At 40.4% G+C, this 576716-nt stretch overlaps 2 protein-coding genes across 3 annotated transcripts; one reads left to right on the forward strand and one right to left on the reverse strand.

The window, feature by feature from the left end:
* Positions 1-4962: 4962 nt before the first annotated feature.
* Positions 4963-469369, forward strand: PCSK5 (proprotein convertase subtilisin/kexin type 5). 2 transcript variants are annotated; one of them, XM_059071200.2, is made up of 37 exons: positions 4992-5496; positions 45537-45641; positions 94798-94911; positions 133790-133933; positions 138025-138101; positions 170983-171071; positions 174796-174968; positions 196302-196514; positions 208096-208196; positions 252298-252401; positions 280933-281050; positions 282954-283142; positions 296170-296306; positions 304240-304383; positions 308836-308938; positions 310513-310706; positions 322769-322853; positions 327323-327420; positions 327802-327931; positions 328352-328467; positions 368112-368214; positions 374744-374880; positions 381442-381648; positions 381987-382055; positions 420813-420855; positions 424697-424833; positions 425658-425858; positions 434287-434370; positions 435620-435815; positions 443836-444053; positions 445097-445333; positions 448254-448484; positions 452821-452998; positions 456948-457165; positions 462912-463012; positions 464650-464836; positions 468120-469369. In XM_059071200.2, exons 1-37 carry the CDS (start codon positions 5305-5307, stop codon positions 468575-468577), a joined length of 5631 nt encoding a protein of 1876 aa, XP_058927183.1. In that variant the 5' UTR covers positions 4992-5304; the 3' UTR covers positions 468578-469369. The 2 variants fall into 2 exon arrangements, with proteins under 2 accessions (XP_058927184.1, XP_058927183.1); XM_059071201.2 differs by lacking the exons at positions 368112-368214; positions 374744-374880; positions 381442-381648; ... (12 more) ...; positions 464650-464836; positions 468120-469369 and adding an exon at positions 331878-333137 and having other exon boundaries at positions 4963-5496.
* A 23865-nt stretch (positions 469370-493234) lies between these two features.
* Positions 493235-499470, reverse strand: RFK (riboflavin kinase). Its single transcript, XM_059071219.2, has 4 exons — positions 498978-499470; positions 497897-498048; positions 495918-496020; positions 493235-495149 (listed from the first exon to the last, which is right to left on the reverse strand). The coding sequence occupies exons 1-4, from the start codon at positions 499057-499059 to the stop codon at positions 495019-495021; spliced, it is 468 nt and encodes a 155-aa protein (XP_058927202.1). The 5' UTR covers positions 499060-499470; the 3' UTR covers positions 493235-495018.
* Between the last annotated feature and the right edge of the window lie 77246 nt (positions 499471-576716).

Here is a 576716-nt window from a genome sequence, read left to right on the forward strand (position 1 = left end):
GGGAGGGCTGCTGCCATTGTTATAGGATTCATTCCTTTTGGTGGGTAAAGCTCCAAGGCCCAAGCCTATTGCTTTGATTTTTTTTCCCACCCCTCTCTACCTGCTTTTCCCTGAATTAGAGTCTAATTTAGGGAGCGGGGAACATCACATCCATCCACCATATCCATCCACCATATCCATCCTGATGAGTATAATGCTCTGGGATGAGGGATAGAAGCTAGAAGGTGACAGAGTTGGTGTCCCTTCTTTCATATGTATATCTGAAGGAAGTCACCCACAACTTTTACACTTTGTTTGCTTCCAACTGGAAAGCTTTCTGAGACCCCGCTTGTCTTTGTGGGATTTAAATGTCCACAGATGAGGGCCAATTATGCCAATCTTAGACAACTTCAAGCAGGTCGAAGAAGGAGCAAAAGCTTCCCGAAATCTGCAAGATGTTAGTCACCTATTAGTGTCCCATTATTTAAATATTATACATAAAGGTAACATCAAGCCCTGAATTAACTTTTTTCCTGGGCTCATATATGTGTCATGGGTCATACTTTTAGATGGTGGTAGTTAAACATCTAAAGAATCTGAAATGTTAAGTCAGGTGTCCATTCTCCTGATTGAATTTATTAACCCAAGTTTGCAAATTAGATTAATGTTAATCCTAGGTTCATAGCACACTATTATCTTTGGTCCATGAATCCCTTCCTTCATTTTTTTTGTTTTTGTTGTTTTCTAAAAAATCAACTTTATTGATGTATAATTGATGTAAAAGTAAATGCATTCATTTTATAATTTGACAAGTTTTGACAAATATAACCACCACTACAATCAAGATATAGATTACTTTCTTAGCCTTAAATGTATTCTCTTGCAGTTAATCCCCAGAACTGTCAATCATTGATCTACTTTCTTTCTGTATAGTTCCTTCCTTTATTTCTATTATTCATCCACTTCTTAACTTATTTTTTCCATGATAGGATTAATGTCTTCCAAATTAGTTTTTTTTTTTTAAACATGAAAGCCAATGTAATTTTTAAAAAAAATTTATGTTGGAGTATAGTTGATTTACAATGTTTTATTAGTTTCAGGTGTACAGCAAAGTGATTTAGTTATACATATTCATATATCTATTCTTTTTCAGATTCTTTTCCCATATAGGTATTACAGAGTATTGACCTCCATTTTCTTTTCTATTAAATAAAGAAGTTAGAGTCTATGATATTTAAGGTCTCTTTCAGCTCTGATGTTCTGTGAATGAGATTAAGGCCTGAAATGTGTTTGGCTCAGTGCCTGGCATAGAACTAGTTCTTAATAAACAGTAGTAATAACTACCATTTCTTATTATTATCATTATTAAGTTTGACAAATTTCCACTGCCGAATCTGAATTTGATATACTAGAAAAGTGATTAGAATCCCCATAAATTTACTGACTCCCCCACTGGGCAGTGAAATTTCTAGGGGCAGTTTTCCCCCTTGGCAGCTCCAAACTTTCCATTACCAATTTATTGTTGATTCACAGAATCTCAGGTTGGAAGAGATCTTAAAGGTCATCTTCCAACAAAGGATGTAGCAGAGGAAGAAATGAGGTGTCTTGGAAGGCAAAGTCTTCCCAGAATAATTCCCATTTGCCGAGTTTCAAGATGAGTCCTATGGAGTTCTTATTCACTTCTTGTACTAAACTGCCTGGATTTCTGTTCATCTCATTTCACTGGATTTTTCTGTTAGAGCTGTGAGGGACCTTGGCAGAGAGGCCAAACACTAGTGGGGCCTCATTATCAAGTAATATGTCGCTAAGTACAAGGCAGAGGAAAACTTAAAACTGCCTAGTTTCCTGCCATATGGCATGTTACAGAGGGAGAGGGGAGGATCAAATCGTGGGTGCTACTCTTAGCATACAAAAAGGAAGCATTTGGGGAAGACTTAGATTTTAGCTTTTCAGCTTCTTTTCCAGTGTTAGTGATGGTTGTGCACTAATCATTACTATTCTGTCAGTTCCTTGTTCTTTTGGCTACTGAGGCATTGATAATAGGGCTGAGTGTGATAACCAACAAAGCTGAAGGTCATGAAAGAAGGTTTGTTTTTTGGGGGTTTTTTTGCTTCAGCTATTGATCCTTATTTGGAAGCTTCATTCTGGCCAACTGGCTCTAATCAAGGAAACTAATGAGTTCATTAAGGTAGATCTCAAAGCAGGAAGCAGGGTGTGCTTGTGCACCAGTGGGAGTAGTATTATTTAGGTTTAAGAATCCCACTCTTTGAGAAAACACACATAATTGAAGTGGAAGAGAACCGTGAAAGTGATGGACAACAAAATGAATGAATCTACATTCATATGTTTGATTTGACAGATGAATGGGGGCTCCAAATCTTTTTTATTTTTTTTGAACAGAGCTAGGTTTTTCCCTTCTGAATAAGTATGCATCCAAATAGAAGAATACACCCTTTGAGTAAGCTAAATGCTGGCCCAGGGATTGGTTTACAAAGCAGAAAAGTGGTTTGCCCATTTCCTACCTGACTTTCCAATTCTCTGTCATGCTCGATGCAGTGTATGCTGTGTGTGTGTTACAAGCAGGGCATGCTCACAGGAGGCAAGAGTGTTAGCGGAAAGAAAGAGAGACACCCTGGAGAAAAAATATCAGTGAGTAACTTGCCACTCTTAGGAAACAACCTCCAGGCCTCAGGAGACTGGTGTGGCGATGCCCCTTCATTTCATTCAGAAGTCGAAGCCCAGAGGCAACATAGGTTTCAGAGAGAAGCATTTTTGTGCTGTCTTTGCTGTCCTAAACAATAATGGCCCCAGAGTCACAGAGAAACCCACAGGCCATGATGCAAACTCGACTCATGAACTAGTCTGTGTAGTCCTCACAGTGGCCACCCCACCCTCCTGTGGATCATCGGCAGACAGGCTCTGCCTCCTATCTGACAGCAAGTGCCTTCAATTCTTCAATACAGCTGACTGGCGTATATTGAGAATTGGATCTTGGCTGAGGTCTTCCCATCCCATGTGAAATCCATCAGCTTCTAGAGGAATAATCCAATGTCCCTGTGAATAGATGCAGGTAGTCTGAGGGGCAATTAACAGTGACCTAATAGGCTGTAAACTTTCTAGGCTCCAGGTTGAAGAGGGAATGTGCAAAGGGACTAACGGGTAGCAAGGCTGTACCAAAACTCTAAAGCCCAAAGCGTAAGCATAGTACTTGTGCTTTAATATCTACAAATAACAACAATAACAATAAACCACATTTAGAGTTATTCAGAGAGTCTGAATTCCACGAGTCCTTGGTGCCTCCCCATCTTCCCCCTCCTCCTCTTTCTCCAGTATGTAGCACAATGCCTGGCACATTCTAGGTGCTCAGAAGATATGTGTCCAACCAGTCAAATAAGTAAATGAGTAAAATACATGTCTTTCTGCAAATGATTTAGTTCTTCTTATCTTCCACTTCTTCATCAGTAGTGTGGGAATAAAGTTATTTGGTGGGTTTGTTTTCAAGATTAAATAATAGGGCATACATTATATGATGTGTAAAATGTCACAAAATGATACCTTTGTGAATTTAACTATGAATTTTATAAAATGTACATGTTTTGACTCTGCAGCTATGGTTCAGCTGAGGGGATAAGGGCGGAAAGTAAAGCTCTAGGCAGATAAAAGAATCATTACCCAAAGCTATAGGTGTGATGGGTTAATTACCCTCAAATACGTTTAACCAATGCCTAGGAAGAAAGAGAATGGGGGATGGGAAAAGGAGAGGGAAAAGGGGGGCCCGGGTTAGGGATAGAGTGAATACTTTTAAGGTCAATTGAATTATTTCATAAGGGGTACATTTTCTATTCACAAGAAATCATCCTGTGCCAGAAAAGGCGGGGAGGTTGTTCAGCATAAGCGGGTTAATCCGTGCTCCCTCCTGCCTGCTGCAGTCACAGTGCAAGATACAGTAATGAAGGCGGCGCAGTCACACATTTATTTCATTCGAAATTCCTCTGTGGTCCTTTTTCTATCAAAGTCTCTCACTGTTACAGGGCCGTGCTTGAAAAAGTTGCAAAACTTCTCCCTTGGTGGAGAAAAAGAAGCCCTCATCGGACTCAATGGAAGGAATGAATGAAGTTATTTCCTTGGCCCCAACAACTCCATCCACTTTCATACCGAATATACACAGAAACATATTTCCCCAGTTGCGCGACTGGAATTTTACTCTTCCGTGGCGTTGCCTAGTATGGGAAGCACGGATTTCGAAAGTCAGCAGGCAGCAGACTCCGCTTTGGAACCCCGGTGGCCGGCTTTTGCAAGAGTCGATGCGCCTTACGGTCCTGTGTGGTAGCTTCTCCCGAGAGCAGAATGTGTAAAATAAACAGTTGCTGAAAAGCGTGAAGAATTAACGAAGTGAAAATCTCGGGTTATTTGTTCGGCAGTTGACACGCAAGTGACCTCCTTAAATACTTCGTTGTTTGAGGACATTCAGAGCTAGGATGAATGAATCTTCGGGGCACTTGACTAGAACCAGCTTGTAAATCTCTTTAGTCTTTCGGGAAGTGGCGGTAAATTAATACAAATCCAGGAGGGAGGGGAGAGAAGGGGGTAAAACCTCCACGCCGGGGCTCTCTTCCCAGCCCTTTGGAAAGACTCGCTTTTGCTGCTCAGGACCCTGGAGGCTACAGCCTGAAGAACCCGGCGGCGCTAGGACCTGGTTGGCGCCTGGCCGTGGCCGCTTTCGGGCGGGCGGAGGAGGGAGAGGAGGAGGGCGATGTGGGAAAGGAGGGGTGTCGAGCGGGGCGGGGGGAGTCATTTATGCAGAGCGGGTGCTGCTGCCATTGCCACTTACACTCCCGGCGCGCCGCTCGGAGCCGGAGGGAGCGCGGGGAGAGAGCTAGCGAGCGCTCGGAACCTGGGCCAGCAGAGGGGGCGCCCCGCCGCTGCCTGCACCGCCGCCTCCGCCGCGCTCGGGGGCCCCGGGAGGAGCGAGGGCGAGTCGGAGAGTCCGGGAGCCGAGCCCGGCGAGACCCAGCTGCGGGAGGGCGCCCGCCCCACTCAGCCGCCTCCTGCGCCCGAGCCGGGGAGCGCCGGCCGACAGCCCCGCGGGCCGGAGAGCTGGGAGCACAGGTCCCCGGAGCCCCAGGGATGGTCTAGGAGTCGGCGCGAGGCTCGCTGCTCTGCTCCCTGCCGGGGCTCGCCGCCTCCTGCCGATCGCCCAGGGCTGCGAGCCGCGGCGGCCGGGGGCTGCGAGCCGGGGCGGCCCAGGCCGGAGAAGTTAGTTGTGCGCGCAGCTTAGTGCGCGGAGCAAGCGAGCGAGCGAAGGAGCAGCGAAGCGCCGGGGCCATGGGCTGGGGGAGCCGCTGCTGCTGCCCGGGACGGCTGGACTTGCTGTGCGTGCTGGCGCTGCTTGGGGGCTGCCTGCTCCCCGTGTGCCGGACGCGCGTCTACACCAACCACTGGGCAGTCAAAATCGCCGGCGGCTTCCCGGAGGCCAGCCGCATAGCCAGCAAGTACGGATTCATCAACCTAGGACAGGTAACCGCTGGCTGGTCGGGCTCTCGGCCCTGAAGCTGAGAGGGCAGGGGCGGGGGCTGGGGGGAGTCGTGCTGGTCCCCTCCTCGTCAATCCCCCTCCCCCTCTTCCAGATGTGCTCTTGCAGCTGTCGCCCTAACTCTTGAGCGATGCTCTCGCTCTCTCACACACACGCACACACACTCATTCGCTCCCCAAAGTTGCTGGGGTTTGTGTTTTGTTTGCTTGTTTCTTCCAAGTCACGAGGCATAGGTAGAGTCTCTGGAAGAATCGCGAATGTACATATACCCTCCTGGTGGTTTCAGACCCGACCGGAACTTTTGCAGTGGCAAGTCAGGGACCAGTGGGCTCTTTGGGGGGTAGAGGGTAAGCGCGCCCCTGGTGCCGGCTCCCTGTGGTTTCTGAGACCTGGTGTAAGGGGGAGGCGGGGAAGGGAAAGCCTTTCCTGCTCGGACCTGAATTTAGTCCAGAAAGAAGTTTCCTCTTCGAGGGGGGAGAGAACCGCTGGGACTGGAGCTAGACTGGAGGAGGGAGAGAAGAGGGGACCGGACCCGGCGTGAGCAAGGGTTTGAGGGGAGACCTCCCGGCTTCTTCGCCTCGCGAGCTGGATCCGCGTGGGGCTCCCAACTGGGGAGTCGGAGGGGGAGGTGGGAGAACTTCCGAGACCACTGACAGGGTTCTACTTTGGAAAACGGCGAGTCTGCCCTCGCGGAGGCTCGGTGGGGCGAGAGTTGGGCGGGCAGCGGAGCGCGGGGCTTTGGTGGGGTGCCGCTCGTGGGCTTTGGGCAGAGCTGCCCGGCTGGGGGACCGTGAATTGAGTGGTGTTACGGGGATGATTGGAAGCGCAACAGATTTGGAGCTACCTCCACACGGTCTTGGCTTCCTCGCTCTCTTTCCTGCAAGAAATGGGGGTGACAAAGGCTGTATAAGCGGGTCCCAGAAAGTGCACCCCCATCCTTATACCCTCCCACTCGCTTCTCCCGGCCTGGCCCGAGGAGGGGGCCCTGGCCGGACCCTGGTGAGACTTTGCTGGGGGAGGGAGGTGAGGGTGATGGGGCCGCCCTCACAGCAGACGCGCTTGTGGGACTGCTCCGGCTGCACGCGCCCTGCCTGCCCTGCCAGGATGAGGGGAGAGGAGGGTGCCGGCTGGGGCCACTGGAGCAGCAGAGCACAGACGGTTTCCGATGCTGTCGAGCTCCATGTCCTGGAAGGCAAGTGCTCTAGCACGGGGACTCTCGGCTGCCTGGGACGCGGCACCGAGAGCAGGCAGATCTGCTGTTGCCGCATCTAGAAAGAGCACTGGGGGCATCGGAGGAGCCAGAGCGGGAGGTCTTGCTGCTGTTTGCGGGTCCAGAGGGAGAGCGTGTTGCGGAGAAGCCAACCTTGTGCAGGGCTGAGACCAGGGCAAGGGGCGTCGTCTGTTTCTCCTCTCCCCGAGACCAACACACACCAGGAAGGAAGGAAGGGACAGCCAGCCAGATTTTCTTGCCTGAGTGCCTATCATCTTCAGGAGAGTTTCATTCTAATGGCTTGGTGGGATTCTACCTGCTTCTTTTTTTCTCTGGAAGAAAACATTGAGTCTGTTCAAGTCTTTTTACACGAGCTTGAAGTTGGGCGCTGCCCGTGACTGGAGAATGTAACAGGGAAGGCTAACGATAAAAGTAGTCATGTTAATAATCTTTCCAGATGCATCACTCAGGTTCAGCTAACATTGAGCATCTCTCATAAAACAGGCATATTTGGAAGAATAGTTCTTGACCATACACTTATTTCATAATCCACAAAACGACCGTTTTGGGTGGGTATGACTTCACATACAGCAACAGGGAACCTTATACTCTGGAGAAGTTGACCCGCACAGGGTCACCCAGCTAGACAGTGGTAAGGGCATGATTCAGACCTAGGACTGTCTGGTCCAGGCCTACTCATGCTTGTGAGGATGAGGGGAGGGAGGAAAATAAGTAAAATCTCCATTTCCCTGAATTCTGATTTAGTGGCTCAGTAGACTGGAAGCAAACATCCAGTCTTAATTCACGGATACTTAGTTCAAGCCGACCTGGACTTCTTGAACCTGAGAAGCTTCAGGAATTACGAAAGCAGAAAGATCTGTATCAAAATAAACTCATTAAATAGAATTTACACATTTCGGAACCTGGCAGAGTGGGGGAGAAGAAATTGTCACAGGACCCACTTGTGAAGAAGCAAACATTGCAGTATCCTGCAACCTGGCCTGACTTTTTACAAAGGGCCTTCTAGTGAAGATCCATGGTTTTTCATTTAAAAAGTCATACTAAGAAAGTTTACATACAAATAACACCAAACATGATTTATTGTGGGTTTTTACAATGCCAGGGAGGAAACTGAGTGCTTACAGAGGTGACAGAGAACCCCTTGAACTCATGCCCTAACCAGTGTAAAAAGATCAGCTATTCTTACAGTGTAAAGCATTTCTTCTGTAGATCAAAGGAGCGTAACCCTAAGCTAAGTCTTGCAGGTGGTAAATTGAGTTCACACATGCAATATCATTGCACTGTAAGAGCCATCCTTTTGTTATTCTTTCTTTCCATCAGTAAACCAGCTGTGGTTCAGTTGAGGGCAGTAATTTATTTGCAAATGTCTCTGGAATGCTCTCCTATTTTTACCCTTTTGGGCTTGGGGGGTTCCCACCTTATATGTCACAGATTGGAACTGAGACCTGTTATTGTTTCTAAAGTCATTTAATATCCTGGTAGTATTTTTGATATCTTTCTATATAATATTTTAGGTGAATAAGGTAGTGACTTTCCACCACAGTAAGGGTACGGTTTTGATGGTCTATTCAGAGTTTCAGTATCATGTTTCGTATAGCATCTTAGCATTGAAAAGCCACCAGAGGTAAAATTTCTGGCTTGGAGATTTCTACAGAAAAGAATAGGCATGCCTGTCATGTTCACGAAAGATAGGATATGGAGAGTAACACAAGAGCAAGTAAGCAAACAACAGGCAAAAAGGACATACTTGACTTCCTGGAAGGGAATAATAATGAAGGTTTTCTTGTCTTTGGTTGTAGAGACAGCGCTTGTTTTGGTAGGTTTTCACATAATGTTTATATTTTGTGAGTGGTTATACCTCGAAATTCTGAAATTCTAGAAAGCCTTTCCTTTCTTCCCCTACAAGCCCTGACTCCAAGCCCTCTTAATATTTAGTTCAACCTCCGTACGCCGAGTGGCTGAGGGTAGGTACGTCTGCCTCTTGGACTGCACAGGGATGGAAGAACAGGCCTAGTTCTTCCTCCCTAATCGTGTGCTCTGACCCTTTGAACTAGCGGTATACTGGTTAGAGGATAGAAAAGACATAATGGAATGAGACCTGACATAATGTTAATTGTGAACCTTTGTTTGGACAAAATCTACAAACCAGTAGGGATTAACTTCTGGTTATTTGAACCCAGGGAGAAGGTCCTCTGTAAAGATTCTTTGCAGTATGCAACAGCTGTATTTATCCTTCTGTGAGGTGCTTAGAATCCTTGATTCCAAACTGAGATCACCAGGAGCAAAAACCCCTCCCCAAACCTTGTAATTTATCTTGAACAAGATTCCAGAAAGATAAAGCCAGCTGCAAGCAATACTGAGAAAAATGTTTTACCTGGTGTTGCCATTGAGAGCATAGACTTGGAAGCTCTGCAGATGCCACTTGCAAGGTCCAGGAAAGCAGGAAAGTCACTGAACTTAATGGAGCCCCTGTTCCTTCATCTGTAAAAGGATAAATCTCTAGATAATAGAGGGAGTCGATTCTGTGTTGCCCAGCATATAGTTAAGCTTGCCGTGGAAGGTTTGTTGAATCTGAATCTGAAATAAGTGAGATTCAGACTTTATTTAGATATGGAGAATGGAAGACATTTTTATAATGGAAGATGCAACTCATTGAAGATCAGGAAAATACATTTTTGATGACCAAGTCAAAAGACCTAAATCAGGGCTTCCCTGGTGGCGCAGTGGTTGAGAGTCCGCCTGCCGATGCAGGGGACACGGGTTCGTGCCCCGGTCCGGGAAGATCCCACATGCCGAGGAGCGGCTGGGCCCGTGAGCCATGGCCGCTGGGCCTGCGCGACCGGAGCCTGTGCTCTGCAACGGGAGAGGCCACAACAGTGAGAGGCCCGCATGCCGCAAAAAAACAAAACAAAACAAAAAAAACAGCTAAATCAGAGCTTTGTAGACAGGGAAACTGGTTTTCCACTTCAACTAACAATTTAAAATAGTTTTCCATTGGGTTCTAAACAATTCTGGCTGATTTCCCATGGTAGTGCTCCCCTCCCTGGCTGATCTTTGTTGTAGTCCATTAAATAGTATAGGATAAGCTCAATGGAGATGGAAGAAAGGGGCAAAAAATATCTGAAGACTGAATATTTTATAAAGCATCTTGCCTCGTATTTGAATTCACATTTCACTTAATTCTGAATGTGGTTTACATGCGGAAGGCTAGAAGAAACATTTTCCAAATCAACAGGAAGAGATGCTTTAGCAGGAAGAACCTTGTTCAGCAAATGCCCTGAAGGCCTCCCACTCTGCTGGTTAGTTTTGACCTGTGAGTAATGTGGGATGCTTGAAGTGCTGGTAAACAGTGGAGAGTGAGTTCTGGGTGCTCATGGATGGCATTAGAAATAAGAGGATGGGGCTAGCTTGGTAGGGTGTGTGGGAGTGGACTGTCCTCCCCTAGTTATATCCTTAGGCATTTGTAAATGGATGTGGGAGTCCCAGGTTGATCCTTGTGTGATGCATCTGCCTTTGCACCAGGCAGGAACCTCAGCTCTGACCTCCATGCCCGAGAACTTCAGCTTTGACCTCTGCTAGCCACTCTCACATGCGCAGTTCTCCTGAGTGGGGGAACCATTCATGAGAAAAAAGCAGTTCAGAGTGCTTGGCCTGATGATGGTGGGTCTGTTGCTTTAACCTCATAGACTAGGAATGGCTTGTATGTGGCCATTGGGATTTTCGGGGTCTGTTTGAAATGAAACACTGCATTTTTGTGAGCCCCAAGGCAGCTGAATTTGCCTTTTTGCTATCTTTCATGAGTTTATATCCAGAGGTCCTAACTGTAAAGGTCAGCCAGAGAAGCAGGGTAGTGTGCTGGGAAAATGTCCAGCAATGTCTGACTCTTTGGTTAAGGGAGGGAGTCCTGACCCAGAAACATCCCCTGGGCAGGGAGGGGAATTTGTGTTGTCGGTTCAAGTTATGTGAAGCAGTGTCTGGGTTTTCCCCAAGGCTAAAGTATCTCTGGCTTCTGACTTTATCACTTGGCTAATTCAGGTTGGATTAAATGACAAAGAAGCTGACTTTGTCTTCATGGGTGGTAAAAATGAATGCTTATACACACTCATGTATGCTATAAGATACATATGTATGTATCTATGAATTTCTATTTTTATCAAAGTTAAATTTGCACATAGTTTTAAAGTGAAATTACTCATGCAACATTCTCACTAGTTCAACAGATTACATCTCTCCATCTAAGTGTACCAAGAAGCAACAATCCATGCCAATAAACTCTTCAGTTTGGGTTAACCCTGGGAGGAAAAAGAGACCAGAAAGAAAACCAGACTGAGTCAGAAGGTTTGAGTGAAACTTCAAACCTTTTATTTATTTACCAACCTGACCCTCAGTGCCTGATTTTTCACGTTGGGGACCTTAACACCTGCTCCATCCACCTCACAGGGTTGCTGTGTTATCAAGTGCCCTAATAATGAACATGAATATATAAATAAAACAAGACATAGGAAGCATTATATGATCTATAAGGACTCCACGGAGATGCAAAGGCTGCTTGAAGGAAAAATAAGAGAATGCCAGGGTTCCTGGGGGTTTCTGTAGTGGAGCACTGGTGATTTTGTAAAATTTATTTATTTATTTATATTTTTGGCTGCGTGCGGGCTTTCTCTAGTTGTGGCGAGCAGGGGCTACTCTTTGTTGTGGTGCACGGGCTTCTCATTACGGTGGTTTCTCTTGTTGCAGAGCACGGGCTCTAGGCGCGTGGGCTTCAGTAGTTGAGGCTCATGGGCTCTAGGGCACAGGCTCAGTAGTTGTGGCATGCGGGCTCAGTGGTTGTGGCTCACGGGCTCTAGAGCACAGGCTCAGTAGTTGTGGCGCACAGGCTTAGTTGCTCCGTGGCATGTGGGATCTTCCCGGACCAGGGCTCGAACCTATGTCTCCTGCATTGGCAGGCGGATTCTTAACTGCTGCGCCACCAGGGAAGCCCGTGGACCTAGGACATTTTTATCCATAACTGTTAAGCAAGACCAATACTAATGGAGCCACAGGCAGTGCTGTATGGTTCAGTCCCACCTGGGAGGAGTTCTCTGGTAGCCGTGTGCATAATGACCTGGAAGAGGCAGAGAGGCTATTGTGTTGGGAAAAGTTATTGTTAACAAACACAGAACCTGTGACAATGGAAAGAGAATCGATTTAGAAGCTCTTATACAGGTGGATTCAACATGGCTTGGTAACCAAATGCAAATGGAGGTTGAGGAGAAGGGAGAAGGTGAAGAGAACAAAGTTTATAGCCTGGGGACCCGGAGAGTGGGGACTTGTCTGTAGAATGAGGGCAGTGTGCTGGGAACAACATGGTAGGTTCAGCCTTAGTGTTGTTGGCAGGTAGAGAGTCATGCAGATGCAAATGTCCAGTAGGAAGAAGAGAATTTAGGGCAGGAAAGAAGTGAAGACTGGCATTCACCACCTCAGTACAAGTGAAACTGTGGAAGGGCATAGGATGCTAAGAAGTGAAGCACAAAGAGAGAGGAGGGCTGGGAATACAACCTGAAGGAATGTCTCCATGGAGAAGGCAAGGGATAAAGGGAGTAGATGAGGGGGCGGGGAGGCCCTGAAGACACAAGAGTCAGAGAGCCACAGAGGGTCGCACTAGAGAGAAGTGCTGTAGAGAGAATCTAGGAGATGAGAACTGAAACATGGCTTAAAGAATTGGGGACAAGGAGGTTACCCGTGCTCTTAGCACCAATGCTTGATTGAGCAGTGGGGGGGTTTCATTGCATATCGGCCTGCCCACCTACATTATCTCCCTTCATCTCATCAATGTCCTGGAGCGTTTAGGATCATAGGTCTAGAACCAAAAGGGTTTGAATCCTAATCCTGCCACTTCCTAGCCAGGGTACCCTAGGCAAGCATCTTAAGCTCTCTGTGCCTAAGTTTCTTCATGTGTGAAAAAGATCTAGTAGTGTTTTCCTCATAGGGTTGTTGTGAGGATTAGTTGAAAGTAGTTAGAATGGTGCCTGACACATACTGCATACTCAATAAATGTCAGTTATTATGTTTTGGTTTTTTTTTTTTCAACCAAGTTATGCTCAGTTTCTATATGCTGTTTTCACTTAACATTGTGTTATGAGCCTTTTCCAATGTTACTAAATAATTTTAGGCAAATTTTCATGGCTGCATAACCGAAGGTGCCATACTATCTTGTAATTAGTGTGACCATAATCATATTTTGCCAGGGACAGCACTGGTTTATGCCTATAGTAAATCAGTTCACCTCCATTAAGTATTTTTTAATATCCCTTTCACTTTCAGACATGTCTGAGTTTGGCAGAGAAATGATATGGTCACCCTGATTGAACGTGTATTTGTGCGTGTGTTTGTGTGTGAGTGTGTAATTGCATATCTGTTCTTCCACTAGCTGGGAAAGCAGGGCTGTGCCTTATTCCTATTTGTGTCCCCAGCACCTAGCCCAGTGGGTGGCATAGGTAAAGCACAGTGAGCGCTTGGGACAGGAAGCATAAAGGGTGCACCTAGAGAGGAATAGGTGTGGAAAGGAAGAGGGACATTGGTGCCTTGAGGCTAAAGAAGAATGAAGGTGAATGGAGATTTCGGGAGTTCACACTGAGGAGGAAAGGAAGTGAGCGCATGTGGACAATGGTCTGGATCTCACTATCAGTTCTGAGGTGAAGGTCATCTGCAGAGAGAGGGGGAACTGGGTGAAATTGGTGGCCTGGTGCTCCAGTGCTCCTACCAGAAAATTCTGATAGGAATTAATGACCAATGCCTAATGAGAAGAGTTGCCAAACAGCAATGGCAATAGCTGCTTGTACATAGTTATTGCTCAGTAAGTAGAGGTTAAGTGAATGAGTGAGAAAGTGAACCAATCTATATTGTTTTGTGCTTTTGTCACTAATGCTCAGGAACCTGAGATTAGATAAAGACAAAACAGGGAGTTAGAATGTATCAGAGTGAGAGAGAAGGGAACAAGAGACTGTGGGAAGCTGGGGGTGATGGAGATGAATGGTTCTCGAACACAAAGGGATACTGTCTTTGAAATGATAGACCACAGTGTCCCAGCTTTGAGAAAGATGGTAGGGCTAAAATAGGACTGGGGAGCCAAAGGAATAAGGCAGGTATAAAGGTTCAACATAAAAATGGAAAGCCAGTTTGATAAGAGTGGTAGAAGTGGAAAGATGGGAGCCATCCCAGAGGGTAATTTTCTTTGTAAGCTCTGGGTTAGAGCCATTCTGCATGATGATAAGGTCCAAGGTGGGCTGACCAAATAGAGAACAGCTGAAGGCCAGTGGACTGGATGAGATCAAGAAACTGTGAGCCTGTGATATTGGCAGGGTTATCAGCTTGGATAAGATAAGGATTCCAAGTATTTTGGGCTGGTATACCCACAGGGCAGATAAACATGAAGTCGGCCCCATACTTCAATTCTCCTTGGATAAATTTAGGTATTATCTCTACTTTACACATCTGTGCACTATTATTTGCACTGCAGGTCCTGTATCAACTTAAGAGATAAAGATAGATTCATGGAGGATTGCTTCCCAAATGAGCCTTCCCATATTTGATTTAAAAACTGAAGATTGCCTTGAGCACTGAATATAGAGGGAAGAGTGTAAACAGAGAATGTGAAGCCAGAAATAATATTTAAGGATGATTTAAAAATGGTATATATGATGTCACATTTTATGTTGGCCTCTATCTTAAGTTGTCATGTAGCCTACTTTCCATTATAATAAATAATTATACCTATAATTTATTCATGTCATGTATTCTGCCCTTTACATATTTTTTTTATAGTATAATGAAGCTATGTTCTGAACATGTCTTTTATGTATTCTTAGTCTAACTTTACTGCCTTGTAAGAATATGGATATATTTTAAAATGTGTTTTTTAATTATTTATAAATTGCTCTCTGTATAATATATAATATTTTTAGGTTGCTGTCTACAATACTAGATTAATCTTGTTTGCATTTATATGTGAATCTGATTGTTAGGTTAGGGTTAGCATCACAAAAGAAGCATGAAGTTTCTAGTTGAATCTTCTCTGCATTATCTAAGGGGTTAATTCTGTCCTGGGAAAATTACATTGTGGATACCCTGCCAGCATTGAAACTGGTTAAGATTTATTGAAAGCAAGTCCTTCCCTGCTGCCTTCCCCAGTGTGTGTGTGTGTGTGTGTGTGTGTGTGTGTGTGTGTGTGTGTGTGTGTGTGTGTGTGTGTGTACACACACACACATATATATATCATATATATTTGTACTAAGTACTTAGGGCTGATATTTTTGTAATAAGTACTTAAGGTCTGGTATTTTTCTACTGAGAAGCTCTTACAGCTGTAAAAATATACCAGTTCTCTCCATATCGATGTTCCCAGGCTTGTACCTTGTTTTCACTAGTTGAATTTTCTCAACCATAATAAAACTGGGCAGTGCTCATGAGTTTGAATGCAGTGCAGGGAGGGAAGACAATTTTAGAGCCTTTAATCTTGTAAGCATATATCCGTAACTACAAGTTTAGAAGTTTACTGCTTACTCATCCTGGGCCTATTCTAGTTGCATTTAACTTATTTATTTATTTATTTTTTCTGTGTGTGTGTGTGTGGGACCCATTCATCAATTTCAGAGTTTTTCAAGAGAAAACTAAATTGTAGGCCACTTAAGATTTATTACAGCCTAGCTTCCAGCAAAACCTTTTTTCTTTATTTTTTTAACCTTGGGTCATCTTTCCATTTGGTTAGTGCTCATGAGCCAATTTACCAAATGCTGCATTCTTTGACTCATCATAGGATGATGTCATTTCTTCCGGTCTAGTTGGGCAATGCTGAGAACCGGTAAACAAAACTCAAAGCTGAAAACAGGTGACTTGAATTCTCCTTTAGGTCCTGCCCTGCCACTAATTTGCCACATACTTATGAACTGGTCATAGTTTTCTGTCTTAAAGGATTAGTTTTATTCATTGTTTTATTTTAAAAATAGTTATTGAAGGACACCATCAAGAAAGTCAAAAGACAACCCACAGAATGGTAGAAAATATTTGCAAATCACATCTGATGAGAGGCTTGTATCCAGAGTATATAAAGAACTCCTACACTCAATAATAAAAAGACAAATAACCCAATTAAAAATGGGCACAGGGCTTCCCTGGTGGCGCAGTGGTTGAGAGTCCGCCTGCCGATGCAGGGGACACGGGTTCGTGCCCCGGTCTGGGAAGATCCCACATGCCGCAGAGCGGCTGGGCCCGTGAGCCATGGCCGCTGAGCATCAGCGTCCGGAGCCTGTGCTCCACAACGGGAGAGGCCACAACAGTGAGAGGTCCGTGTACCGCAAAAAAAAATTAAATTAAATTAAATTTAAAAATGGGCACAAAGGGGCTTCCCTGGTGGCGCAGTGGTTGAGAATCCGCCTGCCGATGCAGGAGACACGGGTTCGTGCCCTGGTCCGGGAAGATCCCACATGCCGCGGAGCAACTAAGCCCGTGAGCCATGGCCGCTGAGCCTGTGCGTCCGGAGCCTGTGCTCCGCAACGGGAGAGGCCACAACAGTGAGAGGCCCGCATACCGCAAAAAAAAAAAAAAAAAAAAAAAATGGGCACAAAGGATCTGAATAGACATGTCTCCAAAGAAGATATACAAATGGCCAATAAGCACATGAAAAGTTGCTCATAGTCGTTATTCATTAGGGAAATGCAAATCAAAACCACAATGAGATACTAATTCACATCATATTCACTTAGACTGCTATAATCAGAAAGACATAATCACAAGTGTTGACAAGAATGTGGAGAAATTGGAACCCTCCTACACTATTAGTGGAAATGCAAAGTGGTGCAACCACTGTTGGAAAACAGTCTGGCAGTTCCTCAAAACATTAAACAAACACAGAGTTACAATATGACCCAGCAGTTCCACACCTAAGTGTACAGTCAAGGGAAATGAAACATTTGTTCACACAAAAACTTTCAGACAAAAGTTGGTGGCAGCATTATTCATAGGAGCCAGAAAATGGAAACAACCCAAATGTGTATCAACTGATGAATGGATGAACAAAGTATAATGTATCCTTACAATGGAATATTGTTCTGCAATAAAACTGAATGAAGTACTGATACAGGCTACAACATGGATGAACCTTGAAAACACTTCACTGGCTGAGTGAAAGGAACCAGTCACAAAAGGTCATGCATGTATATGATTCTGTTTATATGAAATGTCCAGAGTAGACAAATCTACAGAGACAGAAAGTAGATTAGTGGTTGCCTAAGGCTGAAAGGGTTGGGGGTTGGGGAGATGGGGGGACTACTCATGGGTATGGGGTTTCTTTTGGGGGTGATGAAAATGTTCTAAAATGGTTGTGATTTTTGCACAACTGTGTAACTATACTAAAAACATTTGAATAGTATACTTTAAATAAATATATGGTATGTGAACTTTATCTCAATGAAGCTGCTAAAAAATAGTTATTGAGTACCTGTTGTTTATCAGCTATTCTGTTAGACCCAGTCCTACTGTATCTGTCTTTAATAATGTATCTGCTCACATGGGGCTTATAGTGAGAGGAGCCAAGCTATGAGGCAGTCATGAAGTGAATAAAATAATTTCAAATTATGATAAGTTGCTATTGGAAAGCAAAATACTTTAGTAAAAAGTGCCTGAGGGTGGGAGGACTCCTTCAGATAGGCTGGTTAGGGAAGCTCATTGAGGAGGGAACACTTGAGCAGAGATCTGAATAAGAAGGAGCCGACCACATGGAGGTCTGGGGTGGGGTGAGTTCCCTGCAGAGGAGACAGCTGGTGCAAAGGCCCCAGGGGAACAGAAACTGGCAGGTGTAAATGAAGTCTAGTCAACAGGGAAGAAGTGGTTGAGCTTGAGATTGATCTTAAAGAGCGTGATCTTAAAGCTTAATTTTGGTGATGCCGTTTACCTGTTCAGAAGTCACCAGTTGCCTCCATTTGCCTCCTGTGTTTAAACAAACAGATTCCTTCTCTGGGCTTTTACAGGCCTCTATCTACTAGTCCTGAAATACTTTTTCCATCAACTTTCTTGCTCCATCCCTTAACAAAGCCAAACTGGATTTCCCATTGTTCCCTAGATACTATACTCAATCCTTTCCTGTTTCTGTGCCAGTCTTTCCACCTGGAATGTTCATCTGACCCCTTGCCCTTCTGGAAATTCTCTTCTTAAAGGTACATCTCAAATGTCACCTCCACTATGCCTCACTCTGGAAATACAGGTAAAATACAGGTACAATCCGGGCTTCCTTGGTGGTGCAGTGGTTGAGAGTCCTCCTGCTGATGCAGGGGACGCGGGTTCGTGCCCCGGTCCGGAAAGATCCCACATGCCGCGGAGCGGCTGGGCCCGTGAGCCAGGGCCGCTGAGCCTGCGTGTCCGGAGCCTGTGCTCCGCAACGGGAGAGACCACAACAGTTAGAGGCCCGCGTACAGCAAAAAAAAAAAAAAAATACAGGTACAATCATTCTGATTTTTCAGTGCTTTGACTCCCATAGTACTTTGCCCAAAATCTCCCCAGGGAATTTAGTAAAGTTTTTTTTTTTTTTTTCTTTTTTTCCTGCTTGTAAGGGACTTAATTATTATTCCACAGCATGTAGCATGGTGTTTGGCTCTGTAAAGGTAATCACTGAATATTGGTCAAATCCTAAAGTCCTATAGTCCTGCGGTATACATAAAATGAGAAACAAATCTGAACATTGGAGAAAAATTACAAAAAATTCTATTACCCAGTCAATAAGGAAAGCTAACAGTATATTCTATAGGGGAGTGTGGTAAAAAGGAGTGATCTAGGATTGATGAGTCATGTGTGTATGGATTCTAAAGTCCAGGGCTTACTGGGAAATAGCCTAATCCTTATCTTTGAATGTTTCAGAACTTGGCATCCATCGTCAGCAGGGTCATTCTTTCTGGCTTTGACTTCATGAGAATTCTTAGTGGGAGAGTCAGAGTACACAGTGTGACATCGTCCACCCCAGGAGCCAAGTCCCAGATCATCCTAGGATTGCGATGGCTTCTCCAGGGATCCCAGGGAACCCTGGGGGCTCTGCTGGCTATTCTCATCTCCCAGTGGGTGACAGTGCAAGTCTTGTATCTACTGGAGCAGTGGTAAGAGCAGCACAGAGGGGCCCCCCAATGATGGAACTGGTTAGTAGTAAGAGAAGGTTTCAGATCACAGGCTAATTTTACTGTCTGTGTGGAATGGGAGTAGCAAAAATAAGCAGATTTGGTGCACACGACAGGTCCTAAAGCTCAGTGTAATATAAGCTGTAGAATCTTGTGATGGCCCATGGCTGACCTACCTAGATGACCATGGAAGGACTTACCTGTATTGGCCAATTTGAAGGGCCAAAGAGCTGAAATTAAATCTGCATGAGAGGAGGAATTACAGGCTCCAGGACAAACAGACATAAATTAAGCCCTGCAGTTTAGTCCTTAAGGAGTGGCTTCAGAGATATCCTTGGAGATAGGAAATAAACTCAGAACAAATAGAGGAACTATCCATTGGGAGTTAACTCCACTTAATTATGAAAGGAATTCCCTCTTGGTTGGGGGTGACATGGCCAGAAGCTAGTCTCTCAATCGACATGGATCTCCCTATCTGACCTCATCACTTTGATCAGTTCTAAGCCTCAAATGACCAGTCCCTTCAGGCTCAGGCAGATAGAGGGAAAGGTGAGTTATATTTTCTGGGTCAGATGAAAGGGAGATGGGAAAGCTGAGTATTCTCCTGCTGTATACGATTCTGGAGTAGAGCTATTCTCTTCTCTCCATTGAGGTGGGTCTACTGTAGCTAAGCCCTTTGTTACTTCTTGTTTGGACTATTGCACCAGTCCCATCCTGTCCCACTGTCTTTCCCTTCAAAACATGCCACATAAGGCAGTTTAATCTTTTCAGAACCCACTGTGGTCAAAGAGACTTCTTCCTCTTCCTCCTCTTCTCCTCCACCCGCTTCCCACTTGCCCCTCCCCTCCCCCTTTTTGCCCCTCCCCTCCCCCCTTCTTCCCCCCACCCCCACCCTGTTTATTCTGAATATCATTCAGCCTAAACATTTTGCCATTCTTTGCACAGACACTGCCATGCCCTACTTTTCTGCCCCTGCTCGTGTTGCTCCCACTGTCTGGACATCTTCCTGTCCAGTTCTCACTCATTTGGCAAAGCCCTTCTCAGACGTCACTTTCTCAAATGAAATTGCCTGTGGCCAAAACCTCTTTTGTTTAAACTCTGGTACCTGGAAGAGTGTGCTCTGCCATTCAGATGCCCTCGGAAAAATATTCTGAAATGGATAAATGGCTGTGAATACGTGGAGGCAGGGAGGGAATAGAGACGGCAGCGTCATTAATACCGTCCCCTGAATATTTTCAGTTCTTCTCCTCACCATGTGATAGGATTGTATTTCCCTATTTGGGGTGTAAGTGGGTATATTTCCTATTTGGTCATGTAACTTCTGTTGGCCAATGAAATGTGATCAGAAGTGACACACGTCCCCTCTTTAACAGTCAGTGCATGATTTACTGTGCTCCCCATCTGCCCTACTTTGATCTGCCAAGCTCCAGGTGGTGGGTACCCCATTGGCCTGGGTCCTCGCGGGCCGTGATGAGCAGCACTCCCAGCCAGTGCACAATGGATGTGTAACATGAGCTAGAAACAAGCTTTTCTTGTTTTCAGTCACTGAGATTCATGGGTTCATTTGTTCCTACTGTGGAACCTTGCCTGTTCCCACTAATACAAAAGTTCAAGAGCTTTCTCCTTAGCCTTGCATACAGTATAGATGGAGATTGGTACTGGAAGAGGGAGAAAGATTATGTGATACTCTAGATACGAATCCTGTGACTTAATAGGAAGACCTCATGGATCTCCAGTATACATTTTGCTCATTAAGCAAGTGATAATTACATGTGTTTAAAAAAATCAGAAGCCAGATATTAGGTATTTGCAAATGTGTGTATGGGATTCTGTTGCTTAGAGATTTGCACTTCCTGAAAGAAACCCTGAAGATCCCAGAGCTTAATTGCTCTGAGTCGCTTCTCTCCAGCCTCTCCAGCCTTCCAGAGGAGACTTGTTCCATGAGTTTAGATATACCTGTCCATGACTGGTAAGACTAGAGAAAATTGAGGGTTTGTTTCCTTTTCCAAGAAGGCAGAAACTTAGTATATTACAGTTTGTCTTTTATTTTTTCCCATCAAATGAAAATAACATGTTAGCTTTGTACCTCAGTTAATTGTTTAATATCGAACTTGCTTTCTGCTTGCCAGTTACACTTGTTTGTGCCATTGCTAAGGACCGTGCTGTTCTCTCAGATTATGACACGCACTGCTGCAGAATCCACTTAAATTTGCCGCCGCATTCCACAGGCCATTGTGCCTTAGTTGTTAGTGAACTGGCTTCCCAAACGTGGGTATCTGTGTGCTTATTGATTTATGTGAGGTGGACACAGTGGGGAACATCTGAGATTTAAAATGTTATGGCCTGGATTTCCAACTCTTGACATGAATCCAAAGCAGCAGATTTTTCTTCTTTGGCAAGACAGAATTGAAGCAACATGCAGTGATTTGGTTCGCCGATTTGCAAGCTGTTAAAAATCGGAATAATTTAAAATGAGGAGTGTAAGTGCTGCATAATGTGAAAACTATTCTAAAGGTCACGTGGCTTTGCAGCCTTAGACAAGTTAAGCACCATGAAACTAGAACTATTTTGAATAAATTTGAAACACTGCATGTGAATGAACATGTGGATTTTTTCTTCTTTTTTTTTTGCTAAAATATTCTGTTACCAAAGTATTTGAAATCTTATTTCGTTCACCCTGAATCTGAAGAGACCAGGTTCTAATGAACCTAGGAGATCCTGCTCCTACCTTTTATTCTCTCAGTGATGGAGGCCATTTCTGGCCTTTATTTCTTTCACTCGTGGGTTGTTTTGGTTTTTTTTCCTTTGTGATCATCATTCTGTCCTTCAACATTCACTGCAAATATTTTAGACTATCTCCCCTATGCTAAGTACACTACTAAACCCTGGAGATGCAGTGGGGCACAAAAATCTCTACCTTCTTGGAAATTACAAGGGCCCCAGCTTGCTTCAAATATCACCCAAAACCTAGTGGCTTAAAATGACAATCGTTATTTCTGTGAGACTCTGAGTTGAATGTTAGGTTCTTTAGGCAACTGGTGGGTCACCTAGGGCCTAGCTGGTCTGGGATGGTTTCACTCATGTTCTTGTGGTTTCTGCTGGCTGCTAGCTTAGATTATGGGGGTTACTGGTCATGGGTCTCCCATCCTCCAGCAGGCTGGTTTGTGCTTCTTCCCTTAGCGACAAGAAGGTATCCCAGCAACCAGAGAGAGAAATTCTCATGTGCAAGCTCTTTTCAAATTTTTGCTTGGGTCCCATATCCTAACATCCCATAAGTCAAAGCAAGTCACATTACCAGGCCCAGCTTCGAGAAGCAGAGACGTCTCTTCCTCCATAGAAAGAGATGCCAAGAAATTGTGGCCATATTTTGCAGTCTATCACAGGGAGACTGTTAATAAACAATTGAATAGAAAACAAAAAAGTATGTCAACTGGTGGTAAGTCCTGTGGACAGGAAGCAGGGAAAGGGGAATGTCTGGAAATTTTTTTTCAGTTGTAAACAGGATGGTGAGAGAAGTTTTCATGGAGGAGATGACATGAGAAAAGATCTGAAGAAGGTGAGGTAAAGAAATGAGCCTTCCAGATATCTGGAGGAGGCACATTCTAGTAGAGGAAGCAGCCAGTGTAAAGGCCCTGAACAGGAGAGAGCCCGATAGATTAAAGGAATGGTAAGAAGATGCTGAGCGAGCAAGTCAGGTAGCAGAGAGGTAATAGGGATGGGTGGGAGAGGTGAGGGAGACTCAGTAGGTCAGTGCTTGTCACAATTTTTAAAATTGAAGTATACTTGATTTACAATGTTTCAGGTGTCCAGCAAAGTGATTCAGTTATACATATGTAGATTCTTTTTCGGATTCTTTTCCACTATCAGTTATTACAAGGTGTGGAATATAATTCTCCGTGCTATACAGTAGGACCTTGTTGTTTATCTGTTTTATAGCTTCTCACATTTTAATGTGCATAAAGTCACTTGGGGATCCTGTTTAAATGTAGATGCTGATTCAGTTGATTGATGGGGCCAGAGGTTCTGTAGTTTTGACAAGTTCTCAGGCGATACTATTATTCCTGCTGGTCCTGGGACCACACTTTAGCGCAAATCTGTGTAGGCTGTGCATAGTAAGGACTGGATTTTCTCTGAGGGAAGAGGAAGGCCATTAGACAGTTTTGAGCAGAGTTGTGACCTGTGCCCTATTATGTGATAAGAGACGTTAATTGTTTAGAATGTTAACATCCATAAAGTACACTGGGTGGAAATGCTGTGCAGTCTCAGGTGGAGAGGAACATGGTCTCAATTTACCCTGCTGTGGCTTTAATCATCTGAATGTCCTGTCCTCTATAGGGCCATTTTCTTCTACTCTGTTGGTGAACATGAGAGAGACCTATCTCCGGACACCCCCTACCCGACCCCACTTCCATACCAGATTCGTTCTAGGAGGAACTGGCTCTGTTTTATTGCAGTCACTCAGGTCCTGATTACTGGAGCTGTGCTTACTCAGCCTTTTCTATCCCCCAGCCTCAGTGACCCTGACTCAGTGGCCGTCCATCCCTGGCTCACATTCCAGTCACCCGGGGGGAGCCTTTAAAGGTATCTTCAGTGATTCTGATTAATTGACCTTGTGTGGGGTCTGGGCATCAGTTGTCTTAAATCTGCAGCCAGGGTTGACAGCATCCACTGTGCTCAGTTCTTCCTCAACACCTGATAGGCTGGCTGTTTCCCCAGAGCTCAGAGCCTCTCTCTCCCCAAGGAAGCCACTCTCCCTCCACTCTGGCCTCAGCGTTCTCTCTTTTCATTAACATCAAAACACAGGAATCATTAGCTCATTTTCAACTCTATTGCGCTTTGATGATTCCATCCTCAGTACACAGATTTTGCTAAAGTACAGTCTATTTTCTTTTGGACTGGGGGCTGGTCTTTGGATAGCTACACATATATAAGTATTTGTTGATGTTGAAGGTCACAGATTTGTGCTTTTCTGTGTAATTTCTGTTTAAAGGCCCTGGCCACATAATAAATCTTTTTTTTTTTTAAACATCCTTATTGGAGTATAATTGCTTTACAATGGCGTGTTAGTTTCTCCTTTACGACAAAGTGAATCAGTTATACATATACATATGTTCCCATATCTCTTCCCTCTTGTGTCTCCCTCCCTCCCACCCTCCCTATCCCACCCCTCTAGGTGGTCACAAACCACCTAGCTGATCTCCATGTGCTATGCGGCTGCTTCCCACTAGCTATCCACCCTACATTTGGTAGTGTATATGTGTCCATGCCACTCTCACTCGTCACAGCGTACCCTTCCCCCTCCCCATATCCTCAAGGCCATGCTCTAGTAGGTCTGTGTTTTATTCCCGTCCTACCCCTAGTCTCTTCATGACATTTTTTTTATTTCTTAGATTCCATATATATGTGTTAGCATACGGTATTTTTCTCCTTCTGACTTACTTCACTCTGTATGACAGACTCCAGGTCCATCCACCTCATTACAAATAACTCAGTTTCATTTCTTTTTATGGCTGAGTAATATTCCATTGTATATATGTGCCACATCTTCTTTTTTTTTTTTCTAACATCTTTATTGGAGTATAATTGCTTTACAATGGTGTGTTAGTTTCTGCTTTATAACAAAGTGAATCAGTTATACATATACATATGTCCCCATATCTCTTCCTTCTTGCATCTCCCTCCCTATCCCAGCCCTCTAGGTTGACCCAGGAATCTTTTTTTTTTTTTTTTTTAACATCTTTATTTGAGTATAACTGTTTTACAATAGTGTGTTAGTTTCTCCTTTACAACAAAGTGAATCAGTTATACATATACATATGTTCCCATAACTCTTCCCTCTTTTGTCACCCTCCCTCCCACCCTCCCTATCCCACCCCTCTAGGTGGTCACAAAGCACAGAGGTGAACTCCCTGTGCTATGCTGCAGCTTCCCACTAGCTATCTAATTTACATTTGGTAGTGTGTATATGTCCCTGCCACTCTCTCATATCATCACAGCTTACCCTTCCCCCTCCCCATATCCTCAAGTCCATGCTCTGGTAGGTCTGTGTTTTATTCCCATCCTACCACTAATCTCTTCATGACATTTTTTTTTTTTAGATTCCATATATATGTGTTAGCATACGGTATTTGTTTTTATCCTTCTGACTTACTTCACTCTGTATGACAGATTCCTGGTCCATCCACCTCATTACAAATAACTCAGTTTCATTTCTTTTTATGGCTGAGTAATATTCCATTGTATATATGTGCCACATCTTCTTTATCCATTCATCTGTTGATGGACACTTAGGTTGCTTCCAGGTCCTGGCTATTGTAAATAGAGCTGCAGTGAACATTTTGGTACATGACTCTTCTTGAATTACGGTTTTCTCAGGGTATATGCCCTGTAGTGGGATAGCTGGGTCGTATGGTAGTTCTATTTGTAGTTTTTTAAGGAAGCTCCATACTGTTCTCCATAGTGGCTGTATCAATTTACATTCCCACCAGCAGTGCAAGAGGGTTCCCTTTTCTCCACACCCTCTCCAGCATTTATTGTCTCTAGATTTTTTGATGATGGCCTTTCTGACCGGTGTGAGATGATATCTCATTGTAGTTTTGATTTGCATTTCTCTAATGATTAATGATGTTGAGCATTCTTTCATGTGTTTGTTGGCAATCTCTATATCTTCTTTGGAGAAATGTCTATTTAGGTCTTCTGCCCATTTTTGGATTGGGTTGTTTGTTTTTTTGTTATTGAGCTGCATGAGTTGCTTATAAATTGTGGAGATTAATCCTTTGTCAGTTGCTTCATTTGCAACTATTTTCTCCCATTCTGAGGGTTGGCTTTTGGTCTTGTTTATGGTATCCTTTGTTGTGCAAAAGCTTTTAAGTTTCATTAGGTCCCATTGGTTTATTTTTGTTTTTATTTCCATTTCTCTAGGAGGTGGGTCAAAAAGGATCGTGCTGTGATTTATGTCAGAGTGTGCTGCCTATGTTTTCCTCTAAGAGTTTGATAGTGTCTGGCCTTACATGTAGGTCTTTAACCCATTTTGAGTTTATTTTTGTGTATGGTGTTAGGGAATGTTCTAATTTCATACTTTTACACGTACCTGTCCAGTTTTCCCAGCACCACTTATTAAAGAGGCTGTCTTTTCTCCACTGTATATTCGTGCCACCTTTATCGAAGATAAGGTGACCATATGTGTGTGGGTTTATCTCTGGGCTTTCTATCCTGTTCCATTGATCTATATTTCTGTTTTTGTGCCAGTACCATACTGTCTTGATTACTGTAGCTTTGTAGTCTCTGGCATTCTTATACACTAATGATGAAAAATCTGAGAGTGAAATTAAGAAAACACTCTCATTTACCATCGCAACAAAAAGGATAAAATATCTAGAAATAAACCTACCTAAGGAGACAAAAGACCTGTATGCAGAAAATTATAAGACACTGATGAAAGAAATTAAAGATGATACAAATAGATGGAGAGATATACCATGTTCTTGGATTGGAAGAATCAACATTGTGAAAATGACTCTACTACCCAAAGCAATCTACAGATTCCATGCAATCCCTATCAAACTACCACTGGCCTTTTTTACAGAACTAGAACAAAAAATTTCACATTATGTATGGAAACACAAAAGACCCCAAATAGCCAAAGCAATCTTGAGAACGAAAAATGAAGCCGGAGGAATCAGGCTCCCTGACTTCAGACTATACTACAAAGCTACAGTAATCAAGACAGTATGGTACTGGCACAAACACATAATAAATCTTTAAATGAGCTCCAGGATCTTACTCAGGGGATGGAATACCGGGATCATGGGCTGAAGATCATTTGGCTCCAGGTTTCATGTTTCTGAAATATCTTCCAATTTGCTTAAAGATGTAGTTTCATACCCCAGCCTTGTTGAAATACAATGTCTGTTTACTTTCATCTCATTTCTCATTACTACATTTCACTAGTTATAGTAGGTACACTAGGAATGAATATGCATTGTGCATTCTGAAACTCTGGTGGACAGCATAGTTAAATTTTTGTATTACACATAAACAAATAAATATGCTACATACTTAAGCAGTTCTTTATTTTCCAATCCACCAGGCAGCTCAAAATATAGAAATGGGCTGGGGTCTTTCTCAACCTTTGAGAGGTCTTTCTGAAACCCTATGTAACTCCTTAGGAAAGTGCTTTTTTTTCCCTTTTAATCCAGTCTGTATGTATATAGGTCTTATTTGAAGGTCTTATTTGTTCTTTAATGCCTTTTTGTTTTCTAATCAGAGTAGGAAATAAAGAAAAATGAAAGATAGTGCAAAATATTATCTGTAACTTGTGTCACAAATTCGCTGCATCATCATGTACCTGGAATGACTTGTCTATGCATCATTAACTTGTAACAGATTTAAAGTAATTATTAACTCAACCAGATGGATTTACTCAAGTGTTATCATAAAGGGCTTTGTGATGGGAGAGTATAATCAAGTTCCATAAAATTTATTGCTTAAATCTTGCTGGATCCGGCATTCCATTAAGGCACTGCCTTGTACGTTACCACGTCAGATTTGGTTATTCCTTATTGTTGGAAAGAAAGGGTGTGTATATGTGTGTTTTAATTAATGGTAATTTGTTTGTTTTGAAAGACAAATGCCACTTCCAACAATCTATGGCTTTGGAGGAGTCCTATAATATTGTCTCCTAAAATGTAAATGCCCCCTTTAGGTAGTGAGACCTGTTGGATTTCAGGTTTGCTAGCAATTGTACCACCTAGCCCCTCATTATAAAGATGAAGAATCTGAGGCCTCAAAAGAAGAGGTATGGCTAGAGCAATGAACGGGCATTTAGCGGACCTGAGTTCTAATACCTTCAAGCTCTGAATTTAAAGGTGACTTCTGAGAATTGTCTTACTAATAATATAGAGAAGGTTTTCTAGTTATCTTGATCCTTTATAGGAAGGACATATATTTCTTTAGTAAGTATTGCTAATAATTTTTGCATTTATCAGGGCCTGTTTTTCTTTAGGAGACATATGAATGGGGAAAATTTGTCAAAGGTGTTTACATATTTAGGTATGTGGTGTATGAAAAAAAATCTCAATTTTGGAGGCAATATTTTTTTCCCTACTTCTGTGAAAATCTCACATTTATACTCTTTTCATTAAACTACCTTGAAAAGAAATGTTAGATGTTTTTTCCTGGTTTTGGTACATCAAAAGGTCATTTTTATTGTGGTGGCTGTTTAGTAACGAGGTAAATGATTGATCTAATGACTAAAGCATGAATACCTTGGTTGGTGTCTTGAACCAGAGAGCTCTTTCCTGGGGAAGGTCACAAGGCTCGTTTTGGGAAAGGTGGGTGTAGTGGTCATTGTTGCAAATAGGAATATGACCATATTATAATGGGGGTGCCTTTAGCCATGACTGTAACCTAAACTCAGCTTTCCTTGGCGGGTTTATTAAACTGTGTGATGAGGGGTAGGAAGTTAGGCAGTAACTAAAGTAACAGTATAGAGACATTTTAGAATATCTACTGCAGTCACTGTAAGAATTCAAATTAATATGATACATTTGAAATGGGAGCAAATGCTTGTGACTGCCCAAACCATTCTCCGCCCTGGGTCTTTATCACTTTAGTTTATTGGGGCTTTAAACCTATCTCACAATTTAGCTACAGAATGTCACCATATTTGAGCTAAGAGGGAGGAAAACTTGTGAAGCCTTTTTTTCTACTAAATTGCCTGGCTCTATTTGAGCGATACAAATGTAGCAGTCAGGCAATATCCAGTGTTCGGAGTATCAAAATAATTCATGGATTAATTTTTAGTCCTGTGGACACCTCAGATAGAAGATTAATATATATTAAATTCACTTACTTTTTCTTCATTTATCCAGATATGAGGTATTTGTCCAGATAAGTATATGTCTTCAGTTACTGCAAAATACTGTAAACATTGCAATGATTCTTTTGGTAAAACACTGTATTTGGTTTATCTTTTATGTCAACAGTAAGTACTTAGGAATGATAGAAGAGAAATACTTATAACTCAGTCTACCTCCTGAGTACATTTTCTTAAACATCACTTCTAACTTTTTATTTTATGGATACAAACATTTACTTGGTAGGCATAATGGTTATTTAAACTTTCTTTTGGGGTTATTTGACATATATTTAAGATCAAGCAAGCTGCTGAGATAAAGGTCAATGGACTTTTTATGTTAAGAAAAAAAATTTTAAACTTCAGCCAAGCTCAGGAATTGTTGAGATAAAGGTATTAATCCTACAGTTAATCATGTTGGAGTTGAAACTTTAATAAGAGTTGAAAATATCACTCTAAGCACAAATTATGATTTTTTTAAATTCTATTTAGGATTTGTATCAAATAGTGAAAGTAGCACTGAGCTTAGTGTCAGAAAAATCTTGTTTCTATTACTAGCTCATAGTATAAAGTTGGGTAAATTGCTGAATTTAGCTGGGCTTTGGTTTTATTATTTGGAAAATTAGGGTAATAATTCTTCACTTATTTCACAGTGTTCATTAATTCATTTATTCATTCTATAAATGCTTATTGGGTAGCCACTCTGTGCCAGGCACTGTGGTGGGTGCAGCCAATATACCAATATTTTAAAACTTAGAAAATAAACAGCTTGATCAGATGGAGAGGAACTGGAGAAGGTCAGAGAAGATTTTTTTCTGAGGAAGTGATATTTGAGTTAAGATCTAAAAGAAGAGAAGGAATTAGGCAATGGGAGATTGGAGAAAAAGGAATGCCAAGACAAATGAGACAGCAAGTGAAAAGATCCTGAGGCTAGAAAGGAGGCCAATGGGGTTGGATTGAGTGAAGGGGAGAGGTGTTAGAAGATGACAATAGAAAGATAAATAGGAGCCAGATCTGGTAGCCCTTCTTGGGCCAAATTAACCATATTTTATTTTATTATAAAAATAACAGGAAGTAAGTGGCCAGTTTTACAAAGGGGTATAACATTATCTTAATTACTCATAAAAAACAACGTAAAGGAAAGCACTTTAAAGGTGGAAATTAATATTGCTATTACCTAGGATAGAACAAGACAAAAACATGTGGCCTGATGTGTTATTTATCCTGTTTACAAAATTGTAAAATTCTTAAAGTGGGCAATGGTGCTAAAACATGCAGATCATCCAAAACACTGGCATTAGTTTTACACGTGTTTTGGGCCAAGTGTATGCATGTAGGTGAGGGGCAACAGATCTACCTTGGTGGTGTTTCGCTTAAACTGATGTTCAGATGTTGTTGCCTGTGAGTATTCATCCACAGAAGAACTGAATGTCAGCTGGGAACTGGCATCAGATTAAATATCTGCCCCTAGATGACTGAAAGATTAGATAGTCCATTTGTGCAGAATTACTAATTTATAGCCCTTGAATATCACAGACAGATAGTATCAATAAAGCAATACTCCAAGAGGAGACATTGATAATTTAATGCAAATAAAGCCTTGTTTTATAAATTGAGCATATCTGTTGGTATAATTATGATGATATTTGGGACTACTTTATTCATCTTCCCTGTGCTTGATGAACGAACTCTCATTCAGGTGGATGAAAATAGCATTTTTCTACTAAGACATTTGTTGAAATATCAAAACATTTTACTTGAAGAGAGGAAGAAAAACATGTTCTGATCTTTACGGCTTGAGGTATTTATTGAAAATTTAGAAATCATTATTCATCCTTTACGTGGAAAGAAAAAGCTAAGAAGATATAGTCCACATAAAGTAGAATATGGCAGGACCCAGTGGTTATTGGGAGACGACTTTTGATTTTTAATAGTTACAATTATTAGTGTATATATCACCTGTGAAATTTTAGTTCTGAGACTTTACTCACTTGGTTATGGAATGAACTGATCTATTACAGATAACTACACCTCTCTTAGTACTGTGAACATTATAAATGTTTTAAATTATCTCCTAGAATTGAGTTTGTATAAAATTCTACTTGAAATCCAATTTCATTTTAAATATAGATTGGACTCAGAGCATTTTAAAAGGGTAAAGCCTGTAATTAAAACCCTTTCTTACTATGTAGATTGTATGGGCATATGGCGGGATAGGTTTGTACTTCATCTTGACTGCATGGGTGGAGATGGACAGCAATGTGCTTGTGTCCTTTTTTGGATGTTTTTTCATCAGCCTTTCATGATGGCCACTCCCTCATCTCTTGAACGTAGAGTTTGCTGAGCAGGGAAATGACTGGATTCTGATTCACGTTGGGGTGCATTTCTGCTAAGCTCCTGATGGTGCCAGTACTGCTGGTCTGATGCCTCTAATCCTGGTGCCACACTTCAAGAACTACCAAGTTATATAGATTTTTACTTACTTTCAAGGCAGTTATATTAGGTGTAGAGTTAACAGCACTTAGGAGACTGAGCCATTTATGCTTTCTCATCTTTGTTTCAAAATTATGAGCCATATTTTCAGAGTTTACAGTAGCTTCAAATGACTCCCTCATTTAGCATAATCAGTCATATTTTGTTGTGACTAAGGTGGTCACATTCCTGGAAAGCAGTTCTGTACTAAAAAATGTTGCAAGATTTCATTCCTTTGATAAAAGGAAAGCTTTACATATTGTGAATGGTTCTCAGGGTTGCTGTTTGCACTGCGTAATTCCAAATGTTGAAGTGGTTGCTATGGATTTAGGGAAGCTCCTTAATCAAATAAAGCCAATTTGATAATATATTTTAATCCAAACAGCTTTTTAAGCTTTTTGCTTTTCCATTTGCATTACCTTTCCAACTAACTCACTTTGATGACGGGGCTTTCCCCTATAGACCTTTTTCTGGGATCAGGTTTATTTGAGGTATCATTTGCATACAGTAACATTCTCTGTGTATTTCTGTAGGCTTTGATGAATGCATATAGTCATGTAAACACCTCCATAATAAAGATACAGAGCAATTCTGTCACCTCAGAAAAACTCCCTAGTGCTCCTTTGTAATCAGCCTCTTGCTTCACCCCCAATTCTTGGCAACTGCTAATGTATCTTCTGGTCTACTTGCCTCTTCCAGAATGTCATATTAGTGGAATATGCATTTATATATAACATTTTGAACCTGGTTTCTTTCCCTTGTTACAATGCATTTGAGATTCATCCCTAATTAATCAATCAATAATGTGTTCCTTGTAATTGATGAGTCATATTCCATTGTATGGATTCACCGGGTTGTTTATTCATTCACCAGTTGTAGGCCAGTGGGTTGTTCCCAGTTTTTGGTGATTATGACTAAAGCCACTATAAACATTCATGTACAAGTTTTTGTATGAACACCCATTCTTAATTTTCTTGGAGAAAATATTTAGGAGTGGGATTTCTGGGTCATATAGTAAATGAATGTTTAATTTTGTAAGAAACTGCCAAAATGTTTTCCAGGTATTCCCAACAACACTGTATGACCTTCCATTTACCTACATCCTCACCATCACTTGGTGTTGCTGTTTTTGTTTTTGTTTTCTTTTATTTGATCTATTCTAATAGTTGTGTATCTGTGACATCTTTAATACAAGTGACCAATAGCTGCCTACAGTGGCAGTGCCTCAGGAGCTATAAAAGTAGGAACCAACTTCACATCTGCCTAGATGGAAAACTTCACACCTGGCTGGATACCTCACCCACCTCATCTGCCATTGTGCTACAGATGCTGTTGCTTATCCCCTGCTCTGGACCCTGTTTTTAAGTTCACTACCCTGCAAGTGTTAACCCTGCCAGTCCCCAGGAAGGACCAAGATAGGGACAAAGGAACAAGGTGTCTCTGAACAGCCATTAGAAAAGACACGGAGATTCTCCATCTAATAAGTTTTTTAACTGAGGGTGATGAGGCCATCAACTATCTTGAGCACACATAGTTTCTATCACATATTCTTTTTATTTTTTTTAACATCTTTATTGGAGTATAATTGCTTTACAATGGTGTGTTAGTTTCTGCTTTACAACAAAGTGAATCATGCTCACAGCTTCTACTCTCCGAATCTTCCTTTTTAAGAATGAAATGTGTCATTTAAAATTCTGTAGAGCTCAGACTAGCCTCTGTTTACCAGTATGATAAAATATTGGAAATTACTAATCTGATTATACTAAATACATTTTTCTAAAAACTTTTTTTGGGGGAGAGATGGCTTTTGAAATAATTAAGGGGATGAATCAAAGAACAAAACATACCAGTTACATTAGTGCTGAAATCAAATTAATTAGATATTTTCTCATTTAAACATACTTTAATTAATTAGATAGGAATAATTGAATGGAGATTGCAGAATTCAGAGTAAATTGTTCTATTTCTGCAGAATGAGATGGATGGATTAGAATAGTGGTTGTTCACCTGTAGAATCACTTAGAATGCTTTTTAAAAGAAAATACTCATGCCCTGGCTTTTAACTCAGATCCTTATGTCAGAATCTCTGGGGTGGACGTGTGGGGAAATGAACACTTAGTATTTTTTTTTAGCCTCCATATTATTCTAATGTTTAGCAAGGGTTGAGAATCGTTGAATCTAAAGAGAAAATTTACTGTTCCTGGGGTAATTCTAGAAATGTTGCCACCTGTCAAAATAGGTACTATTTTGTGTTTGTTTCCATATAGTACGTGGAAATGCTTTCAAGTTGCAAAAGTGATCGGTAACGAAAAGAATAATACAGATCTAAATATAGGCTGTGTGTGCTCTTTTTCGCTCAGCCTTTCTTAGACTCTTACTTCGTGTGTGTGTGATGTGTGTCTTATAAGCAGGTGGAATAGTTTAAATATTAAACAATAATTTCTTTTACTTTCTCCAGAAATTACTTACAGATGAGTTTTTAAGAGCTCTTGGAAAGAATAACTGACTATAAATAGCAGTAATAAATGTTTTTATCTGAGGAATATAGTACACGGATTATATTACATTAAGGATATAATTATTCATTTTGGAAGAAAATGGATCAAAGAAAATAAAAGCCTAATGCCACTTACAGTTCATTCTTAAATAACTGTTCCAAACATGTTATACGTTGAATGTTAAACCCCATCCTTATCTATAATAGACTAATATGAAAAATTATCTCAGTTCTCTTGGGAGAAATATTCTGATTCAATAGGGAAAATGTAAATTTCAAACTTACAGTTGACAAAGTGGTGTTGTCAGAGTCAAGTCAGAATGTTATCTGCATCTTAGCAGGGTCTTTGTCTTGTTCACTCCATCTCCAGTGTCTTTGGATCAGTGCTTGACATAGAGTATGCTCTCAGTAAATAAGTGAATGTCTTGGCAGGCTGCAAATGTATAGAGTAGGATATAGAAAATGACATTCAATATTCAACAGAAATGTAAATTTCTATCATTTACATTTAAGAAATTAAACTATAGACTGGAGGAGAACCAAATTTAAAAGGGCATCTGAGGATTTTTCAGCTGGCCAAGTTCATTCAGCTAAAAATATTTCAATTCTAAGCTACTTCTAATAGAAATACATTGCCCAGGGAGGTCATGGGATCATGACTCCATCCTGGCTCCACCATACCTAGAGTTGAGCTGTGTTATGTTCTGGGTTCCAAGTTTTCTGGGAAGGCATTATGGATGTTAGCATGTCTAGGGGAAGCAACCTTGTGAAGGCTTGTCACATGAGAAAGAAATGGAAAAACTCGGATGTTCAGCCAAGAACAGGGAAGACCCAGTAGGGACGTGTTGGCTGTCTGGCGTGCAGAAGAGGGATGGCCCTGTTGGGTTGGCCTCACAAGCTAGAACCAGGAATGAGGAGTGGATTTAGACTAATTATCTGGAAGAACTTCCTAACAAATGGACTGTCCCAGAAAATGCAGTGCTCTATGTTTAAAGGTTGAAGAATGGACTCCTGCATTCAGTGAGGAAAGGCAGATCAAAATCCTGTTAAGGTCTTTTCCAACTCTGATATTCTCTGATTTGCTTCAAGGGAAACTTCCTGTCCTGTGTGAATAGCAGGGTAGACTGTAGGTTTCTCCCTTGAACTTGGGAAAATCTGGTGCTCACACTTTTTTTTCTGTCTTACATTTTCTTGGTGAAATTGCTGTATCCGTTTCTTGCTTGCTTGGGATTTGTAGTCAAGATGTTTTTGATCAACTGCTTTTAAGATGAACTATTGGGACCTAGATTCTGCTATACTCTGCTGATCAGGTAGCTTTAGAATAAAATAATGAGGCCTCATCTTGGTGAGGGCAAAGGAGTGGGATGGGGTAGGTATATTTGAGTGTGCATACTGAATTAAATGTGGTGATAGAAAACCCTTTCAATAAATTTGAAATAAAAAACAAAGTGCTATGACTAGAAAAAGGCAAGAATATACAGTGGAGAAAAGATAGCCTCTTCAATACGTGGTACTGGGAAAACTGGACAGGTACGTGTAAAAGTATGAAATTAGAACACTTCCTAACACCATACACAAAAATAAACTCAAAATGGGTTAAAGACCTACATGTAAGGCCAGACACTATCAAACTCTTAGAGGAAAACATAGGCAGAACACTCTATGACATAAATGACAGCAAGCTCCTTTTTGATCCACCTCCTAGAGAAATGGGAAAAAATAATCAAAAATAAACAAATGGGACCTAATGAAACTTAAAAGCTTTTGCACAGCAAAAGATACCATAAACAAGACCAAAAGCCAACCCTCAGAATGGGAGACAATAGTTGCAAATGAAGCAACTGACAAAGGATTAATCTCCAAAATTTACAAGCAACTCATGCAGCTCAATAACAAAAAAACAAACAAACCCAATCCAAAAATGGGCAGAAGACCTAAATAGACATTTCTCCAAAGAAGATATACAGATTGCCAACAAACACATGAAAGGATGCTCAACATCATTAATCATTAGAGGAATGCAAATCAAAACTACAATGAGATATCATCTCACACCGGTCAGAAAGGCCATCATCAAAAAATCTAGAGACAATAAATGCTGGAGAGGGTGTGGAGAAAAGGGAACCCTCTTGCACTGCTGGTGGGAATGTAAATTGATACAGCCACTATGGAGAACAGTATGGAGGTTCCTTAAAAAACTACAAATAGAACTACCATACGACCCAGCCATCCCACTACAGGGCATATACCCTGAGAAAACCATAATTCAAAAAGAGTCATGTACCAAAATGTTCATTGTAACTCTATTTACAACAGCCAGGACTGGAAGCAACCTAAGTGTCCATCAACAGATGAATGGATAAAGAAGATGTGGCACATATATACAATGGAATATTACTCAGCCATAAAAAGAAATGAAACTAAGTTATTTGTAATGAGGTGGATAGACCTGGAGTCTGTCATACAGAGTGAAGTAAGTCAGAAGGAGAAAAACAAATACTGTATGCTTACACATATATATGGAATCTAAGAAATAAAAATGTCATGAAGAGACTAGGGGTAGGACGGGAATAAAACACAGACCTACTAGAGCATGGACTTGAGGATATGGGGAGGGGGAAGGGTAAGCTGTGACGAAGTGAGAGAGCTTGGATATATATACACTACCAAACGTAGGGTGGATAGCTAGTGGGAAGCAGCCGCATAGCACAGGGAGATCAGCTAGGTGGTTTGTGACCACCTAGAGGGGTGGGATAGGGAGGATGGGAGGGAGGGAGACGCAAGAGGGAAGAGATATGGGAACATATGTATATGTATAACTGATCCACTTTGTTGTAAAGCAGAAACTAACACACCATTGTAAAGCAATTATACTCCAATAAAGATGTTTTTTTTTAAAAAAAGAAAACCCTTTGAATAAATTTTAAATAAAAAATAAAGTGCTATGACTAGAAAAAGCTTAGATTTTTGAAATCCGACTCAAGACATTTCCTCACTTGGGCATGTTACTTAGCCTCTCCCAGGTTTGGACCGTTTACTTCTGCATAAAATTAGAATAATTCTCCTTCCTTTGCAGGGTTGTTGGAGAGATTGGAGATAATGTAGGAAAGCATCAGTAAGTGGTACCTCTTGTTAGTAGTAGTATTAATTATACGTTGGCTTTGAATAAACAAGCTGCTTACTGGTTCTCTTTTGCTGGGCCAGTTGCTTTATCTTGCTTTTCAGTTTGTTTTGAGGATTAAGCAAGAGAATGCTAACAAAGTGCTGAGCAGAGTACTGGGCTGATACTAATCACTAGTATTATACTGGTATAGCTACTTAGAAATTGATAACTGAATACCCAGAGAGTCCTAAAAATTGTGAAAAATAAAGAGGCTCCAAATACAAATAGTCTAGTTTTGTTTCCTTTGCTTCTCATGGATGTGTACTGAGATACCAGTTCTACCCAGTATTAGTTTCCTCTTGCTGCCGTATGTAACAAATGATCACAAACTTAATGGCTTAAAACAACACAAAATTATTATCTTTCAGTTCTGGGGCCAGAAGTATTAACCTAAAAGAGTGGCATTCCTTCCAGAAATCCTAGAGGAGCCTCATCTCCTTGCCTTTTCCAGCTTCTAGAAGCCACCAGAATTCCTTGGCTTGTGACACCTTCCTCCATCTTCAGAGCCAGCAACATAGCATCTTCAAATCTCTGTCTCTCTCTTTTCCTTCTTTTTCTTTCTCCCTCTCTCCATCTCTGATCTCTGTTTCCATCTCTCTCTGTGCTTCTGCCATCACATCTCTCTGACTTTGCTTTTATAAGGACTCTTGTGATCTCATTGGGCCCACCCAGATAATCCAGGACGATCTCTCCATCTCAAAACCCTTAATTTTTTTTTTTTTTTTTTTTGTGGTATGTAGGCCTCTCACTGTTGTGGCCTCTCCTGTTGCGGAGCACAAGCTCGGGACGCGCAGGCTCAGCGGCCATGGCTCACGGGCCCAGCCGCTCCGCGGCATGTGGAATCTTCCCGGACCGGGGCACAAACCTGTGTTCCCTGCATTGGCAGGCGGACTCTCAACCACTGCGCCACCAGGGAAGCCCAACACCCTTAATTTAATCACAGCTGCAAAGTCCATTTTGCCATATAGGGTGACATAGTTACAGGTTCCGAGGATCAGGATATGAACATTTTTAGGGGACCGTTATTCAGCTGTCACATTCCTGCATATCTGAGACCGTTGCTCTAAAATCATGGAGATTATACATCTTTCCTTGAGCATCCTGATTTTAAAAAAATGATTGTAGTTCTTTTGCTCTGAATTCATGTATTCTAATGTCATTCTCTGAAGAGCTGAGTGATTGACTTGAAACTAAAGTCTAAGGAAGACGTTTTGCATGTCATTTATGGTGTTTCATGGAGTAACATCCAAGATGCTTGGTGCGAGGTATTGTACTTGTTAAGCTTAGAATGCCCCTTGAACTTCAAGGTGAAGGTGTGCCTTAAAGATAATTTCTCACCTAAAGAAGGCACTAATGTTAGTTCCTTGAGGTCAGTGGAAGAACAGGAAACAGAGACCAAGTTCCTTGCCCCCCACAGAGGACAGCAATGGGCCCTCTCTCACTCTCAGAGATGCTTGTCAACACTTTCTCTTTGGGATCTGCTCAAAGTAGGTAGAAATATCCCTAGAAAACATCCCCTCTGTGTACAACTCTTAGGAGCACAGTCTTCTGGGTAATTGTTTTAAATTCTTCCTTAGAAACCTTTTATTTTAAACATCTTTCACTTATTTATTTATTTATTTATTTATTTTTAAAACATCTTTTAGAGTAGTTGGGAACATGTGCTCTGGAGTTAGGCTGCCCAGAATCAACCTGAGCTTGGCCCTTTGCTGTGTGGCCCTAGGCAAGTTCTAAAACTTTGTGAGCTTCTGCTTCCATGCATATAAAATGGAAATCGTGATGCCTATTTCATATGGTTGTGAGGACAAAGTGCAGTGATGCTGGGCACTTAGTTTGTACTTCATAAACATTAGCAATTCATCATATTTCTGCCATTAGTTGCCTTCTAATTTAATATTTAATAAATTCAACAGCCTTATTATAAGTATCACTTTTGTTCAGTGATTCCAATAGGTCATTGACTATGATGAAATGAGAGAAGGAAATACAAAGGCAGACTTTGGTAATTAGGTGGTTGTTGGTAGTAAATTCTTAATTTTCAGATATGTTTACATGTAATAATGTCATTCATTCATTCAACATTTATTAAGTATAAAGTTTATGTTATATGTTAATGTTGTATCACAGAAAGGGTTATAAAGAGATTTGCAAGAAGCCTTCCCTAAGGTTTAGAGACATGCTCACTGCTCCTTTGATTTCCTGAAGATCAGGGACCATTCATTCATTCATTCATTCATTCTAACATTTATTGCGTATGCCTGGAACGGTTAACAGGAGCTAAGTCTAATTCAGCAGTGAATGAAACAAAATTCCTGACCTATGGAGCTAACATTCTAGTAGGGGAAGACCAGCAATAAATGGGACAAATAAAGACAATATATAATACATTAAGTGGTGATAAATGTGAAGGGGGAAAGTAAATCAGGGAAGGGGCAGTGGGGTATGCTGGAGACAGCAATTTCAAATTGGGTGGTCAATTGGGTGGAAATCTTCCCTGAGAAGAGAGCATTTGAGCAAACACCTGAAAGCAGAGAGGATGTGAGTTACGGAGATTTCTAGAAGGGCATTCTGGGCAGAGGAAAAGCAGGCGCAAAGGCCCTGAAGTTGGAGTATTCTTGGTGACTTTGGGGAAAGCAATCATGGCCACCTTCTCTTTGATTCTCCTTTGAACGTTTGAGTCTGAAATACAGAAGGCAAATAATTACAATGGTTTTAATATTCTCAGGGAAGTACGAAGGAGGCATCACAGTCAAATTTTAGTGAAGGGAAATCAGTATATCCAGGCGGTGCTTCTGCAGCTTTCTGTCTGAATGGAATTTAGCAAGCAGGAGTTTCAAACTTTAACTCCTGGATGTTGGAGACTGGTCGGCAAGAACAATTGTCTTGGTGACTTGGTTCCTCCCCACCTCACCTGAGAGGGTGGGAGGAGATCTGAGCTGATGAGCCCCAGGTCACTGGGTTCTTGCATTTCCCAATCTCTGAATCATTCTGCAGATGGGAAAGAAAACCAGAGATCAGTAGAGGAGATATAACTTTTGAACTCACCATTATCGTGGTATAATTGATATACTCCCCATCACAGCCATTTTTGTGTAAGATTGGATGAGTGTTGACAAATGTACAAACCCGGGGTTGTGCTGATAAATACTAAACAAGTGATTGATCAGGGAAAAAAGAAGCCCTAATTTGTAGCCTTTGCCAATTTTTCCTGATGTGTTAAAAACTTCCATCATTGTTGATGTCAAGTCAGCAATGTGATGTCCCTGCAGAGGGTGTCGGGAAAAGATGCAGTTGGATCTGGCAAGCCTGCAATGAGCTGGTTCCAGAATGCCGGGGCACTTAACACTGATGGAATTACCACCACAGTCATGATATAGAACATTTCCCAAACTCAAAAGTTTCTCCAGGCTTTCCCCAAGGTTATCACTGATCTGTTTGCTGTCATGATAGAGTAACTGTCCTAGAACCTCTTATCAATGGAATCAGACAGTGTATCCTCTTTGTGTCAGCATGCTGCTTTGACCTTCATGCATATAGCTGCATGCATCAGAGTTTTGTTCCTTTTTATTGCTGGGCATTCGATTCTATAAATATACCACAATTGATTTATCCATTCACTTGTTGATAGACATTTGCATTATTTCCACTTTGGGGCAATTATTAAGAAAGCTGCTGTAAGCATTTGTGTATGAGTTTTGTTTGGAAATAGGTTTTCATTTCTCTTGGGTAAATACTGTAAATGAAATGGCTGGGTCATGAGGAGGATGTATGTTTCATAAGAAATTACCTAATGATTTTCCAAAGATGTTGAACCATTTTCTACTCCCGCTAGCAATGTATGAGAGTTCCGATGCTCCATAATCTCATTAAAAATGTGTATTGTCTACCTTTAAAATTTTAGCCATTTTGGTATGTGTATAGTGCTATTATGATTTTAATTTGCATTTGAGCATCTTTTTACATGCTTATTGGCCATTTGTATATCTTTTGTGAAATGACTGTTCAAACTTTTGCCCATTAAAAAAATTTTATTTGTAGACTGGTAGTAAATAACTCCTCGAAAAGGAGTACAGAATTTGGGGAAATCTGTAAGTTGGACAGGGCAGGAGGGGAAACAAGGCAAACAAGCAGCCTGAGAGAGCTGACAGGTTCATCGAGGTGACCACAGTGCTTTATTCAATGAGTTAGATAAAGCATGTAGACAAGTTCCTGGCACAGAATAAATGTTGGTTTTATTATTATTATTATTAACTTTAAAATTACATTATTAAATAATATTAAATATTACTATTTATTTTAACAGCAAAGGGAAGCCACTCAAGTGTTCGAAGCTGGCGTGTGAACTATGACAGTCAAATGTACATTTTATAACCTTATCCTGGCTACTGTATAGAAAGACTTGAGAGAGGTGATTGGTATGAATGGCTGTGAGAAGCCAAGAAGCCAGTGTAGTCATCTAACAGGATGTTAGAGCAGACACAGTGGGTTATCCGTAGCCTGTGTCTCAGTGGTGCCTGTAGCCCATGACTCAAAAGGTACATACCTTTGAGGATCTCTAAGTTGTGCAAGATTGTATATATATAAAGCTACTTTTTCAGAAATTCTCATCTGTCCAGTTAGGAATATTCAGGGGAGCCAACTACTGAATCCACTGCTTGGTCTGCTTTGGAAGGCATTCAGTATTGACTATTAAATAGCTTGGAGTATCAATCAGGAGGGCCAAGTTTTCAGAAAAGCCCCCCACAGCCACACTACAGAATGGGCCTCCACCAGAGCTGCCGCTTCTGCCTCAGTGAGAAAGCTGAGGAAGGAGGAAGCTACCCTCTGATGCCCCTGTAGTTCTAAAAATCTCTTACCAACTGACTGACAAAACAGGATGTGCAAATGAATGCCCAGAAAGCTAGCAACCAGGTACTAAGACCTTTAGCCACAGCCACCACTAAACACGTAAATGCCTCCAAGAGCATGCCTCACAATGCCACAGTCTGCCTTTGATTGGTAGAACCTTAATCACATTCAGAACCCTGGCTGCATAGAATTTAGCTCTACAGTATAGGAAGGCTCACTAGAAGGATGTCGGAATGCGTCTTGTGAGCCCGTCGTCGGGATGCACCATGAAACTTAACTAAATTCACCCCGATGCTAGGCATTCAACAAAGATTTACATTTTACCACCTCACAATACCAGCTGTGTACATTTGGGCACTACCAGAGCCTCAACAGCCTCCTTTATCAAGTTGGAGGTAATAATATTTGTCTTCAGAAGCTCTTGGGGAGATGAATTTAAATATAATAACATGTGGAAGAGCAGCAAGATGCTTGGCATGTGGCAGGCATTCTGTAATTGAGGCATCAGCCAATCAGTGAACACCATTCCATAACCCTATAGAGGAAGCAGAATCCCTGAAAGATGGAGATTAAATAGAGTGTACTGCTAAAGAGATTTAATGGCCCAAATAGAAGTGGACCTTGTATCCATCCCATGGAATTGGGGGAGCGTATTTGCCCCTGGAAAAGTAGGTGGGATTTGTGTGAGTGCTATTTCACTTGTTCATTTGTATTATTTTTTCATTTTTGGTTAGTTTAATTTAAAAAAATAATGCAGCCACATAAATAAAAGAAAATCCCTCTTTTCCTGTTTGTCAAGATTCCTTCTTGAAATATCCCATGCATATAAGCACACATGTCATCTAGAGTCTTCCTTTTCTCTCCTACAAAAATTGGGTCATATTATATGCCTCTTTTGCACCTGTATTTATTTATTTATTTATTTATCCACTACCTTGGAGACAATCCATTTCAGTTCATATAGAACCAATCACCTATTGATGGCAGCTAGTTGTTTGCATTCTTTTGCTTTTACAAAATTTGCTCTAACATCCATTCTTTTACGTAAATGACTATACCTATAGAATCAATTTTAAGAAGTGGAAAGGCTGAGTCAAAGGTTAATTACTGTGTATAATTTTATTGATATTGCCAAATGGCTCTCCAAACACTTGTACCATTGTACGCTCTTTACTGATCCTGTATGAGCTGCATTTGTGCCTACATCCTTGCCAACAGTGTATCATCAACCCTTTTGATTTTTGCCAGTGAAATAAGGGAGGTGATACCAGGGCAGATTAAGAGGAATCTTGCCGGGCTTCCCTGGTGGCGCAGTGGTTGAGAATCCGCCTGCCGATGCAGGGGACACGGGTTCGTGCCCCGGTCTGGGAAGATCCCACATGCCGCGGAGCGGCTGGGCCCGTGAGCCATGGCCGCTGAGCCTGCTCGTGCGGAGCCTGTGCTCCGCAACGGGAGAGGTCACAACAGTGAGAGGCCCACATACCGCAAAAAAAAAAAAAAAAAAAAAAGAGGAATCCTGCCAAGAGACAGAGGTGAGGGATTAATTAGAGGATAGGAGGTAAGGGAAGGTAGGATTTAAATATAAATTTAGATGGGAAACTCATAACCTTCTGCCACTTACTATGTGGTGGACAGTGACTTGACTAGGCATTGTACCTGCTATTACATTCAATCTTTATAACCACACTAACCCATAAACACTATTATCCCCCATTAGACTCTGACACCCAGTCTCTGTCCACTGTACCTCCTGTGTCCTTATTTCACAGTTGAGGAAACCAAGGCCCAAAGAGGTTAAGTGATGTATTCAAAATCCCAGAGCAAGTTAAGTCAGGACAAGGGTTCCATTTTCCAGCTCCATCTACACTGCATTAGGCCAGCATTCTGGTATGTACCATTGAAGCCACAAAGGATCTGAATATTTCTTCAGGGTGTACGTTATCCACAGTTTGAGTTTAATAGTTGAGTTGAATTCAGTCATTTCCTATAGTCAAAGAGGTTCCATAATAGTTGAGTGGACATGATCTTAAACATACTGGCACTTTTCACGTTGATAAAAAGTTCTTCCTCAGAGATTCTCTGTTCCTTTCCACAAAAACTCCTGTATTTACTCAAGGAGCATTCTTGACAGAAACTACATGAGGTGAAATCTCTAAGCTTCTTGGGATTTTAAGATTTCTGATAGAGGATTATGCAGCCCCTCCTGAATTCTACCCCTACTCGTCTGGAATTTTAAAGTTGGCCTGTAAAACCCTCCTTGAAACACCCTTGGAGGCTGGGACTGGCACCTGTGCCCTCTTCCTCATTGTTTTCTACTGCTTCAGAGTCCAGAATCATTGAGATTAGAGGTTTCAGCTAGGATTTCCTCATTTCCTACTTGTTTTCAGAGTCTAGGATCTCTTCTGTGTACATCTGGGCAGTTCCACTTGAATCAGAAATGGGAGACTTCAGACATTCAAATTTAATGAGGATAAGAAACATTCAATTAGAGCATGAAGTCCCAGTGAGGAGATGACTCTTAAATGGCACAGAAATTTGGTTGATCATCCTTATTGGGACGATGATTGAAAATGTGATGGGGATAAAAAGTAAGCCTTTTATCTGAGAAAATTAAGCTGGGACAATGACTTTTTTTTCTTTTTCTTTTTTTTTTTTTTAATTAATTAAGAAGGCCTAACTTTTGAATTGTCCTAATTGGAAAACATCCTGATGGTGGTCATTCTTTTAGGGTAGAGCAATGGTGTTCTGGGGGAATAGCCCTAAATATATTTGCCCAAAGCGAGTAAAGTGTCAGTGGTAAAGAATGGAATTTGAGAGCTGTAGTGATCTGAGAAATGAACTGGCTTGAAGTCCAATTTTCTAGATAATGAAACTGAGACATAGTAAGTATATGCAATTTAGCTAAGGAGACACTTCTGGTGACCGTCAGCCAAAACTCGAACCAAGCTCTCCTGCCTTAGCTCATTGTATGGTTTAATTTCCATTATGTGATCCACATTTTACAATCTGCTGAAGGAATATGATTGTTTGGAATTGTGTTCGTTTGTTTTCTTAGAATGGACAGGGATTTATTTTTACAGCTATCCTAAACAGACCTGTTTTCAACTAAAGAAAGGAGTACATAAATGAGAAAACTAATTTGTTAAAGAAATGGTTAAGATATAGTCGATTAAACTATTTTCACACAGGAAGCTTAGCTGATAGGTAGGTCGTGTGATCTTTGTTTTGTTTTAGAAAGTGCCATTCATTCCACTTTTAGTTTTGCAACACATGAATAAGAACTATGTATTTATACTGTCTGCTGAAGTCAGGAAACAAACTAAGTAGTGTTTTCTTTGCGGATGATCAATTGCTTAGGACTTGTTTCAGATTAATGGTATAAATAATCTAACAAGGTCTTTCATTGTACATTTCTTGGAGCAAACAAAATGCAATGGTTTTTATAACCAGATAGCTATTTGATTTTTTTTCTCTTTCATACATTTGGATATAGATTGATATAGAATTACTTAAAATGCTGCATCTAAATTAAACATTAAAAGAGAGATATGGAGAGGCCAAGCTGCCCCATTATAATCTTTAGTTCCATGGTCACTGCCTCAAGGACACTCCATTTCATATCACATGTCCTTCTTTTGAAAAGTGATCACCAAGGTTCAAGTGACATTTAAGCATGGCCAGCAACTGCATAATTTATGGACCTTTTTCTTTTTTTTTTTTTTTTTTTTGCTTTTGTGTTCTTATTTTAATGAAAAACTAGGAAAACAGAAGACTTTTCGTACGTTAACTCTCCTATATTATTTCCCTCCTGCCTTTGCAGATCGGGGCCCTGAAGGATTACTACCACTTCTATCACAGCAGGACGATTAAAAGGTCAGTTCTCTCAAGCAGAGGAACGCACAGTTTCATTTCAATGGAACCAAAGGTAAGAAGCACCAGTTGGGTGGGGACCAAGAGGCAGAGCTTCTGCATTTTTCATTGGTAACATCACACTAGGAACTGGTGACCAGCATGAAAGCTTAAATTTCAAGAGCTGTCATACTATCCTTTGGTCCAATATCTTTGCTTCCTCTTGAGACCAAAAATAGGCAATGGCTTGATTTTTTATCGAAGTGCCCTTATCATCCCAGTTGTAGAACAGCCCAGGGTATCAGAAGTAGGAATTGTCGTGGAGAAATGAGAAGGAGTGTATGTGGGGACAGATAGGGATGGATTCAGAAGTATTGAAGTCTTAAGAAGACCATACCATCTACCTATTTGCATACAGATCTGAGGTTCTATCTGAGCTCTGTAGAGGAGTCTCTTCCAGAACCCTTAGGTCAGGCCTCAGGTCACCACGAATCCATGTAGTTTCAATGGGCATTAATAGAGCCATGCCACTGGTGGCCCAGGGACTAGACCATGGCCTAGACCATGTCTGAGACAGGAGGGATTCTGAGCACAGAAGGGACAGAAGCTGGTTATGCTCCTCTTGGAAGCTCAACAGGGATCTTTCTTACACATTGTGTTGACCCTCAGTCCTTTTGGGTTGTACAGAAAGCATACTTCTAGGAGAACCTAGCAGGAGATATGTCATGTCTGGATTCTCCCAATCCATTTTGGAGAGGCAGGACAGCTTTGAAATGGGAGATAGGAAGCTGGAGAGTGTTAGGGACAAACAGGCTAATAATTGGCAACTAAAACTCTGAGGATGAGATAACCCTCTGTCCTTATTAAGTTGGAGGAAGGGATTGACTCTGACAGAGAACTGCTTGACCTCCCAGATGTGACGAGTAAAGAGGGAGAGAGGGCAGCAGTACCAGCCTGCCCTGGTTCCTCTGTGGATTCACTGTTTGTTATTTACTGATCAGGAAGGGTTGTCTTTTCCTCATTATGGTTTGGGTTGATCATATGAGCTCTGTTTCAAATAAATTGGTCAACAAGTCTCTACCAGTGAGCATGGCAATCTCACCTAGAGATTCCTCAAAAATGATCCTATCAAAGCAAAAAGGTCCCTGTTTGAATTAATATGCAAATCATGTTGGCCATTTGGAGTCCTGTCCTCAGTTATGTGCCACAGTTCTCCTTGTTTAATTTTTGTCTGGAATATTATCACACAGTGTTCATGATTGTGAAATTGTATCTTGGTGGTTAGAAAAAGCACATTTGTTGTAGGGCCCAATTTTCTGTGGATTATAGGAACATCCCCTGATACTTAACACTCCGGCAGCCTGTGGATTATATATATATTTTTTCCCTTTATCTCTATTCAGAATTAAATGTTACTGGAAAAGCAGTATGTTAGGATGTTCTTGAGTTAGCGAAGTTTTCGAAGCGAAGTCACGTTTTTCATCTGTTAGCTTTTTCCAAGCTTTCTTGAACTTTGGTAATTTAATTTCAGACCTCATGTGCATAGTCCATGTGAATTTGAAAAACCGAGTACTAAATGCTTTGGGAGATAAGAACAGAATTGAATACAGAGCTATTTCAAGCCTTAACGTTCTTTTGGGGAAGCTTGGCCTTCCTTTCTTCTTATCTCAGTGCATCAAATAGCTCATGCAGGACCCAGTGGAGACCTCAGATGCTGGGACACATAGTGCCTGGCATGTATGTCCTTCCCCACCCTGCCCAGAGGAACAGAGCCAGTTCAGGCAGCCCCAGGGTACATGCTCAGTTCCTCTTCCTCCTCCATATAAAGAATACCCTAGGGTAGGATTGTACCTTGCTCCTCCCTCCTCATTCTGATGCCACCTGCCCCTCATTGCCACCCAGCTCTTTACACAGAAGGGCCACAGTTCTACCAACTTTGCAGATTGGGGGTTGCTTGCAGTTTCTTTCAGATATTTCTTAAAGTCCCATTATTCCTTCCATTGGCCATTTCTTGAGCCTCTAATATATGCCAGGCCCTGTGTTAGGCTCTGGGGGTTTGGGAATAGGGTGGTGCCCTCAGGGAGCTCTCTGCAGGCTCCCACAGTAGCTTTCGGGGAAACACAAGACGTTACAATGCTTCTCAGTGTTGGGGATGGAAGAGCAAAGGAGATGGGGGTCTACTACATTCCTCCTCCTAATCCAGCTCCCTCCTTGAAAAGCTCAGGCCCACTTGTTAAGTTTCCTTTTTAATTAAAAAAAAAACCACCAACAACAAATGTTATTCACAGAGAAGTTGCAAAAACGTTATGAGGAATTCCTATATTCACTTCCCAGATTCCCCAAATGTTAACATTTACATTTTACATCTCGTCAAACTTACTTTGTCATTTTCTCTCTCTTCTCTCTATACACATGCACGCATGTACACACATAGCTATGTATATAAGTTTCTTTTTGAAAATTTGGGTGTGAATTGCAGACATGATGCCCCTTTATAATAATGCCCCTTATAATAATGTAATTAGATTACATCTAATCTACAGATTTTATTCAGATATTGCCAGTTGTCTCTTTTCTGGGCCAGGATCACACCAGTTGTCATATTTCCCAAATCCCCTTGGTATACTCTGTCATACTTACATTTTCTTCCCTCCCCTCCCCTTCCCCTTTCCCTTTCCTTTCCTTTCCTTTTCTTTTCTTTCATGATCTAGAATTTTTTTGCAGAGTACTGGCCACATACTTTGCAGAATCTCTCAAGTTGTGTTTGTCTGTTTCTTCATGATTAGCTGCAGGTTTGGCGAGAACACCAGAGAAGTACTATGTCCTTCCCAGTGTATCAGATCGGGAGGCACATGACATTGACATGTTTCATTGCTGATGATTTTAACTTTGGTCACTTGATGAAACCTGGTGTCTGCCAGGTTTCTTTATTTTAAAATACGATTTTCCCCCACCTAATTAATAAGCGTTTTGTGGGGAAAGACTTTGAGACTATGTAAATTTCTACAGGCTGACTTTTTATTTTTCACTCCCAGCAGATCTCATGGGGAGTATAAAGTATCCACACAACTTGCTTTCTTAGGCTGGTCTCCTTTTCTTTAATCTTGGGTGTGTGTGTGTGTGGTGGGTGATTTGTGTGCCAGAGTGGAGGCACATTTGTGATTAGGGGGATGGGACCATCTGAAATGGCTTGGTGGAAAACATTGGTGATGCGTGAAGTTATTTTTGTTCCTCATCTTCTCCAGAAGGGGAAAACACACATGGGTAAATTGCAGGGAATACACATACTCAACAGATCCTGGCTTTTACTTGCTGGAGTAAATTGCATGGCTCCTTCTTCCCCCTGCTATTGTTTTTACTTAGAGGGTTCTAAAGAAGGAAAAGCAAAAGTAGCAACATTGTAAGAACAAACCCTCCTGGTGCTAAGAAAATGCTGTGGTCAGTTGGGGCACATGAGCCCGGAGAACAAGAATAGACTGGATTCCCATATGTTGACAGTATGTTATGATTAGCTTTTAAATGACAGGGATCCGCAGACTTCTAAGACAGCATCACTACACAGTAAAAACACAGTTTGGCAAAAAGTGTTGGTACAATATTACAGCAGTTAGAAGGGTGAGTCTAACAATGTTCTTGACTCACCAACTTCTCTCCAAGAGACCTAGGTTAAATTTGAGAAACAGCAGTCTTGAATTAACATTTTCAGAAGCCTCTCATTAATCTGCTTAGAAATCTTTGCCAGCCCCGTGGCATTTTGGTCAAAGAGGGCAGTATCTACAGGAGCTCTTTGGAATAAAAGTTCTTTACAGCTCTTTAACTGCCCATGCAGACATGGGCAGGGGTGGCGGAGATACTTTTCTTTCATTCTTCTTACCCAGAACAGAAAAATCAGAATCCTACATTTTCCATTAGAGTAGGCTTTCAAAATTAAAGAACATAAACTGTCCTTCAGTTAGCCCCTATGTCCTATTCAGTCCTATTCATGTGTAGTTTGATATACGAGCCCAACTTCTACCCTTGCCCATGAGGTTTTATCTTGAAGATTCTGGCTTCTTAATCTCTTATATTTTCCAGTCTTTTTTTTTTTTTTGTCTTCAAATATATTTAAAGATCAATTTTTATCTAAATCTAGGATAGAATTACCTTCTGCTCTGGGCTCAGGGATGAGCAACTCTCCTGCCATGGTTTTTCCTGAAGTTCAACTTATCAACCCGCCTCATCGCATGGATGTGTATGGCTGTGTATCTCAAATACGGAAAAACTATTGATATAGTTTTATTTATTGCAGAATCATAGGCTCCTTAGAAGTAGACTTCTCTCCTTCCTATCCAATGCTAACATACCCTCTGTCATACTCCTAAAAGTATTATTTTCAGATCTGTTAAACGTGCCCAACGACAGAGAGCTCAGTACTGGACAACGCAAACATTTCTATAATTAAAGAGATTTAACATGTTAAGCTAAAATTTGCTTGTCTGTAACTTCTATCCATTGATTGGATCTACTTCTACCTTCCAGACTACACATAACAGCTCTTTAAATATTTGGAGCCCCTCTCTTAGTCTCCTGCAGCAGCAATTGTCCCTCTGTCAATGTGGCCTAGAATTAAGTTCAAGGCTTTAGCTCACAGAGAGATTGCTCATTTGTTACATTTATATGTAAGCCATTTCCTCTAAAGAGAATTTTAGAGCAGAGCATGCAAGCAGTGTACAGTGACAGCTAAAGGGCTATAAGAAAAGGACAGGAAGGCGGAAATGAAGTAATTGGAGGTAATTAGCAAGATCAGATAGAATCAAACCTGTGAAACAAGAAAGGGAAGTTCAAGTTCTTGACTAATCCCTGTTGGTACCTATTGTGTCCAGAATTTGATTTTCAGGCAGTTGGAGTTTCTCTTTTTGCCTCAAGGGTGAAGACGATGTGATGGAGTAAAGTAAGGGTGCAGGAATACTTCTCTGTACAATAATGGTCATGTTCCCGAAAAGTTTACAAGTCTACTTCTTATCAGTCAAACCTCATTTCCCCATGGATTCACTTTATAATTTCAGAATCAATTTATCTTCACTGAGGATTGATATGTCATTTTCCTGTGGAGACAACCAGCACATTAGTTAACTCTTTTTTTTTTTTTTAACTCTGAGACAAACCATTTATAAGTTGTTTGCATACACCTGATCTGCCAGGGGATCTTTGGAGGTAAAGAAACCTTATTCAGTTAGAAATAGATGCTTAGGAGGGTCTGAGCTCCATCTTGCCTGTCTCCCATGCATGAATCACAGCCATGCCTTTTCACTGACAAGATTCCTGGTGTCCTGGTGCAGCTTCAAAATTCATTCCATCCCGAGTGCAAGTGCTTCCTGTTCTGGCCTCTGCTCCACTTTCTCTCACCCCACCTGCCCTCATTCCAGCTCCCATGGACTGTTTTCTCTGGCAGTTCAATTTTCTGCTCTTTGGTTTTAACTGTGATAATAACTTCATGGTTTGAGTTTCTTCTGTGAAGTGCAGTTTTATAACAGCATTCCTGGGCTTGTGCTCGGCGGCCACGTGCACAGATCCTGGGTGTGTTGAGGTGGAACGAGAGGGGCTGTGTTCTCTGGGGCAGGAACCCGAGGCTGTGTGTTCTTAGCCTGTGTCATAACCGTGATTGTTGCACATTTGCTTCTCAGCATCTCACCAGTGAATGAAAGCAGTTACCATATAGCTTGAGAATGCCCTGAATTCTTCTGGAAGCAGCGTGGGCTTGGGTGTGATGATGAGTGGAGAGGACGTGGATGCGATGGTCAAGGGGCATGTTGGGGGGCTGTCTTGTTCCGGGTGACCCTCTTTAACTACCTTTCACCACTTATGAAGTGCAACCGCTATGGCAGATTCCTGTCTTTGCCTTTTGATAGCATTCCTGTGCCTTTGAAAACCCCACTAGAACGTGTAGACTCCTGGGAGAAGCGTTTCAGTCATAAGTTTGCAACCTGTGATACAGGTATAATGGCAGGATGGCTAAGAGTGTGGGAGAGGCGGAAGGAGTATGTGGGTGCAGATGCCACCGAGTTCGCCTTCCCTTCTTTTCTGTCTTGTTTTCAGGTCTCCCAGATGTCTGGATGATCAGAAACCAGAGTCAGATTATACACTGCTGGGTTATCTGATGGGAAAGTTTGGGTCATAACCCAAATTTTTTTAGCTACTTAGGAAAAGTGCCCAAATCTGTATTAGAGAGCACTTCGCAGCATTTCATTTTGAAAGGTTATAAACGCACACACCCACAGTGGAGTGCAGATAGGAATGAGTAAGACGGGCCAGACAGAAATCCCTGGGCATAGGATAGAGTGTAGAGCCCTTGCTGTGTGTAGGGGAGCAGCCGCAGCCCTGCGGCATCATGTTTGCAAGCTGGCTCCTGGTTGCCAGTTGAGAAGAGCCGGCAAGTCTGCACTTTTACAGGACGTTTCCCAGTTTTAAATGTTGGCCAATGATTCAGAAGTTTCAGCATATTCGTGTGGGCCAAGGAAAATGCATCCGAGGGGCATCCCAGTTTGTGACCCCTGAGATGGGCTGCATCGGGAAAAAGCGGGGGAGGCGTGAAAAGTGGGTGTTAGTTAGCACCTTCATAACTTGGCCTCGGTCTTGCCCTCACCTGAACACTGGTTTCAGTCTGTCAGTCATGCTCTGCTGAGTGGCTCTAGTATGATTTTTCTCTGTGTCTTAGTCTCCAAACTGAAATGCAAAGATCTTTTAGGTATAAATAATTGGCTCAGAGCACTCACATTCTGAAGCAGAGGCTGCTGCCGGTGAGGATGGGGGGTTGGGGGGAGCTCATTCTAGCTCCTCTTGTGCTTTTACCCAGTTTTCCACCGAAAACAGTCTCAACAGGAAATGAAGCCTGGAGCAAATAGGATAAGTCAAAGAAAAGGACAAAAAAAAAGAAGCAAATAAAGTGATGACCGTGTAAAAATAGGAAGAGGAATTAGATAGGGCGGGGGAAGGGTAGATGATGGATTTTGCCACTTTAACCACGTGAAGGAAAGGTACAAATGTAAAATCTTTATTATTTTCTTAGTTTATGTAGTATTTCTAAGGTGTCAGATTCTAAAGCAGCCAGTGCTAGATCTAGAAAATGTAGGGTAATGACAACATTCTGAATTTCTGGTTAGGTCTGGTCTTAGTTCTGGTTGCCTATGACAGAATATCATAGACTAGGTGGCTTATAAACAACAGAAATTTATTTCTTCTAGTCCTAGAGGCTAGGAAGTCCAAGATCAAGGTGCTGGCAGATTTGGCGTCTGGTGAGAGCCCACTTCCTGGTTCCTAGACAGTCATCTTCTCACTGTAATCTCACCTGTCGGAAGAGGCAAGGGAGCTCTCTGGGGTCTCTTTTATAATGGCACTAATCCCATTTATAGGTGACGATTAGGTCACGCCACCCTTGTGACCTAGTCACCTCCCAAAGGCCCCACCGCTAAATGCCACCACGTTGAGTATTAGGTTTCAACATGTGAATTGTGCGGGAACACAAACATTCAGTCTGTAACAGGTCTCAAGAAGGGAACTTTAGAGCCACAGGTTCTGTTGAACTCTTGGGCAAGTTAGGATATAATAAGTACGTAATCCTAGGGAATAAGCGAAAACAGCAAAAACAAACAAAAGCCAGCAACAACAACAAAACCCAAAGCCATTTTAATTGTTTGGCTTTGAAGAGAAATCATACTAATTTACGTATTTACTTTAATGAATGCAAGAGTAAATAAGAGATCCAATTAAAACATCACCATTGAAAAGGCATGATTTGTTAAAAAGTGTTTGTGGATTTTGTTTCTGTGCTCAGTTCTACCAAATGTCAGTCAATTCTTACAACATAAAAAGAGGCAATATGGTACAACAGAAAGAACCTTTGGGTCTTTGTTCATGCTCGGATCTCTGTGGGGTGAGCACTTAACTCCTCTGTCTATCGATCTTCTCTCCTCATTTGAAGAGGAGAGAAAATTCTCATTTCTCTCCTCATCATTGTTCATGCACGTACTCAGGGAAGTACATGGTACAATACGGTATAATGATTTGTACATAAGAAAGGATGAAAAGCATAGATTAAATTCTTATAACAAAATAGTAAGTTCACCATTAAAATAATGTTATAAGTCTATACATACTGATAAGGAAAGATCTCCAAAATAATATGTAAAGTAACAAAAAGCAGTATAAAACGAACATATAAGATGTGTTGCTATTTCTGTTTTACATTTAAAGACGAACAAACAAAAAGACCTGTGTGTATTTTTGTGTAGTTATATGCAGCGTAGGTTTGGAAGGAAACACAAACACATAAAAATAACTCTTAATAGTTACCTTTCCACATTGTATGACTTTTAAAAAACTGTTTATACTCAAACTGCTTTTGTTGATATCAACAATGATATTTGATATTTCAAATCTGGTGAGTTCATCTCTGTTCTCATCTGACTCTATCTTTCACTTAATATAGTGGTTGATCATTTGCTCCTTCTTGAAAAATGACTCTCAGTTTCTTGAGACCACATCTCCCAGTTTTCTCCTTGCCTCTCCTGCACCTTCTGTCTCTGTGGATGGTACTCCTCCACCTCACCTATAAATTTTGGAGAGCCCAGGGCTCCCCTTTATGCTGGTGTCCTTGCTTCTAATTTATATCTTCTTCTCTCACCTACCTGACATCTCCAATTAGATGTCTAGTAAGCATCTAAGCCATAATATGACATATATGATGCTTTTAATTTCTATCCATCACCATGGTGCTCAAACCTTTTCCTTCCCAGTAAATGATACCATAATTTATCTAGTTGCCCAAGCCAAAAGTAAAGCAATCTATTCTTGATTCTCCTCCTTTTCCTCATTTCCCCTCATGGAACCATTAAGAGATCCTGCTGGCTCCCCTGCTAAAATTTATCTTAAAGCTGTGAACCTGTGGGCTTTCCTTTCCTGCACTGCCACCAGCTTGGTTAATCCCACCATTGTCTTTGACTTGGACTACAGCAATTGCCTCTACTTCCACGCTTGTTCTTCTGTAGTCATTCTCCACAGAGAGTAAGCTTCTTAAGACATACAAAGATCAAGTCTTTCAAAGACTTTCCATGGACTTTGGAATAAAATCCAATTTTTTCTTAATGATCTTTAAGGACCATCATGATCTGGCCCCTTCTTACCTCCCTGAGCTAGGCTTTGAAATGGTTCCTTTTTGCTTATCACTCTCAGCCACATTGACCTCTTTCTATAAACTCTTTCCCTTTTCCTGGAACATATTTCCTTTGGTCTTTGCATGATGGATATCTTCTCACCCTTCACATATCAAAGCAAATGTCACCTCCTTTGAAGGACTTTCGACAGTCATCCTTGCTAAAGTACACCCTTAATCTCATCTATCCAGCTTCTGTCTAGCTTTAACATGTTAATTTCCTCTTTGATACTGTATCTGAATCCAAAACCATATTGTTTCTTTGATTGTTATTGGATTTTCCCTACCAGGATAAAACTCAGTAGGGGCAGGGGCCCCATCTTATTAACTGTGGTATTCCCTCAATCTGGAATAAGATCTGGTACATAAAGACCATCAATAGAAGAATAAATGAATGAATAAATATTTAAAATTAATTTGTACAGGAAAATAAATGATAGAGAAAGTAATAAATCTAGGGGCTGAATTTCTCTTAATTGCCTTAGAACTCAAATCATTTTATGATGACATACACAGTACTATCTCATTTTAGTGCAGATGTGGGGGCAGCCAGTTGGAGAAACTTTCATAAAATAAAAGAGGTATTGGCTGGACTTGGGATAATTGGATTCCGGTCTCAGCTTTGCTACTAGCTCAACCTGCTATTAGCAGGTCACTCCTCACTGGGCTTATTTCACTTATAAAATCATGGAGCAGGTGAACTATTTTCTGACATTCATTCCGATCCATTAATTACCATCTTGAACCAGTGTCACTTGTGATTTTACTGTTGGTCCACATTGCCCATCAGATATGTCCTTTTCATCTTCCCTGTTCTAATGTCTTTCCAAACTTCCTCCTTCTCTCTTTCTCCCCAGTACTTAGAATATTTCTTAGCACTTCAGCTCTTCCCCTGGACTCTGTTCTATCTGAAAGAGTGAATTTTGCAATTAGACTTGAGAATAACCTGGTTAGTCTTGAGACAGATATAGACTTTACCTATTTGGCAATGCACATGATAAATGAGGAACAAGTAACATTGCTTCTTTGCTTTCAGAGTACATGTCTCTCACTGATACAAGAGTATGATAACGAGAATGGTAATTATTATTACTGATGCTCATGAATTCCAGAAGGCAGTTCTGAACAGCAAAACATACTTAATACAAGTTCCTCTAAGGAATTTAATACTTTATGTGGTTTTTGAAGAAATGGAATACCTTCTAAAATGACAACAACACTAAAACAAATTTTTAAAAGCTTACCATGGAAATTAGAAATTAGAAATATATTGGGAGGGTGGTGGGTAGGAAGTAGGAAATAGAAGAAGCCAAGGATCAAGGGTGGACACAATTCATGAAAATTGTTGTTGGAATATAGATTCTTCTTTAATCCACTGGCCAAGCTAAGCAAGTGTTTTCAGGTTTGAGTTTTCAAGCTTAGGCTGTGATTCCCCTCCGACCCACATCCCCACCGAAAAAAAGGGCAAAAGGTGAGCAGAGCAAGCAGGTGAGGAACAGGACTGTGTCTTAGGACAGATTAGCTAGGCCCCAGCTCAAGGTCGGCCTTTGCTCTAGACAGAATGTTCCAATAATGTCCCTCAAGATATGGACAAGCTTTTCAGACTTACTCTTTGCACCAGCAGGAAGCCCTTTTCAAATTCATTTATGCACGGAGAGAAAATGACAAAGATGGAGACTACTTGGAGGATTGGGAAAGAAATGGGGTCATTCCTCAATACCGGGAAAACTGAAGTCTCCCGGGAATGAGGTAGCGTGAGAGGGCTCACTGGAGTTCAACCATTCATTCATTTGCTTTCTCCAGGGATAACTTTGAGAGCTAATTGTGTACAAGATACTGGTAGTCCCCAGAGCTTTTTCCCAGTGGAGCTTACCACCTAGTAAGCCTAAAGTGCAGGCCTGAAGCCAAAAAACCCAGTTCTCAGCATCAGTTTCTATCCCCAAATGCAATTCTGACATCACATCACTGGAAAGCTGAGACTTTTGAAGACATCAATTAATACAGTTTTAATAGCTTTTCACTAACACATCTCAAGTTTTTATTTCTATTTAGGGCTGCCAGATAAAAGAATATATTTTGAATAAGAGCTTGTCTCAAATATCGTACGGGCCCTACTTTTATTAAAATAATTTGTTTTTCACCTGAAATGCAAATTTAACTGAGTATCCTGTGTTATTATTTGGTATGTCTGACAACCCTAAATTATACGGAAATCATTTTAAGATTACAGTTAGGAAAAACACACTGATACCGAGACATTAGTACATGTAAATGCCGTAAGGCATAGCTGAGGGTAAAGACTAACCAAAACTCCAGTCTCCCATGACCACAGTAAATCAGATTTCCCATGTTCTCTATGTCATGAAGTGTTTCTAGAAAACGTTATCACTATATAAGAACCTGCTTGGAGTAACCACTATTTATTTTACCATACATGTATGATGGGACATTAAGATTGGTTCTTCAGCTTATAGTGATATCTGTAACCCAAGCAGTAAAGTCCCCCGGCCCCCACCATGATGATTACTTCTTTGTTGTTTGGCAGAAAGACAATCTCTTTCAGCCCCTAGTAAAACATTTCATAAACTGTTCTTGATTCCAAGAGACAAAGCCAATTTTCTCTGAGGCTGAGCTCTGTATACCTGACCCTTAAACCTCTGTAACAGAGGGTGTGTGTGTGTGTGTGTGTGTGTGTGTGTGTGTGTGTGTGTGTGTGTGTGTGGTGGGGTAGGGGTCGCTGTGGCTAACCTGAGACCTGCCACAGCAAAGGGCATTGAAATGAAAGCGTCTATTTATCAGCCTTCTGATCAGCTCTCAGCTTTCAGATTGTATGATTATAGGAAAAGCAACACAGTGTGCAGATTTGTAGATTTTGGAGATTTTAAAGCAGTGTCATTGTAAGAGTGCCCCGTCACAGGAGAAAGTTCCAACTCCATAGACATAAGTTCTAACTAGCAGTTGTTATTAACTGATAGGAACAGGGTCAGAAGTCCAGCCTGGCACAGAACCTGAGACTGCTGAATTACCCCGAGAGGGCAAAGACTCCTGTGTGGCCCTAAACGAAGATAACACGATGAATCACTAGTACAGAGAGCTGGCCTTTTTCAATTCCATGATTCTCCAACTCCAACCTTGGGAGCATTGGAATAACATCATTGGGAATAAAATTTAGAGCGTTTCCCCCTTTTGCACCAGTTCCAGCGTCCTGTGTATGAGTTAATACAATGGTAGGGAATTAGGAAGCCATTCTGTAAGCGTCAGTTTTCTCTTATCATCAGTGGTAAATAAAGCCTATGTTCAGCCTTGTGTGTCTAATTCAAGTTTATAGTTGAGCAAACCCTGTGAAGTGACAGGCACAGCTCTCTGCGTTTGTGGCATAGTTTACAATTTGAATCTGATATGTCACATGACTAGGATACGATAGTCATGGGAAAAATGATGCCTCACAGCTTTGTAAGAGTTAATGGGATATGTTTTTATTAAATCCTTTAAAATGCTCATTGTGTTATGTATATATTTTAATTCATTAGAATTGTTTTTTTCCCCATTTCATTATGATTTTCAACATACAGCAAAATTAAAGAATTTAAAGTGACCACCACTATGCTTACTGTCTAGAATCCATCATTAACATTTACATACTTTATCACATATTTATATACCCATCCATCTTTATTCATCTATTAGTCCATTTAATTTACATATCTGTGCATCTGTCTATCATTATGCATCCATTTATACATCTAATTTTTGATGTATTTCAGAATAAGTTGCAGACATCAGTCCATTCCCCTCCAAATACTTCAGCATGCATGTCATTAATATTTTTCTGTTTTTTTATGTAAAATTTACATACAATGAAACTCACAAATGTTAAATGTATAGTCTTTGAGATTTGACAAATGCATACACATGTGTAACCTAAACCCCTTTCAAGATATAGATTGTTTCCGTCACCCCCTGAGCCCCTTCCCAGTCACTTGTCTCCCCACCCAGAGACAATCACGGTTTAATTTTTTCCTACCATAAATTAATTTTGAAGCATTGATTTTTAAAAATTAAGGTCTAATTTATAGAGTAAAATTTGTCCTTTACAATGTACAGTTCTGTTAGTTTTGATAAATGTAGACAGTTATGTAACCACCACCACAATCAAGATATACAGATCAGTTCCAGCACCACCAGCAATTCTCCTGGGTCCTTTATAGTCATCCCCTTCCTCCACACCTAGCTTCTGGCAACCACTGATCTGTTTTCTGTCTCTATAGTTTTGCCTTTTCTAGAATGTCATATAAATGGTATAATATAGTATGTAGCCTTTTTGAGTCTGGATTCTTTCACCTAGTATAATGCATTTGAGATTTCATGCATGGGGTTGTGTGTATCAGTGGTTTGTTCCTTTTTATTGCTGAGTAGTATTCTATTGTGTGGATAGACCACAGTTTATCCATTCACTGGTTGAAGAACATTTGGATCATATCAGGTTTTGGCAATTATGAGTAAAGCTGCTATACACTGAACGGAATATGTTTTTAAGTCTACTGTGAGGTGGATTTGCCTGACCCAGGTTTTGGTGTTTATTTGTAAATTCCAAGTCCACTATCAGACACAGGACAAGTGAGCAATCAGTAATTGCTAGAAGTGTGAATTATATGATTTGGTAGAGAATTGTTTAGTTATTTCACTCCTATGAAATTTGCAGCAGAAATCCAAGTTGTCAGTATGCATTACACGACATTTTGCATTTTGACTTTGCGAACCTGAAAAAATATCATTAACTGTTTGAATTTCATAGTTTAAATGTCTCATGGGTGATTTTTTCCAAGTGGGTTTGGAGCATTTTTATGTCCTCGGCAGAACAAGTATTTTGATTTTCTAGTCTCATTTCAGAAGCCAGTATGTATAATCCACCCTGATGCTCTGAGCACCAAGGGGGAAGATTTGATGGTGAAGAAGCAAGAAAAGTGAGACTGGGAAAAAAAGGATATGGGCGAGGGGAGGGCTCCACGTAGCAGTAACAACCACCAATAAATATTTCATTGGGTTGCTATGTGGCAGCGGTTACACCAGGTCAAGTCGCCTAACAGTAAGTCTGCTTGATGCGGGGTTTAGTGAGCTGAGAGACTGATGAGGCGATAAATTTCACCGTAGGATTGTGCTTTTGTTTTGGTCAGAGATCCAGTGCCAAATGTGAGGAGCTTCTGCCAGGTGCCTACTGGGATGAAACCTGCTTGTCTCTTCTTGCTTCCTGCATTTTCTGTGAAAGCAGAAACAATTTGGTCATTTTATTTACGTGTGTGTGTGTGTGTGTGTGTGTGTGTGTGTGTGTGTGTGTGTATGTATTTATAATATAGTTGGAGATAGCAAACCAAAGTACTTGCTTTTTTCATTTACTCAGTATTCCATAGAAATGTATTGAGCAGCTATCAAATCCCCACACTTATGAAACTTCAAGTCAGAATAATCAGACCTTGGTAAAAGAAAAAAGATTGCTCTGCAGTTTTGTCATTATTATAAGAATTAACGGTAGAGATGAAATTTGACTTACTTGCCTCAGTAAAGTCTTATGGGGATGATAATCTTCCCTCCCTTCTCTGAGCTAAGAATCAAGAAGGAAACAGTCTTATAGAAAGCTTTGGATTTAGCACTGCACCAAAAGGTGCTAAATGGATAAGCTTCAAATAGGAATAAAAGGACATGAGGCCATCTAAATAGGTTAATAATTGGTAATTATGTGGCTAAACAGTACGCGGAAACAGAGAAAACCAAGTGATTTTGCAACATACTTGGAATTTTGTTTCTAGAAACAGGCATATTTTTCCCCCCATGTAGAGTTTGTAGATGATTTCTGAGAATGTCATCAGGGATGCATTTTTCTTTATAGGTACATCATTGTTCAGATTAGGTTAATCAGTCGCTTTAACACTCAAGGAACATCAATAATCTGTCTTTGTGTTTGTAGACCTGGATGCTGCTTATGAATTTACAAGCATACAAGTTGGTTAATGAACCTCCCGGGAGGGAGGGGAAGCACATCCTTGACTAGCTCTCTCCCCCACTTCTGTTCAAGGAAGCTTATGTAGCACCAGGAAAACACTGTGGTACTTTATCCTTATTATAACGATAGCTCTGTTACAAAGTTATTGAGTTACAGTGCCTTGGCTTCTTTCAAGATCAAATTTACTCATAATTGCAGCTGTTACAATGGCAATTTGTTACACTTAAAATGCTTGGCTCTCTGGAATGTCACTATTAAGGAGAGTGAAGAGGGAATTTGGCTGCCAGGATCAAATGGATTTAGACCTGAGGAAAACCAAAGGGAAATAAATACACGCATACCCCATGGAAGCCTCCAACCAGCAAAGCCAGCCGACAGACGCGGGGAGCATGGCCTGAAAAGCTCCCCTGCTCTTTCACTCTAGGGCTTTCTCAACAGGAGACCGGGTCTATGCAGCACTTGCCAAGGAGAAAGGAAAATTATCAGAAAGCATGCTAATCCTTACTAGTGGTTGCCTATAGGTCTCTGAAATGCTGAACTATGAAACATTTTTCTTTTCTTGAATACACATCTTTCTCAAAAAATGTTTTGGAAATGTTTTCAGTTTGACACTAAATATTGACTGCATCCTAATGAAAACCTCCATTTTGTGGTTCACAGTCATTCAAAATGGATAATTTGAAAGAAAAGCTAGTATTTATCAAGCCTCTACTATATGTGGAAGCCCTGTGCCATGCAATTCATGAACGCTGTCATTTAATGCTTTTGACAAGCTTTAGAAGAAGGTGCATTTCTTTCCAGGAGAAAGACTCAGAGAGGTTAGGTGGTTTTGTCAAAGCATACACTGTTTTCACTCCACCAGGCTTACTCCTGCCTTTGACAAAGATATAAAGCAGGAGGGTAAAAAGTAGCAATTAAGAAAGATTAACATTACTTAGGCAGGGACTCCGAGGCAGGCTGAAAGATCAGCTTTCCCTTCTCCCGATTCTTCAAATCCCCTCTCACCAACACACGTACTTTAAAGTCATTTTCAGTGATTTAAGTAATTTTAAATAGCTTAAAACACTTAGTTTGAAACGGTAGCCTCCAATTAATTCAACTATTACATACTTAATTGGAGCCAGGATACTACTGTTACATCTAAAAATAAGGAAAATGTCTTCATCAAATACTGATTGCCTGCTTATTATGTGTCAGGCTCTGTTGTAGGTGCTTTATATATACTAACTCAGTGTTTTGCAACCTTTTTTCTCATTATTGTCCTCCTGAGGAGAAAAATTAAATTAAAATTAACTTTATTAATTTGAATTTGAATTGAATTGAATTTCACCATAACAGGAAACATTGAACGGTAAGGAATATGTCTTTGTCAGGCAGTGTTGTGCTTGGGAGCACCACCACCATTTGAATGTCTAAGATCACCCTCCATTGATATCATTCTTGGTGAGAATACATTTGATGCTCTTGACGACCCTAAGGGCGAGGTCCTGTGATTAGTCTACCAATTTTACAGATGAGAAAACAAAGACCCTGAGAGGCTTCATAACCTGCTCAAGAAGCTAGTTTCCAGGCTGTACCGTCCTAACCACTGTACTCTGTTGCCTCTGTTTAGTCATTGATACCAGTGGATGCCTTTCTGCAAATACGTTTTATGCCTCACACAGTAATCTTCGTTAGTTAGCAACATGGTCGAGGCTGTCCAAGTCTGTCGTGTTTGTTACCCCCTGGTTAACATACATTTGAATTCTGGCCTTGGCCTACTTTGTAGTTCTCAGCAGCGTGAGCCCTTTACTCTGTCCCCTGTCTCAACCCTTTACTCTTTTATCTTCTTTAATCCTTTTGATAACCTAGGGGATGAGTAGGTGTTATTAACCTCGTTTTACAGAGAAGTCAGGGAGGAGCCGGGAGATTAGGAAACCTGCCCAGGGCCACAGGGCTGGTAAACTACTGACCTAGGCAAGCAGTCCAGACGGGTCAGATTCCAAAGCCCATGCATATCCTGGGTCCCTTCCCAGATAATCTCCCATGGCAGCATAAACTCTGGGTGGGCTTCCAACATCTCATCACACATTTGAAAATCTATTAATATCATTTAAATGTTTCTTTGAAATAATTCTAGATTCATGGACAAAACAGAGTGAGTTAAATGTATCTTCTTTCAAACTTAAGAGATTAATATAGAAAGATTTGTACATAATTTAAGGTACAACCTAGACAGAAATATTGGAGTGATAGCTGGAACGCACTGCTGCCTGAAGATCAATTAGAAAGCAAGATAAATTATCTTGGAACTTGGGCAGGATTATAAAATGGATGCAGTTTTTCCTTGGTGGCTTGCCTCTCACTGAAGTCTTCTCTGTCTCCTGTATCTTTACATCTTTTTGTTCTCAGCATCGTCAATATTCTCTTCCTCAGCAATTCTGAGACTGACTCTCAAAGCCTTAATTCACAACAAGTTACAAAAGATCAATTATAGCTTAAAGTATTATTCCTCCCCAGAGGATTTGTAATTTGGCAGAAATTGAAGCTTAGGGGATAAATGTTAAGGGTGACAATTTCGACTCAGGGTGGGGAAATTCATAGAAGGGCTTTACTGAGCTCCTGGCATCCTCCCAGATGGCTGTTGTCTACAGACTCACCCATAGGCCTGTTTCTCAGGTTCTAAATCAAACTGAGTGTTGGTTTCATGGGATTTCCTATATACCCACCTTTTACAAGACGTGAACTCTGTGCCCAGCTTCTCCTGGTTATTGTGTCTTGTTAGGAAACCACATCTTGACTCAGTCCTGGCAGAAAGCTATGGGCCCAATGATGAGTGAGATGGCTTCTGCTCTTGGCCCCTCCCGGTGGCCATGTGGGTGGTCTCGCGTGCCTTAGTTTCTCCATCTGTTTTAGTGGAAAGGATCGTAACATTCTTGGAGATCCCAGAACGGAATGTGCTGTGTAAACACTAGGCAGTGTTGTTACAATAAATAGCAAATTAGTGACTCTAGTTTAAATTTCCTACACTTGATGACTTGTGGGTGTACCAAAGAATCAGAAATTGTCACTAGGAAAAAAAACCTTCCTCCTGTTTTCTGACAAAAACAGAATTTTAGGATTTTGGCTACCATCTGTGGAAAAGTGCAGTTCTGCCTCTCCCCGTGGAAGGCTGGAACGGGGCCGCAGTAGAGTCTGGCATCCTCCTAATTAGCTGGGTTGATGAGTTCTGTCTCAAGGGTTCTAACCTGTGTCGCTAGCTTTTTGGTTTTCTAATTTTTACAAATCTTGTGTTTTTTTTAATTTGAAATATTCTTTTGAAATACATTGCCATATTAAGATTGACATTTCTGTTAAGCAAGAAGAGATGAGAATATCTCTATTGTAATAGTCTAGCTTGTTACGGAGACAAGCATGTACATATAGAGAGTGATGGCTTGTTGGTGGTTGAGTGCCTTGACTATCTCTTTTAGGTGATTCTGTTTTGAGAGATTCTGTTGCCATTTCACATCCCCCCAAGGATCCAGAAGCAGGCAAACAGATCCTCTTCTCTCACCTGACAGTGATAGTTTATGAAACAGAGGAAAGAATATTGACTTCGTGCCCTGAATCCCAGATCTTAGATTTGTCCTGTGCAGTATGCCATCATTTATTAAGAATAATAATATCTGCCTTGTCTACCTAACTGGGTTGCTTCGAAGCCCCGATGACATTTGAAACTGCTTTGTAAACTCGAAAAGATTCTGTAAAAGTAACACATTAGTGATAGTAAGTGTAAGGTCGAAAGTGGGGTAAACCTAGTTAACTTTCTATGATGCCTGGGTGAGAACAGGCCCCTGCATCAGGCCCAGAATAAACTCAGCCTTTGACCCAGTTCAGTCTCGACTGTGGTCAGGACTTGACCTCTCTGTGCTCCTGTCCCAGTTAGAATAGAGTGGAGTTCAGGAGTGGAGAATGAAGCCAAGTTTATTAGGACATTCTACTCTGTGTATTTCACAGTGGTTTGCCCAGCCTGACTCTAAACAGCAGCTGGAAGACATTTTGCTTTCTGAGTCCCCATGTGTATCCGTGGAGCTTGGAGTTCAGAGGAAAGGCTTGAGCTTTAGAGGCTAAAAATACTATGTTCAGGAAGGAGGCCACTACCTCTGTAAGATTCATGAACTTGAGACACTCTGGGACTCAGTTTATTCTGTGTGGCAGGGTTGTTTTAGAGATTAATTGAGATAATGCACATGGAATTTTCTTTCCATGGAAGACTCTGGGCCCTTGATTTGGAGTCAGAAAAACCATTTCTGTTTTTATCTTTCATTGACAGTGAACATTTGGGCAAATGATTTTAGCTCTATGAACAAAAGTTTCCTTCTGTATAAAATGAAAATGATAGTAAGAACTCATAACGATATAAAGGTTACAGAGGTTGATTTATGCAAAAGACATGTGGTGAACTTGAAAGCAGTATATTCATTCAATCAACACTACACATCTACTTTGAATTCTTGCCCACAGGGAGTTAGCAATCTAGAGGCAGACAGACAGAGAAGGTGACAATTACAGCACAGTAGGGTTAGGCCTCTGATGGAAGTGTGCCCACAACATGGAGGGAACATTGAGGGAAAAAAAAATGTAATTATTTGAGGAATCTGGAATATCTTCCCAGAGGAGGAGAGACCCTTGAACCAGCCAGTATGGAATAGAAGTTGGCCTGTGGGCAAGAAAATTGATGTGGCACAAGGAGGTTCTAAAAAGACTGGAGAGACTTTCAGGTGTGTGACAGGGAATGATGGGACCTTAGTTTTGGCTGGAGCTTAGGGCTGTGTTGGGGGGGGGGGCAGGTAGGCAGGTAACGTGGGGAGGTACAGAGGAAGAGTCTGATAAGGAGATACCCTAGGAAGCAGGTCTTGATGCACTGCTTATTCCATACCCAAGCATGTAGGCTTCAGCTTGCACGTGTTAGGGTGTCATATCCTACATGTGAAACTACAGAATACCATGTTCTTATTAAATGATGATGCTACTGAGCTACCATGAGCTGCACATGCAGTGTGATACTCCTCACCACTCCCCCTCCAAGATTAGAGAAGGATTTGCACTAATCCAGTGAGCTTCTTCCCTAAGCAGTCCACCACATTCCAGACTCTGGGGCTCTGGCATAAGCAGAGATATTTGCCAGGTGAAGCTTAAGAACCCTTCTGAGAGTCAGCTCACATTTGTCTCATCTGAAGCAATAAACATTCAAGTTGAAAGAGCATTTATTGGACACTGCCGTGTGCAGGGCACAGCACTGTGCTAAGTGCAAGGGAGAAATAAGGATGAGTAATGACAGTAGCTGACTGTTGTCGAGCCCTCAATGTGGGTCTGGCATGGTTGTATGTGCCCTACTTGTATTAACTCATTTAAATACTCCAAAGCCCTCTGAGATGGGTGTTGTAATCCCTATCCTTCCTAGCTCAGAACAAACAGTTTTGCGTACACACCTAGTTTGTAGAGGAGCTGGGCTTTCAGAGTCAGGTGCCCAGGACCAGAGTCCATGCTCCATCGCCTACTCGTGGCATATGATGGAGACAGATCTGCACATGACTAAATGAAGAGAAGGTGGAGACTTGAGAGTGAAGGAGATTGTAGGAAATAACACAGACAAGAGTTAGGGTCCTTCTTCAACTGTAAAATAAAAATAAAAGGTTTATTACAGGATAAAATAAAACAAAAAATAAAAATAAAAGGGACAAATCTTTCTTTTGCTTACATTTCTTAAATCCTAAGTCAGAAGAATCAGTTGGGGCAATTGTCAGATTCTAACAGGCTCACGAATTGAAGGGGAAATGAAAGAGTGGGGAGAAATAAGATTAGTTGCAAACAACAGGAGTTAAGGGAAACTCAACAGGCTAAACTTTGGAAGGAGTGAGAAGTCTGAGAAAGTTTTGTGGGCAGCTAATCTTTGAAAGGAAGTGGGGGTGAGGGAAGCAAAGCCATAGAGAGGAACTGTCAGAGAAAAAACTAATTTTAATATTCAGGGAAAATGGAGGGCATTTGATCATGGGGAAAAGGCATGATTAAGGAAAGAGCAAAAGGAAATTTCAAACACCGAAAATTCAACTCCTGGCTCGGGGTCTCTTCCCTCCGCCTTCACAGAACTGCCCCAGAGCCCGAGGGGAGGGCGGCCTCATTGAGGCTGCTGGCTCTGGAGGGGCCCCGGCGGCCAAAGCCGCAACAGTCGTTGGGGACGGCGGGCCGGGAGTTGCCAGGATGCCACCTGCTAAAGAAGATGTGTCACCCATACCTGCCACTGGAATTTCTCCCCAGGCAGAGCCGTGTGGATTAAAGGCTCTTGGTGCTCCAGCCAGGTGTCAGGGCTGTGCCTCTGAGGTGGGAAAACCAACTTCAGGACACTGGTCCACAAGAGATCTCCCAGCTCCATGTAATATCGAACGATGAAAATCTCCCAGAGATCTCCATCTTAACACCAAGACCCAGCTTCGCTCAACGACCAGCAAGCTACAGTGCTGGACACCCTATGCCAAACAACTAGCAAGACAGGAACATACGCCCACCCATTAGCAGGGAGGCTGCCTAAAATCATAATAAGGCTACAGACACCCCAAAACACACCAACAGATGTGGACCTGCCCACCAGAAAGACAAGATCCAGCCTCATCCACCAGAACACAGGCACTAGTCCCCTCAACCAGGAAACCTACCCAACCCACTGAACCAACCTTAGCCACTGGGGACAGACACCAAAAACAATGGGAACTATGGACCTGCAGCCTGCAAAAAGGAGACCCCAAACACAGTAAGATAAGCAAAATGAAAAGACAGAAAAACACATAGTAGATGAAGGAGCAAGGTAAAAACCCACCAGACCTAACAAATGAAGAGGAAATAGGCAGTCTACCTGAAAAAGAATTCAGAATAATGATAGTAAAGATGATTCAAAATCTTGGAAATAGAATAGAGAAAATGCAAGAAACATTTAACAATGACCTAGAAGAACTAAAGAGGAAGCAAGAAACAAGGAACAACACAATAAATGAAATTAAAAATACTCTAGATGGGATCAATAGCAGAATAACTGAGGCAGAAGAACGGATAAGTGACCTGGAAGATAAAATAGTGCAAATAACTACTGCAGAGCAGAATAAAGAATGAAAAGAACTGAGGACAGTCTCAGAGACCTCTGGGACAACATTAAATGCACCAACATTCAAATTATAGGGGTCCCAGAAGAAAAAGAGAAAAAGAAAGGGACTGAGAAAATATTTGAGGAGATTATAGTTGAAAACTTCCCTAATATGGGAAAGGAGGGCTTCCCTGGTGGCGCAGTGGTTGAGAATCCGCCTGCCGATGCAGGAGACACGGGTTCATGCCCTGGTCCGGGAAGATCCCACATGCCGCGGAGCAACTAAGTCCGTGAGCCATGGCCGCTGGGCCTGCGCGTCCGGAGCCTGTGCTCCGCAATGGGAGAGGCCACAACAGTGAGAGGCCCGCATACCGCAAAAAAAAAAAAAAAAAAAAAAAAAAATATGGGAAAGGAAACAGTTAATTAAGTCAAGGAAGCACAGAGAGTCCCATACAGGATAAATCCAAGGAGAAACACGCCAAGACACATATTAATCAAACTATCAAAAATTAAATACAAAGAAAACATATTAAAAGCAGCAAGGGGAAAATAACACACAAGGGAATCTCCATAAGGTTAACAGCTGATCTTTCAGCAGAAACTCTGCAAGCCAGAAGGGAGTGGCAGGACATATTTAAAGTGATGAAGGAAAAAAACCTACAACCAAGATTACTCTACCCAGCAAGGATCTCATTCAAATTTGATGGAGAAATTAAAACCTTTACAGACAAGCAAAAGCTGAGAGAGTTCAGCACCACCAAACCAGCTTTACAACAAATGCTGAAAGAACTTCTCTAGGCAAGAAACACAAGAGAAGGAAAAGACCTACAATACCAAACACAAAACAATTAAGTAAATGGTAATAGGAACATACATATCGATAATTACTTTAAATGTAAATGGATTAAATGCTCCCACCAAAAGACACAGACTGGCTGAATGGAACAAAAATAAGACCCGTATATATGCTGTCTACAAGAGACCCACTTCACACCTAGGGACACATACAGACTGAAAGTGAGGGGATGGAAAAAGATATTCCATGCAAATGGAAATCAGAAGAAAGCTGGAGTAGCAATTCTCATATCAGACAAAATAGACTTTAAAATAAAGACTATTACAAGAGATAAAGAAGGACACTACATAATGATCAAGGGATCGATCCATGAAGAAGATATAACAATTGTAAATATTTATGTACCCAACATAGGAGCACCTCAATACATAAGGCAAATACTAACAGCCGTAAAAGGGGAAATCGACAGTAACACAATCATAGTAGGGGACTTTAACACCCCACTGTCACCAATGGACAGATCATCCAAAATGAAAATAAATAAGGAAACACAAGTTTTAAATGATACATTAAACAAGATGGACTTAATTGATATTTATAGGACATTCCATCCAAAAACAACAGAATACACATTTTTCTCAAGTGATCATGGAACATTCTCCAGGATAGATCATATCTTGGGTCACAAATCTAGCACTGGTAAATTTAAGAAAATTGAAATCGTATCAAGTATCTTTTCTGACCACAACTCTATGAAACTAGATATCAATTACAGGAAACAATCTGTAAAAAATACAAACACATGGAGGCTAAACAATACACTACCTAATAACGAAGTGATCACTGAAGAAATCAAAGAGGAAATTAAAAACTACCTAGAAACAAATGACAATGGAGACACGACGACCGAAAACCTATGGGATGCAGCAAAAGCAGTTCTAAGAGGGAAGTTTATAGCAATACAATCCTATCTTAAGAAACAGGAAACATCTCGAATAAACAACCTAACCTTGCACCTAAAGCAATTAGAGAAAGAAGAACAAAAAACCCCCAAATTTAGCAGAAGGAAAGAAATCATAAAGATCAGATCAGAAATAAATGGAAAAGAAATGAAGGAAACAATAGCAAAGATCAATAAAACTAAAAGTTGGTTCTTTGAGAAGATAAACAAAACTGATAAACCATTAGCCAGAGTCATCAAGAAAAAAAGGGAGAAGACTCAAATCAATAGAATTAGAAATGAAAAAGGAGAAATAACAACTGACACTGCAGAAATACAAAAGATTTCGAGAGAATACTACAAGCAACTCTATGCCAATAAAATGGACAACCTGGAAGAAATGGACAAATTCTTAGAAATGCACAACCTGCCGAGACTGAACCAGGAAGAAATAGAAAATATGAACAGACCAATCACAAGCACTGAAATTGAAACTGTGATTTAAAATCTTCCAAAAAACAAAAGCCCAGGACCAGATGGCTTCACAGGCAAATACTATCAAACATTTAGAGAAGAGCTAACACCTATCCTTCTCAAACTCTTCCAAAAGATAGCAGAGGGAGGAGCACTCCCAAACTCATTCTATGAGGCCACCATCACCCTGATAACAAAACCAGACAAAGACGTAACAAAGAAAGAAAACTACAGGCCAATATCACTGATGAACATAGATGCAAAAATCCTCAACAAAATACTAGCAAACAGAATCCAACAGCACATTAAAAGGATCATACACCCCGATCAAGTGGGGTTTATCCCAGGAATGCAAGGATTCTTCAATATATGCAAACCACTCAACGTGATACACCATATCAACAAACTGAAGGAGAAAAACCATATGATCATCTCAATAGATGCAGAGAAAGCTTTTGACAAAATTCAACACCAATTTATGATTAAAAACCCTGCAGAAAGTAGGCATAGAGGGAACTCAACATAATAAAGGCCAAATATGACAAAGCCTCAGCCAAAATCATCCTCAATGGTGAAAAACTGAAACCATTTCCACTAAGATCAGGAACAAGACAAGATTGCCCACTCTCACCACTCTTATTCAACATAGTTTTAGAAGTTCTAGTGAGAGCAATCGGAGAAGAAAAAGAAATAAAAAGAATCCAAATAGGAAAAGAAGAAGTAAAGCTGTCACTGTTTGCAGATGACATGATACTACACATAGAGAATCCTAAAGGTGCTACCAGAAAACTACTAGAGCTAATCAATGAAATTGGTAAAGTAGCAGGATACAAAATTAATGCACAGAAATCTCTGGCATTCTTATACACTAATGATGAAAAACTGACAGTGAAATTAAGAAAACACTCCCATTTACCATTGCAACAAAAAGAATAAAATATCTAGGAATAAACCTACCTAAGGAGACAAAAGACCTGTATGCAGAAAATTATAAGACACTGATGAAAGAAATTAAAGATGATACAAATAGATGGAGAAATATACCTTGTTCTTGAATTGGGAGAATCGAATTTGTGAAAATGACTCTACTACCCAAAGCAATCTACAGATTCAATGCAATCCCTATCAAAGTACAACTGGCCTTTTTTACAGAACTAGAACACAAAATTTCACAATTTGTATGGAAACACAAAAGACCCCGAATAGCCAAAGCAATCTTGAGATCGAAAAATGGAGTTGGAGGAATCAGGCTCCCTGACTTCAGACTATACTACAAAGCTACAGTAATCAACACAGTATGGTACTGGAACAAAAACAGAAATAGAGATCAATGGAACAGGATAGAAAGCCCAGAGATAAACCCACACACATATGGTCACCTTATCTTTGATAAAGGAGGCAAGAATACACAGTGGAGAAAAGACAGCCTCTTCAATAAGTGGTGCTGGGAAAACTGGACAGCTACATGTAAAGGTATGAAATTAGAACACTCCCTAACACCATACACAAAAATAAACTAAAATTGGGTTAAAGGCCTACATGTAAGGCCAGATACTATCAAACTGTTAGAGGAAAACAGGCAAAACACTCTATGACATAAATCACAGCAAGATCCTTTGTGACCCACCTACTAGAGAAATGGAAATAAAACCAAAAATAAACAAATGGGACCTAATGAAAGTTAAAAGCTTTTGCACAGCAAAGGATACCATAAACAAGACCAAAAGCCAACCGTCAGAATGGGAGAAAATAGTTGCAAATGAAGCAACTGACAAAGGATTAATCTCCAAAATTTACAAGCAACTCATGCAGCTCAGTAACAAAAAACAACCCAATCCAAAAATGGGCAGAAGACCTAAATAGACATTTCTCCAAAGAAGATATACAGATTGCCAACAAACACATGAAAGAATGCTCAACATCATTAATCATTAGAGAAATGCAAATCAAAACTGCAATGAGATATCATCTCACACCAGTCAGAATGGCCGTCATGAAAAAATCTAGAAACAGTTAATGCTGGAGAGGGTGTGGAGAAAAGGGAACACTCTTGCACTGTTGGTGGGAATGTAAGTTGATACAGCCAGTATGGAGAACAGTATGGAGGTTCCTTAAAAATCTACAAATAGAACTACCATACGACCCAGCAATCCCACTACTGGGCATATACCCTGAGAAAACCATAATTCAAACAGAGTCATGTACCACAGTGTTCATTGCGGCACTATTTACAATAGCCAGGACATGGAAGCAACCTAAGCGTCCATCAACAGATGAATGTATAAAGAAGATGTGGCACATATACACAATGGAATATTACTCAGCCATAAAAAGAAATGGAATTGAGTTATTTGCAGTGAGGTGGATGGACCTGGAGTCTGTCATACAGAGTGAAGTAAGTCAGAAGCAGAAAAACAAATACCGTATGCGAACACATATATATAGAATCTAAGAAAATAAAAAGTGTCATGAAGAGCCTAGGGGTAGGACAGGAATAATACACAGACCTACTAGAGCATGGACTTGGGGATATGGGGAGGGGGAAGGGTAAGCTGTGACGAAGTGAGAGAGTGGCATGGACATATATACACTACCAAACGTAGGGTGGATAGCTAGTGGGAAGCAGCCGCATGGCACAGGGAGATCAGCTAGGTGGTTTGTGACCACCTAGAGGGGTGGGATAGGAGGGTGGGAGGGAGGGAGACGCAAGAGGGAAGAGATATGGGAACATATGTATATGTATAACTGATTCACTTTGTTGTAAAGCAGAAACTAACACACCATTGTAAAGCAATTATACTCCAATAAAGATGTTTAAAAAAAACCAAAACACCGAAGATTGCAAATTTGATCTTGTTAGTATAAAATCCAGTTTATTCTTTTTATTTATCACAGGGTTGCATTTGTTTATTACTCCCCAAATCGAATGTATGGAAGAGAAGGGCAGAGGGGAGCATCGGGCATCCTCAGGATTCCCGCCATGCTCTGCTCATTAACACCCAACAGCTGTTTGCCAAGTGCCTGCTAGGAGCTCAGTTCTCTGTGAGGTTCCACAGTGAATTCTAATCTTCCAGAGTTTTGAGAGTGAAGAGGGGTGCAGATGACACCAGGACTACAGACTTGAACTGCAATTGTCCTGTCCAACAGGGACATCTAGTTACCCTGTTCCTGACCAGTAGGGCTCTCTCCAGGCTTAAGTTATTGACTGTCTTAGAAGGCAAACTGCAGCCTGTATGCAGTCAGAATGAAAAGTGGAGTGGTAGAGTGCTGAAGGACTGGGTCAGGCAGCAAGTGCTGGAAGAAGGACAGCTTCTTGCTAATCTCGCAGAAGAGCTGTGTGGCTTAGTTGTGTCTCTGATTCCACCAGTTACTGTTGCCCCCAACTGGATTGAGTCTTCGTGATTGAGCTGAGCCTGAAGTTCAGGCTTCCTGATTGCATCTGGTGCCTCTATGTAGCCTTATCTCTCATGCGAGGCACAAGATGGTAGGGCTGGTGTACTCCTGTAGGGAAATGATTCAGGATTGCACTGACTTGATACAAAGTGATTTAGCCTCCAGAGAAAATCCAAGAGATTTAAAGCCTTTCAATCGACTAGTGCCAAAATTTTCTTTACAGTTAATTTAGCAATCAGTTGATATTTTAGAATTCATTCTCTCATTGAATCATTTAAATGAGTCTCCAGTATAGCAGCCACCAGCCACAGGGGGCCATTGTGTACTTGGTGCATAAATTTACTTAATTTAATTAACTTTAAGTTTAAAAACTTATCCTTGACCCAGTTATTAGAAATCGTTTGTGTCTGATACAGTTTGGGTATGTGAATCTACTGTTTCAACTGTCAATGTTATGGAAGCTAAGTACAGATTGAGTACTATTGATGAAAATTTGGTATCTTAATTGAGATCTGCTGTAAGTGTAAAATACATACCTGATTTTAAAGACTTAGAACCAAAAAACTGAACATATCTCATTAATATACTGAAATATCTCATTAATAATTTCTATATTGCTTACATGATGAAATAATAACATTTTGGAGTACTGGGTTAAAGACTTATTAAAATTTATTTCACCTGTTTCTTTTTGCTTCTTTAGTGGGGCCACTAACAAATTTAAAATGATACACGTGCTTGCTTTCTCCTTTTATTGGGTAACACTGCTTCAGGTGTTGATTACCTGCAGCAGCGTCTCCAGCTCTGAGCTCACCACAAACAACAGTTGTGAGGCGGTGAGGTTCCTGCCCTGGTAGAGCATGCAGTTACTGTGGGGAGGATGGAAAATAAACAGATATACACAAGTAATCGGCATGAATTCAGGCTGTGGTAAGTGCTGGGAAGCAGTTATGCAGGGTGATGCTGGAGTAATTGGGACAGGGAGGCCCCAATTAGAGAGTGTGGTTGGGGAAAGCCTCCCAGAATAAACGATTGAGCCGAGACCTTGGAGGATGAGGAGTTGCTGGGAGGGATAGTAGAAGGTTTCTTGGAAGAGAAGGTCTTTGATCTGAGTCCTGAAGGGTGGGTAAACTGTGCTTCCCTTAGCTCATTCAGAAAGACTTCTTGGGCTACTGGGTTAAAAGGAGGATATATAGAGAAAGCTCCTGCCTTGAGACCAGGCTTGGCAACTTGGAAGGCTCAGATCCAGCTGGTCCAGGGGCCAGGCAATCGGCCAGCACATGAGGAAAGCGTCTGTTGACAGATTCACCCTCCTGGAGCCAGCTGGATGTTCAAGGCTAGGAATGTGACAGGGTGGCCCTTCCATAAGAATCCAGACACTTTCAGTTTTGACAACTGGGTATTCACAGCAGAATACACAGTAGGTTTTAAAACTGTGGTGTGTGTGCCTGGCTCCATCGTTCTGCCTAACCTTGGAAAGGGACAGAACGCGCTGGGATTGATAGTCATTTTCATCTGCTCCTGGAGGTCTCAGCAGAGATTTGGAAGTGGACTGAGAACCAGCATAGCATGCCCCATCTGTAGAGAGTGGCTCTGTCAGTGGGTGTCATGGAACCAGTAAGACATCACCCCTGACTGGCTGGCACAGATTGAAATGGGACCAACAAAAAAGTGATGAGTGGTGACAGAGTCCCAAATGGGCATCTTCAGGGACCCAGCCCTAGTCCTGCCTTGTTTCATAGGAAACTGTGTGTGTTAATCGAGTGGGTTCTGGAGGCAGGTCTTGTCTGAGTCCTGCTTTGCCCATTACTAGCTGTGGGAACATGGCAGAAAACTAAACCTATCCAAGTCCCAGCTTCCTCATCCATGATAATGTCCTTTACACGATGCCAGCTGACCTCCTAGGACTGTTATGGGGATTAAACGGTAAGATATATACACAGTTTCGCTCATAGAAAGTGCCCGATAAATTGTAGCTATTATTATTATTGGCATCATGTTCATTATCCCCTTTTTTCTTTCTTTTATTCTTTTGCAATACCATAGAAAAGCAAACTTAAAAGATCAGCTTGGGCCATAGCTTACTGGTTAGTATTTTGGGGATACTTGATCTGACACAATCAGAGAGATCACTACTAACACCATTCTGGGGGAAAATAACATAATCTTGGCTTTTCTGGGCTGCAGACTTTGGCAAACCATGGAAATCACAGCTTTCCTCTGAAATTGCTCTCACATTTCCAGTTCCAACAATTTACAGTGAAAATCTAAGGAGCTTTTGTGTTTAAAATAAGCAACTTGGAAGAAGAAGAATTACGGGGGAGGCATCTTCACCTGAATCATTTTGTTGGCAGCAACTGCCCTGCAGCCTCCTGACATTTAGTTTTCGTGTGGTTCTTAGCCAACTTAGAGAGGTGTGGACTCGTGCCAGGCAAGGAAGAGTAGGTAGTGTCAGAGCATTTGTTTGAGTTCATTTTTACTCTTGGTTAAAGAATAATTGAATGATGGCTTATAGTGTAGTGGAAAAGCATGGACTTAGCTGTGGGTTTACATCCCAGCTCTGCATAGTCTCATGGGTAACCTTGGGCTTTGCTTAGCTTTCTGAATCTCAGTTTCTTTAGCTGGGAAATGGAGATAACATCCAACCTTTTGTTGAGAGGATTAGAGACCGTATGGATAGAGTACCTGGGACTGACAGTGTGGTACTTGGTGAGCAGAGCTAATGACACTGGCAGCTGCATTGCTCTCCTGTCTCAAGAGAGCACATTTACCTGTAACAGGGTAAAAGTTCTTTGGCCAGAATACAAACAAGTCGGTGTTCTGAGAGTTCCTTGTGTCTTGGTTTTTCTTTTCTTTCTTTCTTTTTTTTAATTTTTACCTCAAGACAGTGAATATTTATATTGCTTGACTAATATGTTTTAAAACTTAGACTGTTCTCAGAACACTCTTCCTGGCATTATCTCAGTGTTTTTGAATATTATACACACATCTTGGGTTAAAAGCAATGAAATAAAACTTGTGTTTAGAACAGGGTTGTAAAAAATGCCAACAGTGGAGTGAGTTATGGGCTTGTCAGCACAAGCCCACCAAAGACTGGTGGCCTTCACCAAGCAGTGCTTCCTCTGTACCTGGGATGTTTGTCCGTTGTATTTGATGGTTACTAGGTGTGCGCCTGGGCATGTTTTACGTATGAGTGAGGGAATAAAGCCCACAAATGCCAATGCATGACTAACAACAGCATAATTTCAGTTTGATGAATGCCACTGTTAATTCATGGTTCATTTCAACTTCACGTATTAATTAAGTCCTCACTGCATATCTGCCGTATATGTTTGCGAGGCTATTTCCTTGTAGGCTCACATTTTAAATCTGGCAGTTCATTGTCAAAATTTAGAAAGCCAAGTTTGTTTTAAACAGCACTTTTGTCTCTTCCTGCCCGTGTCGGGGGTCATTATCCATGTTGGTTCAATTTTGCTTAAAAGCCAAGCATCAAATATTAGACTGTGTAATGGTGGTCAAAGGGCAAGCCTCAGAGGAGGAGGACCTTTCTTATCACAAATAAACTATAACCTCACTTGGATTCAAGTTCGTTATTTGTAAAATGAAAGGTTTGAGCTACATAATCTCTAAGATCTCTGCCCAAAAGGCAAAGAATCTGCAGCAGGACATGAGAGGCTGCTAACTAAAGTGTACCGTAGGCCTTGATCCCATGTTTATTGGTGACTTTTTGGTGAGGCTATGTCCCCCTTTCTTAGGTGTATGAAACAAAAACTGATAGATGCAGAAAGCTAGTTTTTTGCTTTTTTAGTCCCTGATTCCAGAATAGGAGGGAATTCTTGGGAAGAACAACATCCTGAACTCTGGACCTGCCACATGAGGGCCACAGATTGCCAACAGTGATGGCATTTGTAGTTAGGAAGTAGAATCCAGCCTGTGAGCTGTGGAGGGCACATTAGAAAGAGACAGCAGGGGGTGGATGACAAGCATGGTACGGTGTGCAAGTATACAGATAAGGTCCCTGCCTGCAAGGCGGTTTGCCCTGTTATGCCATCTTGGCTGCTCTTGGCGCTAAGCCCCTGTATCAGCCAGCACATCTAGAAGTTAGTCCAGGGTTAATGCTTTGGGTGCATACCAGCTTGTACTGAGGCAGGGCTGGAAAGGGCCTGGGAGGTAGGTCAGAGAAAGGAGAAATCTCTCCAGAAGTCCTGATGGAAGTCAGTTTCAGCAGATTGTTTACTGTCTGGGAACTGGCCAAAATGCCTATCGGAGACGGTTATACTAGCGATTGGGAAACCAAAACTCTGACAGTTTCATCCTATTCTAGAGGATATGGGATAGCTAGAAAGTGTAAAAGGACATCATGGTTGTCACCTGCAGTGCTTCTCTTGACAAATGTTTTTCAATAGCTACTTATAAATAGGGCATTTATTGGGTACTCCACCCAGAAAGAGAGCAACTTACCATCCCAACCTCGTGGGAATGTGCTCTTGAAAAATCTCTCTTCTTGCTATAGAGATAGTCCTGTTTTTAGTGGTTTTACCGACTTCAATTAAATTCAATTAATCGCAGGTGGACCTACCCATGTTTGAACCCCCAGTGTGTCCTCTTAACCTGTCAATAAACATATTTGACAGTTTGGCCCCAAGAGTGGTAAGAGTATTGGAAAGGAACTATTTTCTACCAAACACCTACTACGTGCCCGTCACTTTGGCTCACAACACGCCAAGGTAACTGATAATTAGATAGGTCAAATCACTTGGGCAAGGTTACGTAGTAAGTGTTGCTTTCTAGAATTAATCTAGAGCCATCTAGTTTTGTCTATCCGATTTCTACACAACATATACTGTGAAACCATTCATCCCTGCACGTTTTGTCGTTACATAGAGGAAAACTAGCCATGCCTCTGCATGGCTTTTTGTTCTCTCCATACAGGGCACAATCAGCCTCAGTAAACAGAGAGCCTCCAAGGGGAAGGAGGTAACCCATTTCCACTTGAGTCTCACTGCAAATACAAGGTGACAGCTTTTAGCCAGGGCCTGAAAGGAACTATGATGTGCTTCAGATGTTCAGCTTTCACCTCACCCCTTTGGCTGAGGGTTCCTATTTTCTCTATCATTGGCCCACTTCACAAGACAACAGTGTAGCAGGAGGAACATGCTGAAGCTTTCCGGAGGTTGCAAGATGGAACATTCTAGAGCAAGAAGGGACCAGGGAGAATCCTATGTTGCTAAGACATATGCCACTTGGTGTTGTAATAACTCCACCTCCTGGGCTGTAAGTAAGCTCCTGGAGGGCAGAGACCTACCTGATCTTAATTGCCAGCAATTAACTAAATTGTCTCCCCTGCTCCAGGAAGTCAGAGGCCTGTTGGTGGATTCAGTGCCTGGCACCTGGTAGGTGCTCAATAAAAGGGTCTCCAATCAGGTTGATTTGAAAGCTTAGCAAGGACCACCTATATCACACAAGTGTGAGGTCAGTCTCAGGAGCTAGGCCTGTTGAGGCAAGGCCTTGAACGCCAGTCCAAGCCTGTTACAAAGTTCTGCTGTATTCTTTGTGCATTTACAGGCAAATTAATTCATTCAGCAAATACTTACGGCACCTCCTTTGTCAGCCAGGTAATCTGCCAAATGCCAGGGAAACCGATATGGGAAGTACAATCTCTTCCTTCTAGGAAGGTAAGCTTTCATGGGGAAGCCTGACAAATCAATAGTTGAAAGGCTTTTAATAATGGTTGTGGTAGAGATAAGCATAGGTGGCTCAGAATGCACCAGAGGAGGAAAGCAGGTGCCTTCACCAAGAGGGTGCGAGGATAAAAGAATTTATTTACCTACTGAGGTCCTCTGGAAGAGCTTGGAGGATGAAAAAAATGAGGGCCAAACTTGATAGAAATCCAACCAGGGAATTATTAGGGATTTCAGTGAGAAAGATATGAGAAAATCAGCGTCTCAGTTAGGGTGATGGCTATGGAAATGCTGAAGAGTGGTCAGAGCTGATCCATCAATGGTGGAGACCATTTGATATGGTTTGTGGAATCTTTTAGTGACCTTCTGTATTGTGAGCTTATTTAATTATTTATATTATCATAGAAATCATTATGTACATACCTAGTTCCTTTTTTAAACACGGCTTTGTTAAACCCTAAGACATATGTGTTCATTAGAATTGTTCTATGGAAGGTCCAGAAACCCACTTTAATAGGGAAACATCATGACTGCCCTTAGTGGAATTCTGTCATCAACATAGCTTTCCCTGGTTCCAGTCTTCCACCCCAGGCCACTGCTGATTACTCCATAAGAAAAAAAGAGCTGGAAAGTTTATTTGCACAAAACAAACAAACAAACAATGAGAAATCTTAATTCTCAGAGGTTAACGTAGGTTGCCCTAATGCTAGACAAAAATCAGGTCTACAAATTTTAGAGGTTCAGTAGAATTTTATTTGCCACATGGAATCTCAGAACCTTTGAGATTGTCTTTTCTGGTATGAAGCAAAATACTTTATTCAAGAGATGGCCGGGCTTCCCTGGTGGCGCAGTGGTTGAGAATCCGCCTGCCGATGCAGGGGACGCGGGTTCGTGCCCCGGTCTGGGAGGATCCCACATGCCGCGGAGCTGCTGGGCCCGTGAGCCATGGCCGCTGAGCCTGCACGTCTGGAGCCTGTGCTCCGCAGCGGGAGAGGCCACAACAGTGAGAGGCCCGCGTACCACAAAAAAAAAAAAAAAAAAAAAGAGATGGCCTACTTTGGAGGGTGGGGAGGAGGGGATATTGATTGGCCTTACTGTTTATCCACACCTCCTTGACCTTTGAGGCAATTCTCTGAACCCCTGGGCTCAGCTCACTGCTCTGGCCTAACTCCTTGAGCTAAGAGAGAGGGACATTGAAACCAAAGAGGTAACAGGGCTGGATTGTACAGATCTCCTGATTTCCAGTCCAGTGTGCCTTTGTAAAACTTTGACCTTCAGTGTCACATTCTGGTCAATTGGGACTGAACTCAAGCATGCAGCTCTTGGGCTAATGAAAGCAGTAAACTCCTTGGTGGGCATAGTTGGGCATACCAACACATCGCCATGGCTGCATGGTGGGTAGTCTTGTGTCAGGAACTGTGCTAAGGATCTGTCATGAATCAGCTCCTTTAGTCTTCAGATCCAATTGTCTGCCCCATTTGACATTCAGAGGTTAAGTAACTTGTCTGAGGTCAGTGTGCTTTTCAGTGGACAAGCCAGCATTCTCAAACACAGGTTGCATGGACTACAGAAACCCCGCTTTTAATCAGTAACCATCATGTCTTCCTTTGTCTCATCTTGTCAGTTCAGTCTAATTCAAAGCATCTGGGTAACTAAGGATTCGGTTACAATGAGTTAGTGTTTGGTTTTTGTAATTTGGGAGATTTTTAGGCCTTGAACTTCCTAGGCTCTTAAATTACAAGTCAGAAGGTACCCTTGAGGGGAAAAGGATTTCTGTCATCACTGCCAAGACTGTGCTGAGAATTCTTTTCCTGATTCGATTTTTATTTTTCATTCATCAGACAATTCTCCTGTCATTTGCAGACTTAACTGACTGTCTTAACCCATTTAAAAATGCTTCCAGCTGAGTAATTGAGGACCTCCGCAAAATTCCATACATTGATGTTAAAAGCTCTGGTGTTACGCCTTTTTGTCCTACTTTCTTTCCTCCTTCCCTCACCTTTCACCCACTGAAGCTTCTAGTTAAGTGATCAGCTTTGACTAATCTCCAGGCATAGAAATGTTATAATGACACAAAGGGGGAGGAAAAAGATGTGCTCCCTCAACCCACTCCATCAGCTGAAGAGAGATTTCAGGAAGGAGCCACTGTGTTCTATGGAAAGAAACCCGGGCGTAGATTTACTTGATAAGGATTCTTGTTTCAGGTCCTTTACTGTCTTGTGACTTGATCAAGTCACTTAACCTCCCTGTGCCACAGGCTCCCCACTGGTGAAAGGATGATCTTTTCATGGGACAGTTTGGTGGTGTTAAAGAAACAACAGGTAGATTTTATTTTGCACAAAACATGAAAAAAAATCAGAGTTTTACTTTCAAAAGCATTAACCAGTGATTTCTTTACCCATGGGAAATCAGAGTACTGGAAAAAACCACAACTGCCACCACCTATATGATTTATTTCTTGGCCAAGCAACAATGACTTCTTTGGTCTATTTTGAGCCTAAATCCAGAAGCTCCTATCTGAAAATGACAGATCATTTCCCCTCTCTTTCCAGAGACTGAGAAGTCCTATCCTACTAGAGCTTGTTTTTTGGCTTTTCCTAATGCATTTGGGGCTGAAGAACAACTGGACTACCAATTATTCCTTTACTGAAAAAGTAGTTAATATAGTCATTCATTCTGTAAATCCTTACAGGGTGCTTGCTCCGGGCAAGGCATGGCGTGGCTGCTCTGAGGGCTAGAGAGATGCTGCTTTCATCCTCCTGCACCTTCACAAATTCTAGGCATCATCTTCAAGGCTGTCATTTCCGTTTTCCTGCTCTGCCTTCCCTCCCCTAGATTCTGAGCTGCTAAGTGTTATACTGAACCAAGCCTAAGAAGTGGACTCGGCAGGTGCTACAATTTTGACGGCCCTTTCCCAAGTAGCCAAGACTCAGTAGGGTTGCAGGGAACTGTGGTCCAGGCCAAGCTCTCACTCCACTGCCGAGAGCCCGAATGTACCAGAGTGGATCTCGTTGGAGGAGGGAAAGTGATGCATTAGAATTGCTGACAGCCCCTGGGTGCAGTAAAGTTCATCACAATCCCATGAACATTGACACAACAGACTCCAGGGTAAGGCATCCAAAAGACACAGCAGGAAAGAAGGAAGCTTGAAGGGGGAGAGCTGTGGCTTCTGGGTCTCCCCACTGAAAATGTGTCAGATTTGATGACAGTGATGAAAATGTGCTTTCTCTTTCCTTCCCTGAGCCTCAGCCCCAGGGCTCCTGTAATTGACTGTGGTGGGTATGAGTTATGAGTTCAGGGAGAGGGAGGCCCAGTGGAGAGTGGAGTGACTTGGCACTCCTCGGCTGTGACACAGAGGCCGCCAGGAAGCTGGGAGCCAGGGCGCTGCCTGGCCTTCACAGAGGGCAGGTGGAAGCTCCATTGGGCACGCTCACTCATCAGGCCCCGCTCCAGACTTTTATGTGCTCTGACCTGCAAGTTTGGTCAAGTACCACCTTGCTGGAAGCCTTGTCAGTGGTTTCGAGGTGAAGGAACAGCAGTGAAATTGAGAAAACATTTGGTTTGCCTCAGGCAACTGGATTTAGGTGAGAAAATGCCAATGCCTTTCCCATTGGCCCAGGGATTTTGGACAGTATTATTCTGGGAGGCTGAAGGCATGATTCTCTCCCATCCTAACCAAAGTAGCTGTTTGCTAAATATTTCAGAGGGTGATGATGGTGTTTAGGAGCTGCCACAGTTCCAGTGTTTTTGTTGCAAAACACCCCTGCCATCTCTGCCAAGTATAAGGTTAGAGCTCAGGAAAAAAGGGAAAGGAGCGGAAACCTGTCAGAGACCCTCTCCAAAGGCCCACCTTTCTCATTTCTCTCTGCCTTTTGGGGGCCCATCATGGGATCTTCATCCAGACTTCTCCCCACCAGTGACTTCTTACTACTTATTTACTGACTTACACATTTTGAGCTCATTTTAGGTTTAAATGTCAGGTAGCCTCAAAAAAACATAGAACACTTGTGCAGACTTCGTGCATTCACCCCTAAAGTTGCACATTTATCTTATAGCAACAGGAGGAAGAGAAGATATTGATTTTTAGCCCAGCCCCATTTGATTTATAGTGCTAGAGCTTACTAAGACAACAATTGGTAGTTTCTTGATTTCCAAGATTTGAGATCTTGACAATAAAGAGATTTACAGATGCTGGAAAGATTAAAAAACAGAAGCTATCAGAGTACTGAGAATGCCTTACATTGAAAAAAGAATAAAATGGATGAAATTAAAACTTCGGGTACGCAATTCTGAATTTATGTACTCACCCCTCCCCCTCAAATTTTTCCACTGTGATCAAACTCATAGCAGTAGGGTCCATGGAAATTAGAAACAAAAGCTATTGCCATTTTTATTTAAATAGCTTGGAGAATAAGACAATGTGTGCAGTGGAGCTGAATTAGTCACTAGAGAAGAGTGTTTCTCCCCATATGAGTATAACTTTTACAATCATTGCTCGTGAGCCATGGAATTAAGTGGTACATTATATTAAGAAGTAAGATGCTGACACACTTTTGGTATTTAGCAGATCACCCCATGTCCTCTGCTTGGAGAAATAATGAGAATGACTGCCCTTTCCTTTGCCAGCATTTGCCTCTTTTTATATTAATCTCAGCTGAATTGAACAATTTCTCCACTCTGTACAAAATAATGCTTGTCTTTGTGTTCACTTGATATACAACTTGAGGGCATCCAGTTTTTGCAAATACAGATCTGGGAATATCTTGAATGATTTATTCACAGAGTTGCAGGATTGGTCAAAGAGAACCAAAATCTAATTCGTGATTAACACTTTTTTTTAAGGTAAAATTGTCATTTTTGCAGATATCTAAAGCTTCAGCTGTATTAAGGGCAGAATGAGGTGTAACTTTAAATGCTCAGTGGATTACTTTGCCTTGGCTTTCAAATTGCTTAGAGGATGGTTATTCAAAAGACAAATACATGTAGAATGAAGTCATGCCACTGTGTTTTTAATGCAGTGATAATCTTGATCCTAGAGTGAAGCTGGAGGGAATTCTGTGCTGTCTCAATTTAATCCTTGCCTTAAGATTGCATTTAATCAAAAGTGTGAATTTAACTCCAGGTGGCATTCAGACAGTAGAATTAGTTTAGGTACTTTAGAATTCCATTTCCTTTTAATACGTTTAAGCAATCAAAATTGTTTTTCGAATTTCCTCTCATTGCTTACATTAATTGTCCTAAAGTTTAAAATAGAAAAACCTGAAATCCAACTTTAAAAATGCAACATTCTTTGCCATTCATGTATCTAATGAGTTCACATCACTGGCTTTTCCTTCTACTACTTCTGTTCCATGTGCTGGGTGCATCTGTGTGCTTGCGTATACACACACACACACACACACACACACACACACACACACTTTTTTTTTTTTTAACAAAAATCAAATTATATTTTATCCACTGGAAAGCATTTTGGCATGACTAGGAATAGGGAGCTATTTTTTCCCCTAGAGGACAAATTAAATTTGTCTCAAAAGACAAATATATTACATTTGAAACAAATATAAAATGTGTCATGCCTTCAAGGGATTTTGAGAAAGTTTAGGAAGTGACACATCAATGGGAAAATGAACCTAAAATCTTTTGAGATTATCTTTACTGGAAAGATAAAGGGAAAGCAAAATATAGATATAAATATATGTGTTGTTATCGGACATAGGGGATAAAAACTGTTGCTTATGGGTATTATTACTAGTGGCCAGGATGTGCAAAGTCTTGAGTTTAAATGTTTGAAAATAAGTGTTCCTTAAAGAAATATGCCCTAACTGTTTTTTCTTGTCAGTTTGGCACCTTTTCCTGTTTTACTTTGAGTGGGTTTCCAGTCATTTTCTTGTTCTTATATTCTACCTCTGTAGCTGCTTTTAAAATCCTACTTCTTCTGCCATATCCTTTGCTTACGGACTAGTTGTTGACCGTTTAAATATTGGAGATGCTCTTTATTAGTCTGGGAGAATGCACCATTTAGCACTGTGGGATTCATTGACTTTATTTAACCCTGGGCCCTTGTAGTTTATGAAAGACTTCTGATTTCTGTGTTCATATGCCAGGTTCTTGACCTGTGTCAACCACTACTTCATCTATGTTTATCCATTTTAATTGTAGACACTGTCTTTTGTTGCTTCTCAGACTTAGTTTGGGAAAGTGGAGGAAGTGGTCCCATCTCAAAAGATAATCTGTACAACAGTAGGTTTCAAGTCGAGGATCAAACCGAAAAGGGTTCCATGATACATTAAAAGTATAGAATTATATATAGAAAGAACCCATCCTATTCATTGCTAGTAAAGTAATAACTTGTGCTATCATCTTTCTGTTGTTGAAATATGAAATATCCTATTATATTTGGTAGCATTAAGCATACACCCTTTTTAGCACCCTCTCCTGTTTAAAATTTCCTGCTATTTTTAAAAAATAAGTAGAAGACTTAAACATGCCTAACAGAAAATGTATTAATTAAATGTAAAAATATTGTCTAGCCCTCTATACCTATTTATTGAGGGCCTGTTGTCAAGCATTACCCTTGATACTAGGAATACTAAAACCTAGCTTCTTTCTTTCAAGGAAGTGGCAAGAAACATGCAATTAGAATATAAGGTACTAAGTCCTGTAAGAGCCTGCATTTGTATAGCACAATATATTTTGAGCTTCACACCAAAAATGTCATTTTACAGGTGAGAATAGAGAATGTTAAGGCTTATGTGATTTGCTCAAAGTGGACAGGCTAGTAATTGGTGGCACTCTACCAAGAACTCAGGTAGCACACTTTCCCAGTTCATTATTCTGCACTGCCTATCTGTGACATAGTCTAGTCCAGCTCTACCCCCTGCATGTATGAAGAACACATGCTAAGTATTTTTACATGTAGCTCTAGAAGTAACCTCCTTGCTTTTTGAATAAACCTAATTTAATGTTAAATTCTTTTGCAAAATCTGTCCAACACAGATATTATATCCGCTTTTTGTGGAGTTGCAGAGGTGGTAATTGATATGTCTGAGATGGAAGGATTAAGTAACTTTGTCTTCTGATTAGTAATACAATGTTCCATACCTGCTGATACACTAAATAGCATTTTATGCCTTATCCTTTCCTTATGCTTGAATGCTTCATACTTGGAATCCTTTCTATCCTAGAAGTCATTTTATAATTTCTCTGCTGTTTAGATGACATTGAAACTGTGATTTTTTACTACATAATTGAAAGGACAGAATCTGTATCAAAGCTCCTTATTGGACCAGTTTATAGTGGCTAGCATCACACAAGTACCATTCCTAGCTCTGGGCAGGAGGGTCTTCTGCCCAGGGCCTCATGCTCTAGAGGGCCTTATTGAGCCTTTTTTTCAGCTGAGTTTGTCCCTACCAGCTGAGGAGTTGGTGGGGCCTTGGGGACATGCCCACCCTGAACCTGTGTGGCCTTCTAGACCATTTTCCTGGTACTCAGGAGCCCAGAATTAGTTGACCAGATGTCTGGGAACCAGCTTTCATGACTTGTGTGAGTCTCTTTCCTCATCCATCCACTGGAGGGCGAAATGCACTATTGGTATACCTACCCCTAGGCCTTGAGGGATTGCTGTAGGCATCTATGGCCCATGGATGAGCTGTAGACCAAATTACAGACACACATTGTTTTAGGGCTTTTGCATTAGCTGTTCACATTGCCTGTAATATTTTCCTTGAGACATTTATATGGCTGGTTTCTTAATATTCAGGATTCTATTAAAATATCACATCTTTCAAAGAGGCCTTTCTTGACCACATTACCTAAAAGAACCCCCTCCTCCATAATCACTCTCAACCACCTTATGTTATTTACTTTTTGCACCATTTAACACTATGAAAATCTATTATATAATCTTTTATTTATTTACATGCTTATGGTCTAACTCCCAGTGGAATGGAAATTGCCTGAAGGCAGGAAATTGGTTATTTTGCTCACTGCCATTTTGTAGCATTCAGAACAGTGCCTGCCACATAGTAGGTACTTAATATAATACTTTTGGAGTGAATAGAGAAATGAAAGAAAAGGCCTTGAGGGTGGGGAATAAATTTTACTGCTTTAACTGGATGTAACCATTCATTTTTCCCTTTCATACATCATCTTACCAGAAATGGGGAGGAAAAACACTAGACGAAATATTAGGAAATTAAATTAGAAGTGTGCAAGTAATAGTGGAATAGTTTAAAGGAATAAATATAACTAATTCTCTAAAAGTAAGTAATACAGTTAGAACCATAATGCCATAAGTTTTTCATGAAACAAAATAGAACATGATTAAATTGATGACACATTTAAAAATATAGAGTTCTCTTGGAGAAAGCCAGCTAATTATAAAATTTTAGGGCAGTTAAAGTTTTTCACTGTGGCCTGCATTGTCTTCTATTACCCTCTTCTAAACATATGTGCGGTATTTATTTCACAACTTTCTTCTCAATGACCTTTCAAAATTGTATGATTCCTCATATTACTGACTAGATGATTCTTTAACATAAGCCTCTGATGTCTGCAGTCATTAAATAGGATTCAGTGTGCCTATATCAAGGAAGTCAAGTGAAAATTCTCCTTCAAATAAACAATAATGCTTATTTTGTTCACAAGTAGCCCTCTGAAATAAGCAGAATTCAAACAATTATGGTTTTTTTCTTCAAAAGGAGTGATGAAATCAAATAACAATGTCAGCATTTAGTGACTCACTGATTACCAGTTAGTGACTAGATGGAGGAAGATTTAAAGACTATTACACGCTGAACGCATACTTTTACTAGATTCCCGGATGCTCTCAATGATTATCTCTGATTTCTTGATCAGAATTTTAGAAAACTTTTGGGATATGTTGGCTTCAGATTTTAAGGTTTGGAAGTAGCTTGTCAGTGCCAAATCGTCTCCATCAATCCCTTACTTCCAAAGGAAAAAATTACACGGCCTGTATGTACTTAACTAGTACTTTTTGTTTGTTTTCAAAGTGAGAGAAGAAAACAGAGGGGAGAAATCTCTTCATGCTCCTTTCCCCCATTTTGTCAAAGCTGATCAAAAAAGAGTACGAAAGATGGAATCCCACATATTTTATTTGCTGGCATCTGCTTCATCAAATCACGAAAGTAGTAATATATTTACTGTGTTCCTTTCCAAATCTTAATCTTGCATCTGCACAGAATGACTTAAGATCATCTGTCCACAGGAGCACCTATCTGACCTCTGTATTGTGTTTAACACAAACTTCATTCCCAGTCACATCAGAGAGTAGACCACATACATCGACAAAAATTTCACAGCCAGAAGAAAGAGAGTAGAGAGCATATTAAGTCTGTCTTCTATCATTTTACAGAAGAAGGAGGCCCACGAAGGTTTTGCAAGTTCACACAGGTGGCTGGTGGCACATCTGAGATTATAAACCAAGTTCCCCAAATTCCAACCACTTCTCTTTGTTATTTACCCACCTTGTCTCAATATTGGCCATGTTATAACATACTATAAAACCATCTAAGGTACTTTTTATATGCTATTTTTCTCATTATTGCTTTTAAAATATGTTGTAATTTAGGCATTTGGTCACATTTGATACCATTGGATTACATAATAGTAACCAATGGAACATGTTAAATTAAAGGAAATTTAAAATTGTTTGTATAGGTGACATACTCACATAGTTCAAAAATAACAAGGTATTAAAGGGCCTACGGTAAAAGTTTTCCCTGGTATTCCTGCATCTCAATCACCTAGTTATTCCCCCAGAAAGCAACCAGCGTTATCAGGGTTTTTTGTGTACAGTAGTTACGTCAGAGAGGTGCAAAAATTGTAGTATCTTTTGTAGACTGTTCGTACCTTCCTTTTTTTTTTTTCATTTTAGGCTACATCATGGAGACTATTCTCTGTCAACACATAAAGCCCACTTCATTATCTTTTATGGTTGCATTGTGCTCCGTTATATTGATATGTCGTTGTTTAATTAATCCCTATCAGTGTATATTCAGGTTGTTTATTACTTGCAGTTATTACTAGAAGTGCTTCAATAAATAACCTTGTATATTTACATGTGTTAATAAAAATGTAGGGTAGCAGAAAGTAACACAATGTTGTAAATCAACTATACTTAAATAAAATATTTTTTGAAAATGTAGGGTAAATTTCTAAAAGTAGAATGACTTATTTTAGGATTTGTAGGTAATGTCCAGTTGTTGTCCATAGAGTTGTATAGATTTACATTCCCATCCCCATTATATGAGGATGACTATTTTATCATTCCTCCCTTGTAGTATGGCATCAATATTTAGAATGTTTATATCTGAAAGGTGAGATGTGAAAAGCCATATCTTGGTGTGGTTTTAATTTGCTTTTTTTTGTATTTATATGCATGAGGTTAGGCATGTTTTTATATGTTTAAGAAACTTGATTTACCTTTTTGGAGATTATTGTACTCTTCTCTTTTGCCTGTTTTCCTATTGAATTTTTCTCTTACTGATTGTAGGAACTCTTTTTTTTTTAAAATTTTAATTATTTATTTTTTTGGCTTCATTAGGTCTTCGTTGCTGCATGCGGGCTTTCTCTAGTTGTGGCGAGCGGGGGCTACTCTTCATTGCTGTGTGTGGGCTTCTCATTGTGGTGGCTTCTCTTGTTGCTGAGCACGGGCTCTAGGCACGTGGGCTTCAGTAGTTGCAGCACACGGGCTCAGTAGTTGTGGCTCGTGGGCCCTAGAGCTCAGACTCAGTAGTTGTGGCTCATTGGCTTAGTTGCTCTGTGGCATGTGGGATCTTCCCGGGCCAGGGCTCAAACCCGTGTCCCCTTGCATTGGCAGGTGGATTCTTAACCACTGCACCACCAGGGAAGTCCTGGGACCTCTTTATATTTGAGGGAAAGAGCCTTTCTCCATGGTAGCAGCTATAAATGTTTCTCTAGTTTGTCTTTTACCTTGTTTATGGAGTAATTTTTGCCACACCAAATTTATGTTTTCTGTAGTTGAATGTATCCATTTTTCCAAATCACTTTTGTGATTTTTATTATAGTTAGACAAGCATCATCCACTCTAAGGTTATTTTTCAAAATTTCCTATGTTTCTCATGGGACTTATATGGGTTTATTTGTTTACTTTTACTTTTAAATATGATTCATTTGGAACTGATCCTGATTAAGATGTGGGAATGGTTTTAATTTTTTTTTTTCCCCAGTTGGTTCGTGTTTCAACATCATTTATAAAGTAGTCTGTTTTCCCTCATTGCGTTAGGATAGCAGCCGTATCATATACTATATTCCTACATATTTTCTGTCAGTTTCTTGACTTTCCATCCCATTCCATTGATATATCAATACCTGTAGACATTTGCTCTCAGTATGTGTTTCAGTCATTAGCTTTAACATATTTTAATATCTAAAGGGCTGACTTATCCTCACTTGGAGATACTACATATTTTTTAAATTTCAGTTTTATTGAGGCATAGTTGACATATAAAACTGTAAAATATTTGAAGTGTACCTCATTGTGATTTGCTATATTTGATCTATTGAAAGTATCCCCCCATCTAGTTAACATATCCATCCCTTCACATGTTTGTCTTTTTTTGGGGGGCGGGGGGTGAGAACATTTAAGTTCTACTCTCTTAGCAAATTTCAATTATACAATATAGTGTTATCAGCTATAGTCACCATGTTATTCATTAGATCCTCAGACCTTATTCATCTTACAGCTGTAAGTTTGTACCTTTTACCAACTTCTCCCTATTCCCCCCACCTCCAGCCCCTGGCAGCCACTTTTCTACCATTTTTTATGAGTTTGACTTTTTTTTTTTTAGATTCTACATATAAGTGATACCATGCAGTATTTGTCTTTCTTGTGATAGATACCATAATTGGTTTTCTGTTTATATTTATATGATAACTTATATAATGTAAATTCACAGGCTAACATCCTCTTTTCTCTGATTGCTGACAGATTTCCTTCCCTGTGTGTATAGTGTCAGAAAGTTGGTAAATTCCAGAATCATGAGCTATGACTGAGACTGTGGGTAGGCTTCCCATAATCATCAATTAATGTGCTTTGCTTGACAAGTGAAACTGATGAAAGAGAACATGTTCAGACAAAGTTTCTGAAGTGGCAAATGCCCACTGTTCATGTGGACCATGTAGGCAGGTGAGCTCTGTGAGTAGAGGGAGGGGCTGTCCTTAACACCCCGTACCACACATGTGGCTTAATTAATGGAGGCTAGATTGATTTCAAAGGTCTAAAGGTTTTTATACTCTGGCTTAAATGTAGATCCATAATATATAGGAAATAGAACTTTTAGAAGTTAAACCAGTGAGGGAAAGCACAGTTTTCCTTTTTTCCTGGGCTGACCATAGTTTTATGAAAATGAATTTCTAACTGGCTTTTCTTTGCACTGGGCTTCTTGGCAAGAAGTGAAATCTGTATAATGCATTACCTCTGAGCTTTTTTTTTTTTTTTAAGGTCTCAAGGACAGACATATGGATAATGGTTTAAAAATATAAATATGCTCTTTCCAGTCATAGAAATCTCCAGACCCAAGGGGTGCTTTTCCCAAAAATGTAGGGCTATAGACTCATACTCGTAAAGCACCAAAACAAAATACATGGTATCTGACACTAAAAAAAAACAACTGTACTTTTCTTGAGTATTGCAGCCCTGTGATCAGACAGAGTGACTTACAGTCAAATGTAGATGCCAACTTGCTATGCTACCTTCTAGCCAGTGAGCCCTGTAACTAAGCATTTTTGTTTGGTAAAATTACAGAAGAGATGGTGTTTGGTGAGGTATTTTGTTCTATTTTAGTACCTATAGTTCATCTGGGAAAACGGCTGTCACTTGGTCTTCTCACATACTTATCCCATTTGTCCATTTGTGTGTGTGTGTGCACGCGCACGCACACACACGTAGGGAGAAGTACATACTTACAGTGCCATTGTAGAGACATTTATCCACCCTACCCATCGTAGACTTGTTCTGAGCTTGAGCCATCTCTTTATTGAGTCCACACGAGATTTGACACCTTCTGATTTGTGAACACATATATGTTGGCAGTTCAGGATTTATGGAGGCTCTCTTAGGAAAGACCACTGCCAATATATAATTAGTTTGCAAAGCATTTGGTCTAAACAGATCTGCAGCCTTCTTTTACCAAGTGTGCAAATGTGAAGTAGTTCCATCTTATTGGGATAAGTCTTAAGAGACAGTACTATAAGGACTGTAAATGTAATTTGCATAGTCAAAATTTTCATAAATGGTCTAATTAGTATAGTGATAGATCCTCCATCACATGTCATTCATGAAGATAATGACATTTTTATGAAGTGGAGAATTGTAGCATAATTGCTAAATATTCCTTGATAAAATTAAGTCCATCAAAGGCAAAGATTATTCTTAGTCATCTTTATATTCCCAGTACAGTGTCTGGTATTGAATAAGCACTTACTGCGTATTGAATGAATAAATGACTTTATGAAACTCATTCCTTAGAAAGATTTTTTGAAATAAAGAGATTAGGGCTTCCCTGGTGGCGCAGTGGTTGAGAGTCTGCCTGCCGATGCAGGGGACGCGGGTTCGTGCCCCGGTCTGGGAGGATCCCACATGCCGCGGAGCGGCTGCGCCCGTGAGCCATGGCCGCTGAGCCTGCGCGTCCGGAGCCTGTGCTCCGCAACGGGAGAGGCCACAACAGTGAAGTATGCACACACACAAAAAAGAGATTAAAATGTTTTCTGGAAATAGACAAAATACACGCACGCTCATGCTTGCTGCTCCACTTTGATTGAGAAGGAAATTGATTTTGTTCTGTATTTTTAGAAACGTGGTCACTTTAAAAATTACTCTCTTCCTTTAAAAAATTACACACATTTTTAATGCCCCATTAGTTGCAGTGTGATTTCTAAATAGCAGCCTCTTGGAGTAAAGAAAAAACAAGATCCTTATTAGCTTGCCTGACAGCTATTGTCCAATAGTTTAAAGAAATAACATGTAATACCTTTTATCCATTGCACACACATGTGTGCATGTGTGTGTGATGTAGAATGATTCAGTGCCACTGAGTCACTTGGTCTAGATTAATTAAAGCAGGAACAGAAAACTTTCATTTTCCAGTATATTATTTTTCATTTATTGACTTTTCTCTGTGCTGATAATTTTGCTTAAATTACCTAGCAGAAAATGCACATATATGATGCTTAGCTGTGATCCAGATCATAAGTAGATCTTATTTAGGAGGCTGTGTGATTGTTTGCCTTGTTAGTGATATAACTAAGAATTCACTATTTAAATTCATCTTGCATACCAATCTTCTTGTTGAATAATATTTCCCAATATAAGAATCATAGAAATTTATTAGTTGGGCTTTTGGCCTTAGTACCTTGTTTATAGCTAGGCATTTTGAGCTTGTTAATTGGTCCTTTAGTATTCCTTCTCCTCCAGTAATCTTTGAAGTAGGCAAGAGAGGTTCTGAAATCTTTATTGAATGGATGGGTATGGAATCACAGATCATAGCAGTGGACCACAAAGTCTTCCTCCCCCCACCAGTTTCTAATTCCTTTGTGGAGAGTAGAGATACATGGTGGAAGGGAACATTTTAGAGTATTACAACTGAATTAGCTATGGCCAGGAGAAATCAAACAAAGAGAATTTAGGAACAAATGGTAGAATGCCACCGGGCTGATACTGTATCTGAGATGCTCTGTTCAAAATGAAACATGCTTATTCTTATATTGCCATAATGATTAACTGTTTTTAAAAGTACCCCCATTCATATCCATACCATTTAGGTTACAATTCTGTATTAAACTCAAAGTTCCCAATTGCTTTTTAAAAACTAATTGTGGCTAAATGTTAAGACTTTCTCAAATGTAGAGGGTTTGAATTTTGGAGCTGGCGGGGAGCCTATGGCTCAGACAGTTGAGTGACTTCTCCAATGTTTTACCAGAGACAAGTCTAGGGCTTTGGTTTTCTGATTACCTGAATAGTGCTTTTTCCACCACTCTGTTGTAGACAGCCATTTTTTAAAAAAAAATTTGTGATCCAAGAGCATTTGATCTGAGGATGATTCTTTTAATTTGATGTGTAATCCCAGACCGTTTAAAATTTTTGATATACACTGTGGCCTGTGGGCCAAATCCAGCCTCCCACCTGTTTTTGTACATCAAGTTTTATTGGAACATAAGTCACACCCATTTCTTTATGTGCTGTCTATGGTGCTACAATGGCAGAATGAGTAGTTACAACGGAGATTGTATGACCTGCAAAGCCAAAGATATTTATTATCTGGACCTTTAGAGAAGTTTTCTAGCCCTTAGTGTAAGGTCAGGATGAATAAATTAGCTTTAAAAAATAATACTATCAATTTGCAATCAATTGGGAGTAAAATATGCTTTCTGAAAAAGCTAAAGGGGTGAGCATGTTGTTGAGAAATATGGATGATCTGTCATAAAAGACTACCAAGCCTACCTGCATTAGAGATAAACTAGAACCAGGTTTCTAGGGAAACTCTATGCTCTGGAGATTCTAGTTGCCAGAATGAAACCTGTGACTTAAACAGAACTGACTCAAGATGGAAATGTCCCAGACTGTCATTTATGTTGTGCTAACCCTGATGGAACTTGAACACTCACCAAATGTCCTTCTTGGCAGGTGGAGTGGATCCAACAACAAGTGGTAAAAAAACGGACCAAGAGGGATTATGACTTTAGCCGCGCCCAGTCCACTTACTTCAATGATCCCAAGTGGCCAAGCATGTGGTATATGGTGAGTTTGCCCGGCCTGGGGCCATGGCGTTCTGTTCTGTGTTGTGCAGGGATTGTCTCTTAGGACTGGGAGGACACAGAAACAATGACCAGGGACTTTTTCCTGTTTCAAGATGGAGATTGATGGCCTGTGATGTTTTCTGGATCTTTTTTGAACTTAGCTCTCTGGTTCTAAGGAGAAAGAAGGGAGTTCTGATTCTGAAGTTATTTCTGTTTGAGATCTTACTCTGTGTAGTAGCTTGGTAAGTTTGGGTAAGAAGATAGAAAAATGTACTAAGGGCAGACACCCTGAGACCTAGCAATAGTTGTGTTCACCTCTGGTTCTCATCTACTCCACCCTGAAACCAGCCTGGTTAATGGTACTGGGTCTTGGAAATCATTGAAATGACTTTGCAAGTAGGTAACAGATTCCTGACTTTAGTTGTCTAAATGTGCCTTCTCACCTTGGGTAACAATTTTTAAAACTAGACTAGGAAAAAAGTAGTTGCAAAGTATTTGACTTCTAGCTAGTTCATTGGTTCAAGCAAAAACTTTCAGTGAGGGAAACTGAACATATTGGGAAGAGTGATGGAGAAATTCACTTGATGTCGCCTCCTTTGAAAATATATTGACACCTCTCTAGTCTTAGGGTTTTATAGTCATGATACCTGAGAAATGGATTCACATATGTTACTTATTCTTAATCATGAAATTCATATGTTACCAATTTGCTCTATAATCTGCAAAAGACCTTAACTTTTCTCTTTTTTGAATATCTTTATTGCAAATTGTTGCCAGAGTTACCTCCTCCAATCTACCATGTTTTTTGCACTCCCTGACCCGGATTCTCTACACATCCATTGCATTCCACATACTTGCCTGATGCTTTTCTGCCTCCTTGCATTTCATTTCTTCTGCCCTTCCCCACATCCTCGGTGCAGGATTGTCCGTCCCTCAGAGCCCACACCCAAGGCTGACTATTTCATGTCTCCCATGTCCTCACCTGCCCGTGTTTGCTCTCCTGGGCCCTCCATCTCTGCCACTCCTGGCATCCTTCCCTTGGCACTTTGTTTCATAGTTGTTGTCTTTTTAAATGTGCTCTGTTACTTTGGGCAGGGGGTCACTTATATCCTCCCATCTGAGAATCTAACCTAGCCCCTAGCAACACTAGGAATTTGTGTTTATTTGGAGATGGGTGAATGTAGCCGGTGTTTCTCCCAGATGCCCTTTTCTTAGTCTTACCTGGAAGCGGAAGATTGTAGAAAGATTTTGGACCCCAAACAGAATTTTACACAGAAAACTCTTTCATGCATAAGGAAAAAAAAAGGAGCCATAAAGCTAAGTTCAAAGGGAGGGGGGACTCTAAACAGCATTTGAGTAGAAATCACCTGAGGGGACAGTAAGACACTTGACAGCTTATTAGCTCCAAGACCAAGAAAGAGTGAACCACAAGGGAAGGCATTAGAGGGAGTGTTGGCAGGAGCTAAGGAGCTTTGTCTGTGCTGACAAGATGATAAGGATGTAATGGGATTAAGAGAGAGGATGCAAGCAAAATCCTCCTACACTCCTGTTTATAAGGCTGGGGGGAGTGAGACGCTCTTTGCCTTGCGTTTCTTTTTGCAAGAAAGAACCAAATTACCGTCTGCACATGTCCCACTGGACAGTGGAAGTGTACGGCAGCTTTCCCCTACCCTCTCACCACTCCAGCAGGGCAGGTTGGGCTGTTGTAGGAGCCATGGCCAAGGTGACACCAACGGTTTCAGTGCTTATAGAGCGAGATACCCTCACTCCCAGGAACCACTGCCATTTCTTTGGAAATTCTCTTTTGATGTAAGGAAAGGTTGAGAGGGAAGAGCTTTTGTTTGGCCATTTAAAATATTGGATGTTTTTCAACACATATTTGATGGTAATAATTCCAATAGGGTGACATTCACTGAGCACTTACCACATGCCAGGCGACATGCTCATACTGTATTTGTGCTAATATTTTTCTAATGTAGTGTGAACAAAAGTGTGCATTAATATTGGCCCCGTGTTATACGAGTGAGAAATCTGAGGCTCATAAAATTTAGGCCATTTGCCTAAGATCACCCAGCCTGAGAGTAGTGGAGCAGAGATGCCAAACCAGGCGGATTGATGGGAGTCCAGGGGATTAAAGTGGCATCCTATCCCCATCCGTCTACTATTTACAAGCACCGTCATAAGGAAGACACTACTCCAGCTCTCCAAGAACTTCTAATCTGTCCATGGAGAAATAGCTGAAATACAAGGCAGAATGGTGGGTGCCATGTAGGATGGGCAAAGTATCCTGGGGACAACCAAAATACTTCAAAACTTCCTATTACATACATACGGTTCCCTTGACGAAAGGGGTGGGAAATAGGTTACACACCATATGTTTATCTGTCATGAGTGGTGACAGAATAGGAGTCAGAACTTCAAATCTGCAAACATAGATTCAAATCCCCATTATTGCACTTACTACGCCCATGACTGAATCAGCTAAACTCTCGTCAGCTATAAAATAAGCATATCTAGCTCTTAGGTATGAGTTAGCTATGGCTGCATAATAAATTACAGAGCTTAGTTTTTAAGACAGTGATCTTCTGGGTTCTGTGGGTCAGGCATTCAGACAGGGCCCAGTGGTGACGACTTCTCTGTTCTATGATGTCTGGGGCTTCAGTTGGAAGACTCAAAGGTATGACTAGAGCTGGAGGGTCCACTTCTAAGGTGGCCTAGTCATGTGGCTGGTTCCTCTCCATGTGGGCCTCACCGTGGGGCTGCTCGAGTGTCCACTTGGCTCCATGGCTCCGTCTTCCCCCAGCGCAAGTGATTCAAGAGGTTGTGTCAAGAAGCGGTGACGTCTTTTATGATCTAAGCTCAGAAGTCGCAGTTACTTCTGTAATCTTCTCTTGGCCACGTGTATGAACTCAGATTCAGTGTGTGAGGGAACTACACAAGCATGTGTATACTACTAGGAAGGGAGTATGGTTGGGAAGCTTGTTACCATAATGAAATGAAATACTGCACAGGAAGCCTTTAGCACACTGCCTGACACTAGAAAACTCTCAGTAAATTATAATTGTTATTCTTCTCTTTTTAATTACAATACATGCTGTTTTCTTTTTATCTGTTATTTTAATTGCTACTAGTTGAAGGGGGGGATGTGATCACATGTGCAGTGGGCATCCTTCAGAGCGCTCTGGTGACATGTCAGTGACACAGTTGGGGAAGGTGCTGATTTCCTTCTTCCTTTTTCTGAGCCCTTGGCCCTGCTGCAGTGTTTCTGAGGGCTGCTTGGTGAGCCTCCATAGCGTCCTACCCTCAGCTCGTTAGCCTAGGCCTGGTCCTGTCAGTCTGTATTTATCACAGGAGAACAGAGATTAAAGAATGGCATGAAGTGTGCCTGAGTGTCTCTTTTAATTAATTTAAAAGCTTTACCCCTGTCACTCCTCCCCTTGGAAACCGGTATGTGAAACCATTATGTCTAGCCTTGAGGCTTGGGCAGTATATTCAAGGAAAGGTATATATACAAGAGTTTGTTATGGAGATGACGGCTGTCTAATTACTCCTCTGACCTGAAACACTGTGCTCAGGCTTCCAGGAGTTGGGAGGGTCTAGGCGTAGAAACAGAGCTCGCTTCTCATTGCACTGACAGACTCCAGCATCTCCTCTTTGTCAGCATGGTGGCAAGCACTGAGGATTTAAGAAAACATGATTTGTGCTTCCTAAGAAGACCAGTAACGCAGGAGAGGAATATATAAGTGCCAATGAAAGTTTGCTGGGCCCACAACTCCTCCCTAAACGTTTCTCTGGGATCATGTGTATACACCCAGCTCCATGGGCTTTGGGTTGTAATTTTTGCTTGTAGATTTGCTTCTTCCATTAAAACGTCCTGAGTAGTTTTTAATGGATATCCAAACTTGGGTCCCACTATCAGAGATTGTTATTTTTTCTATAGAGGAGGGCTCAGGCAGTAGGATTTCATCAGAATTCCCTGGTGATTCTAGTATGCAGCCAGGAGTCCTGAGTTATTCACTGCCCGTGTCTGTGGTAAATGCTCAATAAATGCTAATCAAATAATAGATGAGTAAACTGGACATCTGTGATCATGTAGAGCAAATAATTGCTCACGTTTATTGAGTCTTTGTCAAACATTTTGCCAGACTTTCACATGTATAATATTATCTTATTGCCTGTGTTCCAGTGAGCTGGGAACTATTATTGTCTTCATTTTACACTGAGGAATAAAGCAGAAGACAAGTTAAGTAACTTGCCCGAAGTCATACTCTTTACCAGGGGTAGATACTGGTATTCAAATCCAGTCACTCTGACCCCGGAGGCTAGACTTCCAACTTCTGAGTCCCTGGACCTCATGCTAGCTGGCATCAGAATCACCTGGAGAGATTGCTGCCCACCCCTCTCACGCCCCCCAGCGGAGATTTGGGAATTTGCATTTCTAACAAGTTCCCAGTTGAGCTGATGCTGTTTGACTCTCAGGACTGCTTTGAGATCTCCATGCTTTATCATGTTTTCAACAGGGGGTTTATGTGAACACAGCTGGCCTCCATCTTCCCATTATCAGTTGGAGGAAGAAGAGCTTTTTAAAAACTTATGAGACACTTTAAAGTGCACTTGATCGATTTAATTTGTTTCTCCTGATCTTATACCTTTTTCTTACAAAATTTTCTATTTGAGAAGCTGGCAGCTTTAATACAAGAAGATATTTTCACTTTACTTGCACTGATTGAAAAATATCCTTGGCTTATATAGTCTTTCAAGATGTTCCACAGACAAAGGATATCTGATAGGAAAGGTTGGGAAGATTTGGCCAAGTCTTTGGGAACTCAGTGTAATAGACACGGTTTTAATGTACCCAGCTGGTATAATGGACCATTCTGACCCCCTGAAGAAAATTCAGTTTGACTCCAGAGATAGCAAGGCTAAGTAAGATGCCTCCTCAAGGGTCTGGGAATGCCAAATGAGCAAATTCAGGGAGTTAAATTTTTTTTAATTGTTAGAAAATATTTAAGACATACAAATTTGAAAGAAATACCACAAATGCAGGTCCACCCACCCCCCAATCTAAGGAATAGAATGTTATGTATACAGTTGAAGCCCCCTGTGAATCCTGTCCTAATAGTGTCCCTTCATCCCTTACAGAGTTATGGCAGATGCTGCATTTGAAATACAGAGGGGAGAGAGGGAGTTCCCCTTTGTTGGCAGGCTGTTTCTCTTTGTGGGAGGGACTATTCAATTTATAGTAGATTTTATATTTTCTGAAGTCATCGTGAAACACATTCATACATGAAATTTGTACTCAGGCTCTTGACAAAGAGTCCCAAGAAGGCAAACTGGAAATGAAACTTGGAGGAAAATATAAGTTTAATAGAATAGCTCTTTTATTTCTTTAGTCATGTAAATATTTTATTGCCTTAGGAACGTGTTTTAGCATTGTACAGTATTTCTTGTCTAACTGTTAAGAACTAATACTGATTTTGGAGAAGCCCATAGTAAAGAACTTAAAAAAATTTTTTTTTCCTGCCTTATGGAAGGCAAGCTCAATTCCAAAGAGAAAAGCAAAGAAGGCCTTGTGCAGTCTTGCTGTTTGATTCTCAGACTGTAGTAGTGAGTCTGACTAGTATTCTTAACACAGAATTTTTTGTAATGAATATTGGGTGGCCTACTTAATATGCATTTTCTAAAGCCAGGTTTTAACAAATGAGCTCACTTTTTGATGCACTACCTCAAATTTCATGAAAGCTCTCTGGGTGGTTTCTTTGAGGAAAAAAGATCATATTTGTAGATCAGCAGAGTGAAAATTAGCTGAGTTCAGCTATGCGTGTGAGGTATATCTGCCAGAAACTATGAACTAGCTAGGATAGTAATTGTGAAAAATGATTGTAAGCCACATGGTTCTTTCTCAGCCAACTGGATGGTATTCAGTTCTCCGAGAGTGTGAGGCATTGCTGTTTCTGTGGTTGGCACACATTTTCCTAATGACTTATACTGTCATTTGACTCTAATAAAATCTGGTGGAGTTTGTGGCATTATTGTCCTGGCAGCTTGGAAATCATCCTTTTACAACACCCCCATTTAGCTGTTTTAATTGGAAATGCAACATGGTGTAAATCTGCAACCATGTGGCCCGTCTTGACGTAAGTAGGAGGGCTTCTAAGAAAGGACGGACTCCAGCCAGGAGCAAGTGATTTCCTGGTGTTTTAGCTGTCTCAACCTTAGCTCATCTGAAAAAATGAGGAATCTGGACTAGATGCTTTCTTGAGTTCATTCCTGCTTGAACCTTCTCTAGGTCCACATGGCAGGTTGAACTGGAGAGTACGTCTTAGAGAGACACATACAACCAGTAGGCCCAGGTCTTGATTTCCAGCTCAGACCCACCCCATGAGTTCCTGACCGTTGTACCCCATGCTTTTGTTTCATTACTACTTCAGTCTCAGTGTGTCCCCTTGTTGGGGTCCACAAGGCCACCCCCAGATTTGGTGATTCACTGGGAGGAGTCACATGATTCAGCATAGAGTCATACAGCTATGATTTATTTCAGTGAAAGGATACAGTGCAAAATAGCAAAATGAAAAGCCACATGGGGTGAAGTCCAGGGGAAGCCCAGCTGAAGCTTCCAAGAGACTCCTCTCAGTGGAGTCACACAGAAAGCACTTAATTCCTCCAGCGTGAATTGTGACAACATATGTGAAATGTTATCTACCAGGGAGCTCGTGAGGGACTTGGTACTCAGGGTTGTTACTGGGGGGTTGGTCGTGTAAGTAGCCGGTGCCTTCCATGTACCCGAATTCCATACTCTTAGAGGCATTCAGCACAAACCGTATTGTTTGTGTAACCAGTGTAGACACAGTGAGACATACTTATGAAGAAATGGTGAGAACCCTCCCCAAACCCAAGTTCCCAGATGCCCGCCAAGTGTATCTGGGGAGTCAAATACATGAGTGCCTGAGTTGGAATAATGCTCCTCCTTTATTAAAACTTTGTGTTCACTGAATGAGTAAATGAACACCAAAGAAAAATACTCATAAGTGATAATTCCAAGAAAAAGCAAACTTGAATCCTAAGTGTAAGTCCATATTTGTTTTACAGCCTGGAAAATCCCAACTGAATGAAAGTTCCTATGAGGCAAATATTCATTCATGTATGCATTCATTCAGTCAGTCATATTTAGCAGAGATTTATTTTTTCCCAGTACTTACAATGTCTTTGACACCAAGGATAAAATAGTAAAAGGTGCTTTCTTTTTTTTTAATTTAATTTTATTTTTTTACATTTTATTGGAGTATAGTTGCTTTCCAATTGGGTGTTAGTTTCTGCTTCATAACAAAGTGAATCAGTTATACATATACGTATGTCCCCATCTCTTCCCTCTTGCGTCTCCCTCCCTCCCACCCTCTCAATCCCACCCCTCTAGGTGGTCACAAAGCACCGAGCTGATCTCCCTGTGCTATGCGGCTGCTTCCCACTAGCTATCGACTTTACGTTTGGTAGTGTATATAAGTCCATACCACTCTCTCACTTTGTCCCAGCTTACCCTTCCCCCTCCCTTTGTCCTCAAGTCCATTCTCTATGTCTGCGTCTTTACTCCTGTCCTGCCCCTAGATTCTTCAGAACCACTTTTTTTTTTTTTTAGATTCCATATATATGTGTTAGCATACAGTATTTGTTTTTCTCTTTCTGACTTACTTCACTCTGTATGACAGACTCTAGGTCCATCCACCTCACTACAAATAACTCAATTTCATTTCTTTTTATGGCTGAGTAATATTCCATTGTATATATGTGCCACATCTTCTTTATCCATTCATCTGTTGATGGGCACTTAGGTTGCTTCCATGTCCTGGCTATTGTAAGTAGAGCTGCAGTGAACATTTTGGTACATGACTCTTTTTGAATTATGGTTTTCTCTGGGTATATGCCCAGTAGTGGGATTGCTGGGATGTATGGTAGTTCTATTTTAGTTTTTTAAGGAACGTCCATACTGTTCTCCATAATGGCTGTATCAATTTACATTCCTTAGATGGTGCCTTCTTTAATGAAGAGTAAGTGGAACATTTTATGGGCAGAGGTTAGGGTAGTTATAGTCAGTTTGTCTACTCAGTTGGTGGTAGTCCACTGAGGGTACCAATAGCAGAATCCTAACTGGAACTTGCTGATCAACTCACGATGATTGTGATGATTTCATTACCCCATGTGATGTCTATGAAGTCAGTATATTAGAGGTATTAAGTTAACCTATAATTAGCTAGTCAAAGTGCTTCTAAAAGAGGCCAGTAAAAAATCACTTCAGATAATATTCATTCTTGCCTGGTGCAAATTATTACGACCTTTATTAATTTCCTTGAGCGAGACATAACTTATTCCATACTGGTAGTTTATCTTCTCAGCTTTACTTTCAAATAGTAAAAGTATGTAGTCTGGCCCTTTGGGCCTGACTCTAACATGATGAAGGGTCTGTTAACATAAAGTTGTTTTCATCAAGATTTTAGTGATTTTTCTTTAATTAGTAATGCATTTTCTGCTGGAGAGCAGGTAGCATTGACCATTGAACTCACTTAATGTGTGGTTGTCTTCTTAACATGTTGATTCAAGTTCTTTTATCAAAGTTTCTCTGAATTCCTCATTTCTTATTTACTTTTCACCCAGTATTGGGATTAGTTCTAGTGATCAAGGCACATTTTTGGTTGATTTTAACATATTTCTCTGCCAATGAATAGGGTTGTCTTAGTAAGTACTTCATAAATGTTTGGATATGAAGTGAGGAGAGAGTTGGTCATTGAGACCATATTCACAGAACTGAGTTTGGCTTTTCCAGAAAGGTGATGGTGCCTTCAAGTGTCCTGTGTTGAGAATTCAATTCTAAAGTTATCTGAGAGGAAGGTGTCTGGAATGCTGTTTTTTCCTTAATTTTGGTTGGCAGTGAACTTGGCTGGGAAGTTAATGGAGTAAGAGAAATAATTCTTAGCAATCCAGTGATGAGAAGAATCAGAAAGAAGAAAACGCCTAAATTGCCCAGGGAGGAAAAAGTAATAATCATTTTCAAATAGAATACACATGCACTTCAATGTGATTTTTCCAGTTTCTCAAATGTTAAAAAAAAAAAAATCCTTGGTAGACTATCTCAGCCTTGGGTATGGGATTCTAGGCTAGCGATAGGTAATCTAATGTGCAAATGGTATGGGCACCAAGAGCTGCTCCATACCAGATGAAATCAAATTATACTGAGGCAAGTAGAATAAAACTATAAATTCCAGAAATAGGATTTGAGTACTTAATTGCATAGGTCAGAATCAAATTGGGTTCATAATGCAAAGATGCTATTCTTTATGGTAGACGATGTGGACAAAGTACAAAATGCATTTACTGATTATTCTTTCCTTGATTAAAAGGAGGAGAACCCGATAAGAAACCTAATTTCTTCCTTTATGCTAGGAAAAAAAGAAAAACTAGTCAGTTTAGATGGTGTCTATTCAAATATTTGGTACAAAACTTACAGAATAATCTTAAAGATTACTTGCAAGAAATGTAGCTTTGTGAGGCTTTCTTTTCTGTTTTAGTTTTCTGGGGAGGTGAATTGCGTCTCTTGTAAAAAGCCTACCAGGATAGAAGTTCTGATCCAGACATACCAAATTAGCATGTCTGAAGCAAAGCAAAGAAAAGTATGCCCAGGTAGCATAGGACTGAGTTCTCCTAATGATCTCTTTGCGTGGTTTCCTGAAATTTAGTTAAGTTAGTGTCTTAAAAACTTGATGTTTGGGTTTGTTACCTAGTGACAGAGAAATCATCCTTATCTTTTAGTGAACTTAAAGAAATTCAGCAGGACTCTTAGCAGTAGTAGGTTAAACATAGCAGGTATACATATTTTTTAAATGTCATTCCTATTCTGTAGAAATGTTTTATATGCCCATTCTCATTTGGCTTTCATGCCTGTGCTCCATAGCCCAGGCCTTTCCGCTTCACATCCGTGGACTATCCAGGAAAACATGCTGTATATGTTTCTACAGTTAGTACCTTGAATGTGGTCTTTAAGAAGAAGATACTGAAAAAAAAAAAAAAAAAGAAAACCCGCAAAGACCACCAGATTGAGATGGGCCTGAAAAATAACTTAATTGAAGCCCTCAGCTCGTGTTCAATACCCACCCTGTATATTTTCAGTCACCAGAAATATACGCTACTCAGACAGCCCTTTCTTTCCATAATGAACAATTCAGTCCAAAAACACTTCCATGCAGTTTATCAGAAACTTGTATCCCTGTCACTCTACACACACCCAATGGTCTAGATTCCAGGTTGTGTATCTCATCTGATCCCTATTTCACCAGCTTTCACTACAAACATTACAGAAAAGCAGGACTAGAAACATTTATAATTGTGGAAGTTTGTCCAAGAAAATGAAAGATTAAGGAGATCTGTAATGATCAAACCTGATACACTCTAGATAAGTAAAAGAAATGTGCAGTGAGCAAATCACTTAAACTAGTCATACACACTAATGAACACTGAATTAGTTCTATCCTACCAGGACTTAAGAACTAGGAGTTTCCATAGAATGCTCAATAAAAGCATTAATTCAATGTGTAACAGGAGGGAAAATGTAGGAAAGCAAGAGGGAATGTAATTCCCACAGAAAAAAGTAAATTGATAATTATTTTATTTATTCAACAACATGTATTGAACTCCTCTTCCATATCAGGCATAATTCAACCTGCTGGGGCAGAGTGATTTCAAAGGAGAGTGAATAAGAGGTAACTGAAGTGCACAGAGCATCGTGAGGCTCAGGAAAGGAGGTTACCCCACCCCAACAGAAATCTCGGTATGGGTGAGCATCTTTGTCACGCGGGTTCCTTGGCAGGGTGAGTGAAGGCAGCTGTTGAGAAGCCCTCACCAGAGAGCCTTAAAGAAGAGATAGCTGGCTTGCCGCCTTAGCAAGGGCAACGTGCAGTGTCTGTGGACAAGGTGGTGGGTGGTCTGTAGGTGCTGGCTTGGCTTCCTCTTGGGTCCTGGTGTGCCTAGATGGCAGCCGCCTCTCCCTGGATCATCTTGAAATCTGTCATTATGTCATGAGCTCTATGCTTTGTGCCCTTTGGGGCCTAACATTTTGATTATTATTTTTTTAAATTGTGCCTGTAATGTTTTACCCCCAGTGTTTTGTTTTGATAAATATGAAATCTAGAGACAAATGGAAAGAATAGTAGGAATGTATACACATTCCATTCACCTGGATTTAATCAAAAATTAATATTCTCTCTCTCTTTGCACACACACACTTTTTCCCCCTGAATTTTGAAAAGAAGTTGCAGACATGGTAAAAATACACCCCTAAATATTTCAGGATGCTTCTCCTAAGAATGGTATTTTTTCTGTATAACCAAGGTACCATTCTCACTTCTAAGACAGTTAACAGTGATCTTATCCAATTTACTGTCCATATTCAGATTTCCCTAATGGTCACAAAAATATTTTTAATAGATCTGTGCCTTTTGATCCAGAGCCTAGAACCATACATTGACATTATTTGTTCTATCCTTTTATCTCCTTTAATTTGGAAGAGTTGCCCTACTGGGGGTGGGGAGTGGTGAGGAGTGGTCTTTCATGTTGATGACTTTGACGAGTCCAGGTTGGTAGTTTGTAAGATAACTCACACTTTGTTATTTGAATGTTTGTTTGATGGTTTTTCAGGACTTTAGAGGGATAAAACATTTTTGGTGTGAAAACTACCCAGATGAGATTATACCTTTTTCAGTGATTCATATTAGGAGGTAGAATGTTAGAAGTTTCATTTTTGGTGATGTTAAATTTATTTCTTTGGTTAGTTGAGGTATCTGCTAGATTTCTCCATTGTAAAGGTACATTTTAGCTCTCTAATTAATAGGAAATTTGAGGGGGTAATAGTTTGAGACTTGTGAATTACCTTGTTTACTGTCAACTTTTCCCCAAGATTTTAGCACCTATTGATGATGTCCACCTAAATTAATCATTAGATCAGTGGTCACAAGATGATGATTTTCTAATTCTGTAATCCCTTCTTCACTCTGCTTACCTTTTAATATCATTATGAGTTCATGTACTCTTTTAAAATGGAATGATTCATTACTGACATTATTTGTTTTTTGGTTCTTAAATTGTCCCAAGTTTGGTGAGTGGATAACTTTTCAAGTTGACTGAAGAGTCCTTTTGAGAAGACCCCAGTCAGGTTTTTAGTGCTTAGTGCTTTCTCCTTTATGGCACAACAAAATGTTCACCTTGTATTCTCTCTGCCTCAGACCTAGAAGTAGCCATTTCTCCAAGTAGATGGTTTCTTTTATTGAGGAATGATACTTAAAAGTCAAGATTCTGGTGGTAAGGGTGTCCTTGGTTGTAGGCTCTTTTTCAGTGGACAGAGCTGAGGAATGTATATCTAGAATTCCTAGTGTTACCTTCAATTCTAATTCTAGAGCATGACTTCTTCTTAGCCCATTTCATATTTCTCTCCCCTCCCCGCCTCGGTGAGAACCATGGTTCTCATCAATATCAACAAATGTACTACTGCACACACGAAAATGTATTGGAATTACTACAGCAATACCACTGACAACCACAAACCTACTTACGTAGAATTCACGATTTCTTTTTATTCTTAGAATATATCCCACTGAGGCAATACAGTCACACTACTTGAGTCAAAAGTTGCTTTAATAAATGCTTTTTTCCTCTATGACTATGTTATTATTTATATACAGTTAGATAGTTCTGTTCAGTTTTAGCGCTCTCTCCCCCACCATTGTATGTTTAATCTTATTACTTTTATTTTGGAATACGTAAAACATATATATCAAAGTGAGATACGGAGAATACTATAAATGCATTTTTCCACTTTGCTTTTATCACTTAATATACCTGAAAAATCACTCCATGTTAGTTTATAGAGATCCTTATTCTTTTTTTTTACAGCTGTGTTATGGTAGACTTACCATAATTTATTTGACTAGACATTGATGAATGTGCAGTTAGGTTGTTTTCAACATTTTGCTTTTACAAATAACTCCGTACTGAGTAGCCTTGTGCATACATTTTTGTGTTGTTGGAGGTGTATTTTCAGAGTAAATTCCTAGCTGTGGGATTGCTCAGTCAAAGTGTAGAAGCAAATGTTTTAATATTAGATCTTGCCTGATCCCCCTCAGCAGGGTCTAGGACACTTTACATTCCCATCAGCCATGTTTGAGAGGACCTGCTCCCCTCACCTTGCCCTGTTGTCAATTGCTACATTTTGGCAAGTCTGATAGGTGAGAAACAGTATTTCTGTGTATTTTAGCTGATGTCAGAATTACAATGCCTGCTTTTACATCATTTGCATTACCATAACCCTTTATTCTTGGACATTTGAATTACTCTGTTTTAGGAGTTAGATTCTGCCTTGTGAGCCAGTTTTAATGCACTTTTTTCTTTCAGTGGAGACTTTTGAGCTTACTTACATTTATAGATATGACCAAAAAGTCTCAACTCTGTCATATTATTGTTATATTGTCCTATTATGATAGATATGATTTGTATTGTGTTATTTTTACTGTATTTCATTACGTGTTCTGTTTTTGCTCTTTTAAAATAATTTCTTTTGGCTTTGGGGAAGGTTTATATTATGATATATAATATAAAATATAATAAAATAAAACATATAAAATAATATTTTAGTGATTGTTAAAAATAACTTACATCTCAGTTTCTCTTTTCTTACTTAGGCTTCTATATTTGGTTTATCAAGTTTAAACCATATCCTTTAACTCTTAAGTCTCTGTCTATTCATTAGCTTATTCTATTTTAACATTTCTACTTTTACTGCCCCCCCCATCTTAAGTTCCTTATTCCTACTTTGTCAGAACACATAGCATGTACTTACTCTACTTCCATCCTTGTTTCCACCTTTGCTTTTATTCTTAGATTTACGTAGATTTACTGATTTTATTCTTAGGTATATATTTAACTATATTTCACGCATACCCTAGTTATTTTGCAAGTCAGATCTTGATTGGATAAAGCACATCCTCTGCTAGACTACCTAGGATGGGATTGCAAGAGCAGTATTCCCTGAGTTCTTAACTATATAACTGTATAGGCTTGGAACTTGAAGGATACCTTGGTGTTTGATTTTTATTTGCTTGCAAGTAACTTTTTTTTTTTTGATCTAGAGGCCCAGGAGATATTTTTCTTTAAAGTGTACTATTAAAAATTAGACAGTTGTAAGCATATTAGATCTTCTTTGCCTATTTATTAGTTATTTGCTCTCAGATCCGTTTGACTTCTGCTTTTTTTTTTGTTCTTTTCATACATTTATGTCTTTCCTCAGTGCTCCTGATTATATTTCCAGTTGAATCAATTCTCTCTTGGACACTTTGTAATTTTGTTTTTATTTCTAATATAATTTGGTCTTTGATTTATTTCCAAGATTTAGTCAACTCTAGTTTCACATCTTTCAGTTTTTTTCTGTCCATATGTTTTTAAATGTTTTATTTGTGCTATAGTTTCATATCTGCAGATTCTATTTTAGTGTGTTTCATTTCAATTCAGTTGTGGTGCTACAGTTTTGTTCTGTTGCAGGTTTTTGAGCAGAATTTCTATACACTAGAATATTTTGATTCACTTTGTATTTTCTACCTGCAGAAACAATGAATGGATGTTTGTCTACTGGTTTCCATCCACTTTGAAATGTTGTATTTTCTTAGACTGTTAGCAGCAGTTGTTTGTAGAAAGCTGTGGGAGTTTGGATGACTTGTTCATAAGTTCCATAGTTCAACAGTATGCTCGTATTTTGGTACAGTAAAGTTTGTTTATTTTGATCAGTGTTTTTGGAGGGAGTTGAAGGAGGCTAGTTTGTCTTCTGATTTTGTGATTCTATTTTTTTTCTTCATTTCTATTTTTCATCTCTTTCTTATCTCTCTCTCCATCACTTTGTCGAGGAGTGCTCCTTCCAAGTTGCCCCTTCTCCCCCAGAATCTCTGCTCCTTTGCACTATGTAGTTATTTTATCTGTTCTGTCCCCCCTGAGATTCTGCTCCCTCCCTACTTCTGCTGAGTCTCCACCTGACTTCTTTCTCTGGCGTCATCTCCAGAGCTGATTCTGCAGGATTAGAGTGTTTTTCTCCTATTAATGTGTAATTTGAGGTTTATATTCTTTTTCTCCTAGTACGTGTTATCAATATTTTAATATTTTCTTCTATTTTGAGCTATATGTGTTTTTTGAAGAAATTGAAATTTAGGTGGTTTTCGGTACCGTATTGGAACCAGGATTAGATACTTGATAATTAGATAGGAAGGACCACAGATGCTTGGAAAACTGTGTTCTGAAATATGTATGTAGTCCTGGTGTGTCTGTGGAAAGCTGCAACATTAGTGTTGAATTTAATTGTGTTAACATTACTGCTTTCATTAGTGAATGGAAAAAAAACATGTGACTTGGGTTACAATAGCAGTGTTCCAGTTTACCCTGAATATGCCATTATAAGAGTTACTATAAAGAGAGTTCAGTGACCATACCCTATAAATGAATATGTGCCACTGTAACTACTTTTCTGGAATTATTATTTTTCTCTAGCAGAAGGAATTCTGTAGGATGCTATTAAAGCAAGTTGTTTGGTTAGATTCTTTAAAGGAGTCAACATTTTTTATTAATAAGAAAAACATTTGCAAATACGCTTGCTAGTGTAGGATACAAATGACTTGGTTTTCTTGCTTATCATACTTCAGGCTCTGGAGAGAATCTCACCAGGTTGAAGAGGATTCTTCTCTGTAGGTTCCTTTATTGAGTAGCTAGCTAATCATATGTATTATGGAATCCTCCATCTTTTTTGAAGCATCTACACTTGCCACAGGAGAAGAAGCACTAGACGTAGTATTGGCCTGTCCAAGCAAAATGTTTCATTGTCCTTTCCATCCACTTTGTAGATTTTATACTCGTTTACATCTTCAAGTGGACAATGAAAACAAAGATGTTTCAAACAAAGGAGTTTCAAACAAAGGAGTTTCAGACAATTATTTTTACTCAGTCTAGAAGGAACAGTATTAAAGCAGGCTTTTTAGTAGCTATCTGAGATTGATTTGGCTGGTTGTCGGAGGTGAGATTGTTTTTGCTTTGCAATATAGGTTTATTTTTCTGTGGATGCTTCACAGTAATAGCATATTTCACATTCTTTATTGTTATGGATTTTTTGTCTTAGAAAATGTTTTGGTTTAAAATTTTTATTTGAAATGTGAAAATATTTTTTGTTTTACTTTTTAAATTTTAAATGGCAATAGGTCTGGAATCTCAATTTTGCCCTAATTTGCTTTTCTGAGGCTGGGATTTATTGCCTTATACCTATAAATATCTTTTTTCAAAATGAAGTTTCTGTGTTCATTGAATAAAAGTCTGCTTAATAGTAGTAAAATTGTAAAGAACTCAAGGTATAAATTTAATAACACATTTCCCTTGTCATTGTCCAAGGTCTCTTCTTTATTTCCTTTATAATTTTTACCATAATCTCTAATTATATTGTTTGTCTCATTTGTCTATTTATTATTTATCTACTCCAACTTGAATGTAAACTTTGTGAAGCCCAGACTATGTGTTTTCTCATTCCCTGATGTAGGCTCAGCATCTAGAAAGCATATAATTAGCATTGGAAAATTAAAAACAAACTAATAAAACATAAGTGAATGAATGAAATGTTTTGACAGTTAACAGATATAGAGAAATGGTAATGGAACTAATATTCCTCTAGCTCTTATGGGATAGAAATCTTTATATAACAGATATATGTTATTCAGAAGGACTTGCAGATAACTCAACTGGGGCAAGTATGCGTTAATAACTGAATCTTACACAGAAGGGTGAAAATTCTCCAGCTGTTCATATGAATGAAGAAGCCATCTTAAACTTCCATGTCAGTCAAGCCTTCAGATGCATCTAGCCCCGGTGGACATCTGACTGCAACTGCATGGGAGGCCCCAAGGGAGAACCACCCCGCTGAGCCCTGCCAACCCGTAGAGCTATGAGCCATAATAATAATTTTTTTTCAGACATTAAGTTTTGGGGTTGTTCATTTGTACTATATAGGAAAAAGAAAAAGTTGATAGTATAAACCACATTTATTGATACTAAGGAATTTCTCTCTTTTTCTAAGAAGACACTTATTTTTTGGTCCATTATAAATATCAGACCTCTTCTTTCATTATATAAAAACATAAAGACTAGATTATACCTGAAGAATTCATGTCACCAGGAAAAAGGAAAGATTCATGGGTGTCCAAGTGGGCTATATTGTTGACAGGAAAGCAAAAGTGAACTCACATTTTGTCTGTGACCCATCATGACCATGTGAGCTTTGCCCACCCTGTCTCTTCTGATATGATCACTTAATTTTAAGAATAAGAATTTTGACACACTGATAGTATTATTCCCTCTTCTCAGAGTTTCTATACCACAGTTATTACAGGTTTCTTATAGAACTAATGTATTTGAGGTAATGGTATATTAGAGGGCATGGTGAAAACCCTTCAGAACTTTCAGGAAGTTGAGTCAGTAATCTCATATATCCAGAGAGAAACAAAGTTAAAATCTAAAAAGACTGTTTGAAATTACATATCCCATTAATTTTTATATATCATTCCAACAGACTAACACATCTTTTTTGTCCTTTTAAGCATAGCTACTTCAGTGTCCTTTTTTGAAACAAAAATTAGGGGAACTACTGTTAATATTTAAACCAAATTTATGCTGCTCTCTATGTTAACGTTAAATACATTAAATATGTTCTATTAGGAAAGTTCAAGTAGTTCTTGTTCTGGAAAGGGATGAGCTATCTAATATCTCTGAACCTAGCTTGAATAGGCACAGCTTCACTGTCATGTGGATTTGACCCTCTCTTCCTCTTCCATCCCCCTGTATCCTCTTCCTCCTACATATGTTTCATTTTGTGACTTGGTCTTGATTGAAAATATTCTTTGGGAGCATCTAATCTATGGGCGTTTGAGGAGTTGACTCAGGGAAGAGGAAGTGACTTTTACTGTTCAGAAGTTCTGCAGGGTCCTGGAAAGGTACACATCCTTCAATAGAAATTTGAAAATAAAACTGAAATATAATAGGACTTGGAAGTAACCTGCATGTATTGTCTGTTTGCTTCTCTGTCCATTCCTTCTTTGTTCGTCCATCTGTCCTTCTGTCCATTTGTCCATTCGTCCATCCACCCATCCAGCTATTTAAGAGAAAATGATTATGTGGTCAAAACCTGAATGGCAGAATGATTAAAGGTTTGGGGAGATCTTATATAGGTTTATTCCTAGTTCTTCATTATTTTTCTAACTGTAAAATGGATTTTTTTCTCACCTGAAAAATAGTTGCCTCTACTATTATGTTCCATAAGAATATTGCCATTTATGAAATACTGTAAATGAAGAAACATGACATATTAGTAAGGGTATAGTCACATATCTTCAAATGATATTCAGATTCTTCCTCTTCGACCTTAAATGTCTCTAACATAACAAAAAAAATTGTTTTCTGTCATTTTTTTCTCAAAATTTCTTCTGTGACTTTGAAAAAGTAAAAATAGTGGAGCAACTGAGTTCTGAAGTCAGTTGGTTAGGCTTATCCAAACTATACTGCATCCTACTCATTTTAAAGAAAAGGAAAAGTTCTCCAATCTGAGCTCTTCTTCCTGAGATCTTGATGAAAAAAGAAGAGACGGAGTTCCTGAATCAGATTTATGCCTAAAGGAGACAAGAGAGTGAAGAGTTCTATGCAAGCAGAATTTTGTAAACAATATAAGCAAAGAAGTTACATTTTAGAAGGAGTGAAGTTTGCTTCTTGCTAATGTTTGCATAATTATTAAATAATGCAGCTCAGTTGCTTCTCAAATTCATTTTCATGAGCTCCATTGTAGGAATTATTTCTTGGCTTTATAGGCACTTAAGGAAAATTTTCAATTGAGATCATCCCTAAACAAAGACAACTTACTAATTTACTAATTGCACAATTTGGGCAAAGAATAGTATATTAGGAATAATTGGTGCTTGATTCATAGTCAGGAAAAGTCATTTGATAACACGGAGTTTCTCCTCAATTCATGGAAGAATTTACTGCATGACCTACAAGGAAAGACAGTATTAAAATTGAGCCATTGACCGGATACCGGAGAAGAGTCAAGAAGTGTTTACTTCCATCATGCCCTGTATTGTTCCAAAGGAAACAGACCTGTACCCCTGAATTCCTCTCCAGCCAGGAGACATTTCCCACCAGGTCTGTAAGAGGATAATAGTTGATGTGTCACCGTGTTGCATCTCTTGTCACATCTTCTGCCAGGAGTGTTGAGCATTATTAGCGGGGCGTTAGCATAACCAATACCCCTAAATGAATGTTCTTTTTCCTTATGTAATTATTTGGCCCCTGCACATTTCCTATGTTACTTCTTGAATCTTTTTGTTGGTAAAGTTGAATAAGCAGGTGCCCTATTATGAGCCATGAGCGGAAGGCAAAAATTTGTAGATCTTATTTGAACCTTTTCTATTACCTGCACTTACGTCTTAACTATGTAAATTATCTTCTTCTGCATTTTATCTCAGAATTTACTTCTGCCTTCTCTCTTGAATAAATATCAGTTCATTAACTGTTGAGTATTTTTACTATGAACTCTAGAGATTATAAAGATGCATAATACAGACTTCATTATTAAAAGTGGCTTATAATTTCATTGAGAAGATAAAACCTATATACAATCAGAAATTGCTGATATGAAGGCTGGATGGGATGAGCAGGAAAACACTGGACTTCCCATGAAGGGAATGAATCACAGGGATCTTAGAATTTGCTTTAAAATTGTGTGTTTGATACATTAAGTGTCCTCACTGCTCTTCCTCCTCAATTATACAGCCAATTCTTCTCTTCTTGATAAGCTATTTCACCTTGATTCACTGATTTTTTTCTTCTCCTGTCTTTCTGGTTTGACTTACTTCCCTCAGGCTTATAACCTCGTATGTTAGTTAGCTTTTGCTGTGTAAAGATCATCCCCCAAATTTTGTGGTTTAAGACAACAGCTCTTTATTAGATTTATGATTCTGCATGTCTGAAATTTGGGCTGAACTCAGCTGGATAGTTCTCTGGTATCATGTTGGCTCGTGAATGCATCTGTGAGCCATTCTAGGTCAGCTGGGGGCTAGCTAGTCTAGTGTGGGTTTAGCCAGGACAGTTTTATGTGTCCCATGTGATCTCCCATCTTCTAGTGGGTTACCTTGGCTTGTTCACATGGCAGCCAGGAAGGATTATAAGCGAAAGGGTGTGGGAAGTGTGGAAATGGGTCACTGTTACTTCTGCTACACTGTTTTGGCCAAAGCAAGTCACCAGGTCTGCCCAGAATCAAAGAGTGAAGAAAAACCTCCTTGCTTCACGGGAAGGATTACACGTGCCATGAGCACAGGGAGCCATAGAGAATTGTAGCCATTTTTGCTCTCAGCCACACGTGGTCATGACCTTGAATTTGCTAAGACCATCAAATTGATACACTGTATGCTACCCTTAGGGATTTTTGAACTTTGGGGCAACAAGTGGCACTAGACAGTGTATGTTCGTTGCCAGATTGTGGAGCAACTCAGAGGCAAAGAGGTTAGTGCTTTATAGATGAGAAGAAGATTTGAGGTGGGAAATAACAGCACGATGCCAAAATGTTAGGAAGACTTCTCTCGTGGGTCTGGGCAGAAAGAAACTTTAGATCCACATATCCAGTTGCTACAGGCAACTCCTGCTTGGATGTTATTTAAATTCCCATGTTTCTAAAACTGAGCTCAATATTTTCATTCTCCAGGCAAATTTTCCCTCTTCCCGTGTTTCTTTTCTCAGTAAGTGACCCTATCCTCTGCTCTATAGTCCAAGCCAGATATTTGATCATTCTTGATTCCTCTCTCTTCTTTCACCATACCCATTCACTGTCATTATCAACAAATACGAAGAATGCCTGCTGTATATCAAATACTGTAGTTTCCATGGTCCCACTAATCTCGACCACTGTCATTGCTCAATCACTAGAACTCTCTCCCAAGTAATTGGTCTCCATGCTTTCCTTTATGTTCTAGAGGACCCACAATGACTTTTTAAAACCCAGTCTGTTCATTTAATTGGAATATAATTATAGAACTTCTATGTGTTAGTGTGAATAAAGAAATAAATAAGGCAGAGTGATTGCCTTCACGGAGTTTACAGTCCAGTGTGGGAGAAAAACAATAAAGAGACAAATTGATAGATAATATAGTAGCTATGAATGCTATGAAGAAAAGGCAATCCGAGTCAAGGGTGGAGAATGACACAGAATGCTCTTTTAGATAGGTTTACTAGGAAGAACCTCTCTTAGGAGGTGATATTTGAGCATAAGAGAGGCAGCCATGTGGATACCCAAGGAAGAACATCCTCGTGTGGGAGAAGAGCAAGTGTCAAGGCCTTGAGATGACAGTGGGTTGGGATGGGACAGGATAGTGCGGTGGAGGACAGTGACTGAAAGACGAGAGGGGTGGGGCAAGAGGTCAGGGAGATGGCACCAAATCAGGTCATGAGCCCTTTGTAGGCCATGGAATGGACATGGGGTATTATTGAAACTGAGAGGGAAAGTCATTGGGAATTATTGGGAATATTTATTGAGAACAACTCTGACATAGTTTGCAATGACCACTTTTACTATTGTATGGAAAATAGACTGTAGAGGAATACGAGATGATAGTAGCTTGAATCGGTTTGGGGCCGTGAAGATGGTGGGACGAGGTCAGGTTCAAGAGCTGTTTGGAAGGATTCGCTGATGGGTGTTTATAGAGAAGGAGCGCAGCTACAGATGCTCTGGTGTGGGGGAGACTGAGAACCCTGAGCATGAGCGGCTTTGTAGGGGTCAGAGCAGGTGGAGATCAAGTGTTTTTCTTGGGAATTAAGTTTGAGATGCACTTGAGGCATCCAAACCATGCCAATCCCTATCTTAAAACCCTTACATGATTTTTCATCAAATTATGATAAAGTTCAAATTTTTTTTTTAAAAAAACGTGGCTTATAGGAACATTTACAGTCTGGCCCCTGCGTACCTCTCCAGTCTCATCTCTTTCCATTTTTCTCATCTCCCCCACCTCTTGCATCTGTATCCTCCGGCTGTACCGAATTTCTTTCAGTTCTTTTAACACTCCAGTCTCTCTTTGATTATTCCATACCCTTATCGAAAATAAACACATCCTCTTTATCCCCTGCTTGCCCTCTGGCTAGTCAACTCATATTTGGGAGCTTAGATGTCATTTTCTCTCGGATGTGCTCTCAGCCTTCCCACGCTTCCCCCTGACTGGGTTCCATGTTCCCACAGTACCCTGAGAACCCCTGTTATAATACTTGTGTTTGTGTTAAAAAAAAAAAAATTTAATAAAAATTCCTTGTTTGTCACACAGACTGGACTTCAAGGACTTGAGCATAGTGACATTGCTCTGGCTAGTATAACAGCCAGAATATAGTAAGTGCTTGATAAAACTGTTTTAATGCCAGGAGGATAGATTGAAAGCCTAAACTAGGTTAGAAAGTTTAAAAGTATTGGAGCAGAGCCAATGGCCTGAACTGCAAGGTGCTGTGAAAATTGAAGGAAACAGGAGAGAAGGATATGTGGTTTCAGACCCAGATTTCCAGAACCTGACTCAGTTTGTGAATCTGAGTAATTTGAGAATGGTTAGAACCCTGGCACATGCAATGGGCCATACATGTAAAGGTAAGCTTGATCTTAGTGTCTCAGAAATATCCAGTAAGTTTCAGAGACTGATTACCCTTTAGCAACATGGCTGGGTAATATAGCTGAAACCAATTCTGCAAACATTAAGACAAGACATGTAGAGATTCCTTAAAGGAAACAAGATATTTTTGTTGGCTTATTGGTTTTACTTTGTTAAATGTGTTTAGGACAAAGTTTCTAATTCAAAATGTGTTAGGGTTGGAAAGATTCAAAGAGGATCACAAAATTTACAAATGAGAGAAATGTGGTCCACTAAACTAAATTCATAGGTCATCCAGTTACCCTTTGGCTGCTCTGTGAAATTCCTTTTCTTTTAAAAGACTAATTTTTTAAAGAGAAACTTTAACTTCACAGCAAAATGGAGGGGAAGGTACAGAGATTTCCTATATACCACCTACCCCAACACATACACAGCCTCCCTCAGTATCAATATCTACCTCCAGAGTGGTCCATTTGTCACAGCTGATGAACCTACATTGACACATCATACACCCTAGATGTATAGTTTACATTAGGGTTCACTCTTACTGTTGTACATTCTGTGGGTTTGGACACATGTACAATGATATGTATTCATCATTCTAGTTTCATACAGAGCATTTCCACTGCCCTAAAAATTCTTTGTGCTCTGCCTGTTTATCCCCTGATCCTCAATCCCTGGTAACCACTTATCTTTTTACTTTCTCCATAATTTTGCCTTTTCCAGAATGTCATATAGTTGGAATCATACAGTTTTTAGCCTTTTCAGATTGGCTTCTTTTACTTAGTCATATGCATTTAAGGTTCCTCCATGTCTTTTCCTGGCTTGTTAGAGCATTGCATTTTAGTACTGAATAATAGTTCATTTTCTGTGGCACCACAGTTTATTTATCCACCTACTGAAGGGCATCTTGATTGCTTCCAAGTTTTGGCAGTTATGAATAAAGCTGCTATAGATATCCCTTTGCAGGATTTTGTGTGGACATAAATTTTCAACTCCTTTGGGTAAATGCCAAGGAGCACAATTGCTGGATTGTATGGTTAAGAGTATTGTTTAGTTTTGTAAGAAACTGCCAAGCAATCTTCCAAAGTGACTGTACCATTTTTTAAAATTCCCACCAGCAATGAATGAGAGTTCCTGTTGCTTCACATCCTCGCCAACATTTGGTGGTGTCAGTGTTCTGGATTTTGGCTATTCTAATAGGTGTTTAAATCTACATTTCTCTGCTGACATATGATTTGGAACATCTTTTCATATGCTTATTTACCTTCTGTATATCATCTTCTTCAGTGAGGTGTCTGTTAAGGTCACTGGCCCATTTTTTAATTGGGTTATTTTCTTATTGTTGAGTTTAAGAGTACTTTGTACATTTTGGATAACATTCCTTTATCTTTTGCAAATATTTTCTCCCATTCTGTGGCTTGTCCTCTCATTCTCTTGACATTGTCTTTCACAGAGCAGAAGTTTTAAATTTTAATGAAGTCTAGCTTTTTAGTTACTTCTTTCATGCATTATGTCTTCAGTGTCATATCTAAAAAGTCATCACCATACCCAAGATCATCTAGGTTTTCTCCTATGTTATCTTCTAGAAGTTTTTTTTAGTCTTGCATTTTATATTTAGGTCTATGAGCTATTTTGAGTTAATTCTTGTGGAAGGTGGAAGGTCTATGTCTAGATTCTTTTTTTTTCCTTTTTGCATGTGGATGTCCACTTGCTACAGCACCATTTGTTGAAGGGACTATCTTAAGTCCATTATATTGCCTTTGCTCCTTTGTCAAAGATCTGTTGACTATACTGCCTCAATTTTTTGATGCTCAGTTACGAGTAGAATTTTAGGAACTGGATTTATTCTCATTATCCTCTATTTGGGCATATTTTGTACAACAGCCTTTCTTCTAACATATTCTATTTTCTGATGTTTCTTTGGTATTAAGTAGGACATCCTTAAAATTTTGTAAGTGAGAAATGATCTTCTGTCAAAATTATATTATGGTAGATGTGATCCATCATTCTAACAAAGTTGGAATACTGGTATAAATACGTAGGAGTAAAACATGGTGATTCATAGAGGTCATTTGACCAATGCGCCAGAAAATAATTGGACACTGTTCTCTTCTCCTACACCCCATCCCTGATCTCCAACCACCAGCTGAGACCCCCAGACACAAATGTAAAATATTCAAATCATCCTAGCTATCCTTACAAGGATGAATTGCCCTTTCAAGTTTACCTAACCTATCTCTCCAGATAATGAAGAGAATCATCATCTCATTATTTTGTAGTAATCTATTTCTCCTTTTTTTTTTAAACCAAGATCGTCTTCTGTAAACTATTAGGAACACTGATGCCTCCTATGAATGTGGAGGCATCCATTTGTTACATATTTTGTCTTCTTCAACCTTCATAACAATTCTCTGCATTGAAACTACAAATCAGCTTTTAAGAATTTAGGTAACTAGACAAAGTCATACAACTGGGAGGTAGCAGAGGTGGAATTTAACCTTTCCTCTGCCTGATTCTTCTAGCTAGTATCCCTTACCTGCTATGCTGAGTTTGCTGGTGTTGAAACATACTGGGCTTCCTTGGAAATTCTGGAAAGTTCGTAAGTTGAATAATCATTCTTGGATAAATGTACACTGGATCTATTTTGGCCAGGGATATCTTTTTTTTTTTTAATGTGTGTGATAACAAAGGTTTTGAAGTCCATCAAAGTGGCCCATAAATATAGTAGTAAATGTCTGAACAAAGGTTTTGAAGTCCATCAAAGTGGCCCATAAATATAGTAGTAAATGTCTGAGAACTTCCCTAGCTTAATTTAGATTTTCTAAAATCTGTGAAGGCATCTTCAGTTTTGGGGTCACAAAGTCTCTACTTCATAGATCCCAAGGAGAACCCATCAGCTTATGGGCTCACAAAAGCTCAAAGTCCAGTTGCTTCAGGTAGCCCTGAGAACAAAAGGTTAAAAAAGATCTTCTCCAAAGAAGTGCAAGAGAGAATAACACTATTGTCTGAAACTGCAAAGGGGACAACTAATCCTAGGTACTTCCTAGTGGTTCCCAAGTGTGGTTGACCCTTGAATAGCACAGGTTTGAACTGCACCAGTTTACTTATATGTGGAATTTTTTTCAGTAGTAAATACTATAGTACTACACAGTTCGCGTTTGGTTGAATCTGTGATGGGGAAAGGCAGATACAGAGGAACCATGCATACAGGTGGCTGGCTATCAGTTATACGTGCATTTTCAACTGCGTGGAGGGTCAGCGCCTCTAACCCCTGCGTGGTTCAAGGCTCAGCTGTACTGAGAAGCAGATGGCAGACCTATGGGAAGTGATGACTTCATCAGAAATGGATTAGGACTAAAAATGGAGTGAGCTGTTCCCTGTGGTATGCTGGGTGACCTTCCAAAAGCTCGTGAAAGCTTACTGTTACACATTCAGGAATTCTGCAAGCACGGTAGCTTAAAACTGGCCATGATGTGAGTATTTACACCGTGGAAATTGGCAAACACTAGAAATAAGAGATTTTCTTTTCAAAGAACTGATTTACCAGCACGTCATTGGCTCTTCAGTAAAGAAGTGAGCTCCCTGTCATTGAAACTGTTCAAATAGAAACTGATAATTTGCTAAAAGATATGTTGCAGTAAGTGGAATAAGGAAACATTAGAAGGCCTCTAAAGTCTTATCCAACTAGGTTCCGCCTTGTCACTTGAATACACTGATCACAGTGCTAAGACCAGTGAGACTTCTATTATTTGAATTTCTTTACTGGAGCTATATTGTCCAATATCCACTCCTAATCTGCTCCTTATCTGAGCCTGCAGTGTTTTGCCCTCCCCTGAGCCCTTTTTGTTTCAACTTTTAACAGAAGAGTTTCCATAGACCATAGTGCTGCTTGGTTTTGAATGCTAATTCTACTATTGACCAGCTGTTTGACCTTTGGAAGGTTACCTAGGCTAAGTCTCATGTTATTTAGCTGTTAAAAGCAGTTGATAAAAGTACCTCTCTCCAGTAGTTGTTCTGACTCTTAAATGGAGCTAGTTCATATAAAGGGATTAGTACAATGCTTGGCCATACTAAGAATCTAGTACATGTCAGTTCTATGTCCACTTAAGAGGGTAATGATTCTATTTTTTTTTTCCATTTCTTAGAGCTTTTTGACTCCAAATTTAACAAAGAATTCCAACCATATTGTTACACTTTACTCAGCTAACTAGAAATGTTTCTGAATTTGTCTATAGAACAGATTTTTTACATTTTATTTATTTTTATTTTATTTATTTATTTTTATTTTTATTTTATTTTATTTTATTTATTTTATTTTTATTGAAGTATAGTTGACTTACAATGTTGTGTTAGTTTCTGGTATACAGAATATATATAAATTATTTTTCAGATTCTTTTCCATTATAGGTTATTACAAGATATTGCATATTGTTCCCTGTGCTATACAGTAGGACCTTGTTGTTTAGTTTACATAAAGTAGTGTAGGGGGAACCTTCAAGAAGGTGGTGTGGTAAGATGTGGAGATCACCTTCCTCCCCACAAGTACATCAAAAATACATCTACATGTGGAACAACTCCTACAGAACACCTACTGAATGCTGGCAGAAGACCTCAGACTTCCTAAAAGGCAAGAAACTCCCCACATAAATGGGTAGGGAAAAAAAAAAAAAAAAACACAAACAAAAGAATAGGGATGGGACCTGTACCTCTGGGAGGGAGCTGTGAAGGGGGAAAAGCTTCCACACACTAAGAAGCCCCTTCACTGGCGGAGATGGGTGGTGGCATGGGGGAAGCTTCAGAGCCATGGAGGAGAGCGCAGCAACAGGGGTGCAGAGGGCAAAGCGGAGAGATTCCCGCACAGAGGATTGGTGCTGACAAGCACTCACCAGCCTGAGAGGCTTGTCTGCTCACCCGCTGGCCGTGGCGGGTCGGGGCTGGGAGCTGAGACTCTGGCTTCGGAGGTCAGATCCCAGGGAGAGCACTGCAGTTGGCTGCGGGAAGACTGCCTGAAGGGGACCTGGCACCACAGCTAGCCAGTAGGGAGTCCAAGAAAAAGCCTGGACCTGCCTAAGAGGCAAGAGACCATTGTTTTGGGGTGCACAAGGAGAGGGGATTCAGAGCACTGCCTAAACAAGCTCTAGAGATGGGTGTGAGTCACGGCTATCAGTGCGGACACCAGAGATGTGCATGAAACACTAACGTTGCTACTGCAGCCACCAAGAAGCCTGTGTGAGAGCACAGGTCACTATCCAGTCCCCTCTGGGAGCCTGTGCAGCCCACCACTGCCAGGGTCCCGTTATCCAGAGAAAAGTTCCCTGGGAGAACACATGGTGTGCCTCAGGCTATCGCAACATCATGCCAACCTCTGCCCCTGCAGGCTCACCCTGCATTCCATATCCCTCCCTCCCCCTGGCATCAGCTACAGCCCCTGCAGGTGACCTACATGCAGAGGCAGGGCCAAATCCAAAGGTGAACCACAGGAGCTGTGTGAACAAAGAAGAGAAAGGGAAATTTCTCCCAGCAGCCTCAGGAGCAGTGGATTAAATCTCCACAATCAACTTTATGTACCCTGCATCTGTGGAATACCTGAACAGACAATGAATCATCCCAAAATTGAGGTGATGGATTTGGAAGCAACTGTAGACTTGGGGTTTGCTTTCTGCACCTAATTTGTTTCTAGTTTATGTTTATCTTAGTTTAGTATTTAGAGCTTATTATCATTGGTAGATTTGTTTATTGATTTGGTTGCTCTCTTCCTTTTATTGTATATATATATTTTTTTTCTCTCTTTTTTTTTTTTTTTTTTGCGATACGGCTCCGCACGCGCAGGCTCAGCTGCCATGGCTCACGGGCCCAGCCGCTCCGCGGCACGTGGGATCCTCCCGGACCGGGGCATGAACCCGCGTCCCCTGCATCGGCAGGCGGACTCCCAACCACTGCGCCACCAGGGAAGCCCTATTTTTTTCTCTTTTTGTGATTGTGTATGTGTATGCTTCTTGTGTGATTTTGTCTGTATAGCTTTCCTTTTACCATTTGTCCTAGGGTTCTGTCTGTTGCTTTTTTTTTTTCTTAATATAGTTTTAGCACTTGTTATCATTGGTGGATTTCTTTATTGGTTTGGTTGTTCTCTTCTTTCTTATTACTTTTTTATTTTTAATAATTAAAAAATTTTATTTTAATAACTTTATTTTATTTATTTATTTATTTTTCTTTCTTTCCTTTTTTTTCTTCCTTTTCTTCTGAGCTGTGTGGCTGACAGGGTCTTGGTGCTCTGGCCGGGTGTCAGGCCTGAGCCTCTTAGGTGGGAGATCCGAGTTCAGGACATTGGTCCACCAGAGACCACCCAGCCCCACGTAATATGAAACGGCAAAAGCTCTCCCAGAGATCTCCATCTCAACACTAAGACCCACCTCCACTCAACGACCAGCAAGCTACAGTGCAGGACACACCATGCCAAACAACTAGCAAGACAGGAACACAACCCCACCCATTAGCAGAGAGGCTGCCTAAAATCATAATAAACTCACAGACACCCCAAAACACACCACCAGATGCGGTCCTGCCCACCAAAAAGACAAGATCCAGCCTCATCAACCAGAACACAGGCACCAGTCCCCTCCACCAGGAAGCCTACACAACCCACTGAACGAACCTTACCCACTGGTGGTAGACACCTAAAACAACGAGAACTACAGAACTTCAGCCTGCAAAAAGGACACCCCAAATGCAGTAAGTTAAGCAAAATGAGAAGACAGAGAAATACACAGCAGCTGAAGGAGCAAAGTAGAAACCCACCCAACCAAACAAATGAAAAGGAAACAGGCAGTCTACCTGAAAAAGAATTCAGAGTAATGGTAGTAAAGAGGATCCAAAATCTTGGAAATAGAATGGAGAAAATACAAGAAACATTTAACAAGGACCTAAAGAACTAAGGAGCAAACAAGCAATGATAAACAACACAATAAATGAAATTTAAAATTCTCTAGAAGGAATCAATAGCAGAATAACTGAGGCAGAAGAACGGATAAGTGACCTGGAAGATAAAATAGTAGAAGTAACTACTGCAGAGCAGAATAAAGAAAAATGAAAGAAAAGAATTGAGGACAGTCTCAGAGACCTTGGGGACAACATTAAATGCACCAACATTCGAATTATAGGGGTCCCAGAAGAAGAAGAGAAAAAGAAAGGGACTGAGAAAATATTTGAAGAGATTATAGTTGAAAACTTCACTAATATAGGAATGGAAATAGTCAGTCATGTCCAGGAAGCGCAGAGAGTTCCATACAGGATAAATCTAAGGAGAAACATGCCAAGACACATATCAATCAAATTATCAAAAATTAAATGCAAAGAAAATATATTAAAAGCAGCAAGGGAAAAGCAACAAATAACATACAGGGGAATCCCTATAAGGTTAACAGCTGGTTTCTCAGCAGAAACTATGCAAGCCAAAAGGGTGTAGCAGGACATATTTAAAGTAATGAAAGGGAAAAACCTACAACCAAGATTACTCTACCCAGCAAGGATCTCATTCAGATTCGATGGAGAAATTAAAACCTTTACAGACAAGCAAAAGCTGAGAGAGTTCAGCAACACCAAACCATCTTTATAACAAATGCTAAAGGAACTTCTCTAGGCAGGAAACACAAGAGAAGGAAAAGACCTACAACACCAAACCCAAAACAATTAAGAAAATGGTAATAGGAACATACATATCAATAAGTACCTTAAATGTAAATGGATTAAAAGCTCCAACCAAAAGACATAGACTGGCTGAATGGATACAAAAGCAAGACCCACATATATGCTGTCTACAAGAGACCCACTTCAGACCTAGGGACACATACAGACTGAAAGTGAGGGGATGGAAAAAGATATTCCATGCAAATGGAAATCAAAAGAAAGCTGGAGTAGCAATTCTCATATCAGACAAAATAGACTTTAAAATAAAGACTATTACAAGAGACAAAGAAGGACACTGCATAATGATCAAGGGATCAATCCAAGAAGAAGATATAACAATTGTAAATATTTATGTACCCAACATAGGAGCACCTCAATACATAAGGCAAATGCTAACAGCAATAAAAGGGGAAATCAGTAGCAAAACAATACTAGATATCAATTACAGGAAAAAAACAGTAAAAAATACAAAGACATGGAGGCTGAAAAGTATGCTACTAAATAACCAAGAGATCACTGAAGAAATCAAAGAGGAAATTAATAAATACCTAGAAACAAATGACATTAAAAATAGTACAACCCAAAACCTATGGGAGGCAGCAAAAGCAGTTCTAAGAGGGAAGTTTATAGCAATACAATCCTACCTCAAGAAACAAGAAAAATCTCAAATAAACAACCTAACCTTACACCTAAAGCAATTAGAGAAAGAAGAACAAAAAAACCCCAAAATTAGCAGAAGGAAAGAAATCATAAATATCAGATCAGAAATAAGTAAAAAGAAATCAAGGAAAGGATAGCAAAGATCAATAAAAACTAAAAGCTGGTTCTTTGAAAAGATAAACAAAACTGATAAACCATTAGCCAGACTCATCAAGAAGAAAGGGAGAAGACTAAAAGCAACAGAATTAGAAATGAAAAAGGAGAAGTAACAACTGACACTGCAGAAATACAAAGGATCATGAGAGGTTACTACAAGCAACTATGTGCCAATACAATGGACAACCTTAAAGAAATGGACAAATTCTTAGAAAAGCACAACCTTCCGAGACCAAACCAGGAAGAAGTCGAAAATATAAACAGACTAATCAAAAGCACTGAAATTGAGGCTGTGATTTAAAATCTTCCAACAAACAAAAAACCCAGGACCAGATGGCTTCACAGGCAAATTCTATCAAACATTTAGAGAAGAGCTAACACCTATCCTTCTCAAACTCTTCCAAAAGATAGCAGAGGGAGGAACACTCCCAAACTCATTCTACGAGGCCACCATCACCCGGATACCAAAACCAAAGATGTCACAAAGAAAGAAAACTACAGGACAACATCACTGATGAACAAAGATGCAAAAATCCTCAACAAAATACTAGCAAACAGAATCCAACAGCACATTCAAAGGATCATACACCATGATCAAGTGGGGTTTATCCCAGGAATGCAAGGATTCTTCAATATATGCAAATCAATCAATGTGATACACCAAATTATCAAACTGAAGGAGAAAAACTATATGATCATCTCAATAGGTGCAGGAAAAGCTTTTAACAAAATTCGACACCCATTTATAATAAAAACCTTCCAGGGCTTCCCTGGTGGCGCAGTGGTTGAGAATCCGCCTGCCGATGCAGGGGATACGGGTTCGTGCCCCGGTCCGGGAAGATCCCACATGCCGCGGAGCGGCTAGGCCCGTGAGCCATGGCCACTGGGCCTGCGCGTCCGGAGCCTGTGCTCCACAACGGGAGAGGCCACAACAGTGAGAGGCCCGCGTACCACAAAAAAAAAAAAAAAAAAAAAAAAAAAACCTTCCAGAAAGTAGGCATAGAGGGAACTTACCTCAACATAATAAAGGCCATATATGACATACCCACAGCCAATATCATTCTCAATGGTGAAAAACTGAAACCATTTCCTTTACAACAGGAACAAGACAGGGTTGCCCACTCTCGCCACTATTATTCAATATAGTGTTGGAAGTTTTAGCCACAGCAATCAGAGAAGAAAAAGAAATAAAAGGAATCCAAATCGTTAAAGAAGTAGTAAAGTTGTCACTGTTTGCAGATGACATGATACTATACATAGAGAATCCTAAAGATGCTACCAGAAAACTACTAGAGCTAATCAACAAATCTGGTAAAGTAGCAGGATACAAAATTAAGGCACACAAATCTATTGTATTCCTATACACTAATGATGAAAAATCTGAAAGAGAAATTAAGGAAACACTCTCATTTACCACTGCAAAAAAAAGAATAAAATACCTGGAATAAACCTATGCAGAAAACTATTAGACACTGATGAAAGAAATTAAAGATGATACAAACAGATGGAGAGGTATACCATATTCTTGGATTGGAAGACTCAATGTTGTGAAAATGACTATACTACCCAAAGCAATCTACATATTCAGTGCACTCCCTATCAAATTACCAATGGCGTTTTTCACAGAACTAGAATAAAAATTTCACAATTTGTATGGAAACTCAAACGATCCCGAATAGCCAAAGCGATCTTGAGAAAGAAAAACGGAGCTAGAGGAATCAGGCTCCCTGACTTCAGACTATACTACAAAGCTACAGTAATCAAGACAGTATGGTACTGGCACAAAACCAGAAATATAGATAAATGGAACACGATAGAAAGTCCAGAGATAAACCCGTGCACATATGGTTACCTTATCTTTGATAAAGGAGGCAAGAATATACAATGGAGAAAAACAGCCTCTTCCATAAGTGGTGCTGGGAAGACTGGACAGCTACATGTAAAAGAATGAAATTAGGGACTTCCTTGGTGGTGCAGTGGTTAAGAATCCACCTGCCAATGCAGAGGACATGGGTTCGAGCCCTCATCCAGGAAGATCCCACATGCTACGGAGCAACTAAGCCCTTGCGCCACAACTACTGAGCCAGCGCACCTAAGCCTGTGCTCCGCAACAAGAGAAGACACCATGATGAGAAGCCCACACACCGCAGCAAAGAGTAGCCCCCACTCTCTGCAACTAGAGAAAGCCTGCGTGCATCAGTGAACACCCAACACAGCCAAAGATAATAAATAAATATATTTTTTTAATGAATGAAATTAGAACACTCCCTAATACCATAGCCAAAAATAAACTTGAAATGGATTAAAGACCTAAATGTGAGGCAAGATACTATAAAACCCTTAGAGGAAAACATAGGCAGAATACTCTAGGACATAAATCACAGCAAGATCCTTTTTGGCCCACCTCCTAGGGAAATGGAAATAAAAACAAAAATAAACAAATGGGACCTAATGGAACTTAAAAGCTTCTGCACAGCAAAGGAAACCGTAAACAAGACTAAAAGACAACCATCAGAATGGGAGAACATATTTGCAAATGAAGCAACTGCCAAAGGATTAATCACCAAAGTATACAAGCAGCTCATGCAGCTTAATATCAAAAAAAACAACTCAATCCAAAAATGGGCTGAATACCTAAATAGACATTCCTCCGAAGAAGATATACAGATTGCCAACGAACATATGAAAGGATGCTCAACATCACTAATCATTAGAGAAATGCAAATCAAAACTACAATGAGGTATCACCTTACACCAGTCAGAATGGCCATCATCAAAAAATCTACAAATGCTGGAGAGGGTGTGGAGAAAAGGGAACCCTCTTGCACTGTTGGTAGGAATGTAAATTGACACAGCCACTATGGAGAATAGTATGGAGGTTCCTTAAAAAACTAAAAATAGAACTACCATATGACCCAGCAATCCCACTACTGGGCATATACCCTGAGAAAACCATAATTCAAAAAGAATCACATGCCACAATGTTCGCTGCAGCTCTATTTACAATAGCCAGGACATGGAAGCAACCTAAGTGTCCATCGACAGATGAATGGATTAAGAAGATGTGGCACATATATACAATGGAATATCTCACCCATAAAAAGAAATGAAATTGAGTTATTTGTAGTGAGTTGCATGGACCTAGAGACTGTCATACAGAGTGAAATAAGTCAGAAAAAGAAATACTGTATGCTAACACATACGTATGGAATCTGAAACAAACCAAAAAAGGTTCTGAAGAACCTAGAGGCAGGAATAAAGACGCAGACATAGAGAATGCACTTGAGGACACGGGGAGGGGGAAGGGTAAGCTGGGATAAAGTGAGAGAGTGGCATGGACATATATACACTACCAAACGTAAAGTAGATAGCTAGTGGGAAGCAGCTGCGTAGCACAGGGAGATAAGTTCCGTGCTTTGTGTCCAGCTAGAGGGGTCTCACAGGGAGGCGGAAAGGAGACGCAAGAGGGAGGAGATATGGGGATGTAGCTGTAGATATAGCCGATTCACTTTGTTATACAGCAGCAACTAACACACCATTGTAAAGCAATTATACTCCAACAAAGATGTTTTTAAAAAAAGAAAAAGAAGTGTGTATCTGTTAATCCCAAGCTCCTAATTTATCCCTCTCTTGCCTCCCCCCTTTAGTAACCATAAGTTTGTTTTCTATGTCTTTGAGTCTGTTTCTTAAAACAGATTTTTTGTGTATTTAACTCTGCTCTCTTATAACGTTGTAGAGTCAGAGTTGCAGTCTTATGAACCACTTTATCAATGGAAATGAACAACAGATGTTTTCAATGTTAGCAGACTATTGGCAGCATGTAAATTGGCAGTTCATTGGAGACCTTAAGAACCTGGAAAAGTTTAAAAATAAGGACACTGAGGGTTCCGCCCGCCCACCCCCCACCCCCAGTCTGAAGAAAATGGTGGTGAGAGCATAACAAAGGTGTTTATTTTGGGTATAAAGTGTTCTTTCATTTAGCAAACATTGTGATATGTTTATAAAGACACAAGAGAAGTAGACACACCCAGAGTGGTTTATAAGCAAAAGAGCTCATAACCGTGGTATGGAAGAGGCCTTTTCTAGAACTCACAGAATAATCTCTCTAAAATTTCATTCCTGAAAATAATAAAAGTTTTTATTGATAAGGAAATGAGAGACCTAGGTAGCAACCATTGTTTCTGTAGATATTTGCTATTTTGTATCCTTTCTAAATACTTTGTCATCTGTGTATAGACCGTTATTGAAATACAGGACATTATTCAGAGCTGAAGGTGCATATATTTACTCTAAGTATTTGTCTACATATACAGTACACATATGTGGTTTTCATCAGCTTTAAATATGCTGGAAATTTCTGACTGGCCCCTTTTGTGAATACCAGCCTCAGGACTATATGTGGTAACACAATTCCAGAAACTAGTCTTAATTCCTGCTCTGGCACAGATCTCTTAACATGGCAGGCTGAGGATGAGGAAATCATGGCTAATATGTGTTCCTTTTGCCTTTCGGTAATGCTGTAACATAGATTGCTGTCAAGTAAATAGAGCCCAGTTTAAAGACCATTTTGATCAGGCAGTTAAGGAAATGACTAATTCCTTTTCATTTGGGCTGCATTGACTGGCGTCAGTATTTTCTGTAGTTTTTGCTCTTTGGATACCTTGGGCTTATGAAACAATGACATTAGAAACATGTTCGGAAGCCTGGACTACTTGAAATGGGTGTTAAAAATCTCAAGATCACATTCAGGATGTAGGGTCATCGTTTAAGGGTCCACTGATCTTATTACTCATTTTCCAGAAACACCCCTGGCTCTGATCATCTTTTTTTTTTTTTCTTTGACATTTTAGCTACCTGATATATTAGATTATCCAAATGAAAGTATCAATTGGATATTGCCCCTCCTTCCCCTTCTACCAATACCATGCTGGCAGATGAAAAGAAAAAAAGTGGTTCTAAAATATTTAATGGTGAAGTCAGATTCAACAGAAGCAGAGGTGGAAGAAAGAAACCTAACTGCTCCACTTTGAACACACATGTTTTCCATACACGGTGGGTTTTTCTTCAATTTTCATAATTACAATTTCAGGCGGCATCCCTCCACTCCAGGACAGTTATCCATGTGTGGGTGACCCATTTCCTGTGCATTTCCTTCCTCCCACCCACCTCTTGGCCACATTAATGCTACTTTGTGTCACAAACGATACCACAGGTGGCCAGAGCAGGTTTTGAAAAAGAAAAAAATGAAATGGAAACCTGTCAGGGTTGCTTTGTGTTAAATTAAAATATTTGGTGAGGAGAGGCCCAAACTCTTGGCTAGAATGAGACTTCCAAAAAACATGGGCATTTTGTAAATCGACACTGTTTCTTTCATGATCTGTTAACCAAGCATTAGCTGGCTAGATATCTCTGACGAGGTCGGAGGAGCAAGCAGTTTGGTAGATGTGAACCTGGATATAAAGTGGAGAATATGCCCTCACTTCTGGCATTTAATCGGTAAGCCAATGTTGACTGAAATCCTAGATTAGACTTGGTTTAATGCATAGTCTTCTAAAGGCTTTCAAAGGAGACAAAATTCACACCCAAGATTCAACACTCAACCACAGTTCAGCAGAATTCAGCAAGTTGGTGTTGGACTGTATAGAACAGAATGTGTGTTGTGTGTGTGTGGTGTGTGTGTGTGTGTCTGTATCTGTCTCTCTTCATTCCTAAATTCAGGGAAGGGGAAGAGCTAGCCAAGTGGGAGGTAGTAGGTCCTGAGCTGTGCTCCAAAAACGGGAGAGAGAGGGGAGAGTGGAAGTGGATCAGTGTATAATAGATGGTGGTGCAGGGCCTCAAGTGCCAGAAAGAAGTCAAGAAAGTGACAGAAAGTTACAAACGTTCATAAAATATATAAGCCCCTATTTTCAATGAAATTGATATTATCTGTGATGAAAAATGAGTACACCATTTGTTAGAATGAATCCATAAAACTACTCAAGTGTGTTTATGATGTTCGACAAAGGTATTAGAGGTATCTGCCACTAGTTAGACTTTGATTTTGAGGGGTAAAAGTTGGAAAGAGGTGAGCTTCCATTTAGGTTGTACTTACAGTCAAAGTCAGGTCATGGCTACAAAGCCTGGGATGACCTCTGACCTCTGCTGCGCATTCTGATCTGCTACATTTTATGCCATTTTCCTGCTCATCCACTAAGCTTCAGCTAGACCCCATCTTCTTTCTCTTTCTTCAATGCACTAATCTGTTTCTCACCTTATCGTCATTGCATTTGCTGTGTCCTCTACCACGACAAGGTCTAAGCTCTTGGGCAAGCCAGCTCTCTCTCAACAGTCATATCTCAACTCACATTTCACTATCTCAGAAACTGGGGCCTTTTCTGACCATCCCCCCCAGGGAGGTGTGTACTCAGACCGCTCAGCATTCACCGCCATATTACCCTCTTTAATTCCTTTAAAACATAAAGAGTTTTCTGAATGGTCTTCCTTGTTTTCTTTATCATCTGTGTTTCCCCTTTAGAGAGGTCATGAGGACAGGGACCTCATCTTCCATGTTCCCTGCCATACCCCAGCATGTAGTAAGTGCTCAATAAAGTATGTGTTAGATGAGTCAGTGGCAGTGGGGTCTCCATTATGCCTAGAGCCTACAGAGCTCATGTTCTCTTCCCCTCTTGAAGTGCTGAACTGTTACAAAGCAGGAGGAAGATAGTGAATGTTGTGGACCTGGGGTGGCTTGTGTTGCCATGGCAGTAGGCTACGGAACATCCCTTTTCCTTTGTTCCTCTGCTGAGCCTTAAGAACCTGGAAAACACCACTCAGGGATATTTCATAGAGATGGACTTTGAAGGGGTAATTGTGTGGGTTGGACGAATGCTAGTCAATTATATTGGGAAGAACTGCTGGTTTAATTTATTTATTGATGTGTTTGTATGTTGTAGCCATTGTGGAATGAAATCACTACACCTAATGAGCTAAGATTCAATGCCTCTTCAGCCTGCCCTTCGAAGCCCTCTCACACATTTTCCTGTGCCTGTCCCCTGTCTGGACCCTGCACTCTTCTTCTCTCCCTTCTCAAAGTAGCACTGAATGGGTCTTTTGGCTTCCTACAAATTATGAGACAACACTCATTGTTAATTTGCTGAAAGAAATTTGAAGAAACTGTTATTTTTTCTCATTAATGGGTTTCTCACAGCGGTTGCACACCTCTGGCTGGCACCGTACAGAAGTTGCCGGGGATTTTTTGCAGGCAGGCTTTTCTAGGTGCCTGTTTAAGAAATTATAAGGTACATGCTCTTCAGTTACCTAGTTTGGCTTTATAAATGAAATGCTGCAATGCCTTTTTATGTGTCATTAATACATGCTGACAATAAAATGGTGCACCCATTATTCTGCTGTTGAGATATACTTCATTTACCCTGTTTTTCCAAAGGTATTAGAACAGGGCAGAACTGGCAGGAGAGATTTCTGTCTTGCTTTCCTTCCCCACATCTATCCTTCCTCTCTTCCCCCATCGTCATGTTGGAGATCTGTGCTTCTACTTGAACAGACAATCCACCAAATTCCTGTTAATTTAATGCATTGTCTTAAGAAGTAGGTGATTTTTCCAGCCTCCTCACTACTTTGGTAATCTGCAACGTCCAGTTCTCCCTCTTACACCTTTAGCACTGCAGTGACAACACACATCCCTGCCAGTCAGACATGAATATCGAAGGAGCCTGGAAGAGAGGCTACACGGGAAAGAACATCGTGGTCACCATCCTGGATGATGGCATTGAGAGGACCCATCCAGACCTGATGCAGAACTATGTGAGTATTTGCTGTGGTCAGAGCAGCCTCCCTCCTGGGAAACAATGGAACTCAAGTTAGGATGCTCCAAAAGGGGGAAAACCACTAAAAAATGCAGCCAGCGGGTACAATAGGCTCTGCGTGTTGCTCCCATCTTATAAAGGATGCACTCTTGGAGGACAGGAAACAGGAGATAAGGCTATCCCGCTATCCACTTTTGTGTGCCTTTGATGTTCTGATGACAAAATGCAGGTGATAAGGTAGCCGGAACCCCAGCACCGATCCCCTGTGCTACTGACGACATCCACTCTTCTCAGCAATTCATCCATGCAGCCAGATAGCACTCCTTGTTTCCTTTATGGAGAAAGCATGCTTAGAGCTCTTCTCAAGTTATTCTGCGAGTCTCTTTCTCTCTCTGCCTCTCCCTTTTTAAAGGACAATAATGAACAGCCTCCCAGTAGTCCTTAGGAATCAGTCAATTCCCTTTGCTTAAGAAAGGACTGAGATTCCAGGACTCAGAACATAAGATGAGCCCAAGGTCACAGAGCAAGTGAAAGGACTGAGACTCAGTACTTTCATTGAAAACCACAGTCTTGATACCCAGTACCCACTGGACACTGGGGTCGGTTTCTGTCCCTGGGGTCCCCCTTACCGCCATGATATTTCCTGCCTGGAAATAGGTCAATGACCCCTCTCTCTTCTACTCTCCAAACGCCTCCTTTCCATCAGCTTCTCCTCCCTAAGTTTGGTTAAAAATGCCATAATTATCTCCCTAATGTGCCATGCTCTGCTCACATTTGTTTCTCATGACACCTTGGTGTCCCCCCCCTAAAATACCTCTTTTGTTACTTAAGAGCCTGCAGTGACTCCCTCTTATCCGCAGATGCAGCTCTCTGATTCTTGTCAGGACTCAGCAGAGACTCCTGGTGGATGCCACCCACACCAGTGCCTTCTAAGCTCCTTTCTGTTAATGACTACTTCCACTAGAACACTGGTATCACTGCATGCCCACTAGGACTTCAGTCACTCTTACCTATGTCCCTCTCTGTCCCTTCATAGCTCCTTTTAATCCCAAGACTTTGGTTGTACGAGTTTTCCCTTATTGTATTTCATGTTGTTATTGAAAAAAATGTCAAAGTTGGTGGTTTTCTCGCGGCTTACAAGTTTCCTCTCACAGTCTTGAAAGCACAAGCAGCTCCAAATCATGATGAAGTCAGGACTCATATTGTTCCTTAAGGAAGAAAGTCAGGGGCCAGGGTGGGAAGCTTTGCTTCGTGTTTACGGAAGGTCCCCACAGAAAACCCTAGCTATAACTGGGAGGACCACATCTCCTCAGATTTTTCTCTTCTCTCTTCTACATTCATCATCATTAAGGGAGCAACGTCAGCAAGCCCAGCCCATCTCACGGTGCCCTAAGCTTGTGGAGAGCTCTGAGAGGGGCCTGGCCCATAGCTTCCCGTTGCACATTAACACAAAGGACTCACCATCCTTGCAGGCCTGCTGCCTTTCTCTCCTCTTTGCTCCTCGGTAACCGGTGGACACGGCAGTGGCCCGTTGTCCTGGACTCACTCAGAATGGACATGGCCTTTTCCTTAAGGCGGACATACTGTCCTCTTCCTCTTGAAATCTGCTATTTCTCCCCCACCTCTCTGTCGCCACCCCCCCCCCTTCAGCATGGGAAGACATGGTTTCCCTGCACTGTACTGTGGGAATGACTCCCTGTATCTGTCTCTCTGACCCTCTGTCCTCTGGCTTCTTTCTTTTTTTTTTCTTTTTTTTTTTTTTTTTTTTTTTTGCAGTACGCGAGCCTCTCACTGCTGTGGCCTCTCCCGTTGCTGAGCACAGGCTCCGGACGCGCAGGTTCAGCGGTTCAGCGGCCGTGGCTCACGGGCCCAGCCACTCCGCGGCATGCGGGATCTTCCCAGACCGGGGCACGAACCCGCGTCCCCTGCATCAGCAGGCGGACTCTCAACCACTGCGCCACCAGGAAAGCCCCTCTGGCTTCTTTCTCATGTGCCGCTTCATCTTCTCATGAAACCATTTAGGTAGCGATTGCCATATATGCTCTCCAATGTTTATTTTTCATTTGCTCAGTCTCACTTATTGCATGACACTTACTTTCTCTTAGTTTTCCTTTTGTCGCTCAAACCTGAAAAGATTCTCTTTTTATCTTTGCAAATAAAATACTTCCAAGTCACTTCCTTGACACATCAGAAACTACCACTGGCTCACACAGCCACCCATATTTCTGACCTACGAAGACCTTCACTCAGGACCACCCAATATCACCTTATACTTTTATCAACTTTAATTGCTTTGTCTCTCAGTATTCTACCCTGTTGCCCTTTTTGTTTCAAAAATTCAGCTTATAAACTTCACAAATCAATTTTTACAATGAAATGTTGAAACAGTTTCTCCTAAATTAGATGCTTTTCCCTGAGGTTGAAAAACAGAGAGAGAGAGAGAAGGAACTGCAAGTTCATTTAGTTCTCATTTGTACAAGACACTTGATTGGCTGCCCTTACCCTGCCTCCAAGCACACCTAGATAAACTTGTGTCTCTTCACAGAATGGAATTTTAGAGCTAAAAAGGAACTTCAGTTCAGCCTCCTCATTTGATAGGGTAGACACTGAGGCCTGAAGACTAAAGTGAGTTAGCTCAGGTCATATAAAGAACAGAACTGTGGCTGTCCACTGCCTAGCAAAGAAGTCTTTCTTATCGCATGCAATGCAGTTTTTACAGGGTGTTCCTACGCCCCACTGCATAGAAATGCATTTGATTAAACACAAAGAGCCTTAACCTAAATGTGATTGCATTCTTTACCTTTTTCACTTTTTTCTCCCTGGAAAGAAAATTCTCCAGAATTCACCTGTGCAATTAGCAGTACTGGTGCCCTTTTAATTCTCCTAATGTTAGAGCTGGTGAAGAGTAAGAGAAAAGCACATTGGATGGGGTGGCTGGGTTCCAGTCTTAATTCCATAGGCAATTCGTTTCATGCCTTTGGCCAAGTCACATAACCTGTCTCGGGCTTCTGTTTCCTTATAAGTGAAATTGACAATATTGTCCTTCATGCTCTAATGACTGGTGAGGTAGGCTGCTTTGTATGTTCCTTTGTATGGGAAGCAGAGACTTATCACCTTTATATGTCATGTGTATTTTGCTTACTCCCCCCAAACATTTCAGACTCCATGTACTTTAAGTTCTTTTCAGAAACAAGAGCCTTTGATAAAGACAGAAAACAAAGATAGCATTTACTTTCACTAAAACTGATAACAGAAATAAATCATAAAGCATCAGAAAATTCAAAACATCCTAAATTAGTTCTATCTATGGTGATATAAATTTGGATGATGGAACAATCCATTAATTTTTTTTTTTTTTTTTTAGTAATTTGAAGATTTTTCACAATCATTTTAAAAAGCAAACAAATTCAGCTTTGGTTTCAGAGAAACTTCTGCTTCATTTTGAAACTTTGACATGTAACAAAATTTTGATCATTATTTTGGTTGGGGCAAAAGACCATTTGGTGTTAGTACAAAGTGTTGAATTGTAGACCCTTTTTATAGTAGATAAAACATCTGAAACCAGACAAATATTGCCTAATAGAGGTCCCAAGATACCTGATATAATAGATTTCTAATAATGATTTTTTTAATTGGCTTGCCAATTACTTGTGAATGATTTCTGTCTCCAAAAATCTTCGAATGGTGATAAGGAATTTGCACACTCAAGAAATGAAGTAAGGAATACAGAAAGAGTCAGCGAAGAATAAATCACTGTCTTCTAGGTGTTCTAGCAGTACTTCGCAGAGAAGGTGGTTGTCGAGGACATCTTCAAAGCACTGGGGTGAGGGGTCAGTGCTAGGTATGAGGGAAGAGTGCTGGCAAGAGTGGATTGGGCACGTCTTTGGTCTGTAGAGGTATTTCTTCACCTTCATAGGGAAAGATATGACACTGATTATTAAAGAACAATGCATCCTGACACCACCGGACCATGAGTGCATTATTTACTCTACTCTCTTTCAGAAATGTGTTTAAGGAGGCCTGAGCCGTCAGGTGCATGGCTAATTAATGAACATCTGTCTCCTTTCTCTCTCTCCTCTGTGACCATAGGATGCTCTGGCGAGTTGTGACGTGAATGGGAACGACTTAGACCCCATGCCTCGTTATGACGCGAGCAACGAGAACAAGTAAGGGCCAAGTGGGGGTACCTGGAATGTGGCTGGCAGGGAGCTTTGTTTTCTGCTCTTGCGGAGGGAAGTATTGTTTTGAAAATCTTTGGTAACAAATGATCCCTAACTTGCCCCAAGATAAACAAGTGTCTTTCCGCTAAAGCTTCTGGATATAAAAAGGCATGGCCCACATAGTAAGAATGGTTGCAGAGAGAACTCTGGGGAATGACTTGAGGGTGCGGTTGGGAAATATTGTTCCTCAGGTGTTCATTGGCCTGTGACCCATTTGTTTAGGGATAGGGGTGCTAAAGGGAGAGGCAAAACAAAGTGCCCCCCGAGAGGGTTACTTTATTCTGTTAAGTTCAACGTATTTGATTGAATGCTGTGCTTGAAGTCTCTGCCAGTGCTTTCTGATTTGCTTCTTTTTCTTCTCTACTTTGTAGTGATTGTGTTTTTTACTAATGTACCTGAAATACCTGTATGGTTTGCCACATATGGAACACATTACCTTTCTTATCGTCACAGTCGAGAGCCTTTAGAAACCCATTTAACCACGTTTACACTTTCCAGTTAGTACAGTAGCTTTTTTGAAAGCAAATGAAATATACATCCATTTCTTGCTTATGATGATCCAGGTATTTTTAAAAGATTAGTAGGTGTTTCTAATCTCTAGATCATATTAACTTTTTTGCTTTTACTGCAAAGTTTCTCCAGGATAATGCTGTGATTTAGATACTATCATTTGAATTTTTATTTACATGTTTTTGTTTGGAATCACAGAAGTTATAAAGAGAGGTGTTTTACCCATTTATTATGTACTATTTCTAGCCTGCATTTTTCTGTAGGGAAAAGTTTCTCAGCTGGTATTATTTAAGTAAGTCAATAAGTTTAGATAAAACCAACACCGCCTAGATAATTGTGACTGTACATGGGTTTTTCTTTTTTTTTTTTCCCCTCTTCTTAGCATTCACAAAGAAGCCTCAAAAAAGTGAAAAATATGAGAAAAATATGCTGTTTTTTAACATTAACGAGTCAATATTATAAATCAAATTCAGTGGTGAAAGCATTAATATACAAGTTGATGTAGATAGAATTTTCCAGAACTTTCCAAACAAAAAGAGAAAGGGACCTACAGTAAACTGGATCATTTTCTTTCAAGCCTGGTCATTACTGTCTAGATTACACTGTTTAAAGTTATGGTCAATTTCACACAAAGGGTTATAATTTGAGACAATGTGAGCGAATTTATTTAACCTAATTTGCAAACTAGCATGAAACACTGAAGAAGAAACTTGAAGCTTCCATACTTCAAAGGTCACCGATAAATTTCACTCTCCAGTCCATTCTACTCTAGTGTGACACATATACTCCTAAAAATACTTGCACTCTGCAAAGTCTAAAACCATAATGTAATAGGAAAAGCTTAGAAGCTTCATCAGTGACACACAGAAAAATGATAGGGACCTATTAAAAATTATTCATGTTAACACTTTATTTATGTTAAGTGGTTAAGAAGTTTATAAAACTATAATAAATGTGGCACTTAATCGTTTTTTTAATTTTTTAAATTTAAAAAAGTCCTTTTTAAAATTATCTTTTTTTAAATTCAGCCCTTAGATGTGAAGAAAAAAAAAGGCTCAGACAGGTCAAGTGGATAAGGGTTAAACAGGTAATAAGTGATGAAGAAGTTAGGAAACAAAGAATCAAACTCAAGTGGTTTGTTTACAAACTCTTGCTCTGCATATTATACACAAGGCCAGAGCCCTTATGGTAATGAAAAGGAAAATGATCCAACTATCTTTCATTTAAATGAGTTGTAACTAGAGATAATTAGTTTCAATAACAGTAAATTTGAGAGATAGAAAGGCTGAATTATTGACCAAAATATTTGGAGAATACAGAGCGCTGAGCTGACCTTTGACATCCTGTCATAAAGAGGGCTCGAGACTGCGTGCCATTCTGATACTTCAAAATAGTAAGGATATGATTCATAGCTAGGCTGGGTTCAAAGTCCATTTCCATCAATTTTATACTTAATCTGTGTCTTATTATGAAATTAAATTCTAACTAGTATGTTTATAATACAATTCTCTTGTGACACTTCTTAAGCTTTACAGTTCTTTTTTAATTTTTTATACAATTTATAAAGGTTACACTCCATTTACAGTTTTTACAAAATATTGGCTATATTCCCTGTGTTGTACAATACATCCTTGTAGCCTATCTTACACCCAGTAGTTTGTACCTCCCACTCCCCGACACCTGTACTGCCCCTCCTGGCACTTCATCTTCAATAAGACCTGAAATTTGCTTCTGGAAGTGTGTACCCATTGCATGTACTTCTACTCACATGCCTGCCACTCTGTGTGCAAGAAAAAAAGAGGAAGAAAAAAGAGATAAAGATGAAAACTTTGAAGAAGAACAGAGAATAGAGAGGAAAATAACAAAATAGGCTGGGAGGAAGGGGGAAAATAAGCAGAGTGGAGGATACCCTCCAGGATGTTTTTTGGAAGCATGGCAGCTTGCAAGTTATTCTGAAGTGGAAGGAGGGTTATCTGAGGTCAAAGAGGAAGTAACAGCACCAGATGTAGACACATGTGGACCGTTGTGCTCCTAAGGTGTGCAGCTCTGTGTGTTTCTTGCATTCCTACGGCACTCAGTGCAACTAGGTATGTTTTCTACAGTCACCTAGAGTTTCTGGGACAAAATTGTGGATAAACAAATGCAAATTTCACATTATACTCAAATCACTCTCTAATATATCAATGTTATTGGAAGAAATTTGTGTTTTCAAGACAAGCATGATAGTAGAACTGATTGTACCATAACTGTTGGCTAAAGTTATCCCATCAACATTTGTATGTATAGTGAAAAGATAGGAAAGCTAGAGGAAAGTCGAGATCAAGTTAACACCCACAGTATCCTTGTACAGGGTATGAAGGGACAAGAGCGGCTGTAGGTGGAAACTGAAAATGTATTGTGCCCTGTAGCCAGTTCTGTCTGAATCTACATGTGGTGACTTTTGCATCGAAACTCAGTGGTAATGGTGCCTGTTCTCCAAGGGCCTATCTGTCCTGTGACTGACAGCGCTAACTGCAAAGGCTGTGTGTGAAGACAATTCTTTGAGTGTTGGCTTTGATGGCTTTTTACAGGCTGCCTTTTAAAAACTGTATCCTTTGTGAGGATTCCTTTCCAACTTGGCAGCTCCCCAAGTCCTTTGTTCAGGAAGAGTCACTACTATCCCGCTTCCTCTGGGGTATTCTAGTGTGTCCTGCTTTGACTCATTCTAAGTACTGTTCATGGTTCATTGAGTGCAGTGTGGGTTTGAGTGTTGGAGGACACAGGCATTGTTCTGGATGTGTGCTTAGTTTGTAGCCTTGACAGTGAAATAGGGCATTTTCAGAGGGGCAACACCACCACTCCTACCTCTGTTTTATGAAAATCAGCAGTCACCTGGGGCATCAGATGTCCCTTCATCTCCTGTCAGTACTGCCGCCCAATTTTTTCTTGGCCAACCACGAGCATGTATTCAGACATTTAGGGTTAATATATTGTCTCTGCTCATTAGACCATAATTAAAAATATGATTGATGGATCTGTCTTTTAAGTGTGGATCCACAGATAGATAATTCTGTTTCAATAGAAGTCATTTGGCATCAGGAGATGAAGAGTGGTTTGTAGTTTAAGAGAGTTGACTTTTATCCTTGGTTCACCTTAATAGCTTTATGGTCTTTAGGCCTAACTATTCTGAGCTTTAGGATTTTTAAAAATATCTAAAATGGGCATAATAATACTTCCAAAGATTAGCAATAAAATATGTAAAACACCAAGCATAGGGCTGACACTCTAATAGGCACTAGGTAATTATAGCTGTTATTATAATTATGTGTTCAATTCCTATATCCAGTTCTCAATAAGTAATCAGTTAAAAATTACAATTATCTCAAAACATATGTGCTTATGAACATTTCACATTTCAATTAAGACTTGGAATTCTTTGTTTATTTCCAAGGTTAGAGGTTTAGATATGTCTTCTGCTTCTTCAGGGGCTGGGAACTGTAGCTCATTTGGTCTACAGTAAATCTGCTTTTCTTTAATTCCAATACTCTGTCTCCCTTTAGTGGACCATGAATCCTTGAATTTGAAGTGAGTTAGTGAGGGGGAGGAATTTCTAAACATTGCCTGAATGAAAAAGTTGAGGCATATGCTGTGCAAGTACCTCCTCATTGTACAGTCTGACCAGTAGGCTTCAGAGCATATTGGAATTATTTACACCTAGGTGCGTTTGTTCATTCATTCAACGGGTACTCATTAAGACGCTACTTTTGTGAATGGCTCTGTGCTAAATGCTTGGAGGATACAATGATGCAATAATATAGGTTACTAACTAATAGGTTGAATTAGGAGATGACTTAGTAAGAAGCTGTAACCTGAAGGGTTTTGGGTCCTATAGTTGGCTCTTCCTAACCATAGGTGTGGAACCTGAAGATACAGAGGGTTAACTCAACTGTGTCATTTTGTATAAGGGACTTGAGCCTCCATGGAGTTTGGTATCTGCAGGGGGGGCCTGGAACCAATGTCCCATGGATACTGAGGGATGACTATACTAAGAGACAATGCACCCTCAAAACTTTATGCAGATCATATCTCTCAGATTTACCTGATTACATTTCTAGCACTAAAGCTTTGGGGTGAAGAAAATCACCTCTGAAGTAAAAAAGTTATAAAAATCCTTTTCTTATCGCCTTTTCAAGTCCCCAGATGGTGGTGTGTCAAACCTAAATAACAGATGCTAAAGAAATAGCATTATTAGGGGAGACCATAAAACCTGCTCTCCCATTCCGCTTTGCCTCCATTCATATTAACTTGTAGAATAAAGCTGACTGCATTATTCTAGGCTTAAAATAGAAAACGCCTGCCTATAAATGAAAGTCTCCTGGCATTTCATACTACTACTCTCATTTCTGATAAATGAATTATTGATGTCTGAGTTAGATTTTTCCTTCCCTAGGTTGCTTCTTTTTAAATATTCCCTGTGCTTGAGTCATAGCAACATATTTAGTGGGAGATGAGACCACACTGTGTATCTTGAATGTGTGATATGTGGGCCCAGAATCTAATTCCCTTTCAAAACAAACCAACCTATATGTTAAAGACTCATTTCCAAAAGGAATGGATTTTTCATTTTTGTTGCTTATCTCTGTTTCCCTGAAGATTTAAGCAGGGTGGATGGAAGTACCTTTCTGCTCGTCTGTAGTGTCCTTTTCACACATCATTTCTGGTTTTTAGAATGTCGCCACGTTGTGTGGCCTTTTCTTTCTCATCCCTGCAGATGAGGACTATTGTCAGTAGATAACATTGCAAAGCAAAGCCAATAAATGTAGGCTGTGCTGTCTACCTATACAGGAACTATTTTAACTCAATACTAGACAGAAAACCACACTTTAAATCTACCACCTTAACAGATAGAAGCATTATTTCTTCATACCCAGTATTTAGCCAGACATGTTCAGATGAAACTATCCTATAGCTAGGTAGCTCAGACAAAACCTACCAAAAAGAAGTGAGGCCATTATCAGAGGCTGATTTGTTTTTTCCATATATTTTTGAAAATTTTCCCCTAATCCTTTCGCAAAATAACACTACAGTGTACTATATAGTAGTTACTTGATCAATGATTAGCGCGTGAATTTATATAATGCTGACTACAAATGTATGTACCAGAGGCCAAATGTGTACAAGAGAGACAATTGTGAAAAATATCTGATCCTTTTCATATACAGCTATAGATTTTATGTCCATGAAAGAACCTGCAACAAATCTTGTAGAAAATTTGTTTCTATCCCATAGATTCATAATGTAATATGTCGAGATAAGTAACATTTTGGACCATCTTCTAGGTTCTGGGAAGTGGTCTTGGTCTGGGGCCTCACAGAAAGTTGAGTAACAATAGGAAATGGTTTCTCTCGGACCAGAAGCCAGCCATCCCGTCCCTTCCCTCACCAGCTGGTAGTCACAAGGTCCTGACCATCCTCACCATTTAAATCCTTCTCTTTAATAGCTCTCCAGAGACTCCCCCATTCCATCCATCCACACTGGCCTTCTGTTAGTCTAATACCCTTCTCTCACCTTCCTCCTCGGAAAATCTCCTAGATAGTTTCCCTGTCTCCAGTCTCAACCCCATCCTGCTGCCCAAGTGATATTTTAGAACCAAAATAAGAATATTAAAACCTTGTAATATCTTGAAATTTTATTAAAATGCAAAACCCTTCATGACCCCACTCTTCCCTCAAGTCTGCTCTGCTCTCTGTCCACCCCTTCCCCTCACTTTATTTATCTACCCTGCAGGACTTGTGGGGTTCGCCAGAGGTGCCACACTTGTTCAACCTTCCACCATCTGCACCTGCATAATTCCTTCTTTCTCTGCCACTCATGTTACTTCCCCTGTGAAGCCTTCTCTCACCTCCCGCATCCGAGTTGGACGCCCTCCAGTGAGTGTTCACAGCATCTGCGAACTTACTTCTTTTATAAAAACCTTCGCTGTTGTAAATGGGGTCACATATACCAAGATAGGGAATAGAAAGGCAAGGAAAGATGCTGAGAAGATGTTTTCCAGTTTAGTTTGGCTTATGAAATGTCTGTTCAGTCATACAAAAGTTACAAGAGTATCTACCTTGACTGGCTTGTCTAGATGAATTAGCGAAATGTGTCCCAAAGTAGTAACTATTAAATGGTGTTATATATAATGGACCTTGTGCTGGAGAGCTTTATTTTTTTACCCTCTACCCTGCTCTGTACCCCAGAAAGCTGACCTCTGAGGACTGCATTAAGGGACTCCCTTGCCCTCTGACTTCCCATTGGGTTTGGCCAATGGAACACTCAAGCAGGACATCAGTGGGATGCAGAAGGGTAAAGAAAAGGTATTTGTTCTCTGTTCCCTCCTTGCTGAGCCACTGGGGGTTAGCTGCGTCCCAAAAGATCATAACTCCCCTTAGGTGGCCCCAAGGCTGACCTCCTAAGGATTGCCCTTTGTGGATTCAATGACCGTTTCCTCCCCAGCGCTTCTTAGATCCAAGGGTTTCCCAGTGTTGCTAGTCCAGAATGCTGCATTCTTCCTTGCATCTTCCAGGCATCTTTCCTTGCCTCTCTATTCCCTATCTTGGTACACGTGACCCCATTTACAATAGCAAAGGTTTTTATAAAAGAAGTAAGTTCGCAGATGCTGTGAAAACTCACTGGAGGACATCCAACTCGGGAGAGAAGGCTTCACAGGGGAAGTGACATGAGTGGCAGAGAAAGAAGGAATTATGCAGGTGCAGATGGTGGAAGGTTGAACAAGTGTGGCACCATTTGGGGAATCCTGCAAGTCCTGCAGGGTTCCCCCAATCCTGTCTGCTTCTCTGTGTACGTTCCTTGAATACATTTTTTAATACTAAGATATAAGTCTCTGGAATAAGTTTTTATACCTAGTATAAAAGAGCACAGACACATCTAAGAAAGAAAATAACTATGTCCATAGGTGTTGTCTTAATGGCTGTTTATTTATTCTTTAATGAGAGCTGAGTAAATACAGAAAATGGTTACCTAACCTCAATTTCCTATATACCTGGCGCCTGAAGTGTAAGTATTTATTTTTATAAAATACTGTATTAATTATTCCAGGGCTCATAATCATGATAATGCAGCCTTCAGGCCCTTTGTTGTTTCCTTTGTCAGTTTTGATGTGTTCTCCTCAAGGATTTGGGGACATGATCTCTTGGGGCTCACGGTACCTGTTTTGATAAAGGGTCTGATACTATAGGTTACAGTAAGGTTTGGGTTTAATTTGTGCTAACCCACTGCACTATTGACACGAATAATTGATCGTTGCTTCAATTTAAATTTCTTATTTAAGAAACAAACTCACGAATTCCTGAGGTCTCTAAAGCAGATGGAAATTGCAGTAAGGGAAAGAGATAAGTATCCTTTTTAAATATGGATTAAGCATTTGAGCAGGGTTCCAGACAGGTATACTTATTTATCTTTCTCTTTTCATCTTCTCCTCTAACCTCCACCTTGGATCCTTCTATTTTCTCATGTTTCCTTATATCCAGAAATATGCAAAATTGAAAGCACGAAGACCTTGAGAGGTCAATGCTATCAGTGTGTTATTTTATTACAGAGCAGTAGAGAAGGCATCCAGGACCTTTCAAATGTGACCAGCCAGTGTCCACAGGCTGAACAGGAAGGCAGACTGAGGAGAAAAGAACCCTTGTTTTGTTTATCTCACTCGCTGTATAGATACCAGAAGAAGAACATGCTGAAAATATAATCAAACTGCAAACTGGCTGATGGTTCATTTCAGTATTAAGATATTATTTAGATATTGGTTGCCTTCCTATTCAAATCAAATGCCCTCTAAGATAAAGAACTGAAGTTAGAATTTTGTTTTTACAAGCTAAAGGAGATGTTATCATTTTTACGTTTTAGCAGTACAGTTAATTACAGTAGAAGTCTATTGTTCCAGTGTACTTAAGTATGTGTGTGTATAACATCTATGGTAGCTGTGCATTTCAGTTATAATCCTTAATAAAAGATGGAAAGGTAGAAAGTATGTCTTAGATCAGGACATATTTGCTTAGTTCTTATCTCATAAAATAGGTCACCAAAGAAGGCAAGGTGATAGAGGAAAAAAATGTCCTGATTTTGGGTGAGACCTGGGTACCAATCCCAGCCTTGCCGTTCATTATATCTGTGGCCTTGGAGAAGCATTCTTATCAGTGTCTCCTCCTGCCACATCAGTATCTCAGTGACGCTGTTTTGACTTAAATAACTAAAAAATCCATAAGTCTATGGGGTTGCTACTTGGCTGCATTTGAATGCAGTGTAAGCAGCCACTAATACAGTGAGCACGTCAGTATGTTGTCTCATTTACCACTCACAACAACCCACAGTTGGAGAGAGAGTCTGGAGGGGTGAAGTAAAGTGGCTAATGTCACCACGTGGCAGACGCACAATTTGAGCTCATTTGTTCCCACGCCATCTGTCCACCTGCATAGTTAATTAACCTGTGGTCAAGTAGAGGAGAAATTAATTCCTATGTTGAGCACTAGCTTCAGTAAGTTTACTACCTGGGAAGAACTGCATTTACCAGAATGCCTTACTGCTGTATTCAGTAAATACCCAGCAACCTGGCTTTACCAAGTGCTGATACTCAGAGCCCTGTTTCTCCAGAGAAAGGGGATTGGTCCACAAAGGTTGTCAACACCTTATGTACACGTAACTTTGGCCAAGTAACAAAAATCCTTTATTACAGAAAATAATTGTACAGATCTGACTTCACAGTGGTATTTGTTCTATGGAAGTCACTGAAGACCACCCAGATGACACTCTGGGCTAATTATTCGGAGCTTGCTATAGCAAGGGAGTCAGCTATTGTCACTTTAAGAGACTCAAAGACAGGCACATGGCCCAGAAAGCTTTATAGTGTTAAAAAAAAAAAAAAAAAAAAAAAAGGAAGACTTCAGGCATGGTCTGATCAGAGGGTGCCATGTGGAAACTGGAGCTTGGGTCTCTGTTCTTAAACAGTTCTACTAGTATATATTAATAGCTTAAAAAAAATTGAATGAGTATGAGCTGGTCACCATGTTAATGTAGTTAAATGTTTTGGTAAACTCTGTAAAATTGCCACAGGTATGGATGTTGTTAATCTTATTAAGGGTGATAAAGAGTAATAAGATAAAGTTTTAGTGTGATCCTCAGACGGCAGGTAGTTAATTTTCTTTCTATGGAAATATGGACTGTTTGAAGTTGGAATCACATAACCTAAGAGACACTGTGCCAATGTTTTTATACTTACATGACAGCCCTTGAGAGTGCTCTGGAAATGTGGGCTGGGAAAGGAAGAATCTCTATAGGAGGAAGACACTGAGACCAAGGAGAGCCTGTGGGAATCAGAAACCTTTTCCTGCCCTCAGACGGGTGTAGAGTCTTGAAGATGTGTCCTGCTTTGGGAAATTGTGGTGAATTATCTTTCCTGTAGAACACCTAAAATAACTTGAAGGAATTGGGAGCAGTTGACTACTGGTGATTTTCCAGCAGATTTCCCTGAATCCCTGCTTTCTCTGCCTCATCACGTTCTCATCACAAGCTGCCATCTCATGAATTTTAGAAAAGACTGACCTTTGCTAGAAGAGTTTACCTCTTCCTATTTTTAGAGATCCTTACCCCATCTGCATATAATTTACATATGCTAGTCAATGCATTTGAATTTGCATGAATTGCAGATAAAGTACCTGTGGTGACATCCTGGGCTAAGAGTAGCTGACTACTACAGATTTTGTATGACCTTTTTGCTCTTGGTTGGTTTTCCCTTTCTGAGATTCATTCTCACTGGATCACACCCCCTCTGACATCTGTCTGGATTGCCAAATACAGACTCTTATTTTCTCCACAACCCTCCAGCAGCTCCCCCTGACCCCCATATCACAAATCTCTCTCTTTTTCCACTATCCTGATACCTTGATCTTCCCATAGGCTCTAGTATTTTGTTGCCATTGTGCAGAGAAAGAAGAACACATTTGTTGCCAGTAATCACCTGGTCTTGGCACCAGTGTATATAGTTTGTACTGGGTGATCTGACTAGAATTTGAATGGTTCAGCAGCTTTAACTGTGACTTGTGTTGTTAATTTTATTGGCTATCTGACTCTTTCATAGAATTTATTTCCTTCCTAAATGAATGACAGATCCCTTTAATGCTTTTCAGAGGAGAGAGAAATATTTGAAACAAAGACACTTGTTTTCTTCTCTCTCTTATCCGCCCATCTCACGCAACACATAAGAAGTATTGTGGGAGGCTGGGTAATGGAGCCTCTGAGAAAGAGCTGGGGTTTGAATGAAAAAGATCAAAGAATTAGAGGTCTAGATTTGGTTGAAACTTAATTCAAATGGAGGCAAAAGGGGTCCCCAAAGGGTCCCCACATCTCAGAAGCCACTCCATTAACAACCATGCATTTGCCTCATCATCCACAGTTTGAAGCATTACCATTTATGAGACAGTAGAGGCCCCAGTTATTGTGATTATAGTTTTCCCCAATAGAGAGATGCCATAGCAACTGTGGCTTAATTTTCGATTGGTTGAATTTGTGTCAAATTGTTCAGCCTCTACAGGGAGTAATACTAGAGGCATCATAATGGTGGAACCACATTCTACAACATGGAAGTATGGGAACAAGACCTATTTTGCTGGTGTACTTGTAGGAGTGTTCAATCATATTTGTTGAAATCTTTGTAGCTCAAATGCAAATATGAGCAGTTATTCAGGTATGCCATTGCAAATTATATGGATATTATTTCTTCCAGATTTTATTATCATGCATACTATTTTTATATCATTTGATTCCATTTATCATCAACCAGTTTTCTCATAGTGTTTCTATGAGCTTCTGTTAAAATCCACATTGTAAAACTTATTTCAACTATAAGGTATACTAACTCCATTTAATTCACCTTGGTTGAAACAAAATGCACACAACAACTTCGTATCTGTTACATTTTTTCCATGTCTCTTGTCAGGGAGATGTTGTTTTCTCTTATGCTCAGAAAGTCAACTTTGTTAACAGTGGTACTCATCTTAAATTCACATGTTTTTTAATAAGATGTATAGGTTTCTGAAATCTATATGAATATACTACACATAGATTTCCCACACGTGTATTTGGAGTAAACCAGGACAATGTGAATGGGGGAGGGAGGCCCAAGTAACTGTTAGATAAGTTGTTTAATAAAATTGAATGATCCTTTTCTAAACTGAGAGTATGTTTTGAGCCATACCAAAGCATAACTGTGCTGATACAGTGACCAACACTACATGTTGTTCATACTTGAAAAGTCATGGCTATGTCATCCAATGTACATGAGCTGCTTATTTGGTTTTCCTGTGAGCAGTTCTATAGCCTTGAGGAGCTTGGTACATAATTTGGGCGGGAGAGCGGAGAACAATTTTGTCCCCCAAAGAAACCCTGGTTATTTTTGCCTTGGGCTATAAACTCAGCAAAGTTTAAATAGAGTTCAGCAGGGTCAGTATATGTTTTCCATGAGAGATGGAAAAAAAGAGCAGGTTTTCTGATTCCCTCGACTGGCATTAGTCCTTCCAAGCCATTTCAGATTTCACCTTCTCAAATACAGAGGAGCCATCTACCAAGGATAATAATTTATTTAGAACTTTACAGTTCACAAAGCATTTTTACATGTATTCTCACTTGACTTATAAAAATTCGTATCAGATAGGTAGTAGGCAGTTGTTTTGGTCCCCCAGTGTCTGCATTCTTTTTTATGTATAAGGAATGTTCTGTCATTTGAGTCTTGGTGGAGAGCCAAGATGACTCTCCAGTATGGTGGCTGGAATTACCAGATCCAATAGTGATTTGCCCATCCTGCACTGTTCTAGTCTCGGACATGAACCATATGGTCTAGATTCTAAAAATCAGTAGCACATGTGCAGCCTGGTGACAGAAGGGGCCAAGTAAGCTCTCACTCACTTGCTTGTGTTCTTTCTCCCCACCCCCTCCCCCTTCTCCCGGCAGATCCTCCCTCACAGAACAGCCAGGTGTTTTTCTCGATCCTTCACCTCCATCTTGCTAATTATGTGTTTTCTGTGTTCCCAACCATTTTGAGCTTCCCAGTATCCTTTGAACAAAGTACTTTTCTGCTTAACTCAGTTGCAGCAAAGAACCTAAAATGAAATGTTATTGCTGTCCCCTTTTTTTCCAGGGAAGAAAACAAAATTCAAGGCAGGTTTACCTAGCTCATGAAAGTGAATCTGGCTTCCAAATTCATGTTCTTTGTATCACATAATGCACTCTAATTTGGAACATGATACTAGATGTACTTTTTTTGAATATAGTGTTCATAAGTAATAGATACTTTTAATTCATGGCAATAATTGTTATTTTTGAGAATTTAGTGCTTATGTTATGGCATATAGTTTCATTCAGAAAAGATTTTTTGAATACCTACTAGGAGACTAGCACTTAAAAATCAAACTGGTGATATACTTAGAATATGTAGAAATTTAAGATTCGATCCATCACTTAGCTAATACAGTTAAAACAAGCCATTAGGCAAGATGTGATTTGGAGATCATTGTTTTTCCAAAAGTGTTTCATGGAACCTTAGAGTCTGTTGATGGATCTTAACAGGTTTTCCAACTGTTACTCAGAGGCTGTGTGGAATGGGTCTAGCTCCTCCTTCCTCAGGTAAACTTCCCCTTTTTAAAAACCTCATTAAAATCTATTTTAGATGCTGGTATTTCTCATAAAACAAGATTTGAATGAAAGAGTTCTGTTTATACAGAACCAAACAAACGATTGTAAACCAGTGCTACAGACCAGAGAAATAAGGTTTAGATGAGCTGTCACTGGAGGTAGGTAGACATTTTAGGGAAGTCTTCTGTAGGTGGTGGCATTTGACCTGGGACTTGAAAAATGACTGATGGGAGAGAATAATCATTACTGAGAGAATATCTGTAGTGGCTGGAAGTGTCTTAGTATTAGTGGGCTCCTTACAAGCTTTGGAATAAAAAGCACCTTTCTGTTTAGACATTTTGTTTTTTTCTTTTTTTTAAGGGGAGAAGCTAGAAATTTCTTATTTTCCCTAGAACCTCTTCTTTATCTAAATTTCAAATCTGAACATGTTTTTACTCTATCTTCAAGCCGTTTATGACCAAGTCCAAACTCTTTAGATATATGCAAAGGATTCATATTATGTCCACTATTTTTTTTAACTTATACTGTATCATACTCTAGTTTTAATCAATTTTTTTACGTTTCTCTGAAAATAGCATGCTTCGTTTGTGTTGGAGACTGGTGTATAATAGGCATTCAATAAGTGGTTATCATTCTACCATGCTTTGCAATTGTTAACTATAACATGTAATCTTGGTATGCATTATGCTTATTACTAATTTAACCCAACTGGAAGCTGAGTTTCAGTCTATCCCTGCTCTGTGGCAAGACCATTGCCCCATTTATTCCTTGAGAAACCAGGGAAGGAAAAAAGGCTAGGAAATGCAAAATACTCAGATTTTATTGGTGAAGAATTTAAAACCAGTGTCAGAAATAAAAGTTTTAAGTTAATTTTAATTTGTCCTTACTCAAATATTCCAAGTTATTGTGTAAAATTGCCCTAACTGCCATTTTGTTTGTTTGTTTCTATTTGTCTTAAATGACTATAAATAACTAATAGTTTCAGTAACAGGAAGAAAGCTTCCCTTTATACAGAATACTTGTTAGTATTTTCCTTAACTAAAATCATGGAAAGAAAATGTTGCAAGTTACAGTGGGCTGTGTTCATTAATATCAACTGATTGTTAATTCTTAGCCATCAGAGAAGAAATTATAAATTAATTAACCTTTGAGTTAGGTTTTTTTTTTCTTTCATATATTATGTGCTGGCCTTTCTTAAATAAGGAGATAAATCAAGTAGTATAACCTAAAAAAAATGTTTTCACTGAGTAATTTTAGTATGAAAAGGTGAAAATGGGCCATGCACAAATACTACTGATTAATGGAACTTTTGAGATAATTCCTCTAGATATTGGAAATCTAGTGAAAATCTATCTCCCTCTCTCTCTGTCTCATTACACATAAATATCTTCTTACTGTATTCTCATTTATTAACTACAATGTTGATCTTAAAAATTAAGGTTAAACTTCTTAAATATTTAGCATAACTTGGAAGGAAGCAAATCAAATAATTGGACCAACGTAAGGAACAACTTCAGATTTAAAATTTAGCTGAAAAATTAGAAATAATAATCATGCATGAGTTCTTCATACTCAAAAAATAACAGTGCTTGAGGTCATACATTTCCATGTCTATTTATCTTTTACCAATATGAGGAGATTAGAATTAATCTAGAGATGGGAAATAGACATAGTGTGTTTCTCCATGTCAGACTTTCACATTCATAGTTGTTTTGCTCAGACACCCTTCCCTAATTCCAGTTTATATTCCCAGTTCAAAAATATCACTAAATGGTTGTAGGAATAACTTAGGACAAGTCTTTTTGCCACTGGGAAACTTAATTGTCTCCTGTATATAAAATGGGGGCAAAAATGGCTTCATGCAGTTTTCTGTGAGAATTACAGATAACGCATTCTGAATGTTCAGGGTTGCTATAGGCCCTACTAGCCTATGTAACAATGCAGGGCATTAGCGCTACTTTAGCAGTTTTGTCATCAGTAATGCCTAGCGACATAGCTGCAAGTGAAATTAATCATTGACACTTTTCCTCCTGTTATTTCTCTGGGGGAAATCGTTTCTACTCAATTGGAATATTTAAATTCTAAATGTGCAAACAGTGGAAGTGGTATCTGGATTTGGATGGAGCCAGGGGAGGGCGCGAGTCTGAAATTCTCTTGGAAAAGCTAAATGGATCCCAGAGCTTAGGAAGATGATCTCCACTCTGGAACAACTGGTTGTTTCAAGGGTCTTTTCAAAGTCAGATTTTCAGAGTCGAGTTTCAAAAAATTGAATATTCCTTCTCAATTTCTTCAAGAAAACTGATCAGAGACCACCCGTTCTCTGGAAATTACATTTCTTTCCTCACGCGTTTGCTAGGAGGACATAGAAGAAGAGGAACATGATCATAAATTTTGAAAGGAGTTCTTAAGTGTACTTGATTGCTCTAAGGTTTTCTTGATTTTAAAAAAGCCCTTAAAAACTCATTTAATTTTGCATTTTATTATATGATTTATTTGTTGGATTTATAGCAATCTGTCCTTCAAAGAATGACCCAAAAATCTTATGCAAATACAATAATTATTGTGATTATGAAAAGAATTACAATAAAGCAGTGGTGAACACACATCTCCGTGTGTTCCTGAGATTACACAGTATGCTCTCCATCCCAATGTAAGAGAAAAGTTTTAAAACAGTGATCATTTCAACATTCTTGTTCAAAAATTTGATCTACCTTGTTTTCACCAGTTGGTGACTGGTTTCCATGGAAATGGAAATGGAATAAGCATTCCTCATTTTAGATTCTCAGCTGCCCCATGCCAACTGAGAGCTGTAAATGCCATTTGGTTAACAGCAAGGATCCAGAATTCTTCCATTTTAAAGTGGCAGAGGGAAAGGAAAAGAAAATGTTTGCAAAGTCATTTTGCTTTTCTCCTTTTGAAAAGGACACAGTTTTATGATTGTCCCAGCTATTGACTGATGGTTATCAAACACATACTATGTCCAACAGTGCCTCTTCTGACTAATCAGTTTAAATCTCTTTTCCACCCTTCACAAAGTTCGTTACCTCACTGAGATTTAACTAGCCTGTGATTGCCTTCCTGGTTGTCGACTTGCTGTCCCAATGATGGTCACTGAGCAGGAAAGTGGTCAAAATGTTGGAAGGAGACAGTTCGGTGATCTCAATGATCTGAGACTTGAAGGGAAAAAAAACAATCTATTGAAAACAGGAGTGCATGGGGGGCATGTTGGAAAATGATCACTCTTGAGAGAATGTTAGTTAATTTTGCCATAACGATTTCCAATTTCTGAGATTGTCGCCTCTAACTACTACATTTTCTAGAACTGTTACATGGGGAAGATAATGAGGAATACTATAAATAAATGCTTTAACCCAAAATATTTGTCTCAATACAGTTGTTTCCTTTTATCCTGTTTTTTGGGGTCAGAAAAGTTGAATCAATCTGAATGCTAGAATAAAACGTTAGTAGCAATAACACATAATGTTTTCTTTTATAGTCTAAGATGTTGAGATACTAGGTCAACAAAGGATGAGACTCTTGTTCTTAAATATCACCCAATGCGGTTCTATGAACACACTTCTCTTGGGACATAAAGAGTTCCTCTGTGTCCCAATGTCTAACTTTAATAAAGAAAACCAGGCATAATGACATCCAGCCACGGGCCTCCCCTGTGTCTCTAAGTGTGGTCTCGCACCTAGCCAAAGCAAGTAATGTGTCAGCTAAGGAAAAAAGAGCCTTATGCCAGACTTAAGAAACGGCATGACTACTTCAAAGGAAATCTTACTGATGCTGATCATGCAATTTAGGGCCTGACATTTTCTATTATCACATTGTATTCATGCGGGAATATCCTTCTCATGATTGTTTCGGTGTAAACAGCTTGTGCATTCCAGTGACTTGAGAAAAAAGCATTTAGGATATGGAAAGGGACTTGCATAGAATATACAGTGAAGGTCAAGATAAGCCAATTCTGGATGTGGCAGGGACTCAAACTCTGTGACTGTTTTGCACTCTCAAGAGAGGGGAGCAAGTTCCTTATTCTCTCACTTAATCTACAACCTTCCCGGTTTGGAGAAGCAGTGCATAAGGGATTCATTATTGGGATAAATGGGGTTGGGAGGAGAAAACATTAGAAATGAATCCACTTAAATTGGGGCCAGAGTCTTATAATGAATGATGCAAATGGTGTTTTATTTTAAACAATAAAACTAAAATGATGAAAATACATGTAGTTTATTATCTAGCAGAACACGCAGCTATAGCCATTCTTACATCAAACAAAAATGAATCATGTTTACAGTTGTCGTTTTTATGTAATATTATGAAATTTGAATTTTAGTAGAGTCATAAACAGACTCAGTTTATAAAAATCTTTATCGGTTTTTCTAAGGGCCATTTGGAATCATTTTATTGACAAATCATTCTCATTTAAAGCCACTGTCATGTCGCCAGACTTGTTACATTTTCACTAAGTCTCACTCTTCTGTATCCTCCTTCAAAAAAAGCTTTCAGAATGATTAAAGCTATTCTCAAATATTATTTTCATTGATTGTATGAAATCCTGTGTCTTTTGCAAGTTCATTAGGCAGTTGATTTGCTTGATTTGCCTTGTATTGTTTGTACTTTCTGTTTACGCAGAGGTAAAAAGTTCTAACACTGAAAAGGACAGGGATGCTTGAGTCAGCAGTAATTTTATTAGTGGTAGGATCATTCGTGAATATCTTTTTTACTCTCTTAGTTAGGAAACCTAATCATTATGGTACCCTGTTAAAAAGAACCTGTTGGCAGTGATCCAAATAGCTTCAAAGGTGCACTTCTGAGCATTCCTCTCAGGAAGAGTCTCAAGTCATCATGACTTTATTTAGCCCTGCTGAGTATGTGTGTGCCTGAAGATGGATGCATGTTCTTCTATAAATTGATTGTGCATTTGCTATTGTGGAAACACTAGGACTTGGTGTCAGGAGATCTGGGTTCAAGTTCTTTTGCAGTAAACTGGCTGTATTTCCTTGGTGAAGTCACTTAACCCATAAGAATCTCCATTACCTTTCCTGTAACATGGGGATGAAAGTACATGCAGTGCAAGATTATTGGAGACATCAAATTAAATTAAATGTGAGAAGCTAGATGAGATTATCTGGCAAGTAATAAATAAGTGAACCTTATTACCTTCATTGATTTGTTGTGTAAACTGCAAGTTGTATTAAGCATTCTTTCAAATGGAAATGATACCAGTGGATATGAATGATACATAATAGTTGTTGTGATGATGAATTTACATTAAAAAATATTCAGTATTAATATCAAATCATAGGAAGTGGAGGTAGAAAAGGTAGAAGCATGTGTTTTATGGTTCCCAAAAAGACATAAATGGTTATGACTGTATTTACCCTTCATTCCTAGAAACCAGAGATTAGCAAACTGTACAATATAGGTAAATCTGTCCAGTGACTCTCTAGCTAAGAACCGTATTTACGTTTTCAAAAGTTTTTTTTTAAAAAAAGGAATATGTGACAGAGACTGTATGTGGCCCTATAAAGCCTGAAATATTTACTGTCTGGCCCATTACAGAAAATGTTTGCCAACCCCTGCTCATAAACTCATGCAAATACCATCATAATAAAGATCCATCCCTTATGTTACTTCTAAATGAAATATGATTTCTGTGTTAAAATGCTGAGTTGATAATTAGGGATTATGGTAAATTATATGTTTTGGAGGAAGGCATTCCTTAATTGTTGGTTTCATGCTTCCATAATGTTGAGAACCTTCCAGTGTGTGAGGAAATGGCTCTGATGAACTCTGCAGAGAGAACCAGAAATAGCTATCAAGCAATGGAAAGGCTGGCAGTTGCTTGGTGGAGCTGAGCTGAAATGATGATAGCCCAGTGAATATAAGGTGTTCAAGTTACTTATCTATACTTTAGGACCTCTTTTTCAGAGTGCAAAGGGACCCTGGGACCAAGCGCCACCCAACTTCTCAGACCCTGGAGCCACAGTTTACCTACTGTATTGCAGACAAATAGGGTTAGGTAATAGTCACCTATTTTAGATCATTATTCCCTGCAAAGTACAACTCAAGTCTTTAGAAGTGTTTTGACAGTTCATTTATGATATGGAAGCAGTCTCAAGCAAAGTGAAGTCAAACAGTTATAAGATCACTGTTCTCCATCAGTCAATTGTTAACAGATTTTGAGAAAAACAGATATTTTTAGGCCATTTCATGGTGTATAGGTACTGAATGCTATCTTTACCTGAATATTATAGCAAAAGCAAATAGAAGCAGAACTTTAAATAGTTTACTGCCAAATGAACATAGGCTTGTGAATTACTGCTTATTATTCAGGATTTCCAGGCCAATGGAATTCATTGAAAATACATGATATCATGTCTATTTTTCTCACTATTTGAATTCTTAGTGACTAATACATTCCTCAGGATGTGTTAGGTACTCAATAAATATTTGCTGAATGAATGACTCAGAAAAGTTAATTAATTATGGACCGGAACATGGGAGTAGCCTCATTACATACACTTAACTAGGTCATTATAATATTCATAAAATGATAATTTACCTATGTATAGGAGCACAGGTAAAATTGAAATATTGATTGTCTATGTAGGGTACATTCTAGCATCCTGGTCTCTTGTTTTTGCTACTTTAGAATTATTTCTATGAGGTGGCTTTCAGTATACATTTGGAGAAGAGAAATATGTGTGGAAAGAAATAGACCAGAAAAGTCAAAATTATAATTTGATACAGGTCGTTATTTCTTTCATTATCTTTATAGATCTTTTTCTGGTCTCTTGGTATACACATTCAGTATATACCTCATATTTCATGCTTTCATGAGTTCTAATTATGAAATTTTCTTTTAATTATGAGGATGAGAAATTACAGGAAAAATCAGCTCAGGTGTAAGGAGGGGAAAGTTGTTTAGGCTGCATACCAAGCATTTTCGTAAACACCAACCCCAAGTCAGAACTCTTGGAGCAGAAATACCTGTAACACTTTGTACATAAACCTTGATTAGTGTGTACCTCAATACTTGGTAATTATTTGCATAAATCTTACAACACCCCTGACAGTGAGCTTAGGTTCAATTGGTCAGTTGAACTCATAGAACTCATTAGCCCACAAGTGGTAATTAGATGGATAGAAATATAATGTACTAGTAAGGCAATATCAGCTGTATTTCTTTAGGAAGAATGCTCACCAGTTCCAGGACTATTTTCTCCTCTTCCCCTGTATCCCATCACGACCCAAGTGACACCCAAGTGACACCTCAGGTGTGCTAGAAACAAAGGTGTGAGAGTCCCTTTGCCCTAGAAACCCCATGCTCCTAGGAACAATATTTCTTGCAAATGCCTATGAATAGAGCTTCCAGGGCCTCACAAGGAAGGGCACACTCAATTTCCAGGGTCCACTCTCAGAAAGGCAAAACCAAGACTCTTCACCATGTGTTTATTGTTCTGGCCACAGACCTCCCTGCTCATGGTCACTCACCAACCAACTTTCATTTTTTTACCATAAGCAATGTTGCTTGGTAGCTGACATTCCACCTTTTTCAGATACCAAGGGAAACAGAGCTAGAAAGTTAAAATCAAAGTAATTTTTCCATAGGTAAGGAAGAAAGCTTTTGTTATCCTTGACTCAGAATCTTCCCCACCAAGACTGTGAACACCACAACTTTGGATAATGCAACTCTGTATGCCCCTTGCTTAGAAGATGCCTAGGACATAGGATGTGAATTATCTGGCCTTGAGAAAGTAAGGAGGGGCGGATGGAGGGAGGGAGGAAAGAAGAGCTGGAAGGGATTAATATTGGTAACTAAAATATTTCTTGATAACTACTTTAATAATTTTCAAAAAAATAACAACATTCCTGCCAGAGTTCCTTGCTTGCTTATAAAGAAAGTGTTGTACTTCTTTTTTTAAAAAATATCTTTATTGGAGTATAATTGCTTTACAATGTTGTGTTAGTTTCTGATGTACAACAAAGTGAATCAGCTATACGTACACATATATCCCCATATCTCCTCCCTCTTGCATCTCCCTCCCACCCTCCCTATCCCACCCCTCTAGGTGGTCACAAAACACCAAGCTGATCCCCCTGTGTTATGAGGCTGCTTCCCACTAGCTATCTATTTTACATTTAGTAGTGTATATATGTCAATGCTACTCTCTCACTTCGTCCCAGCTTACCCTTCCCCCTCCCCGTGTCCTCAAGTCCATTTTCTACATCTGCATCTTTATTCCTGCCCTGCCACTAGGTTCATCAGTACCATTTTCTTAGATGCCATATATGTGCGTTGGTGTATGGTATATGCTTTTCTCTTTCTGACTTACTTCACTCTGTATGACAGTCTCTAGGTCCATCCACCTCATTACAAATACTCAGTTTCATTCCTTTTTATGGCTGAGTAATATTCCATTGTATATATGTGTCACATCTTCTTTATCCATTCATCTGTCGATGGACATTTAGGTTGCTTCCATGTCCTGGCCACTGTAAATAGTGCTGCAGTGAACATTGTAGTACATGACTCTTTTTGAATTATGGTTTTCTCAGGGTATATGCCCAGTAGTGAGATTGCTGGGTCATATGGTAGTGCTGTTTTTAGTTTTTTAAGGAACCTCCATACTGTTCTCCATAGTGGCTGTATCAATTTACATTCCCACCAACAGTGCAAGAGGGTTCCCTTTTCTCCACACCCTCTCCAGCATTTATTGTTTGTAGATTTTTTGATGATGGCCATTCTGACCAGTGTGAGGTGATACCTCATTGTAGCTTTAATTTGCATTTCTCTAATGATTAATGATGTTGAGCATCCTTTCATGTGTTTGTTAGCCATCTGTATATCTTCTTTGGAGAAATGTCTATTTAGGTCTTCTGCCCATTTCTGGATTGGGTTGTTTGGGGTTTTTTTGATATTGAGCTGCATGAGCTGCTTGTATATTTTGGAGATTAATCCTTTGTCAGTCGCTTTGTTTGCAAATATTTTCTCCCATTCTGAGGATTGTCTTTTCATCTGTTTATGGTTTCCTTTGCTGTGCAAAAGCTTTTAAGTTTCATTAGGTCCCATTTGTTTATTTTTGGTTTTATTTCCATTACTCAGGGAGGTGGGTCAAAAAAGATCTTGCTGTGATTTATGTCCTAGAGTGTTCTGCCTATGTTTTCCTGTAAGAGTTTTATAGTGTCTGGCCTTGCATTTAGGTCTTAAATCCATTTAGAGTTTATTTTTGTGTATGGTGTTGGGAAGTGTTCTAATTTCATTCTTTTACATGTAGCTCTCCAGTTTTTCCCGGCACCACTTATTGAAGGGGCTGTCTTTTCTCCATTGTGTATTCTTGCCGCCTTTGTCGAAGATTAGGTGACCATACATGCGTGGGTTTATCTCTGGTCTTTCTATCCTGTTCCATTGATCTATATTTCTGTTTTGTTTTGTTTTTTTAATTTATTTTTGGCTGTGTTGGGTCTTCGTTTCTGTGCGAGGGCTTTCTCTAGTTGCGGTGAGTGGGGGCCACTCTTCATCGTGGTACGCAGGCCTCTCACTGTCGCAGCCTCTCTTGTTGCGGAGCACAGGCTCCAGATGCGCAGGCTCAGTAGTTGTGGCTCACAGGCCCAGTCGCTCCGCGGCATGTGGGATCTTCCCAGACCAGGGCTTGAACCCATGTTCCCTGCATTGGCAGGCAGATTCTCAACCATTGTGCCACCAGGGAAGCCCTATATTTCTGTTTTTGTGCTATATAGTGTTATATTTCTGTGTTCTGGAATTGTAGGTAGTAATTATCCTAACAAAGCAGACAGATGTCCAGTGGAAAAGGTGGGCATCATGTTGTCCCTCCAGTTCCAAGGGAGAGTCGGATCCTCCGGATCCACATTTAATGAACTTTTAAGAGAAAACACTTGACTCCCAACTCACTAAAAACACCCCTAAAAAGAATCAGCAGGAATGACTAATTTCTGAATATTCATAGTCAAGAGGTAAAGTAGACAGTTTCTCAGGCCTACATTGGTGGTGGCATATGAGATCGGGCTGTTCCCAAAGCTCTAACTACGTGGAATAAAAACCAGTAGGTCTAAGTTTCAAAGACTGAACAGAACACTCTGATAAGAAGTTAGGGAGTTGGAAGAGCAGGGTGGTGGGCTCTTAATAGACCCAGTGGGGAAGGAATAGGATCATGGAATCACTAGGAGATATAGACAGGCATGGGCAATCTGAATTCATAGAAATAAGCTCAAGTAACACGTAGAAAACTAATCATTAAAGCAAAAAGAGGAACCGAAAAGCATGGTGGGGTAAATTTAGAGTATTAACCAGGGAGCCAAGAAAAAGGGCCTCATTTCATCATCATGATTAATATATTTCATCAAAGGGATCTCTCATACCCTAGTGCCTTGACATTGTTGTTGATCCATAAGAGAAGGATAGGAAGAGAGGTAGGCTGATAAAAAAGCTGGTTACCGTCTTGGTCAGGACTATATACATAACACATGTACATAAATGCCTGCTGTGAGCTTTTTTGTTTTTTAATTGAAGTATAGTTGATTTACAATGTTATGTTAGTTTCAGGTGTACAGCAAAGTGACTCAGATATATATATACGTACTAGTTTTTATTCCATTTAGTTAGAGCTTTGGAAATAGCCTCATCTCATTTTCCACCACAGCGGAGGCCTGAGAAATTGTCTCCCTTACCCCTTGATTCTTCTTCAGATTCTTTTCCTTTATAGGTTATTACAAAACATTGAGTATAGTTCCCTTTGCTATACAATAGGTCTTTGTTGGTTATCTCTTTTATATATAGTAGTGTGTGTATGTTAACCTGCTGTGGGTTTTACTGTACTTCATCATTCCATACAACATTATATTTGGGAAAGCAATAGAAGTGAGGTATAGTACTAGGTTTTCTGATAAGTCAAGCTATTTATTCTTTCCTTTAAACGTGGGCTAGCATAATTAACAATGAATTCATTTAATGGTGAATAAGTCGTTTTACTAGGCTGGGGAGGTTAAGGAAGAGGGAAAATGGCAGAGGTGAGAAAACACTTCTAAAGCAGTTTGACCACTTGAGATTTATTTATTGTCAATATTTTGTGTTCTGACTGAAATAGTCTTTTGAATTACAACCAACATTATAAATAACTATACAAATTCTTCAAACCTACAATAATTTTTAAACTTAAAATAAATAATCATAAACTCACAGAGAGTTTCAGAAATAGTAGAGGTCCCCCATATCCTTCACCTAAATTCTCCCAGTGGTAACAACATATGTAATTATAGTAAAATATCAAAACTAGGAAATTGACATTAATGCAATTTACACACCTTATTCAGATTTTACCAGTTTTTACATGCACTCGTGTGTGTGGGTATATGTATGTGTGTGTCAAACTAACAATACTTCTAACCCTCCAAAAGAAATATTCTTCAGCTTTTTAAAAAATACTTATTAGTCATTTACATATGATATTATCTGATGCTAATTCTTAGTAGTATTCTATTACTACCTAATATTCTAATACTATAATATATTTTTTCATTTTTTTTCCTTGCCTGCAGTGTATCTTTTAGACTTTGGAGCAGTTGATGTATGCTAACTTTTATTAATTTCTTTAAATATTGTATATATTACTCCTGAGGGCCAAAAAGAGGATTCACAATGTGTATTGCTAAGTATAGAAACTGTCATAGTTTAAGTTCATGTTTAAAATTCTTTCAATATTAGGCTATCAAAACGTCTGTGACTATAATCTTATTTTATATATCTGTTTGTCATTGTCTTAGTTCAGACTACTCTAACAGAATACTATGGACAGGGTAGCTTAAACAACAAATATTTATTCTTCACAGTTCTGGAGGCTGGGAAGTCTAATATCAAGGTATTGGCAGATTTGGTTTTCGGCTTGTAGATGGCTGCCTTCTTACATGGCAAAGAGAGAGAAGGGAAGCAAGCTCTCTTGTATCTCTTCTAATAAGGGCACTCATCCCATCATGATGGTACCACTTTCATCACTTAATTACCTCACCAAGGCCTCATCTCCAAATATCATCACATTGGGATTAGGGTTTCAACATGTGAATTAATTACTGGTGGGGCAGACAGAAACATTCAGTCCATAGTAGTTATTTTGAATGAGTTTTCCTAGTATATTTTGAGTTTCTTTCTAGTATAATTTTAAAAAATAATATCATTGAAGCCTCAGGGACTATGCATAATTGTAGTCACATCAGAAGCTATTGTCTTAATTGTCTCACAAAAACTAATCACCAAAAAGTGGACTGTGTGATTTTTTTTTTTCTTCTTAAAATTTTTAATTTACCTTTTTAAAAAACTATATTTCTTAAGCTTTTTGCTGAAGACAGGGTGAAAATCCATTTTCAGCTATTTTCCATTCTTCTTAAGTTTTTTAACATTCCCAACATTTCCTCCTTATAACTCAAGTTGAATAAGTTATCATGGGGATTCTATAAAAGATATTGTCAAATATGCTGTCATCAATAGTAATGAGGAAATAAAGTTGCCTGTGCCTCGCAAAATAAGTAGGGTAGCAGGCAAAGAAGTCAGTAAATCTTGGCAAGCATTCAAAGACTTAGGAATGTGTGTCCTCGTGAGTCTTGCTGGAAGGGTGAAAAGGCTTTAGAAAAGGACCCAGGAGACCCAGATCTAGTCTCTGCCCTGTCACAGTTTATACCTTCCAATCACTGTCTTACTGACTAAATTTTCTCACTTGTAAAATAAGAGAAGTAATGTCTGTTTTGCTTACATCACAGGGTTGAAGTGAGAATCAGATGAGGTTAAAATACTTTGCGAAGTGGAGAGTGTGATATAAAGTGGTAATATTATCAAGAACAACACAAGCAGTCAGAAACAGCCACTCTGAGTGATATATTGGAGAACACCTCAAACACATCACTATTTCTTGCTCCCCTCTCCCCTTCTAAGGGGGCTTTTGAAGTAGACTCAGATGGAAGGTTTTCATTCAGATTCAAACAGAATCAAAACATGCCAAGGAGAATGGGCACATCAGATGTCAAAAGGGAATAGAAACAGTGAGAGGGGTAGCCAGAATCCACAAACAGCTGAAGATGTTTGTTCCAAGAAAGAAATGAAATAGAAAATAGTCTTTCTCCAACTTGCCATTGCTTGATTCCATACAAGTATAAGTTTGACTTTCAAGCAATGTCGTGATAACTAACGGGAGACCTCTTGCATGTGTCCTGATGTCTCTGGTCCATTGCTGAGCTCATTCACATATTGTTTTCAGATCCATGGTAAATCTCAAATGAGTTAATATTTCCATCCCCACTAACTCATATGAAATAAAAAGAAGTTCACAAAGTTCACAAAGAAGTTCAGTTCTAGCGGTGACTAGAGGACTGGGAGAAAGCAAACGAAGGAGTAAAGGCGGTATTTTACTACCTAGCAAGATTTAGTAGAACCCACAAATTTATACTCTAGACTAACTTCACCTAACTTGTATGTGTTCACAATATTATAGAAATGAGTTAACAGGCATTCTCTGATCTTATTTTCCACCTTTTCAATCAGATAGCCAAGGTAAAACTTGTTGAGACCTGTAATTGCAGTGGTTTCTTGTTGGGTAATATAGCAGATGACAAAAATAAATTTTTTTCTGAGTAAGAAAAAGCCATCGGACACAGACAGACATGATTTTTAAATCAAAATGCTCTTTAAGCCAAATGGTTTATTCAAGTAAAAATTATATAATACGTTTTACACTTACTAGGGGCCCTGGCAGCAATGCCCTTAAGAGATTCAGAGAAGTGATGCATTTTTAAGTCCTAGTCTACATGTGCTTTATTTTAGATGATGTACGATTTAAGTCACTGGTTTATATATCCTTATAATTTACATAATTGGGTTATCTTCTAGAAGTCTCAGAAAATATGTGTCTTAGTAATATTGTGAACATATGCAAGAAAGCTAAACAGTTGACTCATTTCCAAGGGACATTACGTGGGACGTGGCTAGTAAAGTTTGCATTTAGGTGCGTGTGGGTCAGAACATAATCTAATGAGTGTATTGCTTTCTGGACTAAAATCTACTAAAATTTTCTTCTTATGCTGAAAATACTTTACATGCTCATAATCTGTCATCTCTGAAGAAAAATACAACTGAAAAACAGACTTTTGTCTGACTTGTGACTTTCATATTTATTGACATCATGAGTATACTTTTTGCTAACCACCCTTTGTTCTTTGGGAGAAGGAAGAAATTGAATCATGTTCACGTACTTGAATAGGTCATGATGATATCCATTGTTCTATGATCTATTTAAAATCCATGTCAAGACAGAGTCCAACTAGGATATAAAAATAAAAAAGATGACTAGTACTTTACTTGGAGTAATGATCATTGTCATCTGAAGAGTGGGCTGTTTAAATGTAGTTGAGCTGGCAGTTTGGACCCTCAATTACAGCATGCTGCAATATATGATTTAACTGATATTTAAAATATATGTGTCAACAGTACAGTATAACTTCCCTGTCTCCCCAAAATAGCCCATATATTATGAGGTAGAGCCCTGTACAGAAATCTTTACAAGGAATGTTTTTATAAACAAAATAGTCACTCTGTTCTTCACTTACAAACGTTCACTGTACATTAATGGTGCACATAATATGTGCAAGGCTTTACTGCATTTTAGAAATACAGAACCATGTTACTTCTGTTTTTTAGTAATATGGTAGAACAGATATTCAATTAAATCTCTCCTATCACACTATATCTAAAACTCATGGGAAAATATTAAAGAACTTTTCAGTGCATGGTTGAGCTAATGGGTTACCAGAGTATTTCTCTGAGAAAGTGCAAATTTATCAACTACGTGGGCAACAGGTAGACACTAGGCATTTCCCAGGGTGAGCAACCAATGCCAGCCAGGCTGGAGTGGATTTTTAAAAGTCCAGAGATGGCAGGAGACAAGACCTTGGTCCAAAGGGTGAGAGAAGCTTTATGCATAAAACGGAACCCCTGAGGTACTATCTTCAGTGCAATAACCATAGAAAAAGAAAACCTACACAGAGAGACAGAGGATGTATTTGACTTTCTCTCCCTGGGTGATAGATAGGGCAAGAGGATAAATAAATAACTACCTTGGAGAATAACTAAATTCTCTTGTGGAATTTGCACCTATAATCCATATTACTTGTATGGCCCACATTTTTAATTTGGTGGAACAGGTCCTGGTTGGTGTAGCCCAAAATACGTGTTAGAAGTGAATTTAAATCTTCTTTAAAACAATGAGTTTTCCATACCATCCTCAAGGAATTCACAAAGATAAAAGCCTAAACAACATGATCTCGTAATTTGACAATTCACCAACTACATGGGGGAAACATCACCATGAAAACAAGCCAATAGAAAAAACGAATAGCAGAATTAGATTCACCTATTTAGAATTATTATATATAATTCATATGCATCAAGAAATAAATATTGAAAAGTATTTTTAAGAAAAACTGACTATCCAGATTAACTGGGTGGAATTGACAAAAGAACTTTAAAAAGTAAAACGTATAAATAAGTGAAAAGAAGAATGCAATGAATGGACTAAGTAGCAGGTTGGTCATGGCCGAAGACAGGATAAGTGAAGTATAGGACTGAGCAGGTTACACAGAACACAGCCGAGAGAGAGAAGGATGGGGGAAGCCTGAAGGTGAGATTGAAGATTAAGATAGTGTGAAAAGGTCTAATGGGGATTCTGATAGGAGGAACCATAGAATGATGTAAAGGCAGTACATCAAGGTACTAGCTTACAAAGGTACTAGCTAAGACTTCTGAAGATTTAAATATTAAACTACAGGTTGAGGAATTCCAAGAAAGAATTTTTTACAATACAGACATATAACGTCTTCATGAACCTGCAGAATAGAAAAGACAAAGATCTGAAAAGCATCCAGAGAGAACTAGATTGCCAGATGGCTGATTTCTCACCAGAAGCAGTAGAAGCTAAAAATTGGTGGAATGGCATCTTTGAAGTGCTGTTAGTCTAGGATTCTATATCCAGTGAAATTAGTTTTTAAGAACAACAGTAAGGGGCTTCCCTGGTGGCGCAGTGGTTGAGAGTCTGCCTGCCGATGCAGGGGACACGGGTTCGTGCCCCGGTCCGGGAAGATCCCACGTGCCGCGGAGCAGCTGGGCCCGTGAGCCATGGCCGCTAAGCCTGCGCATCCGGAGCCTGTGCTCCGCAACGGGAGAGGCCACAACAGTGAGAGGCCCGCGTACCGCAAAAAAAAAAAACAAACAGTAAAATAAAGTCATTTTCTGAGGCTACCAAAAGCCTCTCCGATGCGTACATTTATAGAATGTTCTTCAGAAAGAAATCAGTGATCCCAAAAGGAAATAAGAGCTACAAAAATAAACAGAGCAAAGAATGTAAATCTAAACATTGATTGTTTAAAGTAGAACAGTAGTGGGTGATTTCTAGAGTTAAAAAATCCAATGTAGAACTGTAATTATGGGGGGATCATGTCAAGCGGTGGATAATCAGTTAAAACATTCTAAAGTCTGCATTGTTTGGGAAAAGGTGAAAAAAGTATTAATAACTTTAGTGTTTGTGATCTTAGCTATCTATTATCAAATATCTAGGATAACCATTAAATAATAGAATATAACATCCAAACTAGTACAAGGAAAAATATACAGAAATGAATATGAATATATGAATACATAGACACTGTAAATGGACTGACTCTTGAGTCAAAGATAGCCTAGCTTCAAAAAAACATAATTCTACTTATGAGGCATACTAATATGAACACAGAATATATGAAACTAAAAGGATCAAGTGGTTTATAATTTAAATATTAACCAGATATCTTTAATTTTTGTTGCAAGAACCACAGTGTTATGACATATTCATAAACAGTTTGTTGCACTAGAAAGACTTGATAATTCATTTCTAAATACAATAAAAATTGATAGAACTGCAAAGAACATTAACAAATCCACAATATAATGAACAAACTTGACATAATGGACTTATATGGAACAATTGGAGAATATACATCCTTTCAAGCACATGGAACATTTATAAAAGTTGATCATATGCTTCGCCACTTTATGAGCTCACAAAATTCAAATGATTGCTTCATAAAAATTATATTCTTTTATCATAAGGTAATCAAGTTATTGATCAATATAAAAAACATAACACCTGCATACACTTGAAAAATTTAAATCATACTTCTAAGTAACCCATGGGCCAAAGAATAAACCAGAGCCAAATTAAAAGCATAGGTCCTTATGATCCTGTAGAACTTGCATTAATTAATAATAGAGCCAATGAAGTATAAAAACAGTAGACTCATAAAGGGAATTTGACATTTGAATAAAAATAACCTACACCATGAAGTAATATGCAGTAAGGCTAATGAAGATTCATAGTAAATAATTACTATGCTCAGGGGAAAATTAGTAGTTTAGCTTGGGGCTTACAAAAATATTTTTTTAAAAAAGATCATTTTTTCTGATGATTAAAGTGTATAACCAAATATCAGAGGGCAAGATAATTATGAGTACATCAAAATTAAATAACTATGTGTGACAACCTAAAAGTGCCATAAATAAGATTGTTACGTTCCAAATAAAGCATTTGGAAATATATTTGCAACAGGTATGATGGAAAGGCAATAAGTGATTTGGGCAAAAAGCATGAAGAGGTTATTCAGAAAGCAAGAAATAGAAATAGCTAATAAATATTTGAAAAGATGTACAACATCAAATGTAATCAGAAGGGATAAAGAGGGAAGCAACAATGAGATAATATTTTTCAAGTCTGCTTGGTAAGTATGAAAAAGATTGAAAACTCATACCTAGAGGTTTACGTACACAGGGGTTCGTCCAGATATTTTCTCCGTTCTTCATATTGTCATTCAACTTGGCTTATGGCCTGTCTTTTTTTTGTCATGAATTAAAATTTGGTGTTTTGTAGTACTAGTTATCAGTCTTGCAGTTTTTATGAGGTTCGGTTATACTACTTTTATCTTCTGTGGACAGTGTGACAGTATACTCTGTACTCTTTGATCCATTCATTCCACTTCTAGAAATTTGTCCCAAGGTATACAAAATTTTGTATGTACAAAACTGTTCTTTGTAGCCTCATTGATACTAGTGAAAAAATGGGTAAGTTTCCAGAAATAAAGATTATGATGCGTGTGTGTATATGTGTGTATATATATATATATATATATATATATATATATATATATACATATACACACACACATATAGGGATATGTATATAGGTATATGCCATTTCTATATAAACATTATAGATTATATAGAATAACTAACCATTTAAATAATATATAGATTAATCTTTACATAAAAAGAGATGCATGATATTACTAAGTGGAAAAAGCAGGATATATCTCTTTTGTGTGAACTGGTGTGTACCTACCTATCAGTTGTAAGCAGCTACTTGTTTATAGTTGCATAGACAGTAGTTATATCCCATGATGAGTGTGTAGAATATGCTATAAAATAAAAAGTACCAGAACAGAATTTGGGGTCCTGAGTTTTAGTCACTGTTGGGCTATTTTTGACAGATCTCTTTACATCTCAGGGCCTCCTTAAGTGCCCTCATCTCTAAAAATGTGGGAAGGGAGGTGAGCATTGACTTCATTAGCAAAGAAACACACCACAGTGGTTGTCACGTCCCCCTCCTGCATCCAGGGCAAGCATTAGTCGTCAGTCCTCGCCTTCTTTCTCTGGGCTTAGCCATGCCTTAGAATTGTTCTCAGCACACACCGTATTAGGCCACCATTTCTAAACAGATTGTCCTTTGCACTTGACGCTTCTTTGCCATCCTTGCATAAGATCTTAGAAGTCCTTTCAGCTAAATGATTTTTCTGATTAAAGAACTAAGTTACTGTGGTGAGAAATAACAGGGAATATCTTTCAGAAAAATTTTGTACTTTTCTGGCAGCCACATCTTACAAAAGCAGTAAAAAGGTGAACACAAACAGGTAAAATAGGTTTTGATAATATATTTTATTAAGTACAATATATCAACATGTAATTGATATAAAATAGCTACTAATGCATTATTTTATGTTGTCTTTTCACATAAGATCTTTGAAATCCAGTGTGTATTTACAGCAATCCCATCTTAGATGATGAATTTTCTTTGGAGATCCTTGATGTATATTTTAATTTCCTGTTTAAAAAGTAGTTTCTCATACCCACATTCTTAAATTTTCTAATAAATGAATTGAGTACTCATTTTTAAATTTAATTAAAATTAAAAATTAAGATGTGGTCACACTAGCCATATTTCAAGTACCCATTAGCCATATGTGGCTGGTGTTTACCGTATTGGACATCGAAAGTTCAGAGAATACAAAGGAACATACAACTTGATTTTAGCCTTCAAGGAGATTTTCTGGTTGGGATAGCAAGATATCAAAAATAAGCATACAAGAATGTAATCCAAAACAGAATGTAATTAAGTGCTAAAAGTTTGCCATGGACAGACTTAGTGCTACTTGGGTAAGAAGTTCCAGAAACACCTACAGCTTGCTACATTCTTCACCACTTTGAAGTCTGAGTGGTGTCGAGGATGTGTTGAGTTGGGGAGAATGAGGTGTCTTCCTTTAGAAAGTGTGTGTGTTCTCCCTGCAGGCACGGGACCCGCTGCGCTGGAGAAGTGGCCGCCGCAGCAAACAACTCTCACTGCACAGTTGGCATTGCTTTCAACGCCAGGATCGGAGGTATGGGAAACAGACACGAGTGGTTGTAGAAACAAGCCAAGAGCTCTCACCCTAACTGGTTTTCAGAACCCTTTTCTGAACTAATGACAGGCATATTTTTGCATAATAGAGTTCAACTACTGCTGACAGCAAAATGACTGTGTTAACCTGCATTATTAAGCAGCCCCCCTAAAGCATTGCAAACACAGACATTTCTTTCTTTAAATAGGAATGAGAAAAGGTTGTCCAGTAACGAAGATGGGGTCATTAGCATCTATACCAATTGTACAATTGGTACCTGGGTCAGAAAGAACTAAGGATATAAACACCAGGCCATAATATCTCTATGGAAAGAAGCACTTTGAAATTCTGTCAAAGCAGAAAATATTCTTTTTCTTTTCCATAGGCTTTACAAAAAGTTTCTTTTAATTGTAATTAAAAGGTAAATAGTAAAATCTCCTTTTGTAGTCCCAGAGTATAGTAATACTATTACCATTAATAATTGCAGGTTATAGATATATATATACACACACACACACACATACACAAGCTCAAATATACATATACTTACTACAAGGACCAACCAAAGCAGTGTAAATTCAGATATTAATAAAACAAACTCTTACTTACCCATTTGTAATCATCTTTTTTAGTATAGCCTGGTGACACAGCCACGCACAAATAGGAAGAAAACATTGTAAGAAATGGTATAGGTCCTACTGGCTTTGAAGGCGTTCCTCTAAGCATCTCCTGAAGGGTTTCATAAGCTGAAGCTCCTGGAACCAGGCTGACATCCTTGTTTCCAATACACTATTTGTTTCCAAATGGTAAACAGCGTTGGATCTTAAAAAATAGAAGTGATGGTCCTTTATAAGGTTAATGTAGATGTCTTATAACATGAAATAATTGGGGTATATAATGACGGTGCTAAGAAAAGGTTTTCTGAGACTGTCTTTTGTGTCATTCGTCAGTAAATTTGACCTTTCTTTCTTTCATTTCACCTGGGATTCCTAGAGTATGGCAGCTTATTAACCAGTAATTAGCAGTATGCTGAGAGCATCTGCTGTGTATCAAGGGCAAGGTTCATGGAGGTGTTATGGAAAGGAGACAGACATCCTCTGAAGAATCGTGAGGGTGCTGGAGGCCCCTGCTCTCCTCAGGATAGCTGGATGACCACAGTGGCTGTCCAGTCAACCCTACTTGCTGTCCAGCACACACACACTCACATACACAGACACACACCCAGGTCCCTATCATTACTATTCAGTACTAACGCAGCACTTCTGACCTTGAGGGAATGAAGGGATGAACTTGTGAAGTTCACAGATAAACTGCTCACTTAGCTAAACAAGACCTCTAAAAACATGAATGAATGGCAATGCCTGACAAATGTTCTTTCATCCTAAAAGCAAGAACATTCTAAATTATAAATTTAACCCCTCAGACCCAAGGCATGAAGGCTTGCAGTTAGTTAAAGGAAGAAAAAGTAACCTTTCATTTTTAAACTTGAGAAAATAAAATTCTTATCAATTTTTGGAAAATTAATATTATGCTCTAGATATGATTTTATCAAGCATGTTTTCATGGATGTCACATAAATTTCATGGTGTAGAAACTGAATTCAGGTGCTGGGTAGACACTCCTGTGTTTAGACATACTGATTGGATTGTAAAATAGTTCCATTTTATGCTTTTAAATAGAAGTAAGCATATGAAACATTTCATCTTTATTTGGTATAAACTATGCAGATGAGTTTTGAATATTCATGTCAAATCAAAACAAACCAATGGCTGCTGAGGACCCAGTATGTGCAGAGCATCCTGCTGGGTATTTTCCTCCCACAAAATAAACTGCTGAAAAGCTTTCTAAGTATGCTTTACATTCCGTAATTTTTTTTTTTTTTTTTTTTTTTTTTTTTTTTTTTTTTTGCGGTATGCGGGCCTCTCACTGTTGTGGCCTCTCCCGTTGCGGAGCACAGGCTCCGGACGCGCAGGCCCAGCGGCCACGGCTCACGGGCTCAGTTGCTCCGCGGCATGTGGGATCTTCCCGGACCGGGGCACGAACCCGTGTCTCCTGCATCGGCAGGCGGATTCTCAACCACTGCGCCACCAGGGAAGCCCTACATTCCGTAATTTTTAAATGGACTTGTTCAAAACCTTTGTTCTCCACACCACCTGTTTCTATACATCTCCTTTAAAAATACACAAGTCTAGAAGAAAAGATAGTCAAGAGATACAGCAGCCAAATGCATCGTCTTTAGGGATGCTTTGGGGAAATTTAAGGTAGAGTGGGTGTTTGTTTCCCCCTTATTTTGGAAAAAATATTAAAGGATAGAGTGTCATATCTGTCATGTAATTTAAAATGGTTTAGCCTAATATTTATATTTTTAGACGAAGAAAATGTGGCAAAATGTTAACAGTCATTGAGTCCTGGCTGTATCTGGGTTCATTGTCCTTTTTTCTGTTTTTCTGTGTTTGTGATTTTATAGTTAAAAGTTAAACATTTTTTTTAAAAGCACAAAGAAGATATGGTTCCTTCAAGAATATTTTTATATTCCACCAGAATTCCCACCTCAAACCACATAGCCTCTAAAGCTGCCTGATTTAGGGTTTTATTATTTAATCCTCATTTATTGGTAACCAAAGGAAGTTGAAATCCTACTAGATAACAGCGTTTTCCTAAGGAGTAAATTTGGGCTATAAGGACATAATTTTAAAATAATACAATGTCTCAGTGATGATATTTAGCTTCAGCTGAAGGAAAGACATGTTTACTTATTAGGTGTTTTGTTGTTATTGCGTGGCTGTAAAATAAAAAGAAAAAAAGAAAGCTTTGTATTTGACAATTTTTTTTAGTATCTTAGTGTCTATTTTTGCAAATTAAGGTTAATAATAAATTCCTATCTGTCTGGTGGGAATACTTACATGAAAATTAATGACTAAACATTGCCAAAACCCTTTGAGAATGATTTGATGTGTAACATGCACAGAGGGCATTCTCATTTATTATTTGACTTATAATAACTTGGCAAAGGGCTTCGCCGGTGGAGCAGTGGTTGACAGTCCGCCTGTGGATGCAGGGGACGCGGGTTCGTGCTCCGGTCCGGGAAGATCCCATATGCCGCGGAGCGGCTGGGCCCGTGAGCCGTGGCCGCCGAGCCTGCGCATCCGGAGCCTGTGCTCCGCAACGGGAGAGGCCACAACAGTGAGAGGCCCCCAAAAAAACTTGGCAAAGAAGTAATATATTAAGTTCACATCAGTATTTCAGATTAGGAGATAATATTAAATATGGAGGAAATTGGACCACTCTAACTTGGCGGCTTTCCAAATTTCTAAGACTGCTGAGGTTAGAATGTTTTATACCAGTTATGAGCACAAGGTACCTAATGAAGAGAAGTTTAGGGAAGATGGATTGCTTGAGGCTCCCTTTGTCAAGAGACAAAGATATCCCTTAAGCCAGAGATAAAGAGAAGGGAAAGAATGTAGAAACTTAGAAAAAGAGAACAATGGCTAAAAAAGTTTTTAAAGAAGTTTTGCTCTTCTCCATGCAATGTAACTTCCTTCCCCCCCCCCCCCAAAAAGCTTCAGAAAAGTCTTGCACTATCCTTTTCTGAGGAACATATGCTGACTTAAGTGTTGATTTAAAGGTTATTCTTTCCTTAAAAAAAAAATGCTATAATTGAAATACATCTTGGTCTGTTTGGGTGAAGCTTCTGATAGAACTACTTCCCCTTTCTGTCTTACAGGAGTTCGAATGCTGGATGGAGACGTCACGGATATGGTTGAAGCAAAATCAGTTAGCTTCAATCCTCAGCATGTGCACATTTACAGTGCGAGCTGGGGCCCGGATGACGATGGCAAGACTGTGGATGGACCAGCTCCACTCACCCGGCAAGCGTTTGAAAACGGTGTTAGAATGGTAGGTGTTTTATTTTGCTTTGTTTTTATTTTACTGGAGTATAGTTGATTCACAACGCTGTGTTAGTTTCAGGTGTACGGCAAAGTGATTCAGTTATACATACACATATATTCATTCTTTTTTAGATTCTCTTCTCATATAGGTTATCCCAGAATATTGAGTAGAGTTCCCTGTGTTATACAGTAGGTCCTTGTTGGTTATCTATCTTGTATATAGTAGTGCGTATGTTTATCCCAAGCTCCTGATTTATCCCTCCCGCCCACATTTCCCCTCTGGTAACCAGAAGTTTGTTTTCAATATCTGTAAGTCTGTTTCCATTTTGTAAATAAGTTCATTTGTTTCATTTTTTAAAAAATTAGATTCCACATATGAGTGATATCACATGATATTTGTCTTTCTCTGTCTGACTTACTTCACTTACTATGATAATCTCTAGATATATCCATGTTGCTGAAAATGGCATTTCATTCTTTCTGATGGCTGAGTAATATTCCATTGTATATATGTACCACATCTTCTTTATCCATTCCTTTGTTGGTGGACATTTAGGTTGCTTCTATGTCTTGGCTGTTGTGAATAGTGCTGCAATGAACATTGGGGTGCATGTGTCCTTTTGGATTACGGTTTTCTCCAGATATATGCCTAAGAGTGGGATTTCTGGATCATATGATAACTCTATTTTTAATTTTCTGAGGAACCTTCATATTGTTTTCCATAGTGGCTGCACCAACTTACATTCCCACCAACACTGTAGAAGGGTTCCCTTTTCTCCACACCCTCTCCAGAATTTATTATTTGTAGACTTTTTAATAATGGCCATTCTGACTGGTGTGAGGTGATACTCCATTGTAGTTTTGATTTGCATTTCTCTGATAATTAGTGATGTTTAGCATTTTTTCATGTGCTTTTTGGTGATCTGTATGTCTTCTTTGGAAAAATGTCTATTTAGGTCTTCTGCCCATTTTTTGATTGGGTTGCTTATTTTTTTGACATAGAGCTGCATGAGCTATTTGTATATTTTAAAAGCACCTCAGCTCAAACTGTGTCGATTGGTGATGATTTTCATATGAAGCCACCTCTGAAACAGTGAGTTTCCGATGCTCCAGTCTAGAGGAATGCATGGAGCGCTAGGCTGAGTCAGTAGACAGGATTGTGTGTTGTATCTGTCCTGCAAATAAGTTAAGGACAGAGAGTTTCCTCTGATGAGAACAGAGGTATATTTGGATGCTTAGATTTGTTGAAAAGAAATATTTATTAATATGAATATTAACATCATTAATATTCATCAATATGTTAATTTTGGATTTGGAGATATAAATTCTTGAAGCTGTGAGACTGAGAATTGGAGATATTGAAACCCTCCAATTGGTGTTGATAGGTCATCCAAAAATGCCCTTCTGGGCATCTCCCTTGTGTAGTCCCTTCCCTAGCTTCACCTCTGTCCCAGGACAATATTATTTTTCTGTTCCCACATTCCCTAACCAGGCAGCTTAATTCATCATCATTTTCCTTGATTTCACTAAAAAAACTCACCACTCCTGTCCCCCAAATTGACCATATAATCTAATGTAATAAAATATCTGTTTCAAATTACAGATTTTGAGAAATCCTCTTATTTAAATTAAATTAAAAAATAAGGGCTATATAGTTGTAATACTCCACCAGAAGCAACTCCTTTCTCTTTCTTACTCGTGAATGCACCATTGGGTGCTTTAAAGCATACATTTAAAAAATTTATCTTAAAAAAGTTTTTATTGAAGTATAGTTAATAAATAATATTATATAAATTACAGGTTTACAATATAGTGATTCACAGTTCTTAAAGTTTATAATCATTTATAGTTATTACAAAATATTGGCTATATTCCTTGTGCTGTACAGTATATCCTTGTAGTTTATTTTATACCTAATAGTTTGTACCTCTTAATCCCTACCCCTATCGTGCCCCTCCCCCTTCCCTTTCCTGACTGGTAACCACTAGTTTGTTCTCTATATCTGTGAATCTAAAACATACATTTTAATCAGGTTCATGTTTGGCCATTGTTGATCTGGGCCTAACCTCTTTTTGCTTCCTCATCTCTTTTTTCTTTTTAGGAATATAAGCATACTCCACTCTTTTTTTTTTTTTAATTGAAGTATAGTTGATTTACAATATTGTGTTAGTTTCAGGTGTACAGTAAAATGATCCAGCTAGGTATATGTTTTTCAGATTTTCTATTATAGGTTATTACAAATATTTAATATAGCCCCCTGTGCTATGCAGTAAATCCTGTTGCTTATCTGTTTTCTGTATAGTAGTTTGTATCTGTTAATCCTCTACTCCTAGTTTATCCTTACCTCCTCCCTTTCCCCTTTGGTAGCCATAGGTTTGTTTTGTGTGTCTGTGAAGCATGCTCCACTCTTCCTACCCATTGGCACATACTGCTTTCTCTACAGTATGTGGTCTTTGACTCTCTCCCATGACCTACTACTATACAGACAAATCCTATTTGACCATCAAACTTCAGTTAAACTGCTACCTCTTCCCAGAAACCTTCTCACTGCCCAAGCTAGAATTTAGTGTATGTGATCCCTACCTTATTTTCCCTATACTTTGTATTCTTCCTGGTATGTAGAGTCTTTATCATGCTCTCTGTCAGAGTTAGTTTTGCATGTATCTTCTTCACTAAATAGTAAGTTCTTGAAGAGCAGAGCTTGTACTCTATGGACCTTTATGGGCTTTGCAAAACCCAAAAAGTACATTGAATTCTAGTGAGTACTCAGTGAATGTTTGTTGAATTTAATTTAATGTGAATTATGCTAACCATAGGGTTGTTATAAATTCAGCCCAGATTTGAAATAGTGGAATGCATACAGTTGATTAATGTAACATTGCAGCTGGAGTACAAATAATTACGATTCTTCCCCCTTAGTGGGATTGGGGTTAGGGTTTTAATCAGAAGACTGAGCTAAGCCGTCTCCTGGTTATTCTGAAAGAGACTGGAGGGAAAGCTTCTGCACTTGTTCTGTATGCACTTTCTAACTATAGTTAGGTTTGGTTCAGACTTTTCTAGCTCTGTCAATTTTCAGCTATGTTAGAATCCTTTGAAACTAAGTTGTTGGGTAGCATTTTCCTTTAATCACCAGTAATCTGGTGATTTCATTACCAAAACCTTGGGCTGCACATTACTATTCTTTTCTCTGTGTCATCAGTACAATGGTTATTCAAGTTAAGTCATTCATGTGTAGTTCATATTTAATTTTCAACTGTATGTGTATGACTCTTAACATAATAAAGAGCAACCTGAAATTTCTCATTAAAATGAATCTATTTATGTTAGTAGTACACATAGCCTCATTAGTATATATATATAGAGAGAGAATGTCCTATATTCAGTAGCTATCGTTAAATCAGGTGATATGGACCGATGGTTTTCAAATGTATTATTGCTAGTGAATCTTTCATTCAATGGAAATCTTAACTGGAAGTCTAATATATAAAACAAATACAGTGTGGTACGTTGGTGGAAGGAAAAAAGAGCTAAGATTAGAAACAAGATGATCTGAGAAAGTTATTCAGACATATAGAAAGATTATATTCAGAAATAAATAAATTTTAAAAACTTAGTCTATGCTCATCATTAATTATAAAAGTAATCCATGCCTGTTACAGTAGATCATTACTATAATGATGAAATTTAAATAGATTTTCCTGTCCAACTAGATAACCATTGCTAGGAGTATGGACTATATCTTCCCATACTCCTGTGCACATTCGTATACCAAATGGGGATCATATGTCTTTGCATGTTGCTGTTTTCACCTAACAGTGTATCATGCATATCCTTCTGGGGCAATCCATAGGATAGGACTCATTTATTTTACTCTTTCAAAATTTTTGGAGTATGGAGATACCATAATTTATTCAACTTTCCATTGAGGATCTTTCAAGGTTTTAATCTGGGAAAACAAGGACTTTAGTTTTAAAACAGACCATTTACTTTTAGAGTTAAGGCAGTAACAAAAGAAGTACTCTTAAAAAGAACAAATTATTCTGACTCCTAGCATTGCACATCTAATTATGGAAAAGCAGCGGTGACTCATTTAAATGTGTTAAGATCAGCATGAGAGGGTTTTTATGTGTTTAATATACATGGGCTTGCAACTTAGTCTAGAGTTGAGTCTAAGATTTGTCATTTACTGCTCTCTGACCTGATTTAGATGAAATTACCTCTCTGCTTCCATTTCCTCATCTACAGTAGGTCAATAATGGTATTTACTTACAAAGATGTTATGAGTGCTAAGTGAGATGATAATGCATATAAAGCAATTGACACAATACCTGGAACATAACAGGTGCTCAAGAAATACCATATATATGTTTTTCTTTCTTTGGAAAAGAGATCATGTTCTTCCAGAAAACTTTGTATTTATTCTCAGCCCCCCATTCTTCTCTCCTATACCATTGCATACTGTGGAGTTCTAGATGATTCCATTTAGTTACTTGTAGTGGTATATTAAAAATAATATGATAAAAGTCAGCATAGACTTTCTGAGTTCTATAATGTCATTTATTTTGTCCTTCCTATGTCTATACTCACCTTCGATTTTACTTGCCTTATAAAAGCTCATCTTCAGTTTCATCGAGATAATTTCTCGGTATACAAATTCATTTCATTTATCCATATTTGTGATTTTTGAAGCAGTATATTAGATAGCCTTTTCCAGGAAAAAGAAATCATTCATTCTTCCATTATCAGGCATCAAATGAGTTGATAAATTTTATATTCTTTGAGATTATTTTAATTTGTTTTTTGTCTAATATATACTGTCAAATATATGGAAAATAATTGGATAATTACTTTATGCAAAGTTAGATTATAGAACACAATAATGAAATAAATAAGTGATTTATTAGCTGAGTGATTTAAGGAATGAGGGAATAAGTGACTAAAAATAATTCCTTCAAGAAACTAGCTGAAAATCTGTGTGGCAGTCTAAAGTCACTGTGACTTTAGACTGTTGCAGTTTTTTGGTTTTTGTGGTATGCGGGCCTCTCACTGTTGTGGCCTCTCCGGTTGCGCAGCACAGGCTTCGGACGCACAGGCTCAGTGGCCATGGCTCACAGGCCCAGCCGCTCCGCGGCATGTGGGATCTTCCCAGACTGGGGCACGAACCCGTGTCCCTTGCATCGGCAGGCAGATTCTCAACCACTGCGCCACCAGGGAAGCCCAACTGTTGCAGTTTTAACTACATCATCTAGAAACTACAGGAATTGGAATTTCTTCTTTTTATTAAGTTTAGCCAACTTCCGCACTGTAGACAAAAGAGGGAAGAAGACGTCTAAGTTTTATAAGTAATACATAAAAGTTTCCCCATTCTAGCAACAAGACGAAACAAACATGGAAACTATCAAGACTATCTGAGCTAAGGAGAAGCATTATGAATGAAATTAAACTGATGACTGGGGGGAAACAGAACTGATTTAGCTAGGTAGGACAGGGAATCATCTTTGAGGAGGCGATATGTGAATGGAGACATAAATGATAGGAAGCCAGTTAGGTGAAGAAATGTGGAAGGAATGTTCTGTGCAGAAGGAACAGCAAGAGCTGAAAAACACCCTGAGTGGAGAATGAGTAGAGTGTATCTCCAGAACAGAATGCTAATTTGGGTGTTGGGAGCAATGAGAACAGAAAGCGGGCAGTAGTAGATGGCCACAGAAGTAGGCAGGGGGCTAGCTCAGGAGGGCGTCCTAAACCATGAAGGAGGTCTGCCTTTTAATCTGCTACAGAAAGCCAGTGGAGGTTTTCAGCAGAGTAGTGGCCTGATGGAATACACAGTTTTAAAAGATCACTGCTGTGTAGAGAAGGGACTTCATGTGGGGCGAGGGATGGGAAGGCAAGAGAGGAAGATTGAAATGGTCCAGGAAAGAGTTGATAATGAGTTGGACTTGGGTGACAACAATGCCAAGACATCTGGAGAGATCGGTAGCAAGAGAGAGAAGACTAAGGATCAAGAAAGATTTCAGAAAGGAAATAAATTTTGCTCAGGGAGTCCAAGTATTGATTGTATCCATGCCTTCTGCTTGCTAATCAAAAAATGTAGCGAATATTGAATTTCAAAGTGCTCCCTATTTGTTTACTATAAGATAAGTATTTGGCCTAGTAAAATGGAACACTGTTTTCAAAGACTTTATAACAAAATCAAAATTGATTCCATTTATAGCCCCTTTAGAATTAATGTGCCAAAATTGCATTAGAGAAACTATGTTAAACAAACCATGTCACAATTGACAACTTGCTCTCTCTCTCAAAGATAGCACTATATTTGCTGCTACAGAGCTATAAAATTAAATGCAAGAATTAGAAGTATATCATTTAGGCTGCATGAAAATAATAATAGTAATACATTTAACATTTGCTAGTCTACTATACTATACTCTCCTAAGCCCTAAAATAGATAACTTTTAATCTTCACAATAATTTCATAAGATATATACTCTTCTCCCCAATTTTGTAGAAAACATATTCAGCAGAGCTAAAGAAGTCAGAATGTGGGTCTCAACAAAATCCAATAGATGTTTTTTCAAGTTGTCATTTCTGTTCTCTTTGACACATCTGTCCTGCTCCCTCCATCTGTGACCACATACTCTAGCTTTTCTCCTGTTACCATGGTGAATTAGTTGCTCTTCTACCTAAGTCCACTGCCTCCAATTCTTCATTTGACCCCATTCCTTCTCACCTCATCAGTAACATGGCTCAATCAGTTAGCTTCTCTTTCATCTTTAAAATTTCCCTCTCAACTATATTATTGCCATCCACAAACGTTCACATTGCTAATTCTCCTATCTCAAAAGAGAGAGTGGAAAATCCATCTCCGGGCTCCTATCTCCTTCCAATTACTGCCTCATTTTTTTTTTCACTTTGAAACAAAATTCCTTGAAACTGTGGTCCATACTTGCCCTCTACAACCTAATTTGTCCTATCATCTGGGAAGCCACGGCATCAGGGCTCTGCCCCATCATTCCACCGAAGCTGTTCTTATCAAGGTCACCGTGAAACCCAGTACTCTTCTCTGAGTTCTTATCTAATTTGTCCTGACAAGGACTCCTGCCTGGTTCTTTCTATCCACAATATAACATACATGCACTCCAACCCTGCAGAACCCCTTTTTGGCAGTTTTTATCCCTTCTTCTATGTATTAGATTTACTTACTTTGTTAATTGATTGCCTCCTCCATGAAGGCCCTGAGTTTGACTGTTTTGTTCTCTACTGTATCCCAAGTACCCAAAACAGTGTCTTGTACTCTGTAGGTATTTAGTGAATGAATGTATGAATGACTTCCATGCCAATTTGCTGTGTATACTGAGTTAATTTGCTTAAGGGTCACACTTTCATTGTTTTTGGTTAATATTTTGGAAATGAGTTATTAACATACATGGAATAGTCTGGTGATTAGTGTACCCAGACTCTGCATTCAGACTCTTCAGTGGGTTCTAATACCTTGCCTTTTTCAAGTTAATTAGCCTCTCTGAGGATCAGTTTGTTCCTCTATACAATGGAGCTAAATGGTAGTAATTAGTTTATAGGACTATTAGGAGGATTATATGATTTATGCCTGTTAAATACTCAGCAGAGTTCCTGGAACATAAGAATCTCTCATTATGTTATGAATCTTAATCATTATCATCACTAAAAGGGCAAGAGTAATAAAAGTGAAATACTGATTAATCATATAAATATTATAAAAAGTTTTTGTTGTTCCAAATCTCTGGGTTTAATCAATTTCATATTGCTGAATGGTTCTTAGGGAAGGTAAGTATATAATCTTGAGATTATTATTAAGGAATGGCCAAAATAAATGGGAGAAAATACCCAAGGTTTTCTAAAGCTTTTCCGTAAAACACTAATTAATAAAATGCTAAAAAAGAGGGGAGGATGGAGGGATTTTGCTATCAAATACACTTGAAAAACACCACTTACTATATGCTTCCTCTAGAAATTTAAAAGCATATTAAAGGCTCTGAGAAGTCCTGCAGTAGAGAGATGTGTTTAAGTTTATTTAATCATTGTTCTAAACTTTAACCACACCAAAGCTTTTATTTTCATGACTTTTTTGAATTGCTGTTAAATTTCACTTTAAGTTCTTTAGAATTGCTTAGTGAAAATTCAGCTAAACTTATTAGAGTCAGAATGTTAGAACTGGAAATACTTTTAGTGATTGAGTTGTTTTTACCAACACCAATGTATTTATTTACTTGATGTCACTGCCATTCACCCAATCTCCCTTCCTAAAACTCGTCATTTCCTCTTCTTTGATCTAGTCATCTAATAAGTCTTTCTTTCCTGTACTACTTCTGAAAAGTCTGTGGAATCTGCCCTCTTGTCCTCACAACTAGAACCAACATCTCTCGTATAGACTTTGGCAATAGCATAATTTCAAAACTTCCATCCTCCCAGCTTGAGCTTCAACTTTCAATTCAGCATGAACACCACAGCCAAAGAAGTATTTTTATATGTAAATCTTGTCATTTGTCTTCTCTTTGAAACTCATCACTGCTCCCTGTGACCAACAAGGAACATTCTGAGCTTCTTAGGAGGGCACATAGGGTCTCTTACAATTTTGGCAGGAGTCTCAGAATCAAAATCTTGAGAAAGGATAGTTTAAAAAAAAGTTGCTCTCATTCAAACAGATACGATTTCACTTACAGTGGGATCCTTTGGCTTGGCTCCTTGGTATGACTGGCAAAGACTTCCCTCAGGGGAAACTCTTGGCTTCGTCTGCCTACACAGTTCTAAATAAGAAATGATTTTATAAGATGAGTGAGTTTATTGACAATGTTTCAGAGATAGGTGACCCAAGGTTTGGTGTCAGAATAAGGAGGTAATTGCCTAAAACTGTCTTTGATAGACTCTTTATTCATTCATTTATTTCTGATTGCATTCAGGAAACACTCACTGGTGGTTATAATATTCCAGGCACTTTTTCTAGGTGCTAGAGAAAGGTGAATAATACTCGGGACTTGTCTTCAGGGAACTCACCATATAACAATGAATAAAGGTTCTAAACAAAGTGCCAGCAGACTCCCACATCTGGTAAACAATAAGGACAGACTAAACTACACACAATAAGAAACCTTAACTGTGTGCAGTCTAGTTGCCTTGCAGTCATCTTTTTTGCCCTAGTTGGGTTATTAAACTTTAATAATGCATTTGATATTCATCAGCAGGCATCTAATGCATTGACAGCATTTCAGTATCCTGACAAGTGTGTTTAATAATATCCTTTAGAAAACAAGCAAAAAACATAGAATTGAATCTTTTCTTTTTCCCATAATCAGAAAATGCTGTATTCGGGTTACCAGTACTTCCCTGATTATTTTACTCAAAAAATATTTCTTAAGTATTCACTACATACCAAGCACTGGTTTGACATCTAGCTTAATCTTTTATCTGGAGAAATCATGGGGCTCATTGTAGATATTGTAAGATCATGGCTTATAGTGTTTGCTTTGCCATTTTATCTACAAGTATACTTTCAATCACAGATTCTTTTTATTTGAGCATTTTAGGCTTTGGGGTTATCAATTAAGGCATTCCAATGAATTCTTGACAGAACCGGTGTCAAGGATGGGGCAAAAAGTAGGTGAAATTGGAATCATTGGTCTCTAACTCCCTGTTGGAACAGTGGCCTTTATCCCCTCCTCACTGTGCTCTTCTATTCAGGGGTCCAGATGGAAACTAGTCTCTTATGAAGTCTCTGATTAGTCTATCTCCTTTCTATCCTCAATTTCCTTTTCAATTCACCAGATTTTACAACTGATTGAATATTTAGAATATTTGCTGACAGCACAAGCATGCTTTATTTTCACACATTGTCTCATCTTACACACGTGCACACACACAATTTCTTCACCCTTAAATTAAAGGCACATGTTCACAAGAATAGGAGAGAAGAGGTATAATGAGCTTATATAATAAAGCAGTAATAATAATCATAATAAAATGAACCAATTCCACTCGGGAAGGATATGTTTTTATCTGATATACACCCAGCTGTAGCAGGCTTGGTACCCATTGGCATTTTAGTAAATGACAGATTGTTGTTAAATTAGTTGGCAAATGTAAAACTTTAAAATAATATATGGGTAGGCAAAGATAGACAAGGGAGCTTTTTTTATATTGGTTCCACTTCATGAAAATTGACTTTATTTATTTAATTTTGACTGCATTAGGTCTTCGTTGCTGCGCGCAGGCTTTCTCTAGTTGCAGCGAGTGGGGGCTACTCTTCGTTGAGGTGCGCAGGCTTCTCATTGCGGTGCCTTCTCTTGTTGCAGAGCACAGGCTGTAGGCACGTGGGCTTCACTTATTGTGGCTCGCGGGCTCAGTAGTTGTGGCCCACAGTCTTAGTTGCTCTGCGGCATGTGGGATCTTCCCGGACCAGGGCTTGAACCCATGTGCCCTGCATTGGCAGGCAGATTCTTAACCACTGCGCCATCAGGGAAGTCCCCAAAATTAACTTAAACTGTAGTTTATTTTTAAAATCCTCCCTTAGAATTTAACTATGTACTGTTGAAACTCTGTGTTTTTAGAACTTTAACAAAGCTAAGAAGTGACTTGCCAAATGGACCCAGTAGAACATTATCCATTTTGGAAACAAAGAAATAGATGTTTTCATAAATACATAGGTGGTTTCACATTCTGTAATGGAAGATTATCTGATATCCAAGTATCAGATTTAGATTACTGTATTATTGTGAATTGTGATGCATTTATATGGAAAGAAGCACAAACTTATCCTAGCCTTGTATAATGTACGTCAAGTATTTATTGTCACCTTATTTTTAGTTTAGAGATTTGTTATTAACACTGTGAGTAGTTTTTTTTTAACTTTTTCAAATTCCATTCTAATTCCCTTTGTTCTACTCATGGATTAACCAGATATCAGTAACCGTCCTCTTTTCTTTTAGTTTGTTTTGTTCTATTTTTAGTGACTCCTGGGCCACCTGGGGGATAAATGAAGTCCATATCACAGGAGTCATTCTAATATAGTCTGGATGTCCTTGTTATAGGGAAGATACAAAATCATACAGGGATTGGATTAGGTCAAGTTGAGGTTCATACCAATTCTGAGTGTCTGTGATTCTAAACATAGATTTGAAAAAAGCTGATGGGGAGGACAGATACATAAATTTCCTTCAACCAAACATGGCAGCAACCAGAAAAGAAAGACCACTGTGTAATAAACAAGGATAAACTGAACTGAGTTGATAGTATCCAATGATTTAAACGTATTTATGGCTTTTATTGCAGACTTTTTTTCACTTGCCCTGAGCCTACATTCTTCATCTTTAAGAGGAAAACAATCAAATTTAATATTCAGGATTGTAAACATTATTATGATCATTACCTCTGATAGCCTCTCGAGTTAGGCATAAGAATCATTTTCACAGGACATCCCCCAGTTTCAAGATTTGAAAACCCAAGTCTTGGCAAAGTAGGTAACCTGGTCATTAAGAAGCATGACTGTGGATCAGACTCAGGTCTGTCTTCCAAGCCTGTGCTCTTGGCCCCCATGCTCCATGTGATATCTGCTCTGAAGAAGTGCATCATACAGGCCTGTCTGTGCACACTCAGCTCTCAGCCAACAGTAGCTTTAATTCTGGTCATGAAAGAGAACACTGCAACAAGGACCTCGCTCTCCTCTGAACTCCTGGGAAATTTACTGATTTGGCATATCCTGAACTTCACTAGCTTCTCTCTTTCTCTTCATCCCTGGATACAGCCTGTGATGATGTAGAAAGTATCAGCTTTAAAGTCACAAAGACCAGAGGTGAAATCTGAGTTTGGTTTCTCTCTAGCATTTTGACCTGGAACAAGTTACTAAGTTCTCAGAGCTTCCATTTCCCTGAGACAAGGCTATGAGAATACTTAACTTTATGGAGCCATCGTGGAAACTGACTGAGGTCTCACGTACACAGTGCTCAGACCAATTGCTGGTCTCCCCCGGAGAGGAAGGCCAACGTTTGGTGCATCTTTAAGGACCCCAGAGTATCCACCACAGTCTTATAAATAATATAAGCTTAATATCAATTGTAATTTTTTTCAGAAGTGTGATTTGCTTTCATTTGAATCAGGATTATGTTAATGGGAAGAAACTGTAAGGGGCTGATTTTCTGCCTTTCAGAAATGTTATGAGCTGCTCCACAAAAGGTCAAAGTCATTGCTTCATGGAGTAGAGGCCTGTGACGTTCAAGCCCCAGGATGGGCTTCAGAGAGGGGCAGTTCTGCTCAACCCTTCAGAGCTGAGTTGGGAGTTGGAACCAGCCCACAGGAGGCATTCTGTACCCCAGAGCTAACTTAGAGAAGAGTATTAACTTTTCATTATTGCTGGAGTATCCATCCTTCTTTCCAAGTGCCTTTCCAAATATTTACAATAAATTCCTTTCATACCCCTATTGATAATAAATGTTTTTATTCTCTGTGAAAGGAATTTTTCAAATTCTACTCCTTCGATGTAATTTAAAGGTGATGGTATCTTTCTGGGCAGTTTGAAAATAGGGAATTAATGTGAATATGGAAAATATCCTTCTCCATTTCATAAGTCTGGCTGTCCTGAAAGTCTGAGCATGACATTGCATTTGCTGTGCGATGATCCAACGTGGAGAAACCTTTGGGAGGTATGTCTCTTTTTCCCTCAAAATGGGAGTGCTGGGATGGTGAATGTCCAGAATAGCTGCATTGGTGCTGTTCATTCTTGTGATTATTTCAGAGGGCAGATGACATTCAAACATACTTTTTCAGTTGCTTGGAATGAAAAATTGACAAACCCAATCTGCATGCTTCTCTCCACAACCGATGTTAGCCTTCCCCAGGCCCTGGGAAAACTGCTGGAACAGGGCTCAGAGCTTGCAAGACTGTGGGAGTGACCAGAAATAAATAATAACCTGAGTCTTTCTGAGGCTTCTTTGAGTCAGACGAGGAAGACAAGGGCTGAGGAAAAAAAAGGGGGGCATTGATCAGTATGAATTAACCATAGATAAACATGAAAAGCAGACAGTTACTTGGGGATTGTTGATTTGGCAAATGAGATAAAGCAGGAAGGGAAGGGTTTGGGGGTTTGTTTCTGCGTTTTGTTTTGTTTTTTTTCCTCTAATGCACTATTGCTAAGCAGTATTTCTCTAAACCATGTTGTTAAGCATTTTTAGAAATACCCAGTGTCAGTACTAGTCAGTGGAGATCAGCATTGGTTGAGGTGAGAGTGGATTATCTGGTCCTAGCTTTTCTGCCACTGAATGGCTCTGCTCACTTTATTCCCTTAATTTCCTTATGTAGAAATGTAAAATTTCACTGTACGAACCTCTTATGTGTCCAGCTTTAAATAGTATCCATAGCACATTCTTCGCCTCCACATTTTTATTATGTGGAGTTTCTAAATGTACAGCGACTCTGCAGGTTAACAGGAAAAAAATTATTTGCTTGAAAGCATATTTATTTCCATTAGTAAGCACACCTGGTTTTTATTTACTCCTAGATCTTCTACTATCCTTTCTCCATGAAAGACTGATTTTCTTCTTCCAATTATACTTTAAAAATAAACAAAGTAAACGAATCTACCCTGATGTAATACTGCTCTCAGGAGCCAAGGGTTACACCATTGAGCACTTGGTGATAAAGTGTAAGAAGCTGTATTAATGTGTCCAAGTCCTCTGTCAGCTCTTCTGAAGAAAGGGAAGCTCTGATAACAGGACTCATTCTACAAGCCTTCAGTGAGCTGATGCTCTATTGAATTTATATTCTGGCAGATGTGGTGAATAAGCAACTCAATTTGGGTTTTTTTCTTCTTTCTATTCACACAATAATTATAAAAGTAGCTTTTTATCAGGAACCTGAGTCTGGGGTAGTTCTGTATTTGCGGTGTTGATTGGTTATTCTTTACACTAGTCTTTGGCCATATGACTCCAAGTGTCCTTTTAGAAAACTGAGCTAAAGTCACCTTTGGGTTACCTGAATTCAGTGCATCATGCTGTTCCTTCATGTACTAGAACACAAAGAATGTCACGGAAAGACCCTAAATGTAGATATAAGTGGCGTTTTTAAATGTGGCATTTTACCAGAAATGCTTACAACTGTTGTCACCAGCAGCTGATCCCACAATCATAATCAGGCTCCCTCTTCCTTTAAAAGGGAAGTTGACTGCATTTGGTATGCTCCGGAAATGTATAAAATGGATTTTCATTTGTGCCGGATAAAATTAATATCATCACGAATAACTGCATCTCATATTTTTAGTGTGTTATTTAAAAGTCAACAGAATATAACAAATTGCTTAATATATATGGCTTAGCAACATACTGTGTACACAGCAAATCAGAATACAGAAACCTGACGTGGGGCAGAAAAGGTGGGTGAGGTTGAGATGGAGAGGAAGCAAGAGGGGGGAATGAAGTCTTGTCACTTGAGAAAAGGCAGGAAGACAGAAATGCGGAGAAATAGGTTGCCATTCACAAAAGGGTTCTTTAACTGCATTTGTATTTTCAGTCTTTTTCTTTCATCAACCATCCTTTGATAGGCTAAGTAGCATAAAATGAGATCGGTGAAGACACTCTCACAGAGTGTTTTTTGTAAATCACTGAACCGCTAGGGAAGTCCGACAGTTTGGTTTTAAAATGCTTAGAGTCATTCCTCTGTTTACCTTAGTAATTCTGAGAGCACAATAGCTAAACGTTCAGAGAACAGAGCGGAATCGAGTGAAACCTGTATACTCTGCACATCGGACATTCCGACTTGTAGAGTAGATCTTAAAAATGGGAGTCCTGGTGGCACAGTGCTTGAGAGTCCGCCTGCCGATGAAGGGGACGCGGGTTCGTGCCCCGGTCCGGGAGGATCCCACGTGCCGCGGAGCGGCTGGGCCCGTGGGCCATGGCCGCTGAGCCTGCGCGTCCGGAGCCTGTGCTCCACAATGGGAGAAGCCACAGCAGTGAGAAGAAGCCTGTGTACCACAAAAAAAAAAAAAAAAAAAAAAAAAAAAAAAAGGGAGTCAGATGTGCTTTTTTCCAGGTGAGGATACCTGTGTCTGGCAAAGTTAGCACTTCAGCATAGGATTTTATTCCTGATAAAAGCAGCACTTAATCCCTAGATTCCTGACCCTCAGAGGCCACGTCTCCTTTTATTCCTTTAAAAACGTCCCGTATCTGCCTCATTCGATTCTCTTGGGCTTTGGTGGGGAGTGACCCACTTTATTTCCTGGTCCAATTCCGTCTCATACAATTAATTTCCCTACCGCCATCTCCATCTTGCCCAAATGCACTGATTGAAGAAACAAGTCTTGGGCTTTAGTCTTTCCCAAAGACTTCTGATTACGTCTGTCTCATGACTACGTCCTCTTGGTGTCTTCCCAAAGAGGTCTTTTTCCCACCAGGTTACACCAGTGTTGTCTCCAAGGCATCGGAAGCTGTGTGCTCCTGGTTTGTTTTCAATTGTGGATTATATTTCTTTTCAGATTACTTTTCAGGTCACATTTAAGGAGCCTTCATTTTCATGTGAATCATCTGTCCTACTGATGATCATGATTCAAAGAGTTGTTAAGTATTTAAAAAGCAGTATGTATTTTTAAATTCTGAAACAGACATCTTGGGTGAGCACTACAAAAAGCTTTCCAAAGTTTGTTGCTGCTGTTGTTTTGCCTTTACATCATGATTCTGGACCCAGACCTATTTCTTTCAGTGAACCCTGCTCTGTTAAGGAACAGGATTTATTTTGGAAATGCTTGTCAGAATGTTTTTGAGCTTTAAAAGATGAACAGTTCTCTCTTCACATCTCAGCTACCGAATAGTCGTAGGTATCCTTGTCTTTCTCCAACCTCTTCCAACCTGAAGCCCCTTTACCTGTGAACCACGTATGGAAGAGCTTCCATAGAGGGCTATGCTCTTCTCTGACTGATATACGAAGATCAGAAAAAGGCAGGGAGCAACGCAATGAGGGGCTTTGGTAAACTGGGTATCAGGCTGTACTTGGAAGACATCACACTTAAAAGAGAGTTCCTCCTCCTACAGTTGTATTACTGTGTCTCTTCATGTCGACACATACAGATATGTAGGTTCTGATCAGACTTATTGGTCTCCCTCTCCTGTCTCCACCCCACTAAAGTAACTAATGTTACTCAGTTTTTTTAATCTGTAAAAATGCATGTCTAATTTGCTTGAAGTTAACTAATAGATGTGACAGCACCTAGCACAATGCCCCGTCTTCTGTATTGCAAGAAGCCTCTGGTCATTTAGTCATGTCCCTTTAAGAATACAGTTGACCCTTGAACAACACAGCTGTGAACTGCACAGGTCCACTTTGAGGCGGATTTTTTTTTTTTTTCCAGTGGTAAGTACTATAGTACTATACAGTCTGCAGTTGGTTGAGTCCACAGATATGGAGGAACGGTATATACAGAGGGCTGACTCTAAGTTATACATAGATTTTCAACCATGCGGAGGGTTGGCACCCCTGTCCCCCACCATTGTTTAAGGGTCAACTCTACTTTCTAAGCAATATGGAGAAGAGTAGTATTAAAATACCTAATACAATCTAGCTGTATTGGCTGAAAAACTATCACACCATTTTAAAGAAAGAAATTTAGTTCCATTAAAGTCTATACCTCTCTAAACGTGACTTGCAGTGTATGATTTAATTGATAACCCAGCATAAAGTAGCCTTTTCTGACTTGAACCACAAGAAAATCCAGGTTTTTTTTCTAGCCTTTAATAATAATGTTCATGGTGTATATAAATTAACTTTTGTAGGGCATATATGAGAAGAAACACATACACAGTTAGATAGATACACAATGAAAGAGAATCTTTAGAGTTTGGTCAAATTGGTCCTGTGTGGATTTCACAGTATATTTCCCTGTAAATTTACTAACTTTTAACTTGGCACTCAGTAAAATTGAAGGATTCTTTTCCTTTCCTCATTCAAAGTTATATTAATATAACCAGTTGTAATCACAGTACTTTACCAAACTATACAATAATGTTATTTCCTACACTTCGGGAAAATACGTGTCTCAAAGATTCTTTTCTCTTTATAATATTCTGCCCACCTTCCCTTCTCCCTACATCCCACATTAAGATTTAATTCTTAAATTACTCTGAGCTTTAGAGAAATGTCCAGATTTCTTTTTACCACATATGTTTTGGTTTTCTGAATATTGCACACTAATGAAAATTCCCTGTGCATCTGTAGTAAATAAACCTTTGAATTGCTAATTGTTTCAGATCAGGCCCCTAGATCTTTAGCAGCTGTCTTTATGGCATTTTCAGCCCACAGAGTTAGTCTGTTTGTTTCTGGGATTTTAATCATCAGCCATATACACAGGCACAAAGGTCAGGTTGCCTTGTAGACAGAGTGGTGGCAACATCTGTATGTGCTGTAGCCTCCACGGTGGGGGGGTGCGGCTCATCCTTTATCTCCTCTCACCTTGTGTTAGTCATCTCAGGCTGCCATCAGAGAATGCCACAGACTGGGTGGCTTAAACAACAACAGTGGATTTTCTCACTGTCTGGAGGCCAGAAATCTGGAAGTCCCTGATCAGGGTGATGGCAGAATTAGGTTCTGGTGATGCCTCTCTCCTCCGCTTGCACACAGCTGCCTTCTTACAGTGTTGTCACAAGACCTTTCCTCTGTGCACACCCTTCTGTTGTATCATCTTCTTAAAAGGGCGCCAGTCCTGTCTGATTAGGGCCCAACCCTTATGACCTCATTAAACTTAATTACCTCTTTAAGGGCCGTATCTTCAAACACAGTCACACTGGGGATGTGAAGCTACATCTTCCATTCAATCCTCCAGCTCCCCTTCTCCCCTTCTCCCCTTCTCTCCACAAGCCTCATGCTCTAGGATACTGATCTCTATGGGATCCAGGTCCTCTGGCTTCTTCTGGGGTTCAGCCTTGGGATACATTGGCAAAAAATGGGAGAGAGGGAGGAAGAGACTGGGGTCTTGCTCAGCACACATTCTCCTGGCTCCTTCCCTGCAGGGCCGACATGGGTTGGCGAGTCCCCTGACCAGTTTTCAACTCTTATTAGCCCCTCTGTCTCCCGTTTCAGTGACTCCTCTCTCCCTGGCTCCCTTTAGGCAGTTACTGACCCCATACTCGCCTTTGGAGTTTGCCTTTGCCATGCCCAGTTGAATTTAAGCTTTGGCTCTGGCCTTAGTGAGCATTTCCGATTCTCAGTTTGCTCATCTGTAAAATAATGATATAGACTTGAATTGTGCCGAATAATGTTTGTACAGTGCTTGGTGCATAGTAGGTTTCTGTAAATGTTAGCCTCTATGGTTTTTAGTGCACAATGAACCTTCTGTGTATAAAATTCCCCTTGATTATAAAACAAAAATTATCTCTTAAGAATTAGCCCTAGGTTTTCCCTCTTAATAGAGGAATAAATGTGTTTGTTTCTGTTTATAAAAGTCATACATGGTCACGGAAGGAAGGTATAAAAAGAAAATAAAATTCTTTCCTAATCGTACCTAACAGGATAAGTTCTACTATATCGTCATTTGATGGTAGCTTTAAGTGTAAAACAGTACTACACGTTAACTTCATTGCGCACACACACACACACACATACACTTTTTTCTAAACTGAGACTATACTGTATCATTTTGTATCCTACATTTGTAATGATATTACAACATAAAAGTACCTTCCGATCATTGTCTTATTAAATATTCTTTTAAAATCAAATATGTTTTTAGAGATCTCTTCAGACAGTCATAATTTTACATAGATATATAAATGTGATTGTGCCATATGTGCTTTTTCATCATTTTGTGGGTTTTAATCTATTATCTTGTTATGGTTCTGTTTAAACCAGGTAGGTTTTGTCATTATCTCATGTGTTCTGTTGACAGGTCAGGTAAAGCTCTGCTGTGACTGTGCTTTTACTCAGTGACACAGCCCCTCAGTGTGTGACGGGGAGGGCACATTTTGGTGATGAAATGGAACCTTCTTATTCTTCCCTGGCTGCGACGTTCTGTCTCTGATATATAGACATGAGTCATCACCAGAGTTTCTCAATCTGGCCATCCACACCATAGTGAGGAGTAATTCCCTCTGGAGAATTGGAAGCATTGGACAAAATCCTTAGTTTATGATGGGTTGGTGATTTTTGCATCCTTCTCTATGTTTCGTGAATATTTGGATGGGAAACTGAAGGATGGTAAACCAGGTCCAGCTGTCTAGTGGCAATAACATCCAGAAGTTTCTCCCCCTCTCTCTTCATGAATTTTTCTCATTCCTGTGTAATCATATTGCATTTTTCCACATTGAAGGGCAAAAAGAAATCCATGCTCAGGTCAAGTCAAATCCTGTCATAAATATTCTATTCCCTGAGGATTCAAGGTCAGGGAGAGTTTATCAAAGATACTCCAGATTCTTTGTCATCTCTCTTTCCTTGGCTCTTTTTTCCAGAAATTCCAGGATAACACTCCAAATACTTTTTCCTCCACCTGACACCAGTAGAGTTGGGGCCTGGAAAGAAGAAAAGAGGTTTAGTCATCACTAGCTTTGTGACTTTGGTTCTCACTTCCTAATTTAATTACAAAGTGATAGATTTGACCTACGTGTCCTCCAGCGTGCCTTGTAGTTTTAAAATGGTAGAATTTCTGAAGGATTCAGCTATAACTGTTCTGAGAGATGCTCTTCACTTTGGCTTGTTTTTCTCTTTTCTTCTGAAGATCTCATCTTACAGAGAAAAATAGTCCATATGCTTCAATACATCTGTGTCCTACTTTGCTGCTTCTCCCTAATTATTTTATGACCTTAGGAAAGTTGAGTTTATGCCAAGTTTTGGCATAAAGAATGTAAGAAAAACTTCTTGGATCTGATTGAAGAAGGTATCCACAGTCAAATATGTTTGGAAATTACTTCAGATCGTGCCCCCCTCTTAGTTTTGCAATGAACCGTCACTCACTAAAGACTCTTAGAAGTTCTGCAATAAGGGAACCTGTTTAATTTTGCTTAATTTAGAGTTTCCCAAACATATTTGATCTTGAAATCCTTTTATCTCTGGTAGCATCCATAACATCCCTCATAATTAATGTCCCTGCCATGCATAGAGGAAGCACACCTCTGGAAGGAAGGACATTATCCCAAATTCTGCCCTTTATTGATGATGTGATCTCAGAATAAATACATTACCTCTGTGCACCTCACATTGCTCATATATCAAATGAGGGTACATAATAGCAGCCATTTCATGTGGATGAAGATAGGAATATAATATGACTATGGTAATTGTGACTAATAATATTCCAACTCTGAGGTCTGGCTGTCTGGGTTCAAAATTTGTCTTTCCACTTACTGGCTTGTGACCTTAAAAACATTGCTTCTGTACCTCAATTCTTTATCTGTGTGATGGGGACAAAAATTGTACCATTCTCACAGAGTTGTTGGAGGAATTCAATCTGATTCATGTAAAACATTTAGAATTATGCTTGGCCCACGGTAGGTACCTAGTAAAATGTTAGCCCTTATGATCGTCATTGTTTGTGCTCTTGTTACTTCGATGACTATATCGATGACTATATCGGGTGAAAGGTATTATTTTAGTTTCTTTTTTTAATTGGGATATAATTGACATATTAGTTTCAAGTATACAACATTAATGATTCAATATTTCTATCTATTTGTGAAATGATCACCACTGTGAGTCTAGTTAACATCCATCACCATACATAGTTACAGTTTTTTTTCTTGTGATGAGAAATTTTAAGATCTACTCTCTTAGCAACTTTCAAACGTACAATACAGTAGTATTAACCATAGTTGTCATGCTGTACATTGTATCCAGATTAGTTTTGTCTTTAAAAAAAAATTATTTATTTATTTATTTACTTTCGGCTGCATTGGGTCTTCATTGCTGTGCGCGGGCTTTCTCTGTTGCGGCGAGCGGGGGCTACTCTTCACGGTGGCTGCTCTTCACAGTGGCTTCTGCAGCATGGGCTGCAGGTGCACAGGCTTCAGTAGTTGTGGCTCATGGGCTCTAGAAAGCAGGCTCAGTATTTGTGGCACAGGGGCTTAGTTGCTCCATGGCATGTGGGATCTTCCCGGACCAGCAATCGAACCCGTGTCCCCTGCACTGGCAGGTGGATTCTTAACCACTGCGCCACCAGAGAAGTCCTATTTTAGTTTTTAAAAGCAACTCTTCTTACTTCAGAAAGCAGCTTAGATCCAGCACATTATTAATGTAGCATCATACGCCTTCTGCAAATGCTTCATTCTGCCATGTTGATATTGATCTTGTCTTCATCTAGAGTCTGTGACCCATGTCTTCCATCATCTAAGTTTTTCCTGTTTGTGTGCAGGGGCGGAGAGGCCTTGGCTCTGTTTTTGTCTGGGCATCAGGAAATGGTGGGAGGAGCAAAGACCACTGCTCCTGTGATGGCTACACCAACAGCATCTACACCATCTCCATCAGCAGCACAGCTGAAAGCGGAAAGAAGCCTTGGTACCTGGAAGAGTGTTCGTCCACGCTGGCCACAACCTACAGCAGCGGAGAGTCCTATGATAAGAAAATAGTATGTGACATTTGCACGTCTGGCATGATTGGTTTATTTATCTTTCACTTTGAAACACAAAGGGAGACCATAGATTTATACGCACAAGTAATATATGGAAATAGAAAGATTAGCTGATTACTCAACACAGGTATTTGTAAATATTACCATTCCGTTACCAAGTCATTGAAAAAGCCTGTCTGGGTCATTACATTCCAGCACTGAATGTGGCCTTAGACATGATTAGGCTTCAGTTTTATTGAAGACAAATGAGTGGACTACATTCACCTTGTGAGTTGATGGCAGGGAAGAGACTGTGTGGGATTCTCAGCCCAGTTCCCTATCACTCTGTCCCCATACTGCCTTTGAACTTCAGCTTGAGTACTTTGGTTTCAAAGTAGGTACAACGAATTCAGACCTAAACCTATGTAAAAGGTGCTTCTCTAACACTGCAGCACAGAATTTGCCTGAACAAGAAGCACTGTAGTCCTGTGTGATCTGTTTACCAACATGCTCTGCTCTCTATGCAGATGGTAAAATGGTTAAGAGTTCGGGTTTGCAGGACCAGCCTGCGTGGGTTTCATTCACTCTGGAACTCTTTACTAGCTGGGTAACCTTGGATACATTACTTAAGATCCTTACCTGTAAAATGAGGGCATTTAGTAATACCTAGTTCATGGAGTTATTTCAGTGATTATGAGGAAGTAGATAGAAAGTGCTTTGCACACTACCTGACCCATTGGTGCTCAAAAAAGGTCTGACTTTTAGGATGCCCCACACTGTGCAACTGACTCTAAACTTCAGACACCTTTGCACTTTGCTCTTTTCCTGATCATGGTTTTATAAAATGTCTCGGGGTTTGTCTTTCTAAAGTGGAGCTAAGCTGCTATACGTGACACTTTTTAGCATTTAGCCAACACCCTGCTTTCACATCCTGTGATTCACGCAGGTTTGGTTCACTCTGCGATGCTCTTTCTGGCTTTATACAGCGGTGGAAATAGAGGTGATAAGATACTACCTCCTTCATGTAATGCTTCATCCATATCTATTTGGTTCCTCTTGATTCCTGATTACTATAGGATTTTCACGTTTGATTTCTCAGCTACCTTTTACCATCCTCTTTAGTTACATTTTTCAGATTGATTTAAATAGAAACTGCCTACCCCTGTGCATATCCCATCTACCCCCATCTTTCTCTAATCCCTTCATAATAATTGGGTTAAAAATATGCACATGAGTAACCCTGGAAATACCTCCATCATACATCAGTAAACATATTCCACAATACAAAGTGAAATATAAAAGGAGAAAATACAGAGATGACAAGTTTTGAAGTTCCATGGCTTTCTTCATGGGAAGGTGATGCTCTATGATATTTTACCATCATTTGGAAATGTTTTAATCTAGGAATGTTCCTTTGGCTTTCAAATTTGCTCATCTCTCAGAGCTCCTGGTCGAGGCCCACTAATACTGAGTGGCATCCATCAGTTCTGCATCATGAAAATCCTGATGAAAACTCTCTGGAATAAGAATTGTCTTCCCGGGCTTCCCTGGTGGCGCAGTGGTTGAGAATCCGCCTGCCGATGCAGGGGACACGGGTTCGTGCCCCAGTCCGGGAAGATCCCACATGCCGCGGAGCGGCTGGGCCCATGAGCCATGGCTGCTGAGCCTGCGCGTCCGGAGCCTGTGCTCCGCAACGGGAGAGGCCACAACAGTGAGAGGCCCGCATAGCACAAAAAAAAAAAAAAAAAAAAAAAAAAAAAGAATTGTCTTCCCAAACTTCTGGAGTCTGAGGCATGTTAATGAAAACTCACCATTGCTTCAAAGTAAATATGCCCATCTAGTGCTATTATTTCCTGTGGGGCAGTTGTGAGAGAGGTGTTTTTAAGTTTCATAAGTGCCTTCCTTAAGAGAAGATTATAATCCAATGGGCAAAATATCAAGGAAGAAGGAAGTGTTGCCGGGTCCCAGATGGAAGAGCACAGTGTGGATAGAGGGACCTCAAAATCGCTACCCTGAGATTTACTCCTTACACGTGACCTTCCTGGGCTTTTCATCACTATTTACTGTGATGGTGTGGTAGCTGCTATGACCCCCATTGACTGGGTGGTCATTTAGGATTCTTCCACAGACAAATCGATCATTCTGTGGTGAGGGATAGGGCTTGAGAGGAAAGATGGACACCATGATTTAATGTCAATATCCTTGATTCAGGTCATATTTCACTTTTCGCTAGTTGCTGCTTCCGATATCAAAACCTTTACTGACTCACTCAATATATAAAGTTATCTATTTAACTTTTACTTGGCTCTACATTTTGTTTAACCTCTCCCATTTTCAGGGCAGCAATTTATTACTAATTTTTCTCTAGCCAGTTCTCAGATTCTCTTATTTTGCCTGAATCTCCAGATTACCCTCAATTGGAGAGGAATGCGGTAGCTGTTTCAAATTATAATCTCTAGCTACAGACAGACCACTCAGTGGCTAAGTAACATTTACCGAGTCTTGGTTTCCTCATCTGTACAATGGAGGTAAAGCCAGAACCAACCTCATAAATTTTCATGAAGATAGCAATATACTGAGCATAAGGTACTTACACAACACCTGTGGCAACGAGCCACCTAGTAAGTGGCTGGTACCCTTGTTCCCTAAGTCAGTGTAGCTTTCTGTATCGTGGGAGCTTAGGCTGGTCGTTTTTCCAGCTGTTGTTAACAGAGGTGCTTGTCACACCTTCGTTTTTCCAATCTGTAGAACCACGATCTGTTCCACCCTCCCCGTAAAGAATGACGCTTTGATGGTAAACATGTTAGCAGTTTGAACATGAGTAGAGTTGGCGGCAACATCAGGCTTTTATGGTCCAGCTGCCCCTTTTCCTTCTAGATGTCAGAATGACAAATAATCCTGCTCTGCGCTTGGGACCTTTTCTTCACCATGCTTTGAACCAGATGTCTATGGTCCCTCAGAGATGCCCACATCCTGTTAGTGGCGTCCATGATTGAGTGTTACAGGAACAGCAGTGTCTCCCTTTGTTCTGGGGCTCCCCTCCCCAGTCCATCCATTTCCTTTTGTCATTTGCAGCTTCTTCAGAAGAGCACAGTTGTCATTCTTCATTCATAGAGCACCTTTGTGAGTCGAACTGAGGCAGATGCTGAGGATCCAGGAGAGAGGAAAGATCTCACTGCTTCTGGGAAAGCACTTTGGTTAAATAATGTTTTCTTGTCCTTTTCCTGGTGTGCGAGTAGGAAAACCTTGCACTGAGTTTCAGAACGTAGCCAAGTCTCCATCCCTTGGTTTCCTACCATCATTATCAGTACAGTTGTGGACCTTGGTATTCCACACATGCTTTAATAGATTCGGATCAGTGATGGCCTTGAACCTTATTATAGCAAGTGAAGCAACCAAAATATCAAGGTTACTATGATACGAAGCTCCCCTACAAGGTAAATAGAAATCAGTTGAAGTGACTGGTTATTATGAAATACTGTTTTTATTAACAACACTGTCTACATTTTATTCCATGCAAGACATGTAGTACATTTATAGTTATATTACCATGTCATAAATATAACATTTTTTGCCCTTCTAATGTGTGCCTGGCAGTGTGCTATGCACATTGAATGCATCGTCTCTTTGTATCCCCAAAACATTATGCAGGAAGATCAAGTATTGTCCCCACTTTACAGATGAGAAAACTAAAGTTTGAAAGGTTAAAAGAAACACATCTAGTAAGTGGTAGAGTCTGGATTCCAACCAAAGTTGTGTTGAACCCCCAGCCCACCTTGTAACCAATGTGCTGTCATGACCCGGATCCTTTCCAGGGACGTCCAGCATGGGGCTGTGTAAAAGAATGGTGCTTTTCTTGCCTGTTTGAGGTTCTCTTCACAGTGATTAAAAAAAAAAGTATGTGGACTATATAGTCATCCACTGTTTTTCACTACTTGGCCCACTCGTTCTTTTTTAATATGGAAAGTAATTTTAATTTTTAAATTTATTACCCTTACTTTCATTTATATTCTTGATGACAGTGTATTCAAATTTTATACACTCCGAATACAATGAGCAATTTGCTTTGTAGTCCTTTAGATCAGCGTTGTCCAGTAGAACTTTCTGCTAGGATGGAAAGGTTCTCCATCTGTGCTGCCAAAATGGTAGTCACTAGACACGTGGCTGTCGAGCATGTTAAATGTGGCCGGTGCAATGGAAGAACTTTTACTTTAATTTTAATTACGATTAAATTTTAAGTGATTTAAATTTAAATATCCACATGGGACTATTGGTGATTATATTGAACAGCACATTTTTATTTTTATGGCTCACTAATTTTGAATTTCATGCCGTTAGACCTCTTCCTAACCCCCTCAAACGATCGATTGGTCTTCTTGCAAAACACCTAAGGCCTTTGCCAGCCTAAGTGGCTAATTCCCGTGGCCTGGTGTTGAACTCCCCAAAGTTACCTTTTGCCTTTTGTGTGATTTCAAGCCAGGGCCCTCCTGTGCGACACTTGTCATCTGGCAGGAACGCTCTTTTCCCAGAAACCACTTCATTTATGCCTCTTCTCAAATTTCCTCTTAGGGAGGCTGTTCTTCCTCACCTTCCCCTGAAAGAGTGACACTCCCCTCCCCCCTAACTCTACTCTTTTATCCTGTTCAGTTTTCTTTCTAGCGTCCTTAGAGCTACTTAACATGATGTTATACATTTTTTTATTGACTGTTTTCCATGCTAGAATGGAAACCACTTGAGGTTGAAGACTTTGTTCTTTCCCAGAGCCTGAGCTTGATAAACATTCAGGAGTAACTGACGTTGAGAAAGATAGACGCCTCACAAGGCATTTAAACAATCACAGGAGGCAGGTAGGTGCTCTCTCTCTTTCAGAGAATCTTCCTCTACTGGTAGGTTGGAGAAAGGCAAAGGGTACTTGACAATATATTTCACATAGGAAATTGGCTGCAGGAATCCTGCTATGTAAAGCTGTACATCCAACTATCCTTAGTGTCAAGGAGCCTTAAAAATCCTGTCTTTATGTAACCCTTCACTACCTCCTGAATTTCTCCCAAGTTCTTTGTTAGAGATAAAGCTCCCCTCTCTCCCCAGTCACTCCCATCATTAAATTATCTGTTTCTTTTGGGACTTGTTCAGTCTTTGTCTTCTTTTCCTCTAGTAATTTGTCTCAGTGATTAGAATATGGGGGCCATCGTATTCCTCCTGGGTCTTGTGAGCCCAGGTTTAAATATATGTTTGGCTCAGCCCTCTTCTGATGTCATTTTATTTATTTGTGTTCAAAACAGCCTTGCTGCCTAGGGTATCTCAGGGTTGGCCTGAAAGACCAGTTCCATTGGAGGAATTATCTTATTGCTTTTAATATTCTTAAGCAGCTACACATTTCCTTTTGCAGAAAGTACCCTCTCCACTAACGAATTTGTTATTCAGATGCAGTCATTACTATCCTCTCTCTGTTTCTCCTTTTGATTTGGGAAATGTCATGATTTTTCATGAGTGAAAGACTAGCAAATCCAGATGTGTTTAGTTTGTATAGATGTCTGATCCATATTCTCTTGAGAATGTTAAAAAGAAGGAAGGAAAGTTTATGCCTGAAAAAATCTGATTTTGATTGTGGCCCGAAGGAGAATGGCGATACCCACTGGTTGACGGGGGCTGGATCCCAAGGCCAGTTTTGCCAGTAATTGCTGGTGATGGTCTGGAACTGCCACCTTTGCTCTCATGGGTGACTACACTCTGTAGCTCAGCTTTTTCTTTTGCTGCCATTTCAGGATTTAATACTTCATCACTTACTAGCTCTTTAGTGGCTGCATGTCATTGGGCTCATGAATCTCTCTGAGCCTCCATTTCCTTAGTTAATAAATAGTACTGATATATCTTCCTTGCAGAGTTCTTGTGGATCAAATGTAATTTTATATACAGCTGTGTGCACACATACACACCGATCGCTCATTGCTTTGCTCTTTGCAAGTTGCTGGTGGTGGTGGTTTTAGAAGCAGTACAGCTAGTGTTAGCAATAGTAGTAGGAAGAGAAATGGCTATACTTTAGCCCCTGGATTGTATATATACACATACACACATAATTTTTGTAGGCTGCTTATAAGTTTATGTAAGTCTTATTTGGAGAATCGATAAAGAAGTAACCTTGAAGTCTTTCCTAATAAGTGGGAGAGTTTAAAATATAGAACAAACGGGCTTCCCTGGTGGCGCAGTGGTTGAGAGTCTGCCTGCCCCGGTCTGGGAGGATCCCACATGCCTCAGAGCAGCTGGGCCTGTGAGCCATGGCCACTGAGCCTACGCGTCCGGAGCCTGTGCTCCGCAATGGGAGAGGCCACAACAGTGAGAGGCCCGTGTACTGCAAAATATATATATATTATATATATATATATATATATATATAATATATATATATATATATATATATATATATGAGAGAGAGAGAGAACAAAATGAGTATAAAGGAGCTTGACACTAGTAATTCAACTTACTATTCAACTATTCAACAATAAATACTGTACCTCTGCTCTGTACCCAACCCTGAGCTGAACATTATAGAGATTCAAAAAATGATATAAGATGGGATCCTTATTTAGTGATAGCAACCTCACATTTATAAGCAAAACCTTACATTTGTACTTTACAGTTACAGATTCTCATTGCAACATGGGAGTGGAATTTTGTGTGGCCTTGTCAGTCATAATTGAATTTTACACCGGTCTTTGTGACTTTGGTGAACACAGAAAGCACTAGTTAGTCTTTGGTTCCTTTATATTTTGCTGTACTTAATAAATCAGCTTCTCCTATTTTATTCGTTAACATTTAAGATGTAGTTTCTGCCCTTATCCTCCTCCAGAGCTGTGTCTGAAACAGGTTTTTTTTTTTGGCACCTTTCTAATCCAAATCCAAATCAACACCAGAAACAAATTCAACCTAACGGAATCATTTCATGTTTTAAAAATATCTGTTCAGTTGCTCTTTTAACAGATATGAGACAATATGGCACCTTCCAAATAAAACAGATCATAAGATATCAGGGAGATAGAAACTCCTAACTGTGTAAGACTTGTCATTTATGGCCAGCCTCAATCTGAACTGAGATTCCCTGGAGAATTACATCAACAGGCTAGAATAAAAGATCCAATCAGCCCAAGTAATTGAAATGTGAAATACTCGGAAATGAGAGCTTAGGATGAGAAAAAGGGATGGTTCTTCGCAGCAGAAGCCTGACTCGACCTGAATACCCACCCCATCTCACCAAATCAAGATGACGTCCCAAACTTTGTGGAGTCCAAAAGCCCATCTGCTACCCATCCCGGGAGAGGCTGAAAATCTAATTGGCTGATCAAGACAGCTTTGATCTGGTGTGAGGCCTGGTGTCATCTCCTGTTTCTTTCACTCAGATGGGCAGAAATGATATTTTCTTGAGCAATCTGAGAAGTTCTGTGGAGAAAAATTCTGTTTCTGATTTGGGTAGTGAATTTGGGGAATTTAGAGCATGCAAGATGCGCCAGCGGGACCAAAACCAAATTCTGAGACATTCTAAAATGGAATTGAAATTTAATGCGCTTTATTGTTCTGTTTTCACATATCAACTCTCTGAATTCCCAGCCCCATGATGTGGGCCAACCGTTGAATGCAACTTTTCCTTTAAATTACACTGTCAGTTCTTGTATGCATGCGTTGTGATTAATGGGGTTACCCCATGTGGTTCCAGTTTGAGGAGCATCATTTTTCTTTAAAATTGCATGCTCCTTGGTGGTCTTTGCCTTTTCTTTCTAAAGATGGACATAAAAATTTCCTGATGCTGTGCGTTCTCTTAATGATGAAAACCTGCCTTAGATCTTTCCGGTAATTTACACCTCAATATCTCGACCACTGACAGTAACTTCCTCTTGAAATGACCCAGCTGGAGTTTCCACTTAATGCAGGATGAGAAGGGAGTGAGGATGTTTTTGTTTCTTTTCTCTCTGTTCCTCTTAACCTCCCTCCTCTCCATCACCTTCCTGTTCCACTCCCTTTCTACCCCTACTCACTACTCAAGTTTCATTTAGTTAAAGTGATTGGAAAAAAAAATAAAAGCACAATGATGATAATGTGGAATTCCACAAACTTGCCTATATTAATAGCATTTAACAGTTAATTGGTGTTTATATATAAAAGTACTAAGTGGCTGTTTACTTACGTATATATCATTTGTGTATATACCTGCGGACCCTATTTGGATGGGGCATATTCCTATGGCTAACCCAACATCATAACATTTTTATTGTTCCCTAGAGGTGAGGCTGGAGGTAGCTATTTATTACACTCACAAATGCTGCACATACTTGGCGTCTCTATTCTGGATTTGTTTCTGTACATTGAAAGTGTCTGGTGCAGCTGAAGAATAAGCAAAATGAGCCAAGTGAGAAAACATCATGAAAAATCTTGAATTCAGGCACAAGTCATTGAAAAAAGAAAAAAACTTGGCAAAGGAATGTGACCGTGAGGGTGAGGTAAAATGAGAAAAATGCAGGCAAGGCCACCTCTCAACAACAGTGTATCTGGAGACCTGGAAACAGGCTGCTGCTGGGGTGTTTATGCATTGACTTAGGGACCAGGCCTTTGGAAAATAAGGCTGTAAATTCACCCATCATTTCAAATGAAATAGAAATCACTTTTTAACAATCCATCAATCCCACTTCTGAGTACATATCCCAAAGAATTGAAAACAGGATCTGAGGACTTCCCTGGTGGTGTAGTGGTTAAGAGTCCACCTGCCAATGCAGGGGATACGAGTTTGAGCCCTGGTCCGGGAGGATCCCGCATGCCGTGGAGTGGCTAAGCCCACTGCACCATGACTGCTGAGCCTGCACTCTAGAGCCCGGGAGCCACAACTACTGAAGCCCACGTTCCTAGAGCCCGTGCTTCACAACAAGAGAAGCCACCGCAATGAGAAGACTGTGCACCACAATGAAGAGGAGCCCCCGCTCGCCACAATTAGAGAAGGCCCTCACGCAGCAACGAAGACCCAACCCTGCCATAAAGAAGGAAGGAAGGAAGGGAGGAAGGAAAAAAAAAGAAAAGAAAAGAGAGAAAGAACTACGAAAAGGCCATCTGTGGGTCTAAAGGAGTTGGTCTTTAAGAAAAAAAAAAAAAGAATTGAAAACAGGAATTGGAAGAGATATTTACGCACCTATGTTTGCAGCATTATTCACAATAGCCAAGAGGTGGAAGCAACCCAAATGCCAATTGACAGATGAATGAATAAAGAAAATATACTATATAATACAATGGAATATTATGTAGCCTAAAAAGAAGGAAATCCTGCCACATGCTACAACATGGATGAGCCTTGAGGATGTTATTCTAAGTGAAATAAGCCAATCACAAAAAAGACAAGTGCTGCATAATTCCACTTACATGAGGTACCTAGAGTAGTGACAGTCACAGAAGCAAACAGTACAATAGTGGTTGCCAGGGGCTGGGGAGGGGGTATGGGGAATTGTTTAAAGGGTAGAGTTTCAGTCAGGCAAGGTGAAAATGTCGTAGAGCTCTAGGATTGCACAGCAAAGTGCATATAATTAGAAATACTGGGGCTTCCCTGGTGGCGCAGTGGTTGAGAATCCGCCTGCCGATGCAGGAGACACGGGTTCGTGCCCTGGTCCGGGAAGATCCCACATGCCGCGGAGCAACTAAGCCCGTGAGCCATGGCCGCTAGGCCTGCGCGTCCGGAGCCTGTGCTCTGCAACGGGAGAGGCCACAACAGTGAGAGGCCTGCATACCGGAAAAAAAAAAAAAAAAAGAAAAGAAAAGAAATACTGTACTGTACACTTAAAATTTTGTTAAAAGGGTAAATCTGTGTTATGGGGTTTTTTTTACCTGGCCCCCTCCAAAAAGAAATACCTTTTTAACGTCAACAATTGAAAAATCTCAGAAGTTTCTTAATGTAGAAGTGGGTAGGGCTCTATTTACCCAGACATCTTGCGAACATCCACTGTGGAGGCTCAGAGGATGGCTAGCTAATCACGCCTGTGAATCTAGAAACAACTTGCCCAGCTTGCCAAACACGCAGTCGGGCTCTTGTCCAGCTCTCAGTTATTCCAGAAAAGAGTGCAAGGCTTGTCTCCTCTCTCCCACCACCTATCTACATGGTTCTCTGTATTTTTACTCTTTCTCCCACTTCTTTTGTATCAGTGCCTCTCTGGTATGGCTAATCTGGTAATATTAGTGGTGTCAAAAGGCATAAAGAACAGACAGCACTGATGGCCTCATGTGAAACTAAATCACCGGGATGTCAATCTCAATTCATGACAGATAATTAAAGAGTCCCTTCAGACATCCTCACGTGACACTGAGGAAACTTTTAGGGGAGGACTCATTTCTAAAGAGTTATGCAGTGCTTTCTTTCAGTGATGAGCAAATTTCTTTCCAAATCAGCTAATCTGTATTCTTCTCTTGAAAGATGCACCTTAGAAAAGCAAGCCTTTGTTTTCTCCACCTCTATCTCCCTGCACCTTCTGACCTTTCACCTCAGTTTTCTTATCTGTAAAATATGGGCAATATACTTGTCTTGATGACTGAGAAAGCTTTACCAGTAACTACAATGAGACTCCTAAGTTCATCTCACAAGCCTTGTAGCTTCCCAACAGGAGGGCTATTAGTCCCAAGGGGGCAAAAAAGGATGCTTATCAGGGAGGGAGAATCTTAGATATTACAGTGGTTTGCAAAATTATATACCATAGTGCTTTATTTCTCTTGTTATGAAGATTCTGCATTTAATTTTTCTTCTTTCATGAAATGATCATGGAACAAAGGTTGAGAAACACTGCCCTTGCTGATGGGCATGTTATTCAGCCACAGCTGAAGTGAACTAGATTCAAACCAAGAGGAAAAAATGATCTAGTTCTCACATTTTGATTTTTAAAAAATGGAAAATGGCTAATCTCCTATAATATACAAGCATGCACTTAGAGCTGTTCATTTCACATCAAGTACACTGGCTTCAACCTTGTTTTTAGTGTTTGTGTTAAATCTATCAGGAAGTCTTGGTTCATCCAAGTCACATTTCTGTGCATTCTAAAAATGAGTCTGTAAGCAAAGTTCCTTCTAGGGCAGAATAAATCTTTTGCTTGAAACCTGCAGCTTTTCCAAGGTAATAGTTCTAGGAGGGCAGAAACAAGACCCTGTGCTTTTATTCCTTATGCTAGGTGTTTAACTCAGTGTCTGGTTGTTGGCTCAACATGTTTGATTATTTAAAATGTTGGAGCAATGAAAGAACTTTCGTTTTGACTAAAGCTGGGACCAGAGAGAGGCAAGTGAGGTGCCTAGGGTGTAAAATTTAAGGATACACTTGCATAACCCATATGTTTTGGGCCAAAGGCTCACCTTAGTCCTGACCTGGTTGTAACACAAGTGGAATCCAATTTCCAAACCCTCCCCTTTTCAGAGTTGATTTACGCAGGCGATTCTCTAGAAGTGATACAGTCACAGGAGTGCAGGAACAAGGAATTTAAAACAACTATTTCAACACCCCTCCATTCCAGTTTTATGAGTAAATTTCTTTTTACTTGCATGTGACTCACATTGACCCCAGAGCCCTAAATTTTCCACTTCTGTCTTCTAGATCACTACGGATCTGAGGCAGCGTTGCACGGATAACCACACCGGGACTTCGGCCTCAGCCCCCATGGCTGCAGGAATCATTGCACTGGCCCTGGAAGCCAAGTAAGCCTTTATCTCCATATGTCTCCACTGGCGACAGCCCCTCAGCTCGAGGACAGTTTACCCCTTCGCTAGTATACAATCTCGAGCACAACAAGCCAGAATATAATCTTCCCAATGCCACCTTTAAAACTGCAAAGATTAGGCCTGAAGAAAAGCTTCCCCTCTATTAAGGGAAAAAGCAACTTTGGGGGATTTTATCTTCTTAAAAAATCAAACTGTGTAATTACTTTATTGTGGAGTCATAGTGCAAGCATGCCAGTTGGCTCTAACACTCTTGCCTTGTTGAGGTTTTTATTCTAGTCGGGGAATGTTCTGTGAGTCTCGGAAAGCTTAGGTCTGCCCACTTCTGGTTCCTTTCCCTGCAGGACAGCAATGCAGCTCAGATTCCATGACAATAGAACCGTCACAGACTCACTCTGGGGAACAAAACACATCAAGGTCATATGACAGGAGCCCAGAAAGAAAGACAACCCACTTAACTTAAATCCTTCTTAATATAGTCAAATTTGGTGTTTAAAAGATCCCTTTGAAAGGCCCCTTCAGGTTATTTTAGGTTCTTAGGTTAGATTTATATGGTGGTAGGTCTCCTCTCTTCTTTCTCTAAGCACCAATAGATTAGTTTGTCTTAACTCTTTGAAAACCTAATAGAGATCTACACTCCCTTACCCTCAATTTCAAAAGCCAAAATGGCCTGAAAACTGAAAGTTGTTTTTTGCACATTTGACACCAAAACTCATTTGATGGCAAAGCTTGCCCAGAACTGATTTGAAGCTATTTTTAGTCTTTATGTATTGTGAAAGTTCATACATTTCACTGTAGAAGCATTAATATATTTGATTATGAGGTGCTAGCTTGGACCCCACTGGAATTTTTTTGTACCATATGCTATGGACACCATATCTGAAAAAATTTTGAATTCCGAACACATCTGGTCCAAGAATTTTATAAAAGGGATTGTGGGCCTGAACTCTGAGGCCATCCCTACAAGAGGATCATAACAAAAAGGAATTGAGGATCATAACAAAAAGGAACTCTGAGGCCATCCCTACAAGAGGATCATAACAAAAAAGAATAAACCTTTCCTTGCATCTCTATTGGTTCTACAGGCCAACCTTTGCCTGTAAGTGAAGCTGAAAGTTGGGGGAAAGAGGTCTGAGTACCTAAAGAGTGGGTCAGGCATGGATGTTAAACTAGCATCAATAAGCAATGGGCCTCCCACAGGAGAACATAACAAAAACATAAATGTTTTTCCAAAAATAGCCTTGCATCCCTGCCCTAGGGAGGAATGGAAAGATTTTTTCATACAAACCTGATGTAAAGCAATAGCAGGTGACAGGGAAAGAATACAAGAATCATGATGAGACTCGGGTATTAATAAGAACAGTACTGTTTCATTCCCAGTACATATTGGCTTCCCAACATTTACAGCTGACTCTCTATAAGGCAAACAGCCTCTGTCAAGAAGGTTGGGCCTCAATGTAATATGGATTCAGTAAGTTGCTAAGTCATGTGCAATTCCTTGGACTGAGACAGGCAGAAGAACACAGGCTCTGGATATGGTGCTATCTTAGTCCGTTCAAGCTGCTATAACAAAATACCATAAACTGAGTAGCTTATAAACAATAAACACTCATTTCTCACAGTTCTCGAAGCTGTAAAGTCCAAGATGAAGGTGCCAGCAGACTTAGTGTCTGGCAAGGACCCACTTCCTAGTTGGCCTTACATGTTAGAAGAAAGGGGCAAGGGAGATTTCTGGATAAATGTCTCTTATAAGGGCACTGATCCCATTAAAGAGGGCTCCAGCCTTGTGACCTAATCACATCCCAAAGGCCCTACCTCCTAATACTCTCACATTGGATGTTAAGTTTCAACATACGAATTTTGAGGGGACACAAATATTCAGACCATAGCAGGTACCATATCTTTTGGTGGCCTCCTGCCTCTAAGCATTGACATTGAGGGATATTCAAGCTCCCATCAATGTTTGGATTTCTTTTGTTTTGGCAGGGTTAAATATTAAATCATTTCAACATATTTTATCTTTTAAAGTGTTAAAAGTTTAGCGAGGAGCTGGCACTTATCCTATTCTCACTTTATAACTTTTCACTGGGCTGTTCTGACAGCAGATTAAGTGTCTGTGTTTTTAACTTGGTGACTGTAAATTGGATTTTGAAAAATATATCGTCTTCATTCTGAAATTCTGGGTTGTTTCTCTGGAATAGTCTCCTGTCCACAAACTACTGAAAAAAAAAATCAGGAATTCTTCCTGCACCTCCCCGTTTCCCAAAAAAAGGATATAATCTCAAATTTGGCAACCAAGTACCATAACTGTGGCTATACAGTTATAACAGTTATAACTGAGTAGCACATGCTACTCAGTTCCTTGAAATACTACTATAACACTAATATTTTCAACAATAATTCTTTTAACCACTGTTTAAGCTCAAATGAAAAATCCTTAATTTTATGCCTCAAACAACACACTCAGTTGGATAAGGTTGCTTTGGGGCTGGGGAACACACTGGAAAGCTGCTTGTTTTCTTTCCCTTTGCATTTTGAGCATTTTTTTAACATAGATTTTTTAAAAATCAAAAAATTGATTTTTTTAAGACTGATTTTTGCCAAAACTGCAATGGGTGGAAGGAAGGTCCTAGGATAGAGTTTATGTAGAAAATCCACTGTATTTTAAGATTTTAAACAGTCTAGTCTGATCATGTGGCCAAAGTATATAGTAAACAACCAGATCAGGTGAGAAAGAATAAACCTTTCCTTGCATCTCTATGGGTTTGTTCTACAGGCCAATCTTTGCCTGTAAGTGAAACTGAAAGTTGGGGGAAAGAGGTCTGAGTACCTAAAGAGTGGGTCAGGCATGGATGTTAAACTAGCATCAATAGGCAATGGGCCTCCCACATGAGAAAAAATTACCTAAATAACAAAGAACTCAAGTAACAGTGTACCAAGGTTGCAGTTGTTCTAAACAAAGCTAAGTTTAACCCTTGGTAAGTGTACCTCATCCAGTCACCCAGCCTCCGCCACTAATACTTCTTAACAACACTTAAACCCTGGTATTTTGAGATTCAGCCTTTGCTATCACTAGTTGAAGAGCCTGATAGTAGTTCCCCGTTATCCACGTTCCAAGACCCCCAGTGGATGCCTTTAACCACAGATAGTACCAAGCCCTATATGTACTATGATTTTTCCTATAAGTACATACCTATAACAAAGTTTAATTTATAAATTAGGCACAGTAAGAAATGAAGAACAATAACTAAAAATAGAACAATTATAACAATATACTGTATTAAAAGTTATGTGAATGTGGTCTCTCTCAAAACATCTTATAGAACCATACTCACTCTTCTTGTGATGATGTGAGATGATGAAATGCCTCCGTGTTGACATGAAGTGAGGTGAATGATGTAGGCATTGTGACGTAGTGTTAGGCTACTACTGACCTTCTGATGATATGTCAGAAGGAGGGTCATCTTTGGGTAATCTGGATCATCACGCCATGGCTGGCGATCCCAGGTGGGACAGGGCTGGACGGTATGAGATTTCATCGTACTACTCAGAATGCTGTACAATTTAAACTTATGAATTGTTTGTTTCCGGAATTTTCCATGTATTATTTCTGGACCATGGTTGACCATGCATAAATGAAACCGTAGAAAGAGAAGACAAGGATTGGGGCGGGGAGGTGGACCACTGTACTCTCTTGTAAGGAGGGAAGAGAGGAAGCCAGAGCTGAGCAGAATTCTGGCCCAGGACTCTGTCCAGCACTTCAGATATTCACCCCCTGCTCAGGTCAGATGAGTCACTGGATGAGGCTGAGTGTTCAGGTGAAAAGCTGCAGGCAGGGACTGCCAGTCCCTATCCAGCTGCATATCCCAAGCTCTTTCTGCCCGACAAGGAGAAATGCGTCGTTTCTCCTAATGTCACTAGGTTACAGTAGTATATACTCAGGGAAAACTGCCACCTCCCAGCTTCTTCACAGCCTGCTTCCTTTACATCCCCATGTACTTGCTTGCATCAGCACATTTGCCTGGATCAGTAGGACTGTGGGTCCTACTCTGGATGCTACTCCAACTGTTGACCCCTCTGCATCATGAGTCTTCTTGCTCCCCTAAGGTTGGAGCTTTCCAAAAAATCTTCTTAGGAAACTAAGGGAAGAGAAAACAAAAACAAAACATAGAAACAGAGATGCTTAAAGTGTTCAGATCTCTTATCTGAATGCAACAAAAGTTTGGCCATTAACTCTGCTGTGATAACGAATAGGACTCCCAGGCCATCCTTATCCTATGGGTTATGTAAGAACATGTGTTGCAAGAAACTCCACTGCAACACACTCCCAGATCCTTGGGTAAAAGTGTAGCACTCCCAAGACTGGAAAGAGTCTCAATTCTAAAAACCTACCTCCTTTCCTTTTTTTTTTCCTGAGTCTGAGTCTCTTTAAGCTCTATAGCCATCTCTGACAGTCTGATCATAACTTTGCCTTTCTAATTACTAAACAATTTCCTCCTGCTCCTAAAAATGTTACCTGGGTGCAAGAAGCTCTAAATATTTTCCCTTCTAAAAATCAAGAGCAATTTCAGAATAAGAGAAAACACTGGCACCTTAAAAGAGAGGCGAGGGCTTCCCTGGTGGCGCAGTGGTTGAGAGTCCGCCTGCCGATGCAGGGGACATGGGTTCATGCCCCGGTCTGGGAGGATCCCACATGCCGCAGAGCGGCTGGGCCCGTGAGCCATGGCCGCTGAGCCTGCGCGTCCGGAGCCTGTGCTCTGCAATGGGAGAGGCCACAACAATGAGAGGCCCGTGTACCGCAAAAAAAAAAAAAAAAAAAGAGAGGCGAGAAAACTGTTTCTGTTTTGGGGTACCCTCATCACATATGTATTGGTTCAGAGGTTTATAATATTTCTGTTGTTTGGCTTTTGTGGATTTGGGGGGAATTTTCTGGTTTTTCAGTTGAGTGAATAGGGAATATATAATCAGTGATTACAAGTAAACTATCATTTGGGCCATTACTACTTAAAATGATATCTTTTTATATAGTGTAACTGAAAAAGTTTAAGTAAAATAAGTGTCCTGGGAGCAGGTTTCTTTATTTTTTTTTAATTGAAGTATAGTTGATTTATAATGTGTTAATGTCTGCTGTACAACAAAGTGATTCAGTTATACATATATACACATTCTTTATAAAATATTTTCCATTATGGTTTATCATAGGATACTGAATATATTTCTCTGCTATACAGTAAGGCCTTGTTGTTTATCCATTCCATATATAACACCTTACATCTGCTAACCTCAACCTCTCACTCCACCCCTCCCTCAACTCCCTCCCCCTTGGCAACCACTAGTCTGTTCTCTATGTCTGTGAATCTGTTTCTGTTTCGTAGATAAATTCATTTATGCCATATTTTACATTCCACACATAAGTGATATCATATACTATTTGTCTTTCTCGTTCTCACTTACTTCACTTAGTATGATAATCTCTAGTTGTATCCATGTTGCTGCAAATGATATTATTGTGTTCATTTTTATGGCTGAGTAGTATTCCACTGTATATATGTATATACCACATCTTCTTGGTCCATTCATCTGTAGATGGACATTTAGGTTGTTTCCATGTCTTGGCTATTGTGAATAGTGCTGCTGTGGACATAGGGGTGCATGTATCTTTTTGAATTCGAGTTTTCTCTGCATATATGCCCAGGAGTGGGATTGCTGGATCATATGGTAATTCTATTTTCAGTTGTCTGAGGAACCTGGGAGCAGGTTTCTTAAGTGAAGAAAGTAGTGAAACATAACCAATAGTGTTGAGTGAGCAACCTAGAAAAACATCAAGTCACATTTGTAAGGTGCTTTGTATCTCAATGCTGGTATATATTACCAGTACTCCAGACCTGTAGAAAGAAAAAAATATATGTTGCTAGCAAATGATATTTCATATAAAATAGTTTATAAAATACAGTTGAAATAAATGACATTCATAAAAACCTACTATTCAGAATCATAAACTCTGTTTTACTGAAAGTTTTCCTGCCTTGAGTCTGCAACTATTAGCTAACGAAAGCTACTTTAGTAGAGTGTTTTATATGTTAAATTATCAGCATTAGCTCAGGAAATTCAAAATTTAAGTTCACCAAAGAAACCTTTTTGCCTTGAATCGCAAGTGGTCTTTCACTGGAAATTTGAACAGTATGTACTCGGCAAACAAGAAATGTTGCACAGTGAAAGGTAAATAAAAGGGACTGAGTTGGGTAGAAACATCTGAAATTATTTAGCACTGATACAAGGAATCTGCCACAAATTCCTGTTTTAAGTGACCCAAAGCCTTTTCCTCAGATTTCATATCTCAGGGGCCACAGGGATACTATCCTTTGAGAACATTTAATATATCTAGATCCAAATTTAGAAAATAAATAAATTTTGGGTGGCAGCTGTTATTCTGTTCTATTCTGTATATTCTATAATGTGTATTCCATTATATACATATATCTATTCTATATATGCATATATGTATTCTATATATACTAGAAATAGACCTGGTACACATTAAACATTGGCTGCCCTTGGTGTTCTACACATATGCATGCATACATACACAAACATTCCTAGATAGGCTCATCTACTTTCTTATTATTATCTATCTGTTCTCTCTTATTTCAATTGTCATATTACCACTGGTTTATAGAATATACCATATAGGTATATGTAGAACAAGATTGTAGAATATATATAGAGAAAATATAGTTCTAGATAGCTTAGACAACTTCTGTTCTTGTACTACAGATGTTTTTGTATGCATTATCCTCCAAACAAGGCTTAAACTCCTTAAGACTAAAGATTGTATCTTACAGTCTTTATTTATATGTATGTAATCAATATCTATTGCATACTAAAAATAATATTTTTAACATCTTTATTGGAATATATTTGCTTTACAATGTTGTGTAAATTGCTGCAGTAATACAAAGTGAATCAGCTATACGAATACATATATTCCCATATCCCCTCTCTTGTGTCTCCCTCGCACCCTCCCTATCCCACCCCTCTAGGTGGTCACAAAGCACGGAGCTGATCTCCCTGTGCTACACGGCTGCTTCCCACTAGCTAGCTATTTTACATTTGGTAGGTATGTATGTCCATGCCACTCTCTCACTTGTTCTCAGCTTACCCTTCCCCCACCCCTCCCAGTGTCCTCAAGTACATTCTCTACATCTGCGTCTTTATTCCTGTCCTGCCCCTAGGTTCTTCAGAACCATTTTTTTTTATTCCATATATATATGTGTTAGCATGTGGTATTTGTTTTTCTCTTTCTGACTTACTTCACTCTGTATCACAGACTCTAGGTCCATCCACCTTGCTACAAATAATTCAATTTTGTTTCCTTTTGTGGCTGAGTAATACTCCATTGTATATATGTGCCACAACTTCTTTATCCGTTCATCTGTCGATGGACACTTAGGTTGCTTCCATGTCCTGGCCATTGTAAATAGTGCTGCAATGAACATTGTGGTACATGACTCCTTTGAATTATGGTTTCCTCAGGGTATATACCCAGTAGTGGGATTGCTGGGTCATATGGTAGTTCTATTTTTAGTTTTTAAAGGAACTTCCATACTGTTCTCCATAGTGGCTGTATCAATTTACATTCCCACCAACAGTGCAAGAGGGTTCCCTTTTCTCCACACCCTCTCCAGCATTTACTGTTTGTAGATTTTTTGATGATGGCCATTCTGACTGGTGTGAGGTGATACCTCATTGTAGTTCTGATTTGCATTTCTCTAATGATTAGTGATGTTGAGCATCCTTTCATGTGTTTGTTGGCAATCTGTATATCTTCTTTAGAGAAATGTCTATTTAAGTCTTCTGCCCATTTTTGGATTGGGTTGTTTGTGTTTTTTTTTTTTTTTTTTTTTTATTGAGCTGCATGAGCTGCTTGTGTATTTTGGGATTAATCCTTTGTCAGGTACTTCATTTGCAAATATTTTCTCCCATTCTGAGGGTTGTCTTTTCGTCTTGTTTATGGTTTCCTTTGCTGTGCAAAAGCTGTTAAGTTTCATTAGGTCCCATTTGTTTATTTTTTATTTTATTTCCATTACTCAGGGAGATAGGTCAAAAAAGATCTTGCTGTGATTTATGTCATAGAGTGTTCTGCCTATGTTTTCCTCTAAGAGTTTTATAGCGTCTGGCCTTGTATTTAGGTCTTTAATCCATTTTGAGTTTATTTTTGTGTATGTTGTTAGGGACTGTTCTAATTTCATTCTTTTACATGTAGCTGTCCAGTTTTCCCAGCACCACGTATTGAAGAGGCTGTCTTTTCTCCACTATATATTCTTGTCTCCTTTATAAAAGATAAGGTGACCATATGTGTGTGGGTTTATCTCTGGGCTTTCTATCCTGTTTCATTGATCTATATTGCTGTTTTTATGCCAGTACCATACTGTCTTGATTACTGTAGCTTTGTAGTATAGTTGGAAGGCAAGGAGCCTGATTCCTCCAGTTCCGTTTTTCTTTCTCAACATTGCTTTTGCTATTTGGGGTCATTTGTGTTTCCATACAAATTGTGAACTTTTTTGTTCTAGTTTGGTGCAAAATGCCATTGGTAGTTTGATAGGGATTACACTGAACCTGTAGATTGCTTTGGGTAGTATAGTCATTTTCACAATGTTGATTCTTCCAATCCAAGAACATGGTATATCTCTCCATCTGTTTGCATCATCTTTAATTTCTTTCATTGGTGTCTTATAGTTTTCTGCATACTGGTCTTTTGTCTCCTTAGGTAGGTTTATTCCTAGGTATTTTATTCTTCTAGTTGCAGTGGTAAATGGGAGTGTTTCCTTAATTTCTCTTTCAGATTTTTCATCATTAGTGTATAGGAGTGCAAGAGATTGCTCTCATTAATTTTGTATCCTGCTACTTTACCAAATTCATTGATTAGCTCTAGTAGTTTTCTGGTAGCATCTTTATGATTCTCTATATATAGTATCGTGTCATCTGCAAAGAGTGACAGCTTTACTTCTTCTTTAACAATTTGGATTCCTTTTATTTTTTTTTCTTCTCTAATTGCTGTGGCTAAAACTTCCAAAACTATGTTGAATAATAGTGGTGAGAGTGGACAGCCTTGTCTTGTTCCTGATGTTAGAGGAAATGGTTTCAGTTTTTCACCATTGAGAACGGTGTTGGCTAAGGGTTTGTCATATATGGCCTTTATTATGTTGAGGTAAGTTCCCTCTATGCCTACTTTCTGGGAGGTTTTTATTTTAAATGGGTGCTGAATTTTGTCAAAAGCTTTTTCTGCATCTATTGAGATGATCATATGGTTTTTCTCCTTCAGTCTGTTAATTTGTTTTTTCACATTGATTGATTTGCATATATTGAAGAATCCTTGCATTCCTGGGATAAACCCCACATCCTGGTGTATGATCCTTTGAATGTACTGTTGGATTCTGTTTGCTAGTATTTTGTTGAGGATTTTTGCATCTTTGTTCATCAGTGATATTGGCCTCTAGTTTTCTTTCTTTTTGACATCTTTGTCTGGTTTTGGTATCAGGGTGATGGTGGCCTCATAGAATGAGTTTGGGATCGTTCCTCTCTCTGCTATATTTTGGAAGAGTTTGACAAGGATAGGTGTTAGCTCTTCTCTAAATGTTTGATAGAATTTGCCTGTTAAGCCATCTGGTCCTGGGCTCTTGTTTGTTGGAAGATTTTTAATCTCAGTCTCAATTGCGGTGCTTGTGATATGTATGTTTATATTTTCTATTTCTTCCTGGTTCAGTCTCATAAGGTTGTGGTTTTCCAAGAATTTGTCCATTTCTTCCAGGTTGTCCATTTTATTGGCATAGAGTTACTTGTAGTAGTCTCTTAGGATGCTTCTGTGATGTCTATTGTAACTTCTCTTTTTTCATTTCTAATTTTATTGATTTGAGTCGTCTCCCTCTTTTTCTTCATGAGTCTGGCTAATGGTTTATCAATTTCGTTTATCTTCTCAAAGAACCAGCTTTTACTTTTATTGATCTTTGCTATCATTTCCTTCATTTCTTTTTCATTTATTTCTGATCTAATCTTTATGATTTATTTCCTTCTGCTAACTTTGGGGGGGGTTTTGTTCTTCTTTCTCTAATTGCTTTAGGTGTAAGTTTAGGTTGTTTATTTGAGATGTTTCTTGAGATAGGATTGTATTGCTATAAACTTCTCTCTTAGAACTGCTTTTGCTGCCTCCTATAAGTTTTGGGTTGTAGTATTTTCATTGTCATTTGTTTCTAGGTATTTTTTGATTTTTTCAGTGATCTCTTGGTCATTTAGTAGCATTTTGTTTGGCCTCCATGTGTAATTGATATCTAGTCTCATAACGTTGTGTTCAGAAGAGATACCTGATATGATTTCAGTTTTCTTAAATTTACCAAGGCTTGATTTGTAACCCAAGATATGATCTATCCTGGAGAATGTTCCATGAGCACTTGAGAAGAAAGTGTATTCTGTTGTTTTTGGATGGAATGTCCTATGAATATCAATTAAGTCCTTCTTGTTTAATGTGTCATTTAATGCTTGTGTTTCCTTATTTATTTTCATTTTAGATGATCTGTCCATTGGTGAAAGTGGGGTGTTAAAGTCCCCTACTATGATTGTGTTACTGTCGATTTCCCCTTTTATGGCTGTTAGCATTTGCCTTATGTATTGAGGTGCTCCTATGTTCGATGCATAAATATTTACAATTTTTATATCTCCTTGGATTGATCCCTTGATCATTATGTAGTGTCCTTCTTTGTCTCTTGTAATAGTCTTTATTTTAGTCTATTTTGTTTGATACGAGAATTGCTACTCCAACTTTCTTTTGATTTCCATTTGCATGGAGTATCTTTTTCCATCCCCTCACTTTCAGTCTGTATGTGTCCCTAGGTCTGAAGTGGATCTCTTGTAGACAGCATATATATGGGTCTTGTTTTTGTATCCATTCAGCCAGTCTACATCTTTTGGCTGCAGCATTTAATCCATTTACATTTAAGGTAATTACCGATATGTATGTTCCAATTTAAACATTTTTTAAAATTGTTTTGGGTTTGTTATTGTAGGTCTTTTCCTTCTCTTGTGTTTCCTGCCTAGAGATAAAAATAATTTTTAAAGCATCATGCTAGGAGCTAAGTGAATTAGGCAGGACATAATTCAAGTATTTGTTAACTATGTCACTTGCCTTCAAAGGATCTTAAAATATCATTAGGGGACACGTGGACACTAGCATTCATGCACAAATAATTTAAGAAAGTCTGTGAAATAGTTTTGGTGGAAAGGTGGTGGAACGTGCAGGATTTGGATGAAAATTGAAACAGTCAGGCTCGATGATGATCCAAATTGGAGCCTTGGTGCCATGGCATTTTTATAATCTCTATGACACCTTAAACACCATGTTTTGAACAAGTTCAATTCTAAACAAACATTAAATTAATCCATCTATTCCAACCTTCTTATTTTTTGTACAAGGGAAATGGGGTTAATGGAATTGCTCAATTTCATATATTATTTTTACTTCTCAGTTCCTCTCATTGCTGTTGCATAGTGACTCCTCTCATGCACTGCCACAGCTCATCTCTTACCCAGTTTACTTATCATTCCTTAGAACTGGGCTTAACCTGGGTAAAATAAAGACATGATGGTATTCCCTCTTTAGCTTCCAGAAGAAGTCCCTTTACCTTTGATCTTCAGTGGAAGGGTTAATGTGAGACCTGGAAAGATCAATGTGTGAAGAATTAAAGACACGTTGGGCCACAGGAAGATTCACCTCATATACTGTTGTTTTCAGAAAACTGTCCCGAAAATTCTTTTCTTAGGAAATTAACCTTATCATCTGCATTTCTGTAAGACCTAATAAGTCCATCTATATAAATGTTATGCCATTCCCCTTCATCAACCACTTTATATCTTTGTTTTACCTTTCATTATAGTCTCTCTCTTACCTATGTATATTTCCAGTGCAAGAAAAAATGGGTCACTGCCCAAAATCTTTGGGATGCAATTATTGTGAGAAGTTAATACCTATGACAGTTGAAAGGAAGTCTGAAGTTTTTAACAAACTGAGTTAAAGTAACTAATTGAGGGGCTTCAAAGTTCTAGAACTGACCATCTTGAAGGGAGGCCACATATGAAAGATATGATAGGCATAAACATTTCTAACTATTGGAGTTAGCATCTTAGGCCTGATATCTTGTAAACTGTTCTATCTTCTTTGTTTTGTTTTAATTAAAAACACATTTCAGTATGAAATGTTCCATTAAAAATTCTCCCAAGGGCCACATTCAGCTGTATGAAATATTGCAGTGGGTGGGGAGCATAAATGCATTTGGTGATTGAGGTAAAATAACAGAGGATATACCAACTCTTTCCTTCTGGGAGAGTTTTATTTATTTCAGTTAGAACTTAGCACATGCACAGATAGTGAGAAAACAGGCATAAATGCTCAGGTTCTGTATAATTACAGGTTAAAGAAGGAGTTATTACACATGTCCTTCATTTAACATTCTCCTAGAGATTCTCCTATATTGTAATGTTGTAGTTCTGGCTTAGAATTTAGCTGCAATTTCTGGCATAAATGGTTGGGCTGTATACTGTAAGGAGGGTGAAGAAAATTAAAATGTAGTCAGGCAGGAGAGCTGAAAAAGGGGTTCATGAGGTAGAAACAGCACACATTTCCATGTGAGGCTGAGCGGACAGAGAAGGGATGTACTGTCCTGGATTGTTCCCTATAGTGACATAATTGTAACCAGACTCACAGAGCAGTTACCACGGGCCTTCTGCCAGGACCGTGCATGAAAATAGCTTTGTTATGTCTACACACTCACAGACAATACACTGTGTCCTCTAGCACTTTGCAAGTTCAAATTATGTAGAAGCCAGTTCTCACTGGACTCAACTTTGTACCTTAACTGATGGTCCATGGCTTAAAAAAATGCAGCTTCCAAAGGTGTCCTTTATTACTAGAAAAGCCCTGGTCAACAGGCTCATTCACCTTGTATTATCTGGAGATTTAGCCAGTGTTTTCCATCCCCTTCCTGAGTTGAGGAAACTAAGAAACTTGATGGATGGTTGAGTTGCCCAGAGACTGAACTGAGAAGAGAGAATGAATCTATTAGGTGATTATTCACTGAATGTATTTTGCTCTTATTACTGTAGTAATAAAGATTATTTCTTAAGAAGAGTAATTCTCAGTCTTGTTGCAATCCCCAGAGTTTTTCCTTGTAGAGCTGATCAGATATCATTTTCAAGGGTCATATGTCATATATTAGAAATGTCTCATGTTCTAAATATTCAAATTTTGATTTAACCTAAGCAGTAATGCTGAAAGATTGGGGGTGGGAAAGGTCTTTACAGTGTCCTCTGGGATTTGACTGATTTCATAGCAGTTGTATCATTATCTATGATATGCCATCCTCTCCACCACCTTGACAAGAATCCCATCTGAGAGGACACTCTGCCTAGAATTCTATAAAAATGACACCACTCTGAGAAAACACAAAGTAGGAAGCTTCTCCCAGTTTAAGTCCACGAAAAAAAGAGTCGGTGTAGAAGAGGGGAGTTTGGAAGGAAACTTCTAATCTCATTTTTCTCATCTATGAAAGGTATATAAAGAGACTAAGGTTATTGGTACCATAGATCTTAGATGGAATCATTCATTCATTCAACAGACATGTATTAATGGTCCACTGGTTGTCAGTTCCTTTGCAAGGTATTGTGAATTGATTGGTGGATTGACAGAAGTGGAACTTTCATCCTGTTTGGTGAGGCAGTGTGTAAAAAAGCAAACAATAAGTACTAAGAAAAACAGAATAATGGAGAGTAACGGAGGTATTTTTACATACAGTGGTTAAGGAGAGACCTCTGGGAGGAAGTGACATTTTAGCTGAGACCTGAAACATGAGAAGAAGCCTGCCTTGTAAAGAACTGGCCTGAGCATTCCAGGGAGAGGGAGGAGCCAGCTTGGAAGACCATGTGGTTGGAACAAGGTTACTGGCTTTGAGGAGTAGGAAGATCTGTATGGCTAAAGTGAGGAGAGGGTTGGAAAAGTCCAGTTTACATATGGCGTCATAGTAGGTAAGCATGATAAGAGATCTATGGAGTCTTTTAAGGAGGGAGATGTGACTTGATGAAAATTTTTAAAGATCATTCCAGATTCTCCTTGGAGAAGTCCTGGTGTGGGAGCAAGGCAGGTAAACCATTTTGGAAGTTAGTTCTGTAGATCAGGAGAGGTTGGGGTAGCCTGGTCAAGGTGATGGGGATGGGGATAGAGAGAAATGGATAGATCTGCTATACATTTTGCGTGTACAGCAAACAGGGAGAGAATTAGATCATGGGCTTTGGGGTAAAGGAAAAACTCAAGGCTGAGTTCTAGTTTCTCAGCTGAGGTCTTGGGTGGATTGCATACCATTTATTGAAATAGATACCCTTTTCTTCCCATGGGATTCTGAGAATTAGAAGAAGCATAAATACCCAATGGGACAAGGTCCCTGGGCTTACAGGTCTTGTGACAAGACCTATAGCAAATTTCTTCTACAATTACTGACTGTGCTTTGGTGCATCAGCTCCCTAAAAGTTTATGAATTACTCCTTAGAAAAGGCTTTTCACTAAGACCATGATTGCTATAAATGTCTGAGACAATTTACATTTTTAAAAAGAGAAAGAAAATAAAGAGAATAGATTTATTTACATTATAACTTGCTCATCTACTGCCACGTCCTTTAACTTAGAGTGTTCATAGCAAATTAATTTTTATGCAGTTACCCCATAAAATTGCTTAGAAAATCTACTAGTGTATTAGTGAGTTTATAAGAGGTATGTAAAATTTAGTATTTAAATTTAGTCTCTTGAGGATTTGTGGATTATATTCATTGCCAAGAAATTTTTGTTCTTGATAGTGTCTATGGTAACACCCCAAATACTATCAAATATAATTTTTCTTGCTAGTGATAGGAGAAGCTGACTTTTTTTTTCCAGGGTTCATTATAGTTTCACATCATAATCTGCCACTTAATCACTTTAATCAAAGCATATTTCAGTACATTCTGCAAAATGACTTATTGTATGGCTTTCTGGAATATCACTATCTTTGTATTTGAAGATTCTCAAATATATTCCTCAGCTCCATATTGAAACCCAGTTAAAATTCAAATCTATTTTTATACCAAGTGTTCTTGGGCTGAGTTTTTAATCAATCTTGCCTGTGCCCACATTTTCTTGACCTATAATTTTTTGCTTCTAGGAGATTTTTGTGTCATCTGTTCAGAAGAGCATAATTGTTCCCAGTGATACTAGCATCTAGTTTTTGTATTTAGCTGATTCCAGCATTCTTTCTGTCTCTCTTTTTAAAGAATTTTAATCATAATACACTTTGCCATTATCAATATGAGAGAAAAATAAATAAGATAAATATACTTGACAGATTGAAAGGCATGTCATTTCACTAGCATATAAGATTTATTCATCCTGATGTCAACAAGTTGTTTATGGCATTTGATGTGTCAAGCTCAAAGCAACAAATTTCTAGTAAAATAAACTATGATACCTGAAACAGAACATGCAAGACAAAAAGAAAGACATTTTGTCCCTAGAAGATTGGCATATTTCTTACCATCTAGGATTAAGTTTTCATTTCTCTATTCTTTCTGATTCTAAATCTTATTGAGTAACCATATGTGCGACTGAGATGAAGTAAAATTTTATGTTCTTTGCATATGCCAGAAAAACAAGATGGCTGCAAAGCTTGGTAGTATCATCCTACCCAATAAAAATCATAGCACATCTGACTGTGACTTACTGTGTCTGAGGCAAAAGACTCTTCTTGCCGTCAGCCCCAACTGAGTGTGGAAATAGTGTGTAAGAGTGCAAGAAGGTAAAATAAAAAGTAAAATGATGAAAAATAAAAGGAGCTGCCAACTTTTATTGAATTCTTAATCTGTGCCAAATACTGAACTTAGTGTTGTCATTGGTCATCTCATTTAATCCTCAAAGCAGCGCTTATAAAGTAGGCAACATCACCATATTTTGATGTGGAAACTGAGGCTTAGAAACTTGCACAGGCAAGAAGTGATAGATCTGGAAATTGAACTCAAGGCAGTGTGACACCAGAGCCCACCATCACACTACATCATGTGTTTTAAGAGCTATAACGAGACATGGTTAATTATAAATGGCTGCTGTGAAGTATAGGGGCCATGAGTATGGAGAAGGGTGATGAAATTTTGAACAGAGATGATTTAGGAAGACTTTACAGAAGAAGAGGGATTTGAGCTATACTTCGAAGATTCTTTGTTTTTTAATTGAAGTATAGTTGATTTACAATGTTGTGTTAATTTCTGCTGTACAGGAAAGTGATTCAGTTATACATATATGTGCCTTCTTTTTCTTATTCTTTTCCATTATTGTTTATCAAAGGATATTGAATATTGTTCCCTGTGCTGTACAGTGTGACCTTGTTTATCTGAAGATTCTTTTTTTTTTTTTTAGACAACAGAATGATATATTTTTAAATTTATTTATTTATCCATTTATGGCTGTGTTGGGTCTTCGTTTCTGTGCTAGGGCTTTCTCCAACTGTGGCAAGCGGGGGCCACTCACTATTGCAGCCTCTCTTGCTGTAGAGCACAGGCTCCAGACGCGCAGGCTCAGTAATTGTGGCTCACGGGCCCAGCCGCTCCGCGGCATCTGGGATCCTCCCAGACCAGGGCTCGAACCCGTGTCCCCTGCATTGGCAGGCAGACTCTCAACCACTGCACCACCAGGGAAGCCCCTGAAGATTCTTTTTTCAGCTTTAGTGTGCATATGAGTCTTACTGAATCTTGTTTAAAAATGCAGATTTCAGAGTCCTCAGGATAGTTTGGGTGATTCATTTGCAAGTGGCCCATAGATCAAAAGAACACCCCCATCCCGACTGTAAGCTGTCTTGAAAGTGGGTATGCTGCAGTAGCCCCAGCAATAATAACAATGTTTAGCACATAGTACGCAGTCAAATACTTGTATAATGAACGAAAGAAGGGAGGGAGAGAAGAAGGGAGGGAGGAAGGAACTCTCCCTTTGGTTTTTCAAAAGTATGGATAGAAAAATATTTGCAAATGAAGCAACTGACAAAGGATTAATCTCCAAAATTTACAAGCAGCTCAATATCAAAAAAAAAAAACAAAACCCAATCCAAAAATGGGCAGACCTAAATAGACGTTTCTCCAAAGAAGATATACAGGTTGCCAACAAACACATGAAAGGATGCTCAACATCACTAATCATTAGAGAAATACAAATCAAAACTACAATGAGATATCACCTCACACCAGTCAGAATGGCCATCATCAAAAAATCTACAAACAGTATGGGCTTCCCTGGTGGCGCAGTGGTTGGGAGTCTGCCTGCCGATGCAGGGGACGCGGGTTCGTGCCCCGGTCCGGGAAGATCCCACATGCCGCGGAGCGGCTGGGCCCGTGAGCCATGCCCGCTGCGCCTGCGCGTCCGGAGCCTGTGCTCCGCAACGGGAGAGGCCACAACAGTGAGAGGCCCGCGTACCGAAAAAAAAAAAAAATCTATAAACAGTAAATGCTGGAGAGGGTGTGGAGAAAAGGGAACCCTCTTGCACTGTTGGTGGGAATGTAAATTGATACAGCCACTATGGAGAACAGTATGGAGATTCCTTAAAAAACTAAAAACAGAACTACCATATGACCCAGCAATCCCACTACTGGGCATATACCCTGAGAAAACCATAATTCAACAAGAGTCATGTACCACAATGTTCATTGCAGCTCTGTTTACAATAGCCAGGACATGGAAGCAACCTAAGTGCCCATCGACAAGTGAATGGATAAAGAAGTTGTGTCACATATATACAATGGAATATTACTCAGCCATAAAAAGAAATGGAATTGAGTTATTTGTAGCAAGGTGGATGGACCTAGAGTCTGTCATACAGAGTGAAGTCAGAAAGAGAAAAACAAATACCATATGCTAACACATATATATGGAATCTAAAAAAAGAAAATATGGTTCTGAAGAGCCTAGGGGCAGGACAGGAATAAAGATGCAGACGTAGAGAATGGACTTGAGGACACAGGGAGGGGGAAGGGTAAGCTGGGACGAAGTGAGAGAGTGGCATGGACATATATACACTACCAAATGTAAAATATATAGCTAGTGGGAAGCAGCCACATAGCACAGGGAGATCAGCTCGGTGCTTTGTGACCACCTAGAGGGGTGGGATAGGGAGGGCGGGAGGGAGACACAAGAGAGAGGAGGTATAGGGATATATGTATATGTATAGCTGATTCACTTTGTTATACAGCAGGAACTAACACACCATTGTAAAGCAATTATACTCCAAAAAAGATGTTAAAAAAAAAAGGATGGATAGATATCTATTCAAGTAGCTGGAGTTAGAGGGGTATAATGCCAACAAGTTTAGTCTTAACTCTAAATATTGATTAATTCATTCAAGAAATATTTATTGAGTCATGCTTGTTACCATCATTTCTTTATTTTGAAATAAACATTTTTTTCACATCTCTGAAACTGTATTACATCTTACAGTCATAGTTGTAATCTTTAGCACCATAGTTGTGATGTGATTCAGTATGTGCCTGGCAGTATGCTTGGGACTAGAATACATCTGAGCAGGACATGCATGTTCCATGCCAGAGATGCCAGGAATGGTAAAGCAGATGGAGTACAAATGTGTGTGATGCTTTGGACCTGGCTCTAGTAGAGCATACATTCCATAGATTAAAGATAATAACACTAACATTAATTGCTATAAAAGGGGAAAAAAATAAAACAAAGGATAATATTGTGAGAGAAATTGGAGTAAGAGTAGAAAAGGGTGAAGAATAGCAAATAAGGATAAGGCAAGGCCATCAATGAGATGATACATTTTGACAGGAGTCTTTAAAGTGATCCAACTTATACCTGGGTTTTGTGAGTTTTTACTGAGTTATTGTTTGATTGCAACATTAACCAAGTTTCTCCTTTTTTCATGCATTGGTGATGCAGTCATGGCCAAGTAGATAACAGAAGGTCAAATGAAAAGAAGAAAACCCTGAATGATACATAATTTTTTAAAATTCCTACAACAAATTTAGAAACATGCCTGTATATGAAACTGGTTGGACATCACTTCAGAGATTAAAATTGTTCATCCAGTGAGAAAGAATACAGCAAAAACCTTAATTTTCTGTCTTTGGTGGGTACCCCCAAGTACATCTGAAAAACTTGGTACACAACTGAGGAATGTTGGGAGGAAGAAAGAGAATTTGAGTGATATTTAAGGTAGGCTCTCAAAGGAGTCTGCTTGTTATTTAGCTGTTGGAAGCCTTTACAACCGACTTGAAAGAATGTTGTAGAGAGCTTCCTGGAGTGAGCATGATATGGAAGTGATCATATTAGTCATGTTGAATTCTTATTCATTGCTCTGAATTTAGGTGCCGTTGGAGTTGACATCTAATAGCCTTGTTTTCCATAGCAGATGTGTTCAATTTTATCATTTTCATTGTGCTAAAACTCTCAGTTACATGTGATACCATACCTGGAACATAAAATAATTGTTATCAGTTTGTCTGAGACATCATAACATTGGAAGGTTGCCCAGAGACCATCTGGTCTGTAGAGATGCTGTTTAGTGAGAGTGTCTGAGGATCACCAGGCAGAGAAGAATAATAGTAATGCAGTATAGCTTAGTTTAAAAATAAAGGTATTTTTTTATTTTAAAAAAATTTTAAGTGACTTATTTGGAAATTATATACTATTTTGATATAAAATTTTCTTAGTTATGTGAAATGATGTTGTCCTTATTTGGCAAAATAAGTTGCCAATCTTCCACTGATACCCTTTGTCACTAACTTCTTAGAAGGAAATAAATATTTGACACTGAAAGATCCTAGGAAGAGCAATCCCATAGCCACCGATATCATTAGCAGGAGGACCATTTTTTTTTTAACATCTTTATTGGAGTATAATTGCTTCACAATGGTGTGTTAGTTCCTGCTTTATAACAAAGTGAATCAGCTATACATATACATACAATCCCCATGTCTCCTCCCTCTTGCGTCTCCCTCCCGCCCTCCCTATCCCACCCCTCTAGGTGGTCACAAAGAACCGAGCTGATCTCCCTGTGCCATGCGGCTGCTTCCCACTAGCTATATATTTTACATGTGGTAGTGTATATATGTCCATGCCACTCTCTCACTTCACCCCAGCTTACCCTTCCCCCTCCCCGTGCCCTCAAGTCCATTTTCTACGAGGAGGAGCTTTTTTGTTTGTTTGTTTGTTTGTTTTGCGGTACGCAGGCCTCTCACTGTTGTGGCCTCTCCCATTGCGAAGCACAGGCTCCGGGCGCGCAGGCTCAGCGGCCATGGCTCACGGGCCCAGCCACTCCGTGGCATGTGGGATCTTCCCGGACCGGGGCGCAAACCCACGTCCCCTGCATCGGCAGGCGGACTCCCAACGACTGCGCCGCCAGGGAAGCCCCGAGGAGCACCATTTTTATAACTAGATTACTATCACTAAAATAATACATGCTCTTTGTAAAGAAGAATATAAATCATGAAGTATATAAACAAAAATCGGAAGTCTCCCAACAAAATCAACTTTCAGCGACTTTTATGCTTGAATAGTTCAGTAACTCCCAATACTATAATTCTGGGTCCAAATATTCTTAATATATACAATATTTATTGTAAAAATATTTCCTACTCTACCATCTTCAATCTGCATGTTGCTTTCCCTTCAGATTTTGTTGTTTGTTCATTTTGTCATTTCTTCCCCATTAACTTTTTTATTATACTTTTTAACCAAAAAATGCTTTATCTAACTTGCAACCAAGGAAAATTAAGTTAAAGAAGGTTTCAGGTTTTTGTGGGTACTGTCTCTGTTCACTTGTTGGAAATTTGGTATTAGAAATTCCAAAACTGTAAGAATTAATATTAAAATTGAATTTCAGAAATGTGTTTCAAAGTCACTCAAGGGTACTAATGCTATGAGTTCTCTACAAATCATCTACTAATCTTTCAGTCCCATACTTTTGGGATTAGATATATATTTTTTTTTTTTTTTTTTTTTTGTGGTACGCGGGCCTCTCACTGCCGTGGCCTCTCCCGTTGCGGAGCACAGGCTCGGGACGGGCAGGCTCAGCGGCCATGGCTCACGGGCCCAGCCGCTCCGCGGCACGTGGGATCTTCCCGGACCGGGGCACGAACCCGCGTCCCCTGCATCGGCAGGCGGACTCTCAACCACTGCGCCACCAGGGAAGCCCTAGATATATTTTTAGAGTAGTAAATATTTGTTTTGTTATTACCATTATGCCTTTAACTGATTATTGCTTGTTTATAATATTTTTCTTATCAGTATATAGTCAATATATTACCCCTTGGCCATAGTTATTACAAAGATTTTATCAATTTGTCATTTGCTTTCAAGTTTTCTTCATACTGTTTTGACATAAACAGCTAATATCTACTTTTTAGTTATTATTTAGTCAAATATATGTGTCCTCTATAAGTTCTTCAATTAGTCATACCTCATCTTTTGTATATCCTGGAGAATTTTCTGTATGCTGATGAAAGCTATGTATGCTTTCCCCTAAAATAAACCCAAACATACATAGCAGGGGACTTGCTGTCCCATAGGTTCATCCCTATACCCCAGGTTAAGAACTCTTAGGTTAGAAAGTCCTTTCCTATCTCAAAATCTATTAATTTCCAACTTCCATTTGCATCTAGTGTTTTCTTGTTTCATTTTTCAACATTAATATCTAACCAAATAGAATTTATTTTGGTGTTCAGTGTGAGGATCTAAATTGAATTTTTATAGAGGTCCCATTTGCCCAATGTCATTTGTTAAGTAATCCACCTCTTGCCAAAACAATGTTTTCCATTCAAATTGTTGCATTTATGAAGGCCTCTTTTAGAGTTTCCTGTTCTATTATTCTGTTAATTCTTTTGACACTGTAGTATCACCCCACTTTTTAAACATTTTCTTAAACAATCTTACCTGTTTATTTTTCCAGATAAAATTAAGCGCTATATTACTATGTTCCAAAAACAATCCCAGTGACAATTTATGACAATTATATGAATCTTGGCCTCTTTATAACAGTTGGTTTTCCAAAGTTTTAGGTGTGTCTTTAGTCCCATACTTTTGGGATTAGATATATTTTTAGAGTAGTAAATATTTGTTTGTTTTGCTATTACCATTATGCTTTTAACTGATTATTGCTTGTTTATAACAGAGCTGTTGTTTTTGTATATTTTTCTTATCTCTTGCCCCTTTAATTCACATGTAACTGATTATGTTGAGGGTTGTTTTTTTAAAAAAAAATGCATAGTATCTAACAATAGTAATACTTATCTCCGTTCATTTGAGTATTTTTCATGTTTGTTCTTATTGTACAAATTAGCCATTATACATTTAGCTCTTGGAATCAGGTTGACTTCAGTTCCAAACCTGTCTGTATACCAGTGCTACCTGCGTAGCCTTGTACAAGTGAAAATTAAGTTTCTTAACCTTCAGTTTCAGTTTCTTCATCTGAAATTACGGGTAGTAACCCAGAATCACCAGATTGTTGCTAGGATTAAATAAATTTAGGCATATGGAAAGTATTAAAACTATGGAAGCTGATATCCCAATTAATATTTCTATTATATTAGCTAACCATTTAAAATGTTAAATGTCAAGAATGACAGTAGGCTTTCATGTATAGGTCCTGATTTTCCCTGGATTTTTTTTTTTTCTTTTTTTTTTTTGTGGTACGCAGGCCTCTCACTGTTGTGGCCTCTCCTGTTGTGGAGCACAGGCTCCGGACACACAGGCTCAGTGGCCATGGCTCACGGGCCCAGCCGCTCCGCGGCATGTGGGATCTTCCTGGACCGGGGCACAAACCCATGTCCCCTGCATCGGCAGGTGGATTCTCAACTACTGCGCCACCAGGGAAGCCCCCTGGATTTTTTTTTACCTTTTTTTTTTCACTTTTTGTGGATGTTTGCTTTTGTTTATTGTGTCTATGCAGCATTTTTGGTTTTATAAAGGTTTTGTTAGCAATGGGATTTGGGTGTTTTCTCAGTGTCTGTTGAGATTAATATATAGTGTCTCATATTAAAATTGTTGATGTGATTTATTAGAATAATAGATTTCTTAGATATTTTCAGCTTATATTCACAAATTAAATTTAGTTCTTTAATATGCTATTGTTTTGGCTTTAGAATATTTTATTTGTGCTTCTTTTTCTTAGTAGAAATTTATAGTTTATTTTACTGAATAATGTGTGTGTGTGTGTGTGTGTGTGTGTGTGTGTGTGTGTTCTATATTATTGCTACAGCAGCTTGGTAATACTACTTGTGTACTTACGGCAGATAAACAGAATCTTTTAAAGTATTCTTTATGGTTTTTTCATTTATTCCTCATGTAGAAGGTAGCACAGGTAATAAATGAAGAGCCAGGCTTCCTAACCCAGATTTGTTTGACCTTGAACCTGGCCTCTATCTCTGCCAGTTTTTGAAATCAAGAGACGTAAAAATTGTGAAATTTTGCAACTTTTTCTTTCTCTGGAGACACTTGGGATTGCTGTCCTTATAAGTTTGAAGGAAACCATCTGGCCTTAAAGCCTTTTTAAAAGGTTATTCTTTGGTAACTTTTCTCGATTTTAATTTTTTTAAATTTATATTCTCCAGAACCATGTCCATTTTATAAGATTTTTTAAAAAATGTTTAGCCAATTATATATATAGTTATATATATCTAACTGTAATATAATTGTATGTAATACCATTATGTATACTTATATATAGATTATATATTGTTAATTGAAAAAAGATGCACAACCTAAAAGTTGAGATTTAATGTTTTCTTTGGTGGACAAAACTGAGGACTTAAGCGTGGGACATAGCATGTCAGATAACTCTGACAGATGTTCCAAAGAGGCAATGTGGGGAGCCAGTATATATAGGAGTTTTTGCAACAAAAACCAGGTAGTTCGAACATCAAAAGATTACTATTAATTAAAGAAAACCAGATATCTCAAGTTAAGGAATTTAGCGCCTTTCTGTATATGGGAGGATACAAGAGTCTTGGTTGACTGAAATCATTCCTTTGATATGCACCTCAGTATTCTGGGGCCAGTGGGGTGGAGGTGGGGGTGGTACAGTGTCTGATGATGATGGGCATTATGTTTCTATCCTGAGTTCCCTCAGGTTTCACCATAGGGGGGATGGCTGTAATGTGATGGCTTGATGGCTGCAACATCCTTTGTTTGCTGATATGGCAGGCAATATTTTTCATTAACAACATTATTATATAGATTATATACTGTATTACATATAATGTCATTATTTTAATGTTATGTGTCTAATATATATATTATTTTCTTAGATGTTTTTGTTCTTGTTGTTTTTCAAAAGGCCAGTTCTTGGATTTATTGTTTAGTAATGCTGTTTTTCCTTTGTGCTTTTTCACTTTGTTACTCTTCCTTATTTTCCTTAGGATCACTCTGTTCTTTTATGCCTCTTATTGGTTGAATCATGGTTCATTTATTTTTCCTTTTACATTAATACAATTTTTAAATGTGAACATTTACCTCTGAACATACTTTTGGCTACATATCATTATTTCCTAATGATGTCTTGGCTTCCTCTTTGATAGAATGACTGTTGAAAATAGTACCGTTAAGTGTTTAAGAAACTTTGTTTCTATTGAGATTTACTGTTGACTTTTTTTTCACTGTATTGTGGTCAGATAATAAGGTCAGATAATTAACTGCACTAGTGGTTTGAGAGGTATTGTTTTTCCTTAGGGCATTTGTTGAGATTTCCTTTTGGCCTAGTATACCTTCAGTTTTTCTTCCAAAAACTCTTTAGGTGATCCATGAATACTTAAGTGAAAAAGTTGCTCTTTGTAGGACATATATTTTAATATTATTAAGTTATATCTATTATGTAAACAAATCCTTTGTATTTTTTCTCCTGAAATAAATTGATTAAATTATTGGAAAAATAGTGTGGTTCCATTAGTTACTTCTTTTGTCTTAAAGTCTTTGATCCATATATTTTGATGCACAAATTTTATACTGTTAGATATTCATGGTAAGTAGAGCTAAATTATACTTTCTTGTCCTTTTCAGTGTTTCTAAAATGCTATATTGTTTGCAACTAATTTTGCCATCCATTTGTGTGTGTATGTGTGTGTAATGGAAAAATCTCTGCCCATTCTTTCATGTTTAGCTTTTATATTTTATTTTTTAGGTAGAAATTTCAGTTTTTAATAATTTTAAAATGTCATTTTTCAAGTCTACAATAGTGGTATTTTAAAATAAATATCTTATAAGAAAGACATTATCTCTTGACTCCTTGCTGTATGAACTTGATTAACATTTGCTGTACTTCTCCCATCTATACTCATTTCTCCATCTTTAATCTCATAATTTGGATTTACACAACAGACTATTTTAGTTAATTCTTATCATTATTTTTCTTTTCTTTTCAGAAGAATTGTATGAAAACAATGATCAACTCTATGTTTAATTTATCTTAGAGCCATCAGTAAGTCTTACTAACGACTACCCATTCTAGGGTTTTTAATTTGGATGTTTTTATTCATCAGCTGAAATAGCTCTTTAAATTATTTGTTTTATTTTGGTTTTCAGAGTGTGTGTTTGTAGAAAGGTGGGTTAGTATACTTTCTCAGCCCTGAAGATGTGTGTCTTCTGCATTTACTCATGATGGACAAGGAGCTCAGTATAAAATTCTTGGGTTCATTTCAATAGCTTTTTCTGACCTTCCATTGTCTCCTGAAATGAGCTTTGCAGAGAAAGTCTTAAGAAAGAAATCCTATTTTGTTTTGTTTTTTAAATCCTCAAATAGCTTTCTTTTCATTTGTGTTTGTAATGAATATGTGTGTGTATACATATTTATATATTTTGGGATGAGTCTATGGGATGCAGCTCTTAATATTTCCTGAAACATATATTGTGTCCTTTCAGCCTCCCGTGGATATCTTATATGACACGTGATTTTGATTGTTGATAAAGTCTGCGTGAGGTTTCAGATCTTGGGCTTTGTAGTCTGAGAGACCTGGCTTCAAAGTTCCATTCTAGTTCTCACTGTTATATGACTTTGGGAAAGATGGTCAACCTTTTGAAGCCTTAGTTTCTACATCTGTAAAAAGGGAGTAATGATGTTGTCTACCTCGTGGGATTGTTCTGTATACATTAAGTGAAGTAAGGTATACAAAGGACAAAATAGAATATCTGGTGAGTAAAGACTCAGTAGTTATCTGTCCTCAGAGGAAGACAAAGCTAGTATCCTGAAGTAGGTTTCTGTTTTCTGTCTTCCAAATCTATCATTTTGTCTTTCCTTGTCATCTCTTCATTATTTTCCTAAAAAAAAAAAATTGTGGGAAGTCCTTCCATTTGTATTCCACATCATTATTTCAATTCTCTACATCCACTCAACAATATCCCTATCTGTATCACTTTACTCCCTGCAGTGCAAACTCTGCTTTTGCTAATACCATGTTATACTCCTTGTAATCTTGCTTTCTCTAGGCTTCTATTTTGATACCTCAACTTGCTTGATTGATTGATTGATTGATTCCTTTCTTCTGCACTATCTTTTCCATGGGCTCCATATTGTTGTTTTTCTTCTACTGCTTTCTTCTCTCTTTTCCTTTGTTTTTCCTGTCCTCTGCACTCCTCTCTCCCCCGCCTTTTTAAACATCTTTATTGAGTATAATTGCTTTACACTGTTGTGTTAGTTGCTGCTGTATAAGAAAGAGAATCTGCTGTACATATACGAATATCCCCATATCCCCTCCCTCTTGTGTCTCCCTCTCACCCTCCCTATCGCACCCCTCTAGGTGGACACAAAGCACCAAACTGATCTCCCTGTGCTATGCGGCAGCTTACCACCAGCTATCTGTTTTACGCTTGGTAGTGTATATTTGTCCATGCCACTCTCTCACTTCGTCTCAACTTACCCTTCCCCCTCCCCGTGTCATCAAGTCCATTCTCTACGTCTGTGTCTTTATTCCTGTTCTACCCCTAGGTTCTTCAGAACCCTTTTTTTTTTTTTTAAGATTCCATGTATATATGTTAACATACATTATTTGTTTTTCTCTTTCTGACTTATTTCACGCTGTATGACAGACTCTAGGTCCAGCCACCTCACTACAAATAACTCAATTTCGTTTCTTTTTTTTTTTTTTTTTTTTTGCGGTACGCGGGTCTCTCACTGTTGTGGCCTCTCCTGTTGAGGAGCAAAGGCTCCGGACGTGCAGGCCCAGCGGCCATGGCTTACGGGCCTAGCCAATCTGCGGCACGTGGGATCTTCCCAGACCAGGGCATGAACCCGTGTCCCCTGCATCGGCAGGCGGACTCTCAACCACTGCGCCACCAGGGAAGCCCTCGTTTCTTTTTAGGGTTGAGTGATATTCCATTGTATATACATGCCACGTCTTTTTTATCCATTCATGTGTCAATGGACACTTAGGTTGCTTCCATGTCCTGGCTGTTGCAAATAGTGCTGCAGTGAACATTGTGGTACATTGCTCCTTTTGAATTATTGTTTTCTCAGGATATGTGCCCAGTAGTGGGATTGCTGGGTCATATGGTAGTTATTTTCTTAGTTTTTTGAGGAACCTCCATACCGTTCTCCATACTGGCTGTATCAGTTTACATTCCCACCAACAGTGTAAGAGGATTCCCTTTTCTCCACACCCTCTCCAGCATTTATTGTTTGTAGATTTTTTTGTTGATGGACATACTGACCGGTGGGAGGTGATACCTCATTGTAGTTTTGATTTCCGTTTCTCTAATGACTAGTGATGTTGAGCATCCTTTCATGTGTGTTTGTTGGCAATCTGTATATATTCCTTGGAGAAATGTCTGTTTAGGTCTTCTGCCCATTTTTGGATTGGGTTGTTTGTTTTTTTGATATTGAGCTGCATGAGCTGCTTGTATATTTTGGAGATTAATCCTTTGTCAGTCGCTTTGTTTGCAAATATTTTCTCCCATTCTGAGGATTGTCTTTTCATCTTGTGTATGGTTTCCTTTGCTGTGCAGAAACTTTGAAGTTTCATTAGGTCCCATTTGTTTATTTTTTATTTTATTTCCATTACTCAGGGAGGTGGGTCAAAAAAGATCTTGCTGTGATTTATGGCATAGAGTGTTCTGCCTATGTTTTCCTGTAAGAGTTTTATAGTGTCTGGCCTTGCATTTAGGTCTTAAATCCATTTTGAGTTTATTTTTGTGTATGTTGTTAGGGACTGTTCTAATTTCATTCTTTTACATGTAGCTGCCCATTGTTCCCAGCACCACGTATTGAAGAGGCTGTCTGTTCTCCATTGTATATTCTTGCCTCCTTTGTCAAAGATAAGGTGAGGATTTGAGCGTGGGTTTATCTCTGGGCTTTCTATCCTGTCCCATTTATCTATATTGCTGTTTTTGTGTCAGTACCATGCTGTCTTGATGACTGTAGCTTCGTGGTATAGTTTAAAGTCAGGGAGCCTGATTCCTCCAGCTCTGTTTTTCTTTCACAAGATTGATTTGGCCATTCAGGGTCTTTTGTGTTACCATACAAATTGTTTAATTTTTTGTTCTTGTTCTGTGAAAAATGCCATTGGTAGTTTGATAGGGATTGCACTGAATCTGCAGCCTGCTTTGGGTAGTATAGTCATTTTCACAATGTTGATTCTTCCAACCCAAGATGGTATATCTCTCCATCTGTTTCTATTATCTTTAGTTTCTTTCATCACAGTCTTATAGTTTTCTGCATACAGGTATCTTGTCTCCTTAGGTAGGTTTTTGTAGTTTTTGTTGTTGTTTTCTTATATAAATTTATTTATTTTTTTTGGCTGCATTGGGTCTTCATTGCTGCGTGCAGTCTTTCTGTAGTTGTAGCAAATGATGGCTACTCCTCATTGTGGTGCCCAGGCTTCTCACTGCAGTGGCTTCTCTTGTTGTGGAGCACAGGCTCTAGGTGCACGGGCTTCAGTAGTTGTAGCACACAGGCTCAGTAGTTGTGGCTCATGGGATCTAGAGCTCAGGCTCAGTAGTTGTGGCATACAGGCCTACTTGCTCCATGGCATGTGGGATCTTCCTGGACCAGGGCTCAAACTTTGTCCCCTGCATTGGTGGGTGGATTCTCAAACACTGTACCACCAGGGAAGCGCTTTAGGTAGGTTTATTCCTAGGTATTTTATTCATTTTCTTGCAGTGGTAAATGGGAGTTTTTCCTTAATTTCTCTTTCAGATTTTTCATCATTAGTGTATAGCAATGCAAGAGAATTCTGTGCATTAATTTTCTATACTGCTACTTTACCATATTCATTGATTAGATGTAGTAGTTTTCTGGCAGCATCTTTAGGATTCTCTATGTGTAGTATCATGTCATCTGCAAACAGTGACCGTTTTACTTCTTCTTTTCTGATTTAGATTCCTTTTATTTCTTTTTCTTCTCTGATTGCTGTGGCTAAAACTTCCAAAACTATGTTGAATAATAGTGGTAAGAGTGGGCAACCTTGTCTTGTTCCTAATCTTGGTGGAAATGGTTTCAGGTTTTCACCATTGAGAATGATGTTGGCTGTGGGTTTGTCATATATGGCCTTTATTATGTTGAGGTAGGGTCCCTCTATGCCTTTACAGACAGTTGTTGTGATAAATGGGTGTTGAAATTTTTGAAAGCTTTTTCTGCATTTATTGAGATTATCATATGGTTTTTATACTTCAATTTGTTAATATGGTGTATCACAATGATTGATTTGTGTATGTTGAAGAATCCTTGCATTCCTGGGGTAAATCCCACTTGATCATGGTGTATGATCCTTTTAATGTGCTGTTGGATTCTGTTTGCTAGTATTTTGTTGAGGATTGTTGCGTCTATTTTCATCACTGATATTGGCCTGTAGTTTTCTTTTTTCATGACCTCTCTATCTGGTTTTGGTGTCAGGGTGATGGTGGCCTTATAGAATGACTGTGGGAGTGTTCCTCCCTCTGCTATATTTTGGAAGGGTTTGAGAAGGATAGGTGTTAGCTCTTTTCTAAATGTTTGATAGAATTCTCCCATCAAGCCATCTGGTCCTGGGCTTTTGTTTGTTGGAAGATTTTTAATTACAGTTTCAATTTCAGTGCTTGTGATTGGTATGTTTATATTTTCTATTTCTTCCTGGTTCAGTCTTGGAAGGTTGTGCTTTTCTAAGAATTTGTCCATTCTTCAAGTTGTCCATTTTATTGGCATAGAGCTGCTGGTAGTAATCTCTCTTGATCCTTTGTATTTCTGCAGTGTCAGTTGTTACTTCTTTTTTCATTTCTAATTCTATTTATTTGAGTCTTCTCCCCTTTTTTCTTGATGAGAATGGCTAATAGTTTATCAATTTTGTTTATCTTCTCAAAGAACCAGCTTTTAGTTTTATTGATCTTTGCTGTCATTTCCTTCATTTCTTTTTCATTTATTTCTGATCTTGTCTTTATGATTTCTTTCCTTCTGCTAAATTTGACGGGTTTTTTGTTCTTCTTTCTCTAATTGCTTTAGGTGTAAGGTTAGGTTGTTTATTGGAGATGTTTCTTGTTTCTTGAGATAGGATTGTATTGCTATAAACTTCCCTCTTAGAACTGCTTTTGCTGCATCACATAGGTTTGGTGCCATCTTTTTCACTGTCATTTGTTTCTTGGTGTTTTTTGATTTTCTCTTTGATTACTTCAAGGATCTTGCTTATTTAGTAGCATTTTGTTTAGCCTCCATATGTTTGTATTTTTTACAGTTTTTTTCCTGTAATTGATATCTAGTCTTATTGTGTTGTGGTTGGAAAATATACCTGATATGATTTCAGTTTTCTTAAATTTACCAAGGCTTGATTTGTGACCCAGCATATGATCTCTCCTGGAGAATGTTCCATGAGCACTTGAGTAGAAGGTGTGTTCTGTTGTTTTTCCATGGAATGTCCTATAAATATCCATTAAGTCCATCTTGTTTAATGTATCATTTAAAGCTTGTGTTTCCTTATTTATTTGCATTTTGATTGTTCTGTGCAGTCGTGAAAGTGGGGTGTTAAAGTCCCCTACTATGATTGTGTTATTTTCCCCTTTTATGGCTGTTAGCATTTCCCTTATGTATTGAGGTGCTTCTATGTTGGGTGCATAAAATTTTACAATTGTTATATCTTCTTCTTGGATTGATCCCTTTATTATGGAGTGTCCTTCTTTGTCTCTTGTAATAGTATTTATTTTAAATTCTGTTTTATCTGGTATGAGTAATGCTACTCCAGCTTTCTTTTGATTTCCATTTGCATGGAATATCTTTTTCCATCCCCTCACTTTCAGTCTCTATGTGTCCCTAGGTCTGACATGGGTCTCTTGTAGACAGCATATATACAGGTCTTGTTTTTGTATCCATTCAGCCAGTCTGTGTCTTTTGGTTGGAGCATTTAATCCATTTACGTTTAAGGTTAATTATCGATATGCATGTTCCTATTACCATTTTCTTAATTGCTTTGGGTTTGGTATTGTCGGTCTTTTCCTTCTCTTGTGTTTCCTGCCTAGAGAAGTTCCTTTAGTATTTGTTGTAAAGTTGGTTTGGTGGTGCTAAATTCTCTTAGCTTTTGCTTGTCTATAAATGTTTTAATTTCCTCATCAAATCTGAATGAGGTGCTTGCTGAGTACAGTAATCTTTGTTGTAGGTTATTCCTTTTCATCACTTTAAATATGTCCTGCCACACCATTCTGGCTTGCAGAGTGTCTGCTGAGAAACAAGCTCTTAACCTTATGGGATTCCGTTGTATGTTATTCATTGCTTTTCCCTTGCTGCTTTTAATATTTTTTCTTTGTATTTAATTTTTGATAGTTTGATTAATATGTGTCTTGGTGTGTTTCTCCTTGGATTTATCCTGTATGGGACTCTCTGCACTTCCTGGACTTCATTATATCCTTTCCCATATTGGGGAAGTTTTCAACTATAATCTCTTCAAATATTTTCTCAATCCCTTTCTTTTTACCTTCTTCTTCTGGGACCCCTATAATTCGAATGTTGGTGCGTTTAATGTTTTCCCAGAGGTCTCTGAGACTGTCCTCAATTCTTTTCATTCTTTTTTCTTTATTCTGCTCTGCAGTACTTATTTCCACTATTTTAACTTCCAGGTCAGTTATCCGTTCTTCTGCCTCAGTTATTCTTCTATTGATTCCTTCTAGAGAATTTTTAATTTCATTTATTGTTTTGTTCATCATTGTTTGTTTGCTCTTTAGTTCTTCTAGGTCCTTGTTAAACGTTTCTTGTATTTTCTCCATTCTATTTCCAAGATTTTGGATCCTCTTTACTATCATTACTCTGAATTCTTTTTCAGGTAGACTACCTGTTTCCTCTTCATTTGTTTGGTCTGATGGGTTTTTACCTTGCTCCTTCATCTGCTGCATATTTCTCTGTCTTCTCATTTTGCTTAACTTACTGCGTTTCAGGTCTCCTTTTTGCAGGCTGCAGGTTCATAGTTACCGGTTTTTTTTTTTGGTGTCTTCCCCCAGTGGGTAAGGTTCGTTCAGTGGGTTGTGTAGGCTTCCTGGTGGGGGGGACTGGTGCCTGTGTTCTGGTGGATGAGGCTGGATCTTGTCTTTCTGGTGGGCAGGACCACGCCCGGTGGTGTGTTTTAGGGTGTCTGTGACCTTATTATGATCTTAGGTAGCCTCTCTGCTAATGGGTGGGTGTGGGTTCCTGTCTTGCTAGTTGTTTGGCATGGGATGTCTAGCACTGCAGCTTCCTGGTCGTTGAGTGGAGCTGGGTCTTAGCATTGAGATGGATGTCTCTGGGAGAGCTCTCGCCAATTGCTATGACATGAGGCCAGGAGGTCTCTGGTGGTCCAATGTCCTGGACTCGGCTCTCCCACCTCAGAGGCTCAGTCCTGACACCCAGCCAGAGCACCAAGGCCCTGTCAGCCACATGGCTCAGAGGATCAGGTTGAGAAAAAAGAAAGAAAGGAAGGAAAAAATAAATAAAGTTATTAAAATAAAAATTTTTAATATTAATTTAATTTTTTTTTAATAATAAAAAAGAAGAGAGCAACCAAACCAATAAACAAATCCACCAATGATAATAAGTAGTAAAGGGCTTCCCTGGTGGCACAGTGGTTGAGAGTCCACCTGCTGATGCAGGGGACACGGGTTCGTGCCCCGGTCCGGGAAGATCCCACATGCTGCGGAGTGGCTAGGCCTGTGAGCCATGGCCGCTGAGCCTGCGCATCTGGAGCCTGTGTTCCGCAACAGGAGAGGCCACAACAGTGAGAGGCCCGCATACAGCAAAAAAATAAGTAATAAAAACGTTCTCCATTCAGGTTTTCCACAGATGCAGGGAACATTAAGTTGATTGTGGAGATTTAATCCACTGTTCCTGAGGCTGCTGGGAGAGATTTCCCTTTCTCTTCTTTGTTCGCACAGCTCCTGGGGTTCAGCTTTGGATTTGGCCCTGCCTCTGCATGTAGGTAGCCCTCTGGCATCTGTTCTTCACCCAGACAGAAGGGGGTTAAAGGAGCAGCTGATTAGGGGGCTCTGGCTCACTCAGGCTGGGGGGAGGTAGGGGTACAGAATGTGGGGCGAGCCTGCGAAGGCATAGGCCAGCGTGACATTGCAACAGCCTGAGGGGCGCCATGTGTTCTCCTGGGGACGTTGTCCCTGGATCACGGGACCCTGGCAGTGGCAGGCTGTACAGGCTACCAGGAGAGGAGGTATGGATAGTGACCTGTGCTCGCACACAGGCTTCTTGGTGGCGGCAGCAGCAGCCTTTGCGTTTCATGCCCATCTCTGGGGTCCGCCGCTGATAGCCACGGCTCGCACCCATCTCTGGGCTCATTTAGGCGGTGCTCTGAATCCCTCTCCTCACGCACCCCAAAAAATGGTGTATTGCCTCTTAGGCAGGTCCAGACGTTTTCCCGGACTCCCTCCCAGCTAGCCGTGGTGCACTAACCCCTTCAGGCTGTGTTCACGTAGCAACCCCAGTCCTCTCCCTGGGATCTGACCTCCAAAGCCCGAGCCTCAGCTCCCAGCCCCTGCCCGCCCCAGCAGGTGAGCAGATAAGCCTCTCAGGCTGGTGAGTGCTGGTCCGCACCAATTCTTTGTGCAGGAATCTCTCCGCTTTGCCCTCTGCACCCCTGTTGCTGTGTTCTCCCTCTTGGCTCCAAAGCTTCCCCTCACCTCCCCACCCCCGTCCCTGCCATTGAAGGGGCTTCTAGTGTGTGGAAACTTTTCCTCCTTCACAGCTCCCTCCCAGTGGTGCAGGTACCGTCCCTCTTCCTTTGTCTCTGTTTTTTCTTTTTTCTTTTGCCCTACCCAGGTACGTGGGGAGTTTCTTGCCTTTGGGGAAGTCTGAGGTCTTCTGCCAGTGTTCAGTAGGTGTTCTGTAGGAGTTGTTCCGCATGTAGAAGTATTTCTGATGTATTTGTGGGGAGGAAGGCAATCTCCACCTCTTACTTCTCCGCCATCTTGAAGGACCATCCTGCACTCTTCTCTTATGCTTCTTTTACCTTAAAAATTGTTTTCCTTCCTTTCTTTCTTTCTTTGTTTCTATTCTTTTTTTTTTTTTTTAATTCTCAATGAGAAACTCTGGCTTCAAAAAGGGTGTGATGATGAATTGCTCTAACTAGCATCCAGGCACAGACCTACTCAAATCTGCCATTGAATTGTGGGATTAGGGAAAAAACCCCCAGTCAACTCTGAGATGCTGGTAGAGATCCATCCAAAGTGAGGATGCTGAGTGAGGACAGGATCATTTCCTACCTCTACTATAAAAATTGGAGGCTTGCTGGCCAGTCCCTACAATGATTGTTACCCTGACTTTTCCCCTTTTGGCGCCTTCTCCAGTACAAGACAACATGGTGGTGGAATAGGTCAGACCTAGGGCTCTGGAGTCAGAATGCCTGTAGCCCATTTCAGCTTTTGCTAATCATGTGACCCTAACAGGGTCATTAAACTTTCCCTGCTTTGATTTCCTTATTTTAGTAATAAAAATAATAATAGTACCTGTCTCATAGGATTGTTAGGAATAAATGAAATAATGAATATTGATTACTTTTCACAATGTGTCTGGCACACAGTGAGTACTCAATAAATGCTATCTAATGCTCTGTACTTTTGGAGATACATATTTTAAGAATTGTATTTAATAGTTAAGTGTGGCTGGTACAACAGGAAACCCGCAAGTGAAGATGTTGGTTCAAAAGCTCAAGGCTACCAAGGCCAAAGTCTGTGTTATCTCTTGACTTTTTCTTAATGGCTGATGCAGTGCCAGCCATCACATCCACATTCAGGTAAAAAGAGGAAGGAAAGAGTGAAGGAGGATTAGGCAGTGCCTGCAGTAGGAAAGCAGAGACTTTCTCAGAAATGCTTAGTAGACTCCTACTTATGTTTTATTAGTCACAACTCTGTCTCTTGTGTACCCCGCACTGGAAAGACATGATTTTGGCATCCCAACATATAGAGTAGGAGGGGCAATAGAAAAGAAAGTTGAATTTATCCTCTATTTTCTGCCACAGTTTCTGGGAATTGAGACACTGATAATAGGGACAGGAGAGATATTGGAGTTAATACGTGGGCTGCCTTGAAAATAAAAAAGGAGTTCTTGTCTGGTAGGGAATTATGTACCTGCATTTTTAGCCCGTTAATATCTTGGGTCTTTAATTTGGGAGACAGGGAAACAGGGCTGAGGTTTGAGGGGTTTTGTTCCTTTTATTCCCTCTACTTTCCTTTAGGTGACAAGCCAGCTTTGTTTTCTTAATGTGAAGTATGGGAGAGTTAAACATTATTTTTTTCAGTCTAGTCACATCAGCCATAGGGTTATTTAAAATAACTCCAAAATTGTTGTAATAGATTTCTATTCATCTCAGTTGATCTTTTCCTCCGAGTGTGTGTGTGTGTGTGTGTGTGTGTGTGTGTGTGTGTGTAGCATGAAGTTTTTGAAAAATATTTTTCGTTACTATTGAAGTCTAATAATTAAAAAGATTGCTAGGAGTTTACATAATGAACCAGGAGTGTCTAAAATAGAATAACATTCACTTAAAATTCTAGAATCCAAAATGCTTAGTCATTTTCATTTAAGTTTAAAATTAAAGCTGAACTTTGAAAACCTTTGTTTAAAAGCATGAGCATGTAGAAAAGGATCATTTTAATTCTTTGTACTTAATAGGAAAAAAATGAGAGAAAAATGCTGTAAAGTAATTTAAAATAATAGTGATAACAGAGATGCAACCAAATATTTTTTGTTGCCTGTCCAAGGGTTCACCTACTGGCTTTTGAGGTGAGAACTCTGCAGATCCTCGAACTATGTAGAAAAAGTTTCAAAACACTTCAGTCTGGTAGTTCATTTAAGAGAATAAGTACATTAAAAGTCTTCATCCTAACATTTAGTACTTGAAAATCACTAGGATATCAAACCAAAGAACAATTCACCGTCCTTTACAACATCACATCAATGGCCAACCATCAAAAGGGAAGATCTTCCCACAAATAGAGAGGGTTTGTTACAATCACAGCAGGTACAAACAGTTCTTTCCCAATGAGTTGCTGCCTCCACCATCAGCTTTTAAAACCGGAGCTTTTTGACACATCTTAGTAGCATTATTATTTCACTAAGCAGAAATATACCAAGGTGTTGAAGATGCTGTTTTGTTCATCTATTACAGAAACTAAAAAATGTACTATTAAAATTTAGGAGCATAGAGGAAAACTTAGCTTAATTAAATGACAATTCATCAGATGCTAGTACAAATTCAGAAAGTGGTCCTTCTGAATTTTTCTGGGATGATAGGTTGTTCATCTCAAGTAATCATAATGACTGCTGTCTTTGAGAGCCTTTCATGTGCCAGGCATTTTATATTCATTACCTCAAATTCTTGCAACCAAGAATTTGAGCTAATGAATTTGTCTCCACACTTCAGGTAGGAAACTGAGTCCAGAGAATTTTAGTAAATAGTCTACTAGGCTGACAGACCTATTAAGTAGCAGGTCATGATTTACCCCAAGTCCTTCTGACTCTAAAGCACAATTTATACCATTCTCATGTGATTAGAAACTATGTTTATTATTATTTTGAGAACAAATTTAAATTAGAAATAAATAATGGGGACCACAGTGTCCTTCTGCAGGACAAGGTCAGTTAGTTTAGAATTATGTATTTATTCATGCCCAGTGTTAGGTAGCCTACAAAATTATCAGAAAAAGGGAAGTGAGCTGTGTCCTCCAGTTTCTTTCCCAGACTTAAGTTTCTCCCAGCTTGACCAGGATAAACTTAGGGAAGAAGCTCTCATACCAACACATTTGGTCTACTTCAAACAATTTCAAAGATTGGGGACAAAAATGAGAGTCGGATTAGATTCCAGGTTATGGTTGCATAAAGACAGATGCCTATTTTTTTAATTAATTTTTATTTTTTATTGAAGTATAGTTGATTTACAATGTTGTGTTAGTTTCAGGTATACAGCAAAGTGATTCAGTTATATATACATATATATGTGTGTGTGTATATATATGCATTTCAGATTCTTTTCCCTTATAGGTTATTACAAAATATTGAGTATAGTTCTCTGTGCTATATAGTAGGTCCTTGTTTGTTATCTATTTTATATATGTGTGTATATGTTAATCCCAGACTCCTAATTTATCCCTCCCCCACCCCAACCTTTCCCCTTTGGTAACCATAAGTTTGTTTTCTATGTCTGTGGGTCTATTTCTATTCTGTAATTAAGTTCATTTGTATCATTTCTTTAGATTCCACATATAAGTGATAGCATATGATATTTGTCTTTCTCTGTTTTCACTTAGTATGATAATCTCTAGGTCCATCCATGTTGCTGCAAATAGCATTATTTCATTCTTTTTTATGGCTGTGTATATATACCACATCTTCTTTGGTCGATGGACACTTAGGTGCTTCCATGTCTTGGCTATTGTAAATAGTGCTGCTATGAACATTGGGGTGCATGTATCTTTTCGAATTTGAGTTCTCTCCAGATATATGCCCAGGAGTGGGATTGCTGGATCATATGGCAACTCTATTTCTAGTTTTTTGAGGAACCTCCATACTGTTTTCCATAATAAATTGGCTGCACCAATTTACATTCCCACCAACAGTGTAAGAGGGTTCCTTTTAGGAGAGAGGGCTTTAGAATGGCCAGAATTTATATAGTCTCAGGGTAATATTCTCAGAGGGAATTGAGTGTACCACAAGAGCAGGTAGAAAGAAAGTTCCATGATCATGAATTGATTTCAATGCATGTGATCTCAACTGAGTGTACCTCTGGCTGACCACTCATCAGGTTTTATTCCATAAGCATTTACATAACAAAGTATTTCAAGGAAATGATTATTGAGCTTACAAACAAAATAATCATTTTTAAGGCTGCAGAAAACTTAATTGATATCTTTCAGGTATAATGACAAATCCTACAGATAAGCTGGGATTTATAATGGAAAGAAGGCACTTCAGTTTAAACGACAGAATTTTTCTTTGTAAATTGGGGGCTATCTTAAGTATGTTTATAAGCCAAATTTGCACACCTTTGGTTTAGACTAAATTCAGGGAATCAGTGAGTGGTTTCACAAAAGAGTAAAATAAAAATTTGACTTAGGTGGTCTCAAACCAGTTTTTTTCTTTTATCTTTTCTGCTTTCATTCAGGTGTGGATGGATCATAAGCAGGGATCCTGGTGATACCAATACAAATCATATTTCTAAATCTGGAGGTATTATTAACTGTGTTTTCTGTTACTGCAACCCAGCTTTAGACCTGGGACTTTTGAATTAATATAGAACAAATGCACTCTCATTAGGGATACACTCCTGCTCGTAGTGGGACTCACCACCTGGCGATCCCTTTGGGCTCTTCATTACCTGACAAAAGAAGATTGGTTTCCTTTGTTGAAAGGTCTGTATTTTATTCTAGAATCATCGTTGGCACACACTGGCTGCAGTCAGAATAATGTTTTTCCTCAATCTCTGCAGGCTTTAAATACTTCTGCCTCATCTTGGTTCTTCCAGCTCACAATGAATCCTTTCCCATAATTGCTGACTTATTTAGCATCTGTACAGTGGCATTCATTTTCTGGCTACTGATTCCCATTTTTCTTTTACACAACCTTAAGAAACATAAAGGAGACTGCTTTGGCCTTGGATTTTTGGTTGACTAGTAAGTTGGATATTTGATGACTGCTGATTGCTCATGCTGTTTCCCTATAGGTCTGGTCCACGTAATCTCTCATCCTTGCTTTAGATGGAATCACTCTTGTATTTAAAGATGATTGTCCTGTTTAGGAAATGGTTTTCATTATCTGGATTCGCTATTGCTCCTCTTATTGATCTATTCTTTTTCTATAATAAGATGTGTATTCGTTTTTCCTTTTATCAGTTGTCCTTAAACTGCCTATGATGATAGATCCATCAGGGGGCTTGCGGGGGAAGGTGAGTTCTTTCTGTCTCTTTAATAAATGCAGGTGAATCAGTCACTCAGGATTTTAAATTGGTCCTTGTTTTTAAGGACCACCAAGTACAGATTTATTCACAAGTGTGCAGAATTATCTGGGAAAACTCTTAGGGAGGGAATTTTTTTTTTAAGTGCTAGCAGTTGCACTTAGACGTCCAACAAGAAGCACTAGACAGACTGTCTCTCCCGGGATATGTCCTACTTCTTCTAAAACCTGTTGTTGGGCCCATGAAATACTTTGAACTGCTCAGAACAAAAATGTAATACAAACACCAGGTAGTGATAGTGTCGTTCATGATCCTATTTTTGCAGCTGGAGACTAGAAGTATTTGAGATGAGGTTCAGCTGAGGTTCCCTTACTGGAGAAGAGTTATCTAATCAGGCTTTAAACCACATCAAAGTGTGAGTGTGTCAGGCAAGGTGACAAGTTCATAACAAATGTTAAGAAAAGATACAGTGTTATGACATCTAGTATAAAATATTATTTTATAAAAAGAGTATGATTTTTCCTAGTTCAGTATCTTTCTGTTTACCTTCTTGATAGAATGTGCCAAAGTTAGGCCTTTGGAACCTGAAAATCAAATTAGGACTCAAGAATCTCCTGAATTCTGTGGCAAACAAAACTCAGCCAACTGAGTTGACAGAGAGAGTATGGGCACAAAACTTGTATGACCATGAGGACAGAACATGCCACACTTGGCTTCCTGATCCAGCTGTTAGAGAACCACCTGACAAGCCACTGTGTGTACATTCATTTCACCTTTATGGGTCCATGTGGAGATGGTATTAAATAGTGATTGACAGCATACTATCATAGCCAAGTACAGCTGGTTTGAATTGTAGCTCTACCATGACCTACCTATATGTCCTTGAGTTACTTTGTGGAACTCAAAGTCTCCCTTTTGTCATCTATGAAATGGGAATCAAGATTTTACCTCTATCATGTGATTTTTTTTAGATTACACAATCATAGTGCATATACAACATACAGTACCTCTCCCTGGCCAAGTGTTCACTAAATGTTGGTTATTATTTTGAGGTCATCAAAGGATGCAAAACTTCCTTACAGGAAAAGATGATAAATACAGGACTCCCCAGAAAACCACGTATGTTGTATTGCCTTGAAAGGTCATTGTTAACTAGCCACGTTTTTCAGGCATTTGTTAATGTGACCTTTTAGTGTATATTGTTATTCAGGGGTAACTGTCAATAATTCCAGGAAGAAACCTGAGGGGTATGTGGCATAACTCCTGGTGGCTTATTATGAGACTGGTGGTCACCGGGCTCAGAGTTGAGAGAAACTGCTCTTTTTTTCCAGGTTGGTTAGACTTTTGCCCTTTTTGATTATTATTTGCCCAAAACCTTTTGGTGCTTTGGCAGTGAAAGGGGTATTGGTTTTCAGAAGCCACTGGAATGTGGGTCCAGGGTAATTGGCAGGAGAGGGTAAGTTTTAGGAGGTCCTATGTTACCATCGTGGACTGTGGCATTCACAGCACAGGACACTCTTCTTTCACTCTGTTTGTGGTTTACCCCACGTTTGATGACTTCTTCATTCCTACATCATCCCTGTGAGCATAAATACAAATAGGTCATAAAATGTGAATCAGACTTTCCCATAAATAAAAGTCCTCTCAGGATACTAGCCACTTAACCTATGGCTGTTTCCTGAGCTATAATTAATTACCCTCCCACAGGTAGGAACACCACTGATTCAAAAATCCATTGGTTTCCCATATTATCTTTCTCCCTTTATTTTGGTGAAATTCAGGAAATTTTGAAATTAAATCATTTCTGAAGTTGTACATTATCAAATGTCACAGTAAAATTATCTGAATGCCTCCTTTCCATGCGTAGTTTCAATTTCCTGAAGGTAATTTCTCCCTTCTAATTACAAGCACTCCAAGAAGAATTAGTTTGTGCAACTCAGCATGAGAGCAAGTAACTCTCATTTCTTCAGGCTGAGTTGAATGCAGGAGGCTTCCTGAATCTGCCTGAATACAACTGCTTAAGCTACAAGATAAGTGTTTCCTGTTCTGTTATTATTATTCTATTTTTAGAGCTAAGGGTCACTAGGGAAATGGTCTCCCAGTGGTCAGAACCTTGTGCTTGATATTTCTAAAGGAATTTTGCCTTGGTGATAGGTAACAGGGAAACTTGTGTTGTTTCTTTTCTTTTTTTTTTTTTTCCCCTGAAGGATAACATTTAAAATGTGAAAGTTTTAACTGTGTGTTAAATGTTATTTTAAAATTACAAGGTTGAGTTAGACATATTTACCACATCCAAGTGTACTTTTAGGGGTCTTTCTGTTTGCTCATGAAAAAATAAAAACATACATGTTCACTTGAGAGGATTTTGCTCTCCCATAAATAAGGGGCTGGAATGTCTTTCCAGACTGAGCTTTTCTGTTGTTGTTTTCGCCCCTCACCCAAGTAACTACACTGGAAAAGGGAATGGAGATTAGCATTGCATTTCAGGCAGAGCTAGAACGTCGTATGTTGAGAGTAGCATTCAGAATTTTCCCTGGACTCATTCTCCTAATTTTCCTGACTGTAGTACATGGACTCTATTAAATTTTGTTGTGGATTCACTATTAGCCAGCTAAGGGCCAAATCGTGCCAACTGTTTTAGAAGCAAAACTTCCGTGCCTCCAGGGATCCATCACACAACCTCCCTCCCTTTCTTCGGAGTTTTGTGCCTTGTCAGGTTCTAAAGCTGGCTCCTAACAAGTGTTGTATCAAAACAAAAATAATTCTGCTTCCATTGTTCTCATCTTTCAAACTCACGTGAATGGGTTTTAATCCCTTAGTATAAGTTCTTCTATTAATGCAAACTTACAAAATAGTCGAGATCCTATCTTGTCCCTTATGGAAACTTTGAAAATGGCAGTAATATTTCTCTTTTATTTGGAATCTGAGAACATAACAAAAAGGTATAAGTACTCTGTAGTACTTTTGTCTCCCCATCTCCTTCATTTTCAAATCACTAAATAGGAGCTGTGGCTCTTACTTTAGCAAAATGATGTACTGTCTACCACTTATAATGGTTTATTATTCACCAGGAACAAGGTTAAGTACTTGGCATGGCAGTTGACTCTTGAACAACATAGATTTGAACTGCACAGGTCCACTTATACACAGATTTTTTTCACTGAATACGTAGTACACGATCCGCTGTTGGTTGAATATATGGATGCAGAACCGTGGCTACGGAGGGCCAACTATAAGTTATACTCAGATTTTTGACTGCTCAGAGGTCGGCGACCCTAACCTCCTCCTTGTTCAAGGGACAACTATACTTTGATTCAGTTGGTACAACGAAGTAAAGTAGATATTAACATCCACATTCTAAGTGGAGAAACTGACACTTTGGGAAGTCAATTTCACATACGTAGAAAATGAAGGAACCAGAATATGATCTCCAGGCCCCCTCTAATTAGGAGGCCACCCTCAAAAACACATATATGCTGAATGTGATAGGAAAATGTAGTATCAAGTGAAGCAGTGTGCAACTTCATCATTGAAAATTAGCTATAAAGATACCATGTTCTCCCTCTGCCTGGGAGACACCAGTGTGCATACGTGCCCATATGAGGGGGTACAGAGATTACCACATGCCCCTGTCACACTTCTAGGAAGGTAGCAAGTCATTGTGTCTCCTCCTCCAAATGTTCCAACCCATCCTTTGCAAATATCCTTCTAAAATGAAGGTGGCAGGTGAGAAGCAAAGAAAATAACTATACAAGCTGCATGATAAGTTGCCATATTTCCTAGTTAAGTAAAAAAACTGTCACACCTCACATTCAAGACTGAATTGAATAAGTATCCTGATTAGAATTTCATGCATGCACTGAGTCAAATGGCTTTAGTAAATAACATGTTCTTTGAAAGAGAACAAAAGACTGTGTATATGTACTTGGATTTGTTTTCTCTGTGTTTATTAGTATTGCAGTTCTTTGATGAAAGTATCTCCCATTCAGTAGTGTCTTTGTGATCTTCAGTGCCAACAGCCATAAGAAATAGGTATCCAATAATTTAATAACTATTTATTGCAAATTAAGACACTCCCATAGTTTTCTGTGCCTGGGTACCCAGTTTTGGGCTCTGTACCACTTCCTCTTCCTTTGAGAACACTGAAATGAAGACTTGGTTTCAGTTGATACTTCTTCTGTATCCCACACATCCATGCAGAATGGTTAACATTGCTAAGTTCTTTGTTAAATTAACATCAAGTGCCTGGCTAAACAACTGAACAAGGAATGTTCAAGAGCCCTTCAGTTTTGATTTTAGCTGTTGTAATTTTCTTATGATGATGCAAGAGTCTACACGAAGGATGACAGGGCCAGAATTGGGAGCCATTTTGTTGAGGAAACTGGAAATCTTCACCCTTTTAAAAACTTACGCTGACTAATATCACATTATTTCTCAAATTCAAGGTTACATTTTCTGCCTCCCTGAGACTAATGTCACTTCTCCAAGTTGAGAACAAGAGCGGCATTTGGCATTTGTTTATCCCAAACCCAAATCGCTGACCCTTTGTTTTTAGTACTTTGCCCTTCTGCTTTTGCTTTTTTAATTTGCTTGTGACTCTCTGCTTCCCCCATCTTTTTTTTTTTTTTGGTACAATGATTCTTACCTTGTCTTTCCCCAGTCCGTTTCTGACCTGGAGAGACGTGCAGCATGTTATTGTAAGGACTTCCCGTGCAGGACATTTGAACGCTAATGACTGGAAAACCAATGCTGCTGGTTTTAAGGGTGAGAACTTCTTTCATATTTTGTCACAGGCAAAATATTTTTATTTTTCCCCCATTTTAAATGGAGAGCAGGAAATAGAACCCATCCAAAGAAACTTTAAATTTTGTACTGACACAGGAAGAGCTTGACCTCTTAGTAGAAAAAAAAAAAAAGGCAGGTTCCTTTTTTTTTTTTTAAATTAAAACAACACATTTAAGGCAGATTTCGTTGGCTTCCCACATCATAGGTCAGTTTCTTTAAAGGTAACCAACTTCCAAGTATTGTCGACCTATGGGGCTCCTCATTACTTAATTCTTTGCTGTCATTGATTATCTGATTATCTGTAACAGTGTATTTAAAAATTCCTTACCTTCTGGAGTGATTACTTCCAGTCAATAATAGCTGGTATCGTTTGTTCGTTTGAGGGTAGCACTGTTAGTTGCTAGGCTATGCTTTTCTACATATTTTGTTTTTGTTGGTTTTTTTTCAGACCTTCCACAAATAGAAAAACAGGCATAATTCTAAGACTAAAAGACATTCAGCATAAACTAAAAGTTCTTATGAAGCTTTATAATGCGCAGTCTTAGGCAAGTGTGCACAGGATATAATAAGTGCTGACTATTTTTCCCATGGCTGATAGGGATTCTAGTTCCCTCAAACTATCTTACTAATGGTAGCCATTTTTTTATTGTCATCCATAACATATGCTATAATCAAAAGAAAATAATTATATAAAGCAGATGTCCTATAGTGTAGTATCTTTACTCAGGTTTCAGATAATCTAAATTTTAATCCATTAATTTAAGTTACAACAAAGATTACTTTTTGTTGTATCTGCAGACTTAAATTTACTCCCAAATAATCTTTGTATCATTATATATCCCTAAGGATGAAAAACAGTATTTTATAACATAAGGAATATCTACTTAAAAATTACGGTTCTGGTCCTCAGATCATTGGTAATAAGCTGAATAATCCTGGGCAAGTCATTTAATTTTTCTGGGCCCTAGCTTTCCCAACTTAAACAATTTAGAAGCTGAATAATATTATCTACATAGGATATCTAACATATGATTTTAATGTATCCTTAGTGTATTATACCCAATGTATATAAATATTCATGCTGAAAATGTAACGTATAATTTTAAAAATTATTTGCAAGCAGCTTACTAATCATGCTTTGCCAAAACCTATCAATATGCCAGGGAACCAGTGCCATATAAAAGAGTTCTTTGATTAACATCTTCACTGAAGACTTCACTTTTAGAAAAAAAGAATGTCCCTCTGCTTTCGAGTATTATCAAATACCTTTCTGTGCTTGTAAACTATATAATGCAGCAGTGTTCGATGAGCTTTTAATCTAAAGCATTGTAAATACCTGTTGGGATCACATTTTCTGAAGCCCAAATCAAGACACGTAGTTCTGGGGCTTCCCTGGTGGCGCAGTGGTTGAGAGTCCGCCTGCCGATGCTGGGGACACGGGTTCGTGCCCCGGTCCGGGAAGATCCCACATGCCGCGGAACCTGTGCGTCCGGAGCCTGTGCTCCGCAACGGGAGAGGCCACAACAGGGAGAGGCCCGCGTACCGCAAAAAAAAAAAAAAAAAAGACACGTAGTTCCAGAATAGCAAATGTTATGTGCAGCATCAAAAATATTTGAAATTTCAATTGTTCTAGAAAATCCAGGATGTAATTTGCCATATGTATGTTTCCTTTTGATTAGCTTCCCCATGCTTCCAGCCCCGACTATATAAATCCAGGCAGCCAAGGGGTTGGGTTTGGGGAGGGGGGAAGAAGGGATCAAAACCCTGGCTGGTTCAACACTGCAATGAACTTCTTAGTAGAAGGTTCACAGACTAAGTACATTGACCTCAAGGAAGCTGAGGAATCAACTTTAACCCAAATAAAATTCTTAGTTTTACTTACTCCTTTTTGGCAACTTAAAAAGAGCAAATGGTTCTAATAAAAAATGCAACTCTTTTGAAAACCTCTGTTGGTTTTGGAGAGGGGGAAGCCGAGGATTTAGACTAAATCACCAGATCCAAACCTGAGTCTGAAGGGGGCCATACACTGCTTCTGGCAGGGAGGAAAGAGCATTTTACTATTGCACGTGGCAATATTTAGTATAATATTTCACTCTTCTCTTAGATTGCTGCCAAGAGTAACAATTAAAGTTCACTTTTTCATAGATGAATTACCCTGAACCGTCTGGACTCCCAGTGGAATTGTTTTGTAATTTTGTTGATGGCAAGCCCCATATTTCATCTAAACATGATCATAATAAGAAGGATTTTTTAAGAGCTATTTTCTTCCCTACTCGAAGCATTCCCATCCCCTCCCTAGCGTCCCACAAATAAAAGTGATTACGGCAGAGGCTAGCAGGAGAAGTGACATGCTTCCGAGAAGGAGAGAATGCAGGTCACTAGGACTGGAAAAAGATGGGCTGACTTTTTATGGAATAAGTTCTGAACGAACAAAAAATAGTGAAGGCTTGGAAGAGGTTCATGCAATGAGAGCTCATATTTTAAATTAGGTCAGCCGGCTTTTGCAGGCCTTGCTTAGCGGGAACACATGGCCAAATGTTTCTCCTTAGGAGAAAACGGAAGTTGCCTGCAAGCAGAAGCCTGCAGCCCTGGGTGCACTCCCTCTTACCACTTGGTTTAGTCCTAACGCTGAGTGAGATGTAGGTATGAAACGAATCTGAAAACACCTGTGCTTCCCTGGGCTTGCTGTTGTGCCCTCATGTTGAGCGATTTAACTTGTCTGAAGAGTGGGTTTGTTTGTTTGTTTTTTTTTTTGAAACCACCAGAATTTCATAAATTGCTTGGCAGGTACTCTTCTGCAGTTGGGCCGTCAGTAGGAACATGTGAATTTCCTTTTCATCAGGTAAAGCAGAAGCAGCTCAGAGTAGCAACCAGTTAGGTTTGGGGGTCTTGCCATCAATAGACTTGATAGTCTTAGTTTTCACTGATAACTTTGGAGAAGCCAACACCCTACAGATCAGTCTTTCCCCAAACCCTGCCAGGTGCATTTCACACAATGTCCTTACATTTCTTCAGACCTACCCATGTGTGGTCCATCCGAAGCAGAGAACAGAGCCAGATGTTATAGGAACTAGACTGGTGTGGGTCTCCTCTCAAGGCAGACTTGATCCACTCTTACCCACATGTGTTATGGGCCTGGATTCCTGGCTCCTGGAAGGGGATTCCCTCCAGAAGCAGCTGCTGGCTTCTTGTTGACTGGCATGGACAGATTGCATTCAGGCAAGGAATTTGCCCTTGAAGGACTGGCTCCTCTGTGTGTTTCTCTGAGAGCGGAGCTGCATACGGATGAGCTGGGTGCAGAGAACTTTCTTCCCCTTTCTCTGTGCTCTCATTATGGTCGCACTCTATAAACCATCCTATATTGAGATCAGTTCACAGTAAAGCCAGCCCCAAAGCTGGAAGCCACTCATCAACATTTTTATGCTAATGGTACCTTAATTTTTAACAATGTTAATTGAACTGAGATGATTCTGTCCTGATGCTTCTTCAATAATAATAATAATCTCTTATAGTTAAAATATCTTGCAGATTTGTTTTTCAAAATAAACATAATCCAATGAATGCATACCTATGGAAACTAACTAGATGTTATTTAGATTTGTTCATCCTGTGAATAATCCTAGCTAAATTTCAGACACCTTTTGACTTTAAACCTCCTCCAGAGATAGTTTCTTTAATAATAAATGGAATAAATATCATGCACCTAGCAAAGAATCTGAGATTATGCATGAGAATAGGAAAGTATTTATATGAGACCACATGAACAGATGTGGTATTTGCCACTACAGAACTAAAATCCAAATTCCAGTATTTTGCTACTGAGCAACATTTGCCGTTCCTGGAGACGACTTTGGCATTAAATTGTTTGTTTGGGGATTTCTTCAATATTACTTCTTTCTCCTTTTTTTCCCTTTGCTCTTATAAGTCTTTCCTATTTTTTTCTTTTCTACTGTTTTTAATACCCCCCTCTTGCTCCTTAAAATGTACAAGTCAGCTGTAGAATTGAGGGTTTTCGCCATCAGGGTGGTTTTCTTCAAGGAATTTAAGTTATGCAGTCTCTTCATTCATTTATTCACAAATATGTCCTGCTCACCTTCAGCAGGCCAGCCCAACACATGCTGAATGAAGTGCAACCAAAGAGGAGAGTTGGAAGGAAACGTCCGAGGCCCCATGACTTTGCCTGCTCTGATCTGGCTGTGCTATGATTTACACACAGAACAGAAATTTACACTGCACTTTTTTCTCCCTTCGGTCAAGCCCAACCAATCTGCCAGGTTCATGTTTATAAAAGTATCAATGACCCTTCTCTCATCATCTAAAATGCAGCCCAGCCTGAGCAACAGAAGCCCCCTAATGAGAGAATCTCTCTTGTGGCATGCCATTTATATTTTGACCAGCTCTGTTTGTACCTATAGAGTATATGGATCCTAGAGCCATGCAGAGGACTTGAATTCTGCATTCTTCTAGAATCCATGGCTCACAGCCTTTCAGGAAGAACGTGACTCTTTGTTATGAGCCCCTCCCTCCTACTGCTTTAATCTGAAGACCCTGCAGATTTCCCCTTTTTCCCCCAGCCTCCTGGGCTGTGCTCGCTGAATCTTTCCCCCATGTCCTTATCTCTGGTTTGCGGGTGCAGTTATGAGAAGTATAATTGAATGCATGCAACATCGGTGCTGTAGTTTTTTTTTTCAAAGTGTCTGTATTTGGATATGATGACTTGATATTTTACAGTTAAACTCTCTTAAATCTAGGAACAGGAATAGACGTCAGATAATAAATTAGGAACTTCTGTCATCTTTACTAGGCGAAAGAATGAAAAAAATGTCATTGAAAATCAAAAATGACAACTAAGTGAGCGAGGTTACCACGCCTTCCATTTCACTGCCCTCCCAGACTATGTAAGTCTCTTTTTTTCTACCAGCATGTTGCTGAAACCTCCCCATCCTCCACTGACTCTTTCTTTGACCACAACTAAACTACTAGATTTTTTTTTTAATTTCTAACTGATTTCCCACCGTGGGGAAAACAATTGACAGTCTAACATGACTTCTTAGCCTCAAAGGCCCTTAACTTTTAATAACCTTTATTACTTTTAATCGCCGTCATTTTATTTCCACTGTTAGGGCTGGTAATTTTAAGATGTTCCAATATATTTTTAATACCTACCTGTCTTGCTTTCAGTTTTAACACTTATTAAAAAGAATTAGATGTGCTGAAACCATTAAGCATGCCATGTGTTGAACTGAAACTAAAGGTTTTGAAATGTGGTGTTTTTAATTTTTTTTTGAGTATATAAAGTGATATCTGATGTGTTACCATTTGAAAGGGTAAAGCTATATTGTATTTTATTATGTCACTGTACAAATAATATCTTATCTTTGCCACCTAGCATGCTGATGTGATGTTGGTAGCTATGATTAAAGCTACATAATGTACCTTAACTGGAAATCTGCACATCATGTTTTCAAAGAAAGGTCAAAGTGAAACATTATTCATCTGGTCAGTGTCAGAGGGGGTATTTGAATCAGATGCTTGACTTCAGTCCTGATCCAATTTTCAGAAATAAGGCATTTAGTTCTTCTCTTAAAATGCAGAGAGGGATGTAAGTACATTTGATCCCACCTAATAAAATTTGCTCCCTAGAAACACCACCTGATTTTCTTTCAAGATTCTATGTTTATTACATTGTATTCTATGAACTCCTATTTATTTATTAACTTAAAACCTTTCATTTTTGCATTCATTGATCACTGAATATATGAGTTTACCTTCTTGCTCATTTATTTTAAAAAAAGATATGAATCACACATAATTTAGGGATTTTACGTTTATTCTTTTGTCTGGTGGATGATTTACCTAAATATCTACCTGGGAACAGCGATATAGAACCCCTGACAGCAGTCTGCTTGGTCATTGCTTAATCCGGAGTCTTGTATCCAAAATGTCTACTTGCCCCGTAAGAGTGTTCTATTCATACCTACTAAATATGTGAGATTTTAAAATATTTTCTGCAAATAAAAAATGTTATTTTTTCTGCACTGGTCTTTGAATGGTAGTGTTAGGTTTGTTAGACATTGGGGGTTTTTTGCTTTGTTTTTTCATCCCTAAATACAAAAGTTTTAAATACATGTGTTTTCACACTTAAAATCCATCTTCAAAATAGAATTAAAACAATGATTGTACTGTACGACTATTATCTCTTTACAAAACATAATTAGTTAATGAAGGGAATTAGGTTTTGAGTAGTTTTGTGGCTTTGCCACAATCTTAAGGACTTTATTCTAGTAGAGTCTGTTATTGATATTTTCTTTGGCCTTTGAGGAAGCCAACTAAAGTCTTTGTATCTTGGGTTTGTAGAATGTGGGTAACAAATACCAAACATAATGAGAAGGCTGAGTTGAAAGAACAGTGCTTTGAAATTGCAAAATACCAAACATAAAAAGAGCCGTGACAAAGAGTCTTAAAAGTGTATTTTCATATGTCACAGCTTTCTACTGTGAAATGAGGATACAGATATGAAACTATGTTGTGAATTAGAATGCTATTTTGCGATTGAAATTAATTAAATTACCTGAGTGGGCAAGAGAAAATGTATTACTTTGTAATGAACTTATCACAATACGTCTTCATACCTTTTATCCCATAATCACATATCAATGACTATACTATAATCATATATAAACACAACTATACTTAAATTCTGTTTTGCAAATTAATGTTAATGTTTAAATATCAACTTCAGCCTACTAAATTTTGAAAGTTGTAATTATTTCAACATATAAGAACTAATGACAATCTGAACTGACTGTAGCTATCAATGTCCTATCAATTCTTTAATCATGAATATACAGTATAAAAGCTATAAGCTTAAAATATGATCTTTAACAATATGCAAAATTTGTATACTTAAGAGACAGTTGATGTCTCTTTTTGTGTAATCACCTGATGAAACTCGATTTCGCTAATTCTAAACAGGCTGGACTTCCTTAGGTATTATTAAAACCCTTCTTTCAGCAAATGAGTTTGGCTATCCTTCGTGATAGGAAAGCTTGATATTTTGTGGTTACAATTGATATTTCAGGCAAAGATAAAAATCATCAAGCCCTAAACCCCATAGTTACAAAGGGTGGTCAACCAAGGCCAATGTTGTTTTCAGGCCAAAAGTGTATTGTAACTATAAATAACAAAATGGAGTTCTTTAAATCACTAATAATTGGATTCTGAATCCAGTTCCAAAATAAGATGCCCCCAAAAGATTTAAGACAAGACAGACTTATCAGAATATACATACAAGGAGATTGGTTCAAGATGGCAGAGTAGAAGGACGTGCGCTCACTCCCTCTTGTGAGAGCAACAGAATCACAACTAACTGCTGAACAATCATCAACAGGAAGACACTGGAACTCACCAAAGAAGATATCCCACATCTAAAGACAAAGGAGAAGCCAAAGTGAGATAGTAGGAGGGGCTTAATCACAATAAAATCAAATCCCATAACTGGGATTTGGTGACTGGGTGGGTGACTCACAAACTGGAGAACAATTATTCCACAGAAGTCCACCCACTGGAGTGAGAAGATGCAAGAAATGTTTAACAAAGACCTAGAAGAATTAAACAACAAACACCTAGAAGAATTAAAGAACAAACAGAGATGAGCAATACAATAAAGTTAATGAAAAATACACTAGAGGGAATCAGTAACAGAATGACTGAGGCAGAAGAACAGATAAGTGACCTGGAAGACAGAATGGTGAATTCACTGCCACATAACAGAATAAAGAAAAAAGAATGAAAAGAAATGAAGACAGCCTAAGAGTTCTGGGACAACATTAAATGCACCAACATTCGTATTACAGGGGTCCCAGAAGGAGAAGAGAGAGAGAAAGGACCCAAGAAGATATTTGAAGAGATTATAGTCGAAAACTTCCCTAACACAGGAAACGAAATAGCCACCCAAGTCCAGGAAGCACAGAGTCCCAGGCAGGATAAACCGAAGGAGAAACACGCCGAGACAAATACTAATCAAATTGACAGAAATTACAGACAGGGAAAAATTATTACAAGCAACAAGGGAAAAATGACAAATAACATACAAGGAAACTCCCCTAAGGTTAACAGCTGATTTCTCAGCAGAAACTCTACAAGCCAGAAGGGAGTGGCATGATATATTTGAAGTGGTGGAAGGGAAGAAACTACAACCAAGATTACTCTACCTGGCAAGGATCTCATTCAGATTTGATGGAGAAGTCAAAAGCTTTACAGACAAGCAAAAGCTAAGAGAATTCAGCACCACCAAACCAGTTCTACAGCAAATGCTAGAGGAACTTCCCTAAGTGGGAAACACAAGAGAAGAAAAGGACCTACAAAAACAAACTCAGAACAATTAAGAAAATGGTCATAGGAACATACATATCAATAATTACCTTAAATGTGAATGGATTAAATGCTCCAACCAAAAGACACAGGCTCTTTGAATGAATACAAAACAAGACCTGGATATATGCTGTCTACAAGTGACCCAATTCAGACCTAGGGACACATACAGACTGAAAGTTAGGGGATGGAAAAACATATTCCATGAAAGTGGAAATCGAAAGCTGGAGTAGCAATAGTCATATCAGATAAAATAGACTTTAAAATAAAGAATGTTACAAGAGATAAGGAAGGACACTGCATAATGATCAAAGGATCAATCCAAGAAGAAGCTACAACAATTATAAATATATATGCACCCAGCATAGGAGCACCTCAATACATAAGGCAACTCCTAACACCTATAAAAGAGGAAATCGACAGTAACACAATAATAGTGGGGGACTTTAACACCTCACTTACACCAATGGACAGATCATCCAAACAGAAAATTAATGAGGAAATACAAGCTTTAAATGACACAATAGACCAGATAGATTTAATTGATATTTATAGGACATTCCATCTAAAAACAGCAAATTACACTATCTTCTCAAGGGCACATGGAACATTCTCCATGATAGATCACATCTTGGGTTACAAATCAAGCCTCAGTAAATTTAAGAAAATTGCAATCATATCAAGCATCTTTTTCTACCACAACACTATGAGACTAGATATCAATTACAGGGAAGAAATGTAAAAACACAAACACATGGAGGCTAAACAATATGTTACTAAATAACAAAGAGATCACAGAAGAAATCAAAGAGGATATCAAAATTGCCTAGAGACAAATGACAATGAAAACACGACGATGCAAAGCCTATGGGATGCAACAAAAGCAGTTCCGAGAGGGAAGTTTATAGCAGTACAATCCTACTCAAGAAACAAGAAAAATCTCAAATAAACAATCTAACCTTACACCTAAAGGAACTAGAGAAAGAAAAACAAACAAACCCAAAGTTAGTAGAAGGAAAGAAATCATAAAGATAAGAGCAGAAATAAATGAAATAGAAACAAAGAAAACTGTAGCAAAGATCAATAAAACTAAAAGCTTCTTCTTTAAGAATATAAACAAAATTGATAAACCTTTAGCCAGACAGAAAAAGAGGGAGAGGACTCTAATCAATAAAATTAGAAATGAAAAAGGAGCAGTTACAACAGACACTGCAGAAATACAAAGCATCATAAGAGACTACTACAAGCAATGCTATACCAATAAAATAGACAACTTGGAAGAAATGGACAAATTCTTAGAATTTGGTTATTCTTACGAAGGTATAACCTTCCAAGACTCAGGAAGAAATAGAAAATATCAACAGACCAATCACAAGTAATGAAATTGAAACTGTGATTAAAAATCTTCAAACAAAAGTCCAGGACCAGATGGCTTCACAGGTGAATTCTATCAAACATTTAGAGAAGAGCTAACACCCGTCCTTCTGAAACTCTTCCAAAAAACTGCAGAGGAAGGAACACTCTCAAACTCATTCTATGAGGCCACCAACACCCTGATACCAAAACCAGACAAAGACACTACAAAAAAAGAAAATTACAGACCAATATCACTAATGAATATAGGTGCAAAAATCCTCAACAAAATACTAGGAAACAGAATCCAACAACACATTAAAAGGATCATACACCATGATCAAGTGGGATTTATCCCAGGAATGCAAGAACTCTTCAATATATGCAAATCCATCAATGTGATACACTATATTAACAAATTGATGAATAAAAACCATATGATCATCTCATTAGATTCAGAAAAAGCTTCTGACAGAATTCAACACCAATTTATGATAAAAACTCTCCAGAAAGTGGGCATAGAGGGAACCTACCTCAACATAATAAAGGCCATACACTACAAACCCACAGCAAACATCATTCTCAATGGTGAAAAACTGAAAGCATTTCCTCTGAGATCAGGAACAAGACAAGGATGTCCACTCCTGCCACTGTCATTCAACATAGTTTTGGAAGCCCTAGCCAGGACAATCAGAGAAGAAAAAGAAATAAAAGGAATCCAAATTGGAAAAGAAGAAGTAACACTGTCACTATTTGCAGATGACATGATACTATACATAGAGAATCCTGAAGATGCTACCAGAAAACTACCAGAGCTAATCAATGAATTTGGTAAAGTTTCAGGATACAAAATTAATGCACAGAAATCTCTTGCATTCCTATACTAAGAATGAAAGATCAGAAAGAGAAATTAAGGAAACAATCACATTCACCATTGCAACAAAAAATAAAATACCTAGGAATAAACCTACCTAAGGAAGTAAAAGACCTGTACTCAGAAAACTATAAGACACTGATGAAAGAAATCAAAGATGACACAAACAGATGGAGAGATATACCATGTTCATGGATTGGAAGAATCAGTATTGTGAAAATGACTATACTACCTAAAGCAATCTACAGATTCAATGCAATCCCTATCAAATTACTAATGGCATTTTTTTTTTTTTTTACAGAACTAGAAGAAAAAATCTTACAATTTGTGTTAAGACACAAAAGACCCTGAATAGTCAAAGCAATCTTGAGGGAAAAAAACAGAGCTGGAGGAATCAGACTCCCTCACCTCAGGCTATACTACAAAGCTATAGTAATCAAGACAGTATGGTACTGGCACAAAAACAGAAATATTGGTCAATGGAACAGGATAGAAAGCCCAGCGATAAACCCACACACCTATGGTCAACTCATCTATGACCAAGGAGGGAAGGATATACAATGAAAAAAAGACAGTCTCTTCAGTAAGTGGTGCTGGGAAAACTGGACAACTACATGTAAAAGAATGAAATTAGAACACTTCCTAACACTATACACAAAAATAAACTCAAAATGGATTAAAGAACTAAATGTAAGGATGGACACTATAACACTCTTAGAGGAAAACATAGGAAGAACACTCTGTGACTTAAATCACAGCAAGATCTTTTTTGACCCACCTGCTAGAGTAATGGAAATAAAAACAAAAATAAACAAATGGGGCTTCCCTGGTAGCGCAGTGGTTGAGAATCTGCCTGCTAATGCAGGGGACATGGGTTCAAGCCCTGGTCTGGGAGGATCCCACATGCCACGGAGCAACTAGGCCTGTGAGCCACAGCTATTGAGCCTGCGCGTCTGGAGCCTCTGCTCCGCAACAAGAGAGGCCGCGATAGTGAGAGGCCCACGCACCACTGTGAAGAGTGGCCCCCACTTGCCACAACTAGAGAAAGCCCTCACACAGAAACAAAGACCCAACACAGCAGAAATTAATTAATTAATTAATAAACTCCTACCCGCAACATCTTCTTAAAAAAAATAAAACAAAATAAACAAATGGGACCTAATGATACTTAAAAGCTTTTACCAGCAAAGGAAACTACAAACAAGCTGAAAAGACAACCCTCAGAATGGGTGAAAATATTTGCAAGTGAATCAACGGACAAAGGATAATCTCCAAAATATATAAACAGCTCATGCAGCTCAATATTTTTTTAAAAAAACAACCCAATCAAAAAATGGGCAAAAGACCTAAATAGACATTTCTCCAAATAAGACATACAGATGGCCAAGAGGCACATGAAAAGATGCTCAACATCACTAATTATTAGAGAAATGCGAATCAAAACTACAATGAGGATCACCTCACACTGGTTAGAATGGGCATCATCAGAAAATCTACAAACAACAAATGCTGCAGAGGGTGTGGAGAAAAGGAATGTAAATTCCACTGTTGGTGGGAGTATAAATTGATACAGCCACTATGGAGAACAGTATGGAGGTTCCTTAAAAACTAAAAATAGTATTACCATATGACTCAGCAATCCCACTACTGGGCATATACCCAGACAATACCATAATTCAAAGACATATGCACCCCAGTGTTCATTGCAGCACTATTTACAATAGCCAGGTCATGGAAGCAACCTAAATGCCCATCAACAAACTAATGGCTAAAGAAGTTGTGGTACATATATACAATGGAATATTACTCAACCACAAAAAGCAACAAAATTGGGTCATCTGTAGAGAAGTGGATGGATTTAGATACTGTCATACAGAATGAAGTAAGTCAGAAAGAGAAAAACAGTTATTGTATATTAATGCATATATGTGTAATCTAGAAAAATGGTACAGATGAACTGGTTTGCAAGGCAGAGACACAGATGTAGAGAACAATCGTATGGATACCAAGGGGGAAAAGCCAGGGGAAGGGTGGGGTGGGGATGAATTAGGAGATTGGGATTGACATGTATACACTAACATGTATAAAAGAGATAACTAATAAGAACCTGCTGTAACAAAATTAAATTAAATTTTAAAAAAGAAAAAAACATGCAGAATCTAGCAGAGAACCTAAAAAAAAAAAAAAAAGAATATACATACATACACATACAGGCACATTTTCTTACGGAAGCCTTTTTGGTTTTTGTTTTAAATAAACAAAACCTCTTGTTTGAGGTTTTGTTTATTTAAAATAAAAATCTCACTCTGCCTAGTGGTTTGGAGCATGGACCCCAAAGTCAAATAACCTGGGATTGCATCCCAGCTTTGTAAACAAATAGTACATCTGGGAATCCACATATATTCTTAACTTCATTGGACTGAGTTTACATATAATAAAAAGCACCATTTTAAGTGTACAAATGTATACGTCTGTGTAAACATCACCGCAATCAAGGTATAGAACATTTCCATCACCCCACAAAGTTCTTTTGTGCTCTTTCTCATCCCTTATCCCACCCCACAACCCCACCTTTTGCAACCAGTTGATTTTCTGCCACTATAGATTAGACTGTCTTTTGTAGACTTTCATGTAAATAGAATTATGTGAAACTGGCTTCTTTCCCTCCATATATTTTTTGAGGTTCATCCATGTCATTAAGTATATGAGGAGTTTATTCCATTTATTACTGAGGAGTATTCCACTATATATATAGGAATATACCACAATTTGTATCATCATTCACTTTTTTATGGAGAATTTTATTTTTATTTTTTATTGAGTATAGTTGATGTACAATATTATATAAGTTACAGGTGTACAACATAGTGATTCACAATTTTTAAAAGCTATACTCCATTTATAATTATTATAAAATATTGGCTACATTCCCTGTGTTGTACAATATATCCTTGTAGCTTATTTATTTCATATATAGTAGTTTGTACCTCTTAATCCCCTACCCCTATCTTACCTCTCCCCCTTTCTCTCCCCGCACTGGTAACTTCTAATTTGTTCTCTATATCTGTGAAACTGTTCTTTTTTGTTATATCCACTAGTTTGTTTTAATTTTTAAGTTGCACATGTAAGTTATACAGTATTTGTCTTTTCTCTGACTTATTTCACTTTAGTGTAATACCCTCCCGGTCCGTCCATGTTGTTGCAAATGACAAAATTTTATTCTTTTTTATGGCTGAGTAGTATTCTACTGTAATATGTACCACATATTCTTAATCCATTCATCTGTTGATGGACACTTAGGTTATTTCCATATCTTGACAATTGTAATACTGCTGCTATGAACATTTGGGTGCATATATCTTTTTGAATTAGTGGTTTGGTTTTTTTGGATATGTACTCAAGAGTGGAATTACTCATATGATAGTTCTATTTTTACTTTTTGAGGAACCTCCATACTGTTTTCCACAGTGGCTGCACCAATTTACATTCCCACCAACAGTGTACGAAGGTTCCCCTTCCCCTGGACTATTTTATTGTTTCCAGTTTGGTTGTTATGAGTAAAGCTGGTAGGAATATTCATGGATAAGTCTCTGTGTGGACAAATTACAACTTTTTAAATATTACACAGTCCGAAAAGACCTAATTTAAAGAGAGGCTTTGAGGACTAAGGGAATGGTCCAAATGGCTAGCCAGATATAGAGCATTTCAGGCCAGGCATACAGCAGATACAAAGACTCAGTCAAGGAAAAGCTAGGAGGCCATCCATCCTTGCTGGAGTGTGTGGCAAAGGGAAGAATGAGGAAAACAGTATCATATACAGAATTGAGCACAGTTCTTCCTTCATAGCAGACACTCAGGGAACACCATCATCTACATGTTATGCATCATTCTCATACAACATTTATTGTTGAATTAATAAACAGTTAATATTCTGTTAGAATTTTTGTATGATATAAAAATGAAGCACATATATATATATATATATATATACACATATATATATGCATAGATCTGTGGCCATTAAAATGCTGTGTGTATCTTAGGAATGAAATGAGCTCCACTCTCCCTTGCAAATATGACACTCACTCCTTTATATTCACGTATTTCTTGTAACACTTCTGTCCCCCTCTCTGTAGTTTACTTTATCTACTTTGGGTTCTTATTTCCATTTGCCAGTGATTTTAGTTGATGATTCTGGATAAAGGGTTAACTTCCTTATTTGTTATTTCTCTGCTTTTCTAGAAGACTACTTGGATTTCAAGAAACAATATATGGGCTGGAATGTTTTGAAAAAGGCATAATCTGCTGATCATGAATGATTTCTTAATGTCATGTACATAACCTAGATGAGAAGCATAGATAAATATAATGAGAGGGTGGAAGGTGTTTGAGAACCAAAACTTGTCTGAAATAGTTTTTAGAGTAGTTAGTTTAAACAGATGTATTATTTTTTCTTTGCATCTCTTGGAGGATTGGGGATTAAAACTGGATGAGACAGCTGTGGTGAAATCAATGGTCAGGGTAAAGGAGAAGACAGAGGGCCCAGTGTGCAAAAAGGACGGGTATGATGTGATGAGGGAAGTAATTCAGAAGAAACTGAGAGCAATGCTACAGAGTTAAGAGTTCTTATTTGATCTGAAAAACATGTTGGGGCTACTGCATTGATTTGAGAAAGTGAGTTGGATAATAGTAATGACTATCAAGCAAGTCGATTCTAGTTGCTTTGATGTTAGAGTTTTCTTTTTTAAGCTGATGGTATAAATCCATGGGTCCTATGATATGTGCTACAAAATGACACGCACAGAAGAAACTGACTTGCTAAAATGGATGAAAATGCTCTTGCAGTGATCATTTTCTATCATCTTAGCATGCAATTGTATATTCCTGACCTCAAGGGCTGTGACATTCAGTGAAATATTTTATCATCTCTTGGTCACCTTCTAAATGAGGAGAGTTATAGCGCTGATGTATATAATCATCTTTGCTAAATTCTTTTTTTAAAAAAAGAAGACAAAGAAATCCTTTTTGAAATGGGTCTTTAATAAATCCAGGACAAAGGATGTGGTAACGAGATCGCTTCTTGAAAAGTGTCAGGCCAGAAATTGTACTTTGAGAAGACTTCACAAATTTCCTTTGACCCAAGTCTTTATGTTGCTTATTATTGTTCACCATGACCTTCAGAAAGCCACTTCCAATATTTGAATTATTTTCACGTACAGTTGTGGTCTTTGTATTTGCCGTGTCAATTTTCAGAGACTTAAAGAAAGCAAGTGACATAATTCTGGTTAGCTTCTTGAGTCGATGTGAGACTCTTGCAGGTAGAGTGACAGAGGCGTTTACAGTTTACAAATGCCTTTTTCCCTTTCTTAAGCTTTATGTTAATATTCTTTTTCTTGGCTGTGAAGCAAACTTAGAATCATCTGTAGTCCTAGGAAGCTTTATGACTTTTTTGAACCTGCCAGAGGCTGCAGCGTCTATGCTTTCTTAATATACTGTGTGGGATGGTTTTGTCTGGAAATTTTTTGCTTTTCTTTATATGTTTTGCCTTCAGAAGTGCGTTTAGAGCCAAGGTAAAAGATACATGTCCAGCTTTGTTCCAGACCTCAGTATTGTGCAACTTAGAATCCTAAAACTCGCACTAAATTCCGGCCATGTATGACTAAAGAATCAGAGGGAGATACCTGAAAATGCAAGAAATGTCATGATTGTATGCTAGGGCTGCCACAGTTCGTCGCACAGGTTATTAACTGCACAAGGGAATCAAACAAGAGGATTGAGTGGAGACTGAAATCTGGCCTGTGATTTATTCACCAAGCCAAGTGTCCCAGAGTGGGATGATGTCCACCTAAAGAAAGAGGCAGCTGTCTCTCATACACATAATTCTCACATAGGCAGCCCTGTTGCGTAGAATTCTGTTGTAATTTCTCCCACAATTGTCAAAGGCACGGGTATCTTTTAAAAGGCATCTCGCCAGAGATGGTTTTGGTCATTTTAACCTTCATCTATTGCTTCAACCTTGACATTCACAGCACCTTCATTAGCAAAGTTACTGCAGTCAAATAGAGTTTTCCAATATCTTTTTCATCACTATCTTTATCACCAACTCTCTAGACACAGTTTGACACAAAATCTTAGAATTTTGAGTGAGTGTGTAAAGCACAAATCTGTTTCTCTCTTCATATTCTTTCTACATTCTGCCTTATTTTGTGACCAAAAAAATGATTGTAGCTTCATTAGTTCAAATGTATAATTATTTCATGTGGAACCAGTATGAGAAGATTCTTATTTGGGGTGATGGGTCCTTATAAACATTGATATATGCAGGATACATGAACACAGGCATAAGGCAGTGGTGAAAAGGACTTTAGGTGATGTTTCCATGATTATCATCAAGCTGGCTTGTGAAGGTGCTCCCAACAGACCATCTTTTCTACCGAGGAATAGAGCTTTAAATGTGAAAGGGTGCATTGAGGTGCATAGGAGGAACTCGGTCATTGAAATCAGTACGTGCCTATCAGTTTGGACTCTGGTATCAGCATTCTGAGCACAGACTGCAGCACTAATTCCCTGTCCTTCATCAGGGATGGGGGGCTCTAAGTTGCTGTGACCATAGTGAGGCCATGCCAAATGGGCACTGTTCCAGCTGTGAAAACTGGTTCAGGATCAATAAGATAACCCAGATGAACAAGAGAAAAAGGAGCCTTATTACATCTTTTTAAATTTTCGTAAAGATGGCTTAGCCCATCCTTTTTTTCTATCCAGAGAGATCTTTATATTCATACCAGTGTCTACAATAAAAACCAGACCCAAAGATTCAAAAAGAAATCCTGAAAATTAATCCCACCCTAGTTCTATGCATAACTTTCTAAGGCCACTGTGTCTAGGAAGGTACAGTTATACACACCAGCCGATCACTTTGCAGAATCCATCTGGATACATCTTCTGTGACATAAATAGATCCAGACTTTTTTTTTCTTAGAATCTCAATTTAAACTCTTTACACATGTTCACATCTTGCTAGCCTTAAGCATTTCAAAGCAATTAAATTTCTATCACACATCCCAGTAATAGTTTCAACAGGCTTCATTTTATGGTGTTCTACCAGAAGACACGGTACACCCTGAAGTTTCCAGAGTCCTCTTTGAAAAAGCCCAAAAGGAGGGTATTGTGATCACTGCTGGATGTTAACAAATGGGAAGCTGCTCTTTGCCACTCCATGCCATTCTTCCATCTGTGCATGACTGGTTAGCTGTAATAAAACAATAGCCTCAGCATGAATATAAAATAAAGTATCCTTATCATATTAACAATATCTTCTCACTCAGGGGAAACCCCTGATAGAAATGACTGAAGAAGGTCATTTCTCAGCAAGAATAGGGGAAAGGGTTATGGGCCAGATGTTAACTTTCCTTCCAAACTCCACATATTTCTTTCTCTGCACATGATATTTTAATGAGTTTTGAAGAAGAGAGCAGTTTTTAATGCAGCTGATTTGCAAAAGGAAGAGAGGATAAAAATGTTCCAGTGTTCATTTGTGATATGTAGATAAATTCCCAAAATGTTCCCCCTGCACCTTTGCTACCTTGTTATTCCAAGGATTTATGATTGATTTGAGTACTGTAGTTGAAAGAAATACTGTGTGTCTTACAGACAGTGGTAATCACTGAGTACATATATAATACATCAAGATTTTGAACACTTGGGATCAAGTCCCAGTGACTTTAGAGTTGTTGTTTTTTTAATATTCATGAGACAGTTTCTTCAGCTGTAAAATGTGAATAATACTATCTTGCTAGCATTGTTCTACAGATTTCATTAGCTAATATGTAAAAACATGCATATGTAAAATATTTTTACCTCCCATACAAAATTTCTTCTAGGCATCTTATTTTGGGAAGCATGCTTGATAAATGCACTTCAATTGTAGACGCAGTAAGACTAGGAAATACATATCTCAGTGCATTTACTTTTTTCAACATTGTAATTGAGCATGATTTTGTATCTCAATCAAACACTGATTCTATCCTAACAGTGCATAGAATTTAACTCTTTAAGTGATGTGTATCCAAAGCAGGAAATAACTAGACCAACCTGTACTTGAAAAATGAGGGATGTACATTTATAGATTAATTGGGAGAACTTTATCTTCTTAAAATATTTTTTTAAGAGAAGCAAAAGTGTCTTTGGTAGCCCACATGAAAAGATATTGGCATGATCTTCTGTATAACCAACTTACTTCTTGCACTTCTGGCATGAGGGACAGGTATTTGTGAATCATGCCTACAGAAACTCAGGCCCTATGTTGGAGATACTAGCCTGATTAACCAGGCTTTATCAACTGGGCTTCCAGGAAAGATGCTAGCCTGTATACCCTTAAGAAGTGGTTCTCAAAGTGGTGTCCCTGGACCAACAATATTGGCATCACCTGGGAACTTGATAGAAATGCAAATTCTGGGCCTTACCTCAAAACTACTAATCAGTGGGGCTACACAATGTGTGCCCTAACATGTCCTCTGGGTGATGCACATGCAGGTTTGGGAACCACCGACCCAAGTTATCTACTGTATGCAATGAATTAACTTCTCTTCCAGTGAAATTTGAATGTTGCTAATTGAAATACCATCCTTAGAAGAACTGAAAAACTTATCTCTCAAATGATTTTTTTTTTTCTGTAGTTTGGATAAGGAATCCCATGTGTGAAAGGTGCTCTTAAAAAATCTCATCTCTTGTCAGTCTCTTAGCCATTTGCTCCCAGCTTCATGCATTTGCCTTTCTGGCAACTGGACCATACCCTGTGTTTTTGAACTTTGTATCCCCCATTTTGGAGGGGGAAAAAAAACTTTTCCATTATCCTCCTGCCTTAGTTCTGTCCTTCCTTACACAACTAAAAATTCCCAACAAGTAGTCTGATTTAGCTGCTTCCGTTTCCTTACTGTTTAATCCCTCTGTAATTTTCTTCAATCTAGTTTCCACTTCCGCCTTTGAAGTGCAATTACTCTTTGAGATTTTCAACCATTTTCTGCTTGCCAAACCAGAAGCCTCCTTGTTTTTCTCTAGGATATCATGCTTTTGATCTACCCAGTCCAGATCTGTCTTTCCTTGCCTTTTGTGATGCAAAGATATAGCCCCATTCTTCATTGACACTCTCCTGAGTCCTTTCTCTCCCTTCCTTTCACCTGGGCCATTCCTTAAGGTCTGTTGTTTAGAGCGCTCTGGCTCTCTCTCCTTCTCCCCTCCTCTCTCCCCGTCTCCTCCCTCCCTTCCTCTTACATTCTCTTAATTCCACCTTCACATCCCCAGCTTCCTTTAAATGACAAGTACCACCTCCTGACTAATGATTTTCAGTTCTACCATCTTCAGCATTGACTTCATCCATTACCCACCTAGAATCTCTGCCCAAGGCTCACCTGTGTCATTTAAAACTCAAAACTGCCAAATGGAACTGTCACTTGTCTTTTACAAAACAACTTCTCCCCCAAAGTTACCTCTATCATCAGGGCGTATCCTTCTCTAGATCACCCCGTTTACTCTGACTCAGTACGTATCCTACATAGTGCAAGATGTGAAATTTCATTGCTCCTTTCTTATCTCTTATTTCATTTCACCCCTTCCATAACCTTCTTTATGGTCTTCCATGCCTGCACCATTAAAGGAACTAGTTCCCTGCCTCAATCCGTCTGCCATTTCATATCCCATACACCAATGCCAGATCAGTCTTTCTAAAATATTAATTAAATGATGTCATTTCCTTGAATGTTGGCTACTCCATTACCTCCAGATTAAATCCATCCATGGGATTCCAGGCCCACACAGGTTTCTTGAGGAAGCCACCATTCCAAATATCTCATTCCTTTCCCCATGAATTATACCTCCATGAATCCAAATCTTAGTCCAGGATATAAGAACCATCTCAAGTATTATTTCTTCTAAGAGAATATGCAGGCTTCATTAATGGCCTATTTTTCTGAGATTTTACAGAAATTTCCTTATTATTGTCCCTTATTTGAGTTTTATGTAAATGAAAAGGAATGTTCATGAGAAGCCTTATATAATACTTGAAACTTAGAAAGATATGTGTTAGCTTTCTTCCCAATTAGAAGATGACATTCCCAGCTGCAAGGAATAATTTCTTCTATGCGTCACTCTGTAGTTTGCCAACCATCATATCAGCAGTGGGTAATGGCTTCATATCAGGTGAGCCATGGATGTTTGGTGTAGTTAGATGAAATAACCATATCTTTGGGCTTCCCTGGTGGCGCAGTGGTTAAGAATCCGCCTGCCGATGCAGGGGACACGGGTTCGTGCCCTGGTCCGGGAAGATCCCACATGCCGCGGAGCAAGTAAGCCCGTGAGCCATGGCCGCTAGGCCTGCGCGTCCGGAGCCTGTGCTCCGCAACGGGAGAGGCCACAGCAGTGAGAGGCCCGCATACCGCAAAAAAAAAAAAAAAAAAAAAAAAAAAAAAAAAAAAAAAAAAAAATAACCATATCTTTGCAACCTCTGTTAACTACAGAGTATTAAAATACACTCACTTGAAATAAATATCAACCAGATTTTCTATTCCATTCTTTTATGAGAATTTAAGGAAGAAGGGAAAGTAAACGAAAATTAAATGAGGATTTATCTAAAAATAATATGAATAGTTCACAAATAAGAATTTTTGACTGCTGGCTCATCAAGATCCCAGTCTGGTAATTGTTTATCCAAGTTATATACCAAGAAGATTTAGGCTGGGGAGCTATATGGTCAGTCTAATCTTCAATTAGCTTTTACCCAAAGGCCCTTGTAGTACATTTTTTATTTTGTTCTCATCTCTGTCCAAACAATCTTAGTTTCCTAAAAGCAAGCACAGTATCTATGCTTGTATGCCCAGGAATATATGGCTAAGTTTCCCCAAGGTGGTAAAATAGTTTTCCTACCTCCATTCAAGAAATGCTAGTCAATTACCTTAAGCAAATTACTTGCCTATTATAACCACCACGTTGGAAGCAAACAAAAGAATGGCCAGAGAAAAGGAGAAAATAATGTGACATGTTTATCTTTTCTTAAATGCCCTTAAGAGAAGGCAGGCATATCTCCTTATCTTAACTCTGTAAAGTTTAAAAGATTAGAATAAATATATTTTATATATGCATATATAATAAATTGTGTACATATAAATCATGTATAATGAAGTACATTGTACATGGAGGAGAAGAACTCAGCAGTGGTTTCCTAAACTCTTTTTACTTCGTCTCTGTAATGATGAGCCTGTTTGACTACCTATAGCTGCTAACCAAACACATCCTGAGGGGCGCTTTGAAGTGCAGACCCCGCAGACAGCCAAGTATCAGTGTCTGGAAACTTTCCACATGCAAGTCCTCGGTAGTGCTGGTGGCGGCTGGCATCTTTGGATCTGGCTGGAGTTGTTAGTAGAGCCTGTGATTTTAGGAAAAGCAAAGGAAAACTGGAAACAAACCATGCAAAGTAAGGCAATAAGGCAGGTGCTGGCTGCGGGGTTTTCCTGCCCCCAGGGAGTCTGCGTTTTGTAGGAAGAGGCGAAGAAGGCACTGCAACTAGAGTTCTGATTCTCTAAGAAGCTTATGTGCCTCTCACACTGAAATTTAAATGGTATGTAATGAAGAGATAGATGTCTGAGTAAGGAAAGAGAAGAAAAGGCTAATTCTGCAAGCATTCTGGCTTTCATCTATCGAGATGTTTAAGTGTAGAAGTGCTGACATAGGAGACGGAAGAGTATTACTTTCCGCTTCTTCATGTTTATAAATCTTACATTTTACGTTTGCGTATTTAGCTGTTTATTTCTACTTTAAAAGAAGCAGTACTGAAGCACTTACGTTGTGCATGTGCAAAGGGGTGCGTTGCACACCCTCTGCTTATTCTGCACGTTTGGTCTGGCTTGATTAGTAGGTGCAGGAGGCACAGGGTCCCTGGTGGGAGCAGTTATTTCAGAACAGGTGGTGCAGCACATTGAGGATCAAAGAACCCAAAGGTGCGAGGACTCTAACAGCTGCAGGAGCTCTTTGATCTCAGTCGGAGTTTCAACCCCACCCTGCAGATCAAGCAGCCCCCCTCAAGACAGGAATTTGCATTTTGCGTAAGGACCTCTCAGTCTGGTGGTTTACCCTTAGGTATCAATAGAATAGTAACAGCCTGGCTGATGGCAGAGGACTCCCCACTGTCACGGTTGGCATCCAGTTCTCCCCCAGTCCACTCTCTTCCCCTTCTTTCCTACCAAGTAAACTGCTAATGCCCATCACCTGCTCACCACTCACCCCACATGCCGGGGCTGCTGGTTTCCTCACTGCGCCAAAGAACCACACACAGACCTGATGATTATTTAACTGGGAGGTTCCATCCTGGCGCCTGGTTGTCCTCCCTGCATCTCCACCTCACTGAATCCGATGTGGGCACCAAAGCCCAGTCCAGATATCACCTACCCTTCTTGGGTCATCTTACCCGACTCCAAATTTCAGCTAACATTTATTGAGTACTTTGTGTAGAGCAGGCTCTAGTAGCTGCTTGACATCCATTGTCTTGTTTACTGATTTCTTACTCTTTTGAAGTCTTTTTACACTTACACAGTGACTACACAGTTATCGCTTTTAATTGTTTCTTAGTGAAATCATAGAGTTATTCTTGTCTCATCTCCTCCTGGCCTGAGAACACACAGCAGTTTCTGTTTCTTTTGGAGCCTCATTGTGTTGAATACATAGTAGGTGCTCCAAACCCCATGAGTGATATCATAATTAATGGTATAAGTTCTTAGCTTACATTGGTGAAGTGTATCAAAATTGACCCTTTCTAAGAATTGAATAATTAAACCTAATTTATCAACCATGTTTTATATTTTGATGATCACGTGCATCTCAACAAATACAAATGTAAGTTCAGGATGCCCATACGTCTTCTAGTTACTGGATTATTGATATTAAAAGATGTGAAGAGCTCTGTGCCACTCCATAAGAGCATCACCTTACTCCCTTGGTTCCACTTGGGGTAGCCACTCTCCTGGTCTGTCCATGAATGAAGGCTTTCCCCGGGACACAGGATTTCAGTGCTAAAACCAGGACACCTCTGGGTGAACCTAGGCATTTAGTCGTGTTAGTCATAAGAAATGATTTTCCCAGTGGAAGAAATTGGCTGCACTTTTATATTAAGTGCTCAGGAATGGATAGCTGTCACTTAGTTGTATTTTTTTCAGTCACAGGCAAAATTTTTAATCTCTCATAGGCAACTTGGATGGTTTTTGTTGTTGTTTGCCCTGCTTTACACTGGATGCTACATAGCATTGTCTGTACATCTGACAGCTGGTAGCAGAAAGCCTTACTTCAGGAAGCTCAAAAACTTAAAAAAAAAAATCACACACACAACTTTTTCCAACCAATTACTTTAGTATATAGAGAGTGCTTTACTAATAGCCATTGTAGAGTTATGAAATATCTATTCAGTATGGTATTTTTCTAAAAAAGATTTTAAATATCTGGCATCAGCAAGGATAGTCCACTAAGAGAGATAGAAGTACACCAAATTTCCCTAGTTATAGCTTCCTGTGCCCGAAACTTCTAATTTTTCTTTTCCTACTGAGCTTTCTAACTTTTCTTTAGAATTGACTTTTTTAGGTCTCATAGCTAGCACTGTTGTCTAAATTAACTGTATCTGCTTTTGAACTATGCAATTGTTTACTTGTGTATTTAATGACTAGCTCCTCTTGACACTTCTGGTCTCATCAGAAAATGGAAATATACCTGCTGGAGAACATTATCTATTTTCCTGCCTTCTCTCGGCCATCTGACTAGTCCAAGCAGGGAAGCTTTTGGATTACTTGGCATAAAAACTAGTTAAACTTCTGGAGCCAGGCGGTTCCACTTTTCGGAACTTATCTGCATAAACAGTCATGCAGCCTAGTGGAACAAATATAATGCTAAGCAAGTTTTTCAGATTCCCTTTATTAAGCTTGTTCAGCATCATTCTACCAAGAGATAAATCTACTTTCTGAAATACGTTTCTTAACTGTGCTTCGAGATCTTTAGTTAATCTATATACATGCTTTCTTCCCTCAGTGTCTTTCTAAATATTGAATCCAAAGAATTTTGCATTTGGCACAGTGCTTGCACAGAGAGGTCCCACTTGATCATCGTGAAGTTACTTTCAGGCTCAGGATGTGCTCTGATCTTGGCATGAGAAACGTGCATAGATAAAACTATTTTAGTTATGGAATGGCCATATCACAACAAATTGTTTGCATGGTGTATTTGCTATACAGGTAATCATAAATTTTAAAAATAAGAATATTGGCTCTATACTTGAACACATTTTGAGTATTAATGATGACTTTATAGTAGTCAGTAACAAAAAGAACAGAGCTCCTAATTCCCCCTTACAATTCTCCTAAAAACACTTTATGCCACTTGGTGAATTAAAGAAAATTTCTCTAATCAGTTACATTCATTCATTCACTTCACAAATACATGTGGAACCTCATCTCTAAGCCAAGTGTTCTGCAGCCACTGTAAGAAATCCTATTGCATGGGGCATGGTAACAGTGTGATGGGCAAGACTTGACTCAAATGATTGACTCAAAACAGTGTTTCTCAATTTATAGCTAATTTTAGAATGTGAAACTTTATATTATATAAAAAATTATTACATGTCAGTTATATCTCAGAAAAATTACTAGTGCTCCCATACCATTTAATGGCTTGTTTCCCTGCTGACACCATGTTTTGAAGGAGTTTATCTGCCAAACACATTCATTGTGTAATTATCTTCTCATTAGTATTTGCCAAAAACCAAACAAATAACTGCCAATCAGAATACACAGAGTTGATATATTGTCAGCACCGCCCCCCACCCCAAAAAAGAAGAAATAAATTTATTTCATTTTTTCCTTAGACTGTGTATCATGATTGTGGGCAGATACACAATTTCAAGTATCTTAAAATAATTTAAAATACTGAAAATCTCCGTTACTGATTCAGTGGACTTCAATGATCTCTTCTGATTCCCTCATTTATTAATATTTTATTAATATACACTTTTTTTTCTGTTAACCTGCCAGTCTGTAGTTTTACTGCAGCTACTCAGCCCCTGTTCTGAACACCTCCTTTGAGTGTTGCATGAGCAGACCTTGTCTCTGGAGGGTAGGAACTGAATCGGAAACCGAAACAAATTTACAGCGTTCGTAAAGACTCAAGGTGCTTTTCTACTTAACTCGAGTGGTTGTTTAACAGTCATGAAGTGTTTGTTGTATTTGATGACTCTGTGTGTTAATTTATGTCCTAAAGGTTGTTAAGTTGACAGTTATTGGGGGTGGGGTGTGGGGAGGTGGGGAACAGCAGCGTGCACAGCTGAGCTAGGGCCCAGGCACCCACTTCGCAGACTATTCAAAGCCCTTACCCTCCCCAGGCCCCCACTTACCCTCTTCTCTACTCCCCTCATATCAATCACATCTCTTATCTCATTTCCCTAAACTGAGACTAAATGATAAATTGTACGGGTTAAAACCGCTTGACACTAGTACGGGGATATTTGTGCACCATGCAGAGCTAGCCTAGTAGTGTATCTTTGGCAATAATTTCAATTCCTCCAGGGAAAGAAAATACCTTAGAGTATTCATGATGAAATGATATATAGACTATGGTTAAGTGATAAGTGACAACATAGGATTTATATGAACTTTAACAAAAGATCTCCACAATTTAGTTTCCTTAAGCCCAAATTTGACATTTCTCCTCTATTATGTGGGTTACGCTGTATCTTTTTAAATTAAGGAGGCAAGCTTACCTCACATAATACTATATAAATAAAACTAAATAGAATTGATAGTAGCATTTACCGATTTGTGATGACATTATTGATGAGTTTTATTTTATTCTTTTCTGGATGTATTCACAAGTTTTTACAATGAACATACATTACTTTTTAATCAAGAAAAAAACTCACTCATAATAAAAGTTGCAAAAGTACATGTATAAAAATCCTAAATATACCCTTGCCATAGCAAAGTACTTTTATTCTGTTTTATTCAGTATGTCCTGTCTGGCTGAGTATCTGATGTAATAATGAGCCCTTTCATTTGTATAGTTCTTTACACAGATTTTCTCATGTAGGGTACATAATAATAATCAATTTAGTAATGGTGATGGGATAGATAATAATATCCCCAAACAAGGAAATTGTGGGTTATTTTATCTTGTTTGCCAAAAGCTATATGATTAGCAAATAGCAGAAATGGAGGATTTCTGAATCCTAGCACAATTTTCCTTTTTATATGCTATAATTTCCTCCCATGTGTATAAAGTTCTGCTATAACTTCCATGAAACAGATAAAGAAATATAAGTCCTAGTTCCCACCCTCAAGCAGTTTATAATACATTTGGGGTAAAAAGACATGCTGACAGAGCGTTAATTAGCAATTCAGTAGATGACACAGGTAAAAAGTGCAGTGCATAATACAGTGCCTGGCACACAGAAAGCACTCAAGAAATGTTGGATAGGCAGATGGATGCATGGACGGATGGACGCATGGATGGCTGGCTAGATGGGCAGAAGGGCAGATGAACTGACAAATTAAAGCTATAGGTCTGGAAAGGAGAAAATTCACTCATCACAGGTGGTTGAAATTCCGTAAATGTCTACTGACTTCTATTGGTCAAGACTATTTCAAGAAGGAGAAGCTAGACTAGTTAGGCCTTCAGGAACTTAGAAGAGTAGAGTTGGACTCTGCAGAGAGGATGAGTGAGGGAACTGCAGGCCGAGGGCTCAGCATGAACAAAGGCACTGAGGCAGAAAGAGCAAGATATGACTGGGACTGCAGAGGAGTGACTGATCTTGCTAACGCAAAAGGTTTGGTGAGGAGGTTGTTTTGAAAGTAGAATGGGACTGTATCATAGAATATCTTGAATTTCAAGCGGAAATATTGAAATAACCCATAAGCATGGGCATCTCTAGACACTTTTGCATAAAGTAATTCATGTCATAAGGAAATGTTTTAGGCAACAAATCTGGTCGAAGTATGACTTTGTGTTAAATATAAAGATATGAGAGAGTTTAATGCAAGGTGGAGATTTTAAGCATTCCACTGGGATTTTAAAGTATTTTTAGAAACAGCTGCAAATGTAGATCTCACTGTATCATCATTAAAATATCCCTATATGTAATTGAAATTTCTGAGACAGTTATGTCAAATTTAGCTTTAGATCGATAGGTTATTTCTCATTGAGAACTAAAAGTTTATAACATTCGAGGATAAGAAGCTGGCATAAAAGTCTAGAGGCCTCCAAATATTTCATGCATGAAGTTTAATAAATTTTTCATATGCCAGAGGAATTATAATAATTTATGTCTTCCAGAATTTTCAACCAAAATACTAGATAGGTCAGAAAATTTGTACTTTTGAAGTTGTATACACTTCTCTTTAAACCTACTAATTATTTTATCTTACAAAATTAGTGATGTTATCACTTGAATACAAGTGGTTAACAGTGAGGCCTGGGAGTAAATCTATGTGGGTTAGAATTTGGCTCAACCACTGAATTGCTGGTCAATCTTAGCCAAGTTTCTCTCTTTCCTCAGTTTTCTCATCCATGAATGATAATAATAATAGCACTAACATCTTAAGATTGTTGGGAGGATTAAACATAAAAATATGGCCTAGTGCCTGCCATGTAGTAACAATTCATAAATGGTAGTCATGTTACTAGTTATAGAACATATTCAATGAATAATATGCATTCATCTTTTCTTATGATTGTTTACTTGTTTTATTTGTTTTTTTAATCATTGCTAGAAAGAAAGCTTGGCTCCCGTAGGGTTGTGTCTGGGTTTTCTACTGTGTGAAAGTATAACTCACCATATATGGCATAGGTTGCTGCTAACTACAGTAAAGCTGACCAACTTCTTGCCTTCTGTAGTGAGCCATCTCTATGGATTTGGACTGATGGATGCGGAAGCCATGGTGATGGAGGCGGAAAAGTGGACCACTGTTCCCCAGCAGCACGTTTGTGTGGAGAGCACAGACCGACAAATCAAGTAATGTTTGCTGCAAGCAGACAGCATGACAGTGCCCTAAAAGATATTAGGCCAGTGCAGATATCTTGAGACAGCCCTGTGTTGCACATGGAAACTAGAAATTTGTGTAGTATTTTTCTAATGTAATTATAAAATTCTAATAGAATGTCTAAGACCCTAAGCCATTAAATACACACTAGTATAACCCAAGGATCCTTAAAAGAAAAACGTATCTTATAAGTGGGTGGGGGGGCCCTTACAGTTGGGCGTTCTTCAAGTTTCTACTCTGTCAATATTTCTATTTGATGGTAGAAGTATTCCCCATATTTTATGGTAGAAGTATTCCCCATAAGTTGGTATACTCCCAAAACTAAACCTTATGTTCTGGAAACTTAACTACATACCATGTAGTTCTCTGAAGAGTGATGCAGGATGCACAGTAAAAGAGATTGCAGTTTACTCAGATTCCAGGGCTTAGTCCCCTGTTTCAGCCTCACAAACTTGGAGGCTGTGCTGATTGGATTCATCAAGTGATAGTGAAGTCTCTCCTAGGTGCTGAATTCGAAGAATAGGATTTATTTTAGTGATTTTATTAGTAATTTGCTTTCAGCTTTCTTTTTAGAGAGTTAGCTTGGAAAAATACAGAAGAACTTTGGTTTGTAATAAAACTAGAGCCACTATAATTCTTGAGGAAATTGTTAGGAAGCAGAAATAAGTGGACTAAGGGTTTTTTTTTTTTTCCCATTCTACCCATTTGTGGCAAAGAATAAGAGAAAAAAATAATAAAGAAGTAAAAAGTTAACCAGTATTTATTGAGCTCTTACTATAGGTCAAGCCAAGTGCTAGAAACAATGTGTGTTTTCTTCTTAAAACTTTATAACAACTTGGGTATTATTCCCCTTTGACAAAGGAGGAAATGGGATCAAATGGAATCATTGTTTATTCATCCACGAATTCATTTACGAATTCAGCAACAATTTTTCTTGCTATCAAGCTCGTAGTGGCTACCAAGCACTGGGCTAGATAATTAGGGATAGAAACAGGAAGAAGAAATGCTTCCTGCCCTTGTGGAGCTTACAGTCTAGCAGGGGAGTCAAACCAAAATAATATAATAAGTAGATCATTACAAATGACAATAAGTGAATGCTGGAAAGAAAAAGGGTAGAAAATAAAAGGTGAGGAACTTGTTTTTCCTATGGTTCAGCGACCATCTTAAAGAGTGAAAGTTAAGCTTTGACTAGGAAAGACGAGTCAGACATAGGAACAGCAGCAAAAAAGCACTAGAGGCAGAGTAGTGTACGCAAAGTGGCTGAGATAAACTTGAATTATCCCAGAACTTGAACCAATGCTAGTGTGGCTGGAACCCAGTGTTCAAGGGGCACAGTGGCACAGGAGGAAGCTAGTGAAGAAGACAGGAACCTGTAGGCAAGTGGAAGAGTGTGCGCTTGGCTTATAGAGAAAGGAAATGGTAGGCCAGGGATTTGAATCAAGGTCATAGTCATCCCCAAGCCTCCACTGTACCACAGTACCCTATACTGGTGGTTCACAAAGTGGATTCCGCAGATCAGCAACATCCCTATCGCCGGGGAGCTTGTTGGAAAGGCACATTCTTGTGACCCACCCCAGCCTTACTGAATCAGACACTCCAGCACCAGGGCCCAGCGATCTATCTGAACAAGATTGATATCCACCACCTGCATGAAGATAAAAGAACCTTCATTCCTCCTTTCCTCTCACTTGCACCTTTCCCACCCTAACCAGGGTTACTCCCTTAAACAACCTAATCATTTGGATAATGACACTGTGTCCCTTAGTCTCCAGCGCCCACAGCTTGCATTGCATCATGCGGTCCTTCCAGGCCTGCAGGCTCACGCAGCCGAGCTCTGCCTCGTGCTCTGCTCAAACCCCCTCCTCTCTGTTGCAGGACAGTTCGGCCCAACAGTGCGGTGCGCTCCGTCTACAAAGCATCGGGCTGCTCCGACAATCCCAACCACCACGTCAGCTACCTGGAGCACGTAGTTGTACGCATCACCATCACCCACCCCAGGAGGGGAGACCTGGCCATCTACCTGACCTCGCCCTCAGGAACCAGGTCCCAGCTTTTGGCCAACAGGTACAGTCATGACCCCTGACCGCCAGTGTGCGGGGGTCACAGTGACGCCCAGTAACTCTTGCAGCTCGAAAATGTCCTCTGTGCTTTATTTTTTTATTTTTTCAGAAGTCAAGGATTGTGCATGTACATATATTGTAGGATCATGATTTTCTATACAATTTTTAAAGGTTACTTTCCATTTACAGTTATTACAAAATATTGGCTATAGTCCCTGTGTTGTACGGATAATCCGTGAGCCTATCATATACCCAATAATTTGTACCTCCCACTCCCCAACCCATATATTACCTCTCCCCACCCCGTCCACTAGTTTGTTCTCTAAATCTGTGAGTCTGCTTCTTTTTTTGTTATATTCACTAGTTTATTGTAGTTTTAGATTCCACATGTAAGTTATATCATACAGTATTTGTCTTTCTCTGACTTATTTCACTTAATTTAATGCTCTCCAAGTTCAACGATGTTGCTGCAAATGGCAAAAATTTCATTCTTTTTTATGGCTGAGTAGTAGTCCATTGTGTGTGTGTGTGTGTGTGTGTGTGTGTGTGTGTGTGTGTGTGTATACCACAGCTTCTTTATCCATTCATCTGTTGATGGACACTTAAGTTGCTTCTATATCTTGGCTATTGTGAATAGTGCTGCTATGAACATTGGGGTGCATGTATCTTTTCAAATAACAACCTGATTAAAAGATAGGCAGAAGAACTGAACAGACATTTTTCCAAAGAGGAAATGCAGATGGCCAGCAGGTACATGAAAATATGCTCAACACTGCTAATCATCAGAGTAAATGCAAATCAAAAGCACAATGAGATATCTCCTCACACCTGTCAAAATGGCCACCATCAAAAAGAACACAAGTAACAGATGTTGGCGAGGGTGTGGAGAAAAGGGAATCCTTGTACACTGTTGGTGGGAATGTCAACTGGTGCAGCCACTGTGGAAAACAGTATGGAGGTTTCTCAAAAAAACTAAAAACAGAACTACCATATGACCCGGCAATTCCACTCCTGGGTATAAATCAAAAAAACCCCAAAAACATTAATTCAAAAGTATACAGCTGTTCTTTAATTTCTTACTACCCTAAAAACTGGGTGGGGCCAGGGAGAATGCCACTTACACATCATGATGGGATGGTCATAGCTCTCACTGCCCACACATAAACAGAGAGTGCAAAGCTGCCTAGAATCTGTAGGCACGGAACAGTACAACATTTAAGAGTTGGGTAATATTAAAAGGATGCTGCAGAAAAATTGAGGGCCGCCTGTTGTTCTTTATCCTATAAAAGAAGTGCAGAACACTAATTCCTTAGGCCTCTGAGATGCCCTCCCCTGCCCTTAAGTGTCTGCTAGCATTTGTTACAGATTAACTGAATGCTCTTGCCAGAGCACTTTCCAAAGTTAAAGGAAATTCTATTTGTTTTAAAACAGGTTTTGGCAGATTTTTTTCTACAAAGATTCAGTTAGTAAATATTTTGAGCTTTGCAGGCCATGTGTTTATTGCTGCTACTCAACTCTGCCGTTAGAGTGCAAAAGCCGCTGTAAACAATATAAATGAATGTGTATGGCTGTGTTCCAATAACAACTTTATTTACACAAACAGGCCAAGGGCTGGATTTGGTCTGAGGACTGACTGTAGTTTGCGAACCACTGTTTTAAAGGTTGGCCCTTTAGTCTTTATTGGCCAAGAGGGCACTTACTTTTTCTTAGTAGCCTCTTCCTTTCTCCATACTTCCTCCAAACATTTCTCCAGCAGGTAATTGTATTGCCAGGATCCTGCTGAAAGGCCAGAATATTCTAGCCCAAGTTTTCTTTTGCTCCACTGGCTTTTCAGCATGGGTCGGGAATACTTGTCAACAAGTGGGACCAGATGGGGAAATGTCAGATTGCCTTATACACCCCATCCCCATTATGGTTCTAAAATATAAGCCACAGCCAAAAGCCTATAAGTTTCTTTAATTTGATGTTTCTCTCCAAGAGGAACATTTTATAGGGGCAAAAACCTTATTGTCAAAGGCCTATGCAGTCCAAATGAAAGCCAACCTCTTATGTTGACACAGCCGCCTGTCCTCATGCCAGGTGTCCATGGCAGTGGTGATATCTGTTAGGACAATGACAACATGCCAGACGAGTTGAGAGGCCAAGGCCAATGCAAGCCTGCAGAGCTGAAAGTGAGACTGAGGAGTTACCAGTTGCTTTTCAAAATTTCCAACTTCATCTGCTGTAGGACAGTGAGAAAAACAGCAGTAGCACTTCTTGGTGATAGTAACTAGGAGTACAGATTCCACAGTCTTTCACTGCATTTTATGTCTGTGCTTAGAAGTCTTCTTGTGTTCGTCTTTAAAACCTAATGTCTTCTGTTAGGGCGTGGGGAAACCTGGGCTTCGTACTCTACAAAGCGCAGCTTGCCAGGTTAAGGGTATGCAGATGCAAGGAACTAAAGGATGCTTTGGTATCTCAGTCGCTGGGCACGCCCTCCTCCTCCCACAGACAGGGGTCTCAGCTGCCACCAGGTCACCGCTGCTACCTGCCTGAGGCTTCTCTCCAGCGAGCAAGGCCTGCAGATGCCCAATTCTATGATTAATGGAGATCACACCAGCTGTTGTTACCAAAACCAGGGAAGACCTTTTTCTTGATGTTTTTCTTTTTTCTTTACTGCTGTGCATTTGCATTGAACTTGAAATATCCAGGTGATCCTTGGTGAAGTACAATGGTTGGCTTCACACATGTGCAGCTCTTCTCCCTGGAGCCCCCTCCGTTGTAGAAAAACAGTCCCTCCACAGTTGCTGTTTGCTTGGAAAACTCAGTCCCTTCAGCCTTTCTGGGCTCTTCCTGCATATTTCAGTATTTCTTGTTGGCTTCCCTGGCAATGACTTCAGTGAGGAAACTTGTGAGCAGGGGAGCTGTGGGTTGCATCACAGGCATTTGGTGGATTACAGTGTCGCTGGCTTCAGTCTTGCATGCATTCTTCAACAGCAGACATCCGCTTTGCTCTTTGCAGAGTGCTGAACCCCAAAGTGCTGCATGACTTGTGTCAGAGAAAAGAAACAGGCATTTCAGATGCTCGGTGACTGACCTTGGCGGTTTACTTTAGCCTCTCCTATCATTACCTACTGGGAATAAAATCTGTACTCAGAGTGCATCTTCTTGGTCTGGAGCATTTCTTAAAGTGCTGTTCTTTTGTCTGTCTTCCATCTCAGTGCTGTAAATAAGTAGCCACTCCAGAAAAGGTAGACAAATTTGAGTGGAGGGAGGGGACTGGAGGCACCAAGAGATGTAAACGGATGTTATGAATTCATTTGTCCATAGCTCCCCAAAAACGCTGCTTTCAGCATCTGACCCTTTAATTGTAAAACAGCTACACCTGGTCCCAAAACCACATCTGCCCACCTTCCAGGGTCTGGTTCCCCTGTCCTTGTACTAGACGCTAGTAGCATCCCTCCTACTGAGGCAGCTAAGGGAAGGCCATTTCCTTTGGCCTTTCTTCCCTCTGGCATATTCCAAAGCTTTAATTTTATGAGAGGAAATCTCTACTCAGAACTTCCCAGTCTCTGACCTCATGGCAAGGAATCCTCATGTCCTCTCACCTTGGCCCTATTTCAAAGCACATTCCTAGGACTGGGAACTGAAGGCAAGAAGCATCGACAAGGGGATGGGCAGGCTGTGAAGGGAAGGTCTGCTTTGCTCCTGGTGGCCTTCCTGTTGGCCTGCAGGGCAGTAATACCTTTCCTCAAGGAAAAGGTGATGAGGTCAGGGTTTAGAAGGGATTTGTATGTCAGAGATTTTTTTTTAATTTGTTTTTTTATTGACATATAGTTGATTCACAATGTTGTGTTAATTTCTGCTGTACAGCAAAGTGATTCATTTATACATATACATATATTCTTTTTCATATTCTTTTCCATTATGTTTTATCACAGGATATTGAATGTAGTTCCCTGTGCTATTACAGTAGGAACTCATTGTTTATCAGTTCTATATATAATAGTTTGCATCTGCTAACCCCAAACTCCCAGTCCTAATCCATCCCTCCCCCACTCCCCTCCCCCCTTGGCAACCACAGGTCTGCTCTGTCTGTGAGTCTGTTTCTGTTTCATAGGTAGGTTCATTTGTGTAACATTTTAGATTCCACATGTAAGTGATATCATATGGTATTTGTCTTTCTCTTTCTGACTTACTTCACTTAGTATCATACTAAGAGTATCATACTCTCTAGTTGCATCCATGTTGCTGCAAATGGCACAATTTTGTTCTTTTTTATGGCTGGGTAGTATTCTGTTGTATACATGTACCACATCTTCTTGATCCATTCATCTGTGGATGGACATTTAGGTTGTTTCCTTGACTTGGCTATTGTGAATAGTGCTGCTCTGAACATAGGGGTGCATTTATCTTTTCGAATTATAGTATTGTCCAGATATATGCCCAGGAGTGGGATTGCTAGATCATATGGTATTTTTGATGAACCTCCCTACTGTTTTCCATAGTGGCTGCACCAATTTACATTCCCACCAACAGTGTAGCAGGGTTCCCTTTTCTCCACACCCTCTCCAGCATTTGTTACTTGTAGACGTTTAAATTACGGCCATTCTGAGTGGTGTGAGGTGGTACCTCCTTGTAGTTTTGATTTGCATTTCTCTAATAATTTGCTATGTTGAGCATCTTTGCATGTCCCCATTGGCCATCTGTATGTCTTCTTTGGAGAAATGTGTATTTAAGGTCTTCTGCCTATTTTTCTTTTCTTTTTTTTTTTTTTTTCCATTTTTCGATTGGGTTATTTATTTTTTGTTGTTGAGTTGTATGAGCTGTTTGTATATTTTGGAAATTAAGCCCTTGTCAGTCACATCATTTGCAAATATTTTCTCCCATTCCATATGTTGTCTTTTCATTTTGTTTATGGTTTCTTTTATTATGCAAAAGCTTGTAAGTTTGATTAGGTCCCACTTGGGTTTTTTTGTTTTTATTTCTATTGCCTTGGGAGACTGACCTAAGAAAACACTGGTATTATGATTTATGTCAGAGAATGTTTTGCCTATGATCTCTTCTAGGAGTTTTAAGGTGTCATGTCTTATGTTTAAGTCTTTAAGCCATTTTGAGTTTATTTTTGTGTATGGTGTGAGGGTGTGTTGTAACTTCATTGATTTACATGCACCTGTCTGACTTTCCCAGCACCACTCACTGAAGAGATTCTTTTTCCCATCATATATTCGTGCCTCTTTTGTCGAAGATTAATTGACCATAGGTGTGTGGGTTTATTTCTGGGCTCTCTGTTCTGTTCCATTGATCTATATGTCTGTTTTTGTGCCTGTACCACACTGTTGATTACTGTAACTTTGTAGTATTGTCTGAAGTCTGGGAGGGTTATGCCTCCAGCTTTGTTCTTTTTCCTCGGGATTGCTTTGGCAATTCTGGGTCTTTTATGGTTCCATATAAATTTTAGGATTATTTTAGTTCTGTGAAAAATGTCATGGGTAATCTGACACTGTATTTAAATCAGTGATGTATTTAATACAGGTGTATTAAATATGTAGATTGCTTTGGATAGCATGGCCATTTTAACAATGTTAATTCTTCCAATCCAAAACATGGGATATCTTTACATTTCTTTGAATCTTTAATTTCCTTTATTAATGTTTTATAGTTCTCAGCATATACATCTTTCACCTCCTTGGTCAACTTTATTCCTAAGTATTTTATTTGTGTGTCAGAGATTATTAATGAGGGCAATAAATAGTTCCCCTGCTGGACACTTATCTTCCTTTCAAAGAAGTCAAGATTTCTGAGGAGGACCACATAAAGCAAAGAACACTGTGCAGTTAAAAGATAGGAATTCTGAAAGGTTTAAAACACACAGTTTTCCTAGTGAGGTCATTTGAGATGAAGAGGTAGAGCTGTGGTGGCAAAGAGTCGTCCCCATTTGATCTCTCCTGCTTCTCCGCGAGGCAGAACTCTTCACAGTGGCCTGTGCACTGGCTGCTGTGAGAAGGAAGGATGCTGAGATTCAGCTCAGACTCAGAATCCGAGGCTCACTGGCATCATCTTCCCTTAATGATGCAAAAACTAGACATACAGACAAGGAGAATAAACTAGGAAGGAAGCTGAGAGGACAGCAACTCCCCTCCATTATTATCTTCATTTCAGTATTGACAAAATCTGTGTCCTGGTCTTGGGACCAGAAAATGCTATCCATAACAGTAAGTTCCCCAAAGAAATAAAGGGGTCATGGTCAGCTTTCCAGAAGTCCTCATTTTCTAGACATTTCAGTAAGGAGTGTCTTCAACATTGCTTACGCCCTCACCATGACAATTCCTAGGGAACTGCTTTTCAGCGAGGTCGTTGAAGACGTTGTCAGTGTGGGCCGTCTGGAGCCCCTCAGTGCTTCCCTGTCCTGGCTGCCGGGCACTGGCTGGAACTCCTGTGGAGAACAGCTGTTCCAGGAAGCACGGTTTACCCTGAGCATCTGCAGGTGCTGAGCCCTGGAAGGCACTCAGCAGCGTTCACAGCTAGTCGAGCTCGAGCTGCATGCCCCATTAGCCCAGCAGGCAACCCCCCCTCCACCGCCCCCGTGGCAGGCCAGGTTGATGGTTTAGTGGGTGGGAGCCCCGAGTAAACAGAGGCATCCTGGAATGGACAGTTAGTGCCTTCTCTTCCCTTTTGTTTTTTCCTGTCTTCCCACCCTTCCGCTCCTCCTTCTGGCCTGTCCACCCTGCCTAACAAAACCAAACTGAATAATCGGCGCAAATGCTTTCCTTCTAGGGAGACAGCCTGTGGGGATCTGGCATGGGTAGGGAAATCAGGTGGGCTTGGGTCCCTTTAAAACAGATACAAGAGCAACTCTAGATGTAAGCCTTTATACGACCGCATGTTCAAATTCTGCTTGCCTACATATTTTCCAACAAAAAGCTTATCCCATCAGATTCTTCCTTCAGCTGCATTTGTTAGAATTATGAAAACCTGGCTTTTTTTTCCTTCCCCTAAATACACCCCGTTTCCCCAATTCATTGAGTTTTAGATTTAGTTTAGCTGTATTGGCTCTCTGTTCCAAATTTTGGCCTCTGACTGAAAGCTGAAACTTTTCCTCCCTTTCTAAATTTGATTACAGATGAGTACCTCTGCTTCTAATTATGGTCTTAAGTAGAAAGAAGGTACACTTTCTTGTCTGCACAACCTATAGGGTTCTATAATTAACTGTGTTTAATTGGTGTTTCTATTTGAATATTTTTTGTCCCTGCCCAAATGTTCAATGACAGACTACTGACATTTTGTAGTGTCCTGCTGTATAAATGTATGTGTGACTCGCAGAATTACACTTTTGCTGTGGAAGTTTTACATTCCGGTAAGGCCTCACCATAAGAATAACCCTCTGCCTTTATTCAAAAGAAGGTACAGCCTTTGGAGCTGAGAGCTGGGATTGTCTTGATTTCACCCATTTTTATGTTCAACTTTGGAAAAGTGATTCTTTCATCTAGAAAACAGACGTAGTAGTATCTGCCTCACAGCGTTGTTACAAGTAGTGAATAACGTAACATACAGCAAGCTCCTAGCATAGTAAGCACTTGTAAGTGCTAACCCTTCTTTATGCAGTGCTTTTCAAAGCACCTGGTGAAAGACTGTCACACACAGATGGCCAGGTCTCTCCCAGAGAGGCTGATTCTAAAGGTCTAGGTGAGGCCCATGAATATGCATTTCTAATAAGCTCCCAGTTGATGCTGAAGCTGCCCATCCACAGACCAAACTTGTAAATAGCACCGATTTAAAAGATCACCCAGCTTTTTCAAACACATTCTTCTTATTTTCATGTCATCAGAAAACTTGTGAGCAGTATGCTGCTGGGTGCTGTGAAAGTCATTTACAAAGGAGTTTATAATGTAAAACAGATGTTTAGACAAAAGACGTCTATTTTTTTTTTTTTTTTTTTTTTGCGGTATGCGGGCCTCTCACTGTTGTGGCCTCTCCCGTTGCGGGGCACAGGCTCCGGACGCGCAGGCCTAGCGGCCATGGCTCACGGACTTAGTTGCTCCGCGGCATGTGGGATCTTCCCGGACCGGGGCACGAACCCGTGTCTCCTGCATCGGCAGGCGGATTCTCAACCACTGCGCCACCAGGGAAGCCCAAAGCCGTCTACTATTAAAGAATATATCTTCAACACGATTAAGCACTTACATCATGTACCCACAAGAAGGAATGCCTTTCGGGGTTGCTAAGTAATAATGTGCACATTGAAAGTTTTTTAGAAAACTCACCTTTTTAGGTATTCCAAACCTCTAGAACCAGTACCTTTCTCTCAACCTTTCTTAAAGAAGCAATTTAGATTAGAAGAGAGAAGAAAAACTTAATAGTGTGTTTCAAATACCATTTCAGAAGCAAATTATTTAAAACTTACAAAAGCCAAACATCTGAAGAAAATCAGAAGCTCAGTTACAACTGAGCCAAATGAGTGCTTTAAGCATTCTATCAGCTTTATGTTAAATTGTGGTGAAGCACTAAAAATATTAAAAATCAAAAAAGAGAACCAGGGCTTCCCTGGTGGCGCAGTGGTTGAGAGTCCGCCTGCCGATGCAGGGGACGCGGGTTCGTGCCCCGGTCCGGGAAGATCCCACGTGCCGCGGAGCGGCTGGGCCCGTGAGCCACGGCTGCTGAGCCTGCGCGTCCGGAGCCCGTGCTCTGCAACGGGAGAGGCCACAACAGTGAGAGGCCCGCGTAAAAAAAAAAAAAAAAAAGAAAATTAAAAAAAAAAAAGAACCAAAAGAAAAAAGAAAACTTCCAAAATATTGGTTTAATGTCTAATTCTGTAGTGAACACAAATACTGTCTGGGTAGTCGTGGATGATTCTGAAATTAAGATCCACTTACAATTTGAGAAATAATTATATGATAACACATAGCTGTCAGTACTTACAAAATGTCTTGTTATTTAGTTGCCATAACATCAGAGAAGCATGTTGTAGCCTTGACACACTGGCTAGACTCTTTAAGTGAAAGGGGGAAAGAGAGCTTACAGTAATTATATGAGTTATTTCCTGAGTTAATTCCTCAAAAGGACGTACTACATTTAATGGCAGTCCTTCCTATCAAGCTTCATCCAAAGTAATTTATTTGAAAACCGCTCACAGGGGTAGGGCTGTGGGCACCGTTTTAATAACTGGATACATGATTTGTGCCACTGCATGCATATATCATTTCATTGAGCACATGATTATGAAGTCAAGTCGACAGAACAGGGTTTCACTGCAATAGGAGATGTGGACACGGGCATGGAGTTAATCTACTCCAGCTTTCAGCACACTGGCCCTGCTTTATTGACATTTGATCCACACTAATAATGTTGGCATGTGTCTCTTTTCTTCACTGTTGGCACAGCACAGACGTTCAGACAAGGCACTGGACTTTTTAGTTGATAAACGAAGACCACACAATTAGAATCTCTTTAGAGGTGTCCAGTGGTTTGACACTTGGTTTGAGCAAGTATGTTCTTTGCAACACAAATCTCATCTACCTACATTACCTTTTGTTATATGCAGATGATGCAGGGTTTTTAAATAGTACAATACGAAAAATAGTAAATAGTTTTAAGTACCGAATCAGAGTAAAAATAAAAGGGTAGTGATCAGAAAAGTCAATGCCCAGCTAGTTGAAACAACAGTAACAATCAGTGTCTATTTCTCTCCCTGTCAACTCTTTTAGCAAAATGCAGTGATCGTGTTTGGCTGCATTTTAATTCCTCTCCTCAACTTTTATATCCACATGAAACTAATGAGCATTCCAGCTCTGCATAAAATGAAGAGACCAGGCTGGGAACCACTCAGCCAAATAGACAAAGCCTGTTTACATTCGGGCTTTGAAACACTTATTTGAATGGTGATTATGGATAGTTCCGCTGGGTACCTAGTTTATATTTAATTTTCGTTCCAAATGTGATTTTAAAATGATTGATAACAATGGAATGATTTTCAAAGGTGGAGAGGAAAGGGTGTAAGGGAAGAAACATAGGGTCTGCTAATCCAGCACTCAAATAACTGAGTAATTAAAAGTTGGCTGAGGTTATGGAAACAAGACTGCCCCTCATGTGATGGCAGCCTCAAGTCTCCTTTGTAGTTTTTGAACATGAGGCCGTGAGCCAAATGTTCTGTCTAAACTGTTTGGGAATTGCTTTTAAGTTCGACACTCTTGGAAGGGTATTACGTGACAAGTTGTTGCTTCAGTGCCCTCAAATGGCACAATAGCCTCAACGAATTAGAAATGAAATTAGAACTGTTGGGCTAAGAAGTGGTTGACCAATTTTCTGCCTCCATCCATTTCTATGTCACAATATTCGCTTCAGTAACATCTCTCTGGCAGGAAGTGCCATTTGAAAAGGTTCCTTCTTCCCTACCTCTGTGTCTCGTTTTCACCCAACACACACTTTCTGGGTTTTACATGAAGGACCCAGTAGGTAAGTCAATTGTTTTTATAATGACCTGACAGTTTCTTCCTGGCCAAGTCCAGTTTCAAGCCACAAACTTGTGAAACAAGCCCTATTGTGGTAGTGCGTGGATTGTAAGATCTCCTGGATGTATGTACCATCCATAATCTATCGAAGATCATTGTCAGTGGGAAGACATTCATGTAAGGAGCCACTGTTTCCATCCCCGTTATCATGAGGGAAAGCTGCCAGATCCAATTTGGTCCTCATTGAAATGCCGCACCCTTCGGTTCAGAAGTAACCTGTTACAGGTAGTATATACAGATATTCTAAAAAAAAAAAAAAAAGGCCTTCCTGTCCATATAAGGTTTGATAATCACTGCCTCCCATTAACCCCATTGTGGAGATTAACAAAACATATTTGAATATTCCAAAGATCTGCAGTGTTCTCCAGTAAAGAGATCTGTTCAACTTTAACTCAGCCTTTTCTCAATTTTCTGACCATGGGACACTTTGAGAATGTTGCTAAATACTTTTTATTTTTCTTCTTTCAAGACCTCAGGAGTATGCAACAGGTGATTTTCCTGTTGATTGCTTTTCTCCAGGGAAAGCTGCCGAGTGTCAGCCATTTACCTAACACACTCCCTAGTTACGCCACCTAACCCTCCACCTTTAGAATCCAGCTGGCATTTTAGAGGGAGCCTCAAACACATTGATAGAACACTTAAAAAAATCAGAATTATAATGTATTAAATTATAATGAGATTAAACTGGTTATTTTTGTTTTTAGAGGGTGCATTTTCTCCCAATGGGAAGATCCACATAAGTTCAAATGATAACCACCAATCTCCTTGGTGAACATGAAAGTAAAGCAAGAAGAGGTGATTGTATGTCTTAAATAGCTATCAACATCTACTTGTCATGACCTTTGTATTTGTCTGCACTGAAGGAGACATATGTCCCAGTAACTGGACATGGTTGCTCCTAAGACAATGCTAGAGATGCTTTTCCCTCTCTGTTTGCCCCAACAAAAATAATAGATGTGGGGCTTCCCTGGTGGCACAGTGGTTGAGAGTCCGCCTGCCGATGCAGGAGACACGGGTTCGTGCCCCGGTCCGGGAGGATCCCACGTGCCGCGGAGCGGCTGGGCCTGTGAACCATGGCCGCTGAGCCTGCACTCTCGGAGCCTGTGCTCTGCAACGGGAGAGGCCACAACTGTGAGAGGCCCGTGTACCGCAAAAATAATAATAATAATAATAATAATAATAATAGATGTATATAATTTTTTTTAAGTACTTAAAACATTTTTTTTCTCTTGCCCCATCTTTCATTTTCTATTTTCTGGGACCCATCTCTATAGAAATCTTTTGGATATTTCTTCAGATAATCAAATCTACATCACATGCCTATGTAAATAATATGCCTGTTTCTTCATATGCTAGCCTCATACATATCCATTGTATACATATCTATTATACATATCTATTGACATCTTTTGATTCTTGATGAGGATTCTTTTTATTTTCCTTTATATTTTGTATCCCTCAGGATTACTTCACAGAAAACAGAAGTAATTCCAGTGATTTCAAGCAGGAAGAGATTTCATATAGGGAATTAGGAACTTAGAAAATTATTATAAGGGCTGGAAGGGCAGAATTTAGGCTGCAGTTCCAGGCATGACTCCCTAAACTGGATAAGATTAATGGGCATGGTTTTTCATTGAGGAGTAATTTACATACAATTCACTTTTTAATGTGAATAGTAAGTTTTGACAAATATATATAGTTGCATAACCATCCATTATTTTCAAGGTATAAAACAGTTCCTTCATTCCCAAAACTTCCACCATGCCCCTGCCTCCTACCTCCTAGCCCCTGACAGCCACTAATCTGTTTCTGTTTAAGTAGTATTTTCTAGAATGTCATATAAATTGAATCAGATAGTGCATGATCTTTTGTGTCTGACTTTTTCCACTTAGCTTACTGCCTTCAAAATTCATTCAAGTTGTTGCAGTTATTAGCAGTTCAACAGTTTTTATTAGTAGGTAGTATTTCATTCTGTGAATGTACCATAATTTGTTTACCCATTCACCAGTTGATGGACATCTGAATTGCTAACAGTTTTTGACGATTATGAATAAAGCTGCTGTGAGCCTTCATGTGGAGTTCTTTGTGTGGACGTACGTCTTCACTTCTCTTGGGTAAATGTCTGGCGGGGCGGGGGGGTATTGTTTAGTCATATGGTAAGAATCGTCAAACTGTTGTTCAGAGCAGCTGCACCATTTTGCATTTCCATCAGCAGTGTAAGAGAGCTTCAGTTGCTCCACATCTTCAACTCTTGGTACTACCAGGCTTGTGAGTAGAGTCTTAGCCTAGGTTCCCTGATACCCACATCATTATCCCTCCCAGATTTGTTACTGTACAGCCAGCCCCATGCCTGTTTCCCTCTGGTAGAACAATGATATACATATATTTGGATCTACTAATCGGTGATGCCCAGGATGAAGAAAACCTCCAGTGTTGAGCTGAACATGCTGGTAGATACAGAGAGATCACTGATCATGGTCTTGACTTGACACTCACTAGATTTTAAATAACATACAAATACAATGTTTTATGGTTCTCTCTCAGGCTTTTTGATCATTCCATGGAAGGATTTAAAAATTGGGAGTTCATGACCATTCATTGCTGGGGAGAACGAGCCGCTGGTGACTGGATCCTGGAAGTTTATGATACTCCCTCTCAGCTGAGGAACTTCAAGACTCCAGGTAAGAACTCCCTTTCTATAATTTGATTTATTGTACAGAAAAATGATGGAGTATATTCTGGCCAAGAAATGTGTTTCACATTCATATATCAATTTTATCCTTTATCACATGATCCTGTGCTTTGAGTTGTCTTCCTGTACTCCAATTCTCAAGATCACCATTAGAAAAGTAGTAATTTAAGGATACGAACTGACTATCTTTTTTCTGAGTTTACTTTAAATTTAATTTTCAGTGCAGACAAGACATTGAGCCTGGCCTATGCCAGCTAAACTGGTTACCACTAAAGAGAATGCATGATAGGATTCTGCCCTTTGTGAGCCCAAGAGCTAAGTAAAGAGAAAACTTTCCTGATACGTAAAACATGGAAATGAATGATGTTAACAGAGTTGTTTTCAGGTAGTCTGACTCTGTTGCCGCACGTGGCCTATTTCCCTCTCCTTGCTAACGTATGAACCTCGTTTGTAATATAAAATAAGGAAAAGCACAAATGCAGCATGAGATGGGAGATTGAACAGTATTTTTGCAGCAGCCTGTGTTGCCTATGATGGAGCCCTAAGTAGTACTTGGCTCAGTAACAAGTGATCTGTTTGATAACTACCCCAGCCTCCCGCCCAGCTGTGGACCCATCTTCCATCGTCTAATAAGTTTATGCTTCTCAATGCTCTGTCCAGTCCATCTGCAGAAGAACCAGGCTTGAGGGCAGTTTTAGGACTGATATCTAATTCTAAGTCCTCTCCTTGTCACAGAATAATTTAACCCAACATTCTGTAATTAATTGTAAAGGTATGATTCATTCTGATACTGTGGGTTGCATCCGGCAAAAGAAGCAAACAGCAGAACGCAGGCATGAACCGTACATTTGCCACTCTTTTGCCCACCAGTCAGGGAAAGTTACTCATTCTGAGAGATCCATTTTCTGCCCACAATTTAGCCATCTCTTTTCCCTTATTCCGTGATGTGGTTCATCTGTGTTGCCACAGTGGTCCCATACTCAGGGAAATCAAAACCAGCATGGTGGCAAGGTCACAATGAATCAGGATAAAAGTTTTGTGAAAGAGTATCTGGGTCCAGCTCACTTCCAGCATGCACCGTGGATATAATGGTTGCCAAGGTTTTTATTCAGAAATCAGATATTTGTCAACAAGGCAGAGTTGATAGAAAACATTCAAATAAACTAGACCCTGGTTTCTAGACAACCTTCACTTGTTCCTAATCTAGTTAGTTCCCAGGACCTTCCTCTCTCCTGCCCTCTTCTTTTCAGGCCAGGCTTACTGCTCACGCTATGGAGATGTGCTGTGTCATGGCGCTCAGGGGCAATGGCAGGCATGGTGACTGGACTGGGCTGCCCTGACCAAAGGGCAGCTCCCAGGAGATCCATCAGCATGTGTCACTACAGGGCTCTTACCTCTCAAGAGATCCCAGAGAAATAAACACTGTCCAAACGTGGCAGTTGTGTACCAACAGGGGTGCAGCCTAGGGTACAGACATAAGGGGTGCATTATCTATTGATAATTTAAGACAGTTATAAAAGTGACTCTTTATTATCACCATCCTAAACAATGTCAGTGATAAAATGCTCCTCCCCACAAGCATAGACTGCTCCTAGGGACATACTAATGGTAGACCTGGGGTTGGTGTGCAAGCGTGAGAGGCTAACATAAATCTCTGCCCTCAAGGAGTTCAGAGTCTATCTAGAGTTTACTGTGATTGTCTGTGTTAAAAGCTCTCTGCAGTATTCCAGATCATGTAGAGTTGTCCATTTCATATCATTGGCTTCTCCTTATACTGTTTAAATGTTTGCGTTTAACCCCAGTCACCTCCAGTCATCTTAGAGATGTTCTTTTGTGTCAGAAGAGAGATACCCTAATGCTGTACGGCCTGGGGTCAGGAGGCTTTAATAGAAACACATGGTCTCCGAGTATCCTTTCTTCAACCAACCTTTCAGCTGGGAATTAGACACAACTTTGAAAAGGGACATTTACTTTTCTCTGTGTGTTTGTGTGTTTCTATCATTGTTCCTATGGTGTACAGTCCTCTAATTAAATGAGGGGTTTCTTTAGTAAACTACTCGAAATTCAGTTGGAGACATAGAATTTTCTAGCCCAATTAAATGGTAGAATCATTCCCAAGTATGGAGGTTCCTGGCTCTAAACTGAGTTTATACTTGTATATTATTTCTCTGCATTTGCTTATTATTAAAACACATACTAAGGATTTTTGGAGGGGTTTTTGTTGTTGTTTTTGTTTCATTGCATATTAAATCTACCTTGGGTTTTCTATCTTGGGCAGATTGCATCTAAGTGTTAGCAACTAGAATGGATTTTTTCTCATTCTGCATTTACACTGCTATTTTTCACATGATGTTGCAGTATCTATTGCAAAGTCTGCTGTAGAATTTTGCAAATGGAAAAGTGATAGGGGAGGGAAAAATTGACGGCCCAAATATGGCAGCATTTGATGTGAATTGTGGCAGAGATCCTAAGGAAATAAAATTACATAATAAGTGAAAAATAAAGAGATAAACTGCCCAGCGGGCTTATGATGTACTTCAGAAATGGCACCAAGGGAAATAATCAGTTATGAGTCAGCATTCTTTAAACATTTACAAGGGTAAACTTTTACATAAAATCATCTTAAATTAAATGGACCAGATTTTAGAGTAACTGACATAGCGTCCTTGTATTATGTGTTCCATTTGTGTACTTGAGAGATGCCATAAGGAAAATAGGTTCTCTTTTGCATTGCTACCTAAAGGCAGTCAGATTGGTCATTAATTTCAGATAGTCATTCATTTCTTGACAATACTTGAAATTCTGAGACTGAACAACACCCTAATTATGAATAGGATAGTCATTAACAAGTGAGTCCAAAGAAAACCTGGCAGAGGGCAAACCAAATATAAACCAGTGTGCTGGCCCGATGCCGATGTCAGAAAACAATGAGTGTGGCCCAGAATACGTTCATTTTTAAACTTCAAGTTCCTAAACTCCTAGAAATGACAAGGAAGGCGGAATTATATAATAGTTTAAGAATGCAAGATTTGGATAATTTTTTTTAATTGAAGGATAATTGAAATATTAGTTTCAAGTGTACAACTGTATGATTTGATATTTGTATATATTGTGAAATGATCACCACAGTAAGTCTAGTTAACATCCATCACCTCATATAGTTACAAAATTTTTTTTCTTGTGATGAGAATTTTTAAGATATACTGTTTTAACAACTTTGAAATATACAGTACACTACTATTAACTATCCTCACCATGCTGTACATTACATCCCCAGGACTTATATGTTTTTTAACTGGAACTTTGTATCTTTTGACCCCCTTCACCTATTTCACCCACCCCTACCTACCCCCTGCCTTTGGCAACCACCAATCTGTTCTGTGTATCTATGATTTCTGTCTTTTACTTTTTGTATTTTATTTTTTTTAAGACTTCACATGTAAGTGAGATCAATACAGTATTTGTCTTTTCCTGTCTGACTTACTTCACTTAGGAAGGTCCATCCATGTTTTCACACAAGGCAAGATTCCCCCTTTTTATGGCCCAGTAATAGTGTGTGTGTGTGTGTGTATACATATATACACATATATTTTCTTTACCCATTCATCCATCAGTCGACATTTGGGTTGCTTCCTTGTTTTGGCTATAGTAAATAATGCTGCAGTGAACATGTGGGTACATGTAACTTTAAGAGTTAGTGTCTTCCTTTTGTTTTTCAGATAGATAACCAGAAGTGGAATTGCTGGATCATATGGTAGTTCTATTTTTAATTTTTTGAGGAAATTCCATAATGTTTTCCAGAGAGGCTGTACCAATTTACATTCCCACCAACAGTGCACAAGGGTTCCCTTTTCTCCACATCCTCACCAATATTTGTTTTTTTGATAATAGTCATTCTAACAGGTGTAAGGTAATAGTTCATTGTGGTTTTGATTTGCATTTCCCTGATGATTAGTGATGCTGAGTGCCTTTTCATGTTGGCCGTCTGTATGTATTCTTTTGAAAAATGTTTATTTAGATCCTCTGCCCATGTTTTAATCAGATTATTTTTCTGCTGTTGAGTTGTATGAGATCTTTACATATTTGGGGTATTAACCCCTTACCAGATATATGATTTGCAAATAGTTTCCCTAGGTTACCTTTTCATTTAGTTGATGGTTTCCTTTGCTGTGCAGAAGCTCTATAGTCTGATGTAGTCCCACTTATTTATTTTTGCATTTGTTCCCTTTGCTTTTGTTGTCAAATACAAAAAATCATTCCCAAGATCAGTGTCAAAGAGTTTACCACCTAGGTTTTCTTCTAGAAGTTTTATGGTTTCAGGTCTTACATTCAAATCTTTAAGCCATTACGAGTTAGTTTTTGTGCATGGTGTTAGATAGTGGTCCAGTTTTTCTAACACCATTTATTGAAGACTGCCTTTTCCCCATTTTATATTCTTGGCTCCTTTGTCATAAATCAATTGACCCTATATGTGTGGGTTTAGTTCTGGGTTTGGTATTCTGTTTCATTCATTTATGTGTCTGTTTTTATGTCAATACCATCCTGTTTTGATTATTATAGCTTTGTAGTATAGTTTGAAATCACAGAGCATGATACCTCTGGCTTTGTTCTTCTTCCTCAAGATTGCTTTGGCTATTTGGGGTGTTCTGTGGGTCCATAAAAATTTTAGGTTTGTTTGTTCTATTTCTGTGAAAAATGCCTTTGGAATTTTCCTAGGGATTACATTGAATCTGTAGATTGCTTTGGGTAGTATGGACATCTTTACAATATTCTTCTAATTTATGACCATGGAATATCTTTTAATTTATTTGTGTCTTCAATTTATTTCATCAATTTCTTATAGTTTTCAGTGTACATCTCTCTCACTTTCTTGGTTAAATTTATTCCTAGGTATTTTATTCTTTTGCTGCAGTTGTAAATAGGATTGCTTTCTTAATTTCTCTGATAGTTCATCTTTAGTGTAAAGAAATGCAACAGATTTTTGTATACTGATTTTGTATCTTGAAACTTTTCTGAATTTGTTGCTTAGTTCTAAGTTTTTTGGTGGAGTCTATATATAATAGTAACAGTTTTAACTCTTTCTAACTTGGATGCCTTTTATTTCTTTTTCCTGCCTACATCCTTGTTCCTGATTTATTATGTTGACGTATGTTCCCTCTATAACCACTTTGTTGAGTCTTTATCATAAATGGACGTTGGATTTTGTCAATGCTTTTTTGCATCTATTGAGATAATTATGAGTTTTATCCTTCATTTTGTTACTGTGTCAAATCACATTGATTTACAGATGTTGAAACATCCTTTCATCCCTGAAATAAATCCCATTTGATCATAATGTATGATCCTTTTAATGTATTGTTGTATTCAGTTTGCTAATATTTTGTCGAGGATTTTTGCATCTATGTTTATCAGTGACTTTCTTTTCTTGTGGCATCCTTGTCTGGTTTTGATATCAGGGTAATACTGGCCTCATAAAATGAGTTTGGAAGTATTCCTTCCTATTCTATTTTTTGGAAGAGCTTGAGAAGGATTGATATTAATTCTTCTTTAACTGTTTGGTAGAATTCACCAGTGAAAGTGTCTAATCTTGGACATTCCTTTGTTGGGAAGTTTTTGATTATTGATCCTTATAGTAACTTGTCTGTTCAAATCTTCAATTTCTTCATGATTCAGTTTTGGTAGAGTGTATGTTTCTAGGAATTTATCCATTTCTTATAGGTCCTCCAATTTGTTGGGTATAATTGCTGATAGTAGTCTTTTATGATCCTTTGTAATTCTCTGGTATCAGTTAAAATGTCTCCTCTTTCATTTCTGATTTTGAGTCTTCTCTCTCTTCTTCTTGGTGAGGCTACCTAAAGGTTTGCCAATTTTGTTCAGAGTCTTAGGGGACCCGTGAGCCTAAGCCACACTGGCCACCAGAGCCAGCAACCTAGAGGTGTCCCCTAGGTGCCAGCTGAGAGTACAAGCTCCTTTCTTGTTGGTACCAGCAAGCCAGAGCAGGCCAAGGGAGAACACACAGATGGCTCCAGTGAGCCTCCATGTTTGGACAGTATTCAGTAGGCCCTTTTCTATATGTTAAATTAGATGCCTGACCCTCAGCCAGTGCTTTAAGATAAGCAAATAAGCCTTCTTCACGGAATGTCTGGGTGCTTTTCAGTCGACTGCCTATGCACAGCACCCTGGAGTGAGAGTCCACACAGGTGAGCTCTTTAAGAACTGCTCAGTTCACTACGGTCTTATGGGTCTTGTGGACCCAAGCCCCTTTGGGTTTCAAAGCTACATGGTTTGGGGACTCATCTCTCAGGTGCAGGTCTTAAAAGTTGTGGTACCCAATGTGGTGCTCAAACCTTTCACTGCTCAGGGAGAAGCTGGGGGTTTTTGAGTCCCCTCTCGATTGTGGGTTGTAGCGCTGGGGGGTGGGGTTTATGGTAAGATGCATCTAAGCCTCTCCTACCCATTTTGATCTGGGGTTTTCTTGTTTGCCTGATGCGTAGGAGCCACTCAATTAGTTTGGGGGGGGGGGGTTTCCAGAAGAAATTGTTCCATATGTGGCTATAGATTCAGCAAGTTTATGGAAAGCAGTGAATTCAGGATCTTCCTATATTACCATCTTAAATCAGAACCCCCCAATAGATTTTTATATCAGTCTGTCCTCTTACTGCCCTTGGGAAAGTTACCAACCTCTGTGCCTCAGTTTCCTCATCTATATATTGGGAATACAAGTACCTATTTCCCAGTTGTTGAGACCACTGAATGGAATAAAACTTACTTAGTGTATAGTAAGCACTTATAGAAAATAAGCATCAATTTGATAGTGATTATAGATGCTAATAGATGAATCAGCAGACACCTGAAATTCATCACTCTCTGGGATGTGACAGAGCCCAACCCTAACCTTGCCTGGTTTCTCTGTATTAGGCCAAGGTGAGGAGGAGATCTAAGGTGGAGGGAGGGGTATCCTACCTTCCTGCCAGCATATTTTCACGTTTTTAATGGTTTTGTCTTAAAACTTTTATTTTTCATATTAAAAAAAACCAAATTAAGCTTAATGGCCAGGAGACAGTTATTTTCTGTTTGTTTACTTTTTGCATTAGAGACTTTAGTTTTATAAAGCTAAGAAATAAATGTATAAATGAGGACTAAACTAAAGCAAATGTTCCTTGAAAGCCTACCATCCAAAGGAGGTAAAACACTTCCCTCACATCTCCAAGCACCCTTGACCAGAAAATGCTCTATGACAGCGCTGCCTAGTAGAACATTCTGCCAGTGGTAGAAATCTTTCCTGTATCTGTATTGTTCATGGTAGTGGCCACTAGCCACATATGGCTACTGAGCACTTGAAATGTGGTATGAGGAACTGAAGTTTTAAATTTTAGTTAATTTAAATAGAAATATCCAAATGGATCTAGTGGCTATCATTGGACAGCACATGTCTACAGGATAATGTAGTGATGTATTCTTAACATTTCAGGTGGAAAAAGTAGTTGTTTTCATCTTTTTTTGATAAACAAGTCAGAAAATGCCAACAGTTTTTTTAAATTTATGTAAGACCTTTATACCTAGAAAAAGAAGGCCTTCTGTAATATTCTGGGATTCTTTTAAATATCCATAATTTGAAACTCAGCCCTTGATCCAGAAATCTGAGATGTGTTTGTTTCTCACACACACACGAAATGCTGATTCAATTAAGGTGTATCCTACGTTTGGTGCTCAGTAAATATGTGGTATGTGAATTATTAAATAGTTAATTCTGCAAGCATTGGAAAATGCGTTTCTAGCCCTGTATCTGATGCAACAATTCATATGAATCTGTTTCCCACAATTCTTCTACTCTTGCTTTTTCCTCAGTGAGAAGGAATTAAAGAAATTATAAAGCTAAAGAGGAAATGTTTGGTTATGATATGCTTTCATTATTTCCCAAGGTAAATTGAAAGAATGGTCTTTGGTCCTCTATGGCACCTCCGTGCAGCCATACTCACCCACCAACGAGTTTCCTAAAGTGGAACGTGTCCGGTATAGCCGTGTTGAAGATCCCACTGATGACTATGGGACAGAGGATTATGCAGGTGAGCTGGCTTCCAAGGGGGAGGCAGGCTAAGGAAAGAAAGCTCATGCATCATTCCCCCAAAGACATAAACTTCTACTCATATTCTGATATATTTTATTCCATCTTCCTTTCTAGCCCTTAAATATTGGTATGTGTACATTCAAGTATTCAAATATTCATGTTTTTTTCTTCAAAGCTAAAATCACACTGTATATAGAACATTCATATTTTTTTCCATTAAAGGTATCATTAAGAGCATATTTCCCTGTTGTCAAGTATCCTTAGAACGCATATTTAAAAGGCAGCATAATGGTCCATCCTGTGATTGTACTGTAATATATTTAATCCATAACCTGGGATGTGTAGTTTGCTTAGAGTTTTATACTATTTTAAATAAGGTTTCAATGAATACCATTATCAGTTTTTGACTATGTCTTTAAAATAGAGTTCTAAGAATTACTGCATCAAAGGGAATCATCAGTTTTAGGGCTTGGATATGGTTTGTCATGTTGCTTTCCAGACAAGATATACCAGTCTGCACTGTGACCACTGTGTGAGTGTTTACTACACTCATTCCTGCCAGCGTTAAGTGGAAAGAAAAAAGTAAAAAAAGAAAGAAAAGAACATGTTGAAATTTTTATAGCTTTGATTGCTAGTAAATCTAAACATTTTTTCCTTTGTGTTCTCTGAATGAAATATCTCTTACTTTTCTATTCAAAGTGGCAGCAATTTGTTTATTTATAAAAACTCTTTGTATGTTATTGACTCTCACATTGTCTCATATTTGCTGAAAACATGTTCTCTGTTATCACTTGCTTCCGAAATGTACTTTTTGTTTTGTTTTGTGTTGTTTTGAGAGAAAAAGAAAATTGGAGAGCAGAGTTTATAGTTTCAGATAACATTTGTAATTTCTTTTTTACGGAATGTTTATTCTTTAAAATCAGCTAAATATTCACATGGATTATTTTTTTGTAACCTTTGATTTTTAATATATATTGTGAAGTGCAGTTCTGTCTTTATTTTCCAAACAGACTAACATCAATAACTGAGTTGCCATCCTTTTATTAGTTTAGGATGTTTCCTTTATAATAGTATGGTAAGTTCTTATACCAGGTCTCTTCTGGTACCATCTTTTTTCCAATTTACCAATCTAATAATTCTTGATCCAGTAGCACCCACACTTACCAATCTAATAATTCTTGATCCAGTAGCACCCACAACTGTATTTTAATATCTGTTGAATGTCTACTTCTTGTTCTCATAGCAATTCTTAAATCCCCCTTTAAAAATCTCATTGAAATTTAGTTTGAATTTACCTGCAATCTCATGGGAAGAACTGTTTTTACAATATACAGTCTTTCCATCCAAAACATAGACCATGTCCCATTTTACTGAAATGTTTTAATTTTATGTAGTGTTATTTCTAAGTATTTTGGGTCTTGTTGCTACTGTAGTGAAAAATATTCCATATTTTCTAACTATTATATGCTGGTATCAGGGATATCTGTTGGCTATTGTGTGTTTATCTTACATCTAGCCATTTTGCTTGACTTTATTAATTTGTATGTTTTAGAGTTGATATTCCGGGGCAGTTAGGTACTGTAGCCATATCATCTGCAAATTATTTTTTCTCTTTCCCAGTGTATTTCTGATTCCTGTCTTGTTGCATTGGCTACCACTTCCAGCAGCATTCAGTCCTTCTGGGATATCATATATAACATTTAATGAACAAAGCTTCTCCTAATGGAGAACTGTTTGTAAATAGCAGTTTAACATACCTTTAGACAGGAACTTTTTTTTTTCTTGCAGCTCAGCTCTCTAAGATTCTTTTTCATTAATCACTTTAACAGAGTATTTTTAATAAATATGCATTTGGTTCCTTTTATTCTAAATAGGTGATATCCCTGTGTCAATAATAAGCTTGGAGAATTCAGACCAATTGAGCTAACCAGAACTAGATTGTGTTCAATTTTTGTCTTATTTTGCTTTGAGCTTATAACATTACTACTGATGTTATAACCAGCAAACCATTTTGTCTTCTCTGATAGGAGAAAGTATATCTAAAAACATAAATGGAATATAATAGTAATATATTACTATGTGCCTTATGGTATGTTTACAATTCAAATTTTGGTAATGTTAAAATTCTGAACAGTTATACATCTTTGTGGTTTTTCTCACTATATCTCCAAAATGTCCACATCGGCCCTTGTGAGAGAACAAAGACAGTTATTACCCAGCAACCTAAAATGCTAAATTGCATCTGGGACAGTGTAAGATTATGAAAGAAACAGCACAGCATGTGAACTTGCCATACACAGCTCTTTGGCACATATCAAGAATAAATGGTTTGGGTTGGTTTTTTTTGGTTTGTTTGGTTTTTTTTTTTTTTTGCGGTACGCGGGCCTCTTACTGTTGTGGCCTCTCCCGTTGCGGAGCACAGGCTCCGGACGCGCAGGCTCAGTGGCCATGGCTCACGGGCCCAGCTGCTCCGCAGCATGTGGGATCTTCCCGGACCGGGGCACGAACCCGTGTTCCCTGCATCCGCAGGCAGACTCTCAGCCACTGCGTCACCAGGGAAGCCCCTGGTTTTTTTTTAATTGTAGAAATCATCCAGTGAAAATTTAGGACCACCTATGATTCCTTTTCTTTGGAGCTGTGATTTTCACCTTCATTAAGAAGTCAGGGGCTTCCCTGGTGGCGCGGTGGTTGAGAATCCTCCTGCCGATACAGGAGACACGGGTTCGTGCCCTGGTCCGGGAAGATCCCACATGCCGCGGAGCAACTAAGCCCGTGAGCCATGGCCACTAGGCCTAGGCGTCCGGAGCCTGTGCTCTGCAACGGGAGAGGCCACAACAGTGAGAGGCCCACATACCGAAAAAAAAAAAAAAAGAAGTCAGCCTCTCTAGAGGCACAGATGGCATTATCATAACCAGATCCCTGTACTGTTTCATCGCATTCCAGGGACTGTAGGACCCACAGCCGGGTGCACTTCAACCCTTACACAGCAGAGACACTCTCTCCTCATGTACCATAGCAGTCAGCTAAAATGTTCCAAGTTGCACTAGCTGTGGAATTTAAAGATCAATTTTAAGGCTTTTGGGAAAATAGAGATAAACAGTGCTGTCAAATGACTCATGATTAATCAGAAATATATTTCAAGTCTGTAGCATTTTGAAATAACTCATTTCCATTCACATCCAAAGGTCATGATTTACTACCCCTAAGTAGGAGACCTGGACTAAGAATAAGAAGCAGGACCTCTGTTGATCCCAACTCTCCTAGCCATATGATACTGGACAAGCCACTGTAACTCTTGGAAAATCATTTTTATCTGTCAAATGATGGTGTTTGTTTGACTACTAGATTTTTCTCTAAGTCACTCCTCCCCACTTCTACCATTTTATGTTTCAATTCAGTAACTGTAGAATATAGTCCTACAATGACTAAAGGAGACCAAGTTTCAACAAAAATAAGTATGGCTCAAGACATTTCTGGTACCCTTGACTTACTTTTTGTGCATTTCATGCACCATGTTTATTGCTAGTTAAAATCATGAGTTTTCAATGGGAAAGAGCTTCAAGATTATGAGACCAAATCTCTCAAAATATGGAAAACAAGAAAAAAAGGAGGTAGTCAAGCAAGCAAAATATCTATAACTAGCCCATGTCATTAGAAAACTTTTCATCAATCACAAAATAGCTCCATCTTTCTGGCATTTTTTCTTTTTCTTTTTTTCTTCCTGTGCAAAGTATACACAGCAAGAGAGATTAGGAACCTTCATACCAGGTCTGGAATTCTTTAAGCTTGCTTGCATCTTTAAAATGTGTGTGTAGCTTTCTTTTGTTGAGCTGCCCATTAGCCTATGGGTAGGATGCAATTTTAAATCTATTATCTGTGCCTGAAGTACCTGCTTTGTAATCCAAAATGAGATGCGGATAAAATTGTACCAGATGCCATAATGATGTTTCTTTCTGGCTCCAGTATCTCAGAGGTATTCAGTGGCTTTAATGACCTTGGATGAGAGAGACAATCTGGTCAGGGCATTGAGTAATAACACTTTTTTCCTTTCTGGCAACAGCTTAAATTCTCATTTTTCTATCCGACATTTTTATCATTACGCATATTTAATTGCAATCAGTTTTTTTCTAGTTGCTGCAATGGCACTGTTCTTTTGAATTCTGAATTAACTGTCTTCTCGCACAAGGCAACCATATGTGTGCTTTGAAGACCAGGCCCTGACTAGGATTTACATGCTTGATTCTTAGGTAATTCAGGTTTTCCCCAAAAAAGTCAAGAGTTCACTCTGGGCTTACAGTCACATTGAACATTACTCCACCTCACTGCATTAGAAACTCTTAAAGAAAACTCTCACTGCTTAACAGAGAAAAACACCTACTTATAATTCAAGGTAAAGCTTACCTGCTTTAAAATCATTTTTTCCAAGTGTTGTTCTGATTTCTTTTGGAAGGTCCCTGTGACCCTGAGTGCAGTGAGGTAGGCTGTGATGGGCCAGGACCGGACCACTGCAATGACTGTTTACACTACTACTACAAGCTGAAAAACAATACCAGGTAAGAGAGAAGCCACATCAGACCCCCTGAAGCACACCCCCTGGTGTTCCTGGGAGCTCCCACAGGGTCACCACTGGCAGTGTGTTCCATGTTCTCCCACCAGGACCAAAGCCCAGAAGAGATGCTGCTGCCCCCCCCACCCTGTCTCCCCACCTTGTTGCATCATTCAGAACAGTAAAACTGATACTGAATTACAAAACATCAAATGGACCTGTAGGCTAGGAAACTGCAAATGTCTTTTCTCACGTTTCAAAGGATGATGGGGAGGGACTAGCTATGCACATGCTTGGTCTTCCCCTCTAGACCCTTCTATCCCGTTGATGTCTGATGCCACAGCTGCATTTGCCCTTCATGAAAATGCCAGTACACAAGCCAAATGGATGCTTTCCTGAATTCCCCAAAGTGTAAGCCCTCCATATGGCAAAGCTGCTGGCCCCTGTGTGTTCTCACTACTCCACTCTGGGCACTGAGACAGGCCTGCTTGGACCCTGTGCTTCTGAGCCCCCTGGCTTCTGACTCAGGCAGATATGTACCCACAGGGAGGGCCATGGAACAGTGACTGCCCATCAGAGGCCATGCTCTTCCAGGCGTATCTCTCACATCCCTACCACCTCCCCCTCCTCTTTCAGGAGGAAACTCATAGGGAGCCAATTTTTGGTGCATCCATACTCCAGTCACCCAGGCGTGGTCCTGTTCCTGTCACATACATGCTGGAATTTCAATTCCTTAAAGGGAATATAAAATTAAATTTTAAAAATGTCTAAAAATTTTTTTTTTAATTAAAAAGAATAAATTCCTTAAAGGGAAAGCCCCTTGGCTACCTCAGCCCCTCTCATTAGCTCCTACACTTAGCAAATGCCTGATGTTTAATTGGTACTCAGTAAGTACTTGTTAAATGAATACATAAAGCCCAGACCTTAAGTTATGGGCAAGCAAGGTAGTCATTTTTTTGTTTATCATAAACAACATAAATTTAAGTTTTTCTTTTTTTTTTTTTTTTTGGCCACACCGCACAGCTTGCAGGATCTCAGTTCCCCAACCAGGGACTAAACCCAGGCCACAGCAGTGAAAGCCTGGAATCCTAACCACTAGGGAACTCCCTAAATATATTTATATTAATTTAGACAGTAGCATATAACCACCATCACCCTCACCACCCATACACACAGGATTCACATGACAAGCACAACAATAGAAGTAACCCCTTATTAGGGCCTTTTTGCATAAAATTATGGCTTGCACATGTTTTCCCTTCAACCCAACAGCACAACCTTCTTGTTGAGACTCAGTTTCTAACCATCATCCCCTTTAAAGAGCTAGACCCGAACTGGAAGATGGTTTGGACCAAGACATGCCTTACTTGGTGGACTTGGTATTATGTAACCACAGTGCTACGTCAGCACCCTACATAGGAGAAGGCTTTAACCAACAGAATTTGGCCCTTTGGATGTGGTGTTACCGTCATGATTAAAAAGGATTTTGAGAGTGAGGACAGCTATGTGCTCAGCACCTCACTCACTCAGGACTGAAGCTCTGGTGACACTGCCCTTCTTTCTTATCATTCCACAACGCAGGATCTGTGTCTCCAGCTGCCCCTCTGGCCACTACCATGCTGACAAGAAGCGATGCAGAAAGTGTGCCCCCAACTGCGAGTCCTGCTTTGGGAGCCACGGGGACCAGTGCCTGTCCTGTAAATATGGATACTTCCTGAATGAGGAAACGAACAGTTGTGTCACTCACTGCCCTGACGGATCGTATCAGGACACCAGTGAGTTGATTCCAAAATTTGGTTTTGAGAGAGGAAATGTAAGGTTTTCACTTGATTGATCTCGGGAGGGATTGTCCTCCTCCATGAAATCTGGGCCTTGCTTAACATCAAACAGGATCTAGCCAGTTTTTAAGAGAACACCTTACAATTGTTTTGTGGAAATGAACTTGTAGAAAAATTTGCAAAAAAGTAATTTATGTAAAAATGCCTATAACTAACTGAATCTGGGGATGAGCCCGAGGACCCCTTGAAGCAGTGACTTGCTGGGAGGACCCACAGGACTCAGTATATCATTGTACTCATGAACTCACAATTATGACTTATTACAGTAAAAGGTTACAGAGTAAAATCAGCAAAGGGAAAAGGTACATGGGACAAAGTCTGGAGGAAACCAGGTGCAAGTTTCCAAGAGTTTTCATCCAATGAGTGACACAGGATACATTTCATTCCCCCAGCAACAATTTGTGACAACATGTATGAAATGTCATCTACCAGGGAACCTCCCTAGAGTCTCAGGACCTGGGGTTGTTATTAGGGTCTGGTTATGAAGGCACACTGTGCCTGGCACATACCAAAATTCCAGACTCCTAGAAGGAAAGCTGGTATTCAATGCAATCCATATTGTTTGTACAAACTGTTTAGGCTCCATGAGCTACTCTTATCAGGGTGGCGAGAAACTTCATAAAATCCAACTTCACAGATGTCAGCCGTGGGCCAACCTTATAAGGAAAGCAGCCAGGCCTGCTCTTTTCTGCGCACTAAGCAAAGGAAGCAGGCCCCTATATGATATCAACAAGGTTAAAAACGTGACCTTCATGTAAATAGAGAAGGGAAATATGTCAATGACTTACTTAACCCATTAATGAGGAAAACTACAAGGTGATAAGTGGGTTCAAAGACTATCAGGTATCTTAGTCCACCAGGAAAGGTAAAATGAAGTCCATTTGCTGAGTTGGAGACAAAACTGAATAACATCCTGCATGGCAATACAATTAGAATTTTGGGGGGTTATTTTTTCAAATGGATAGAAATCATTTGGAACTTTATCAAACAAAAATCTGTAAATTAACATGTGGCTTCACAGAATGTGGGCCCTAATCACATGTCATTAGTGAACAGACAAAGGTACATTGCTTAGAGAATTACATAATCCTTGGGTACACCTCTTTTTGACAGTGTTCTGGTATGGCCCCAACAAGGGCTGCAGGTATCTTTTGCTGTATTTCTGAGCAAAAAACAGGAAAGAATTTTGAAGTGGATACTTTTGCTACTTAACAAGTCAAATGCACTCTTGATTCAAAGGCAGGCTTTTCTCTCTGAGGGAGATGGAGTTATTGGCTTACCCTCTAGAGCAATGGGGACGGGTTCCCCAGTAGCTTTTATTTTCCCCAGTGTGACAAAGAAAGGGAAAAATGAGAATGGGGAGGGGACATAAGGGATCAGAAATAAGTAGTATTCCTTGAAGAAAAAATTCAAAATTCAATCAGGAAGCCTGAGCCTTGGAAAAGATGCCAGGAGAGGTCACAAGCCAACCACCGCCACCGCCCTCCCAGACCCCAGGAGTGGTCATAAGCTGCCTAAGCCACCATGGTGTACTCCGGGGGCGCACCTCAGCTGCCACCGCCATCAAGAACCCCAGGAATGGCATCAGCCGTCACATGTGCACACCCCATATTGAGGGGCTAATGATCAGCACATGCTGAGGAAAGAGGCAACAGGCATCTCTACTAAAAACAGCCCTCACACCAAATATATTAAACCCACACAAGCTACACAGGGATGCCCCCACATATAAATAGCCCTCCAAGACCATAGTAGATAATTGTTTCTCCTAAACGCACAGAGTAAGAGAAATGTAAGTAAAATAAAGTAGGAGGGACCACTCCCAGTTAAAACACCAAGAGAATTCCCCTGAAAGAACAAACAATGAAACAGACCTCTTCGGTCTAATAGACACCAATTTCAAAAAGGAGATAATGAAAATACTGAAGGAATTAAGAAAGGCTATCGGCAGAAATGCAGAGTACTGTAAAAACGAATTAGAAACTATAAATAGGAACCAAGAAAAATTAGAAAACTCATTTGCAGAGACAAAACTGAGCTAAAGGCATGAATAGCAGAATGAATAATGCAGAAGAATGAGTAAGTGACCTGGAAGATAGAATAATGGAAATCACCCAATCAGTAAAGCAGACAAAGCCAAATGAAGAAAAAAAAAATGAAAGCAATATAAGAGACCTATGGGATAATATAGAGCATGCCAATCTATGCATAATAGGGATTCCAGAACGGGAAGAAAGAGAAAAGGGGATCAAAAATGTAATTGAAGAAATTATGGCTGAAAACTTCCCAAACCTAAAAAAAGGAAACAGATATCCAGATACAGGAAGCACAGAGGGTCCGAAACAAGATAAGCCCAAACAGACCTACACCAAGACATATTATAATTAAAATGGCAAAAGTTAAAGAGAGGATTGTAAAGGCAGCAAGAGAAAAACAAAGAGTTAATTACAAGGGAACCCCCATAAGGCTATCAGCTGATTTCTCTAAAGAAACACTGCAGGCCAGAAGGGAGTGGCAAGATATATTCAAAGTCCTGAAAGGGAAAAATCTGCAACCTAGGATACTCTACCCAGCAAGATTATCATTTAGAAAAGGAGGAGAGAGAAACAATTTCTCAGACAAGCAAAAACTAAAGAATACAGCAGTACTAAACTGATCCCAAAAGAAATACTGAAAGGTCTTCTCTAAATAGAAAAGAACTAAAACTCTATAGGAAAGAGAAAATCACAACTGGAAAGTAAATCACTTAAATAAGCCAGACACAGATTTTTTTTAAAAAATCAAAAAATTTCTGTGAAAGTGATGATAACCATAATAAACAGCAAAAGGATAAAGATGTAAAAGAAGACATCAAAATCATAAAATGTGGGGAAGGAAAGTAAAAAATGTAGATTTTTTTCCTCTTATAATGTGTTTGAGCCTATATGACTCCCAGTCTAAGGCAAGTAGATATAGGAAGGGGTTAACATACTTGAATAACAGGCTAAGCACAACTCAAAAAACGTACAGTAGATTCATAAAAGCCAAAAAAAAAGAACATAAGTATAATACAAAAGAAAATTATCAAACCACAAGAGGAAAAAGAAAGGGACAAAAAAGAAATATAAAGTCAATGGGAAAACAAGGTTTAACATGGCAATGAATACATATCTATCAATAATTACCTTAAATGTCAATGGACTAAATGATTCCAATCAAAAGAGTGGCAGATTGGATAAAAAACAAGAGCCTACAATATGCCACCTACAAGAGATCCACTTTAGAGCAAAGGACACACATAAATTGAAAGTGAGGAGATAGGAAAAGATATTTAATGCAAATGGAAATGACAAGAAAACAGGGGTCACAATACTCATATCAGACAAAATAGACTTTAAAACAAAGCCATAAAGAAAGATAAAGAAGGGCACTATATAATGATAAAAGGACCAATACAAGTAAAGGATGGAACACTTGTCAACATATGCATCTGATATAGGAGTACACAAATACAGAAAACAAATACACACATAAAAGGAGAAACTGACAGGAATACAATAATAGTAGGAGACTTTAACATCCTACTCACATCAATGGACAGATCTTCTAGACAGAGAATCAAAAAGGCAACCGAGATCCTAAATGATACAATAGAACAGTTAGACTTAATTGATATTTTCAGGACATTACATTCAAATAAACCAGAATACACATTATTTTCAAGTACACATAGAACATTCTCTAGGATTGACTATGCACTAGGGACAAAACAAACCTCAACAAATTTAACAGTATAGAAATTATCTCAAGGATCTTTTCTGACCACAATGGCATGAAATTAACCACAGGAAAAGAAATTAGAGAAAAATGATGAAATGGAGACTAACCAACATGCTACTAAAAAACTAATGGGTCAGGACTTCCCTGGTCACGCAGTGGTTAAGAATCCGCCTGCCAATGCAGGGGACACGGGTTCGAGCCCTGGTCCGGGAAGATCCGACATACCGCAGAGCAACTGAGCCCGTGTGCCACAACTACTAAGCCTGCGCTCTAGAACCCAGGAGGCACAACTACTGAGCAAGTGTGCTACACCTACTAAAGCCTGTACTCACAACAAGAGAAACCACCGCAACGAGAAGCCCGCATACTGCAATGAAGAGTAGCCCCCATTCGCGGCAACTAGAGAAAGCCCACATGCAGTAACAAAGACCCAAAGCAGCCAAAAACAAATAATTTTTAAAAAAAAACTAATGGGTCAACAATGAAATCAAAGAGGAAATTTTAAAATACCTTGAAACAAATGACAATAAAAACAACCATACAAAATCTATGGGATGCAACAAAAGCAGTTCTTAAAATTCATAACGACACAGACCTTCCTCAAAAAACAAGAAAAACCTCAAATAAACAACCTAACCTACCACTTAAAAGAATCAGGAAAAGAAGAACAAACAAAACCTAAAGTCAGCAGAACGAAGTAAATAATAAAGCTCAGAGAGGAAATAAATAAAAAAGAGATTAAAAATTAATTTTAAAAAAATCAATAAAACCAAGAGCTGTTCTTTTTTTTTTTTTTTTTTGCGATACGTGGGCCTCTCACTGTTGTGGCCTCTCCCGTTGCGGAGCACAGGCTCCGGACGCGCAGGCTCAGCGGCCATGGCTCATGGGCCCAGCCGCCCCGCGGCATGTGGGATCCTTCCGGACCGGGGCACGAACCTGTGTCCCCTGCATCGGCAGGCGGACTCCCAAACACTGCGCCACCAGGGAAGCCCTGGTTCTTTGAAAGGATAAACAGACTGACAAACTTCTGGCCAGGCTCATGAGGAAGAAAAGAGAGAGAACCCAAATAAACAAAATAAGAAGTGAAAAACAAGACACAACAACTGATGTTACAAAAATACAAAAAATCATAAGGCAATACTATGAACAATTATATGCCAACAAGTTCTACAACCTAGAAGAAATGCACAACTTTCTAGAAACAGAGCTCACCAAAACTGAATCAAGAGGAAGTAGATAATTTAAACAGACTGATCACTAGAAGTGCAATAGAATCTGTAATCTAAAAACTGCCTACAAACAGAAGTCCAGGACAGATGGCTTCACAGGTGAATTCTACCAAACATACAAAGAAGAATTTAATACAGATCCTTCTGAAACTCTTGCAAAAAAATTGAAGAGGAGGGAACACTCCCAAAGATATTCTATGAAGTCACCATCACCATGATACCAGTAAAAGACAAAGGCACTGCCAAAAAAGAAAATTACAGGCCAATATCTTTGATTAATATAGATACAAAAATTTTCAACAAAACATTAGCAAAACAAATCCAGTAACACATAAAAAAGATCATACACCATAACCAAGTGGGATTCATCCCAAGTTCACAAGGATGGTTCAACATATGCAAATCAATGTGATGCACCACATAAACAAAAGAAAAGACAAAAAACACAAGATCATCTCAGTAGATGCAGAAAAGGCTTTTGACAAAATTCAACACCCATTTCTGATAAAAACTCTCCAGAGAGTAGGCACAAAGGGAACCTACCTCAACATAATAAAGGCCATGTACAACAAATGTACAGCTAACATCATACTCAATGGTGAAAAGCTGAAAGCATTTCCTCTAAAATCAGGAACAATTCAAGGATGACCACTCTCACCACTTTTATTCAACCCAGTTTTGGAAGTCCTAGCCATGGAAATCATAGAAGAAATAAATAAATAAATAAAAGGAATCCAAATTGGAGAAGTAAAACTGTCACTGTTTGCAGATGACATGATACCATACATAGAGAATCCTAAAGATGCTACCAGAAAACTACTAAAGCTCATCAGTGAATTTGGTAAAGTTGCAGGATACAAAATTAATACACGGAAATCTGTTACATTTCTATACACTAACAACGAAACATAAGAAAAATAAATTAAAGGAACAATCCCATTTACCATCACATCAAAAAGAATAAAATATCTAGGAATAAAACTACCTAAGGAGGCAAAAGACCTGTACTTAGAAAACTATAAGACACTGATGAAAGAAATCGAAGATGACACAAACAGATGGAAAGATATACCATGTTCTTGGATTGGAAGAATCAATATTGTGAAAATGACTGTACTACCCAAAGCAATCTACAGATTCAATGCAATCCCTATCAAATTACCAATGACATTTTTCACAGAACTAGAACAGAAAATTTTACAATTTGTATGGAAACACAAAAGGCCCCAAATAGCCAAAGCAATCTTGAGAAAGAAAAATGGAGCAGGAGGAATCAGGATTTCTGACTTCAGACTATACAGCAAGGCTACAGTAATCAAGAGAGTATGGTACTGGCACAAAAACAGAAATATAGACCAATGGAACAGGATAGAAAGCCCAGAGATAAATCCATGCACCTATGGTCACCTTATCTTTGACAAAGGAGGCAAGAATATACAACAGAGAAAAGACAGGCTTTTCAATAAGTGGTGCTGGGAAAACTGGACAGCTACATGTAAAAGAATGAAATTAGAACACTTGCTAACACCGTACTTGAAAATAAACTCCAAATGGATTAAAGACCTGAATGTCAGGCCAGACACTATAAAACTCTTAGAGGAAAACAAAGGCAGAACACTCTTTGACATAAATCTCAGCAATATCTTTTTGGGACCTAATTAAATGGGACCTAATTAAACTCAAAAGCTTTTGTGCAGCAAAGGAAACCATAAACAAAATGAAAAGACAACCCACAGAATGGGAGAAATATCTGTAAATGATGTGACCGATAAGAGAATGGTCTCCAAAATTTACAGTTCATGCAGCTCAATATCAAAAAAACAAACAACCGAATCAAAAAATGGGCAGAAGGGCTTCCCTGGTGGCACAGTGGTTGAGAGTCCACCTGCCGATGCAGGGGACACGGGTTTGTGCCCCAGTCAGGGAAGATCCCACATGCAGCAGAGCGGCTGGGCCCATGAGCATGGCCGCTGAGCCTGTGCGTCCAGAGCCTGTGCTCCATAACGGGAGAGGCCACAACAGTGAGAGGTCCACGTACCGCAAAAAAAAAAAAAAAAAAAAAATGGGCAGAAGACCTAAGTAGACATTTCTCCAAAGAAGACATACAGATGGCCAAGAGGCACATGAAAAGATGCTCAACATCACTAGTAATTAGAAAAATTCAAATCAAAACGACCATGAGATATCACCCCACACCCGTCAGAATGGCCATCATCAAAAAGTCTACAAACAGGGTTTCTCTGGTGGCACAGTGGTTGAGAATCTGCCTGCCGATGCAGGGGAAGCAGGTTTGTGCCCCGGCCTGGGAAGATCCCACATGCCGTGGAGCGGCTGGGCCCATAAGCCATGGCTGCTGAGCTTGCGCGTCCGGAGACTGTGCTCCACAAAGGGAGAGGCCACAACAGTGAGAGGCCCGCATACCGCAAAAAAAAAAGTCTACAAACAATAAATGCTGGAGAGGGTGTGGAGAAAAGGGAACCCTCCTGCACTGTTGGTAGGAATGTAACTTGGTACAGCCACTATGGAGAACAGTATGGAAGTTCCTTAAGAAACTAGAAACAGAGCTACCATAGGATCCAGCAATCCCACTCCTGCATATATACCGAGAAAAACCATACTTCGAAAAGATACATGCACCCCAATGTTCACTGCAGCACTATTTACAATAGCCAAGACATGGAAGCAACCTAAATGTTCGTCAACAGATGAATGGATATAGACGATATGGTACATATATACAGTGGAATATTACTCAGCCATAAAAAAGAATGAAATAATGTCATTTTCAGCAACATGGATGGACCTGGAGATTGTCATACTGAGTGAACTGAGTCAGACACAGAAAGACAAATATCATATGATATCACTTACATGTGGAATCTTTAAAAGAAAATGATACACATGAACCTTTTTACAGAACAGAAACAGACTCACAGACTTAGAAAACGAACTTATGGTTACCGGGGAAAGGTGGGCAGCGGGAGGGATAGAGTGTGAGTTTGGCATTGACATGCACACAGTGCTATATTTAAAATAGATAACCAGCAAGGACCTACTGTACAGCACCGGGAACTCTGCTCAATATTCTGTAATAACCTAAATGGGAAAAGAATTTGAAAAAGAATAGATACATGTATAACTGAATCACTTTGCTGTACCCTGGAGACTAACACAACATTGTTAATCAACTATACTCCAATATAAAATAAAAATTTTAAGGGGGGGGAATATAATAAAAGGTATTTATGACAAACCCACAGCCAAGATAATACTCAGCTGTGAAAAGCTGAAAGCCTCCCTGCTAAAATCTGGAGAAGGACAGGGATGCCCACTCTCATCTCTTCTATTCAGCATAGTATTGGAAGTCCTAGCCACAACAATCAGACAAGAAAAAGAAATAAAAGGTATTCAAATTGGAAGGGAAGAGGTAAAGTTGTCATTATATGCTGATGACATGATTACATATATAGAAAGCCCTACAGATGCCACAGAAAACTACTAGAACTGATAAACGAATTCAGCAAGGTAGCAGGATACAAGATTAGCATGCAGAAACCAGCTGCATTTCTTTACACCAACAATGAATATCAGGAGGTGAATGTAAAAAAAACAATACCTTTCAAAATTGCACCCCCAAAAATAAAATACTTAGGAATAAACCTGACCAAGGAGGTGAAAGACTTATATGCTGAGAACTATGAAACATGTAATAAAGGAAAGTGAAGATGAGTCAAAGAAATGTAAAGATATTCCATGCTCTTGGATTGGAAGAATTAGTATTGTTAAAATGGCCATACTACCCAAAGCAATCTACAGATTTAATGTGATCCCTATCAAATTACCCATGAATTTTTTCACAGAACTAGAACAAATAATCCTAAAATTCATAAGAAACCATAAAAGACCCAGAATTGCCAAAGCAATCCTGAAGAAAAGAACAAAGTAGGAGTCATAATCCTCCCAGACTTCAGACAATACTACAAAGCTACAGTAATCAAAACAGCATGGTATTGGCACAAAAACAGACATATGGATCAATGGAACAGAATAGAGAGCCCAGAAATAAAGCCACACATCTACAGTAAATCTTTGACAAAGAAGACACAAGGGCTTCCCTGGTGGTGCAGTGGTTGAGAATCTGCCTGCCAATGCAGGGGACACGGGTTCGTGCCCCAGTCCAGGAAGATCCCACATGCCTTGGAGCAGCTGGGCCCGTGAGCCATGGCCACTGAGCCTGCGCATCTGGAGCCTGCGCTCCGCAACGGGAGAGGCCACAACAGTGAGAGGCCCGCATACTGGAAAAAAAAAAAAAAAAAAAAAAAAAAAGGAGACACAAATATACAATGGGAAAAAGACTGTCTCTTTAGTAAGTGGTGTTGGGAGTGTTAGACAGCTGCATGTAAATCAATGAAGTTACAACACACTCTCACACCATACACAAAGATAAACTCAAAATGGCTTAAAAACTTAAACATAAGACATGACACCATAAAACTCCTAGAAGAGATCATAGGCAAAACATTCTCTAACATAAATCATATCACTGTTTTCTTTGGTCAGTCTCTCAAGGCAGTAGAAATAAAAACTAAAATAAACAAATGAGACCTATCAAACTTACAACCTTTTGCACAGCAAAGGAAACCATAAACAAAATGAAAAGACGACATACAGAATGAGAAAAAATATTTGCAAATCATGCAACGGACAAGGGCTTAATTTCCAAAATATAAGAACAGCTCATACAACTCAACAAGAAAAATAGATAACCCAATCAAAAAATGTGCAGACGTAAATAGACATTTCTCCAAGGAAGACATACAGATGGCCAACAGGCAAATGGAAAGTTGCTCAACCATTGCTAGTTATTAGAGAAATGCAAATCAAAACTACAATGAGGTACCACCTCATATCGATCAGAATGGCCATCATTAAAAAGTCTACAAATAACAAATGCTGGAGAGGTTGTAGAGAAAAGGGAACCCTCCTACACTGTTAATGGGAATATAAGTTGGTGCAGCCACTGTGGAAGACAGTATGGTGGTTCCTCAGAAAACTGAAAATAGAACAAACATATGATCCAGCAGTCTCACTTCTGCGCACATATCCAGACAAAACTATAATTCAAAAAGATACACGCACCCCTGTGTTCATAGCAGCCCTATTCACAATAGCCAAGACATAATGTCCATAGATAGATGAATGGATCAAGAAGATGTGTGTGTGTGTATGTATATAAATATATATATACATACTCACACACACATAATGGAATACTACTCAGCGCCATAAAAACGAATAATGCCATTTGCAGCAACATGGATGCAAGTAGAGAATATCATGCTAAGTGAAGTAAGGCAGAAAGAGAAAGACAAATACCATATGATATCACTTATATGTGGAATCTAAAATAAGACACAAATGAACCTGAACCTATCTATGAAACAGAAACAGAAATCGGGAACATAGAGACTGGTGCTTGCGAAGGGGGAGCGATAGAGTGGGAGGTTGGGGTAGCAGATGTAAGCTTTTCTATATAGAATAGATAAACAACAAGGTCCTACTGTCTAGCACAGGGAACTATATTCAATATCCTATGATAAACCATAATGGAAAAGAATATATAAAAAAGAATGTGTATATATGTATAACTGAATCACTTTGCTATACAGCAGTAATTAACACAACATTGTAAATCAACTATACTTCAATAAAAATTTTTAGAAAAGGGATCAGAAATAAGTAGGATTCCCTGAAGAAAAAATTCAAAATTCTTTCAACAAGGCTGGGAAAGGAATTTGGTTCTACATGGTATATGATAGGATAAAGATAATTGAGAGAACCAGTTCTTTTGCCAGAGCCTGGAAGGTAGATACCTAAAGAAGGCTATTTAAACAATTACTTTGCTGATACAAGTGGTCTGGGCATCTCTCTCCTTCTATGCAATTGCCTTTTGTTTTCATTACCTCCTTTAATGAGTCCATTTACATAAAACATAGTGATTATGTATGATCATGACTAGCAGTAATTACCTCCAACATATTTACAGTTCCCTTGAATAATGTCATGAAGTCCTCAAGACAAGCTGAGAGGTAGGCATTATTGTGATATTTAGTTAACAAATGGGAGAACAGAGACTGTGAACTTGCTGGAAATGCTAAAAGCACAACACAAATCTAGGTCCTCTGGCTTCAGAGCCTATGCCATGTCCAGTAGTCTCAATGACACTATGAGGGGGAGATCATAGATTGTAAAGGACTTCATATTTCAGGCCAAGGGGCTCAGAATTGAGAAAGGAAATGGACTTCCAGGAGGTCCTTAGAGGGATCCATTAAAGCAGTGCTTCTCTGTGGAACCCTGAAGAACACCAGCATTTCAAGAGCAGATAGAGAAGCCTATAGACGAAGCTTCATTCAAGTCTACATACACATGAGGTTAGAATCCACTTGCATCTCAGAGAAGGTATCAAGTCTCCAGCCGCTATAAAGTTTAAGACACTAAACAATGCAAGAAATAATCAACCCTTACCTTGCAATCTTAAAAGCAAGTCCTCTTTTCTAGTATAGTTCGTCAGAGTAGTCCTTAAAGCTGTGAGCATGGGGTCTACTGTTCCATGCCTCAGCTGCTGGTGTTGCTTCTCAACCCTTACTAGTGACATTGCCCCAGCTTCATGAGTGAGATTTTCATTGTAGGAAGTTAGGAAACCCTGCTTGGGAAAGAGAATGGGAAGAAAAAAAAAGCCAATAAACTATTTAAGAATTAAGTGGGCTGTAGTTCTCTTGTCTATAAAATGGTAGATATCACTACAGTGTTACCCCATGCTATATAGTTCCTACCTGTATTTGGTTTGCTGAGAAGTGGTAGCAAATGCTGAGTCTGGGGCTTTTCCTACAGTTTCCTACTCAAGGCCATGTGTACTATAGCATACATTAGCAAACATTAGAACATATGCTTTGATGGAATCCAGTTGACCAAAATTGATTTATAACCTTGTTACTTTTTCTTTTTTAACAGAGAAAAATCTTTGCCGGAAATGCAGTGAAAACTGCAAGACATGTACTGAATCTGACAACTGTACAGAATGTAGGGAGGGGTCAAGGTAAGAGAGTAAAGGATGTCATCAAGTAACACAGCCCAAGGACTTCTCAGTATAAATTAAAAAAAAAAAAAAAAAAAAAAAAAGTAAATAGATAACCCTTTTATAAGTCACCCTTGGTTTGACTCCCATTCAAACACTTGATTGCTATTTGCATTACCTCCACCATTTTATGTGAAAAAAATGGATACCATCTTGGCTAAGGAAGGTTTATAAACAAAATAAAATTCGCTTTAGAAAAGATGGCTCAAATACAAGTAAAAAAATGGCCATTTGAGAGACCTGCTTCAGGCTTTTTGACCGGTAGTGCATCAGTCAAGGATTACTGTGTAGGTAACACCAATGAATTATATTTAATCCCCATGATTCATTCCTCTGATGGTTGAAACTATTCCCTTATCTTTATTATTTCTCTCCGTATAGCCAATCATTCTCTTATCTTCAGCACCTCAGGCTGGTTCCATTATGCTGTGGTATGCACATAGATTTAATACCAAGGAATGTTTTCCTTGAATGGATGAGACTTGCACATTGCTAAAGCCAGATAGTTGATAGATTCTTTGAGAGAATAACATGCAGCTCAAATGAACTAGGTACTCTCTTGATATTCTTAGAGAAGGTCAGATCATCCCACACTGAGTGAGGAGTTGGACTCTGGGTTTATTACATAGAGCTAGAACTGTGCTCCACTGCTTCCCTTTCAAGAATCAACAGTACCTCTATTTTCACCTTTGATCAGAGGTGAAATATGCAGGGTCCAGGCAGTTTTTAGGCAGGTAATTCTTCGCATTAATTAACAGTGGAACATCATTTTTATTTAGATTAATTGATTATCCATGGCTTTCTTTTTTTCCCCATAAATGCATTCAGTGTCAGTTTGCTTAGCACCTTTTACCTCAAGACTTCAGTTTTGATAAATATCAGTCTGGTCTGCCTCCTACTGCTTTTTGTAGAAGGAGCAGATTGGCATAATGAAAAGAAGGAAGATAAATGAGAGCTCAGATCTTTCTCTGCCATTTATCAGCTGTGTGATTTTGGCCAAGTCACTTTGCCCCTCTTGAGCTTCGGTTTTCTCATCTATAAAATGGTGATAATAACCCCAGTGTTGCTGGATTATGATAAGGATTAACTGTGATAACATTTACAAAGCACTTCTTCCAATATCTGATACTGAATGGGTCCATGAGAAATAAAAGATTAAGATTATTCTCTATATTTCTTAGGGAACATTTGATAGAGTAAGTTAACCAGTGCTCTCCAACAGAAGTATGAGAACCATATGTTATTTTAAATATGTCAGTAGCCACATTAAAAGGAGTAAAAAGATACGGGTGAAATTTATTTTAATAAAATATTTAATCAAATATATCCAAAATATTATTTCAACATGTAATCAATGTAAGATAATACAAAAGATAATTAGTGAGATCTTTTATATTCTTTTTTGTTTGTAGTACCCAGCCTTCGAAATCTGATATGTATTTCACCCCTAAAGCACATCTCAATTCAGACAATAGTTTTTTATGAGAAATACTTGATCTGTATTTAGATTTTATAAAATTTAGCTGACGTAGATTTTTATATAGCAGAGTTGTTCCACACTTACTCAAAAGTTTGCCAATAACCGAATCAAGTGGCAATTTGTAAGATTTAGAATGAAATTAACAAAAATAAAATAAAATGTTAAATTCTGTTCCTTGGCCACACCAGCCACATTTCAAGTGCTCCCGAGCCACGGGTGCTAGAGCGTGTGGGACGGCACAGGTCTAACCTGACTGGCTTATCCCAGAAAGAACCCAGGAGTTAACGGTACCAGGTTCATTAGCCTTGCCACCCCTGTATTTTGTGGGTTTTTTGTGGTACGCGGGCCTCTCACTGCTGTGGCCTCTCCCGTTGTGGAGCACAGGCTCCGGACGTGCAGGCCCAGCGGCCATGGCTCACGGCCCCAGCCACTCCGCGGCACGTGGGATCTTCCCGGACCGGGGCACAAACCCGCATCCCCCGCATCGGCAGGCGGACTCTCATCCACTGCGCCACCAGGGAAGCCCGCCACCCCTGTATTTTGGAACCAGCAGAAAGCATCATGGTTCACAGAGACTGCTCTGCTGCACGTCCCACTTAGTGCATTCCCTCCTCACACAGTGCAGCCTCTGTCTCCTGCTGAATAAGTGCCAACCTCAGAAGTAATGTCCTTTATTAGAAAAACTGAGGCAGCTTTTTAAAAACTCTGATAAGTCTTTTGATAGTCCTGTTTCCTCCCACAAAAGGATTCATTTGATGCACTGTCCCCTTTTATACAGCTCTACAAAAAGGAAAGGGATTTTCTTTTACTGGCTTTTTAAATGACAGCTCTCTGGCCAGTAGAAGATCTATGAATGAAATACACTTTCTGTCTCCTTGAGGCTCCCTGCGTTTTCCTTAGGGGCTTCTAGGGTTGGCCATTTTGCCTCAAGAGACCTGTAAAATTTTAAATACTGGCTAAAAACAAACACAAATATCTATGCATAAAATACTAGAAGAAAATGGATTAAAATGTGAACAGGACTGTTTGGGATTCTTTTTCAACTACTTTGTTTTTTGTCCTTTCCAAATTTCTTTAAAGAGCATAGGGAAAAATAAATGTTACTTTTTAATAGTCTGATCCATATTCAAAACACATTCAAGGGCTTCCCTGGTGGCGCAGTGGTTGAGAGTCCGCCTGCCGATGCACGGGACGCGGGTTCGTGCCCCGGAGCGGCTGGGCCCGTGAGCCATGGCCGCTGAGCCTGCGCGTCCGGAGCCTGTGCTCCGCAACGGGAGAGGCCACAGCAGTGAGAGGCCCGCGTACCGCAAAAAAAAAACAAAAAACAAAAAACAAAACAGTCAAGTAAGATGTGAATTGGAACAATATAGAGAAATATATTTTTTATAAGAAAATAGAAAGCATTTGACCCTGTTGCTTAGATACCCATTTTCTAGTATTGTCTATTGGGTGACATAGGATTATGGTAACAGTCTCACTATTGAGTTATTCCGTGAGTAAAATTTGTATATTAAATGTTGTAAATTTTATGCATTTGTTTTTAATTTTAAGAATCAGTCTGTAGACTACGAAAAAGCTCATAGCTGATAAAAATTAGAAGAAAAAAATACACATTCCTCATTTGACATTCTAGCAACTCATTAGGTAACGCCTAAGAGTGCTATTTAGAGAAAATATGACACAGATAGCACCTAAGGAGACTAAATAATAGTATAACTAAGGAAAATCGAGATGTTTGGAGAAGCAGCAGTATAAGTAGATAATTTTGCCAAATTTGTCATTAGAGTTTAAAATTAATAAATCAAGCAATAAAGGCAAAAGTATATTAGAATTCTGTTGTTTTGATAGGAACCAACAGAAGAACTAAAATCAGAAACACTTAAAATCAAAAAAAGGATATTCCTGGGAGTTTGAGCTGGGGGTTGGGCAGGAATAGTTGTGAGCTTTTAATCCGTTGTAATTCATTTTACCATGTGTTCCTACTACATTTATAGTTACAAAACTACTTTTAAGTTTATTGTGTAGTACAGGGGTCCCCAACCCCCGGGCTGCGGACCACTACCGGTCGGTGGCCTGTTAGGAACCGGGCCGCACAGAAGGAGGTGAGAGGCGGGCAAACAAGCGAAGCTTCATCTGCTGCCCCCCATCACCCGCATTACTGTCCCCTCCTCCCCCATCTCATGGAAAAATTGCCTTCCACAAAACTGGTCCCTGGTGCCAAAAAGGTTGGGGACCGCTGGCATAGTAGGTCTAGGAGGTCTGGATATCAGGGAATTGGTAGGCATATTGTTAGCTAAGGTGATTGTTTGGGTCAATAAAATACTTTTAAAAACCTCCATGTAAGGGTAAGCTGTGACGAAGTGAGAGAGTGGCATGAACATACATACACTACCAAATGTAGGGTGGATAGCTAGTGGGAAGCAGCCACACAGCACAGGGAGATCAGCTCAGTGCTTTGTGACCACCTAGAGGGGTGGGATAGGGAGGGTGGGAGGGAGGGAGACGCAAGAGGGAAGAGATATGGGAACATATGCGTATGTATAACTGATGCACTTTGTTGTAAAGCTGAAACTAACACACCATTGTAAAGCAATTATACTCCAATAAAGATGTTTTTTAAAAAAAAAAACAATATTAAAGCTTTTAAATACTTAAAAAAAAAAACCCTCCATGTTGTAAAATGTTAAGAAGAAATGTGTCAGCCAGTCTAATAATTAAGAGGAATGTCCCCAAAGCTTGCAGCACGTGTGTATGCTACAGACATAATTTTAGGCACAGAGAAGCATTATAGGCATTGGGAGGAGAAAACAAAGACTACAGGGGCTATTTCCCATGCTTCAAAGCTTTGCCAAAGCCACTGGTCTCTGGGGGGAACTATATTTGTTACATATGGCGTTGGGGAGTCATGACTTCTTTGCCTGATCACAGCAGTCTGTGTCTGTGTCTTCAGCCTGCAGGGATCCCGGTGTGCCGTTGCCTGTGAGGATGGACGGTACTTCAACGGCCAAGACTGCCAACCCTGCCACCGCTTCTGCGCCACCTGTGCTGGTACCTTCTCTCCCAGTCCTCTTGTTTATTCTTCTGGCTCTGATTTGGCTTTTGTTTACCTGTCTTTATCCATCACTCATGCAAACCCATTTGATATTTTTAAAATAAATGCTGGAGAAGCATGGGTCTCTTCTGATAATCATGCATGTATTCTCAGAAGTCAGTCATCAGTAGCCTGTGCTCATGGAAAACTTAAATTTCCCAGTGATACCTCCTTCGCTTTCCAAAGAGATTTGATGTTTTTGGCAAATGGGTCCAATGTAAAACTGGAGCAAGTTACAACCTATTAATGCCATTTTAACCAACTATGCAATAAGCAGCCCATCATGCAAACTCTTCTGAGGTTTTGTTTCTGTCTTCGGCATCTGTCTTGCTTTTAAGGAGCAGGTGCTGGTGGGTGTATTAACTGCACAGAGGGCTACTTCATGGAGGATGGGAGGTGCGTGCAGAGCTGTAGTATCAGCCATTACTTCGACCACTCTTCAGAAAATGGATACAAATCCTGCAAAAAGTAAGTGGATCCACCCCTCAAGCCCTAGTGTTTGGCTACCGGGTTCCTTATTTGACTGCCTTCATAAATAATATGAAACAGAATTATTAATGAAAAATAAGGTTCAAACATTTACCTGTGGACACTGTGCTGCACCTTTAACCCAACTGATTTTTTTTTTTTTTGGCACCTTGGAAGAACTTTAAAACCTCTAAAGTAATATTTCTGTTTCAAGTGCATGCTCTCTCCCCTTTAAAATCATAGTCTACCTGCTAGGCTTTCTTTAATGTTGTCAAACCTAGCAGTTATTGTAAGAAAAGATTTTTGTGGCATCTTCAAAGGGAGAAGATTAAGTTTAAGACATTAAGAGGTTGGTAGCAAACACATCTTCTTCTGTGCCTGATGTGCGAAAGGATGATAAATTGTACATTCTCCCCATAGATGTGACACCAGCTGTTTGACATGCAACGGTCCGGGGTTCAAGAACTGTACGAGCTGCCCCAGTGGGTATCTCTTAGACTTAGGAATGTGTCAAATGGGAGCCATCTGCAAGGACGGTGAGTACAACTGCTCGTTTTGATCTTCTGAGCAAAGTGTGATCTTTCTACGTTAAGGTCTCATATATTTCCACTTGAAAATGAAACTATCAAGAGTGCCCCAGATAGGACATGCCCAATATCTTGTTGGCGTTCATTCATCTCAAACGTCTACCCTCAGTGAGTTTGGTTTTTTGGTTGTTTTAACTGCAAGAAGAACTAGAGCATCCACTAACCAAGATGGCACTAGTCAACTTTTTTTTTTAACGTAGTAAACTTGGTTCTTTACAACTTTAGAGTTTGGGGTTCACAGCAAAATTGAGCAGAAAGTGCAGAGAGTTCTCATATAGCCCCTGACTACCCTACGCACATACACAAACACACACACAAACACTCCCTTTATCAGTGTCCCTCACCAGAATGATATGTTTATTATACTTGATACCTACATTGACACATCATTATCACCAAAGTCTATAGTTTACATTAGGGTCCACTCTTGGTGTTCTGTGAGTTTGGACAAATGTATAAAGACAAGTATCATACAGAACACCTTCACTGCCCTGAAAATCCTCTGTGCTCTGCCTGCTCCTCCCTCCTTCCCTCCCCCTGCCCAACCCCTGGAAACCACTAATTTTTTTACTGTCTTCATAGATTTGCCTTTTCCAGAATGTCATATAGTTGGAATGAAACATCAAACACTAACTAGAAAAGGCTACCTACTGTATTTTTTCTAGTCTTTTGGCATATGTACTTTTCATCAGATTTTTTAAATACCATATACATGGAGTTTTTTATCTTGCTTTCTGCACTAAGCATTAGATAAACATTATCCTGTGTTTTTACAAAGTCTTCAGAAACTTCATTTTTAATAACAGCTTAATAGTCTATCATGTGGAGATGCCACAGTTTATTGCCACTCTCCTCTTATTTGGATTATTTATAATTTTGATATGTAAATAACAATCAAATAGTATCTGAATCTTTCATTAAGCTCTGATAGACAGGCATCTATCTAATGACACAACCAACTACAGATTGGTTCTAATGTTAATGTGGGTCTCTTTTTATTTTCATTGCACCACTGGTTCTTAATCAAAATGCCAGGACCCCAGACCTTCCCCAAAGATTCATTTAAGTTGGGCTTGGGGTACAGTTTGAGCACTGATAGCTTTAGAATCTTCTCAGGTTTTTTTTTTTTTTTTTTTTCCTGTGGTACGCGGGCCTCTCACTGTTGTGGCCTCTCCCGTTGCGGAGCACAGGCTCCGGACGCACAGGCTCAGCGGCCATGGCTCACGGGCCCAGCCGCTCCGCGGCATGTGGGATCTTCCCGGACCGGGGCACGAACCCGTGTCCCCTGCATCGGCAGGCGGGTTCTTAACCACTGCGCCACCAGGGAAGCCCTTCTCAGGTATTTTTAATGTGCCGCCATTCCCCCTGACAATTTGGGAAATACCAAGTTCTCTCACTTTTCTAGCCTCAGTTTCCCCATCTATAAAATGAATGAATTTAAATTATTCCAACTCCAGCCTTTTGTGAACTTTGACTCTTGATATAATTCATGCAGAGAGGGCTCTAAAATTTGTGCCTCAATTTTATGCAGACGTGCATCTCAACGATGTAGAAAAAAATTGTTTTGAACCATCGTTGTTCTAAACATCTTTGGACTGTTAGGAAAATAAACAACTATGCATTTGGAAGAGTTTTCCCTGATAAAATCATTTCCCTGGGTTTAATCTTTGTCTTCTTTTGAACGGTTCCTCTTCTGGAAATTTCACAAGAGGCAGAAGAGTGCTGTGGTTGAGAGAATGTGGATTCAGGAGTCAGAATGCTGTCATTCATATCTAGCCTCCAGACCTTGGGCAGGTTATGAGCTTTTCTGGGCCTCACTTCCCTCAACTGTAAAAATGAGAAGGATAATGCTGTCGACCTCATATGGTTATTCTACAACTCCCGTTAGGAATCTCAAACATCAAAAAGATATGAGCTTGCGATGGCATGCATAGCAACATCATTTATGGTCTCATATCCACAGAGCATCACAGGTGACTTTGCATCTTCATAGCTTTTCTAATGTATGATTGATCTGGCAGGGACGGGCAGATCTGCTCAGGCTCTGTGTTTAAACTTTTCATGGCCAGGGCTAATTCTCACCACACAACATGGAGGTGAGAAGATTAAGGGATGGCACCCCAGGTACTATGTAAGTATCACCTTTTAGTTACCAGCCAGTGCTCCTTACCCTTACTTGAAAAGATGGTTCCCCTATATCTGAATATGATCAGAAGTTCTGTAAGTTAGTAACTGAAAAACTAAGGAAGATTTTCAAGTGATTGACCCAAAAGATCCACTGTGACTTGAAATTTTCACCCATAACACTTGGTACCGGGCATTTCAAGGTTTGTGATGCTTTAACGGCTTTCCCTAAACCACAGTAAGCATGGGATAATTTATGCCAATGGCACTTTGGTAAAAGTGGAGTGTCAGGATTGCAGGCAAAAGTGGAAAATGAAGAACCATGATTTGTGATGAGTCCATTTTCAGGTCGGTTAAAGAATGAGAGAATTGATGGCTCACCAGGCTTTTCAAATCACGTGGCAGTTGCATTCAGGGATGTGCTATTTATTTTCTTTCAACTGTCATATTTCAGTGATTCTAAGACATACTTTTTTAATATATTTTAACAGCTCTGGAATCATGATGCATCTTGTAATTCATGGCAGCTTACAACTGCTTTTGATCCACAGGTTGATGTGAAATAGTTGTCATCGCCTGTGACTTAGTCACAGATATGTCTAGTCAACTGCGTTAGGCACATGATCACTCCTACTTGTGTTGCATTTAATTGCACTTCATAATAGCTTGAAAAAGTTAAACTATTTCTCAATATTCAAAGGAAGAATTATTACATAAGCCCAGAAACAAAACAGCATGTTATATAAATTTAACTAATACTTTCAAGAAGCATAAAATGAATATTCTGATAAGAGGCTGTGTCACCGTTTAATATGAATTTTTTTTTTCTTGGTAGTACTTAAACTAGTGGTGCATCTGAAATCCAGTGTCTTGGATTCAATGAAATATAGCATAAATGACTGTATACGCTCTGCTCTAGGTAACTCCGAAAAGAAAAATTCCTTGCCTATATTATTATTGATTTCTAATTTATTCTTTTTCTAATCTTTTTTTTCCTTTCACAAATGGATACCAATCACATTTACCGTTGGACTGCAATCTCTCTCCTTGAAAACAATGCTGTTGACTGAAATCACTTTGGGTGGACCAAATTTCTTCCTGTTGACTGCTCCCGAATGATCTCTTCCAATCCCCCCAATCTGCCTCTCTGGCCAATCACAACCTTCTTCCGTGTGTGTCCATCATGCTGCTCTCGTCCTCAACTTCCCCTCCCTCTTGCTGACTTCCTGGAAAAGCAACGGAAGAGTCCTGGGCGGAAGGAGGCTTCTGTATGCTAGTGAAAAAGAACAATCTGTGCCAACGGAAGGTTCTTCAACAACTTTGCTGCAAAACCTGTACATTCCAAGGCTGAGCTGCCATCCTAGATTTCCTTGTTCCTGTAGACTTATAGATTACTCCATATTATTATTAAAAAGAAAAAAGCAAGCAAAAAAAAAAAAAAGCAAGCCACCTCTCTCTTTCTTGCTCTCTTTCTCTCTCTCTCTCTCTCTCTCAAATTTGTGCAGGGAGATGGTGAACTGTTTTGTCAGAACTTAAATGGAAAAAAAAAAAAATAAACCTACAACAAGCCTACCTTTTATAACTGGGTGTTTAGTGCTAAACAGCCAGAACCACAGAGACAGTATTGTATGACCAAAGCATTTGATGCCAAAATTTGACGTTAAAGTAATGATTTGATTTCCTGCCCTGTTTTTGAAGGTCCATTTTTTTTTCCTTTTGCATACTTGCTTGTTTCCCCTTTGAGACGCCTAAAAATATACCTTTCAAAAACATCACGAGAGCAGACATAGTTTATCAAAATGCAACAGAAAGCTCCTGCATCCGTCATTTTTCATGCTTGAGTCCACTGTGGGGGGAAATGGCAGAAAACTGGACCTAAGGGCATTAAGAACATCCCGCAGAGATGTGTTCAGTGTCGTTTGTCTTGGTTTTTCACAGTTGACCATTGATACTTTCCACACATAATTTACTTCATGCATTATGTGCTGGTTTTGGCATTATGCCCACTTGATAAGTCTGCTCCACTGGTTTCATCAGATAGACTTGCTGCTACTGGCTTTTCCATGGTAGATTCGGTTATTTCACATACAGCTGGTCAAATGGGATTGCTCTGCATAGTCAACGTGGTGATGGACAGAATGCAAAGATTCACAAAATAGCTGAGACTGATCCAGCTCCCCCGCAAATCCAGAGTGTTCACTTGTAAACCCTGCACAATCTCTTGGTGCTATTCAGCCATTATCCCCATAGCATTTTCTTTTTTTTTAAGGCCATCAGAAATTCCATGTGTTGTAGTGGGAAGCATTTTGGATATGATGAAGAAAATTTCTTCCTGGAGTCAAAAGTTTCTAAAAGGTCCTGTATTTTTCAGAAATGGAATTTATTTAAATAATATTTAAGCTCGTGCCCAAGTTGGCCGGGCAACAGTTTTCAATGGTGCTTATTAGGAGTTTTTTTCATCTTGTCATTTTAAGAAAATAAAACTGGAAATGGAATATGGGCAGCATGATTGTACCCTCCTGGTTCTGTTCTTTTCCCACTCCTCTGTCCCTCTATATAACCATGCTATGATACACCTGTCCACTGAATGTCACTGAGATCATCTGTTTTCTTGGAAATATCTTCACTGGTTTCCTATGACTTCCCAAACACATCCTGGAATCTAGCAGACTGAATTATGTGAAGACTGTTTGGATCAGTGGTCAAAAATGAGGAAACCTGATAGATCTTTTTATAACTCTGAGTTTCTCTGTTTAGGAGAGGATAGACTGATATCAAGTTTCTTCATGTTTCATATCAAAGCTCCATTGGTGACCTCATTTGCTTTGAGAATGACCAGCCATCTTGCAAGCTTTAGGCTTCTGACAGCCTCACTTCCAAGATGTCACTGGCCTCACAGATGAGAAGAGGAATGATATCAATATAGGTTATCCTGGGAAGTGGATGCTAACTAAGGTCCCCATCCAAGCAGCAAGGTAGTAAAAAGCCTACCTTGAAAATATGCATTCCTAGTCATCAAAGTTAACATTGAACCCAAGGTAAATAATGAGTATAAAGTCTAATGACCCTCTTAATAGCATTGTAGTGATACTGAGTCACATAATGATTCATATGTAACTAGGGAATCAACTGATTTTGTTGAGTAATTTTCCTCTTCATAACACTTCAGGCCCTTCTGACCCGAAGAAAGCAAGTTAGTCCCAGGTATGGCATGTAAAGTCTTACATTTAAAGGCACGGTCTCTAAGTGGACAAAAGCAAGTGAGAGCCTAAAGCAAGGTAAAGCAGATGGTGAAACCAGATTTGCCTGCAAAGAAATCCATTTAATTGAACCCACCCATAATATATGAGGCACAAAGTTACTATGAAGGGAAAAACAAAAGTGATGTCTGTGTTCTTAGACAAATAACTATCAACCTGACAGTCAAAATCATTGGGGTCTACCAACATGTGTTCCATTTCTCACTGACCATGCAGGCACACATTGTGGAAATACTGGTTTAACTACTAGTGGTTACTGCCTCGTTTATCTACAGAATATTATTAACTAGAACATAATGCTTTCAAAGTTTAAGTTAATGTTATATATTATGTATAAATATATATATTCATAATGAGATATATGTAATGGATAGTACAAAGTTTGGAGACTTAACAAATGCTCTAACCTCTAGAGACAAAAGTCCTATCTTCTGTTTTCTTTTGTCTTTTGATTTTTCATTAGTGATCCATTGTTAAATCCAAATCCACTTTTACTGAAAAATACTGTACATGTGTAAAATGTTCAGTTGTTTTTTTGTAAAATATAGTAGAATGGTTGTAATTGATACTGGCCCAAATCAATGTTATTCCATATTTTATTTTTTCTATTAAATTAACCTAAGTTCCTGTTTATTTGATCTGTTCGTACCCATGTGCAAACATCTCTGAAAGGGTGAGGTCATGAGAAACTTCTCTGTTTCCACATAGATGCTGAATATGGAGGAAAGGGTGAGGTGAATGAACCATCTAAATTAAGTTGGGGAAAAGGGTGAGCAGAATTGGGAACTGAAAAAAAAAGAGAAAGTAACAGCAACAGAAGAAAGGATCAGTTTAGGTTTGGTCATGAATGTATGTTAAATCCCATTTTTAGTAAGCAGATTGTGAAAAAAATCTACACAAGTTTGGTGCAGTTGCTATCGCATTGTACAGATGCCATGTCCAGTGAAAGGGCCACCTGGACCTGCTCTTTCCCTGGTTTCCCCCAAGGCATGGACTACTGCATACCTGCCAGTGGGTGTATGGAAGGGTGGGGACCAAGGGGCTGGGCACAAAGAGGTCGGGCAGCAGGGGTAGGTGTGAAAGCTGTTATAGAAGATGACCTTGTTCAATTGGCTAATATCCTGTGTATCATTGTTAGTTGGCTATATCCCTGGATGCCTAGAAGATGACTTTTCTAAAATCAATCTCCAGTACATGCCACAGGGTAGGACTGTATAGTTAGCAAAAAACAACCATGGATTATAGATCTTTGTGAACCCTGCTTGAGATGGTCACTAGCCTTGAAAGTTCAATGCCCTATCTTTTGCAAAAAGAAATGAGAAATGAACAGAAGTGACACACATATTGCGCTCCAATTAGGCTTAAAGACCTGGGGATACAAAAAGGTATAAGAGAGAGCTGCTGCCATGAAGTCCCATTACAGAAATGGAGAGAAACTAATTTTATTGACCACTTACTATGTGCTATGCAATATGGGAATATAGAGTATATATATATACTGATATAAATATATCCTCTTTTAAGTTTCACACAAACTCTAGAGCAGAGACATGTATTATCCTCTGTTCATAAATAAGACAGCTGAGGCCTATGGACTGAAATAAATTGATTGGGATTACCTAACCAGACTCAGAATAATAAAAATAGAATTCAGTATTAAGACCATTAATACTAAGTAGTGAATTCTAAATCTCAGATGAATGAGACACTAAGTTGTTAAGTTCAGACAGGCGGAAATTCCTTTGAATTGGATTGGTCAGGCCGAGTTTCCTAGATCAGTCTGGACTAGCATTGATTCTTGGAGGATGGCTAAGGCTTAACTAAGCAGATGTGACTACAGCAGGAGGGGCGTTACCAGTGAACTTGCTGCACAAGAGGTGTTCAGGGAAGCAAGTCATTGTTTTAATGCTTTTTAATCTAATTAGCCTGTTGCTACAAAGGACAGTGATTCAACATTTGATGGATCAGTCAAGAAGAATCGACATTTTTACACTTTCCAAAGATGGATAGTGTGCCCGTTCTTTTCAATTCCCACACCCATGGAAGACGTTGCTAATCATCAATATCCATCTGTGGATTGATCAGCATTTTCTCACCTTTCACCCCAGTATTAGGGCCTTACTTCATGCTACTGATCTATCTGACTCATGGTTTTCCACCTAACAGTCCACTCTTCATTTTGAGGAACTTGCACACTGAGTGCTTCATAGAGAAGGGCAGGTAGTTGTTGTAGTAACTACTAAATTAAAATTTCTCCATCAAGTGATCAACACTGTAGGCACATCTGAGTATGGAAATATTAAACACCCCATCCCCCTCATGAAGAAAGAATATCATGCAGCTAAAATATAAGTGGGCATGCATTCTCAACTGCTTTCATATGATCATTCAGATTCACACAAAGGGTAATGACAGCAGCTTGACGATTATGGAGAAAACGGGGGGCAACTTCCGCTGTGGCCCGGCCAGCTCAACAATGCCGCCTTCCGTCTGCTGATACAAAATGGCAGCGGGAACACAAAGGCCAGCTGCAGCCCGACCTCACCTGGCCCAAGCTGGGCCCTGGGCCCCAAACTCAGTATGTGTCAATGACAAAGTATGAACCTGCATCTCCTCCCTGGTTGACAACTGTTTCCAAAGTTATTTTTGTTGCAAACCTATAACATCTGAAATTCTCGGCAGAATACTTTGGAGCCATTAACAAATTTAGCAGGGCATAGCCAAGATGGACTTAATTTCACTGTTGCTCACTGGAGCAGCTTGGCGGTAGAGATGGGGCTGTAATCCATACAATCACGTCTCCTCTTCATCATGAGGGTGAAGATCTGGCCCAGAGTCAATTCCTGGGCAAGAAGGATGCAGTTGTGCAGCATCACTGAGTCTCAGAGGGCAAGTCTGGGACCTGGGAATGCCAGCAGTTCCTTCCTACCTTCTACCTGCAAGGGACTTAGAAGGATGTTTGACTGTCTTATTACTGAAAAATTTTCTTGCAAGATTTCTTCTCTAAAGGGCCACTGTTGGGTCACCTGCCCCCAACAACTGTTGCAACTGTTGCTTTTTCTGGGCCAGGCATCAGGCAACAAAAGATATTTTGCATCCCCACTGCTAGAAGTTTCCAGAAACATTCCCTGACGCCTGAATTGTAAGACCCTTTTTCATTTTATAAAAGAATACATTATTTTAAGAATACAGTGTTTTGAAGCTGGCAGAGCTCTACTAAAATGGCTTTATTTAATTTTGCACCCACAAAAATCAGAGTGACCTATAGAAACTAAATTTCTGTTGCAAGATTCACAAGTCAAGGGTGTGGCTGAAACTCAAGCCCATAGCATCAACCTTCTACGCAACACTGCCTCCTTTTTATTAGTACCATAGAGAAAACGAGTCCATATATGTTGCAAGGCAGGGGGTAAGACCCTTTTCCCAACTGTGGATAGAAAGCACACTGTATCCCTAGACTTGGCTTTTTCTCCTTATGAGCCCAAATGAATTGCTTCTGTAAATAAACTTTGCGTCCCTGTCATATACCAAGCTCTGAGGTCCTTCATGCCCTCTTCAAGCTAATGGTCTAGTGGGAAACACATACAAAAATGCATGGTTATAATATGAAGCTATCCAATAAAGGGCTAAAAGTCCCATGCCTTGCACGATAAGCTTTACAAGGGCATCCAAAAATAACGTGAAACATTCAAAATAGAGTTGCCTTTAAAATGTGCAAAATCAAATGATATTTTAATTAAATATCTACAAAATGCAAAATGTCAAACTAGTCAACTGCAGCTCAAAACTGAAGGAATCACATATAATTCAACTTAATGTGGGATAAAGCTGAATTGTAATATGTTTGATATGATATGGGACCCACAGAGGTAGGAGAACTTAGGATCTGCTGGGTTCCTAATTTAACCCTGCAGAGGAGGGAGAAATTCACTATTCATGGCAGGGAGGAATATATTTATATATATTTCTGGTCTCTTCCCTCAAGATTCCCACCTGCAGATCCAAATAGCTACTCGCCATTTCCCTTCAGATATCTAATAGCCATCTCAAAATTAACACGTCCAAAATAGACTTCAGACTCACCAATCCCCTAAACATTATTATCACCAAGTGTCTCCCAACTCAGTAAATGGAATTAAAATACACCCACCTAAAAACCCAGCCATCCACCATTTGCTCAAACCTGAAACCTAGAATTCCTCTTTTTCCGCCCCCAAATCCAATCCATGAGCGAGGTCCCATTAACCACACCTCCATGAGATATCTCAAAGTGCTCTACTTCTCCCCATTCCATAGCTATACTTCTGGATCACAGCACCATCCTCTCCACCCTAAACTACTGCCAGAGCCTCCTAACCAGGCTCCCCGCTTCTCTCCGCCTCCTTTCCTCTTTTTTTCTCTCCTCCCCCATCATTCTCCACACAGATAGCAGAGTTATTCTCCACACAGATAGCAGAGATAGCTATTACAACTACAAAATCTGATTTCACCTCTCCCCATTCACTCAGAATAAAATCTGAACTCCTCACCTGAGATCTTTCTGATCTATTCTCATGCTTCCCTGCTCATCATATTCTAGTCATACCAACTTTCTTTTTGTTCTTCAAACAAAACTAGCTTATTTGTGCATCCAGACCCCTGCTCTTCACATGGCTGGTTTTTTCTCATCCTACAGGTCTTGGTTCAAAAATAGCTTCCTCGGGAAGCAGCTCCACACCTGCCCACTTTTTTGGTCTTTTCATAGCACGTACCACAAACATGACATTCTATCGTTCGCTGACTTGTTTATTGTCGGTCTCTCCCTCAGCACTGTGACAGCTGGGGTTTTGCCCATCTTGTTCACAGCTGTATCTTACAGGTCTAGCACAGTGCCTTGCTTAGTAAATATTTGTAGAATGAATATGAAGCAGGAATTTGTCAGCCAGAGAAAGTGAGGATGTTGGAGTAGGACTTGAGAGAGAGAGAGAGAACCGGTATAAAGGCACAAAACCATCAAAGGGCTTGTGGACTGAGAAGCAGGGAGTAGGCAGGGTGGGCAACTGAAGGGAGGGAATGGGAAGACCCCAGAGGTCAAGTTGCAAAGGGCTAGGGGGGCTACTGCCCTTCCTCCACCTCCTTGTCCTCGGAGTCATCAACCCTCTTTTCAGAGAGGCTAATTGACTTGCTCAAGGACCACATCAAGTCAACTAGTGACTTCCTGCCAACCAATTCGGGAGGCATTCAGTGAGACAGAATGCTGAGGAGGCTGTAATTTGCTTCAGTCCCCAGGGAATTGATGGCTGCATTGAGCCAGCTAAATGAAAGGACAGGGTACTAAGCGGAGCTCAGCTGTCAGATTAGCTCACGTGAGAGAAGGCAGCCCACGGCTTCTCTTCCCCAGGATGTCCATGGCCAGAGCAACACATTTGGTAAGGCCTGTCTGGGGACAAGGGCTGGCTCAGAATCTTCTTTACCTTCTAAGAGAAAACCCCTTGCCCTCTAAACTGTCATTACCAGCGATGAGTAAGAGGAAAGAAAGTAGTATGTGAGCAACTCCCTTTCGTAACAACAGTAACTCCCATATATGGAGTACTTCCTATATGTCCTAAGCACTGTGCTCAATTCTTTATATGAGTTATTTCATTCGATATTCCCAATAGCCTGACTTTATTCTCTTTTCACAAATGAGAAAGCAGATGAGGTAAATGCCTAAGGCACCCCAGTGGTTAAACGGAAGATCTGGGATTAATTTAAATCCATACGATCTGATATCAGAGTCTCCAAGAGAAATATAAGAGCCAAGGAAGATGTCAAAACAAACTTCAGGCCGTGACCGTGGAGCTTGCATCAGGATTGTATATGTTACCTGAAAACGTCAGGTCCAGGGTCCACGCTGTCTCTTGTGAATTCAGCAACGTCCACCCAGGACTACTCAGCCTGGCCACATAGTGCTTTGTGTGACCAAGCTAGGAGTGAATTTCAATATCATCATGAGAATTACTAGCAACCAATGGGCCATGTGGGCAAAAGAAATCAGAAAGGACCTAAAGGAAATGAGGAAGTGGCTATTAAGAAATGAGGATGTGATGTTCCCTTTCATGCTAATTTTTCTTTGTCTTGGAAGCCATCATTTACATACTCTAGCCTCAGATGAAATGAGGATGAAATAGAATGGAGATATGGGGAACACACAGAAACATTACAATACTCAAAATCATAACATAATACAAATTCCATGAGTCCTTTGACAAATCTAGCAAAACATAAATTCTCAGGTGACATTAAACAGGATTTTCTTGACACTCATATCCATAACTGTTACAATATAATAAAAGCTAAACTATCAAGAAAATGTAAGGTTTTTAATCATGTATAGGAATGTGATTTTGGGGGGTGGGGGGGCGGTACGCAGGCCTCTCACTGTCGCGGCCTCTCCCGTTGCAGAGCACAGGCTCCAGACGCGCAGGCTCAGCGGCCATGGCTCACGGGCCCAGCCGCTCCGCGGCATGTGGGATCCTCCCGGACCAGGACACGAACCCGTGTCCCCTACATCGGCAGGCGGACTCTCAACCACTGCGCCACCAGGGAAGCTCAGGAATGTGATTTTTAATTGACTTGTATCATTAGAAGAGCCACAGATATGACAGGAACCATGAGTCATCTTGACCATCTTCCCTTGATCATTCCCATATCTGATCCATCAGCAAGTCAAGACAGTTCTACCTCCAAAATATGTCTTTGATCCATTTTCTGTCCTTCACCTGTTCTGCCACCATCCTTGTCCATACCACCCTGGGTCAAGCTACTTCCCACCTGGGCTGTTGCAACACCTCCTAACTAGCCTCACTGAATGCACCCCTTGTGTCCACACTCCAACATGTCCTCATCTGCTTCCTCTAATCTATTCTACATAACAGCCAGAGTGCTCTTTCTAAAAAGTCAAAGCTCACATGAGACTCTGCTGTTTAAATCCCTCCCGTGGCTTCCCATTTCACCCAGGAAAAAGTTGAAATTCCTTTTCCTGGTCATGAAGGCCATGGTCAATCTGACCACGACCACCCACCTCTCGAAAACTCATCTCGTGCCATTCTCTCCCTTCCTTCATATTTTCTAGCAACACTGACTTTTCCTGATTCCTCTATTCTGCTTTGTAGGCTAGAACTTTCCCACATGCCATTCTCCGTACTTTAATGCTATTCCATCCCTAATCATCTATATCTGGCTAGCACATTTATTATCTGGGTCTCAGTTTAAATGTCATTCTTCATTTCCTGATCCTTCTAGACAAGGTTAGATCTCCTTATTATAAGCTCTCATCCATGCCTCTCTACTTTACTTTCATATCAATTATATTACAAACAGCTAGTTAGTTGTAGGAGTATCTGTTTTCTGTATGCGATTCTCAGTACAAGGTTTGTTCCATGGGGACAAAGTCTGTAAACGTCTTACATGTCATGAATCTAGCAAAATGTCTTTCATAGAGTAGGTACTTGATAACTCTTTGATCAGTAGTAGATGAATAAGTCAATAAATAAATAATTGAGTAAATAACAATTTACTCAGGAAATTGCCCTGGACCAGTTATTGGTATAACTAAGTTCTAATCTTGCTTCTGTATAACTTCAGTATAGCCCTCTATGTGTCCACCTCAGTTTCCCCATCTTCAGCAACATCCCTGTAAACCACTCCAGCCCTTCTGCTCCATGAAAAGGGAAAATCCCGGGAGATTTCATGGAGATTCTATCACCAGCCCTAAAACACACACAAAGCCTTTGTCACAAACTCAGTAAAGCTAAAGCTAGGACCTTGCCACTAAAAGCGTGCAGCTGGGAGTTGGTTGGTGTGGTGACAAGAGTTCTAAAGTGTACCGCACAGATTCCCATCCACTCATTGCTGTGAAGGGACTTTGCAGATGGAATTAAAGGTTACTATCAACTGACTTTAAAATAAGGAGATTATTCCTGAATTATCCATGCCCAAGGTAGGTCAGAGGGACCTAGTAGAAGGAGACAGAGAAGGCATGAGACAGAGGAGGGGATCAGAGCGATTCGAGATGAGAAAAGGATTTGACTCATAGTCGCTGGCTTTGAAGAGGCAAGAAGGAAGCCATGAGCCAAGAAATGCATGCAGTCTCTAGAAACTGAGAACAATCCCCAGCCGACAGGTGACAAGGAAACAGGGACCTCAGTCCTGAACTCTGCCATCAATTTGACTGAACGTGGGGCAGATTCATGCGCATAGCCTCCAGAAAGTATGCAGCCTGAGACACGTTAATTCCAACCTTTTAAAACCAGGAGCAGTGAAGCACCTGAGCCACACTGAGCCCAGACTACTGACCTACAGGATGGTGAGAAAATAAATGGGTGTTTTGGTAAGCCATAAAAGTTATGGTTACTTGTTACAGCAGCAATAGAAAACTAATACATATTAGCTTATTTTCATAGCTGCGACCTGAAGGGCAGGCTTCCAATTAAACACTTATGTAAGGGCCCACTCTAATCTTCTCCAGATATCTTAGAGGGTAGGTGCTATCTGTTTACTCTCCCTTTGCCATGCTACAGAGCACCCGTACCTCCCCAAGTGGAGCTTTCACACATGGCTAGTGCCTCAGTTTTTGTGGCTAAAGTCCAGGGCCCAGGAGGGCTCGCATTCCTGGGTCCCACAGTACTATAACAAACAGTTTGTGGCTGGCTACCATCCCCAGGGCACCTGTGCATAGAGAAGACTGAAACATACCCCCAATCTCTTTATGAAAGAAGCCTATATTCTTGCTTGGAGCTTTGGCCTGAGAGCAGACTTCTGATTTGGCACACTGTAGGGTCCTATGAAAATGTGCTCCTGGGACAGAAGCCAGTGGATGCCATCTTTGCACCCTCCCTCTGCCTCACTCCAGGTGGCTGGTATCTCCCAGAAAGGAACTTGTACAACTTGTCTGGCACCCTGATTTTGTGACTACCACACAGGGGATACATCTACATCACCTGGCTCTGGTGGCCAGTGGGGCTTACCCTTGCAGTCCCATAGAACTCCATGTGTTTGCATACTTTAAAAGCTACTGCCCGAGGGTCTGGTTTCCAATCAGCCTGAATATAGGTGCTGACTGAGACCCTCTCCTTTGGGACACTGACAGCTCTTGGCACTCTCCAGCTACTGGGACCCACCAAAAATAAAAACAGGCTGCTTGGACAATCACAGAGATTTGAGAAACAACCAAGATCTAGGGCAGGACTGATTGACAAGCTTCATACCCTACACAAGGTCACTCCTTCAAGACTGGGAGAAGTGGCTGTTTTATTTTATGCATAGAAACCAACACAGAGAGTCAAGAAAAAATGAAAAAACAGAGGAATATGTTCCAAATGGAAGAATAAGATAAAACCTCAGAAAAAGTCCTTAATGAAATGGAGTTAAATGATTTACCTGATAAAGAGTCCAAAGTACTGGTCATAAATATGCTCACTGAACTTGAGAGGAGAAAGGATGAACACAGTGAAAATTATTAGACATGGAAAAGAAATTGAGGAAGACACTAGTAAATGGAAGATATTCAGTGCTCATGGAAGAATTAATATTGTAAAAATGTCATACTACCCAAAGCAGTTTGCAGATTCAGTGTAATCCCTAGCAAAGTCCAATGGCAATTTTCACAGAAATAGAACAAACAATCCTAAAATTTGTATGGAACCACAAAAGACACCAAATAGCCAAAGTAATCTTCAGAAAGAACAACAAAGCTAGCAGCATATTGCTTCCTCATTTCAAATTATATTACAAAACTATAATGATCAAAACAGTATGGTGGTATTGGCATAAAAACAGACACATAGATCAGTGGAACAGGATAGAGAACGCAGAAATAAACCCATGCGTGTATGGTCATTTATATTCTGACAAAGGAGCCAAGAATATACAATATGTAAAGGATAGTCTTTTCAATAAATGGTTTTGGGAAAACTGGATAGCACAAAAGAATGAAACTGGACCACTATGTAACACAATACATAATACTAACTTTAAATGTATAAAGGATTTGAACATAAGAGATGAAACCATAAGACTACTAGAAGACAACATAGGTGGTAAGCTCCTTGTCATCTGTCTTGGCAATAATTTTTTGAATCAGACAACAAATGCAAAAAATAAGTGGAATTACATCAAACTAAAAAGGTCTGCATAGCAAAGAAAACCATTGGTAAAATAAAAAGGCAACAGTTTGCAAATCATATATCTGATAAGGGGTTAATATCCAAAATATATAAAGATCTCATACAACTCAACAGCAATAAACACACACAATCTGATTAAAAATGGGCAGAATATCTAAAAATACATTTTCCCAAAGAAGACATCCAGATAGCCAACAGGTCCATGAAAAGGTGCTTAATATCACTAGTCGTCAGGGAAATGCAAATCAAAACCACAATGAGATATCACTTCACCCGTTAGAATGGCCATTACCAAAAAGACAAGAAATTACAAGTCTTGGCAAGAATATGGGTAAAGGGAACCCTTGTGCACTATTGGTGAGAATGTAAATGAATGTAGCCACTATGAAAAGAAGTTTTCTCAAAAAATTAAAAATAGAATTACCATATCATCCAGCAATTCCACTTCTGGGCATATAACTGAAGGAAATGAAATCATTATCTCAAAAAGATATCTGCATGCCCATATTCATTGCAGTATTATTTATAAGAGCAAAGATGTGGAAACAACCTAAGTGTCCAATGATGGACTAATGGATAAAAGAAATGTGATACACACACACACACACACACAAAACTGAATATTATTCAGCCATAAAAAAGAAAGATATCTTGCCATTTGCAACAACATGGATGTACCTTGAGGGCATTATGCTAAGTGAAATAAGTCAGACAGAGAAAGACAAAACTGTATGATCCCACTTATATGTGGAATCTTAAAAAAAAAAAAAAAAAGTATCTCATAGATACAGAGAACAGATTGGTGATTGCCAGAGGCAGGGTGGGAGGGTGGGTGAAATGGGTAAATGGGGTCAAAAGGTACAAACTTCCAGTCATAAGATATACATCATGGCGATGTAATGTACAGCATGGTTTGACTACAGTTAATAATTCTGTATTGCACATTTGAAAGTTGCTAAGAAAATACCTCTTAAAAGTTCTCACCACAAGAAAAAAAATTTTTATAACTATGTATCATGACAGATGTTAACTAGATTTATTGTGGTCACCATTTTGCAATATATACAAATATCAAATTATTATGCTATATACCTGAAACTAATATGTTATATGTCAATTATACCTCAAAAAATAGAATAATTTTAATTAGAAAAAAGGAAAACTAGTATAATTAGACCCATTCAATCAGAATTCGTATTTTTGCAATATCTCAAGATGATCTGTGAACACATGAAAGTTTGAGATGCACTGCCATGGAAGAGCACTTCTTTCCAGAGTGTGAGAAGCCTACCCTTGATTTATTGAGAGTCACTGCTGCAAACTTCATGTTGCTGAAGGATGCACACTGAGGAATTAGGCAGCTGGTCCTTGGCTGGCTATTAACCAGGCAGAGCTGAGGCAATAGTTAGCAGCACTTTGGGTCAAAGAAACAACTAGTGAGCAGCTAGAGTGTTCTGATCCCCAGCCTGATCAGGGAGCCTGATAGACCCAGCTATTTGACTGAAGGTGTGAATTGGGAATTTGTTTACAAGCTCCCAAAACTGGTTCTCAGCAGTTAATGGGGCAAAAACTTCTGCCTGTAGCTACTTTAACAACCCAGCCAGCTCAGCAGTAAGCTCTGCCTTGATACCATTTGTACTCATTGAGATAAAGGGCTCTGTGCTTGTGACAATTTTCCATGTCTGTTCTTTTCAATGAGCTGCATGATCAGCCACATTTTTGGCAGATGGACAAGTGTGAGCCTTATCCTTCTCTACTTCCCTTAGTACCGATTCAAATTTATCATTGGCTTACTGATAACCTACTTTAGGTCAGGCACAGCACTAGTGCCTTCTGTGTTTATTATTTGGCAACTCAGTGTGGCTGTCCCCATTTCAAGGTGAGGAATCAGAGGATTCAAGTGGTTGATTGCTCTCTCAAGCCCCTGTAATCAGCCAGGTTTCCCACTCCTAGTTTAGTTGTTTTCCTCCAACAGCAAAGCTAGCCCTGTCTGTTACTCTTCTATCCACATTCCAGCCTTCCAAAGTCCTCCTAGCCAGGTGGCATATCTTCCACCACCCCTACCCATTTATGTAGTTTTGAGCAGAGACTAGGTTGAACCTAGTATATTATACTAAATAAGTCTCCATCCATCTCTATCTAAATGAGTCTCAATCCATCCATTCCAGGAGATCATTCAATGTCACAGTTATGTTCACAGAATATGAAGGGAGGTTGTTGGATTCACGCCTTGGCTCTGTCACTTACTAGCTGTGAGATCTTAGGAAGTATGCTTAACCTCTCTGCATCTCTGCTTCCCCATTTGTAAACTAATGATGATAATCATCTCTCCCTCCTAGGGATGTTGGGAGGATTAAATGACTTAAAATGATTAAAGCACTTAGGAGAGCACTTGTACATATTAGACACAATATATGTTGGTTATTATTATTCCTAAGCCAAAAACTTTGGATTCATCTTTGATGTCTCTTGCCCTACATCTGACCTATCACTAAATCGAGTTAACTTACCTCTTGAGTGGGTCCTCTTCCCTCCATGCCACCACTACCACATGAGGTTAGCTACCAATATCACTTGCCAAAAGAAATCTGCAAACCATTCTCCTGGACCCTCTCCAGTTGCTGCTTTACAAAGAAGCCAAAGTGGCATCTTAAAAATGCAAATCTGATCACATACTCTCTCACTGAAACCTGCTGCTTTTTAGATATAGCTGGGAACTTCTAAGATCTGCAAGACCCTGCAAGTTCTGCCTCCCCACCCCAATTTCTTCTCTCTCTCTCCCTGTCTCCCCTCCGTCCAGTCTGGCCTCCTTTCAGTCCCTCACACTGGCCAAGCCTCCTCCTGTGTGGAATCTTTGCAGACGTGTCTCCCACTCCCACCCCGTGTCCGATTATCTCCTCCCTCAGCACTGCTGGAGTCACAATTTCACATTTGCTTTTGTGATTATCTGACTGATAGCTGTCTACCACTCCAGACTGTAAGCTCTATGAGGGCAGGAAGTGCATTTGCTTTTTCTCACCATTGTATCCTCCATACTTAGCACAGTTACTGGCATATAATATTTGCTCAGTAATTTGTGTTTTAATGACTAAAAGAATCAATGAATGAATGAATGAAAATACTGTGGCACAATTTTAGAGGCAGGACAAGTAACGGTTGGTGCTTCCGATGGTTTGACTCCTGCTTGCGGGGAGGGAGGGTGAGGATTAAATTATGTTAGATCCAAAATTTCAAGTCATTGGCTGGATAATTGTTGATTTGATGCAACCTTTGCCCGCGTGTCGCAAACTATTTGGAAGCCCATACAAGAGGAACAACCGGAAGTTGGTTCGGCAAAGGTATCATCTCAAAATACAGAGGTCTTAAGGGTTATATAAAAACCAGAAGCTGAAAAATAGACTTTACACATTCTCACTACTTGACATCTATTATTTCTTTAGGGAATACTGCCTAGAAAGATCTTATCCGCACCAAAATATATACCCCTTACTTTGCTACTATCCCACTACTAGGTTAGATCTTATTCCCTCCTCCAGCTCTGTGGCAGTAAAACTCCATGATCCAGACCTCGAGAATGAAGACCCACCTATGCTGTTCCTACAGAATACAGTGTGAGGAAGTGGCCAGACATTTGAAGACCGCGGAGGGCTTCTTAGGGTTGACTGGAGCAACTTTACCTTTGATGTCTATGCTAGAAAGGAAGGCAACTAATAGATATATCATCTGGGAATATTCAAGCTCACTAAATCCTTCATGAGACTGAGAGAACATGAGGTCAGGCCTCCTCCAGAATTGATTTCAGGCCCTGCCCCATCCTGTGATATGTGTTCTCTGGGCTTCTGTTCATTGTAGTTCGGGCTCTCTGTCTTGTAAGCTCCAAGAACACGGGGGTCACATCTAGTGCTGAGAATTCCAGATACACGTAGGTGCTTTTAAAATGTTGATAATGATGTCAACAGAAACAACATCAGTCTCCTTTTGTTGTCTCAGGCTAATTATCAGATAACTCTAAAATAGAATAGAGATGATGTTTATCTGTATCTAAGGGTCATAGCAAATACGCTCCAGGTAGCAAGCAGAATTTCTGACTCTGTGTTGGATTCCTCCTCTTCTCTCCTATATCCACCATTGAAAGACCTTATACCACAGTCACCAATCACTACGGAAAATCTGGAATATCCTTGCACCATGCACATTGGCCACTTCCTACTGCCTGTGCTAAACAGTAACTCAGAGTAGCAGGCAGCCTGAGCCAAGATGGTGACTGTCCTTCCAAAAGACTCTAAGAAGAATAGCATAGAGCAGTGGTTTTCAAACTTAAGCAGAGAGCAGAATCTGGAAAGCTTGTTCAAACACAAATTCCTGCCACCCCACCCCAGAGTCTCTGACTCAGTACGTTCGAGGTGGAAGCTGAGAATTAACATTTCTAATAATGTAATAATTACATTTCTAGTAATGTAATAACCAGGCGATGCTGATCCTGTTGGTCCCACCTTGGGACCCAGCTTGGCCACTTACCATGTAACCTTGGATAAATTACTTAATCCCTCTAATCCCTACTTTCTTCATCTATAAAAAAGAAGTAATAAAAGCACCATGGCTGAGGATTAACCAAGATGATGCATGGTGATGTACATGGGTACATACAAACTACCCCCTCCCTCGGCAAGAGAAGGAACCCCTTTCCCAGTCCCATGCTCTGCCCTGACTCTCTTCAGGGCTGCAGGATGCTTTTTGTGACTCTCCCTGGCAGGGCTGCTGTGGAACATTTGGGTGGTGGGCAGGGCACAGTGAATTCAGTCTCTGGCTGCCTCTCTCCAGAAGTGTCCTGCCTACAAGGGCTCCTCAGCCCACCTCACAGAGAGAGAACAAGGCTATTGCGTGACACTTCTGCAAGAACAGTATTCCACGTGGCTTGCTGCCCTGAGACGGAGAGATTAAATGACTCATCCCAAACGCACAGCTCTTAATGGGGAGCTCCAGAGTTAGGACAACACATCATCTGACTCCTCTACTACGACTTGCCCTTAGAATCTTGGTCTATCAGTTTCCCACAGCTGCTGTAACAAATGACCACAACTTGGTGGCTTAAAACAATACACATTCATTCTCTTACTGTTCTGAGGTGAGAGGTAGGTAGTGGGTCCCACAGGGTAGAAATCAAGGTGTTGGTAGGACCACCCTCTCCTCTTCTCTCTAGGGGAGAATCTGTTTGCTGGTCTTGCTGCATCTAGCACTGTACACCTTGCACTCCTTGGCTTGTGGCCCCTTCCTCCACCTTCAGAGTCAGCAGGAGCATCTTTAAATCTCTCTCTCTGCTGAGGTCATGATGTCACCTTCTTCTATTAGTAAAATCTCCCTCTACCTCCTTCTTATAAGGATACTTCGGCCCACTCTGATAATCAAGATAATCTCCCAAATCAAGATCTTTAATCACACCTGCAGGGCTTCCCTGGTGGCGCAGGGGTTGAGAGTCCGCCTGCCGATGCAGGGGACATGGGTTCGTGCCCCGGTCCGGGAAGATCCCACATGCCGCGGAGCGGCTGGGCCCGTGAGCCATGGCCGCTGAGCCTGTGCGTCCGGAGCCTGTGCTCCGCAACGGGAGAGACCACAACAGTGAGAGGCCCGCGTACCGCAAAATAAATCAATCAGTCAATCAATCAATCAGTCACACCTGCAAAATCCCTTTTACCATACGATGCAACATTCACAGGTTCCAGGGATGAGGACCTGGATGCCTCTGGGAGCCATCATTTAGCCTACCACAGTTGGAGAGATCACTTAACTCCTTGAGCCACCACTTTTTCATCAGTAAAACAGAAATAATAATATAGCCTCATGAGAATGTTGCTGTGAGACCCACTTTAAATCACTAAAGAAACGTTTATTGGGTTGTTAAACACAAAAGAGAAGCAAGCAGCGTTTATCTAACATTAATCCATTAACTCTATTCATTTACTCACCTTTTACTAAACACTATGTGTCAAGTACCGTGCTAGACACAGGAGATGTAATAGAATGAGGAACCCCGCCTTTATGGGTTTTATACTGTAATAGCAACAGATAAATGCTAGAGAGAAAGTGATCTGATGTGTCAACAGAGGCTATGAAAAGAAATCAGAGAGGAAATGCCCTACAGGGCTATAATAGTAGTTGTTGTCAGTCCTCTGGGCAGGAAAAGGGAGTGGAAGGATAGAGCTGGAGAAAGGGGCCAGGAAGTGCCAGGAGTTTCTCCCGCTTGGAGTCTTGGGTTGGAGACACTGGGGTGCAGTGTGAGAGATGAGCTAACAGTGCAGACCGGGGTCCAGTTGTCAATGGTCCTACGTGTCCTATAAGTGATCTGGATTGCATCACGTGATCCAGGAAGCCACTGAAAAGTTTAAGCAGCACTTCCTCAATATCCCATCCCCTACAGTGATCCAGGGCTCCAAGCAGGAAATCCTGAAAGCTCTGGCCTCCTTATTCATATTTAAACATCAAACTTGGAAGAGTTCTCTGTGAAGTGGTAGTGGTTTCTTTCTTTTTTTTTTTTTTTTAACTTTTAAAAATAGTTTTATTGACATATAACTGATATACAAAAAACCTACACATATTTAATGTATACAATTTGATGAGTTTGGGCATATACATACACCCATGACACCGTCACCACATTCAAGGTAATAAACATATCCATCACCTCCAAGGTACTGGTTTCTTTAAGCGCCTCCTGCCTTTCATCGAGACCCTTTGTGATTTATACTTGCAGAATTTTACTTTTAGAGCCTCCTGATATAGTGAGCCATCATCTCCCTTAGACTCCCTGTCAATCTCATTTTTAAAGCACTTGCTCTTAAAAATATTCTTATACCCCCTGGATCCCATTTAACCCCCTACTCTTTATGGTTCTTTTTATGAGAATGTCCAAAAGGTAGATTTGCTATACTAACTATTAGTGCCTTAGGTAGACCACAGTAATTCTCATTGCTCATGCAATATTTTTTCTAACCTGGGTGGTTTTTCTGAAAAGTGGGTTGATGAAAATTGTGATGTGAATTTAGTTGAGAACGCCTGCTCTCCTGGATGCATGGTCCCCGGTCTGCTCCATCCCTCCACTTTACCGCCTGAAATGTAACACCCCTCCCTAATATGCTTTTCTCAACCAGCATCATTCTCTCCATGAATGTCAATAAAATGGCAGCACATTTCTGTGCTGGAAAGATATTTTGCTTTAAAAAATTGGACGCACAGCGCGCATTCTGCCTGGGGACCACATGTCTAGGAAAGCAGTCATTTTAAACTGAGGATATTACAAGCCTAGATAGAATAGGGCTGGTATACTCTGAAGCACAAATGTCTAGCCTACTGGAAGCAAAATTACCATACTGCATGTTGGTAATTAACCTTGTCAACTAGCTTTCAGAACAACTCCAGCCTAATGCACACACTCACTTCTCGGGTTCTATAGCTGTTTCTGGATCTCATTACATTCTATTTGCAACCTGCATCTCTACCACTGCCTCTCTCCAGCATGCTCTGATTTGCTTGCCCTCTTTGCCTTGTTTTTCCCATAGAGTTGATTAGTTTTTTAAATTAATTTTTATAGAAGTATAGTTGCTTTACAATGTTGTTAGTTTCTACTGTACAGCAAAGTGAATCAACCATACGTATTATCCATACATATATCCCCTCCCTTTTGGACTTCCTTCCCTGTCAGGTCACCACAGTGCATCAAGTAGAGTTCCCTGTGCTATACTGTATGTTCTCATTAGTTATCTATTTTATACACAGTAGCAATAGTGTATACGTGTCAATCACAATTTCCCAATTCCTCCTCCCACCCCCCACCCTTTCCCCCTTGGTATCCATACATTTGTTCTCTACGTCTGTGTCTCTATTTCTGCTTTGCAAATAGGATCATCTATACCATTTTTCCAGATTCCACATACATGTGTTAATATACGATATTTGTTTCTCTCTTTCTGACTTACTTCACTATGTATGACAGTCTCTAGGTCCATCCACGTGTCTACAAATGACCCAATTTCGTTCCTTTTTATGGTCCATAGCATTGATTAGCTTCTAACCATATAAAATTTACTAGTTTGTTATATTTGTGATGTACACTCTACTTCTTGTGCTTCACCAGGGAAGAGACTTGTGTTTTGCCTACCGCTGTATCCCAAATTCCTGGAAGTGTGCCTGGCGTGTAGTAGTTGCTTAATAATTATTTTAAATGAATGAATGCATACATTTCCATGGAGCTATCAGCTACCAGGTGACTCGTTTTTGCATTCCTAATTCCAAACACGTCAATTTATTTACCAAAATGTTTTGACCACTTTATCACTTGGCAAATAGCAATCCAGGAGAGAGGCTGAAGCTCAGTCCTGTGGGAAAACTCTGGAAAATGGTATAGATCACAGGCCTCAGAGTTATCTCACTGGAGGGACAACGGAGTCATGATCTTTACACACCAAATCCCTGGCATTGGTTGAGGAAAACTCTGGGGTCAGTTCCCTGGTTCTCCTGGCCTGCCACGTGCACCGGACAGAGCAGCCTTCCTGAGCTGCAGAAAGCCTCACACTGATACAAGCAGATACTCTCCCCTGGAAGTTGGTTTCCACACCTTGATGTGGCCACAGGATGTGTGCAGGGCACCAAAAAAGTCTGCTACAGTTCACAGGGAGAGCAGCAGAGGGTGAGGCCGGCAGTAGAGGCAAGGGCCAAAATTTGAAGGCTCATGGATATCCTTCTTTGGAGCTTTCTTCTGTATTGAGGGAACAGCACTGGAAGACTTCACGTAGAAGAGCAGTATCAAATTCACATCTGAGGAAGACCATTCGGGTTAGAGTAGACAGAACAGGGGTGAGGTGGGTAGAGCAGATAATGAGTCCCAGAGACCAATTAGGAAGTTAAATCTATTACATGGGATAGGAAAGACTGGGTGAGAAGTCCTGTGGTGGTGCTGGAGATGGAGCTGAGAGACTGTGAGGGATCAAATGAGGGGAAGGGTGGGGTTGAGCCTCGGTTCCCCATATTGGTTTTCCTGATCGGATGGTGGCGGCACTCACCTACGTAGTGAGTATAGGAAGGATGTAGGTACTGGGGTGAGATGCTAAGTCTTGTTGGACATTTTGCGTTGGAAATACCTGTTAAGTGTCCAGGTGTAGAGTCTGTGGGCAAATGGATATAGGATTATTGAACTCAGGAGACAGATCTGGAGTAGGAAAAGCTATTTAGGAATCTCCACTTTATAGAAGATCTTTGAACACAAGGAAGCAGAAGAAATTCCAAGATAAATAACTAGAAGTTTACCATGTGAGATAAGTTGAATGTTACCATCAACAACCTTCTGGTATCAAGTCCTTTGCCAACCTAGAGAAAGCATGGCTTCTATCATCTCTGGGTGTTGCTTTGCCTTTATTTCTCTCTACAATTTCCCTAAATGATTATCTTTCCCCCTCAACAGAGTTGAATATGGAGAGGGAACAGACAAACTGTGTGATTTGGAGAGAGCTGGGTAAACTCTCATTGTCAGCTTTTTCATCTGTTAAAAAAAAAGGGATCTCCTGGGTGGACATCAGCTTGCCTGACAGTCAACTGAAGAAACTTTCTTGGGATGTAGGCTTTCCGAAGTGCTCTCTCTCTTGAACACAAATAATATCAAACTCATGCTCTTACCTTACCAGGCACTTAGCCTGCTTGGTACAAGGACACTCCTCACTGCACCTTCCACAAGCATCGCCTCTGCTATAGTGATGAGCCTTTAACCTGCTAATGCTAGTTCATCATTTACCTGAGACTTGTTACTCATTGAAAAGTGTCTTTTCGGATGGGCACAAAATCCAAGTAAGCAGCTGCAATCATTGTGATCGGAGCCCTTGTAACAACTGACCTTCCTTCTGCATGGGTTTGTACATTAGAGTGTCTACAGATGCTTGACTTTTCTGCCAAACAGCCATCCTGGCCAAGAACAGGACAGCCCCTCCACTGGAATGTGTAGGTGATGACATTTCGTTCACCATCCTGGCATCTAAACCTGACACTCTATCTGGTAACAATGCATTGAGCTCCTGATTGTTTATGGCATGGAACTCGGAAGAATGGGCTGTGAACTCCTGCACTATATTTTACTCCATCAACTCTTGTTATACTTGTGTCAGAGAGAGAACACAGCCGCTCGATGTTGAGCAGACCCAAAAAACAGCCACTGTCAAAATCCTGCCCGAGGCATCTGTATAAACACACAGAGCCATGCCAGGAGTCGTGCATTTTCAAAACATCTGCCAGTTCATCCTAACCAGCTTCCCTCACATTCTCAGGCCCTGTCAATGCTACCATCATTTCTTTAATCCCTGAAGTTCAAGTCCATGGATTTGACTCCTTGTTCTCGACCCATCTCCTGTATGCAGGAGTCATCATTTATCAATAATAACAGTAACTGTATTTATTTGTTGCTTATTATATGTCACGCAGACTCTGTGCTAAGTAAGTCCTTTGTCAAATTTAGTTGTTACAACAACTTTCTAAAGTTGACTATTTTTATTCCATTTTGTGGCTATGGAAATGAGGGTTAGAGGTGGAGCCCCAAATCACACAGCTAGAAAGTGGTAGAGTTAGAATTTGGATCCAGCTTTCTCTGTCACTAAATTGTACTATATTCCCTCCTGTGGAGCATTAATCATCTTATCTTCCCCTCCTTTATAAGGCATTTTGAAGTTTCCAAAACATTGTCACAAGGCATATCATTTGGTCCTCCAAATAGAGCAGAGACCAGGCAGGACGTGTTTCATCCCCACTCTCACAGAAGTAAATAAAACTCAGCATTTACCCGACTTGCTCAAAGCCACACATGCCTGAGCCTTGGACTCAAATCTTGACTCATTTCACTATTCTCATAAATATCATGCTTTTCTTTTTTTCACAACAGCTATTTCTTCTTTCGAAATGACCAATGTATAAAATTTACTCAGAGGCCATTCTGGCCTACTAACTACAAAGACATTTCTACAGGGCTTTCCAAAACTGGAAGAGGAGATAATGAGTTCTCCATCCCTTTTAGTTTCTACTCAAATACTGGGCAGTCACTGAGCTAGAAACCATTGAGACAATTAAGCCTGATCCCTAGATAAGTTCCAAAATCCCTCTCTCCCTGAGATCCTGTGACTCCGTTTTCTCAATGTTTGCAATAGCTCCAATTCCCTCACTCCTGGCTTTCTGAAGCCATCTGCTAGCTGACATTTCAGACTGTCCCCCAAATTCAGCCAGTCTCCCCTGACCAGGGTGATCACTGGTAGGCGAAATCTGTTCTCATCAGTGACATTCTTCCTAAATCTTCCTTGGCTCGCTTTAGCCCACCACACCCGTTCGATGCACCTCTTGCCTGATGTTCCATGATCTATATCCTCTATCCAAACTCAGCTTCTGCTTCAGTCAATCCAAACATTTGCCTGAGTCACAGAGACATCACGCCTAGTCCAGCTCCCCAGTCCTTTGCTTTCTGTGTTCCCCTCCTGAAATATGCTCCACTTTCCCCCCCGCCCTCCCCACCTAGCCACATCCATTTTTTTGAGGCCCAAGTCAATCTTATTTCAGTACAGCAAACAAATATTTAATGACTGTCTCCCCAAAAAACACAAAACAAGTCTAGGAACAAACTTCTACTCATGCAGTGAAGCCATGAGGACCTAAAACTGAACAAGAAATGGTCCTGTCCTCAGGGAGGGGTACAACAGGATCAAGCTGCCCTGGGCAACCATTAGGTTTTGAACACTTAGTCTACATTGGCTGATGTTCTTGATATTTTATGTGAGCTGATTCTGCCTGTCTCATGAAGGGTAGACATTAAGCCTTCTTCCCAAATAGCCTCCAGAAAATATTAGGCAAGCAATAGTACAGGTTGCATGATTGAGATGTCTAGGGCTGCATGTTTTGAACTCATCCCCATATATACATTCACACGCACACACAGCTCACCAATTATTTGAATTTCCAGTGTAGTAGAAGGGGCACATGACATCTGAAGTCAACCGGGCCTGGGTTCAACCCCATCTCCAATATCTTCTGGGGAAATGAGTGCTACAAAACCAGGGTTAAAGGAGCAGAGTTCGGAATCTGACCTCCTGGGTTTAAGTCCCAGCTGGGTGACTGTAATAGGTCCCTTCATATCTCATTGCCTCAACTTTCTCAACAGAAAAATGAGGATGATTTAAAAAAAAAAAAAACAGCTGTACACAGCGCCCTCCTTTCCCCATGAGGTTATTAATGTAAGGATTGAGCTAATACACACGAAGCACTCAGGACAATTCCTAGCATACGCCATCAGTGAATAAGTGTTAGCTATTTGGATTATCACTAATTCAGTGAAATTGGACAGATTACTTAAATTTCCTGAGCCTCAGTTTCCTCTTTAAAATGAGAGCAGTGCTCACCTCCATAAGCTGCCTCTGAGAATTAAATGTGGAAGCATTGCAAAAGCACCCGGCTATCCCAGAAAAGGGCCCCTTATCTCCAGTCCAGGGCCCAGACTTCTAACCCCCAAACTGCACACAACATTTTTCTCCGGCCTCTGCTCCTCTCAGCAGTTTTGCCTGCCCATCATTTGTGCTACTGTAGTTAAGTGCTTGTTTTTATCCCACAGAAAATGTTGGCTTCTTACAAATTCATCTTCAGGAAATTGCCACCTAAATCAAGCTCAGCGACTGCATAAGCAAAAAACCATTCAAGTTCCCCGAGCCCGTGGGCAGCTTTTCCATGGCCCATCCCTGCCCGTTTTGGCAAACTGTGAACAGCAGAGAGAGGAACCAGCCCTCTCTCTCTTCAGGAGGGCTTAGGGCCTCAGGCACACCACACCGTGTAAAATCTGGTTAAGACGAATATCAAGAGCAGCCTTGAAAGCAAAAAGGAGTCAAAGCAGGTCAGACAGCCGCCAGAGGGAGTTTGGGAAGGGGAGGAGAGCCTGACTCACCAGCTCTGCCTGCTGGCATCACAGAGAGTTTCCAGGGAGCGTCAGGCTTCCCGAGTCCTGGACGCCGAGCCCTACCTCACCGCCTGGTGGCTGCAAGCCTAAGCTGTAGGCTAGTCTCTAAAGGTCCAGGACCCCCGAACGTGGGGCCCGTTCCCTAGAAATGATGCTGAAGGGCCCCTCCCCTCCCCCAGGACAGTGATGTAACTAGAGCAGGAAGATGCAGTGGTCCCTGGGGAGACCCTGAGGGTCGGCCTGAGGTGGGCTCAGCTATGAAGGGTGGAGGTCAGGCCCAGGGGAGGAGAGGTTACATCACTTGTGCAAGTTTACACAGGTAGCCCAAGAGAACCCTGGGATTCACATCTAGGACAGCCAGTTCCAGACACAAGCACCTCACCTGTTCCTGCCTCTCCCCTCTCTGAGCAGGGAGAGGAGAGCACATGCTCATCCAAGGGCTCAGTGGGAAAGAGAGGCATCCTGAAGCGGGGTGGGAGGCGCAGGCACTCTATTGTGGTGCCAGATGAGGTCCTAGTCCTGGATCTCACGCTCTGGACAGAGTCTAAAGGTCTAATCGGACGCAAACCATGCGGAATGAGGCTGGTAGGCAGGGAAACACTTGAGACTTCCCGTCTCCGATGCCCAGGGCTTCCGAGGCCTCTCCCCTCTCAACACGAACTCCCCCGCCCATACACAGAACACACCCACACTCACGACATACAGCCCTGCACCCACTTCCACTGTCATCTGCTTATGTGTGCCACCGTCACTGAGACAGAGAGGAAACTCTGCAATTTATCCTGATACCAGCCAAGGAAGGAAGCTAAGTCCGTTCCGGGCCACTCACCTACAGGAGAAGCCGGTCTTCCAAGCGTAGCGCCTACGCCACCGCGGAGCCCAGAATCCCATGCTCTGCACCTGATCTGGTGAAACGCTGCTTCTGGGAAGAAGCCTGTGTGCCTTCCCAAACTTCTACCTCAGCAGCCTGAGCAGGGCACAGCCATAGCTCTGGAATTTTCCACAGCTACGCGCAGGGAAAGCTGCCTTTGCTCTGGTAGAGGGAGGCTGGCTCCCAGGGGCTGCTAATTACGTATGGAAATGACCTTGTGTGCGTGGGTTGCGTCTTGCAGCTGAATTGCTTTGAGAGGTCATAGTTCTCCATCTCCAGGGTCATTAAGCTCAGTTGCCTCATTGCCACCGACCTGTGCAGCCAGTACATTCTTCGAGTCCCCTCGGGGGTGGTGGAAAAGGCACAGTTTGGGATCCAATGAGCCCAGGGTTTGAGTGACGTTCAGAGAGATAATATTTTGACGCTTGACTTCCTTATTTGGTCAAATGAAGATGAGAGCCCCTACCCTACCTTATTAATTTGAGGTTTAATGAGGTAACATATTCAAAGTACCTGATAATTACAACTACCATTCTGTCATCCACTGTGAGAGGTGCTTTCAGGTCTGTTTTCTCACTTGACCCTCACCACATTCTGTGAGAAAGAAAATATTATCCACAGTACACAGAAGAGGAATGTCAGGGAAATATGTGACTTGATTAATATCAGGCAGCTGGAGAAGGAAGCCAAAATCAAACCCAGGTGGGGATGACTCCAAAATTTGTGCATTTATCCAAAACAATGCTTCCTACCCCACTGGCACTCCGTAGGCGCACGGCAAACTTTGGTTCCCTGCTTTATTTCCACACTTGAGTCTTTCCAAAAGCACAATTTGGTCACTCTCAACAAAACATATGGCAGCCTAGCCCTATGAATTGGGAGATTGGGATTGACGTATATACACCAATACGTATAAAACAGATAACTAATAAGAACCCGCTGTATAAAAAATAAATAAAATTCACAACAAACAAACACACACAAAAAAAACATATGGCAGCCTGACTCATCAAATGCTTCCCCAGTCACTAAGGGACTGAGGTGTTCTGGGTGCCATGCTCCATTCAGACTTGTCACTAGACAAACCAAACTATCTCTTAGAAGGCAGCATCCCCTGCCCGAGGACGGGGAGCATTAATGATGACCCAATGAAAGACTAAATTGCCAGTTACCAGCTCAGGTGCAGGTGGAGCCCTAGGCCTTAGAAGGCAACTTCTTTCTCTTTCCAGGAGATTCTCTTTCTCTTAATTAGCAGTTAGGCTGCAACTTAGCACCAGCTGGCAGGGCTTGAGGAAAGACTAAGGAAGGGCAAGGAAAGACAAAGACAGTACTTTGGATGTGCTGATGCCGAGCAAGAGAAGGAGAGTAATTTGAGGATGTTCCCTCCCATGGGCACTGGAGTTGGGGAAGGGACAGCAGTGGTGCCTTGAAGGGGTTAAGAGCAAGAGTTGTTTTTGTTTTGTTTTGTTGTATGTTTGTTAACTTAATTTTTTTATTTTAATTTTTTAAAATTTTTATACAGTTTTTGAAGGTTACTTTCCATTTACAGTTACTACAAAATATTGGCTATATTCCCCATGTTGTGCAATACATCCTGGAGCCTATCTTACACCCAATAGTTTGTATCTCCCACTCCCCCACCCCTGTATTGCCCCTCCTCCTACCACTGGTAACCACCAGTTTGTTCTCTATATCTGTGAGTCTGTTTCTTTTTTGTTATATTCACTAGTTTGTTGTATTTTTTTTAGATTCCACATGTAAGAGATATCATACAGTACGTGTCTTTCTTTGTCCGACTTATTTCACTGAGCATAATGCCCTCCAAGTCCATCCATGTTGCCGCAAATGGCAAAATTTCGTTCTTTTTTGTGCTGAGTAGTATTCCATTGTATATATTGGTGTGTATGAGTGTATGTGTGTGTCTGTGTATATGTATATATATCTCACACCTTCTTCATCCATTGATTTGTTGATAGACACTTAGGCTACTTCCATATCTTGGCAATTGTAAATAACACTGCTATGAACATTGGGGTGCATATATCTATTTGTATCAGTATTGGGGGGGGTTTTTTGGATATGTACCTAGGAGTGGAATTGCTGGGTCATATGGTAGCTCTATTTTTAGTTTTTTGAGAAACTTCCATGATGTTTTCCACAGTGGCTGCACCAATTTACATTTTAAAAAAAAACAGCGGGCTTCCCTGGTGGCGCAGTGGTTGAGAATCCGCCTGCCGATGCAGGGGGCGTGGGTTCGTGCCCCGGTCCGAAGCCCGCGTACAGCAAAAAAAAAAAAAAAAAAGAAAAAAAAAAGAAAAAAAAACAGCAAGTTTTAAAAGCAGTTATTTAGGGAGGCTCTTTGGGTAACCACAGCAATGAAAGTACATGACAACAAGTCTCATCTTTGTGCCTGTGTTCAGGACTTCCACCATCACAGAAAACATTTAGATCATATTAAGCTCCTTGGGAAGGACTTTGGGTTTTAACCGATTCACATGCTAGGACCCTTGTTTAGTTCAAAAGTGTCAGGAAGGCTCAGTGGGCCACACTCCTGATAGTTTCCCCTGCCATCTTCATCACCCCTAAAGTGAAGGGAAATGATGCAGCCCTCAAGGCCTGATAGCTTCCCTGCTCAGTCACTGGCTTACGGGAAGCTCTAGTCAACAACTTGTTCTTTCAAGTCACTTACTTTCTCAATAAGTGTCTCCCAAGCATGACCTGCCTCAGGTAATGAGCCATGTTTTCCAAAAGATAAACAAGTTATTTTCTCAAATTATGATCACTTACTTCCAGCACTGGGTATGGAACCCCACATATTCCCTCACCATGAACACATCACATTCTGTACAGTTTCTCCCATGAGCAGTGCCTCTGCAGGCACAAATGGTGAGAACACTGGGGGATAAAATCTTACCTCTGAGGAGAGGGATGGAGTTCCGCAAAGAACCTGTAGTGAGTCTAGGCTCACTTACAGGGAGAGCAGACAGCCCACTAATTAGAGAGACCGTCAAGACACTTTGCACACCTCCGATGGGCAAGAAATGGATTCCTACCCACTGTACACTGCTTACGGGAAAGTGCTCATGGCTTCCCTCATCCACTCATTCAACAATAGGCTTTGTAAATTTACTTTGTTTAAATGCAGATAATAATCACACTCATGCCTCTTGTCTTCTCTTGTGTCTGATCTTGGAACCAACTGTTCAGTGCCTTTTTAATTTTAGCATCCTTAAGTAGGAAAAGAGTGACTTTTCACTAACATAAAGACAGTGCAAAATTCTCTTAACTGAGGAGAAGTTATACAGGAAACAATCCATCTATAGTAGATTTTCATATAAATTGAGGGACCAGAGAGAAGTTACTATAATTCTTGTTGTAAGCTATTTCTGAGGAGGCAGTTTATTTTGGTTGTGGACAGCAGTTAAGAAGTATAGAAAATCCTTTTGCAGAGTTCCAACCAATTATTTTATTCGTTCCAAAATAATTGGGGGATTCCTCTTAAAAGCTTCTAGCCTAGTGGACAAAATAAGCTGCTTGTAAAATATCAATTCGATAAGCAGAATTGCCTTTTAATCAATGGTGGCCATTTTATCTGAGAAAATAAATTTGGAAGGTATATTCAATCATTGAGTAAATCTGCTTAGTGCAATATGCCAGCTCAAAGTTCATTTGTTTACACAGTGAATTCCTTTTTGATACCCTTACCTCAGCAAGTGGTTTAGAGGAGGCATGTACTCAGTTCTTTCTTTTTATAAATAGCAAAGCTACTTGGAACTCCAAAAGGGGAAATGAATTGGTACCAGGAAAATATTGCAGAAAGAGCATGGCTCAGATTCAGACAAACCTGAGTCACAACCCAACTCTGTCACTCACCTAGTTGAGTGAATTTATGCAAAATTTTTCATCTATCTGAGCCTTGGTTTCTCATTCACAAAAGGGGCTGTTGTCTGGCTTAAACATTACATATTACAAATACATACAGTATTTGTAATATGGTAGGTGTCAGTGAATGGGAGCGTGTGTGATTGCTATATCACTACTCTACTCAGGTGTGTTGGCCAAGACTTCACTTTGGATACATTTTTTTTAGCAGCCTGACTATGGTCAGGGCCCAAACAGCAGGGAAAAACTAAAAGGATGAACTCTTAATTCCTTGCTCTTCGGACAGCATGCAGGCTGAGGGAAACTAAATATTTGCAAGTGTGTTGGATCCACATTTTACAATCCATCTTTTTGCAGGAGTGCCAGACTATGGGAGTGCCAGAGTAGCATTTCAGAGCATCTGCACAAACCACACAGAAGAACACTAGCACCTGAGAATGAAAAAGCAATGTGGGATCAGGAAGGATAAGTCTTGTCAATCAGAAAAGCCTGTGGGGGAGGAAAAGTGGAAATCACTAAGAGGACGAGACAAAGAAGCAGTAGCCCCAGACACCTCCAGGCTGTAGGAACAGAACTCTGCTTTGAGCTGTGTGATGTTCACTCTGCCTCTGTAACTTCGAATGAAAAGGAAAAACAGTGTTCCATCTGCCAGATGTCTCCATTTTCACAAGCTTTATCCACTTACTTCTTTCTCTCCATTATCACAGGAGGTCTCCCAAGACTCAGTTTAACAAACTGGCTCCCCAAGACGGTTGGTGCTCTTTGGACCCATCCCCAAAGGCAGATAATCCTGAGGTTTTTAGTTAAAATCAAGTATTGCCCTTCTAGGTAATAAACTCATTGTGTAGACGGGGGGGGGGGGGGGGGGGACACAAAATGTATTGTATGTAACATAAAACTTACTATTTTAACCATTATTAGTGTACAGTTTTACAGCATTAATTACATTCACATGGTAGGGCAACCCTTATAACTATCCATCACCAGAACTTTTTCATCTTCCCCAGCTGAAACTTTGTACCCATTAATCAATAACTCCCCACTTCTCCACTTCCCCCGGCTCCTGGCAACCTCCATTTTACTTTCTGTCCCTTTGAAGTTGACTACTCTAGGTACAGCATATAAATGGCATCATGCAATATTTGTCCTTTTGTGACTGGTTTATTCCGCTTAGCGTATGTCTTCAAGTTTCATCATTGTTGTGGCATATGTCAGAATTTCCTTCCTTTTTAAGCCTAAATAATTGTGTAGACTTTTAAGTGAAGATATTGCAGTCTCAGCTGATGGCCTCATATTCTGAACTTTGCTATAAAACTTCACACTTAATGAGGCCTTAAAAACTGAATTATTTCATTAGTATATAACTGGTTGAAAGTGTTACTGTGCATTTATTGTAGCTGGTGGAAAGTAATAAATATATGGATTTCTTTTCATGAAAACTGTCTGCACACAGTGGTATCTTAAGTTGGAAGCTAGTTGTTGGCATCCTTGCAAAGACATAGTATTATTTGATTAGCACTTCTGGTTGTAGAAACATTCAGGAAAGTCACATTCTATGATACCTGGCATCTGAGTGATAAGAGGTCTACATAAACAGAGGTCTACAGATAATTCAGTAACACAAGGTTGCTCACTGAAATAACCAGATCAAAAAGCAAATGGCTGATTTTTCATCCAATGTCCCTCCTATTTTCTCTTACTAATCACCCTTGCTAAAAAGCTGTTTTAAACTCACATCATAATCTACTTATGTGTTTATTAGTTTACTTGGCTTATATATTTGTTTGCTTAAATATTACCGACTCTAATCAGTAAAGAAATATTACAAGGTACCAAAGAAACCAAAACATTTTAGCTGGAGACATGAAGCTCTTCTAGCCATGTAAGCCTAAAAAATATTGCTATGTGAGTCTCAACCATGTTTGGTAGCTGTGGAGGATGTAATCAATGTTTACCTGTTCTGGATGATTTCATAAAGTTTACTTATAACTTAGACTTGTTAACACAAACACATTCTGCAATGTCATCAAGAGGTGGAACAGGTGAGCTAAGGCACTTACTTGTACTTGTAAACTTTTAAATTTACAAGTATTAATTTTTAAGATGTGTCTTCAACTGCTGAGACATCATTCCTCCCCATGAGACCCAACTGCCTCAGTCTCCTTGTAACTATTATAAGATGAGATAAGGAAGAAACTAAAAGGGGAATGAAAAAATTTTGATGACAGGAGAAAGATAATTTGGACATGATAATAATGGATGAAGACACCAGAAGGGAGAGCTTGGAGACTGAGGTGGAGAACAAAAATATTGACCCCGAAGTCTGTGCTAAAGTGATTTTTCCTAAGAATTTTGTATATCACGCCTGTCATAAACATTCAGCTTCATTGTGCAATGAAAACAGATGACAAGAATTTACTGCTCCAACAACCAAAAAAAAGGAACTTGACTACGTCCTTGGAATCTGGTTTCTTTGCTTTCAAATGTGCAGTGGAACTCTTGTGCCTGCAAGGGCCGGGGGCAGTTGTTTATGTAACTCATTGGACGTACATAAATATTAAAAACGGGACAGGTTTCTCTATTCTCATCTGTTCTAAAGCCAGAGTTGGCTCTCAAGTTAAGAGGCATGCAGACTGGAGAGAGATGCACAGTTTAGCTGTCTTATGCTGTTTCTCTTACATAAGCTTCTAGGTTATGAGATTTTTCCATTTTGTTTCCAAATGTTAGGAGGAAAAGACATGTTTTGTGGGGTTTTTTTATTTTTTTTAATTAATTTATTTATTTTTGGCTGTGTTGGGTCTTCATTTCTGTGAGAGGGCTTTCTCTAGTTGTGGCGAGCGGGGGCCACTCTTCATTGTGGTGCGCGGGCCTCTCTTGTTGCTGAGCACGGGCTCCAGACGCGTAGGCTCAGCAGTTGTGGCTCACGGGCCCAGTCGCTCCGCGGCATGTGGGATCCTCCCAGACCAGGGCTCGAACCCGTGTCCCCTGCATTAGCAGGCAGATTCCCAACCACTGTGCCACCAGGGAAGCCCAAAAGACATGTTTTAAGAGTCACTTATCAGGGAAGAAAAATGCTTCCGAAGGTTTTAAGTTGGGGAGAACTTTTATAGATCCGAGGGTGGTGGGAGATGTGAAGAAAGGACTAAAGACAGACTGGTGGAGAAATATCCTGAGGAAAGATTAAGAGCATTAGATGGAGAGTTGAGAATGACCAAGAAAAAAGACTAACTTCCTCAGAGACAGAAGACAGGTGAACATTCAAGAAGATGGGAATTTTGACATTGAAAAAAAGGATGCTGGGGAAACAGTATCTTATCAGAAAATTAGGTAGTGAGGTCATATTCTGAGAAAGAATGGTGGGACTGAGTCTTGGGAAGGTTGGACTAGACCAAATGAGGAATGCAAGAGGGAACTAAACAGATGAATGAGGGATGACCAAGCAGCCTAGGGTACCACCTGGGTAAGCTCGACTCATAATGGGGCATAAGAAGGTTGTGTCTGGAGTGGGTACTTGAAATCTCAGAGATGGGGCAATTCCAAGTGATGATTATATCTAAGGTGGCACTTTGTCAGTACCAACAGAAGCCATAATAGTGGAGCAGATCAAGGAAGTACAAGGCCAAGCTGTCAGTGCCACCTACTGGCGTACGGAAGCCAATGAGGAGCAAATCAGATACAGAGGAGAGTTTAAAATGTTCACAGTAATAACTAAATAACCCTTGCTTGACCTAGCCATGCATCATCTGTAATTACAAAGGAGACTATGGGTGTAGATGTGGGATAACTCGCAGAACCATCTAAATAGCAGTTGATTTAGCAGACCAAGGTATATTTAGTTTAAAATCCTACCCTAGCATTGACTCTAATATATCATGAAGATTAAGGTGGACAGCTATCAGGAATTGGGAGACCCAAATGACTGTCTCAGTTCCTATAGGCATGGACGCCAAGGCAAAGGAATGGTCTTTGCCTCTAGGTCTAGCAGAGTCCAGCGTATGCCCTTGTTCTTTGTTTCAGACTTTAACCCAGACTGTCCAAGAGGTCAAAGACATGTGGCCAGCATTTGGATTATAACTATCTCTTAAAAATCGTTCTACTCAAAAATCTTTGAGAAGCCAAGAACAGGGCCTATTTAATTTCTATATCTCTAAATCTCACCTAGTACCTGGCATATAGATGTTCAGAAAATATCATGGAATGAATGAGTGAGTGAGCTGTGCTCTCTATGATCCTACATTTCTCTAGAATACACTTTCTTTGGGTTTAGGAGCCTCTGTAACCCTCCCCCATTCCTGTTCCACTCAGCACACATCTTGTGAAAGACACATAGCTGTCATCTAACTCTGTAAACACAAATTGTTTTCATTAGCCATGTAGGCATGATCTACTTCTTCCTACTTGGTCCATCCTGGATCCTCTGCTCTTTATCTGGTTGATGCCTGGACTGATGACTGCTCCATTGGAAGTGCCTTGCACAACAAAAGTGGAAGAGATTTCAGCAAGGGCAACAATTAAGATGGGAATGGGGGAGCCTGAAAAAATAAAAAAGAAGACTGAAGAACTATAATGCCTGTGTTGAGTGAGACAGTCGCATCTTGACGTCACCACTCCTACTAGACAGAAGCCCCAGCTTTTTTCTGCCTCAGGACTGCTGATTACTAAGAGTACACCTAGTCCATTCTAACACCTTTGCGTGATGAGTAAAAGGCACCCCTTACAGAGGCAGAGGCTGTCCAGCTTGGTGGGATGAACACTGGGGGTGGGGGGGGAGGTGATTTCCACCTCCACTTGACCATTTGAGAAGGCACCTTGCGCAGTGAACAACCTGCGCATTTACATTCTTTGCCCCCTCTTGTTCCTCACTCTTTAGGGGCTAGGACTTCTGGGAGTCACTCCTGGGCTAAGAACCACAGTCCCATTCGGAAGGTTATGTATCAGATTTCTGGTCCACACTGTACCTTGGCAACTATTAGAAGGCACAGAAGAACAGAGTCCAAGATGTGCAGCATGTGCCACTGTTAGATGCTTGCATTGCTCTGAGTATGTACTTTTCCCCATTAGTTAACAAAACCAATAGAATAACTCTCTGTGAAAGGCTTTTTCTGCCATGCAAAGGCAAACTCTTGTTGCCTCTTCATTTTCACTTTTGTGGTTTAGTGCTAGCAAGTGGAAGATTTATGTAGGTAAGGTTTACCTTACCCAACTCTGCTAGTTCAGTAAAGCTATGGAAAAAGGCAGAGGGGTAGATTTCCCTCCACTCCTCACCAGTCAGGTCCGTTTCCAGGGCTTTTTGCAAGGCAACTACAATAAATCAGGCAGTGAATCTTGGAGTCTGTGTAAGACCCCTCGATCAAACCGAGGGTGAGTCTTGCTCCCTCACTCTTCTGGCTGGATCTCAGATGAACAATGTTCAGACAGGCTTAGGGGCTGTGCAAGTTGGGGCTGAGGTGGGAGGCAAGTGAGGTTGTGACTCTACTGAAATATGAACCTATATTTTCTGGGCACGATCAGTTTCCAAATCACACGAAGTGGCTCTTTGGATCAGAATGAAGACACTTTTTGACTTTTTTTTTTTAGGACAATGTCAGAAGGGGATGAGTGTAGTATGAATAGAGGGTTGAATTCAATGAATAGACACCCATCATGAGGTTATCACCTGCAATGAGGTTGGCCTCTCTCCACCACCTTTGCCATGGGAGAAATTTTTTAAATGTCCACAAGTTTGTGAGGCTGAACTTGCTTCATGGAAAGTTCATGTGAAAAGGCCTCATCTGGGTCTTTCCTTGGGAGAGATAAACTTTCTAAGTCAATGAAGAATTCTCTGGCTATCTCTTTATTGTTACTCTTTCAGGGTGAGATGCAGCTCACATCTGTCCAATGTCAGCCAAGATTCAATTCCCATTTTTGACTAGTAACCACAATCCCCCCCAGAGCGGTGGGACAAGATCTGGGTGGGTCCTGCCTGTGGCTTGACTTCAACCAAGATTATAACTGGGCTCTTCGTGGGCCAGGAGCCCTCAGGTTTCAACAGGAAGATCAGTAGGAGCTCAATAAAGGGGTGCTATGGGACGCCCAGCCCCCGACCCCGGCCTCTCCCTACTTATAAAATCTGTAACACATGTTGACTAGAACCAAAATTATGTCATTGCCTCATAACTTTTTGAGGTTCCAACTTCTGGGGCCCTTGGGAGAAGAGCAGACTGGCTGCTGAAGCCATTCAAGGTCTCTTCTCTCTGTGCTGTCTCCATCACTTTGGGGCAGCCAAAGAGGGATCTGGCTGCTCTCAGACTGACAGCCCAGATAGCACTGCCATGCAGAAATGAGATAAACAAGTAGATTTTGTTCCCCAGGAGAATACATCGACGAGCACGGCCTCTGCCAGATCTGTGAAGCCTTGTGTGCCAAGTGCCGGGGGCCAACCCAGGAAGACTGCACTGGCTGCCCCGGTACAAGGTGAGTGACCTTTCTTGTATCTCCTGGGGTTGAGAGTTCATGAGATGCAGGATGGAGAGAGGAGGTGCTTACCACCTAGAAGCACCCCTTGGGCCTACAGGAAAAAGAATCAAACTCCTTCCCCTGACACAGAAACCTGCTGTGGTTTGGCCCAAGGTCAGAGGTCTGCAGTGTCCTCCCCCTATGGTGCCCTGTAACCACTGTGAGAATCGGTTCCCTGGACACTACAGGGGATTTCTCATCAGTGAAGGTGGTGGTGGCGCTGATGCCTAGAATCTTGTCCCTTTCTGCACACCCATCCCTCAACCATCATCTCCATCTGCTAATAAAATATCTACTCCTATTTCTAGAGTTAGTTCAAGGGTGAACTGTTCTATGAAAGCATTTTTTACCTCTTTCCAGTAGAATTAACCTCACCCTCTTTATGTTCCCCTGTGCTCTGTACAAACTTCCATAAGTGCACCTGTGACGTTTTCAGACATTGACTTATAAATCTACTTGTTAGACTGTAAGCCCCTTGAAATACTCATCTTTGTACCTCCATTACATATCACAGTGCTAAGAAAACAGTAGGCACTCAATCAGTGTTTGATAACTGAATGAATGACGAAATAGCAAGTATCCGAATGGGATGAGCATCTTTGCTAATACATTGAGAATTTATAATGAAGAGAGTTGGGAGCCCATTGCATTTTTAATCAACACTCCTCTAATTCTAGCACTTAATATTTGTTGGCCTTATCTGCTCTGATAAATGCGTAGAAAGCAAGGTTTCTTCCAAGACCAGTATAATGAGGCTGCTCCAGTGGCAGATGAGTCTCTAGGATGGACGTTCCCTCCGCTTTGAACAACAGTCATTTCGTCTAATTCTTTATCAGGACTGTAATACCCTAAGTAGGAACTGTGGTGTATTTATCTCCTTATTCCCCTACATTGATCAACACATAGTAGTAGTTCAATAAATGTATGTGTTATTGAACTTGATGAAGTGTGTAATTAATATCATGAGCTTGGTTCTCCAAATAGCTCCCTCAGAAAGAAAAAGAGAGAGAGAGAGAGGAGGGAAGGAGGAAAGGAAGGAAACACAAAAGAACAGTCTTATTAAGAATCCTTAATGCTGTGATAACATTTTCTAAGTGTCTCTTTAAGATACCTATGCCTCTTGAGTTTGCTTTAAGCCAGCTTCAAGGCATGCTATTAGATACAGACAACATTTTGAAAATAGGTCCTTTTTCTCCTCTAACTCCTCACCACAACAACAATCAAACCCCATCGCATGTTTGGACGTCTTTGAACCAAGGGAACTTTTTAGCATTTGTTTAATAAGGCAGCTACCATCATCCAGTGTACATTGTGGAAGTCAGGATTGTCCCAGGCTCACCAGAAGTGAGAAAAAAATTCAACTACCATCAGTGGCCATTTTTTAAAAAATCGAAGCTCATTGGTACAAGAAGATCAGAGGTACACCTCCTGCGCCATTTGAATAGTTTGCCTTCAGCAGCCTATTCTTTAGCTTTTGAAGATAAAAACGCATGTGTGTAGATCTCAAACCAGGTGTCCTCCTGGAAATCCTATTTCTCAGGAACAATTTTCTTCTCACCTCCCTGAGCGCTCCATTTCTTTCCCCATTTCTCTTCCTTGATGTCAGCTACTTGCAAATACATCCAAGAAAGGGCATTGCATCATGGCAATGAACTAGCTGAGTTTTCTTATCTGCATTTTCCAGAAAGGGGTTAGAAGATGAGGAGAAAGAAACTATTTTGAAAGATGGTGTCATTGACTTATTTGGCCTCAAAGGGCAGCCACGTATTTTCCTTAAGTATTTTCCAAAGTATTTCCTTGAGTGGAATCAGGTCTACTCAGGAAGGTCTTGAGCACCTGCTTTATGTCCAGCTCAGAGTTAGGTGCAAATCCATGGATTTTTATAGGTAGTTCAGGAGGTCAAAGTCAAGGGCTGGTGAAGCACTCAGGGACCAGAACACTGGGGGAGCTTTAACACCCTAGGCCTGAAGCAAACCCTGCAGCCATAGAAGAAGGGATGCCTGATAGAAATTGGATCTGGAGGGAACATAGCCACTCCAGAATCATGTGAGGAGGAAGCCAGGTTGTGGCTCCAGAGGAATAAATACCCCAATCTCTCTCTCCCCCCACCCTCAGATCTCCTGCTGGTGTTTCCCTGTCTGAAACACCTGGACGCCAATGGGGAACACCATTTACAAGTGAGGGAAGTGAGCTTGGGGACACAGTCTCTAGTGGGCACTTCCAGGGCATAGCAGTCAGAGAATGACAGAAAATGGATCTGGGGTGGGGGTAAGGGGTAAGGTGAGGCAAACAGAATAAACTATTGGTCACTCTGAGTTTCTTCCTATTCTTAAGCTTTTGGGGTATCTCCAGTCCTGGCACAATAAAGGTCATCCCTGGGCTTCCCTGGTGGCGCAGTGGTTGAGAATCCGCCTGCCGATGCAGGGGACACGGGTTCGTGCCCCGGTCTGGGAAGATCCCACATGCCGCGGAGCGGCTGGGCCCGTGAGCCATGGCCGCTGAGCCTGCGCTCCGCAATGGGAGAGGCCACAACAGTGACAGGTCCGGGTACCAAAAAAAAAAAAGAGTTTTTATCTGGGAAAGGAATGTTAACCTTTAACTTAGAGGTTTTCTTCAAAACAATGAGAGGGAAGTAAATCACTGGGGATGTAGATGAAATAAGATTGGCCATGTGTTGACAATTATTGAAGCGGAGTGATGAGTACATGGCGGGGGGTCTGTTATGTCTTGTTTATTTTATATATGTTTAAATTTTTCCATAATAAAATTTGAAAAAATAATTTAACTCTGAAGTTGTTTTAAAGGAAACTGAAACGTGTAAAGCTCTCTCTTCGTCTTTTAGCTTTCCCTCTACATTTCTATAAACCTTTGGGTTTATCTAGCTCCTTCAAGATGATTAAAAACTTGGGGGAAGCAAGTATTGTCTTTGCCACCGCTATTTAACACGTCTAGCTCTGTAATGCCGTGGTCCTCATTGCATGAGCTAACTTCCCAACCCAGTCCTGAAGGAACTGCAGAGTCTATGAACTAATTAAATGCATGTAAAAGTTTTCTGACCCACCCTCAAATGTTTTATTTGATCTGTTTCAAGAATTCAGGAAAAAAAAAGATCCTTTGAGGAATTTCATTCTGTTACAATGTTAATGTGCCAAGAAATTACAGTAAATGCCCTTGTGATGGCTTTAGTTAGACCAAACCAACAATCAGCGCAGAGGACAAGCTAATTCTGACTTGCAACTCTTCTGTTCCAGTTCACATCTCTCTCTCTCTCTCTCTCTCTCTCTCTCTCTCTCACACACACACACACACACACACACACACATGCACACACACACCCCGGGGCTTCTGGAAAATTTAGTGCCAATGTTGAGAACTTCACCTCTGCCCAGCTCTTCAGCACTTGGTTTTGCCACCTTCTTCCTCTCCATGAGCCTGTTGGACCTGGAATGGTTCACAGCTTATGAAAAGGCCAAAAGCGTACGTGACTTGGGGAGAGAAGGGCTTCCTCTGCAGAGATGAGCTTGCCTGAGTGTCCTAGAAATCCACAAACTGAATGATTGGTGGTCCCAGAGATGGCTTGAGTTCACTTTAAAGAAAATTTTCATCAGCCCCATGAAGCCCAGAACAAGATATCTCTTCTCCTCCACTAGGGGAGAATTGGTGGTGGTGGTAGAAATCTGTGTCACTTGAAATGGGACTTTCTTCAAATTCCTTAGCAATTGTTCTTGAATGGGATGGGGAGGTTGCAAGAGATGATGTAATTCAGTGCCTTCACTCAAGCACGACTGCTGTCCTTATCATTTGATCTTTATAAAGAATCACGTTCTGGGCTTCCCTGGTGGCGCAGTGGTTGCGAATCCGCCTGCCGATGCAGGGGATGAGGGTTCGCGCCCCGGTCTGGGAAGATCCCACATGCCGCAGAGCGGCTGGGCCCGTGAGCCATGGCCGCTGAGCCTGCGCGTCCGGAGCCTGTGCTCCACAACGGGAGAGACCACAACAGTGAGAGGCCCGTGTACCACACACACACACACACACACACACACACACACACAAAAAGAATCACGTTCTTACAAAAACTGGGTATGTCACCTGTGCTTTCTTCAGGGTAGAGACAGAGGGAGGTGGTTTATTTGCTTGGTACTTTCTTAATATAAGCTCTCAAGTAAGAAAGACAGCCCCTTCCCTACATAAACATGGCAGTGCTACACCATCTGCTTCACTTCCATACCCACCCAAGTTTTAAATGGTTCCAACCATTGACAGTATTAGATCACCTCTCTCAAGAGAAATAATTGCCCCAAACAAATCTGTCATCTCTTCCTACAAAGAACAAAATGATGATGTACTTTCCATCTCTTTTTCAACTTAACTTAGCAAGAAAATGAACCTTCACAAGTAAACATGCCCCATTCTCCTTTTCAGTGGAGAACAGAGTAGTTGACTTGTTTGAAAACCTCAGAAAGCTCTTACATAGTTTTTCTTAAAGGGAGGTTTTTGTTTTGTTTCCATTTTTTTAACTAGCCACAACCAAATTATTCCTTGACAAATCTTCTAGCTGAGAAACCAGAGCAAGGGTGGGACCAGGATATTCCCAGCTGGCAGTAGTGCCATCAGCTAAAAGCCTGGAGCACAGTCTTCTCATTACGGGTCATGATGCAGGAGAGCTGTTTTGACATGGACATCCAGCTGTGTGTGCCTGTCTGTTGAGGGCTGGGATTCCACACTCTGCAGCAGGCCAAAAGGATTGTTGACTCCAGTGATGCTGGGTATGGTGACCAGAGCCTGAGAGGCTGAGGATCCAAGAACGAGGTGTCCTTCTTGTATGCTTGGCCTTAATCCCATTCTGTTTCCAAACAGATGCAAATGACACAGACTTTCAGGGACTGAGATGGAAGACTGCAGCAACACATATTCAAGATGCCTTGTCCCCACCCCAATTTCCTCCAAACCTGGTATTGAAATGCCAATCCTCCATTTAGGGCTGATTCTAGCTATAGAAACAGAGGGATTTAGACAAGTAAATACCACCCCAGGAATGAGTTGCTCAAGACCTACAGCTGGCCTTCTGTGTGACATCCAGATTGGGTAGAGAGAGAGAGAGAAAAAACCTAGCTTTGTTTGCAGGCCTTCAGTTCTCCCAGATCTGGATGCCACCATCACACCCTTGGAGGCGTCACACCCTCACGACTGACAGAGTAACTACTGCTCCAAGGGAGCTCTCTGAGATGCCAGTTTGGCACCACCTGTATTACTTAGGTAGGAATCATTTAGCAAATTCCATAGTAACCCAGACTATCACTGAGAACTTCTCCAAGTATGCTCTCTAGACCAGCACCATGAACATCATCTAGGAACTTGTCAAAAATACAGAATCTCGGTTCTCTCCCCACAGAAACTCTGGGGGTGGAGCTCGCCATCTCACTTCATCCATTCACATGACCCATCTGACTCTTGCACTTAGACATTGTGGATTTTCTTCTGAGGAAAATTCTTGGACACAATTTACTTTATCACGTTTGCTCTTGGGATTACTTTCAAGGGAAAGAAGAAGCAAAACTTTGAAAACATTAACCATGACATTATGGTATATTATATATATAGTATGTGTATAAAACCAAAGGTTTTAGAAGCCCACATGCTAACTTATCTGCAGTGCCCTTGTAGGTAATGGCTAACATGGTCAGAAAATAGAGACTGTGGTACCCTATACATCAGGAAATACTTGCAAAAATGACAGAGTTCAACTATATATAGAATAGATAACTAATAAGAACCTACTGTATAGCACAGGGAACTCTATTCAATACTCTGTAATCACCTGTATAGGAATAGAATTTTAAAAAGAGTGGATATGTGTGTATGTGTAACTGACTCACTTTGCTGTACAGCAGAAACTAATACAACATTGTAAATCAACTATACTTCAACAAAAAAATTAATTTAAAGAAGTTAAAAAAAATAAGAATTCATTGATTACTTGCCATATGTATAGGTCAAGTTTATAAGTAGCACCTAAACTACAGGATGGTGCTTCTTCGGGAGCCCTCGGACTTGACATTCCCATTGCAAAGTGTGGGCCTGCTGATAACTAAAGAAAGAATATTCACTCCAAGGTCTCTGGATTCAAAAAGCCATTTAGTGGCTTGAAAGGTCAAAGACCTCCATGTGAGTGTTGGCCGGGTTTGGCTGGAGCCTACAGTGTGGGTTTAACCCCCAGGGTACTGGTTAATTTGTTTGAAACCAGAATCAAGATTACATCCCCAGCCAGTTCCTGGCATGCCTGCTGCTGGGTCCAAATCTTTGGCCGAGGAAGGGTATATGACCGATATTCCCCATGTTCTAAGATGATCAGTCCCAGGCATCACCCTTGTTTCTGTAACAATGAAACCAAGAATGTGCAGCGAAACACAAACACCACATGTTCTAGTACTTAACACCACCCCCATAAAGTCACCCTTACAAATTGTAAAAGTCTGCTTTCTTCTAGGATTTTTGATGATGGTCGCTGCGTTTTGAACTGTCCCTCGGGCAAATTTGAATTTAAGAACCAATGCCATCCATGCCACTTCACCTGCCAAGAATGCCAAGGAGATGAGCCCTCCAACTGCACCTCCTGTGGAGTAGGTGAGGGACTCTGGTTGCTTGCTTCTTCTTCCTGCTGCAAACCTGCTCGCCCACTGGACATTATTTGGTTTGACTAAAAAGCTTCATCTCTGGGGACAAGGGGGTGAGATTAGACAGCTGTCTGTTCATTAAAGAGTATGTACAACCTTGAAGTTTCTTCTTGTTGTCAGGACACAAGTTCAAATTGTTGGAGACACAGACCCGCTGCCCCTGAGGAGATGAGAGAGAAACTAAGAGATGTCTTTCCAGAGAAGACGAAAGGAAGGGCATGCAAACACGATGACAGACATGAGCTAGACAAAGCTAAGACTCATTGAGATGAAAGTGAAAAGCTAGGAAATAAAGGCAGACACATCTGGTCTTTAGAAGAAATAGCGTAATGGAGGTTGGGTCAGGGTCTCCTCAAAAGTTGTCAGAGCCCTGTGGGAACAGAGTAATCTTTTCCAAACACAAATATGACCTTTTCTGTCCCAACCTTAACAATGCTAAAGTTTCTGATGTCATTAAATAATACGCCATGATCTCTCAAGTCCTCTGTAGTTTGACCCTTGACTCCTCTCCAGCCTCCCTACATATGCTGGCCCCCACTTTGACTTCATGGAGCACTAATTCATTTTTTATTTGACCTACAGAACACTTTAAAATTTGAGCCAAATTGGGAAATTTCAAATAAAAACGTGGGTTTTTGGTTTCTCTTGAAAACTTAGAAGATCTGGAGACACTGCTCCATATGATCCCCAAATGGTTGACTGGAGACCATCGGGGCTGCTCTCCATTTCACAGTCCCCACCCCTCCCAGCTGTCTCACTAATCTTGAGGCTCTCAGTTACCACCATCATGACATTTACATGGTTTTTACTAATAGGTGAGAATTATTTAGCTTTGTTCTTGCTTGTAATAAAACCAAGAAAAATGAAGAATAAATGAAGAGCATCGTGCATTTGCAGAAAAGTGAGAAAGAACACATTTCTTTGTATAAATTAAAATGATTTCTTTGTGTTTCATATGTAAACAAAGTATATCTGTCAAATTTTACCTCTAGCCTGCTTATTCTGTTCCCTTTCTCATCTGTTAGATGGTGATCATGGCTGCTTTCTTTTAGGATTATTATGAAAATGAAATGAGATAAAATAATAAAGCACTTAGAATGGGGTGGGGTGCATAGGAAGTATTCAGTAAATATTAGCAATTATTATCACTACTGTTACTACTGTTACTGTTTGTACCTGCTTGCTCCTGTGGGCATTTCAGTCTCTCTAGGTGTTCAGACTTCACTTGAGATGTTCCCCAGCCACTGTCTACCTGATCTCTTTCTATTCATCCTTTTGGCCTCCATTTCAATGTCATTTCCTCAGTGAGGGCTGCCGTAACCTTCTTGTCTAGGCTAAGACCCCTTCATGTGAGCACCCTTGGAGCCCAGCACTTCCCATTCACAGGCCTCCTCACCTTGCTATCTACCTTGTCCATCAGACTCTGTGCCCTGTAAAAGCAGTCAATGGTTTCTACCTGTTTTCTGTCGTATTTTGGGCATGGCACAGAGTCTGGCATATAGAAGGCACACAAAAAATAAATGGATGGGGCTTCCCTGGTGGCGCAGTGGTTGAGAATCCGCCTGCCGATGCAGGAGACACGGGTTCGTGCCCTGGTCCGGGAAGATCCCACGTGCCGCGGAGCAACTAAGCCCGTGAGCCATGGCCGCTGAGCCTGCGCGTCCGGAGCCTGTGCTCCGCAATGGGAGAGGCCACAACAGTGAGAGGCCCGCATACCGCAAAAAAAAAAAAAAAATAAAAAATAAAAAAAAAAATAAATGGATGAATGTATGGTTCAGTAGAAACAATATCGATCAGAAAACCTGGATTCTAGTCTCTGCTTTGTCACTAATAACCTAGAAGACACTAACCCAATCACCTCACCTCTTTAAGTCTCTCCATGTGTGTAAAAACAGGGAGAATGGACAAGATGGCATCTAAATTCCCTTTCACATTTAAAACACACTAAATCTTCATATATATATACACAACTAAGGAGTAGCTTAAACACTAAACAAGTATCTAAAACGTTCTAAGCATCCTATGGCTACTTGGACCAATCCACATGTAAAATGCCCTGACATTTCTTCTGTGTTTTCTATTTCAAAGTCTGTGTTTAACCTGTTCTCTTAACAAAATGTATTGTGGTGCCAAGGGGGAGAGAAGGTAGGGGAGGGAAGGACTGGGAGTTTGGGATTAGCAGATGCAAACTATTATATGGGACGGGTGAACAACAGGGTCCTACTACATAGCTCAGGGAACCATATTCAATATCCTGTGATGAACCATAATGGAAAAGAATATGAAATATACATATATATATGTATAACTGAGTTACTTCTCTATATAGCACAAAAAAAGCACAACTATTTTTTTTTTTACATTTGTTAATATCACCACTGATCTCATCAGAAAAGTCTTTGTGGATTGCGGAGCTGTTAAGCACATGCGATAAACACAATATTTAAATCAACTATACATCAATAATTTTTAAAAATGTATTGTGCCCCTCCCACGTATAAGTTACTCTACATAGGTACCACGGAAGATGCAGTAAGTAATAGCATGATACTCACTTTCAAGGAGTTTTACAATATAACAGAGGGGTTTGCCCTCATGTATTATAAAACAAGAAGATATTAGATAAAGACTGAATGAATGGTAGCAAACATGCTACAGGTCACTACTTTCAGCTGTAGCGAGAACAGGAGGCTTCCTGAAGAGGGAAAGGTTGAGAGGGTTCTGATTAGCAGGCTTTTCTGCCTGTTAAGACTGTAGTATCCCAAGTACACATATTAGTGCAGCTAATCCATGAGGCAGTGCTGCAGAAGATAGATGATGGGATGGATGCAGTTCTATATCAATAAGCTTTATTCAAAGGCTGAAATTCCTTTGGCTAGGGAGTCCCACCTACACACATAAGCCTGTCCCATCTCTTTGTAGAAATTTCACCCCTTGCTTAATTGTAACTTTGTTAATGTTAGGTCTGAATCCTTTTGGAAAGGCAGATCTCCAGCTCTATTGGTGAAAATTCACTCTAAGCTCTCTTCCAGGTTTATCCTCTACCAAACTGAGCCCAAAGCTAAATTCTACCAATCATACAACAGCTTCAGTAAGCAAAATGTTGGAGTAAACTTCATAAAGTTTATTTTCAGAGTCCCTCAGGCTTTCTTTCATCCTTTCCAGTAATCCTGTTCCCTTCCTGCCTTTCAACCCTCAACCTTCCTCTCCTCCAGCAGACATCCAATGCCTTCACGTTGGTCTACCTTCTCTTCTAACAAAATCGGTTGCCAAGAAATACTCTGGAAACAATTAATTACTCTTCAGTATAAATGAAAGCCAATCTGAACCTCTTTTGGAGTTCCTTGATTTTTAACTCTTGTCTCCTATTACCGCATGAACGGTTTTGTCACATAACAAAAATATCAGCACTTCTACTACAAGAACTAGGCTCTCCCCCCATATCATTAAATGAACTTAAATTCTGAGACTCTGCGCAAGTAGCCAAAAATTTATGCCTGATATTTGAATCACTGAGGTGTCCAAATAATCATCCAAAGCTAAGTGAGCTTCCATGCTATCAAGCTAGTAGAAATATCAAATCTCGGCATAACCCTGAACCAATCACGTGGGGAAAGCTGGCCATTGTTAAGGCACGTAAGTGACTTCCTTTTGCATGGTCCATGTATTTTAAACAACAAGACCCTTTAAATCTCTGTCCTTTAAACCCAAGTTATAATACCCACAGGGGTCCAAATAGCAAAGCCATATCTGAACAATAAAAATTGAATTGGAGGGACTTCCCTGGTGGCACAGTAGTTAAAACTCCACACTCCCCATGCAGGGGGCCTGGGCTTGATCCCTGCCCAGGGAACTAGATCCCACATGCATCTGCAACTAAGAGTTCGCATGCCACAACTAAGGAGGCCCCGTGCTGCAACTAAGGAGCTGGCAAGCCGCAACTAAGACCTGGTGCAACCAAATAAATAAATAAATAAAATGGAATTGGAGAACATTTCCTCTAATATCTGAACCCATCATCATTCATTTTTAAGATTGTTGATCCAGGGACTTCCCTGGTGGTGCAGTGGTTAAGAATCCACCTTCCAATGCGGGGGACACTGGTTCGATTCCAGGTCTGGGAAGATCCCACATGCCATGGAGCAACAAAGCCCATGTGCCACAACTACTGAGCCTGTGCTCTAGAGCCCGTGAGCCACAACTACTGAAGCCCACATGCCACAACTACTGAAGCCCATGTGCCAAAACTACTGAAGCCCATGCGTCTAGAGCCCATGCTCCGCAACAAGAGAAGCCACTGCAATGAGAAGCCTGCGCACTGCAATGAAGAGTAGCCCCCACTCGCTGCAACTAGAGAAAGCCTGCACGCAGCAGCAAAGACCCAATGCAGCCAAAAATAAATAAATTTAAATAAATGAATTTTTTTAAAAAAGATTGTTGATCCAGTTGGATATGTTGGAAAAATAGGAATGTTGACAAATATGAATTCACTCACTCATTCATTCAGTCATTCAACAAATATAAATTTAGAACTCACCATATGCCAAGCTGCCCTTAAGCCTCCAGATCTTGAGTTGACATCATGTGAAGGTGTAGGGAATGTATAGCAACAGCTGGATGGAGGAGAGGGTGGATTTTTCACTGCTCTCCCTCACATCTTCCTACCTACATGTGAGAAGGTTGGCACTTTGTAAAACAGAATCTTTTCTCAATGAGTCATGGTAGAAATGAGAAGAACAAACTTGGAGAGTTGACCTTTTAGTGGACCTTTTAGATTTGAGGTCCCACCAGATTGGGGTTTTGGGCTCCACAACCTTGATCTATAGCTGTAGAATCACCAAATGCACATTACATTCTCCCAAACACTCTCCTTCCCTTAGAGGAGAATGTTCTTCCAGGTCTAACTTGGAGACTGCAAGCACTTTTTTTCCTACCACCTCTTTGGACACTCTCTTTATTTTCTTTGTCCCATGGGGACCAGCAGACTTCTGGCATGAAATCACCATCAGAAAAAATGGGAGCTTCAGAGTCCATAATCCAAGGGTGTGATTTTTAAATTGTATTTGAAATAGGGCTTTAATCAAATAAGAACATTAGGTTAAAACCTTTGAAAGTGCCTAGTTTACAGGTAAAAAACTGTCGAATGTGGGCAATTTCATGTGGTTCAATCTAATATTCAATATTATACTGACTTTCGGATTTTGCACTTGTAACATGGGGTTAGTGTTATCTTTACAAATTCAGCAGCCTTGCGATTTTTTTTTTAAATGATTTATTTATTATTTTTTAATTTTATTTATTTTTGGTTGCATTGGGTCTTAGTTGTGGCACATAGGCTCTTCGTTGGGGTGTACGGGCTTCTCTCTAGTTGTGGCCTGCAGGTTTTCTCTTCTTTAGTTGTGGCATGAGGGCTCCAGGGTGTGTGGGCTCTGTAGTTGTGGTGCATGGGTTTCAGAGCACATGGGCTCTGTAGTTTGCAGCACGCAGGCTCTCTAGTTGAGGCGTGCAAGCTCAGTAGTTCTGGCACATGGGCTTAGTTGCCCCGCGGCATGTGGGACCTTAGTTCCCTGACCAGGGATCGAACCTATGTCCCCTGCATTGGCAGGCAGACTCTTTACCACTGGACTACCAGGGAAGTCCCAACAGCCTTGCATCTTGAAGGTCAATGGTTCTGGGTCTTCATGTGGTAGATCTCATTATGAGTAAGCTCTAGACCCAGTTATTCTAGGTGATGCAGATATTTTCAGAGCCAGGGGCATGTGGGAGACCTGATTCAGAGAAGATGGATACCCTGGGCACACTTAGCACAAGCAAAACTCCAGGGGGTGGGAGGTAAGAGGCCTCTAGGTGCATCTACATTAATCTTGTGTGTTTAAGTGTATGATTAGAACTGATTAGAATCCTTTTGCATTGATTATGATAGTTTGGACTTGATTAGAATTTTCCATTCCCTCCAGGGGCAACATCGGGTCTTCTGCAGGAGCAGATTCCCACAGTCTCATACTGGGAGCACTGCTGATTCTTTCCTTGTAGAGTCCAATGTTAACAGCCGCTCAGAACTTCCAGGAATTCTTATAAAGGAGTCAAAGAGGCATGTTTGGTTGAGTGCTTCAATAGGCTGTCAATACAGGAATTGGTAGCTGTGCAAAAAGTCAGTCCTTATACAGTTAACACAAGTGTGTGATCTTGATAACAGAATTCAAAATCATTCTAAAACATTGCACTATCATAGAAATGCATCTATCATCAAGCATTTGTTTATTCTCATGGGATCTCTATAGTCCCCAATTCTGTGAGCTTCTACAGACACCAAAAGGAGCCCAAGGAAGTCTTTTCAACCACAAGTTCAAGGATACTGCATTTTCTATTCAACCATTCTTATCTTTCTGGTCTACCGGGAGCAAAAGCAGTTGGTCATATCTTTTCGATAAAATGACTTCAGTTATATTACCTTCATGGTTAATTTTGTACATTTTCCTTCTTTTAATTTTGCTCATTTCTATCTGTTTAGATAAGCATGGCCAAGAGCGGTTCCTATACTGGGGAGAGTGCCTGGAGAGCTGTCCCACAGGCCACTACCCTGACAAGGGCCGCACCTGCCAGCCTTGCCCGGACAACTGTGAGCTTTGCCACAGCGCACACGTCTGCACACGATGCGGGCGTGGCTACTTCCTGGTGCCCTCCAACCGCACCTGCCGGAAGTTAGAGTGTGGACAAGGTAAGGCTGCTTCATCACTTATATACCCAACTACGTTCCCAGAAACTGAACTTACTTCTTTAATAAATAAAACCTACCAACTTGATTTCAAAAATATTTGCATGGCGTACAGTCCAACTTTGTGCTATTTGTACTCAATCAAACTAATCTAATCTATTAAATTAATAGAAGGAGATAAAATGTGGGTGACACATATATCCTCAATCATGGTTGTGGGCTTCATAATTGCTCTATGATTTGCTTGAAAATAAGCTACACGCCAACATATTTTTATAGCAACTAATGCGTCTCCATTCAATGAAAATGAAATTGTGCTTTTTACTCCTCTTATTGTATAGGTGAAGTCCAAGACCCAGACTACGAAGAATGCATGCCTTGTGAAGAAGGGTGTCTGGGATGCAGTTTAGGTACGTCATCTCCCTTTTTCCTTAGAGTTGAAATAACTGTGTCCTTCTTTACACATCCGCATCCTGTTATTCCTTCAACAGGGACTCTTGTCATCGTTGCCATCATCACTGTCACCATCAGTATCCATTAAGTAGGCTCACTTCCACCCAAACAGGGTCACAGTGAGAGATGCTCCCTTTTGAGGCAATGAATAGGTCACTAGTCTTCACAAAACTCAAGTTTAGGAAAAGACAGGTATCTTTTCCTCTGGTTGTTAGCTAGTTGGCAGGTGATACCTACAGCAACCACATTTCAGGGTGCCTGGGACTCGGCCTCTGCTTAGCCTCTCAAGGTGACAATTTTGAAATGAGTAATGGTGGGAGAGAAATAAACTCAAGCAAAGAAATACATAATTACTCTAACTCACTCCATATACGAAACACAAAAGCTTTTCAGAAGTTTGGGTATTTTCCTTTGCAAAAATGATTCTACTGCTTGGAGCCCAAGACAATCTTTTGAGAGGAAAGCAACATGGAGTCAGTAGAGTTTTAAATCCCCATCATACAATGAAAAGCACTTGCCAGTCTTCCATATAATTCTCTAGTTCAAATTATTGCCTTCTCCTTTCTCCCCATGCATGCCTGGTTCTCCTGCAGAACAGTGTGTATCACACAGCACCATTGGATTGGACGTAAAATTAAAAAATCGGCAGGCCACCAAACCCCAAGAATGTATCTTAATGTAAATTTAGGCATGATATGGAGATAATTGGCACTTGGTTTTATGGATCTTTGAAAGGAAACCCAACCTAAATTAAAGATGGATGGGATAATCTCTCTTCATAGAGTTTCCATGAAACCCTGTGACTGGTTGACTGATGCTTCTAAAACTTCAATGTGCACACACATCACAAGGGGGATTTGTTAAAATGCAGGTTCTGATTCAGGGGTCTAGAGTGGGGCCTAAGACTTTGCATTTCTAACAAGTTGCCAGTGAAGTCCATGCTTCATAAAGCACTCATGAAGTTGCAGAGGGTTAGACTGTGCCAGGATTAAGTAGACTTTTCATTGGCCTTACCTAATAGATTCCCTTAATTCTTAAATATTATACATGAGTTATAATTTATCTGATGGCCACCACCATCTCTGTCTGCCTTCAGTGGAAAGACGTATTATCTATAATATATGTAACTACAAAACAGAGTTTTGAGGAACTGGAATACCATTCCCCCATGACCTTCCACTATACAATGGAGCATATATTACTGGAAAATAAAATATAATAATAAGTCCCACTTAAGAAGGGGGTAGCACTTAGAGTCAGAGATTTAAGGATAAAATACTAATTTTCTGGGAAGCAAAAATAGATCTAAACTAAGTAATAAAAGTATTAAAATCTAAAAGATGAGTAAATTCCAGTGTTTCTTGTGAGGAGATGGGATGTAGTCTTTCTTGCAGGGAGCAATGATAAATGTTTTTGACTACCTTGATTTTACTTTTTTGTCAATTTCAGACCATATTTGCCCATTGGTTTGCCCATTTTCCCTGCTAAATTTTGTGGTCTCTTTTTATACCTTTGCTGTCGTGTGTTATGTGTCCATGGTGACATCTTTATGCATCATGGAGCGGGTGGGGTGTGTATGTATGTGTGTGTGTATGTGTCCTTCTGTCTGTAAAATCTCAAACCTATGATTTTGGCTCTCAGGTTTAAAGAGGTGGATGAATGTGTGTGGACTCATTTAGGATCAGTGAGAATCTTGGCACGGGGGTGGGAACAGTAACAACCATGACCTGTATTGTACCCACCCTTCTTTTAGCTGACTCAGCTAAAGATGAGACTGAGATGTCTCCCCTGGATGATGAATTCCATAGCGGACCCCAGCAATCTGGGGACTCAAAATCCAAAAGAATCAGTTTTCAAAAGAAGAGATAAATTAGAAAGTTTGATTCACTTTACAAAGTGCTATTAAAATACTTCATTCCCTCCTTTAAGAGACTTCAGTTGTCTACTATGTGCACAGTGTTGGCCTTGGCAGTGGGAATTCAAAGGTGATATGACTGTGATTCTGCTGTGAGGCCCTTTCTGGCTGCCATAAGTGACACACCGGGAACCAAATCTTTTACAAGTCAAGCTGCCAGAGTAGAGAGATGTATACAGTGTAGTAGGATTGCAGGAGAGGGTGACATAGAACATTCTGCTAATTTCTAATTTGAAATTTGAAAATTTCTCTTAATTTATTAACTCTCTATATGTTGAACCTTGTTTATTTTTGTATTGCCTTAGCTGAAATCAATTATCATCTTAACTCTGAAGCTTTTGTTAATCTTTCCAATAGAATTAACTCTTTTTTTCTTGTTTCCCCTGGTTTGTAAGCCAATGATAATACTTTTTACTGCTGATTTGTGTAATATTTGGTGTGTACACACCTTTCTGCCTAGAGAGTAAACTACTTCAGAACAAACTCTGTGACATATACACTGCTCCCACAAGAACCAGCAGCATGTCTAGGGTATAATAAAAGCAAAATAAATGTGTAAACAGGGCTTCCCTGGTGGCACAGGGGTTGAGAGTCCGCCTGCCGATGCAGGGGACGCGGGTTCGTGCCCTGGTCCGGGAGGATCCCACATGCCGCGGAGCGGCTGGGCCCGTGAGCCGTGGCCGCTGAGCCTGCGCGTCCGGAGCCTGTGCTCCACAGCGGGAGAGGCCACAACAGTGAGAGGCCCGCGTACCGCAAAAAAAAAAAGTGCAAACGTTTGTTGAATTGAATTTGGGAGTTGCCCAAATTCAAAGCAGAGATGCCTGGCTCAGGATACACATGGATTTAGATAACGTTTTCTCTAGTCAGACTGTGTCTATGGGCCTTTTATCAGGCTGAAAACAAATGGATAGCATTTTACATAATATCATTTTATTCTAAGAGGATTTGATGCCAAATTCTTTGTCTTTGTAACCAATATCTTAAATGGAAATTTCAACTAAGATAAATCTAAGTGTTCTAAATTACACTTCTTCATTAATTGAGAGGATAAACAAATAGAATCATTTTTACACTTAACACTTGACTATAACCTAAGATTTGGGACCCATACTTACGTCAGCATTGACTTGACTTAACGATTGATTTTAATCAAATTGCGTAAGATCTCTTTACTTCCTTACCATATCGATAAAATAGAGAGATTAATGTGCCTTTATCTTGGCTCAGAAATGGGTGATAAAAACTGATTCATATTTGCGTACTTACTAAAACAGCAATAGTCCCTACTCTTGGGGGAAAATATACACAAATTTGAAAATTTTTAAGTAACTGAAAGAAAAAAAAGAGCCATTTAAATTAAGTGCCACACCGGTCAGAATGGCCATCATCAAAAAAATCTACAAACAATAAATGCTGGAGAGGGTGTGGAGAAAAGGGAACCCTCTTGCACTGTTGGTGGGAATGTAAATTGATACAGCCACTATGGAGAACAGTATGGAGGTTCTTTAAAAAACTAAAAATAGAATTACCATACGACCCGGCAATCCCACTACTGGGCATATACCCTGAGAAAACCATAATTCCAAAAGAGTCATGTACCAAAATGTTCATTGCAGCACTATTTACAATAGCCAGGACATGGAAGCAACCTAAGTGTCCATCAACAGATGAATGAATAAAGAAGATGTGGCACATATATACAATGGAATATTACTCAACCATAAAAAGAAACGAAATTGTTATTTGTAGTGAGTTGGATGGACCTAGAGTCTGTCATACAGAGTGAAGTAAGTCAGAAAGAGAAAAACAAATACCGTATGCTAACACATATATATGGAATCTAAAAAAAAAAAAAAAAAAAAAAAAATGGTCATGAAGAACCTAGGGGCAAGATGGGAATAAATACACAGTCCTACTAGCGAATGGACTTGAGGACCCAGGGAGGCAGAAGGGTAAGCTGGGACAAAGTGAGAGAGTGGTATGGACATATATACACTACCAAACATAAAATAGATAGCTAGTGGGAAACAGCCACATAGCACAGGGAGATCAGCTCTGTGCTTTGTGACCACCTAGAGGGGTGGGATAGGGAGGGTGGGAGGGAGGGAGACGCCAAGAGGGAAGAGATATGGGGACATATGTATATGTATAACTGATTCACTTTGTTATGAAGCAGAAACTAACACACCATTGTAAAGCAATTATATTCCAATAGAGATGTTAAAAAAATGAATACAAATTAATAATTAAGTGACAGTTAAGGGGATAAATATATGTACCAAGTGAATTTAGCAAAGGGAGGAAGCCCTGGGCACTGAAGTGATTAAGGAAGGCTTCCAAGAAAATGGGACTTGAGATGAGCCTTAGAGTTTCCATGGAATTTAGACAGATAAGAGAGCAGGGCTGCACTATGGAGGGGCTTTTGACCTGGACAATTGCAGAAAAAAAGGTTTGGAAGGAAGGATTTATGCCATGGATTTTTTTTTTTTTTTTTTTGTGGTACGCGGGCCTCTCACTGTTGTGGCCTCTCCCGTTGCGGAGCACAGGCTCCGGACGCCCGGACGCACAGGCTCAGCGGCCATGGCTCACGGGCTTAGCTGCTCCGCGGCACGTGGGATCTTCCCGGACCGGGGCACGAACCCGCGTTCCCTGCATCGGCAGGCGGACTCTGAACCACTGCGCCACCAGGGAAGCCCTATGCCATGGATTTTAAGACACTAATTTTGCAGAAGGAATATAATACTGCAAATACGAGGGAATAGGCAATCACTTTAGAGAAGTGATTGAAAATCATAACTTGAATTCTGGACTCATGAGTTTGTGCCTAAAAGGGACTAACTGAAGGTTCTTATCGAAAAAAAAAGAGTTTTTTGAAGAGGTGTTTTAAAAAGATTAATTTTGTAACTCCAGTAACTGTGTTGAGGGTAGTTCAAAGGGAGTGAGGTTGCAGGCAGAGAAACCAGCTAGATGACTATTTCAGAATTCTGGATATGAAGTAACAGGAGCCTGATCTAAGGTAAGAGCCAGGAAATTATGAAGAAAGAGATAGGTTTTTTAAATCACATGAAACGGACTTCCCTGGCGGCACAGTGGTTAAGAATCTGCCTGCCAATGCAGGGAACACGGGTTCAAGCCCTGGTCCGGGAAGATTCCACATGCCGCGGAGCAACTAAGCCCATGCACCACAACTACTGAGCCTGCGCTCTAGAGCCACAACTACTAAAGCCCTCACATCTAGAGCCCGTGCTCTGCAACAAGAGAAGCCACTGCAATGAGAAGCCCGCATGCCACAACGAAGAGTAGCCCCCGCTCGCCTCAACTAGAGAAAGCCCGCACGCAGCAATGAAGACCCAATGCAGCCAAAAATAAATAATTTTTTTAAAAAGAATTTTAAAAAAATCACATGAAACAAATAACCCTATGCATAAGAAAAGATGCTTAACTTTGTTCGTTATATGGGAAATTAAAACAACCGTAGCATACCATGTCTCACCTATTAGACTGGCAATATTTCAAAAGCTTACAGAACACTGTACAGGCAAGGCTGTAAGAAAGCCCTCTTAACCGTAACTGATGGAAGACAAAATGTTACGACCACTGTTGAAGGAAAGTTGGCAATATACAACACAATCGCATGCGCATCTATGCTTTGACCCCGTAACACCCCTTCTAGGAATTTATCCTGAGGATATGCACCCACAAACTCAAAACAGCATATTCACAATGTTATTCATTGTGGCATTATTTGTTGTGTAAACTATTTTAAACAGCCTAAATGCCTTCTCGTGGAAGAAACTCATTGGATCAACTGAAGGACACATACATAATGGAGTACTATGCAGCCATAAAAGAGCAAAGGTCTATATGAACTGATGGTGGTTTTATGGTACACTGTTAAGTAGACGGCAAGGTGCCAAAAAATGTACATAGTATGCTACCTTTTTGGTAAGAATAGATGGTGAAATAAAACATATGTGTATATGTGTGTGTGTATATATATATATATATATATACACACACACACACACACACACACACATATACATTTTTTACTTATTTTTAAATAAGAAACACAGAAAAGATACATCAGAAACTAATGAAAATGCTTACCTACAGAGAAAAGTGTAAAAGGAATGGGAGCGAGCCTTCTCTAGGTATACCTTTTTACATAGTTTTGATTTGAACAATGTAAGGTAAGTGGGTTACATATTCATAACAAATGACACAGTAATTAGTATGAATGGGCTCCCACTGGCCAATCTGAGACAATTTGAGCATCAAAAAAAAAAGATGATAAAGATTACAATTCAATTAATAAAAATAATCTATGCATCAAGGATGATATTTAAAGAAGAGAGGAAGGAAGTGATGGGAAAATAGAATAAGGGAGAAAGCTCTTTACAGTAAGATTTCACCTGTTATATATGCAAGGGAATAATTAGAGTCTCATCATTTTACATCCCCTAGTGTATTGATTCAAGGGAGAACTATGAGTGGATGCTAAAATCTTTAGGTGGAAAATTGTTCAGGAACACAATAATCACACAGACTCAAAGTACTTCCATAATTACTAGTTAACTAAGATGGAGGGATTTGCTGCTTACCAACCTAACCAAGTTATTACACTTAACATTACCATCATTAGTTCCATACAACATAACATCATGTGTTTCCTGATGTGATATATTAACAATATCACCTAGGAACCTCGACAGAAGTGTCTAGACCAATGATTTCCAACTGGAGGTGACTGTGACTCCAGGGGACATTTGTCAATGTTTTGAGACATTTTTGATTGTCATGGCTGGGGAGTTTAGGGATGAAATGTCATGATGTCCACAACTTATTTTCAAATGGTTCAGAGGAATAAAAGGATTGAGGTAAAGCATATAAAGTTGTTCACTGTGCTATTTCAGGTTTTCTGTAGATTTGAAAAAAACTTTTTAAATTGGAGAGAGAAAAGCACTTCATGCTGGGTCCGCTGAGAGGGCCTAGAAGCAACATCCCAGTAGCAATAACCACACCTAGTGCCCAGATCTAGATTCTTAACACTATCCTCCAATAAAAGATACCAAGGCTCCTTGGAAAATTGGCTGATTCTAGGACTGGGGCAGGAAATATACCAGATGAGCTGTAGCATGTGTAGTGACAGAAAGCAAGAGAGCGCTCAAAGGAAAAAACCCCACAATGATGGGGGTACAGCAAAGGGACATAGGATATAACTGAAAGAGCTCCCAATGCCAAAACAGGAACAATTTGAGCAATAATATAAATAAAATAGTATTAGCTTATAACCCAAAGTATAATATAAGAACCTATGAGTTCATAAGATAAAAATAAATAAATTCTTGAGTAAATAAGTAAACGGGGGAGAGGAGACAAATCTTCGGTGCAAAACATTGAAAATAACTTATCTAGCACTCCTCCTTCCAGGAAGTGAGCATAGCTCCCTACTCCTTAAGTGTAGGTTGCACGTAATGACTTCCTTCCAAGAGGACAGTATGAAAGGGAGGAAGGGGAAGAGCCTCACAGTGGAGAAATCTGATAAGCACTACCTCATCCAAGTGATCAAGGTCAACGTCAGCAGTGCTATATCAGATATTTTAAAAATAAATTTATTTATTTTTGGCTGTGTTGGGTCTTCGTTGCTTCAAGGGGGCTTTCTCTAGTTGTGGAGAGCGGGAGCTACCCTTCGTTGTGGTGCGCACGCTTCTCATTGCGGTGGCTTCTCTTGTTGCGGAGCATGGGCTCTAGGCGCACGGGCTTCAGTAGTTGTGGCACGCAGGCTCAGTAGTTGTGGCACATGGGCTTAGTTGCTCCATGGCATGTGGGATTTTCCCAGACCTGGGATTGAACCAGTGTCCCTTGCATTGGCAGGCGGATTCTTAACCACTGCGCTACAGGGAAGCCCGGTATATCAGATTAATGGGCAGGTACCCTTGATGTAAAGGGAGCAGAATGCCATTTTGCCTCTGCAGTCTTCCACCCCCAAACCCATAACCCCAGTCTAATCATGAGAAAAACATCATCAGAAAAACATCTCAGTAGAGGCCTATTTCATAAAATACCTGATTAGTACTCCTCAACACTGTTAAGGTTGTCAAAAAAGTAAAGTCTGAGAAACTGTCATAGTCAAGGGGAACCTAAGGAAACCTGACTGCTAAATGTAATATGGTAAGCTAGGTGGGATCCTGGGTCAGAAAAAAAGACAAAAGGTAAAAACTAGGAAAATCTGAGTACATTATGGAGCTCAGTTAATAATAATCTCATCATCATTATCATCAAGGGCATGAGGGAACTATTTGGGGTGTTGGAAGTGTCCTGTATCTTGATTGTCAGGGGTGATTACATGACTGCATGTTTATTTGTCAAAATTCATAGACCTGTACACCTAAGAAGGGCAAATGTTACACTATGAAAATTATATTTCAATAAGTCTGATTTAAAAAGTAAAGTATAACATTATCAGTGCCCCCCTTTCCTATCTCTACATAGTAAAACCGTAACAGTAATCTAATTGCCAGCATTTATTGAACACTTACTCATGTTCTATATGTGTATTACCTCACTTAACTCTAAGAAGTAAATGTAATTATTGTTCTCATTTTTCAGATGAAGAAATTCAGCTCAAAACAGTTACGCAACTTACATAAGATAACAGAGCTGGTAACCATTAGGACTAGGACTTGATTCTAGATAGCTCAAGATCAAAACCCATGTGTTTTACAACCATTCTATCCATATACCACCTAATGTTCTTCCTTTCTGATTCTACAGAAAAGATTATTATACTTTATGGAATAATAAAAAGATAAAAGAAAAATTTTTATCTGCCCCTTTCCTCAGTTCTACACACAATAGCTATTATACTTTGTTTAGCTACAACTGTAAGCCCAGATGCCATAACTAAATTTACCAAACAGTGAAAGTGTTCATAACAGTCATGCCAATTGACTTGGGGTCACAGCTCACCTGAAATTGTCAGCCTTTAGGACCTGCATCTGGAATGTTCTAAGATGGAGCAGAGCAGATAGGAGAATCCTTGCAGCTGAAGGACTAAGAGAAGGTGGGCTCATTGTCATTTAGCCCTGGATTCCTCTCTGCCACTTTACCTGCCTTCAGTTTCATTCACTTTCACAGGAGCTCTTTTACTTTCTGGAAAGTGGGTTCCATCATAAGGGTATGATTGGCAAGAGACACCCCTCTCTTCTCCTTATGAATATGAAGTGAGCTCTCTCCACCTGGACCCATGTTAGAGTCAAGCTTCAGATCCAGGAATTAGAGAACCAACGTCACTTCCTTCGGCTACTCTATTTTCTATTAAGGAGTGAGACCTCAGTCATAGAGGAAACAATATCAGGACATGTGAGACATGAATTTCATTGTTTAGTTTTCCGATGGAGCAGACATACAGGGTTTTTCAAATGAAATATGGTAGTCACAGATCACTATTTTACTTTTACTGTAGATCTTCCTTTGGACCTTTTCCATAAAATTTCTGGGGGAACAAGAACAGTGTCAAACAGTTTTGGTGCCTTCCAAATCAAAGGCATTGCAGAGTAAAATGTATACTAGCCTGGTGTCTCCTTTAAATTCGAAAGAAGTTGCTGATTGTAAAAATGAAACTCAGCATTCATAAAGGACCTTGCAGTGACTGATTGCATTACCCACTGTCCAGCCAACCTTAGGGCATGACCCAGGTGACTCGCTCCCATCATTTCCATGGACAGATGAGGAAGGGCAGTTCGAGATGACTCTTTTCCTTAAAAGGCCAAACACAAGCCATGTTCGGAGGAAGGATTGGAATCTAAATGCACTGTCCCCAGTTTGCTGAAGGAAAGAGAAATGAGCAAGCTCTATTAGACAGTGGGGACAGTGCTATCTTGAAAACAAAAACATATTTTTCATTTATTAGAGCCTCCCTCTCCCCTCATTTTCTGAGTGATATCTCATTTCAAAGGTGGTGGGTTAGAAGAAAAGAAACCTTAAGGAAAGAGAACCCACAGTTGTAAGGATTTGCAGAAGTTTTGCACTTTCATGGTTCCTTATGCATCCTGGCTTTCTTTTTTTTTTTTTTTTTTTGTGATATGCGGGCCTCTCACTGTTGTGGCCTCTCCCGTTGCGAGGCACAGGCTCCGGACGCGCAGGCTCAGCGGCCATGGCTCACGGGCCCAGCCGCTCCGCGGCATGTGGGATCTTCCCGGACCGGGGCACGAACTCGTGTCTCCTGCATCGGCAGGCGGATTCTCAACCACTGCGCCACCAGGGAAGCCCCTGGCTTTCTTGATTAATTGACTTAGCAAATATTTATTGCATACTTTCGTGCTTTCTGCTTTCCCATTATTATTCCACAAATAACAGGACTGTGTAACCTAATATTTATTGAGCATCATATTCACGAGGCACTGTGCTAAGCACTTACATAGATGGTATATTTTCACATCTATAATCCAGTGATTTTTACAGCTGGAGAAACTGAGGATTAAAGAAGTGTTGAAACTTGATCAATTTTAAGCATATGAGAAGTGACAGAGGAATTAAGCTGTCAGTTTCAAGCAACCCTATGCATAACTTTGTTTACTTTTTTCACCGAGGAAGTAGTTGGCTTTGAAGCTGTTTGTCCCAAGTATGCACTATGAGGGCAAGGTTGTGCTATGATAACGGATTATCCCCAAATCTCAAGAACTTAAGACAACAAAGGTTTATTTTTCACTTGTGCTACATCTCCGTCATGGGTCAGCTGAGAACTCTGCTCTACATGGTCCTCAGTCCAGGACCCAGGATGGAGCGGCCATTAATTACCTTGTCGTGGCAGAAGCAAAGTACACTGGCTTTTAAAGGTTCCCCCAGGACTGACACTTGTAACTCCTGCTCACATATTTTTTGGCCAAAGCAAATCATATGGTTCTGCCTGAGACTGCAGACTGGGGAGATGCAACCTTGCCACGTGCCCGCAAAAGGGAAAGAAACGAATTGTGAACATCCTAAAGACATTCGCACGTGATAATGACTAACACTGTTACTGGTAAATGCTGAGGTCTCACCTCATATGTTTGCACGTGAAATAGCCCCAAACGTGCGCCCAGTCTGTGTCACTGATTTCTCTCTTCTACCGCTCTGAATCTTACCCAAGATAATTGCCCACTATCTACCTTGGCAGTGTCTGACTTTCTCCTTCTCTCAAAAAAACTCTTCTGAAGAAGCGGTTATATTTTTTCAACTGATGGAGTTTCCCAAAGTATCCTGCTACCTCACTTCTCTGATCCCTTGGCAACAGAAGAGTCAAAAAGAGGACCAGTGATAAATGACATGATAGGTAAACTGTCAGCTGAAAGGACCTTGATCATTCTATACCCTGTTCTTTCAAACTCCTATTATGAGAATAATAACATGCTGGTATCTCTTGCCTTTATCTCCTGCTCAAGAAATGTGCCCATATGAGACCAGTCTTAGGAATTTGGACAACTTTCTCTCCATTTTTTAGAGTTTAGTTCAAGAAATATTTATTGGGCATCCATATCAGGCTAAGCACGGGGATACACAGGTGAACACACATGCTCTCTGCTCTCAAAGGGCTCGCATGGGAATGGAAAGCTCGGTGATTCTCGGCCCTGGGTGCGCCTGAAAATCACCTGGGGAGATAGAAAAATGCAGTGCTGAGACCCACTTCCAAGGTTTCTGATTTAATTGGCCTGGGGTGAGGCTCAGGCATCAGTATTTTTTCAAAACTCTTGGACTGATTCTAATGTGCAACCAGAGTTGATTTAAGATGGGTATATAAACAGATAACTTCAACATCATATTTAAAACACTGTGAGGATGAAGCTGAAGCAGAAGCAGATACATTATATCATAATAACTACAACTTACTGTCCATTCCACATGAGGTGATCACCTAGGTAGGCACTTTACACACACGATCTCTACTCCCCAGTACAATCCTCTCTGTTCAAAATCCTCATCCCCATTTCATAGATGAGAAAACCAAGGCCCAGAGAGTTTGCAACTTGCCCAAAGTCACATAACTAGCAAGTTTCAGAGCTAAATTTAAACTTAGGACTCTCTGGCTCCAAACCAACAGAACATCCAAATATTTGCTCTTTTTCCAGAGTAGATTGCACTCATTCACCATTTTCCTAGAGAATGTAAATGAAAGTCGTATAAGGCAACCTGCCATATTTGTTTCACTCTTGGTTATGTTCTTATGCTACTTAGTTGTGTTTCCTGAAGTTTCCCTCTGCTCCTCCTACATTCAAGTTCACATTCTTATGGAGATGGGGGAGAAGAAATAGTGGGAAGGTAGCCTAAGTTCAATGCTAGAGCAACTAGCTCATCATCTTGGCTCTTCATGCTATTTTCCCCCAGAGCCAGGTATAATGAAAGTTCCTCCTACTAGTTGTGTAAATGACTTGCGAAGTTGAGCTGCAAGCCAAGGCTGTCTGAATCACGTGTGCTTGCAGAAAGAGAGCTGAGTCAATTACTTCCAAAACAAACCTAGTTAAACAAAAGCGCAGAGTGTGGTTGAGCTCAGTGCACAGGGTGGAGGGGTTCAGAAGACCAGCTGCCATTCCTGAAAGCATCACGGTGCCTGCAACATTAAACTGTCAGTGATTAGGGGCAAGGGACACTTAGGCTGGTGGGATGGATTTCACCTCTGCAGAACTCTCTAGAAACCAACAAGAATATCTCTTTTGCATTTTTAGGGGTAACAAGCTGGAAAACTGTTGCCAAATTACTTTTCTTTCAGTGAAATATTGATGATATTTCTGAAACCCCTCAGCTTATGTCTGTCCATTAATTTGAAAACAAAAATAAAAGTGAGACCAGCAGTAGTAACTGGAACCTTGGATGGTTAGGTCTCAGCTTGATTTTGTGGGATTGTGGAAAATGGAGTCTGAAATCTTAGTATCTATCTCCATCCTTGCCCTACCACAATGAAAATCTTTGGGCAAGTCCCATATACTTTTCATTTCTTAATTGCATCCTGTTTTGTAAAGGAAAACATCATAAGTTGCCTTCTTTTTACCTCCTAATATGGCCCTAGAAATTGTAATGAAAACTAGAAAAATGAACATATCTTGGGCTCCCTAAAGGAGTGAAACCAAGAGCCTCTATTATTAATATCAAAATAAAACATAATTTGCTTTCTCTCCATTTCCACCCTTTTTCTTTCCTATCATATCTGCCATCATCAAGAGTCCTGTTGATATACCTGAGGCCACACTTCTAAATTGCGTGCCATTGTGTCATAAGCATTTAGCATAGTACTTGTCACCAGGTAGGCACTCAGTAAATATCTGTGACTTTTGTGCCTCCTCTGAGCTGTCCTCATCTCACCCCCAGAGCTCCATCTCCCTGCACCACTGCCACATTGCCTTTTCACAGTCCTTTACCAGATGAAGAGCTTCAAGCTCCACTGGCAGATGAGAAAAAGAATTGATTTAAGTCACAGATCAGACACCAGAATCGAGAGAAGCTGAGTGTGGGTGAGGCAGGAGCGTCTGCATGTTGATACCCAGCTGCTCAACAGGCAGATCTCCAGCTAAGACTCAGGCCAACAATGAGTGTCAGTAAATTGCCTCTGCACCTCTTGAGTATGAAATTCCAGCCTCCCAACAGTCAACAGGAGGGTAATTTGGTAGGAGTCCAGACTCGTCCTTTCCATGAAGTCTCCCTGCAACTCCCACCAGAAAACCTTGGCTGCAGCCTGACCCACAGCCTCAGTTCAGCTTCCAGCACAGTGGGCCAGCCCAAGGCACAAGAAGCAAAATGGGGACCAAATGGAACAGCAAAGCTGGACACAGCCGAGGGCACAGGGACAGGGTTCCTCATTTCCCACCCCTTGGCCAAGTACCCAAAGTTGAAGTACTGGAAGGCAGGGGATGGCCATGCCAGCATCTCTCAACATTAGTCATGCCCCTCACTGGTGATGTTACTGGGTCAGTTGAAACTTTTTTCCTCCCAATGGTGCCTATGGCCATCTGTAGCTGCCTTTTTTTTTTTTTCCAGAGCTTTTCCATAAAAAGTGTGTTCTGACTGTCTATAAACTATCCACCCCTAGGTGAGACAAGTAGATAATGTTTTGTATGAGCCAGGCAAGCAACCCAGGGATGTCTACCTCCCAGTCCCTTGTTCCATGTCCACCAGGGACCGGGAGGCCCTTGAGAGCACTGGGAGAGGAGCATTTATGCCTGAGAAGTTCCCATTCAATCAGCTCACCAGGATCAGAGCAAATCCCAGGACAAATACGGCATTAACTCTAGAGGGCTAACACGTGTAATCTAATCTGGAGATGCAAAGGGTGGGATACTAAAGTAGAGAAGTTTCTCAATCTCTCCAGCCTCTAATTTGGACCAGAAAGAGCTGACAGCTTGATTTATCATCACAAAGGAACATTATGCCCTAAAATAATTGCTAGAAACCTGGATGTTCCGCTAGAAAAATAAATCAACCTAAAAATGTAGTCTCCATATTACTGTGTCCCCAACATTTCAGGGATGACATCGAGCCTTTGGGTGAGGTCTGGAGGTGAGTGTGGAAAGAGAAAGGAGGTTGTTTTGAAGGGGTGTTTATTGGAAAGCCTACTACAATCATGCTAGCTGCACAAACCAATTGTAAAATTGCAGAGTTATTATGTTTAGCAGAAATGCAGTCTGTACATCTGAAATATTATCCAAATGACCTGGCTTCAACTTAGAAATCTTCTATGAATTGAAACAAGTGAATCAGAAAGGCTCTTGTCTTTAGCACTGAAGGGTCTGTGAGAGGTGAGACAACATTTATAGTAGTGATAAAATACTATATTTAAGGCTATAAAAATTTGGCGTACAAGGTCTCAGTTCAGAAGTAGATTTATTTTATGTGCTCGGCAGAAGAGCAACCGAAAAGTTTTACAAATGGGAAGTTTGACCTACTGAGACTTCAAAACATAAAATATGTCAATTATTCCTGGGGACTGTGTATAGTAATTACCCCTTTGAATGTTAAAAAATGCAAAATCAGAAGCATGAAGTCAGTAACTGCTTACCTTGACCATGGCACTCATGGCTAATGACAGTTACCCAGAGCCACTGTCCAACTGTCACATATGTGCCCAAGTGTGCATTAATGGGATGGGCCACTTGGGAACTTAGCAAGAAACTGGGGGAAAGCAATGGAACCCTGTCCAATGAACAGGTACCTCATCTGGTAGGGCATTACGCTTTGGTCTGCCTAGAAGCCAGCAATCCTGTACTTGGGATTCTACACCTGGTTCAAGCTAGAACTAGTAGAAAATGCTGGACAACTGACAGACGTGCATTGTAATCCAAAGAGGCTTACTAATTTTAGCCTTCTCCACGTCTCTGACCTCATCACCTACCCCTCTCTCTTCATCCTTACTCTCAGCTACACTGGGGGATCCTGGTCAAGATTGCTTCTAGCCCATTCTTGCTCCCAGGCCCTGCCCTAGCTGTTGTTTCCTCCACCTGGAGTACTCTTCTTGAGATATTAACCCGGCTGGCTCCTTGCTGCCATCACATCTCAGTTTAAACATCACCTCTAAGAGGCTTCCCTGCAGCACCCAATCTAAAGAAGTCAGCCTGTCTGTTTCTGTCTCTGTCCCTACCTCTCTCTCTCTCCTTCTCCTTCCCCTACCCCTCACCTCCACTCTCACTCCACACTAACACATACACACAGCAATCACGTATTTTAATGCTGCCAGATCTCATGCAATTATCTGATATTTTAATATTTTTTTTCCTTATTTTTTTGGGCTGCGTCGGTTCTTAGTTGCGGCACGTGGGATCTTTGTTGAGACATGCAGGATCTTTTCATTACGGCTCGGGCTTCTCTCTAGTTGTGGCATGAGGGTTTTCTATCTCTAGTTGTGGCACGTGGACTCTGTAATTTGTGGCACGTGGGCTCTCTCGTTCAGGCGCTCAAGCTCAGTAGTTGTGGCGCGCAGGCTTAGTTGCCCCACGGCATGTGGGATCCTAGTTCCCCGACCAGGGATGGAAACCGCGTCCCCTGCATTGGAAGGTGGATTCTCTACCACTGGACCACCAGGGAGGTCCCTGATATTTTAATTTTTTATTTAGTTTTAAAACTTGTTTGCTGTGCTTCTTCCTTCACTAAAATGTAACTGCCAGGCAGGCAGGGACTTTGTTCTGTTTGCTGTTGTCTCATCAGTACATGAATCCTGCCTACCACTTGAAGATGCTCAATACACAATTTTAGAACAAATAAACAAGCAGACTCCTGACAGGTAAACCTATAGGGCAGGTTTGAAGGAGCCCTTGTGGGGAGTGGAGGAGCCAGACTCCAGCCCCAGAGCTCACTTCAGGCAAGTCACCGCACGCTTGTCTCTGGGCCTCACATGCTTATCCGGAAACAGAGACTGGATGATCGGTGGTCTGCCCTCTGTTCTGTGAAGCCCTTCCCTCACCCCACTGTCACTTCTCCGACTTTAGCCAGGGCAGCTTTGCTTTGACCTTTTTTTATGTATTTGATTTTTCATAAGTTCCCGTTTGATAAAGGATTCTGCTGCTAAAATAAAAATTTTAATCCTCCAGATTAGATAAACCCTTCTGCTTGAAGTTAATCCTGGCTCAGCCTCGTTACCAGTTGTGTGATTCTGGGAAATTCATTTAACTTCTTTAAACTTTGGCATCATCGTACATACTAGAGACAATTTCAGGACATACCTCTCAGCATCGCTGGGAGTTACTCCATTCATGGTAGGCAGAATAATAGCTCCCCAAAGAGGTCAATGCCCTAATCCCCGGATCCTATGAATACGTTGCCTCCCACAGCAAAAGGGACTTCAAAGATATAATTAATGTTCAACATTTTCAGATGGGGATGTTGTCCTAGATTATCCAGATGGGCCGAACCTAAGCACATGAGGCCTTAAAAGCAGAGAACCTTTCTAGCTACAGTCAGGAGGAGATGAAAGAGAAAGAGAAATCCCTCACTGCTGGCTTTGAAGCTAGCCGAAGGGGCCCCCGGAGCTGAGGAATATGGGTGGCCTCTACAAGCTGGATACAACCCTCCGTGATAGCCAGTTAGGAAACGGATCTCAGTTCTACAACTGCAAAAAAAAGACCTGAATTCTGTCAACCACCTGAATGAGTAAGGAAACGGATTCTCTCCAAGAGCCTCCAGAAAGGCGCCAGCCTTGCCACGACTCTGATTTTAGCCCGGTGAGACCCATACCGACTTCTGACCACAGAACTGTAAAATAATAAGTCTGTAATGTTTTAAGCTGCTAAATTTGTGATAATTTGTTACTACATCAATAGAAAACTAATACACCATTTAAAGCACGTAATGAAGTACTTGGCACATGGTAAGAGCTCAATAAATGTTGGCGTTTCTTATAAATATTATTAACAGCATAATGATTAATATTGTTTTATTATCTCAAAAATCTCTTCTTGCCTTGGTGTTGAGCTCTGAATTCTGAAACCCCTCTCCCTGCCTCTCCTGGAATAGAGTACTTTTAGTTGTTTTAAAGGAATTGTTCACCAGCTTCCAGGGCTGATTGTTGTGCTGGATTGAAGAGCAAGGAAATTTCTTGAGATGCAAAAACAAGAGTGCAAATTAACATCACTAAAGACGGACAGATGGATAGATGTTGCATATTTCTGGATAGGATAGCTTGAGAAGAATACCACATGACCTATGCAGTAGGTTTGGCTTGGAACAATTAATCTAAATCTAACCAACAGGAAATAGCAGGCAAATGCCAAATGAGAAACATGCTATTAAAAAGGAACTTCTGCCTTTCAAAAATGTGAGTGTCACAAAAGACAAAGAAGAACCAAGGAGTTGTTCCAGATTATAGGAGACCAAAGAGACAAGATAACTAAGTGCAATATGTAATTCTAGAACAGATCACCACTGGACATGATTGAGTCAACTGAAAAAAACTGGAGTATAGATTGTAGATAAATAAGTGTATTTATTAATGTTAAATTTCCTGAAGTTGATGTCTATACTGTGGTTATATAAGAGAATGTACTTATTCTTAAGAAATACACACTGAAATACTTAGAGATAAGGGCCACAATGTGTGCGTCTTATCTTCAATGGTTCAGGGGAGGCAAAAAAAAATATATGCATATATATATGTACACAAACACACGTATGTAATATATGTGTGTATTTGTAAGGTATGTATGGTGTGTGTATATGTATATTTTATACACAGAGTTAAAGCAAGTGAGCAAATTATATATCAAGTGGGGCAGAATGTTAACAACAGGTAAATCTGAGTAAAGTATAAATTGTTTTATTCTTGCAACTTTTCTGTAAGTTTGAAATTACAGACATACCTTGGAGATACTGTGGGTTCAGTTCCAGACCACCACAATAAAGCGAATACCACAAAAAAGCAAATCACACAAAATTTTTGGTTTCCCGATGCATATGTTATGTTTACACTCCACTGTAGTCTATTAAGTGTGCAATGGTATTATGTCGAAAGAAACAATGTATGTACCCTTAATTTAAAAAGGCATTATTACTAAAAAAGAAAATGCTAACCATCATCTGAGCTTCCAGCAAGTCATAATCATTTTGCTGGTGGAGGGTCTTGCCTCCATGCTGATGGCTGCCGACGGGTCAGGGTGATGGCTGCTGAAGGTGGGGGTGCTGAGGCAGTTTTAAACAACAGTGAAGTCTGCTGCATCGAATGACTCTTCCTTTCACAAATGATTTCTCTGTAGCATGCAGTGCTGTTTGACAGCATTTTAACACAGAACTTTTTGCAAAATTGGAGTCAATCCTCCCAAACCCTGCCACTGCTTTATCAACTAAGTTTACATAATATTCTAAATCCTTTGTTGTCATTTCAAAAATCTTCACAGCATCTTTACCAGGAGTAGATTCCATCTCAGGAAACCACTTTCTTTGCACATCCATATAATTTGTCATGTTCGTTGCATCATGAGATTGCAGCAATTCAGCCACATCGTCAGGCTCTACTTCTAGTTCTAGTTTTGCTATCTACATCATACCTGCAGTTCCTTCCCCCACCGAAGTCTTGAACCCCTCAAAGTCATTCATGAGGGTTGGAATCAACATCCAAACTCTTCGCATGAATCACATGTGTTCTTAATGACATTTAGAAAGATGACTCCTTTCCAGAATGTTTTCAATTGAATTTGCCCGGATCCATCAGGGGAATCACTATCTATAGCAGCTATAGCCTTGTGAAATGTATTTCTTAAATAATAAGACTTGAAAGTCAAAACGACTTCTTGACTGCAGTATGAATATTGTGTTAGCAGCCATGAAAATAACATTAATCTCATTATATATCTCCATCAGAGCTCTTGGGTGACCAGGTACATTGTCTGTGAGCAGTAATAATTTGAAAGGAATCTTTTTTCTGATCAGATCTCAACAGTGGGCTCAAATTATTCAGTAAACCATACTGTAAATAGATGTGCTGTCATCCAGGCTTTGTTGTTCCATTTATAGAGCACAGACAGAGTAGAGTTAGCAAAATTCTTAAGGGCCTTAGGATTTTCAAAGTGGTAAATGAGCATTGGCTTCAACTTTTAGTCACCAGCTGCATTAGCTCCTAACAAGACAGTCACCCTGTCCTTGGAAGCTCTGAAGCCAGGCATTGACTTCTCCCCTCCAGCTATGAAAGTCCTAGATGGCATCTTCTTCCAATAGAAGTCTGTTTTGTCTACATTGAAAATCTCTTGTTTAGTGTAGCCACCTTCATTAATTATCTTAATTAAAGATCTTCCGGATAACTTGCTGAAGCTTCTACATCAACACTTGCTGCTTCACCTTGCACTTTTGTTATGGAGGTAGCTTCTTTCCTTAAACCTCATGAACCAGCCTCTGCCAGCTTCAGACTGGTTTTCTGCAGCTTCCTTACCTCTCTTAGCCTTCCTAGAATTGAAGAGAGTTAGGGCCTTGCTCTGGATTAAGCTTTGGCTGAAGGGACTGCTGTGGCTGGTTTGCTCTTCTATTCCAACCACTCAAACTTTCTCCATATCAGCAACAAGCCTGCTTTGCTCTCTCATCATTCGTGTGTTCACTGGAGTAGCACTTTTAATTTCCTGCAAGAACTTTTCCTTTGCCTTCACAACTTGTCTAACTGTCTGGCACAAGAGGCCTAGCTTTCAGCCTATTTCAACACTTGACCTGCCTTCCTCACTAAGCTTAATCATTTCTAGCTTTTGCCATTGTAGGATTATTAATTGGCCTAATTTTGATATTGTATCTCAGGAAATAGGGAGGCTCAAGGAGAGGAAGCGAGAACAGGGAATGGCCAGTCAGCAGAGCAGTCAGAACACACACATTTAGCGAGTAAGTTTGCTGTCTCATATGGATGTGGTTTGTGGCTCCCCAAAACAATTACAATAGTAACAGCAAAGATCACTGATCACAGATCACCATAACCAAAATAATAATCACGAAAAAGTTCAAAATAGTATATGAGAATTACCAAAATGTGACACAGAGATGTGAAGTGAGCAAATGTTGTTGGAAAAATGGTACCAATAGACTTACTCAATGCAGGATTGTCACAACCTTCAATTTGTAAAATGTGCAATATCTGTGAAGTGCAATAAAATGAGGAGTGCCTGTAAAATGTTAAAAGAAAAACCACCCAAGTTTGCAATCCTGTAAAGAGAAGGAATTGGTAGCACTTGGTGTCCATGCAAGCCACATGTTTTCTTCTGATTTGTAATTTCATTTGATACCTATCTTATCATGCCTGTCCATTTTCTAGGCATTTAGAATGTATAGCTTCCAAAACTAGCATAAAGACAGAAAATTTCCTCAAACTTTTCTTAAGGTGTATTAAACGTTAAGTCCTGGTCACAGAAAACACAATTTTCAAATAATCCACTAATTTTAGATTTAATAATTCTTAGACCCTGAAGTGCTAGCCTAGTGCTTAGAAATATCCATACAGCAGGCTAAGTAAATAAATATACTGCCTCACAAAGGTGGCACAGCTGTCAGCCAAAATGTTAGATGAATGAAGTAATTAGTCCATTGTAAAAAATAATTACATGCATTTACTGCATGTAGACAAAATTACTGATAATAATGGGCCTACAGGAGTGATCTTGATGGGTTGGATAAATCACAGGTGCCTCCAAATGATTCTAAATGTTTGCCTACTTAATTCTCATTGCAAAATAAGCCCTTTCATCTTTGATAATGTTGGTATAGAACACTGGTGTTTGGGGGAGGAGTGCTTATGGAAACTGAAAGCTGTCCCCTTCTATTCACATACCAAAATATAGGAGGTTTTGAGCTTTCTGTGGTCAAGCCAGCCCCACTTGCATCAGTGCCAAGTTTTTTTAGAAAATACTGGAGATTCCTAAAACGTATTAATGCTTTGGAAAATTGCTCTCATCACCAATAAGAAACACTCATGCACTCAGGCACCCACGTGTGCATCCATCATTTGACAGTGTCTCATTCAATAGTGTCTCAAGAACCAGGAATGAAAATAACAATGGCTCTCCTACCAGGTCGGTGGCTTCTCTCAAAGTGAAGAAAGAAACGCTGAGCATCTCATCCATGTAATTTGTGACCATTAGAAAGACTGGTAGATGTGCTTTCGTTTAATCCCTTTGGACTAACAACATAGCCCATCTGGAGCATAAAAGCTCTAAGCCTAGAGAAAAGAGACAGCACAGATGAGCAGTTTCCACGCAGTTTCTCCATTCAGAGGTGCTAATAAGGAAAAATGCCGAATTACTATGATCACCCCTGACTTGAACATAGCTTATCACCTGCCAATGTGAACGAAGGCCCCTGGAGGGCTGGGAAATGGCTCGAAGAACAATGGGCTTGGAGACAGAATCTCTGTGGCGTCTGAAAGAGGAATCTCAGCTGACTGCAAGACGGTCTGCCTTATAAATGGAGCTCTTTTCTAAGTGAACCCTGCCAACTAGTCCTGGGGTGTTCCCATGCCATGGAGAAAGAAAGTAGAAGAGGTTTCACAGAACAATCAGGCCCATAAAACATGAAATGAAGGGAAGACAGAGCCAGCAATTATCCCAGAGAATCATACAAGATAACCAATCGAAGATACTTCATAGTGAGGCCAAGCTCTCCTCAAATTTGGCAGATAATTGTCAGCCTGTTTCTACTTTATGTGTTATTGTATAGACTTCATTACACTGTGAAATCCCTCTTGTTTTCAGACCTAAGTGCCTAAGTGCCACTGGAATGCTGTCACAGCCGTCACATGAGATTCATTAGGAAGAAGAGCTTGGCTTCATAGGGACTGGGCATTTGGCTGTTCCATGGAATCTTTTCTCTGTCATCACAAAGCTCCTGTGTTAAGGCCATTGTAGGCTCTACAGCACAGATATGATATATCTGTGCTGTAGATACGATGTGCCATCAAATCTCAGAGGTGGCTTGCCTCACTGGCAGGTGCTAAGGTTTTATTTTTATTATGATAATGGGCTCATTTCCCCGTGAACTGTTTAGATTAAGTATTGCCACAGCCTGAGTTCTCTTTTACGGTCAACTTTTCACTTTACATACTGCAGCACCAAAACAACTAGGATTTGTTTGTTAATCTTTGTTCTCTTTGGCGATGGCTACAAGGAGAAAGGGCTCTCAGAAATTTGAAGTGGATTACCTTTTTGTTTAGTAATTCATTGTCCATCCTCACAAAAGCCGCATACATGTTTGTGGGTGCATTCACATACACACACGCACGCGAGCGCACACACAGACGTGCGCGCACACTCGCTTGGGGAGCCCCTACTCTCACACCATAGACACAGCAGCGTTCTAACATGTGACAGGGTGGGTGGAGAGACTAACTGTATGCTGGAGACCAGGACATGTGCCCTTCATTAATAGGTGGAGGAGCAAATAACATAAAAACGTTTCTCATCTTCTACTACCTTCTCTAGATAAATCAGTGTTGTGTTCATAGTGTGCTGCTTCTAACATTTTTTCAGCTTTTTCCTAATTCCTAGTCCTCACCTCTGTCTCGTACATTTAAGAAATCTTGAAAAACTACCACTTTTGGAGAATGTGATCAGAGGGTCTCTCCCTTCTTCTCGCCTAGCCCATCCTACACACGCACACACGCACACGCTCAGCTCCAGGCACTGTGCTCCTCTACACCTGAGAACTAATTCCCTTCTTATTCTAAATAACATGCAGAGTGTTATTGAAAAAGCTCACACTGACAAGAGTTGCTGCGATATCACCGGTTGCAGGGGATCACGTGTGTGGATTTGTAGTTCTTAGTCAGAGCCATAGTTTCAAGTGTACCTCCTGTGAACTCCATTCTATTGGAGAAACACCGTAAAATGTAGTTTTGATGTTCAAAGAACTTGAAGCCCTAGGCTAGTGGTCAGTAAATCTAGATTTAGTTCTCAAGCTACCAACTAGTTAGCTTCTGGCTTTGGTCAAGTCCTGAAAAGTCTAGGTTTCAGTAATTTTATCTGTACAAATGGGGGAGAGGGGTGGAAACTGAACAAGATCAAGGGGCCTAAATTCAAGTCCCTGCAGGTGTCAGGCAGGAACCACGATCAGGTGGGCCAGCTGGGGACTCGGGCCCCCGGGGGTCCACCCATCTAGAGGAGTCATCTGCTGCTTGGCCCCTGTCCATTGTTGCAGGCAGAACTTGAGGTAATCCAGACTGTTATGAGAAATCTTTTGATTTCTTTAGACCGAGTAGGGGTCAACCCTGCGCTAGCCAACGAAAATTTCGGCAAACTAGATTCCAGTTAAGCAGCTTCTGAACTACTTGCCCTCCAAGGTCCTCCAGCCCTATTTTGTATGACGTTTAGAGCCATCCAGCAACTGGCAAGAAAACCAAGTATTCAGAAGAATGTGTGGACTCTGGAGAAGACAGTCACTGAATCGCTCAGGTCATCAAACAATTATGAGCTGTGGTCATCGCTCACTCTACATTGTTTCAGCAGGTCCAAGTAGTTTGTGATGAAAATTGAGATGGGATTGCTGGCTTTTGAGAAGGAAGAGGGGCTTAGGAGGAACATTAAAGGAAACAAAACTCCATTTTTAACTGTACATGATACTTCTGGCTGATGGTATCCATAAGGAAGAGGAAGTAGGTCTCTGTATAATCTACCACATGACTCTGGAGACTCAGCAAAACCTCTCAGGGCTGTAAGAAATAAAAGCACAGAAGTACAGAAAAAGGAGCAATCAAAACGTACGCAGTAGTCCACAGAAGCCATCAAATAACACGGGAGAGAAAATGGGTAGCAAGGAATAAGGCACTGAACACAGCAAAATTCTCAGACCGAGCGAAACATTTTTGAAGAAAACTTTCCAAATTCTGTGAAGTTTTCTAAAGGTAGAGTAAGAGGCAAAGGCTCCTCTATCCTAGGGGGAAGGATAGAATCTCTGGCTGGTGCCTCCTGATTAACAAGTAGAAAGTGATCCAGTTGTTATAGCGACTTGAAGATACACAAAAGAAAACACCATTTCTTTAAAATATTCCTGACAATGAATAGGCAGGGTCTTTCAAAATATCTTCTTAAAAATGTAAGAGGCTCTTTTTTTTTTTTTTAAGAGCCTATCACACAGAATGCTTCTTAGATTTTTTCTCCCCCCAGATAACAGGACTTGTTTACACAAGCTCTGGTTTGCTTACACAGGTGAGCAATTTGGGCAAAAAGTAATGACCAGAAAATATGTCTGTTAGAGAATAAATTTTGTTTTTCAGCAGTTTGTTTCTGTTTAGGCAGCAAAGGGAGATCAACGTATGTTGTCTTGGTTTTCCCTTTTTTCCTAACTATGTATTTAGCTGGAGAGTTTCCCCGGATGCTGAGGTTGTGAAATGCACCTCAGCAGAGTCAGGAAATGAAAGGAAAGGATTTTCAAAATCCTAAAGCATAGGATTTTGGTGGGACTGCATGCCCAGTCCCCCTGCCTCCTCCAGCTTGGCTCCTGCAGCCCCAGACACTTACTTCAGAATCCAAAGGATCGGGCTTCCCTGGTGGGGAATTCTCAGAGGAGGTTTGCTGTTGATATTTTAATCTATCCAAGGCTAAGACCAGGATGATTTTATTTCTGTGCTCTAGAACCCGTGAGCCACAACTACTGAGCCCACGAGCCACAACTACTGAAGCCCATGCTCCTAGAGACCACGCACCGCAACGAAGAGCAACCCCTGCTCGCCGCAACTAGAGAAAGCCTGTGCACAGCAACGAAGACCCAATGCAGCCAAAAATAAAAAATTAAATTTCAAAAAAGGATCCAAAGGATCGCTCTGTTTTGCTCCAGGCAGTTTAACTTTGGCAGAGTATCCTGACTGGAGATTCCAAGCAAAGTCTTGAAATGAAAACTGCAATGATGAAATAACCTGGGGAGCCCTTCTGTATGGGGCGGAGGGCTCTTACTTAAATGATTTGAGTAAACTGTTGGTGCAAAGTCCAGATGAAGTGTCCCAAGGCTATGGCCTGGACATTCTTTTTTTTTTTTTTTTTTTTTTTGTGGTATGCGGGCCTCTCACTGTTGTGGCCTCTCCCGTTGCGGAGCACAGGCTCCAGACGCACAGGCTCAGTGGCCATGGCTCACGGGCCCAGCCGCTCTGCGGCACGTGGGATCTTCCCAGACCGGGGCATGAACCCGTGTCCCCTGCATCAGCAGGCGGATTCTCAACCACTGCGCCCACCAGGGAAGCCCTGGACAGACATTCTTTAGCTGACAATGGGATGTGGGCTTTTGCTAACTCTGGTAGAGGGATCGGTGGTCTTTTATATATATATATATATATATATATATATATATATATATATATATATAAATATATATATATATATATAAATTTATTTATTTATATTTGGCTACATTGGGTCTTCCTTGTTGCACATGGACTTTCTCTAGTTGCTGCAAGCAGAGGTTACTTTTCGTTGCATTGCGTGGGCTTCTCATTGCAGTGGCTTCTCCTGCTGCGGAGCACAGGCTCTAGGCATGCAGTCTCAGTAGTTGTGGTGCAAGGGCTTAGTTGCTCCACGGCATGTGGGATCTTCCCAGGCCAGGGATCGAACCCGTGTCCCCTGCACTGGCAGATGGATTCTTAACCACTGCGCCACCAGGGGAAGTCAGGGATCAGTGGTCTTAAATAGCATAGTAAGCCTGCATATTATGGTCTTTTAGAATGAGTGTGGGAATATTTTTAAGCAAGGATGTGTAATCTTAAAGAGAGGTGGAATGGAGGAAATAGAAAAATCACTTGGAATTCACAGGAATAGAAGTTTCCAAATCTGCATTTGTTCTCTAAGGTCTTGGACAAGCCGTAGGTCGCAGTTTACTCATCCTTAAAATGCGGGGCTTGGACCACCTTCAGTTCAGACAATATATCAAGCACCTTCTACATGCTGTCACCTCCTACCTGTGTCCTCAACAACCGCTACTCCTCAGTGTATGGCTCCAAATACAGTACGACTCAGCTGCTCAAACCAAAATTCTTAGAAACCATTATTTCTCCCTCTCTCTCAGGTTTGTTAGGAATACCACTCTCCACAATTCAGAAACAAGTGAGCATTAAGTTTTGGCAGGGATGCCATACAGAAAAAAGATAAAAATATCAACTTGATTGTTTATAAGGCTAAAGTGGAGAATGTGTATTAGATCTACAAAAAAATGAGCATCCTAACACTCCTCCTGCCTGCATGAAATTTCCCATCTCAAGCATGCTGCGTCCCTTCTCCCAAACTCACCAATCACACAGGACAGAGCATTCCTCTTCCCCTTAAAAAGAAGTAGGTGAACTAGACAGAAGGACTGACAGCTATCTTTCCAATATTTTAAAGAGCAAGGCAGAAACACAGAGAAAAATGTTGGCCCCTAAACACTCACTATATCACTGCATTAGTTTCCCAGGGCTGCTGTAACAAAGAACCACAAATTGAGCTGGCTTAGGGCTTCCCTGGTGGCGCAGTGGTTGAGAATCCGCCTGCCGATGCAGGAGACACGGGTTCGTGCCCTGGTCCGGGAAGATCCCACATGCCGCGGAGCAACTAAGCCCGTGAGCCATGGCCGCTGAGCCTGTGCATCCGGAGCCTGTGCTCCGCAACGGGAGAGGCCACAACAGTGAGAGGCCCGCATACCGCAAAAAAAAAAAAAAAAAAAAAAAAATTGAGCTGGCTTAAAACAACAGAAATGTGTATTTCTCACAGTTCTGGAAGCCAGAAGTCCAAAATCAAGGCATCAGCACAAGTGACTCACTTCTGGTGGCTCTGAGGGAGGCTCGTTCCTCACCTCCCTTGCTTCTGGTAGTTGCTAGCCATCCTTGCCTTCCTTGGCTTACACCTTCATGACTCTAATCTCTGCCTCAGCGGCCTCATTACCATCTTCCTTCTGTGTCTGTGTGTGTCTTCATGTGCCTTCTTATATGGACACCAGTCATTGGATTTAGGGCCCACCCTAATCAAGTAGGACCTCATCTTAACTTCATTATTTCCAAGTAAGTTCCCATTCACGGGCACCAAGGGTTAGGACTTGAATAAATTGTTTGGGGGGACATAATTCAATCCAGTCACCCAGTCATTTCTACTTCCTAAACATTTTTCACTCTGCCCACTTCAACCCACATCCATGACTATACTTTAGTTCAGGTCACGAACACAGTTCACGTGGATACTGCAATAGTCTTCTAATTGGTCTCCCTAATTCTAGTCTTTTTCTACTCTTTCACTCTCAAAATCCAGTCTCTATACTGCAAAAATGACTTTCTAAAATTTAAACCTGGTTGTGACAACTGCCTATGAATCTAAAATGATTTCCCACGGCTCTGGGTAAAGTCTGTATCCCTGAGCGTGATGTAAAAGCTTCTTCATAATCCAGTAACTGGTCTCTTCTGTCTTCTCTCTCCTGTCTTTTCCTGCTTCCTCGAGCCCTAACATCTACTCTTCACTCTAACTACCTCAAATTCCTTGCAATCCACTTTTGTACTTTTTGCATTCTTTTATTTTAAAACCTGTATGTTTTTAAGGCGAGGGCACCTATGCTGTATTCTAACAAGATTTTGCCACTCCCTCTATGGCTTCATCAAGAATCTCATGAGCCCTTTTACTTAAGGAATTATTGCCATATATTTAACTCTTTCTACCTTCAGGCCTTTTCACATAAAAAGGTCATTTCTCTCTCTCTCTCTCTCTCTCCTTCTCCCTCCCCCCCTTCCTCAAACTCATTTTTCAGGTCTCATCTAAGCTGTCACTTCCTCAAAGAACACTCCCCAACATACACCCTATTTTCTTCTTTGTAAATCATTCACAATTCCGTTAGTAACACTGATCACACAACACTCATTACAATACCTTTTTACTTGCTGTATTGCCCCCTAGACGCTGAGCTCCATATTGTACAGGAATTAGTCATCATTGTAGCCCTAGCATATAGTAGAACACAAAATATATTTGTAGAAGGAATGAATTAATGCTGGGCATAACGCTAGGCACTAGGATTGCAGAGATAAGATATATTCCCTGACTATGGCAGCTCATTAATAATTCACAATATCCCAACTGAATAAGAGTGGCAGCATCAATATAAATTTAACTGGAAGCTCAGAAAAAAAGACTCATTCTTTTGGAAGAACTAGAGGACTCAAAAGAAACGAACAAAAATGCTTCATACTCTTAGGACATATAAGCTGGGCCTTGAGCTTAAGTTCCCTTCTGGCTCTTATATTTTATGAGTCCAAGTCTTTCATCAAAATTTGAAAGAACTTTCTGCCACTGTTTTAGTGTCTTTCTGAAATGACTGATGCTCTTTCATCCACCAAATTTTCATATCCTCTTCTCAAGGTATTTTCTTTCTTCTTCTTTACTAAGTCTGTTTATTTTTCTTCACAGTCTAAGAGCTGTTCATTTTCTTGGTTATTCTGCAATTTTAGTATGATGGGTCTTCTTGCAGATTAAAAACATAATTATATGTTTATGCTGTTTCTTGGGACTAATGCTTACTGTCTTTTAACAATTCTGTAAAATTCCCAGGTATTCTATTATCTTTGAATATTGTCTCCTTCCCATGCTGTTGGGTTGGCCAAAAACTTCTTTCAGGTTTTTCCATAACATCCTATGGAAAAACCTGAATGAATTTTTTGGCCAACCCAATATTATCTCTTTTTGGAACTTTGATATATGTTAGACCTTGTTGTTTTAACCTCCATTATCTCTCATCACTCTTTCCTGTTTTCTATCTTTTTGTCTCTCTGGACTGAATTTTCAGTCTTTTCTTTGTATCTATCTCTGAGTTTACTAGTTTTCTTTCTCTTATGCCTTATCTGCTTAACCTATCTATTGAGTTTTAAATTCAAAATTTTATGTCTCTGTCTCTCACTTATAGAGGTTATATTTGGTTCTTATCAAACTGTTTGGTTACTTTTCTGTGTTCAAGATGCTCTTTTATTTCTTTAAAAATATGAAATATTTGTTATTTTTATATTCCATGTCAGATAAGTTCAAGATCTGTAGTCTCTGTGGGTCTGATTCTGCTGTCTGTTATTTCTGCTGACTTTCACTCAGAGCACCTGATTTCCTTATGGTTTATGTTTTTAAACGGTGACCATTCTCCTTGAATGTGATAATATTTTGAGATCTGGGTTAAGATTACATTTCTCTGGAGAGGATTTGCATTTGCTTCTTCCAATTGCCTACAGATACTACCTACCTGGAACTAGTTTAAATTGAGTTTGCCTTTTGAGGTGTTTTAGAACATATAGATACATGAATTCTGATTAAAAACTCTATGTAAGATCCAGTGTGTGGTTACGAATTCTCAGAGGAGGTTTGCTGTTGATATTTTAATCTATCCAAGATTAAGACTAGGATGATTATTTTTCTGTCCTCTTCTCCTGGCAAGTTTATTTTTAATTCATCCTTCCACTGAAACTGTAGTCCTTGGGTTCCCATTTCAGTCTTGTATTTTATCTGGCAACTCTAACTATAATAAGAATGCTCTGAATTTCTCCATTTAAAAAGAGAGATAAAAGCCTAATTAAGGGGGGAGAGAGGAGAATCATAACTTGGTTTCTCTCTGGCCATAAACAAATATTTCTTCAGTGCTCTAGATTAAAGGTTTTTTCATCTATTTTACAATTTGCCACATCACGATGTCTTCTCTAATTAGCTTTGTTAATTGCTGTCCCCTTACTAGATTGCAAACTCCTTGAGAGCAAGGATTGCCTTTCTTTTCTGCATCTACTCCTTACAATACAAAAAGCAGTGTATGGACTGCTTTCTGTTAAGTATGTGTTTATTGCTCCTAAGTCATTTCACTACCGAGTTCTCCTCCTTTTCCATCCACCCAGGTGCTCAAGCCAGAGTCAGGGAATCATCCTGCCTCCCTACCTCTCACATTTTATCATCTATTCTTCTAGCTTTTTAATTTCTCTCAAATCTGATTTTTTTTGGCCACGCTACACAGCAAGCAGGATCTTAGTTCCCCCACCAGGGATCAAACTCGTGCCCCCTGCAGTGGAAATGCAGAGTCCTAACCCCTGGACCACCAGGGAAGTCCCCAAATCTATTTTCATTCATGACGGCAGCCACAGTCTTAGTTTATCTCCAATCATTTTCCCTCTAGTATATTCCTTAAAAGGGTGTTTCTCAAATGTGTTACATGGAATCGTGGTTCTGCATGATTTAATAAAGCTAACCATAATTATAGTAAAATAAGTTATTTTCTAATACAGCTTCTCATGGCTTCCCATTACTCTTAGATTAGAATGCAAACCTCTTACCTTGGCCTAGAAGACCATATTTGATCTGATCCTGCCCTTGAACCTGGTCTCATATCCTGACTCTCTCCCTTTCTCCTTATTCCCTTTGGCCCCACTGACCTTCTTGACGTTCCCTGAACAGATCAAGCGTTCTTAGCCTCTGTCTGGAACGCTCTGCCCTCAAAACTTCACATGACTAACTCCTTGTTACCATTCCAATCTCTATTCAAATGTCAATTCTTGAAAGGCTCTCTCCCAACTAGCCAATCTAACACTTCCCTTCTCCACTCTAGTCTCATCACTTCTAACCCTTTATCTGAATGTGTATACTTATTTACATCTTCCTTCTTCATTCAATGCCAATTTCTGGAGCATATGCTATGTGCCAGGCAATACTGTTGGTATTAAGGTACAGAAAAATAAAACAAAACACGCTGTCTTCATGGAGTCTGCATTTTAGACTTCCATGAATGTATGAACCAGCCATGTTCATACATTCATTGAAGATTTATATTTACATTCTAATAATCATCTGCTTTTTCTTTTATTATCTGTTTTCCCCCTAAAATGTAAGCTCCAGAGCGAATGAATAAGTGAATGAACATACAGCTGTAGTGAGCAATCCTCCTAGGAACTCAGCTGTGTATATTCAGCCATCACTTCTACCGCCTAGTTGACTTAGAGAAGAATGAAAATCCATAAACTGATTGCCTATTACGCTATTCCATTGTTGGAATCAGGAGACTTGGTAAAGACTAAAGTCGAACAGAGAACTGAGCCTTCTTTAGCCAACATTCGTAGACAATGATTTAGATTATTTATTCATGTCTCTTCTACTACTGTGTCCCTCCAGTGTGTTGTGCCCCACTGTCAGCTGCACTATTTGCATTACTGCCAATTCAAATATTTATTCATTGTCCTTGGACACCATTGAGGACAAAATGACTGAAAACCATCAACAGTCCCCCTAACCAAATAGTTTGTACCCCAGCACCATTGAACCTTCCAGAAAAATCTTCTGCTTTGGCAAAGCTGTCAGAGGGTCCATTTCATATTTGAGTGTTCCCTATTTGAAGCAATTTTAAGTGCAAAGCATGTTTGGATTATGTACTTTCTAGTGCTAGGCTTATAATTAGTTGCATTCTTTGGACATATAAATCTCTTAACCCAGTTCATTTGCCTTGGGTAGATTGAAGAACTTCCGTGACTCGCCTACAAATTTGTACAGCACTGTGCAGTAACTTAAGTACATATTTACTCTGGGATAATATGCATTATTGACAATGTGCTTAATTATCTCCCTAAACTGTTTCAGTACTGGCTGCTTGTAATTCTGTCTCTCTCCTCAAAGGGAGCAGTAGTGCATCTCAGTAGGGGGTGGACATTCTGCTGATACTCCAGCAAGGCTGCAGGTGCTCATAAAGGGTGGTTTAAGAATGGTTGGCCCAAGTGACAGCCCTAGCCCAGTTAGGGAGTCTGAGGCAGAGCCAAGAACAACCCCATTTCCTAGTCATCTGCCTCCTTTACAGAATCCTATCTGAAAAACAATTCATATTAAAAGTGAATTTTTTAAAAGGAGTTTATACAAACTTCTGCCACTGTTTTAACCACACCCCATGGAAGAACGTCAGTCTTGTCCCAGAGATGTAGAATTAGGGAATGCTGAGAAACAAAATGGAAAGATGAGAAAACAGAAGTAGGCAGGAAAGGGACAGAAAATGAAGAGCAGAACCAAAAGGCCAGCTCCCTTGGGGGAGATCTGTGGGAGGAGAGTGTTTCCAAACACGTGGCCCAAATGACCCCTAGAACTCATAACCTGAGCATTTTCTTTCTTCCCTCAAAAGCATTTTTGATTCTAATTAATTCTATAACACACATTTGTTAGGAAAATATGGAAACATACAGACACATAAATGAAATAAATCACACATAACTACTATTAACACTTCAGCTTTTTCTTCTGATTTTTTATAAAGTTGTATCTATACAGAGAGATAGATAGGTTACACATGTATCTAGATATGGATTATCATCCTTTTTACCCTAGCCTATCTTGAAAATGTTTTCATACCTTTAAACACTCTTGAGAAACAAAATTTTTTTTTTTTTTTTTTTTTTTTTTTTTTTGGTGGTACGCGGGCCTCCGTTGTGGCCTCTCCCGTTGCGGAGCGCAGGCTCCGGACGCACAGGCTCAGCGGCCATGGCTCACGGGCCCAGCCACTCCGCGGCATGTGGGATCTTCCCGGACCGGGGCACGAACCCGTATCCCCTGCATCGGCAGGCGGATTCTCAACCACTGCGCCACCAGGGAAGCCCGAGAAACAAAATTTTAATGGCTGTGTACTAGCCCATCTTGTACAAATGTACCAGATTTTTTTAAACCTATTCCCAATAGATGAACTTTTAGGCTGTCTTTTGCAGGGACGTAAGTGTTGGTTATTTTCATCTAGAAAGTTTGTTCTGGGATAAATTTATGTACTAAAGCTATAGTGGGTTGGTGGAAAGGTGGAGAAAGTAGAATCTAGCCCTATCACTCAAACACGTTCATTCATGTCTATATTTTCAAATTTTCCTCCACCCCAAAAGTGCTAGGTGAACAAGCTGATTAGAATTATATAGTCTGTCTGTAAATAAGGGCCAGAAGCCAAGTGCAGGGAGTCCTTATATATAAATATATGCATATGAGTGAACCCATCAGAAAGTCACTCCTTTCAATTATAACTTTAAGGAACCAAACATAAGATATATTCTTGGAAGTTTAACATATGAATTCATTAGCTCAGATGTGGCTTTTGGTTAGGTGTAGCCTGAGTCAGTGGTCTTCAAAGAGAAGTGTGCAAGACAATCCAGTGGGCTGCAGAAAAATATAAAACTTATATTCAAAATTATTTTTAGGTTATTCTCTTAAATGTTCTACTTTAGCATGCTTTTTTTTTTTTGCGGTATGCGGGCCTCTCACTGTTGTGGCCTCTCCCGTTGCGGAGCACAGGCTCCGGACACGCAGGCCTAGCGGCCATGGCTCACGGGCTTAGTTGCTCCGCGGCATGTGGGATCTTCCCGGACCAGGGCACGAACCCGTGTCTCCTGCATCGGCAGGCGGATTCTCAACCACTGCGCCACCAGGGAAGCCCCAGCATGCTTTTTTATTTTTTATTTTTGGCTGCGTTGGGTCTTCGTTGCTGTGCACGGGCTTTCTCTAGTTGGGGTGAGCAGGGGCTGCTCTTCATTGCAGTACGCAGGCTTCTCATTGCGGTCACTTCTCTTGTTGTGGAGCACGGGCTCTAGACGTATGGGCTTCAGTAGTTGTGGCACATGGGCTCAGTAGTTGTGGCTCGCAGGCTCTAGAGAGCAGGCTCAGTAGTTGTGGAGCAAGGGCTTAGTTGCTCCGTGGCATGTGGGATCTTTCTGGACCAGGGCTCGAACCCATGTCCCCTGCATTGGCAGGTGGATTCTTAACCACTGTGCCACCAGGGAAGCCCTAGCATGCCTTTTTAATGTATGTAAAATATTCATGCAGCAGTACATATAAATAATTTACACACACACATATATGCATTGAAGATACCTGCTAATTTTTTTTAAAACCATATTTCAAAAAAATATGGGGATTACTGCTTTTTTTTTTTTTTTTTTTTTTGCGGTACGCGGGCCTCTCACTGCTGTGGCCTCTCCCGCTGCGGAGCACAGGCTCCGGACGCGCAGGCCCAGCGGCCATGGCTCACGGGCCCAGACGCTCCACGGTATGTGGGATCCTCCCGGACCGGGGCACAAACCCACATCCCCTGCACCGGCAGGCGGACTCCCAACCACTGCACCACCAGGGAAGCCCGGGATTACTGCTTTTGATTTGCGGTATTATGGAGCTCGGAGAGTTATTGGGGCTAGGAACCGATAAAGTATGGCTGGAGCATCAGTTTGGTCTAATGCTTTGCCTGAGTGTGGGAGGCACTGGAAAGGCAAGTAAAGCCCCAAGTTTGGTCAAGCCTAGGGTATGGGTGATTGGGTCTGGAAATGTGACTGAGCCAAAAAGTCGAGAACCTGAGAAACGCAAGCCTCTAAGGTATGCTGAATTACAATGAGGTGGGTGCTGTTTTATGGCACAGATGTGGCCTAAGAGGCCAAGGTAGAAGGACCCTAATGAGTCTAGGACAGATGAGAAGAGACTGAGGTAGGTGAGAGCTTAGGAGCCTCCCAAGACTGCAAGTTCAACATGCCCATTAGTCTAGCATTCTAGGCAGTAACCTGGTAGGTCTTTGCAGTAATGGGACATGGGACAGATAGGTTTCAAGAGGCAGTAGTAGAGGGAAGCCTGGTTAGCACGGGGTATGGACAAAGTCCTAGAAGCCTAAAAATGTATTTTGAGAGAAATAGCCCAAGGCAAGTTAGGAGCACCTTGACATTAACTTTTCCCCACAGTTTTACAGAGAAGCAATTCTGCCTAAACAATATATCTGAACCCTGGCTAATTCTGGCATATCTAGATATTATATGATAAAAGGCTAGTCTTGAGACACCGAGTTTCTTCTGTCTCCCTCAAACGAAAAAGAAACATACAATAAGAAACAAAACTTTAGAGAAAGCAAATTGGAGTCATTTTAGCTTGTATGTATTTTTAATTACGTGACTCAAAGTTTATGTAAACCATAAAAATAATTTTTTTTCTCTGGACATTTTTAAATGTTCAGTTCCATCTCAAGTTTAAAATATCTCTTTTCCAATATAGTTTGTAAGTAAGATGTACAGAACTCCTAATGTGGTCCTGATCCACCCCTATTCAATGGTGAAGGCTATAGGTATTACTGAGAACAAAATACAATGTCAGAGAATGTAAATTGACCACTGAAGGTGACACTGACAGCAGGAGTCAATGTCTCCATGAGGACAGTGCATTTGTGGTGAGTTCCAGCCCTGATGGTCTCCAAGGAAACAGTGGAAAGGTGACGCAGAGAATCACAGAGCTCTGTCCAGAGAGGACGCTGTAGTCCTACTCACCCCACCCCATAAAAATAAGACAATAAAACAAATTTTCTCAAGAAATGAAGGCTGTATCCCCATTTGACAAGGCATCTGCTCGCACATTCTCCTCAGCTGGGATGTGAGCAGCTGGAAGCCAGTGGCTGTGTCTGAAGGCTTTTTCCTGAAAGTGGAAGCCTCTCTTTCTCTGAATTCTGTCTGAACTTGCCCCATCCCTCCTCAAAATATGCTCTCTCTGCTCAAAGTTTGACAAGATCAAATAACCAGAGCTATTTAAATACCTTAGTTTGGATAAAGCTTCCAAGACAGTTAACAATTCTAGCTTGTTTACACTCTTCAAACACCACCCCCTCACTCCTCACCCCAACACACACACACACACACACACACACACACACACACACACACACACACACACACACACACACACATATTAGAAGTCAGGAAAATCCACCTTCCTCCTTAAGCCCTCCTTACCAACCAAATGCCAACTTGACTTAGAGTCAATTTCTAGGTTTGGAATTGTTACCTTTCCTTAATCCCATAGCAGCTGCCTCTCAGTGGTCAAGCTAAATCCATTTAGCTTATGTTTGACTTGTGGATCTTCTGCAGTAGAAAAATGTTTCTAAATAACTCTTAATGCTTTAGAACTGTTAATAATGAGAAAGACTAGTGAGCATTCGTGAGCTGTTATAAGACAGAGTTCCTGTTCTATGCCTTATTCATTTACGCAAACTGTTGTAAAGGTACCAAATTCACTGTACAACTGGGCTGGAAAAGTCCCTGGACTGGAGATTGCATTGGTATGCACATTTCTGAGGCTTGGTTCTGTTTCACATTTTCATCAGTGACCTGCTTAAGGGAGCAGAGAGCAAACTCATTAAGTTCCTAGATGGGAGGGATGGCCAGAACATTAGAGAACAGGATTAGAATTTCTCCAGCCCTTGCCAAATTAGCAAAACTGTCAAATGTGTTCATCGGGGACAGGCAGGGAACAGGAAAGCTGCCCAAATGCAAGCCGAGTAGTAGCAACTAATTTAGGAGCAGAACTGAAAAGACTATAGATGCAAGACTAGTAGCAGGAAAAAAAACTTACCCAGTATAACCACTAGCGTTCACTGGGACCTTTGCACCCCCTTAAGATGGATTCAGATCCCCAATCAATGGATTGTAGAAGCATAAAGCCCTCCCCCAAGAATTCTAAGAATTCCAGTGAGTTTTCCTTCTCGTGGCACCTCTAAATTCAGATTCCTGATTCCATTTAATTTCCCTGGTTTATGATTCATTTCACTGTCCTGCTCTAGTCACCCTATAGCAAACCACGTTGACCCAGACATAAAAACCATTTCCCTCCCATGAGCAAACCATGGCCTCCTGCAGAAAGGCCTGGCTATCTCCTTGGTTGTCTTGGCTCTTGTTTAATCCTTCTGATTAAACTTCTATCCCAAGTAGCTTAGCAAGATATTTTCCTAAATACAGACAGTTCTCTCCTTTAGAGGAACTCTGGGAACAGCTATTAAGATAATAACATTTACACCTGTGTTATCTAACAGAATGAACATGACAAAGTCATGAGCCAACAGTGCTTCAGCCAAGGGTCACCACATATCTTCTGTAAAGTAAATAAATCCTAGATAGTAAATAGTTTCTAACTCTATTGCAACCACTCTGATGCTATAACATGAAAGCATTCATACACAATATGCAAACAAAAGGGGCCTGGCTGGATTTGGCCCCCGAGTGGGCCATAGTTTACCAACTCCTGCAAGACTCAGCTTCAGAATCTTAGACTTTCGGGGAGCTTAGCAACCGTATTATCCAACCTGCAGAAATCAGCACCCAGAAAGTAGAGTGACGCTTACACGAGTTCACAAGACAGGTAAGCCAGAGTTAAAACTTCAAATTAGAAACAGGTAGCCCAGTTCCCAGGCCAGCCTATATCATCACTAGGCTATTTCCAGAAGGTTCTAAGAATCCCTGCTTACATGGTAGAACCTCTTCTAGAAATTCTCCACTATAACTTTGGCACATGCATGAGTCGTAGTATGTGTGAGACACAGTCTTGCAGCACCTCGAGGAGGAGGACCCAAGATGAAAGTCTGACTAAAGATGCGGGTGAGGCTGAACTCTACCACCAAGGGGCAGACTTCTTGAAAACCAGAGTAAAACCTAGAATAGATTAGGAAGGAAAACTAGGCACAAAGTTCAAAGGACATAATTTTATTTAGTTTAAATAAAGTTAAAGGTGACATAAATCCTCATATACCAAGCGGAATTGCTCCTTTCCAGGAGCAATTGTTTTCCATCCCCTTTTCGAATGAAAAGAGCAGAACTGGAGTATAGGTTAGATCACAGAAAGAACTTAATGGAGGTAACCCTGTTACTCATGAGAATTGCAAGCCAGAGGAAGTCACAGAATTGTCTTAATAATTGGATCTGGGAGTTGGCATCTTTCAGGGAGGGACAGGAGGGAGGGGAATAGACTGAGTCAGTGATTCTCAATGTCCTTTCTGTCTCATTAAGTCCCCTGAAAGCTGTAGGAAAGAGTCCTTCTCTGAGCCAACAGGGACACATTGAATCATTGTATTTAATGAGAGCAGGACAGTTTCTTTAAGAGGGTGGTGAAGTGCAGAACACAAAGTGGATACTGTATTGGAAAAAAAATAATTGTCCAGATTTCAAAGGAGCTTCCCAAACGACACTCCCTCACATTGGCAGGCATTTGGGGTAACTCATGAATAACCCACCACTCGTGGTTGGAAGCCTGCAGCCCCTTCCAAATGTGTGTGTGGACATGCTTGATGTCTTTACCTAGGTAGTGGCCAGGAGTTTCTTCCTGTAGGTCATTCTTGATCAGTAATTTGAAGACCCCGTAGCTTGGGCCTATTCTTCCTTGAAAGTCAGGGCCAAGTTTTTATGAGAACTCTCATTTTACTAGCTTTGACAAAGATAAATCCTAGCGTACATCTTGTTACTAATTAAAAATGGTACAATCTAACCAAATATCATTTCTAGACAGTATATTTCATGAATCTATCCCACACGTATTTGCCTCTAGCCACAACTTTCCAGAGCTTGGTTTTTCAAATGATGAACTCTTGATGATGATTTTTTATTATTATAATTTTTTTCCAGATGATCCAGGAACCTGCACATCATGCGCTATGGGGTATTACATGTAAGTCTGGCGTTTTTTGGTTTTTTTTTCATGGCACTAATTTTTTCTGCAGTTTAAGCATTACTGACTTAATCCTAAATCCAGTGATAAAGCAAAGAGGCCCTGCAGCCTGAAGCAACTCTCTCCTGCCAGGCTATTAATGAACAATTCTTGCATTTAGCAATAAGAGTGCAGTTGTTTTCTTGCCTTGAAAGGAGATCCTCTCTTTCTTGGTCCTGGAAGTCACCCAGCCTGACACTGGTGTCTAGGAATCTTGCCATGGGTTACCAAGATTCAGACCTTGCTGTTTATGGACAGACTTTAATAATATACCTGACCCCAAGCAAGCTGTTTCCAAATGTCTGCATGGAGACCTCGTCCTTAAAGGGAGTCAGACAGTCCAGGATGAAGCCAGGTATTTCGTTAGTTCTTTTTTTTTTTTTTTTTTTTTTTAAATTTATTTATTTTTGGCTGCATTGGGTCTTTGTTGCTGCACGCAGGCTTTCTCTAGTTGCGGCAAGTGGGGGCTACTCTTCGTTGCGGTGCACGGGCTTCTCATAGCAGTGGCTTCTCTTGTTGCGGAGCACGGGCTCTAAGCTCTCGGGCTCAGTAGTTGTGGCACTTGGGCTCAGTAGTTGTGGCTCATGGGCTCTAGAGTGCAGGCTCAGTAGCTGTGGCGCACGGGCTTAGCTGCTCCGTGGCATGTGGGATCTTCCCGGACCAGGGCTCAAACCCGTGTCCCCTGCACTGGCAGGTGGATTCTTAACCACTGCGCCACCAGGATAGTCTGTTTCGTTAGTTCTTAATCCTCCCGTGAGTAATGAGAGACACAGACCACTAGGTTAAATGAAATGCAGATAACAATCACTCCCAAAGTTCTCTGTTAAAAATCTACAAATCAAAGATGGTATGTCTCAATGTCACCTCCTCCTCCTATTCTTATCTCCCTTCGAGGGTACGTTGGTGCCTATCTTGGAGGAAAAACTAAGAAAAGAAGGGAGACACAAGCTAGTGGGGGATCTACATTTGGGTCACCTCCACTTTGGTGGGTTGGTTCCTCCTGTCACCACACAGCCTTTCTCCTCCATCAGATTCCAAGGACTCAAAATGTGGTGGAAAGAGGTTAAAAGGGGTGAGGAGGATGGGAAGGAAAGGGAAACCCAACAAGCTGAAATATACATAAAGTGATCCATTAACCTTAGCATTACTTAACCTTATGGATTTAATTCAACTTTTCCAGAATTGCCTAATATTCTCTACATTGACTATGTCTCTACATCCTCCTGATGGGATGATTTAAATTATTGTTTCATTTAAACAGGGGAGGAGGGTGGGTAAGAGGTCCCTAGACTTGATCATTGTAAGGTAGACCAGATGACATTGAATGAGCAGCTGGTCATTTGTCAGCACATTCATGGTTGTTGTGTAGCCCGCCACATGAATCCCCAGCAGACACGACAGCAGAAACGCAAGCATTTCTTGGTAAGGTCACATGGTTGGAGGGACAAAACGTTCCTCTAGGAGCCAAGGAAGGAGGACTTAGACTCAAATAAAGAAATAGTGACCATGCAGAAGCAGTGAGGAATTCTCCTCTTTGTCTCTATTACAGTTCTGCATACCTCCAGTCTAGCTCTGCCCTGGCTGTCTTCTTCGTTTTGATGCCAGAACACACCCCTTCACCTGCACCTACTGCCTCTGCCACCTGAGAGCTGCTTCCTCTGTTAAACTTTGGAGCCAACCTCTCCATTTCACCACTGCCCCTTGAAACACAAATATACTGAAAGAACATGCCCAACATCACTAAGGGTAAAACATTAGATATTTGTTCCCAGAAACACATCTTTATAACCCTTTAGAAGACGCAGTAACTTTGAATACACATACACTAAGAAAACACTGCACAGTAGATGTTGTTAAGGAAGAAATGCAAAGCTTCCCTCTGATATCTTTTTGATGCTGTGAAATTCATCAGAGGGCAAAGGTCAACTTCATTCCACTCCCCTTTCAAATGAACCTCAGTGGAGGCTGAATTACAATGTTATACTGTAGAATGAGAATAACAGATGATATATGTAAAACTATATATACAGAAAAGCTACGGCACTTCACTGTTAATATCAATAATCTGGTTACAGACATCATGGTAAGCTACTTGAACTCAACACTGAACTGTTTCAGACCTGGCGGGTGCCATGTGGCAAAAACACACAAGTTGTTCAAACAGATCTTGGGTAAAATCCCAGTCCCACCCTAACCTATGTGACTTTGAGCACTTAACCCTGAAGCTCAGTTCCCTTATCTGGAAATTAAAGATAAGTAACAGCTACCCTATGGGGATTGTGCAGAGGTTTAAGTGAGCTAATACCTGACACATAATCAGTACTCCCTAAGTAAATATCAGTATCCCTTTCCTTCTTCCTAGCCTCCTCCCTGCTGTCCCAATAAAGGGTGCTTGGAGTCCAGAGGGAGGTGGTTAATGACTTGGCTTGGAGGACACACAACAGACCAAGAGGAAGTTTTCTCCCTTGAAACCCAAATATCTATACCTGTTAAAATTGATGCATTGGGAACTTCCCTGGTGGTCCAGTGGTTAAGACTCTATGCTCCCAATGCAGGGGGCCCAGGTTCGATCCCTGGTCAGGGAACTAGATCCCTCATGCCACAACTAAAGATCTCGCATGCCTCAACTAAAGATTTCATATGCCACAACTGAAGATCCTGCACGTGGCAATGAAGATCCCACATGCCACAACTAAGACCCAGTGCAGCCAAATAAATAAATAAATATTTTTTAAAATGACGTGTAATCGGGGGATGAGATAAATTAGGAGTTTGGGATTAACATATACACACACTACTATATAAAATAGGAAACAACAAAGACCTACTGTACAGCACCGGGAACTCTACTCAATATCTTATAATAACCTTTAATGGAAAAGAATCTGAAAAAGCATTTATATATAAATATATATATATCTGAATCACTTTGCTGTACAGTTAAAACTAAAACAACATAGTAACTTAACTAGACCTCAATTTAAAAAATGATGTATGTGTATAAAATAAATAAGCTACAAGGATATATTGTATAGCACAGGGAATATAGCCAGTATTTTATAACTATAAATGGAACACAACCTTTAAAAATTGTGAATCACTAAGTTGTACACCTGAAACTTACGTAATATTGTACATCAACTATACCTCAATTAAAAAAAAAATTTAATGATGCATAATATTTGAAAGTTGCTAAGAGAATAGATCTTAAAAGTTCCCGTCACAAGAAAAAAAATTCTGTTAATTATGTATGATAACGGATGTTACTGTGGTGATCATTTTGCAATATATACAAATATTAAATTATTATGTTGTACACCCAAAACCAATGTAATGTTCCATGTCAGTTATACTTCAAAATATTCAGGGAAAAAAAGACTATAACTTCGGGGCTTCCCTGGTGGCGCAGTGGTTGAGAATCTGCCTGCCAATGCAGGGGACACGAGTTCGAACCCTGATCTGGGAGGATCCCACATGCTGCGGAGCAACTGGGCCCGTGAGCCACAACTACTGAGCCTGCGCATCTGGAGCCTGTGCTCTGCAACAAGAGAGGCAGCGATAGTGAGAGGACCGCGCACCGCAATGAAGAGTGGCCCCTGCTCTCCGCAACTGGAGAAAGTCCTTGCACAGAAACAAAGACCCAACACAGCCAAAAATTAATTAATTAATTAATTAAAATTTTTTAAAAGACTGTAACTTCAAAAGAAATGATGTGTAGACACATACAAGGAGATTACATTATGGTGGTAAAGAGAAGTATGTCAACACAGCTCATGGAAGAATCTTCGTCTTCTCCCCCCAGGTTCAAACACCAGTGTTATAAAACCTGTCCTGAGAAGACCTACAGGGAAGAATCTGAATGCAAAGCATGTGATACCAACTGTGGCAACTGTGACCAGAATGAATGCTACTGGTGTGAAGAGGGCTTCTTCCTCTTGGGTAAGCTCAAAAGTGGCATTGTACAAAGGGACAGCAAGGCTCCAGGGCTCCACCCAGAAATGGGAGAGCTCCTCTGATCAGTTTTAGAATCTTCCTGTGTCTCTTGTCCAAGGAGGAATTTTAATTTGGTTTGAAAATAAACATTAGCCAGGACTACTTCTTTCTGCTTTTATTATTGAACATAGCTCCTATTTCGGTAATTAATCTCAAGCGTCTCTAATCTGATGGAAAGAAGAGTGAGTGGAGGGGAGGGAGAGGTGCTGAAGAGAAATGCTTTGGAATTGAAGTCACCTGGAATATTCAGACCATGACTCTTTCCTTGAGACTTCATCCGTGTTATATATTCCTTGCACTGTAAAAAGTTAAATAAGATCTTTTGTCTTAGATTTTGGTCAATTCATTGACTTTGATGGAAATGAATAGTTAGGAAAGAGAAATACTGTGAGCCTTCCAATTGAAGAGAATAGTCCAGGTTCTTGAATGTTTGTGGGAGAGCCCACTGTGACCTTCAGAGATTCTGTATGTAGAGATCATTTTCTTTGCAGTTTTTCAAGGCCTTGAGGACATGAAAGGTTTTATTCTATGCTCCTAACCCTCTGAGCTGATAGCCAACTTAAATTTTCAGTTGAAAGAGGACTTAAAGCATTGGATTTATTAAGACACGATTCTTGGTTGAAATAAGCAAATGCCATCATGGTTTCTTTAAAAACTAAAAAATGTTCCTCAGCCTCCTTTCGGCCTGTTTAGAACTTGGCCCTGCGTAGAGCACCAGCTTCAGCCAGCCAGGGATGCACTTCATGCCTCCACTCTGTGTTCTCCCATAGGCGGCAGCTGTGTGAGGAACTGTGGCCCTGGCTTCTACGGTGACCCAGAGATGGGAGAATGTGAGCCCTGCCACCGAGCCTGCGAAACCTGCACCGGTGTTGGCCACAACCAGTGTAGCAGCTGCGGAGAAGGGTTGCAGCTGCTGCATGGGACGTGTGTGCATCCGGCCCAGACCCAGGTGGAAGGCAGATTCTGGAATGGTATGGACCTCCCGAGAGAGATTGCAGGTGTCTAGCTGCCTCCTCTGCCTCTCCCCCACCCCCAAACCCTTGCTTTCGGGATGCCCAAGAGATGAAGGTTGCCAGTAAAAGAAAAGCCTGGAGTCCCAGAGCCTCTGTGATCCTCATTGCGGGAGAGGATAAGAGGCTATGGCTGGCATTTGGCGAGGAGGGAAAGCCCAAAGGGCCACTGATGACTGATCTGACCACTTGAGTTTCCACCTGGGTAGAGTAGATCACGGAGCATGTAAAGAGCATCAGAGAGAGAAATGACTACCATTTTCTCAAAGATTTCAGAATAGCTTCCATCACATTCACTTATCTCTTTATTTAAAAAGAGATAAAAGAAAACTACCAGTGGGATAGTTTGTCCAGTTAGGCAAGGAAGAATCACTCTAAATTATGGGAACTTCAGCTGAAATGACTGATCTTTCTGGCTGGATTATTAGAACTTGCCATCATTCGAGCTTACCTTTTAAAAGTTGCCCCCCTCTAGTTGCAGATGGGGAGAGTGGGGGGCTTAAGAAGGGGCGGGAGGGAGGAAAAGTGTGGGAGCTCGGAATCTAACAGTAAAGGCCTGTGTGTATTCATTCCCACCTGAGTCTTCAGAATTGGCCTCCAGACCCTGAAGCCTTGGTCACAGGCTTCCTGGCAAGGTATTACAAACTTGCAGTGACCTCTCCGTGTCTGAGGTGGTTAAAACACAAAATCCTCCTCCTGCTGGAAAAATCTGACTCACATTCTATGCAGAGACGCTCATGAAAACAAGAGATGCTCTCCGTGTTGATTTTGAGGCCCGGATGAGTTTCAAAAGGTCATTTCAGTACAGAAGCAAGAGCAGCTGAAAGCAGGTCTGCTTGGGGTGGTTCTTCTAAGAGCTGGAGGGAAGGATAGATATGGGGCAAGAAGAGAAAAGCCTCTTGATGGGTTTCAGAGGAAGGATGTCCACAGCTGCCGTCTACTTCGACAGCGTCGCACACGTGACTTAAAGGAAGAGAAGCTCGGAGGGAGAGCATCACAAACCCAGCAGCCAAAGGCCACGGAGAACACTGGCCGATTTCAGAGACACAGCTAGGAAGAAAATCATTCACTCCAGACTGGGACATCTTCCGTGAATTAAAGCTGAACCCAAATGCTGAAAACGAGTTTGTCTGGCATTCAGGCATTTAAGAGGCGGTGCAAGCCAAGAGGAGAAGAGTCTGGTGGTGTGTTTCTAGCTCAGAACATCTGTATGTTATCTGGCATCCAGATGATGAAAAGGTTCAGGGAGCCAAGAGTCAGAGAAGATTGATTCCCCAAATGATTACACATCCCTTTCAACTGGACTACGCACTTCGCAAGCAGAAATCAGGTCTTGATTGCTCCCCCCTTTGTCGAAGCATCACACCTACCCCTCTGCATTTTCTACTATCAAAACATTTCTGAAGAGAGGAAGGAATTAGTCCATTCAGAGATTTAGTACTCAGGGATTCAGGAAGCAGATGAGAATGTTTCTCATGGCTGGACAAAAGCAATAGAGTCAATGACATGGCTGCACTTTCCCACATCTGTGATCTGGGCAATAAGACATACAGACTATGAACAATGAGAAAAACTTAACTGAGCAAGGTAAGACCAGAGCTCACCTTCCCCAGCATAGTTTAGGTACCACTGAAATGGACAGTAAATGAGAAATGTAGTCCACAAGGCCCTGAGAGTATTTGAGCCAATGCCTACATTTTTCTCCTGACTTCGTTTCCTTAAAAAGCAGGGTTGAGGTTGCAATAGGAGAGCAGAGGCTTCCAGAGCACAAGCACTAATTAACCTCACCTTTAAGATGATGGAAAGCAGATTGCAGTCATCCTGGGTCAACTCAGAGGGAGCCCAGACAAATCAGAGTGTTTATGAGAGAATGGGGCTACCTAGGTGGTACAAGTGAAGCGTTGTATTGTTTTAAACACAGATTCAGATCCAGGTAGGACACAGCAGATGGGACAAACTTTAGCTCATTTCTTCACCCACACCACTGCCAGTGGAAACAATAAGCTCATGCTTGCATCTGAAGACTATGACCACCCCCACTGTCTATGTCAGCATGTGTTGGGGAAATGCCCTTGAAATAAAAATCCAACTAAAGTCCACTGAACTCCTCTTTTAATAAGGTGGCTACTCATGATGAGAGCGGAGAGAATGACAGGTCATCGCCCTTTGTCAATTACCAGCTGAGCCTGGGAACGCCTCCTATCCTGGTCCAAAGATGGAGATTTTCCTACGCCTCAGACCATAGCTGGCAAATCCTCCAGCCCAGACTAAATAATCTCCAGAGATTCTTCCGGCCACCTAAAAGTCACTGCACAAAAGTATAGATCATCCCCAGATTCCCTGTCCCAGTCACTAACTAATATATTGTGAAATTACTTAGGCCAATGGCCCTGCGTGGCAATAATAGAACCAATGTGAAACAGGCCGCTGCCAATGGCATCAGCAGTGACTCCGGCATCACGCAGAGCCACTGTTGGTGAAAATGTTCAGGGCGGGCAGGCCACGGGCTTTGAAAGAAGATGATGGCTTCAGCTGGTTTCCTGAAACCATTGTTGGGAATGGAAACAGTGTACCCTATTACTGTTAAATCATTTGGGTTTTCTTAGGTGGTTTTCTCCCTGGTAGTGCTGGAAAGTCTTCGGAATAATTCCTGCACATTTCCCCTACCCACCTATTTCCCTCATTAAAACCATGTTTGTAGCAGGCTCTAATTACATATTCTGATGGGTAGTCTAATCTACAAAGCACAGACATGGTAAATTAACTTTTATCTTTGACCACATCCTAACAATTTATCACTAGCCTGTCTTTTGATCTTAATTCCTATGCTCTGAGAAAGACTGAAATCCCTGAGTCAGTTACAAACACTGGAAGCCACTCATGTGTGAAAAAAATTCTCAATAGTGGGGAGATATGTTGCTTCATAGTAACTGAACTTTAGAGAATTTTAAAGAAACCATGAGAATCTGGTTTTTTAGAAGGACTTTGTAGATGGGTACAGTTGCCTCACTTAACTTACAAACGAGAACATGATTTTTACTTAACCAATCACAACTCAGAGTGCAGAAAATACATGTTTCTGGGTAGCTAAGTAAACTTTTGGCCTAGTGATATGAAGGAGCCACATGTATCTCCTTACACTGAGTATTAAACATGCAGGAATTTTATGAGTGGACCATTAAACCACTGCGACTTAAAATCAGCTATGGTGGGAATATTTACACCACAGAAATTGGTAAACAGGATGACTCAAGTTTTTGTTGTTTTGTGTTCCAAAGAGCCATTTCACCAGTACATCACTGCTTTGACCTCTACCAAACTATTTTAAATCAAAGTGAATTACTAAAACATCTCTCTAGTGAACGTAGGCTTTAGTATTCGGCATACCTGAATTCAAATCCTGGCTCTGTTCTTTACTACGTCCATGACCTTGAGCAAGATATTCATCCTCTCCGAGCCTCAGTTTCCTCACCTATAAAATGAGAACATGAAACTGCCTCATACAAGGTCCTTTTGAGAACTGAATGAAAGAATACATATAAAGCCCACAGCACATATGATGCAATAAAAGTTAATCTATTCTCTAACCCTTAAACCTAATCCAGTTTTAACCTATGCAACACTAGTTCACTTTCAAAACTGCCTCCTTGAGCTCATGAAAGAAAGCAATTTGGGGGCCTAAAGAGTAATACAGGTCTGGGAAAAATAGTCCCAGAAAGAAGGGCAAATGATGGTCAGCTGGGACGCCTAAAATAGCCAAGTTGAGTCCTGACTTAACCAAGAATGCGTACAAAGATGATAATAGCAGTTTTACTTATAATAACAAAAAAAAGGAGAGAGCAATCTAAAAATGTAACAAGAGAAAAAAATTAAATTATGTTTCATGCAAATACACAAATCATTAAAAATGTTTACAAAGAATTTTCAGGGCTTCCCTGGTGGCGTAGTGGTTGAGAATCCGCCTGCCGATGCAGGGGACACGGGTTCGTTCCCCTGTCTGGGAAGATCCCACATGCCGTGGAGCAGCTGGGCCCGTGAGCCATGGCCGCTGAGCCTGCGTGACCGGAGCCTGTGCTCCACAACGGGAGAGGCCACAACAGTGAGAGGCCCGCCTAGCACCAAAAAAAAAAAAAAAAAAAAACAAAGAATTTTCATGGCAAGAGAAAATGCCTATAAGATGTATAATAGTAAATGAAAAATGTAGGGTTGGTACTATATATGTAGAAGATGTAAATGATTCCATATATATGTACATATGTAATTATACTCACACATTCAATATAAAGATGGGAAATCTATATGCCAAAGTATACACAGTAGACATTTCTGGGTGGTAAGATTATGGGCAAACTTTATGTTCTTCTTTATCTTGTTTGCATTAAAAAAATAAAACACTTTATTTTTTTTAATAATAAAAGAACCTGTGCCCACTGCAAGCCCATCTTTGGTGAAGAGCCCGCTGCAGGAGCGACGAAGGTGGAAGTTTCAAATCAAAAGAGGTAACAGGGAAATAGGGAGGAGAAGACAATCAAGTATCAGGAGAGTCTCTGTGATGTAGAAACCAACCCAAGAAGCCGGGCGGTGAGGACCAAGCAGGGATGCAGAAGTCGTGAGAGACAGAGAGAGAGGAGGAAAACACAACACAAAATATAAGTGGGCTCCCAAAGGGAAAGACTGGGAGGCATTTCATCAGTGGAGACTTCTAGAACATACAAGGACATACCTGAGGTGCTAAGTGGTTATGCTTGGGAGAGGCTATCAAGAAAAGCCTCTGTCCTTGCAAATCTTTAAGAAAAGCACCATTTGCCTTCCCAGTCACTGCAGTCTTGTTTGAAATAGCAAAGATTGGAAAAAACTAAACAGCTACCAATAAGAGTAGAAAAATGAAGCATGACACATCCACACAATGGAACACTATGGAGCCATCAAAAAGAATGAGGAGGTTCTTTATGTACTGATAAAGAATGGTCTCCAGAATACTGAATTACAAAAAAAAAAAAAAAAAGGCAACATGTAAACATTGTGATCAGATAAAGTTTGTAAAAAAAAAAGGTTGGAGGGGGATGGGGAGAGAGGAGAGAGACTTCACCGTATGTGCCTTTTCTGCATTTTGAACCATGTGAGTATTGCTTATTTGATTTTTAAAAATTTAAATAAGAAGTACCCCTAAAAAAAAAAAAAAAAAAAAAGAAGTACTCCTGTTTTATAGGATTGAGTTATAGTCATTTTTGAAGGGTGGACACTACATTTTCTTGGTCAAGATGATTTTTTTTTTTTGAGGTGGGGGAGGTGTTGTTCAGTCTAGAATTTCTGGAGTAGCAAAAAGAGAAACTATGATCAGGGTCAAATTTTACTTGTGGACATTAAGTCTCTAATCTTTCATGATAGAAGAGCTCTGGCTGGAGATGACTTTATCCATTTGTCGAAGCCTGATTGCTAACTGCGCGTGCAGAGTACCCTCTAGTGGAGGAATCAGGACATTACAGAATTTTATACCAAGCATATTGGAGTAAAGTATCAAACTGCCAGAATGTGAGATATATACGTGTAATTACAAATGCATGTATATGTGTAAATATATACGTTATATATTTTGAAATATGATAAAATTAATTAAAACTTTTATCTTTTTAAATGTAACATTTTAGCATAAAAATGATAAAAGTCAAAACAAAAATCAACCCGTGGCCTTGATATATAATAATGATTTTCAAGGCGCTCAAGAGCCAATGAATATTATTTTGTTATTATTCTTTGAATAACTGCTCTCAGAAAGTAAGCATCTTTTTTTCCCCAGCTGAAATGAGATGTAATTGACATACAATATTGTGTAGGTTTACGGTGTATAACATGATGATTTGATATATGTGTACACTGCAAAGTGATTACCACAATAAGGTCAGTGAACACATTCATCATCATCACTTTCGTGAAAATCTTGGGACTAGCACTGCTGTGCACTGGCTAACTGAACTCTTAACAAATCCCCCAGGGAGAGTACATCAGTCAGTGGTCTACTGGAAAACCAGTACAAAATTTTCTCTCCAAACTAGGAAACAACTGCCACGCAGCATGGCAGGATGGACAGTCATTTATATCCATGTATCTAGAGCTATCTACCTTCCTGCCTACCTACCTCGTTTTGTCTGTAGCAAGGCTCAGAAGTTTGTTAACCATGAGTGCCATCAAAGAAGCCAAGCAATGCCTCCTGGTGCTACTCCACGTATGGAACGAAAGAGAACGGGAAATAAAACAGAAGCCTGAGAAATGGGGTGGAATGGTAACAGATGAGGAAATCGGGAGAGAGGGGAACGGAAGGAGGAGGATCCACCATTTACTGAGCCACTCTGTGCATGCTTTACACGTTAACTCACACTGGCTTCACAAGAGTCCTGTAAGGGAAGAATCATTTGCTCTCATTTTAGAGACGTGGAAATTAGGACTCTCAGAGTTTAATTACCGTATCCATGGTTACCCTACTGGAAGTGGCACAGCTGGAATCTGAAGGCAGGTGTGACTAGAGACTGACTCTTGGGAGGAGAAGGAAGGAAATGAAAGGCAAGAGAATAGGAAGGAAGGAAGGGAGGGAGGAAGGAAGGGGGAGGGAGGGAGGGAGAGAGGAAGGAAGGGGGGAGGAAGGGAGGGAGGGAGGGAGGGAGGAAGGAAGGGGGAGGAAGGAAGGAAGGAAGGAGGGAGGGAGGAAGGAAGGGAGGGAGGGAGGAAGGAAGGAAGGGGGGAGGAAGGGAGGGAGGAAGGGGGGAGGAAGGGAAGGAGGGAGGGAGGGAGGAAGGGAGGGAGGGAGGGAGGGAGGGAGGGAGGGAGGGAGGGAGGGAGGAAGAGGGGGAGGAAGGGAGGGAGGAAGGGAGGGAGGGAGGAAGGGGGAGGGAGGGAGGAAGGGGGAGGGAGGGAGGGAGAGAGGAAGGAAGGGGGGAGGAAGGGAGGGAGGGAGGGAGGGAGGAAGGAAGGGGGAGGAAGGAAGGAAGGAAGGAGGGAGGGAGGAAGGAAGGGAGGGAGGGAGGAAGGAAGGAAGGGGGGAGGAAGAGAGGGAGGAAGGGGGGAGGAAGGGAAGGAGGGAGGGAGGAAGGAAGGAAGAGGGGGAGGAAGGGAGGGAGGAAGGGAGGGAGGGAGGGAGGGAGGGAGGAAGGGGGAGGGAGGGAGGAAGGGGGAGGGAGGGAGGGAGGGAGGAAGGAAGGGGGAAGGGAGGAAGGAAGAGGGGAGAGAGGGAGGAGGGGAGGGAGGGAGGGAGGGAGGAAGGAAGGGGGGAAGGGAGGAAGGAAGAGGGGAGAGAGGGAGGAAGGGAGGAAGGGAGGGAGGAAGGGAGGGAGGGAGGGAGGGAGGAAGGGAGGAAGGGAGGGAGGAAGGGAGGGAGGGAGGGAGGGAGGGAGGGAGGAAGGGAGGAAGGGAGGAAGGAAGAGGGGAGGGAGGGAGGGAGGGAGGAGGAATGGTAAGGTGCCAACAATAACAACTAACTGAACTTCAGGGTCATTCATATGACACATCCTGAGCTAGAAATTCTTTTTCTAATTTTCCCCCATGTGAGCCATGCTGATTCCTAGGCAATTACTGAAATGCAGTCAAGATCTCTATGTATACTGATTGAGTGATGTTATTGAGGCTGTTAAGTATGTCTGCACAACTGCCCAGTGGAGTTGCTGCCTTCCTGGAAAAGCCTGCCCAGCAAATGGTCGTGCGGGAGGAGAGGGGAAAGAGGTCGCATGTTTCCCAGCTTAATGGCGTATTAACCTGGAGTGGCCTGCCCACCACCTGACCAGCCAGAAAGCTCTCGAGTGCCTCTGCTATATGGATGTTTAACAATGACTGGGGACAAATTTAAGAGGAGATCAATTTAGGCTGCATCCCACAGTGGCTGCTCTGAAGAACACAGAGACCCCAACATTGACCAACTGTGAAATCTGGTTCCAAAGAACAACAAAAAAAGACACGAAGAATTCTCAGTTATCATTGTGGAGTGAAGAGAAGTGGTCATCTAAGAATCCTGGGGAAATAAGTGATTACTTTTGACGCAAAAACTCCTGCATGCATACACACAACCACACACTCCCTTACCCCACACATTTTTTAAATATGAAAGAAGTAAAATTTGTTAGTTCAAATATCCCCTTGGTACTTAAGGCTATCCTGTCTTCATAGGATACTCTGCAAAGAAAGTCTTGATAATCAATTGTCAATGACAGAGTAAGAAAAGAATAAAATAAATGAAGTCCACACGGTAGGCAGTGGGTGGTGCAAAGATGTTGCCGATGTCAACCTGAAGGGATTCTATTTGGGGTGAAAAGGGAAATGAGATTACCTATGAGATCTTTTCCAATGCTGCAGTGCTCTGAGCCTGTTCAAAAGAGACAGACTTCTTGTTTCTTTCCCTACACAGACCTCTTGGGAAGATACCAGCCTTGTCATCCTTCTTGCAAAACCTGCCATGGATCTGCAACCCTGTGCACTTCATGTCCGAAAGGTGAGTGTGGCGTGCGACAGAAGGAAGCAGTGGCAAAGCCAATTTGCTGTAAATCATGTACGTCAGCATCTCTGTGTAAGGGGTTTGCAGGACTTGACCTAGTCCCATCACATGTTGCTATCACAGTAGCTACTCTGGAGAAACACAGGAACCTAAACACTGACCTATAATAAAAACTGGCTTTCAAGGTGCCAGAACAAAAAAGAAAAGAAATGTTTCTTTTCCAAAAGCACGATGAAGTTAGTGATTGATTTGGCCACAGAGTTTGTTAGGGTCTCTGGGTGTCTGACATTTCTAGAGGTTCCATTGTTCTTTCAAAGTGCATTAGCTGAAACAAGAGAATTAAGGTGGAGAATCTAGGTGGGGATAAAAAGTCTACCTGCTATTTTTCTTCATTTTTGGTACTGAATTTAGGGGAGGAAAAAAAAACAACAAGCATAACATAACAGCTCAACAAATTAATTGCTTCATTATCTACAAAAACACATCAGAAATAAGTTCCCTGAATTAGGGGGACAGTTTATTAACATGGTACGTTAGGAATTAAGAATTTAAGAATCACTATTAAAGTGATCATTATGTTGAAATGTGCAATGTTAATAGTGAGATGAGATGCAAAAACAACAGAACTTAAAATGACAGGTGTGCCATGTTCCTACTCCTACAGTATACAGAAGTCAACACACAAAAATTGATGGAGTTTTCTTGGAATTTTGGAGTTCAGGGTGATCTTTAAATTGCTCTCTTTAAAAGTAATGTTACCTTATTTTTTTTCCATTAAAACTAAATAGATGGACTGTCCGTTAAAGGTGGAGTTGGGTGGAAGGGTTGCTACTATGTTAGTGTCCTAACAGGATAGGCTTTGGGAAGCAGAAAAGACTCCATCAAGCTGTGCGTGTATAACTGCCTCACACCAGGAAGGTCTTAATAGACAAAGTTCTTAAGACAAAGGTCTCAATAGATGGACCACCTGGGCAAAGGGAAGCCCCATGGTGACCCGTAGCAATATCAATAGGAAAGTCAAAGAAACAAGCCTGTTGTCAATTTCCTTTCTAGAGCTTTAACTCATCTTGGAAGATTTAGCATCACTAATAGATATTTTGGTAATCCTGATATAAGTGTTCCGATACTCAGTTCTTTGGAGCAGTTAAAAACGCTGTCAGGAGCGTCAGTTCTCTGTGTGGATGCGTGTGCTGTTAGATTAGACACACGATGACCGTCTGACCTGCCTTCTTCCCTGGGTTTCTAGGCACATATCTGTTGGCTCAGACCTGCGTCCCATCCTGTCCCCAAGGCATGTGGCCCTCAGTGAGGAGTGACAGCTGCGAGAACTGTACAGAGGACTGTGCCTCTTGCTCTGAAGCCAATCTTTGCAAAAAGTGCCAAACGCAGCCAGACCACCCCCTCTTCCTCCACCAAGGCAGGTGCTTCACCAGGTGCCCTGAGTAAGTTTTCCTCTTCCTTTCACTTGCTACTTGTGTTCGCTCTCCTGCAGTACTTTGGGGGCAATTCCTTCCCATTCGCCAAAGACTGATCTCTTCCTTGGTTAGAGCACCTACATCCGCCTCCCTTCTCGACTGTCTGACAACACTGTCCGCCACAGCGGCCAAAGCTTACATAAGGCCAGATGCACGCTTCTCCCTTGTGACCATGAGATGTATATATTTTTACCTTAATGAAAATATGTTTATTTTTTACGTTGTATTTATGATCAAACAGTTGTCAGGGTTTTGTTTTTTTTTTTTCCATCACAAAAGTGAGGCTGTGATAGGCTGTGGAACACACGGACCTCTTCTACATGTTCAAAGTGAGGTATGAATCACAGATAATAAATACAGAGTAATACCTGCCTAGTTATTGACTGGTTCCTCATGGCTTCCTTGGTCCCCTGGTTTACAATTCCTTTACTCTTCCTATCAATGGTCCTGCCTCCAGGATTTACCCAAATGGGAAGTGGAAATAGCAAATGGAAAAGTTCATCAGGAAAATTTCAGTGACAAGCAGCAGAAATGTCAAAGAGCATGACAGAAAATATGGGGTGTATTAATGAATACAACAAAAAGTTTGGAAATCTAGTGTTGATTATTTCAGTGGCCAACGCTTCATTAGAAACCCACAATCTTTCCATTTTGCTCTTCTGCCTTCCTCAGCTTGTCCTCCCACGAGCCCACGTTGTCTGTCCATCCCCAGCTGCACCACCCCATGCTGCAACAACCTGAGACAGAAAAGGGTGCTTTTCTCCTTGTTTATTTCTTTTTAAGAGGAGAGAAAACTTCCTCAGACTTCCCTTCACATCTCATCAGCCAGAAGGCAACACTAACATCTTCCTAAACTGATTGCTGGCAAGGAGAATGGAAATGTAAGGCGTGATGTAGGTTGAACAACATTCGCCCCTGAACACCCACAAAAATCACAACATCGACAGCCAGGAAGAGTGGAGAGAGGGAGGCAAGAAATGAGTTTGGGGAAGCAGCCTACAACATCTGAAGGAACTAGAAATTTTATTTGCCTGCTGCTTAAAAGAACTTCATGATAAAAGCAACACCTATTTTCTAGTGACCTGTTCGTATCTGTTACTGAGATTGATCCTGTTGGGTACAAATATAAGTCATGGTACTGACACTCAAAAAGCATCCAATCTAGTGTAGAAGCCAAATGTATCCAATTCAGTTCTACAGATACATATTTAGCACCTACTGGATGTAAGAATTGATATTGGAAGCTAAGATCAAGTGAAGGAAGTCTGAGCTTACAACAGGCTTACAATCCAGTAGGGAAGGTTACATCAATCAATGTCATACTTCTCAGGTCCTTAATACACAAAGGGCTAAAAGATTCCAAGGAAAAAGAAACCATTTAAAAACAGCTACTTACTGAGAGCTTGCAATATCTAGGCACTGCACTAAGGGTTTCAAATGCACCATCCTATTAATCCTAACAAGAATCTTCTTATCCAGATACAGTTGACCCTTGAACAACACAGATTTGAACTGTGAGGTTCCACTTACACGCAGATTTTTTTTTCAGTAAATATAGTACTATACAATACATGGTTGATTGAATCCACAGATGCAGAACCATGGATATAAAGGGCCAACTGTGGGAATTGAGCATCCATAGCTTTTGGTATTCATGTCTGGTCCTGGAACCAATCTCCTGCAGATACTGAGGGACACTATATCATTATTTCCCCCCATTTTGTGGGTGAAGAAAGGGGTAGCATGCCCAACATCACACTGCTAACACATGGCACAGTCAGGATTTCAACCCAAATCTCTCGAGCACTGAAGTTCATGTGCTTAACCATTGCACTATGCCACATTTTCACCCAACTGGGTTTCTTTTTTCTTTCTTTATAACAGCTTTATTGAGATATAATTCACATACCACACCATTCACCCACATAAAGTGTACAATGCAATGGTTTTTAGTATAGTCAGAGAGTTGTGCAACCATCACCACAATTGATTTTAAAATACTTCCATCACCCCCCAAAGAAAACTCTATACCCTTTTAGCAGTTACTCTCAATTACCCACAGCCCTAAGCAACCACTAATTTACTTTCTGCCTCTATAGATTTACCTATTGTTGAACATTTTATATAAATAATACAGAATGTGATCTTTTGTGACTTCTTTTATTCAGCATAATATTTTCAAGGTTCCTCCCCAGTTGGGTATTTGAGAAGAGGCTTAATGGTGAAAGGGTTGGGGTAAGAGAACACAGCACAGCAGGGAGAAAGGAATATGAGGGAAGACTGAGTCAGGAAACACCCAGCTCTACTTCCCCAGCCACCATGCTTCAGCCTCAGCAAAGTTAGCAAAGATATTCTACAACAAAGGTGAAGGTCAGAAATCTACTTACCAAAGTCAATCATTGCTTCCTTATTAACCTTTATCATGGTGGGACTGAACTGCTTGTCATTATCATCACCTTACTTATCTAATCATTACCACCATTTTCCTACTATCTCTTGGATTCTTCAAATGTTCCAGGAATTGAAAATGCATTAAAACGAGGCAGAAAGAGATACATTTTGCTTTCATCCAATTAGTTGACCATTCCACACTTTTTTTCTCCAAATCTGGGTTGAGCCACTCAGATTTGGAGGAATAAAAAGAAGCAATGCGACCCTATGCAGATACATGGCAGCCAAGATATTTTCTTTTTTTTTTTTTTTTTTAAGCAATAGGGAAGCTACTAATATGCCCTGAAAATCCTGCAGAGTATGGAATCACAAGTATGTGCTTTTCTGTCTTGAATAGGGTGGTCTTATTACTGTGGATTCCTCCTCTTTATGTTTACAAAACAACAGGGGAGATAAATTCTGAGGAACATGTAATACCCAGCTTGGCTTGGCAGCTTTGTTTCTCTTTCTGCAGAATTGCCCTTTGGGGTGCGATCCCTCCTAAAATAGCAAGATTTATAACAGAAACACAACCTGCAAAGAAATGATATCCAGGTATTCAGAATTATTTATAAATCGGCATTAGTGGCCACTGCTTTTTCAAACATGGTATATGTTCATCAAATTAAAAAGTTCGAGTGGTAACATACATCATTACAGTAATTGTTTAAAAGGTAATGCAAAACTTAAAGTGTGTTCAAATTCACCACATATGAACAGGTTGAAGCTCTAGCAGAAGAAAAAATGGTCTTCCTTTAAGCCTTGGCTGTCACTGTCTTAGGTGTTTGTAAAATATAGATAAAGTTCCAGAACCATACAGCCTTTGCATTACATATATTTATCTGGACTGAAAGACTTCAACGTAAAGTACTTTGAATTTAACAATTTAATACATGTGGCCATTTCTTCTCAAAAAAAAATTTGTCTTCTTAAATAAAAATAACAGTGAAATAAAGCATTAACTAAAAAGTCTTGTAAGTGCAGGGAGAAGACAGGAAGACTAATTATTGGCCAGATCTATGTGGAGAAGGCTGCTTTCAGCAAAATGGCTCTCTGAAAAACACATTCTCATGTTGCCTTCTGGCTGCCTCCCATCTGACAAGTTTCTGAGATGGGAAACTTGTATTTTTGAATTAGTAGTCATCTTCAACAGCTTTGTTTTCTTTTTTTGGCTTGAATCTATTCCTTTCATTTCAGCATCTCCTCCGACACCCACTGACTCCCTTATGAGAGAATCTGAGAAAGCTTTCTTCATGCTGCATTTCTTCAAATTCTGTACTAGAATTGCTCACCTTAAGTGCCCAGCAACTATTCTGCAGAGACCTTGACCAGGCCTAGCACTGAAATTTCCCCAGAAGCCAGGTGATATCACATAGCCCAAAGCCCCCAGCCACTAAACACAGGTTGGTCTTTCCTGCATGGCCAATCCCCACCCTAAAACTACAGACTATGACTGGTCCCACCCTGCGTTATTTTGTTAGCATAAATTCTAAGGTGGTCAGAGGAGCATATAATATTCCTACCACTTGGTAAATTCCAAGAATTTAGAAGTTAGCTAGGGAGAAAGGCTAGACCTCTCTTTGGAGGAAGCCAAATCCCTTGCTACACACAAAGAAATAATGAATCTACCAAATTCTCATTCAGGTAGATGTGATATGTTTAAGAATGCACTAAATTTCTTTAATTTCAAATTTCTCAAATTCAATCAAACTCTTGATGAGCATATAATACATTTCTATCCACTGTCTTGTTAAATGCAATTTTGAGAGATTGACTTGTTGAACAAAGTAGTAGTACTGTCTTTGTTCTTCAAGTGTTCTCCATCACGGTTCAAAAAAAAACTAAGAATACTAATGAGTAAGGAAGCCTGGCCTTACTTTTCATCTGGATACTATTTAGTTACCCCTCTTCTACCTAGACTTCTTTCTTCTCCAATTTTTCTACTTAAAACTACATTAGAAATGTGACTTTTGTTCACCCCGTCCTATTTCTTCCTGACACATTCAGTACATTTTGTTTACTGAATTAATATAAGAAATCAGTGACTGAAAGAATGATTAAATGGATGTGAATGAGTTAGCTAATTAATTAATTAAAACATCAACTAAAGATGCTATATAAGAAGGTTCTTTTATTGGCTTTAGGATTCAAAGAGGACTGTAGTAAATTGAGTTACTTGCTGCAATTCTTCACCCTTCCTTGTATCTATGCCCTCTGCCTGTAATGTTGCAGCACTTCCCATGAGTAGCAGAATGGACTTCCCTGACCCTTGACTTTGGTCTGGGTAATTTGATTTGCTTTAGCCAATGGCATGTTAGCAGAAGAGAATCAGAGGCTTAAAATGAAATGTGCTTGCCTGTGTTGACCTGATGAACAGACTGTCAGGTATTTCTCTAACAATGATGGGTTTATTTGGGATCAGCAGAGAACTACAATTCAAGGTCTGTGAACATGGTGAGCCACGTGCAAGTTCCTGCACAGCAAAGGAAGGAGAACAATTTTATAGAGAGGAAAAGAAGTTGGGAGGGCTTAGTAAACAAAGAGTTTGTGGCTTTTCATTGTCTGAGTCCTTGCCAGGAAAGAAGAGGAGACTTTCTTCTTCCTCTTCGACTTTGCTATTGTCACAGGGTGTGAGAACTCCCCTTCTGGTCTCCCAACTCTATTTAATTGAGGCTTCTCATTATTTTTTTTACATTTCCCCCTTTTGATCAAGATCACTGATCAAGAATCAGGTTTTCTAATTTCAGCAGCTTTTTGTCCCTCAACGTCAGGAAGGACTTTTGCTGGGTGTAATGTCTCATATCAGAGGGAACTGTACAGATTGGAAACCTAGTATGGTCACATTCAAGTAACAAGGAGTGGCAGGAGGGAGAAATCTCCAGCACTTTTTATCTACAGTCCATATGTTATGAAGATCATAGATATTGGAGTTCATTTGAAGATGTCATCATCAAAGGTTTGGCAACAACTTCCAACAGGTTTAGTCCAGATATCTTGGGAAAGTCTTAGCATCAGATGTCATCTGCTTCAATTCTGGGAAATCTTTACTTTCAGGTCACCAGATGATGTGCAGGTCCAATCAGGGTTCAGTGCTTTCTTTATGTGTGTCCAATGAATCCAAGAGTCTGTTCCTTGGAGTGTGGCAGCACAACAGTTAGTTAGCAGTATCTAATAGGGACCTTTCCAGCAAGGTTAAAGAGAATTCTTCCAGAGGTATCTTTTCCAAGAGATGAAATCTCCAGTTTGCAAGTTATGATGCTTAAGGTCTTCATCTCCCATTGCCATACTGTGAAAAGATTGCTCTACTAAAGCATGTTTACTTTTAATAGAAGCAATTAGGCCTTTGCAATATTGGTGTAACTCTCCTTTTATTGGTTGAGGGTCAAAATAACTAGGAGCCAAGTTCATTGGGCATCCTGTGACTATCTCAAATGGTGAGAGTTTATGAATTCCAAAAGGAGTGGATATGAGATTTAGAAGTACCAATGGCAATGCTTGTGGCCAAGGTATTTGGAGGGCCTCTACAAAATTTTCCTACTGAGTCTTAATAATGCCATTAGTGTGTTTTACTAAACCAGAGGGCTGAGGGTGGTAAGCACAGTGAAAATGTTGTAAAACTGCCCAAACAGTACAGACTTGTCTAAGTACCTGATCAATAAAATAGGTTCCTCAATCACAATGAAGTTCAAGAGGAGTTCCAGGCAGGGAAAATGCTTTCCAAAGGATTTAGCCACAGAAAAGGCAGTAGCCTGTCTGCAAGGGAAAGCTTCAGTCCAGAGTGAAAACATACAGACCATGACTAAAACATATTTACATCCATTAGACAGAGGAAGTTTATGTAATCCATTTGCCAGACCTCAAGTGGTCCATCAGGCAGTTTAAAATGTCAGGAAACAGTATGAAGAGGCTTCCCTGGGTTGTAGTTTGGACAAGCAGGAGAAGTGAGGTAAATACTTTTTGTGGCCTTGTTAATGTTTCCCCACCAGAACTGATTCATGAAGACTATCATTTTGTCATAGACTGAAGGTTTAATGCATGTTCAGTGGTGGGGAGTGGGAATTTCAGAGTCTCCAGTAGGACTGGCTTGTTATATGGTCCAAACTAGAGCTTTCTCTTTTTAATCAAACCCACAACTACTGAATTTCCAAATTTGTTTTTCCTTTACTGAGGCCAACTGTTGGGCCTCTCTAGCCATTTTTTCTAAATTATCACTTGGGGAAATGATATTATAAAATATCATTTGGCTGCTATTTGACCCTTTAAGGGCATCATTCCTTGCAAAAGTATCAACAGGATGGTTTCCCCTAGCTTGTAGTTTTGACTTCCAGAATCAAACTACAAGCCCCAGAATCTTAATAGCTAAAGTGACAGGTAAAAGTATTGTATCCACTGATTCCTGAATTTAAAATTTTATTTCCCCTGGGAGTAAGGAAGCTACCTTGCTTCTACAACATTCCACAACCATGCGTTATTCTGAAAGCATATCTCTTATCAGTATAAATATTGGCAGTTTTGTCCTTAGCTAAAGTACAAGCCTGTGTAAGAGCATATAATTCAGCTTGCTGGGGTGAAGTAGCCATAGGTAAAGATGCTGCTTCAACAACATCAAAAGGAGTTGTAATAACATACACAGCACAATATTTACTATTGTCACCTTGTTAAATAAGACCATCAGTGAACAAGATGTCAGTGTTATCCAATGGAATTTCCTGTAGATCATTATAAGGAATCAGGAGGTGGTCCATCAGCATTAAGCAGTGGTGGGGTATTTCATCAGCGATGGAAGGAAGAAAAGTAGCCGGGTTAAGATTATTATAACATAAAAGAGTTATGTGAGGAGCAGTTAACAAAAAGACTTCATAGGAAGTGTCTGGCTGAGAAATGTTGAATGTGATGAGAATTTAGGAGCGCTTCTACTTCATGAGGAGCAAAAATGGTTAAAGGGGATTCCACAACAATTTTCTCGGTGGCCTTAACAAGAAGGGTAGTGGCTGCAATGGCTCTAAGGCAAGAGGGGTATCCCTATGCCACAGGGTCCAGTTGCTGGCTATAATACTCTATGGGTCACAGGTGGTCCCCGTGTTTTAAATGATTACTCCAAGGGCATTCCCTTCCTTTTCATATACAAAAATTGTATAGGTCATTAAACCTTTTGATCCTCTTAAAAATATTTTTATCTGTTAAATTTTAAACTGTTTTTAAATTAAAAACATACTAAATTGAATAAAAAACATTTTCTATTCTAACATAAGTCTCTAACAAAAATGGAAAAATGAATGAAGATTAGGAGATAAAACAGAAAATCAGAAGATAACTAAACTATATATAAATTAAAAGTTGTTTTCAAACACACCAAATTCACAAGAATAATACCTATGCCTTTCATTTTATTTTTCCAAACTTCATTTTTACCACACTTCCCCAGGAATTCTGATGGATTCATTTTGGTCAACAATAGCCACAGTCCTTCCGTTTTCAGTCCTAATTCTCAGCTGCCAGGTGTGAATCACCGCCCTAGTTGGAAAGCTTCTCCAGTGACTCCCTCTTCTCCCCACAGGGGCTTCTATGGAGAAGATGGCACTTGTGAACGCTGTAGCCCTTCCTGCAGAACATGTGAAGGGAATGCCACCAACTGCCACTCGTGTGAAAGAGGCCTCATCCTGGACCAGGGGGTGTGCCGGGAAACCTGCCCCGAGAGGCATGTGGCCGTGGAGGGGATGTGCAAGCACTGCCCAGAGATGTGTCAGGACTGCATCCATGAGAAAACATGCAAAGGTACCTGGGAGCCTCACAGGGGAGAGTGTGGGGACCCACTATCTGAGGGTGGGGTGTCCAAGTAGAACTGGGGGAGCCAGTCTCCCTACCTTTACTGAAATTGACCTCCATGGGTGTCATTGAGGAAACTGAGGGTGACATAAAGCCTCTCCATGATGGAGTCTGCAAATTCAGACAGACAAGAGCCCCTTTTTTGCACGATTTCTCCCACACATATACTGGGCAGTTAGGGTGTGGTAAGCACCATCCCAGGTGCCAGAGATACAGAAAAGAACCCAAAGTCTCTGCCTCTTTGAACACAAAATCTTATAGGAGAGACTGATATTAATAAAACACAGAGGTGGCTGGAGAATTTCAACTGTTATAAAAGATACAAAAGAAAATTTCAGGCCACTATAAGACTCTGAGAGTAGCAGTCTGGCTAGGAATTTTTTTCCCCTGAAATTATCTCCTAAGAAAGGCTAATTTCCTCTCCAGGACAAGACAGACTCATTTAACTGGCTCTGTCCAATCCAAAGGACTCTCTTGGTGTAACCTCAGAGTTTTCTGGAATTCCTCCCCAAATAAGAGAATAGGCACAAATAAAATAAATACACAATGCATTCTTCATACTGATTAACCATGTATATTTCATTGGCTTACCCTATCAGTGAATGAAAAATTAACTGATCCATGAATTCCTAAACTGCATTTTGTATTAAATAGAGCCAGAGGTGCTCAATATAATTTTAAAAATCTGTTAATACTTTCTGGGTTTTCAGAACAACACGTCCAGCATCTCCATGACTCATCTGCCGTAGCACTACAAGTTTTTGCAATTGAAGGGGCAGATCATTTCAGGATGTGAACCCAGCACATCTAATTGGGCCACCGTATGTGGTCTCCTCTCCCTAGGGAGGGCTTGTGAGACAAGGAGGACAGGCCCTGGGAAGGTGGGAGTGGGACAAATGTACACCGGGCTCAAATGAGTCAAAGAAATGGGTGATGGGCTAGCCCACTGCATTAGGAATAAATTCCTTTCTGCTGCTTCCCTCTGACTTCAGAGTGCATGCCTCAGTCCTTCCTGTACAAGGATACGTGCCACCAGTCCTGTCCCAGCCACTTCTACGCAGATGCGCGCCACTGTGTTCCCTGCCATGAAGACTGTCTGGAGTGCAGTGGCCCCTCAATGGATGACTGTGACCTCTGTGCTGAGGCGTCCTTGGTTCTCTACGATGGGCAGTGTTTGGAGGAGTGTCCAGAAGGAACTTACTTTGAAAAAGAGATGAAGGTTTGCAAAGGTAAAGACTTCCGGGTACATGGCCGAGCACCACATCCCAGGGAACCTACTTGGGATTATGAGTTTCTTCTAAGTAGGTTCTGGGGTTTGCACAGTTCCGTACCAGTCCCAGAGCTGTGGCGTCAGCTCTTTCCCTCCTCCTTAAGGAAGCATATTTTGAATCTGCTCTAGTTTATGATTTATTTTAAATGAATCATTCCTTAGCTTTGATGATGTAACTTATTAGCAATGAATCATGTTGACCCTCCTCACAACGGTAGCTGATCAAAAAGCATTCTCATGTGAAGATTTACAACAGAGATGATGAGCCTTTAAAAGTCACCCAAAATGGAAAATTTTTCTTAAAATTTTAATCCATTATAGGTTTACAGCAGTATAAGGAAAGCTGTGCCATAGAGGGTTTTCTCCATGCCTCTTGTCTCCCTAAAGCCACCCTCCTTCCTCATCACCTGCAGCCTCTCCTGCCCGGGGTCTCCTATTCCGTGTCCCATTTGGCATTTCAATCCCTACACGTTCAAGAAAGGATCTGTTATTAGTTATGCTTCCTTATGTTTTAAGTGGGCACGAATTCTTTGCTTCTTATCAGTTGTCAGGGAAAAGAAAAATTAATTAAATATAAATTGCCCATCACTAGAGGAATTCTCAAGCAAGTGAGAGAAGCATTCTTAAGGAAAGGACTTTCCTTTTCCCCCCAGTTTTATTGAGATATAATTGACATACAGCATTGTATAAGTTTAGAACGTACACTGTGATGATTTAATATATGTATATATTTTGAAATGATGACCACAATAAGGTCAGTTGACACTGACCTTAGTTACCTCTTTTTTTTTTTTCTTCTTTGGTGAGAACATTTACGCTCTATCCCCTCAGCAACTTTCAAGTACACAGTACAATATTGTTAACTACAATCACAGGATTCACTCCAACAAGGCAGCCAGTGGTAGTTTAGCCCCTTATGTTGCCACCAAGCAAACACGAGATAGATATCCAGAGGCAGCCCCCTAACCACAGTGAGAGCTTGAGCGTGAACTCACGCGGCAGGAGAAACCTTGGGCCACCCACATCCTAGAACGTACTCAGGGAAATGTTTTTGGTCAAACGTGAAGATGCCGTGCACTCCTACAGCCTTTCTGCTCTAGCCTTACAATCTGCATATAACTTTTTATGTCTTATGCACTACTTAGTGTCAATGTCCCACTTGACTGTGTGTGAAAGAACGTGGACTTGAAGATGGGCGGCTGTGCCTGTGTAGCAGAGGGGGCGGGAGTGAACATGTGAGGAGGCTGCAAACCTGTGGGTCAGTTTCCATGAGAAGTTTAAAGACTCAGCCAAAGGCCTGCAGGGCCATCTTGCCTGTACTAGGGCAGGAACCGAGGATCAACTTTTGGCCTTTCTCTGGTGTTCCATAATAAAAGTAATCTGCCATATAGAGAACTTTACAAGTTCAGAGTACACTTACTTAGTTTACCTGGTTTAATTTTCTCATTGAGAAAGGTCTCTGGTCCTCATCCCTGGTTGCCCATGAGAACCACCCAGGGAGCTTTAAAAAACACAGATGCCGGAGCTCAGCTGTTGGGAACTAACCTGAGGTCTCTCCCTGCAATGCTGTTTCTCCTTCCATCAGTCCCAAGGGAGGCGGAGGGAAGCTGGTACTGGAAGAAACAGGGCAACAAGCTGACTTTCCAGAGAAGAAACAAAGGACCTGACCTGAAAATTAAGATTTGGGTTGGTGTAGAGATGCTTCTAGAACCAAGCCATCTCCAAGCAGGATCTCCTCTAAGAAACACAAAGAACGGGATCCATTCTGATCACCCTGAATTTCTCCTTACGAGATAACATAGACGGGTCTAAGAACACCTCACCTTTGCCAAGGCGCTGGGGCAGAAATGGCCAAGAGCTCTTGTTAAGGTCCTGGGTTCATCTCCTCACCCTGCCCTTTCCCAGCCTAGTGACTTAGCACCTCCAGCCTCAAAGTCCTGATCTAGATACACTGAGAAGATAACAATCACAATAATAATACCATGCATCCATTCATCCAGGCAATGCTTACTGGGGGCCTACTATGTGCTGGATGCTCTTCCAGGCCTAGGGCACCGCAGGGAACAATACAGACAGAATCCTGCCCTCAGGAAGCTGACATTCAATTGGGGAAGACAGACTCTAAAGAAGCCAAGTCAAAAGGAAAAATAAGGCAGGAAATGGGGGCAGGAAGTTGGGCAGGAGGGAGTTGAAATTAGAGAGAAGGAGACCTGGAAGAGATCATGGAGAAAGGGAGAAAGGGAAAAAACTACTTACACAGGGAACAAGCTACTCACATAGAGGATTCCCGGCAGAGGGAACGGCATCTGCTAAACCCCCGAGGTGGGAGTGACTTGTTCTCATTTCGTTCGTCTAACAAATATTTACTGAGTGCCGATGTTACATGCCAGGCCCTCTCATAGGCACTGTGCATTCCTAAATGCCTATAAAAAAGGTCTTTTGTATCAAGAGGTACTTATAACACATATTAACCGTTGTTATGTTAGTAATAAACTCAAATTACTGGGCGGTCAGTGGAGAACCACAGCAGAGGAATTACAGTGGTGAGAAGCCCACAGACAGACTAGTGCGTGGCTGTGCTGCAACAGGGCTGCTTCTTCTTATCACGTTGCAGTTTGGGTAACTATGGGGGCGCTTACCACTAGCTCTGAGGTGGCTGCTGCAGGAAGGGGCTCTCTGGGGATCCCAGGGAAAGTGAAGCAGCCACGTTTTCCTCACCTTGTAACAAGAATGCTCCAGCCTAGAGCCCATCTCCTGGCCCAGAGCCTAGAAAACTCCGAGGAAGGAAGGTGAGCACACTTTCCAGGGGAACTGATTCCCTCAAGGGGCACCCTTGACCCTCTCTCACTCTCCGTCTTCTGTTCCCACCCCGCCCGCAGACTGCCACAAGTCCTGCCGGACCTGCTCGTCCTCGGGGACCTGCACGACGTGTCAAGAAGGCCTGAGGGTGAACAACCACGGAGGCTGTGTGCCTCACACTGAATGCGCCGCCCTGGAGTACTGGGATGAGGAGGCCCTGACCTGCCAGGCCTGTCATGCCAAGTGCTTCCACTGCACGGGACCCTCGGAGGACCAGTGTCACAGCTGCCTGCGGGACAGACTCCTTCTCAGTGAGTTACCTTTCCTCTGAGGACGGGTTTGTCTTTCCCTCCATCTGGGAAACTACCTTGCACAATGTGTGGCGCCCAGTAGAAACTGGCATCTTTCTAATTTTTCACTTTGTAGTTGGAAAAGTTTCAAGCCTACAGAAAAGATGCAAGAGGAAAAACAGTACAAAGAGCCCCGCACACATGCCCTTTACCCCGCTGGCCTTATCGTTTACTTGCTCTCACTCTCTCGCACTCGATGTATACTCAGACGTAATTCGCAATATATATTTTTTAACTGCTTGAGGATATGTTACATACATCTTGGCCTCTTTCCCACAAATACTTTAACACAAGCATACCTCGGAAATATTGTGGGTTCGGTTCCAGACCACTGCAATGAAATGAATATGGCAATAAAGCGAGTCACACAAACTCTTTGGTTTCCCAGTACATATAAACATTATGTTTACATTATACTGTAGCCTGTTAAGTGTGCAATGGCATTATGTCAAAGAAAAATCAATGTACACACCTTAATTAACAAATACTTTTTTGCTAAAAAATGCCAACCATCATCTAACAACGCAAGGTTGCCAAAGACCTTCGCTTCATATAAAAACTCAGTAACGGGCTTCCCTGGTGGCGCAGTGGTCGAGAGTCCGCCTGCCGATGCAGGGGACGCGGGTTCGTGTCCCGGTCCGGGAAGATCCCACATGCCGCGGAGCGGCTGGGCCCGTGAGCCATGGCCGCTGAGCCTGCGCGTCCGGAGCCTGTGCTCCGCAACGGGAGAGGCCACAACAGTGAGAGGCCCGCGTACCGCAAAAAAAAAAAAAAAAAAAAAAAAAAAAAAAAAACTGTGAAGCACAATAAAACAAGGTCTGCCTATATATATTTCCTAGGAATAAGGATGCTCTCTTACGTAACCACGGTACAATTGTCAAGTCTAGTAACTTTAACATTAATACAATCCTTTAATGAACCGTCCATATTAGAATTTTGTGAATTCCCCTTTAGACCAGGGCCCAGTCTAGAGTCAGGTACAGCATTTAGTTGCCACATCTCTTTAGAATCCTTGCCTTTTATGATATTGACATTTGAGAAGAACACAGTCCCTATCACTCCACTGGGGTTTGTGTGAAGGTTTCCACGATTAGATGGAGATCATGCATCCTCAGCCAGAATACTTCATATGTGATGCCATGTCCTTTGGAGGCACCCAGTGGTCACCTGCCTCTTGCAGGTGATGTTAATTTTGGTCCTCTCTTCAGGGTGCTGTCCAATTTCTCCACTGCAGAGTTACTATTTTCCCTTGTGATTAATGAACAGTCTGTGGAGAGATACTTTCTGAACATGTAGGTATTCAGCTTTTCATGAAAATTTCCCCTTGATTTAGCACCCGTTGATTAATAAATCTTGAACAAAATACGGGACAATCTGAGGTTGTCCAGCAGATGAGATGTGAAGGTTATTGCTAGTGGGAAGCAACGCCCTCAGGTTTCCAGGGATACCACGATTAGGCTTAACACGGTTATGGGAGAAAGAAAATGAAACAGAACTCAGTTGAAAGAAGGAAGAGTGAAGGGGTGTAGGAGAGACAAGAGATGAATATGTGAAGACCTGGAGAGCATGAGCATTCATCTCCCCAACCTGGCAGAGTAGGCCTGAGAAGCAAGACACTCAAATAGAAATGTGTGGCAATTTTTTCCTCTTCTTGTTGAGGTACCATCAGCAAGGGCACCAATTCCCTGCAGACACAGGGACAACCATCCTCAATACCATTCCTGGTTGCCTCCCAGTAGAAAACACTTGAGGATACCTATCCATCTGTCTTAGCTCCTCTTCCACAAATCTCAGTGAACTTCTTTCTTCCCAGCAGTTGCTGCTTCATGAGACCATTCCAGATCTCCTGTACTGCCCCAACCTCCAGGACCTTCTTTTCTTTTTTTTTGCGGTATGCGGGCCTCTCACTGTTGTGGCCTCTCCCGTTGTGGAGCACAGGCTCCGGACGCGCAGGCCCAGCGGCCATGGCTCACGGGCTCAGTTGCTCCGCGGCATGTGGGATCTTCCCGGACCAGGGCACGAACCCGTGTCTCCTGCATCGGCAGGCGGATTCTCAACCACTGCGCCACCAGGGAAGCCCAGGACCTTCTTTTCTAATTACCTCCAATATAGAGTGTTACCGGTGATCACCTCAGGTGCCTTCATACAGACAGAAATACATCTTATCACTACAAGGTGGTCTTCCCTTTAACTAGGGATACGAATTAGACTAGAACTGAGACTTCGGTGCTGGTGGTCCCCCAGGGGCTGGATGCAGGTTGTGCTAGGACCTGGTCTTCTCATATTCTCCCACCCTGCCCCTCATCACCACCCCACCAGGGTCAGGCTACTTATAAACTAGATAATTCCTCTGGAGGCTGTGGTAGTTTGAATAATGCTCTCCCTAAAAATGTCCACGACCTAATCCCCAGACCCCGTGAATGTGTTACCTTACATGGCCAAAAAAGAAAAAAAGAAATTGCAGATGTGATTAAATTAATTGTGTTGATTTGGGAGGATTATCCTGGATTATTGCAAGGTCCTTATAAGAGGGAGGCAGGATAACCAGAGTTAGTGGTTGAAGCCTATGTGACATCAGAACAGAGAGAAGATGCTCCAGCTTTGAAAATGCACGAGGAGCTGCAAGCCAAGGCAAGTGGGTGACCTCTAGAAGCTGGACAAGGCAAAGAAACAGATTCTCCCCCCAGAGCTTCTAAAAGGGACCTAGCCCTGTAGAGCCATGTCAGACTTCTGATCTATAGAATTATAAGATTTATTAAGTTGTATTGCTTTAAGCCACTATGTGGTAATTTGTTACAACAATAGGAAACTAATAAAGAGGTGTTTCATATTTAGGGGATTCAGGCTTCCCCCTCTTAGCTAGATACATCAGTTGGACAATAAACCACTGTCAACATCCATCTTTAACAGAATAGCCACTGGAGGACCTGGCACTGAGCCAGGTGCTGGAAAAGCAGAGATGAATGACATGGCCCCTGCCCTCAAGCAGCTCAGAGGGTCTCCCAGCACAGAGCTGGGTGGGTCCACAGCACTTACAGAGCTCTCGTATTATTTAGTTTGGGGTTTTTTTTTTTTCTTTTCCCCCAGTGCCTGTGCTAATGCTGACTGAAGTTATGGAGAAAAACTGGCTTCTGGTCTAGAGCTGACCAGTGGCTCACATTCATAAGGCAGGAGAGTCTAGCTTCTGGTCTATGAGGTTAAGCAGATTTGGGGAAGAAGTTGCCTCTAAGACTGTATGTTAAACTGCAAAGCCAGCAAATCTCATGTTTTAACTTTATCATGAATCCACCCTCACCGTCCACCCTAAATGCTGTTAAAGAAGTTGAAAGGGCAAGAATCAGTGACTCCACTGGGGTGGGTGGAGGAAGGAATGGGGTTATGTGTGGCTGAACTCCCCTGCAATTCATCTTACTGTAGAGAGCAGAGGATTCACGGTTAGAGTTTAATTTTTTTTTTTTTTTTTTTTTTTTTTTTTTTTTTTTTTTTTTGCGGTACGCGGGTCTCTCACCGTTGTGGCCTCTCCCGTTGCGGACCACAGGCTCCGGACGCGCAGGCTCAGCGGCCACATGGCCCACGGGCCCAGGCGCTCTGCAGCATGTGGGATCTTCCGGGACCGGGGCACGAACCCGTGTCCCCTGCATCGGCAGGCGGACTCTCAACCACTGCGCCACCAGGGAAGCCCGAGTCTAATTTTATAAATACTGGGCAAAACAGAGTCTCACAGTCCATAGAACTTTCTGTCCCGATGGAAATAGTCTATATCTGTGCTTGTACAACTGAGGGACTGAAGTTTTCATTTTATTTCATTTTAATTCACTCAAATGTCAAGAGTCACACTGTGTGGACAGCACAACAAAACCGAGGGTAAAATCTTATATTTTAGGCTAGAAATAGTTGAAACTGTAGGAATTTGTCATTGCATTGGCCCTGTACTTTCTGTTTTCTTCAGTGGAGCCTTGACTCTTGCTACCCTAGTCCCTGCCTTGAATGTTCTCCCCATCCTGCAAGACCCTGTACATACTCTTGTTCACTTTAACAGATGGTGGTTTCTGTCCTGCCCAACAGAGCCCATCTACTCTGACCTCTGTTTTTTCTCAACTCCTAATGTCCTTATGGTTGATTCTATATCTTGGACATTCATCTTAGGTCCTGGGATGTCCATCAGCCCACAGGGACACTGTCTCATTCCTCCTGCATCCCCCCAGCCCCCATGGTATACAGCAGGGAGCATATAGAGGTTTGGAAGACATGTGTCATATACTTGATACCAAGACAGATTCTTTTCATCCTTTGGCAGACACGACCTGCGTGCAGGACTGCCCCGAGGGCTACTATGCTGATGAGGACAGCCACCGGTGTGCCCCCTGCCACAGCTCTTGTAGGACATGTGAAGGGAGACACAGCATGCAATGCCTCTCCTGCCAGCCAGGGTGGTTCCAGCTGGGAAAGGAGTGTCTGCCCCACTGCAGAGAAGGGTAAGGTGCTCAACACACTTTCCCCTCACTTAATCCCATAACCACTCCAGATATCACTATGAGCAAACCCATTTTGCAGATGAGGAAGTTAAGTCTCAGAACACTTAAAGAACCAGATTGAAGTCTCACTGCTAGTAAGAAACAAAGATGAGAGTCCAACCCAACTGTAATGGTCTCCAGAGGATTTCTGCAAGTTCACAGTAATAGAAGAGTAAACAGCAAAGGTAGAGGGACCCAATGAGATAACACAAAGAGTCAGATTGTCAAAAAAAAAAGAAAAGAAAAAAGAAAAAAAAAACAACAACAAAGAGTCAGATTGTCAAGTCAGACCCACATCGCTAATTCAAAGGATACAAGCAATTACAAGGCAGAGGTGATTCTTCTCTTAGAGAAGTCCAAATCCATGAATGTAGGTTCTTTCCCTTCTTCATTACGATTTGTTCGGACCAGATTTAATATGTGAGGTCTAAGCACTGCATGTGGTGCATTGATTTTACAAAGGGAACAATTTCACTTAAATATCTCCATTTATACCCCACTAATTCTCCAACCTGCTATGCCCCCTGCAAATCCACAAATTACAGGTTCAGTTACCATAAACAACCCAGATACACAGATGTATCCTTCTAAAAGCATTTCACAGATAAGAGCCCTCCATCACGTGTTCTTCTGCAAGGAAAAACTGAGTGTTTATCAGAAGGTCTGGTTACCAGCACATTTGGAAGAGGATTTGACTGGGTCATCTTTCCCCCCCCCAAGCATTCCCAGTAAAGAGGAATCCGACTGATTACAGGCTTACTGCTAACTCTTCTTTCGCAATCAGTAACTCAAAGCACTGAGAGTTTCCAGACCCAGATTGAAAGGCTATAACTTTGGACTTTCCCCAGATGCTTTTGCTGAAATTAGCACATCTCTTATCTTCAGTTCTATAGCAATTGCTGCTTGTACCACTGCCTTGTGTTTTGATTCACCTCATTCATTCAACACATGCTTAGTAAAGAGCACTTGTATGGATTGATATAAGATGGGTAATACAAAGACTTTGTAAGAGCTTATTCTTCTTATATATCTCTTTCCCAGAAAATTATAGGCTCCTGGAAGAAAAACACATCTTATTTTTCACACAGGTTCCGACAACACTCAGCACAGAGCCACACACATTAGCAGACCTGAAAAAACACCAGTCGTATAGATCAATAAAGAGAGGTTCCTGCCAGACAAGAGGGGGATGGGGCTACCTGGGTCAGCCCTTCATCTTCATCTTAATAAGTGCTTGAAAAAAATCTGGATCCCATCTTTCTCAAATCAAGTCATTAGATACTCCTATGCACACACACACAAAATTTAAATAGATTGCAGACCATGAAATTAAGAAAGCAATTGCTCCATATTATGTGAAGTTACCCATTGGGAGGTGAGGCACAGGTTGCTGTAAATCCCTAAGGGCAAGTAAATGGGGTATAAATGAGTTATAAGTGGTGATATTTTACTGAACTATTCCTTTTGTAAAATCAATGATCCACATGTATAAACTTCATATGTTAAATATCATCATCTTGGGAAGTCAGGTGTGTAATCCTCTGCACTCTGACCCCATGCACATCATTACTTTGGTTTTTAACCTCAGAGCAGGTTTTTAAGGCCCCAGTTATTGTTTGTACTTATGCACAAGATCCTCTTCCAGGCTATGAGGCTCAGGTGATTTCATAGTCACCTCATGCAAGAGTTATCAAGGTAAGCAGTGGCACTGTGCTCTTGTTTTAATCAGAAACAGCCAATGGACAACTCTCCATTGTCTTCCTTTAGCATCACTCCTTAATAATTTTTAAAACCTATTTGGGGGCTTCCTTGGTGGCACAGTGGTTAAGAATCCACCTGCCAATGCAGGGGACACGGGTTTGAGCCGTGGTACGGGAAGATCCCACATGCTGTGGAGCAACTAAGCCCATGTGCCACAGCTACTGAGCCTGTGCTCTAGAGCCTGCAAGCCACAACTACTGAAGCCCGCACACCTATAGCCCGTGCTCCACAACAAGAGAAGCCACCGCGATGAGAAGCCCACGCACTGCAAGGAAGAGTAGCCCTGGCTTGCAGCAACTAGAGAAAGCCCGCGCACAGCGAAAAGGACCCAACGCAGCCAAAACTAAATAAATAAATTTATTTTTTAAAAAACCTATTCTGTATTGATAAGCTTTCTTCCCCAGGGTTCCTACTGATGTTTTTCATCTTAATAACAATCTATAATAACAACATTAGTAATCAATGTTTATGCTGCTTTAGAGTTTACAAAGTATCTCCACTCACAATGTGTCTTTATATTACGATTTGATTCAACAACACTCCTGTGAGATTGATATTATTCCCTCCATTTTGCAGATGAGGAAACTGAGGTTCAGAGAGGTTAAGTGACTTGCACAAGGTCACATGGCTACTAATACTTGGTGGAGCCAGGACAAAAAAATCAGATCTTCTGACTTCAATATTGTGTATTCCCTCTGTGGAAAATTGTGGATTTTCACTTTTTCCTATGGTTTTCTCTTTTGAGTCGTAGGTGATCTTTATCAACTATTCAGTTCATGATTGATGTTTTCATTGGATAGCGTCAGTGTGCCAACGTCCAGACAGGTTTATCTTTGGCAATGGTTCCTTTTCTCTCTTCAATGTTACTTGAAAATCTTGTGTTTACCTTCAAATAATGCACTGCTTGTTATCGTGGCATTTAATGGATATGTTCAAATTGCATTGCCCCACTTCATTAGCCCTTTGACCTTAAGCAAGTTGACTAAATTCTCTGAGCCTCAGTTTTTACATATGTAAAATACAGATAATATCTAAATCATGAGGTTTGCTGTGAGGATTAATCATAAAACTCATAATTATCAATAATATACATTAATTAGAGTGGACCTTAAATAATGTGATTCTACTTGATCTGTGTGGTTTGCAATGCATGATTCCATTTATATGTGGATTTTTTTCACTAAATATGTACTACACAGTCTGCAGTAGGTTGAATCCAAGCATGCAGAACCACAGATATGGAGGGCCGACTATCATTATTATATTTTTTAAAAACAGTATTACATGCCAAAAAACTATATATTATTATATGCAAATTTTCAACTACATGGAAGGTTGAAGCCCCTAACCCCTGAGCTGTTCAAGGATCAACTGTATTTATAACATTCCTGCCACTGTTCTAACAAGCTTCTCAGTAATAACTTACTTAATTTTAGCTACTAATATTAGCCCCATATTACAGACCTGAGACACAGAGATGTTGTGTGACTTGCCTGAGGTCACACAGCACATGAGGGTTGACTCCATGCACTCCTGTTCCAAAGGGCAAACTCCTAACTGCCATGTCCTAATGTCTCATTTTTAGACTCAATGAGGTGAAATAATGTTTATGATGTCTCCAGTGTACTGTCAGGCATATAGGAGAAACTTAACAAATGGTAATTATTGTTATTATATTTAGCCTCTGAAAATCTTTTCAAAAGAGATCACAACTATGTAAAGGTCAATATCACTCATGTCACCTCCTATTTCAAGATTTTTTTTTAACTGAGACATTAGAAAAACCACTCAGGAGTACATTTAAAATACCTCCAACTCCCATTCAATATGACTTAACACCTGAATTTTAAAGTGGCAGAGCATATAGGTATATAAAAGGCAGAGGTAGTGAACAATTATTGTGGCACTACTACGTGTGATCTATGCTAGGTCCTTTCATAACTTAATCCCCACAAATAGCAGAGGAGGGATTGTAATGTCCAATTTACAGATAAGAAACTGAGACTCATTAGATGTATTCGTATAATTAGTAATGAGTCTAATAAGTAAAGAGTCTAAAGGCACGCAGCTTGTAACCATGATTTTTTCCATCACACCCAACTTTGGAGCACAGCTTGATATTGAGTCTCTGCTTCCCTCCTTGGTTCAGGTATTACGCAGAAAACTCCACGGGGCGGTGCAAGGGGTGCAGCAGGAGCTGCAAGGCCTGCAGTGGCCCGCGGCCCACAGACTGCCTGTCCTGCGATCCATTCTTCTTTCTGCTCCACTCCAAGGGACAGTGTCATCGTACCTGCCCAGAGCATTACTACGCAGAGCAAAGCACACAGACCTGTGAGAGATGCCACCCAACTTGCGACAAATGCAAAGGTGAGAGCCACCTATCACTTCACCTGTGTGAACGGGAAAATGCAAAGTGTTTTTTCCTGCTTTGTCCCTCTCTCTTTTCATCACCTTTGGAGGGTCTTCTTGCCTGCCAACCTCATAGACAATCCTCTCCAGCATCAGCACCCTTTGTTCTCTTTCAGCTTCTGCACATCTGCCCTCTAACCCTAGTTGATCCTGCACCACACTGCTGCCTCTTCAGATCCTTCCCATCCTTCAGGGCCCAGATATAGGCATCGTCTCCTACAGCAAGTGTTTTCCACCTCCTGTCTTCTTTCTCTACCCGCTGAACTTGGAATATACCGAGCAAAATTTATTTTCATTATTTCAACAACTACTTAAGATTTTGGCCTAAAACTGTCCCAAGCTCCATTCTTATTTTCCAGAGACCTACTTGTCTGTCCCAGAGATTCTTAAAATCAACATGTCCCAGAGTAAACACAACCTGAGTTTCCTCTGATATTCACTCTTTCTGTTAATAGACCCACTGTCCAACCAAGTGCCCAGATCTGATACCTTGAAGTTATCTTCCCTTTGCCTCCTGTCCAATGCACCTACCCTCTAACAAAGGTAAACTTCAAGGTCTGTTGATTCTCTCTTCTAAATGTTTCTCTGCTCAGATCTCTTTCTCCATTCTCACTATTCTCATTCTTCATTCTCAGCATCTCTTAGCTAACTTTCTGAAATAGCACGTCACCCCAACTCTGGTCTTGCTACCCCACCCCCAGGTCATCATGTACAGTAATGCCATAGCAATCTTTCTAAAATTCAAATTTGCTCATTTTTCTCCATAGCTTGACATAGAATGGTAATTATGGTGAATTCATCTCACCATTTAAGAAAGAAATACCTCCTACAATGTTTTTATTCTTAAAACTTATTTGATTAATATTGATACCTGGTAGGGTACATTCCTGTTATCCTTTTCAAAATTGTCTTGGCTATTCCTAGCTCTTTTTCCAAGTAAATTTTATTATTTTCCAAGTAAATTTTATCACATTACATTTTTAAAAATCCTTGAATATTAATTGACATTGCATTAAAACTCATCTTTACGATCCTGAGTCATCACATTTATGAACATGGTATATCTCTCCAATCTATGCATTCATTTTTTTTTCCTTGATAAACTTTCAATAAATGTTTTCTGTTTTTGAAAAGTGATTAAATTCTTTCCCTGGTCAGTCCTTTTACCTTATGGTCTCAACTCTCCTTCCATGTACTTCAGAACCTAGAACCACCCAGAACCACTCAGCAGCCACCAAATAGGTGATGCTCTTTCATGCCTCCATGATTACTGTCCATGCATTTCCTCTTCCTGGAGAACAACACTCTATTAACTCTCAGCTTAAAGACCCAGTTTGAATATCATCTTCTCTGTGAAGCTTTTCTTAGTCTTCCCAGAAATCTTCTTCCTTCTTCTTGATTCTATAATACATGTTTTATCATAGCTATGTTTTATCATAACTAGTTTTATTCAATACATTACATTTTAATTAAACATCCAGCTCTCTTGCTGATTGTGAGACCCTCAAGGCAAGAATTGGACCACATTCATTTTGTCAATAAAGACTTTAAAAAATGGTCCACACAGGGCTTCCCTGGTGGCGCAGTGGTTGAGAATCCGCCTGCCGATGCAGGAGACACGGGTTCGTGCCCGGGTCCAGGAAGATCCCACATACCGCGGAGCGGCTGGGCCCGTGAGCCACGGCCTCTGAGCCTGCGCGTCGGGAGCCTGTGCTCTGCAACGGGAGAGGCCACAACAGTGAGAGGCCCGCGTACAGCAAAAAAAAAAAAAAAAAAAAAGATGGTCCACACCAAAAAAAATCTTTAAAAAAATTAAAAAATAAAAATTCAGTCCACCTATTCTTTTAGTTTTTTAACTTAAATTATTTTTAAGATTTCTAATGGTTTGTTTTTCATATCCATCTATTTTTATTTCATATCTTCCTATTTGTGCTTCAATTTTTTTTGAGAGGATATTTTTGTCTTCATTTACTTTTTAAGCATCTTAAATATGTTAATTTTTAAGTTTGTCAAACTTTTCTATGAAATTAATATTATCTGAAGTAAATTCATGTTAATTCTTGATTGTGTTTATCTTCTTTTTTAGCATTCTTTTTTCTACATGCTTTGAAATTTTGGTCTTGAGCTCATTTTGAATGGAAAACTTTGCTTTTGGTTTTCACTCCCTTTCTCTCTCCCTTCATCCTTATTCCTCACAGTCTGGTACTTTTTCAGCTCATGCTACACCATGTCCCACCCTGAAACTCCGTATAGAAACATGATGTTCCCATATTCCTGGAGGTGATACTGATGTCACTGCAGATCTCATCAGCAATCCAGCTGGCAGCCCAGGAGAGTTCCTGGTCAAGAGGTGATGTCTATGAGGGCAGAGAGTCCCACCCTGACTCCTGTTTTAAACTCTAAACCTAGATTTTGGTGCAGGTCTTATATGAAACACTTTTAGTTCCTATTATGGTAGAAAAGTTGAACTCACAGCCACAATTGTCTATATTTAGGCCCACAGCCAAGCAGGTGGGTGGCTTGAATCTGATTGCTATTTTGCATTTATATTCCCTTTTTTGTCCAGAGAGATTTCATCTTACTTTTGAGCCAACCTATCAGGTTTTTTTGGTTCTGTTTATGTTTATTCTCTCATTTCAGTGTGTCTGGAATGAAGGGGTTATGTCAGAACCTGAATTCATATGATTTTTTTATGTATACAGGAAATCTCTGTACCTCTCTCTCTCTCAATTTTGTTGCAAACCAAAAAAAGCTCCAAAAATAAATAGTCTTTAAAAAAAAATAAAGCTCATCAACACAGTCTCCCTGAGATTGTATTCCAGGGATGATTGGGCATATCTGGGTGAATCTTAAAGCCATCCTGAGTGTTTGTGCCTCCCCCTCCTGTATTTGACTTGAACCCCAAATGTTCCTGGTTAATGATTTCTATCTTTGTTGTTCATTTCTTCTGTCATCCTTTCTTCACCTACCACACATGTCCTTTGCTGGTTAGTGAATCTTTGTGCTGCCTTCTGATTTTGCCATATATAGATTATAAAATTTGGGGACAGGTTTTCTCCTGGGGTATAAACTGGGTGAAAACATAAAGGATGAGTTCCTTCCTTCTTAAAATATTAGCTGTCATACTAAGAAATGAGCATGCATGAAGGATACAGGGAAAATTTCCCAACCTAAATAAGTAGTTTACCAACTAGATTGTATTTCCTTCACATTTGACTGCCCAATAATATTAGGGTGTTAAAAAATACTTAAAAGAACCAAGGGGGTTGGGGGAGGGCAGCATACTAATGACCAACATGTATCTTTTATGCAGCTGGTTCCTTCATAATTAGCTCATCCTTACCTTCACACATTTAACTGTTTATTTATCGTCCACACAAAATTGTTTTAAATAAAAATCCAGGCTGGTTAACCAAAGCCTCCTAACTCTCCCGAGCTGCCTCTCTCCTCCAGTGTGGAATGACACCATGGACAGACCCCAGGGGTGGCTCTGCATGGCTGAATTCATCCCGTGGGGGTCATTCTAAGGGAGAGCAGATGGTGAGCTGTTCCAAATTTTACGGAAAAGCCAAAGCTGTCTTTATAGGTGCCAAGTTTCCTGCAGATCCTTGGAAGCAATGATAAATGTAAGATGTTAAACTTGAAAAAAAAATAGAAAATATTCTGGAAATTAGCCAACTACCTTTTGCAAAAGACACAGAGTACCCTAAGTATGCAGATTTTGCAATAAATCAATGTAGGTGATGTAAATGGAGTCCTAATTTGTCACCCAGAGGTGGCTTGTAGTACCTTTGGGGATTGCCCAGGATCTAGGCCAAATTACTGCTGGCCTTCTGGAAAATGTAACCAAACTTAAGACACAAATTTTGTGACCTAACATTTTTACTCCCTTTCATTTCTCTCTTTTAATTTTTCCTACCTTTAATTTCTCTTCATAAAGAAAAAAAATCCCACACTTCTATATTTTAAAATTGGAGTAAGACATTTAAGCTGTATTTCAGAAAACTGCAGGGAGAAAAGGAAAGAAGTAGGGGAAGATGGATTATTTCTTCAGAGACCAAAATTGTGTTCCAGAACATGTAGGAAATTCTGTATGAAGTTGGACATAAGATAAAAATAGAATGGCTTCGAATTTATACCACTATAGGCAGCCCCCAGTCTAAGAGGAAGTTGTGTAATAAAGGTTTATTATCTGAGCTGTTGTTCAGAACTCAGAATTCATTCTTTCATAGAAACATTATAAATGATTGAGCTCACAGCTCAGACATGAAAAGTGGATTTAAATCCAGAGTGAATGTAAGAGCAGGACTCACGGTTCTAGTTCAACTTCAACTAACCACACTTTACAATATTTTTCTGATGAAAAGGCCTATATATCAAGTTCCAACTCACAATATCAGGCACATTCCATGCCCCCTCTATCTCCCTGCTCCTGGCTCTCTGTCTAACTCAATGAACTAGAGCTCAGGTCTCCTGTCCCCAAACTCTCTCCAGAAGTTATCCGTTGGTATCTGCATAGAAAGAAATACTTGGGTCAGTCATTCCTGGGGTCTCTGAATTAGGAGAGAAGGCTATTACCTCCACAGGAAACAGTCTGTCTGTTCAGACCTCCTCTACTTGGTTCATGTATGAAGGCATATAGTATGATCAAAGAGCACTGCACTGTCACTCAACAAACCTGAATTTGACTCTTGAGTCAAGCATTCCGTATGAAACCTTGAATGAGTGACTTCTCATGTCTGGGCATTTGTTTACATTTATTTTAAAATTAAATAAATAGGATGTCAAATTTCTGAGAAGAGAGTTTACAGCTTTCAAGAGAAATTCAAAGGAATCTATCATGACAATCCCCAAAATTAAGAACTATTGGACAGGGCTTCCCTGGTGGCACAGTGGTTAAGAATCTGCCTGCCAATGCAGGAGATACGGGTTCGAGCCCTGCTCCGGGAAGATCCCACATGCCACAGAGCGACTAAGCCCATGCGCCACAACTACTGCACTTGCACTCTATAGCCCGCAAGCCACAACTACTGAACCCGCGTGCCACAACTACTGAAGCCCGCGCACCTAGAGCCCATGCTCTGCAGCAAGAGAAGCCACCGCAATGAGAAGCCTGCGCACCACAACAAAGAGTAGCCTCCGCTTGCTGCAACTAGAGAAAGCCTGCAGGCAGCAATGAAGACCCAACGCAGCCAATAAATAAATAAATAAATAAATAAATAAGAACTACTGGACAAAATGATCTGGTAAATTCTTTTAGCCCTAGCATTTTAAATTCCAAGTCTGGTGTTGCTTCTCAACTAGGAACTGCTCATTCATGATTTACTCATCATGAAGTTTTGGGACCCTCCAAATCATCCTCATCCTCTCTACTTATTAAACAATAAGCAGAATGATAAATAAAGCTTTTACAAACTTTCTACATGATTTCTCATTCTCTGAAAATCTTTCCTTTTGCTGTAATAAAAGATCTGTCATCTCCAAACCCTTATTTCCAAATTGAGAGTTTACATTGATTAGACTAATTGCATAATTTCTAGGTCTTTACTTAGTATCTCATAGACTTTTTTTCCATATCCTCAATCAATTCACGCTTCTACTTCAATTTACTTGACATGTTCCTTGCTCCTAAGTGTTTTGGATCCAAGACAGAGATTGAAATCTAAGGTCAGTTTCATAACTTAGAATCATTTTTTCCTTTCAGGAAAAGGAGCATTGACTTGCTTATCCTGTGTGTGGAGTTACCACCTGGTGGGAGGAATCTGCACCTCTGACTGTCTCGTGGGAGAGTACAGAGTGGGAGAGGTACAGATCTGGGCGTGATGTGTCTTCCGCCATTTCTACAGAGGGACATGAGCTAGTTTCTGCATGTCATTTTGGGCAAAGTCAAAAACGTCATAAAATCCGTACACTCACTATAGCTCAGGTTTAATATTTTTAAATCGACCATTGCACTGTGGAATAATGGTGCTACCCACCTGTAGCCTTAATTTCAATCAAAAGAACTGAGAAGACCTGAGATAAATAATGGGGAGTTATTTAATGAGGACCACAATATATTGCTCATGACCTTAGAAGTTTCAGGTCTACATAGGAATTTTATGTCAGAAATAAGAAATATCTTCTCTCCTACCCCTCTGCTGGCTAAACTGAAACGTCTGAATAATGTCAGAGCTACATAACCAATGTTGGTCCTCCATCTCCTCCACCCCTTCAAATATACTAAGAGAGGTATATTTCGTTTCCAGGCCTAGAAACCATGGATTTTCTGAGTCCACTAACTTCTTGATTGTGTTTCCAAACTTTAGAAATTAAGTAAATCTCTCCATGGTAAAACTCACAAGTCCCAGCATATTCACATATGCCATTCTCTTTAAATTCTGACAAGAGCCCTCATTACACTTTGGAGAAACTGAGAATCCAAGAGGTTAAATACAGTAATTTGATAAAGATCATGCAAACAGTAAGGAACAAAGTTGGGATTAAACACAGGGGTTCTGACTCCTAATCCAGGATTTGATGACATCTCAGCTAAGAAAGCACCTTATCAGCACCTGAAACTTGCCAAGGTGCTCAACAACGGCAATTTCCATTCCTTCTTTTTCTACTGTACCAGCCTTCCAAAGTGCAGACGTGAAATAGGAAGGCATCTTCCCTCAGCTACGTTTTCAGCACCAGTGAAATGGAGCAACTGGTTGGGAGGGAAGCCACTTTCTCACCTCTCAACAATCTTCCCACTGAGATTTCACTGCTTTCGCTAACAGTCCCAATTTATATTATTCTGGGGCAGAGACACAGAGGCAGAGCAGGTCATGTAAATGAGTGAAGAGTGTTGGGTCAAAGAAAACCCCAGTGCAAACTTGACCATAGGTGGAATTCGACATTTCACCTGTGTGTTGGTGACCTCAGAGCTAGGGCTCGGGATTGTATCAAATAGAAGAGCACAAAAAGGCGGCCACCGCCACTCAGCTCTGTCTGTGATGTGGGAGTGGTGAATTCAATAATGATAAATCTTCCAGTTTCTAAAGAGAAACTCAGCACTGATTTACATGTGAAATATCCCAATTTTGAAATGCAGGCAATGAATTCAAATTTTTTTTAAACTGAGAAGGCCAGTTGAGTACGGACCATACAAAACTTGTCTTTGACCAGGTCCAGCACATGGCTGTCAGTTTGTAACCTGAGCTATTCTAGAAGCTTGTTCTCTCACTATGATTACCAGCAGATCTCAGAGGAAAGGCTCAGCAATGGTTCCACCCAAGTGCAAATAGCTGATTCTGTCTTTCACCCAGAACAGTAAAAATGGACCCAGAACAAATGACCTTTCTGCTATCCCCAACCTGCCTCCTTCCCTTATCCATAGGAGAGGGAACCCCCATTTGGGATCTCCAGTGCCTTGTTAATTTCTCCACACTCCAAAGGAATCTGATTGTTCTTAACAGGGGGAGAAATTTAACTGTGAAAAATGCCATGAGAGCTGCGTAGAATGCAAAGGACCTGGCACCAAGAACTGTACTGTGTGTCCTGCCAACCTGGTGCTGCACATGGATGACAGCCGCTGCCTGCACTGCTGCAACACCTCCGATCCCACCGATGCCCAGGAGTGCTGTGACTGCCATGACACCACAGGTGAGGGGAGAGGGAGGGGCCTGCGGAGCCAGAGGAAGCGCATGTCCTCAGGATGCTGATGGGAACATGGGGGAGAGAGGGATGGGAAGTTTCGGAGGATCAATAGAGCAACCTTTGGGCTTCCCTGGTGGCGCAGTGGTTGAGAGGCCGCCTGCCGATGCAGGGGACACGGGTTCGTGCCCCGCTTCGGGAAGATCCCACATGCCGCGGAGCGGCTGGGCCCGTGAGCCATGGCCGCTGAGCCTGCGCGTCCGCAGCCTGTGCTCCACAACGGGAGAGGCCACAACAGTGAGAGGCCCGCGTACCGCAAAAAAAAAAAAAAAAAAAAAAAAAAAAAAAAAAAAATAGAGCAACCTTTATTTAATGATTCTTTTTTAAATTTATTTTTTTAATTGAAGTATAGTTGATTTGCTATGTTGTGTTAGTTTCTGGTGTACAGCAAAGTGATTCAGTTATGCATATATATACGTATTCTTTTTCATATTCTTTTCCATTATGGTTTATTACAGGATAGAGCAACCTTTTCTTTGAGTGCCTGCTATGTGCCCACTGTACCTGAAACGTTCTGTCCATCATCTCATATAAATTGATATTATTAATCCCATTTTACAGAGGAGGAGACTTTGGCTCAAAGGGTTTGATTAGCATGCCCAAGTCCATACCAATGTTAACAGACTCATCTGGAATCAGAATATGGGTCATTTGGACTCAAAGCCAGCATTCTCTCCACTGCTGTCCTGCCTCCCAGATTCAAGCTCAAGCAGGTCTAGAATTTCATCTTTATAAATTTACTTTATTCCTTTTTAAAAAAATCTTCCCTCCCGGGAAAAAAGGAAAAGAGTTGCCTATCAAGGAAGCTGATGCTAATATTATCTTGATTCCGTCGAAAAATCATCCTGCAGAAGGCAGCCCAAATCCAGGGCTCCCATTAGAGACTTAAGGCATTTTGGAAATGAACTTCCATTGAAGGCTAAGAGGAAACAAAACCCCTTTTACCAATTCCAAGTCCCCCAACTGTCTCCCACCCCCAATCCATTCACACGGGTACTTGGTTCTCATTGGCCACAAGCTTAGAAAGATCCCAAATGGAGTGATTTCTTCTAAAAAGAAAAAGATAAATTCTTAAAAACTATTCTCTAGTGTAAAAGCAGATCATTTCCTTGGAGTTCGGCTACATCATGGCCTGACAAAAAGAGACATTTATGGGAGCCTGTCCATTTTTAAGAAAAGTATATCCCAGACCCATAACTGCTACTAGTCTTTTCTGTTTTATTTTTAATCAGCCTTTTCAACTAATTTTTAAATACCATCTTTCCAAAAACTAATTGTTTCCTTCTTTCAGCTTTCCACTCCCATTAGCAGCTGGTTTCCCCAGCTTTTCATACACATCCACCTTCAGGGTCTGATTGCCTAATATCCATGCTGTGTCTGCTAAGAATAACAAGCTTCATTACACTGATGGCTTTAAATGAAACCAGAAGTGTGTACATGTTGGGTGCAGACTTTCTGCAAGCCTTTTCCAACTAAGAACTATTTAGTCAGCTCTCCTGGGCTTTCTGTGGCTCCTGAAGATCTACCTGGGGCAACTCTGCAGAACACCAAATACTCTCGATTACCTGCTCATTCGTTGCTAAGACACTCTGATCCTTCAAAGAACCCATATCACAGAGGCTGACTCTGACTCTGTGGACCTAAGACTGGAGAGCAGTAAGACATGATTGCATATGGCACCCTGGTAATTGAAACAACCTCGAAAAGTCTTTTATTGATTCTCCTGCCTCAGGCAGTATTTATCACAAAGTACCACACACAGGTTGCTTATCCTTCCCTCTGGTGCTTTAATATTTCCTCCAGGGAAAAATTCTGTGCGGATATGTTAATGACAAAAGTAGTAATGATGGTGCTGTTACTTTAGGAGATGAAATTCTGCTTGATGGGCAAAATCCCATGAGGATGAAAGTTAGGATAAAATAGAAAACTTGTTTATCACTAGCAAAAAGAGAAAGAAAACACATAGTGGTGATGAATCAGACCTAATTGGCCAATATATTATAAAAGAAAATAATTAACCCTAAAATAATTGGCAACAGTATTATATCCATTAAGCTAGTGTATATCATGTACCTAGAATCTCATAAAACATCCTGGGGGCAGACCTAGATGGTTCAAAAATGTTTATGGAAAACATACTGTGTATTTCAACTTGTACATCCAACAAGGCCTGCTAGTTTTTTCTCTGGTTCTTTCATACTCTCTTTCACATTCCCATTTGGTGGGTTATAGGAAAAAAAAAAAATCAGGTAACTTACCCAAATTATACCACCTGAATAAATGAGTGAAAAGTATAAAAAAATGAGCTCATCACTGAATTATGACACTGTTTTGGTTACTCTATATTTTCAATTAAGGCATCAAAACAAATGTTGGTGGATGACAGGGGGGCAGAGCTCTCAACTTCACAAATGCTAGTTATGATAGAAGAAATCCCCTATCACTCAATTTGGTAGTCAGAATTTAAAGATGGTACTTTTCATGCTGCCAAATTAGGTCCACAGAATACCAAGAAGTCAAAAAACCTTTGTCAGTGTTTTGCCCTAATGTCTCCAGACTGTAGCATGAAGCAAGGATTCCTGGGTTTGAGTTCTGATTGCTCCATAAGCAAGTTCTTACCTGTGACAATGTGACAATTCACTTTCTCGCTGTGGGTCTCAGTTTCCTCAACTATCAAACAACAGATTGACCAGTAATTCCTATGGCCCCATGCAGCAATGAATCAACGGCTTTATAAATAATCTGTTCCTATCTTTGAATTGTGGGATAATACTGTTGAATCAGGTTTAAAGGTAGCTGGGGAAAAGACTCAGTCTTAGAAAAAGTCAGAGTTGAAACAGAAATAGAGCATTTAGCAATAACTAAAGCCTGGCCCAAGAGGGAACATTTTTCTCAGGAAGGAAGTAGAAGAATCAATTTGGTAAGGTTGGACACTTGGTGACTCACCCATGAGGTATGGGTATGAGGGGGCTCCCTTTGGATCTCAAACTGACGTTCTCCTTCGAAGAGTTTGTTGGTATCACCTGGGATAGACTGAAACTCTCACGGGAGTAGACAGGGAGCAATTCTGTAGAGGGGTGCTCTCTAAGAAAATCGAAGACAGTGGTTCTACCATTTTAGATTCAAAAGATAAAGGTGAAGCTCCTTAACTCAGAAACTAATTTTCACCACTCCATTTCTTCTCTGCCACCATTCCCCTCTGCCCTCTTCCTTTGGGGTCATCTTCCAACAGATGAGTGTATCCTTCGAGCAAGTGAAGTTGAACCTGCAGGTGAGCGTTCCAAGACAGCCCTGTTCATCACCTCCTCCGTTATGCTGGTGCTTCTGCTAGGGGCAGCTGTGATCATCTGGAGGAAATCTCGGGGCAGAGTCAGGCCCACAGAAAAGGCCGGCTATGCAAAGCTGGCTGACCCTAGCAAGTCTTACTCCTCCTATAAGAGCAGTCATCATGAGAGCACCAGCTTTGAAGAGGACCAGGTGATTGAGTACAGGGACCGGGACGAAGATGAGGATGATGAGGATGACATTGTCTACATGGGCCAAGATGGCACCGTCTACCGGAAATTTAGGTATGGGCTGCTGGATGACGATGATGAAGATGAACTGGAATATGATGATGAGAGCTACTCCTACCAGCAAACAGAGGTCACCTCCACCCCCAGCCCATTCAACTCACAGGCATGCATGTGAGCATTACAGTGTTGGATTTTATCCCGACACACCAGGGTGACGTGCGGGTGTTTGTGTTTGTCTTTTTAACCACGAGTCCAACTAGATTGTGTAAGAATGCTGAAATATTTTGTTCTTCTTTTGGATGGCTAAACTCAATTAACCATAATAGTTCAACCATAATTGAGGAACAAGGATAAAATACAGAATGATTTTCCTCAAAACAATATGTCAAGACACAAAACACAGGATGTAAAAAAAGTGAGATCTGTGCAAACTGTTTTATGTGATTTAAAAAAAAATGGAAATGAACCTATAGAAATTCTGTTTCTCAGCTGTATTGTGGAGATATCTGCTGCCTTCTTGATTTCTGATATTTCTGTAAATGATTTGGGGGATGGGGAGACAAAGGAATTGTTTGTCTTAGGGGATTTTTCTCCCCTTTTAGTTCTCTTCGGGTGGAGATTTGTTCTATAAGGGGCAACTAAAGAAGGTTCTCCTCCTCATATCATTTATACCAATTATTCCAGATCACCCCTAAGCAGAAGAGGCCACCTCTCTTGAGGCTGGTCATGACCTATTTATAGACATGAGGAAAGACACGGGAAGTAGCATCATAGGCAAGGAATCAGGCCGTGTGGTTCCTTTGCCATAATCCATAGTCATGATGAGTCTAGAGCAAGCTCAGCCAGGAGATAGGCAGGAGCATCCCAGGAGGAAAGAAATCACTAAGTTTCCAAGAATGTCAGCCTTACACCCTCATGATTTTTCTAAGAGCATTTTTGGTTGGAAACATCAGCTAAAACATCAAGTAATAAAAGAAAAATGTCAATGTTAACCTAACATAAAAAGAGATAAAATGACAAAAACTTCAGACACTCTTTAAAAAAGACTTTAGCTACTAAATTAAGGAGCTTTTATCAACAGCCCATCACAGAACTGTGGACTCTCCATAGAAAAAGTTAGGATGAAATTCCCAACATCCTGCTCACCAGCTTAATCCGGCTGCTGACCAGCCTTCCAACACTCTTCATCTCTGTGATCTTTGTTTCTAGACATCCTAGGCATCCCTTTTTCCACCCTCCTGTCAAGTACACTCTTGGGCTTGTGCACCCTGGACAGTTTTTCTGCAGGCAATACAAAGAAGGGCTCTTGCTAGGTGAAATTATATAAGCAGGGTTTTGTGGATTTCCATGTAAAAACAGAAGTGATAGGCAGTCCTGGGCGTGGACCACCAGAAAGTGACATTTCCAGATAATGATGATAATCACACACACACAAAAAAAAATGTATTGCACACTATGTACCAGGTACCGAGCTAAATAATTCCTTTAAAAAACTCACCCCACTTAATACCACTGTTAACTTCATGAGGTTGGTACCATTATTACTCTTTTTTTTTTTTAATAGGAAACCCAAGGCTTACAAGATGTTAAATAACTAGCCCAAGGTCACAGAAAGCTAATCAAAATTCAAGAAAAAAGGATGACTCTAAGGTGTGTGTTCTTAATAACTATTCTCCACTGACACAAAGTGGAAAGAGAAGCATCCTAAATCTAATAAAGGCATGTCTATTATTTTATGATATGGCAACTCTATTATCTTTCCTGAATGTGTGCATTTTCTTTTCTTTTTTTAAAAAACATATCACTGACACAGGAAATCTTTGTAAAGAAGTCTTCAGTTTACTGAAGTCTTCAGTGTTTCTTTAGGGGAAAGCTCTTAAAACAAAGTTGGCGAACTTTCTCTGGAAAGAGCCAGATAGTAAATACTTTTAGGCTTTGCACAACTATCAACTCTGTCATTGTGGCCTGAATGCAGCCAATCCACAACAAATGGGTGGGCTGTGCTCCAAAAAAATTTTATTTATGGACACTGAAATTTGGATTTAAGATAATTTTCACATATCATAAAATATTATTCTTCTTTTGATTTTTTTTCCTTCAATCGCTTAAAAATGTAAAAACCATCCTTGGCTCAAGGCAGTGCAGAAACAGGTGATGGGTCAGATTTGGCCAAGAGACTGTAATTTGCTGACCTTGTCTTAAAAAAAAAAAAAATTCTTAAGAGACCATGTGTATCACACATACATATGATATGCTTCCAAAAATTTTGATCATTTAAAATCACCTCTTCAAAATCTATTTGAAGCCTTATGGTTCCCTTTTCAATTCTTAGAAACAAAAATACATGTAAGATACCCATCTTATCAATGGAAGAATTCCTCATCTTTTGTTGTGTAATTGGAGTGTAGCCTATGGAAATAAGTAATTTTGTTTATACTGTGTTGTTCATCTTCCCTGATAATTCTAAAGCTCTGATAGACTGAGTTTGACATTTCTTTGTGTAGCCTGGAAATCGTTTTCCAAGAAAAATCTGTGTTTATGATACACAGTTAAAGATTAAATGAGGTCAAGATGACCTTGAATACTAAGAAAAATTGTGTTGTTACTCTATGTAATCCTGAAAAGAAGGCTCATGCTGTATATGGGTAGTTTGACATCTTTCCTTCTTTGTTCTTAGTTAGGCCACTTTATTCGCAGACTTCTGAATATTCTGCTAACAACTGCCTAAATAGATAAATATGTGATTGGAAAACAAAGTCACTTTTTGGTTTTCTGTTTGCGAACAACTTGGAAATATTGAGAATCCTTGCAGACTGGAAATACACCAAGAGGCTGGGCAGGAGCTTGGAAGGCTCTAGTTCATAGAAAGTAATTTTAAAATTGAAAACTGGGACTTCCCTGGGGGTCCAGTGGTTAAGACATCGCCTTCCAATGTAGGGGGTACAGGTTCAATCCCTGGTTGGGGAGCTAAGATCCCATATGCCTCGGGGCCAAAAAAACAAAACATAAAGCAGAAGCAATATTGTAACAAATTCAATAAAGACTTTAAAAATAGTCCACATCAAAAATAAATTTGAAAATAAAATTAAATCAAGACCAGATAATGCCATAGGGACTTGCTTATTGATGAACTACTTCTGAGCACTTTTTATGTGATTAGTATTATGCCTTACCAAGAATACAGAGCAATAAAAGAATGCTTTTTTCCCCTACTTTTTATCTTTCTGCCTCCAATGACTAAGCTAGTCATATCAATTACAAACTTTCTCCTTAAAAATCAGTCCAATTGTTTATCAGCCCCATCATCACTGGCTCAACTGGGCCATTAGTCTCTCTCATCTGGATCTTTACTACTTCCTCCTGACTCATTGCTAAGCTTCAGTCTCTTTCTCCCAATTTATCTACCCTGCTATCATAGGTCATTTCTAAGGTCTATCGGATCATCACATTCAAGGCTCCCCATCACCTACATTGATTACAACATTCAAAATTTTGCAAGATATGGCCTTTGTCTCCAAACTTACTATGCACCACTTCCTGACCCCTCCTCATTTCCCAGCTTCTCCACTTATACTCAACAGTACTGAATTGCTTCTAAGTTCTACAGGATAATATCTTGTTATCTCATGTCCTTGGGCACACACTGTTCACTCTCCTTGGAATATTTTCCCCTACCCCCAACTTGACCTGGAAAATTTCTTACCATTCTTTAAAATCATGTTCCCTCATAACCTCTCCTGGGAGGTCTTCCCTGACCTTGAAGAAGGTTAATCACTTTCTCACCTCTCTGCTACCTAGATACTGTGCGCATATAGCTTTTCACATCACACTGTTGTCACTGTTTGATTATACATCTATTACCACTAAGAGACTGGGTACTTCTTGAAGCAGCTACCATTTCCTTTCCAGAACCTACCACAGTGCCCAGCACTAGGTAAATAATCAAGAAATATTGATGGAATTGAATGTTAAGACGACAGGACTCACAAATATAAAGTAATTTGACAATGATACAGACCATATGTTGTATTATGCGGTCCATTCCTATTTGGTCTTGAATATAGATGATAAGGGGGTGAGGTGCAGGTGATGGTGTCAGTTAAATATGAGAAGTATGAGATAACCACAAATTAGAGCATGTTAGGGGTGGCTTCATGGGAAAGGGACTTATGCTTGGACTTGATTTGAAAAAGAAAAGAGGATGTAGAAGGTATCCCTCAAGGAAGGTGCTGGAGTGAACAAGTTGTTAACTTGATAATTGTAATAATATTAACTCACTAAGTGTGTATTAAGAATTTTCCACATTCCAGGCACTGTTTTGGAAACAACAGTGAGTGGAATCAATCAAATCTTGGGCCTTACAGAACTTGCAGTCTAGTTGGGGAGAAAAAAACAATGACAACACAACTACCATTTTTGATGCCTTCTACGTGCCAGCCACAGTCTTAGGCCCTTTTCTCATACGATGTCATTTAATCCTTACTACACAAATGCAGTGGAATAGGACCGTGATCCCTCTTTACAATTGAGGAAATGGAGGCTCGGGGAGGACACTCAAAGTGCCATCAGTCAGGTGTAAGTGGTCCAACTGGGATGTGAATCTAGGACTTTAGTCCATCTTCTTTCTGCTCTACCCCGCTGCTTCTAAGCTAAAAAAAAAAAAAAAAAAAAAACCTGGCCTTTGTCAGTAATCCCTGGATCTCATCTGGGGATTCGTTTTAGCTGTATGGAATTTGCTATAATGAATCATCAGAAGGTGATGCCAAGGAAGCACCTATGGGATCCTGCAGTTCGGGTGCATAATCTCACCTAGAGGCATAGTGTTGAGGGGCAATGAGGAAAGAAAGAATTTTAGGTAATTGTGCACATTAACTGTAGATAAGCCAACCTATTAAAAAATATTCATGAGAAAATAAAGTTTAAAAAGATAAAAAATATTCATGAGATTCTACCATATAAAAGAAAAAAAATTGGGGGCTTCCCTGGTGGCCCAGTGGTTGAGAATCTGCCTGCTAATGAAGGGGACACGGGTTTGAGCCCTGGTCTGGGAGGATCCCACATGCCGCGGAGCAACTGGGCCCGTGAGCCACAACTACTGAGCCTGCGCGTGTGGAGCCTGTGCTCTGCAACAAGAGAGGCCGCCATAGTGAGAGGCCCGCGCACCGCGATGAAGAGCGGCCCCCGCTTGCCACAGCCGGAGAAAGCCCTCGCACAGAAACGAAGACACAACATAGCAAAAATAAATTAATTAATTAATTAACTCCTACCCCCAACATCTTGGAAAAAAAGATTAAAATTTTAAGAAGTTAAGAATTTCCAAATATGGAATCAGAAGTAGCATCAAATGGGGATAGAAGACTGCTATATAGAAAAACTGAAGATACAGACTTTAGGTGCTCAATACATACATTTAACATTGGAATAGAGATTTCAAGATCTGTACAGAGTTAAGGAGGTCTACTTCAGAGCTCGTGAAAAAAGAAACTGCTCAGTGTATTACCCAACTGAAGAATTAAGTTCAGATGCCATCAGAGTAGCCTGCATTTTACACTGAAATGTAAGAACTGTAAATAGATTGCGTTTCAAAAAGAAATATATGAATTCTATCAATGCATGCTTGGCACAGACTTGAGATGTAACTGATCACGACACATCAACAACATCTGATAATGAATAAATGAGATCAGAATTTGAAGATGTCTTTAGGGTTTCACTTTTAAAAAAACCACCTATGTCTACCTTGCACTGCTCTCAAACATAGGCAAAAAAAAAAAGTCATAAAGTGAAAAAAGATATGAGGAATGAAGTCTGTTTATTCACTTCTGTGGCCCTAGTGACCAACTCACTACATGGTACAAAGGCCATTCATTTATTTACAGGAACGAAAATCATTGCACGTGGGTGTCTTCTGAGCTAAGAGTAGAAGTCAGAACTAGGTCCCGTGGTCACATTTAGCTGTAAGGAAGGCTTGAAAACAAGTATTTGGTAAAAGGATATGAGGTTATCATGAAGGGCTTAGCACAATCATGACTTATCTTCTGGGGCTTTGCCACCCATTATACAAGGTTTCCCACATCCAGAAAGAGGAGGGTAGGACAGGATAGCTGTTAGATAGCCTGACAGAAAGACCTCTCACTCTAACAAAGTGTTCATTGATAAGAACTGATCCTAGGCTTCAAGGGAAGTGATATAAGCCTTATTAAACTACTAAATGAGAAAAATATATGTTTGCAAAACAGAGAATTATAACCAATACAACAGCAGAACCAGACTGAAGTCAGGAGGATTATCATCCCTCTGACTAAGTTATTGTTTTCAGTGAAGGCACTTTGGTGGCTAGGAGTGTGATTCTGGACCTGATAAGCTGACCCTTAAACAACATGGGTTTGAAGTGCACAGGTCTACTTACAAGCAGGTATTTTTCAATAGTAAATACTACACTACTACCTGATTGATTGAATCCCCAGATGCGGAGGAACCACAGATCCGGAGGGCCGACTATAAACTGTATCCAGATTAACCCTCAGTGTTATTTAGGGGTCAACTATAAATTCTGCTGTATCCTTTAGGCTGCTTTTAGTTATACATGATAGAAAAGTCAACCCAAACTGGCTAAATACAAAAGGAATTTATCAGCTCACCTAATCAAAAAGTCTAGGGCTAGGGGATGAAATCAGGTATTGCTGGAAATGGGGCTCAAACCATGGCATCACGTATGGGTTTCTCTCCATCTCTTGCCTGTCTTTTGCTATATTGGCTCCATCCTCCCTGGAGGTCTCCCTCACTTTGACAGGATGATGGCCTGCAGTGCCAGACTTAGAATTCTCATGGGTCCACGTCCAATAGGAAAAAGGCCCTACCTCTGACCCACATCTCAGCAAACACTTATGTGGTATCTCATTGGCTCAGAAGAGACATTTGCCAGTTTCCAGGTGTAAACACTCCCACTGTGGCCAATTTCAAGCTTCAAATGTGATGTCAATTAATGTGCAGTTGGAAGAAATGTAAAAGGAACCATTACATAGTATTTCTATCACACAGATACATTAGACATCAATAACCTCAAGAACACAGCTAATATTAAAACGTAAAACACAAAATCAGTTTTGCTTGTTACCTGTGTTTTTAATATAACTTCTTTAGTAGAAAGTCTTATAACCTAATTTTTAAATAACAGCTGTGTCTAACAACTGCTTCACAAGATTCCTGACAAATTAACAGCTGGGTTTCATAAGCTGGGACAAGCCAACTTCAACATACCACCCTTCCACTCTTTTTTAGGTAGAAGCTTTTCCTCTGTGATTGTTTTCTTTCTCTCAATAACAAATATCCAGAATTTCCTGTCTTTTATTTTCCACAAGTTCCCCCACTCCAATGCTCTCAGAAGACAACAAAATAATAATAAAACTATTATTATCATGCTCATTTCCACCAGCAATCAAAGAAAAACAAATTTAATCAATAATGTCTTAGTGGGCTTCCCTGGTGGCACAAGTGGTTAAGAATTCGCCTGCCAATGCAGGAGACACAGTTTCGAGCCCTGAAGATCCCACATGCCGTGGAGCAACTAAGCCCACGCGCCACAACTACTGAGCCTGCGCTCTAGAGCCCGCGAACCACAACTACTGAAGCCCGCGTGCCTGGACCCTGTGGTCTGCAACAAGAGAAGCCACCGCAATGAGAAGCCTGCGCACCGCAACGAAAAGTAGCCCCCGCTCACCGCAACTACAGAAAGCCCGCGCACAGCAACAAAAACCCAGTGCAGCCAAAAATAAATAAATTAATTTAAAAATAATAATAATGTCTTAGCACACTAAGACATTAAGAACACTAAGACTCTTTTAATTATAGCACACAATTCTGGAATTCCATCTACTGCCACCTGTAGTGACATGGACAATTTCATGTATTACTTGGTATAGGGTAAGCGAATGTAATCATTTTTTATTACTGCGTAACAAACTGCCACCAATTTAGCATCTTAAATAGCATCCATTTATTATCTCATAATTTTATAAGTCAGAGGTCCAGGTAGGCTTGACTGGGTTCTCTGCTTAGGGCCTAACAAGGTCAAAATCAAGGTGTCAACGAGGCTGGCTCTTACCTGGAGGTTCTGGAAAAGAATTGTTTTCCCAGGTATTCAGGTTGCTGACAGAATCCAGTTTCGCGTGGCTGTAGCACTGAGGTTCCTGCTTTCTTTTCTGGGTGTAGGTCCGGGCCGCTCAGCTCCTAGAGGCCACTCTCTAGTCATGCGCATGCCCTCCCCCAGCACCCTCCTTCAAAGTCAACTTCCGTGCATTGAATCCTTCTCAGGCTCTGAATCTTTCTGATGGTTCCTCTTGCTACCAGCTGGAGAAAACTTTGCATTTAAAAGGCTCCTGTGATTCCATTAGGCCCACCTGGAGAATCTCCCTTTGGCTATAGTGTAACAATCACAGGCATGATATCTCATCATATTCAAGGTCCTGGGGATTAGAGTGAGAAATCTTGAGGGGTTATTTTAGGATACTATAACCAATAAAACTCTTTTGGAAATCAGTTTAGCAAAATATGTCGAGTCGTTTCAATGCGTGTTCTAGCTGAATTCACCAGTTCCTTGCTAGGAAATATTATAAACAGAACCAAAGCATTAAAAACAAATCATTGTGTTGGGCTTCCCTGGTGGCACAGTGGTTGAGAATCCGCCTGCCGATGCAGGAGACACGGGTTCGTGCCCTGGTCCGGGAGGATCCCACATGCCGCGGAGCGACTGAGCCCGTGAGCCATGGCCGCTGAGCCTGCGCGTCCGGAGCCTGTGCTCCGCAACGGGAGAGGCCACAACAGTGAGAGGCCCGCATACCGCAAAAAAAAAAAAAAAAAAATCATTGTGTTTATAAGTTAAAACTACAACACTCTAAAAGTAAGCTTCCAAAGACTATACAAAATACGCTACAATAGTTACATATAATAAGATATAAAAGTGTATGTATACTACCATTTCATGTGTACTTCTGAAATTAAAAATCTATGTGGATTATGCAAGCCGAACTGTAAAAAGCAAAGATAAACAACATTATCTGCCCCCAAAGAGCTTAATACTGAGGTGTAAAAACAAATATGTGTACAAATAACTACAAAATGAGGGAGAATGCAAGCAGTGCAATAATTCGGGGGGAAAAAACCCAATAAAACCATTGGAACACAGAGACCGCTAGACAAAACAAATCGCATCTACATACCTTTTGGGGGAGAAATGTTGAGGGAAATATTTAGGAGAATAAAAGGATCTGCAGAGCTCAGTAACATTGGACAGTAAGTCTCTATCTCGACTTTCCTATGGCCTGTAAAACGACAAGCACTTTTCACATAAACTTGAAATCACAGGTCAATTTCAGCTGTAACTAATAAAGCATATCAGTCCTCCAGCCAACCTGGGCCCTCTGAAGTTAGTAGAGGGAAGGCAAACGTATAGCAAGCAGCCAATGTCTTGGGTCTTCTCTCCCTGCATCAAGCCAATGTCTTCTCTCCCTGCATCATTTCCCCCTTCTTGAGATCTTGTTTCTCAAGTCACCAATGAACCTAAGAAATGGTCAAGTTCCACAAACATCAAAAGACATTGGCTCAAGTGCCAGCTTGACAAACTATGGCCTCACTTCAGTTTCAATAGTTACATCTCATTCTGTCCATTCACAAACTATCCCTAAGTATAAAGCTCTTTTAAAAAAAAATCTTTGTGGGTGATGCTCTGATTAGATTCACCTTTCCTGTATTCAGTTTTATAAAGATGGTTTGGCATGACAGAAATATCATGAATTTAAGAGTTAAAGACTCCTGAGATGAAATTTCAGTCCTGACCCTTTCTTGTGTGGAATCTTTGGCAAGTTACTAAACTTCTCTGATTCTCTACTATGTGTAGGAAACTTGAACTCCAGACCTCCCAAGGTTGCTATGAGAACAAAAGAGATCACATATGCAATGCACTGGATATAAAGAAGGGGCTCTAAAGATGCTAGCTACCCATCCCCCCACCCCCTCCCACCACTTCCTCCCATATTGTTTCAGCAGCAGTGAAAGCTTCTTAATAGTCTTCCCTCCCAGGAACCTGTATCTTGAAAGGATCTGTGAAGTAAGATTGTGATGGAGAGAAAAGTAGACTTAACTCACCCTTTACACTTAATCTGGAAGCAAAGACACACCTGCTCAGCACTTGTTAACAAGGCTTCTTCTCATCAAAGCAAATAGGCTTGAATGAGTGGCTTTAAGTAACTAGATCATTAAACTGGCTTTTCTTACTTGATTTCTCAACAGATAGAGAAAAACAGAAGATTGTTTTTTCTGAAAGCTGAACAGTGATTTCCTCCAAAACCAGGAGAAAATAAAACTCATTCTTCACTGAAGTGATATATTTTGGTTAAAGGGCCATATATTCCATAACTGGCCAAGTGCTTGACGTCTAAGGAAAACTGTTTCTCTCCCCACAGCTTTCCACTCTCTAAAAAGCAAATACAGTCGTCCCCCGCCCCCCACCGAAGCAGAAGTTTCTTAATAGAAATCCTATTTATACCTTGACTGTCCAAAAGAATCCATGCTTCTACAGTAAAGCACCGCTCTCCTCCCAAGTCTTGAAAAACTCAAATGTTAAGGCTTTGGCTCCGAAGCTATGAGTGACCTTAGCAGTGTGATGGGAACGTTGGAAAAAGAAGGGTGACAGCAACCCAGTCCTTCTCTAGGTCCCTTTCACTTTGAAACCATATACAAAAACCCTTAGGATACAGGATTGGAACATGGCCTGAGAAGAGAGTCAGGAAAGCGGGCCCATCTGAACTGTCGAATTGAAAACTCAGGGAGGGGGCTTCCCTGGTGGCGCAGTGGTTGAGAGTCCGCCTGCCGATGCAGGGGACACGGGTTTGTGCCCCGGTCCGGGAAGATCCCACATGCCGTGGAGCGGCTGGGCCCGTGAGCCATGGCCGCTGAGCCTGTGCGTCCGGAGCCTGTGCTCCGCAACGGGAGAGGCCACAACAGTGAGAGGCCTGCGTACCGCAAAAAAAAAAAAAAGAAAACTCAGGGAGGCCCCTTTTGCCTCCTCTGGCCTTAAATGGCTGAGCTTAGGACCATGATATAGATGTCATGCTTCTCCACTCAGCCAAGCAGCAGCAGCCTGGATTTCAGACGTCAGATTGGAAAGGGAGCTGTGAAACAGGACAGGCAGAGGCAGGAGATCAGCAAGTCAGACACCTAGGTGGAAGCAAGTAAAAACCACAGTCTGGGTGCTGCAAGATTGCCAAAAGATGGTACTTGGTCTGGGTTCCAGACAGTCTCAGGCCGGCAGCCTTATAAAGGTGGCTTGAGCAGTATGTTCAGTATTGATCTGTTCCTGGAACAAAGGAACACAGAAACCTAATCAAATTGCTAATCAAGAAGTGACTGGGCAAAGATAGAATCCTGGGCAAAGATAGAATCCTCGACAAAGGAGTTTTCAGCCGGACTTTGTGATACTTATCCTTGGGCTATAAAGGGATCAGTGAGGGATCTTTGTGACTCTTGCTCCAGGATTATCCAAGAACAACGTCTCTTCTCTCTCCCTCTTTCTTGGCCCGGGATTGGAATTTTTATTCCCCATGATCCCTTTGGCCAAAGTCCATGCTGAGTCCTTCACTGCCTTTGTAACTTCCTTTGCAGCACAGCTGTATAACATCTGGATAATTTCTCTGTCCTGTTTTTCTGTTGATTTTCACTCTTAAAGAGCTGTTTGCTGTTTGCCTGTCAAATCAATTTCATCCCTTGTAGGTGGATTTCTGTTGGCCTTAAACAGACTTGCCTCCTAACATTTGCTTGTGAGGATTAAAGGAGATAATGCATGTGAAAGGCTGTGGTAAACCCTAAGGTGTTTCACCAATGTTATTTGCCCATTCACCTGTAGTCCATCCTAAGAAGGCATGCTACTTATACTGTGGAAACTGGGAGAAAGCAAACAATACTCTCAGGCCAAACATCTGGGTGTGGTTTCTCAGAAAACTAGTTGGGTCAGTCAGAGGCAGCTACATAATTTGTGGAGCTCAGCATAAAAATTACAAAAGAATTTCAAGATGGTGGCAGCAGAGCATTGAAACTAAGCCTGAGGCCCTGCTAAGAATCAGGCCCTGTGCGACTGCCCAGAGAGCATAGCCATGAAGCTAAACATGACTTCAGTATATTCAGAACAACGTGAGGCTTGCAAAATGCATCCACTACTGCATCTACCTCCACCTGCAAATGGGTCAAAGAATTTAGATACAAAAGGTGGTAGCTTTTGTATCTAAGCTTTGGGGAAAAGGGATAAGAAGCTCTTTAAGATCTACAAAACATGTGGATATAAGGAAAACACTTGAAGAAGATGTCAAGATATGGAAGAGGAAGAATTTCTTTTCAGAATGAAAAGCGGAGGGACTTCCCTGGTAGTCCAGTGGTTAAGACTCCACGCTTCCAATGCAGGGGGCGCGAGTTTGACCCCTGGTCGGGGAATTAAGATCCCACAAGCCACAGGTGGTATATCCAAAAAAAAAGAAGAAGAAAAGAAAAGAGTAAAAAGCTTAACTGAAAGACAACTGGTCTTCAAGTCAGGATACCTTCATTTCCATCTAAGCTCTCTGAGACACTGGCCAAGTCATTGGAGATGATGTCAGGGGCTGTGCTTTGTATGTCGTAAACTTGTGAATTGCACAACAATTAAAGCATAAACTTTACTGTTGCCATTTTCAAGGGTAGTTCTTGACCTTTTTAGAAAAGGGTCCCCACCTATGTGCAGCTCTATATGCCCTCCAAGGTAACAGGTGGGGAGGGCTTTATGTTCTCCCATATCAACCTCTCTTTTTTTCCTTCTCTAGTTTCTACCGCCTCTGGGCTAAAAAGGAAAACAAACCACCCTGTCAATTTGTTAATTTTATGTGTAACCTGCGAGGATGTCTTTGCCCTGCTCTAAAGGGCAGAGGGGAGGGAAGAAGGGCTGGACATATTCACCCAGCCTGACCTTCCTTGGGTTGTGATATCAGAGCTCTGTTTACATGGCTGAAGGACTGGGAGTTTGGGAACGGAGGGAGGGTACCACATGGATGATTCAGGAGGCTACACCACCTCCCTGCTCTTATTTTCCTGCTGGCTTGTCAGCTGCTCTGAGCAGCAAAGAGAGATGAAATCTGTAAAGTTCTTCTCTGTCATTTGGTGCCATCTGTTTCCTTTCTTATTCCTTTCCTGAAAACTTTTTTTCAACAAACACAATAAAATAGACAACAGAGGATATCTACAAGAACAAATTCATCTTTCCTCAAGTGTAAATTTGCGGCATCTGCAGAAAAGTCTCCTGTGTTGCTGTTCTTTCCTCCACATCTTGAAGGTAATGGAAAAAAATGAAGGGACGTGATGCTCCCTTATTTACTGCATTTGGGTGAGGTAGACAGTTCATGATTCCTGACATAGAAATGTGTTCAACACATATTTACTATGGACCGAAAATATACCAGGTACCTCATGGGGCTGATGGAGATCAAGTCAAATAAATTGGAAGTTCTTTGGGAGACTGTATGTTCCTCAAACGTTATCTTATTTTACTTTGTATCCTTAACGCACTACAGAGGGCTAAAACACAGTAATTGTTCCATAAATATCTGTGGAATGCCTCTTTGCCCATAGAAATGGTTGTCTTCAGCTGAAAAACACTAGACTCTCTGCATCTGGGAAAGTTTGCTGTGTCCTTACAGTTACAATGTTATCTTTAGCCAGGGGATGAAATAACCACTTTACAGCAATAATTAGCATTTATCAAGTATCAATACATACCGTTTTTCAAATACTATGAGAACCACTTCGCATGGATCAACTTATTTAATCCTTTTAACAACCCGATAACTATTATGATCTTTGTTTTACGGGTAAGACTCTAAGCCACAGAAAGGTATAAAATAACTTGCCCAAATCTACACAGAAACTGACTCCACAGACCTTGTTTCTAATCTCCCAAACTACAGCTGCCTAATCCTTCCAGAACCAAACACAAGAAGAGCAAATTAAAACAGGGGCTTTCGAACTTCTTTTGACTGTGATCCACAATAAAAAAAAAAAAAAAAAATTTAGGGACTTCCCTGGTGGCACAGTGGTTAAGAATCCACCTGCCAATTCAGGGGACACAGGTTCGATCCCTGGTCTGGGAAGATCCCACATGCCGCAGAGCACCTAAGTCTGTGCGCCACAACTACTGAGCCTGCACTCTAGAGCCTGCAAGCCACAACTACTGAGCCCTCGTGCCACGACTACTGAAGCCTGTGCACCTGGAGCCCGTGCTCTGCAACAAGAGAAGCCACTGCAATGAGAAGCCTGCGCACCACGATGAAGAGTAGCCCCTGTTCGCTGCAACTAGAGAAAGCCCCGTGCACAGCAACGAAGACCCAACACAGCCAAAAATAAATAAAATAGATAAATTTATAAAAAATAGATACATAAATAAAATATGTTTTAAAAAAATTTATACCAACACCTCTATAAAACTAAAGGAAAAGTGTCATTACATTTTTTCCATCATATTCTACTTTTTTTTTGAAGCTTACTATCATCCATTAATTTGATTTCGTAATGCATAGCTTAAAAAATTCTGGGTTAGGGCTTCCCTGGTGGCTCAGTGGTTGAGAGTCTGCCTGTCGAAGCAGAGGACATGGGTTCGTGCCCCGGTCAGGGAAGATCCCACATGCAGTGGAGCACCTGGGCCCGTGAGCCATGGCCGCTGAGCCTGCGCGTCCAGAGCCTGTGCTCCGTAACGGGAGAGGCCACAACAGTGAGAGGCCCGCATACCGGAAAAAAAAAAAAAAAAAAAAAAAAACACCTCTGGGTTAGGGAAAAAAAATCAGGCTTACCTGGCTGACCCTGGGCTTGCTGTGCTTAAAGCCGATTCTCTGAATTTTCTCTACTGGGGCAATTAAATTGCAATGACTCTGGTGCATCCAAGCCCCCTTTAGGCCCCTCAGACCCTGAACTTCTGGAAACCCTTCCTCTGGCCACCTCCTGTGTTATGTCACCGCTCCAGCCTGCCATCTTGGATGGAGTCTCTTTCAAGAGACTCAAGATGGGAAGCATGCACCTTTGCCCCTTTCGCTCTCCCCTCCGAGGATGACAGTGCCACCTTCTCTCTGCTCTGTGGTCTAAGGCCAATCCAGCTACAGCTTCTCATACAATTCTTATGTCCCACCTCCCAACTAAGGGCACACAAGCTCTCTGTTGGATACACTTGAAGAAGATACAGACAGAGTACACTGCTATTTATCTCCAAAGATCTCTTCTTCCTCCTCTCTTCAACTCCACTCCCCTATAAGCAAAAGGGGTGTGGTGGGCAGAACACTTTCACATTCTCTTAGCATGACCTGGATTTCCTAGGATTTAATATTGGAATATGGGGGATTTTGCATCATCTTTTACAGAGATCTTTCCCCTTAGCAGTCTCTTCCAAAAGTATGAAGAAAAGAAAGGCCTCGTGTTCACATCATTTTACAGATGGATGGGCTACAGGTAAGTGGAGGGAAAGGGAAGAGAATAAGCAAAGGCTTGGAGTCTGGAATAAGCAATCAGAGTTTAGGGATTACTAGGGAACGTGAGCTTGCCGTGGAGGGTCCTTGTATGATGGGACTCTACTGGGAGCAAGAGATGGATGTCAATGGAATCACAACAAGTGGCCCAAGGAGCTTGCCAGGGCCTTAGGCCCTCATCCTAGGCACCCTCCCCTGACATTAGTTGACTCTCCTGGTCCAGTCTATGAACTGGATCCTTGGCAGTTCTCAGTTCATCCAGACTCAGAGAGACCTTGTTCCTGTCCACAGCATGCCAGGTTGATTAAGACTTATGTTTGTGAACTTTCTGCCTTTTTACTACCTCAACTAAAAGTTTGATCTCAGCTTTGCTAACTCTATCCTGTGCCTAAAACACTCCAGCTAGTAGAGGCAAGAGCCAAGCAAAGGGTAAGCTGCCATGTCCTGCAAAAGCTGTTAATCGGTGGGGCTGGGGATTGTCCTCACTCACTACACCACCACCCACAGCTCCCAGGGTCCCATATACACAACTCCTCCAGGGCTGGGAGGCTAAGCCTGAGTCTACTAAGATTGTTTCCCTCCTGTAATGGGTGAAGACCTGGATTCCACACCCAGCTCTGAAATTTTCTGCCAACACAGTTCAAGTCGGTCTGAGTTTACCTTTGACTTTTGGTTTCTTCATCTGAAGTGTAGTTACAACAACATCTAGCAGGATGTCTCAGACTTCTGGTGAGGAGCAATGAAGTGATGTGAATAAAGACAAATTGAATCTCCTACTGGTACAACCACTAAAATTTACCACTGGGAAGTATTCAATAGATGAAATGGAGAGAACGTAATCACTCCCATCTTGAATCTCTATAGTGAAACATGGGGACATACTCTTCTTTTGAATGTGTTCAATGTGTACCTAGTTATCTGTACTTGACTTTTAATATTGTATTCTTACAAAGAACATGATCTCCTTCGTGTAGTTAAGCTGTTTTGGTGATATTTCATATTAGCTATTCCTTTGCAAGACTGTCTAAAAAGGAATGAAGAAAATAAACTTTCAAAAGGGGCAGAGAATCCAAGATAACACTTCCTTCTGTCCTCTAAATCTTCAGAAAAATACTCAAACTAAATCAATAGGAAACAGCGAGAATAGGTCTAGCTGGTCAGGCGAAGAGCCAGGGAAAATCCTGCTTTTGAAATATGGTGGAAATCTCAGAATATTATAGTATTACTGTTTGTCAGGTTCAGGAGATAGATTTGCAAACAAAACAAAACACTTCATTTGACAGAAGTACAGTCATGGATGGGGAGCCTTTAATTCATTTGAAACACAAGCAAATAATCTGTAAGCAAAACAACTCCCTGGGCAACGTTAGAAAATATTTTGAAGGCTCAGAGAGGCCTAAAAGGACCCTGAGATTAACCTGGAATTCCTATGAGTGACTCATAAATAGTTAGAAGCAGGTATTTGTTTACATGGAGCCAAGGAGAACCCATACCCCAGAATCCTCCCGAAGCCCCAGAGGGAGTGACTCTTCTAGGATTTATATCCATCTGCTTCCAGAAAAGTGCTTGCAGTGCATCTTTTATGTATACAGATGAAATTGTTGACATGGAAATAGAGGACGTGAACCCTGAGGGAGGAGGATGTAAGTAGGTTAATCAATCCAAGCAGAAATTTAAGTATTTCTTAGCAATGGAGGCCTTTAATCAAACGTAGTCTTCACCAGACAGTTAAGAGTGCTGCCTTAAAGTAAGGAGGGTGGGAAGGGGCAGAGGTCCCCTTGCCTGCCCATTGCCCATGGCACTTCTATGAGGCTCAAAAGCAGTTTGGAGAACATTTTGAAAATCAGGGTTCTAGATGATTATAGCTACTGTGATTTAACATTAGCCCTGAGCTTCCAGCAAATCAAGATAAAAAGGGAGATACTATGGATCACTTTTTCTTCCTTCAGTAAAAGAAAACCAAATGTTCTATCAGTCTCTCTGGAACATTCTAACTTAATATAAGGAATGCTTTTTGGAGTGGCTGAAGGAGTGGATGGATAGCATATACTCAGAAGATCATAATTTCCTTCAGAATTAGGTAATGGTAGTGGATATTTGTCTTCTTTTTTTTTAATGCCCAGTTTTGGAACCCCTTCCTTCTGTTTAGGGAATTTATTTCCCACTGCATGAACTTTGATAGAAAAGCTTCTCTCAAAGAAGCTGAAATAGCCAGGTACTCAGTATTCCAGCCCCTCTTGCAGCTAACACATGGGCATATGACTGAAGCTTGGCCAATCAGATGCTAATCATATAAAGATTCGTTTCCAGGGCAACAGGGCCAGCCAGCAGTTTGGAGGACAAGGTTCTGCTGGCGTTTGATGGGAATGTGGGGCCTCCCTACTCAGCAGCAGTGGCACTGCCCTTGATGAACTAGCTCTGTGCAGTCATTCTGGCTCTGGTTCCAGGTCCCCTTTGCTCAGAGTTCCCCTTTTCTTACCCAGTTTCCAGCTTTCCCATCTATCCCCTGAGCAACCCATCATTCTTCCAGTAAATTCCTTTCTACCCTAAATCAGCCAGAATCCATTTGTTACTTGCAAACAGATTCCCAGCTGAAATGGTAACTATGAGGCTTAGGTCTGCTATGGGAAATACAAAAGATGATACAGTGCAGTTGTGTTCAACTTAAGAAAATTCAGCTATATAGGTTCGTTGGACAAGAGCATGAGAGAGAAAAGTAAGATTCTTTTATTTGCTCAGTTATCCTTGCTTGTTCAAACTCAACCAAGGCCCCTACTATCCCAGAATAAGGAGGCCATGGCCAAAATGCAAAGAGACACAGAAGAATTAAATCTTAGGTTTGAGTTACAAAAGACCCAGGTTTTAGCAATTTAAAGATAAGAAGTTTTCTGGGATTTCCCTGGCGGTCCAGTGGTTAAGACCTTGCGCTTCCACTGCAGGGGCACGGGTTGAATCCCTGGTCAGAGAACCAAGATCCCACATGGTGCACAGCCAAAAAAAAAAAAAAGTTTCATGGGTCTTTATGACTTCTGTATCTGCCTTTTGGCCATGCTTGCTGACTTTACAACCTAACCCCTTCCTAAGATGAGGCTCCACTATACACAGCAGTAGTGAGCACTCAAGACTCTCAACTATACAGGCACTGGCAACCACTTCTTTCCTACATACCCCTCAGCAGCTCTGCTCACCCCATTGTCCAGGGTAACCCAGGGAACTAGTGTTGGTTTACAGCATTGACCTTAAGAAATTCTATTAACACCAATACCCTGGAGGCATTTCATATCTAGCTCCAAAGAGAAATATTATAAACATTTTATAGATGAATAGATGATGCCTTTGTATCTTCTTCACTCCCAGTTCAACTGCTCACACCTGTTTCCATTAGAGAGAGAGAAAAGAGAAGAGAGGGGAGAAGATGGGGGGTGGGGGCGGAGCATGAAAGAGAGGGAAAGGGAGAAGAGGAGAGGGAAGGAAGAGGTCATCTACTTTATTTCACATCAGGGTTCCTGTCTTAGTCTGTTCAGGCTGCTATTAAAAAAATACCATAGATTGCATGACTTAGAAACAACAGAAATTTATTTCTCACAGTTCTGGAGGCTGGAAGTCTGAGATCACGGAGCCAGCATGGTCCAGTTCTGTTGAGAGCCCTCTTTCAGGTTGCAAGACTGCCAACTTCTCATTATACCCTCAAGTAGTGGAAAGAAAGTGAGAGAGTTCGCTGGGGGTCCTTTTATAAGGGCACTAATCCCATTGATGAGGGCTCCACCCTCATGACCTAATTACCTCCCAAAGGCTCCACATGCTAATATATTGGGTATTAGGACTTCAACATATCAATTTGGGGGGGACAAAAAATTTAGTTCCTATCCAGTGTTGGCATCTTGTGATCACCTACTCCTCACAACTAGAAGAGTAAACATTTAAAATTCACCTGGACACTCCAGATTTGAAGATACCAATACCACTTTAAACCCATCACTATCGGGCTTCCCTGGTGGCGCAGTGGTTGAGAGTCCGCCTGCCAATGCAGGGGACGCGGGTTCATGCCCCGGTCCAGGAGGATCCCGCATGCCGCGGAGCAGCTGGGCCCGTGAGCCATGGCCGCTGAGCCTGCGCATCCGGAGCCTGTGCTCTGCGGCGGGAGAGGCCACAACAGCAAGAGGCCCGTGTACCGCAAAAAAAAAAAAAACAACCGTAACTATCTTCCTTCAGTGTTAACACCTGTGCTTCAAAATTGTGTGCACATGAATTGCATAAAACCTGCATAGTAACTGGGAAAAAGGTTACTACTTCTCTATGTGCTAATAAAGAATGAAAAAAAGAGCTCTTTTCACTCAGGAGTTGGCAAACTGTGGGTCTATGGGCCAAATCCAACCTCCTGCCTTACTAAATAAAAATTTGAAACATGGCCATGTCCATTAACATATTGTCCATGGTTGCTTTTTCGATATGGCAAAGCCTTAAGAATTTTCTGTCTGGCCCTTTACAAAAGTTTGTCAACCTTCTCTGGCTAACAGCGAAAGCCCAAAGTGTGGTCTGTGACTGCTACTGGCCTATGAACTGTCTCTTAATGAAATTGAGAGTATTTAGAATCCCTTACAGCATTTTGACATTGTCAAGACATCCAAGTGTGTGATTATTTTTCTAGTAATTTTTATTGTATTTTTTTTGGGGGGGGTTATTCAAACAGAAAGTCACAAAAATTAAAATCATCCTCATCAGTTTGTATTTTTTTAATTATCAGTTCACGAAGGATTAGAAATAAAAAATTCAGGAAGTCACAATTTTTCTGTGAGAAAAATATGTTAATATCTATCATAATGACTGTAACGAGCCCTTAACAGATAACAAAACTCACCCCTCGAGGCTTCATCCATGGCATAGATTTTGCCTTGGAGAATAAAATGGAGCTAAGGAAGGCAGAGCCAGGTTTAAAAATTATTTGGCCCACAAGCTGGGTCCCCAGTGAAGCTTTCTCTAATTCTGTTGCTGTATTAAGGCCCCAATATCCAAGATATATTTATTTCTAATTAATGCACAATTATATACAGAGCACTTTCTATACATAGGTGCTGGAGGAATTAAAATACAGTTCAAGGCTTCCAGAAGTTTACACTCTAGGTGAAAGAGCTTAAGATGATTATAAACATATGAGACACTGGAGTTTGTGGGAAGCTGCTATAAAGAGACTATTGTGGGGACTTCCCTTGTGGTCCAGTGGGTAAGACTCCACGCTGCCAATGCAGGGAGCCTGGGTTTGATAACTGGTTGGGGAGCTAGATCCTGCATGCACGCCGCAACTAAGAAGTCCGCATGCCGAAACTAAGACCCAATGCAGCCAAAATAAATAAATAATTTCTTTATAAAAAATAAGAAAGAGGGCTTCCCTGGTGGCGCAGTGGTTGAGAGTCCGCCTGCCGATGCAGGGGACACGGGTTCGTGCCCCGGTCCGGGAAGATCCCACTTGCCGCGGAGCGGCTGGGCCCCGTGAGCCATGGCCGCTGAGCCTGCGCGTCCGGAGCCTGTGCTCTGCAACGGGAGAGGCCACAACAGTGAGAGGCCTACGTACCACAAAAAAAAAAAAAAAAAAAGAGAGAGAGACTATTGTTGGTTGGTATATGAATTCAAATATTCACAAATGCCGTTTAAATATATCCACCTCCCTTCTGTTAAATGCCCTTCAACCTAACTTAATAATGTAATCCATTGAGACCTCTAAGGGAAGGTGACTGTGTACAGGACTGTGATCAGGAGAGCTGAGCAGAGATGCCAAATGCCAGACAGCTCACTCCCTTTCCAAGGGGCTGGCTTCCACATGCTGGCAGGTAAACCTGTAGTGGGGGTGGGGGGGTGAGCTTTAGACTTAAAATGCTCATAAAGGAAATAATGGCTGAATATAAATGAGAAATTAGAAAAAGAGCAAACTAAGTAGAAGAAAAGAGTATCATATACATAGTATCCACGAAGCTGAGAAACAATTTAAACTATATGTTAGTTCTATTTTCATGAAATGTGGTCCGTGCATTTTCAGATAAAGTACCTAAAAATTAAAGCAATTGTTAATCTGAAAAAAGCACAGTAAATATATTATTTCTCCTGTATTTCCTTTTTTTTTTTTTTTTGGATCTTCTATATGTCTAATACAATAGTCACTAGGCACATGTGGCTATTTAATTACTGGAGAGTGAAGAAATGGAACATTATCACGATAGCAGAAAGTTCTATTGAACAGCATGCTTTATAATGTGTGCATTACTTTTTCCAGATTACTAGTTGAACTCACTGAATTTAGAGGTACTTTATTCAAAAAAGTGTTTGTAAATTGAAGAAAAACATACTGAGCATGTAATTTGAAAATATAATACATTGCTTAAAAATGTTTATCCTGGGACTTCCCTGGTGGCACAGTGGTTAAGAATCCGCCTGCCAATGCAGGGGACATAGGTTCAAGCCCTGGTCCAGGAAGATCCCACATGCCACGGAGCAACTAAGCCCGTGTACCACATCTACTGAGCCCGTGAGTCACAACTACTGAAGCCTACGTTTCTAGAGCCCATGCTACATAACATGAGAAGCCACTGTAATGAGAAACCCTCGCACCACCACAAAGAGTAGCCCCTGCTTACCGCAACTAGAGAAAGCCCGTGCGCAGCAATGAAGACCCAACGCAGCCATAAATAAATTTATGTTTTTTTAAAAGTTTATCCTAAGTTTCACAACTTTTTAACACCCTCCAAACATAATTTAACTTTCTAAAGGCTAATTTTTATTTTCATCAGGATATACCTGCACATAGTTTAAGGAATCAAATTATTTAACAAGACATAGTAAGAAAAAGAAATATTGTTTGCTCCCATCACATACCATTTCCCACTCCTTAGAAGCAAGCAATTTCAACCCTTTCAGTTATTTAATATGTTTTCTCCCTGTCTCTAAGGGAGATGCTTATACTGCTGCTTCCTATGTTTTCAGGTTAGGTATCTACCTATTCATTTCCCACTAACGGAGGATGAGCATTTCTTTCCCAAACTCTTCCCATCACTGCCCCTGCACACTTCCCTCCTCCTCATCCTTCCAATAAATGTATTTTGCTTCACAAAACTTCAGTGCTGTAATTCTTGACTGTGTAAATGATATTCACAGCCAAGCTATACAGAACATCATTTGCCTTATTTGAATGTGTACAAGTAGGTATAAAGCTTGATGGATTTTCACAAACGAGCACATTATGCAACCATCACCCAGATCTAGACAGGACAGTGAGACGGAAGCACCCAACAGCCTTCATAGTCCTCCTGTCACCCCTGTCCTCTAGAACCACTCTGACCATTTTTGCTATAGCTTTGCCTGTTCTTACAATTTATATAGAATCACAGTGTGTACTCATTTTTTTAAAAATTTATTTTATTTATTTATTTTTGGCTGCATTGGGTCTTTGTTGTTGTGCATGGGCTTTTCTCTGGTTGCGGCGAGCGGGGGCTTTTTTTCTTTTTTAGGGGGGCTACTCTGTTGTGGTGCACGGGTTTCTCATTGTGATGGCTTTCTTGTTGTGGAGCAAGGGCTCTAGGCGCACAGGCTTCAGGAGTTGTGGCTCACAGGCTCAGTAGTTATGATGCCTGGGCTTAGCTGCTCCGTGGCATGTTGGATCTTCCAGGACCAGGGCTCAAACCCGTGTCCCCTGCATTGGCAGGCGGATTCTTAACCACTGTGCTACCAGGGAAGCCCAGTGTGTACTCATTTTTGTCTGGCTTCTTTTGCTATTCTTTTTCTAGCTTGAGATCAAAGCTTAGATTATTGAACTTTCTTTTCTATGTATTTAAAGCTATAATTCTTGATAACATTAGTTATATCCTATAAACTTTTACACGTTGCATATTATCATTCATTTCAACACAGATTTCCATTGTGATATTTTTGTATTTTAAAAATACTGATTTTTCTCCATCAGTTGTGATATGTTCCTTACACCAATCCTTAGAAATCTGTTGAGACATTTTATATATCCTGGACAACAGCTGCAGTTGAGGTCATCACCTGATTAGTTGATAATAGTCATTTCCCAAGATCCATTAAGTTTCTGTACAGTCTGAACAGATGTTAGGAGCCTTTACCCTAAATCTTCGTGGGTTTTTTTTTGCTTGTTTTCTTTATTTTTAATGATGGCACTTGGCAATTTCCCCAGAGATGTAGCACTGACTTGCTTTACTATTCTGGCTTCTACTTGGCCCTTGTTTCAGTCAGGGAACCAAAGTGGGGATTCTGTCAGTTGTCAGGTATGTCTATCCCAAATACACACTCAGGAACAGGGAAAGTAAGCACAAGGGTAAGTCCAAGAACGGAGCTGCCTGTGACACAAGCTAGGGCTCAACGTCCATGTATGACCTGACCCAAAAGGAAGCCAACTGTCAAAGAAATGTTAAGTCACAGCCATATTACAAAAAGCATGGGAAGCGAATTTGGAGTAAATAGACAATAGGCATATGAGAGCAGTCACAGATTGTCAGATCTCACAGCTCACCAACTGTGTCTAACTTGCACTTATCCTGTCCACTGAGCTTTAAATTTCAATTATTTTTTTCATCAATATAAATTCTATTTTGACAATTCTTAAATCTGCCCGATTTTTTATAGAACCTTATTTCCCCATTTTTGATACTCTTATTTCTTTACACATATTATAGTGATTTCAAGTTCTGTACCTGATAATCCCCATTATCTGTCATCTTTGTAGAGCTTATTCTGTAATTTATTTCTGCTAACTCTTGCTTATGATGGCATCTCTTTCTATAGGGTAGATTTATTTCCTAGCTCAGCCCCAGAAGGTCAGATTGGTTCTCCTCTATCAGCCTCCATCCATTTTCCAGCTAAGAGGAGAACAGGAAAAGGCTAGCACTTTCACCAGGGAAGCAGAACTGTCCTCATAAACTCCAAGTAGACTTCTGCTTACATCTCCCTGATCAGAACCGTGTTACAGCCCTAACTGCAAGGCTTTAAGCCTCCATAATTGAGAGCACTGGTGATGAAGTGTTGAAAGAGCCCCTGTGAGTTTCTCCATGTAGTAGAGACAGGCAAGAATCCCAAGTCACTCACTGCGAGGGGGTTGGTGGCACAAGTCATGAGGGTTACAAAACGCTGTTTTGGAGCAGGGGTTATGGAAGGGTACTCAGACCTAACCTACAAGGGCCGTTAAAGGCAAGGCCTCTGTGTGTAGAACCACTACTGCTGGCCAGGGTCTCCCTGTAGCTGCTGCCTGTAACTCACTATTCAGGGCCTCTAACACACCTTACAGTAACCAGTAACCATCAACCAACAAATCAGGAATTTATATAGACAAAGCAAAAGATTCAAACTGACACAAAAAAGGAAGAAACATCACTTGGTCAAGATTTATTTCAAGGCCTGAAAACACTGAATAATCGAAAATGGCCCTACTGCAATTTCTTATAATATATAAATACTTTATATATAAAACTTTAAAAAATGTAGACACTATTAACTAACTCCTAAACCACACACTATAGGCTTTTCAAAAGCAATAGTTATTTAAAATGTAAGGTGACAATATCCAAGAATTTTCACACTTAATGAGGACACAATCAGTCGCAAGCTACTCAAACACACATCTTTTTTACACTTTCCATGTTTGTTTTTAACTTTGTTTACAGAACCACTGATAATTGAGACTTCTTTCAAGTATAGGATTTCTAACATTAAATTACATTTTCTAAGTATTTCTTTAAAGAAATGAAAAAGACAGATACATTGTTTGCCATAAATTCATACACCAAAAAGACAAAACAATCCAACTGAATTTATTCCTGCTTCCCCCTTCTCCAACATTAGCTTTAGATGTTCTTCTAAATATTATATAAACAGTTTTGTTAAAATCAGTTCTCATTTATGCAGATTAGGGGAAAATGGTTTTATAATGAGTTATCTTTAAAATTATCTTCTAGATAGCACTCTTTAGCCTTAAATTACATTGTGCTCACACAACTACAACAGTCTGCATTTGCTCAGGAACATACAGTCACATTAGAAACAAATAACTTTGTATTTCATAGCTTAGTTGGCTCTTAGTTTCCCTAGGGGGGGGAAACAAGTATTTTGTGTTGTTGAAGAAACTGGTGTATATAAATGAAATGCTAGGTGTTCGTTTAAACTTTGAGGAAACCTACAGATGAACCTTTGGGTGTTTTTTCTAAAATGCAAGAGATATGCACTTAATCACTGTTCATATAGTGAAGTGATGGGATGGCAGATACAGACACAGATGAAACTCTACATTTTGTAAATGTAAAGTTGGATATTCTAAATGGAAGAACTGACACTGACAATTGTTTACAGGAAACAAAGGTTAAGAAAAATGTTGAAGAATATCTACTCTTAAAAAGAGAGAAGTGTTATACAACACAAAAATGAGAAACTAGAGATTCGAAAAACACTCATTTTACTGTTTTAAAAGAAAAACAAAAAATTAATAGGGAGAGAGCCCAGACCAATTAGAACTGAGGCAACTGTAACAAAAATGGAACACAGTACAATGATTTGAGCCCTTAAGGGAAATGACTAAAATGAAATTTCACAAGTCTTCATGTCTATAGTAATATATAAATGCACAAAATATCAAAAATACAAAGTCTGGATTCTTCCCCTTAGGTTTGCAATAAACTGTCAAACGTCTGCTTAATATAGTTATTTTTATGAGCCTTCTGATTAGCAGAGCATGCTATACAGGTACATGCATGCTAGAATTTTACCATGAGAATTATAGTTCTCATCTCAAATTAGTGACCTGCCTGTTACCCATATTTATATATATTTCATTTCCATTCTAAAACACTTAAGACCTTTCTAGTGGTCCATTTTAATCAACATATTACATAAAAAAGAAACTTGATTCTTAAGATTAACTTTTTTAGAACTGTAACATGATAGGTTTTATTGAACAGTTGGAACATAATATGGTAACTACATTGTACTGTTTAATTCACAGCTGTAGGAAAATGTTTGATTTTTAAAACACAACCGAGACTGCAGAGTTATGAGCAGTAAAATATTAGAAAACAGTGAATGAATAAATGCTTTTCCTTCAGTGGCCATTCATTATTTTGCTTTTAGGAACCTGGAAGAAATTGTCTTCTTTGAGTTTCAAATGTTCTGGTAAATCTAGTCGTTTCTTAGCTTCCTCAATATCACCTTGAATTGCTGAAATAAGTGACTCTGTGGAGAGAATATACCAGGTAAAGATAACTAAAAACTGCTGCTGTGCTTTTTTTAACTACTCCTTTGTTCTGCTTCTCCTAAAATCTCATAGGCTGGCAGTGTTCCTGGCACAGGGTAGATGCCCAATGTTTGTTTCATCCTTTCTTCTAGACTTAAGTAAAAGTCAATAGTACACAAAAGATGTCCCTAATCTTCTCGCAATTACTTAGAGAAAGGCATTAGCAGAAAGGTACATGGCATATACTAAATGGAAGAAACAAATACTATCAATTCTCTTCAGTATTTACACTTGTAAAAGAAACTCTACATTAGAATTTAAACTATCACACTACACTAACATACTTATTTGTTTTAAATGTTCCGATTTACTGCTTCTTACACCAACTACTGCTAAGCATCCATTATTCATCACAGTATTAACGCTTACTTGTTCCTTAAAATATGAAAAGGAAACAAATATTTCATTAACTTCTTACTGTTGGAGAGAGCCAGCCTGCTGGGTTTGAATCTAGGCTCCATCACTTACTATGCTACCCCGGGCAAATTACTTAACCTCTCTGTGCCAATTTCTTCACCTGCAAAATCAGCAAAGTAACTCCTCATGTGGGTGTTGTGGGGATAAAGTGAGTTGATTCATGTAAGGCTCTTAAAGCAGTGCCTAGCATATTAAATGCTCAAATATTATCTGTCTGGCCATGATTACTATTAGGAGAAGCAGCAGAAGTAGCTGCAGTAATATTTAAGAAGATCTAAATAAGAACTTACCTAAAGAATCAAAGTTCTTTTCTGGTCTGAGGTAGCCGACAATGGCCACGTTGAGAATTTCCCCATAGAAGTCCTCTTTGAAAGTATGCATGATATGAGTTTCCTACATTCAAGAGATGTTAAAATTGAATTTATCTTTATCTTTATGGTGAGGTAATTTAAATGAAACAATCAACCCTCCTTAAAATTTTAAAGACAAGTTAAAATCTAAGTGCAGTATTTCCTGAATTCTTCCATTGCTCCTGTTCCTTGACCTTGTACCATTATAACTGAGTAACGTAGATGCTATCCCACAAATCTGGTGTGATTTGCTGTTTTTAGAAAAAGCTAACATACACCAAGTAATTAAGAGTCTTATCAAGGTAAAAAAGTGAGCAAATACAGCAGAGGGAATGAGCAAAGAAACTCTTCTTCAAAAGATACCATTCCATTAAGCGAATTTAAAAAAAAAGGCAACACAGTGGAAGAAGACATTTGTCATACATAGTTCCAACAAAAGAATTAGATCCAGAATATATTAAGAACTTCTTTAAGTCAGTAAGACAGATAATCCATTTTTTTTAAAAGGGATAAAGACTTGAATAGGCACATCATGTATGTCTGTTATCAGCAAAGAAAAGGAAAAAGAAAAACTCTTATGAACCTCCTACCAATGGAAAACTGAGTTTCTCCTAACTACAGAAGGACCTCCAAGGCACTCCTTAACTGGCTCTACAGTAAGAGTTCTGTTATCTGAGTAGCTAATAAGGAAAAATTAGTCATGGGATAGCCTCCCCTCCCCTTCATTTCCTCTCTCATTCCAGAGAAAAATATTTTGCCTTCTTTCACTGATTATTTTCTTTATCAATTCCAACACACCCTTAATCCTGAAAAATAAGAGGAACACTGAGCACAATGTTAAGTAGTTCTGGGCCACTTCTACTGCTTATACCAGCACTTTTCTAAAAACTCGTCAAAGAGGATGAAATTTACATCAACTATAACCATTTGTGCCACATACTTGAGCTGACCCAAAGATTCAGCCACACCTAGCAGATTAAGCACTTAAGCTGTGTAGGTCTTCTGTTCATAAGAACAGAAGAATTACACATACCCTCAAAGGGGTTTAAAAAGAGGAAAAAAAGCATCACCTTGCAATTTTATCAGAAAGCACCATCCACGGCGTAAGCAGTTCTACATTAACAGGGTGACCAAATAATTAAAGAGTAAATGACCTACATTAACTGGTGAACTCAACTTTATTTCACTTTTATTTCTAATAAAGGTAAACACATGGGCAGGTTATAAAAGTTAATTATTGTAGTTTTGGTTTGTGATTCCACTTTCTATTTTCTCCATACTTTAAAAGATAAATGCATAAAAATTTATTAATCTATGTTATTGGGTACACAATGATGTAACTTGTGAGTTTTGGTATACTATTAAGTTCATATAAATTCAAAACAGACTTTTATAAATTTAGGATGTTAAATGCAGTCCCCATGGTAACCACAAAGAAAATATCTATAGAAAATAAACAAAAGGAAATAAGAAAGGGATAAAAATGTGTCACTATAAAATAAAGTCAACTAAACAAAAAAGGCAGTAATGGAGGAACTTACAAAAAAGCTATAAAGCATACAAAAAACAAATAGCAAAACATCAAAAGTCTCTATCAATAATTACTTTAAATGTAAATGGATTAAACTCTCCAATCAAAAGGCAGAGATTAGCAGAATGGTTCAAAAACACAAGATCCACGTATACCCCCTTTATAAGAGACTCACTTTAGATCCAAAGACACAGATAATCTTGAAAGTGAAAAGGATGGAAAAGTTATTCCATTCAAATAGTAACTAAACTCCTCACTTTTAAACCTGTCAACTAAATTCTCATATTTGGATTATGTTGTGATCACCACTGATGAGTTCTACCTGTGTATTACTCTAAATCATCATCCCATTCTGTTTACAGGGTGAAACACAATTCTTAAATCTTACCATGGACTTTTTTGTATTCTTGTAGTATGGGTTCCATCCTATGCTCACCACCATCTTATGGACGTCTCCACTTCCAACACTGGCCCAACCATAATATATGCCAGTGGATACATCAGCTGGAAGATTATCTACTACTTGTTCAGGAAAGTTAGCTAAACAACAGAAAAAATATGCTAATATTTAGAGTTTCATATTCAATATTTAGAAAATTCACATGTAAGGCTAGGCTAAATCATTACCCTCACAAGATTCCTAGGACTCTAACTACAATTATTAATCCCATCATTCCATACTCTGGCTAGAATTTCTTTCTCCTCTTCATACGGATTGGTTAGGAAAAAAGGTACCAGATTATATATGTATAAGTTACCAGGTTATGGTAAGTGTACCAAAACACGTGAACTCTCACAGTAGAAGAAAACAGGTACATGAACAGCTGGGGTTTTTTATAGCCCTGGTCCTTCTTAAGGAGGTTCCGCATCCCTTGAAAAGATTTCTATTTTCGAAATATACATGCCTAGGTCCCAAACGCAAAGAGTGCTTTAATAGGTCTAGGTGCAGCCCTGGAATGTATTTTTAAGGAAAAATTAAGCATACCTTCAGGTCCTGACTACTAAAACTAAATAATGCAGACCAAAAAAGATACCTGGTTCTCATTCAACTGCCTGTGTCATCATTTGGACACAACCTACTAACGTATTTAAAGAACGAAAGGCTTACAGCTGGCTTGAGAATTTAGCCTATCTGACCGCATTACATTTTCTAAAGAGAAAGACGCGCGCCACACTTGGCAGGTTTATCACGGCTGGATAGGGAGGCGGGAAAGAGGGCTCCCGAAACTCAGCCCCGGCTTCCTGCCCTCACCACCCCCCAAGCCGGTGAGCTCGGAGCCACGGGCAAGAACGCGCTGCATCACTCCGACCAAAGGTCGTCAGCCTCAACAAAGCGGGAGTGGGGAGGACGGGAACGTCACCTCTGCCCGTAGCCCCAGCACCCGGCCCGGAGCTCCCCGGCTGACGTCCCCGCTCTCAGGTGACCCGGCCCAGCGTGGGTGGGGGACTCCGCGCCCTCCCGCGCTCACCTGTAGGGATGCCCAGCTGCTTGGAGCCGCGACCGAAGCCCCGCACCACCTGGCCGCGGCAGAAGTACGGCAGGTGCCTCATGACGCCGTCCGCTCGGGGTGCGGACTGCGGTCCAGTCCGCGCGTCCGGCGGAGCCGCCGTCGAGGTGGTGCTCGGACGCCCCGGACCAGCCGTGGGACACGGGCGGGAGCTCCGCAGGCCGGCTGGCCGGGCGAGCGTACAGGCGTACAACTGGCCGAACGGCGCGGACGACACGCCACAGCGAGACGCTCACGCTACTGACCAAACAGAAGGTGCCGGGTGCCTCCGACGCTGCGTCTGCGCTCCGGAACGCCGGCGACCGCGGAAGTGCGGCTGTGGGCGGGGAGCGGAGCGGGGGCGGGCCGGCTTGGGAGGGCCCCTTAGCCCACAGAGCTCCACGGGCCTACGCACTCTGCCCAGGCCGAGCGCCCCGGCGCTCGTACGGCTTCCGTAGCCCCGCCCCCAACGCGCTCCGCCCCCAACGTAGCCTGGGCGGGGTCGGTTCTCCCTTCTTTGGTATCTCTCGCTTCCGGGGCGGTGGGAACCGAGGCGCGGGCAAGTTTTTCAGCCGGTGGCGTGTGAAAGCACTGTCCTCACTCTTAGACACTCCAAAGTGTTTCTTTCCCCTTTTTCCTTTTCATTATGATCCTGATGCCGAGACGAGATGTTCTTTAGCTCCTTGAAAACTGCTAGGTTGCTCGTCATTCATCACTCACTCACTTTTTAAAGATTTATTAAACCTCCAAAATTCCACCTCTTCATAGAAGCTTTTCACGACTAGCTACGGGAAGTGGACCTCCTCTCCCCCAGACCAGTTGACCATGGTCTGAAGTTGTATCAGTATGAAAGCTCCATGGGAGCGGGTCCTGGTCTGTAACGCTGCAATCCCAGTGACTAGTGGAAGGTTACAGTGATGCAATTTTTTTGAGCAGGGAAGCGGCTGCCTACCCTCCATCTTCCGGTCTCCTAGGGAACTTAATAAATTTGATGTAAGACTTGATCTCTACTGCAATGGAAATTTGTGGGCCTTCTGACCCTTGGAACTGTGAACATTACCTCGGGAAATAGTTCCAGGGTCACTCACAAGATATATCCTCTTGTCTTGTTCTTGAGAAAGAGGTTTTAATTCTTCTCTTTTGCCTTTCTCTACAAATGTGTGTGAAATTCTGTCCAGCCTTTGCAGTCATTATCCTTTTACCTTAACTCTGATAGTGCTTACCCGGTGTTCAAATTATGTTCTTTATTGGTACCAAAGGGGTTGAGAAATGGAATATTTCCAGTCATATCGGTAAACAAAGGAAGTCACGGTCATTAGCGATGTAGCCCTCCAGTATGAGCTGGTGAGCCCTGAGGAAACTCAGGATGTGAAAACACAGGATACTGGCCCCAGATAAGTGAGGTGCACATCAAAGGAATGATTTCAATGAGCCCAGACTCTTGCATCTTCCCACACATAGAAAGATACTAAATTCCTTAACTTGGATACCTGGTTTTCTTTAATTAACAATAATCTTTTGATGTTCCTGACTACCTGCCCTTTGTTGCAAAACTTCTATATAACCTGGCTTCCCCCATTGCCTCTTCTGAGCTGTTCTCTCAGGGTTACTTGAGATGCTGCCTCCCGGGCTTGAAGTCCTAAAAATTCCTGCTGAATAAAACATAACTCTCAACTTTTAGGTTGTGGGTAATTGTTTAGTTGGCACGGTCTTTGTTGGTAAGACTGTGTTATTTCCCTAATACTAGTATAGCGCCTGGCTTATAGCAAACTCTCGGAAAGTTTCTGCAGAAAGAATGAATTAACGAGCCCAGCATGTGCCAAGCACAATGCAAGGTGCTGGGGGAACAAAGGTGTCTGAGACAAAGTCCTGGCCCTCAGGAGACTCAGCTTAGTGGGGGAGACCTATTGGGAAGCCTGAGAACATAGATAGCATTCTATGCTATTAATAGGCCAATGAAGTCCTGACAAAGTGCTTGGAAAGCTGCTAGAGGGAGCAGTCCTCAATAAAAGGCATTTTGTATAGTTAATGGTTAAGTGCACAGGTGCTAGAGCTAGATAAGCCAGGGTTTGATTGCAGGCTTTGCCTCATTGGGCAAAGTACCCTGTCTGAATCTGCGTCCTTATGAACGAAATGGGCATGTCAATAATTTTGTGGGGTTTGAGTGAGATATTGTATCTACTGCACTTCAATTGCCTGGCCTGGTGTAAAAAATTCAGTAGCAGCAACAACATCAGGAGCACCCTTATCCATGATACACCAAATAAAACCCTGGAGATGAGCGCCTGGGGAAGCATACGCGATGGGCCTACTCCTCCCACATTACAAGGAGGTGTGACAATTAAATGAGGTAAAATAATAGGTCATGGGGGACAAATGAGGAGTGGTCTTAAGAATTAAATGAGATGATAATAAGTACTTCACACACTCTTTCATTTAATCCTCATTATCAGCTTTGGAGGAAAGCATTAAACCCAATTTATAAAGAGGGAAAGGGAGACTTGGAGAATTTCTAAGATGGAGCATTTGGGCTCCAGTTTTTTTTAACTGAGTTGACATGTCAATTACTATGCATAAACACTGTGTAATCAGTGCAGGATATGAAAGGCAGAAGCCTGACTCTTCCATGGCTGCTCAATAGCCCTCAATGGCTCCCTTGGTACTACAGAATAAAATAGCCCTCCAAGGGTCCCCTTCAATTTGCCATTCTAGGTTTTATCTCTAAGGACTCCCCCTCAAGTACTTTATATACTAATCTAATCAGACGGCCCCCCACACCCTGATCTCGGAGAGGCAGCAGTGGGTGGTGGCGTGAATCGAGTTCTTAATTCGTTGCCAAGGAATTGAACCTGGGTAGCCTGGATGAAAACCAGGAATCCTGGCCACCACACCCCCTGGCTCTTGCCCCCAGTGAAAAAATGCATTTCTCACAGAGGCAAAAACTATAAAATCAGGTACAAGTTTATTATTAGAGACATAGCACAACAAGTGGGAGAGAACACAGAGAAACAGTTTGCTTAGTTAAGCACATCAGATAGAAAGGGTGTGGGCGTCCCCGTAATGAGGAGAGCAGTAAAGAGGCTAAGTCATTTATATTAGGCAGTTGTTCCGGGTCTTTGTTTACCTTTGGCCAATTATCTGGTTTCTGTTTCCACACCTGACCTGCCCTAGGACCCTCCCAAACTTTTTTCCACGGTGGATTCCAGCCCAGAGGTCTATGGGATGGCCTTAGCATTGCATATTATGGGCTGGTGCCCCCTCCTTTTTGACCCCCAAGGAGCCCTTCTGTGCATGTGCAATGTTTCCCTTGCCCCAAGGATGGGAAATGTATGACCGCTCGATCTTTTAACAGGGCTTAGCCCCTCTCTGTCCCTGCCGTAAAAGTGTCCAAATGTCCAGTTATCTACACTCTTCCTGTTGTTGTTTCTTACATTGAAGTGCAGCTCTTGAAATATAGACAGGAGTCCGGTCATAAATATGTAGTCCAGAGCCCAATTGTCTCTTGCCTCAGGCAATGTAAACAGGGGGCTGGTAATGAATGTCCTGCCTGGAGCCCATCTTCTTCTCACCTCAGGAAGCGTGAACAGGAGGCTATTGTAAATGTCTAACCTGGAGCCCGTCTATCTCCTGCCTCACCACCAAAAGTAAACAATTTTTAAAAAATGAATCTAAAGAACTCTTAACACTCAACAATAAGAAAATAAACGACCCAATTTTAAAAATGGGCAAATGGTCTGGATAGACACCTCACCAAAGAATATATAAAGATGGCAAGTACATGAATGAAAAGACATTCAACATCATATGTCATCAGGGAATTACAAAATAAAACACCAAGGCGTGGGGGCGGGGGGGCTTCCCCGGTGGCGCAGTGGTTGAGAATCCGCCTGCCAATGCAGGGGACACGGGCTTGATCCCCGGTCCAGGAAGATCCCACATGCTGTGGAGCAACTAAGCTCGTGTGCCACAACTACTGAGCCTGTGCTCTAGAGCCGGTGAGCCACAACTACTGAGCCTGCGTACCGCAACTACTGAAGCCCACACGCTTAGAGCCAGTGCTCCACAATGAGAGAAGACACTGCAATGAGAAGCCCGCGCACTGTAGCGAAGAGTAGCCCGCGCTCACCGCAACTAGAGAAAGCCCACGTGCAGCAATGAAGACCCAACACAGCCAAAAATTAAAAATAAATAAATAAATTAAATTAAATTAAATTTAAAAAACACCAAGGGGATCCACTCGGTAAGCTCGCTCTGCTCGCCCCATGACAGGCCAATGAATCGGAGACGAGGTGCTGAGGCAAGAAGATGGCAGATTAGTATTTCCGATAAACCATTATGGGGGTTTGGATGCCAGTTTTTTAAATAGCACAGGGGGGGAGGAGATGAGGAAGTAAAGTAAAAGCTTCATAAGTTTTGTAAATATCCCCTGGAATGGACAGCTTTGGGGAGGGGATGTGTTAATTTCTTCTTTTCTGCAGTCATCCACAGGTGGGCGGGGTCAGATTGTCTCCCTGTGAGCTGAACAGAGGCACCTGAGTTTAACATTCAGGCAGAGGGTCAGGGTTCCCTGACGCAGCCATTATGTATGATCATAACAACAAAAGCAAAGGTTAAAGTCAAAGAAACAGTCCAATTTAGCTCTTCCCTGTTACAATTCCCCACTGTCAGTGTCCATTCCACAATCTTGTAGAAAAAGGGGTGACAACGTTTTAACTGCTCTGTTAGATGGATCTTTCCAGGAGTGTCCGCCATCGGTGTCAGTGTTCCAAATGCTGAGATTTGTCTTTTGTTCCACATTGGAAGTGTCTGCTTTACACCTGTAGACTTAAAAATATTTACAACCTAAAAGCTGAGAGTTATCAGGAATTTTGAGGGCTTCAAGCCCAGGAGGCCGCATCTCAAGTTAAGGAATTTAGCGTTTTTCTTTGTATGGGAAGAAGCAAGAGTCTGGGCTCACTGAAATCATTTCTTTGATATGCACCACAGCTATCTGGAGCCTGTATCCTGTATTTTCCTTTTATTTATTTATTTGTTTGTTTGTTTGTTTTTGGCCATGTTGGGTCTCCGTTGCTGCGCACGGGCTTTCTCTGGTTGCAGCAAGTGGGGGCTACTCTTTGTTGCTGTGCGCGGGCTTCTCATTGCATTGGCTTCTCTTGTTGCAGAGCACGGGCACTAGGTGCGCGGGCTTCAGTAGTTGTGGCTCACGGGCTTCAGTAGTTGTGGCGCAGGGGCTTAGTTGCTCTGTGGCACGTGGGATCTTCCCGGACCAGGGCTCGAGCCAGTGTCCCCTGCATTGGCAGGTGGATTCTTAACCACTGACCCACCAGGCAAGTCCCTGTATCCTGTGTTTTCACATCCTGAGTTTCCTCAGGGCTCACCATAGGGAGTGGCTGCAGCCTGATGGCTGCTAGATGGCAGGTATTCTTCTCCTTGAGTTTCCTCAGGGTTCACTGGCTCACATTGGAGGGCTGCAATAGCCGATGATTCATCCTCTCCTCTTGGAGAGGATCCTCCGTCCAAGTCCTCTCCTCCCAAATATTTGACCAATATTTGGGAGACATTTTATGATCAAATTTTGCCCCATGGTGCTGGGAGGCTCATGCCAGGTCAGGCGAAAATTCTTGATATGCCACTCCAGGTGCTAATATTCAGATTTGGCCCTACTGATAATTAACGATCCTCTGGATCCTCTGTCTAATTATGATCCAGGAGACATTTTCCCTTGTTGCTTCTTCCCATAACTAGAATCACATTATTACAATTATTTTGTGTTATAAATGTGATCTATTACCTTAAGATGTTTAGCCATAGAAGTTTTGTGGGAGGCTTGGTTACTGCAAGAGACAACAATCTTATAAAATAGACAGGATATAAGTAATGTGGCTAGTAACATTGACAGAGACATAGTGAATCAGGGAGACACAAAGCACAAACAACTTGGAAACAAAGAGCAAATTAAAACAATGATTAGCATAATATCAAGTCCACAAGAGAGCCAGCTGGAGACAACAAATTCTGGCAGGATCAGGTAGGAGAAAAAGATAAATGTTTCGTCTTCGTTTACAAAGGCATACTTTATCAAATTGTTGTAGGTCATAGCATAAGAGAATATGTTTTTCCGAAAAACAAAGATTAAAGCCAGTATATTTCCCAAAGTCATAAAGTTATAAATCATATTTACCAGTTCATTCAGTCCCATGTAATTAATTCCCATTGATCTGGATGAAATAATCAGGTTTCCCATTAGTTTTGTCATTTGTTATCCAGTCCAGTGATATTATCTAAAAGCTATCAGAAATTTATATTTGTTAAAAATTTCCTTTTTATCAGTCTTCTTGGAAATCTTCATTTTGTAAAAGCATCAGGACAAAACAAAATAGCATTGTTAAAGATTTGAGTACAATGCAATTAGCAGGAAACTTGGATATACCATTTTAGAATAACTAGTATTATGATTGATAACATATCAGGACATATCAGATATTAGGGATTCCATATAAATTTTGGAATATCTATATAAATGACATTTATCCATACACTATAACCTAAGGTTCATCTCCAAACACTTGACAGTGGTTTTATGGGGGGGGGTTGTCTTTTTTTAAACATCTTTATTGGAGTATAATTGCTTTACAATGGTGTGTTAGTTTCTGCTTTACAACAAAGTGAATCAGTTATACATATACATATGTTTGACAATGTTTTTGAAGTAATTTAACATACCAAATAACTGAGTTTGACATTTGTCTCTGAGATGTCTCAGAGATGTTCTTTCAAAGTATCCCAGAGTCAGCTGGAGGCTAAAAAGCTGTAGTCAGATTTTGGTATTTGGGAAGTTTGTTAAAAATATCAAAAAGGTTTTAAAACACAACAGGATCGGTAGTCTGCTGTGAAACAATATTTATTCATTTAACCAGAGTCACAAAACAGTTAAAAGAAAACACATACGGACCACCTAAGGGCACAGAAACTTATATAATCTGTTATCAAAAGGAGCACTTGTAACAGAGATCAAATTCCAGTCTTGTATTCTGCTTGCTTAACAAAATCCATTTACTTAGTTAACTTCAATCTAAATTTAGTTAATCCTGACCATGTATAAAACTTTCTCAGTAAAATGTAGTTCCATTCCTCATACCACCTTAACTGAAAACACACATTCTACCATACTGAAATGTTTTATTATTTTCAGTAGCTTTAATTATATATTTAAATTAGAATCCCCGACTCTTAAAAACCTTAATTTCTAGTGAAAACCAAGAGGCGAGTAAGTTACCAAAATCTGGAGAGACTATTTTAGATAATTTTCAGAACATAATTATTCCTATAGAGTTTACCTAAAAGCTCTTATTTCATTTATATTTAAAGTTTCATCATATCAAGTTATTTTTCTTGCTGACAAATTTACAACAGATATAACAAGACTTCATTTAACTTTTATTAAACCTAGGTGCAGTGAAAGTACTATACTTAATGTTGATGGCTCTAAAGACATGTCTATATCAATTAGATCAACAAACTTAAACATTAATACCAGGTATTAATTTAATACTGAATATTTCCCAGTTCACGTGAACCTGAAACTCATGTAACTTAATTTCTCTTGTATTTAGAATTGTTTGGTTTGTAAGCGCTTCCTTTTCTTTAAGCCAATTAAATAGAGCTCATTTACAGATTAACCTCAGCAATGTTATCCAAAGACAAAAACACATACAAACACACAGAGAGACATTATAGTTCTCATTTCAAAATTTCAGCCCTGAGTTAAGTACAGCAATGTAAAACCCATCAGTTTACTAAAGAGTTTGGATTAAAGTTGAGTTTCTGGCAGATGGAACAAATCAAGCTCACTTGTCTAGATGGCTAAACCCTTTCTACTAATATTTATGGAAAACAAGTCAAGTTCTAAATTACTGTACCCTCTTTTTCAAAATTTGCATTTTAAAAAGATGGCAGAGATAAGGGTTTTTTGAGAAGACCAGATAGGACATTTGTATCTCAAAGACACAGGCAAGTTTCTCCTAGGATGACTTTGTTTCCCCTTTTTTACTATATACAAGCCTCTAAAGATCACCCCTATTTATTAGAAAATCAATCAACTAGTTCCCCACTGTCAATGTTACCCCGGGCTCCTGTGGGGAAATCAGAATCAGACGCCTCAAGTCCAAGGGAGTCCCTGGCCTCTTACAGGATATTGGAGCAAGGGGAATTGCCCTGCTGCAGAAGTGGCTCCCGGTCCAAATTGGATGCCCTGTCAGGTCTTAGACGGTGATACTAAACCAGGTCCCTGTGCCCCTGGGGTTACCATGAAACTTTTATTTGATCCCCATGGGCAGGGGAAACAGGAGCGTTGAATATGTTGGCGGCATGAGGGGGGGGTGAGGGTGGGGGGGGTTGGGGTGTGGTGGGGGTTGGGGCGGGTGGTTTGTGAGGGGTGGGGTGTGGGGTGTGGGTGTGGGGGGGCAGTTGGAATAACTGCTGGTGCAGCCTGCTCGGCCAATGGTGGAGCTGGATAGGCTGGAGGGGGGTTAAGTTTTGAAACAACATGTCCCCACTCTCATTTTTTTTTCTCTTCCCTTGTAGAGCAGGTTTCCTCTTGGGTTTCCTTTCAGACCGCAGCACCATAAGGTGGCAGCCCTCTGACTCCTTTTCCTCCTGATGCAATAGCATAGATGCTCCTACATATGGAATCTCATCTCTTTTCCCTGCTCTTTTGCAGAACATTTCTAACTGCAAGATTGTAATTGAGTAAGCCATTTAGAGGCCATCATTCTTCTGATCCTAACAAATATTGGGTCCACACCCTATTACAATAGTATATCATGTCTTTCTTATTCATAGGCTCACAGCTATGTTTTGCCCATTTATCTAATATATTCCCCAAAGGGCTCTCCTTTGGGATAGATGTAGTATTTTCCACTTTCAAAAGTTTGATAACACCAAGACACAAAAGACGCAAATTCCAACACAAAAGGCACTAATTCTAGCATCAATGCACACAAAACCAAGACCAAAACCAATGAACTAGTTCCCAGATCGGGTAGACTTACCCTACACAAAACCAATGAACTAGTTCCCAGTGAACCGGTTCCCAGAATCAGGTAGAGTCCAACAACAATTCCCCCCTCCAACAGGGTACCCCAACCAGATTGACTTGTCCCATAAAGGAAAAGCCCAGATTGAGGGGGGAATATGTTCCCGGCATGCATGCCGGTGACTTACCCTCCAGAATTGAATCCAGTCCATTGACTCACAGCCCCAAATGGAACTGAAGTTCCCCAGATGGAACCAAAGTTCCCCAAATTGGAACCGAAGTTCCAGAATCAAATCAAGTCTGTCGACTAGTAGCTCCAAATTGAAGTTTGTTGGTTCCTTGCTTCAACTGCCAAGAGCTGGGGTAGCCAGTGCCATTTCAGGGAACTTGGAAGGGAAGATCCTCAAGATAAATGGTCCTGGCAGCTGCTAGGGCCTTGCCCCAGTATTCCCTGACAAGGGCCGGCTAGCCACAAGCAGCAAGGATCCTGGCTGGCTAAGCCAAATTTGTTACCGAGTCCAAGCTCTCTCTGTCCACTGCACAACAGGCCAATGAATCGGAGACGAGGTGCTGAGGCAAGGAGTATGACTTTATTCAGAAAGCCGGCAGACCGAGAAGATGGCAGACTAGTGTCTCTGATAAACCATCTTATGGGGGTTTGGATGCCAGTTTCTTTTATAGCACAGAGAGGGGGAGGAGATCAGGAAGTAAAGTAAAAGCTCCATAAGTTTTGCAAATATCCCCGGAATGGCCAGCCTTGGGGAGGGGATGTGTTAATTTCTTCTTTTCTGCAGTCACCACAGGTGGACAGGGTCAGATTGTCTCCGTGTGAGCTGAACAGAGGCACTTTAACATTCAGGCAGAGGGGCAGGGTTCCCTGAGGCAGGCCATTATGTATGATTATAATAACAAAAGCAACAAAAAGCAAAGGTTAAAGTCAAAGAAACAGATGGAACATGGAGTACAATTTAACTCTTCCCTGTTATAACTACATACCTATTAGAATGGCTAAAATCCAAAACACAGACAATACTAAATGCTGACAAGGATGTGGAGCTCCAAGAACTCTCAATCATTGCTGTTGGGAACGCAAAATGGTACAGCCACTTTGGAAGACAGTTTGGCAGTTTCTTACAGAGGTGGACATACTCTTACTATATGATCCAGCAATTTTGGTATTTAGACAAATAAGTTGAAAACTTATGTCCATACAAACCCTGCCCATTTATGTTTATAGTAGCTTCATTCAGAATAGCCAAAACTCAGAAGCATAAAAAATTAAACAGAAATCTCAAATACAGTAAGTCCCCTACGTACGAACCTTCAAGTTGCAAACTTTCAAAGATGCGAAAGTGTGTTCACATGTCCAATCACGCAGGTTAGTCCACGTGTTTGGCATACATTGTCATGTGTGTGCATCCTCTACAAGTGGTTTTGCTTTTGTGTACTTCACTGTACAGTAGTGTATAGAGTTCAGTAGTACAGTATCTCTATTTCAAGCCTAGGATGTCCGGAAGCAGGTGTAAAATCAGCAGTGATGTAGCTCGTAGTACTGTACTTTTCAAGGTACTGTACTGTGTAAGATTTAAAATGTTTTCTTTATTTTTTGTGTTTTTTAATGTATTATTTGTGTGAAAAGTATTAAAAACCTTTTAAAGTACAGTACTATATAGCCAATTGTGTTAGTTGGGTGCCTAGGCTAACTTTGTTGGACTTAACGAATAAATTGGACTTATGAATGCACACTCGGAATGGAACTTGTTCATATGTAGGGGGCTTACTGTAGAGTTGGGAGACAAGAACAGGGAGTTCTCATGCACAGGGCCAGTAGCAGAGCCAAACAGGAAGAAGAAAGACTTCTTCCCTGGCAAGGACTCAGCCAAAAAAAGCCATAGACTATTTACTATAGCCCTCCAAACTTCCTTTTCCTCTCTATAAAAACATTCTCCTTCCCTTTCTATGCCAGTGACTTGTACATGACTTACCATGGTTGCAAACCCCAATTGCAATTCTCTTCTGAGCCCAAATAAACCCATCTCTGCTGGAAAAATATCTGGTAGTCTATTTGTTTCAAGTCAACATTTTTGTGACCAGTAGAAGACCATAAAATGCTGTTGATGGCTCCGGGGCTGGTGAGCACACAGTTGTGGTACCCACGATTGAGCCATTGTCACTCACAGCTTTTTCACAGACCCTGGAGGTTGAAGTTTTTCTCATGGATCTGAGCTTGCACCCTCTTTGCATTTGAAGCTCTCCAGGCTTTACTTGGGATCTATTCAAAGGTTTCTTCTTTCTAGTTAAGGCATTATTCTATACTAGAGTATTCATTTGGCACTTTGTTCTGATTTTTAGATCAGACTGATTCACTGAAACTGTCTAGTCCTGGCCATCCTTCAGGATCAGGGATTGTTTCTCCGAAACTGTTCCTGAAGAATGGCCAGGATTTTCCAGCTCTTGGCCTATTCCCTTGGAAATGCTGTCTTCTGGAGACTGCCTAAAAAAAGTCTTTGGCCTGGCTCGTGTGGGACCAACCTGTCTTCTTAGGACTGGCTGGAATTGGCTTGCCAGCTGTTTGAATTGAGCCATATATACTGTAAGTTGTTTAAGCTGTTTGAGAATTGTCCTTTGCTCTAGAGGAAAAACCTCTGGGGGCGGGGGAGATCTAAGTATTTTGAGGACACACACACACAGGGACTCAGGCCAATTTTATGTTTAACATCCATGGTCCTTCTTCATGCATATTTCTAACTAAATGGATCTATCTGACCAAAGGCAATTTAGAGTATCAATGGCCACTGTGGGGAACTTTTGAAATCTCCAAACTTAATTTTCTTAAAATTGAATTGGACTACAATAACTCAAAAATTTCCAGAGCTGAGAGGAACATTTATTTCAAAGCATCCCAACATTATCAGTAGACTTAGTAATTTTAGTCTGCAAAATAAGATTTTAAGATTAACTGAGGCAAACAAATGATTAAAGAAAGATAAAAGGGCTCCCAAAGCCTTGGGCTCTTCTTCCTTGTCTTCTTTGTCTCAGATTCCAACCATCTTCTGCCTTCACTTCTATACCAACTACCCCTCTACTATACCCTAAAATCCCCCATACTGATTCTCTTGCCAAACTTCTCCTTTTCCCTGAAACACTCCCACTCCCTTTTCCTCTGGACTTGTCAGAACCTGTTCTTTAAAAATTAAGCCCTCTGAGGACCCAGGGGCTAAACCTTTAATTTATTATACTCCCTGGGCTAAAGCTGAACTGTGAGCCATAGTCAGAGATTTTCAAAGTGACCAAAGGTCCTCACAGATTTCCTGAGGCATTTAATATAGTCACTTGAACATTTCAACCTGGTTTCTCTGACTTACATAAGCTAGTTATGCTTGTCAGCGAAGACCAGGCCCAACATTGGATGAAAACTGCTAATTGGGAAAGTTCTGAAGGGTCTTGAAACTGAGCAATCGCTGCACAGGCTTCCTTGGTAGCAGACCCCTTCATGTTTCCCATCGCTCACTTAGAGAAAAAACTGTGGTCTCCTGAAGCTTCCCTGAGTTTCAAAAAATCTGGCTCAAAAATTTCAAATACTAATCTGGCTCAAAAGTTAATGATTAGGAGCTTCCCTGGTGGTCCAGTGGTTAAGACTTTACATTCCAGTGCAGGGGGTGTGGGTTCGATCCCTGGTTGGGGAGCTAAGATTCCACATGCCTCACGGCCAAAAAGCAAAACATAAAATAGAAGCAGTATGGTAACAAATTCAATAAAGACTTTAAAAATGGTCCACATCAAAAAAATCTTAAAGGACTTCCCTGGTGGTGCAGTGGTTACAAATCAGCCTGCCAGTGCAGGGGACATGGGTTCAAGCCCTGGTCTGGGAAGATCCCACATGCCATGGAGCAACTAAGCCCATGTGCCACAACTACTGAGCCTGCGCTCTAGAGCCCACGAGCCACAACTACTGAAGCCTGTGCACCTAGAGCCTGTGCTCCACAACAAGAGAAGCCACCACAATGAGAAGCCCATGCACCTCATCGAAGAGTAGCCCCCACTCACCGCAACTAGAGAAAGCCCACGCAGAGCAAGGAAGACCCAATATGGCCAAAAATAAATAAATTTATTATTATTCTTTTAAAGTTAATGATTAGAGGAAGGGGAACAGAGGAATGGGAACATACAGAAACAAGGAACAGCAGTCAGGCAGAACTGGTAACAATTTAAACAATAAATCAGCCATATAGCAGAGTCACAGGACATTTAGTTCCTCCCTGCAGGACATAGATAACAATGTCTGACACACAATCTTAAGTTGTTTTTACAGAAATCAGATCCCCACTAAATGGAAACTGCTGACCACAAGCATGAAGACCTCAGACCAGATGGAACCAGAAGATTGATGATGTTGATTCCTGAAACTTTACTTTGTTACCTCACTATCAACCAATCAGAGAATTGTGTATGAGCTGATCACACATCCTGTGAACCTTTCCCTCATACTGTCTTTAAAAATCCTTCCCTGGGGCTTCCCTGGTGGCACAGTGGTTGAGAGTCCGCCGGCCGATGCAGGGGACACTGGTTCATGCTCCGGTCTGGGAAGATCCCACATGCTGTGGAGCAGCTGGGTCCGTGAGCCATGGCTGCTGAGCCTGCACGTCTGGAGCTTGTGCTCCGCAACGGAAGAGGCCACAACAGTGAGAGGCCCGCGTACAGAAAAAAAAAAAAAAAAAAATCCTTCCCTGAAAGCCATGGAGATGTTCCAGTCTTTTGAGCACTGGTTGCCTGTTCTCCTTGCTTGGCACCCTGCAATAAACGCTGTACTTTCCTTCACCACAACCCAGTGTCAGTAGATTGGCTTTGATGTGCATCAGGCAAGTGGACTCAAGTTCAATTTGGTAATACAATTACCACTGGAAGACCAGCCCACTAACTTATTGCATGATCAGGCTTAGGCAATCACTAGGTGACTTCACTGAGCAAGTCCTAGGACTTTTCCAAAGTCTGTTGATTGGAATAAAATTCAGCCTTGCACACAAGAATCAGATGAATCTGTTCATGAATATTACAACTGAGTTCAGATTATTTTTAAAGAAAATTCTGGTCTTCCTTCAGATGCTGGTTCCACCTGAGTAGCTTTTGTTTATTAATTGGCTGAACCAATTCCCTTCTGGTAAAAAGGACCAGGATGGAATGGGAAATTATGACTACCCCAGATTTAGTTAATCTGGCAAATCAGCTCTTTTGCAGTCTAGATGAGTTACCTCAAAGGAAAACCACCAAAATTTGTAATCTTCAACTCCAGAAAATGAAGGCTCCTAAATGAAACTAAAACACTCCTAGGTTCTGCCATTACAAAGAGCCAGGATTTGGGGAAAAAACATTGTTACACACTTAAGTGCTGTAGGAAGCTTCAGCCCTATAACCAGCCTTTCCAACATCCTCCCAATTCTCAATGATGGGGCTTCTAGGAACTACAGGAGCCCTTTCCAATCCTCCCTCTTAATCAGCATAAAGAAACATTCTCCAGATTGGAAATGAATTGCTTCCAGTACTAATTGACCATACAGCCACCCTCCTGGTGCTCAACCCCACTACTATAAATTAGCCCCTGCCTCTGACCACTAAAACTGTTCAAATAATGGGGATCTCTAATGAACCTCAAGAGGTTTCTGTCTCTGAATCTATTCCCTTTTGTTTAGACATTTTGAGAGATACCCACCCTTTTCTCCTTAGTTCCTCCATACTTATCCATTTATTAGGCTGAGACTTCTTAGAGAAGTATCATGCCGTAATTTCATTCTTTCAAAAGGGGGAAGTAATTCTACAAATTGATGGTAGTCATCAAAGTAACCCACCACGTAAATTACACAACCCTCTGACATCTTTTATTTGTTATGTCTCTGACGGTACTAGTGCAGATTCTGGAAACACTGGAACACACCTCCCATCAAGATTCAAATTGACCCCTCAATGGAGTATAACTTTTAAAAATTGTGAATCACTATAGTGGACACCTGTAACTTATATAACACTGTACATCAACTATACTTCAATTAAAAAAAAACAACAAAAACAAATAGACCCCTCAAAACCTCTTCCCAGAATGAATCAATACCCTATCAATAAAGAAGCCCTTCAAGGCACAAAACCCATAAAAGAAGCTTACAAGACTCAAGGCCTCATTATGCCTTGTACTAGCACTTATAACACTGCTATTTTACTGGTGAGAAAACCTAAGTGCTGACGGTGGATGTTTGTCCAGGACCTCCAAGCAATGAACAACATTGTTATCCCTCAACACTCTGTAGTTCTTAACCCACATACATTACTAACATCTGTCCCCACAGGAAGTGAATTCTGTACTGTAATTGATTTTTGCAGTTCATTCTTTAGTATTCCAGTTGATGAAGCTGGTCAATACCTTTTTCCCTTCACTTGGGAAGAAAAACAATTCACCTGGACACTAATGCCTCGGAGTTTTATTGAGTCCTTTCTTATTACTTGCAAATCCTGAAGCCTGATCTGGATGACAGAATGTTCCCTAGAAGTTCTACTTTGTTGCCATAATGTGAATGATTTGCTGCTTTGCTCTCCTTCTCAAGCCTCCTAACTGGAAAACCGCTTACTAAAGAATCACTTGCTAAATCTTTTAGCCTTAAAGGGACATAAGATGGCCAAAGAAAAATTTCAGTTTAACCAAATCCAGGTTCAATATTTAGGGCATCTGATATCAGAACAAGGGCTACACCTAGATCCAGATAGACTTTGTGGTGTCCTAAATTTCCCCAAACCAAAAACTAAGCACCGACTGCAAGATTTTCTCGAGTTAGTTGGTTATGGACAAAATTAGAGTTGAAATTTCTCTCTTACGGCCAAACCTCTATATGTTTTTCTCAACAATAATAGCTCTGACCCAATTATATGGGAAGAACCAGATGACATAGACTTCAAGGCCTTAAAGGAGAGTTTGATGAACCTACCTGCCCTTGGACATCCCAATTATCAAATTCCTTTTTTTTTCTTTTTGTATATGAGAAGGAAGGGAATGCCTTTGGGGTGCTCAGTCAGAAACATGGGGACCACCATCAACCCACAGGGTATTATAGCCAGCAACTGGACGCTATGGGACACGGATACACTCCTTGTCTTAGGGCCATTACAGTTACTGCCCTGTTGGTTAAGTCATTGAGAAAATCACTGTAGAATCCCCTTTAACCATTTATATACCTCATGCAGTAGAAGCTCTCCTGAATTCTCATCACACTCGACATTTCTCAGCTAGTCACCTCACCTCCTATGAAGTGCTTTGGTTAACTGTTCTTCACTCTTTTATTTTAGAATAACCTTAATAATAATAATAATAATAATAATAACAAGCTTAACCCAGCTACACTTCTCCCCTGCTTAACGCTGACAGACCACCTCCTGATACCTCATAATGAGCTATAAGAAATTCCATAGGGTAATGTTGACTTCTTATAGTTCACTGATGGTCTTATTTTAAAAATTGACATGGCAACTTTTGTCAACAATAGCAATGTGCTGGGTATGTTATTACAACTCCTTTTTTAAAAGCTTTTTTTATTTTTTTTTTTTTTTGCGGTACATGGGCCTCTCGCTGTCGTGGCCTCTCCCGTTGCGGAGCACAGGCTCCGGACGCGCAGGCTCGGCGGCCATGGCTCACTGGCCCAGCCGCTCCGCGGCATGTGGGATCTTCCCGGACCGGGGCACGAACCCGCGTCCCCTGCATCGGCAGGCGGACTCTCAACTACTGCGCCACCAGGGAAGCCCTACAACTCCTTTTGATGTTGTTGAGGCATCATCTTTACCTATGGCTACTTCAGCCCAACAGGCAGAATTGCATGCTTTTACATGTGCTTGTACTTTAGCCAAGGACAAAACTGCCAATATTTATACTCATAGGAGATATGCTTTCCGAATAGCTCATGATTTGGGAATGTTGTGGAAGCAATGTACCTTCCTTACTTCCAGTAAGGCCATTTAAATGGCCCCTATGTTCAGGAATTATTGAATATAATACTTTTCAATACCCCTTAAGCTATTAAGATTCTGGGGCTTCTAAACTTGATTCTCTGGAACCTAAGGACTACCTTACTGATATTTCTGCAAGGAATGCTGCCCTTGAAGGAACCAAGAGCAGCCAAACCTTTGTCATGGTCCAAGTGGATATTTCCCCCAATGATAATGTTTTCTTATTTTAAAACCGGCTAGAGAGTCCCAACAGTTGGCCTCAGAAAAGGAAAAACAAGTTTGGAAATTCAACAGTTATTAGTTTGATAAAAAGAGGAAGCCCTGGGCTTCCCTGGTGGCGCAGTGGTTGAGAGTCCGCCTGCCGATGCAGGGGACACGGGTTCGTGCCGCGGTCCGGGAAGATCCCACATGCCACGGAGCGGCTGGGCCCGTGAGCCATGGCCGCTGAGCCTGCGCGTCCGGAGCCTGTGCTCCGCAACGGGAGAGGCCACAACAGTGAGAGGCCCGCGTACCACAAAACAAAACAAAACAAACAAAAAAGAGAAAGCCCTGGTTTTAACCAAATTACCACCGAGTCCTATTGGAGACTCTAAAATTCCCACCCTTCACATGCGTTAAACAATTGGTCTATGACAAAATGATAGCCTTCATGAATTAATATTGGTGGGGAAACATTAACAAAGCCACAAAGGTGCCTACCTCACTTGTCCCACTTGTCCAGAATACAACCCAGGGAAGCTTATTCATGCAGCTCTTGGACTTTTAAAATTGCCTAATGGGCAATTCAAGGTCTGGCAAATGGATTCATACAACTTCCTTTGTCAAATGGACATAAATATGTTTTGGTCATTGTCTATGTTTTCATACTGGACTGAAGCCTTCCCTTGCAGATAGGCTACTGCCTCTTTTTGGGCTAATGTCCTTTTAGAAAAAATTGTCCCTACCTCGGGAACTCCTCTCAAACTTCATAGTGATCAAGGAACCCATTTTTCTGGCCAGATGCTTTGGCAAGTCTGTGCCATTTAGCCAGTTTTATACTTTCACTGTGCTTACCATGCTCAAACCTCTTTAGTCAAGTGCACTAATGGCATTATTAAGACTCGGTTGGCAAAATGTGTAGAGGTTCTCTAAATACCTTGATCAAAAGCATTGCTGTTTTTCCTTCTAAATCTCAGATCCACCCCTTTTGGAATTCATAAACTCTCACACTTTAGGATAGTCACAGGACACCGAGAGCACATGGCTCCTGCTTCTTTTGATGCACAGCTGATGAAAGGAGTCATACTCCAATATTGCAAAGGCCTAACTGCTTCTATTAAAAATAACCATTCTTTGGCTGAGCAATTTTTTCTCAGTGAGCCCTCCAGACATGATGTTGAGCATCACATCTTGCAACCTGGAGATTTTTTCTACTGGAGAAGATATTTCTAGAAGAACTCTCTTCAGCCTTGCTGAAAAGGCCCCATCAGGTACTGCTAACCAACTTTTGTGCTGCCAAACTGCAAGGAACAGATTCTTGGATTCAGTGCACACATGTAAAGAAAGCATTGAATGCTGATTGGACCTGCATATCATCTGGTGACCTGAAAGTAAAGATTTCCCAGAATTGAAGCAGATGACATCTGATAAGACAGCTTTCCAAGATATCAGGACCTCGCTATTGGAAGCTTGTCACCAAAACTTTGATGATGTCATAATGCTTCAGATCATCCACAGTGTCTATGATCTTGATAACATAGATTTTAGATTAAAAGTGCCTGAGAGTTCTCCCTCCTACCCCTCCTTTTTACTCCAATGTAACCTTAATAGATTTATAATCTGTGCACTTTCCCTCTGACATGGGACTCTACACCCAGGAAAGGTTCTTCCTGACATTGAGGAACAAAAATCTGCTGAAACTAGACAAGCTGACTCTTGATCAGTGATGCTTTAAGAGAAAGATATTGAACAAAAGGGGGAAATGTAAGAAAAAAAATTAACAGACAGAAATCTCAAACAGAATTAGGAGACCAGAAGGGGACCTCTGTCACCCTGGGATGGATAGCAGTGCATAACTGCAAGAATAAAGAGTCCTTTTTTTTTTCCCTGGCAAGTTGTCAGCCAATAAAAAGCCTGGATTCTTTGTTTACTATAGCACTTCCAACTTCTCTTTCTCTCTATAAAAGCATTTTCCTTCACTTGCCATGAGGGGACTTGCAAATGGCTCCCCTTGGTAGCAGATGAATTACAATTCTCTTCTGACCCCAAATAAACTCATCTTTGCTCGAGAAATATCTAGCAGTCTATTTGTTTCAGGTCAGCAGAAGCAACAAGGATGCCCTTCAGTAGGTGAATGAATAAACTGTGGCATGTCCGTATAATGCAACGTTATTCAGCACAACAATAAATGAACTATCAAGTCAGGAAAAGACATGATAGGACCTTCATAATGCTAAGGGAAAGAAGCCAATCTCAAAAGGTTACATACTACATGTTTCTAATTATATGTCATCCTGGAAAAGGCAAAGCTGTGGAGACAGTAAAAAGATCAGTGGCTACCCAGAGCTGGAGAGGAATAGGTGGGACACAGATGTTTTTAGGGCATTGAAACTATTCTATATAATACTGTAATGATGGACGTATGACATTATGCATGTGTCAAACCCATAGTACTATACAGCACAAAGAGTGAATGAACTCAAATATAAACTACTGTCGGGGAGGAAAAATAATTTGTTGTGGGCTTCCCTGGTGGCGCAGTGGTTGAGAATCCACCTGCCGATGCAGGGGACATGGGTTCGTGCCCTGGTCCCGTGAGCCATGGCCGCTGAGCCTGTGGGTCTGGAGGCTGCGCTCCACAAAGGGAGAGGCCACAACAGTGAGAGGCCCGCATACCGAAAAAAAAAAAAATAATAATAATAATAATTTGTTGTTAATGCAGATAAAAGCCTTTGCCTTCTCTATTGATAAGAGTTTCTAAAGATTTAGAGTCCTGCTCCTCCATCTGGTACAAAAAGGGAGACACACTTACAAATGGCAATTTCCCTTATATAATGTAAATGTCTCTTACAAAAGAGTGACTTCTACTAGGTTTTCAGAGCTTCTCCTGTTTCTTAAAGATAATGAGGATTAAAATAATCCTTATTCCACAGAGGCACACTTTGGGTCCTATAAGCTGCTCCCCCTCACTATCAATATGGCTTATCAATGATAACAAATGTATCACACTAATGCAAGAGGTTAATAATAGGGGTGCAGATGAAAAATTGTCACTCACCATCTGCCTCTACCAGGATGAAGTCACCAGCCACTGCAGTCACTGACCTTCAACACACTGTGAAAGGAGTTCAGGGCAGAGATCAGGAATGAGACGCTCTGTGCTCTGGGAAAAAGTGGCAGAAAAGGCCTTCAGAGAATTAGATATTTTCAGGAGAAGATTTTATGAGCCCAATTTCTTGCATCTTCTCATATCTAGAAAAGCACTAAAATCACTAACGGAACCATCTGCTCCTTGTGACTGGCAGCAAACTTCTGCCAAAACGTGTGCTTGATTGCACATATCCCCCTTCACTAAAATCACAAATATACTGACCCCTACATCTTTGGAGCAGTTCTGCAGAGCTATCTGGGAGGCTGTCTCCTGGATTATAGTCCTCATTTTGCCCCAAATAAAACTTAACACATGACTCTCATGGTGTGCTTCTTTTTTTCAGTCCACAGGGGAAAGTGGGGGGGGGGGGATGTGGGGGGGGGATTCGGGGGATGATATAAGGGCACTCTCTGAACTTTCTACTCAATTTTTTTGTCAACCTAAAACTCTAAAACTGATATAAAAAATAGAGTCTATATCTTTTTAAAATAAATCTTAAAAAGGGCTAACCTTTAAATCTGACAGCAGGGTCCACACCCTCCATATCTGAACAATCACCAAGTCTCTCCCAATCTGTCTTCCTCCCTCTGTCCCAACCAAATCCAAGACACCAGCTTTGTTTTTTTTCTTAATTTATTTATTATTTTTTTTCCACATACACACACTGTATTTTATTTTTACAAGAGATAAATAAACTGACACCAAGCATTGTAAATGGATGACCACAACAAAAGCAACAATGATTGCAATTACCAAACATGAAACACACTCATACTATGCAAGATACCACCTTTTACCTGCCTAGTGGCAGCAGTCTCCTTTCAATTCTTTCAAACCTTAGACTTCATGCCAGTCAATCCCAATCAATGTTTTTGCACAGCAGTGACCTTTCTCAAATGCCAATCTGATCAAACTACACCAAAAGCTTTTCCATGCTTCCCATCCTCTTAGGGTAAGTCTAAACTGAACTACTATTCTTAGGGTCCTCCCTATGACACCCCTTGACTCCTGTTGTAGGCCAATAGCGTGTGTGTGTGTGTGTGTGGGGGGGTGGTCCCTGGAGGAAGAGAACCAGACAGAGATTACTTGACATAATGTTACTGAATTCAAGCTCTTTCCCCTCGGCACATGACAGGCCAATAAATCGAGAGACAAGATGTTGGGGCAGGGAATAGCGACTTTATTCAGAAAGCCAGCAAGCAAACTGAGAAGATGGCAGACTAGTACCCTAAAGGACTATCATTTTCAGGTTAGAATTCAAGCTTCTTTTATGCTAAGAAAAGAGAAAAGTGGGAAGGGTGAGGTCAGGAGGTGTTGAATAGCCTCAAGCAGCAGGACATCAGCCAGGTGGGATGCTATGAGAATTTGTTAATCAGGTCTCCTCACTTGTGCCTGCAGGACTCCATAAGACAAATGTTATCTTTCCTGTTTAGTTTCCTTATCTTTGTTGGGGGGAGGACCACTCTCTAGAAAGGGGCTCTCACATACACCTTAAGCCATGGGCAGAATTCCTTCAATGATTATTGTGTTTGTGAGTTCAGGTGCAGAGCTAGCTTCTTTAAGCAAGGGCGACTGGCAACAGGACACAAAGCTTAGAGCTAAAGAGATAGATTCAATATGGAGTCAGGTTTACTCCTCACTGTTACAATTAGAGAAGCCATTTTAGACCTAAGTCATTTTGTGACCTAAGCCTGGCCACAATGCATGCCCTTGCAGAGGTCTCAGTAGTTAATGATTTTAAGGGAACAAAACAATGTAAGGACAAACAGGTATTACCAGGCTACAGAGATAACTTAACCATATGGAAGACAATGTATAAGTTGTAAAGATTCCCAGTTCTTTTTTTTTTTTTTTTTGTGGTACTCGGGCCTCTCACTGCTGTGGCCTCTCCCGTTGCAGAGCGCAGGCTCTGGACATGCAGGGCCAGCAGCCATGGCTCACGGGCCCAGCTGCTCTGCCGCATGTGGGATCCTTCCAGACCGGGGCACGAACCAGTGTCCCCTGCATCGGCAGGTGGACTCTCAACCACTGCACCACCAGGGAAGCCCTTTTTTTTTTTGGCAATGTTTTTAATGTTTTAAATTTCAGTGTATCAAATCAATATTAGTTTATTATTTTTAAAATTTCCATATAAATTTATAACTGACAGTAGTGAATTTTTTGGTTTTCAGTTTTGTTTTGGTTTTGTTTTGGTTTTTGTTTTTCCACACCTCTAGAAAAGACCCAGTTTTGTTCCTTTTAATGTCTGAATAATGATCCATTGTATATATGTACCACATCTTCTTTATCCATTCATCTACCGATGGACATTTAGGTTGCTTTCATGTCCTTATTGCAAATAGTGCTGCAATGAACATTGGGGTGCATGTGTCTTTTTGAATTGTTATGCTCAGTAGTGGGATTGCTGGGTCATATGGTAGTTCTATTTTTAGTTTTTAAGGAACCTCCATACTGTTCTCCATAGTGGCTGTATCAGTGTACATTCCCACCAACAGTGCAAGAGGATTCCCTTTTCTCCACCCTCTCCAGAATTAATTGTTTGTAGAATTTTTGATTATTGCCATTCTGACTGGTGTGAGGTGATACCTCATTATAGTTTGGGTTCGCATTTCTCTAATAATTCGTGAAGTTGAGCATCTTTTCATGTGCCTCTTTCCATCTGTATGTCTTCCTTAGAGAAATGTCTATTTAGGTCTTCCGTCCATTTTTTGACTTGGTTGTTTGTTTCTTTGATACTGAGCTGTATGAGCTATTTGTATATTTTAGAGATTAATCCCTTGTCAGTTGCTTCATTTGCAAATATCTTCTCTCATTCTGATGGTTGTCTTTTCACCTTGTTATGGTTTTCTTTGCTGTGCAAATGCTTTTAAGTTTAATTAGGTCCCATTTGTTTATTTTTGTTCTTTTCATTACTCTAGGAGGTGGGTCAAAAAAATCTTGCTGTGATTTATGTCAAAAAGTGTTCTTCCTGTATTTTCCTCTAAGAATTTTATAGTACCTGGTCTTACATTTAGGTCTTTAGTCCATTTTGAGTTTATTTTTGTGTATGGTGTTAGGGAGTGTTCTAATTTTATTCTTTGACATGTAGCTGTCCAGTTTTCCCAGTATCACTTATTGAAGAGACTGTCTTTTCTCCATTCTATATTCTTGCTTCTTTTGTCACAGTTTAGGTGACCATAGGTGTGTGGGTTTATGTCTGGGATTTCTATCCTCTTCCATTGATCTATATTTCTATTTTTGTGCCAGTACCATACTGTCTTGATTACTGTAGCTTTGTAGTATAGTCGGAGCTCAGGGAGCCTGATTCCTCCAGCTCCGTTTTTCTTTCTCAAGATAGCTTTGGCTATTCGGGGTCTTTTGTGTTTCCATACAAATTATAAAGATTTTTGTTCGAATTCTGTGAAAAATGCCATTGGTAATTTGATGGGGATTGCATTGACTCTGTAGATTCCTTTGGGTAGTATAGTCATTTTCACAATATTGATTTTTCTTGTCCAAGAACGTGGTCTATCTCTCCATCTGTTTGTGTCATCTTTGATTTCTTTCATCAGTATCTTATAGTTTTCTGAGTACAGGTTTTTGCCTCCTTAGGTAGGTTTATTCCTAGGTATTTTATTATTTTTGTTGCAATGGTGAATGAGATTGTTATTATTCCTTAATGTCTCTTTCTGATCTTTTGTTGTTATTGTATAGGAATGCAAGAGATTTCTGTGCATCAATTTTGTACCCTGCAACTTTACCAAATTTATTGATTAGTTCTACTAGTTTTCTGATGGCACCTTTAGGATTTTCCATGTATAGAGTCATGTCATCTGTAAATAGTGACAGTTTTACTTCTTCTTTTCCGATTTTGATTCCTTTTCTTTTTCTTCTATGATTGCTCTGCCTAGGACTTCCAAAAGTATGTTGAATAAGAGTGCCAAGAGTGGACATCCTTGTCTTGTTCCTGATCTTAGAGGAAATGCTTTCAGTTTTTCACCATTGAGAATGATGTTTGCTGTGGGGTTTTGGGGTTTGTTTGTTTTTTTTTTTTTTTGAAGGTAAAGATCAGTCTGAAGCACATTTTTGAGTTGTTCTGTGGGATCAAACCCCCCTGGAGCACTCAACCACCAGGCTAACTGGAACCTAAGAAATGACGATGCTGACCTTGCTGACCCTTGTAGACCTCAATCAACTGGAGCCTGGACTCTGTCAACCTTTGTCCCAATTCTATGCTGAATTCTCCTCTGCTCAAGCCCCTTCATGAATATGCATGCACCCTTGGCTTAAAACCTCATCAATTTTGTTATTCCAGGATACGCTGCTTTGGGAAATATTCCTGGTGTTCTCCTTACTTGCTTCAAGTAATGAATCCTTCCTTCACCTGCTCTTTGGCTTGATTGTGCCTTCTGGCTTGACACCCACCAAGAGGCGAACCCAGTTTTCAGGTAACGTTGCCTCCATACTTTATCCAGGACCTCTCCTGAATTTCTGCAGTTTTTCTAACTCACTCCTGGGCCTTTGCATGATCAGGCTTCCTAGCATGAGCCAGTGCCACAGTGGATCAGAGAGACAGAGGAGCCCTGGGAGTCAGGTACACCAGACACCAGACCAGAAGAGGTGGGACTTGAGCTGGACCCTCAGGATGGGTGTGAGACAGCTGAACAAAGAGGAGGGAGGGAAAAGTATCAAACTGGGGTGGATTCCATTAGTCTCATTTCTGAGGCAGGAATGTCAATATACGGACCAGAGCAGGAAGACTCTACTGCAAGGTGATAATAAGAGGGGACCCTGAATTTACCACTTCTTTAGGCCCACTAATTGGCCTCCTTGTGCCCCAGTTTCCTGGCTGTGAGATGGGAATAATAATGTTGGCCATCTCATAAAGCATTGGAAAGATTTAAGAGCTAACACAAGGGCTTCCCTGGTGGCACAGTGGTTGGGAGTCCGCCTGCCGATGCGGGGGACACGGGTTCGTGCCCTGGTCCGGGAGGATCCCACGTGCCGCGGAGCGGCTGGGCCCGTGGGCCGTGGCCGCTGAGCCTGTGCGTCCGGAGCCTGTGCTCCGCGGCGGCAGTGAGAGGCCCGCATACCGCAAAAAAAAAAAAAAAAAAAAAAAAAAAAAAGAGCTAACACAAGGTAAAGCAACTAAATCCGTCACTTATGCAGAGTGAGCTCTCAGTATCAGCTATTATTATTATTATTACCTGAGAAAGGGAGAGAATTTGCCCCCCCCAAAATACACCTCTTTAGCATAAGAACTGTTTTTCGTTCTTGTTTTTTTTTTTTTTTTTTTTTGGCCACGCTCCGTGACTTGCAGGATCTTAGTTCCCCCAACCAGGGATCGAACCGTGCCCCCTGCAGTGGAAGTGCAGAGCCCTAACCACCAAGGAATTCCCGAACTGGTTATTTTTAAGAAGCTCTGAAAACAGAATAGAAGTTACCCTTTTGTAAGAGACATCTACATTTGTAAGGGTGTTTCCCTCTCTGTACCCGAGGAGGAGGACCAAATCTCTAGAAACTCTTATCAATGGAGAAGGTAAGGACTTTAATCTGTGTGATAAGCTTGCCCTTGTTTACTATGCTTTTCCTGGTGACCTCCCATAACTGGCTCTTCCCCACTTCCCCCCAATTTTTTTTTCCTTTTGTCTTTAGCTGGAGATGAAATTTGAGGTGGTGGCTTGGGCCACTCCTTAAAGCTACTTGTTTTCCTGGTTCTCTCCCATATATACAGGAGTTATACATGTTATTAAACTTCTGGGTTTTTTTAAATTTTTGTTTTTCATTTTAACCTGAGTTTTATTACAGAGGGGTTTCTGCCAAGAACCTAAAAGGGTAAACAGAAAATTATTATTCCTCCCCTACACCTGTTGATGTGTTATAGAGAATTTATTATAACCAGGTTTGGGGCTGCATCCTGCAGGCCTACAAGCCCTGTACTTGCCCAGCTTCAAGACAGAAGAAAGATGCCAGAATCAGCCACAGAGACTCAGTGGTTTAATGGATGGGGGGAGCTTACCTGGATGAAGCAAGGTCCTGGAACAACACCCCACTGTGTGCAGCAGAGCCGACAGTCTTCACTCCAGGGGGAGAGGGAGGTTACCAGTTATAGGGGAAATTGATGACAGGTGGCTAGTTGGTTACCAGGGAAACCAGCAGCCGGGTATGCCCCTTACTTCCCCTGTGATAAGCTGTCCTAGTGGAGATGTTCTGATATAAAGCTAAAACAGTTGTTAGCTGGAGCCTGGCTTCAGGAAAGTCAGTCATGTGAGTAGCATGTAGGTGAAGCAGGCACTGGTTGAGCGGGGAATGAACGGAGAGCAAGAGAACAGCCATCCTGAGTGGCCTGACCATACATACACCAGGCTATAAACACAAAGGGGCTGGGTGAGGTGTAAAGGTCTTCAGAATGCCATTGTTTTTGTTTGTTTGTTTGTTTTGGGGTGGTTTTTTTTTTGCAGTACGTGGGCCTCTCCCTGTTGTGGCCTCTCCCATTGCGGAGCACAGGCTCCAGACGCACAGGCTCAGCGGCCATGGCTCACGAGCCCAGCCGCTCTGCGGCATGTGGGATCTTCCCGGACCGGGGCACGAACCCGTGTCCCCTGCATCGGCAGGCAGACTCTCAACCACTGTGCCACCAGGGAAGCCCCAGAATGCCATTCTTGAAAACAGACATGTGAGATCTCACATAAAACCTCAATATAAAAGAGAAACAAAGAAAAATAATAATTTGTTACCACAAGTGTATTTTGTTGTTTAAATGTAGGAAATTTACTTTGTATAATATGTTTATTCAATGAAGACATATTAATATGTTGACAGTCTCTACTACCTCCAAATTTGGTTCATATTACTGTATACACTTTTATAACATACTACATTCAGGAAATATATATTATAAAATAGTGTATGAAGTAATTCAAAAATATATATTTATAATAAAATTTGGATCAAATATTTTTAGAACCTCTTAAAACACACAGTTTGAAAATTACTAATCTGTTCTAACACTATTATTTTGCAGAAAATGAAACAGACCTAGAGCCTGGGACTTGTTAAATCCAGAAGAATATGGAGAACCTATGGAATTCTTGAGGAGCCATCCAGCTCTGAATTCTGTCTTCAATAGTGGACCTAAGATCACCCTTTCTGGGAGAGTCCACTGATCTCCAGGTCTTCTGTATTCAACTATCCAATAATAACCCATAGTGAAATGTGTATTTTGGTTGATGGTGATACACCCCACACCAGGAAATGGAGAGTTGTCAATAGTACTAACAGATCATTTTTAATACCTATATGGAATGTAAGTAAAGTTTTATCACTTTCTCCCCAAATGGAACATTAATAATATTTCTGGAAGATAAGGTCCTAATGTAAGGCCAGGCCTGGAGGCAATAATTGACCTGAAAAATCAGACTTAAACGTTCATTCATTCATTCATTTATTCATTGTGCTGCTTCAATAGGGCACACTCCAAATCAAGACTGGGATGATTACTGTTTTCCTCATACACTCAACTAATATTTGAGTATCCACTTTCTTTACTTTTTTTTTACCCTGGACAATTATTGCTTGTATAATTGGAAAAAACATTAAAATACAACGTTAAATTCTCATCATGGGAAAAAAAAATCCTACAATAGTTCTATTCCTCGTGCTTCCACAAGGTGGCACATTACCACTTTGTTTTTTATTTCACTGATACTTGGAATTAGAAATGCAAACGGAAAATCAAAGTTAAGTAGTTAATGTTCACTTCAGGCACTATTAGGCACAGGAGAATTCTGTCTTCAGTTGAAGAGTTTGACTTACTCACTGCCTGCCTCATGCACTTGGATTTGGTAAAGGACCATTGTACTCTACCTCTTCTCTCCATCACGAGAGTATTTGAAAATTGATTGTTCTAATTTCAAACGTTTATAAGTTTTGAAGCTTCTTTTGTATTTTTTATATTTTTAATTAATTGATTTCATTTTTATTTTTGGCTGTGTTGGATCTTCATTGCTGCACGGGCTTTCTCTAGTTGCAGCACACTGGGGCTACTCTTCGTTGTGGTGCGCAGGCTTCTCATTATGATTACTTCTCTTGTTGTGGAACATGGGCTCTAGGTGCGCGGGCTTCAGTAGTTGCAGCATGCAGCTCAGTAGTTGTGGCTTGTGGGCTCTAGAGCCCAGGCTCAATAGTTGCAGCGCGTGAGCTTAGTTGCTCTGAAGTATGTGGGATCTTCCCGGAACAGGGCTCTCTGCGCCTCCAGGGAAGTCCCAAGCTTCTTTTGAATATATGTTTCATTAAGAAGGGTAAGGCAGAGGAGAATTGAAGCCAGAATTATACAATGGAAGAATACAGCCTTCTTTCCCATTTAAAAAAATGTTTTAAATTATATAAATATTTAGTGTGACTATAATATAGGAGAAAAAATATGCTAAAATTTCTGAAAAGAAAGGTAAGGAAAAATTTCTGGGACACTGGAATATTTTCATAATAATTAGTAAATACTTTTCAGATTGTGGAGATAAACTTCCACTTCTTTTCAGAAAACCTTTTTTTTTTCTTTTGGCTGCACCACTTGTGGGGTATTATTTCCCTGAGCCCCTGCAGTGGAAGCACAGAGTTCTAACCACTGGACCACCAGGGAATTCCCAGAAAACTTCCTTTTTTAAGGCAGGATTTACTCATAATAAAAATGGCCATTCTAGCTTCAGTGAGAGCCTCCTATCCTGATTTCTCTCAACTTCATGATAGCTTTGCCATGTGACAACCATGGTAAAAATATCAGTGTTACCAAAACTAATTACATATTTAATGATTTCCGTTTGCCTCCAGAGTTACTGGTGTTTCCTTTCTCCTTTTTCACAGTTAAGATATGAAATTCCTAAATCTGCCATTTTTTCTTCCCAATATGTAAAATCGCTACACAGAAAATTTCCCTAATCCACCAAATTGTTTTCAGCATGAACTATAGCTATACTTTGAAGAGGAAAAAAAATATAGGCAGGGTAATTCAGAATAGATAACCAAACCAGCTAGCGAGCTCTGTTTTGCCAATATTGTTTTTTCTTTTAAATAGACTTCATTTTTAAGATTTTATTTTTTAGTTTTATTTATTTATTTATTTTGGCTGTGCAGCCTGGCATGCAGGATCTTAGTTCCCCGCCCAGGGATCAAGCCCGTGCCCACTGCAGTGGAAGCCGGGAGTCTTAATCACCGGACCACCAGGGAAGTCCCGATTTCTTAGTTTTAGGTTCATAGCAAAACTGAGCAGGAAATAGCGAGTTCCCATGTATCCCTTGCTTCCCGATATGCACAGCTTCCCCGCACTAGCAATATCCCTCACCAGAGTGGTACATTTCTTACAATGGATGAACCTGCACTGACATTGTTTTCACCCAAAGTCCATGTTACCTTCGGGTTCACTCTTGGCATTTTACATTCTGTGCTTTTTGACAAATGTGTATTAATATCTTATCCACCATTTTATTATCATAAAGAATAGTTTCAAAACAATTATACTCCAATAAAGATGTTAAAAAAAAAAAAAAAAAAAAAAAAAAGAATAGTTTCACTGCCCTAAAAATCCCCTGTGCTCTACCTATTCATTCTTCCCTATCCCCTGCTTCCTGGCAACTGATCTTTTCTACAGTCTCCATAGCTTGCCTTTTCCAGATGTCATATAGTTGCAATTATATTGGATGCCGTTTTTTTTAAAAATAAATTTATTTTTATTTATTTTTGGCTGCACTGAGTCTGTTGCTGCGAGCGGGTTTTCTCTAGCTGCGGCGAGCGGGGGCTACTCTTCGTTGCAGTGTGCGGCCTTCTCATTGTGGTAGCTTCTCTTGTTGCAGAGCACGGGGTCTAGGTGCACGGGCTTCAGTAGTTGTGGCTCGTGGGCTCTAGAGCGCAGGCTCAGTAGTTGTGGCGTACGGGCTTAGTTGCTCTGCGGCAGTCTTTTTTTTTTTTTTTTTTTTTTCAGTACGCGGGCCTCTCACTGTTGTGGCCCCTCCCGCTGCGGAGCACAGGCTCCGGACGCGCAGGCGCAGCGGCCATGGCTCACGGGCCCAGCCGCTCTGCGGCATGTGGCATCCTCCCGGACCGGGGCACGAACCCGCGTCCCCTGCATCGGCAGGCGGGCTCTCAACCACTGCGCCACCAGGGAAGCCCAGTACACAGTCTTTTTCAATTAGTTTCTTTCATTTAGCTATATGCATTTAAGTTTCCTCCATGTCTTCTCATGGCTTGATAGCTTTTTTTTTTTAAACACTGAACAATATTCCTTGTCTGGAAGTACCATGATTAATTTATCCATTTACGTACTGAAGGACGTCTTCGTTGCTACTAAATTTTGGCAATTATGAATAAAGCTGCTGTGAACATCCATGTGCTGGTTTTTGTGTGGAAACAAATTTTCAGCTTCTTTGGAGGAAAAACCAAGGAGTGTGATTGCTGAATCCCATGGGAGGAGTATATTTAGTTTTGTAAGCTACTGCCAAACTGTCTCTCAAAGTGGCTGGACCATTTTGCACTCCCACCAGCGACGAATGAGAAATCCTATTGCTCCCCATCCTCAGCAGCATTTGATGTCAGTGTTTTGGAGTTTGGCCATACTAATAGGTGCGTGGTGGTATCTTATTTTTATTTTAATTTGCATTTCCCTGATGATATACGATGTGGAGCACATTTTCATATGCTTATTTGCCACGTGTATATATATTTTTTTCACATTAAAAAAAATTATTTATGTATTTTATTTTTGGCTGCATTGTCTCTTCGTTGCTCCGTGCAGGCTTTCTCCAGTTGAGGTGAGCAGTGACTACTCTTCGTTGTGGTGCACGGGCTTCTCATTGCGGTGACTTCTCTTGCTGTGGAGCACAGGCTCTAGGCGCGTGAGCCTCAGTATTTGTGGCATGCGGGCTCAGTAGTTGTGTCTCCCGGGCTCCAGAGCACAGGCTCGGTAGTTGTGGTGCACGGGCTTAGTTGCTCCGACCATGTATATATATCTTTGATAAGGTGTCTATTTAGGTCTTTTGCCCATTTTTAATGACGATGTTCATTTTCTTACTGTTGAGCTTGAATTCTTTGTATATTTTAGATAACAGTCCTTTATCAGTTATGTCTTTAGCAAATATTTTCTTTAGCAAATATTTCTCCACAAGTCTGTGGCTTGTCTTCTCTTTCTCTTGACAATGTCTTTCACAGAACAGAAGTTTTTAATTTTAATGAAGTCCAGCTTATCAATTATATCTTCCATGAATCATGCTTTTGGTGCTGTGTTAAAGTCATCACCATACCCAAGGTCATCTAGATTTTCTCCTATGTTATCTTATAGGAATTTTATAGTTTTGCTTTGTTACATTTAGGTCTATAATTCATTTTGAGTTAACATATTTTGTTAGATTTATACCTAAGTCTTTTATTTTTGGTGATGCTAATATAAATGGTAATGTGTTTTTAATTTCAAATTCCATCTGTTTTTGCTGGGATAGGAGAGTGATTAATGTTTGTATGCTCGCTATGTATCCTGCAACCTCGTTTTAATCGCTTATTAGTTTCTAGATTGGTAGGGTTTCTTTCTCTGAACACTTTAAATATTTCACTTCACTCCCTTCAAGTTTGTTTGCTTCCGAGGAGAAGTTGGATGTAATTTTTATTTTTTGTCCTCTATAGGTAAAGTGTTTTTCCCTCTGGCTTCTTTTAAAATTTTTCTTTGTCTTTGATTTTCTGCAACTTGAACATGACCTAGTTCTTTTGACATTTATCTTACCTAATGTTCTCTGAACTTCCTGGATCTGTGGTTTGGTGTCTAACTTTAATTTGGGGGAAATTCTCAATCTTTATTGCTTCAAATATTTCTTCTGTTCCTTTCTTTCTTCTCCTCTTGGTAGCCTCATTAGGTGTAAGTTACACCTTTTTAGTTGTCTCACTTCTCTTGGATGTTCTGTTCCAATATTTTTCAGGCTTTTTTCTTTTTGCTTTTCAGTTTTGGAAGCTTCTACATATCCTCAAGCACAGAGATTCTTTCCTCAGTCCATCAAAGGCATTCTCTATTTCTGTTATGGTTTTGTTGAACTCTAGTATTTCTTTTTATTCTCAGAATTTCCATCCATCTGCTTACATTGCCCCCCTATTCTTGCATGCTGTCTACTTTTTCTATTAGAGCCCCTGGCATATTAAAGATAGTTGTTTAAGATTCACCATCTGAGAATTCCAACATCCCTGTCTTATCTGGGTCAGGTTCTGATGCTTGTTCTAGTTCTTCAAACTGTGTGTTTTGCCTTTTAGTATGCCTTGCAATTTTTTAGTTGAAAGTCAAGCATGAAACACTGAGTTTAAAAAACTACTATACATGGGCCTTTAATAATATGATGGTAAAATGTGGGGAGGGGAAGCATTCTGTAGTCCTATGATTAGGTCTCTGGTCTTTTGGTGAGCCTGTACCCATGGGATGTCACCTTCACAGGTGCCTCTTAGATGTTTCCCCACCTAGGTGGGACAGATTGGCTGGAGGGGGATGGAGCTGGGTATTTCCCTTCACCCAGGTCAGTTAGGCTCTGATAAAATCTCAATGAGTTAGGCCTTTGGTAAAATAGTTGCTTTGGTAAAATAGTTGGTAAAATAGTTGCTCTGAAGGACAGACTTTCTCAAGAAGAACAAAATGGTCTGCTGTATTTGAAATGGATACTTTTCCCCTTACCCTGCTGAAAGCCCAAGGGGATTTTTCTCTGATATTTTCTGTGAGCACCTCTCTGGTAGAGCTCCAGGAAGTAAAACTCACAGAAGTGCAGGGCTCCCACTAGAGATTTTATCTGTCAGACTTGTCCACAATGAGCCTCCAGCAATTCATCATTTACAGCTCAGGTTTTCCTATCCCGGTAATGGTTCCATGGAGGTTTCTGCTCCACTAAGTTGTGATTATCTGTATCCACCTAATTTGTCTTTCCAGATTCAGGAGCAGTCATTTGCCCTGTGACCTTACGTCCCTGACAGACCTAAGAAGACTTGTTTATTTTTCAGTTTGTTCACATTTTTTTGTTTGTTTGTTTTTGTTTTTGTTTTTTTGCAGTATGCGGGCCTCTCACTGTTGTGGCTTCTCCCGTTGCAGAGCACAGGCTCCGGACACGCAGGCTCAGCGGCCATGGCTCCACGGCATGTGGGATCTTCCCAGACCGGGGCACAAACCCATGTCCCCTGCATCGGCAGGCGAACTCTCAACCACTGCGCCACCAGGGAAGCCCATCACATTTTTACTTGTTGGTAAGATGTAGTGGTGACTTCTAATCTGTTTGCATGCCAGACCAGAAACTAAATCTCTTTGATGATCCAATATTTCTTTAAACAGAAGGGAAATCTGATTTTCAAACTGCAGAACATGTCTCATGACTCAGTAGAGCATAGGTTCTTCTGTCTCAGCACAAAAAGCATTCAATGAGAGGCAGAGTGACAGGCATGGAAAGAGTTGGTTAGGTTTGGGTGCTTGTGAGAGATGCAAGCGGACAGGCAAGGGAGTGCCACGCTGAGAACTAGTGGGCTACATTTTTATAATCAAAGGAAAAGTGGGGAGGAAGAAGATCACCTTCCTCCTCGTTCTTGAATAGACATCAAGTTTCCATCATCACTTCCTCCTCCACACTGGGTGAAGGAGTTTTCGACACTATATGGCACAACCAGGACTGTCATGACTCTATGGAAATGAGCAAAAAGGTAGTAACATATACTAAAATATGGTCAATCATCTCAGGTTTCAGTATAATGTCACCTTTCCCCTATATTTCTGCTTAGTACATGCAGAAAAAGCCCCTTCTCAAGAATCATTAATGTGCTAACTTCAATGGGCAGGATGTAGGTCTCATTCCACCATCTTTTTATTGTTTGGGGGAATGTCTTGTGTTTCTGTTGCATGGATTCGTTGTTAAGCAAGACTGCTTGGTATTGTTGTTAAGCAAGCCTATGTTCTTGAGTGATCATTAACTTAAAAGGTCTCTCATACTTTATTTATGATCCCCTAGGGGGATTAACTATCTAATCACCCACTTTGTCCCTTTACTCTGTTCCTATCACTTTGATGGCTAAAGTAGTGTTAGTCAGATAATAAGATTTTGTTGAGTGCTAACATCACTGGACAAGGCAGTGCAGGAGAGAGAGTACTAAATATACATTATAGAATGTATCTCTTAAAGATCTCATCATCTAGTTTTCCTCCAACTCTAGCCAGTATAATTGTGATGCTGATGTGAAAAAAAATTATCGATGCGTTGTCTAGTTCTCCTCGCCCCATCTTTCATTCCAAAACACAAAGCAGTCTACCATAGTAGATGGAACCAAAGATGATCAGGTAAGAAAAATGCCCCTGCACGGGCCTGTGAACAACACATGTGTTTAAAATGTAGCATTCTGACCACAGACACATAAACTCAGTACTTTAAAAGGACCAGATTTGGGAGATATAGGGAGGAGGGCATATGGGGATTTTCTCCACAGTGTGCCATATAAAAATTTGCTATAGCTTTTAAGAGTTTAAAGATGTTGACTTTAAAAAATGCACAACTCGGGCTTTTCTGGTGGCGCAGTGGTTGAGAGTCCGCCTGCCAATGCAGGGGACGTGGGTTCGTGCCCCGGTCCGGGAGGATCCCACCTGCCGCAGAGCGGCTGGGCCCATGAGCCATGGCCGCTGAGCCTGCGCATCCGGAGCCTGTGCTCCGCAACGGGAGAGGCCACAACAGTGAGAGGCCTGCGTACTGAAAAAAAAAAAAAAAAAAAATTAATGTGATGTATCATATTAACAGAGCAGGGGTTAAAAATCACATGATCATTTCAATAAGTTGTGCTTTTTTTTTTTTTTTTTTTTCTTTTTTTTGGCGGTATGTGGGCCTCTCACTGTCGTGGCCTCTCCTGTTGTGGAGCACAGGCTCCGGACGCGCAGGCTCAGCGGCCATGGCTCATGGGCCCAGCCGCTCCGCGGCAGGTGAGATCCTCCCGGACCGGGGCACGAACCCGCATCCCCTGCATTGGCAGGCGGACTCTCAACCACTGCGCCACCAGGGAAGCCCCATCACATTAATTAATTGATACTTGTGTATTGAATTGTCTTTGCATCCCTGGAATAAATCTCACTTGATCATGGTGTATGATTCTTCCAATTAAAAAAAAAAAAAGCACAACGTGAGAGTTCTGAGTTAAGTTCTATTTGGGGCAAAATGAGGATGGCAGCCCAGGAGACAGCATCCCAAATAGCTCTGAGAAACTCCTCCAAAGAGGCAGGGGAGAAGGTCAGTATATATGTGATTTTGGTGAAGAGGGAATACAAGCAATCAGGCACATTTTTTTTGTAGAATGTTTCTGCTAGTCTCGTGAAGGTTACTGCTAGTCACGAGGAGCAGATGTCGCAATGAAGGATTTTAATGGTTTTCTAGATATGAGGAGATATAAGAATTGGGCTCATAAAATTGGCTCCTGAAAATATCTATCTGAAGACCTGTTCTGCCAGTTTTTCCCAGAGCACAGAGAGCCTCATTCCTGATCTCCACCTGAACTCCTTTCAGGGCATGTTGCAAGTCAGCAGCTGCAGCAGCACATGATTTAATCCTTATAGAGGTAGATGGCAAGTGCCAATGGAAAATGCCAATTTATAGCTCACAAAGAAGAGATGCATTGTTTAATGCTTAGAACTAAAATACCCTAAGTGTTCCTAACCTCCAAATAATTTCAAATGCTTTATCATTAAGTGAACAAAGTAAGATACAGGACAATATGTACAGTTTTCTATACATGTAACACTATTTAAATATGGACCTCTTTCTCTGTTTTAATGAAGCACCAATAAACTATTCAGTACCAAAGCACATGTGAAATAGACATTCCATGTTGTAGGGATGGAAGAAAAATCTTTTCCTCTGTCCATCTCAGGTTCTCCGTCTGGGGCCCTGTCAATGAGCCTAGCCAAAGACACAGATCAACAAGAGACAATAAACAGAAGTTTATGCACAGGTACATGTGGGAGTAGCCAGCAATGAATAACTCAAAGTGTGGTTAGAACTCCAGCTTATATACCATTTTAGGCTAAAACAAAGGAAAAGGAGTTTGGGGTTTCTGGCTGGAGGGTGGGGGGGGAGGCAATTTATGGGAAAGTGGCCAAACAAGGGTTCTTTAGAAAGGTTTGTTATTCAGATGCCTTCTGTGCTGATGAGAGTTATTCAGACTCCTCTTCTTCCTAGTAAGGGAGAGGGAGACCTCTTTGCAAATGGAAATATCCTTTATACATGTAAATTTCCTTTGTAAAAGGAAAACTTGTTCCTTTTAAAGCTTTTCCTATATCTGCTGGTTCTCATTGGCCATTAGCTCAAAATAAGGCATATGTCAAAGAGGGTGGCATATCCTGGTACCCCCGTCACTATGTAGAATTAACAAAGGAAACTATTGACAATTTCACAACCCTTGATCCCTTATCCAAACCCAGGTTTAAAAATAGAGTATGGAAAGGAGAGAGGATTTAGAAAGAGGAAAATGGTGGGTGACTGTAAGAAGCCTTAAATTAGTTTTGGATTTCGGTTAATGCATGTGACTGACTGAACAATCAAATTACTGAACTAACAATGTGTCCTGTGTTAACTGTACATGAGCTGAGTATTCATCCTGGAGCAGGAAAGTGAACCCTGTGGAATAAACTTTAAATGGGCAATAGGAGGCAAATATAAAGTTTAATCACAGCCCCAGAATCCCGTGTACCCAAGGTGTTACATACATATATAATGCTTAGATGTGTGTAGAACTTCTTACACAAGAAGCTGATTGTACTGAGAGCCTGAAGTGGGGGTTGTGGAGGGGAGGAGTCAACAAAAGTGGAAAAGAGAAATTTCACTATGCATGTGTTTCTTATCAAAGCTAATTTAGGGCTTCCCTGGTGACACAGTGGTTAAGAATCCGCCTGCCAATGCAGGGGACACGGGTTCGAGCCTTGGTCCAGGAAGATCCCACATGTCGTGGAGCAACTAAGCCTGCGAGCCACAACTACTGAGCCTGCATGCCTAGTGCCCGTGCTCCGCAACAAGAGAAGCCCGTGCACCGCAACAGAGTAGCCCCAGCTTGCCACAACTAGAGAACCCGCATGCAGCAGCGAAGACCCAATGCAGCCAAAAATTAAATAAATGAATAAATAAATTAATTTTTTTAAAAAAGCTAATTTAAAAAACTGATTATTTTTCAAAATATATTCTTGAAAATAAGAGATATTAATAATGGATTTAAATATGTAATACAGGAAAGTAAACATTCTATAATATAAAGTTGTAGCCACTGTCATGGAGTTTTATGTGAGTCCCCAAAATTGTGTGCTCTTTATGTTACAGCTAATAGCACAAGGTAAGTTGTTACCAGGTAAACAGCGAAGTGACAGTTAATTCGTACATCAGAACCCACAAAATGGAGGCCGCCCCAGTGGCCTGGCCCACATCACAAATCTAAACCTAAGTTAGCCTGCACTTTATGGGAAACTCCAGTCAAGGAGACCTGACACACACCAGTCACAATCCTCCAGCTCAGCTTATTCTAGAAAATAAGGGGACTTCCCTGGTGGCACAGTGGTTAAGAATCCTTCTGCCGATGCAGGAGACACGGGTTAGAGCCCTGGTCCGGGAAGATCCCACATGCCACGGAGCAACTAAGCCCGTGTGCCACAACTACTAAGCCTGCGCTCTAGAGCCCGTGAGCCACAACTACTGAGCCCATGTTTCACAACTACTGAAGCCCACGCGCCTAGAGCCCGTGCTCCGCAACAAGAGAAGCCACCACAATGAGAAGCCCGCACACTGAAACAAAGAGTAGCCCCCACTCACTGCAACTAGAGAAAGCCTGCGCGCAGCCAAAAATATAAATAAATAAATAAGTTTTACAAAAAAAAATAATAATAAATTACAAAAAAATAAGACCTGCCAACCTCACAAAGAAATCCCAGACCTCCTAGCCATTCATGCCCCATTGCTGCATTGCCTCTACTAATGCTCTGTAAAACTCGCTCTTGCCCCAAATCCCTCCAGAAGAGTCGTCCGCTGCTTATGAGGTACTGCACCCCACACCGTCGTCCGCTGCTTATGAGGTACTGCACCCCACACCCAACCCCCGCAAGCCATATATTATTTTCCCTTGAATAAAAGACATCAAGCTCATTACTAAATTGTGTTGTTTTTGCCATTTGACAGAAGTAAGCTAAGCTTCTTTTTGAATGAAATTGGAATACCTACTATATTTAGCAAAACAACACAGTGCAAATCAGTGTACCAATTCCAATGTTTTTCTACTTTATAGTTAGAAAGGCTCTGGCTTGAAAATACTCATTACATTAATATTAGATGCTTAGTTGAGAACTTGATCCTTCTTATCTTGTTTGGTTCCTATAGTTCACCAAGCTGCTCTGATTCCCCTTTTGGAAATAATAATGTGACTCATCTCTTCCAAAATATAAACTCTAATCCATAGGGAAATCACATTAGCTTCCTTGTATTCGTGGGATGAATAAGAGCTCCCTATTAAATCTATTATCTTAAAAAATATGTTATATCATGATATCAAAAAATCCTTTTGTTGTAAAATTTACTTACATTCTAAAAAGTTTACTTAACTTCTCTGAATTTATGAAGTTTATTACAAATGTGAGAAGAATGTGGTTAAATTTCAGTCATAGCCTTTGAGCTTTGCTTAGGAGATTGAGCAGTTTTTATTGAAATAGAAATATGTCTTGGTTTTGAAAAGAAATAGTAGAAGATAACTCTAAAAGTTTTTGAGTAGGGAAAACAGATATAGAATGACAATTTAATAATTGCGCTTTAGAGAAGTATTTCTCTCCATCCTCCTCAAGAGAAAAGACAAGCAGAAAAAAAAAAAAAACCCTAAGATTTCATGTTTGTCTTTTCATTGTGATTTCCTATGTTCTGCCCTCAAGTCAATGTTATTCAGTGTTTTGAGCTCCATTGCCAAACTTACCCTCTGCATCCTGGTAATAATAGGGATTGGAGCAACAGCCAGTACCTCATATTTAACTGAAGGAAGTCTTACAGGACTTGCTTTCTGTCTGCTTGCATTGGGAGGTAGGACTTTTTTTTAAAGTGTTGGAGACAATAAGAATGCTTCTTTTATGATACTTAACAATTTAGAAGCTATGAACCACGTATGGCCATGAATTTGTCCCTTATCTGCCTGAAATCTAAACAATGAAATAAGAAACAATTTTCTTTGGAATCATTTATAAACTTATTTATGAAGTTCATGAAATTATTTGCCTCAATAAATACTAGTAAAATAAAAGGAATCCTTCCTTGGCTCCCCCTTCAAACTCTAAGACAAGGATTATAATTTAGGAAGACAGCACTAGAAGCATATGGATGAAAAATGTCATCTCTGCAGCACATAAAGAAACGTGACAGATATTCAATAAAATGTCATCATCTTTTTTACCCATTTCAGTGTTTATCAGAGTGTACTTTTCCATGAACTAATCGCATCCCAGCAAGATTACGGCAAATCTCATTCATTGTTCACCTGTATGATTGCTTTATGAATTGCTGCACAATCTGTATAATCTCAATAATCCCCCTCTCCATTCTCCATGCATAATCCGTTATAGCCCCACCACGATCTTCACCATCTTATGTACATGATTATTGGCACAGAGTTGTTACTTAGATGTTTGTTGAATGAGTGAATGAATGAATGAAAGAAAAAAGAAATTGTTTAAAATGTAAATCAGGGCTTCCCTGGTGGCGCAGTGGTTGAGAATCCGCCTGCGGATGCAGGGGACACGGGTTCGTGCCCCGGTCCGGGAAGTTCCCACATGCCGCGGAGCGGCTGGGCCCGTGAGCCATGGCCGCTGGGCCTGTGCGTCCGGAGCCTGTGCTCCGCAACGGGAGAGGCCACAGCAGTGAGAGGCCCACGTACCACCAAAAAAATAAATAAATAAATAAAAAATAAAAAATAAAATAAAATGTAAATCAACTGTTTCTACCTGGAGCAGTGGTACAGATCCTACTTACACTGTGACTTGCATTTATTCCAAATGTAACTGGGCCCTAACATAAAAATTACTTTTTAAAAATAACTTTAGGGGCTTCCCCGGTGGTGCAGTGGTTGAGAATCCGCCTGCTGATGCAGGGGACACAGCTTCGTGCCCCGGTCCGGGAAGATCCCACATGCCGCAGAGCGGCTGGGCCCGTGAGCCATGGCCGCTGAGCCTGCGCGTCCGGAGCCTGCGCTCCGCAATGGGAGAGGCCACAACAGTGAGAGGCCCGAGTACCACAAAAAAATAAATAAATTAAAAAAAATAACTTTAGGACTTCCCTGGTGGCACAGTGGCTAAGAATCCACCTGCCAATGCAGGGGACACGGGTTCGAGACCTGGTCCAGGAAGATCCCACATGCTGCAGAGCAACTAAGCCCGTGAGCCACAACTACTGAGCCTGCATGCCACGACTACTGAAGCCTGTGCACCTAGAGCCCGTGCTCCGCAACAAGAGAAGCCACAACAATGAGAAGACTGCGTACCGCAAAGAACAGTAGGCCCCACTTGCCACAACTAGAGAAAGCCCACGCACAGCAACGAAGACCCAATGCAGCCAAAAATAAAATAAATAAATTTATAAAAAATAAAGAAAATAAAAATAACTTTAAAGAGAACTAATTAGTTTGAATATATTATACATGCACTTGGTATAGAATTGAAAAGGTACAAATAATAGAGAATGAAAAGTAAGTTCCCACTACTGCCACCCCTCCCCGTCTTGCCTCTAGCCACAAAGTTTTCCCCTTTCCAGGTCATCACAGTAACCAGTTTCAAAAGACCTTAATGGATAAAAGAATTACTAGATTTGTTCCCCCAAATGACATGTCCCTTGCAGTCTGCAACCAGAAAAGAATGGATAGAATCACTGATTTTTTCATGCCTCCATGAGGTGAGGATTCTACAACTCAGAATTCTAAGAATAACACACACTATAACATAGTTGAATGAAGTCCGTAGAAGTGACTCAATGTGATGCTATTGTTAAGCTTTCCAGTGTGGAATGGCAAGTTGTTTATTGAGATAGAATATTTTTTTGATTTCTGAAACAATTTGATCAAAGTTTTACTTTTGCTCAAATCGGGCAGTTATTTCACAGTGAAATTTACCTTATTAGAACTATGTGTTGACATTTTCTACCTTACATTCAGCACTAGGTGGTAGAGATTCCAAAGAGTGGTTTACCTTTGAATGAAAAGAGATAGCAGTTGACTGTTTAAACATTTTCTGAACTGTGATGGTTTCTAAGGAGCCTCCAGGGCTGGGGGAAGAACTGAAGAGGATCTTTTCCCCTCCTAGTGAAATGGGTATTCAGCCTCACTGACAGAAAAAAGTTGGCCTTTATTCTCTTGTTGAGTGTTATGAAAAGTATTCATTAACTCAATACTTAAAAGTCCTTCTTTTTTTCAAAAGCTAAACAGAACCTATAAAAGGAAGCATTTGTATGCTGCTCTGAGTAACACAGAACTGGGTGATGAGCACTAGCTAAATTTCTTTTTGTACCCTGTTCAGAATGAAAAGGTCAGAAGTTGCATATTGACATTAAGGAAAACATGATTCATTTACCCCACCTCAGACAACAGTAAAAATGAAATCAACCAGGCTTCCCTGGTGGCGCAGTGGTTGAGAGTCGGCCTGCTGATACAGGGAACACGGGTTCGTGCCCCGGTCTGGGATCCCACATGCCGTGGAGCGGCTAGGCCCGTGAGCCATGGCCGCTGAGCCTGTGCGTCCGGAACCTATGCTCTGCAACGGGAGAAGCCACAATAGTGAGAGGCCTGCGTACCACAAAAAAAAAAAAAAGAAAGAAAAAAAAAAAAAAGAAATTAACCAACCTACAACTAAAATCAACAGATGTACTTTTCCCAGAACTTACAGTGTAAAAAGGACATTGAAACATCACAGAAGTTTACATGTAAACATTACCAAAAGGCCAATAAGGGACAGTAGTTTTATTTTTAAAATACTTAATATTTACCCAAAATATAGGCTACCAAGTTCAGGCAAATGGCTAAATATTTTAGGAAAACATTAAGTTAGTTCTATACTTCATAACATAAATTAGATGAATTCCATCTGGATTACCTACTTAAATGTAAAGAATACTTAAATGGGACTTCCCTGGTGGTGCAGTTGTTAAGAATTAGCCTGCCGGTGCAGGGGAACACGGCTAGATCCCTGGTCTGGGAAGATCCCACATGTCGCGGAGCAACTAAGCCCGTGCACCACAACTACTGAGCCGGCATGCCTAGAGCCCGTGCTCTGCAACAAGAGAAGCCACCACAATGAGAAGCCTGCACACCACAACGAAGACCTAAAGCAGCCAAAAATTTAAAAATAAATAAAAGAAAGTTTAAAAAGAAAAAAAGAATGCTTGAATATTTACATGTAAAGAACAAATCCTGAAAGTAATGTAAATTATAGGAAAAATTTATCTGTAAATTATAAGTAATGGGACTTCCCTGGTGGTCCAGCGGGTAAGACTCCATGCTCCCAACGCAGGGGGCCCAGGGTTGATCCCTGGTTGGGGAACTAGATCCCATATGCATGCTGCAGCTAAGAAGTCCACATGCCTCAACGAAGATCTCCCATGCCACAGCTAAGACCCAGTGCAGCCAAAATAAATAAATAATATTTTTAAAAAAATTATAAGTAGGGCTTCCCTGGTGGCGCAGTGGTTGAGAATCCGCCTGCCAATGCAGGCGACACGGGTTCGTGCCCCGGTGCGGGAAGATCCCATATGCCGTGGAGCGGCTGGGCCCGTGAGCCATGGCCGCTGAGCCTGTGCGTCCGGAGCCTGTGCTCCGCAACGGGAGAGGCCATAACAGCGAGAGGCCCGCGTACCACACACACACACAAAAAATTATAAGTAAAACTTTTTAGTGTATTAAATATACAGTTGTCTCTTCATAGCTGCAATTTCTGCATCCAAAGAGTTAACCAATCGTGGATTGAAAATATTCAGGAAAAAAAAAAATTCCAGGAAGTTCTAAAAAACAAAACTTGAGTTACCCTTTGCTGGAAGCTATATGCATTTACATTGTATTTACAACTATTTACATATAAGTTACATTTTATTAGATATTATAAGTAATTTAGAGATGACTTAAAATATATGGGAGGATGTGCATAGGTTATATGCAAATATTATGGTATTTTATATAAGAGCTTTGGGCGTCGTCCTTGGATTCTGAGATCTCCTCCACCACAACTGTTCTAAAGGATGGTATTCCAAGTGAATACCAAGGGACAACTGTATAGATAAATATGAAGATTCTGGGATTCTCAATGCAGAAAACTATAAAGAAAAAGACTTTCATCTGACTACATAAAACTTCTGAATGGGAACAAAATTCTATTACATGGAAACAAAATCCTATCAAATAACTGACAACAAACTGGGAAAAAAAATATATTGTTGAAAAAACTTTCTAGGCCCAAGATGGAGCTGCTCCTACCTGGGGTGCCATGTCAGCAAACTGAAACCTGAATAAGTTTTCTGTCCTTATAAATGCTCTGCTTGAAATACAATATATCTTTTCAGCCTACACTGACAAGTACACTAATAGGCTAATAGCCTAATACCAAGGCTCTATCCAAGGCTCTATACTGATTTCCTTGTTCCTTCTCACTCCAAAAAAGATTGACTATGTGGCCACTGCCAATCAGATATTTTCTATTTTTCTCTTCCTTGTTCTTAATTCTTTATCCTATAAAAACCTCCTGCCTTCTGCCCCATCTTGCAGTTCTCCAAATGGAGACCATCCACTTCAAGAAGTATTAGATAAAGTTTGTTTGTATCACCTAAATGGTCTTCTCTAAGCATTTTTTTAACAACATGCAACTTTTGTGACAAGTAGTTTAATATACAATAAAATTTTATAAATCAATAAGCAAAATTTCCAATAAGAGGATGCAATAAAACAGCAAAGGACACAAGTATAAAAATTTACAGTAGAACAATTCTGTTGGATAATAAATTTAGGAAAAATATGTTCATTATCTATTACAGACTGAATTGTGTTACTCCCAAATTCATGTGTTGATGACCTAATCCTCAATACCTCAGAATGTGACTCTGGCGATAATATCTTTAAAGAGATAATTAAGTCAAAATGATATCATTAGAGTAGGCCCTCATCCAATAAGACCAATATCCTAATGTGACAAAATGTGAACACCAACACACACAGAAGGAAGACCACGTGAAGACATAGGGAGAAGACAGCAATCTACAAGGCGAGGAGGGAGGCCTCAGAAGAAACCAACTCTGCTAACACTGCCACCTCAGACTTCCAGCCTCCAGAATTGTGAGAAAATACATTTCTGTTGCGTGAGCCACCCAGTCCATGGTACTTTGTTGTGGCAGCCCTAGCAAATTAATACACAATACCATAACCAAAAGGATGCAAATTAAAATGGCAATCATAACTCTCAAAGTGGCAAAGAGAAAATGAATAGCTATATTATTCAGTGTTGATAAAGTGGTCATACACTGCTAGCAGTAGTATAAATTATTATTAACTTCTGAAGGACAATTTGAAAATAAATATTAGAAATCTTACAAAACTGAATACACTTTGACCCACCAATTATACTTCTGAGAATGAATCATATGGAAATAATCAGTGTCATACAGAGATGTTCATCACAGCCTAATTTATGCATGTGAAAAATTGCAAATCACCTACATAACAAAAATTAAAGGATTAATTTAAGAAATATTAGCTCCTTAACTAGAATATTAAGCTGTCATTACAAATGCTATTTTTGCAGATGAATTAGGTACCTGTCAAGTTATTTTTTTGTTGTTTAATGAGCCAATTCAAATATACAAACAATAAAGAGAATAATGTATGTGCTTACTACCCTGATTTTGAAATTTTTAATATTTTGCCACACTTGCTTGTTTTTTTTAAACACTTTATTTTCTATTGGAGTATAGTTGATTAACAACGTTGTGTTAGTTTCACATGTACAGCAAAGTGATTCAGTTATACATGTACATGTATCTATTCTTTTTCAAATTATTTTCCCATTGAGGTTGTTACATACTATTGAGCAGAGTTCCCTGTGCTATACAGTAGGTCTTTGTTGGTTATCAATTTTAAATATAACAGTGTGTCCATGTCAATCCCAAACTCCCTAACTATCCCTTTCTTAATATATATATTTTTTAAGAACTAAAATATTACAGATCCAGTTGAAGAATCTTTGTGCCCCTCTTCAACAGTATTTTCCTCCCACCATCACACTCATCTCCTGAAAGTTAACCATTCCCTCAAAATTAATTTCACTCAACATTTTATTTTCGAGAAACGGGCGCGGAGCTGCCGAAGAGACAGGAGACTTTTTCTTGCCTCTTTGCTTCCTGGGGCGCGAGGAGAGGGGATTAAGAGCACTGCGTAAAGGAGCTCCAGAAACGGGCGCGAGCCGCGGCTGTCGGCACGGACAGTAGAGACGGGTGTGGGACGCTAGGATTGCTGCTGCCGCCACCAAGAAGCCTGTGTGCGAGCACAGGTCACTCTCCACACCGCCCCTTCCGGGAGCCTGTGCAGCCCGCCACTGCCGGGGTCCCAGCATCCAGGGACAGCTTCCCCGGGAGAATGCGCGGCGCGCCTCAGGCCAGTGCAGCGTCACACCGGCCTCTGCCACCACAGGCTCACCCCGCATCCGTGCCCGTCCCTCCCCCCGGCCTGTGCCAGAGTCCCCGAATCAGCTGCTCCTTTAACCCCGTCCTGTGTGAGCGAAGGGCAGACGCCCTCGGACGACCTACAAGCAGAGGCGGGGCCAAGTCCAAAGCTGAACCCCAGGAGCTGTGTGAACAAAGATGAGAGGGGGAGGTCTCTCCCAGCAGCCTCAGAAGCAGCGGATTAAAACTCCACAATCAACTTGAAGTGACCTGCATCTGTGGAAAACCTGAATAGGCAGCGAAATATCCCAAGTTGAGGACGTGGACTTTGGGAGCAATATGTACTATTATTTTCCCCTTTTTTTCTTTTTGTGTGTATGTGTGTGCTGCTGTGTGAGATTTTGTCTGTATAGCTTTGCTTTCACCATTTGTCCTAGGGTTAGACCGACCGGTTTATTTTAATTGAAATTTTTCTTCTTAATAATTTTTTATTTTAATAACTATATTTTATCTTACTTTCTTTGTCATCTTCCTTTCTTTCTTCCTTTCTTCCTTCCTTTCTTCCCTCCTTCCTTCCTTCCTTCCTCGATTCCTCCATTCTTTCCTCCTTTCCTTCCTCCCTTCCTTCCTTTCTTCCTCTTTTCCTTTCTTCCTTTCTTGCATTCTTCCTTCTTTCATTTCATCCTTCCTTTCTTCTTTCCGTCCTTCCTTCCTCCCTTCCTTTCTTCCTTCCTCCCTTCCTTTCTTCCTTCCTCCCTTCCTTTCTTCCTTCCTTCCCTCCCTCCCTCCTTCCTTCCTTCCTTCCTACCTTCCTTCCTTCCTTTCTATTTTTTCTCCCTTTTATTTTGGGCCGTGTGGATTAAAGGCTCTTGGCGCTCCAGCCAGGCATCAGGGATGTGTCTGTGAGGTGGGAGAACCAACCTCAGGACACTGGTCCACGAGAGACCTCCCAGCTCCACGCAATATCAAATGGCGAAAATCTCCCAGAGATCTCCATCTCAACACGAAGACCCAGCTTCACTCAAGCACCAGCAATGAACAGTGCTGGACACCCTATGCCCAACAAACAGCAAGACAGGACTACAGCCCCATCCATTAGCAGAGAGGCTGCCTAAAGTCATAATAAGGCTACCAACATCCCCAAACACACCACCAGATGTGGACCTGCCCACCAGAAAGACAAGATCCACCCTCATCCACCAGAACAGAGGCACTAGTCCCCCCAACCAGGAAACCTACTCAACCCACTGAAACAACCTTAGCCACTGGGGACAGCCACCAAAAACAACGGGAACTACGAACCTGCAGCCTGCAAAAAGGAGACCCCAAACACAGTAAGATAAGCAAAATGAGAAGACAGAAAAACACACAGCAGATGAAGAAGCAAGATAAAAACACACCAGACCTAACAAATGAAGAGGAAATAGGCAGTCTACCTGAAAAAGAATTCAGAATAATGATAGTAAAGATGATTCAAAATCTTGGAAATAGAATAGACAAATTGCAAGAAACAGTTAACAAGGACCTAGAAGAAATAAAGAGGAAGCAAGCAACAATGAGTAGCACAATAAATGAAATGAAAAATACTCTAGATGGGATCAATAGCAGAATAACTGAGGCAGAAGGATGGATAAGTGACCTGGAAGATAAAATACTGGAAATAACTACTGCAGAGCAGAATAAAGAAAAAAGAATGAAAAGAACTGAGGACAGTCACAGAGACATCTGGGACAACATTAAACGCACCAACATTCGAATTATAGGGGTCCCAGAAGAAGAAGAGAAAAAGAAAGGGACTGAGAAAATATTTGAAGAGATTATAGTTGAAAACTTCCCTAATATAGGAAACGAAATAGTCAGTCAAGTCCAGGAAGCACAGAGAGTCCCATACAGGATAAACCCAAGGATAAACATGCCAAGACACATAATAATCAAACTGTCAAAAATTAAATACAAAGAAAACATATAAGAAGCAGCAAGGGAAAAACAACAAATAACACACAAGGGAATCCCCATAAGGCTAACATCTGATCTTTCAACAGAAACTCTACAAGCCAGAAAGGAGTGGCAGGACATATTTAAACTGATGAAGGAAAAAAACCTACAACCAAGATTACTCTACCCAGCAAGGATCTCATTCAGATTTGATGGAGAAATTAAAACCTTTACAGACAAGCAGAAGCTGAGAGAGTTTAACACCACCAAACCAGCTTTACAACAAATGCTAAAGGAATTTCTCTAGGCAAGAAACACAAGAGAAGGAAAAGACCTACAAGAACAACCCGAAACAATTAAGTAAATGGTAATAGGAACATACATATCGATAATTACCTTAAATGTAAATGGATTAAATGCTCCCACCAAAAGACACAGACTGGCTGAATGGATACAAAAACAAGACCCATCTATATGCTGTTTACAAGAGACCCACTTCAGACCTAGGGACACATACAGACTGTAAGTGATGGGGATGGAAAAAGATATTCCATGCAAATGGAAATCAGAAGAAAGCTGGAGAAGCAATTCTCATATCAGACAAAATAGACTTTAAAATAAAAACTATTACAAGAGACAAAGAAGGACGCTACATAATGATCAAGGGACTGATCCATGAGGAAGATATAACAATTGTAAATATTTATGCACCCAACATAGGAGCACCTCAATACATACGGCAAATACTAACAGCCATAAAAGGGGAAATCGACAGTAACACAATCATAGTAGGGGACTTTAACACCCCACTTTCACCAATGAACAGATCATCCAAAATGAAAATAAATAAGGAAACACAAGCTTTAAATGATACATTACACAAGATGGACTTAATTGATATTTATAGGACATTCCATCCAAAAACAACAGAATATACATTTTTCTCAAGTGCTCATGGAACATTCACAGGGTAGATCATATACTGGGTCACGAATCTAGCCTTGGTAAATTTAAGAAAATTGAAATCGTATCAAGTATCTTTTCCGACCACAACGCTATGAGACTAGATATCAATTACAGGAAAAGATCTGTAAAAAATACAAACACATGGAATCTAAACAATACACTACTTAATAACGAAGTGATCACTGAAGAAATCAAAGAGGAAATAAAAAAATACTTAGAAACAAATGACAATGGAGACAAGACGACCCAAAACCTATGGGATACAGCAAAAGCAGTTGAGGGAAGTTTATAGCAATACCATCATACCTTAAGAAACAGGAAACATCTCAAATAAACAACCTAACTTTGCACCTAAAGCAATTAGAGAAAGAAGAACAAAAAAACCCCAAATTTAGCAGAAGGAAAGAAATTGTAAAGATCAGATTAGAAAGAAATGAAGGAAAAGATAGCAAAGATCAATAAAAGTAAAAGCTGGTTCTTTGAGAAGATAAATAAAATTGATAAACCATTAGCCAGACTCATCAAGAAAAAAAGGGAGAAAACTCAAATCAATAGAATTAGAAATGAAAAAGGAGATGTAACAACTGACACTGCAGATATACAAAAGATTATTAGAGATTACTACAAGCAACTGTATGCCAATAAAATGGACAACCTGGAAGAAATGGACAAATTCTTAGACATGCACAAGCTGCCGAGACTGAACCAGGAAGAAATAGAAAATATGAACAGACCAATCACAAGCACTGAAATTGAAACTGTGATTTAAAATCTTCCAACAAACAAAAGCCCAGGACCAGATGGCTTCACAGGCGAATTCTATCAAACATTTAGAGAAGAGCTAACACCCATCCTTCTCAAACTCTTCCAAAAGATAGCAGAGGGAGGAACAGTCCCAAACTCATTCTATGAGGCCACCATCACCCTGATACCAAAACCAGACAAAGACATGACAAAGAAAGAAAACTACAGGCCAATATCACTGATGAACATAGATGCAAAAATCCTTAACAAAATACTAGTAAACAGAATCCAACAGCACATTAAAAGGATCATACACCATGATCAAGTGGGGTTTATTCCAGGAATGCAAGGATTCTTCAATATACGCAAATCAATCAACGTGATACACCATATCAACAAACTGAAGGAGAAAAACGACATGATCGTCTCAATAGATGCAGAGAAAGCTTTTGACAAAATTCAACACCCATTTAGGATAAAAACCCTGCAGAAAGTAGGCATACAGGGAACTTTCCTCAACATAATAAAGGCCATATATGACAAGCCCACAGTCAGCATCATTCTCAATGGTGAAAAACTGAAACCATTTCCACTAAGACCAGGAAAAAGACAAGGATGCCCACTCTCACCACTCTTATTCAACACAGTTTTGGAAGTTCTAGCCACAGCAATCAGAGAAGAAAAAGAAATAAAAGGAATCCAAATAGGAAAAGAACAAGTAAAGCTGTCACTGTTTGCAGATGGCATGATACTATACATAGAGAATCCTAAGGATGCTACCAGAAAACTACTAGAGCTCATCAATGAATTTGGTAAAGTAACAGGATACAAAATTAATGCACAGAAATCTCTGGCATTCTTATACACTAATGATGAAAAACCCGGGAGTGAAATTAAGAAAACACTCCCATTTACCATTGCAACAAAAAGAATAAAATATCTAGGAATAAACCTACCTAAGGAGACAAAAGACCTGTATGCAGAAAACTATAAGACACTGATGAAAGAAATTAAAGATGATACAAATAGGTGGAGAAATATACCATGTTCTTGGATTGGAAGAATCAAAATTGTGAAAATGACTCTACTACCCAAAGCAATCTACAGATTCAATGCAATCCCTATCAAATTACCAATGGCATTTTTTACAGAACTAGAACAAAAAATTTCACAATTTGTATGGAAACACAAAAGACCCCGAATAGCCAAAGCAATCTTGAGAACGAAAAATGGAGCTGGAGGAATCAGGCTCCCTGAGTTCAGACTATACTACAAGGCTACAGTAATCAAGACAGTATGGTACTGGCACAAAAACAGAAATATAGATCAATGGAACAGGATAGAAAGCCCAGAGATAAACCCACACACATATGGTCACCTTATCTTTGATAAAGGAGGGAAGGAAACACAGTGGAGAAAAGACAGCCTCTTCAATAAGTGGTGCTAGGAAAACTGGACAACTACATGTAAAAGTATGAAATTAGAACACTCCCTAACACCATACACAAAAATAAACTCAAAATGGGTTAAAGACCTAAATGTAAGGCCAGACACTATCAAACTCTCAGAGGAAAACATAGGCAGAACACTCTATGACATAAATCACAGCAAGATCCTTTTTCACCCATCTCCTAGAGAAATGGAAATAAAAACAAAATAAACAAATGGGACCTAATGAAACTTAAAAGCTTTTGCACAGCAAAGGATACCATAAACAAGACCAAAAGACAACCCTCAGAATGGGAGAAAATAGTTGCAAATGAAGCAACTGACAAAGGATTAATATCCAAAATTTATAAGCAACTCATGCAGCTCAATAACAAAAAAGCAAACAACCCAATCCAAAAGTGGGCAGAAGAACTAAATAGACATTTCTCCAAAGAAGATATACAGATTGCCAACAAACACATGAAAGAATGCTCAACATCATTAATCATTAGAGAAATGCAAATCAAAACTACAATGAGATATCATCTCACACCGGTCAGATTGGCCATCATCAAAAACTCTAGAAACAATAAATGCTGGAGAGGGTGTGGAGAAAAGGGAACACTCTTGCACTGCTGGTGTGTATGTAAATTGATACAGCCACTATGGAGAACAGTATGGAGGTTCCTTAAAAAACTAAAAATAGAACTACCATACGACCCCGTAATCCCACTACTGGGCATATACCCTGAGAAAACCATAATTCAAAAAGAGTCATGTACCAAAATGTTCATTGCAGCTCTATTTACGATAGCCAGGAGATGGAAGCAACCTAAGTGTCCATCAACAGATGAATGGATAAAGAAGATGTGGCACATATATACAATGGAATATTACTCAGCCTTAAAAAGAAATGAAACTGAGTTATTTGTAATGAGGTGGATAGACCTGGAGTCTGTCATACAGAGTGAAGTAAGTCAGAAGGAGAAAAACAAATACCGTATGCTAACACATATATTTGGAATCTAAGAAAAAAAAATGTCACGGAGAGATTAGTGGTAGGATGGGAATAAAACACAGACCTACTAGAGCATGGACTTGATAATATGGGGGGGGAAGGGTAAGCTGTGACGAAGTGAGAGAGTGGCATGGACATATATACACTACCAAATGTAAATTAGATAGCTAGTGGGAAGCTGCCGCATAGCACAGGGAGATCACCTCTGTGCTTTGTGACCACCTAGAGGGGTGGGATAGGGAGGGTGGGAGGGAGGGTGACACAAGAGGGAAGAGATATGGGAACATATGTATATGTATAACTGATTCACTTTGTTGTAAAGCAGAAACTAACACACCATTGTAAAACAGTTATACTCCAATAAAGATTTTAAAAAATTTTATTTTCAAGATTCATTCACTTTGAATCATGTAGTTATAGCTTAGTCCTTCCAATTGTGACGTATATTCCATTATATGAATACATTATAAATAATAAATTTGTCTTCTTTTGATGAGTCACTTGGGTTTTTCCAATATTTCTCCTATGACATGTATGAGGATGCAATGAACATTCTTGTACATATTTCTTTGGACATATTTGTGAGGTTTTCTCCAAGGTGCATACTTAAGATTTGAATTGCAGGGTCACTGAATATATGCATATTTAACTTCGTTATATATTGCCTCAGTATTTTCCAAAGTCATGGTATCTAAGTTATACTCCCATTGTATATCAGTTCATTTTTGCTGTGTAATAAACCATTCTTTAACTCAGTGGCTTATAAGTTTACTATTTATTATTTCTCATAATTCTTTGGATTGACAGCCAATTCTTCTAGTCTGGTGAGCTTGGCTGGGGCTGGATTTTCTAGGATGGCTTTACTCAGTTGTCCAGGTTCTCAGCTGTGATAGCTGGACAGCTGGAAAAGCTGGAGCCTTTCTCTACATGGCCTCGCATCATTCAGTAGGCTAGCTCCAGCTTCTTCACATTGAGGCAGAAAGGACAAATCTTGGCAATAAGAAAGGACAAATTCTAATGAACAGAAGAATTTCAAGCCTTTGCTTTCATCATGTTTATAGATGTGCCATTGGCCAAAACAAGTCATATGGCTAAACCCAGATTCAAAGACTGGAGAAATATACTCCACCACTTGACAAAGTTACATGGTAAAGGGTCAAGCATACAGAAATGAGAGAAATAAATATGTGGCTATTTGTTTGCAATCTACTATACATTGGCAGTTGATGAAAGTTCTCATTTCCCTGCATTCTTGACAACACTTGGTGTTTTATGACTTTTTAGTTTTTTGCCAATCTGAGAAGTATAAAGCAACATCTCACTATTATTTCCATTTTAATTTGTATTTCTCTAATTGTTAGTAAGGTTGTACATCTTTTCATATAATTATTGGCATAGCACTGTTTTAAAATAACATGCACACACATACACAGAAAAAAGAGTGGAAGAATATATATTGGAATAGTTCATTTGGGGTGGTGGAATTATAGATTATTTTTATTTATCCATATTTTCCAAAAGGAACACCTATTACTATTGGAAAGAAGTTAGGAAAGTAATTTTGCATGTTCAAATATTTTGGTAAAACCCCAAACTGGACTAACACCAACTGGCTGTACTACAATTTAGTTCTGACACTAACCACCCCACGTAGCATCAGACTCCACAAATTAAAGGCTTTGTGGTTCACAAGACTGCCCTCCATTTCAGGTGCCAGCCCAAAGTAGGGTTCCCAGGCCACCTACATGTCTGACTTACTGTCTGTAGATTTAGAAGTTCCCATGACCCACCTAGGTTCAATAATTCACTAGATTGACTCATAAACTCAGGAAAGTGCTATACTTATTTTTATAGTTTTATTAAAAAGGATACACACAGAGTGAGGTCTGGAAGAGAATGCAGAGTTCCTTGTCCTCTCCTTGTAGAATCAGGGCATGTCACCCTTTCTGCCCTTCAATGTGTTCACCAAACAGGAAGCTCCAATCAACTTTCATGTCCAGAGCTTTTATTGGGATTTCAATATGGAGACATGACTGGTTTAATCATTGGCCACATAAGTGAACTAAATCTGTAGTCCCTCTCCAGATTTCAGAAGGTTGGGCTGATATCAATATGAGGCATCTCATTAGCATAACAAAGACACTTCTCTCACTCGGAAAATTTCAAAGTTTTTAGAAGTTTTGTGCCAGAAATCTGGGATGAAGACCAGACAAATTCTTATGCAACATAAAATATATTACATTGGTCCAAAACATATATGGACAATCAAAATTAAAATGGTCGGGCTTCCCTGGTGGCGCAGTGGTTGAGAATCCGCCTGCCGATGCAGGGGACACGGGTTCGTGCCCCGGTCCGGGAAGATCCCACATGCCGCGGAGCGGCTGGGCCCGTGAGCCATGGCCGCTGAGCCTGCGCGTCCGGAGCCTGCGCGTCCGGAGCCTGTGCTCCGCAACGGGAGAGGCCACAGCAGTGAGAGGCCCGCGTACCACAAAAAAAAAAAAAAAAAAAAAAAAAAAAAAAAAAAAAAAAAAAAATTAAAATGGTCTAGTGACAATACCAGCAATTGAATTTATAAATATTTAGTATGTAGTTTAATCTTACCAGATAGGATGATGTGTGATAAATTTGGAACAACACAGGATTCTAGGGACTTCCCTGGTGGTCCAGTGGCTACGACTCCATGCTCCCAATGCAGGGGGCCTGGGTTCAATCCCTGGTCAGGGAACTAGATCCCACATGCCACAACTAAAAGATCCCGCATACCGCGACGAAGACCCTGCACATGGCAACAAAGATCCCACATGCTGTGACTAAGACCCAATGCAGCCAAATAAATTAAAAAATATTAAAAACAAAAAAAACCCCACAGGTTTCTGGCCCTTCCATTTTCTAGTGGCTGTGACTCTTAAGTAAGTCTTCAGTTTCCAACCCTTCAGTAAAACTCCTTACATCCCTCAACTGTTGTTTAGAGCCACTGAGCTCATGCCTATGAAAGAACTCTGTAAAATGCAAAGTATATAATATAAAAGTAATAATATGATTATCATCACGTATGGTCCAGTGGTTAAGACTCCATGCTTCCAGTGCTGGGGGCATGGGTTCAATCCCTGGTCGAGGAAGTTCCACATGCCCCAAATAAATAAATAAAACAACTATAATGTCAGGGGATAAGGTGGGCAAGAAGGAGTTTTCTGAGTCACAGATCAGGGGTCATGGCCATGACTCATTGGTTCAGAGTCCAGCCTTAAGAAAACTATATTAGCTTTGGCTGCCATGGCAAAATACTACCAATTAGGTGACTTCTTAACAGAAATTTATAACCTCACAGTTCTGGGGGCTAGGTGTCCAAGATCAAGGTAATGGCTGGGCTGGTTCCTGGTGAGATCTCTTTTTCTGGCTTGTAGTCAGCTATTTTCTTGCTGTGTTCTCACATGGTATTTCCTCAGCGTATATACTTTCCTGGGAAAATATATTTACTTTAATGACGGTAAACTGAATAGTCTAGAGTTCGGATTAATGGCTTTTTAGGAAGTTCCTCAAACAAACAATAAAATTATTTGCCATTTCATCTTTCTGGGTAAGAATTTCCTGGAACAGGAAGTCAAATAAAGGTAGACAGCTGCGTATGTGTAGACAGGAAGTTATTTTGATTTTCAAAAGAAAACTCTTTTAACTTCTTTCAGTTCAGTGTTTTCCCAACTGATTTGACCATAACACTCTTCTCTCATAAAATCTGTTAAAATTTCAAAGAACAGACCATAATAAACACTAGACTAGGAAATAATTTCTATGACAGCATGAGGAACCAGAGGTTCTCAAAGGGTGGTCCCCAGACCAGTGGTGTCACTATCACTTGGGAACTTGTTAGAAATGTTCCCATCTTACTAAATCAGAAACTCCAGGGGTCAGGTCAGCAATCTGTGTTTTAATCCACCCTCCTGGTGACTCTGATGCATTGCCAGAGTTTGAGAACCAGGGCTGTAAGCCTCCTCATAACTCTTCTTTTTATTTTTCTGTGCGGTGCAGAACAGAGACATGTGGGTGCCTCAGGGGACTAATACCTGGTAGTCCTTCAAGGAGACAGGCTTTAAATATTTGTCTGCATGTCCTTGGTGGAGATGGGAGCAAACCAATTTTTTGCAGTAGCTGAGAGCCTCTTTCTTTATATTGTGACTCATACTCTGATATTCTATTTTCTGAGCTCTTTGAAAACTATACTGTCTTTGCACTAGGATTAATACATTAGTGAGGAATATAAAATTTACTCAAGATGTTAGAGGGGAGCCCCAGGAGAGGGGCTGGGTAGCGTGATCTCAGGGTTTTGCTTTCTTTTGTTTGTTTTTGTTTGTGCGGTACGCGGGCCTCTCACTGTTGTGGCCTCTCCCGTTGCGGAGCACAGGCTCCGGATACGCAGGCTCACGGGCCCAGCCGCTCCGCGGCATGTGGGATCCTCCCGGACCGGGGCACAAACCCGTGTCTCCTGCATTGGCAGGTGGACCCTCAACCACTGAGCCACCAGGGAAGCCCCGTGGGTTTTGCTTTTTTAAGAAATTAATTCTGCCCACCTTCCCACCCCACCTCCATCTCCTCCCCTCTGCACCTTGAGATAGCTCTTCTCCCAAACCTCTCTTCTTGGCTTGGGAGCTCTTGGGTGGCCTTTCTCTTCCAGCTCCTGATTCCATGCCTCTCTTTGACCTTTTCCAAGAGCAGTTCAGTTCAATGCCCATAAAAGCTTCAAAAGTCTTCATCCCACTCCCACTGACAAGTTAATACAATCTTCAAGGAAACTGGATGAATTCTATTAAGGCTGAAGACTTTGTTTGCCTTGTGAACAAAAGTTTCCCCAGCTCCCAGGCTTCACCAAAGCTGAGCTGAGCGAGGGTGACATCAATTTACATTTCCCCACCTTGGCAGAGAAAACCGGAATTACAAGCAGTAGCGTGTTTCCAGTTTGTTCCAGTCAGAGTCCAGAGTCTCTTTCACATGGGTGTTCCAAGCTGGGTGAGTCCCCCTTAGTGCGGCTCAGGTCCTGCCCCCGGCTGTTCCACCTCCTTCCTGGTTACCGGGAGCCAAGCCCAGTGGGCGGAATGAAGGGTGCACCTACAAGGGTGTCATTGAGGGACTCTAATAAGTGGCACATCTGAAAGAGACCTGTTTATAGCTTCCCGGATGCAGTGTTACCTGGTTTCAGACTTGACTGCACATTAGAATCACCTGGGAGCTTTTACAAATATTGACACCCAGGCCATACTCTACACTAGTTAAATCAGAATCCTTGGTACAGACTTAGGTACCAGTACTTTTTAAAGCTCCCTTAGTAATTCCAAAATGCAGCAAGTTCGAGAGCTGCTGGACTAGACTGTGTACACCATCATACACTGTGCTGTTATGACCATTTTGTTCAAAGCACTTCACATAACTAAATTAGTTATATTGTCATCACTTTCTGTTTCGCAGATGGGAAATTTGATACACAAAGGGAAAATGTTACTCATATGAGGAAGGCCACAGGTGAATTGTTAAAGGGGTTACAAAGGGTGTCACTGCTCTCAGCAAGGCCTGAGATGTGGTAAATGCTGTATTATTGTTTGAGGTTTCCTGGGACCAAAAACAGTTTGGAGAATCTACATGGGGCATGCAGGCAATGTGAATGGAATCATCATGCATTAATTTCTGAATTAATGTTTTCTGTCTGAGAACCCTGAAACCTGAAGAAGTGATCATGAATTTTTAAAATTAATAATATGGTTTTGGTTTTAATATTAAACCTGACTAAGAGCTGTGGGAAATGCTCACATGTGGTCAGAATCGACATCAAAATATTCAATACTTTAACCGTGTTCCATAGCAATTCACACCTTGTGATTCTGGAGATACTGCTGTTCGCCAGCTCTGTCTCAAAACAAATGTCAAAAAACTCAAACAGAAGGCCCTGGTAGGCCACAGAACCTATATCTTGGGTAGTTACAGAATATTTAAATTACAGTGGGGGGGCTTCCCTGGTGGCTCTGTGGTTGAGGGTCCACCTGCCGATGCAGGGGATGCGGGTTTGTGCCCCAGTCCGGGAAAATCCCACATGCCGCGGAGCGGCTGAGCCCGTGAGCCATGGCCGCTGAGCCTGCATGTCCCGAGCCTGTGCTCCACAATGGGAGAGGCCACAACAGTGAGAGGCCCACATACCGCAAAAAAAAAAAAATTACAGTGGGGAAAAAAAAATAAGAGAGAAGGAGTTGGTAGGGACAGAGCTTTTATTCTAAAAATCAGTGTTTTAAATTTACTTTCATACTTTTAATTAATCTAATCTCTTATTGAGTGCTGAAGTTGTAAATTACTAACCCCATCATTACCAGTAGTTGAATCAGTCAAAAGAAGGGTGTAGATTAATTTCAGCAGAATTTTATTTTGGCTACTTCTATCACTTTCCAGTTTTGCTTTCCAGAATCAAGCAATTTCTGCACTGGGATGAGCAGATCAGAAGACACTGATACAAAGGAGAAGCCATTCTCCTTTATCATTAAGATTATCAGAGTGGAAAACTCCATCAACCCCCCTGAAGACTTATCTCACCTGGAGATTACATAGAATATCCTACATCTATGTGAATGGAAGGTCAACGTGCCCTAAAGACTTCTTCACAGAAGAGTTCCCCCACCAGCCTGTGGATAAGACCTGAAATTCTTCCACCATAAATTCCAGTTTTAGAATAAAATGCCATCCCTCTCATGGCAGGTCTTGAGAGTTCCCAAGTGAACACTAACTTCCCCTTTTCCTTGCCAGATAAAGCAGAGGATGCCTAGTTAAATTTGAATTTCAAATAAACAGTGGATGATGTTTAGAATAAATTTGTCCCAAATATTACATACTTATGCTAAAAAAAGGTGGTATTTTTTTTGGTCAGAAAATCAAATTTAACAAGGCCTCCTTGTTAAAGGAGGGTTGTATATTTATTTATTAAGCCTGGCACCCCTCTGCTAACCAAATGGAAATTCTGTTTGTGGCAGCAATATGCCCATCAGCAGACATTAGATCACGACTGGTCTAAATCAATCATGATAATCCAGTCCCTCATTTTCCCAGACTTTCTTTTTTTTTTTTTTTTTTTGCGGTACGTGGGCCTCTCACTGTTGTGGCCTCTCCCGTTGGGGAGCACAGGCTCCGGACGCACAGGCTCTGTGGCCATGGCTCAAGGGCCCAGCCGCTCCGCGGCATGTGGGATCTTCCCGGACCGGGCCACGAACCCGTCTCCCCTGCATCGGCAGGCGGACTCTCAACCACTGCGCCACCAGGGAAGCCCTGGGAAGCCCTTCCCAGACTTTCTTGCATCTGGGCGTATAGTGTCCTGGCCATTGAGATTAAGGGAACTCTGTGCATATGTGTGGTATGTGGTTTGAAAAGATTTTTTTTTTCTGGCAAAAGAGATATGACTAGTGGTTCTACCTTTGCTCTGTCCCTCCTTCTTGCCTAGAACGTGAATATGGTGCTGGGATGCAGCAGCCCCCTCCTGATTATGAGGACAAGCAAAGACACCAGGAGAGACACTGGTGCTGAGGTTGTTAAGTCCTCCAGCCAATGCCAGCAGCTGCTACCTCCAGAGGTCTTGTTTGTAACAAAGACAAACCATTAATTGTACAAACCACATGGGTTTTCTGTGGCTTACAGATAAAAAACTCCTCTTAAAAAATGCAAATGCCCTGGGAGAGGAAACCTTATTATTCATAGATTGATGTGAAGTCACTTATTGGTACCTTATCCATAGAGAACTAGCCAAGAGGTGGGTTTTGATTGACTAACCGCTGAGAGGTGCCATAGGTCCAAGCTAGAGGCACTGCCCAGAGAAGGCAGTGGCTGAGAGTCTGCCACTCTGCCTGACAGGAGAGCCTCCTGCACAGAGATGCTGCCTCTTAGTAACATGGATCTGTGGCGTTCTTGGATGATTTGACTACAGCTGTAGCTCCTGAGGAATTCCCATAGACCCCTGCCTGTAGTGAGAGGAATAATGCCCTGCCCCCAAAGATGCCCGTATCGTAGCCCCTGGAACCTGTTTATATGTTGTATTACATGGCCAAGGAGAATTAAGGTAGCAGATGGAATTAAAGTTGTTAATCAGCTGAGTTTAAGACAAGAAGGTTATTCTCAATTATCTGTCTAAGCCCAATGATATCATAGGGTCCTTAAAAGTAGAAGTTGGAAGCAGGAGAGGGAGACAGAATCGGAAAGAGACGTGAAGACAGAAGCAGAGGGGAGAGTGGTTTGTTGTGAGGACTCGACTGACCATTGCTGGCTTTAAAGGTGGAGAAAGGGGTCACAGCCAAGGAATGTGGGTGACCTCTAGAAGCTGAAAAAGGCAAGAAAACAAATTCTTTCCCAGAGCCTCTAGAAAAGAACACAGCCCTGCTGACGGCTTGATTTTAGGCCAGTCATATCCATTTCAGACTTTGGACCTAGAGAACAGTAAAGTAATAAATTTGTGTTGTTTAAAGTCATTACACATGATAAATATAAATAATTCATTCATTTGTTCCTTTATTCATTCTTCAAATATTATTGAGCTCCTACTTTGAGTCAAGCCCCCTTTTTTTTTTTTGCGGTATGCGGGCCTCTCCCGTTGCGGAGCACAGGCTCCGGATGCGCAGGCTCAGCGGCCATGGCTCACGGGCCCAGCTGCTCCGAAGCATGTGGGATCTTCCCAGACCGGGGCACGAACCAGTGTCCCCTGCATTGGCAGGCGGGCTCTCAACCACTGCGCCACCAGGGAAGCCACCAGAGTCAAGCACTTTTGTAAATGTTGGGGACATACCAAGAACAAAACGGAAAAACAGATTTTTGTTCTCACAAAAATCTTTCTATTTATTGGAGAGGGACCAGACTTTTAAAATACTAAGTGAAACATAATATTATTATGTATTTTACATGGTAAACATGCTATTGTGGAAGAACAAAACGGTGAAAGAGGACAGGAAGACCTGGGGAGGGGCGGTTGCCATTTTAAATGGGGTGATCAGTGAAGGTAACATTGCAAAATCATATTTGAGCCCAGTCTGGTACCTGGGGGAGGAGTCTTCCAGAGGGGCAAGTGCAAAACCCCAGAGATGAGAATATGCCTGGTGTAGTTCAGAGGGAGCAAGGAAGAATTGGGGGAGGAAAAACTTCCCCTCTACCCTTGTTTAGGTTCTTCTGGCTGATCTAAGAATTAAATAGACATGAGACAAATTAACAGGTGAAAATCAATTTGAATTACATACGTATTGGGGGCCCATAAGAAAAATAAGATTCAAGGACAAGTTAGGCAATTGAGGCTTATCTGCCATCTGAGAGAGGAAGGGAGGTAGGGATTCGGGACTTCAAAGGGGAGGAAGGCAACTTACAGGAAAATGGGGAAAAACAAATGTTTGGTAAACAAATGTTTGCTGGGTCGTGCAGAGCCAATTGGGCACAGAGAGGAAGAGCACCGGAGATAGTGCTCTTCCTGGACCAGGCCCTCTATCTAAACTCTTTTAGGCAGTTAAAGGGGAGGTAAAAAGAAACACTTCCTGGGCTTCCCTGGTGGCGCAGTGGTTGAGAGTCCGCCTGCCAATACAGGGGACACGGGTTCGTGCCCCGGTCCGGGAAGATCCCACATGCCGCGGAGCGGCTGAGCCCGTGGGCCGTGGCCGCTGAGCCTGTGCGTCCGGAGCCTGTGCTCCGAAACGGGAGAAGCCACAGCGGTGAGAGGCCCGCGTACTGAAGAAAAAAAAAAAAAAAAAAGACTTCCTGAATCTTCTGTTTCTGAAAAGTAATTAGGGGCTTCCCTGGTGGCGCAGTGATTAAGAATCTGCCTGCCAACGCAGGGGACACGGGTTCGATCCCTGGTCTGGGAAGATCCCACATGCCGCGGAGCAGCTAAGCCCGTGCGCCACAACTACTGAGCCTGCGTTCTAGAGCCCGTGAGTCACAACTACTGAGCCTGCATGTCACAACTACCGAAGCCTGCACGCCTAGAGCCCATGCTCTGCAACGAGAGAAGCCACCGCAATGAGAAGCCTGTGCACCGCAACGAAGAGTAGCCCCTGCTTGTTGCAACTACAGAAAGCCCCCGTGCAGCAACGAAGACCCAACGCAGACAAAAATAAATAAATAAAATAAATTTATTTTTTAAAAAAGTAATTAGCCTAAAATAATCATTATGCCATAAAGGAAGGACAGAGTGACTATTTATCTGAAATGCTGCCAAGATGATGAGTGAGATGAGTTCTGATAAATGCCTGCTGGATTTAGTAACGTGTAGTTGAATTTGACAAGAGCAATGTCCCTAGGGGCACAGAAGTAAGCAATGGATTAGAGAGGGTTTAACAGAGCAAGCAATCAGGTTCTTTCAGAAGCTCCCTTTGCCATCTTCAAGGGGAGGTTTATGCTCCCCCGGACCCTCTGCTCTGTTCTAGAGATCCCAGCTAGAAGCCTGCACAGGGAAAGGTACAGAATAACTGCAGCTCCTTCCTGAGTGATCACTGTGAGGGCAAACTGATGGTCAGCCTTCTTAAGGCAGGGTGGGTAAACTGAGGCAAACGATGCCACATGCATTCATTTATGTGTTGGCTGGGGTTGCTGCCTCCCTCCAGGGGCAGAGATAAGTAATTGTGACAGAGACAGTGTAGCCCACAGTGCTTAAATATTTACAAACTCCCTGGCCCTTTCCAGAAAAGTTTGCCAAGCTTTGCTGTAAATAGAGAGGGAGAGAGAGAGAATGAATTAGGGCAGTGGTAAAGGATGAAAGGGTTCAAGAAAAGGCTTTTAAAGAAGAATGAAATAACATTTGTGTATGCTGAAAGGATTCAGGAGAAAGAATAAAAATTGAAATTGCAGAAATGAAAATTGCTGGGTGGTGTTCTCGAGTATAACAGAAGGGTGGGCATCAATTGCCCAAGTAGAAGAGTTGGTTATGCTAGCATTAGAGACATATATGTCCTTCATTGTTATTCTATGAAAAGATGTGCAACCTCACAGAGGTGAGGAAACATTCTCCAGGGCAATCATACAGCTCACCTGATTTGTTTCCTGTTTTGGAGGGAATCACTGTCCTGTGCTGCCTGATGTTCAATTTCTGAAAACCATTATTTCAAAAATAATTTTCATATATTTTGTACAACTTCTTGTTTCAGGTGGATAGTGTTAAAATGCAAAATTCAACTGAATAAGTTTTAAAACTTTTTATTGGCTTTATTCAATGATCCAGGAATAGAATTCCAATCTAGCAGATAAGAAAGGAACACCAAGGAGCTGTACAAAATGAAAGACTTTTATAGGAGACAGGAAAAAGGAAGTTATACGAGGCAAAAAAGCAGAATGGTTACTGCAGGGTTACTTTCCCAATAGGGAATGGCACGGGTCGATCAGGCAGACTCCCCACCTAACGCTGATCAGGTGATTCCTGTTTGGTTGAAAGTTCTGTTTCTGGGAGAGTCAAACTTTTAATTAAGTCTTGGTTTGGTGACAGGGGGCTTAGTATAAATGACTCCATTTTGGGCCTGTTGTCTTGTTTTTAACAGCAGGTAAATCTGATCCTTGTTACTCCCTCTTGACTAGAAATGGAAGTCTCTATCGAGCCATTTATTTTAGATAAAACTAGCTAAGTGTAGTGGATTTGCCAAGTTTATTATATTTACTCCTAACATTCAATGTACGTAAAAACTAGAGCTGATTTTCCTCACATTTCTCAACTATTTTATGTTTATACATTTGGTTCTGGACACTACCAGCAGAGGTCACCTCAGCCACATTTCAACCACTTACAAGTCAGAATTAAACAATTTCATATCTGGAATGTTCTTGCTCATTTAGAAAGAAAATTCTAGTGCTCAGCTTAAAATACTCTGTGAGGGACTTCCCTGGTAGCACAGTGGTTAAGAATCCGCCTGCCAATGCAGGGGACACGGTTTCGAGCCCTGGTCTGGGAAGATCCCACATGCCTTGGAGCAGCTAAGCCCGTGCGCCACAACTACCGAGCCGGCACTCTAGAGCCTGCGAGCCACAACTACTGAGCCCGCAAGCCACAACTACTGAAGCCCGCGCACCTAGAGCCTGTGCTCCACAACAAGAGAAGCCACCGCAATGAGAAGCCTATGCACTGCAACTGAAGCCTGCACGCAGCAACAAAGACCCAATGCAGCCCTAAATAAATAAATAATTTTTTTAAATAAATAAATAAAATAAAATACTCTGTGAGCCCAACTGACTCTTCTGTTTCCTTTAACATGTCAGCCCACCCTCCCTCGTGTCCAGGACACAGCATTAAGTTTGTTTTTTCTCCACTGCTTCCAACCCTGTCCCCTTCCTTTGCCATGCTGGTGCCTCATAATCATAAAACTTCCTCACATCTTCTCTTAAACACTCTCATCCCTTCCCAGGTGGCTCCTAGATGGGAAACACTGGAGTCCAGGCATATTTCCAGGAGGCTAGAGATTCTCTGCTCCTGGAGAACTCATCATTGCAAACTCAGTGTGTCCAGATCTTGCCCAGCAAACGCCCTCTCCTTTCTGCTTATACCTTCTAGTTTTCTTAAACAGATGTTTCAAAAAAGATCAATTTTATTTTATTGAGGTATAGTTTATATATGAAGAGGAGCAGAATATGCCATCCCCAAATATGCCTCTTTGGGGTAAGGATTATCAGTTGGTTATTTTTGAGAAACAACAGACACAGGTGAAGCTCTGAAAACAGAGTAGAAGTTACCCTTTGTATGGGATATGTATATTTATAAGGGGAATCTCCATTTGTAAGTGTGTCTTCCTCACTGTACCGGGAAGAGGAGGATGACTAAAACTCTAGAAACTCTAGAAACTACTGTTCCTTAAAAATAACCAGCTTAAAAGAATCAATATGCCTAAGAGGTGTATTTAGGGGTGGTATATTTTTGTTTCCCACTAGTACTATTTTCAAAACTTTAAAGAAGTTTCACAATTCAGAAGCTAAATTGATAGATTGCTCCATATCTTATTGAACCAGTCTGTCTTGACAATAAGTCAATTCAGTTAAAGAGTTGTATCTCATTTCAGGAGGTGGGTGATGTTACTTTCAGGAGGTGGGCCCCCAAAGTTAGGCCTATATTACATAAATCAGGGATTTAATAAGAGGCATTTCTATGGAAAGAAAAGAAAAACAAAAGTTAATGGTGGGAGCAAATTATAAATCTAATGTCTGAGTCCTGAGGGCAGCCAGTTGAGATTGCTAGAGATTTTTAGATGTCAAGATCAAAGCATCCTTTGCAGTTTGAATGTCTCTGATGATGTCATTGGGTGTTTAGATAAACTTTCTGAGTGGCTCACTCAGCCAACAGGCACAAAGATTGTCTAAGCATGAGCTATTGTGGTGATCTCACTGAAGTTTATATCAAGTTGTTCACATTCAATTTGCAGGGTTTCAGGTAAAAGGGCAGTTTTCAAACTTAGTAATTCCAAGTCAAAAGGGTGGGAGAAAATTGGAAATGTTAGTTTGGAGATTTGCAACCATATAGTTGAGAAAATTAGAAGATGTCAGGATCCAGTACAGTTTACAGTTTACCAAAAATCTGAAATACAATGAACAGAAATAGAATCTAATATCCACAAAGATGTGCTACTGAAACATAATTTTCACTCTAAAATCACCTAAATTTATTTCTACCAAAGACAGCCAAATTAAGACTAATTTGTTTACAAAATCACTCTAGTTTCAACAAACTTGGCCTGATTATTTACATAAATGTAGCAAGAATAGCAAGTGACCATATAGGCTATTTTAAATCTATTTTACTGGAACTTTTCATAAGGAATCTCAGATTGGTCTTTTAAAAGCCTCTCAAGGCTAGGAAGCCATGCTAAGGATTTACCATCAGACTTTGCAGGCAATACCTATAGATTTGGGAGGATTCCTCTCTGCTGGTGATCTCCAAAATATCCTGAGGTTCTTGCACCTGCCAGGAAGTGACTTTCCTTCCTCACCTGGTTAGGCTGTCAGAAACCCTGTAAGCAAGGTACCAGGCTGTTCTTCCAAGGGCCTTTATTGGCTCCATAATGTCAACCTCAGTTCGTTAAAGCTGTCTGGTATATTTGATTCTATGCACATTCTCAAATCTGACATTCTGGTCAAAGCTTTTATAATATACCAATGTTTCCAATTGTGTCTGTTACAAGGAGAACAGATTCTTTTTGAATTTATGCAAATAACTATATTGCCATGGAAAATGGGAATACTCATGGAGAGTTTCTGAATTCTGGAGGGATTGGGTAGGGAGAAAAAGATAAACGTTTCATCTTTGTTCACAAAGATATTTTACCAAATTGTTGGTAGCTTAAGAGAAAAGAGGAAAAGGTTTTCTTAAATCTGGAAAAACAAAAACATTAAAAAAAATCAGCAATGTTTCAATCTAAAATTCATAAAAACTATAATCATCTTCAACAGTTCACTGAGTTCCATGTTATTCATTCTTGCTCTGCTTGAATATAGTTTTTCCATTAGTTGTGGAAATTCTTACCCAGTTCAGTTTTATGATCTCAAAGTTGTCAAAAGCATGTGTTTGTCAGAGTCCTTTCCATAAGCCCCCTTGAAGATGAAGCATTTTTGCAGAAACACTTTTGCAAAAAGCATCAGAGTAAAACAATAACTTTAAATGACAAAAGACTTTAAAACGGCCATGGTTAAAGATCTGATGAGAGTTCATTATGATACAATTGACAAGGAAATTTGCTTATTTTTGTGACAAACAACACTTTGAGATAATAAGTAGAATTATAAGTGAAAACATACCTGGATGTATCAGATTATATACAATTTCAATAACACTTTATATTAATAACATATACCCACACAAATTAATCTAGGAAGGTTTATCATCACTTATTTGACAATGCTTCTCACATAATTTAACATATCAAATAAGCCTACTTTCTCTTTATAAGGAGAAAGAACAAATCTTTTGAGATGTTCCAGGAGCCCTCTGAAAAAATCCCAAAGTTAGTTCAGGGTCAAAAAGATTTCATTTAGAATTTAATTTTGGGAAGTTTGTAAAAAATATCAGAAGACTTGTACACTTGACTAAATAGAATAACAGATCATTATGAAACAATATATAACTATTTGACCAAAATGACAATAAAATTTCAAAGGCAAATATAGAAGTTTACATAGTTCTGAGCAAAATGTAGCTCTTAATATTGAGAAGTCAGGTTTCCTAAATAATCAAAGACCTGATTAAGACAACATAAAGCATAGAAAATTATTTTGATAAAATACAGAATTTGTGTTTCTAGGTAGATTGCTTAAAAGGTAAAGAAAAACCTTTCACAATCTCTTATCAACAAGAGACCGACAGTCCAAAACACTTTGTCCTTTTAACAGATGAAAGAAAATCAAATTTTAGTTTTACAGGAGTACACTACAGATTTTATGGCTTAATTTTATAACCCTTATAATAAATTCATTCACTTTAAGCCAACTTGACCAGACAAGGTAAGATTCATTCCTTCTCTCTCTCTCTCTCCAGTTTGTCCTCTATTTTCCTTTTTTAAAATATTGAAGTAACCAGTTTTACTTTAGGACAAATTTACTTCCCTTATCCTTAACAAAAATGCAACTTCGTATCTCCTACCCTTTTTTTATCCAAAACCACATCCTGCTTTCCTTGTATACAGAGTTGTTTCCCTTAATATTACTAGTAGTTTTAATCACATGTATGAATCAGAATTTTTAACCTTTAGAAAACATAATTTCTAGTGAAAAGTAAGAAGTAAGCAATTGTGAACTGTATGTTATGCCAGCATTCTTTAGATTGGCAAAAGAATACATTTCATAATTTCTAGAAATGTGTCCTTTTTAATAGTACAAACTTTCAATATGGCACAAAACATGTCTACTAAGAAACCCAAATTTACCTTTAGTTTTTCTGCAGTATGAAGCCAAAAGTAGGAAAACCTATGTTCAGTAATTAATGTTTCACTATTTGATCTTACTTGGAAATGAACTATATATTCAATAAATTTCTATCTTTTAACTCCTCTTAGCAAACTAAAGTTTCAAGTTACTAAAAATATATTTGGAAGCTATTTTTAAAGTATATATATATAAAATAAAACATAATTATTGCATCTAAAAACTCTTATCCCACTTACATCTATTTAAATCATTTGGTCCCAACAATTATGTTTAGATGACTCACAAAAACTTCATGAAATATTAGACAAAGTCAGTCACCATCAGCTAATTTAATTAGTCAGCTAATTTTCTTGTGGACACATTTTTCAACAGTGATAACATGATCTTATTTGACTAATCATCCCAGGTTGAATAAAATTGTTTATGTGTATTATATTGCATGCTGATAACTCTGTTTTAATTAAACCAACAAACTTAAACTAGCCTTGATACTGAATAATTTCCCAGATCACAAGACCCTGAAAAGCATTTAAGTTCTGTTATATTTTTGAGAATTTTAGAACACTCAATCCTTACAAGTGCTTGCCTTCAACCTAACTAAACAGAGCTCTTATAAAAATTAATTTTGGCAATACATCTAGAGGTAGAAAAATATCGCACATCTACAACATACACATATAGACACACATAAACATACATAAACTCAAACACAGACCCCATAACCATTGCCTTAAAATTTTAGCTGTGAGTCAGGCACATCAATATAAAACTCACTAGTTTAGGGCTTCCCGGGCTTCCCTGGTGGCGCAGTGGTTGAGAGTCCGCCTGCCGATGCGGGGGACGCGGGTTCGTGCCCCGGTCCGCGAGGATCCCACGTGCCGCGGAGCGGCTGGGCCCGTGAGGCATGGCCTCTGAGCCTGCGCGAAAAAAAGTAAAGGTTCTACTATTGCTCCTATCTGTCCATGAATATCAGCCTTCAGCTGAGCCATTTCTTGGTCATTTGTAGGAGGGCCTGGAAGAAATTCTGGCCAGCTGTTTCCTTTATGAGCCACCCTCACATACACACACACCCTGGGGCTGCTTAGCCTGATAACTATATTATAATCAAGGATGAGAAGCATAGCCCTTCCTGGCCAATTTAGGTCCCTGTGAGTGAGGTTCTAAACGGTCACTAACCTTTCCATTCTTCTCTAAATTTAGTAGGATCTTCTGAAAATGGAGATAAATGGGCTTTATAAATTAGAAGATCTGTTGCTGGTCAGGGGACATGAATTCATTGCAGTGGAGGTCCAGGATACATCAGCAAAGGACATTGCATAGGAAGGCCTGAAGTTGGCAGAGCCTCATAGAGACCTGGAGAGTTGGAGGAATTTTAAGAGACAGCAAAGGGAGTCCTACTGCCTGTACCAGGTTCTTCTGCTAAATTCACTTCCTGGCTTTCAGCATTTTTATGAGTAACCCATATACTTTGGGCCTAGAGATTAGGCTGGAGGGATCTCTGTGAATCTTGTAGGAAAAGAGAAGCTAAAACATGCAGATGGGGCCAGATTTTGAGAAGGGGAATTTACATTGGATGTGGACATTAATTTTGTTTTAAGTTTAATTTCTGTTCTTCATCTTGTTACGGGAGTCCCTGTGGCTAGCTGTTATACTTCTCTGTCTTCTTTTCAATTTGATCTTTCCATATGTACCAATAAGACAATTGTGTAGGATGAGAGTGCTCTAAAAACTTTTTTCTCTCTCAGATACAGCCAATTCAAAGGATCCATCATGTGGCCAAGGACAAACTGCACCAAATATTGGCCTCAAGAGTGACTCAAACCAACAAGCCTTTATATGGTTTAACCAAGGCTGCAAGACGTGTTCCACAAGAGAATACAAAAGATGCAGCCCTCAAAAGATCTAGAAAGTTAACTCCCAAAGTTAGTCTAAGAAAGATCTATCTGCAGATGTGGGTACAACCCACATTTCTGTCTGGCTAAATTAGTAAAAACAGTGTTTCCTGACGTGATAAGAATTCTTATCTTCTGCAGGCTTTTCTCGGAGGTCCCAGGATCTCTCTCAGCTGCAGCAGCCCTGAAGTGAGCAGTGTCCAGCCAGTGAAAATCCCATCTGCATTGCCACCTCTAGAGGTAGAAAGATTGTCCCTTCTTCCTTTCTAGGTTCTTTGGCTAGTCTAACAATTAAATTAATATTAGCCAGATTAATAGGAGAAAATCAAACAAAAGTTTAATAATATGTATACTTCCTGTATACATGGGAGAGACCCAGGAAAACTGAGTAACTCTCTGAAGTGGCTAGAGCTATCACCTTTTTAAAAATTTAATTTATTTACTTTATTTTATTTTTGGTTGTGTTGGGTCTTCGTTGTTGCACGCAGGGTTTCTCTAGTTGCGGCGAGCGGGGGCTACTCTTCGTTGAGGTGCACGGGCTTCTCATTGTGGTGGCTTCTCTTATCGCAGAGCACGGGCTCTAGGTGCACAGGCTTCAGTAGTTGCAGAGCGCGGGCTCAGTAGTTGTGCTCAGTAGACGTGGCTCGCGGGCTCTAGAGCACAGGCTCAGTAGTTGTGGTGCACAGGCTTAGTTGCTCTGCAGCATATGGGATCTTCCAGGACCAGGGCTCGAACCGGTGTCCCCTGCATTGGCAGGTGGATTCTCAACCACTGCACCACCAGGGAAGCCCTAAAGCTATCATCTTAAATGTCATATTCATCTAAGACAAAAAATGGTGATGGTGGGGAGTCAGTTGCCAGGAAAAGCACAGTACACAAGTGTCAGGTTGTTATGCAGATTTAAGCCCTCAGGTTCTCATTGACAAGAGTTTCTGGAAATTTAGATATCCTTCTCTTCCTGGTACAGAGAGGGAGACATCCTTACAAATGGAGATTTCCCTTATAAATGTTAATATTTCTTACAAAAGGGCAACTGCTACTCAGTTTTCAGAGCTTCACCTGTGTCTGCTCTTTCTTAAAAATAACCAGCTTAAAATAATCAATATGCCAACAAGGCATATGTTGGGGTGGTATATTTTGCTCCCCTGCAGATTTAAGATGAGTGAATATTATTCACTGCTGAGCAACCCAGAGACAATCATAAACCTCCTGAGCAGGGCAAGTCAGGGATTAAGAAATAGTCTCTTGAGGACTCTTACTGGCTTTGTTCCTGCCAAATCAGTTCAACCATCTGTGGAGAGGTGGTAACATAGGTCAGGGTCTTAAAAGAGATATGCCTACAATGAAGGAAAAAAAAAAGAAACATTAATATTAAAGGTCTAAGAGATCTTTGGATTATGCAAGCACTGCTCCGTTGTTTCTGAAAGCTAAAATGTCAGTGCCCTTGGCAATGCTGTCCATGGTTTTACTCCTTCTCATATAATGGCATGTATGACCTGAACATTTTGCCAGACTTCCTGGTGGCCCAGCCAGTGGTTTGTGTGGGAAGAATCCAGGGCATGTATATGTGGTCTGTGGTGATGATGAGTTGTTCAGGGATGTATCAAGTTGTTGGGCTTCAGTTGCCAGTGTTTCCTCAGATCCTGGAGAAAACGTCCAGCTACAAGGCAACCTATAGTCCTGATAACAATCTGGGCAGTGGGGTTTTAGTCCTTGGTCAAGAGGGAGGGAGAAAAAAAGGAAACATTATTTTTGAAGTTGTAGCCAGATGTTGCAGGAAACTGGAAGAACTGAAAACTTGCAAGGGTTGACAATTTGTGCAAGGTGACAGGATCTAGTCCAAGTTATAGGTAGGTAATGAAACTGGCTTTTCCATAGTGATACAAAAACCAGTTAAATCCCTACCTGACAAATGAGTTTGCACATCCATCTGTGACCTGCCATTTACAAAGATGTACAAAATAGCTCAAAAACAATGAATAGAACCAGAATCTGATCACCCCAGAGGATGTGCTGTTATTTTCTATGAAACACAAAATTTCTCTCTACATTCACACCTCTTTTGATGAAAGATAGCCTTAAAGAAAGATTATTCTTGATCACAAAAAGACCTAATTAAAGTTGACCTGATAATTTACACAGGTGCAGCAAGAATGCTAATCTAGCATATAAACCTTTTAAAGTTTGCTTTATTGGAATTTTTTCATAGGGAATCTCAGCTTGGACTTGTATAAACCTCTTAAGGCTAGGAAGCCAAACCATGAACTTTCCATCACATTTCACCTGCAGTATCTATGGAATTGGATAAATCCCTCTCTTCTCTATGTCCAAAAATTATTCTAAGGTTCCTGGACCTGTCAGGAAGTGACCCTTCTTGCTCACCTGTAAGGCCGGAACCCTGTAAGCCAAGTACCAGGCCAGTTTTCCTAAAAGGGCTTTGTAAGCATTAGATCTAGAATAAAGTCAACATTAGCTTCTTAAAAGTGTCTAGTAAGTGAGCATCATTCTCAAATATGACATTCCAGTCAAGGCCTTGGTTTTATCATATCCTATCAACAAGAAGGATACAGTCTTACTGAACCTATGCAAATAATTATATTGTCATGAATATAAGAATGTTCTATAAGAGATTCTTAATTCTGAAGGGGAAAGCAGGGAGAAGAAAGATAAATTTCATTTCTCTTTACAAAAATATAGTCTACTAAATTGTTATGAGTTACAGATAGCTTAAGGGAAAAGAGAAAGAAAGGGGTTCTGTATATCCAGGAAAAAATAGAACATTAAGGAATCAATATTCCAAACAAAACTCAAAATCATCTTTCATCAGATCTTCATTCTGTCCTAAGTAATTAATGTTCTGATTGATCTTGATTTGCAATCTCATGAATGCATCTGCTTCTTTACTAGAGTTCTGGAAATCTTGACTCATTCCACTGGTATATCCTTAAAGTTATTTAAGTGATACCATCAGAAGTCTGTGTCCAAGAGTACTTGGTTGGCAGAGTTCTTTTCCACTGGTCTCCGAGATAGTCATTCTTTGTTGAAAACAAAACACTCTGGCCTGATTTGCAAGCACTTTCAGGGAAGCATCAGAGAAAAACAAAAAAAACTATCTGTAGATGATGAAACACTTAGAATGACCAGGGTTAACTTATTACTGATAATTTTCAAAAAGTGAAAGTTCTGATGAGAATTCATTACAAAAATAATGCAAGTAGCAAGAAAATTCGTTTATGTAGCATGCAAAGATGAAGTCAATCCAAAATCAAAGTGGTTTTACCCGAAAATTGGTTTTGCCTCTTGGTGGGTGTGGAGCCAAAAGACACAGTCAAGCCAAAGAGCAGGAGAAGGAAGGATTTATTACTTGCAACAAGTAAGGAGAAAACCAGGTATGTTTCCCAAAGCAATGTCTCCCCAAACAGTAAAACTGGGAAAGTCTTAAGCTAAGGGTGCATGCATACTCATGAAGGGGCTTGAGCAGAGGAGAATTCAGCATAGAATTGGGGCAAAGGTTGACAGAGTCCAGGCTCCAGTTTACTGAGGTCTACAAGGGTCAGCAAGGTCAGCATCATCATTTCCTAGGTTCCAGTTTGTCTGGTGGTTGAGTGCTCAAGGGGGATCGGATCTCGCAGAACAGCTCAAGAATGTGCTTCAGACTAATCTTTACCTTCAAAAAAGAACTGGGAGTCTTTACACCTGATACATTAATCTCCCTGGTCTGGTAATATCTGTTTGTTCTTACATTGTTTTGTTCCCTTAAAATCATTAACTACTGAGATCTATTCTTCTGCAAGGTCAAGCATTGTGGTCAGGCTTAGATTACAAAATGATTTAGGCCTAAAATGGCTTCTCTTATGTCAAGAAAGCTATGTCTGGTTCTCTTCCTCTGGGGGACCTTTACCCTATCTGTCTACAGTGGCAGTAGAAGATTTTAAAAGTAAACATAGGAGGTGACATGGTTGTAAAGAACCACAGCTCTTTTGAAAGTGAAAGAACTTTGCTTTTTTTTAAATAATAAAGAACATGATAAAGTCAACATAAGGCACAGGAAGTTATTATGATAAGATACAAAATCTTTGCCTTCTAGGTATATTACTCAGAATTAAAACCTCTTTACAACTTCTTATGAAGAACAGACCATAAGAAAATTTTGTCATTGTTAACAGAGAGAACACCAAGTTGTGGTTTTGTATCAGCATTATATTTTTGATACTAAAGCGTTAAAAAAATTCTTATAAATGAAGCTGTCAAACCTTAGCCAGCTTTGACAATGACAAACAAAATTCTCTCTCTGAGAATCTTCTACAACTTTCTACAGCCCTTCTGGTTTTCCCTACATTTTTCTCTTTCTCATCCTGAAACAACCAGTCATTTACCTTTAGGACAAAATTAGTCTCCCTTTCTTCAAAAAATACATCCTGAACACCTTGCATACACAGCTGTTCCCTTCTGGCATCATTTCTTCAAGCAGAGTCTCACTCGCTGTTATGGGCTGAACTGTGTTTTTTTAAATTCATATGTTTTAGTTCTAACCCCTAGTGCCTCTGAATGTGACTGTATTTGGAGATAGGATCTTTTAATAGTAATTAAGTTAAATGAGGTCATTAGGGTGGATCCTAATCCAGTATGACCAGTGTCCTGATAAGAAGAGGAGATTAGGACACAGATACACCCAAAAGGAAAACTGCATGAAGACATAGGGAGAAGATAATCATCTTTGTGCCAAGGAGAGAGGTCTCAGAAGAAAGCAATCCTGTGGACACCTTGACTTGCGTCAAGTTTAGGGCCCTCTAGCCTCCAGAATTGTGAGAAAATAAAATTCTGTTGTTTAAGCCATCCAGTCTCTGATACTTTGTTAGAGTAGCCCTAGCAAACTTACAGAGAGTTCTCTGTAAGTTCTCTCTTACAGAGAGAACTATGACATAGATAATTGTGAGCTATTATACACTGGCATATTGTAGCAGAATAGCCAAGCTAAAGAATATACATTTCATAACTTCTTTTATAGTCATACATTTCCTTATACAATTAGTCAGTGTGGCAAAGATGAATGTGTTCATTAATAGACTGAAATATATTTAAGCTTCTCTGTGTCATAAAAATAAGATGCAAAAACTTTTAAGTTTATAGAAACTTAAAATTACATTTCAATATTCTACCCTACTTAGAAATGATCTAGACATTTAATGAATATCTACTGGTTAATTTAATTTAGTGTAAGTTTAAGATTTTAAGATACCTAAAAGAGATTGGAAACTATCTTCAAGCTGACATTTTATAAAACATAATTATTGTTGAACTTATTGTCAGAATAATGATTCAATTTGTTTAAATACAAATTTACCTTTTTTATAACGTTAAACATGTAGTAGATGTAACAGTAGCTTATTAATAAGCAAATCTGTATAAGTTTAGGAAGAACATGTCTAAATAGAATAAAAATGTATGCTTGTTTTATACTTAATGCTCATAACTCAGAAGACAGAGCTGTTTTTATTAAACCAACAATATCAGACTAGTGTCATTTGCCAAAGATTTACCTACATTATGTGGACATGAATGCTTTAAATATTTGGATAGTTTCTGCAAAAGTACTGTTGGAAGTACTCTTATTGAGTATTAGATGTTCATATTAGAAGTATTAGGACTTAAAATATTAGAAGTTCAGTTTCCTTAATTTCTGGGAATTTTTGGAGTATTTAATTTACAAAAGCTCTAACTTATTTCTAAGTTGATCAGAATTGAGGACCTTCAAGGGATTTTATCATCTAATCTGGTAATACCATCTGGATTTAGGAAAATAGTGTGTGTATAATACATATATACATATAGATATGTAAACATATATATGTAAACATAGAGACAGGCTCAAACAGCGAGTTTATAGCTTCAACGTTAAAATTTCAACTCACTAGTTCGTATAAAAGTGTGGCTCTTATCCTTTACCAGGATTGTGTTTCTAGCAAATCATTACTTGCTCTTAAGCATTTCCACAAACATTGGTAGAGCAGACCTTTAAGATTTCCTCTGCCCTGATGGGTAATCTGATAGAGTCTGTGGACTAAATTTTGGGCAAGGGACTGAGAAAAGACCAAGTGGCCATCTGTGTGCCTCCAAAGCCTATCTGAGTGGATAAAATATCCAGCCTGTTTCCAGTGACGTTTTTCACACAAGTGGTTGCTGTTGGGGTCCCTGAGCCCCTCAAGAGCCCCTGATGGAAGAAGGGTGTATTGTAAGGCCTGAAGTTTCATGTGCTGCCTTGACACCTTTGATCCTCACAGGGCTCCAAAGCCCTAACCATGTGTTCCGCTTCTCTTCCCTGGCTCTGCTCTTGTCCTCACACAATGCAAATGGCTCCCCACTCAGCTAGTACCCACATCAGCCAGACCAGATGCACGCCTCTTGATTCTCAATAAGGAGTCTTACCTCCCTGCCAGCCCACACAATTATTTAAATAAGCCATCACATATTCCCATGGATACCCAGGGTCACCCATCCCTGTGCCTCTACCACAGAGCCTGCCTTCCACAGTCCCTGCTCATTCACTCTGATGTTGAATGTAACCCCCATGCGGCCCTGAGTGACAGGGAGTGCTCTCCTCCCCCAGGCTGAGCCTATGTGACTATAATAAACTGCTGTCAGTCTCATCTGCCTAGTATCAGGTGTTGTGTCTTTGACTATCTCATTCTCTTTAGAGCAGGAGATCCTTTCTTCACCAACGGAGTGAAGAGGAGGTGAACAGAACAGAAGGGACACAAATCTCAAGGGACTAGGGTGCGCAGGGAGGGGTCTGACAGGGTGGATGGGGTTGGACAAGATAAGGGAGTTGAAGGGGGACAGATCAAAGGATTCAGGGCAGCGGAAGAGAAGGTTCAGATGATAAAAAGGAGTGGGGGATGATGGGAAGGGAAAGGTCCTACATGAGCCAGTTTGGGGAGATCCCAAGTATCCCAAAGAAGCCTCTGAAATTCTAAATTGCTATGGGTAAAGTTTGCCATTTTTTGAAGATATTAAACTGAATTCGGGCCACAATGACATGCAAAGATTCTCTCTTTGTTGGGAAGAATAAAAGTAACTCATTACTGTGATCCTTCAACAAACAACATGTCTGGAGCACTGGTTCAAGACCTGAACTCACCAAAGTTTCCTCAAAGCACTGAACCGTTACCATTGTAGGGATGGTAGAGGTCCGTAGGTGAGGTCCAGTCTTCAACCAAGTCACAGCACCAGAAAAACTGTCAAACAAAAACCCAATCCAGACTTGGTAAGAAGAGACTTCATTCAAAAGGATTATTGCAATTCAGGGAAGGGGCTTATTGCACTAGGGGGAGGGGCGATCGAAATGGAGAGTGCTCCATTTGTAAGATCTGCAAGCTTTTGAAAGATCAGGCAGAAAAGGGCTAGAAAGAATGGATATCAGAGAGTGAGATGAGCAGCTGGCTTGACCAGACAATTGATCAGGAAAGGTTTTCCTTAAGGTCAGAAGGGGCTTTTCCAGCTCCCTCCTGCCCCCGCCCCCCACCCCACCCCACCCCACCCCACCCCCGCCAGACAGCATGAGGGATCTTAGTTCCCCAACAGGGGTGGAACCTGTGTCTCCTGCAGTGTAAGTGTGGAGTCTTAACCACTGGACCACCAGGGAATTCCCAGAAAGGGGCTTCTTGGTAGGGGAAATTAGGGGTTTATTCTGCCTCCCAATGCTAGTTTAGGTTAAGGGCGAATGAAAGATAAAAGTCCTGGGGAAGGGGCTTCCCTGGTGGCGCAGTGGTTGAGAGCCTGCCTGCCGATGCTAGGGAATGCAGGTTTGTGCCCCGGTCTGGGAGGATCCCACATGCTGCGGAGCG

Source organism: Kogia breviceps, chromosome 8 (assembly GCF_026419965.1).
Source record: "Kogia breviceps isolate mKogBre1 chromosome 8, mKogBre1 haplotype 1, whole genome shotgun sequence".
NCBI lineage: Eukaryota > Metazoa > Chordata > Mammalia > Artiodactyla > Physeteridae > Kogia > Kogia breviceps.

Bases quoted from the DNA above. Each gene is read 5' to 3' on its own strand.
- PCSK5 (XM_059071200.2), top strand. From the start codon at position 5,305: ATGGGCTGGGGGAGCCGCTGCTGCTGCCCGGGACGGCTGGACTTGCTG. The intron at 308,939-310,512 runs GTAAGAGAGAAG...TCCACAACGCAG, and splicing joins AAGCTGAAAAACAATACCAG to GATCTGTGTCTCCAGCTGCC. The intron at 457,166-462,911 runs GTGAGAGCCACC...TTTTCCTTTCAG, and splicing joins AACTTGCGACAAATGCAAAG to GAAAAGGAGCATTGACTTGC.
- RFK (XM_059071219.2), bottom strand. From the start codon at position 499,059: ATGAGGCACCTGCCGTACTTCTGCCGCGGCCAGGTGGTGCGGGGCTTC. The intron at 498,049-498,977 runs GTGAGCGCGGGA...TCTGTTGTTTAG, and splicing joins GCAGCTGGGCATCCCTACAG to CTAACTTTCCTGAACAAGTA. The intron at 495,150-495,917 runs GTAAGTTCTTAT...TTCTCTCCACAG, and splicing joins AAAGAACTTTGATTCTTTAG to AGTCACTTATTTCAGCAATT.